The sequence below is a fragment of the Tamandua tetradactyla genome, chromosome 13 (assembly GCF_023851605.1).
Source record: "Tamandua tetradactyla isolate mTamTet1 chromosome 13, mTamTet1.pri, whole genome shotgun sequence".
Classification (NCBI taxonomy): Eukaryota; Metazoa; Chordata; class Mammalia; order Pilosa; family Myrmecophagidae; genus Tamandua; species Tamandua tetradactyla.
The window spans coordinates 27,448,913-28,011,480 of record NC_135339.1 but is presented as its reverse complement, the minus strand read 5'-3'; the positions used below and the strand labels follow the sequence as shown (position 1 = coordinate 28,011,480).

The 562,568-nt window shown below is 43.4% G+C and overlaps 7 protein-coding genes, 1 non-coding gene and 5 pseudogenes across 22 annotated transcripts; 6 read left to right on the top strand and 7 right to left on the bottom strand.

Annotated features, from left to right (window-relative positions):
- Positions 1–34,294: 34,294 nt before the first annotated feature.
- On the bottom strand, positions 34,295–35,012 carry LOC143653070 (ADP-ribosylation factor-like protein 2-binding protein pseudogene; annotated as a pseudogene).
- Positions 35,013–47,959: 12,947 nt separating this feature from the next.
- SUPV3L1 (Suv3 like RNA helicase) lies at positions 47,960–96,871 on the top strand. Of its 6 annotated transcripts, XM_077125070.1 has the most exons (15): positions 47,960–48,315; positions 61,452–61,529; positions 62,230–62,337; positions 63,304–63,418; positions 64,612–64,780; positions 72,000–72,111; positions 74,132–74,209; positions 75,994–76,085; positions 76,986–77,166; positions 77,718–77,811; positions 78,982–79,201; positions 84,595–84,675; positions 85,050–85,226; positions 95,487–95,635; positions 96,307–96,871. In XM_077125070.1, exons 1-15 carry the CDS (start codon positions 48,045–48,047, stop codon positions 96,728–96,730), a joined length of 2,349 nt encoding a protein of 782 aa, XP_076981185.1. In that variant the 5' UTR covers positions 47,960–48,044; the 3' UTR covers positions 96,731–96,871. The 6 variants fall into 6 exon arrangements, with proteins under 6 accessions (XP_076981185.1, XP_076981187.1, XP_076981188.1 ...); XM_077125072.1 differs by lacking the exons at positions 62,230–62,337; positions 63,304–63,418; positions 64,612–64,780 and having other exon boundaries at positions 48,202–48,315; XM_077125073.1 differs by lacking the exons at positions 47,960–48,315; positions 62,230–62,337; positions 63,304–63,418; positions 64,612–64,780 and adding an exon at positions 48,366–48,857.
- LOC143654521 (protein WWC2 pseudogene) lies at positions 51,155–54,407 on the bottom strand (annotated as a pseudogene).
- Positions 96,872–115,632: 18,761 nt separating the features above from the next.
- Positions 115,633–118,092, top strand: LOC143653792 (uncharacterized). The gene is made up of 2 exons (XM_077125069.1): positions 115,633–116,481; positions 116,593–118,092. The coding sequence occupies exons 1-2, from the start codon at positions 115,975–115,977 to the stop codon at positions 117,394–117,396; spliced, it is 1,311 nt and encodes a 436-aa protein (XP_076981184.1). The 5' UTR covers positions 115,633–115,974; the 3' UTR covers positions 117,397–118,092.
- Positions 118,093–141,985: 23,893 nt separating this feature from the next.
- LOC143654708 (U6 spliceosomal RNA) lies at positions 141,986–142,092 on the bottom strand. Its single transcript, XR_013161900.1, has one exon. It is a non-coding gene; the product is annotated as a U6 spliceosomal RNA (small nuclear RNA).
- Positions 142,093–157,119: 15,027 nt separating this feature from the next.
- On the top strand, positions 157,120–206,364 carry HKDC1 (hexokinase domain containing 1). The gene is made up of 18 exons (XM_077125066.1): positions 157,120–157,312; positions 161,835–161,997; positions 168,782–168,930; positions 169,012–169,131; positions 174,840–174,935; positions 175,930–176,029; positions 178,071–178,254; positions 181,954–182,109; positions 183,174–183,407; positions 184,244–184,548; positions 186,411–186,556; positions 186,643–186,762; positions 190,184–190,279; positions 190,464–190,563; positions 193,008–193,191; positions 193,754–193,909; positions 201,316–201,549; positions 205,496–206,364. The coding sequence occupies exons 1-18, from the start codon at positions 157,250–157,252 to the stop codon at positions 205,638–205,640; spliced, it is 2,751 nt and encodes a 916-aa protein (XP_076981181.1). The 5' UTR covers positions 157,120–157,249; the 3' UTR covers positions 205,641–206,364.
- A 328-nt stretch (positions 206,365–206,692) lies between these two features.
- Positions 206,693–363,523, top strand: HK1 (hexokinase 1). 9 transcript variants are annotated; one of them, XM_077125058.1, is made up of 23 exons: positions 207,823–207,965; positions 222,029–222,225; positions 238,872–239,097; positions 239,451–239,558; positions 239,705–239,793; positions 247,033–247,080; positions 288,123–288,285; positions 304,554–304,702; positions 308,206–308,325; positions 312,178–312,273; positions 312,880–312,979; positions 313,076–313,259; positions 319,964–320,119; positions 325,129–325,362; positions 327,296–327,600; positions 329,291–329,439; positions 329,722–329,841; positions 331,488–331,583; positions 333,944–334,043; positions 336,441–336,624; positions 338,501–338,656; positions 360,282–360,515; positions 362,604–363,523. In XM_077125058.1, the coding sequence occupies exons 5-23, from the start codon at positions 239,767–239,769 to the stop codon at positions 362,752–362,754; spliced, it is 2,772 nt and encodes a 923-aa protein (XP_076981173.1). In that variant the 5' UTR covers positions 207,823–207,965; positions 222,029–222,225; positions 238,872–239,097; positions 239,451–239,558; positions 239,705–239,766; the 3' UTR covers positions 362,755–363,523. The 9 variants fall into 9 exon arrangements, with proteins under 9 accessions (XP_076981176.1, XP_076981173.1, XP_076981175.1 ...); XM_077125060.1 differs by lacking the exon at positions 239,451–239,558; XM_077125061.1 differs by lacking the exons at positions 207,823–207,965; positions 238,872–239,097; positions 239,451–239,558 and adding an exon at positions 206,693–206,864.
- LOC143653355 (insulin-induced gene 1 protein pseudogene) lies at positions 228,416–229,425 on the top strand (annotated as a pseudogene).
- A 1,935-nt stretch (positions 363,524–365,458) lies between the features above and the next one.
- Positions 365,459–367,302, bottom strand: LOC143653354 (EH domain-binding protein 1 pseudogene; annotated as a pseudogene).
- Positions 365,459–369,209, bottom strand: LOC143653353 (EH domain-binding protein 1 pseudogene; annotated as a pseudogene).
- Positions 368,266–385,057, bottom strand: TACR2 (tachykinin receptor 2). 2 transcript variants are annotated; one of them, XM_077125068.1, is made up of 5 exons: positions 383,977–385,057; positions 378,399–378,593; positions 374,208–374,361; positions 372,694–372,890; positions 368,266–369,807 (listed from the first exon to the last, which is right to left on the bottom strand). In XM_077125068.1, the coding sequence occupies exons 1-5, from the start codon at positions 384,366–384,368 to the stop codon at positions 369,591–369,593; spliced, it is 1,155 nt and encodes a 384-aa protein (XP_076981183.1). In that variant the 5' UTR covers positions 384,369–385,057; the 3' UTR covers positions 368,266–369,590. The 2 variants fall into 2 exon arrangements, with proteins under 2 accessions (XP_076981183.1, XP_076981182.1); XM_077125067.1 differs by lacking the exon at positions 378,399–378,593.
- A 32,146-nt stretch (positions 385,058–417,203) lies between these two features.
- TSPAN15 (tetraspanin 15) lies at positions 417,204–466,323 on the top strand. The gene is made up of 8 exons (XM_077125056.1): positions 417,204–417,411; positions 449,910–450,095; positions 451,548–451,622; positions 455,578–455,673; positions 457,436–457,552; positions 463,349–463,396; positions 464,782–464,898; positions 465,470–466,323. The coding sequence occupies exons 1-8, from the start codon at positions 417,316–417,318 to the stop codon at positions 465,617–465,619; spliced, it is 885 nt and encodes a 294-aa protein (XP_076981171.1). The 5' UTR covers positions 417,204–417,315; the 3' UTR covers positions 465,620–466,323.
- A 42,691-nt stretch (positions 466,324–509,014) lies between these two features.
- Positions 509,015–509,662, bottom strand: NEUROG3 (neurogenin 3). The gene has a single exon (XM_077124383.1). The coding sequence runs from the start codon at positions 509,660–509,662 to the stop codon at positions 509,015–509,017; it is 648 nt and encodes a 215-aa protein (XP_076980498.1).
- Positions 509,663–562,568: the final 52,906 nt, after the last annotated feature.

The following is a 562,568-nucleotide window of genomic DNA, read 5'->3' as shown; positions in this document are numbered from 1 at the left end:
CACCAGTAAAAGATGCTGTGGCTCCTTTAACTTTGGAAAACTCTCTCTGTGGGGGAGGGTCGTCAGCCGAAGCGGCTTGGGGGTGTGCCAATCCGAATCTCCCAGCTGGCCCGGGAATCCGCACGTGGGTAGGGTCGCCAGCCTCCGCGGCTTAGGGGAGCGCCTGTCCAAACTTACCAGCCGGCCTGGGGCGCCAAGCATGGCAGGGGGGGGCGCCGGCCACTGCGGCTTGGGGGAGTGCCTATCCACCATTCCCAGCTGGACTGGGAAGCCATGTGTTTGGAAGGGACCCCGGTCGTTGGTCTCCGTGGCTTGGGGGATCTCCGATTCAATTCTCCCAGCTGGTCCGGAGGGCCGCGCATGGGGGGGAGGCGCCAGCCGCCGTGGTTCGAGGGGATTGCCTGTCCAATTCTCCCAGCCGGCCCGGGAAGGAGGGAGGGAGGGACTCCGGCCGCCTGCCACCCCGGCCTGGGGAAGCGCGTGCCCCTCAGTGATCTCACTGCAGCGGGTTCTTCCAGCCAGTCAGCTGTTCCAGAATGGGGTACGCTGTCTTCTTGGTCTCTGTCGTGGCTCCGGGAGCTGTTCTGTACCCTTTCTACTTCCCTAGTAGCTGTTCTGGAGGAGGAACTAAGACCCGCACGTCTTACTAAGCCGCCATCTTCTCCGGAAGTCTGGATTTTATAAATTTTAAAAGATTGAAATTATTTAAAGCACTTTCTTTGATTACAACAGAATGATGCTAGAAATCAATAACCATCAAAGAACCAGAACTTTCACAAATATATGGAGATGAAATAATGCACTCTTTAATAATTAATATGTCAAGAAATTGCTAGAGAAATTGGTAAATATCTGGAGACAAATGAAAATGAGAATACAACTTATTAGAATAGTTGGGATGTGGCAAAAGCACTTCTGAGAGGGAAATTTATTGCTCTAAATGCTTATATTTAAAAAGAAGAAGGGGTGCATGGACAGTTCAGTGGTATAATATTTGCCTTCCATGCGGGAGATCTGGGTTCAATTCCCAGACAATGTACAACCCACCTCCCTCCCCCGAAAAAAAGAAGAAAGAGCAAAAATCGAGGACTTAACTACTCACCTGGAGAAACTAGAGAATTGACAGCAAAGTAACCCCAAAGCAAATAATAAAAAAAAAGAAATAGCAAAGATAAAAGAAAAAATGAATTGGAGAACAAAAAGAGAATAGAAAGAAACAGTAAAATCAAATGTTGGTACTTTGAGAAATAGAAATAAAATCAGTGGGCCCCTAGCTAGGCTGACAAAGAAAAAAAAATAGGTGAGGATGCAAATAAACAAAATCAGAAGTAAAAGGGGGGTTGTTATCACAGACCCTGAAGAAATAACAAAAATCATAAGATGATACTGTGAAAAACTAAACAGCAACAAGCTAGAAAACTTAGATGTAGTGAAGAAATTCCTAAAGACACACAAACAAACTACATTGTCTTGAGAACAAATAGATTTCAAAAAAAAAACCAATCACAAGAAAAGAGATTGAATCAGTCATCAAAAATCTTCCTGCAAAGAAAAGCCCAGGGCTCGACGGCTTCATAGGGGAATTAAAAAAAAAAAACTTATTAACGAACTCAATCTACATACAATAGGAACATTCTTAACGTATGAACATTCCATACTTGGTATGCAATCAGTGGCTCACAATATCATTACATAGGTGTATATTCATCACCATGATTATTTCTCAAAACATTTTCATCACTTCAGAAAAAGAAATAAAAAGAAAAACCTCATACATACCATATCCCTTACCCCTCCCTCTCATTGACCGCTAGTATTTCCCTCTGTGCTGGTTTGAAGGGAAGTATGCCCCCTAAGAAAAGCCATGTTTTACTATAAATCCCATTTCTTAAAAGTAGAATAGTCTCTATTCAATGCTGTGTATTTGGGACTGTGATGGGATCATCTCCCTGGTTGATGAGATTTAGTTAAGAACGGTTGTTAAACTGGATTAGGGGATGACATGTCTCCACCCATCTGAGTGGGTCTTGATTAGTTTCTGAAGTCCTATAAAAGAGGAAACATTCAGAGATTCAGAGAGACTCAGAGAGAGCAGAGAATGCTGCAGCACCACGAAGTGGGGAGTCCATTGGAGATGAAGAAGAAAAACGCCTCCCGGGGAGCTTCATGAAACCAGAAGCCAGGAGAGTAAGCTAGCAGATGATGCCATATTCGCCATGTGCCCTTCCAGCTGAGAGAGAAGCCCTGACTGTGTTCGCCATGTGCCTTTCCAGATGAGAGAGAAACCCTGAACTTCATCAGCCTTCTTGAACCAAGGTATCTTTCCCCAGATGCCTTTGATTGGACATTTCTATAGACTTGTTTTAATTGGGACATTTTCTCAGCCTTAGATCTGTAAACTAGCAACTCATTAAATTTCTCTTTTTAAAAGCCATTCCGTTTCTGGTATATTGCATTCCGGCAGCTAGCAAACTAGAACACCCTCCATCCAATTTGTTTTAACATTTATTCCCCCTATTATTTATTTATTTATTTTTGATCCATAGTTTTTACTCACCTGTCCATACTGTAGATAAAAGGAGCATCAGAACAAAGTTTTCACAATCATGCAGTCACTTACAAAAGCTATATCATTATATAATAATCTTAAAGAAACATGTCTACTGGAACATAGCTCTACAGTTTCAGGTACTTTCCTCTAGCCTCTCTAATACACCTTAAACTAGATATAGAGTTATCTATATAATGCATAAAAATAACCTCCAGGATAACCTCTCCACTCCTTTTGGACCTCTCAACCACTAACACTTTATATTGTCTCATTTCACTCTTTCCGCTTTTGGTCGAGAAGGTTTTCTCAATCCTTTGATGCTGAGTCCCGGCTCATTCTAGGATTTCTGTCCCATACTCCCAGGGAGGTTTACACCCCTCACAAGGAAATTTTAACAAACATTCCAAAAAGAACTAACACCAATCCTGCTCAACTTGTTCCAAAAACTGAATAAAAATATTATTTTTTATTTTTAATACTGAATTAAATAACTGAATAAAAAAGGAATATTATGTAATTCATTTTATGAAGCTAAAATTACCCTAATACCAAAACTGAGTAACGATGCTGCAGGAAAGGAAAACTACAGGCAATTTTCCTAATGAATATAAATGCAAAAATTCTCAACAAAATATTAGCAAGTTGAATCCAACTTCACATTAAAATAATTGTACACTGAGACCAAGTGGTGTTTATACCATGAATGCAAGGATGGTTCAACACAAGAAAATCAATTAATGTAATACAGCACATTAAATCAAAATGGGGAAATCACATGATCATCAAGATTGATGCTGAAAAAGCATACGAAAAAATTCAACATCCTTTTCTGATGAAAACACTTCAAAAGGTAGGAATTGAAGGAAACTTCCTCAATATGATAACAGGCATATATGAAAAATCCATAGCATTGGCCTTCCCACTTACGGCCCATGGCGGCCCTGCTCCTTGGGCTGCCATATTTCCGGCCGCCCAGGTCCACTGCTCCTGGAGAAGGTGCGGGTTTTCCTGGGCTAAGGACTTTCACACCACGGGACAGAATATAATGGTGACCAGAAGCCAGAAGGAGCTCCTGCCTTCATTTCCGTAACATGGCCTGGCATTAAATTCAGAAGATTACAAAAATTAACCACACCCTTGATTCATTTTACTAAGCGGCTCTCCAACCACCACCGTGCCCTCTTCCACCTTCACTGGCTCCTCCGCCACCGTCCTCGACAGTCTTGCCATCCTCACATTTCCTCCTCTAGAACAGCTACTAGGGGAGTAGAAACGATACAGAACAGCTCCTGGAGCCACGACAGAGATAAAAAAGACAGCGTACCCCATCCTGGAACAGCTGACTGGCTGGGAGAACCTGCTCCGGTGAGATTGTCGAGGGGCGTGGGCTCCCCCGGGCGGGACGGCAAGCGGCCGGAGTCCCTCCCCTCCTCCTTCCCGGGCCAGCTGGCAGAATTGGGCAGGCGGTCCCCTCAAGTCGCGGCGACTGGCACCCCCACCACGCGCAGCCCCCCGGACCAACTGAGAGAATTGGATCGGAAATCCCCAGGCCATGGAGAATGGTGACCAGGGGGGTCCCTTCCAAACATGTGACTCCCCGGTCCAGCTGGGAACGGGGCACTCTCCCAGGCCGCGGCGGCTGGCACGCTCCCACCATGCTTGGCACCCCGGGCCGACTAGGAAATTCGGATGGGCGCTCTCCCGGGCTGTGGCGGCTGGCGACCCTCCCCGCGTTTGGATCCCCGGGCCGGCTGGCACTCTTCCAAGCCACTTCGTCTGGTGAACCTCCCCCACGGCGAGAGTTTTCCAAAGTTAAAGGACCCACATCACCTTTTACTGGTGGGACCCGCAGACAAACGTGTGCCACGAGCACCACTTACTAGGCAGGATAAGAAAAACAGAACCCAGAGATTTCACAGAAAAATCTTTCACCTGTTGGGTCCAACACCCAGGGAAATCTGACTAAATGCCCAGACGCCAGCAGAAGATAATGGATCACGCTCAGAAAATTGAAAATATGGGCCAGTCAAAGGAACAAATCAATAGTTCAAATGAGATACAGGAGCTGAGACAACTAATGCTGAATATATGAACAGAAATGGAAAACCTCTTCAAAAACGAAATCGATAAATTCAGGGAGGACAAGAAGAAGACATGGGCTGAACAAAAAGAAGAAATAGAAAAACTGAAAAAACAAATCACAGAACTTATGGAAGTGAAGGATAAAGTAGAAAAGATGGAAAAAACAATGGATACCTACAATGCTAGATTTAAAAAGACAGAAGCTAGAACTAGTGATTTGGAGGATGGAACATCTGAATTCCAAAGAGAAACAGAAACTATCGGGAAAAGAATGGAAAAATTTGAACAGAGTATCGGGGAACTCAAGGACAATATGAACCGCACAAATATACGTGTTGTGGGTGTCCCAGAAGGAGAAGAGAAGGGAAAAGGAGGAGAAAAACTAATGGAAGAAATTATCACTGAAAATTTCCCAACTCTTATGAAAGACCTAAAATTACAGATCCAAGAAGTGCAGTGCACCCCAAAGATATTAGACCCAAATAGGCGTTCTCCAAGACACTTACTAGTTAGAATGTCAGAGGTCAAAGAGAAAGAGAGGATCTTGAAAACAGCAAGAGAAAAACAATCCATCACATACAAGGGAAACCCAATAAGACTATGTGTAGATTTCTCAGCAGAAACCATGGAAGCTAGAAGACAGTGGGATGATATATTTAAATTACTAAAAGAGAAAAACTGCCAACCAAGACTCTTATATCCAGAAAAATTGTCCTTCAAAAATGAGGGAGAAATTAAAACATTCTCAGACAAAAAGTCACTGAGAGAATTTGTGACCAAGAGACCAGCTCTGCAAGAAATACTAAAGGGAGCACTAGAGTCAGATACAAAAAGACAGAAGAGAGAGGTATGGAGAAGAGTGTAGCAGGAAGGAAAGTCAGATATGATATATATAATACAAAAGGCAAAATGGTAGAGGAAAATATTATCCAAACAGTAATAACACTAAATGTCAATGGACTGAATTCCCCAATCAAAACACATAGATTGGCAGAATGGATTAAAAAACAGGATCCTTCTATATGCTGTCTACAGGAAACACATCTTAGACCCAAAGATAAACATAGGTTGAAAGTGAAAGGTTGGGAAAAGATATTTCATGCAAATAACAACCAGAAAAGAGTAGGAGTGGCTACACTAATATCCAACAAATTAGACTTCAAATGTAAAACAGCTAAAAGAGACAAAGAAGGACACTATATACTAATAAAAGGAACAATTAAACAAGAAGACATAACAATCATAAATATTTACGCACCGAACCAGAATGCCCCAAAATACGTGAGGAATACACTGCAAACACTGAAAAGGGAAATAGACTCATATACCATAATAGTTGGAGACTTCAATTCACCACTCTCATCAATGGACAGAACATCTAGACAGAGGATCAATAAAGAAATAGAGAATCTGAATATTACTATAAATGAGCTAGACTTAACAGACATTCATAGGACATTACATCCCACAACAGCAGGATACACCTTTTTCTCGAGTGCTCATGGATCATTCTCAAAGATAGACCATATGCTGGGTCACAAAGCAAGTCTTAACAAATTTAAAAAGATTGAAATCATACACAACACTTTCTCGGATCATAAAGGAATGAAGTTGGAAATCAATAATAGGTGGAGTGCCAGAAAATTCACAAATACGTGGAGGCTCAACAACACACTCTTAAACAATGAGTGGGTCAAAGAAGAAATTGCAAGAGAAATTAGTGAATACCTCGAAGTGAATGAAAATGAAAACACAACATATCAAAACTTATGGGACGCAGCAAAGGCAGTGCTAAGAGGGAAATTTATTGCCCTAAATGCCTATATCAGAAAAGAAGAAAAGGCAAAAATGCAGGAATTAACTGTCCACTTGGAAGAACTGGAGAAAGAACAGCAAACTAATCCCAAAGCAAGCAAAAGGAAAGAAATAACAAAGATTAGAGCAGAAATAAATGAAATTGAAGATAGAGAAAATCAATAAGATTGATGGGCCCTTATCAAGATTGACAAAAAGAAGAAGAGAGAGACTGCAAATAAATAAGATCAGAAATGGAAGAGGAGACATAACTACTGACCTCACAGAAATAAAGGAGGTAATAACAGGATACTATGAACAACTTTACGCTAATAAATACAACAATTTAGATGAAATGGACGGGTTCCTAGACATGAACAACCAACTTTGACTCAAGAAGAAATAGATGACCTCAACAAACCAATCACAGGTAAAGAAATTGAATTAGTCATTCAAAAGCTTCCTAAAAAGAAAAGTCCAGGACCAGACGGCTTCACATGTGAATTCTATCAAACATTCCAGAAAGAATTAGTACCAACTCTCCTCAAACTCTTCAAAAAAATCGAAGTGGAGGGAAAACTACCTAACTCATTCTATGAAGCCAACATCACCCTCATACCAAAACCAGGCAAAGATATTACAAAAAAAGAAAACTACAGACCAATCTCTCTAATGAATATAGATGCAAAAATCCTCAACAAAATTCTAGCAAATCGTATCCAACAACACATTAAAAGAATTATACATCATGACCAAGTAGGATTCATCCCAGGTATGCAAGGATGGTTCAACATAAGAAAATCAATTAATGTAATACACCATATCAACAAATCAAAGCAGAAAAATCACATGATCATCTCAATTGATGCAGAGAAGGCATTTGACAAGATTCAACATCCTTTCCTGTTGAAAACACTTCAAAAGATAGGAATACAAGGGAACGTCCTTAAAATGATAGAGGGAATATATGAAAAACCCACAGCAAATATCATCCTCAATGGGGAAAAATTGAAAACTTTCCCCCTAAGATCAGGAACAAGACAAGGATGTCCACTATCACCACTATTATTCAACATTGTGTTGGAGGTTCTAGCCAGAGCAATTAGACAAGAAAAAGAAATACAAGGCATCAAAATTGGAAAGGAAGAAGTAAAACTATCACTGTTTGCAGACGATATGATACTATACGTCGAAAACCCGGAAAAATCCACAACAAAACTACTAGAGCTAATAAATGAGTACAGCAAAGTAGCAGGTTACAAGATCAACATTCAAAAATCTGTAGCATTTCTATACACTAGTAATGAACAAACTGAGGGGGAAATCAAGAAACGAATCCCATTTACAATTGCAACTAAAAGAATAAAATACCTAGGAATAAATTTAACTAAAGAGACAAAAATCCTATATAAAGAAAACTACAAAAAACTGTTAAAAGAAATCACAGAAGACCTAAATAGATGGAAGGGCATACCGTGTTCATGGATTGGAAGACTAAATATAGTTAAGATGTCAATCCTACCTAAATTGATTTACAGATTCAATGCAATACCAATCAAAATCCCAACAACTTATTTTTCAGAAATAGAAAAACCAATAAGCAAATTTATCTGGAAGGGCAGGGTGCCCCAAATTGCTAAAAACATCTTGAGGGAAAAAAACGAAGCTGGAGGTCTCGCGCTGCCTGACTTTAAGGCATATTATGAAGCCACAGTGGTCAAAACAGCATGGTATTGGCATAAAGATAGATATATCGACCAATGGAATCGAATAGAGTGCTCAGATATTGACCCTCTCATCTATGGACATTTGATCTTTGATAAGGCAGTCAAGCCAACTCACCTGGGACAGAACAGTCTCTTCAATAAATGGTGCCTAGAGAACTGGATATCCATATGCAAAAGAATGAAAGAAGACCCATATCTCACACCCTATACAAAAGTTAACTCAAAATGGATCAAAGATCTAAACATTAGGTCTAAGACCATAAAACAGTTAGAGGAAAATGTATGGAGGTATCTTATGAAACTTACAATTGGAGGCGGTTTTATGGACCTTAAACCTAAAGCAAGAGCACTGAAGAAGGAAATAAATAAATGGGAGCTCCTCAAAATTAAACACTTTTGTGCATCAAAGAACTTCATCAAGAAAGTAGAAAGACAGCCTTCACAATGGGAGACAATATTTGGAAATGATATATCAGATAAAGGTCTAGTATCCAGAATTTATAAAGAGATTGTTCAACTCAACAACAAACAGACAGCCAACCCAATTACAAAATGGGAAAAAGACTCGAACAGACACCTATCAGAAGAGGAAATACAAATGGCCAAGAGGCACATGAAGAGATGCTCAATGTCCCTGGCCATTAGAGAAATGCAAATCAAAACCACAATGAGATATCATCTCACACCCACCAGAATGGCCATTATCAACAGAAAAGAAAATGACAAGTGCTGGAGAGGATGCGGAGAAAGAGGCACACTTATCCACTGTTGGTGGGAATGTCAAATGGTGCAACCACTGTGGAAGGCAGTTTGGCGGTTCCTCAAAAAGCTGAATATAGAATTGCCATAGGACCCAGCAATACCATTGCTGGGTATCTACTCAAAGGACTTAAGGGCAAAGACACAAACGGACATTTGCACACCAATGTTTATAGCAGCGTTATTTACAATTGCAAAGAGATGGAAACAGACAAAATGTCCATCAACAGATGAGTGGCTAAACAAACTGTGGTATATACATACGATGGAATATTATGCAGTTTTAAGACAGGATAAACTTATGAAGCATGTAATAACATGGATGGACCTAGAGAACATTATGCCGAGTGACTCTAGCCAAAAACTAAAGGACAAATACTGTATGGTCCCACTGATGTGAACCGACATTTGAGAATAAACTTGGAATATGTCATTGGTAACAGAGTCCAGCAGGAGTTAGAAACAGGGTAAGATAATAGGTAATTGGAGCTGAAGGGATACAGATTGTGCAACAGTACTGGATACAAAAACTCAAAAATGGACAGCACAATAATACCTAATTGTAAAGTAATCATGTTAAAACACTGAATGAAGTTGCATCTGAGCTATAGGTTTTTTTTTTTTACTATTATTATTAGTTTTATTTTTTTTCTCCATATTAACATTCTATATCTTTTTCTGTTGTTTTGCTAGTTCTTTTCATAAATCGATGCAAATGTACTAAGAAACGATGATCATGCATCTATGTGATGATGTTAAGAATTACTGATTGCATATGTAGAATGGTATGATTTCTAAATGTTGGGTTAATTTCTTTTTTTCCGTTAATTAATAAAAATAATGTAATGCTTTTTTTTTTTAACTTACATTTAGTTTCTTTGACGTGGAATCCAAATAAAGTCCACCCATTGCAAAAAAAAAAAAAAAAAATCCATAGCAAACATTGTACTCAACTGGGAGAAACTGAAAGCCTCCCTGAGATTGGGAATGAGACAAAGATGTCCTCTGGCACCGCTATTATTCAAGATTATACTAGAAGTTCTAGCTAGAGCAATCATGCACGAAAAAGAAAAGACGAGGATTCCATTGTCACCACTATTATTCAGCATTGTATTGTAAATACTAGCTGTAGCAATTGGACAGGAGAAAGAAGTAAAGGGTATCCAAATAGGAAGGGAAGAAGTAAAGCTTTAATTATTTTCAGATAGCATGATCTTATACTTAGAAAACCCTGAGAAATCTACAGCAAAACTATTTGAGCTAATAAACAAATTCAGCAAAGTGGCAGGATACAAGATTATTGTATAAAAATCAGTAATGGTTTTGTACAGAAACAATGACCTGTGTGAGGTGACAACTATGGAAAAAAATCCATTCAGAATAGCAACCAAAAGAATTAGGTATCTAGGAATAAGCCTAACAAGGGATAGCAATGAATTATGCACAGAAAATTATGAGAAATTGCTAAAGGAAATAAAAAATGACCTAAAAAGATGGAAAGATATTCCGAACTTATGGATAAGAAGGTTGAATATTGTCAAGATGTCAGTTCTACCCAAACTGATCTGCAGATTCTATGCAATACCAATAAAAATCCCAACAACCTTCTTTGAAGACTTGGAAAAACTGGTTATCAAATTTATATGGAAGGGAAAGGGGCCTCGAATAGCTGAAGATATCCAAATAAATAAATAAATAAATAAAAAGAGTAAACTGGGAGGCCTATCATTTCCTTACTTTAAAGCTTACTATATAGCCACAGTGGTCCAAACTGCATGGTACTAGCACAAAACAGAAGGACTGACCAGTGGAATAGAATTGAGAGTGCAGAGATTGACCACTAAATTAATGGACATTTGATCTTCAATAAGGCCCCCAAATCCACTGAATTGGGACAGAGTAGCCTTTTCAATAAATAAGTATGGAAAAACTGTATTTCAATAGCCAAAAGAATGAAAGAGGACCCCTACCTTACACCCTATACAAAAATTAATTCAAAATGGATCAAAGACCTAAATGTAAGAACCAATACCATAAAACTTATTGAAAAAAATGTAGGGAAACATCTTCAAGATCTAGCAATAGGAGGTAGCTTCTTAAACTTTACACCTAAAGCACAAGCTGTGAAAGAAAAAAAATAGACAAATGGGAATTCCTAAAACCAAGAGCTTCAGTGCCTCAAAGGAGTTTGTTGAAAAGGTGAAAAGCAGCCAACTCAATGGGGGAAAATATTTGGAAACCACATATTGGATAAAGGCTTGATATCCTGTGTACATAAATTGTACAGCTCACCAACAAAAGAATAAATAACCCAATTATAAGAAATGAATAGGCACTTTTCTGAAGAGCAAATACAGATGGCTAAAAAGCAGTTTGGTGATTCCTCAGAACTAAATATTGAGTTGCCCAATGACCCAGCAATACAAATACTTGGTGTATACCTAGAAGAGTTGAGGGCAGTGACACAAACAGAAATTTTTACACCGATGTTCATAGCGGCATGATTCATAATTGCCAAGAGATGAAAACAATCCAAGTGCCCATCAACAGATGAATGGATAAACAAAATGTGGTATATACATATGATGGAATATTATGTAGCATTTAGACAGAATGATGTCCTGAAACACATGACAACATGGATGAACCTTGAAGACATAATGCTGAGTGAAATAAGTCAGACACAAAAGGACAGATACTGTATGATTCCATTATTATAACTGATAAGTCCGCCAGCGTTTTGGAGCAGCTAGAAGGAAAAACCTGCATTGATGGCATGGTAGCCCATGACAAACTCTGGGAACTGTTCTGTAAATGCTTATTGAAGTGTGCTTTGAAAATTATTGCTTTTTTTTCTTTCTTTTATTTGGATATATGTTATATTTTACAACTAAAAAATGGTTTAAAAAAACTGTAGGCAGTTATAGTAATATTAGATAAATTCCTGAAATAAAAAGCTTGAAAAAATTTAGTAACGTAGCTCAATACTATAACAAAGTAAAAAAAAAATAAATAACTTTTTTACTTTGATATTTTGAGAATGCATACAGTTTTGATAGGTAATCAAATGGTATTTAACATACTGCTTAACATTTAGAATTCAAATAACTTTGATATCTGTATATATATATTTTTTCCTTCCTTGCTTTAATTTTAAATTGGTTTAAAATTAAACCCCTACCCCTCACCGATCACCAGTATTTCAATCTACTAAATTTATTTTAACATTTTCCCCCTATTATTTATTTATTTTTAATCCATATGTTTTACTTGTCTGTTGATAATGTCACTAAAAGGAGCATCAGACACAAGGTTTTCACAATCACACAGTCACATTGTGAACGCTATATCATTATACAATCATCTTCAAGAAACGATGGCTACTGGAACACAGCTCTATTGTTCTATCACATATTGTACACACTTCATGATGATTACATAGATTTCTTTTTTCTAATATGCCTATGGATAAGCTAACTAAGACATTCATTTTAGGTGGTTAGAATGTTTTACAATGTTAATTGTAAAAATATTTCTATCTTCATATTTTCCTGAAATAAGGAAAATATTTAGTAACATGGGTCATTACTATAGTAATGCAGATATTTGTAAGAACTATTTGATATTTTGAGAACATTTACAGTTTTTTTTATTAATTAAAAAAAGAATTAACAAAACAATTAGAAATCATTCCAATCTACATGTACAATCAGTAATCCTTAACATTTACAGTTTTGACAGCCGAACAAATGGTATCTAAATTAGTTTGTAATACTTGGAATTTAAAAACTTTTGGTATCTGAATATGTTGATTGTTTTCTTTTTGCCTTAATTTTAAATTGGCTTATGAAACTTACTGCACAAACACAGGCTTTACAATGATTATATGGATAATTTCTTTAACTATGCCTATGGTTAAGCTAACTAAGATATCCACTGTTGGTGCTTCTAAGTATATTGTTTGTTTTCTTCTTTTTTTCAATTTTTTTTTTGCTTTTTAAAAGTTATTTATGTATTTATTTTTATTTAACATATAACAACATACAAACACGAACATTCTTACCATATGATCATTCCATTCTTGGTACATAAACAATAACTCACAATATCATCACATAGTTGTATATTAATCACCATGATCACATCTCAGAACATTTGCATCGATCCAGAAAAAGAAATAAAAAGAAAAAAGAAAAAAATTCATGCATACCACACCCTCTACCCCTACCCCTCACCGATCACCAGTATTTCAATCTACTAAATTTATTTTAACATTTTCCCCCTATTATTTATTTATTTTTAATCCATATGCTTTACTTGTCTGTTGATAAGGTCACTAAAAGGAGCATCAGACACAAGGTTTTCACAATCAGACAGTCACATTGTGAACGCTATATCATTATACAATCATCTTCAAGAAATGATGGCTACTGGAACACAGCTCTACATTATCAGGCACTTCCCTCCAGGCTCTCTGTTACGCTTTACCTAAAAAGGTGATATCTATTTAATGCATAAGAATAACCTCCAGGAAAACATCTCACCTCTGTTTGGAATCTCTCAGCCACTGACACTACTCTCTTCTCCCTTTCAGTCAAGAAGGTTTTCTCAATTCCTTGATACTGAGTTCCAGCTCATTCTAGGATTTCTGTCCCATGTTGCCAGGAAGGTCCATGCCCCTGGGAGTCATGTCCCAGGTAGACAGGGGGAGGGCAGTGAGTTTGCTTCTTGTGTTGGCTGACAGCAAGAGGTCACATCTGAACAACAAAAGAGGTTCTCTTGGGGGCGAGTTTTTCTTTTTTTTTTTTCTTCTTGGGGGTGACTTTTAAACCTAATTTTAAGTAGGCTTAGCTTACTCTTTTTTTTTTAAACTTTTTTTATTAAGTAAAAAAATTAACAAACAAAACATTAAGATATCATTCCATTCTAGATATACAATCAGTAATTCTTAATATCATCACATAGTTGCATATTCATCATTTCTTAGAACACTTGTATTGATTTAAAAAAGGAAATAAAAAGACAACAGAAAAAGAAATAAAAGATGACAGAGAAAAAAAAAGATTATACATACAATACCCCTTACCCCTCGCTTTCATTTACCACTAGCATTTCAAACTAAATTTATTTTAACATTTGTTCCCCCTATTATTTATTTTTATTCCACATGTTCTACTCTTCTGTTGATACAGTAGCTAAAAGGAGCATCAGACACAAGGTTTTCACATTCACAGAGTCTCATTGTGAAAGCTATATCATTGTTCAATCATCATCAAGAAACATGGCTACTGGAACACGGTTCTACATTTTCAGGCAGTTCCCTCCAGCCTCTCCGCTACATCTTGAACAACAAGGTGATATCTACTTAATACATAAGAATAACCTCCAGGATAACCTCTCAACTCTGTTTGGAATCTCTCAGCCATTGACACTTAAGTCTCATTTCACTCTTCCCCCTTTGGTTGAGAAGCTTCTCTCAATCCCTTGATGTTAATTCTCAGCTCATTCTAGGGTTTTTCTCAGTCCCTTGATGCTGAGTCTCAGCTCATTCCAGGATCTCTGTCCCACGTTGCCAGGAAGGTCCACACCCCTGGGAGTCATGTCTCACGCAGAGAGGGGGAAGGTGGTGAGACTGCTCGTCATGTTGGCTGGAGAGAGAGGCCACATCTGAGCAACAAAAGAAGCTCTCTTGGTGGTGACTCTTAGGCCCAAATTTTAAGTAGACTTGACCTATTCTTTGTGGGGTTAAGTTTCATGTGAACAACCCCCAAGACTGGGGGCTCAGCCTATAGCTTTGGTTGTCCACACTGCTTGTGAGAATATCAAGAATTCAACTTGAGGAAGTTGAGTTTTCCCCCATTCAGACCATTCCCCGAAGGGGGCTTGCAAATACTTTTCCAGTCACTGATCAAATCACTCTGGGATTCATTGGGGCATCACTCTGGACAAATCAACAAAATCTCATGTCCTACCTGAGATTCCAAGTACTTATGACATTCAATCAAACTTTCTACATGAGCTGTATTAGGAAATGCTCTAGTCAAAATATAAATTTGGTAACAAATAAACATTTTTTACTTTAGTCTCACACATAAGGTGACATTTTAAAGTATTAATTATCATCTATTTTCAGCACCCTGCAATAAACATTCCTTTGTTCTTCCTCATGCAAAAATATTTTTAAAATTTGTACATTGTACATTTCACTATTATTATACACTCTAGGCATTCCTAGATTATACCATCTCAATCTTTACCATCTATCTTTCTTTCTGATTTCATTTATGTCCCCAGCCCTCCTCCCTCTATCATTATCACATGCAGCTTCATTCTGTGTTTTAACATAATTACATTACAGTTAGGTAGTATTGTGCTGTCCATTTCTGAGTTTTTATATTCAGTCCTGTTGCACAATCTGTATCCCTTCAGCTACAATTACCCAATATCTTACCCTGTTTCTATCTCCTGATGGTCTTTGTTACCAAGGAAATATTCCAAGTTTATTCACTAATGTCAGTTCATATCAGTGAGACCATACAGTATTTGTCCTTTTGTTTCTGGCTAATCTCACTCAGCATAATGTCCTTAAGGTCCATTCATGTTGTTACATACTTCATAACTTTCTTCTGTCTTACAGTTGCATAATATTCCGTCTTATGTAAATGTCACAGCTTGTTTAGCCAACTGTCTGTTGATGGACATTTGGGCTGTTTCCATCTCTTGGTAATTGTTAATAATGCTGCTATAAACATTGGTGTGTAAATGTCCATTTCTGTCCTTGGCCTCGTGTCCTTTGAGTAGAGACAGCGTATAGATGGATCCGGTTTTTTTAATCCATTCTGCCAGACTATGTCTTTTGATTGGAGAGTTTGATCCATTAACATTCAGTGTTATTACTGCATGGGTAGTACTTTCTTCTACTATTTTGCCTTCTGGATTTTATATGTCATATCTAATTTTCCTTCTTCTTACCTTTACTCATAGTCTTCCTTTCTACATTCTTCTCCACACCTTTCTCTTCTGTCTTCTTATCTGTCTCTAGTGTTTCCTTTAGTATTTCTTGCAGAGCTGGTCTCTTGATCACAAATTCTCTCAGTGATTTTTTTGTCTGAAAATGTTTTAATTTCTCTCTCATTCTTGAAGGACAATTTTGCTGGATATAGAATTCTTGGTTGGCAGTTTTTCTCTTTTAATAATTTAAATATATTATCCCACTGTCTTCTCGCCTCCATGGTTTCTGCTGAGAGATCTGCGCATAGTTTTATTGGGCTTCCCTTGTATGTGATGGCTTGCTTTTCTCTTGCTGCTTTCAAGATCCTCTCTTTCTCTTTGACCTCTGACATTCTGATTATTAAATGTCTTGGGGTATGTCTATTTGGATCTATTCTCTTTGGGGTACGCTGCACTTCTTGGATCTGTAATTTTAAGTCTTTCATAAGAGTTGGGAAATTGTCATTGATAATTTCCTCCATTAGTTTTTCTCCTCCTTTTCCCTTCTCTTCTCCTTCTGGGACACCCACAACACGTATATTCGTGCGCTTCATATTGTCTTTCAATTTCCTCAGTCCCTGCTCATATTTTTCCATTTTTTTCCTATAGTTTCTGTTTCTTTTCGGATTTGAGATGTTCCATCCTCCAGGTCAGAAATCTTATGTCCTGTCTCTCGAAATCTACCATTGTAGGTTTCCATTGTTTTTTTTCTTCTCTTCTACTGTGTCTTTCATTCCCATAAGTTCTGTGATTTGTTTTGTCAGACTTTCAGTTTCTTCTTTTTGTTCTTTCCTTGCCTTCTTTATATCCTCCCTCAATTCATTGATTTGGTTCTTGATGAGGTTTTCCATGTCTGTTTGTACATTCTGAATTAATTGTTTCAGCTCCTGTATGTCATTTGAATTGTTGGTTTGTTCCTTTGACTGGGCCATATCTTCAATTTTCCCAGTGTCATTTGTTATTTTTTGCTGGCATCTAGGCATTTAATTACCTTAATTAGTTTATTCTGGAGATTGCTTTCACTTCTTTTATCTAGGGTTTTCTTGCTGGATGAATTTGTTGTCTATCTGTTCTTTGACATTCTGTTCAGCTTTATCTGGACCTTTAGCTTAAGTTTTGTTTAACAGAGGAGAGTTTTTCAGTTCTTGTTTTCTTGTTTCTTGCCCTGCTTGTGTGGTGCCTTCCCGCACACACACTTAGGAGGGCCTACTTAGATATTATATACCCCAGCCAGATTTTCCCAGACCAAACTGGCCTCCTATCAGGAGGAAAGGGTCACTTGCGTTGGTTTTCCCTGAGGGTGAGACCCAGTAGGTTGAAAGACTTTCCTGTGAAGTCTCTGGACTCTGTTTTCCTTATCCTGCCCAGTATGTGGCACTTGTCTGACTGCAGGTCCCACCAGCATAAGATGATGCAGTTCCTTTAACTTTGGCTGGGGGCGTGGTGGAGACAGAGGAGAGGTTGTAGGCTGGTTTTAATGGCTTCAAATTACCAAGCCCTGGTGTCTGAATTCCTTGATGGAGGGATTCCACCTGGGTGGGGCTTCACCCCTCCCCTGGGGAAGGCACAGGCTCCAGACAAGCCCCCAAAAGAGCTCACTTCTGCCTATGCCTGGGGCAGTTGCAGCCTGAAAAGTCCTGCCACTGTATCCAGAGGCAGTCAAGCCTTTGCAGATACACAGTCACAAAAACCTCTGTTTCCTTCTTTTTTTTTTTCCCCCTTTTTCTGTCAGTCCTGCCCCCTTGGTGCCAGGGCAAAAATGAGCAACCTCCACTTTGATCAGGTTCACCTAAGCTGGGGGCCTATTTTTAGTAGTCAGAATTTGTTAATTAGTTCCACAATTGGCGTTTGATTGTGCCCAGTCCCTGCTGCTGGTAAAGTCCTTTCCTTTCCCCTCTGGGAAGTGGCCTGTGGGGGAGGGGCACTGGCCGCTGCATCTTGGGAACTCACGGTTGTGGGGGTGCTCGTAGCCGGTCCAGCTGGTCCAGACTGGGGTACGCTGTGTGTCTGGTCACTGACGTGGCCCCAGGAGCTGTTCCGTACTGTTTCTGGTTATTTATTAGTTGTTCTGGAGGACGAACTAAAACGCGCACGTTGTTAAGCTGCCATCTTGACCTGGAAGCTTAGCTTACCCTTTGTGAGGTTGTTTCATATGAACAAACCCCAAGATTGAGGGCTCGGCCTATTGTTTTGGTTGTTTCCACTGCTTGTGAGAATATCAGGAATTCTTCACGTGGAGAAGGTGAATTTTTCCTTTTTCTCGCCATTCCCCCAAGGAGACTTGGCAAAAACATTTTTATTCACTGTTCAAATCATTCTGGATTTACCAGGGCATCGCTATGGACAAACCTATAAAATCTCATGCCCTACTCAAGGTTGCGTGTACTTATGGTATTCAGTTAAGCTGTCCATATAAGTGATATGAGGAAATGCACTAAATTTTGTACCTAGTAAACATTTTTTGCTTTAGTCTCACACACAAGTTAAAGTTTTAAAATATGAATTACCATCTGTATTAGTTAGGGTTCTCTAGAGAAACAGATTCAACAGGAAACACTCACAAATTTAAATTTTATAAAAGTGTTTCACATAAACATGGGAATGCAGAGCCCAAAATCCGCAGGACAGGCTGTGAAGCTGATGATTCCGATGGAGGGTCTGGACAAACTCCACAGGAGAGGCTCACTGGCTGAAGCAGGAAGAGAGCTTGTCTCTTCTGAATCCTCCTTAAAAGGCTTCCAGTGATTATATTTAGCATCACTCATTATAGAAGACATGTCCCTTGGCTGATTATGAATGAAATCAGCTGTGGATGCAGCTGATGTGATCATGATTTAATTCTATGAAATGTCCTCATCACAACAGACAGACTAGCACTTGCCCAACCAGACAAACAGGTACCACCACTTGGTCAGGTTGACACATGAACCTGACCATGACAGTCCACGTCTTGTCAACTTCGCAGCTATACATATCACCTTAAACCATACCTAATTTCTAAATAAAGAACAATAAAACACACATTTTTTTCTTTCACCTAACAGCACTTAACTGTCCTGCATATAACCAGAAACACATTAAATCTCTCCAGAATAGGGTGCAAGTCCTTGGGTAATATTCGTTCTTAAACTTGATATCTTACAACTTAAATAGTATAACATTAACAAAAGAGCATTACAGTCCTTGTTTCTGTAACTGATCACATGGTCATAGTTCATATTTCCCATTCTATGTTCTACTACCCATTCCATGTTCCCTTTACCCTCAGCAAGCACTTTAGCTAGATATTGTTCTTTGCCTCGTGGGGTGACCCAAACCTTCATTCCTGAAATTTCAGAGCCATTGGTAGTCCTGCCTGGATTGGGTTGTTGTGGTTTTCCATTGATTTTAATCATAGGGCATGGTAGTACTAAAAGACGCTCTAGGGGATCTCCTATATTCCAAGAAAACCCTTCTTTACCTCCATTGCGTAGTTGCAGTCCTATTTCCCACTGATAGTCAGGGTCAATCACCCCAGCCAATAATGTAATCCTTGGCTTGTTGTAATTCTTGGCTTGTTGATCCAGGGGCATGAGTAGCCCAAAGTGACCAGGTGGCAGTCTTAGATTCCAGTTCAATGGAATCATTGTTGTTTCTCCTGGTGGAAGCACTCCCCCTTTTGGAACTAAAACCTGTAGACCAGCAAAGCTCAGGGTCGCAGGGACAGGAAGCAAAAGTTTTCCTAGTGGATTATTAGGGGTAATAGTGATGGTACCACACCCATTTCCACCCCTTGGTTCCTGGACACATGGATCCTGGCTATGGGAGAAACAGCACCATACAGCAGATGCTGATTCAGAGCACACGTAGCCTCCTGGAGAACATTACCCCAGTCCTTCAAGGTATTGCCACCTAGTTGGCACAGTAATTGAGTTTTCAAAAGGCCATTCCATCATTCTATCAGTCCAGCTACTCCTGGATGATAGGGAACATGGCAAGACCAGAGAATTCCATGAGCATATGCCCATTCCTGCACTTTATTTTCTGTGAAGTGTGTTCCTTGATCAAAAGCAATGCTGTGTAGAATACCATGATGATGAATAAGGCATTCTGCAAGCCCATGGATGGTAGTTTTGGCAGGAGTATTGTGTGCAGGGAAAGCAAACCCATATCCAGAGTATGTGTCTATTCCAGTTAGAACAAATCATTGACCCTTCCATGAAGGGAGTGGTCCAGTGTAATCAACCTGCCACCATGTAGCTGGCTGGTCACCTTGGGGAATGGTGCCATATAAGAGGCTGAGTGTGGGTCTCTGCTGCTGGCATATTGGGCACTCAGCAGTGGCTGTAGCCAAGTCAGCCTTGGTGAGTGGAAGCCCATGTTGCTGAGCCCATGCATAACCTCCATCTCTACCACCATGACCACTTTGTTTATGAGCCCATTGGGCAGTGACAGGAGTTGCTGGGGAAAGAGGCTGACTGGGAGCCACAAAATGGGTCATCTTATCCACTTGATTACTAAAACCTTCCTCCACTGAAGTCACCCTCTGGTGTGCATTCACATGGGACACAAATATATTCATGTTTTTAGCCCACTCAAAAAGGTCTATCCACATACTTCTTTCCCAGATCTCTTTGTCACCAATTTTCCAATTATGTCTTTCCAAGTCTCTGACCATCCAGCCAAAACATGAGCAGCAGCCCATGAGTCAGTATACAAATGCACCTCTGGCAAGTTCTCCTTCCAAGCAAAATGAACAACTAGGTGCACTGATCGAAGTTCTGCCCACTGAGAGGATTGCGCCTCACCACTGTCCTTCAAGGACACCTCAGAAAGGAGTTGTAATGCTGCAGCTGTGCACTTTCAGGTGGTACCTGCATATCATGCTGAACCATCTGTAAACTAGGCCCGAGTTTTCTCTTCCTCAATCAATTTACTGTAAGGAACTCCCCAAGAGGCCACAACTCTGGTCTGGGAAAAAGAAGGTAATGTGGCAGGAGTGGAGACCATGGTCATTTGGGCCACTTCCTCATGTAACTTACTTGTGCCTTCAGGACCTGCTCTGGCCCTATCTCGTATATACCATTTCCATGTTACAATAGAATGCTGCTGTGCATGCCCAATTTTATGGCTTGGTGGGTCAGATAACACCCAGCTTATGATAGGCAACTCAGGTCTCATGGTAACTTGGTGTTCCAAGGTTAAGCGTTCAGTCTCTACTAAGGCCCAGTAACAGGCCAAAAGCTGTTTCTCAAAAGGAGAGTAGTTATCTGCAGCAGATGGTAAGGCTTTGCCCTAAAATCGTAAGGGTCAGCGTTGTAATTCTCTTATAGGGGCCTGCCAAAGGTTTCAAAGAGCATCTCTATTTGCCACTGACACTTCCAGCACCATTGGATCTGCTGGATCATACGGTCAAAGTGGCAGAGAAGCTTGAACAACAGCCTGGACCTGTCGCAGAGCCTCCTCTTGTTCAGGTCCCCACTCAAAATAAACAGCTTTTCTGGTAGCTTGATAAATGGTCCAGAGTAGCACACCCAAATGAGGAATATGTTGTCACCAAAATCCAAAGAGACCAACTAGGCATTGTGCCTCTTTTTTGATCATAGGAGGGGTCAGACGCAGCAACTTATCCTTCACCTTAGAAGGGATATCTCAACATGCCCCACACTACTGGACACCTAGAAATTTCACTGAGGTGGAAGGCCCCTGTATTTTTATTGGATTTCTCTCCCATTCTCTGACATGCAAATGCCTTACCAATAAGTCTAGAGTAGTTGCTACTTCTTGTTCCGTAGGTCCAATCAACATGATGTCATCAATATGATGGACCAGTGTGATGTCTTGTGGGAGGGAGAAATGATCAAGATCCCTGCGGACAAAATTATGACATAGGGCTGGAGAGTTGATATACTCCTGAGGTAGGACAGTGAAAGTATATTGCTGGCCTTGCCAGCTGAAAGCAAACTGTTTCTGGTGGTCCTTACTAATAGCTATTGAGAAAAAAACATTTGCCAGAACAACAGCTGCATACCAGGTACTAGGGGATGTATTGATTTGTTCCAGCAATGATATCACATCTGGAACAGCAGCTGCAATTGGAGTTACCACCTGGTTGAGCTGACTTTAATCCACTGTCATTCTCCAAGACTCATCTGTTTTCTGCACAGGTCAAACAGGAGTTGAATGGGGATGTGGTAGGAATCACACCCCTGCATCCTTCAAGTCCTTAAGAGTTGCAGTAATCTCTGCATTACTCCAGGAATCTGGTATTGCTTCTGATTTACTATTTTGTTAGGTAGGGGCAGTTCTAGTGTCTTCCACTTGGCCTTTCCCACCATAATAGCCCTCACTGCATGACTTAGAAAGCCAAGGTGGGGATTTTGCCAGTTGCTCAGCATGTCTATTCCAATTATAAACTCTGGAACTGGGGAAATAACTACAGAATGGGTCCGGGGGCCCCCTGGACTACTGTGAGATGGACCTGAGCTAAAACTCCATTGATCACCTGCTTCCATAAGCCCCCACTCTGACTGGTGGACCAGAGTGACATTTTGGGTCCCCTGGAATAAATGTCACTTCTGAACCAGTGTCTAATAATCCCCCAAATATCTTATCATTTCCTTTTCCCCAATGCACAGTTACCCTGGTAAAAGGCCATCGGTCTCCTTGGGTAAGGCTTGGATGAAGCTTAACAGTATAAATTTGTGGCAGTGTAACATGGTTCTCCCCCAAAGGGACCTGGTCTCCCCTTCATTCAAGGGGCTCTGGGTCTGTAAACTGTCTCAAGTCTGAAATTGATTAAGGGGCCATGACTCTGTGTTTCTTGTAATTCAGGTTAGACTTCTGTTCACTTGACCTAGAACTCTTTTGTTTATACAGCTGAAACAAGAATTTAGCAGACTGCCCTTCTATTGTATTTCTAGGTACCTCATGATTTACTAGCCAATGCCACAAATCTCTGTGAGTCATATAATTTTTCCTCCTGCTTTGAGTTTGCTGTCTATTATAATAGCCACATCTTCCCTATCTTTGGTGATTAAGTGCTGCCACCTGACTTCTCCCAACTCTGGATCTGGTCATCCCCATTTTTTGTGTTTAAGGATTCCAGCTCAGTGACAGCAGTTCTTACAATAATATCTGACCTTCAGAGAAGTGCAATTACAGAGCTCTTCAGGGATGATGGCGCTAGTCTCACAGATTTATTTCTCACTGTTCTGGTAAAAGGTGCATCCTCCGGACATTCCTGGGGTGTAAGAGCAGGCTTTGCATGCTGAATCCAGTCTAACATTCCAATCTCTCTAAGCCTTTGGATCCCCTCATCTGTATTATACCAGAAAAGTTCTGGCATTTCAACCTCAGGTAATGTCAGCCACCTTTTGATCCATGTTTCAACGAACCATCCAAACAAACCGTTAATACCTTTTCTAATCCCTCGAGCTATAACACTGAATGGAGAATCTCTGCTTAGTGGGTCCATATCCATAAATTCAGCCTGATCCAAGGTTATATTCCACCCACCATTATCCCACACCCTTAAAATCTATTGCCACACATATTCTCCTGATTTCTGTCTATATAAATTGGAAAACTCACACAGTTCTTTTGGAGTATAATGTACCTCCTCATGTGTGATACTTTTTACCGCAACTTTACGGGGCTGTTGGGACTTTAGTCTAGTTATAGGTCTGGAAGAAATGAGGGGTGGTGGGGGTGGGTCATAAAAAGAATTAGAAATATCTTCCAAGTCATTTGCTTCAGAGCATTCATTTGCAATTTCATCTGGTGAAACAGGATTAATCAATCTAGGGCTAATCCCTTCAGGAGGAGGTTGGGTGGCCAACTCCTCAAGGCAGGCTGGAGGTTGGGCAGTTTACGTACTCGGGGCAAACTATCACAGGGTTATCTAAAGAAGACTCAGCATGACCTAGGGTTTCAACCTCACCCCCAACATCATTATCAATCCATATGTCACCATCCCAATTTTCAGGGTCCCACTCCTTTCCAATCAATACCCTCACTTTAATGGCAGACACCATGCAACATTGAGATTTCAGTTTACATTGTAAAGTTGCTATGCTAACAATAAAATTCTGAGTCTGATTTTCAGAGATCTCAAGTCTATGGCTACAGGAAATAAGATTTTCCTTCAGGATACTCATAGAAATTTCTACATCTGTCAGACAGCACTTAAGCTTCTCATTTGAAGCCTTAAGCCCATCCCTTTCACTCTTTAATGTATCCAGCATATCTAACAACAGCCAACATCTCTATACCTCTTGTTTCCACAAAACTCTGTAAAGGTGTCGAAACATTATCCCCCAGAGCCTGGCTTCATACAAGCAAAGTATTAGGAGAATCAAATGGTGATATTTTGACTACCTCTTTTGCCAACTCACTCCATGGATTGGGAGTGTCATTCTGATTATGGGAATCAGAGTCCTTAGTGCCTTTGAGTCCAGCCAGAGTAGAAAACCATTCATAAAAACCCATTTTAAAGATTCTGTTTCTTAAGAACCACTCCTGATACCAAGTTGTATTAGTTAGGGTTCTCTAGAGAAACAGAATCAACATGAAACACAAATATAAAATTTGTCAAAGTGCCTCACATAACCGTGGGAACTCAAAGTCCAAAATCCACAGGGCAGGCTGTGAAGCTGACAGTTCTGATGGAGGGTCTGAATGAACTTCACAGGAGAGGCTCGCTGGCTGAAGCAAGAAGAGAGCATGTCTCTTCTGAATCCTCCTTAAAAGGCTTCCGGTGATTAGATTGAGCATCACTCATTGTAGAAGACATGCCCCTTTGCTGATTACAAATGGAATCAGCTGTGGATGCAGCTGACATGATCATGATTTAATTCTATGAAATGTCCTCATCACAACAGACAAGTCAGCACTTGCCCAACCAGACAAATAGGTACAACCACTTGGCCAAGTTGACACATGAACCTGACCATGACATCATCTATTTTCAACACCCTGCAGTATTGGCATTCCTTTGTTCTTCCTCATGCAAAAACATTTTTTTTCTTTTTTTAATTAAAAAAAATTAACAACAAACAAAACATTAAGATATCATTTCATTCTACATATACAATCAGTAATTCTTAATATCATCGCATAGTTGCATATTCATCATTTCTTAGAACATTTGTCATGCAAAAACATTTTTAAATTTGTACATTTAGTCACTATCATTATTCACTCCAGGCATTCCTAGATTATACCATCTCAGCCTTTATCGTATATCTTTCCTTTTGATTTCATTTGTGCCCCCAGGTCTCCTCCCTCTATTATTTTCATATTCAGCTACATTCAGTGTTCTAACATTATTGTATTACAGTTAGGTAGTAGTATGCTATCCATTTCTGAATTTTTACAATCAGTCCTATTGCACAATCTTTATCCCTTCAGCCCTAATTACCCCAAATCTACCCTATTTCTATCTCCTTATGGTCTCTGTTACCAACCGAAATTCTCCAAGTTCATTCACTAATGTTAGTTCATATCAGTGAGACCATACAGTATTTGTCCTTTTGTTTCTGGCTAATCTCACTCAGCATAATATCTATCCTCAAGGTCCATCCATGTTGTTACATACTTCATGACTTTATTCTGTCCTACAGCTGCATAATATTCCATTGTATGTATATACCACAGCTTGTTTAGCCACTCATCTGTTGATGGACACTTGGGCTGTTTCTATCTCTTGGCAAGTGTAAAAATGCTGCTATAAACATTGGTGTGCAAATGTCCATTTATGTTCCTTTGCCTTCATGTTCTCTGAATAGATACCTAGCAATGGTATTGCCGGACCATATGGCAATTCTAAACTTAGCTTTCTGAGGAACCCACCAAACTGCCTTCCACAGCAGTTGTACCATTTCACATTTCCACCAATAGTCGGTAAGGATTCTTCAAATCCTCTCCAGCACTTTTCTGTTTTATTGGTAATGCCCCTTCTGGGGGGTGTGAAATGACATCTCATTGGGGTGTTTTTTTTTTAATTGTTATTTATTTTTAATTGACAAGCAAAAATAACAAACAAACACAAACATTCTTAACATACAAACATTCCGCACATGGTGTACAATCAATGGTTCACAATATCATCACATAGTGATATATTCATCACCATGATCATTTTTCAGAACATTTGCATCACCCCAGAAAGAGAAATAAAAGAAAAAAGAAAAAACTCATACATACCATAACCCTTACTCATTCCTTTCATTGACCACAAGTATTTCCAACTACCCAACATATTTTAACCTTTGTTCCCCCCGTTTTTTCTATACCCCTTACTACTCCCTTTCATTGATCATTATTATTTCAATCTACTTAATTTGTTTTAACATTTGTTCCCCCATTATTTATTTATTTTTAATCCATATTTTTTACTCATCTGTCTGTTCTGTAGATAAAAGGAGCATCAGACACAAGGTTTTCACAATCACATAGTCACACTGTGAAAGCTATATCATTAATTCAACCTCAAGAAACATCTGATTGTAGTTTTGATTTGCATTTCCCAATAGCCAGGGAAGTTGAGCATATTTTCATGTGCGTTTTAATCATTTGTATTTCCTCTTCTGAGAAATGTCTGTTCATGTCTTTTGCCCATTTTGTAATTATGTTGTCCTTTTGTTGTTGAGTTGAACAATCTCTTTATATATTCTGGATACTAGACTCTTAACTGAAATATTATTTCCCAAATATTGTCTCCCATTGTGTAGGCTGTCTTTTTACTTTCTTGACAAAGTTCTTTGATGCACAAAAGTGTCTGATTTTGAGGAGTTCCCATTTATCTATTTCTTTCTTCAATGCCTTTGCTTTGGGTATAGATCTAGCAAATCGCCTCCTATTACAAGTTTCATAAGATATTTTCCTCTAAAATGGCCTTAGCGCTAATGTTTAGGTCTTTGATCCATTATGAGTTAATTTTTGTATAGGGTGTGAGATATGGATCCCCTTTCATTCTTTTGTACATGGATATCCAGTTATCCAAGCACCATACTGAAGGGACTGTTCTGTCCCAGGTTAGTTGGCTTGACTGCCTCATCAAAGATTAATTGTTTATAGATGAGAGGGTCTATATCTGAACACTCTATTCGATTCCGTTGGTCAGTGTGTTAGATTCAGTTGTCAACTTGGCCATGTGAGCATACCTGGTCTTGTTACTGCAGACATACGCCAATGGTACGTGAACCTCATCTGTTTCTAATTACATCTGCAGTCGGCTAGGAGGTGTGTCTGCTGCAATGAATGACGTTTGACTTAATTGGCTGGTGCTTAAATGAGAGAGCACAATGTAGCACAGCCTAAGCATCTCAGCATTCCTCATTTCAGCACTTGAGCTCAGCTCAGGCCTTTGGAGATGCAGAAAGAAGTCACCCCAGGGAAAGTTGTTGGAACCCAGGGGCCTGGAGAGAAGACCAGCAGAGATCATCCTGTGCCTTCCACGTAAGTAAGAGCCTCAGTGGAAAGTTAGCTGCCTTTCCTGTGAAGAACTAACAAAATAAATCCTCTTTTATTGAAAGCCAATCTGTCTCTGGTGTGTTGCATTCCAGCAGCTAGCAAACTAGAACAGTCAGTATATCTATCTTTATGCAGTACCATGCTGTTTTGACCACTGTGGCTTTGTAATATGCATTAAAGTCAGGTAGTGTGAGACCTCCAACTTCATTTTTCTTTTTCAAGGTATTTTTAGTTATTTGGAGCATGCTGCCCTTCCAAATAAAGTTGGTTATCAGTTTTTCTGGAACTGTAAATATTTTATTCTTTGCTTGCAACTGTAAATGGAATTTTTTTCTTGATTTCCCCTTCAGATTGCTCATTACTTGTATATAGAAACATTGCAGATTTTTGAGTGTTGATCTTGTAACTTGCCACTTTGCTGTACTCATTTATTAGCTCCAGTAGTTTGGCTGTGGATTTTTTTTGGTTTTTTACTTTTAGTATCATATCATCAGCAAACAGTGAGGGTTTCACTTCTTCCTTTCCAATTTTGATGCTTTGTATTTCTTTTTCATGTCTAGTTGCTCTGGCTAGAACTTCCAACACAATGTTGAAATCCAATGGTGACAGTGGGCATCCTTGTCTTGTTCCTGATCTCATCATTGAGGATGATGATAGCTGTGGGTTTTCCACATTTTCCCTTTATCATGTTGAGGAAGTTTCCTTCTATTCCTATCCTTTGAAGTTTTTTCTACAAGAAAGGATGTTGAATTTTGTCAAATGCCTTTTCTGCATCATTCAATGATCATGTGGTTCTTCTGCTTTGATTTGTTGATATGGTGTATTACATTAATTGATTTTCTTATGTTGAACCATCCTTGCATACCTAGGATGAATCCCACTTGGTCATGGTGTATAATTCTTTTAATGTGCTGCTGTATTCAATTTGCTAGAATTTTGCTGAGGAATTTTGCATCTATATTCATTACAGAGAATGGTCTGTAATTTTCTTTCCTGGTGGTATCTTTGGCTTTGGTATGAGGATGATGTTGGCTTTGTAGAATGAGTTAGGTAGCCTTCTCTCCTCTTTAATATTTTTTAAGAGTTTGAGCAGGATTGGTATTAATTCTTTCTGAATGTTTGGTAGAACTCACATGTGAAGCCATCTGGTCCTGGACTTTTCTTTTTTGAAAGCTTTTAAATGACTGATTCAATTTCTTTTCTTGTGATTGGTTTGTTGAGGTCATCTATTCTTCTTGAGTCAATGTTGGTTGTTTACACCTTTCTAGGAAGTTGTCCATTTCATCTATGTTGTCTAGCTGATTAGTATAAAGTTGTTTATAGTATCCTCTTATTACCTCCTTTATTTCTGTGGGGTCAGTGGTTATGTCTCCTCTCCATTTCTAATTTTATTTATTTGCATCTTCTCTCTTCTTTTTGTCAACCCTGCAAAAGGGTCCATCAATTTTATTCATTTTTCTCATAGAGCCAACTTCTGGTTTTGTTGATTTTCTCGATTGTTTCCATGTTCTTAATTTCTTTTATTTTTGCTCTAATCTTTGTTATTTCTTTCCTTTTGCTTGCTTTGGGGGTAAATGTAGTTTTCTGTCCTTTCTCTAGTTCTTTCAAGTGAACAGTTAATTCCTCATTTTTTGTTCTTTTTTTTTTTTTTGGTATAGGCATTTACAGCCATAAATTTCCCTCTTAGTACTGCTTTTGCTGCATACCATACATTTTCATATGTTGTGTTTTCATTTTCATTTGCTTCCAGATATTTACTGATTTCTCTGGTAATTTATTCCCTGAGGGACTGGTTGTTTAACAGTGTGTTGCTGAGCCTCCATGTATTTGTGAGTTTTCTGGCCTCTGCTTGTTATTGATTTCCAACTTCATTCTTTTATGATCTGAGAAAGTATTTCATATGATTTCAATCTTTTTAAATTTTTGAGACATGTTTTGTGACACAGCATGTGGTTTATCCTTGAGAATGATCCATGAGCACTTGAGAAAATGATGTATCCTGCTGTTGTGGGGTGTAATGTTCTATAAACGTCTGTTAAATCTAGCTCATTTATTATATTATTCAAATTCTCTGTTGTCTAGATGTTCTGTCCATTTATGAGAGTGGGAAAGTGCAGTCTCCAATGGTAGAAGTGTCTATTTCTCTTTTTTAGTGTTTGCCTCATGTATTTTGGAGCATTCTGGCTCAGTGCATAAATATTTATGTTTTTATGTTTTTGGTAGAACTCACATGTGAAGCCATCTGGTCCTGGACTTTTCTTTTTTGGGAGCTTTTAAATGACTGATTCAATTTATTTTCTTGTGATTGGTTTGTTGAGGTCATCTATTCTCGAGTCAATGTTGGTTGTTTATGCCTTTCTAGGAAGTCATCCATTTCTTCTATGTTGTCTAGCTGATTAGTATGAAGTTGTTTATAGTATCCTCTCATTACCTCCTTTATTTCTGTGGGGTTGAGTTGTTGAGTTGTTCCTTTTATTAAGGCTTAGTGTCCTTCTTTGTCTCTTTTAATTGTTTTACATTTGAAGTCTAATTTGTTGGATATTAGTATAGCTACTCCTGCTCTTTTCTGATTGTTGTTTGCATGAAATATCTTTTCCCAACCTTTCACTATCAACCTATGTTTATCCTTGGGTCTAAGATGCATCTCCTGTAGACAGCATATAGATTTAGTATGTTTTTTAATCCATTCTGCCAATCTATGTCTTTTGATTGGGGAGTTTAATAAATGAACATTTAGTGTTATTACTGTAAGGGCAGTACTTTCTTCCTACCATTTTGTCCCTCAGCCCAGGCCTTTGGAGATGCAGAAAGAAATCACACTGGGGAAAGTTGTTGGAACCCAGGGGCCTGGAGAGAAGGCCAGCAGAGATCACCCTGTGCTTTCCCATGTAAGAACGAACCTCAGTTGAAAGCTAGCTGCCTTTCCTCTGAAGAACTAATGAAATAAATCCCCTTTTATTAAAAGCCAATTCATCTCTGGTATGTTGTATTCTGGCAGCTAGCAAATTAGAACAGTATCTTAAATATATCATACTGCTGTCTTCTTGCCTTCATTTTTTCTGCTGAGAAATCTATGCATAGTCTTATTGGGTTCCCTTGTATGTGATGGATTGCTCTTCTCTTGCTGCTTTCAAAATTCTCTCTCTTTGATAACTGACATTATGATTATTAAGTGTCTTAGAGTACGTCTATTTGGATCTATTTTGTTTGGGGTACACTGCACTTCTTGGGTCTGTAATTTTAAGTTCTTCTTAAGAGTTGGGAAATTTTCAGTGATAATTTCCTCCATTAGTTTTTCTCCTCCTTTTCCCTTCTCTTCTCCTTCTGGGATACCCACAAAATGTATGTTCATGTGCTTCATGTTGTCATTTAATTCCTTGAGTCCCTGGCCATATTTTTCCATTCCTTTCCCTATATTTCCTTTTGTTGTCAGATTTCAGATGTCCCATCCTCCAGTTCACTAATCCTATCTTCTGCCTCTTGAAATCTGACATTGTAGGTTTACTTTTTTTTTCATGTCTTCTAAGGTGCCATCATTCCCATATGTTCCGTGATTTGTATTTTCAGACTTTTGATTTCCCTTTTTGTTCATCCCTTGCCTTCTTTATCTCCTCCCTCAATTCATTGATTTGATTTTTGATGAGGTTTTCCATGTCTGTTCAAACATTCTGAATTAATTGTTTCAACTCCTGTATCTCATTTGATTGTTGTTTTTTTCCTTTGGCTGGGCCATATCTTCAATTTTGCTAGTATGAATTATTATTTTTCCTGGTGTATAGGCATTTAATTACCTTAATTAGTTTATTCTGTAGATTGTTTTCACTTTTTTAAGGGGTGGTGGTGCATGGTCTGGGAATTGAACCCAGGTCTCCTGCATGGAAGGCAAGCATTCTACCACTGAACCGCCCATGCTTTGTATTCACTTTTTTTGCCTAGGATTTTCTTGCTGGATGACTTTATTGTCTACCTGTTCTTTGACATTCAGTTCAGCTTATTCTAGACCTCTAGCTTAGGTTTTAACAGATCAGATTTTTTCAGTTCTTGTTTTCTTGTTTCTTGTCCTGCCTGTGTGGTGCCTTTTTTCTCCCTCAAGAGGGTCTACTTAGGTATTATAGACCCCAGTCAGATTTTCCCAGACCAGACTGGCCTCCTCTCAGGAGTGAAGAGTCACGTGCGTCAGTTTTCCCGAGGGCGAGACCCAGCAGGTTGAAGGACTTTCCTATGATGCCTCTAGAGTCTGTGTTTTACCTATCCTGCCCCGTATGTGGCACTTATCTGCCTGTGGGTCCCACCAGTATAAGGTGATGTGGTACCTTTAACTTCAGCAGACTCTCCCTGTTGGGGGTGTGGTCAAGACAGAGGAGAGGTTGTCGGTTGGCTTTAATTGCTTCAGCTTTCCAGACTCTGGGGCCTGAATTCCTAGAGGGAGGGATTCCACCTGAGCTGGGCCCCATCCCTCTTCTGGGGAAGGCACAGCCTCCAGACAAGCTCCCAGACAAGCTTAATTCCACCCTTGCCTGGGGGCAGTTGGAGGCTGAGGAGCCTTGCAGTTGTATCCAAAGAGCAGTCAAGCCATAGAAACACAGCCACAAAGAAGAAAAGAAAAAAAATTCCTTTTCAGAGCAGGATCCCCAGGGTCTGCCAATCAAGAGCTTAAATTGGTACATTGCTCTGTGTATCTCCAGGTCCTATGTGCCCCCTCCTTTCCTTCAGGGTCCAGACTCTTTCAAGTGTTTTGTGCTGTCCAATCCAAAAAAACCTGCTTTGTTTTTCTTTTTCCATTAGCCCTTCCCCTCTGTGCCAGGGCAAAACCCAGCAACCTCAGCTTTTACTTGAGGTTCAGCTGAGCTGGGGGCCTATTTTTAGTAGTTAGAATTTGTTAATTAAGTCCACACTGGAGCTTGGTTGAGCTCAGCCCCTGCTGCTAGTACAGTCTCTTTCCTTTCCCCTCTGGGAACCAGCCTGTTGGGTAGGGGTGCTGGCTATTGCAGCTCGGGGGCTCGCAATTCTGGTTGGGATCGCAGCCTGTCCAGCTTGTCCAGACTGGTATACACTGTGTGTCTGGTCACTGACATGGCACCAGCAGTTGTTCTGTATTGTTCTTGGATATTTCTTATGTGCTCTGGAGGATGAACTAAGTCCCACACCTCATTAAACCACCATCTTGGCTCTTGACTCTCAAATACTTCTTAAAACACAGATTACTGAGCTACTTCTCCAGAGTTTCTGATAGGTCCAGGTGGGGCCCAAGAATCTGCATTCTCAACAAGCCCCTTTTGCAAAATGCTGATGATGCTAGTTCAGGGACCATACTTTGAGAACCACTGCTCTAGTGTATAATATTGAAAGTGGATTTCCTATATGTGCATATCATCATGCTAGTTAGATAGTGCCACATTGCTCTTCAAAGAGGTTGCTGCAAGTTATACATCCAGCCAGTACCACATACTGTGGTAGCAGCCACAAGACTCTTTTAGTGTAGGGGCTCAGCCAGCAACTATCACATAGATATGTTCAGATATTTTAACTTTTAGCAATCTGATGTTGGAAATGCTAATAACATCATTGTTTTTATCTGCATTTCATTAGTTAACTGTAGGTAGGTTGAGCAGCTTTTTATATTTTTATTTGCCATTTGGGTTTTCTTTTTTGGGAAGAACCTGTTCCTATTCTTTGCTCATTTCCCACAGGGCTGCTTGTATTTCTTATTGATTTTTTTTTTTTTTAAGAAAGTCAGTACAGATTTTTATTTTTACTTAAATTTTTTTTTTCAAAGATACATGCTGGGAATTAAACTAGATTTTTTCTTCTTTCTGGGGACATGACATACATGCTTTCTGGTCAGGAATGTTATACCAAACATTTTACTAAAACAAAGCCAGTCAGATGACATGAAAGCTGTCTGCTACCTCCTACTCATGCTGAGCTAGAGCATTTTGGTAAGAGATGTGACATGAAGAAGAAATTGCAGAGTTACAGTCATGTTTTTTACTAAACTCACACCCATCCCAACAGAAAACTTAATGAATTGATTTATACAGAAAGGATTTTTTAAAGAACCCTGCACAAACACATTCAACATGCTATAATTACAGTAAAGGATACCTTTTGGTCTACATTTGCACAAGCTCACGTTCTCCGTGCCCAGGAAGTTAGGAACACCAATGTACAAAGCATTTTTGCCTTCATAGCACTAACATCTAAAAAGCACACAGCATATAATACTTTGATCTTTAAGTGGATAATCATGGAAATTCCACGATTAGATCCATTAGGTTAGCCTGACTATTCATCTATAAAAATATTTTTTTCAAAAAATTATGCTTAAAAGTGGCTTCTAGAAACAGTGGGACTACATCAGAACCAGCAGAAGACGGTGATAAAAGGACTGGAAACACAAGCTGAGTTTCACAAACAGCTTTTAGGTAAAGCGCACCTCTTTCAGTTGATTGCCATGGCCAAGACTAACTATAAAAATAGGATCTCCAGGGCGGGCCGCGGTGGCTCAGCGGGCAAAGTGCTTGCCTGCTATGCCGGAGGACCTCGGTTCGATTCCCGGCCCCAGCCCATGTAACAAAAACGGAGAAACAGAATACAATAAAAACAAGAAAATGTTTAAAAATGTTTCCCTTTCTTCCTTCCTTCTATCCTTCCTTCCTTCTCTCTGTCTTTAAAAAAAAAAAAAAAAAAAAAATAGGATCTCCAGAAATCTCAAGACATTTGAGTGACACTCTAGATAAAATACTCCCAAATAAAAAACCCACTTGGTTGGACCACTAGGGCTGAAGTAGTGCAACTCTGACCCAAGTGAAAATTTACGCAAAGCCCGCTCTGGTCCTGGGGGCAGAGGGCCTTTTTTTGTTGGGGGGGGGGGGTTATACCACACTGTTGACAATCATTTATGCTGGGGGAAGGGGCTCCAGGAGTGGTAGGGTTACTGAATACAAGACGGTTCAGGAGAAACAGGTCCTGGGAGGGTCAGGGAATTTTCATTTTAACCCATCAATACTTCACGTTAATGAAGAGCCACAGGACAGTCAGTCTTTGCAAGATGTATTCTCCTTTGGCATTAGCAGAAGTCTCACCCAGCCCACCGTGTGGGTGATACTCAGACCCATCCCCCTGCCTGGAGGTGGGAGCTAGTGGCGCAGACTGTTCTGGGAAGCTGGAGTAGAAGATGATTTGCACAATGAAGTCACTACTAAACCACTGCTTAAATCCAATCCCCGGCCTTCTTTTTCTGCTCTGTAATCCAGAAACATTTCTTTAAAAGCCAGGAAATCTGTAAATGTGAGCAGCATGTCAAATATATCACCAGCCACTTCATCTTTATGGTGCTGTAATGTTGTTGTGAAAACCACCATGTTAAATCCAGGAATCCTCTCCAGCAGCTGTTCCTCGATATACTTTTCTACCAAGGAAATATATTCATTAAAAATGGGAGTGTAGATGAGTTTATTCTCTTCCGTGTCCTCAAACTCCTGATAGTACTTGTCCATGAAATTTCTCTGTAATAACTGGAACTCATCATCCATGATAATGTCCTCTAAATATCCAACCACAGCATCAAATTCTGCATCAGAGGCGGAAGAGACTGACAGCGCGAGGCTCTCTTCCTCTAAGGCGTCCATCGCCGCCGCCGCGGCCTCCGCAGCCGCCACTGCGGCCTCCGCAGCCGCCACTGCATCCACCCGGTCTCCTACCCAGCCCGCTGCCCGGGCCTAGCCCCGGCCCTGTTCCGCAGAGCCCCAGACGGCATCGAGGGCCCGTCGCCCCGCCGGGAGGAAGCCACAGCCTGTCCACAGGCTCCCCGCGCAGTGCCCACGCGCCAGCCGGGCCTCCACGCCCCGCCAGGCTCCTCTCTGCCGGCCTGGGAAGCCTCGGTGAGAACCCGCGTCCGGTACTCTCTTATTGATTTTTTTTTTTATTAATTAACGGAAAAATAAGAAATTAACCCAACATTTAGAAATCATACCATTCTACATATGCAATCAGTAATTCTTAACATCATCACATAGATGCGTGATCATCGTTTCTTAGTACATTTGCAGCGGTTTAGAAGAACTAGCAACACAACAGAAAAAGATATAGAATGTTAATATAGAGAAAAAAATAAAAGTAATAATAGTAAAAAAAAAAACCTATAGCTCAGATGCAGCTTCATTCAGTGTTTTAACATGATTACTTTATAATTAGGTATTATTGTGCTGTCCATTTTTGAGTTTTTGTACTTATCCTGTTGCACACTCTGTATCCCTTCAGCTCCAATTACCCATTATCTTACCCTGTTTCTAACTCCTGCTGGACTCTGTTACCAATGACATATTCCAAGTTTATTCTCAAATGTCGGTTCACATCAGTGGGACCATACAGTATTTGTCCTTTAGTTTTTGGCTAGAGTCACTCGGCATAATGTTCTCTAGGTCCATCCATGTTATTACATGCTTCATAAGTTTATCCTGTCTTAGACTGCATAATATTCCATCGTATGTATATACCACAGTTTGTTTAGCCACTCGTCTATTGATGGACATTTTGTCTGTTTCCATCTCTTTGCAATCGTAAATAATGCTGCTATAAACATTGGTGTGCAAATGTCCGTTTGTGTCTTTGCCCTTAAGTCCTTTGAGTAGATACCCAGCAATGGTATTGCTGGGTCCTGTGGCAATTCTATATTCAGCTTTTTGAGGAACCGCCAAACTGCCTTCCACAGTGGTTGCACCATTTGACATTCCCACCAACAGTGGATAAGTGTGCCTCTTTCTCCGCATCCTCTTCAGCACTTGTCATTTTCTGTTCTGTTGATAATGGCCATTCTGGTGGGTGTGAGATGATATCTCATTGTGGTTTTGATTTGCATTTCTCTAATGGCCAGGGACATTGAGCATCTCTTCTTGTGCCTTTTGGCCATTTGTATTTCCTCTTCTGATAGGTGTCTGTTCAAGTCTTTTTCCCATTTTGTAATTGGGTTGGCTATCTTTTTGTTGTTGTTGAGTTGAACAACCTCTTTATAAATTCTGGATACTAAACCTTTATCTGATATGTCATTTCCAAATATTGTCTCCCATTGTGTAGGCTGTCTTTCTACTTTCTTGATGAAGTTCTTTGATGCACAAAAGTGTTTAATTTTGAGGAGCTCCCATTTATTTATTTCCTTCTTCAGTGCTCTTGCTTTAGGTTTAAGGTCCATAAAACCGCCTCCAATTGTAAGTTTCATAAGATATCTCCCAACATTTTCCTCTAACTGTTTTATGGTCTTAGACCTCATGTTTAGATCTTTGATCCATTTTGAGTTAACTTTTGTATAGGATGTGAGAGATGGGTCTTCTTTCATTCTTTTGCATATGGATATCCAGTTCTCTAGGCACCATTTATTGAAGAGACTGTTCTGTCCCAGATGAGTTGGCTTGACTGCCTTATCAAAGATCAAATGTCCATAGATGAGAGGGTCTATATCTGAGCACTCTATTCGATTCCATTGGTTGATATATCTATCTTTATGCCAATACCATGCTGTTTTGACCACTGTGGCTTCATAATATGCCCTAAAGTCAGGCAGCGCGAGACCTCCAGCTTCGTTTTTTTCCCTCAAGATGTTTTTAGCAATTTGGGGCACCCTGCCCTTCCAGATAAATTTGCTTATTGGTTTTTCTATTTCTGAAAAATAAGTTGTTGGGATTTTGATTGGTATTGCATTGAATCTGTAAATCAATTTAGGTAGGATTGACATCTTAACTATATTTAGTCTTCCAATCCATGAACACGGTATGCCCTTCCATCTATTTAGGTCTTCTGTGATTTCTTTTAACAGTTTTTTGTAGTTTTCTTTATATAGGATTTTTGTCTCTTTAGTTAAATTTATTCCTAGGTATTTTATTCTTTTAGTTGCAATTGTAAATGGGATTCGTTTCTTGATTTCCCCCTCAGTTTGTTCATTACTAGTGTATAGAAATGCTACAAATTTTTGAATGTTGATCTTGTAACCTGCTACTTTGCTGTACTCATTTATTAGCTCTAGTAGCTTTGTTGTGGATTTTTCTGGATTTTTGATGTATAGTATCATATCGTCTGCAAACAGTGATAGTTTTACTTCTTCCTTTCCAATTTTGATGCCTTGTATTTCTTTTTCTTGTCTAATTGCTCTGGCTAGAACCTCCAACACAATGTTGAATAATAGTGGTGATAGTGGACATCCTTGTCTTGTTCCTGATCTTAGGGGGAAAGTTTTCAATTTTTCCCCATTGAGGATGATATTTGCTGTGGGTTTTTCATATATTCCCTCTATCATTTTAAGGAAGTTCCCTTGTATTCCTATCTTTTGAAGTGTTTTCAACAGGAAAGGATGTTGAATCTTGTCAAATGCCTTCTCTGCATCAATTGAGAGGATCATGTGATTTTTCTGCTTTGATTTGTTGATATGGTGTATTACATTAATTGATTTTCTTATGTTGAACCATCCTTGCATACCTGGGATGAATCCTACTTGGTCATGATGTATAATTCTTTTAATGTGTTGTTGGATACGATTTGCTAGAATTTTGTTGAGGATTTTTGCATCTATATTCATTAGAGAGATTGGTCTGTAGTTTTCTTTTTTTGTAATATCTTTGCCTGGTTTTGGTATGAGGGTGATGTTGTCTTCATAGAATGAGTTAGGTAGTTTTCCCTCCACTTCGATTTTTTTGAAGAGTTTGAGGAGAGTTGGTACTAATTCTTTCTGGAATGTTTGATAGAATTCATATGTGAAGCCGTCTGGTCCTGGACTTTTCTTTTTAGGAAGCTTTTGAATGACTAATTCAATTTCTTTACCTGTGATTGGTTTGTTGAGGTCATCTATTTCTTCTTGAGTCAAAGTTGGTTGTTCATGTCTAGGAACCCGTCCATTTCATCTAAATTGTTGTATTTATTAGCGTAAAGTTGTTCATAGTATCCTGTTATTACCTCCTTTATTTCTGTGAGGTCAGTAGTTATGTCTCCTCTTCCATTTCTGATCTTATTTATTTGCATCCTCTCCCTTCTTCTTTTGTCAATCTTGCTAAGGGCCCATCAATCTTATTGATTTTCTCATAGAACCAACTTCTGGTCTTATTGATTTTCTCTATTGTTTTCAATTTCATTTATTTCTGCTCTAATCTTTATTATTTCTTTCCTTTTGCTTGCTTTGGGATTAGTTTGCTGTTCTTTCTCCAGTTCTTCCAAGTGGACAGTTAATTCCTGCATTTTTGCCTTTTCTTCTTTTCTGATATAGGCATTTAGGGCAATAAATTTCCCTCTTAGCACTGCCTTTGCTGCGTCCCATAAGTTTTGATATGTTGTGTTTTCATTTTCATTCACTTCGAGGTATTCACTAATTTCTCTTACAATTTCTTCTTTGACCCACTCATTGTTTAAGAGTGTGTTGTTGAGCCTCCACGTATTTGTGAATTTTCTGGCACTCCACCTATTATTGATTTCCAACTTCATTCCTTTATGATCCGAGAAAGTGTTGTGTATGATTTCAATCTTTTTAAATTTGTTAAGACTTGCTTTGTGACCCAGCATATGGTCTATCTTTGAGAATGATCCATGAGCACTCGAGAAAAAGGTGTATCCTGCTGTTGTGGGATGTAATGTCCTATGAATGTCTGTTAAGTCTAGCTCATTTATAGTAATATTCAGATTCTCTATTTCTTTATTGATCCTCTGTCTAGATGTTCTGTCCATTGATGAGAGTGGTGAATTGAAGTCTCCAACTATTATGGTATATGAGTCTATTTCCCTTTTCAGTGTTTGCAGTGTATTCCTCACGTATTTTGGGGCATTCTGGTTCGGTGCATAAATATTTATGATTGTTATGTCTTCTTGTTTAATTGTTCCTTTTATTAGTATATAGTGTCCTTCTTTGTCTCTTTTAGCTGTTTTACATTTGAAGTCTAATTTGTTGGATATTAGTGTAGCCACTCCTGCTCTTTTCTGGTTGTTATTTGCATGAAATATCTTTTCCCAACCTTTCACTTTCAACCTGTGTTTATCTTTGGGTCTAAGATGTGTTTCCTGTAGACAGCATATAGAAGGATCCTGTTTTTTAATCCATTCTGCCAATCTATGTGTTTTGATTGGGGAATTCAGTCCATTGACATTTAGTGTTATTACTGTTTGGATAATATTTTCCTCTAACATTTTGCCTTTTGTATTATATATATCATATCTGATTTTCCTTCTTTCTACACTCTTCTCCATACCTCTCTCTTCTGTCTTTTTGTATCTGACTCTAGTGCTCCCTTTAGTATTTCTTGCAGAGCTGGTCTCTTGGTCACAAATTCTCTCAGTGACTTTTTGTCTGAGAATGTTTTAATTTCTCCCTCATTTTTGAAGGACAATTTTTCTGGATATAGGAGTCTTGGTTGGCAGTTTTTCTCTTTTAGTAATTTAAATATATCATCCCACTGTCTTCTAGCTTCCATGGTTTCTGCTGAGAAATCTACACATAGTCTTATTGGGTTTCCCTTGTATGTGATGGATTGTTTTTCTCTTGCTGCTTTCAAGATCCTCTCCTTCTCTTTGACCTCTGACATTCTAACTAGTAAGTGTCTTGGGGAACGCCTATTTGGGTCTAATATCTTTGGGGTGCGCTGCACTTCTTGGATCTGTAATTTTAGGTCTTTCATAAGAGTTGGAAAAAATTCAGTGATAATTTCTTCCATTAGTTTTTCTCCTCCTTTTCCCTTTTCTTCTCCTTCTGGGACACCCACAACACGTATATTTGTGCGGTTCATATTGTCCTTGAGTTCCCTGATACCCTGTTCAAATTTTTCCTTTCTTTTCCCGATAGTGTCTGTTTCTTTTCGGAATTCAGATGTTCCATCCTCCAAATCACTAATTCTATCTTCTGTCTCTTTACATCTACCATTGTAGGTATCCATTGTTTTTTCCATCTTTTCTACTTTGTCCTTCACTCCCATAAGTTCTGTGATTTGTTTTTTCAGTTTTTCTATTTCTTCTTTTTGTTCAGCCCATGTCTTCTTCATGTCCTCCCTCAATTTATCGATTTCGTTTTTGAAGAGGTTTTCCATTTCTGTTCGTATATTCAGCATTAGTTGTCTCAGCTCCTGTATCTCATTTGAACTATTGGTTTGTTCCTTTGACTGGGCCATATTTTCAATTTTCTGAGCGTGATCCGTTATATTCTGCTGGCGTCTGGGCATTTAGTCAGATTTCCCTGGGTGTTGGACCCAACAGGTTGAAAGATTTTTCTGTGAAATCTCTGGGTTCGGTTTTTCTTATCCTGCCCAGTAGGTGGGCGCTCGTGGCACACGTTTGTCTGCGGGTCCCACCAGTAGAAGGTGCTGTGGGTCCTTTAACTTTGGAAAACTCTTGCCGTGGGGGAGGTTCGCCAGCCGAAGCGGCTTGGAAGAGTGCCAGCCGGCCTGGGGGTCCGAACGTGGGGAGGGTCGCCAGCCGCTGCAGCCCAGGAGAGTGCCCGTCCGAATTTCCTAGTCGGCCCGGGGCACCAAGCGTGGCGGGAGGGCGCCAGCCGCTGCAGCCCGGGAGAATGCACCGTTCCCAGCCTTACCGGGGAGTCACGTGTTTGGAAGGCACCCCCCCCCACGGTCACCATTCTCCACGGCCTGGGGGTTTCCGATCTTATTCTCTCAGTTGGTCCAGGGGTCACGCGTGGTGGAGGCGACAGCCGCCGTGGCTTGAGGGGACCGCCTGCCCAATTCTGCCAGCTGACCCGGGAAGGAGGAAGGGAGGGACTCCGGCCCTTATTGATTTTTAAGAGTGCTTATATATTCTTTCTAAAAAAATGCAATTTTATGGAGATACACTCACATACCATATACTCATCCAAAGCGTACAATGATTCACAGTATCACCACATAGTTGTATATTCATCATAATTTTTGAACATTTTCATTACTCAAAAAAAAAGAACACCCAAAACATCCCACATCCCTTATCACCCACCCCATTATTTATTTTTTTGTCCTTATTTTTATACGCATCTGTCCCTACACTGGATAAAAAGAGTTCCAGCCATAAAGTTTTCACGATACATAGTCACACTGTAAAGGCTCTATAATTATACAATTGTTTCTAAGAATCAAGGCTACAGAATCACAGTTCAAAAAAGGTTTCAGGTATTTCCTTCTAGCTATTCTAATACACTAAAATTAAAGGGTGATATTTATATAATGCATAAGAATAACATCCCGAAAGACCTCTCAACTCTATTTGAAATCTCTCAGTCACTGAAACTATTTTGCTTCATTTATCTTCCCCTTTTTGGTAAAGAAGGCTTTCTCAATCCCAGGATGCCAGGTCCAGGCTCATCCCCAGGAGTCATGTCCCACATTACCAGAAGTTCTAGTTTGCTAGCTGCCAAAATGCAATATACCAGAAACAGAATGGCTTTTAAAAAGGGGAATTTAATAAGTTGCTATTTACAGTTCTAAGGCTGAGTAAATGTCCCAAGTAAAACAAGTCTATAGAAATCTCCAATCAAAGGCACCCAGGAAAAGATACCTTGGTTCAAAAAGACCAATGAACTTCAGGGTTTCTCTCTCAAGTGGAAAGGCACATGGTGAACACAGTCAGGGTTCCTCATTTCTCTGGAAGGGCACATGGTGGACATGGCATCATCTGCTAGCTTCTTCTCCTGGCTTCCTGTTTCATCAAGCTCCCCCGGAGGCATTTTACATCTTCATCTCCAAAGTGCTGGCTGAAGGACTCTCTGTTTCGTGGTGCTGCAGCATTCTCTGCTCTCTCTGAATCTCTCATTCTCCAAAATGTTTCCTCCTTTATAGGACTCCAGTAAACCAATCAAGACCCACCCAGATGGGTGGAGACATGTCATCCCCTAATCCAGTTTAACAACCACTCTGATTAAATCACATCTCCAGAGAGATGATCTGATTATAGTTTCAAACATACAGTTTTGAATAGGGGTTATTCTGCCTTTATGAAATGGGATTTAGATTAAAACATGGCTTTTCTAGGGAACATACATCCTTTCAAACCCACACACCAGGGAGATTTACACCCCTGAAAGTCATATCCCATGTAAGGGGGTGGAGAGGGTGGGGATTTTACTTCCAAGTTGCTTAAGGAGAGAGGACACATTTAAACAACAAAAGAGGTTCTCTGGGGGGTGACTCTTAGGCATCATTATAAGTAAACTTAGCTTCTCCTTTGCAGGAATAAATTTCATAAGGGCAAACCCTAAGATGGAGGGCTTGGCCTATTAAATTGGTAGTCCCCAATGCTTGCGAGAATATCAGCAATTCCCCAAGTGGGGACTTTTAATATTTCCACATTTCTTTCCACTTTCTCAAGGGTGCTTTGCAAATACTTTTTTATTCTCTGCCCAGATTACTCTGGGATGTACCAGGACATTACACTAACCTGTACAAATTAACAAGATCTCACTCCCTGTGCTGGTTTGAAAGGATGTATGTCCCCTAGAAAAGTCATGTTTTAATCTAAATCCCATTTCGTAAAGGCAGGATAATTCCTATTCAATACTGCATGTTTGAAACTGTGATCAGATCATCTCCCTGGAAATGTGATTTAATCAAGAGCGGTTGTTAAACTGGATTAGGTGATGACATGTTTCCATCTATTTGGTAAATTTCTGGAGTACTACAAAAGAGGAAACATTTTGGAGAATGAAAGAGATTCAGAGAGAGCAGAGAAGAACGACATAACCACGAGAAGCTGAGAGCCCAAAAGCCAGTGACCTTTGGAGATGAAGACATAAAATGCCTCCCGGGGAGCTTCATGAAACAGGAAGCCAGGAGGGAAAGCTAGCAGATGACGCCATGTTCACCACGTGCCCTTTCAACTGAGAGAGGAGCCCTGACTGTGTTCACCATGTGCCTTTCCACTTGAGAGAGAAACCCTGAACTTCATCAGCCTTCTTGAACCAAGGTATCTTTCCCTGGATGGATGCCTTTGATTGGACATTTCTACAGACTTGTTTTAATTGGGACATTTTCTTGGCCTTAGAACTGTAAACTAGCAGCTTATTAAATCCCCCCTTTTAAAAGCCATTCTGTTTCTGGTATATTGCATTCCAGCAGCTAGCAAACTAGAACACTCCCTATTCAAGGTTCCATGTAATTATGGTGTTTAAATAAACTGACTATACAAGTTAAATCAGATAGCATGCTATAGAAAATATAAATTTTGCATGGAATAAACATCTCTTCCTTGCTCTCTCAGAAGCTGAAGTTTTAAAATACAGTCAATATTATCCTTTACCCCTTAGTCTGATTTACCTTATTCCTAACCAGATCTTCTTCATTCATATCTCTATTTGAAGTCTGATCTCCCTTTCAACTTTTTTAACAGTTGTGTATGGGGTAATGCTGACTTTCATAGCTACAGAACTCTAGCTCTGTGTCTCAAGTGTCACACAGATACCCCAAATCCCAAAGAACAACCAGTTATATAAAAGGATATAGATATGATTTAGATATGACCATTACATCTTAGGAATAGGTGTGGCTGCTGTAATAGTTCAGAATCTAACAACCTTCACAATAACTCTTTCCCGGATAACCTATGCTTGCAGATTAAATTCTCAGAGTTTTCACATTATATTTAATCCATATAAATGAGGCATTATGTTTGTCTTTTTATTTCTAGCTTATTTCACTCATAACTGTCCTCAAGGTCCATTCACCTAGTTGCAGGCTTTACTCCATCTCCTCTTGTTTGAATCCATAAAAACCCCTAAACTACTTAGACTTGGGGAGACTGATTCTTAGGCTAAGTCATCTAATTTCCTGCTTTAGGTTTTGCAATAAACCTTTCTTTTATGGAAACCCAGGTGTCATAGATTGGCTGCTATGTGGCTCAGGCAGAGCAACCTTCTCTGACCTCTCCCCTGCTTTTCTTTCTTGTCATTGCCTCTACTCACATTGAAATAAGAGTTCATTCCTCATTTAACCAGTTTCGAAATCATCAGATTTAGACATCTTTGTTTAATATTATTTTCTACACTATCTGATCCATCACTAAATTATCTAGGATTCCTTTTTAAAGTCTCTCCATTCCACCCACAGTCTCTAAGTAATTCATACTAATCCACCGACTCCTGCTAAAGCTATTGCAATAGTTAAAATTGGTTTTCCTCTTTTGCAGTGCTTTTGGTTAGTTTGTTCCTGTCCATCCCAGGAACTTTCTAAACCAAAGGTTATTTGATGCTAAAAAATTTAAAGAGTATAAACCACAAAAGGTCACCTGCTTTACTCTGGATGTTAGAAACGTTTCAATACATTTTCTCCAACATTAAACCTCTCTTAAACATTTCTTCCGACTAGAATTTTCTTACCACTTCGCTTTCTTATTTGTCTTGTGTGCTGGTTTGAAAGGATGTATGTCCCTTAGAAAAGCCATGTTTTAATCAAAATCCCACTTCATAAAGATAGAATAATCCCTCTTCAATACTTTGTTTGAAACTGTAATCAGATCATCTCCCTGGAAATGTGATTTAATCAAGAGTGGTTGTTAAATTGGATAAGGTGATGACATGTCTCCACCTATTTGGGTGGGTCTTGATAAGTTTCTGGAGTCCTATAAAAGAGAAAACATTTTGGAGAAGAAGGAGATTCAAAGAGAGCAGAGAATGCTGCAGCACCATGAAGCAGAGAGTCCATCAGCCAGCTACCTTTGGAGATGAGGAAGTAAAACACCTCCCGGCAAGCTTGATGAAACAGGAAGCCAGGAGAGAAAGCTAGCAGATGATGCTGTGTTCGCCATGTGCCCTTCCAGCTGAGAGAGAAGCCCTGACTGTGTTCACCATGTGCCTTCTCACCTTAGAGAGAAATCCTGAACTTCATTGGCCTTCTTGAACCAAGGTATCTTTCCCGAATGGATGCCTTTGATTGGACATTTCTATAGGCTTGTTTTACTTGGGACATTTTCTCCACCTTAGAACTGTCAACTAGCAACTTATTAAATTCTTTTTAAAAGCCATTCTTTTTTCTGGTATACTGCATTCTGGCAGCTAGCAAACTAGAACATCTCATTTTACTGTCTGCTTTTTAAGTCCATAAGAAATTTCCATATGGTTCTGAAGTTGCTCCTGTCCCTGAACTCCCATTAGCTTATTAGAGTAAATAATTAGTATTTGCATTATTTAACATGTACCGTTCTTAAGATCTGATGAAAAGTTCTTTGAAGGCAAGAAACCATAAACTTGTATCCCCGAAGTTTGAAAAGTATTATGACTCATAAACAATAAGCAAATTTTTACCGGGATCCTACTTGACATACAGTATTAAATATTAAGAGATTCTTATAGAAAGATAGATGTTAAAGACTGAGATGGTATAATTCAGGAATGCCTAGAGTATAGACTGATAGTGACTAAATGTACAAATTTAAAAATGTTTTTGCATGAGGAAGAACAAAGGGATGTCATTACTGCAGGGTGTTGAAAATAAATGGTAGTTCATATTTAAAAACTTTAACTCATGCATAATACTAAAGTAAAAAATGTTTATTTGGTACAAAAATTATATTTTGACTAGTGCATTTCCTAATATAACTTATGTGAAGAGTTAAATTGAATACCATAAGTACATGGGAACTTGAGTAGGGCATGAGATTTTGTAGGTTTGTCCAGAGTGATGCCCCGATAAATCCCAGAGGGATTTGAAGAGTGAATAAAAAAGTATTTGCAAAGTCCCCTTCGGGGAATGGTGAGAAAGGGGGAAAATTCAACTTCCCCAAGTTGAATTCTTGATATTCTCACAAGCAGTGTGGACAACCAAAGCTATAGGCTGAGCCCCTAGTCTTGGGGTTTGTTCATACGAAACTTAACCCCACAAAGGATAGGTCAAGTCTACCTAAAATTACACCTAAGAGTCACCCCCAAGAGAGCCTCTTTTGTTGCTCGGATGTGGCCTCTCTCTCCAGCCAACACAACAAGCAAACTCACCACCCTCCCCCTGTCTACGTGGGTCATGACTCCTAGGGGTGTGGACCTTCCTGGCAACGTGGCACAGAAATCCTAGAATTAGCTGAGACTCAACATCAAGAAATTGAGAAAACCTTCTCAACCAAAAGGGGGAAGAGTGAAATGAAACAAAATAAACTGTCAGTGGCTGAGAGATTCCAAACAGAGTAGAGAGGTTATCCTGGAGGTTATTCTTACACATTAAATAGCTGCCACCTTGTTAGTCAAGATGTAGCCGAGAGGCTGGAGGGAAATGCCTGAAAATGTAGAGCTGTGTTCCAGTAGCCATGTTTCTTGAAGATGATTGTATAATGATATAGCTTTCACAATGTGACTGTGTGACTGTGAAAACCTGTGCCTGATGCTCCTCTTATCTATTGTATCATCAGAGGAGTAAAACATATGGAATAAAAATAAATAACAGGGGGAACAAATGTTAAATTGATTGAAATGCTAGTGATCAATGAAAGGGAGGGGTAAGGAGAATGGTATGTATGAATTTTTTTTGTCTTTTTATTTCTTTTTCTGAATTAATGCAAATGTTCTAAGAAATGATCATGATGACTGTGCAACTATGTGACGATATTGTGAATTACTGATTATATATGTAGAACGGAATGATCATAAGTTAAGAATATTTGTGCTTGTTTTATTTTTTTAATTAAGAAATTAAAAAAAAAAGAGGTACTTATATGAAAGGTTTAGGAGGAAAAAGGGTGAAAAAGAAAAGTAGACCAGGAAGTTTAAAGTGAGCGAGTTTATTTCTGCGCTCCCGGGTAGAGCTCACTGCATCCAAGATGGAGAGAGGTGAGTCCACACGTGGGCTTCAGCACGGGCAGCTTTTAAGGGTGGGGGTCAGGTAACATCCAGAAGGGGCGGTTCATTAGTTCCTGAAGTCAGGTTGGGAAGGGTGACAGCCTCTGCAGCTCCAGTTGTAGTGCCTTTCCTGGTTCCCCCGACCTAACATTATATATCTAGCAACTCAAGTTGCTAGAGTCAATGTTTTTAGCAAAATGGGAAACCTAAGAGCAAATTTTGAATTTAATATCCTGCAACCCTGTAAGAGGTCACAGCAGTCCACTAATGTAAGTGAAATAACTTTGGCGGGGGTGTAAAGTACAGAGTAGTTACACAGTGTCATACAAAGCGTTTTACCTATAAACTTCTAGAACAAAATTCCTTAGGAATCCTCCTGATGGGCAGATCAAGTTATGCTCTCCCACCTTACCCTATCAGGAAGCAAAACTTAATAATCCAAGAAAACAAAGGAAAAATGCTCTTTAGCGCTCAAGCCTGCAAGCCACATTTGTAACCCACAGCATAGGCAGTTGCTTTCTCATTACACCAGTTGAGCGCGACCTAAAACCCACGTGTCTCTGGACATGTGGTTACCTAGAGGGTCAGTTTGCGTCACATGATACAGTTCGTAGGCCCTCTACTCCCATCTGAGCCATCTCCAAATATGCCTGATTATTTTCCCTTTTGTAGAGAAAGCTGGTTCCAATCTCCAAGGAAAAAGAGAGAAAGAACAAAACCTTATCGTCATGATTTTCACCTCCAAGCTTTCTCTTGCCTTTAAGATAAATCATACGGCACTACGTTTCGTTTTTGATCAGGTGTTTTTCTGGGCAGCTTCAAGACTTGGTTTGGGTCTTTCAGGACAGCAGGCTCTGGAGGTGTGCGTCACAGACCGTTGCCTTGTCCGGGGCAGCTCCCGGCTCCTCTAAGGCACGCGGTCTCAATGTCCTTCCCCCGGTGTGCCCTATGGTGGGCTCGGCTCCCGGCAGGGCGTCAGGTTGGGCACCTGACAGCCGTCTGCTCTGCCTTTCGCGCCCACATTGAGCCCTTTCCTGGGTTTCCGGGGCGCGTTTCTGCCCTTGCCGCCTCCTCCTCTGCCTCTGGTGGCTCCAAAGCTCCGAACACGTCCTTATTTGTGCCCCTTACTGTGAGACCGCAAGGCCCTAGCGCGGACGGCGACGTCGGTGCCGAACTAACCCGGCCCTTGGACAAGAGTGAGTACAGGCGGCCGGGATGAGGGGAAGGTGTCTGCCCGACCGAGGCGCGGCCGGGAGCAAGCCGCATTCCCTTCCCTTGGTGACTCGAGACCCCTCTCGAACGTCGTCATTGTGTCTGTCAGTATCTGTCTCCTCGCTGGTTTGTGAGCCGCATAGGCTTGGAGTTATGCCTGGTTCACCCTTACGATCCCTCCCCAGAAGTGGCATCTTCACTTTCGTTGTTCTCCTCCTAATGATTTAAATCGTTTTGTGTTAGGATGATTCAACGTTTTTTTCAGTCGTTAGGTAGACGACTGCTTTATCTAGTGATCTTTTTTGTTCCTCCACTGCTCCCCAGAACGATTGCTCCTGAGGAGCTAAGGTCGTGTGTGTTTATGTGTGTGTGTGTTTAAAGCCAGTGGACGGCTTTTTCAGTATTATTTGTCATACTGTGTTAGGCTTTGTGGTAGTTGCCAAAAGGAACCCGACTCAGATTCAGATCTCCTTTTTTCAAGGTCTTGTGGCATAAAGGACACGTGGATAACCAACTGTAACATCAGGTAGAAACAATAAGGTGGTAGGTATCCGCGGCTCCAGGGAGAAAGGAAAAGCTTAGCATAGGTAACAAGTAACACTGGGTTTTACCAACGAAACTAAAGTTGGCTGGATTTAAGGAGGAGGGAAAGGCTTGTACATGTTTCAAGGGGCCTGTGCAGTTTCTTCGGATTGTATGTCTTTAGTGTCTGGTTGATTAGGGAGGAGTGGGAGTCATCTGAGCAAATGAAGTGTTCTGGGAGGCTGGGAAGGGAACGCTATAGCTCGTTGGGACACTGTATAGGAACTGTCTTCAGGCAATTCACTTTAACAAGGAACATCATCAGTGCTGTCTGTTGTAATTTATTTATTTAAGAAAACAAACAATATATTTAGAACCACCAAAAATGGATATCTTAGTTAGCTTATCCATAGGCATATTTAAATGAAGTATCCATATAATCGTTGTAAAATCTGTGTTTGCACAGAAAGTTTCGGAAGGAAAAAAATCTACAAGTTCAAGTAGCAAAGTTCTTGAATTCTAAACATTAAACACTAACTTAGATACTGTTTGGCCAGCTGTCAAAATTGTGAATGTTCTCAAAATATCAAGTAGCAAGTTCTTACAAATTATCTGTATTGCTATGGTAGTGACTTATGTTACTAAACATTTTCCTGATTTCAGGAAAATATGAAGATACAAATATTTTACAATTAACATGTGAAAATAGGCATATTAAAAAAAAACAGGGTAATCATTGCAAAGCCTGTTTGTGTAATATGTTTCATAAACTAATTTAAAATTAAAGCAAGGAAGGAAAAAATCTATACAGATTTCAGAGTTTCTCATCTGTTATAATTTTAAAATTACAGCATGCTATGGATTGGATCTTGTATTTCAGAGTAGAGGTACAGTACTTAGACTCAAAATGTTATGGAATTCACAATATTTTATTCTTTGACTTGTTCTTCCAAACCAGTGTTAAGCAACGCCTTTCACTTTAAAGTTTGGGACTCTATTGTTTTAATAATGCAATCATTTCATATTAAGGCATAGGTAATTGCATGGAATAATCTGCCTTATTTGTTGTATTAAAGTATAGGTAACTCCTTATTTTTTTCCTGCGATTCCAGTTTACCATAAACAGTCCAGTAAATGTCTTTGCTGTTCTAGTCAGTCTTAACATCTGAGATGAATACATTATTGATGCTCCCAGTCAGGAGGTAGAAGGTTGACATTGGATTTTCCAAACCAGGTTTTCTTCTGGTGGAGAATCTTTAGATATCCCATTGAATCAGTGTGTGCTGGGTATTTTTTCATTTCCCTTAACTGGCATTGGTCCAGAGGTTGAACTAATTAGAATGTTCTTGTAAGCATTACAAGAGTGGCAGCAGAGGAAAGTGGTTACTCTGCATTCTCTCCCAAGAGTGTCTCCTTTCTCCTCTGAAGTTAGTTAACATTTGTATGTTCATTCCTCTCAGATATCTGTCTCTAAGCTGGACCTCTCTCATTCATCCTAAACATATATATCTAGCTCCTTACCTGGTATCTCCACTTAGATTTCTCATATTCACCTCAGCTTATCATGTCCAAGACAATGTATCTTCTCCTCAACCTGTACCTTCTTCTGGGTGCTCAAGTAAAAAATGTGTTAGTCTTGGTTCTTCCCATCCCTCAACCATGCATCTCACAATCAGAAAGAATAGTTGACAAGTTTTGTTGATTCTACCTCATAAATATTTATTAAATTCATTCATTTCTCTCCTTCTCCACTGCAGACAGCCTAGCCTAAATGATCAGCTTCTGTCTTTGGACTAGATTGTTGCGATAGCTCCCTCTATTACTAATGTCTCCTTGTACACCTTTTATTTCTCTGATGTCTTGTAAATGCAATCAGAATATTCTTTTAAAAAGATATAATCATGTTGCGCCCCTGCAAGAAGTTATTGAACTTTTTTCCATTGCTGCTGCCTGATTTGGCCTAAGTACTTCCCCAACTTCATTGCATGCCTCTTTCCTTACTTCAGCCATGATGAAATGTGCCGTGTGTGCGCTTTTGTTCCAGGCCTTCTGCATGCACTACCTTTTCTGCCTAGAATACCCTCTGGTCCCTTTTTCTTTTTCTAGCAACTGATAATCAGTTTATTAAAATAATTTATTTAAGCACCTGCAAAGGTGACTTCAACCTTTTATTTCTGGCTCAGCTCTCATAGATAATTTGTTCAGCATCTCAGAAGAATGGTGCAAGTCAGTGAATTGCTTGTGGATTCTCATCTGGAAATGATCCCAAGTCTTTAGGACAAGGAATTTTCCCTAAGAAAGTTAGCAGGGGAAAAAGTAATTCCTTAAACAGTGTAATTGTACAGCATCAGCAGGCAGGGATGGGATTGTTAACTTCCTCCTGGTGAAGTAAACAATCTTCTCCCTAAGGACTGCACTTGCCGAGGCATCTTCTGGCTCTGCTCTCGAAGCTGACACACATCGTTGGAGATTTGCCTAATCAGCTTCTCAGCATTCAAACCCTGCTTCTGTCTTCTTTTGACTGTTCAGCCTGTTTAAGGAGCTTCTCGTTGAGCATAGCCTGCAGAAGGTCAATCTCTCCTTGTACTTTCAGCTTCTCCACCTTCTGCCACAGGCCACACAGGGCCTCCAGCTTATCATCGAGGTGACTCTGCTGGGTCAGAGATGCCTGAAGATCCAGTTCCAAGTCTAGAAATGTACGTACTGGGCACTTTTGTGCTGTTCGTCTGAGGACTGACTGGCAAACAGTCCTTTTGACTCTCAAACTGCACCGTTTGGTGGAGTTTTGCAAAGACAGTGATTTTTTAGCCAGGGTTGAATTGTTGCTGTCACTCCGATTTAACCTGCAGATCTACTGGTTCCACTCTCCTGGGGGAAAAAATCTGTAAGTGTACTACCACACTGCTCCTCACATAAGGGTGTTGCTGGGAACTCAGGCCACTCCCGTCTTTGGGGTGCATTGCCATATTGCCATTAACTACTTCATTGGTATTTGTCTCTTTATCAGCCAGGATGGGAATTCCCATTGGTTGCTGACTTCAGGGTCTTTGGCACAGTCATTTTCTTCCTTTTTCCTGTCTTCATTCACTTCAGACAACCTAATGCATGAACATAAGTCTTCTATACAGCTACTGCCCTCTGGAAAATTAACTTCAACCTCTTCTTCAGTCACAGTTTCACCAGAGGCCTCTCAGCGTTGTTAACCAATCTCTATCTGGACCCTATTGCTCTTCTTGCAAAGAAGGTTCCTTTTGATCTTCTGTCCCAGTTCCTGCTCCACAGCCAGAAGCTCAGCTGATGTCCTTGCAAGTAAGGCTGACACTGCATCCAAATCAGTAGAGCCTGTTGGTGGCTGGTTTGGTTGAAATACAAAATCCTCATTTTCTTCTTCCTGCTTTTTGTAAGGCATGTGCTTGGAAGGAAGTTATGTACCACTGAGTGAAAATCTCATTGAAAAATGGTAAATCTGCCAAGCTGATCTGAGTTCTGGCCAGGCAGTCTTCCCTTCTGTTTCTATTGACAGAGCAAAGAGCTACTCCTAGTGTCTTCTGTTGTAAGGCTGTTTGGGAAATGGCCACTCTGAGAAATAAGATGGATTCTGTGGCTGGATGGACTTTTGTTTGAAACAGAAAGCTGACATCAGTTGAGGGAAGTACTGCAACCCTGAAATATATTTTAAAAGTATGAGGTATCGAGCAGGCATGAAGATTTTGGAATTGTGCTATAACCACTGTGAACTTTTTGTATCATATCTGAGTCCTTTCTGCACCTGGGCAGTCTCTACCATGGCTGCACCATCCTCACTGTGTGTGACATCTTCCATTTCACTAGCCTGTCTCCAACCACTGACTCATCAGATACAGCAGTGGGCATGCAGGCCGCTTTCTCCCCAAACATGTGGTAAAGATTTTATAACATCTGTAGTTCTCTCCCTGCAACATTCGTTAAGTTTTTATCCTCCAAGAGAGACCACAAAGTTCCTCCTGAATCAGAATCCATCAATATCTGATTTTCACTGAGGCCAGTTTCTGCAAAATGACTACTCAGTTCGCAGTGTTCAGAGTCAGCATGAACTGATAGAGAGGGGTGTCAGGAGAAGACATAGGAAATGGGCCTTCCAAAGCCAAGGGAGAGCCTGGGGGGGATAAGAAGGAAAGGGAAGACCTTGAGCACAGGGATGTCCAGACTTGGGGGCCTCAGTCAGTGAGGGAATGGGGCCTGTGGCTGTGGTGGCTGCCCCCAGGGGTCAGTCAGGCCAGGTATGCTGGGGGACTTGACCACCTTGTTTTTGTGGATGTTGTGGTGTTGGGTCCAGAAGGAATGTAACCACCTTTCTCTAACAGAAGGAAGTTCAGTTTATACTGCTAGTCCACATCGATCTGAGCATCCTGACCCTTGTAATAGAGCTAATTGAAACTGAGGGAGTTGAGCAACCCTTTGTTGGACATATTGAGAAATTCCTGACTGAATGCCAGGGAGCCCAGGCTGCTCCCAGAAGACATGAACAGGCTGGCAGAGAGGTTTTTAAATTGTGAATGCAAATAAGTAATTTAGTAGTTTCTTCAAGTTTCTTTAGCAGCTCTTTTCTTCTCTTCTGATTTTCACTCTCTCTGCCAGAGCTCAGCTTGGGGCACTCCTGGAGAGCAGTTCCTCCTCCAGCTGCTATCGCTCGGCTTCCAGGTGTTCTAGCTAACCTTGAGTGTATTTCTGGGGAATGACAAACTAAAGCTCTTTCAGAAGTTCTTTTTTGTTGATCAGCATCAGCTTCTCTTTTTTCAATGCCCAGTGCCTCAGGCCAGGCCTCATTGTCCAATTTTGACAGTTCAGTTATTAAGTTGGTCGTACGTCTTTTTGCTTCTTCATACTGTAGGCATAGCCTGACCTTTTCAGCTAAGTTTGATCTAGTTCTCACTCCATTATCTCTGGAAATGCTTGTTTGTGACCCAGCATTGAAAGGCTGTCCGGAGAGACACAAGTGAGAGTTCACAGGACTGGAACTCAAGTCTGGCTCAGATTTGCCAGTGCTGTGGTCCAAATGAGAGTGCTCCTGAAGCTTAGCAAAATTCTGCATCAAATCTTGTTTTTCTTTTTCTCCTGAGCCTTTCTGATAGACTTCAGTTCAATTAGAATGGCTCTGGCATCATCAAGTGTACCCACTCTGACCTCTAGACGTTTTTTTAATAAATTTTTTGCAATGTTTCAAAGCCTTATTCTTTACAGAGCAATTTCTCCTTCATCTGTGAAAGTTCTTTCTTCAGCTTTTTAACCCTTAATCGTGTAGTGGTTATCTCAGCTTTTAAAATATCAGAATCATATTTAGTACTGGTTGAAGATCCTGAGAACAAGCTTGTGCGAGAACTCGGCTTTTCCTGGTAAGCCATCATTTAATCATGCATATTCATCCAGGGCCAAAGCCAGTCTTTGTTTCCTTCACATGGTACAGCTCCTTCTGTGCCCTGAGTGCATCTTGAGCCACCGAGAGATAGTCCTTCAACATTTTCTCCTTTTCCCTCCTCTGGTGTTTTCTTGGAGCTTCTGAGTACCCCCAAACCATCTACACAGTATTTGTACTATTTTACATTCCCACCAGCAGTGAATAAGTGTCCCTTTTTCTCTACATCCTCTCCAATACTTGTAGCTTCCTGTTTGTTTAAAAGTGGCCATTCTAGTTGGTGTGATGGTCCCTTCATTTTTAATTTAGCTGACTCCTCCCAATTCTTAAAAGTAGTTTAAATAAATATTGCTTTCTGACCAGGAGAGCAGGTTAAGTTGCCAGGCTCTTGTAGCATCCTCTTATTTTCTCTTTAAGTTCCACTCTTGTAATTGCATAAGAGGTGAATGTGATCATAAGCCATATTCTAGGTGGGTTTCAGGAGGACATGGCCATGAAGGTCTTGTTCACTGCTCTGATACATTTACTCGATTGTTCAACAAATACTTTGACAGGCAACAGATGATATATAAATATATACATTGTATATATTTTCTTTCTGACTAATCGTTACATCTTTAACCCCATGGTTGTAGATGGACTATAACTAGAAATATGGTGCATGTTTATGATAGCTACAAAGCACTTAGATGACTGACTTAGGTGACTTAGGTGAATTTGCAATTCATTTACTTTTCTTCATTTCCAAATTGATAAAATGAGAATAATATTTTCCCTGCCTTCTTCCCTGGATTCTTGTAAAATATCATTTGGCAAGGTACCTTGAAAAATGGAAGAAAAAAATTTGTTGGGTTGTCACCATGCGGTGATGTGCGGATACTGCAAAAACTATTCCCTCAGGAACCTAGATAATCAGCCTTACCTATTTAATAGGTTGATGTGAGGATTTAACAAAAAAAGTGTTTGAATTTTTAAATTACTGTACAAGCAAGGGATTTTTTTTTCTAAGCCTCTGATTCCTTAGGCTGTTTAATAGCTGGTGTAAAATTCCTTAGGTATTTCTGCTCATAATCTGTTGGCACCACTGGAGCACTGGCTTTAAGTCTTCTGGGCACTTTCATGTGTTTGGAAGTTCTAGCATTGAAGTGCAGTTACCTTTGATGGAAGAGTGGCCCACTTCTTTCTGGGAAAGTTGAGTAGTTAGAAGCTTCGGGTGATTTCAGGTGAAACAGTGAAGGAGGAAGGGAGCACCCAGGCAGTTAGATCAGCCAGGTCAGCCCTGGCCACCCACCGGTGACACATGTACATCCAGAGCATATTTACATTCTGAATTTTTGATGTACCACTGGCATGTTTACAGGAGGTGGCAGCAAAAAAACTAATAATCATGGGTGGGTTTTATTAGCAGTTATGACTCCTATGGAAGGTTTCAGGTTAATTGAGGCAAGTTGTGGTAGTTTTCTAGCAGGTTCTAGTCCTGGTAGATGGGTGGATGCAGATTGGGACTTGGATTGGTAGGGTTGTGGCAAGGGGGTTGATGTCACTTCCTGTTAGTGGGGTGAATTGAAATCAGAGATTTGGGAGGCTTGCTTGTCAAAATAACTAGCGTGATATATTCTGGCATACTGTTTAAGAAGAGCAGAATTAGTTTATAGTGGTAAGAAGGTCAAGATTATGGGGTCAGAGAATAAAGTCATAAAGCATATAACAACATGGATGGACCTTGAGGACATTATGCTGAGTGAGATTAGCCAGAAACAAAAGTACAAATACTATATGGTCTCACAGATATGAACTAATATTAATAAGTGAAATTGGGGAATTTCAATTAACAGAGGCCATCAAGAGATAGAAATAGGGTAGATTTTGGGTAATTGGAGCTGAAGGGATACAGATTGTGCAGTAGGACTGATTGTAAAAATTCAGAAATGGATAGCACAATACTATGCAATTGTAGCACAATAATATTAGTACATTGAATGAAGCTGAATGTGCGACTGATAGAGGGAGGAGAGCTGGGGGTACAAATGAAACCAAAAGGAAAGATAAATGATAAAGACTGAGATAGTATAATGTAGGAATACTTAGAGTGTACAATGGCAGTGACTAAATGTAACAGATTCAAAAATGTTTTTGCATGGGGAAAAACAAAGGAATGTCAGTATGCAGGGTGCTGAAAATAGATGGTCATTCATATTTTAAAACTTCAACTTCTGCATGCGACTAAAGCAAAAAATGTTTATTTGGTACAAAATTTATATTTTGAATAGTGCATTTCCTAATATATGTGGACAGGTTAATTGAACACCTTAAGTACATGGAACCTTGAATAGGGCATGGAATTTTGTAGGTTTGTCCAGTGTAGTGCCCCCATAAATCCCAGAGTAATTTGAACAGTGAATAAAAAAGTATTTGCCAAGTCCCCTTTGGGAAATGGCGAGAAAGGGGGAAAATTCAACTTTCCCATGTGGAGAATTCCTAATATTCCCACAAGCAATGGGGACAACCAAAGTAATAGGCCAAGCCCTCAATCTTGGGGTTTGTTCATACGAAACTTACCCCCGCAAAGGATAGGCTAAGTCTACTTAAAGTTAGGCCTAAGATTCGTCCCCAGAGAACCTCTTTTGATGCTCAGATGTGACCTCTCTTTCTCAGCCAACATAACAAGCAAACTCACCGCCCTCCCCTCTCTATGTGGGACATAACTCCCAGGGTGTAAACCTTCCTGGAAAAGTGGGACGGAAATCCTCGAATGAGCTGAAATTCATCATGAAGGGATTGAGAAAACTTCTTGACCAAAAGGGGGAAGAGAGAAATGAGACAAAATAAAGTGTCAATGGCTGAGAGATTCCAAACAGAGTCAAGAGGTTATCCTGGAGGTATTCTTATGCATTATATAGATATCACCTTTTTAGTTTAAGGTATATTAGAGAGGCTAGAGGAAAGTGCCTGAAAACGTAGAGCCATGTTCCTTGTAGCCATGTTTCTTGAAGATGATTGTATAATGGTGTAGCTTTCGCAATGTGATTGTGTGATAGTGAAAACCTTGTGTCTGATGCTCCTTTTATCTACAGTATGGACAGATGAGTAAAGCATATAGATTAAAAATAAATAAATAATAGGGGAAACAAATGTTAAAATGATTTAGTAGCTTGAAATGCTAGTGATCAGTGAAAGGGAGTGGTAAGGGGTATAGAAAAAAATAGGGGAAACAAAGGCTAAAATATATTGGGTAGAGGAAATACTAGCAGTCAATTCATACATACAATACCCCTTACTATGGGGTGTGGTATTGTATGAATTTTTTTCTTTTTCCTTTTTATTTCTTTTTCTGAAGTGATGCAGATGTTCTAAGAAATGATCATGGTGATGAATATACAACTATGTGATGATTATTGTGAGTCATTGATTATATACCAAGAATGAAATGCTCATATGTTCATGTTTGTATGTTGTTATGTTAAAAAAAATAAAAATAAAAAAAGATTATGGGGTCAGTACCTGCACAGACTATTCGGTGGCAGTTTTCTGACCAGTGATTACTTTTCAGCATATCTGGCTGCCTGGATTGGCATCATGCTGTTTGTTTCAAGAGGAACCTTATGTAAGAGCAAAGTCTCAGCCAATGAATGTGGTTTGACGTCAGTGTATCGGGCACAGACTCATTTGGGAATATAGGAACAGCTGAGGTTCCTCAGTCTTAATGCTGCTGTCACACCCCATCACCTGAGAGGATGCAGACTAGCCACAGGCATCTGGCCTGATGCACAACTGACACAGTAGTGACAGCATTAGCAAGTCTTGTATCCCATTTCGTAACTCGCTTTGTGATGCTATGAAAGGTTTAGTACAAGTTCCTTACCACTACTTAGAGCTGTATTTTAGTACATATTCATATCAAAAGCAAAGGCAGTAATATTAGTTGTAACATTATAGTGGGGCAGGACTAAGTGTCATTATTTGATGGACTTTGATGCAATCTCTTGAGGATTGATTCTGGTCTTGTATGGCTCTTATGCTTTTTTTTTTTAAATATCCAAAAGATTTTCTAACCTATTCTGATTACATTTCTCCACCTGGGTTTCCACTATGGAGTTGGCCTTTCTAGTTCTGAGATTGGAATTAGATTGTTACTGGCATATTGTACCTGGGTTTGCAGTTACTGGTGACCATAGCAAAACAAGTGAATGAAAACATTTTAACAAAATGGGTAAATCACAGAGTAAGAAGTTAAAAGCTTTTATAATGGCTACCTACTTTCTTCTTAGGCTATAAGTGGAATGAATAAAGTAGATAATTATTTTTGAATGAACACTCATATGGGGTATATTTATGTTTTAGAAGAGAAACTATCCTATTGAGCTGTCTGGAGCATTATATTTTGTTGTCAAAAGAAGATGAAATCATTTTTTAAAATTAATTTTTAAATTAAAAAAATATATGTAACAACAAGCAGACACAAACATTCTTAACATATGATCATTCTGTTCTACATATATAATCAGCACTTCACAATATCATCACATAGTTGCATATTCATCATGAGCATTTCTTAGAACAATTGTATCAATTCAGAAAAAGAAATAAAAGGAAAACAAAAAAATTCATACATACCATACCCCTTACCCCTCCCTTTCATTGATCACTAACATTTCAATCTACTAAGTTTATTTTAACATTTGTTCCCCCTATTATTTATTTTTATGCCATATGTTTTACTCTTCTGTTGATAAGGTAGATAAAAGGAGCATCAGACACAAAGTTTTCACAATCACACATTGTGAAAGCTAGAAATCATTTAAAACACATTTTAATTGGCTCCAAATGTATCGTGGGCTCTAGCCTCCTAATTTTAGCAGATGTAGTCATAATAAATCCCAGATTCCTATTAAAGGCAGCAGGAAGAAAGCTAGTACTTGCCTTCAACTAGCTAAGGTAGAAATGACTAAATTTTACTGAAATTCAGAGAGACTCTAACTTTAATCATGATAATTTTTTTTTTGCATGGGCAGGCACCAGGAATCGAGCCCGAGTCTCTGGCATGGCAGGCGAGAACTCTGCCTGCTGTGCCATGGTAGCCCACCCTATCATTTGGTAATTTTAATGGGAAGTAATTACAAACAAAATTTAGGTCATTCTGTTAAGAACAGTGAAGCAGTTAAAGCCTAATTTTTGTGAAAAATGAAATTATGTTTTCATATACTTCCGTAGTAAGTGAAAATTTTTTCAGAGCTGTTTCCATTGTGTTACTGTTTTTACAGTTATTTTTAAAGGATTTATTAATGCATTTTAAAAATTGTTTTAGATAAAAAAATCTTGGTACAGAAAACCTCTGTGTATTTGGGTGAGTAATATTCATGGTTTTAAATAGCTTTATTGAGATATAATTTACATACCATAAATTTCCCATTTAAAGTGTTTAATTCCATGGTTTTTATTATATTTGCAAGGTTGTGGAACCATGGCTATAATTTAATTTTAGAATATTTTCATCACCCAGAAAAGAAACCCATACCCGTTAGTATTCATTCCCTTTCACTCCTCCCTGAACCCTAGGCAACCACTAATCTTTCTGTCGCTATAGGTTTGCCTATCTGGACATTTCATACAATTATGTCATACTATGTGTGGTGTTTTCGTGATTGGTTTCTTTCACTTACATTTTTGAAAACATTTAAAATTGAGTAAAGTAGTGAAGTGTTAATAATGGGGTGGTGTATGGGAACTCTATTTTATGTGTGTTTTTTCTGTAAACCTACACATTTTCCAATAAAATTTTATTAAAAAATGAGTATAATAGCATGATTCTTACAACGCCAGAATGTTAGTCACAGAAAATGGTTTAGTTCTAAATAAGTGTATTATCTTCTGCTTGTATTGAATTTATACGTCCCCAGAATTTTCCCAATGCTTTGTCATGGTCTTTTATTTGTCATTGATTTTTCTACTAGTAATGAGAAGAAACTATTGCCATCATTAGATACAAAGTAACAGAAACCTATATATGTCAGATTAGCTGTCTGGCTTGGAGAAATGCATAATATATCTCACTTCCAGCTGTGGGCAAATCTAGTTGTTAAATCTGTGACTGAAATTCTCTTTTTCTGCAAAATGAAGTTTTGTTGATGGAATGCTTTGTTCAGTGTTAATTTCTTTAATGAGTTTTGTACATATTGGGTGAAAATGTGGCTGGTTCTTTTATGAGGTTTTCTATTGGCTGTTCTTTCACGGGCAAAGACTATATCCTCAGTTTTGGCCTGCTTTCCCAGAAATGCACAGTATGGGAGTAGATCAGTAAAATGTTCATCACTACAGAATATCATTATTGTTTTTTTTTTTTTTTTACGTGGGCAGGCGCCAGGAATCGAACCCAGGTCCTCTGGCATGGCAGGCGAGCATTCTTGCCTGCTGAACCACCGTGGCCCCATTATTGTTTTCTTGACTTATACAGCATTAATACAATTTCAGTTTAATTGAAAACATTTTCTCATATGTTGACTCATATTGGCATGTTATCTCAGAAGGCATCTAATTCGCTCTTATCTACAGCACAGTAATTTCTCTGACATCACTCCAAACTATAGTCATCTAACCCTTGCTTGAGTACATATAATAAGGAGCTCACAATTTTGTTAGGCACCCCTTTTCATTGTCTGTCAGGAAATTCTTATATTAATACTGCTGAAATCTGATTCCCTTACCTCCTACTAACTTTAACTCTGCCCTCTAGAACAAAATAAAAGATCCTCTCTAATGTAATCTTCAAACTAAAGTTCATCCCCAGCTCTTTTAATAATTTGCATGCAACACGGTGTTCCAGTCTTTGCTGTATTGAATGTCTTTCTTGAAACAATCTAGCTGCCCACTATTTGATATTCAGAGTGGTTATAAGTAAATAAAATAGAACACAGATGTCTAAAAGTAGTCTAATGAAGTTTAGGGACTACCTCTTCTAATCCTGTAATGCCTTACTCATTCCTCTGCAATAAAACAGGAATATGGATTGTGTTATTTGATTTTATAATTTTGTAGAGCCTCCATTGCACCTTTAACCCATAAAATGCTTGTGATCAACTAAACCCTTCAGGTTCTTGCAATACTTAATAGGTCAACTACTGCCTCTAACAACAAGTTTCTTTTGCTTTTCAGACATTTCTCTGTTTGAGGTAGGAAACACATGCTAAAATTTTGATATCTTTCTTTCAGATGAAGTAAAGAAGATCTTAGATAAGTTTTACAAGAGGAAAGAAATTCAGAAACTGGGTGCTGATTATGGACTTGATGGTAAGTCTAATCACATTTTCATAGTAACGTTTTCTTACTTGTTAGGGTACAGCTTTGGCAGTATTCTGTGGGACCTGTGTGGCCTGTACATAGTGTGTCCCTGACCTTTCCTTCTGCCCTGGAAGGAAACTGGCAAGGCTCACTTTGTGAGCCAGATTACATGGCAGAAAGGAGTCCTCATTGCCAGAATTGGTGTAGGCCTGGGGATGGGTGAACAAAAGTGAAATTTGTCACTCCACCCCAACAATTTTGTTAGGCACGAAAAAACCTTATTGTACTGATGAAGTATTTCAGTTCCCTGCCCTTTCCCAATACTAGTAAATTTGGTGTCATAAAAACTCTCCAAAACTGCCAAAAGTTTGATATTAAGAAATGGAATTTTAATGTTCTTCACTGTTATTTCCTGATCTGTGGAAAAGCTAAATTCACTATGTCACTAAGGTTTATTTTTGAGAAAATGTAATCCCTTTCAGTTGAATGTATCTAAAATATATACTTAAAAATATTTCTGCCAGCTACCTTGACTCTTTCTAATATATAACACTTAACTTCAATACAGAAATACAAGAATGCTTTAAGTTTATTATGAAAATCATTTTAAAATGACACTTGATGACTTTAGTGTGGTGTATGTATAATTTTTTTAATGCAAAATGAAATGAAAATTAAGGTCTATCTATTTTAACACTGTTTTCCACAGCTCGTCTCTTCCACCAAGCTTTCATAAGCTTTAGAAATTATATTATGCAGTCTCATTCCCTGGATGTGGACATTCACATTGTTTTGAATGATATTTGCTTCAGTGCAGGCAAGTATTTAAAGATTTTTAAAATCCTGTTGAACTCACTTTCTACTTCTTACTGTACTTCATGTTTATTTATCTAGGCAGGACTTACTTGTTTCATATTGTGCCCAAGTAACATCCTTTGTAAATACTCCCTTACTTTGATAAGAGATCTTTCTAGGTCCTTTTACTTTTATGTTAAGTCCTTGAGGTAGTTATTAAATCACCCTTGTGTCTTGGACTAGAGGAAGACTAGGTTCTGGATATATCATCATCTGTTCTCCAGTGTGTGTTAACATAAGCCACAGTGAAATGAGCTCTCACAGAAGGTGGAATTAGCACATTCAATCTCTTTCTTCCACTTATTTGTCCCTTGTGTCAGGATAAAGCTCTTGCTGCAAAAGAAAAAAATAGTAGAACATTAGTTCATTCCCATAGGCAGGCTGGATTTGGTTGTATTTTTAAAGCATGTTTGACTCTTAAACTTTTGCTGAGGTAGAAACTGGATAACAAGCAGAATGGGACATAGTCCCCCACCTTGACTTGGAGCTGTTAACTTGTAGATTATTCTTGCTGAGGAATTAATTCATTTTTGTGTTTGTCTTTCTCTGGTCTTTGTCGTTAAAAAAAAATATTTGCATCTGTATTTCTCTTCACGTAACCATAAACATTTTCTCTAATGTATATTTCTGCATTCTTTATTTTTAATTGAACTTTCACCTATGCTGATTTTTTCCTGTTTGCATTAGAGGAATAAGTAATGGTGATTGGCAGCCAGTTTTTTGTTTTCCTGGAAAGCATAAGGGAAATTTGGAGGAAAAAGTAAGGCAGAGCAGCATTCCAGAAACGGGTGGTCATCCTTGCTCCAAGACTTTTCTTTTTATCCAGATGATGCCCTCCCAACTTAGTTATTAAGAAGAAAGGTCTCACTAACTTCAGATATGGTTAACATGTAGATTACACATGTTAATGTAGTGTTTTATTTTCCAGCTCATGTGGATGATTTATTTCCATTTTTCTTGAGACATGCAAAACAGATATTCCCTGTATTGGAATGTAAGGATGATCTACGTAAAATCAGTGACTTACGATTACCTCCTAACTGGTTAGTTTCTTCGTTTGTGGATTTAAATTTTTAGTTTCTAATCTTGGGAGTTTAGTGATCATTATTTTTTTACTTGTACATTGGATAATAAATCATAAGGACCTGAATTGTGCTGTTTTGGATAAACAGGCAGATAATTCTGGCAGGAATTTAACTGGTAGCTTCCCTTGATCCTGGTCAGGCTTGGTTTTAGGCTTTATTAGGACAGATCTAGAGCAGCCCTTAAAGTATTGTCCTTACTTCCAAATTGTGTGTGACCATTCTGGTGTGTCAGCTGAAAGTCTGGGGTGTTAATGAGCTCTCTCCACTGTAATTGTAACTCCAGCATCTCCTAGCACTTTTTGCTGTCTTAGACTTTCCACTCTCAAACCCTTAGCAAGCTGCTGTCTGCAAGGCCATATCGATTTTCACCTTGTACATTTTTAGCCTCACCCTTGACCAAGGAGCCTTGGGAACCCCCACACAGATGTCAGGTCTCTCCCACCTTGTATTTTCCCTTCTCTCCCATACTTTACTCTTCACATTCCAGCTACTTCAGCAGCTCTGAACCTCATCTCTCCTCCTCAGCTCACTGGTACTATTGGATCCTGCTTGGGTTCCATTTCCTTAGGCCCTACTAGGGTGAAGTAGTTCTCCTTTCTTTTAGGGATTGCAGTCTCACACTGCTTATTACCCAGTGCCCTCAAACAGTTGCTGCATATATTTTGTCCGGTTTTATAGTTGTGTATGGTAGAAGCAGAAGTCTAGTGCCAATTATTCCTTCATGCCAGAAGCAGGCGCCTCAGTTATAATCTTACCTTAAGACTCAAGCCTGTGAGCAGAAGCCTGTGAGCATTAATTTATAGGGTCATATGTTTAGAGCTGTGGAAATTATGTGAATATATCTATGGAGCAGGTTGCTGTCAGACTTATTTTATGGAACTTTTCTGAGATAAAGCAGTTTTTACGATGGGAAATGTCCAAGAAATTAATTTGCATTTGTGTTTTTCTTTCCTTTAGTTAGTAAATACCATTTTTGGGAATCGGTCACTATTTTAGCATGAATGTGAAACCCATTGTTTAATTTAGCTTTTCAAAGAAACTGTCTTGTGAATGTTAAAAGGGTATTAAATTTGGAATTTTTTTCAATTGGTAAGTTTTACAGAGTGAATTTGAGGTACATGCAACTAAGCTGTTTCCTACTCATGTTTTAGGTACCCAGAAGCCAGAGCTATACGGCGGAAGATAATATTTCATTCAGGACCCACAAACAGTGGAAAGACTTACCATGCAATCCAGAAATACTTGGCAGCAAAATCTGGAGTGTATTGTGGTCCTTTAAAATTACTGGCACATGAGATCTTCGAAAAGAGTAATGCTGCTGTCAGTTTATTACCAAATATTTTATCTTTTTCCTTGTAATTTTCTTTTTTGGAGTGAAATGAAGGTGGGAATGGGAGAAAGTCATATGTAATAACTTACTGTTAACAAAAATTGCCATATGTCATTGAGCCTAAGAAGCTGTCAGTTGTAAGATGCGTCATTATTTAACATGCAACTAAGAAAGAAAAAGTTGCTGTCACTTGAACTCTGACATGCCTTTGATTCTTAAATGCATCCTGATTTCAGAGTACTTTCAAAATGTGTGCATTAGAATGAACAAAATATATTATGAGATATTTCACCTAAATAGAGAAGTACAGAGAGTAATGAATAATCTTGTATCCACTACCCAACTCCACCAGATCCTAATATTTTGCCATACTTACTTCATTTACTTTTTTAAGAAATAAAATATTGATGTAGTTAAAACTCCCTCTTTCTTTGCCTCCTCATAGTTAACCAATACTTTGTTATGATGTTTAATTTACTTTTCTTAGAGCAGACCTCTGATGCTATCCACTAGAACCAATAGTAAAGACTGAAGTCGCCTTTTCAGAAATTAAAAAGACTGAATTGCCAGTTGGCTGAGGCATCATTTCACTAAATGGACCATACTTTGGTTTATTGTTTTAATATGGCTTTATAATGTGAGTTAGATTAACCAATTTTGTTATTAATTTGTGCTTCTGCACTCTCATCTATTTTTTTCAATATTTGCCCACACAGAGATGACCCAAGGAATGAGCCTTGCCCTGGTACTATGGGATTAACAATCCTATCCTGACCAAAAGGGTAAAAGAAATGTAACAAATAAGGTATCAGTGGTTTAGAGAGTTCAAAGAGAGTCGAGAGGCTATTCTGAAGGTCATTCTTATGTAAGCTTCAGTTAGACAGTGCTGCCTACCATAACTTGTCAAACCCCAACCAAAAACCATTCCTGCCAAGCCTGAAGAACACCTAGGGGGTTTTATAAGATTCTACAAAGGTTCCATGCACTAGGGTAACTTTCCAGACACCTACAACTTCCACAAGGGTCCCTGGACCATATAAGTCCTAATGCAAGAGTCAGCCTTTCTAGAACATCAACTAGTTCCATCCCCCTATTCCATATTATCAGCATACCCTTCCAACATGAAAAAGTTAGAACAGGCGTAGCCCAAATACCCCTAAAGAGTGGGAGAAAGACCAGAGGAAGATGGTGGAGTTATACTGAGAAGGTAGGGTTTAACAAATGAGCATGATTGCTGATTCATTATATTGATATTTCTTTTTTTTCAATTTTTTTAAAATTTTAAATTAAAAAAAAATATGACAAGAAACACAAACATTCTTAACATATGATCATTCCATTCTACATATATAATCAGTAGTTCACAATATCATCACATAGTTGCATATTCATCATCATGATCATTTCTTAGAACATTTGCATCAATTCAGAAAAAGAAATAAAAAGACAACAGAAAAAAAAATTATACATACATATCCCTTACCTCTGCCTTTCATTGATCACTAGCATTTCAAACTAAATTTATTTTAACATTTGTTCCCCCTATTATTTATTTTTGTTCCATATGTTCTGCTCGTCTGTTGACAAGGTAGATAAAAGGAGCATCAGACACAAGGTTTTCAGAATCACACAGCCACATTGTGAAAGCTATATCATTATACAGTCATCTTTAAGAAACATGGCTACTGGAACACAGCTCTACATTTTCATGCAGTTCCCTCCAGGCTCTCCATTACACTTTAACTAAAAAGGTGATATCTATTTAATGCATAAGAATAACCTCCAGGATAACCTCTTGACTCTGTTTGAAATCTCTCAGCCACTGACACTTTATTTTGTCTCATTTTGCTCTTACCCCTTTTGGTTGAGAAGGTTTTCTCAATTTCTTGATGTTGAGTCTCAGCTAATTCTAGGATTTCTGTCCCACATTGCCAGGGAGGTCCACACCCCTAGGAGTCATGCCCCACGTAGACAGGGGAAGGGTGGTGAGTTTGCTTGTTGTGTTGGCGAGAGAGACCACATCTGAGCAACAAAAGAGGTTCTCTTGGGGGTGACTCTTAGGCCTAATTTTAAGTAGGCTTGACCTATTCTTTGTGGGGTTAAGTTTCATATGAACAAACCCCAAGACTAGGGGCTCAGCCTATAGCTTTGGTTGTCCACACTGCTTGTGAGAATATCAAGAATTCAACTTGGGGAGGTTGAATTTTCCCCTGTTCTCATCATTCCCTGAAGGGGACTTTGCAAATACTTGTCCACTCACTGATCAAATCACTCTGGGATTAATCGGGGCATCACTCTGGACAAACCAACAAAATCTCATGTCCTACCCAAGGTTCCATGTACTTATAGTGTTCAACCAAGCTATCTACATGTTATATTAGGAAATGCACTAGTCAAAATATAAATTTTGTACCAAATAAACATTTTTTGCTTTAGTCTCACATATAAGTTGAAATTTAAAAATATTAATTGCCATCTATTTTCAGCACCCTGCAGTAATGACATTCCTTTGTTCTTCCTCATGCAAAAACATTTTTTAAATTTGTACATTTAATCACTATCATTATATACTCAAGGCATTCCTAGATTATACCATCTCAATCTTTATCGTCTATCTTTCTTTCTGATTTCAGCCCTTCTCCCTCTATCATTCTCACATTCAGCTTCATTCAGTGTTTTAACATAATTGTATTACAGTTAGGTAGTATTGTGCTGTTCATTTCTGAGTTTTTATATTTAGTCCTGTTGCATAGTCTGTATCCCTTCAGCTCCAATTACCCAATATCTTACCCTATTTCTATCTCCTGATGGTCTCCGTTACCAACGAAATATTCCACGTTTATTCACTAATGTCAGTTCATATCAGTGAGACCATACAGTATTTGTCCTTTTGTTTTTGTCTAATCTCACTCAGCATAATGTCCTTAAGGTCCATCCATGTTGTTAAATACTTCATAACTTTATTCTGTCTTACAGCTGCATAATATTCCATCGTATGTATATACCACAGTTTGTTTAGCCGCTCATCTGTTGATGGACATTTTGGCTGTCTCCATCTCTTTGCAATTGTAAATAATGCTGCTGTAAACAGTGGTGTGCAAATGTCTGTTTGTGTCTGTGCCCTCATGTCCTCTGAGTAGATACCTAGCAATGGTATTGTCGGGTCATATGGCAATTCTGTTTTTAGCTTTTTGAGGAACCACCAAACTGCCTTCCACAGTGGTTGTACCAGTTGACATTCCCACCAATAGTGGATAAGTGTGCCTCTTTCTCCACATCCTCTCCAGCACTTGTCATTTTCTGTTTTATTGATCATGGCCATTGTGGTGGCTGTGAGATGATATCTCATCATGGTTTTGATTTGCATTTCTCTAATGGCCAGGGACATTGAGCATCTCTTCATGTGCCTTTTGGCCATTTGTATTTCCTCTTCTGAGAAGTGTCTGTTCAAGTCCTTTGCCCATTTTGTAATTGGGTTGGTTGCCTTTTTGTTGTTGAGTTGAACAATCTCCTTATAAATTCTGAATACTAGACCTTTATCTGGTATGTCAGTTTCCAAATATTGTCTCCCATTGTGTGGGCTGTCTTTTTACTTTCTTTATGAAGGTCTTTGATGCCCAATAGTGTGTAATTTTGAGGAGTTCCCATTTCTTTCTTTCTTTCTTCAGTGCTCTCGCTTTGGGTGTAAGGTTTATAAAACTGCCTCCAAGTATAAGATTGATAAAAAATTTACCTACATTTTCTTCTAACAGTTTTATGGTCTTAGATCTAATGTTTAGGTCTTTGATCCATTTTGAGTTAACTTTTGTATAAGGTGTGAGATATGGGTCCTCTTTCATTCTTTTGCATATGGATATCCAGTTCTCTAGGCACCATTTATTGAAGAGACTGTTCTGTCCCAGGTGAGTTGGCTTGACTGCCTTATCAAAGATAATTGTCCGTAGATGAGAGGGTCTATATCTGAACACTCTATTTGATTCCATTGGTCAATATATCTATCTTTATGCCAGTAGCATGCTGTTTTAACCACTGTAGCTTCATAATATGCCTTAAAGTCAGGTACTGTGAGACCTCCAACTTCTTTTTTTTTTCCTCAGGATACTTTTAGCTATTTGGGGCACCCTCCCCTTCCAGATAAATTTGGTTATTGGTTTTTCTATATCTGAAAAGTAAGTTGTTGGGATTTTAATTGGTATTGGATTGAATCTGTAAATCAGTTTAGGTAGAATTGACATCTTAACTATATTTAGTCTTCCAATCCATGAACGCAGTATGTCCTTCCATCTATTTAGGTCTTCTGTGATTTCTTTTGACAATTTCTTGTAGTTTTCTTTGTATAGGTCTTTTGTCTCTTTAGTTAAATTTATTCCTAAATATTTTATTCTTTTGGTTGCAATTGTGAATGGAATTTGTTTCTTGATTCCCCCTCTGATTGTTCATTACTAGTGTATAGTAATGAGCTATGGATTTTTCAGGGTTTTCGACATATAGAATCATATCATCTGCAAACAGTGAGAGTTTTACTTCTTCCTTTCCAATTTTGATGCCTTGTATTTCTTTTTCTTGTCTAATTGCTCTGGCTAGAACTTCCAACACAGTGTTGAATAAAAGTGGTGATGGTGGACATCCTTGTGTTGTTCCTGATCTTAGGGGAAAAGTTTTCAGTTTTTCCCCATTGAGTATGATATTAGCTGTGGGTTTTTCATATATTCCCTTTATCATTTTAAGGAAGTTCCCTTCTATTCCTATCCTTTGAAGTGTTTTAAACAGGAAAGGATGTTGAATATTGTCAAATGCCTTCTGCATCAGTCGAGATGATCATGTGGTTTTTTTGCTTTGGCTTGTTGATATGGTGTATTACATTAATTGATTTTCTTATGTTGAACCATCCTTGCATACCTGGAATGAATCCTACTTGGTCATGATATATAATTGTTTTTGATGTGTTGCCTTGATATTTCTTTTAATCTCCAATATCTTAGAGCAGCTAGAAGTAAAAACCTAAAATTGTGAAATTGTAACCCATACCAAACTCTGACATCTGTTCTACAAATAATTGTTGCAATGTGCTTTGGATTTATTGCTTTTTTGTATATATGTTATTTTACAAAAGAGAAAAAAAAGTCGATTGTGATGATTAAAGAAAGACAAAAAAAAAATTTAAAGTAATTCATGTACATAATGTCCCTTTACTCATAAATACTTAAGAATGTATTTTCTAAGAACAAGTACTTTTTTTTCCTTAAAAACAACGGGAATTTATTATCCCACAGTCTTTTTTCTAGGTTTTAAAGCATTTGACAAGGCCTCTTTCTCCATTCATAGGGTTCTGGCAATTCTCCATTTCTCATGGCGAGCTCTCTCTCCTTGCATCTCTTACTCTGGTTTTCGCTGACTCCTGAGTTTTCTTAACTGCATCCGAATTTCCTTTGTTGAAAGGGCTCCAATCATATGGGTTAAGACCCACCCTAATTCAGTTTGGCCTCATCTAAGTAGGTTCTTCAAAATTCCTATTCACAAAATGAGTCCACCCATTACTAATAATCTTCAGAGGTCCTGTTTGCAGATGGTTTCACACTCACTGGGCTAGAGGTTAGGACGTGAATATGTCTTTTGTAGGGAATTGATTCAATCCTCAATAATCCCCTTGCTTTACATGCTTGCAAATTTAGAGATTAATAACCCAAACTTGTGTCTCATTTGCCAAGGACTTTCTTTTGCATAACCATAGGATATTTATCAAAACTGGAAATCATCTGATAGCTACCATTATTTAATCCAAAGTCCATAATCAAATTTTGCCAGTTGTCCAATAAGGTTTATTTTATCCCACCCTGACCCAGGATTCCATCCAGGGTCTCTCATCATATTTAATTGTCATGTCTCTAGTTTCCATTAATCTTGGGCAGTTCTTCAGTCTTTGTCTTATCTAACTTTCATATTTTGGAAGACCACAGGTAATTTTGTTGGAAACCATCTATCTCTAAGTTTGAATGTCTGTAAGTTTGAATGTCTTATGTCTTCCTCATGACTAGATTGAGGCCACTAAGGTGACCAACCATCCTGATCTGCCTGAAACTTTCCAAAATCTATCATAGAAAATCCATGTCCCAAGGAACCCTTCAGTCCTAGACAAGGTCACCCCAATATACTACAGTTGGTCCTTCTTGGAACATTGTATCAGGAGGTCTTTACAGTCTTCAATTTTATTTGTAATATTCTTTCTTTTTTCCCCTAACCTCTTTATTTTTAACTCAATTTTGTTGAGATTTTTGTTTGCATATCATATAATCATTCAAAGTGTACAATCAGTGGTTCTTAGATCATCATATAGTTATGCATTCATCACTACAATCAATTTTAGAACATTTCATTACTCAAAAAAATACATATAAGAATAAAAATGAAAATGAAAAAGAACACCCAAAACATTCCATGCCTTGTATCTGCCCCTGTTATCTATTTAGTTTTTGTCCTTATTTTTTTTTTTTACTAATATAACAACATACAAACACTAACATTCTTAGCATGAGCTCATTCCATTCTTGGTATATAATCAGTAACTCACAATATCATCCCATAGTTGTATATTCATAACCATGATCATTTCTTAGAGAACATTTGCATCACTTCAGAAAAAGAAATAAAAAGAAAAAAAACTTGTACATACCATACCCCTTACCCGTCCCTCTCATTGATTGCTAGTATTTCCATCTATGCAATATATTTTAGCCTTTGTTTCCCCTATTTTTTCTATACCCCATATTACTCCCTTTCATTAATCACTAGCATTTCAATCTACTAAATTTATTTTAACATTTGTTCCCCCTATTATTTATTTATTTGTTATTCTTGAGTTTTAATCAGAAACTTATGAACAGAAGTTTCCTCTCAATGGCAGTTGGTTGGGAAATGTAAGTCAGTATGGCAAATGAAAATCAGCACCCCACACTGATCAGAGGGGGAAGCATGATTTCTCATGTTCCTTTTGTTACCTGAGGATTTTGTCAATTTGAGATGTTTCCAAGTTTGTCTAGTTTCTATAAGACAGTGACTCTGTTTTTTATAGAAAAAAAAATCAGAGAATATTTTGTTTCAAGCTGTTACATAAATTTGGTATTAACGAAGAGAATATTAAACATTCAGAACTTCTTTTTGCTATTGTTTGCAAGGTAGAAATAATTTTAGGTTTCTTTTTTGTCAACCTAGGGTGTACCATGTGACTTGGTGACAGGTGAAGAGCGTGTGACAGTGGCGCCAGATGGGAAACAGGCTACCCATGTTGCTTGCACTGTGGAGATGTGCAGTGTCACAACTCCTTGTATGTACACATTTAAAACTTTGTTTTTGTATTTTTTTGTTATAACATATATCTATGTGAAATATATTTTTATTATGAAAAAGTTTTTTAAATCATGAAAAGATACTGCTGTACTAATACTACTAATAAATGTTAAACTCTCAAGTTGCTTTTGAACATGCATTCTCTTTTTCTCTTAAAAGAATGAAAATGTCAACAGCAACTATAATTGAACTTTTCTTTGTACCATTCCTCAGTTCAATTCTTCTCCCTTCTTTTGAGCCTACTGCTATTAGTTATTTGGTGTGTTCTTTTTCCTGTTTCCTTATATTGTTGATATATATTACCTATAATACTATAGATTGCTATGCTTTAAGACCTTTACATGGTCATCTCATACTGTATGTATTGTTCTATAACTTGCTTTTTTAACTCCATACAATTTTTTGTGGGTGGTGGATGGGGGTGTGTGAGTGCACAGGCTAGGAATCGAATCCAGGTCTCCTGCATGGCAGGTGGGCATTCTACCACTGAAATACCTGGTGTATTTTTAGATCTAATCTAGTTGATACATGGGGATTGAATTTATTCAACTAAACTATTGCATAGTATTCCGTTTTATGACTAACATTATTCATTCCCCATTAAAGGATATTTAAAAAATAATTTTTTTTTTTGCTATTAGACACAGTGTTGCTGTGAACTTCTATTTAATAGTTTTGAAAAAAATAAAAAAACAATTTTTTTCTTATATAAACAAGCTTATCTTCCATAAAATAAAAAAATATGAGCAAGTAAAGAGAAGGAAACAAACATACATAATCCCCCAGTTGTACCTGTCTAAAATCAACAAGTGTTAACCCTGTGGTGTATATATTCCAGAATTTTTCAATATTTGTGTTCCTCTTGTGCATGCATATATACACGTATGTATGCATTGTGGGTATGTATGTTAAATAAATTAGAGATTATACATTATGTACATTTTGCTAGTTTGCATTTTAATTTTTTTCCATTTTAATAATCTTCTGAGTGGACAGATAGTTTAAAAAGTCAGTTTATTAAAAAGTCAGTTTAATGTAAGGTAAGCATTATAAAAATTTAAATAGCACAGATATTTATAAAGCAAAATTCCCTCTTCTGCCCTCACTTTTCTAATCTTGTTTGTATATACCAAGATATGATAAAGTAATTTTTAATTTGATGGTTTTTCACTATAAAATCATCTTTCTTTAGTTTCCTAAATATCATTGTGGTATATTACATGGTCTTGTTTTTTCCCCTCCTCTTCTCAGTTCTTTGATATTTAGAAAAGAAAACAAAAATATAATTTACATAGCTCATGGAAAATATTGTAGTTGGAATTCTAAAGCCCATTAATGTTAGCATTAGAAAATAAGGTGGGATACCATTTTTTGCCATAGTGGTGAGCTTAAAACCCTAAGAATGAGCATAGCAGGAACCCAAGGAAGTATACATTTCATTTCACTTCCTGTGAACCCTGTCTGGTTTTCTCTGGTGGAGATTTTCATTTTCTACAGGGCTACTGCTCCTTATTCCTAGAAGTATGGATAATTGCTTTCTTCTTTTCCTGTTGTGCTGATTTGTTATTTCTTATTAGGGAGATTCTTCCAGGTTGCCTCTGAGATTGCAGAAAATAGAACAGATATACTTGCTCAATGTAGGAGGTAGTGCAGTATAATGATTAAAAGCATGAACTTTGGAGCTAGATGTCCTGGATTTAAATTTCGTCTCTGTACGTGCTGTGTAGCATTGGGCAAGTGACTTAATTTTTCTGGGCCTCAGTTTATCTTCTATAAAAGGAGATAATGATTATATCTACCTCATGGGGTTGTGATGTTTAAATGAGTTACAATAGTAAAGCACTTAGAACATGCCAGCCAGAAAAGAAGAATGAGATAATTGTTAGTTGCTGCTGCCAGATGATGATGACAATGATGAAACCTTGAGTTTTGATGTTGTCATTTGTTTATATTATTTAAGCTGACTGTATTTCTCATGATAGCTTTTTTATCTTAAGATGAAGTAGCTGTGATTGATGAAATTCAAATGATTAAAGATCCAGCCAGAGGATGGGCCTGGACCAGAGCACTTCTAGGTTGGTGTTCTTAATGCTAAAACCTCTACTTAGTGACATCTGCATCTTAGTGACTGAAATGCATTTATCTGCTTGGCATTGCCAAATAAAGTCAGGTAGATATTCTCTCTCATTCTTTTTTCTAGCTTTTTATTTTGAAATATTTTCAAACCTACAGGATAGTTAGAGAAATAATACAAACCCCATAAAGAGAACTCCAGCATACTCCAACTCTAAGATTTTTGTCACATTTGCCATATCATTTTATTTATGTATATATCTGTCTGTCTATTTATCAGTCCATTTTCTGAATGCTTGATATAGGTTGTATGTATCATGCTCCTTGAACACTTACACTTAAGTACTAAAACACGTACATTTCCTAAGAACAGGGATATTCACTATGTAACCACCTTAAATGTAATTATCAAGTTCATGAAATTTAACATTAATATAAAACTTGTAGTCAAATTCGGTTTTTCCATATGTCCCAGTAATGTCCCTTTGAGCCTGTTCTCCTTCCCTGTTAGATCATATCCATGATCATGTATCGTGTTTGTCATTGTTTCTTTCTTTTTTTATTTAAAATTTTTTTCCCATTGTTTCTTTGGTGTTCTTTCTTTCTTTTTTTAATTGTGGGAGTTCCTCTTTTTTGATACATATCAAACAAAAAAGCCTGGCTAGCAAGGTGTAAGTTTTTATTTTATAAATATTATTTTGGGCGGGCCATGGTGGCTCTGCAGGCAAGAATGCTTGCCTGCCATGCCAGAGGACCCGGGTTCGATTCCCGGTGCCTGCCCATGTAGGAAAAAAAAAAAATTATTTTAATTATGGGAATCCAATTTTCACATTTAAAAAATTAGCATGATCATGTAATTAAAATTAAAAATTTCAAATCTCGCCTCATTCACACAGCATTATTAACATTTTGGTGTGTTTCATGCTAGTCTTTTTTCCTTATATAAATGGTGTTTTGTGTACATATAATTTTTTTTTTTTTTTGCGTCGACAGGCTCTGAGAATTGAACCCGGGTTTGCAGTTCAAACCTGGGTCTGTGGCATTGTAGGCGAGAATTCTGCCACTGAGCCACCATTGCCCACCCTGTGTACATATATTTTTGTGTCTTTTTTTCCATTTCTATTGTTTCATAAACATTTTTCTATACTGTATGTTAATGTGATTCCATTATTCACATTGAAAAGCTGTACTATAATTTGTTACCATATGTAAAAAATCTTTTTCTTTTTATCAATAATGCTGCAGGGAACATCTTTCTGGCCATAGCTTTTTATTTTTTATTCATTTAAAAGAAAATTATTTCTTTAGCCTAGGCTCCTGGAAGTAGAGTTCTTGAGGTTCACAGACATGAGTGAACATTTCTGCTGTTTGGTATTGGAGTGAATTTTTTTTGATCAACATGTTATAGGGCAGGTGTTTTCAATTTTAAAAACAAATAGCTGAACTCTTTCTTCAAATAAAGTATTCATTAGAAGTCCTGATTGGCTTCACCCCATAATAGACTTGAAACTTTGGCCAAACCAATTTTAAAATCCTCAAGATTTTTCAAGATGGGGATAATCTTCACCCATTAGAAAGTCATTGTTCTGAGGTTTGAGTAAAAGTGGTAATCTTTGGTAAAGTTGTAAAGAAATAAGTAAGCAAATGTGAAGTATTTTTACTAGTAATGTATTGCATATTGAATTTTTTTAACTTTTTAATTGTATAATATTACATATATACAAAGCTGCATATTAAATTTTGATTGCTTTAAAATTAAAAGAAAATCCTGATTTTGCATTTATAGGACTCTGTGCTGAAGAAGTCCATGTGTGTGGAGAATCTGCTGCTATTGACCTAGTTACTGAGCTCATGTATACAACTGGGGAGGAAGTGGAGGTATTACATTATATGCTTTATTCTCAGGATGGCATAACAAATAGCCCAGAGGACCTGGGCAGTGGTTTCATAGATACCTGATAGAGGCAAAACGATCTGAAAAGAACTAAAAAGAATTAAAAAGGAAGCTTAATTTCCTTATGGTTGACTAGGTCATGCATATTCAGTTGAATTGCATGTTCTGAAGTCCTGAAGTTGATTCCTCATCTTCTCTTGACAAAACCGTTTGGCGTTTGAACAGATTTCTTTAGAATTAAATAAATCAGGACTGTTGGGAATTTGAGGCCCAGCAAAATGACAAGTTAAAATTGCCATGTCAGAAATTAAGAACTTTGATATTCATTTAATTGCCAGAGACAGTTTGTGTCTCTAAAATTTAGAGTAGGATATTCTGGTTTCTTTCTTTTATTTCTTTTCTTTTCCAGAGTTCTGTAAGAAGAAGAAATTTTTCTCATTTGGTCTATTACTTTAGTTTCATGCTCAGCTTTCAGGGAAAGTTAGTGAGATATAGTGGAAGAAATTCTGGGTTCCAATCTAGGCTTGGCTATTTTTAGGCAAATCATAGAAGTCTAGAATTGAACAAAGCCTCAGACCACCTCTTTGGAAGTAACATTTAACAACCCTGCTGAACTTACAGAGCTGCTATGAAAACTGAATGCGAAAGTGTTTTAAAAGTTCATAAAACACTATAGAACACTTTATTAATTTAGAAATGCCAGTGTGAAGTGATCATAACACTTAAGATATCAAAATAAATGTCTTCTCTATTTTCCTTTGAAAAATATTGATACTTGTCAGTTTTTATCTGGTCTTGGATTGTTTTACAAGTTTTTCAATTACTTATTAGTTATAAGAAGTCGAGTTAGATGTGTTTTTTACAGTATTGTATCTTTATTTTAGGTTCAAAGCTACGAGAGGCTTACCCCTATCTCTGTGCTTGATTATGCACTAGACTCCTTAGATAACCTTCAACCTGGGGACTGCATTGTCTGTTTTAGCAAGAATGATATTTATTCTGTGAGTCGACAGATTGAAATTCGAGGATTGGAGTCAGCTGTGATATATGGCAGTCTCCCACCTGGTAATTATTGACTGTTAATAGTTACAGCGCATGAAATCTCTTTTTTGGCAGTTTATATTAAGACATGTATAGAAAATATAACAAAAGATAATTAAGGTGATTAATACATCAGTAGTTTGTTGTAAGTCATAAAATAAGTATTCTTCTAGTACATCCTGGTTGGGAATAAAAGTGTTTTAGTTATTTATAGCTTTTGTTATTTGCCGCTACTAATAGATTGTATTTTAAATGTTAATTTTATGATTTTCTCTCAGAAATGTTATTAAAGTACAGATTGTAAGTTATAATCTTGGTATCTCTTAATGAATGTCCTCAGAGAAATTATAAGACAAGTGTGGTAGGGGATTGTGATGCTACATGAGGGGATATTTAAAGGAGTGGAAATAGAGGGTAAGTGACTCTATTGAGGATATTAAATAAGTCTGTGAAAAAAATTTTATCCATAAAAATGGGAAGAGCAGGAGGTGAGGGTTTCTAAAATATACTTAGTATGATGTATTAAAGGACTCAGAACACTGATATAAACTGTATTATACCTGTTTTTACTTTAGGGACAAAACTTGCTCAGGCAAAGAAATTTAATGATCCTGATGATCCGTGCAAAATCCTTGTTGCTACAGATGCAATTGGCATGGGACTTAATTTGTAAGTAGTTTGTTTTTAATAAGGACAAATACTCAGTGGGTTAGGTGGCTTTCCCCCACCCCCCACCAGTTTTCTAATTGGCATTAGAATGACCAAACACTGATTTAAAAAAATGAATGTTTTAGTTTGCTGAAGCTACCAGAATGCAGTACACCAGAAATGGATTGGTTTTTATAAAGGACATTTAATTAATTACAAATTTATGTTTCTTTGGAGGAAAGACAACTAGTTTTCATCTGGGGTCCTCTGCCATATGGGAATGCACACAGTGATGTTTGCTGGCCTTCTTTCCCAGCTTCTGGTTTCAAACAACTTCCCCTGAGAAGTTTCCTCTCTGCATCTCCAAATGTCTATGTGAGCTCTGAGCTCCCTTTCTTCTGACTTCTTCTTTTAAGCCTCTAGCTGATTAGATTAAACATCACTCATTGTGGCGGGCACTCCCCTTAGCTGACTGCAGATGTAATCAGCCATAGATGAAATTCACTCACTGATGATTTAAGTTCACAGAAACAGAACAACTAGGTACCATCACCTGGTCAAGTTGACACCTGATCCTAACTATTACAAGTGTGTATTATAGATTTATCTTGCTTATACAACTGTTGAGGGGATAAAAGTAAAACATAAAATAACACTAGGTTGTGGGGCTCTTCCTTCCACCAGTGCTAACTGTTATATTACTTTATTTTCAGTTTCTTAGTCAATAAGTTTCTGAGTGCCTATTATGCACGTGGGGTGCTATCTCTAGAGAGAACAGTGTTAAGCCTAAATATTCCTCCCTGAGTAATCAAGGCAACTTGTACTTTTATAGTTTTTAGAATTATAGCCATGAATAACAGCCAACTTTTTAAAGCAGTCTGAGAACACTTTTTGTGTGTTTATATTCATGAGATATATGTATTTTATAGCTTTATTGGAGTATGATTTACATACTGCACAATTTACTCATTGTTAAGTTTGCAGTTTAATTTTTAGTAAATTTACACAGTTAAAAAAATATTTGAAAAGGAGGAAGTGAGTAATCAACAAACTTCTTTGTTTTTTACAGTGAGCAAAACTTCTCAAGTGTACCTAAACTAAAATCAGAGTAAGGATTTTATGTGATGACTCAAGTAATAAGAGTTTTTTTTCATAAAGCAGCCTGTGAGATGATTTTTATTTCTTTTTCAGGAGCATTCAAAGAATTATTTTTTACTCTCTTATAAAACCCAGTATTAATGAAAAGGGAGAGAAAGAAATAGAACCAATCACTACGTCTCAAGCCCTTCAGATTGCTGGCAGAGCTGGTAGATTCAGCACAAAATTTAAAGAAGGGCTGGTTACCACAATGAATCGTGAAGACCTCAGTTTGTTAAAGGAAATTTTGAATAGGCCTGTGGATCCTATAAGGGTAAGGAAAACATATTAATTTCTTCTTTCTAAGAGTACAATCATTCCTTCCTTCACCTACCATTCAGACTGTTGCTTCAGACATCTGGAAACATAAATAAGTGAAGAAAAAAATTGCCCCATGAAAATAATGTCAAGAAGCCCCTAAACTGTTTTTTTTTTTAATTAAATGTTTAATTTTTAAATACTTTCAAACTTATAGAACCACTGCAGAAATAATAAAACTCCATACGGAGAATTCCAGAAAATGCCTGTCTTCCCAGATACCCCTCCACAAATCTTAAAATTTTGCCACATTTGCTGTATCACTTTTGTCTACCCATCTGTCAATCCATCTATCTGTCATTCTGTCTGCTGTCTGTTTATCAGTCTGTTCTTTGTATAGATTGTACACATCATGCTCCTTGAACACTTAAAACTGCCATGTACATTTCCTAAGAACAAGAACGTTCACTTATGTAACCATCTTATGTGCCGGTTAAGTTCAGGAAATTTAACATTGATATAAAGTATACATTGTATATTCCAACTTTTTCATATGTTCTAATTATGTTCCTTTGAGCCTTTTCTCTTCCCTTATTAGAAACTGTCCAGGATCACATATTCCATTATCTACTGTCTCTTCAGTTGCTTTCTTTTTTTTTTGATTGTGGGAACTTACATACAGTATAAAACCTTCCCATCTCAGTTATTCCCACACATACCGTTCAGTGGGTAGTAATCATATTCACAATGTTGCAGCACCCTTACCACCTTCTATTATTGAAATCCCATTTCCCCAAGCAGAAACCCTATACTCATATGTATTAACTCTGCCCACCTTCCTTTCCCTCTCCCCCCACCTCTGGCAACATGAACTCTAATTTCTGTCTCTATGAACTTGTATATTCTCTAATATTTTCTTTTAGTTACCATGGGGCTTAATTTGACATCCTAAGTCTGTAATAGTCTTATTGCTTTGATACCAGCTTAACTTCAATATATACACAAACTATGGTCCTGTACCCCTCTTTCCCCCCATCTTTATGTAGTTCTTTTTACCAATTGTATGTTTATACCTTCTGAGTCCAAAGCTGCTGATTTATTATTGCATTTTATGCATATGCCTTTTAGATCCTATAGAGAGTAAATAGTGGAATTACAAAGCAAAAATACAGTAGTACCCATGTCATTACCCTAACTGGAGATTTTTATTTTTTCATGTGGTTTTCATCTATTGTCTACTCTTTTTCTTTCAACCTTTAAAACTCTCTACAGCATCTCTTTTAGAGCTGCCCTAGTGGTGATAACCTCCCTCAGCTTTGTTTATCTGGGAATATCATAATCTTTCCCTTATTTTTGAAAGACAGTCTTGCTGAATATAGAATTGGTTGGCATCCCACTACCTTCTTACCTTTGTGGTTATTGATGAAAAATTGACACTTAATCTTATTGAAGTTCCTTTTTATGTAACACGTTGTGCTTTTCTCTTGCAGCTCTCAGAATTCTCTCAGAATTATCTTTGGCATTTGGCAGTTTGGTTATAATATGCCACTGCTTGGATCTATCTTTTTGCCTCTTTGCCTCTTTCTTTCTTCTCCTTTTGGGACTCCCACAGTGCATGTATTGGTATGCTTGATGGTGTCCCACAGGTTCCTCAGGCACTTTTCGCTTTTCTTCTTAGAAAAACTGAATGATTTCAGTTGTCTTCTCTTCAGGTTCACTGATTCTTCTGCCAGCTCCAGTGTGCTATGGAAGCATTCCAGGGAGTTAATAACGTTACTGTGATCTTCAGCTCTGTTTGGTACCTTTTCATAATTTCCAGCTCTCTGTTGATATTCTCTATGTGTTCATTTGTTGTTTATCCTTTATTTTTTTGTCCATGCTTTCCTTTAAAGCATACTTAGCACCATTTTTTCAGTTTTTGTCTGGTATGTCCCACGACTGGTCATTCTCACTTTTGGTTTCTAGTTCTTTAAATCTTCTCCTTTGCCTGGGCCATTGCTTCCCATCCAGGTTTCAACAAAAGAAATCTGGATGTTGTGATATTTTAGTGGGTTATTGGTAGAATTTTGACTCAGAGGTTTCTGTTCAGTAAGATTGTATCCAGCTAGTGGAACTCAGCGTCAAGGGATTGAGAAAACTTTCTCCAGCAAAAGGGGGAAGAGAGAAATGAGACAAAATAAAGTGTCAGTGGCTGAGAGATTCTGAGAGATTCCAGAGTCGAGAGGTTATCCTGGAGGTTACTCTTATGCATTATATAGACATCACCTTTTTAGTTAAGGTGTAATGGAGAGGCTGGAGGGAACTGCCTGAAAATGTAGAGCTGTGTTCCAGTAGCTATGTTTCTTGAAGATGATTGTATAATGATATAGCTTTCGCAGTGTGACTGTGTGATTGTGAAAACCTTGTGTCTGATGCTCCTTTTGTCTACCTTATCAACAGATGAGTAAAACATATGAATTAAAAATAAATAAATAATAGGGGGAACAAATGTTGAAATAAATTTGGTAAATTGAAATGCTAGTGATCAAAAGGAGGGTTTAAGGGGTATGGTATATATGAATTTTTTTCTGTTTTCTTTTTATTTCTTTTTCTGAATTGATGCAGATGTTCTAAGAAATGATCATGATGATGAATATACAACTATGTGATAAAAAATGTTCATATTGTATGTTGATTGGTTTTATTAATAAAAATTTTTTTTAATTAAAAAAAAGAAAAGAGATTGTATCCAGCTAGGGTTATGATAAAGATTCCCTTGAATGCCATAAGCTAACCAAAAAAAACCAAGCAAGAAAAGAAAACACCTTTCTCAGACTTTCCAGATTGATCTGTGCAGATGCTTCCTTCAGAGTTTATCTATACAGTGAGTTTAGAGAATAGCTGCAAGCCGAAGTGCAGGTGCCTCTCTCATCCTTTCTGTTCTAGTTTGCTAGCTGCTGGAATGCAATATACCAGAAACAGAATGGCTTTTAAAAAAGGGAATTTAATCAGATGCTAGTTTACAGTTCCAAGGCCGAGAAAATGTCCCAATTAAAAAACAAGTCAATAGAAATGTCCAATCTAAGGCATCCAGGGAAAGATACCTTGCTTAAAGAAGGCCGATGAAGTTCAGAGTTTCTCTCTCAAGTGAGAAGGCACATGGCAAACACAGTTAGAGTTTCTCTGTTATCTGGAAAGGCACATGGTGAACACAGTCAGGGTTCTTCTCTCATCTGAAAGGGCACATGGCAAACACGGCGTCGTCTGCTAGCTTCTTCTCCTGGCTTCCTGTTTCATGACGCTCCCCGGGAGGCATTTTCCTTCTTCATCTCCAAAGTTTGCTAGCTAGTGAACTCTGCTTCTTGTGGGTATGTCATTCTACTCTACTCTCTCTGAATCTCTTTCATTCTCCAAAATGTTTCCTCTTTTATAGGATTCAGAAACTAATCAAGACTCACCCAAATGGGTGGAGACATGTCATCACCTAATCCAGCTTATCAACCACTCTTGATTAAATCACATCTTCAGAAAGATGATCTAATTACAGTCTCAAACATGCGGTGCTAAATAAGGATTAGAAGAAACGCTGCCTTTACACAATGGGATTAGGATTAAAACATGGCTTTTCAAGGGTACCTACGCCATTTCAAACCAGCACACTTTCTGAACATATGTCTTATCTTGGGCATGTGTGTGTGGCCCTAGCTATTCCCTTTCGCGCAGATATTAATCCCTTTTTCCTTAGGAAATAGTTTCCTCACAGTCCTGGGCACTGGACTATCTGTCCCACAGAGAGCATTCCTTTGCCCTAGGTAGTTGTGACCTGACTGCTCTCTCACAGCTTTCTCTAGAACAGTTCTATGAGCTGCTTTCTACACACAAAGCAAATTTCTTGAATGGGGTGCTTACGACAAGTGTCCTGGTTCAGTCCCTTTGGCTACCACTGGAGAGATTGGGCCAGATGTGTATATGCATGAGGGTTACTCTGCTCTCTCTGGAGCCAGGACCCACATTGGGAGTGTAGGCCAGCTGTGTTGAGCCTTTGAGGGGAAGGGAAGGGGGGCCAGCCAGGGTACCACGAGATCCTACTATTTTTAAATTGACTTTTTCTTGATTTGTCACTCACCCTATTACTACAATCTTTTAACCGTTTTCTGAAGCTTTGAGAATAATGTTTCTGCCAGTTCTCACTGGTTGTTCAAAGCTTCTGTGGGGGCACCAAACCCTTAAGCTTCTTACTCTGCAATCTTTATTAGGGCAGGGCTCTACTTTATTGTTTGGAGAGCCATAAAGACTCCTTGGTCAGAGAGTAGTGTACAACTGAAAGATCCATATTGAACAGATTTGGATAACCTGATTTTTCTTTAGTTTTTTTTCTGGAATCTAGCAGCAGGTGGGATAGGAACAGTTGTTTCAGGTGGGCACATTGAGCTATCTAGCAGTTAGCAGAATTATCAGGAGCCTAAATGTAGAAGAAACCTCAGATGTGTAGGGATGGGACCACGGAGGGACAGCACTAAACAATACAACTTCAAGCAGAAAGGACTAATGTTAAATTTTGGTTATTATAGTTAATGAGTCAGGGGAATATATTTTTTAACAGAATCACTATTTTAAAAACATAATTGGAATTTAAAGTTGCCTAGAAAATTGACTTACGTGGCTTATCCCATTTTTTCATTGATTCTATGTAAAGGGGTGTTTATATATGAGATGATATAAGAATAAGTTTCTGGATGAAAGCTGTGGTTGAAATAATTTCTGTAGCTTTTGTTAAGAGGGCAGTGAGATTCATGGGTGACTCCCAGGGCAGTTGGTAATGATACCCCTAGTTCCCTACTACACTTCTTATCTTTTATTCAAACTCTTCCCTTATGCCTCAGATCCCTCCTCTCTTTTCTTCTTTCTCTTTCCCAATCCCTTTTTTCTTTTGCCTTGCTTCATTCTCTTTACTCATTTTTGTGCATTTCTTTTACCATTATAGAATAAGCTAAAGAAATAACTGAATTCCAGTTAGGAAATGTTCTTATATGTATCACTTGCCTTCATCAGTGAGATTGGGTTTTTCTTGTTCAGTTTTGTTCCTTGGGGAATATTGACACTTGAAAAATTGTTTTACACTAGAAAGCACTTTTTGGTAGTTTCCCAGATCATCATAGGTTTTTATATATATGATTAAAATATAGGCAAAAGACTAATTACTCAATGTGTATAAGATGCTAGGTTTACAGAAATCATCTTACTAGTTTTCCAAATTGATGATAAATGGTAAAATGATTTTTTAAATCTTTATTTTGCTGAAATTCTTGGAATTTAACTTATTTGTGAGAGCTTAGCCTGAATATAGGACTTTATCTTGAAATAACTTAAGAAAATATATCCTTTTTTTAAAAAATTAGCTTATTTTTTTTTCTTTTACTGTTACTAAAGGCAGCTGGACTTCATCCAACTGCTGAACAGATTGAAATGTTTGCCTACCATCTCCCTGATACAACGCTTTCTAATCTCATTGTAAGTAGAAACTCACTTTTAAAACTTTTGTGTTGTATACAATTCTAAAAATGTTGGTGATATGTCAGAGAATTACTGGGTAGTCTCATAGGCATGAATGGATAGTCTGTTTTGTGGAACTATTATTTATGAAATTTATATTGAAAGTGAAAACTTTTTCTCAAACTCTTCTGGGACTTTTCTCCTGAGGAATTTTCTCTCTGAGTGTTTCAGGTTGGGAAGGCTATGAGGAAGTTTATAAGCTTGAGGCAGTGAATAAAGCAGACTTTTCTGGAAGTCTATTATGCATTAAAGGGATTGTCTTTTATAGATTTGTCAAATTTGTTCATGCCCAATTTGGCAGTCTAATAACTTCATGTATTTTTTTCTGTTAGGATATTTTTGTAGACTTTTCACAAGTTGATGGGCAATATTTTGTCTGCAATATGGATGATTTTAAATTTTCCGCAGACTTGATACAACATATTCCATTAAATCTACGAGTGAGGTATGTTTTCTGCACAGCTCCTATCAACAAGAAGCAGCCTTTTGTCTGTTCTTCATTGCTACAGGTAAGCCTTTATCTTTATATTTTGAGGGTTTTTTTGTGTGTGTTGATGCATTTCCCCAAAAAGTACTTTGTTTTTCAAACTAAAAAAATTGGTTGTGTGCCCTGTAATATGAGAGATTTTATAAGAATTTGAATATAGAGTGATTCCCTTTTTTCTTACAGATAATTTTTTGGGGGAGTTGGGGGCGGGAAGAGAACCCTTGCCTTGTATTGAGCTTATATGGTAGCCTTTGTGAAGATGCTAAAACAAAGATGGTTAAATTTTTGAAGGGGATGTGCTTTGTCTGATAATCCATTTTTCCCTTATTAGTGTTGGAGTAATATTTTGAGGGAGAGGTGAAATTAGGGACTAGTGGTGGCAGTAGTATTCAGTTTTTTTTTAACTGTAAGATACTGAGCCAGGAATTGCTGTCTTGTATGAGGATGATGAGCTTCCAATGTTACAGCCTTTTCTTTCTCTCTCTCTTTTTTTAATGCAATTTATTTATTTATTGTTAATTTTTTTAATTTAATAAAGCAAACAATATACTTAGAACCACCAAAAATGGATATCTTAGCTTAACCATAGGCATATTTAAATAAAGTATCTATGTAATCATTGTGAAGCTTGTTCTTCAGTTCTATGCCCTCAGCTGGCAGGGCTCCCTTTAGTTTTTTTTGTAAGGCTGGTGTCTTGTTTACTAGTTCTCTCAGTCTTTATCTTTGAAGATTTTAATCTCTCCCTCAATTTTGAAGGATACCTAGACTGGATTAAATATTCTTGATTGAAAACCTTTCTGATTCAGAATCTTAAAAATATTGTCAAACTTCCTTCTTGCTTCCATGGTGACTGTTAAGTAGTCTGAAGTTAGTCTTATGTGTTTTCCCTTGTATGTAGTAATTGCTTTTCTTTTCAACAGGACTTAACTGTTTCTCTTCAATATCTGACAGTCTAATTAGTATGTGTCTTAGAGTGGGCTTGTTCAGATTTATTCTATTTGGAGTTTGCTGGGCGTCTTTGATGTGTATATTTGTGTCTTTTATTAGGGTTGGAAAGTTTTCTCCAATTATATCTTCAACTAACTTTCCCAATCCTTTACTCTTCTCTCCTTCTGGACACCAGTAATTCTTACATTTTTGCTCTTGTTGTCCATCATTTCCCTAAGATCCTTTTGCATTTTTTTCCATTTTTCTTCGCTGTGCTCTAGTTCTATTGTTCTGTTTTCTAGCTCACTTATTCTTCCTTCTCCCTCTTCGAATCTGCTATTGTGTGTCTCTAGTATATTTTTTATTTGATCTACTGTATCTTTCATTTCTATGGGATCTGCCATTTTTCTGCTTAACCTCCCGAATTCTTCTTTATGCTTTTCTAGTGTCTTCATGATATCCTTTATTTCTTTATAAATATCCTTGAGTAGTTATGCCATATTATCTGTCCCCTCTGGAATTTTGATTTGGTCATTTGACTGGGCCATTTCTGCTTGGATCTTCATATACTTTATGATTTTCTGTCATGTTCTTGGTGTTTGATTATCTTTTTATTTTATTTTCATTTGATTATCTTGATATGGTTATTATGCAGGTTGGTTTCCTTCACTCTTCTGAAGTTTTGTATTTACTTAGTTTTTGCTAAATGTTCCTTTTTGTCAGTTAATTTTTGCCAAATCAAGGTCCGGATCTCATGTACCGGATACAATTCAACTTAAGGGTCTACTATAAGGTAGACCTGGATACATGGGTACTCCAGTGGCAGGATGGCTGATTACTACACAGGAGACCTAAGATGAACTCCTAGCCGCATCTGGCCAGCAGATGTCAGGCTTTAGTGTCCCCCTCCTTCAGCCCTACCCCTCCTGGACTGAGCGACTTGAGGTTGGCATGCTTAGCAGGGGGTCTTGCTCTGACAGGTGGCCTGCTCTGACAGGGGCTGCCGTCCAGCAAGTCTCCAGAATGACCTCTCGACTCTATTTGAAATCTCTCAGCTGCTGAGAAATTTCTTTTTTTCATTTCATTTCCCCTTTTGGTCAAGAAGACTTTCTTAGTCCCACCATGCCAGGGCCAGCCTCATCCTCAGGAGTCATGTCCCACATTGCCAGGAAGATTCACACTCCTTAAGGGTCATGTCCTGCATAGGGGGGTAAGGCAGTGGATTTACTTGCCAAGTTGGTTTCAAAAGAGAGGCCAAATCTGAGCAACAAAAGAGGTTCTCTGGGGGTGACTCTTAGACATCATTATAGGTAGGCTTAGCTTCTCCTTTACAGAAATAAGTTTCATAAGGGCAAGCCCCAGAGGCCTTGGGCTTTTAAATTGGTAGGCCCTATTGCTTGCAAGAATATCAGGAATTCCCCAGGTGGAGAAGTTTAATTTCCACATTTTACCCCAGTCCCTCAGGGGGGCTTGCAAATATCTTTTTATTCTCTGCCCCAGTTGCTCTAGGATGTATCAGCGGTTCCTTCTCTTTTAACACAATTGGGTAGAGAATGTAGTTCTCTGATTTCTGAGGAACACAGTGGGTGTGATTCATCCAAACAAAGGGCCCAGAGAAGGGCAGTGGAAACTGAACGTCTAACCCCCACTCTGTTTCCTCATCATGTTGGGCCCTTGCATGTGCTATTGTCTCTCTCTCTTTTTATTTTTTTAATATTTTTATTGTAAACAGCCAACAAACATGAACATTCTTGACATACAAACATTCTACACATGGTATGTGTAATCAGTGGCCCACAATATCATCACATAGTTGTGTATTCATCACCATGATAATTTTTATGAACATTTGCATCGCTCCAACAATAGAAATAAAAAAGGAAAAAGGAAAAACTCATACATGCCATACCCCTTACCCTTCCCTCTCATTGACCACTACTATTTCAATCTACTCAATTTATTTTAATCTTTTTCCCCCTGTTGTTTATTTCTTATCCATATTTTTTACTCATCTGTCCATACCATAAATAAAAGGAGCATCAGACACAACAAGGTTTTCACAATCACACAGTCACATTACAAAAGCTATTTCATTATACAATCGCCTTCAAGAAACATGGCTACTGGAACACATCTCTGCAGTTTCAGGTAATTCCCTCTAGCCACTCTAATACACCATAAACTAAAAAGGGGATATCTGTACAGTGCGTAAGAATAATCTCCAGGATAACCTCTCAACTCTGGAATCTCTCAGCCACTGACACTTTATTTTGTCTCATTTCTCTCTTCCCCTTTTTGGTCGAGAAGGTTTTCCCAATCCCTTGATGCTGAGTTCCAGCTCATTCTAGGATATCTGTCACACGTTGCCAGGGAAGTTTACACCCCTGGGAGTCATGTCCCATGTAGTGGGGAAGGGCAGTGAGTTCACTTGCCATGTCGGCCGAGAAAGAGAGGCCACCACACCTGAGCAACAAAAGAGGTTCTCTTGGGGATGACTCTTAGACCTAATTTTAAGTAAACATAGCCTATCCTTGCAGTGATAAGTTTCATAGGGGCAAACCTCCTAATTGAGGGCTTGGCCTATTGATTTGGTTGTCCCCACTGCTTGTGAGAATATTAGGAATTCTCCACATGGGGAAGTTGAATTTTTCACCCTTTCTCGCCGTTCTCCCAAAGGGGCTTTGTGAATACTTCTTTATTCACTGTTCATATCACTCTGGCTTGGTGCATAAATATTTATGATTGTTATGTCTTCTTGTTGAATTGTTCCTTTTATTAATACATAGTGTCCTTCTTTGTCTCTTTTAATTACTTTACATTTGAAGTCTAATTTGTTGGGTATTAGTATAGCTACTCCTGCTCTTTTCTGATTATTGTTTGCATGAAATATCTTTTCCCAACCTTTCACTTTCAACCTGTGTTGGGTCTAAAATGTGTCTCCTGTAGACAGCATAAAGGTTTATTATGTTTTTTAATCCATTCTGCCAGTCTGTATCTTTTGATTGGGGAGTTTAAACCATTGACATTTAGTGTTATTACTGTAAGGACAGTACTTTCTCCCATTTTGCCTTTTGGATTTTATATGTCATATATATTTTTTTTTTCTCTTTTAAACTTTACTTATAGTCTTCATTTCTACATTCTTTTCCACACCTCTCTTTCCTGTCCTTTCCTATCTGCCTCTGTCTTCCCTTCCTATCTTCCCTTCTTGCAGGGCCGGTCTCTTGGTCACAGGTTCTCTCAGTGATTATCTGAAAATGCTTCAATTTCCCCCTCATTTTTGAAGGACAATTTTTCTGGATATAGAATTCTTGGTTGGCAGGTTTTCTCTTTTAGAATCTTAACTATATCATACCATTGCCTTCTCGCTTCCATAGTTTCTGTTGAGAAATCCACACATAGTCTTATTGGTGTTCATATGTGATGGATTGCCTTTCTCTTGCTGCTTTCAAAATTCTCTCATTCATGGGGGAAAATTTAACCTCCCCAAGTTGAATTCTTGATATTCTCACAAGCAGTGTGGAGAACCAAAGCTATAGGCTGAGCCCCCAGTCTTGGGGTTTGTTCATATGAAACTTACCCCACAAAGGATAGGTCAAACCTACTTAAAATTAGGCCTAAGAGTCACCCCCAAGAGAACTTCTTTTGTTGGCCTCTCTCTCCAGCCAACACAACAAGCAAACTCACCACCCTCCCCCTGTCTACGTGGGACATGACTCCCAGGGGTGTGGACCTTCCTGGCAACGTCGGACAGAAGTCCTAGAATGAGCTGAGACTCAGCAACAAGGGATTGAGAAAAACCCTAGAATGACCTGAGACTGAGCATCAAGGGATTGAGAAAACCTTCTCGATCAAAAGGGGGAAGAGTGAAATGAAACAAAGTGTCAATGGCTGAGAGATTCCAAACAGTCGAGAGGTTATCCTGGAGGTTATTCTTATGCATTAAGTAGATATCACCTTGTTATCCAAGATGTAATGGAGAGGCTGGAGGAAACTGCCTGAAAATGTAGAGCTGTGTTCCAGTAGCCATGTTTCTTGATGACTGTATAATGATATAGCTTTCACAGTGTGACTGTGTGATTGTGAAAACCTTGTGTCTTGATACTCCTTTTATCTACCTTGTCAACAGACGAGTAGAACGTATGGAATAAAAATAAATAATAGGGGGAACAAATGTTAAAATAAGTTTAGTTTGAAATGCTAGTGATCAATGAAAGGGAGGGGTAAGGGATATGGTATGTGTAATTTTTTTTCTTTCTTTTGTTTTTGTTTTACTTCTTTTTCTGTTGTCTTTTTATTTCTTTTTCTGAATTGATGCAAATGTTCTAAGAAATGATCGTGATGATGAATATGCAACTATGTGATATTGTGAATTTCTGATTATATATGTAGAATGTAATAATCATTGTTTCTTTATTGTCATTTTTTTAATTTAAAAATTAATAAAGAAATTTAAAAAATTCTTTCCCTTTGACATCTGACACTGATTAGTAAGTGTCTTGGAGTACATCTATTTGGATTTATTCTGTTTGGGGTACTCTGGACTTTTTGGATCTATAATTTTGTGTCTTTCATAAGAGGTGGGAAATTTTCAGTGATAATTTCCTCCATTACTCTTTCTCCTCCTTTTCCCTTCTATTCTCCTTCTGGGACCCCCACAACACGTATATTTATGCATTTCATGTTGTCATTCAGTTCCCTGAGACCCTGCTCATATTTTTCCATTCTTTTCCCTATATTTTCTTTTGTGTGTTAGATTTCAGGTGTTCTTTCCTCCATTTCACTACCCTTTCTTCTGCCTCTTCAAATCTATCGTAGGTTTCCATTGTTTTTTTGTTTCTTCTACTGTGCCTTTCATTCCTATAAGTTCTGTGATTTGTTTTTTCAAACTTTCTATTTCTTCTTTTTGTTAGTCCCTTGCCTTCTTCATATCCTCCCTCAACTTATTGATTTGAGTTTTGATGAGATTTTCCATGTCTGTTCGAACATCCTGTATTAGTTGTTTCAGCTCCTGTATCCCATTTGAATTGTTGGTTTGTCCCTTTGACTGGGCCATATCTTCGATTTTCCTAGTATGACTTGTTATTTTTTGCTGGTGTCTAGGCATTTAATTTCCTTAATTAGTTTCTTCTGGAGATTGTTTTCACTCTTTTGCCTAGGATTTTCTTGCTTAGATGGTGTTCCAGTTTGCTAGCTGCTGGAATGCAATATACCTGAAACAGAATGGCTTTTAAAAAGGGGAATTTAATAGTTGCTAGTTTACTGTTCTAAGGCTAAGAAAATATTCCACTTAAAGCAAGTCTGTAGAAATGTCCAATCTAAGGCATCCAGGGAAAGATACCTTGATTCAAGAAGGGCTATTGAAGTTCAGAGTTTCTCTCAAGTGGAATGATTTCTCTCAAGTGGCAAACACAAAGTTTCTCTCTCATCTGGAAAGGCACATGGTGAACATGGCATCCATCATCTGCTAGCTTCTTCTCCTGGCTTCCTGTTTCATGAAGCTCCCTGGGAGGCATTTTCCTTCTTCATCTCCAAAGGTCACTGGGTTGTAGACTCTCTGCTTCATGGTGCGGCAGCATTCTCTGCTCTCTCAGAATTCATTTCATTCTCCAGAATGTTTCCTGTTTTGTAGGACTTCAGAAAATTATCAAGACCCACCCAAATGGGTGGAGACATGTCATCACCTAATCCAGTTTAACAACCATGATTGATTAAATCACATCTCCAGGGAGATGATCTGATTACAGTTTCAAACATACAGTATTGAATAGGGATTATTCTGCCTTTACGAAATGGGATTTAGATTAAAACATGGCTTTTCTAGGGGACATACATCCTTTCAAGCCAACACAGATGGCTTTGTTCTCCATCTGTTTTTTGACATTCTCTAGCATAGATTTTAATGGATCAGAATTTTTCTGTTCTTGTTTTTTTATTTCTTGCCCTGCCTATATGGAGCCTTTTATGTATTTATTTATTTTGCCTTGGGTGGGTCCACTTAGATATTAGAGACCCCAGTCAGATTTTCCCCGAGACTAGACTGGCCTTCTCTCAGGATCAAAGAGTCACCTGTATCAGTTTTCTTTGAGGGTGGGTGAAACCCAGCAGGTTGACACACTTTTCTATGAAGCCTCTGGACACTGTGTTTTTCCTATCCTGCCCAGTATGTGGTGCTTGTCTGCATGCAGTTTTCCACCAACATAAAGTGATGTGGTGCCTTTAACTTCAGCAGATTCTCCCTGTTGGAGGCATGGTTAAGACAGAGGAGAGGTTGTAAGATGGCTTTCATTGGTTGAGTTTTCCAGTCCTGGGGTCTGAATTCCTTGAGGGTGGGATTCCACCTGAGCTGGGCCCCATCCCTCTCCTGGGAAAGGCACAGCCTCCAGGAAATTGTTCTTTCACTTGACCAGCCACTTTATCTCTCAGATAAGCTTAATTCTGCCCTTTCCTGGCACAGTCGGAGCCTGTCAAGCCTTTGCAGTTCTATCTGCTGAGCTGTTAAGCAGTAGAAACAAAGCAAAAAAGAAAGAAAGAAAGAAAGAAAAATCCTTTTCAGAGCAGAACTCCCTTTCCTCTGGTTTTTTAATCAAGAACTTAAGTTGGTTTCTTACTCTATGTATCTCCAGGCTGTATGTGCCCCTCTCCCCTTTTTTAGGGTCTAGCCCTTTTCAAGTATTTTGTGCTGTCATATCCAAAAAATCTCTGTCTCTTTCCCCACCCCCACCCCACCCATCAGTCCTGCCCCCTCCCTGGTCAGTGTAAAAACTTCTAGTACCTTTAGCTCTTATTTGAGGTTTGTCTGAGCTGGAGGCCTATTTTCAGTAGTCAGAATTTGTTAATTAATTCTACAGTTGGAGCTTGGTTGAGCTAAGTCCCTGCTGCTAATAAAGCCTTTCCCCTCGGGAAACCAGCTTGCTATGCCCGTGGGGGAGGGGTGCTGGCCTCCATGGCTTTAGAGGTTTGCAATTCTGTGTCCAGTCAGAACAAGCTGGACAAGTCCAGCTTGTCCAGACTGATATACTCTGTGTCCGGTCACTGATATGGCCCCACCATTTGTTCTGCACTATTCCTAGCTATGTACTAGCTGCTCTGGAAGACAAACTAAATTTCACACCTCACTAAGCTGCCATCTTTTTCCTTTTCCTGTTGTCTCTTCTTGAAGTGCCCTCCATACCCCACTAACCAAAGGTTTCCTCTTCTCTGAATCTTTTCATGACTTGCTAGTGTAGGTTAGTTGCAATATCCTTTATAGGCTGTAGTGTTCTGCATACTAGCCCTGGCCTAATCAAATCTCTTTCTAAACTTATTTTTGTTAACTAAGTTTTTTTTTTTTTTTTTTTTTTTTTTTTTTTTTTTTTTTAAAGACAGAGAGAAGGAAGGAAGGATAGAAGGAAGGAAAGGAGGAAGAAAGGGAAACATCTTTTAAACATTTTCTTGTTTTATTGTATTTTGTTTCTCCGTTTTTGTTACATGGGCTGGGGCCGGGAATCGAACCGAGGTCCTCCGGCATAGCAGGCAAGCACTTTGCCCGCTGAGCCACCGCGGCCCGCCCCTAAGTTTTAAATTACATGAACAAAACCTATATATTTTTTGTATAAAATTGAGCCAATATAGATAGGTTTAAGTTTTGCTTTTACCCTTAATCCCAGTCCTCAGAAATAATCACTTGTCAGTGTGTGTATCCTTGCAGACCTTTTCCTTTGCATTTACATACATATAGGTACTTTTCTATAGATTATGTGTCTGTGTTTTCCCATAAATATCATCATAATAATTCTGCAACTTGCTATTTTCTGAAAAGAAATGTGAAAACTTAGTATGGCTTAGAGGGCTTTCTTTTCCAGGTATTTACTAGAAAATCCCTTGATAACATATGTTTCTTAGAGCTGACATTTTTGAGAAAGCTTGCTAGCATCAGATAGATGTTTATGGAACAGTCTTTTTTTTTTCTCTGCAGTAAACTGGCCTCCATGGAGCTCATTCCCATGGCTTTGGTCCCATTTGTACCATCCTCAAGTAGCTGATTAATGAAGCAGAAACTCTTTATTAGAGAGTAGTGTACTCTCTGGAATAGTACAGGTCAACAATTTGCTTATATTTCCAGTTTAAATATTAGAATGTGAGAGCTAGCAGTTTTAACTTTTCCTTGATCTCCATCATTATTAAACTGTAAGTCCCATTGAGCTCAATCCTTTGTTGACCTCTAATGCCTCTTAGGGTGTTTAAAACTGTGTTCCATGGAGCTTCTTTAGAAACGGCTGTTGGATGAACATCTCAGTGAATGGTCATTTATCCCACCCCACTTTCTCTTTTACATATTGGGCTTCCACTGGTTGTTTGTGACCAAAAATGTTAAAACCAGTGCCTTTCTAAGATAACTTGAAAGTTGTGTTTAGCTTAACCTGTTTAATATGTTAGTGTGGTACAGGTTAGTGTGGTCACATTTGCAGGCTTCATGGCAGTCCTACTTGGCATTTATTAAACTTAGAAGGTTACACCAGCTTGAATTTAATAAAATCATAGCATTATTTAACCACAATTGGTCTAAAGCTGTCCTAACTTTCTTTGAAATATTGTTTGCTTTGGTTAAGCATTTAGAGATAATTCTCCCTGATTAAGAAATGAGCCATTTGAAAGTAGCTTATTCTTAAAGCTAAAGATTTTAAATTATTGCTTGAAAGGTCTATATGGTTGTATTCCTTTTTCCTGTAGTATAGGTGCTGCATAATGATGCCTAATGTGGTCTGCGGTGTGATAACGGTTTTCGAAGCTATTCCTCAACAGTGGCTCATGGTTCAAGAAGGAGGCGGGTGGGTCACCATTGAGGAAGTTGAAGCACTAAGTGGTGACAAAGTCACAGATAGTAAGAAGCAGAGTCAAGATGCGCTTATGATCAACCTTGTCCCAGGTCACTTCAAAGAGTGCCTTTATAATAAGGGAGGATATTAACATGATATAGAAAATGGAGCTCATATTTGAGATTGTGGGACTATTATTTGAAGGGGTAGAAATGGGACTCTTCAGGTACTGTCTGCCTATAGCTTAGAACATCAACTATCCATAAAGGAGAGCTAGCAGATAAGACCTAGGGCAATAGTCCTTGAACAACTTCTGATACACATATTATTGCCCTGGTTTTAGAAAAGAAGAAAATCATCATTTTTTTTTAAGTACTTTTATAAAGTAGCAAATATTTTTAATTTTTTTAATATAGCAAAGTGTAAAGAAATCAGTCTGCCTATTAAAACACAACTACAGTCAACATTTTGTTATGCTTTCTTCCTTTTTCTTTCTAATCAGAGACTTAAGTGAATTCTGATTCCTTTTCTAAACTCTTTTCTTCTCTTTCTCTCAGTTTGCCAGGCAGTATAGCAGGAATGAGCCATTGACATTTACCTGGTTACGCCGATTTATTAAATGGCCAATACTTCCACCTAAAAATATTAAAGACCTCATGGATCTTGAAGCTGTCCATGATGTCTTAGATCTCTACCTGTGGCTAAGGTACCAAAATTTTTCTCTTATGTGCACTCATTTTTCTAAGTAATAAGGTAAATCAAAGATTTTATAAATGGTCTTTGCTCTTTCAATTAGGTACACATTTGCAGGGTGCTTCTTATTTGTAATCCATAAAGGTTTATTGTCCATAAAGGCAGTTGAACCTGGTTTATATCTGTTCCAAAAAAATCTTAAGGGGTTCTTATGATTCTAGTTAAAATAACTAGGTGAGAAGGTCTACTAGATCCTTGCTACTCAGAAGGTGCTCCCTGGGCCAAAAGCATCCATGTCACCTGGGAGTTTGTTAGAAATATAGAATATCAGGCCCATTCCAGACTTAGTTTATTAAATTCTGCATTTTGTCATGATCCTAGGTGATTCATTTGTAATTAACATTTGAGAAGCACTGTTCCAGACCAATGATTCAAAAAGAAGGGACATGTCCCTTTAGAGGAGCATATCAGAATTACTTGAGATACAAGTAATGAGCTTCCCTATGATGGCATATTCCTCAGGTGTGTTGGGGCAGAAATAAGGTTAAGCAAAGGCACTGGACAGAAGTCTGTATAAAAGAAAACATTTGGAATTAATCAGTGTCAGGGTATAGGTATGTTTTTGAGGTTAGCCTAACAATTGATAAGAGCTATTGCTATAATATACTGTGTCTTTTTTTCCAGTTACCGATTTATGGATATGTTTCCAGATGCCAGCCTTATCCGAGATCTCCAGAAAGAACTAGATGGCATTATCCAAGATGGTGTACACAACATCACCAAATTGATTAAAATATCTGAGACACGTAAGCTATTGAAATTGGAAAGCATGTCAGCAGGGTTGTCAGGAACCTCAAGGAGCCAAGCTAGAAGGATACGCAGCACCAAAAATTTAGGAAATAAAGCTGCAGAGCCACTCAGCCATGGTGCAGGAGAGAAATCCCTCGCTTCCACACTGGTGCAGCAAGGACTGCTCACTCCTGCCATGCTGAAACAGCTGGAAAAAGAATGGTTGAAACAACAGACAGAACATAGCAAAGAAAGAACAGAATCTGAGAGTTACTCAAAAGGGACACGAAGAAAGAAAAATAATCCTGAATCAGACTAGTTTTGTTTTATTTTATTTTTTAATTTTGCAAATAAAAGTCTATTTTAAAAACTCTTCCTCATATACATTTACTGACTGCCACAGTATTATAACTATTTCTGACTGCTCGTTTTGTACAGGAGAATGAACTTTTTTTTTTTTTTTTTTTTTTTTAACGTGGGCAGGCACTGGAAATTGAACCCGGGTCCTCTGGCATGGCAGGCGAGAACTCTGCCTGCTGAGCCACCTTGGCCCACCCAGAGAATGAACTTTTAATGATGACTAAACATCTGAAAAAATACTGGAATGTTTTAGATATTTTATTCAAATCCTTAATGCAATGGCCATTTGTAGTATAGCACTGAGACCACCAAACTGCGTGGGAATAAAATCCATTGGTGAATTGTTGGACAGATTTTTTATATTGTTACTAAGGATATCTTGGATGGAAATCTTTGACAAACATTGACATCTCTTGGGCTTATTTTCTTTCATTTACTTGGCAAATATTCACTGAGCATGTACCATGTCTGAGAGTCTGTTCTAGATGTGGGAGATATGCAGTAAGCATGACAGATAATGGTTTTACCCTTGTGGAGCTTATATTTTGGTAGGAGAGACAGAAACAAGTTAACAAAGCTTCATGAGGGCAGAGACCTGTTCAAGTTCTCTCTTTACCCACCAGCTTTTTTACTTTTCCCTTTCTATGGCTTAGTCTCTGCCTCTCAGGAAGGTGGACATGAAATCTACATAGATTTGTTCTGGAGGCTAACTATGATGATGTGCCATTTAGCACAGGGCGTGGCACACAATAAGTGCTTTAGAAATGAGCCTGAAGTTTTGGGTCCATTTGGGGTTGCAAATTGAACTCATAGGTTGTTCCGAGAACTACTGAATCGAAGCTGACCTTGGACTATGGATTAAACCTTATTTGGTTCAAATTGGGTCAGGGAACCCAGAGCCAGGTTTTCCAGCTAGTCATTTCTCTCTCTTTCTCTCTGGCTTTTCCTTTGGTAGTTCAGAGTCCATATATAAATTTATATATATATATATATTTCCCTTTTGGAAACAAGTGTTTCTACCCCAAATTTATTAAAAAATAGTTGAGGGCGGGCCGCGGTGGCTCAGCGGGCAAAGTGCTTGCCTGCTATGCCGGAGGACCTCGGTTCGATTCCCGGCCCCAGCCCATGTAACGAAAACGGAGAAACAAAATACAATAAAACAAGAAAATGTTTAAAAGATGTTTCCCTTTCTTCCTCCCTTCCTTCCTTCCTTCTCTCTGTCTTTCATCCTTCCTTCCTTCTCTCTGTCTTTAAATAAAAAAAAAAAAAAAAAAAAAAAAAAAAAAAAAATATTTGAAACATCCTATTTATAGTCAAGTCAGTAACCAATGAAATTGGATAATTTATTCCTTTGAATATCTAATATTTGAGGTTTGCAGGATTTTACAATCTTTAAGACATATATAAGTCTGAATTTAAGAGACCTGTGATCTCTGGAATGATCTTAATTGGTACTAAAATATGTGCATACTGAATGCATGAAAAATAGTTCTCATTAACTACGTATTAGCAGCCTAGCAATCTGTACTTATACAGAGCAACACTGACACTCTCACCCTCAGAGAATGTTGGTAGTTTTTCGAGTAGGTAGTTTTACAAGTCAAATACGGATTTTTTTTCATCACATAGTTGTATATTCATCTTCATGATCATTTCTTAGAACATTTGCATCAATTCAGAAAAAGAAATAAAAAGAAAACAGAAAAAAATTCATACAAACCATACCCTTTAACCCTCCCTTTCACTGATCACTAGCATTTCAATCTACTAAATTTATTTTAACATTATTCCCCCTATTATTTTTAATCCACATGTTTTACTCATCTGATAAGATAGATAAAAGGAGCATCAGACACAAGGTTTTCACAATCACAGTCACATTGTGAAAGCTATACCATTATACAGTCATCTTCAAGAAACATGGCTACTAGAGCACAGCTCTACGTTTTCAGGCACTTCCCTCCAGCCTCTTCATTACACCTTAACTAAACAGGTGTTATCTATTAAATGCATAAGAATAACCTCCAGGATAAACTCTCGACTCTGTTTGGAATCTCTCAGCCATTGACACTTTATTTTGTCTCATTTCTCTCTTCCCCCTTTTGGTCGAGAAGGTTTTCTCAATCCCTTGATGCTGAGTCCGAGCTCATTCTAGGATTTCTGACTCATGTTGCCAGGAAGGGCCACTACCTGGGGAGTCATGTCCCACGTAGAGAGGGGAAGGGTAGTGAGTTTGCTTGTTGTGTTGGATGAGAAAGGCCACATGTGAGCCATAAAAGAGGTTCTCTTGGGGGTGACTCTTAGGCCTAATTTTAAGTAGGCTTGACCTATATTTTGTGAGCTTAAGTTTCATATGAACAAGCCCCAAGTTTGGGGGCTTAGCCTATTGCTTTGGTTGTCCCCACTGCTTGTGAGAAAATCAAGAATTCTCCACTTGGGGAGGTTGACTATTCCCCCTTTCTCACCATTCTCCAAAGGGGACTTTTTGCAAATACTTCTTTATTCACTGTTCAAATCACTCTGGGATTTATCGGGACATCACTCTGGACAGACCTACAAATTCTCATGCCCTACTCAAGGTTTCAGGTACTATGGTGTTCTATTAAGCTGTCCACAAAAGTTATATTAGGAAATGCACTAGTCAAAGTATAAATTTTGTACCAAATAAACATTTTTTGCTTTAGTTTCACACATAAGCTAGGGTTTTAAAATATGAATCACCCTCTATTTTCAACACCCTGCAATATTGACATTCCTTTGTTCTTCCTCATGCAAAAACATTTTTAAATTTGCATATTTTGCTTCTATTATTATACACTGTAGGCATTCCTAGATTATACCATCTCAATCTTTTCGTCTGTCTTTCCTTCTGATTTCATCTGTGCCCCTGGCCTCCTCCCTCTGTCATTCTCACATTCAGCTTCATTCAGTGTTCTAACATTATTGTACTACAGTTAGGTAGTATTGTGCTATCCATTTCTGAATTTTTACAATCCATCCTGTTGCACAGTCTATATCACTCCAGCTCCAATTACCCAATATCTACTCTATTTCTATCTCCGGATGGTCTCTGTTACTAACTGAAATTCCCCAAGTTCATTCACTAATGTCAGTTCTTATCACTGAGACCATACAGTATTTGTCCTTTTGTTTCTGGCTAACTTCACTCAGCATAATGTCCTTAAGGTCCATCCCTGTTGTTACATACTTCATAACTTTATTTTGTCTTACAGCTGCATAATATTCCATTGTATGTATATACCACAACGTGTTTAGCCACTTGTCTGTTGATGGACATTTTGGCTGTTTCAATCTCTTGGCAATTGTAAAATGCTGCTATAAACATTGGAGTGCTAATGTTTGTTTGTGTTCTTGCCCTCCTGTCCTCTGAGTAAATTCCTAGCAATGGTATTGCTGGGTCATATGGCAGTTCTATACTTAGCTTCCTGAGGAACGGCCACACTGCCTTCCACAGTTGTACCATTTGACAGTCCCACCAACAGTGGATAAGTGTGCCTCTTTCTCCACATCCTCTCCAGCACTTGTCATTTTCTGTTTTATTGATCATGACCATTCTGGTGAGTGTGTGATGATATCTAATCGTGGTTTTGATTTGCATTTCTCTAATGGCCAAGGAGGTTGAGCAACTCTTCATGTGCCTTTTGGCCATTTGTATTTCCTCTTCTGAGAAGTGTCTGTTCAAGTGTTTTGCCCATTTTGTAATTGGGTTGTCTGTCTTCTTATTGTTGAATTGAACAATCTCTGTATATACTCTGGATACTAGACCTTTATCTGATATATGGTTTCCAAATATTGTCTCCCATTGTGTTGGCTGTCTTTCCTTTCTTGGCAAAGATCTTTGATGCCCAAAAGTGTTTAATTTTGAGGAGTTCCCATTTCTTTCTTTCTTCAATGCTCGTGCTTTGGGTGTAAGGTCTAGGAAACCACCTCCTATTATAAGATTGATAAGATATTTCCCTACATTTTCTTCTAACAGTTTTATGGTCTTAGATCTAATGTTTAGGTCTTTGATCCATTTTGAGTTAATTTTTGTATATTGTGTGAGATATGGATCCTTTTTCATTCTTTTGCATGTTATATCCAGTTCTCTAGGCACCGTTTATTGAAGAAACTGTTTTGTCCCAGGTAAGTTGCCATAACTGTCTTATCACAGATCAATTGTCCATAGATGAGAGGGTCTATATCTGAACACTCTATTCAATTCCATTGGTCAGTATATCTATCTTTATGCCAGTACCATGCTGTTTTGACCACTTTAGCTTAATAATGCACTTTAATGTCAGGTAATGTGAGAACTCCAATTTCATTTTTCTTTCTTAGGATATTTTTAGCTATTCGGGGCACCCTGCCCTTCCAAATAAATTTGGTTATCGGTTTTTCTATTTCTGAAAAGTAAGTTGTTGGGTTTTTAATTGCTATTGCATTGAATCTATAAATCAATTTAGGTAGAATTGACATTTTAACTATATATAGGCTTCCAATTCATGAACATGGTATGCCTTTCCATTTATTTAGGCCTTCTGTGATTTCTTTTTTTTTTTATTAATTAACGGAAAAAAAAGAAATTAACCCAACATTTAGAAATCATACCATTCTACATATGCAATCAGTAATTCTTAACATCATCACATAGATGCATGATCATCGTTTCTTAGTACATTTGCATCGGTTTAGAGGAACTAGCAACACAACAGAAAAAGGTATAGAATGTTAATATAGAGAAAAGAAATAAAAGTAATAATAATAGTAAAAAAAACAAAACAAAACAAAAAAACCAAAAAAAAACTATAGCTCAGATGCAGCTTCATTCAGTGTTTTAACATGATTACTTTACACTTAGGTATTATTGTGCTGTCCATTTTTGAGTTTTTGTATCTAGTCCTGTTGCACAGTCTGTATCCCTTCAGCTCCAATTACCCATTATCTTACCCTGTTTCTAACTCCTGCTGGACTGTTACCAATGACATATTCCAAGTTTATTCTGAAATGTCGGTTCACATCAGTGGGACCATACAGTATTTGTCCTTTAGTTTTGGGCTAGAGTCACTCGGCATAATGTTCTCTAGGTCCATCCATGTTATTACATGCTTCATAAGTTTATCTTGTCTTAAAGCTGCATAATATTCCATCGTATGTATATACCACAGTTTGTTTAGCCATTCTTCTGTTGATGGACATTTTGGCTGTTTCCATCTCTTTGCAATTGTAAATAACGCTGCTATAAACATTGGTGTGCAAATGTCCATTTGTGTCTTTGCCCTTAAGTCCTTTGAGTAGATACCTAGCAATGGTATTGCTGGGCCGTATGGCAATTCTATATTCAGCTTTTTGAGGAACCGCCAAACTGCCTTCCACAGTGGTTGCACCATTTGACATTCCCACCAACAGTGGATAAGTGTGCCTCTTTCTCCGCATCCTCTCCAGCACTTGTCATTTTCTTTTCTGTTGATAATGGCCATTCTGGTGGGTGTGAGATGATATCTCATTGTGGTTTTGATTTGCATTTCTCTAATGGGCAGGGACATTGAGCATCTCTTCATGTGCCTCTTGGCCATTTGTATTTCGTCTTCTGATAGGTGTCTGTTCGAGTCTTTTTCCCATTTTGTAATTGGGTTGGCTGTCTGTTTGTTGTTGAGTTGAACAATCTCTTTATAAATTCTGGATACTAGACCTTTATCTGATATATCATTTCCAAATATTGTCTCCCATTGTGAAGGCTGTCTTTCTACTTTCTTGATGAAGTTCTTTGATGCACAAAACTGTTTAATTTTGAGGAGCTCCCATTTATTTATTTCCTTCTTCAGTGCTCTTGCTTTAGGTTTAAGGTCCATAAAACCGCCTCCAGTTGTAAGTTTCATAAGATGTCTCCCTACATTTTCCTCTAACTGTTTTATGGTCTTAGACCTAATGTTTAGATCTTTGATCCATTTTGAGTTAACTTTTGTATAAGGTGTAAGTTATGGGTCTTCTTTCATTCTTTTGCATATGGATATCCAGTTCTCTAGGCACCATTTATTGAAGAGACTGTTCTGTCCCAGATGAGTTGGCTTGACTGCCTTATAAAGATCAAATGTCCATAGATGAGAAGGTCTATATCTGAGCACTCTATTCGATTCCATTGGTCGATATATCTATCTTTATGCCAATACCATGCTGTTTTGACCACGGTGGCTTCATAATATGCCTTAAAGTCAGGCAGCGCGAGACCTCCAGCTTCGTTTTTTTTCCTCAAGATGTTTTTAGCAATTCGGGGCACCCTGCCCTTCCAGATAAATTTGCTTATTGGTTTTTCTATTTCTGAAAAATAAGTTGTTGGGATTTTGATTGGTATTGCATTGAATCTGTAGATCAATTTAGGTAGGATTGACATCTTAATTATATTTAGTCTTCCAATCCATGAACACGGTATGCCCTTCCATCTATTTAGGTCTTCTGTGATTTCTTTTAGCAGTTTTTTGTAGTTTTCTTTATATAGGTTTTTTGTCTCTTTAGTTAAATTTATTCCTAGGTATTTTATTCTTTTAGTTGCGATTGTAAATGGGATTCGTTTCTTGAGTTCCCCCTCAGCTTGTTCATTACTAGTGTATAGAAATGCTACAGATTTTTGAATGTTGATCTTGTAACCTGCTACTTTGCTGTACTCATTTATTAGCTCTAGTAGTTTTGTTGTGGATTTTTCTGGGTTTTCGACGTATAGTATCATATCGTCTGCAAACAGTGATAGTTTTACTTCTTCCTTTCCAATTTTGATGCCTTGTATTTCTTTTTCTTGTCTAATTGCTTTGGCTAGAACCTCCAACACAATGTTGAATAATAGTGGTGATAGTGGACATCCTTGTCTTGTTCCTGATCTTAGGGGGAAAGTTTCCATTTTTCCCCATTGAGGATGATATTGGCTGTGGGTTTTTCATATATTCCCTCTATCATTTTAAGGAAGTTCCCTTGTATTCCTATCTTTTGAAGTGTTTTCAACAGGAAAAGATGTTGAATCTTGTCAAATGCCTTCTCTGCATCAATTGAGATGATCATGTGATTTTTCTGCTTTGATTTGTTGATATGGTGTATTACATTAATTGATTTTCTTATGTTGAACCATCCTTGCAAACCTGGGATGAATCCTACTTGGTCATGATGTATAATTCTTTTAATGTGTTGTTGGATACGATTTGCTAGAATTTTGTTGAGGATTTTTGCATCTATATTCATTAGAGAGATTGGTCTGTAGTTTTCTTTTTTTATAATATCTTTGCCTGGTTTTGGTATGAGGGTGATGTTGGCTTCATAGAATGAGTTAGGTAGTTTTCACTCCACTTCGATTTTTTTGAAGAGTTTGAGGAGAGTTGGTACTAATTCTTTCTGGAATGTTTGATAGAATTCACATGTGAAGCCATCTGGTCCTGGACTTTTCTTTTTAGGAAGCTTTTGAATGACTAATTCAATTTCTTTACTTGTGATTGGTTTGTTGAGGTCATCTATTTCTTCTTTTTTTTTTTTTGTTTTCATTTTTTTTTTTTATTAATTAAAAAAAGAATTAACGAAACAATTAGAAAGCATTCCAATCTACATGTACAATCAGTAATTCTTAATAACATCACATAGTTGCATATTCATCATTTCTTAGTACATTTGCATCGATTTAGAAAAAGAAATAAAAAGACAACAGAATAAGAATTAAAACAATAATAGAAAGAAAAAAAACAAAAAAAACAAAAACAAAAAACCTATACCTCACATGCAGCTTCATTCAGTGTTTTAACATAATTGCATTACAATTGGGTAGTATTGTGCTGTCCATTTCTGAGTTTTTATATCCAGTCCCATTGTACAGTCTGTATCCCTTCATCTCCAATTATCCCTTCTCTTTTTTTTTTTTTTTTTTTAATTAACGGAAAAAAAGAAATTAACCCAACATTTAGAGATCATACCATTCTACACATGCAATCATTAATTCTTAACATCATCACATAGATGCATGATCATCATTTCTTAGTACATTTGCATTGGTTTAGAAGAACTAGCAACATAACCAAAAAAGATATAGAATGTTAATATAGAGAAAAAAATAAAAGTAATAATAGTAAAATCAAAACAAAACAACACAAAACAAAACAAAAACCTATAGCTCAGATGCAGCTTCATTCAGTGTTTTAGCATGATTACTTTACAATTAGGTATTATTGTGCTGTCCATTTTTGAGTTTTTGTATCTAGTCCTGTTGCACAGTCTGTATCCCTTCAGCTTCAATTACCCATTGTCTTACCCTGTTTCTAACTCCTGCTGAACTCTGTTACCAATGACATATTTCAAGTTTATTCTCGAATGTCCGTTCACATCAGTGGGACCATACAGTATTTGTCCTTTAGTTTTTGGCTGGATTCACTCAACATAATATTCTCTAGGTCCATCCATGTTATTACATGGTTCATAGGTTTATCTTGTCTTAAAGCTGCATAATATTCCATCGTATGTATATACCACAGTTTGTTTAGCCACTCTTCTGTTGATGGAGATTTTGGCTGTTTCCATCTCTTTGCAATTGTAAATAATGCTGCTATAAACATTGGTGTGCAAATGTCCGTTTGTGTCTTTGCCCTTAAGTCCTTTGAGTAGATACCTAGCAATGGTATTGCTGGGTCGTATGGCAATTCTATATTCAGCTTTTTGAGGAACCGCCAAACTGCCTTCCACAGTGGTTGCACCCTTTGACATTCCCACCAACAGTGGATAAGTGTGCCTCTTTCTCCGCATCCTCTCCAGCACTTATCATTTTCTGTTTTGTTGATAATGGCCATTCTGGTGGGTGTGAGATGATATCTCATTGTGGTTTTGATTTGCATTTCTCTAATGGCCAGGGACATTGAGCATCTCTTCATGTGCCTCTTGGCCATCCGTATTTCCTCTTCTGAGAGGTGTCTGTTCAAGTCTTTTTCCCATTTTGTAATTGGGTTGGCTGTCTTTTTGTTGTTGAGATGAACAATCTCTTTATAAATTCTGGATACTAGACCTTTATCTGATATATCATTTCCAAATATTGTCTCCCATTGTGAAGGCTGTCTTTCTACTTTCTTGATGAAGTTCTTTGATGCACAAAAGTGTTTAATTTTGAGGAGTTCCCATTTATTTATTTCCTTCTTCAGTGCTCTTGCTTTAGGTTTAAGGTCCATAAAACCACCTCCAGTTGTAAGATCCATAAGATATCTCCCAACATTTTCCTCTAACTGTTTTATGGTCTTAGACCTAATGTTTAGATCTTTGATCCATTTTGAGTTAACTTTTGTATAGGGTGTGAGAGATGGGTCTTCTTTCATTCTTTTGCATATGGATATCCAGTTCTCTAGGCACCATTTATTGAAGAGACTGCTCTGTCCCAGGTGAGTTGGCTTGACTGCCTTATCAAAGATCAAATGTCCATAGATGAGAGGGTCTATATCTGAGCACTCTATTCGATTCCATTGGTCGATATATCTATCTTTATGCCAATACCATGCTGTTTTGACCACTGTGGCTTCATAATATGCCTTAAAGTCAGGCAGCGCGAGACCTCCAGCTTCGTTTTTTTTCCTCAAGATGTTTTTAGCAATTCGGGGCACCCTGCCCTTCCAGATAAATTTGCTTATTGGTTTTTCTATTTCTGAAAAATAGGTTGTTGGGATTTTGATTGGTATTGCATTGAATCTGTAAATCAATTTAGGTAGGATTGACATCTTAACTATATTTAGTCTTCCAATCCATGAACACGATATGCCCTTCCATCTATTTAGGTTTTCTGTGATTTCTTTTAGCAGTTTTTTGTAGTTTTCTTTATATAGGTTTTTTGTCTCTTTAGTTAAATTTATTCCTAGGTATTTTATTCTTTTAGTTGCAATTGTAAATGGGATTCGTTTCTTGATTTCCCCCTCAGCTTGTTCATTACTAGTGTATAGAAATGCTACAGATTTTTGAATGTTGATCTTGTAACCTGCTACTTTGCTGTACTCATTTATTAGCTCTAGTAGTTTTGTTGTGGATTTTTCCGGGTTTTCGACGTATAGTATCATATCGTCTGCAAACAGTGATAGTTTTACTTCTTCCTTTCCAATTTTGATGCCTTGTATTTCTTTTTCTTGTCTAATTGCTCTGGCTAGAACTTCCAACACAATGTTGAATAACAGTGGTGATAGTGGACATCCTTGTGTTGCTCCTGGTCTTAAGGGGAAAGTTTTCAGTTTTTCCCCATTGAGGATGATGTTAGCTGTGGGTTTTTCATAAATTTCCTTTATCATTTTGAGGAAGTTCCCTTCTATTCTTATCCTTTGAAGGGTTTTCAATAAGAAACGATGTTGAATTTTGTCACATACCTTTTCTGCATCAGTCGAGATGATCATGTGATTTTTCTGCTTTAATTTGTTGATATGGTATATTACATCAATTGATTTTCTTATGTTGAACCATCCTTGCATACCTGGGATGCATCCTACTTGGTCATGGTGTATAATTCTTTTAATGTGTTGCTGGATTCGATTTGCTAGAATTTTGTTGAGGAATTTTGCATCTATATTCATTAGCGATTGGTCTGTAGTTTTCTTGTAAAATCTTTGTCTGTTGTTGGTATAAAGGTGATGTTGGCTTCATAGAATGAGTTAGGTAGCTTTCCCTCCTCCTCCATTTTTTTGAAGAGTTTGAGCAGGATTGGTACTAAGTTTTTCTTGAATATTTGGTAGAATTCACATGTGAAGCCATCTGGTCCTGGAGTCTTCTTTTTGGGGAGCTTCTTAATGACTGATTCAATTTCCTTACTTGTGATTGGTTTGTTGAGGTCGTCTATTTCTTCTCGAGTCAGTGTTGGCTGTTCATGTCTTTCTAGGAAGTTGTCCATTTCATCTACATTGTCTAGTTGATTGACATAAAGTTGTTCATAGTTTCTTCTCATTACTTCCTTTATTTCTATGGGGTCAGTGATTATGTCTCCTCTTGCATTTCTGATTTTACTTATTTGCGTCCTCTGTTCTTTTTGTTAACTGTGCTAAGGGTCCATCAATCTTAATTGATTTTCTGATAGGACCAACTTCTGTTTTTGTTGATATTCCTGATTGTTTTCATGTTCTCAAGTTCATTTCTTTTGCTCTAATCATTATTTCTTTCCTTTTGCTTATTTGGGGGTAATTTGCTGTTCTTTCTGTATTTCCTCCAGGTAGACAGTTAATTCCTTGATTTTTGCTCTGTTTTTTGATAAAGGCATTTAGTGAAATAAGTTTCCCTCTTTGCACTGCCTTTGCTGCATCCCATAAATTTTGGTATGTTATATTTTCATTTTCATTTGCATTGAGATATTTACTGATTTCTATTGTAATTTCTTCCTTGGCCCACTGGCTTTTTAAGAGTGTGTTGTTGAGCCTCCATATTTTTGTGAATTTTCTGGCCCTCTGCCTATTATTGATTTCCAACTTCATTTCTTTATGATCTGAGAAAGTGTTTTGTATGATTTCAATCTTTTAAAATTTATTGAGACTTGCTTTGTGACCCAGTATATGGTCTATCCTTGAGAATGATCCATGAGCACTTGAGAAAAAGGTGTATCCTGCTGTTGTGCGATGTAATGTTCTATAAATGTCTGTTAAATCTAGCTCTTTTATTGTATTATTCAAATTCTCTGTTTCTTTATTGACCCTCTATCTACATGATCTATCCATTGATGAGAGTGTGGAATTGAAGTCTCCAACTATTATGGTAGATGTGTCTATTTCTCTTTTCAATGTTTGCCTCGTGTATTTTGGAGCATTCTGGCTCAGTGCTTAAATATTTATGATTGTTATGTGCCTTGTTGAATTGTTCCTTTTATTAATATATAGTGTCCTTCTTTGTGTCTTTTAACTGTTTTACATTTGAAGTCTAATTTGTTGGATATTAGTATAGCCACTCCTGCTCTTTTCTGATTTTTGTTTGCATGAAATATCTTTTCCCAACCTTTCACTTTCAAACTATGTTTGTCCTTGGGTCTAAAATGTGTTTCCTGTAGACAGAATATAGATGGGTCCTGTTTTTTAATCCATTCTGCCAGTCTGTATCTTTTGATTGGGGAGTTTAATCCATTAACATTTAGTGTTATTACTGTATGGGCAGTAGTTTTCTTCTACCATTTTGCCTTTTGAATTTCATATGTCATACTTAATTTTTCTTCTTTTTACCTCTACTGATAGTTTTCATTTCTACACTCTTCTCCACATCTCTCCTGTCTTGTCTTATTTGTCTCTAGTGCTCCCTTCAGTATTTCTTGCAGAGCCAGTCTCTTGGTCACAAATTCTTTCAGTGATTTTTTTTGCCTGAAAGTGTTTTAACTTCCCCCTCATTTTTGAAGGACAATTTTGCTGAATATAGAGTTCTTGATTGGCAGATTTTCTCTTTTAATATCTTAAATATATCATCCCACTGTCTTCTTGCCTTCATGGTTTCTGCTGAGAAATCTATGCATAGTCTTATTGTGCTTCCCTTGTATGTAATGGATTGTTTTTCTCTTGCTCCTGTCAAGATTCTCTGTTTGACATCTGGCATTCTGATTAGTAAGTGTCTTGGAGTACGTCTATTTGGATGTGTTCTGTTTGGGGTACACTGCATCTCTTGGACCTGTAATTTTAAGTCTTTCATAAAAGTTGAGAAATTTTCAGTGATAATTTCCTCCATTAGTTTTTCTCCTCCTTTTCCCTTCTCTTCTCCTTCTGGAACACCCACAACACGTATATTCATGCACTTCATGTTGTCATTCACTTCCCTAAGTCCCTGCTCATATTTTTACATTCTTTTCTGCTGCATATATTTGTAACTGTTGCCTCTTATCTGCCTTAATATGCCCTAACATATCCAGACATCTCTCGTTCTTGCAAGCCTTGCTATTCTAACCCCCTGCCTAACAACTCCTGAGCATATATCGCACCACCTTTTCACCTCTTCTTCATTAGACCATGTACACTCCTCACTTCACCACCCATTATAATATTCAACACACCTCCTAACCAATCCACATCCTATACAACACAATACCAGCTGCCCATCAAAGTTTCTTCACCCCTAACTAACTCCCCCTCACCAACCCTATATATTCTTTGTGTTTCCTCCTGTCGGGGTCTTAGCCTGTAAGCCTTGCCAGCCAGCTAAGTCCCGCGAGCCCTATGCAATAAATTACTACTATTATTCTTTAGTCTCGGTTTATTGTGCTCGTGCGCCCTCCAAACCTTCGAGCCCCGTGGTCTCGGCTGACGCCGCTCTCCAGCCGAACCACATCAGAGGACGAGACCCCAGTGCGGTCGGGCTAGGCAAGCCCCAAGCCGCAATTGGCGCCCGAACAGGGACCTCTCTTCGTCTCCCCCTCTCCAGCCGCCGCTCGACAAGGTAAGGGCCCCCGCTCTCTCCGGCTGAGAGCCCCTCCAACCTTTCACTAGTATAAATGAATTATTAGCTCTTGTTAATATCTCTCTTAGCGTTAGTGTGGGCAGCAATATTAGCACAAATCGCCCCTAAAGATTGGAATTTAGTAAAAAGACTTTTGCTTGCCATAACGTTTCTCTGCGCCGTAGGGTGTATTACCCTGCTACTTTTTCTCCCTTAATCGGTAGAACTCAGCCCCCATCCTCCTCCTGCTCACTGCTACAACTTACCTCTTATCATGGGCAATCGCATTTCAATACGCCAGGCGCCGCAGGTCCGTGCGCTGGCAGCCCTGTTAGACACTCATAAATGCAAGGTTTCAGTTCGTCAGCTCCAAGTTTATTGGGACCTCCTGCTCCCGTTTAACCCATGGCTTGTCAATTGCCACTTGTGGGACCCGGCTACCTATGACCAACTTATCGAACGGGTCACCCAAAAAATGGAGCATGAAAACAAACGTTTCCCCCCCGGGCTCCTGCCCACGCTTATTACCATCCGTTCTTGTCTACACGGTTCGCGGCCACCGTCCGATAGCGCCCCCCAGGAAGCCTTATCGGCAACAAATTCTGCTAATTCAGAGGAGTCTCATAATAACTCCGACCCAGACTCTGAATCCTTATTTGAGCAGCTAAATAATGAGCTCGAGCTCTGTCCTCCTAAACTTAACAATCTGGCGACAGACCAAGATGGCGAACTTCCTCCTTCCTGTTCGAGCAAAGACAAAGAAAACCGGAAGTGCCTATATCCCGCCCTTCCTAAAGATGGCGGTTTCACGCATCCTGCCCTTCCTAAAGATGGCGGTTTCGCGCCATCCGGTGAGTCACTTCCTCCTTCTCCTTCAATCAAAAAGGAGAGGTGCCTCCCGGCTGCCCCCCCTCCACAGAGGGAGGAGCCTTGTCTGCCATCTTGTGCTCTAGCTCCACCCTGTCCGCCATCTTGTGCTCCGACCTCCTTGCCGGCAGTGCCTTCCTGGCCGCCATCTTTTGCACGGGGCAACTCTCCAGGCCCATTATTTTGCGCCTCCGCCCCTCAATCGGCAGCGTCATTATGGCCGCTCAACGCTAGCGCATCTAACGGCCCGGCTGCCCCTCAACCTAATTTGCCACCGCCGGTCGCTTGCTTCCCTATAAACGTTGCCCCTACACCGCAGCGCCCGCTCCCCTGGTACCCCTTGGAACCAGAAGACACCAAGCGGCTGCGCAAAGCGGTAAAGGAGGATGGATTTGCCAGTCCGTATGCAACCCACCTCCTTGAAGAAATCTCAACAAACCTGTGTACTCCCCATGATTAGACCTCCTTAGCACGGGCTATTCTTACACCTGGCCAGTACGTTGACTGGAGGGCCCACTTTAATGCTGAGGCGGAAAAGCAAATCACACTCATGCACCAGTTTGAGCCCCCGGGTCTCGGTGTGCCTCTTGAAGCTTTCTTAGGGATGGGCCCCTATGTTAATCCTGCAGTATACCTGCAAGCCCCAAATGGATTCTGGATACAACTGAGGGAAGTCGCCATGCGAGCCTTCCGCTCCTGTTCCGCAGCTAAGCCCGAAAAATTCACTAAACTTACACAAGGCAAGGACGAAGACTTCGCCTCCTTCGTCTCACGGGTTACTGAGACATGTGAACGCAAAGTTCTGGGTGAACAAGCACAAACCGCCCTTGCCAAAGAGCTTATTTTTGAAGGAGCAAGTCCAGCCTGCAAACAGGCCATACTGCCCATCAAAGAAAAGGCCATGCATGACTGGGTGCTCGCTTGCAGTAATATAGACTCTAGTGCAGCCTCGTTAGCTCAAGCCATTGCCACTGCCATGGCCCTAACGTCTGGCTGCTTCAGGTGCGGAAAAACGGGGCATTTTGCAAAAAACTGTACCACCCCTAGCCCGCCGCCTACCAAGCCACAGTGGCAGCAGCGCAAGCCCCCTACGCCCTGCCCTCGCTGCAACAAGGGCTATCACTGGGCTCGAGACTGCCGCGCTAATAACAAAGCGCAGCCTTTAAACTTGAAAGGGGGCATGTCTCAGCCCCGCCCCCAAGAGACACAGACCCGGGCCAAGACCGGCCCCAAACCATAATGTGGTCAATCCCTATAACCCCCAACAAGCCCACCCGCGAAATTAAAATAAACAGTCGCTGGTACACAGGCACCGTTGATTCTGGGGCAGAAATCTCATGTCTGCCTACCCGCCTTATAGCCCAATGGAAAACAGAGGAGGGACCCTCCGTTATCGGAGCCACGGGCTCTGCTCCCTCCCTGCGCGCCGCCTCTCCCATTAAATGGGAAGATAATGAAGGTCACTCCGGTACCTTCCGGCCGCTCTTTCTAAACACCATTGACCAAATCTTATGGGGGCGAGACATTCTAGCAGCCTCGGGGGCATATATTACCACGCAGCCCCCCCAAGAATGCTTCCTAACCACCATTGGCCAAGCCCTCTGGGGACGAGCCATTCCCACAGCTACGGGGGCCAGTGTTACCACACAGCCCCCCCAATAATTTGCGCCACTGCTCGCATAACACCTCCAGCACCCACTCCTCTTCAATGGGATACAGAGGAGCCTATTTGGGTGGAGCAGTGGCCTTTACCTTCCCATAAATTAAATATACTCAAAACCCTCGTCCTAGAGCAACTAGAAGCGGGGCATATCAAACCTTCCACCAGCCCCTACAATTCGCCTGTTTTTGTTATTCACAAAAAGGCCGCAAACAAATTCAGACTCCTTCATGACCTTAGGGAGATTAATAAACACATACTCCCCATGGGCTCTCCACAGCCTGGGCTGCCACACCCGGTAGCCATCCCAGCACATCTTCACGTGGCCACAATAGACATCAAAGATTGTTTTTTCTCAATTCCATTACATAACTCTGACAAGCCAAAATTTGCCTTTACGGTTCCAGTCACCAACCACGCGGGGGCAGCGCAACGTTATCAGTGGAAAGTGCTCCCCCAAGGCATGCGTAATAGTCCAGCTATCTGCCAGGCCTATGTCGACTCCGCAGTGTCTCCACTGCGCGACCAGGCCCTCATCATTCATTATATGGATGACATTCTCGTAGCAACCGAGGACTCCGAGCAGCTCAAGGAACTTGTTTCACAGTTACAAGTCAACTTACAAGGTCTAGGGCTTAAAGTTCAGCCAGACAAAATCCAACTCTGTGCACCATATACCTTCCTGGGGTTCACTATAGACCAAAAAGTAACCCCTACAAAATTTCAGTTCACTATCCCCAACAAACTAACCTTACATGAACTGCAGCAACTGTGCGGGCAAATAAACTGGGTGCGCTCAGCCCTGCCAATAACCACAGCGGAGCTTCAGCCACTATTCAAACTCCTAAAAACTGGAGAGCAAACATCCAAAGCTATCACACAGCCCATTAAGTTAGACTTTTGGGCAAAACTGGCTCTCCAAACGTTCAACGAATATTTCTCCAAAAGCCAGCTCGATCGGTTTAAACCGGAGCTCCCCCTTCAGGGGCTAGTCCTAAATACATATTTTACCCCCACAGGGGTACTCTGGCAGGAAGGCCCCCTACTATGGGTCCACCCTGCCAAAAGTAAACTCAAAAAAATCTGCCCCCAAACAAAAATGTGGGTGTGCCTTGCCCTCGACTTAGTCAAAACAGCTATACACCTCTTTGGGCGTCCTCCCGACACCATAATCTGGCCTTTTGATGAGAAACAGACTACATAGCTCATCCAAAGTAATGTAGACATGCAACTTCTAATGGAGGGCTTTACTGGTAATTTTGACAACCATTACCCATCACACAAAATATTTCAGACGGTGCTTCACTTCCCACTGCCGCCCAAATGTCCTTATTTCCCATTCCCATCTTCTTCCCCTATCCCAAATGAAACCACCGTCTTTACGGATGCGTCAAAAACCAAGTTCGCCCTTGTGGTGTACCTACCAGAACAAAAAGACCCCCTTTGTTTTACCCAGTTCCATCAATACTCTGTGCAGGTCGGCGAACTTCTCGCAGTAGAAGAAGCCTTCAGAAAGTTTCCTAGCACGCCACTCAACATCTTCACGGACAGTTTATACACCTACCAAGTCTGTAAAGTGTTGGCGCTAGCTACTTTCTTTCCAGATACTTCCAAGGCCATAGATAGAGCCTTAGTCTCATTAAAAAATCAGCTTGAAAAAAGACAGGCCCCCTGGTTCATCGCTCACATCCGCAGCCATTCCGGCCTCCCCGGACCGCTTGCGGCCGGCAATGAAGCAGCCGATAGAGCAGTCTCTGTCTCAGCTGCCAACACACTCGGTGACTCCATTAATACAGCCAAACAACTCCACTCCAAGTTTCACTTTTCAGCCAACTCCCTACATCATCTTTGCGGTCTGCCCAAGGAAACCTGCAAACACATAGTTCGCAGCTGCGCCACTTGCGCGCCCTTTGCGCCACTTAGGCCTCTACAACCGCAAGGAGTCAATCCCCGTGGCCTTAAGCCAAATGCCAGGTGGCAAATGGATGTTACCCACATCTCTTCCTTTAGGCGTCTTAAATATCTACATGTCATTATAGACACTTATTCAAGCATGTGCCATGCAGTCCCCCTACCGGGCGAAACTGCCAAACATTGCATCAAAGCACTTCGCCAAGGAATTCTCTTTATGGGCATTCCCTGGGACCTGAAAACAGACAATGGCCCTACCTACCGCAGCGCCTCCTTCACAGCCTTCCTGCGCCTATATAACATCACCCACCACTTTGGAATCCCTTATAACCCACAGGGGCAAGCTATGGTAGAATCTTTAAATCGCAGGCTAAAAATCCAAATAGAAAAGGAGAAGAATAATCTTCCCCAAGCCTCACCAAGTGACCTTGTCACAGCTGCCCTCATACACCTTAACTTGCTTACATTAGATAAACAAGGGCTATCTCCCCTACATAAACACTGGGGACCTTCATACAGGCCTTCCCTAGTCCCTTCAGTTCACTGGCGTGATCCAGCCACCAATACGTGGCAAGGACCCGCCCCTCTCCTTGCCCAGGGGCGCAGTTTTGCTTGTGTCTTTCCAGAAAATGAATCCCAGCCAATCTGGATCCCCGGAAGAAACATCCGTCCGGCCACGGCGACCGAGCAGACGCCACAGACGCAGACTGAGACAACTGAAAAAGAGGCTAGACCGCCTCCACCTTGAAGAACCCCAATCATCACCCCAGCAACCCCCAACAGCTGCCAAAATCAGGCGCGTACGCCGACATGCTCGGTGCCTGGTTTGGCAGCTAACCCATACAGATTTAAAATCTACAGAGCCTCTCTGCCACAACCCAAATAAAGAAATGAAACGACAACTTCTTCATCTCTATGATGAAGCTCGAAAACGTTGTGGTAACCCCCCTTCTAGCTTAAAGCAAATCCTTCTAATAATGCTCACGCTTCTTCCCACAGCATCCGCAACAACACCCAAGGAACTCTGGGCAGCCATTCAGCACCCCCCCGGAGTCCTGTTCCTCACACCCGACAGCCCTTTTTTTCCTCAACTGCAGCACTTCTCATGTAATCTCCAGCTCCCCTGTAACCCTCTTCACATAAAAAGTGAAAGTCCACTCAACATCTCCGTTAATCCGCCCCGCTCAGCATTCCTTTTTATTAGCAACAAAACATCTAATCCAGGCCAATTTCCCTGCAAATCAAATTCTATTTGCCCTCCAACCTTCCCAAACTGCTTCCCCCTACTTTGTAATAACGGGTCAGAACTCTTCGTACAAGCCTTTTCTAATGAAAACTTCATAGAAAAATTCATAAAAAACGCACTCCCCAACCCGAAACAAATGTCTGCATACTTTCTACGCTCTGCATGGTGGCCAATTCCCCCTAAGCCTCAGGCAAACGTCACCTCCACCCACACAACTCCTCCAGGTCGGCCTTGTTCCAGCCCACATTCAAACAAAATGCATCCTCCGCGCTCTCTGCCAATCAACAAATTTACCTGGCTTGAGTGCCATCGCCCTGAGCCACTTATAGTCACACCCTCCTACGCACTTTACTCCCCAAACCTACCCATGGCTGCCCCTAATATCAGCTTTATCACTGTTAAAACCAATATCAGCATCCCGTTTCCTCTCCCTACTAACTCCAGAGACGTTTCCTCAGACCCCGTATACGGTGTACCCGTTTTTTCCTCCCATTATGCTTGTGGCAAATATGCATGCCTCGACCTCCGCCCCCTCACTTGCGTCCAAAACTGTCAGCTCTGCAACGGAACCACCATATATGATACAACACACCGGTGTGAGCCTAACTATACAAGCTGCATCAACATTACCACCTATATTTTCGTAAGCCCCCCCTTCTTTTTCTTTCTGTGCCCTGAAGCCCCCCCCTCATCAAAATGCATACTGGCTAACTATTGGAACACTTCTTACCCTTATGCCTTTATCGTCTTGCAGCCTAGGTTACTCTGGATTCCGGTCAACGCCACCACCTGGATGGCCCCCCAACTCCCTTACATTCTAGGCACGGACAGCTTACCCGACTTAAAGCATACAAAACGAGACTTCGGTATCTCCGCCGCCATCGCCGCCGCCATCGTCGCCGCTGTAGCAGCCAGTACTGTTGCCGCCATAGCCCTCACTCAAACCTCTACCACTGCTGAAACCCTCCTCAACGTGTCCCAAACGGCCGCCCAAGCTGTTGGGACGCAAGAAAATATCAACCATCTAATGCATAGCGCTGTGTTCAACTTACAACAGCAAATAGACTTAATTGCTCTAGACATAGAAGCCCTTTATGAACTTGCCTCCTCCGCTTGTGATGGGCGATACCCCTTCACTAAGCTCTGTGTTACTCCTGTCCCGGTTAACCATTCCATGCCCCGTCTCTCCTTGCGAGACTGGATCTTCACCGCATACAACGACTCATACTGGAACCAAACACACAAACTACAAACACACATACTAAATCTTCAAAATACCATACTTCCCAAAGTTTCAGCCTCCATATTCACTGAACTAATAAACAAATTCGCCTCATTCTTTCAACCCTCAAATCTCATTTTCTATGGAATCCTATTGCTTGCCCTAATTATCGTTCTTATTATATTCAAATATATATGCAAACAGCTCTCTCGCCATAAACAGCAAACTAAACTTCTTGCCCTAGCAGCTCTTGAACTTCAAAATCCTTTTTCAGATGCGGGTCATCGGCAGCAAGCGCAGGTATGGTTAGCTAGTGTTGCCCACCCTCAGGACTGATCACCCTGTGGGAGCGTGGCGGGTGCAAATACCGGTTAATCCGCATTCCGCCCCTCGGGAGCTTAGTGGACCGCCTGCCACCCTGCTAAAACCCAAATGCATCTCTTCTACCTCCTTCTAAAAATAAAAACTACTCACCCTTGGGGAGCGTGGCTAACGCAATACTAGTTAGTCCGCGTGAGCCCCTCGGAAACCTTGCGTACCAGCCTTCAAGGATGCCCCTTCCTCTCCGCTCTTTAATTAAATACAAGGGAGGAATTGCTGCATATATTTGTAACTGTTGCCTCTTATCTGCCTTAATATGCCCTAACATATCCAGACATCTCTCGTTCTTGCAAGCCTTGCTATTCTAACCCCCTGCCTAACAACTCCTGAGCATATATCGCACCACCTTTTCACCTCTTCTTCATTAGACCATGTACACTCCTCACTTCACCACCCATTATAATATTCAACACACCTCCTAACCAATCCACATCCTATACGACACAATACCAGCTGCCCATCAAAGTTTCTTCACCCCTAACTAACTCCCCCTCACCAACCCTATATATTCTTTGTGTTTCCTCCTGTCGGGGTCTTAGCCTGTAAGCCTTGCCAGCCAGCTAAGTCCCGCGAGCCCTATGCAATAAATTACTACTATTATTCTTTAGTCTCGGTTTATTGTGCTCGTGCGCCCTCCAAACCTTCGAGCCCCGTGGTCTCGGCTGACGCCGCTCTCCAGCCGAACCACATCAGAGGACGAGACCCCAGTGCGGTCGGGCTAGGCAAGCCCCAAGCCGCACTTTTCCCTCTGTTTTCTTTTGCTTCTCAGGTTTCAGATGTCTCATTCCCCAGTTCACTAATTGTATCTTCTGCCTCTTGAAATCTGACATTGTAGGTTTCCATTGTTTTTTTCATCTCTTCTACTGTGCCTTTCATTGCCATAAGTTCTGTGATTTGTTTTTTCAGACTTTTGATTTCTTCTTTTTGTTCATTTCTTGCCTTCTTTATATCCTCCCTCAATTCATTGATTTGACTTTTGATGAGGTTTTCCATGTCTGTTCGAACATTCTGAATTAATTGTTTCAACTCCTGTATCAGTTGAATTGTTGGTTTGTTCCTTTGACTGGGCCATATCTTCAATTTTCCTAGTATGATTCATTATTTTTTGCAGGCGTCTAGGCTTTTAGTTACCTTAATTAGTTTATTCTGGAGATTATTTTCACTTTTTTTTACCTAGGATTTTCTTGCTGGATGACTTTGTTGTCTATCTGTTCTTTGACATTCAGTTCAGCTTATTCTAGTCCTCTAGCTTAGGTTTTGTTTAACAGATCACAAATTTTCAGTTCTTGTTTTTTTTGTTTCTTGCCCTGCCTGTATGGTGCTTTCCCCCCCACTTAGGAGGATCTACTTAGGAATTATAGACCCCAGCCAGATTTTCCCAAACCAAACTGGTCTCCATTCAGGAGGAAAGAGTCACCTGCATCAGTTTTCCCTGAGGGTGAGACCCAGCAGGTTGAAAGACTTTCCTGTGAAGTCTCTGGACTCTGTGTTTTTCCTATCCTGCCCAATATGTGGCGCTTTTCTGCAGTGGGCCCTAGCAGCATAAGGTGATGTGGTGCAATTAACTTCAGCAGACTCTCCCTGCTGGGGGCATGGTGGAGATAGAGGAGCGATTGTAGGCTGGCTTTAATCGCTTTACTTTTCCAGACCTTGGGGTCTGAATTCTTTGAGGGAGGGATTCCACCTGAGCTCGGCCCCACCCCTCTCATGCGGAAGGCACAGACTCCAGACAAACACTCAAACTCAATTCTGCCTTTACCTGGGGCAGTTGGAGCCTGAGAAGCATTGCAGCTGTATCTAAAGAGTAGTCAAGCTGTAAAAACACGGTCACAAAAAAATTGAAAAAGAAAAATCCTTTTCAGAGCAGGACCCCATTCCTTGGGTTTGCCAATCAAGAGCTTAAATTGGTGCATTTCTCTGTGTATCTCCAGATCCTATGTGCTCCCTCCTTTTCTTCAGGGCCCAGACTTTTTCAGATTAAAAAAAACCTCTGTTTTTTTTTCTTTTTCCATCAGCATTGCCCTCTCTGTTGGGGCAAAAACCGGTGACCTCTGCTTTTACTTGCAGTTCCTCTGAGTAGTAGTCAGAATTTGTTAATTACTTCCACAATTGGAGTTTGGTTGGGCTCAGCCCCTGCTGCTGGTAAAGTCTCTTTCCTTTTCCCTCTGGGAAGCAGCCTTTGGGGGAGGGGCACCGGCCACCGAGGCTTGGGGAACTCATGGTTCTGGTGGGGGGCGCTTGCAGCCGGTCCATTTGGTCCAGACTGGGGTATGCTGTGTGTCCAGTCACTGACGTGGCCCCAGCAGTTGTTCTGTACTGTTTCTGGCTATTTTGTAGCTGCTCTGGAGGAGGGACTAAATCTCACACCTTGCTAAGCCGCCATCTTGGCTCTCCACCCTCCTGCTTCCACTCAGAGTCCATATATTATACTTAACTGAGGTGATGATCTTTCTGCTAACCTTTGCCTTTATGGAAATAAAGGCTGAACAGGTAACAGTGACTGTATTTTTCCCTTGCTTATGGGTAAACAGTGGTGTAATGCCTCGAACAGTATAATTCTGGCACTCTGCTTTTGGGCAACAACTTCAGTCTTTTGTATTAGTTTCCCTCGGGACTTAATGCCACTGCTGTCATAGTCATTCTTTCCCAAATGATTTTAAGAAATAATCCATGAACTGAATTGGATAATGGCTTTAGTGTTGTATTTTAATTGATGAGGGACGTCACTTAAAGGGTTGTTAATTCTCCCTTCTCTCTCCAGATTTGGAGCCAGAGTTGGTAAGTTAAGAGAAGATACTTAGGCAAGACATTTGCAAACTTAGGCAAGTTAAATGCTAGCGAAACGTCAGATAAGGGGTGAGGAATGCTTAAGGGAAGAATTGCTTGAATATTTAGCTAAACTTAGAGTGTTTTAAAATAGTAATAGTTTACCCTTTCACCTTTCCTTTTTCTTTTGGGAAGGGAGAGCATTATGGTTTTAAGCAGAACACACTAAAGAAAGATGATATCAGAAGAATCCAAATGGGGGTGGGGGTTGGCCCTGAAAAATTCTCTGCAGTGTGCTTAAAATACTGACAGAACAGCCTGGGCTTCCTTCTCTGTGACTGTGTTGATATGTCTTTTTCTTTATATGCTTCTGTGCCAGCTAAGTTCCAGGTATATATTTCACTTCTAAGATTTGGGGAAAATTAAGTTCTGTACATAGCTCTCATGTTCTCACCCTTCTCCAAATGCAACTTTTTTTCCTTGCAGTTTTGTAACGAATATGAAATAGCTTGTTTGAAAGCTTGTTGACATAATCCTTGGATTATTGTGGATTCAGCTGAATATTAACATGGAGGATGGTCTGAGGCTTAGATGTTAATCTCAATTCTATCACAACGGGTCTAGGCAATTTTATAGAATGCGGTTAGTACACAGCTGGTTATTAGGAATAATAACCAATGACTTGTAATACTTTGTACATTATATCTATGGAAGAATATAAATCTGCAAAAGGAAACTGGGTCTTTTGAAATAGGACTTTTACTTTGAATTGCAAATATATAAAACTATCATCACAAATCACCAAACTGTCTTGCAGCTTAGAACTATGAGTCTATAATTATGTCTGATATAGTCCTTCTCTGTGTACCCAGCTCAAAGCAAACCCATTAGAATACAATGAGAAGTGAATCAGAGCAGGCGATGGTGGCTCAGTGGCAGAGTTCTCACCTGCCATGCTGGAGACCTGGTGCCTGTCCATGTTAAAAAAAAAAAAATTGTGAATCAGACTAAGATTTCCTTTCTTTATGTCAAAACTTTATTAAAAAATAAAAACTTGAACAGAGACCAATATTTGTAAATGTGCTTCCAAGTTACCACTATTACCTAAAACTTTGTCATTTAAAATAGTGGGAAAATTTTATGCAAAGAGAAACAAGTTGTCTATATGGGCAAAAGAATGTTAGAGATGAAGTTTTGAAACAGGATGAGGCTTTGAAGACTGTATTTAGGAAACTGCTTTTGGCTAATATGGAGAGAGGAGATGATTTTAACTTGGTGCTTTAAGCCTACATTACTAGAATCAACCCAAAGATTCAATTTAACATGTTCTGGTCCACACGATCCCTTAACAAAAGCATATGTAGAAAGATGCTTGGGAAAACTTGTAAGCCCAGTAATTAGTTTGAATTACCATTTGACACATCTATAAAATGCACTGAAATTTATAATTACCTACTGGAAAGTCTTTTTCACAAGTGCTTCTACTCAGGTCAGCATCATAAATTTTTCTTATTTTTAAAATCTCATAGTAACTTCTAATGTTCACCAAAATGTCTTATTCTTTGAACAGCTATCTTTTCATTTTCTTAACATATTTATTATGCATTGTAACCCTTTTAAAACTGACGGATGTTGATTACCTTGTATCTGTTGAATTGCCTTTAGCATGTAACTATTTAAAGCAATACGAATAATATGGATTCAAAACACAGTTCCCTGGGAAATAAGAACTCCCCTTTCAGCCACATCTTTGTACTTTGACTTTATCTCTCATCTTTGTACATCAGCAGATTAGCTTGTCATTTTAAAAACAATTTAAAGGAATGCATGCACCTGTTAAAAAAAACTAAAGACAAGTACTTTTATTATCTGTTTCTTCTAGCATTTATCTCAGTGACTCTGTCTAATTCACATCTACCAGCTTTTTTTTTTTGCAAGGGCAGGCACCGGGAATCGAACCCAGGTCTCCAGCATGGCAGGTGAGACTCTGCCTGCTGAGCCACTGTAGCCCACCCTCATCTACCAGCTTTTAAGTCATCATTTTACAACATTAACAACTGATTTCCTATTATATCAGGAGAGGATTTAGCTTTGTTAAACCACTTCTTTTTTTCTTTTCCCCATTTCCCTCCTGATATAGTTATTCTTTTTTTGTTAAATTGCCATTTAAAAACTACTCAGGATTTTTGGACTACTCTCTAGGTAATTTCTTCAACTTTATCTTACAGCCTATTGAAATTTTTACTCTATCACAGTTTTAGTTTCTTAGCACTCTTTATTATTTGACAATTTCCTTTTTTTCTTTTTGAAAAAAGGAATAACAATAAATGAGGTAATGTCTACATCTGAGAAGAGATTCAGATATACATTTGAAAGGAAAGGGAGTCACAGAATTCATGGGAGTCTACATTGAAGGGAAAACACAGGTGAGGATTTTGATGCTTCTTTTGTTGTAGGAGTGTTGTTATTCCAACAAGTGACAGTCCTGAGTTCTACTTAGCAAGTAGAGACTCTCAGCCACAAGAAGAAAGAAGAGTCTCTACCTCGAGGTAATGGAGGACCACTCCCATGACATAGTCTCCTGAATTCTGTAGTGATTAGATTTCATCACCAACTGGTCCATATACAAAGACTTTTGACTTAGTTATAGGTGCGAAGTTCATATATATATTATTTCTAGCTGAATTCAACTAATTTTGCCTCTCTATTTGATTTTTAGTAATATTAAAACTCTTATTTTCTCAATCTTTTAACTATAAACCTTGCTCACATTTAAAAACTTCATCTTTTTCACTTTCCTAAGTTAATATTCTTCTCTTACTAGCTTACATCACATCTTGTAGTGTTATAACAAAGTTTACAACATATGTGTATATGTACATTATCACTTTTTCAGTTACAGATAGTCCTGGTATAATATTTCCTCGAGGCCGTTATCTTTTCTGAATTCAGACCTGCTCTTAGCTAATTAAAAATGCTATAAAATATAACCAGAGAGGGGGTGCAAGGGTAGTTCAGTGGTAGAATTCTTGCCTGCCATGTGGGAGACCAGGGTTCAATTCCCAGCCCATGCACTTCCCAAAACAAACAAACAAGCAAACAAAAACAAAAAACCTAGCGAAAAAAAAATTCAACAAATGAGGCTGCAATAAGGGAATACTCACATGAAAAAAGAATGAAATGTGACCCCTGTGGTACAGCATACTATATATATATATATATATATATATATATATAGCCAGAGAATATAAAAATTTAATACTATCAAAAAAAAAATATTGGGAAATGTGCCAGATAGAACACCTTTAAATCATACCCTGAAAGTTTTATTAGGAAGGTCCCTACAGACTCATAATTTCTAGTATCTAGGCCATGCTAACCCCCGTAATAAAACCCTAATGTTCATAATTACAGAATATTTCAATTGAAATATCATGATTTTTGTCATATTTACATAAAACCTTAGCTGTTTTATTTTACTGCAGCAATCCAGATTCTAAGCTGTAATTCAATATGCCATTCCCCAAATTAAGAATTTTGCATTTTGTAAAACAAAATGGGTGGTAATTATGACCTTTAAAATTAAGGTAAATGAATATGTTTTCTAGTTTCATTATTCAATGTGCTTTATAATAAACACTTTTTGAAATTTAAAAGGCATTTTAATACATGATCCAAAATTTGGGATTACTGTTTCCAAAAATAAAAAGATTTAAAAGTTGTTCTTTTTAATAGAGATGTGGAAGGGCCATACTACCTCCTTTGTCTTTCTAGAATCTGAGCTTTTGCCATTAGTATTTTACAAATTATAAATATAAATTATACATATAATTGTTAAAATGAATAATATAAATTAAAATTTTAGACTCCAACCTAAGGTTTTTATCAGTCATGGCTTTTCCTTATTAGGCTAATGTTAATTTCTCTTTTTTGAGATTAAAACTGTTCTGGGAGAATTGAGGGAGGATATAAGAAAGGCAAGGAAAGAACAAAAAGAAAAAATTGAATGTCTGAAAAACCAAACACAGAACTTATGGAAATGAAAGGCACAGCAGAAGAGATGAAAAAAACAATGGAAACCTGCAATGTCAGATTTCAAGAGGCAGACAATAGAATTAGTGAACTGGAGGACAGAGCATCTGAAATCTAACACACAAAAAAATATATAGGGAAAAGAATGGAAAAACATGAGCAGGGACTCAGGGAATTGAATGACAACATGAAGCGCACGAATATACGTGTTGTGGGTGTTCCAGAAGTAGAAGAGAAAGGAAAAGGAGGAGAAAAACTAATGGAGGAAATTATCACTGAAAATTTCCCAACTCTTATTAAAGACTAATAATTACTGATCCAAGAAGTGCAGTGTACCCCCAAGAGAATAGATCCAAACAGATATACTCCAAGACACTTACTAATCAGAATGTCAGCGTCAAGGAGAAAGAGAGAATCTTGAAAGTAGCAAGAGAAAAGCAATCCATCACATACAAGGGAACCCAATAATACTATGCATGGATTTCTCGGCAGAAACCATGGAGGTGAGAAGACAGTGGGATAATATATTTAAATTACTAAAAGAGGAAAACTGCCAACCAAGAATTCTATATCCAGCAAAATTGTCGTTCAAAAATGACAAGGAAGTTAAAACATTTTCAGACAAAAAAATCACTGAGAGAATTTGTGACCAAAAGACTGGCTCTGCGAGAAATACTAAAGGGAGCACTAGAGGCAGATATGAAAAGACAGGAGAGAGAGGTGTGGAGAAGAGTGTAGAAATGAAGACTATGAGTAAAGGTAAAAAGAAGAAAAATTAGATATGACATACAAAATCCAAAAGGCAAATGGTAGAAGAAAGTGCTCCCATACAGTAATAACACTAAAATGTTAATGGATTAAACTCCCCAATCAAAAGACAGAGACTGGCAGAATGGATTTAAAAAACAGGACCCATCTATAAGCTGTCTACAGGAAACATATCTTAGGCCCAAGAATAAACATAGGTCGAAAGTGAAAGGTTGGGAAAAGATATTTCATGCAAATAACAATCAGAAAAGAGCAGGAGTAGCTATACTAATATCCAAAAAATTAGACTTCAAATGTAAAACAGTTAAAAGAGACAAAGAGGACACTATGTATTAATAAAAGGAAAATTCAACAGAAGACATAATAATCATAAGTATTTATATACTGAGCCAGAATGCTCCAAAATACACGAGGCAAACATTGAAAAGAGAAATAGACACATCTACCATAATAGTTGGAGACTTCAATTCCACACTCTCATCAATGGATAGATCATGTAGATAGAGGATCAATAAAGAAACAGAGAATTTGAATATTACAATAAATGAGCTAGACTTAACAGACATTTATAGAACATTATACCCCACAACAGCAGGATACACCTTTTTCTCAAGTGCTCATGGATCATTCTCAAGGATAGACCATATGCTGGGTCACAAAGCAAGTCTCAATAAATTTAAAAAGATTGAAACCATATGAAATACTTTCTCAGATCATAAAGGAATGAAGCTGGAAATCAATAATAGGCAGAGTGCCAGAGGCGCAACAACACACTCTTAAAAAGCCAATGGGTTAAGGAAGAAATTACAAGAGAAATCAGAAAATATCTCGAGGCAAATGAAAATGAAAACACAATATATCAAAATTTATGGGATTTTATGCTGCTTTCCTTAGCAGCAAAGGCAGGGCTATGAGGGAATTTAGTTGCCCTAAATCCCATATCAAAAAAGAAGAAAGGGCAAAAATCAGGGAATTAACAGTCCACTCGGAAGAACTAGAGAAAGAACAGCAAATTAACCCCAAAGCAAGCAAAATGAAAGAAATAACAAAGATTAGAGCAGAAATAAATGAAATTGAGAATATGAAAACAATCAAGAAAATCAACAAAACCAGAAGTTGGTTCTATGAGAAAATCAATAAGATTGATGGACCCTTAGAGAGGTTGACAAAAAGGAGAAGAGAGAGGATGCAAATAAATAAAACCAGAACGGAAGAGGAGACATAAATACTGACCTCACAGAAATAAAGGAGGTAATGAGAGGAAACTATGAACAACTTTATGTCAATCAACTAGACAATGTAGATGAAATGGACAACTTCCTAGAAAGGCATGAACAACCAACACTGACTCGAGAAGAAATAGATGACATCGACAATCCAATCACAAGTAAAGAAATTGAATCAGTCATTAAGAAGCTCCCAAAAAAGAAAAGTCCAGGACAAGATGGCTTCAAGAAAGAATTAGTACCAATCCTGCTCAAACTCTTCAAAAAAAATGAGGAGGAGGGAAAGCTACCTAACTCATTCTACGAGACCAACATCACCCTCATACCAAAGCCAGACAAAGACAATACAAGAAAAGAAAACGACATAACAATCTCTCTAGTGAATATAGATGCAAAAATTCTCAACAAAATTCTTGCTAATCGAATCCAGCAGCACATTAAAAGAATTATACACCATGACTAAGTAGGATTCGTCCAGGTATGCAAGGATGGTTCAACTTTAGAAAATCAAATAATGTAATACTCCATATCAACAAATCAAAGCAAAAAACTGCATTGATCATCTCGATTGATGCAGAAAAGGTATTTAACAAAATTCAACATCGTTTCTTGTTGAAAACACTTCAAAGGATAGGAATAGAAGGAAACTTTCTCAAAATGATAAAGGAAATTTATGAAAAACCCACAGCTAACATCATCCTCAATGGGGAAAAACTGAAAACGTTCCCCCTAAGATCAGGAACATGACAAGGATGTCCACTATCACCACTATTATTCAACATTGTGTTGGAAGTTCTAGCCAGAACAATTAGACAAGAAAAAGAAATACAAGGCATCAAAATGGGAAAGAAAGAAGTAAAACTCTCACTGTTGGCAGATTATATGATACTATATGTTGAAAACCCTGAAAAATGCTCAGCAAAGCTACTAGAGCTAATAAATGAGTACAGCAAAGAGGCAAGTTACAAGATCAACACTCAAAAGTCTGTGGTGTTTCTATACACTACAATAAACAATCTGAGGGGGAAATCAAGCAAAAAATTCCATTTACAGTTGCAACCAAAAGAATAAAATATTTAGGAATAAATTTAACTAAAGAGACAAAAGACCTATACAAAGAAAACTACAAGAAATTGTCAAAAGAAATCCCAGAAGACCTAAATAGATGGAAGGGCATACTGTGTTCATGGATTGGAAGACTCAACATAATTAAGATGCCAATTCTACCTAAATTGATTTACAGATTCAATGCAATACCAAATAAAATCCCAACAACTTACTTTTCAGATATAGAAAAACCAATAACCAAATTTATCTGGAAGGGCAGGGTGCCCCGAATAGCTAAAAGTATCCTGAGAAAAAAAAATGAAGTCGGAGGTCTCATGCTACCTGACTTTAAGGTGTATTATGAAGCTACAGTGGTCAAAACAGCATGGTACTGGCATAAAGATAGATATATGACCAATGGAATAGAATAGAGTGCTCAGATATAGACCCTCTCATCAATGAACAATTGATCTTTGATAAAGCATTCAAGTCAACTCACCTGTGACAGAACAGTCTCTTCAATAAATGGTGCTTAAAAAATGTTTATTTGTTACAAAATTTATATTTTGATTAGTTCATTTCCTAATATAACTTATGTAGATAGTTTGATTGAATGCCATAAGTACTTGGAATCTCAGGTAGGACATGAGATTTTGCTGGTTTGTCCTGAGTGATGCCCTGATGAATCCCAGGGTGATTCGATCAGTGAGTGGAAAAGTATCTGCAAAGCCCCCTTCGGGGAGTGGTGAGAACGGGGAGAAATTAAACTTCCCCAAGTTGAATTCTTGAGATTCTCACAACCAGTGTGGACAACCAAAGCTATAGGCTGAGCCCCCAGTCTTGGGGTTTGTTCATATGAAACTTAATCCCGCAAAGGATAGGTCAAGTCTACTTAAAATTTAGGCCTAAGAGTCATCCCCAAGAGAGCCTCTTTTGTTGCTCAGATGTGGCCCCTCTCTCCAGCCAACACAATGAGCAGTCTCACCACCCTAACTCTCTCTACGTGGGACATGACTCCCAGGGGTGTGGACCTTCCTGGCAACGTGGGACAGAGATCTTGGAATGAGCGGAGACTCAGCATCAAGGGATTGAGAAAAACCCTAGAATGAGCTGAGACCCAGCATCAAGGGATTGAGAAAAACTTCTCAACCAAAAGGGGGAAGAGGGAAATGCGACAAAGTGTCAATGGCTGAGAGATTCCAAACAGAGTCGAGAGGTTATCCTGGAGGTTATTCTTATGCATCAAGTAGATATCATCTTGTTATTCAAGATGTAATAGAGAGGCTGGAGGGAACTGCCTGAAAATGTAGAGCTGTGTTCCAGTAGCCATGTTTCCTGAGGATGATTGAATAATGATACAGCTGTCACAATGTGACTGTGTGATTGTGAAAACCTTGTGTCTGATGCTCCTTTTATCTACCTTGTCAACCAAGGAGTAGAACATATGGAATAAAAATAAATAATAGGGGGAACAAATGCTAAAATAAATTTAGTTTGAAATGCTAGTGATCAATGAGAGCAAGGGGTAAGGGGTATGGTAGGTATAATCTTTTTTTTTTTCTTTCATGTGTTCATTTTATTTCTTTTTCTATTGTCTTTTTATTTCTTTTTCTGAATTAATGCAAATGTTCTAAGAAATGATGAATATGCAACTAAGTGATGATATTGTGAGTTACTGATTATGTATGTTGTTTTATTTTGTTTCTTATTTTTTAAATTAATAAATAAATTTTTAAAAAAAGTGTCAGCCAGGATTGGAAGTCCATCTCAAAGCTTGACCAGGGGTAGGACCTGCTTTCAAGCTTATATGTTGACAGAATTCAGTTTGATGTAGTGGTAGAAACAAGGACCACAGTTTCTTGCTAGCTGTTGATCAAGAGACCACCCTCAGTTCCTCGCTAGTGTTCGCCTAAGGCCACCCACAGTTACATGACACATGAGCTTCCCAAAGAGAAGCAAGAGAGAGTCTCCAAATAAAGTAGACATTACAATCTTATGTAATATAATCACAGAAGTGACATCCTATCACTGTTGCCATAGTTTATTGGTCAAAAAGCTAGTCCCATTTCCCATTCACATTCAAAAGGAAGGGACTACCCAAGAGCATGAGTGCAAACAGGCAGAGATAATTGGGAAGTTCAATATGTAAAAATTACCTATACTTCTATAAACCAACAACAAAACAAACGGCTTCACAACATAATTTTTAAAAGTACAATTTACAATAGTGAAAATAAATATCTAGTAATAACTTTAAAAGCTCCTATACAAAAAACTATAAAGTGTCACATGAAATTAATGTAAAATGTAAATGTAAATAAAGGCAAAGCTATAAAAAAAATAAATGGTGCTTAGAGAACTGGATATCTATATGCAAAAGAATGAAAGAGGATCCATATCTCTCACCCTATACAAAAATTAACTCAAAATGGATCAAAGAACTAAACATTGGATCTAAGACCATAAAACTGTTAGAAGAAAATGTAGGGAAATATCTTATCAATCTTATAATAAGAGGTGGTTTCCTAGACCTTACACCCAAAGCACAAGCATTGAAAAAGAAAGAAATGGGAACTCCTCAAAATTAAACACTTTTGCACATCAAAGAACTCTGTCAAGAAAGTAAAAAGACAGCCTACACAATGGGAGACAATATTTGGAAACAATATATCAGATAAAGGTCCAGTATCAAGAATATATAAAGAGAGTATTCAAATCAACAACAAAAAGGCAGCCAACCCAATTACAAAATGGGCAAAACACTTGAACAGACACTTCTCAGAAGAGGAAATACAAATGGCCAAAAGGCACATGAAGAGTTGCTCAACCTCCCTGGCCATTAGAGAAATGCAAATCAAAACCATGATTGGATATCATCTCACACCCACCAGAATGGCCATTTTCAATAAAACAGAAAATGACAAGTGCTAGAGAAGATGTGGAGAAAGAGGCACACTTAGCCACTGTTGATGGGAATGTCAAATGGTAAAACCACTGTGGAAGGCAGTTTGGTGGTTCCTCAGGAAGCTAAGTATAGAATTGCCATATGACCCAGCAATACCATTGTTAGGTATCTACTCAGAGGACATGAGTGCAAGGACACAAATGGACATTTGCACACCAATGTATGGCAGCATTATTTACAATTATGAAGAGATGGAAATAGCCAAAATGCCCATCAACAGACGAGTGGCTAAACAAACTGTGGTATATACCTACAATGGAATATTATGCAGCTGTAAGACAGAATAAAATTTTGAAGTATGTAACAACATGGATAGATATTAAGGACATTATGCTGAGTGAGATTAGCCAGAAACAAAAGAACTGTATGTTCTCACTGATATGGACTGACATTAGTGAATAAACTTGGAGAATTTCATTGGTAACAGGGACCATCAGGAGATAGAAATAGGGTAAGATATTGCATAATTGGAGCTGAAGGGATACAGGTTGTGCAACAGGACTGATTGTAAAAACTCAGAAATGGATACCACAATACTACCTAACTGTGATACAATTATGTTAAAACACTGAATGAAGCTGAATGTGAGAATAATAGAGGAAGGAGGGCTGGGGGCACAAATGAAATCAGAAAGAATGATAGATGATAAAGACTGAGATGGTATAACCTAAAAATGCCTAGAGCCTATAATGATAGTGATTAAATGTACAAATTTAAAAAATGTTTTTACATGAGAACAAAGGAATGTCATTGCTGCAGGTTGTTGAAAATAGATGGTAATTAATATTTTAAAATTTTAACTTATGTGTGAGACTAAAGCAAAAAATGTTTATTTGGTACAAAATTTATATTTTGACTAGTGCATTTCCTAATATAATATAATATGGAGACAGCTTAATTGAACACCATAAGTACATTGAACCTTGAGTAGGGCATGAGATTTTCTTGGTTTGTCCAGAGTGATGCCCCGATAAATCCCAGAGTGATTTGAACAGTGAATAAAATATATTTGCAAAGTCCCCTTTGGGGAATGGTGAGAAAGGGGGAAAATTCAACTTCCCAAGTGGAATTATTGATATTCTCACAAGCAGTGGGGAAAGCCAAAGCAATAGACTGAGCCCCCAATCTTGGGGGTTGTTCATATGAAACTTAACCCCACAAAGGATAGATCAAGCCTACTTAAAATTAGGCGTAAGAGTCACCCCCAAGAGAACCTCTTTTGTTGCTCAAATGTGGCCTCTCTCTCTCTCTCAGCCAACATGAAAAGCAGACTCACTGCCCTCTGCCTCTACATAGGACATGACTCTCAAGGGTGTGGGCCTTCCTGGCAACATGGGACAGAAATCCTTGAATGAGCTGGAGGGATTGAGAAAAACTTCTTGACTGAAAGGGGGAAGAATGAAATGAGACAAAATAAAGTGTCAATGCCTGAGAGATTCCAAACAGAGTTAAGAGGTTATCCTGGAGATTATTCTTATGTATTAAATAGATATCACCTTGTTAGTCAAGATGTAATGGAGAGGCTCAAGGGAACTGCCTGAAAATATAGAGCTGTATTCCAGTAGCCATGTTCCTTGAAGACGATTGTATAATGATATAGCTTTCACAATGCGACTGTGTGATTGTGAAAACCTTGTGTCTGATGCAAATTCTATTTTTACCTTCTTGAGGAACCACCAAACTGCCTTCCACAGTGGTTGTACCATTTTACTTTCCCACCAACAGTCGGTAAGTGTGCTTCTTTCTCCACATCCTCTCCAGCACTTGTCGTTTTCTGTTTTATTGATAATGGCCATTTTGGTAGGTGTGAGATGATATCCCACTGTGGTTTTGATTTGTATTTCCCTAATAGCTCGGGAAGTTGAGCATCTTTTCATATGCCTTTTAGCCACTTGTATTTCCTCTTCGAGAAGTGTCTGTTTATGTCTTTTGCCCATTTTGCAATTGGGTTGTTTGTCTTTTTGTTGTTGAGTTGAATAACCTTTTTATATATTCTTGATACTAGACCTTTATCTGATATTGTGTAGGCTGTCTTTTTTACCTTCTTGACAGAGTTCTTTGATGCACAAAAGTGTTTAATTTTGAGGAGTTCCCATTTATCTATTTCTTTCTTCGATGCTCATGCTTGGGTGTGAGGTCTAGGAAACCACCTCCTATTATAAGATTGATAAGATATTTCCCTGCATTTTCTTCTAAAAGTTTTATGGTCTTAGCTTTACTGTTTAGTTCTTTGATCCATTTTGAATTAATTTTTGTATAGGGTGAGAGATATCCACATTCTTTTGCATGTGGATATCCAGTTCTCCAAGCATCATTTATTGAAGAGACTGTTCTGTCCCAGGTGAGTTGGCGTGATTGCCTTATCAAAGATCAATTGTTCATAGATGAGAGGTTCTATATCTGAACACTCTATTTGATTCCATTGGTCAGTATGTCTATCCTTATGCCAGTACCATGCTGTTTAGACCTCTGTAGCTTTGTAATACACCTTAAAGTTAGGTAATGTGAGACCTCCAATTTCATTTTTCTTTCTCAGGATGTTTTTAGCTATTTGGGAACCCTGCAATTCCAGATAAATTTGATTATTGGTCTTTATATTTCTGGAAAGTAAGTTTTTGGGATTTTCAATTTAGGTAGAATTGACATCTTAACTATATTTAGTCTTGCAATCCATGAACATGGTATGCCCTTCCATCTATTTAGCTCTTCTGGGATTTCTTTTGACAATTTCTTGTAGTTTCCTTTATTAGGTCTTTTGTATCCTTAGTTGAATTTATTTCTAAACATTTTATTCTTTTGGTTGCAGTTGTAAATGGAATTTTTTTCTTGATCTCCCCCTCAGATTGTTCATTACTAGTGTATAGAAATACTACAGATTTTTGAGTGTTGATCTTGTAACCTGCTTCTTTGCTGTACTTATTTTTTTGCTCTAGAAGTTTTGCTGTGGGTTTTTTGGGGTTTTTGACATACAGTATCATATCATCTGCAAACAGTGAGAGTTTTACTTCTTCCTTTCCAATTTTGATACCTTGTATTTCTTTTTCTTGTCTAATTGCTCTGGTTAGAACTTCCAACATAATGTTGAATAACAATAGTGATAGTAGACATCCTTGTCTTATTCCTGATCTTAGGAGGAAAGTTTTTCTCCTCCTTTTCATGTTGTCATTCAATTCCCTGAGTCCCTGCTCATATTTTTCCATTCTTTTCCCTATATTTTCTTTTGCTTGTCAGATTTCAGGTGTCCCATCCTCCAGTTCACTAATCCTATCTTCTTCCTCTTCAAATCTAACATTGTAGGTTTCCGTTTTTTTTTTTCTTCTACTGTGTCTTTCATTCCCATAAGTTCTGTGATTTGGTTTTCAGACTTTTGATTTCTTGTTTTTGTTAGTCCCTTGCCTTCTTTATATTCTCCCTCAGTTCGTTGATTTGATTTTTGATGAGATTTTCCATGTCTGTTTGAACATTCTGAATTAATTGTTTCAACTTCTGAATCTCATATGAATTGTTGGTTTGTTCTTTTGACTGCGCCACATCTTCAATTTTTCTAGTATGATTCATTATTTTTTACTGGCATCTAAACATTTAATTTCCTTAATTAGTTTATTCTGGAGATTGTTTTCACTTTTTTACCTAGATGTTTCTTGCTGCATGATTTTGTTGTGTATCTGTTCTTTGACTTTCAGTTCAGCTTATTCTAGACCTCTAGCATAGGTTTTGTTTAACAGATGAGAAATTTTCATTTCTTGTTTTCTTGTTTCTTGACCTGTCTGTATGGTGTCTCCCCTCCCCCCAAATTAGGAGGGTCTATTTAGATATTATAGACCCCACCAGATTTTCCCAGACCAAACTGGCCTCCTCTGAGGAGGAAAGAGTCACTTGCATCAGTTTTCCCTAAGGATGAGACCCAGCAGGTTGAAAGACTTTCCCATGAAGCCTCTGGACAGTGTGTTTTTCCTATCCTGTCTGGTATGTGGTGCTTGTCTGCCTGCAGGTCCCATCAGCATAAGGTGATGTGGTACCTTTAACTTCAGCAGACTCTCCTTGCTTGGCATGGTTGAGACAGAGGTCGGGTTGTAGGCTGGCTTTAATTGCTTCAGTTTTCCAGACTTGCGGGTCTGAATTCCTTGAGGGAGGGATTCCGCCTGAGCTAGGCCCCATCCCTCTCCTGGGGAAGGCACAGCCTCCAAACAAGTTCTCAGACAAGCTTAATTCCACCCTTGCTTGGTGTTCTAGTTTGCTAGCTGCTAGAATGCAATTTACCAGAAACAGAACAGCTTTTAAAAAGGGGAATTTAATAAGTTGCTAGTTTATAGTTCTAAGGCTGAGAAAATATCTCAATTAAAACAAGTCTGTAGAAATGTCCAATTTAAGGCATCCAGGGAAAGATACCTTGATTCAAGAAGGCCAGTGAAGTTCAGGGTTTCTCTCTCAAGTGAGGAGGCACATGGCGAACACAGTCAGGGTTCCTCTCTCATTTGGAAGGGCACATGGCAAACACGGTGTCATCTGCTAGCTGCTTCTCCTGGCTTCTGGTTTCATGAAGTTCCCCAGGAGGCATTTTCCTTCTTCATTTCCAAAGGTCACTGGCTCGTGGACTCTCTGCTTTGTGGTGCTGCAGCATTCTCTGCTCTCTCCAAATATCCTTCATTCTCCAAAATATTTTCTCTTTTATAGGACTCCAGAAACTTGCCAAGACCCACCCAAATCGGTGGAGACATTTTTTCACCTAATCCAGCTTAAAAACCACTCTTGATTAAATCACATCTCCAGGGAGATGATCTAATTACAGTTTCAAACATACAGTATTGAATAGGGATCATTCTGCCTTTATAAAATGGGATTTAGATTAAAACATGGCTTTCTAGGGGACATACATCCTTTCAAACCAGCACACTTGGGGCAATTGGAGCTTGAGAATCCTAGCAGTTGTATCCAAAGAGCAGTGAAGCCATAGAAACACAGCAAAAAACAAACAAACAAAAAACCACCTTTTCAGATCAAGATCCCCATTCCTTGGGTTTGCTAGTCAAGGGCTTAAGTTGGTACTTTGCTCTGTGTATCATCAGGTCCTATGTGCCCCCTCCTTTCCTTGAGGGCCCAGACCCTTTCAAGTATTTTGTGCTGAATCCAAAATAACCCTCTGTTGTTTTTGTTTTTGTTTTCTTTTTCCATCAGCCCTGCCCCCTCTGTAATGGGGCAAAAAACAGCAACTTCAGCTTTTATTGGAGGTTCAGCTGAGCTGGGAGTCTATTTTTAGTAGTCAGAGTTTGTTAATTAATTCCACAATTGGAATTTGGTTGTGCTCAGCCCCTTGCTGTTAGTAAAGTCTCTTTCCTATCTCCTCTGGGAAGTAGCCTGTGCAGGAGGGGCGCCAGCCTCTGTGGCTTGGGGGGCTCACAGTTCTGGGTAGGATCGCAGCTGGTCCAGACTGGGGTACACTGTGTGTCAGGTCACTGACGTGGCCCCAGCAATTGTTCTGTACTGTTCCTGGCTATTTGCTAGCTGCTCTGGAGGATGAACTAAATCCCAGTCCTCGCTAAGCCGCCATCTTGGGACGTCTCTTCACAATGCTTTTCCTCATTTGTTCTTTCGTTTGTTTTTTCACATACTGATGTTTAAAGTCCATAACAACAGAACAATGGGGCTGAATTGACACCTGAACCTAACTATCACATGTCTACCCCTTGTCAACTTGTCAACTATACATATCACCTTAAATCATACTTAATCTCTAAATAGAAAACAACTTTTTCTCACCTAACTGATCATCTGTCCTGCATACAATGCACTAAATCTTTCCATATATGAAATATATTCGTTCCATCATAATATCACAAAAGCCTTAGACAATTTCAGTTACCACAGAGCCTTAAGTCATTTCATTTCATTTGTTTTTAAAACTTTCCTATTTTGTGGAATCGATATTGTAGTTACTCCGAAAAATGTTAAAAGCCACATGAATTAAATTTCCTTTTATGGCTTCTTTTTCCTTGCACATGTTTTACATATATGGCTCGTATTGTATAGTTGTGATAAAAAGACTTGTGTTCAATTGATTTCTTCATTAACATTTCCTGTCTTCTTTTGGCTTAGGAATAAACTTATTAGAAAATGATCAGTAGCATTCTTTTGAAACTTGCTGAAGTTAACATTTCTGCTTCATCTGTACTTGCAGCCATGGAGACACCATAGTAATTGTAACTACTGGCAGGGTTTAAAAATTTCTTCATTGACTTTCTGTGATGGAAGTTTACTGTCTCACACCTTCACTCTCTCCCTCTCTTTTAAAAATATTTTTATTGACAAATCTTCTCACACATACATTCCACACATGGATGAATCACACAGTTGTGTATTCATCACCATGATCATTTTTTAGAACATTTGCATCACTCCAGGAAAAGAAAAGAAAAAAATGTATACATACCATACTCCTTACCCCTCCCTCTCATTGACCACCAGTATTTCCATTTACCCAATTGATTTTACTCTTTTTTCTAGTTTCCTAGCTGCTGGAATCTGATATACCAGAAATAGAATGGCTTTTTAAATTAATTAATTTTTTTGCATGGGCAGGCACCAGGAAACGAACCCGGGTCTCTGGCATGGCAGGTGAGAACTCTGCCTGCTGAGCCACTGTGGCCCACCCTGGAATGGCTTTTAAAGGGGGGAATTTATTATGTTGCAGGTTTACAGTTCTATGACTGTGAAAATGTCCCAATTAAAGCAAATCTATAAAAATGTCCAAATTAAGGCACCACCGAGAGGTTACCTTCACTCAAGAAAGGCCAATGCCGGGCAGGCAATGGTGGCTCAGTGGCAGAGTTCTCACCTGCCATGCTGGAGACCCAGGTTCAGTTCCCGGTGCCTGCCCATGTTAAAAAAAAAGAAGGAAGGCCGAAGAAGTTCAAGGGTTTCTCTCTCAACTGGAAAGGCACTTGGCAAATATGGTGACATCTGCTAGCTTTCTCTCCAGGCTTCTTGTTTCATGAAGTTACCACAGGGGGTTTTCATTCTTCATCTCCAAAGGTCTCTGACTGCATGGGCTCTGTGTTTCTCATGACTCTCTGTGGCTCTGTTGCTCTCTCCAAAGTGCTTCCTCTGTTAAAGGATTCCAGCAAACTGATCAATACCCACTTGTAATTGGTGGAGTCACATCTCCCTCTAATCAAAGGTTAAAACCCTCAGTTGGGTGAATCACATCTCCATGAAGATAATCTAATCAAGTTTCCAACCTATAGTGCTGAATAAGGATTAAAAGAAATGGCTACCTCCACTTGATGGATTAGGATTAAAACATGGCTTTTCTAGGGTACTTAAACCTTTCTAACTGGTACACCTCTTATGCCCCCTATTATTTATTTATTTTTAATCCATATTTTTTTACTCATCTGTCCATACTCTGGATAAAAGGAGTATCAGACAGAAGATTTTCACAATCATATAGTCACATTGTAAAACATATCTTTATACGATCATCTTCAAGAATCAAGGCTACTGGCTGTGACTGTGTAATTGTGTCTGATGCTCCTTTTATCTATGGTACAGACAGATGAGTAAAAAATATGGATAAGAAATAAACAAATAATAAGAGGAACAAGTATTAAAATAAATTGAGTAGATTGAAATACTAGTGGTCAAAGAAAGGGAATGGTAAGGGATATGGCAGTATGAGTTTTTTCTTTTTTATTTCTTTTGTGGAGAGATCCAAATGTTCAAAAAAATTCATGGTGATGAATACACATCTGTGTGATGATATTATGAGCCACTGATTGTAACCATTGCAAGAATGTTTGTAATTTGTTCATTGTTTATAATAAAAATATTAAAAATAAAACATGAAAACCCCTGAAGAATCAAGGCTACTAGAACACAGCTCAACAGTTTCAGGTACTTCCCTCTAGCCACTCCAATACACCATAAACTAAAAAGAGATATCTATGTAATAGATAAGAATAACCTCCAGGATAATCTCTTGACTCTGAAATCTCTCAGCCACTGAAACTTTGTCTCATTTCTCTCTTCCCCATTTTGGTCAACAAGGCTTTGTCGATCCATTGATGCCGGCTCCCGGTTCATCCTGGGAGTTCTGTCCCACATTGCCAGGGAGATTTACACCCCTGGGAGTCATGTCCCATGTAGTGGGGGAGGGCAGTGAGTTCACCTGCCGAATTGGCTTAGAGAGGCCACATCTGAGCAACAAAAAAGGTTCTCTGGGGGTGACTCTTAGGCCTAATTTTAAGTAAAATCAGCCTATCCTTTGCAGGAGTAGGTTTCATAGGGGCAAAACTCAAGATTGAAGGCCTAGGCCTATTGATTTGGTTGCCCCTATTGCTTGTGAGGATATCAGAAATTCTCCAAATGGGGAAGTTGAATATTTCCTCCTTTCTCCCCAGTCCCCTAAGGGGACTTTGCAAATACTTCTTTATTCAGTGCCCAAATTACTCTGGGATATATCAGGGCATCACACTTAAGCCAACAAAATCTCATGCCCTATCCAAGATTCCGTGTACTCATAGTGTTCAATTAATTTGACCATGCAAGTTAAATTAGGTAATGCACTACCCAAAATATAAATTTTCATATATTTTCTCTTATTCTTTTGAAGCAACTGGAATACTGTCAGGTCAGACCGATTTATGTTATGGACAGCTTAACTTTGGATTTATAAGGTAAAAGAATATGGGCCAACTTCAAGATCTATTTTCTTTAGTAACAGGAATAGAATGTTTACAAATTCCTAATTGTCCTTACAATTTCAGTAAATGGAGCTAGTACTTTCTAATGGTTTAAGTTTATTTTGTTCTGAAAGGAATACATGCATTTTTATCATACAGGACCAAATGGGATGAGAAGAAATAGAAATTTCAGATGGAGTCGCTAGCCAGGTGATGATTTAAATTCAGGAGATACTTCTTGAGTGCCCTTATGGGCCACATGCTTTCCCATGGGTGAACTGATTTACTTTCATTCTTATATTTAATACTGAGTTTGCCATGAATCCTTTATAGGTAAGGACTCTGTAACTTGTTTTCCACTGAGGACAGAGCCAAAGTGGGAACCCAAATTTTGTGCACTTTCCAGTGTGCTACTGGGGGTTTAGGTCAGTATTCAGCTCCTTAGATCCCACATTTCCCCTGTGCTTTGCTTCCAGCTTAGTGGAAACCATAGTGGTTAAGCATGAACTTTGGAGCCAGACTGCTTGGATTTCAATCCCTATCCTAATGCATACTACCTGTCCTCTATGCTTCAGTTTATCCATCTGTAAAGTGGGGAGAATAATAGTTGCTGTGGAAATAAATACCGCAAAACACTTAGTACTAACACTATATAAGTGTTTGCTAAATCAAAAGGTAAATCTTCTTGGACTTCTAGTCTTCCCATTAAGCTCAATATTTTAAAGGAAAGCATTATCTTTAGTTTTGTGTGCTTTTGTTCAGTGGTCATTGTAACCTTTTATCCTTATGTTGAATAAACCAATGGACACTGCACAGCACTGTAGAGGTTACTTATTTTTAAGTGTAATCTTATTGAGATATATTCATACACCACACAAAGCATCTGAACTATACAATCAATGGCTTGCAGTATCATCACATAATTGTGCATATATCACCATGATCAATTTTAGAACATTTTCATTATTCCAGAAAAGAAATAAAAAGAAAAAAGAAAAATCAAAACATTCCATATTCCTTATCCCCCCATTACTGACCCCTAGTATTGATGTGAGATGTGTTGCTTTCAGGAAAGAATATTAAGATATTACTGTTAACTATAGTCCATATTTTTCAATAGGTACATTTTTTCCCATATGCCACTTTATTATTAACTCCTTGTAATAATGTTGTACATTTATTCTAGTTCATGAAAGAACTTTTTTATATTTGTATAGTTAATCACAGACATTATCCACCACAGATTCACTGTGTTATACATTCCCATGTTTTAATCTCTAGCTTTCCTTCTGATGACATACATGGCTCTAAACTTCCCCTTTCCATGACATTCACCCACAATTCAGAACTGTTAATTATTCTTACAATAACATGATACCATCACCTCTATCCCCTTTCAAATGTTTCAGTTCAACCTAGTTAAACCTTCTATATATATTCTATACATATTAAGCAATTGTTTCCCATTCTTAGGCCTCATTCTATCTACTGGTAGCCTGTGTTCTAGATTTTATAAAAATTTTTATTGATAAAACAACATACAAACATGAATATTCTTAACATATGAACATTCCATACTTGGTGTGCAATCAATGGCTCACGATGTTATCACGTAGTTGTTTATTCACCACCATGATCATTCCTTAGAACACTTGCATCACTCCAGAAAAAGAAATACAAAGAAAAAAGAATACGTTCTAGATTTTAACTCTTGAGTTTAGTTATTATGATTAGTTCATATTAGTGAGATTATAAAATATTGGTCATTTTGTGTATGACTTATTTCACATAAGATAATGTCCTCAGGTTTCCTCCATATTGTTGTGTGCTTCAGGACTTCAGTCCTTCTTACTGCTGAGTAATATTCCATCGTATGCATATACCACATTTTGTTTATCCATTCATTGGTTGATGGACACTTGGATTGTTTCTATCTTTTAGCAATTTTAAATAATGCTGCTGTGAACATCAGCATGCAAATCTCTGCTCAGATCCCCACTTTCAGATCTTCTGGGTGTATCCCAAGTAGCAGGATTGCTGGGTCATAGACAACTCTATATTTAGATTCCTGAGGAACTGCCAAACCATCTTTCACAATGACCATACCATTTTACATTCTGTTTTAGTTTGTTTAATGTTGCCAGAATGCAATATGCCAGAAATGGAATGGCTTTTAAAAGGGAATTTATTAAGTTACAAGTTTACAGTTCTAAGGCCATAAAAATGTCTAAGCTAAGGCATCCAGAGAAAGATACCTTGACCCAAGAAAGGCCAATGTCTGTCACATGGGAAGTCATGTAGCTGGCGCCTGCTGGTCCTTGTTCCCACGCTGTAAGCATCTGCAGGCCTTTACTTAGCTCCTTCAGGACACATCTCTAGGTTCTGGTTTGCTTAGCATGTCATGGGAAGGTACATGGCGATGTCTGCTGGGCTCTGCATCCATCTTCAAACATCCATGTCTAGGTGTCCGCTCTTTGTTTGCATTCCCAGCATCTTCAAATGTCTGTGCCTCTGTTGGCTCTGAGTTTTCTCCAAAATGTTTCCCTTTTTCTTTTCTTTTCTTTTTTTAACCAAAAGCAATGGCTATTTATTCCTCAGTTTTTGTGCAGGAGTGTAAGGATATCATTTGAAACAATCTGATGGCTAGAGAACAATAGCTATGGACTTCAGGCTGGCCTGGTGCATATTTAGATTAGAAGAAGGGAAGAAAAAAAGGTAACTTGCCTAGTTCACATGAATGATGTTTCAGGCAAACACAGTTGTTTACAAGTTTCAAGCTACATTTTACTAGAGTCAAGGGAAGACTTAAAAAATGCCACATACAGTACAATTTTAAATTTGGATGAACAACCTGCAAATGTTAGTACAAAGTAATCATGTCGACTCTCCAAAACAAGATTGTGCTCATGTTTCCCAGGTTTCTTTTACAATTACAACCAGAGACTTAACTTACCAAATAGCAACACCTTTGTGTTTTATGTCCTATATACCAAGGGAATGTCACAAGATTTTGTGGAAATGCCCCTTAGTTTTCATTAATACAGCAATTTTTGCATTTAAAAAAAAATATGGAACACTTCACGAATTTGCGTGTCATCCTTGCGCAGGGGCCATGCTAATCTTCTCTGTATCGTTCCAATTTTAGTATATGTGCTGCTGAAGTGAGCACAAGCAAATTTTGCATTTAGCAGCCATGTTCCTGGAATGCTGCACAACTAAGTTTTATGGAAATGCTTTTAAGCTTATGCCCCTATCTTGTTCAGTAAAATTATTCTCAGGATATCCTTTTTACTCTGGAAACTGGAATTCTTTCATGAGTTTGAAATGCACCCAGTATAAATAAAAACATTTCAGGGGTGAGGGAAAATCCACTACTAATCTCAGCTAGACAAAGTTCTCAAAATCAAAAATCCTATTCAAACAAAATTATTTGTAATGACAGTAGTAACCAGTTTATTACATAGATTAATCATTCTAAATGTATCAATTGGGTCTTTTAATGTATGCAAGTATTTCCATCAAATGAATTTTCACTCTTACATCCAGAGAGGCCTAAGCAGTTAAAAACATAAGAAAAATAAGAGCTATTAGCTATGCGGTAACTGAAAAACCACATACAAACCAAAAAAATATGGGAAAGAGAAAGAGGGGCTGAAAAGATAAAGGGTGAAGGGGTGGGAAGATATAAAAGATTTGGAAACAGAGCCCACACACTTTATGCACTATTAGCTCCAATCCATTTAAATAATGATCAGTTAAAATTAGACCTTAAAATATAGGAGGTAGGTACAGTTTTAATCTGATTGGTTGTAACTTTCACCCAAGATGTAGGTCCTTTAGAATAAAATGAATAGAGACAGCTTCATATTCTTCACCTTGCTTTCCATAACTGTTGTGAGTTTTAAAGGGGTCCGCTTACAAGTTGCTACAGGTCAGTGGAGCTGTTCTTCCCCATCCAAGCACATAGTATACCCACCACCCCTCACCTTGCTGTCATTCAAATTTAAGTCAATAAGGAAAGCTTTTAGCCTCACATCTAGGTTACGCCTGGAGAGCTGGCTTGCCATTCACACGCTTCTCTGCTAGGAGGCAGTGTTGGTACAGGCGACAGCATTTCCAGTTATTTGTTCCAAGTATGTATAACACACAGCACCGCTGTTTCAGGTAAACATGTGCATAGTGAAAGTTGAGGTGCTGGCTCATGGAAAGCAGTGAAATGAAAATTGAAGAGACTTTCTCTTTCAGAGTTCCTCTATCTTTATTTGCAGAGGTTATTCAATAATTTCTTTAATTACATCGCATACTTCTGAGTCCATTCCTGAGCTATTCTGTTCTACTTTTCTCTGTTTTGTAGATCCGAGCAGTCTCAGGCACTAAAGGTTCATCTGGATTGGGGTCGCACAACAGAGAACAACAGATGCACAAGAGTACGTTTGAAATAGTGCTGGAAACCACTGTGACCGCAGAATATCAAGACAAATACTGTCAGTACTGTTAATATTTGGATGGTAAATTCTTGTTGTAAATGCAACATTAGGTGGTTTGAAGGGGTAATCTGTTAAGAAATGAATTGTCAAGAAAAATACTCCAGCCTGGTAGAGTCTTTGCAGTCATTTGCAGCCATTATTGTAGCTTGCCAATGGAGCCTATCATCTCCAACAGGACCTGCTGAACACTGTGCTGGGGCGTCCGGTGCCAGTCGTTCATTTCCTTGTGGATTCTCTTCAAGGCTATGGCGGGAGGCGGGGTTTGGGGTGGGGCGGCGGCCCCAGGGGCTGGGACAGAGCTTGGGGAGGGATGGGGAAGCGGCGATTTGCCCTGGCGATTGTGGATGGACGAGAGAAGGCGGGGTGTTCCGCAGCGTGGCTGGCCAGGACCGGCTGAGCACTGGGGCCCACTGAGCTCCAGGGTCTGCCCCAAGCGGTTACCACATCACTCCGCGGCCAGCCGCCTCTTCCTCTAAGGTTCGCCTCGGCACGCTCCGCTACTGAGGATCCCTTCCCGGGTGCGCAAATTCAAGCCTCGGCTGGGCCAAGACCGCTATGGTTGGACAGCTGGAGGGCCTGCCTCATCTTTCCCTTTTTAAAGGACTCCAGTAAACCAAACAAGTCCCACCTTGAATGGATGGAATCACATCTCCATCTAATCAAAAGACCGCACCAGCAATTAGGTGAGTCGATCTCCATGGAAACAATCTAATCAAAGGTTTCCACTCCCACAGTAGGTCTGCTCCACGAGATTGGATCAGGATTAAAACATGGCTTGTCTGGGGTCCATAATAGTTTCGAACTGGCACATGTTACCACCAGCAGTGAATAAGTGTTTCTTTGTCTCCACATCCTCTCCAACAGTTGTAGTTTCTTGTTTGTTTAAATGTAGCCATTTTAGTAGGTGTGAAATTATATGTGATTGTGGTTTTGATTTGCATTTCCCTAATAGATAGTGAACTTGAGCATCTTTTCATGTGCTTTTTACCCGTTTGTATTTCCTCTTTGGAAAAATGTTAGTTCATGTATTTTGCCCATTTTTAAATCGGATTGTTTGTCTTTTTATTAAGTTGCAGGATTTCTTTATATATTCTGGCTATCAAACCCTTATCAGACATGTGGTTTCCAAATACTTTCTTCCATTGAGTCGGCTGCATTTTTGACAAAGTCCTTTGAAGTGCAGAAGTATTCAGTTTTGAGGAGTGCCCACTTGTCTATTTTTTCTTTCACTGCTTGTGCAATGGGTGTAAAGTTTAAGAAACTACTGCCTGTCACTAGATCTTGAAGATGTTTCCCTAATTTTCTTCTAGGAGTTTTAAAGTACTGGTCCTTATATTTAGGTCTTTAATCCATTTTAAGTTAATTTTTGGTGTACGGTGTGAGATAGGGGTCCTCTTTCATTCTTTTGGTTTTGGATATACATTTTTCCTGACACCATTTATTGAAGACACTCTTCTGTCCCACTTGAGTAGACTTGGGACCCATGTCACAAATCAATTGACCATAGATCTGAGGATCTATTTCTGAACTTTCAATTTGATTACTATTGATTGATATATTTATCCTTATACCAGTACTATGCTGTTACAGTGGCTTTATAATATGATTTAAAGTCAGGAAACATGATACTTCCACTTCATTCATTTTTTTCAAGATATTTTTAGCTATTTGAGACCCTTTACCCTTTCCAAATAAATTGATAATTAGCTTTTCCATTTCTGTAAAGTAGGCTGTTGGAATTTTGATTGGGATTGCATTGAATCTATAGATCACCTTGGGTAGAATTGACATCTTAATGACATTAGCCTTCCAATCCATGAACACAGAAATGTCTTTCCATATATTAAGGTCTTCTTAAATTTCTTTAAGCAATGTATCATATTTTTTCTGTGTACAAGTTCTTTATATCTTTGCTTATGTTTATTACCAGATATTTGATTCTTTTAAGTGCTATTGTAAATGGAATTTTTTTCTGGATTACCTCCTTGGATAGTTCATTACTAGTATATAGAAACACCACTGACTTTTGCATGTTGATCTTGTATCCCACCACTTTGCTGAACTCGTTATTAGGTCAAGTAGCTTTGTTGTACTTTTTCCAGATATCAGATCATGTCATCAACAAATGGTGGAAGTTTTACTTCTTTTCCAGTTTGGATACATTCCATTTCTTTCTCTTGCCTAATTGCTGTAGCTAGAAGTTCTAGCACAATGTTGAATAACAGTGGTGACAGTGGGTATCCTTGTATTGTTCCTGATCTTAGAGGGAGAGCTTTAGTCTCTCTCCATTGAGTAGGATGTCAGCTGTGGGTTTTTCATATATACCCTTTATCATTTTGAGGAAGTTTTCTACCTTTCAAAGCTTTTTTTTTATCATGAAAGTATGCTGAATTTTGGCAAATGCCTTTTTCTGCATCAGTCAAGATGATCATGTAGTTTTCCCTTTGATTTGTTAGTGTGATGATTTATATTAATTGATTTTTTTGCATTGAACCACCTTTGCATACCTAAAATAAAACCCACTTGGCCATGGTGTATAATTCTTCTAATGTGCTATTGGATTCGATTTGCAAGTATTTTATTGAAGATTTTTGCATCTATATTCATTAGAGAGCTTGATATGTTTTCTTTTCTTATAGTATCTTTATCTGGCCTTGGTATTAGGGTGACGTTGGCTTCATAGAATGAGTTAGGTAGTGTTCCTTCTTCTTCAGAAGAGTCTGAGCAGGAATAGTATTAATTCTTCTTGGAATGCTTGGTAAAATACACCTGTGAAGCTGTCTAGTCCTTGACTTTTCTTTGTTCTTTGTTTTCTTAAGTTTTGTTTTTTTTTTTAATTTTAATTTTATTTTATTTTTAAATACCAAAAAAAAACCACATAACAAACGCAAACATTCCTATTTTGATCATTCCATTCTATATATATAATCAGTAATTCACAATACTATCATAGTTGAGTTCATAAGTTTTTGATGACTGATTCAATCTTTCTACTTGTGATCGGTTTGATGAGGTCTTCCATTTCTTTCTTTTTTTTTTTTCTATTTCTTCTTGAATCAGTGTAAGTTGTTCATGTGTTTCTAGGACATTGTTCATTTCTTTTAAGTGGCCTAATTTGCTAGCATATAGTCGTCCATAATATCCTCATGATCTTTTTTATTCAAGGACTATGGTAATGAACTCCTCTTTCATTTCTGATTTTATTTTCATCTACTCTCTTTTTGTCTTTGTCATTCTGGCTAAGGGTTTTCAGTTTTATTGATCTTGTCAGAGAACCAATTTTGATTTTATAATTTTCTCTATTTTTAAAAAATTCTCCATTCCATTTATTTATAATCTAATCTTTGTTATATCTTTCTGCTTGCATTGGAATTAGTTTGCTGTTCTTTCTCTAGTTTCTACAGTTGTTCAGTTAGGTCATTGGTTTTAGCTCTTTCTTCCTTTTTTAAAAAAATGTAGTTTTATTAAGATATAGTCACACAACATGCAAACCATCTGAGATACACAAGCATCATCACATCTTACAGTATCATCACATGGTTGTGCACATATCTCCATGATCAATTTTAGAAAATATTTGGAAACCACATATCTGATAAGGGTGGTATATAGAGATATATAAAGAAATCCTACAACTCAACAACAGAAAGACAACCCAATTAAAAAATGGGCAACTTACATGATTTTTTTTTTTCCAAAGAGGAAATACAGATGACTAAAAGGCACATGAAAAGATGTCCGGCTTCAGTAGCTACTGGGGAAATGCAAATCAAAATCACAATGAGCTATCATCTCACACCTATTAGAATGGCAACTATTAAGCAGGAAACTACATAGTTGGAGAGGACGTGGACAAAATTGGAACATTGCTGGTGGGAAGGTAAAATGGTACAGCCACTGTGGAGAATGGTTTGGTGGTTCCTCAGGAAGCTGAGTATAGAGTTGCCTTAAGACTTGGCGATCCCACTACTTGGGATATACTCAGAAGATCTGAAAACATGGATGCAAACAAATACCATTCTTCCTTTTTTTTTTTTTTTTTTGTGGATGGTCAGGGAATTGAACCCAGGTCTCCCACTTGGAAGGCGAGCATTCTATCACTGAACCACCTATGCACCCTCTTGCTTTTTTTTTTTTTTTTTTTTTTTTTTTGACTTTTAAAAAGGGGAATTTAATAAGTTGTTAGTTTACAGTTCTAAGGCTGAGAAAATGTCCCAATTAAAACAAGTCTATAGAAATGTCCCTCTAAGGCATCCAGGGAAAGATACGTTGGTTCAAGAAGGCTGATGATGTTCAGCATTTCTCTCTCAGCTGGAAGGGCACATTGCGAACATGGCAGCATCTGCTAGCTTCCTCTCTAGGCCTCTTGCTTCATGAAGCTCCCTGGGAGGCCTTTTCCTTCTTCATCTCCAAAAGTTGCTAGCTGGTGAACTCTCTGCCTCATGGTTGTGCAGCGTTCTGTTCTTCTCTGCTCTCTCTGAATCTCCAACTTTCTCCCAAACGTTTCCTCTTTTATAGGATTCCAGTAAACTAATCAAGGCTCACGTGGAATGGGTGGAGGCACATCTCCATCTAATCAAGTTTAATCACAGTTTATTGAGTCACATCTCCATGGAGATAACCTAATCAAGTTTCCAAGCTATAGTACTGAATAGGAATTAGAAGAAACTGTTGCTCCCACAAGGCTGATTAGGATTAAAACATGGTTTTTCTAGGGTGCATAATCCTTTCAAACCTGCACAAGAGGTGACCAACATTCCAGGCTGTCATGTCTTGAGCAGGTAAGATCACAACAGCTGCACCACCCTCAGAATGCATAGGCCAGGACTTCGCCAAGTGAAGAGTGGGGGAATCTGGTGCAGAAGCACCCAGAGGGCTTGTTACAAGTGCAGATTCTGGGTCCAATCCCAGACCATGCCTGATTCTAAAGGCTTTGGAGTCTATTTTCAGGAAAGTCTTATCACCCACACTAGAGCAGCCCTTTTTTAAAATATTTTTATTGACATATCTTCACATACACATATATTCCATTAAGCGGTGTACAATCAATGGCTCATATATCACATAGTTGTGTATTCATCATCATGATCATTTTTAGAACATTTGCATCACTCCAGAAAAAGAAAAAGAAAAAAGAAAAAACTCATATATCCCATACTTTACCCCTCCCTCTCATTGACCACTAGTATTTCCATCTACTCAATTTATTTTACCCCTTATCCCCCACTATGATTTATTTATTATCCATATATCCATATATATTTTACTCATCTGTCCATACTCTGGATAAAAGGAGCTTCAGACACAAGGTTTTCATAATCACACAGTCACATTGTAAAAAATATATATCATTATACAATCATCTTCAAGAATCAAGGCTACTGAGACATGGCTTAACACTTTCAGGTACTTCCCTCCATCCATTCCAATATGACATAAACTAAAAAGGGATGTCTATATAATGTATAAGAATAATCTCCAAAATAACTTCTCAACTGTGTTTGAATTCTCTCAGCCACAGAAACTATTTTGTCTCATTTCTCTCTTCCCCCTTTTGGTCAAGAAGACTTTCTTAACCCCATGATGCTGGGTCCTGGCTCATCCCAGGAGTTCTGTCCCACATTGTCAGGGATATTTACATCCCTGGGAGTCATGTCCCACATAGCAGAGGGAATAGCCCATTTATTTTAACTGTTGCTAAAGTTGACTGTCATCACAGACACTAGACAACAACTTGTTATATCACTTAAGTTTCTTTACTGTCTCTTTCCCCACTTTAGAATATAAGCTCCACGAGGACAGGGACATTATTAGCCTGGATTATTGCCAAACCCGTTTCCAACTCTGTGCGGGCTCCATAGTGGGGGATCAGTAAATATTTATAGAATTGAATGTGCAGTAAAGTTTGAAACCACCTTCACAGACCACTTCTTTGTTTTACAATGGAGAAGCTGAGACCCACGGAGAGGAAAGTGACTGTCACAGAGTTGGTAAGGGAAAAGGTCCCGGCCAGTATAAAATCTCAGATCTCAGGAGTTCCAATCAGGTGTTGGTTCAGCTGTGCCCCAAACAGTCCTTTAAAAAAACAACGAAATTCACTTAAAAGACATTTCCTGTCCATACAGAATCGTTTTGGGGGCTGGCAGGGGTGGAGGGGTGGTAATTCCGCTCCCACTTCCTAGGAGCCCGCTGCCCTCAGGAGGTAAGAGCCACCTTCCTGGCCCGAAGTCGAACCTGTTCCAGGGGCGGAGACAGCGGTTGAGGGCGGCTTGCGCAAGGCCACCCAGGCAGGGCGGGAGAGACTAGGCTCGAAGGGCACCGGGAACGAGGCCCGCGTCTTCAAGGAGGATGCGGACCCTTCTCCAGCTGACCCTGGAGGGCAGGGAGTGGTGGTGGTGGTTGTGCCTTTAATGGCTCCTTCTCCGGACTCTGGCATCCAACCTTAAAAGAGAAATCAAGCCGGGACCACCGCGTGGCCCATGGGCGGGACGGGCCATGTGCTCCACCTGCAGCTGCTCTCAAGCTCTGGCCCTTTAAGACACTCCCTCCCCCCTTTTTCTCCCTCCTGTTTCCTGCCCCCAAACCACCCTCCCTCCCGAATTGCATCAGGCTCACCCTGGTCCAATCTGAGCACCCCCATCCCAAAGGCCAGAGGTGCTCAGAGGAATCTGAGGCGAGAGGGCATCCTCTTCCTTTTTAACGTAGGTGTTTAGGACTATAAATGCCCATTTCAACGTTGCCTTCGCTGCATCCCATAAGTTTTGATAAGTTGTGTTTTCGTTTTCATTCATTTCAAAATATTTTCTGATTTCTCTTGCAATTTATTCTTTGACCCACTGATTGTTTAACAGCATGTTGTTTAACCTCCACATATTTGTTAATTTTATGGTTCTCCAGTTGTTATTGATTTCCAGCCACATTCCATTACCATCAGAGAAAGTGCTTTGTATAATTTCAGTCATTTTAAATTTAGTAAGACCTGTTCTTGTGCCCCAGCATATGGTCTATCCTGGAAAATATTCCGTGAGCACTTGAGATGAATGTATAGCCTGCTCTTTGGGGTGGGATGCTCTCTCTATAACTAGGTGTGCATGTTAGGTCTAGTTCAATTATCATATTATTTAGGTTCTTTTTTTCCTTATTGATCTGCTGGTTAAATATTCTATTTATTGACGAGAGTGTGTGTTGAAGTCTCCCACTATTATTGTAGAGATGTCTATTACTGCCTTCAGTTTTGCTGGTGTTTGTCTCATGTACTTTGGGGTACCTTTATTAGATGCATAAATATTTTATAATCATTATTTCTTCTTGGTGAATTGCCCCTTTCATTAACATATAGTGTTTTGTTGCTTATAACGTTTTGCATTTAAAGTCTATTTTGTCGAATATTAGTATAGCTACCCTAGACTATACCCTTTTGTTGTTGTTACTGCTTGCATGGAGTATGTTTTTCTATTTGTTTACTTTCAACCTGTTTGTATCTTTGGATCTAAAATGAGTTTCTTGGGCAGTGCAATGGTGTCTCAGTGGCAGAGTTCTCGCCTGCCGTGCTGTAGACCTGGGTTCGATTCCCGGAGCCTTCCCATGACAAAAAATAATAATAATAATAAAATAAAATAGATGACAAAATGAATTTCTTGTAAACAGCATATAGATGCACCATATATTTTTTTTAATCCATTTTGCCAATCTGTGTCTTTTGACTAGGCAATTTAATCCATTAACATTCAATATTAACACTGTAAAAGCCATTTTAACCTTTGGCTTTTATTTGTCAGATCTATTTTTTTCTCTTTTTAAATCCTTTCAGTTATGATTATTAATACTCTTCTTTTCTTTATCCATCATTAGACCTCTCCCTCTTGTCTTTTCACTCAGTAGAACTCCCTTTAGTACTGCTTGTTGCTTGTTTGTTATTGTTAACAGACTCTCTCAGCTTCTGTTTATCTTGAATATTTTAAACTCTTCCTCACTTTTGAAGGATTGTTTTGCTGGATAAAGAATTCTTGGTTGGCAATTTTTCTCTTTCAGTTTCTTAAATATATTGTACCACTGCCTTCTTGCTTCCATGGTGTCTGATGAGAATTCAGCATGGAGTCTTTCTTTAAACATTTTTATTGTGAAATATAATATATATACAAAAAAGCAAAAAAAATAAGCAATAATTTTCAAAGTACATTGTAACAATTAATTACAGAACAGATTTCAAAGTATGGTGTGGGTTACAGTTCCACAATTCTAGGTTTTTCCTTCTAGCTGCTCCAAGACACTGGAGACTGAAAGAAATATCAACATAATGATTCAGCAGTCATACTCATTTGTTAAATCCTATCTTCTCTGTTATAACGCCACCTTCTCCTTTGATCTTTCTCCCAATCTTTGGGGCATTTGGGTTATGTCCATTCCAACTTTTTCATATTGGAATGGGGTGTCAATAATATGGGATAGGGGGATGGAACTAGTTGCCGTTCTTTGATGCTCTCGTGTAGGAACCCATCTGGAGGTTGTAGGTTTCTGGAAAGTAATCTTAGTGCGTGAAACTTTTGCAGAATCTCAGATAAAGCCCTAGGTGTTCTTTAGAGTTGGCAGGAATGGTTTTGGTTGGGATTTGGCAAACCAGGCTAATTAGCAATATCTAACTGAAATTTTCATAAGAGTAGCTTCCAAAATAGCCTCTCGACTCTATTTGAACTCTTTTAGCTACTGATTCCTTATTTTGTTACATTTCTTTTCCCCCTTTTGGTCTAGAAGTTGTGGTTGATCGCACAGTACAAGGGCCAGGCTCATCCCCGGGAGTCACGTCCCACATTGCCAGGGAGACACTCGTCCTTGGATGTCATGTCCCATGTAGGGGGGAAGGTAATGATTTTGCTTGCAGAGTTGGGCTTAGAGAGAGAGGCCACTTCTGAGCAACAAAAGAAGTTTTCTGGAAGTAACTCTTAGGCATAATTATAGGTAGCTTTAGCTTCTTTGCTGCAGGAATAGGCTTCACAAGCCTCAAAATTAAGAGTTTGGCCTATGAACTTGGAAGTTCTTAATGTTTGAGACAATTTGAGGGGTTTCCCCGATGGTAAAGCTTAATAGTTCCATATATTTTCTCCCATTCCTCAAGGGACTTTGCCAATACTTTTTAATTATCTACTCAATGTACTCTGGGATATATCTGGGTATTATATTATGCTATACAAAATTACAAGCCCCCATTCCCCTTCTGGGCTCCATGCAGCTCTGAGTCTTACTTGGTTCCCCTGGTTTGCGGTGAATCACTTTTCTCTTGCTGCTTTCAGAATTTTCTCCTTCTCCATGGCATTTGGCAGGCTGATAAGTATGTGTCTTGGAGTGGATCTATTTGGATTTATTCTTTTTGAAGTATGTTGGGCTTCTTGCATTTGCATGCTTAAGTCTTTTATAATGGTTGGGAAATTTTCAGTGATTACTTCCTTGAATATTCTTCCTGGTCCTTTTCCCTTTTCTTCTCCCTCTGGCACACTCATGATGTGTATGTTTGTATGCTTTGTGTTGTCATTAATTTCCCTGATACCCTGCTCAAAGTTTTCCATTTTTTCCCCATTTGTTCTTTAGTCTCTTGAATTCGGTTGCTCTGTCTTCTAGCTCACTGATCCTTTCTTCTCCCTCTTCAAATCTGCTGTAGTATGTCTCTAGTATATATATATATATATATATATATATATATATATTTTTGCATGGGCAGGCACCAGAAATTTAGTATACTTTAAATCTTGTCTACAGTGTCTTTAATTTCTGTAGTGCCTGTTATTTTTCTGTGTTCTTTCAAGTTCTTCTTTATGTTCTTCAACCGTCTTCTTCTTCTTTTTTTTTTTTTTTTGGGTGCATGCTCCAGGAGGGAATCGAACCCAGGTCTCTTGCATGGAAGGCATCCTAGTGTCTTCTTAATATCCTTTATCTCTTTATGCATATTTTCTTTTATTTCTTTCAATTGATTCAGGAGAGTTGTTTGAACATCTTTGATTAGATGCTCCAGATTGTGTGACTTCAACTTTTTGATTTGTTCCTTTGATTGGGCCATTGCTTCCTGTGTTTTAGTATGCCTTATGATTTTTTTTTCTGATACCTGGTCAACTGGTTACCTGATCTATTCTGAAGGTAGGTTTCTCTTGCTTGTCTAGGATTTAGTTGTTGCCTGGCTAGGGAACTGCTTTGACATATGCGTCATCAGTACTTCCAGACAAAAGAGGACTAGGTACCTGTTTTGCAGGGGTATTAGACCAGCTCCAGTTGGCCTGGGACAGGGTCTGGAGAGGCTCTGAAAAGCCCTGCTTTTTCCCCCTGTGTTTTCCGGCCTGCCCAGCAGATGGTGCTCTTCAGTTACCTATTCATCCTCAGAAGGTGGGGCCCTGCAGCATCTGACCCCGCAGGGCTGAAACCACAGGGTTCTTATGCTCCCACTTTGCCAGCCAATCTCTGGCTCAGTTTTGGGCTGTGTCCCCCTCTGTGCTTGGGGTGGAGGTTCTCCCACAGCTGCCTCAGTCTGCCACTGTCCCCCAGGCAAGGACCAAGCCTCCTGCTGCTACTTTCCTCAAGGTTGGGGGATGGGCACCAGGGGTTATTGTCTCTGTCATGTTTTCTCAGACTCTTCGTCCCTCATTGACCTGGACTTAAAATATCTCCCTGTCCCCCAGGTCCTCAAAGAGTTGAGTCAGACAGAGTCTGCCTGATTACTTGCTGCTTTTGGGAAAGACGTAGATTTTGCCATTCCTTCCGTACTCCTCTATTCTGAGAGCTCCTCTTTGTTGCCCTTTTGTTTTCTACCTTCCCCTGTGGCTTGAGTCCTGCTGCGGATCCCTGTGGACTTTGGTCTCGTGTCTGGACATAGGTGGGGCTCTCATAGGTCTCACGGGGTTTATAGTCTGCGTCCCCAGTGGGCGGTGGGAGGGATCCCAGCCACTGCCTCTGGGCCCTTCCCAGGATGTGTGAGACTGAGGGAGGAGTAGGGAATACCGATTGGTACAGAAGGGACGTTTCCTACCTATTTTTCTGTTTCTTTGTTTCAACATAGTAGCGAGATCCTTCTCCAGTCTTTACCTTCCTCCAGAGTTCTTAACAAGTGAAATTTGTCCTTTTCTCTGCTGAACTTCTGGGGAGAGGTTTTCAGTCGCTGCCTTACGTTGCCTTGTTGATGACATCATTCAGGGGTTATTTTTAAAATGGGGGAATTAAGACAAATAATGCTACCACTCATGGGCAGGTTATCTTCTCCATGATGTTATTATCCTTGGCCAGTGCAGACTTAGGGCAGGGCACACCCATTTCAGACAATTCTAAATGGTATGAGGGACTGAATAGTTTTGAGGCCCAAAAGGGTAACCTTTGCTTGCTTGTATACAGTAAAAGAGAGTTCATTGCCTGAAGGGCAGACAATCTGAAACAGAGTTTCTCAGTATGGGACGCAGTTTTATATCAATCTGAAAAAAAGCATCTGGAGTAATTTTAATCAAGCGCCCCCTGAATTGTGGGCTGTGCTGCTTTGAAAGTGTTGTATACCCCAGAAAAGCCTTGTCCTTTGATCCTTATTCAATATTGTGGGGTGGAAACCTTATTAGATTGTTTCCATGGAGATTGACCCACACAATTGTGGGTGTGACCTTCTAATTAGAAGAAGATGTGATTTTACCCATTCAGGGTGGGTCTTGATTAGTTTACTGGAAGTCCTTGAAAAGAGGAGACATTTTGGAGAGAACACATTTGCTTCAGAGCTGACAGAGATGCAGATATTGTATTTGGAGATGCTTGGAGTACCAACAGAGAGAGCAGATGCCTAGACACAGATGTTTGGAGATGCAGAGCCCGGCAGACATCACTGGATTCCAGGAGATGATAAGCATACCAGAACCCAGCGTTGTGTCCTAGAGGAGCTGAGTGAAGCCCACAGATGCTTAGAGAGGAAACCACTGGCATCAGAAGCTGGGAGCAATGGAACCAGGAACAAGGACCAGCAGACGCCAGCCATGTGCCTTCCCATGTGACAGACATTGGCCTTTCTTGAGTCGAGGTATTTTTCTTTGGCTGCCTTAGTTTGGACATTTCTATGACCTTAGAACTGTAAACTTGTAAGTTACTAAATTCCCTTTTTAAATGCCATTCAAAAAAAAAAACCCATTCCATTTCTGGTATATTGCATTTTGGCAGCTTTAATAAGCCAAAACACGGGCCTAAGGTAAACTCTCAAAGGCAGAACATTTAACCACATGAAGGATGGGCAAAGAGCACTGATTGGAGGATCAGTGGCTTCTGAAGAAGCAGCTGTTGAAGGTTCCCTGACTAGGCAATCATTTGATAACTGTTCTGATTAATGAGACTTTGTAGTAGAAAAGCAAACAAAGCTAAGGGGACAGCTAAGGCTGTCTAGCTGACCAGGAAAACACTACCCACCCCCCCACCCCACCCCCGCAGAAGTCCCCTGTGTCAAAAGCAGGTACCAGGTAGGAGTGAGAAACATTGGGATGTCCAACATTGGATTCCCAGCAGACATTCATTAAGGTCTTTTGCTGGGAAGGTGTGGCCAGGAATTCCTTCATTTGCCTTTTGTCTCCACTGGGAAGGCCCTGTTGAAACAATATCTCTCTATTTAGTTTCCCATATAATTGAAATTCTTAACAGTGGTCCAACAGAATACTGCTACTGCTATCAGTAGTTATCAACTGAGTACCTATTGTGTGGAGCAAAAAAATCTGAGAGGCAATATCATGTATTGATTAAGAGCTGGGCCCTTAATCAAACTCAGAAGTTTGATTCCTCACTCTACCACTTACAAACTTTGTGATTTTGAGTAAGTCACTTAACCTTTCTGGGCCCTAGTTTTCTCATTTATAAAATGGGAATATTAAGTCCTCAATCCAGGTTAGCTCTTGTTTTAAATCCAGTTGTCATTGTGGATTTCATTAGCCGGTTAGTGACTATGGGGAGGGCATGAGGTCTGTGGAGCCCTCACTTTGACTGCTCTCTGGACCTTCTCATCCTCAGGCGGGATGAGTGAGATAAGTGAGGGAACCAAATTTCCTAGTGGCAGGGGACATTTCCTTCTGTGGAGTCAGTTCTTTTCTCCAGCAGCATCTTCCCGGTGGGTACTGGTGACTTCTATTCACTCTTTCTCACGCATATTTTTTTCTGGGTCACTAACTGTGAAATAAAGGCTTTCTGGCTTACTGTTGTTCCGGGTAAAGTTTCATTGATTCTTTTCCATCACCCTGGCCCGTTAGCTGTGAGAACTGATCTTTCACCAACAGAGGAATTTGCCCCAACATTCTTAAAATCTCATCAAGGTAATGTCCAGTCTTAATGAAGACAGTATCACAGAGGGGCAGGAAGTCTTGTCGTTGTATCGCTGGGCTGAGGAGAAAAGAACTAAGGAGAAAAGACCTAAGGTCTGGACATCTGAAGAGCAGTTCAAGCGGTTGAATGTGGGCTTTGTTCAGTGCCCAACTTTGCAGAGATTTTCCTCGCCTCAGTGGACTTGTTGGACTACTAGTTTGAGAGCGTTGCTTAGCGACAGGATTTTGTAGCACCCGATTCTCAAATGCTCAAGCAGCCCATCAGTTCCCTGCCCACCCCGCCCCCAACCCTCAGCTGCTGTCCAAAGCGTCATACTAGACAATTAACTATGTGCCAGAGGGAGGGGCCAGAGAGAGGGGGCAAAGTTTAATAATTGAACCAAGCAAGCTGGGAGTATTTAATCCTAGCACCTCACTCCCAGGGCGGTCTCCCAGCCTCAACTGGAAGTGAGCAGAACGCCGGAAACGTGGGAGCCAAACACGGCACAGAAGTCTCTGCCCATCTCAGGAGAAACCGAACTTGGGGAAAATGTTTGCGGTACACCTGATGGCGTTTTACTTCACCAAACTGAAGGAGGATCAGATCAAGAAGGTACGGACTCAGCAATCTCAGAGATGCCTGGGTCTTTCTTCACTGACAAAATCGATATTCTGACTACATCTAAAAGCATTTAGGAGAGCGTATTACAAGAGATACAGGGGGCTGGTGATTAGTAAAAACCTCATGGAGGGGGAAGAGAAAGTAAATCCTCTCCACTGCCGGGCATTCAGTTACTGTCCTGAGTGTTGCATTTCACTCACAGCTTCCTGGCAGGTACGGAAGAGGATGAGGAGAAAGTCTTCAGGAAATTTAAAGAGGATTGTGTTTGATGTGATGTAAGGGAGGTTTGGGGAAATGCTACAAAGGAAAGGAGAGTCATTTTAAAAGAAGTTTTAAGAATTTTAACACATATCTGATTCTTCATGTCTTTGAAAGAATATAAAATGGGCACCAAGAGGGGTATGAATTTTAATGTACAATAATTGGCACATTTATTATTGGCCTGGCTATTTGTAATGGTCAACAATTAATGGTGTGCCTCCCACCCCCCTCCCCATTTTATCTAAGAAACGCGTGTAAAATTCATTCCGAGATGCGCTGACAAAAGGTGGTCAGGGTTGAACTGGGCAATCAGGATTCTCTCCTGGAAGCCCAGGATATTCCAAGCTTGCCTCTCTGGCCACATTGGGCCTGTCTGTAGCAGCAGGGTCCTAGCATGAAGCCTTCTTCTCAATCTACAGATAACAGAAGTTCTTCGAGTTCTTTGAGAAAGAGGACTTACCCAGGGTCACCCAGACATATGGGGTGGAACCCAGATTAAACCCAAGTCGACTGACTCCTCCTCCAACATTCTTTCCAAAATGCCATGATGCCTTCCTGCTTTTTCAAACTGAAAGAGAGGAAGCGTGGCCCCTTACAGCTCTCATGTGCTGGATGGGATAAACTCCCAGGAAACTTTATTAGAGAGTTGGGTTAGCAATTGGAGTGAATTTTTTGAAAGATATAAATCAATCAGATTTCATCTGCCTTTCATTTGTTGATTAGATTCATGGAGCCCTCTGCTGGCTACTTTAGAAGATGAAAAAGTTCTACATAGCCCTACTCAAGAATTAATTTTCTCTTATTACCACCTCTTTAAGGAAAGATGCAATGTACATGTTGTCTCTCCAACCCCCAAGGGGTGTCTTTGGAACCTTGACACTTTTGGTTCTGCAAATCCATTTCCTTTTCTTGAGCCCTTTGTAGTGGTTAACCTTTTGTCACACCACAGGGCGGGATGTGTTTGTTCAGCAGCCCTGGTGCAGCCTCAGGAGGCCCCTTTACTAGAAAATGTAGCCTCCACTGATCTGTTCTGGTTCCAGGGCAGGACGTGTTGTCAACTTTCCTCAGTGCTAGGAGCTGATGCTCAACCCCCCTCAAACCCTCCCCACTGCCCACCTTCCCAGGCGAAGAAGCTTGAGAGAGTAAATTGAGCAAGAAGAATCAAGGAGTGTTTTATAGCTACCTTAAGCAGGTCTCTAGGGTGGTGTGGGATGTTGGGTCATGGGTTGCTGCAGTGTCTCAGGTTCTGCTCCTCCGCTGAAGAAAGCAAACCTGGTCAGGGGCAGGTGGCTTTTTCCTCTCTCCTTGGTCAATTATTCAGTCCCTTACTGAGTTTCTGTGGTTTCCTGTCTTGTCAAGATCCCAGGCCATGCTTGCCTGTGAAGGTTACTATTCAGACCCTGAAACAATTTTTAAAAATCTCCCCATTCAAACATTAAAACAAAACAAAACAAAGAAGAAAGACAAGAAAAAAACACTCTGATAGTTTCTTTTCTGATTCAATTTATTGGTATCATTTGACCTGTTGATAACATTGGACTGGACCTGGTCACTGACCTGCAGATTGTTGGGAAGAGAAGGACTGGTGGGGTTTTCAATGTGTATTTTTTACAGTTTAGTAAGTCAACATTACGAAAAGTAGAAATGTGATCTTTCACAAACACTGTCATGTTTGCTGGGTAGAAGCGCTTAACTTGTTTTCATGGTATATATTTTTTATAGTTATAACGTACGTACAGTTCTGAGTCTTGCTTTCTTCACTTATTGTTATGTTGTAACCAGTTATCGACATTTCTCCAACATCTTCATAATTTTCATTTTAATGTTTTCCTAATTGTAAATCAAGTGGACATGCCACAATTTATTAGAACCTTTCCCTCTTCTTGGGCATTTTGGCTACTTTCAAATGAATTTTTTGCAATAAAAATATTGCTAGGATAAATATTTTTATATACCTAATGTCCTCCATATTTAAGATTATTTCCTGAAGATAGATTCCCAGAAATGAAATTGCTGGGTCAAGGATTTGAACCTTTTTATAACTCTTGATTCATGACATGAGACCTTTGGACTAAGTGATTTCTAAGGCAACTTGCAGCTCACACATTCTGTAATTCAACAGTGTGGAGCCTAAATATTTGAATGTGCTCTCCCTAAGTCAAATGTGCTGCTTGTTAGCTGTCTTGTCTAAAAGGTAACCCATGCTATGGTTTGTGAGTCACTCCCAAAGTGGGCTTGATTGTCTGTAGCACAAGCATCCTCTTTAGTGCCTGGGACACGTTTCTGGTTATACATGCCCAAAGTCACCAGCTGGATTTAAAGTAAAGCTTTTTTATTTTTGTGCCAACATATGGTATGATTCACTCTCCCCTTGTAGCCATTGTATAAGGTGCTGTGGAGGATACAAAGAATAAACAAGCGACGGTTGCTAACTTGACATTTTTTTCCTTCTGTTTAACCGTACCTTGTAAGCAGTCCCTACAAGGCTCCAAAACCCTTACTTGCATGGGAAGGATGGCATTTTGGGCATTCCTGGCAATACCCGTTGTACTCTTGCCTGGGTGAAGATAAGAAATTGGTTCAGGAGCACTATCTCAGGGGCTCTGGGGTAATGAAGGGTCAAGTTCAGTTTCCATGTAGGGCATCACACCCTTCCCAACAGCCAATAACTTGAGTCATGTCCCTTCCATCCAGTTTTCTCCATCTGAGTATGGCTGTGCCAACCAATTAGTGATAAACAGACTCGGAGATCAGGAAGCCCTTAATGAAGCATGACCTGGTTACACGCTGTCCTCTCAATCTGCTGAAAGCCCAATTGTCCTTTCTTGCTAATGGTTGTCTGATGATTTCCTCTGGCTTCCAAGCCCCTGGAGCCATGTGCCATTTTACTGGCATTGGCACAGGACTGAGCTGGGTTCCTGTGACCTCTGAGGTCTGGCTCATGGCTGAGCACCCGTCTTCTGATAAAGGTGCTGCAACCCCCTCTGTTTTTGGTGTAATTTGTGTCTTTGGCTTGTGGATCTCAGATGGATCTGCAAACTAAAACCGGGCACTGCTTTATAGTTCCATCTCTGCCACTTAACAACTCTGGTTAATAATACTTAATGACTCTGAGCCTTAGATTCCTCATCTCTGAATCAGGGACAAGAATTTTGGCCTTACCTGGCTACCTCAAGAGATTAGAGGAGAATAGATGAGATGCCATATGTGAAAGCACTTTGTGGACTGCAACCCACGCTCTTAGCCTTAGAAAAAACTGTGGAGATGCACTTCCCACAGGAAGCTGCCTGGGATCAAGCTTCCTTGAGATTTGGATGGGTGAAGAGAGCTTCCAGTAAATACAAAACAGGGGTGGCAAATACACAGTACAGATGCCACCATGCCTCCTCCTGCCCCCTTCGTTGCTCCATCACTGAATCTCTCCCAGTAAGCCCTGGGAATCCCGGCTACCACCACCAACTTGTTAGAAGGAGCACAGGGAGGAAACTCCTCTGCTGGTCCTGATGTAACACGTGACCCTCAACTGGATTCGGCACAGCCACAGTAAACTTTATAGCTCCCCTACACTTGGAAGGTGGTCCTTTGTCCCAATTTCCTGCTGAGTTTTCATTTATTTGAGTGATGTTCACTCATCTCCAGTAGCAATTTGAGCTGGCTTTAAAGATTAAGTTTCATCTAAATTGGAACAACCTTGGTTAAAACTGATTAAAACATAATGAAAAATTTTAAATATTTCATTTAAGTTTTAGAAGTTGCCGTTGAAAACTGAATTTAGCTCTGAACTTCCTAGCAGCCCATAAACAAACATGGTTGGATATATATTTTCATCATCAGATAAATGAAAGCTTCCATGGCTCAGAGTCTAAAATTCAAGCTATATCCAGTCTTTTCAGGTGGAGAGCAATGGGGCAATGGTGGGGACCCTGAAAGGGGAATTAGAAAGCCTGAATCCTTGGTTTCTGCCCTTCCATTGTCCCATCAGAAAAATCATGGAATTATTCCTTCCTCAGAGTTTGCCCTCCAGAAGAGGCTATAAATCCCCATCTCTATAACCTACTCCATCCTGTTCTCCCAACTCTTCTCCTTTTCCTGAGCTTGATGAGGTGTCAGGCAGGGAGCCTTTGGGAATCTACATCACAAAACTGTCCCCAGAATCAAGAGGGCAGCTTTGGGATGGGCGTGGGAGTTCACAGCCTCGATTGGAAGGAGGTGCCCCCAGCAGCCAACCCTGGTCACCTGGCGTCTGTTCCAGGTGGACCGGTTCCTGTATCACATGCGGCTCTCCGATGAAGCCCTTTTGGATATCATGTCACGGTTCAAGGCTGAGATGGAGAAGGGCCTGGGGAAGGACACCAACCCCACAGCTGCAGTGAAGATGCTGCCCACCTTTGTCAGGGCCATTCCAGATGGCTCGGGTAAGTGGGCCTGGGGGACTGTCAGGAATCCTGATCCCCCTGATTCCCTCTTGACTGTTGGGTACCTGAAGTTCACTCCTGGCCCCCAGCTTACTGCCTTCTCTCTGCAGTCTCCCTTCCTTGACTCTCTGTGCTTCTGTCTTACTGAATAACTTTTGGTTCTATGGCAAATATACCTTGCTTTCTCTCTTGCCTGCCTTGCCCTCATGTATTGTCTCCTCTCATTGCATCCTTCTCCAACTTAGCCTTCGACCTCAGTGCAGAGGTCTCTGCTTCTGTCTGAGCAGCATCCTATATTGGGTTAAGTGCTTGTGGGAGGACTCATCAATCTGAAGTCTAGGTATGAGAATCTCCCCATTGGACCCACAAGGGAAGGATATGTGTTTTATTCACCACAGTGTACTGAGCAAATAGCATAGGGCCTGATGCATACTAGACCCTCAAATATTTGTTGAAGGAATAATAAATGGCATTTTACTCCCAGGCATCTAGATTCTAGGTTACGGAAGGAGGTATGACGTAGTAGAAAGAATATTAAGTGATAATTCAGGAAGCCTGGGTTCTAGGCCCGGCTCTATCATTCCTCAGTGCCCTTAAACAAGTTTCTCCGTCTGTAAAATGAGAGTTGGCTTATCTATTAGTTTCCTGGGGCTGCTGTAATGAATTACCATAAACTTAGTGGCTTAGAACAACGAACATTTATTCTTTTACATTTCTGGAGATCAGAAGTCTGAAATGGGTCTCACTAGGCTCAAATCAAGATGTCAGCAGGACTGCATTCATTCTGGAGGCTCTAGAGAGACTATGTTTCCTTAACTTTTCCAGCTTCTGGACGCCACCTGCATACCTTGGCTCCTGGCACCCTTCCTCTGTCTCAAAGCCAGCGCAATAGCATTTTCAAATCTCTCTTTGACTCTGACTCTTCTCCTCACCTTCCACTTACAAGGACTTTTGTGATTAATATTGGGCCTACCTGGATATTCCAGGATAATCTCCCAAACTTAAGGTCAACTGATTAGCAACCTTAATTCCATCTGCGACCTTAATTCCCCTTTGCCATAACCTGACCTATTCATAGATCCAGGGATTAGGATGTGGACATCTTTGGAGGCTATCATAATGCCTACTGCAGCCTAGACCACTCTAAGGGGATCTCTGAGGTCCTATCCACTCCTGCATTCTTAGTCTCTGGGCAGAACCGTGGGAGGGAATGGAACTGAAGTTTATTGAGCACTGACTGTGGCTGCAGAGTATTCAGGAATCATAGTCTCACATAATCCTACAAAAATCCTGTGGTGTAGCTGTTATCCCCAGGCCAGATGAGGACACCAAGGACTGAGGGACTTCCCCAAAGTCAGGGTCTTAGTGCCCAAACCAAGTTCCAGCAGGAACCTTGGAACCCTTGAAGGAGTAGGGCTGAAGTTTGGGAAGCTTTCAGGGGGGACTCGAATGGGTTAGCTGGGTTCTGGGGCCCTTTGGGGCAACGTGCAGGTCCAAATTAGCATGGCCCTGCTGCTTGTGAGGTCCCTGGGAAAATGTGATGGGATCAGCATGTTGGTTAGATGCTAGGGTTGGGCATTGCCCCACCCTGGAGGAGTGTAAGCTTTGGCTAGAGGCTATCCTACTTTGAAATCTCAGGTCAGTCCCCAGCATTGCTCACTGAGAGTGTGCTGAGAGGCCAGGTCCTTGAGAGCCATCCAGAGGAAATGTATGAGTCAACATGTGTTCCCTGACTCATGGGAGGTTGGGGGGTAGGGACACCAGGGCTAAGTCCTCCTGACATCCTGTGCTGTGGCTCCGCCTCCTGATACAGATAAGGTGTGGCCCGAGAAGCAAGCAAGAATGGCCTTTGATGGTCTGGCAGCTGCAAGGGCAGTTCCTTCCTTGTGCTGGCTGCTTCAGGAGGATTTAAAAGTGAAAGTAACACAGTTTTAGAAACTCCCTCCTCCTTAGATCAGGAGACACCTGCCTACTTTCTTTGCTGTGTCCTCAGAACCTCTCATCACGTAGTAAATCTCACCAGTTATTCTGATGCAGTGAGGTACCTGCGTCCAGAGTCCCTAATGAGCTGGGTGCCCTTAGTAAAGTGGCCCGTGTTCATTAGGAAAAGGTCATGGTCAGCTCATCTCACCATCTTGCAGAGGTGTGAGGATCCAGTGAAGTCATGTGGATGGAGTGCTTTGAAATATCTAAAATGTTGCCCCCAGGTCCTTGGTAGCTCTTGGGAGCTGGTGGTATAATTCATGACAAAGAAACAAATACATAAAACTCTCTTAATCCCTTGGGTCTTCCATTTCAGAAATGTATGCAGTTTCTGGAAGAATCCTTTTGAGTTCACCTCCTCTTGTAGTTTCTTCTCTTTTCATCCGATTCCACTCGAGAGGGGTTAACCTGCTTGAGCCTCAGTTACTACCCTATGTTTTAGTTAAGGAGCTGTGATAGTTCTTAGTGTCAGAGGCTGTAAAAGTGTGTTCTCCTCTGTGCCTTCTCCTCCATCACCACGAGAAGACCCCATTATGTAACTATAAAGGTAATTAAGATTTTGTAAGCCCGACCCTGGCTGGCTCTCCTCTTTTCCTCTGTCTCCAAGCAGGCCTCCTAGGGCCAGCCCAGGCCAGCTGAGAACCCTAGTGGTTTGCACTATGATCCGCCCTCCTGGGAGGTCATTTCCTTAATAATTGCTCTAGAGGCCTTGATGGCCCCACTGCCACTTAGGTCCTCTCCTTCTTCCTTGGCAGGCCCACTTCCTTCCAGGATCAAACGAGTCTTTCCTCTAGCATCAAAGTCACTAAAGCGAACATACCACAGGGTTTCCATGAAATAGCATCGTGAGTCACTGGAATGTTTTCGGGCAGATGCGGCACCAGGTTTCACCTCCAACCTGAATTGCAGCACAGTAACTTCCTGTTTTGTTTTGAAACTCTTCAATCCGTTCCTGGATGGTGCAGCAGCATTTTCCCAAAATCTCAATCATATCTCAGCACTCCCTTTCTGTGACTCCCTGTCACTTTCTGGATAAAACCCAATCTCCTCGGGTAGAGTGGCCTTTCCAAATCCTTCCTAATTTAACTTGAGAATAGCTTCCAGACAAATTCTGTCATAGCCTCCCTCTTTCCTCAAAAGCCCCCGTCCCATCATGCTTCCTCAGTCCTTCATTCCTTTGCTCATGGTTTCCTTTCCTTGAGCCAGCCTGCTTTCCTACTCCCCTGTCTGGCTGGCCAACTCCCTCTCATCCTTCTGCACTCAGCAATGTACCACCTTCCCTTAGGAGCTGCCTTTGATGGCTCTAATTTACTGCCCTTCCCTGTGCTTGTTTACTTGCCTGCATCCCCAGTAGATTCCCTGGGGAGCCCAAGGTCTTTTATTGCTGCTTCCCTAGCCCTGGGCATACCATGTGGCACATAGTAGGTGCTCAATAAATAGTTGTACATGGGTTATGTGATCTACCTTATTTCCTACACAGTGAGACAAACATGTGACAGCATCTCTTGCTTGGTAACACATGCCTAACAAAGTTTTGTAGGGTGAGGTCCCTGGATTCCTCCACCGAATAATAAACAGCTCCTTTAGTTTCCTTTCAGCCTGGTCTAGGAAGATAAGAATCTCATTTTCCAGATGTCTCCACACAAATCAAAGAAGGGGCTGGCTGTGCCTGTCTGATGAGGACCTGAAACATTTAACTGGGTTCCACGGAGGAGCCGCAGCAGCATCACTTGGGAGCTTGTTCAGAAATGCAGCATCTCAGGCTCCACCTTCCCTGAATCACAGTCTGCATTTTAATAAGATCCTGGGAGATTCAAAGGCACATTAAAGACTGCGGAGCCTTGCTCTAAATGACCTAGAGAGCTGGCTTCCTTCAAGCTCTTTGGTTGCCAGGAACAGAGAAACCTACTCTAGCGGGGTCAAGGAAAGGAGGACTATTGTGGGAGGATGATTGGAGTAAAAAGGGAGACACACAGGGTCTCAGGAGGAATCCAAGGGCAGGAACCATGGCACGTACAGGCCTCCAGGGGACTGGGACTCAGAGTTTTCCTCCCCGTGATTTCAGCCTGCATACGGCCACCTTGGCTCCCAGTTGACTCTGTTTTTTGGGATTCTTCCGTCTCAGTTTTTACCACCTACTAGCAACTCTTCACTCTGTTTTTTACTTCTCATTTCACAAGGAGTGAATCTGATTGGTCAGGAGGCCCCTTAAATCCAGGCAGCTGAGGCTGGAATCACATGGCACACAAGAGGGCCACCTAAGTGCTAGGATTTGTGGGCCTGTTGGCTCAGGGTTTGCATGCCTGATTTCCCATCCCGTATTTATGGCTGAAGCCAAGGCACCGGCTGGGGTTCTGGGCAGGAATTCTGGCTGAATAGAAGTCATCAGGGAGGACTGCCCTTCCCTGCCCCCCCAACCCCTGCCATGTATCTCATTTCCATCTTTTTTTGGGGGGGTGCATGGTCCAGGAATCGAACCCAGGTCTCCTGCATGGAAGGCGAGCATTCTACCACTGAACTCCCGTGCACCCTTCATTTCCATCTTTTTATTGATAACATCTGTATTAGTTTCTTAGGGCTACTGTAACACATTGGCTGGCTTCAAATCACAGAAGTTTATTCCCTCACAGTTCTGAAGGCTAGAAATCGGAAATCAAGTGTCAGCAGCATTAGTTGCTCACTCCAATCTCTGCCTCCACCACCACATGCTTTCTCCCCATGTGTCTGTGTCCCTGTGTTTCTCTGCTAAGGACACCAGTCACTAGTTTATGGCCCACCATAATCCAGTATGACCTCCTCTTAACTAATGACTTCTGCAAAGACCCTATTTCCAAATAAGGTCACATTGTGAGGTTCCAGGCGGACAGGAATTTCTTTGGGTGGGAGGCGGGTGGGAGGTTGGGGATGGACGCTATTCAATCCAGCACAGCATCTGTCTTGTGCTAGAAAAGCCTTCCAGGTTAGAGTCTAAAACTGAAGTTCTTAACCCAGGGAACATATACCAGTTACCTGGAAGCCTTTTCAAGATTAATATCTTCTTATCTGCCTGGTATCTTGAGACAGGTTGGGTCATGTTCCAAAAGGATTTGGAATGACTGAACTAAATATCCTGGGTATCTTGAGCTCCATCATTTGGTTCCTGTCTCCCCTTCCCTCCCGGAGTGTTTTTCCTCTGCCTGTCAGATTGAGGCATGTATGAGGCTGGATTCTCTTCCCTGCACACCCTTCTCCTCCATTCCTTTATCTGTGTTTCCCCCATCCTCCCCTATGCTTGAAGTAGCAGCTTTCTCTCTTCCCTGTTATGGCACGCTAAAATCTGCTCCATCCTCAAGGCCCATTTCTTTCTTTCTTTCTTTCTTTTTTTTTAATTCTTGATTCAATTTATTTATTAACACATTGAAAGGCTCCAGTGGGTTGATTCCAACCAGATAGAGAAGCTACTTGGTTTTTTATACTTTTGTTCAACAGCAACAAAAATCTTCTTATCAGAGTAAGGTTTGATTTTTCCTTGTCATTTAAAATGAAAGGGAAGAAGCAGAAGTTTTATATAATGCCTTCAAAAGGAGTCAAAATTCCCTTGAATCTATATGTTTAGACTGTTTTTACCTTCAAGACCAGAACATTCAGATGCTCATACATGGCATGAAAATGTTTCTGCTATTTTGTTGTTTAGATATATTCTTTCGTATCACTATCTTACTTTCAACTTTCCAAACACCAAATTTTGTTTTTAAGCCAGTATTAACACAATTTTAAGGGTAATTACTTTCTTCAAATATGCTCCAATCTCTGCATTTGTAGCTCTAATGAACTAGCTGGGCCATAGAAGTGGAATATTGCCCAAGTGGTTTAATATGCTGGTATTATACCTGGAGGAAAATAAAAATAACTGTTCTTTAATAATTGTAAACAAAAGCCTAAAATATGGAGTATAATTAAAGAGCACTACAATTTCATTAAACGTGGTAATTTTCCAACACTTTAAGATGTTGAAAAAATTAAAAACTTTCAAACATATAAAATTCACAGACAATAGATTACAATTTTCTTTTGTTTGACTCTTTTGTTTCTGAATGGATATAAATGCATACAACCAAAAAAGGTAACAACTAGAGAAGACACTCTAAAAATTCAGTGTTAAGAACAGACCTGCAATGAAATAACATTCAGATATTACCCAAAAAGTCCATTGTATTTATTTATTTTTGCACAGGTAGGCATCGGCAATTGAACCCGGGTCTCTGGCAAGGCAGGCGAGATCTCTGCCTGCTGAGCCACTGTTACCCATCCTAAAATTTATAATTCTTAATGGCTTTTTTCTACTTCCTGGAAATGAATAACTTACCAAAATACCATAATGTAAGTAGTAACATATAAAAGGTTTGATGGGAACATACATAAATTTGTATTTACCTTAACATTTTTCCTTCCTTGCCTTTTGTTCCCTTTGCCTCCTAATTATGGATACTAGCTCAAGGTCCATTTCTGATGCCACCTGCATAAAGTGGGTTAACATTTGTCTTTCCCAAATGAACATTCACATTCCATATAGCCCACTCCAGTGAGGAAGGCTGTGGCTGTGGGGTCAGACACTTAGGGGCTCCACCCCATGCTTGTCCCCGACAGTGAAGGCCGAAAGTGACTGCCCTCGGCGCCTCAGCAAATGCGGCTCATGATCTCATGATACCTATTTCATGTGAGATTCAATGACAATTATTTTATGTCCAACTTCTTGGGCAGACCTGACCATAAAATAGACTCATAACAAATGGTGTTTTTGTTGTTTTGTTTTTGGTAACAGAAAACGGGGAGTTTCTTTCCCTGGATCTTGGAGGATCCAAATTTCGTGTCTCGAAAGTGCAAGTTTCTCAAGATGGGAGGCGAAATGTCCAGATGGAGAGTCAGTTCTACCCAACACCCAGTGAGATTATCCGAGGCAATGGCTCTGAGGTACATGCCCAGGTCGGGGAAGGCTTGGCAGCAAGTTTACAAGTATCTAGGCCCTTATCCTTTGCTTTTTCTCCTCTGCAGCTGTTTGAATATGTAGCTGACTGTCTGAATGATTTCATGAAAACCAGAAATTTGAAGCACAAGAAATTGCCGCTCGGCCTCACCTTTTCTTTTCCTTGCAGACAAACGAAATTGGAAGAGGTAAGGCCGAATGGGGGGAGTTGCTGTGTAGGATTTGGGGTCTGGGACTGGAGAATGTGTGCATGTGTGAGTCTGGCTAGGAACAGGAACTCCCAGAGTACCCAGTTGGAGTTTTCTTATTTATCTTTTTCTTTTTACTAATATGAGATGGAGAACTTAGTAACCCAGCTGCCTTGACTTTATACTTACCATGGGCACAGCACAAGTCAGTGGAATGGTTTTCATGCCACAGTTAGTTACGCTCAAACCTGAGCGTGCAATGGAAAACCCTAAAAGACTTATTAAATATTGATTGCTGGGACCTACACTGGGTTTCTTAATCAGTGGGTTTGGGGTAGGACTCTATTGCATTTCTGACAAGTTTCTTGGTGGTATTCACACGGCTAGTCTGGCGCCCACACTTAGAATCACTGACATAGCTGACTAGAATAGGAGCTGAAAAGCTGGGGAAGACCTTAGGAGAAAAACGGAGGTAGAGTCATTGGAGTGAAAATGTTATTAGCAGGGCAGTGCAGTGGTGGTTCAGTGGCAGAGTTCTCGCCTGCCATGCCAGAGACCAGGGTTCGATTCCTGGAGCCTGCCCATGCCAAAAACAAACAGTTATTAGCAAACACAGAGCCTGGGGTATGTGATCTCAGCTGTATCACTTGAAAGGCATGGTTCTCTGGTAATTGATCTCTGTGTGCCTCAATTTTCCAATTTGTAAACAGGGTGAAGCTAAAGCTAAGCCTAAGGGAATCTCTGAAAATAAATCAGGGAATGTGTCAAAGGACAATAAGCTTTCTGGAGCCAGGAATCCAGTCTCCCCAGGCTGCTGCTGTTTGAGGTGGTGGCTTGTTATGTACTGCACATAGCGATTGTGACATCCAGGTGACAGTAAATCATGGACCACCTCGTTTTGGGCCTTGGGATGTTTTTTGATATTGTTGGATTGAACTGCTTTTCATGTAGCGTAGTGGAAAAGGAAAGGACTTTCAAGTCCTACCTTTTGGCTCAGCACAAACTGTGCCCTAGGACAAGTTGCTTAACTTCTTGAGCCTCTTGTTTTCTCATTTGAAAGCAGGGATGATACTATCTCCTTGCTGAGCTGAGATGAAGCGTGCAGAGAGCACATGCAAAGTGCCCAGCCCTGGGTCTGGTGCATGGATGTAGCCACTGGGTTATGATGACGCTGTCTGTGTTACTTATCTCTTTGAGCATTTGTGCCTTGTCCCCCAATTCAGTGGGATTTTTCTTGGAAGGCAGTCACTGTTCTGTATAATTCTTCCCCCCCACTCCCAGGGTTTCTAGCATAATAGCCTGTATTTAATAGGTGCTTCATAACTACCCGACCATTGAAAGGTGCAATGAAAGTTCATTTATTTGATTCCATTCAGTGAGAATTTGAAATCAACTATACAGGGAATGGACTGAGGTTTACCTCTTCATTATTTTATAAAGAGAGGATTTAAAAAATAATATAAAGATTATATGAGGCAAAGTGGAGTTTTGTTCTGAAGTGTCGTTGTCTTTCCTGGCCAGAAGTGACTCGCCAATGTCCTAGGAGTCCGCAGAGGAAATGCAAGGAGCAGTGGGGACCAGGCCTTGGTGCTAGATTCTGTAGCACGGGCGGCGGGGTAGGAGCTTGCCTGCTACACAACAAATACTTAAACACCCCTTACGCTACTCAAGCTCAGAAACAGAGATATCAGCAAGAAGGAAGCAAATTCTCAAGCTATACTGTGGGAGCTAATTTGACTTTGAGAATCAAACTTACACACTTCCTTTTCTCTTTTTTTTTCAAAATTAAAAAATTTTATTCATCAAAGGACATTATCAAGAAAGTGAAAAGACAACCATTATCAAGAAAGTGAGAAAATAGTTGTAAATTGAAATATCTAATAAGGATTCAATATCTAGAACACATAAAAATTTTTTACACCTGAACAGCAAAAAAGACGAACAACCCAATTTAAAAATGGACAAAGGATTCGAACAGACACCTCTCCAAAGAGGACATACGATTGGCCAGTAAGCACATACAAAAATGCTCAATGCCATTAGCCATTACGGAAATACAAATCAAAACCACAGTGAGATACGGCCCCACATCCACCAGGATGGCCATTATTTTAAAAACTGGAAAACAAGAAGTATTGGAGAGGATGCAGAGAAATTGGAACACTCTGGCACTGTTGGTGGCAACGTAAAATGGTATAGCCACTGTGGAAAACAGCATGACAGCAACCCAAAAGGTTAAATATTGAGTTACTATATGACATGGCAATTTCATTTCTAGGTTTACACCCAAAGAAATTGACATCAGGTACTCAAACAGATACTTGTATACCAATGTTCATAACAAAATTATTCACAAGAGCTAAAAGGTGAAAATGACCCAAATGTCCATCAGCAGATAAATGGATAAGCAAAATGTGCTACATACACAAAATGGATTATTCAGCTATGAGAAGGAATGAAATATTGAGACATGCTGCAAGATATATGAGTCTTGAAGACATTGTGCTGAGTGAAATAAGGCACATAAGGACAAATACTTTAATGAAATATCTATAAATAACAAATTTATAGAGAGAGAAAGTAAATTAGAGCTTAACAGGTGTGTTAGTTTGAAAGCTGCTGGAATGCAGTATACCTGAAGTGGAAGGATTTTTATAAAGGGGAATATAATAAGTTACAAGTTTACAGTTCTAAGGAAGTGAAAGTGTCCAAATTAAGGCACCAATAAGAGGTTACCTTCACTCAAGAAAGGCCAGTGGGTCCAGAACACCTCTTTCAGCCGGGAGTCACGTGGCTGGCATCTGCTGGTCCCTTGCTCCTGGGCTCTGTTGCTTTTAGCCTCTGTTCCTGTGGGGGTTCCTCACTTTACTTCTTCAGGGCTGGCTTTCATCTCTTGGCTCCCTTTGGCTCTCTCCAGTTTCTGGCTTGCTTAACATCTCTTGGAAACATTTGCTGGGCTTCAAGCATCTCCAAATATCTCTTTTCTCCAAGTGTCCGCATCTGTGTCAGTTCTGCTGTGAAGTTTCTGTCATCTCTGAAGCTTCTGTCATTTCTCCAAAATGTTTCCTCTTCTAAAGGACTCCAGCAACCAATCAAGGCCCACCTGGAACGGGTAGGGTCACATCTCCATCCAATCAAAAGGTCACACCCACAATTGGGCATGCCACATCACAATAGAGACAATCCAAAAAAAAATTTCCAACATACATCACTGAATCAGGACCAAAAGAAATGGCTGCCTCCACAAGATCGAATCAGTACCAGGCCTCTCAGGGGCGCACAGTATATTCAAACCGGCACACCAGGGAATGGGAAGGGGGGAGGAGATATTGCTTGCAGGTATAGAGTATTTCTAAATTTTGGAAAGTTTAAAATAAAAATAAAATAAAATAAAATGATGAGAGTGTGCTCTATGACTATAGGTATTAAGATTACAAAACTACTTTAGCTGAGAAATAATATGAATGATGCAGATATAAATTACATAGGCCAATTTGAAAGAGTTAGATTTTCTTTCTTGGTTGGTGTGCCGGTTTGAAAGGATGTTCGCACCCTAGAAAAGCCACGTTTCAATCTTAACCCCACCCCGTAATTACACACTTGCTTGATACCTGAGGGGTGAATCTATGATTTGTCTCTTAGGCATTTATCTAAGTCAAATACCCACCAGCATCTTTCTATTATCATGGCTTATATACTGTACTTTGGATTTTGATGCTGTGTCTTCCACTGTGCTAAACTCAGTGTGTACATTATGTCATTAAAATTCCAAAACAAGCCAAGTAAGGTAGATACGGTTATTATTCCATTTAATATTTGGGAAAAACTGCAGCTCAGAGAGATTAAGACACTTGCCTAAGGCCACACAGCCAAGAGTGTCTAAGTCCAAGCTTGTAAACTCCCTGACTACACTGTCTTTCCAGAAAGGCACAGCTCTAGAACTTTCTTTAAAATGCCAACAGGTGCCTGAAAGTAATTTGACTAGTTTTGTGTCTTATTACCATAAGAATTTTCCAGTTAACATCTAAACTAGAGAAGGGTGCTTGATTATATTGAAGAAGGAGATAAAGCTTTTTCTTATCAATTCTAGTTGATTACTTGTTTTTTAATAAATTTTTCTCCCAAACTGCTTTTTGATAAAGTCTAAAGATAAATAGAAAAGCTTCAACTACAAGGAAACTCATTACTTATAAATAACTGAATGTGGGCTCATATCGAATAGCTGTTTAACCATGGCTCTGCTCCTGAGGGGGATTTTGTGAACACAAAAGTAAGAGCTCTTGGAGAAGGTGGGGTCTGCTCACCAGGCAAGTGCAGAAGGTATTGAGAAGGGGAAGAATTCATTAGGACGTGTAACTAAGAGGGCGTTTTCAATTAGAGAGGATAAAAATTAGAGAGGATTAAAAGAGGAAGTCACTTTTTAAAAATTAGCTAACATAAAAATCTTAGCCAAAGAGAAGTTTCTTTTTGTGTATTTTTTTTTTTAAATGTACTATCCTTCTTCAGGGTAAAAAATGAGAGATACAATGTGAGTGTGTGATTGTGAAAACCTCGTGTCTGATGCTCCTTTTATCTAGGGTATGGACAGATGAGTAAAAACTATGGACAAAAAGATAAGCAAATAATAGGGGGAACAAAGCTTAAAATAAATGGAGTAGATTGAAATACTAGCAGTCAATGAGAGGAAGGGGTAAGGGGTATGGTATATATGAGTTTTTTCTTTTTTCTGTCTTTTGCTGGAGTGATGGAAATGTTAAAAAAATGATTATGGCGATGAGTACACAACTATGTGATGATGTTGTGAGTTATTGATTGTACACCGTGTATGGAATGTTTGCATGTCAAGAACATTCATACGATTGTATGTTAACTTTTTACAATAAAAATATTAAAATTAAAAAAGAGAGAGTGGGAACTGAAATTTTTAAAGAAGGAAACAGAAATTGCCTCTAATTCTAACACTCAGAAATACCCACTACTGTAATTATGAGGTTTTCCTTCTAGTCCTCTCTGTATTAAATATTGATATTATACTGTATGTATAGGGTTTTTTTGTGTATGCTGTATGGTGGTGTCCCATCATTCTCTTTCCATGTGAGTATCCCGCAATTGCAGCACCATTTGCAGAACTTTGTTTTGTTGGATTCTTTGTTTGTTTGGGGGAGTGCTTGGGCAGGGAATTGAACCTGGGTCTCCCACATGGCAGGCGAGAATTCTACCACTGAACTACCCTCACACCCCTGTATGTAGAGTTTTAAAAATAGCTGTGTACTGCTTTCCTTTTTTTTGTTACTATTTTCCCCATAGCATTATACAATAAACAGTTCTCCTCCACTCCCCTTTACACCTTCCCCCAAAAGGTCTCACCTTGTCCCTTTTAAGCTTTCTTGGGGGATGTCAAGATCTCTCACTCCCCTATCAGTTGAAGCAGAGTCTGTTTCCATTTCCTATGAAGGTGGAAGTAGGGAGAGCTGCCACCAGGTGGTGCTGTGTGCAGGGAAAAAGCCTGGTGGCTGGTGGGAAGGGGGACCTGTGTTTTAGTTGGGCTCTCCCAGTTCCCTTGTGTGAGTGGGAGATCTCGAGCTCTTTAAAGAGCTGGGGTGACTCACCTCGGAGAAGAGACGGCCAAGGGGGGGCGTCCTTGACGCGGCTGTCATTCACATCTGAGAGCCTCCTTGGTTTTGATGGGCTTTGAAATCTTCCCACAGGGTGTCCTGCTCTCATGGACAAAGAAGTTTAAGGCGCGGGGAGTTCAGGATGCAGACGTAGTGAGCTGTCTTACCAAGGCCATGAAGAGACACGAGGCAAGGAATTCTCCTCTGCGTGGACGCCCTCCCAGTCCTAGCCCCTTCTCTGGGTGGGCCCTGGTACTGTGCCCGCCCTGGAACAACCCCTCATGGCCTTGACATGCGGGGCTTCTTCCAATCACCCTTAAAGGGGGCCTGGGACCTCCCCTGCCAGCCACAGTCCCCTCAGGGGGTCTTAGTTAGACCAGTGCTGTGTGTAATGCTCCCACTCCACGCTCCTCTCCAAGCCTTAAGATATCACTTTCTTTCCAGTCTCGCTCCCAGTCTCAATTCATTGAAGATCTCTATTTGTTGAATATATTTAAAAATAATGTAATTAATGGCCAAAGTGAAACATGCTCCTTGCAGAGTGAAAAGTACACAAATCAGCCCAAATTGTCTATTACCCTGAAAGCAAGAGGAATGTCTTGATGTATACCTTGCCAGTCTTTTTCCTCCTTAAATCTGGGATTTGTTCATTTGCAGCCTGCTTTTTTCTCTTCTTGTTTTCACCCCGGGGACCTTGGTGCAATAACCCAAGTTGCCTTGGCAGAAGGGGAAACCCAGATGGGAAGCCCATGGTGCTACCCATGGAGAGGATTTGGCTGAGGCTACTTCCTAGTTAAGATGTCCTGTGGGCAGGAATGTTGGCATTTTCTCTTGGACATGCATTGCCCTCTGGCTCAACATGCTTTCCTCCGTGTCTTCCCAGGGTCTCCCAAATGAGGGGCTGGAGTCCTCACATTTCCATTGCAATGAGGTCTTCACCCACAAAACAGTAGCATGGGTTTCCCTCCTCAGCCCCCAATCTGCTCTTTCTCTCCTCCAACCCCACCATAGCTGTGAAGAGAACTGACCCTTGGTAAAGACCTTGTTTCCTCCAGGTGGGCCCTGCAGGCAGCATCTGGTGATGTGCCAGTCACCTTCCGCGCTTTTGCTTCTTCTGTGGGGAAAGGTCAGATAACAGCTCCTTCCCGCCCACTGACAACCCCTGGGACTTGTGTTCCATCAGGACTTGGATGTGGACGTCCTGGCCTTGGTCAATGACACGGTGGGGACCATGATGACGTGTGCCTACGATGATCCCTTCTGTGAAGTCGGTGTCATTATTGGTGATTCACATGGACTTATTTTTTTTTCTGGAGTGGGGGTGGGAAAGGGCTGCTTCGGGACTTAGTTTCAGCAAACTGTCAGTAAAGTCTGTGGCAGGGGAATTGGCACTTTCCATTTAGAAGAAGCAACCCAGGGAGGATGGAAAATACTGCACATGTGTGTTCATTCATGCAATTGTTTACTGAGTGCCTAGTGTGTGCCAGGCTCCACGCTCCACACTGAATTCACAGTGGTGAGCTAATATTCAAAAGTTCTGATACGCATGGAATTTTCAGTAGTGTTGTGTGTGTGTGTGAAGATCAAAGTCTCCTAAACAGATAGGGTGTTAGTTCAGGTCATTGGTCAGTGTGATGAAAATTAAAGAGTGAGCAGTGGGGAGGTGGTCAGGAAGGTGCCCCTTGAAGGGGTGATGTTTGATCAGGGACCTTGGTGATGAGAAGGAGGGAAGAGTTCCTGGCAAAGAAAATAGGAAACATGTGTGGCCCCTGAGAGGGGAATGAGTTTGGGGAGCTCAAGAATAATAAAAGGCTAAACAATGGCTCAAAGTGAAAGAAGTAGAGAGTAATATGCAAAACAGCTGCGAGAGAGCGGGTAGCACTGGACAGATTGCATAGGACAGGGGACATACGTCCCTAGGCAGTCACTGGCTTTAACTCTGGCAGGGGCAGGAAGCACCTAGGGAGCTTTGGGCAGGGGTGATAAATTGGATTTTTCAAAAGCTCATTTTGACTGCTGAGTGGAGAATCAATTATTGAGGGCGAGAGTGGAAGCAGGATGACCAGATAAGAGGCCATAGCACAGCCCAGAGAAGAAGTGACAGCGGCTTGGACCAGAGAGGTAGCAGTGGAGGTGTCCAGTGGATGGGCTCAACTCCCAAGCTGGGAGGGGTTTTGCCAGAGGGGAGCCCGTGAGAAGACAGTTTGGGGTACGATAAAAGCAAATTTATTTAAAATACTCCCCCCTCCTATTCTGTTATACTATTGAGGAAAGTTTTCTTAAATTCCAGCCAGTCCTCCTCAGCCTGACTTTCCCTAAAGGCAGGGTCTTTCAGCCAGGCCTCTTGATCTGCCTTGCTGTGTCTGCAGAATATGATGAACACTGCTAGCCCTGTGTGCCCGGGTCTGTCTTCCAGCCTGGGTCTGGTGGCCCACACATCGGGCATCCGGCCTACACAGCGGCCACCCTTTTCTGAGAAAAGCTTTTTCCACTTATTATATTAAATTCTGCTTTTCTACATTCTTATTTCTCATGTTGGCCTTCAAAATCCCCAGAACAGAGTTATTAGCCAGGGGAAGGTACCAGTTTGCTTATTTATTTATTTTTAAAACAGCCTCCTTGAGGCATAAAGATTCTCTCATTTTAAGTGTACAATTCAATGACTTTTAGTAAATTTGTAGAGCCTTATAACCGTCACCACAATCCAATTTTAGAATATTTCTATCATCTCCAAGAGATCCTTCATGCCCATTTGCAATTACTGCCCCATACTCAAGTTTTCAGACATTTCCATGGAGCGTTTTGTACTTGAATAAAGAAATGCTGCTTTCTTACTGTACCTAACCATGACAATTGTCAAAGAGAAGGATATACTGTATGCTAGAAATTTGGTGGCAGACCATGAGTGAAAAATAGTTTTAGCATCAGATAGAAAGAAAGCTAAGTAGATAAGGGAAGGGATTTTAAAAATGACTGTGGGCTGGTGATTTTCTATATTTACAAGGTTAGATTAACTCATCTTCCTCTGTAAAAATGTGCCTTGTGAGCTTTTATACATATTCATCAGACATTTCTTCACAATTGACTTCATTCATAAGAGCAAACCATTAACACTCTGAGAAGGATACACTTGCTATGCCAGCTTTATTCCATCATGAACACTGGGCTTGCCAAGGCTGCTTCCCTCAGCCAGAACCAGCCCCGTGGAGTGAGTGGGTCAAAAGCACTTTGTGGTACTTTCCAGGGGGCTCCCCGAGTTCTCTCTGTCTTTGCCCAGCCGGGAGCCCTTCTCCCTTTGCATATTCCTTCTGACCCCATGTCCAGGCACTGGCACCAACGCATCTTACATGGAGGACATAAGCAACATTGACCTGGTGGAAGGCGATGAGGGGAGAATGTGCATCAACACGGAGTGGGGCGCCTTTGGGGACGACGGGGCGCTGGAGGACATCCGCACGGAGTTTGACAGGGAGCTGGACCTCGGCTCTCTCAACCCAGGGAAGCAGCTGTGAGTACCCTTGTGCTGCCATCTGGCATCGTCACCAGGACATACCCAGCCATCCAGGTACACTCGATCCTCGGGGGGCTTTCACGCCATGACTGGTCACCGTCACAGCCAGTCTACAGGGCAAGGCTTGTGGCTTAAGTTTCATTTGACAGATGGATGGAAACTGAAGCCAAGAAAACAGGGACTTCCCCAGCTCATAGCCCTTATTTACATTAAAAAAAAATGTTTTGTGATGACATATATATATATATATATATATATATATATATATATATATATAACATATAAAACTTGCCATTTTAACCATTTTAAGTGTGCTATTCAGTGGCATTAATTACATTCACAGTGTCATGCTCTCCTATCATCACCATCATCCATGGCCAAAACTTCTCATCACCCCAGGCAGAGACCCTATAGCATTGTGCATTAACTCCCAATCCCCCCCACTCCCAAGTCCTGGTGCTTTCTAATCTACTTTCTGTCTATGAATTTGCCTATTCTAGACATTTCATTTAAATGGAATCGTACAATATCTGTCCTTTTGTACTGAAATCTAATTTAACCAGTGTTTCTGAAGCATCTGTGTCAAGGCCCTGGAGATACCTCTAAGAACCAGATGACATGCCCTTAAAACCTTCAGATGAGTGGTCACAGAGCAAACCCACCTGCAGCCCGAGGAAGTAGAACTCAGCCTAATTCCTCAGGTTTTGTGATTCCACTACTCCCACCCCCACCCCCTGCTTTCTCATGCGCCCAATTACATGGCACTTTGTGGACACGCGTGGGCTGCCCTTGCATCTTATGCTGTGTCAGTACTTCCCAGCCCACAGGTCTCAGGGTGCCTTCTCAGTACCCACCATGGAGTCATTACTTGGGCATCTGCCTCAGCCCTTTATTTGTACACTGAGCTCCCTGAAGGCAGCCTATGCAGTTTTTCTTTCCCTTCTACATACAGTATCTTATACATTATAGCAGATCATTAAGTGTTTGTTGCATGAGAAAAAATCGTTTTTAAACTTTGAAAAATTTCAGACTTACAAAATATTTACAAAAATACTATAAAATTCCCCATAGACGCCTTCACCCAGATTCCACAAACATTAACATTTCCTCTCTCCATGTATATGTGTGTGTGTGTATGGGTGTGCGTGTGTGCATGCACACATATAAAATACTCATATACTTAAAATGCATGTAGGTATATATAAAATTATTTTTTTTATTGGGACTAACTTGCAGATATAATACCGTTTTACCCCTAAATACTTCAGTGTATTTCCTAAAAACAAGCACATTATTTTACAGAACATCAGTATAATTATCAAAATTAAGAAATGAATACTTAATCAGTTCTAATATCTAATTTACAGAGCTTATTAAAAATTTACCAACTACCCCAATAACGTTTAACGTGGACCAAAAAAACGTTCTTGGTCCAGACTCCAGTCCAGTAATACATGCTGCGTTTTGTTGCCACGTGTCTTTAGCCCCCTTTAACCTGGACCATTCCCTTAACATCTCTTTGCTTTTCATGACCTTGAAGAGTACAGACCATTTATTTTGCACAATAACCCTCAATTTGGATTTGTCTGATGTCTCCTCATCATAGATTCAGATTATGCAATTCTGGCAGGAATATCACAACAGATATGATGTTGTGTTCTTTTCAGTGCTTTCTATCAGGAGGCAAATGATATTTGTTTGTTACTGGTAATGCTGACTCACTTGGTCAAAGGTATGCCCAACAGGTTTCTCTACCAGAAGGTTAATATTATTCCTTTTATAATTAATAAGTGTCTGCTAAGGAGATACTTTGAGACTACATAAATATCGTGTTCCTCACCAAACTTTCACTCACTAGTTTTAGCACACATTAATGAATTTCTATATCTATCATCCCTTCTCTATGAGTTGCTATTTACTGTAGGGAAGAGTGTTCCTGTGTCCTCCATTTGTTTATTTATACTAATATGGACTCATGGGTTCTTTTCCTTTTTTTTTTGCATGGGCAGGCACCGGGAATCGAACCCGGGTCTCTGGCATGGCAGGCGAGAACTCTGCCTGCTGATCCACCGTGGCCCGCCCCACTCATGGGTTCTTCAATTTAATATCATTATTTATTTTGGTGCACAGATAGTTTCAGATTCGGCCAATGGAAAGCCACTTCAAGCTGGTTCCTGTGTCTTTTTGTTGTTGTTGTTATTTTTTTTGTGTGTGCTCTTGCATCTTTTTAAAAACGTTTATTGTGTAACTTAAAAAAGATACTGCATAACATTTCCCATTTTAACTGCTTTTATGTATATAATTCAGTGACATTAATTACATTCACAATATTGTGCTACTTTCACCACCATCCATTACCAGAACTATTTTCACCAGCCCAAGCACAGATTCTGTACCCATTAAGCGACAACTCTCCATTTCCTGTGTCCTTTGATATGTTCCAATCACCCTTTAAGTTCTTTCTTATTTTCTGGCACAAAAGTAAAATATTTCACAACTATTTTCACCAGCCCAAGCACAGATTCTGTACCCATCAAGCGACAACTCTCCATTTCCTGTGTCCTTTGATATGTTCCAATCACCCTTTAAGTTCTTTCTTATTTTCTGGCACAAAAGTAAAATATTTCAGGCTCATCTTATCCTTTCTCAGCCCTAGCCCTGCAATCAGCCCTGGTGAAATACTTTTAAGCACCTCCCCGAAACCATTCAAACACCAGCATTGCTTGCCAGTAAAGCAAATTTCTGTTGTTGATGTACCTCTTGTCCAATGCATACCTGATTTGCTGGTGACCCATTGCTGTCACATCCCATGGAAATAGTGCCAATAGTTTGGATTTTATCATCTTCATCTCTCTTTGTTTCACTTAAAAAAAAACAAAACTCTATTCCTTCAAAGCCAACCTGAATTTCTTTTTGATTTTCTTTTGTTTCTTCAGTGTTCTGAGGCTTTTTGTAGTGAAATATATAAAATTGATTATGAAACTGATTGTGCTGGATGTTGTGTCTTAATGTGTTTTGGGAATAAAATTATGTTTTAAAAAATTATATTTAAAAAATAAATAAAATTAAAAAATTATATTTAGTATTTTATCAGGGAAACAGTTAGTAATCATGTGTTGGTACATATGGACTCAGAGTGAAGGTGTAGGTAGCCTCGCGGGATATTCCATCCACATTGTTGTAGCATCTCTCCAGGGCTCGAGAGGCCTGTGTCACCAGCACAGCATCTTTCTTTCTTGGACAGAAGCTTAGTGTAGGAGTTGGAAGCATCTGAGTGAGGTTTGGATTTTTCATGTCATGGTTGGATGACCTTGAAAAAGAAAGTACCTGAAATCTCTGAAATTCGGGTTCCTTATGCCTAATATGAGAATGGTACCTCTGTGGTTAGGGGAGATTTGGGGTAAATTTGGAATTCTTGGAATGAAGTACTTGTGAGCAAAAACCAATCTTTTTGCTAAACTACACTAAACTACACTAAACTCCAGTTCAGTCCTCTTCTTTTGTGGATGATGCGAATGAAGTCAGAGAAGATTAGAGGTTTCACAAGGGCTGGGACTGAAAGTGAGACCTCCTGACCTCACCTGACCTCACCCCCACTGCACGTGCTCTGATTATTTGCTGTGGCTCAGGGTCTTTGGGCAAAGGATGCTGCGTGACCATAACCAAAGGGGTTGCTTCCTCTGATCTCTCTGCCAGGTTTGAGAAGATGATCAGTGGCCTGTACCTGGGGGAACTTGTCAGGCTCATTTTGCTGAAGATGACCAAGGCTGGCCTTCTCTTTGGTGGCAAGAAATCTTCCACTCTCCTCACTAAAGGCAAGATTGAAACCCGACATGTGGCTGCCATGGAGAAGTAAGCTGCTGGCCAGGCCCCTCCCGCCTTGACTCTGCTGAGGGGTAGGGTGGGCGGCCAAGAAGTGGCTTCCCTATAGTGGTGGCCGTGCTGCTCTAGGGACCAGGTCTTCCTGCAGACCTGGGAACAGCTTCAGATGAGTTGGTGATATTGATGTGAGTCAGAGATGGCATACCTGTTGTTCATGAGCTGGGGCTCCTGATATCAGAGGCCCACTTCCTCCTCATGTTTCGCTGCCTTTTTCCTCTCTAATGTGGTGACTTGTTACCTTGCAGATTTTTTTAGGGTCATAGACCCCTTTGAGAACCTGATTCAAGTTCTGGGTCCTTTATCCCCCAAAATGCACATTCCTACATCGTTTTGCTTACCATTTCAGGTCAGCCTTGGACCCCTTAAAGCCTATGCATGGAACCCAAATTAAGAACTCCTGCTATGGCAAATAATGCACCCAATTATACATGGGACCTTCTTCACCTGATCCCTTCAGGGTTTGGCTGTGGATTTGGTGATTTGAGGCTTTACCCCCTGGTGGCCCCTGGAACAGGGAGCTTCCCCAGTCAACTCAGGGTTCTCCTCCTCCGGCTTAGAAACCCTGAGCTTTGTAATGTGTTTAGATTTTGAGCTCAGCAGATGGTACCTGAGCCCCAGAGTCTGTGTTCTGTGCAGTGCTCGGCGGGGTGGAGTTACTGTAAAGGCCCTGTAATCCAACTGTCTGAGTTCAAATCCTGGCTCTACTACTTACTAGCTCTGTGACCGTGGCTGAGTTCCTTATCCTGTCTGGCCTCAGGTCTTGCATTCATACAATAGAGTAATGATGCTACTTCTCCCAGGATTGTGTGAGGAGCCAGTGAATGAATATATGTAAACCCTCAGGGGAGTATTTGGCACATAGTGAGTGCTCAGTATGTTGGCTGCTGTTATCAGGGCTGATATTGTTATTGTATTATACTGCTGTATGCAGCCTGTTTATTTTTCCCAGCCTGAGAGGTAGGAAAGCTGGCTTCTCAAAGGGATACCCAGGGGATGGAGAAGGGGGGTTCCCCTCATTCCTCTCTCCTGGCCAGGTATAAGGAAGGCCTGGCCAACACAAGAGAGATTCTGACGGACCTGGGGCTGGAGCCGTCTGAGGCCGACTGCATCGCCGTGCAGCACGTCTGCACCATCGTCTCCTTCCGCTCGGCCAATCTCTGCGCTGCGGCCCTGGCCGCGATCCTGACGCGCCTCCGGGAAAATAAGAAGCTTGTGCGGCTGCGGACCACGGTCGGTGTGGACGGCACGGTCTACAAGATCCACCCTCAGTGAGTGCTGCCCCTCAGCCCAGCCTCCGCCAACGAAACCGTCTCCCAGAAGGGAGTCCGGGCTCTTCCCTCTGGAATATGCTGCTGCATCTGAGCGGCTGGAACTCACTGCCCCCTAGGGGAAGGGGCAATCCAGAGGCGACGTTCATCTAGCTGGCTGGGTTGCTTTGGGGGATCGTATTGAAAGAACTATTCGCCTAAAGCCAACTGACTAGCTAGCAAGGCCCTCCATCTGTGTGTCTGTCCACCCATCCATCTGTCCATCCATTCATCCATCTATTATTCATCTGTCTGTCCATTAGTTATCGAGCATCTGTATGCAGTAGGACTAGAAAGTTACATACACCCAATGATAGACGGGGAAAATAGGATGGCAACAGTTGCCAAGTTCACAAGAAGGATCCTGATAGGAAATTACAGTAATATGAGATGTTCCCAGGAGGAGGGAGAGTGAACGTTTCTTTCGCTAACAGAGGTGGTATTAGGAAGTCAGGCAGGCACATCCTGGAAAGGACAGGGGAAGGGAAATCCTTCCCATTTGGGCAGAGACGTTCAGCCAAGATGGTGTGTGTGTGCTGCTCGGCTGGCGGAAATATTAGCTGATAAAATAGTCACTTCCCTGAGCCTCCCAAGTGCACCTCCTCCTGCCCCAGCTCTCCTGGTCTTTCCCCACGCAATGCCCCACCCCCGACTTGCATCCCTCCTGCCACCAGCAACTAAAAGGTTGACCTCTGGCCCATCAGGGTTCCCCGTGACCTTTTTCCACTACTGTACCTGGGTCTGTTCCGATCGACAGGCCAGGTCTTTCGTGGTTATTAAATCAGCCCTGCCTACAGGTACCCCAAGCGCCTGCACAAAGTGGTGAGGAGACTGGTCCCGAACTGTGACGTCCGCTTCCTCCTGTCGGAGAGTGGCAGCAGCAAAGGGGCCGCCATGGTGACGGCGGTGGGCTGCCGCCTGCAGGCCCAGCGGAAGCGGATCGACGAGGTGCTGGCTTTGTTCCAGCTGACGCGGGAGCATCTCGTGGAAGTGCAGGACAAGATGCGGGCCGAGCTCGAGTACGGGCTGAAGAGGGAGACCCATGAGCTGGCCTCCGTCAAGATGCTGCCCACCTATGTCTGCGGGATGCCTGATGGCACAGGTGGGCCGGTACAGCCCTGCTGGGGAGGGTCCCCCGGCTCCCGTCGGAACTCCTTAAATCCTGGAGGTTGTTTTCAGAAGCCTTGGATTCCCATCTGTCATGGGGGTGGAGGGTAGGGTAGGGTAGGGTACCAGTGCTCCTGGACCTGTTTGCCTTGGTTTGACCAAGGTTCTGACTCCGAAAGAGTTAGGTTCTGCGCGTGTGCTCATGCGTGTGAATATTTATTCATGTAGTTGAGAAGATGGAGTGTACCATATGCTGTTAGCAGACCCAGACTCTGTCCCCAGGGAGCATCCATCTAGACTTCTTCTAGAACCCATGGGCTTCTCTGGGTTTGATTTCCTGCCCAGCTTCTTTGATTCTCATCTCTTCTGAGGCTGGGTCCTTCCTTTTGCTTTTCAACACTCTCTGACTTTTCCAACCCCAGTTCTTCTCCCGGTTCTCTACGCTCAGCCCAGAGAAATCACTAACTAGCAGAGTCAGCTCCTCGGATAAGTCATTTCGCTGGTTTGGACTTCACTAGCCTCATATGGAAAGAATGACCTTCATAAAATGCTTTACAGTTCATAATTTGCTTTTGAATTTTTCATCTCATTTGATCCTCACAATCACTCTGTGTGTTAAGAAAGAGAAAATGATTCCTATTTTATAGATGCAAAAACTGAGACTCAGAGAGGTGAGGTCAAGGTCACATCACTGAACTTTGAATCTCTTCACAACAAAGGTTTCTAAGAGCTTTTCCCGAGATAATGTCCTTTAACTCTACATGGGAAAAAAAGCAGAGGACAATAGAAGGCGCTATTCAGTTATTCATTCTTTCACCCCTTTAATCCTTCTAGCCCTCATACATTCCTCAAAATTTCATGAAGGACCTACTGTGTGTCAGTCCCTGTTCTAGGTTTTGTGATGTAGCAGTGCAGGAAACACAGTCCCTGCCCTTGTGGAATTCAGCACCTGTTAGGGCTTGCAGACAATAAATAAATAAACGTCATATGATGTCAGGTAATAACAGGTGGTGTAGGAAGAAAATTAGAGCAGGATGTGGGGTTAGAGAAATGACTGGAAGTGAGGCTTTAGCAAATTCAAGGAACAACAAAAAGATCAGGGTAACTAGAACAGAGTGGGTAAGGCCGGGAGTAAGAGTTATTAAATGCGTAAGGCCTGAAGCACAGGGATGCAGGGCTTGATATGGTTTCTTATTAGCCAGGTGGGTCTATGAGGATCCAGGGAAGGGAGAGCAGGGACAGGAAGGAATATTCCATGCTTGTGATGAGTGGTTTCTCTTGGCTGTAGAGATAGGAGGGCAGCTGCTGGAGGGATCCAGTTGCTTTCAGGACTGTATGGCCCAGATTTACCTTCAGAGACTCCTTGTGCACAAGCGTCATGTGTGTCCTTTACTGGATACCCCACTCCTAGAGCATGGCTACTTGGGTTCCTAGAAGGCCATCACATATGTGTTCTAGAGCTGGAAGAGGCTTCAGAGACCCAACTTCCCTTACTTTACAGATGTGGGAAAATGAGACCTGGGCTATCTTGTTCAAGACAAAAAGCACAGTTCTCAGAACTCCTAGGTCCCTAGTCCCTCCTCACTGTGCCTCATTAGTGATGGATTAGGTGATGCCTAGATTGTTTGGTCTAAGGAAAGAGGAGGCCAAGACAATCAGTCTGCCCCTAGCCTCGGGGTGCCTTGGGCCTGTGCACAGTGACTGTCGCATCCATCCCGTGTGACCCAGAAGGCCCGGGAGGGCAGGCCCTGGGTCTGGCCTGTTTCAGCTTCTGCCCCTCCTCCCAGTGCCTTGACACAAGTCCCTACTCAGGACATACTGGTGGATTGCAGCCCCGACTTACTTTCTCCACCACAGAGAAAGGGAAGTTCCTTGCCCTGGATCTGGGGGGAACCAACTTCCGTGTCCTCCTGGTGAAGATCAGAAGCGCGCGAAGGTCAGTACGAATGTACAACAAGATCTTCGCCATCCCCCTGGAGATCATGCAGGGCACTGGCGAGGAGGTGAGCACGGGGCGCAGGTTCCCGGGCGCCAGGGGGCTGACCTGGGATGGTTTCCGCCAGGCGTGAGTGCCGCTCTCTCCCTGCAGCTGTTTGACCACATTGTGCAGTGCATCGCCGACTTCCTGGACTACATGGGCCTCAAGGGAGCCCAGCTGCCTTTGGGCTTCACCTTCTCCTTTCCCTGCAGGCAGACGAGCATTGACAAGGTAAGACAGGCGGCCAAGCTTGCAGCCAGCTCTGGGCTTCCTTCCGGCACTAGAAGAATTGCAAAGTGTCTCTGAGTTTCTGTTCATTTCATTTAGGGGCCCCAGGTCCTGGGCAGCTAGGGAAACAGAAAAGAGAATTTTAACCATTAATTTTTTTTTTTTACTTATTATATTCTATTTTTCATTATGATTATTTTTTGGCTCAAAATTCAGAAAAGAGTTTAGAATACCGTGTTGTAAAGGGACATATACATAAGACTGCTGTTAAAAGAGAAGTCAAGTCCTATTGTACTGAGAGAGAAAGAGGTGATGACCTAAATCTATCGGTTAAAACCAGTTATAACAGTGGCAGTAATAGTATTTGCGTGTCCCTGAGCAGCCGGTAAAAACAGGGAAACCCAACAGGTTGTAGGGTTTTTCTTGACTGATGAAAGAAAGCTTAAATCCATCTCTTTCCTGATGTTAGAATCTCAGAAGGAATTTTGCAATTGGTCACTTTTACTTGGTTGACACTGAAGAACGTCATGAATTTAATAGATAATTCATAATTTAGAAACATTTATTATGAGGTCTTTCTTAGAATTCTTGGGTAAAAAAGCACCCCTTTTCCCAAAGCTATTAATTTTATGTGTAATGACTGAAAACTCTTTTTATTGGGAATCTAGGATTCAAGTAGGTCAGGCCCATGCTGTTGTTTTTTCATTTTGTCTCTTTTTTGTAAACAACCTTGACCTAAGGGTAGAGCTTAGAAAGTGAAGAATAGACACTGACTGCTCTCTTCAAGAACCCAGATCTCCACTGGGTGATGGGGGCCTCTGGTTGAAGTTGAAGGTGGGTGGACAAAGTTGAGCTTTTGGACAAGGCTCAGGATGGGGCTGTCTGTGCTGCAAATTGCAGAGAATGGGGTACAGTCTCTGTTGGGGTATAGCCAGCACCCCATAGAATGGCCTTTGGCAGGCAACCTTTGAAGCAAGGGTGACCCTTCTTCAGTGACTCGGGCTCAGGGCCTGGGTGGTGCTGCAGCACTGAGACCCGGCATCCTTCCCCAGGCAGGAAAGCAGTGGACGAGGGCACAGGCTCTGGGCTCACAGGCTGCCTGGGCTGAAATCTCGCTCTCCTGCTTCCTGCCTGAAAGGACTGGATTTTTCTGAGCCTCACCTTCTTCATCTGTAAAAATGAACATAACAGAACCCTCCTTTGTAGGATAATGGTTAGATTAAATGAGCTAATGTTTATAAAATGCATAGCACAGTGCCAAGCGCGTAATAAGCACTCAAATATTAGTACCATTATTAACTCTTGTGGCAGAATATGATTGAAATTCAGCATAGAAAAGGCAAAGGGGATGCTGGTGTGGGTGATAATGTTAAGCAGAGCCCAGGGTAGTGAGGCACAGGGAAGTGGGGGAAGTTGGCCCACTGTCACCTGTGGAGAAGTCTCTGCAAAGCTTTAACTTTGCAGACTGACTCACCAGCTGAGAGAGAGTGGCACACTCTCTCTGGCAGACTCACATCAACCAGGCTTATGAGGTTGGCATAAGACAAATGCCCTTTCTAAATTTACAGTGAGAACTCTGGTCAGCATGGCTAGTCAATCAGAGTGTGACGATACTAACACCTAATACTTATTGCCATGTTGTCTAATCCACTCAATGTCCCCATAATATACACACTGTTTGTTTGTTTTTAAAATCATTTTATAGTTGAGGAAAACAGAGGTTAAGTAAATTGCCTAAGGTGCCATACCTATAATGGTAGTAAAGGGTTCTAACCCGGGATTCTGGCCTGCAGAGACCTGCATGTCTCAATTTCCCCATTTGAAAAATGAAAGAGAGTAGAAAATATCAGAATGTATTGCAGATAATAAGGGTAGTATTATTTCCTGATTTTTTGTTTTAATTGCATACATATGGGTTTATAATTCAGAAAACAGGAAGAAAGAGATCCAAAACATGAAATGGAATGGCTAAAATTTAAAATGTACATGTCCTAAGAGCCAGCAGATCCCCTTCTCAAACATGAACTCATGGAGGAATGAACATGAATGTTCATTATAGCACCTGCTTTAATCATGAAGAATTAGAAATAACCCAAATATCTGGCAATGGAGAGCAATGAGATCAATAATGGCTTATTAATCATGTGTAATTAATAACTTGATTTTTATTTAACAAACATATACATAGTGTTTGCTGTCCTCAGGTACTGTTCCAAGTGCTTCAGAGTTATTAACTTACCTAGCTGGGAGGCAGCAGAGTACAATGGCTAAGAACACAGGCTCGGGAGTGCCTGGGTTTGACTCTTGGCTTCTTCACCTACTGGCTGTGTGACTTTGGGCAAGTTACTTTACCTCCCTGTACTTTGAGTCCTTCAATTGAAAGATGGGGATAAAAATAGTACTTCTTTCATAGGTGTGTTTTGTGGAGTTTTCTTTCAGTGCAATTATAGTCAAGAAATACATTGTTAGAATGTGGCAGATCTGTTTGAACTGACCTGGAAAGGCTTAAAAGATTCCTTATTGAGTTAGAAAAGCAAATTGCAGTTCAACACAGAGTATAAATTTCTTTATTTTAAAAATACATGGAAAGGAGAGGAAAAAGTCTGGAAAGATTCATATCAAAATAATAATAGAGGCTACCTCTCAGATTGAGGGGACGAAGTGTTAAACAGGACTTTATCCTTATCAGTGCTATTTAATTTTTATGAGGGTAATTCATTCCTGTATTACCACTGCCATTAAAAGTAAACGCATCATGAGTGATGAGAACTGTGTGCAGCTGTGCACAATCCTGAAGGACGGATGGGTTCTAGGACCCAGTGGATCCTCCTGACCTGGGGCACAGGACCTCTGAGCCTTCCTCCCGGCAGTTCTGACAGATTCAGGGAGACACAGCAAACAGGAAGGGGAGACTAACGGGAAGCTGGAAGCAGAGCCACTGAGAGTTGGCCAGGGAGAAAAAAGATGATTTTTAATGATTGGCTTACATTTCCTATATAAATGTACAAGATGATGGTCCCACATTATTGAAATGATAGAAAGCCTCCAGATTTTCACTGTGGAGTAATGCTTTGATGAAAATTTGTAGCTTTGTCTTTGCTCACATCTTAAGTCTGACCTTAGCTAGATTAAAAGTGGGACCACTATGATCCCAGAACTTTATACTCTGTAGTCATTGCCTGGGAGCGTGATTTGGCACTTGGTAACCATACATTGCTGTGATTATTCCGCTCAGCAGTGGACATTGAGAGGATCATCGTGTGTGAAGCCTCTGTGCTCAGCGTTAGGGTGACGGAGATGGAAGCGCAGTGGGGACACATGCGTGTGCCTAGCAATCAGCTAGAGTGCCTGGTATCTAGTGGATGTTGAGCTGTGCTGTGGTCACAGCAAGCTGTTGCTCAAGTGAATTTCTCCTTCTTTTTAGGGAATGCTCATAGAGTGGACCAAAGGCTTCAAGGCCACCGACTGTGAAGGGGAAGATGTAGTGGACCTCCTCAGGGAAGCCATCAAGCGGAGAAATGTATGATATGGATTTGAGGCTCATGGCTGATCTTGCCCCATCCCCAAGTCCGTCTTCTGCCATTCTATGTCCATCCTATGTCTCTGTTCCCATCCCCAGGCTCACGTGCCCCTCCTGATAAAGCTTGTTTTAAAATCTGTTTGGTTTGCACATTTTCCTTACAGCGGAGCTGCTTCCTTTGCAGGAGTTTGACCTGGACATAGTGGCAGTCGTGAATGACACGGTGGGGACCATGATGACCTGTGGCTTTGAAGATCCCAATTGTGAGATTGGCTTGATTGCAGGTAGGTGTCAGGCATGTCCCACAGACCTAATCCCATCTGTTCTTTTGGAGGTTCCCTTTCAATCCACTGAGAGACAGGGGGCCATTGTTCCGTTATACAGAGGCTTTGAGGTCAGCTCTGTCCAAGGCAGAGATGAAATCAAGACTGGAGGTCCAGGTTCCCTAATTCCTAAGTCTTTACTTAATATCTTTCTCCACTAAGAGTCTTAAATTGAGGTCATGCTTTCTGCTGAGAAAAAGGAATGAGATAGAAAGAGGGGACTTTCAAATTAGTGTCTTGGGGCAGATTGCCCCGGGAGGAAAGGAGCTGTAATTAGATTGTAACTAGAAGGTAGCACTAGGCAGTTCCCTCCAGCCTCTCCATTACATCTTGGATAACAAGGTGATATCTACTTAATGCGTAAGAATAACCTCCAGGATAACCTCTCGACTCTGTTTGGAATCTCTCAGTCATCGACACTTTGTCTCATTTCACTCTTTCCTCTTTTGGTCGAGAAGGTTTTCTCAATCTCTTGATGCTGAGTCCCAATTCATTCTAGGATTTCTGTCCCCACATTGCCAGGAAGGTCCACACCCTGGGAGTCATGTCCCACGGAAAAGGGGGGGAGGGTGGTGAGTTTGCTTGTTGTGTTGGCTGGAGAGAGAGGCCACATCTGAGTAACAAAAGAGATTCTCTTAAGGGGTGACTCTTAGGCCTAATTTTAAGTAGGCTTGACCTATCCTTTGTGGGGTTAAGTTTCATATGAACAAACCCCAAGACTGGGGGCTCATGTGCATGTTTTTTAATGATTTATTTATTTATTTTTTCTATGCTATATGGTGGGGGTCACATTTTATTCTTTTTCCATGTGACTATCCCGTTATTGCAGCACCTTGTGTTGATTTTTTTTGGGCGGGGGGGTGAAGTGCATGGTCTGGGAATTCAGCCCGGGTCTCCTGCAAGGAGATTTATTTTAAGGCAATGTTTCATGCAATTATGGGGGCTGGTAAGTCTGAATTCTGTAGGGCAGGTTGAAATTCCATAGGAAATTCTGATAAGAATGATGTTGAAATCATGAGTCTGAAATCCATAGAGGAGGCCAGCAGGTTGGAAACTCAGGAAAGAGTGAAGAATGTTGTCTTGAGGAAGGATTCCTTCTTCTTCCTCCCAGTATCATCATTTCTTTGTATTTAAGTCTCCAACTGACTGAGACCCACCCGTATTATTGAGGGCAGTCTCCCTTACTGAAAGCCAGCTGGCTGCAGATGCTGACCCCATCTATAAATGCCTCCACAGCAACAGCTAGGCCACTGTTTGACCAAACCACTGGAAAGCATAACTAGCCAAGTTAATACATAAAATTAACCATTAGAGGTGCATGGGTGGTTCAGTGGTAGAATGCTTGCGTTCCATGCAGGACACCCGGGTTCAATTCTGGGACCATGCACACCCCTCCCCCCAAAAAAAGAAACACTGCCCCATGGGCGGTGCAACTGTGGCTCGGTGGCAGAGTTCTCACTTACCATGCTTGAGATCTGGGTTCGATTTCTGGACACTGCCCATGCAAAAAGGAAAAAAACAAAACAAACAAACAAAACCTCATAGGAGTTCTTAGAAAAAATCTGGCAGTGATAAAGTTCAAGGGTGGATTCCAAGAGATTGAATTTCTCTAAGAAGTAAGGGGAGGGGTAGAATTTAACTAGAAGAAGATGGGAAAGAAGGGCATTCCAGATGGCAGATAGAATCTGGGAAAGTTGCCCAGTTGCTTGCCTGGACTTTCTAGTGATATATAATGGGCAGAATGAGGTGCTGGGATACTAAGATGTCTCTCTTGCCAGCTAAGAGGTTTCATCTCACTCCAACTCCTACCACTGTGTGACTCTGGGAAAGTTACTTACTCTGTCTGGACTTGAGTTTCCTCATCTATGGGAGGAGGTGGACTAGATCAAGGAGGGCAAAAAGATGAGACCTGTTTGACTGAATATGGTAGTTGCCTGGCCTGCTGTGTTGAGAATGATTCTGAGACCAGGTCATGGGCAAGGGAGAAGAGAGTGGCTCGTGATGCCAAATATTTGCTGATCCCAGACTAGATGACTCCATGTATTCCCTTTCAGCTCTGACTGCTCACCACAAGACTGCTTGGAAGGCCACTTTGTATGCCTGTGGCTAAAATATAATAATAATAGTAGATACATTATTGAACACTTACCATGTGGAAAAAACTTGCAAATATTATCTTGTAACAAATGTATAAAGCAGGTATTATCTCCTTTCTACTAATTAAGAAACCGAGCTGCTGAAAGATGAGCTATTTGCTAGGGTCTCCCGGCTATGAGAATAAGGCTGGAATCCACACCCAGGAGTATTCGACTCCAAGTCTAAATTCTTATCTGGTGTGCGCCAGTGCCCCTGTAAGACCTGATGGTGTCTTTCGAGGACTAAAGTCATTTCACTTTTCCTTCTAGGAACAGGCAGCAACATGTGCTACATGGAGGAGATGAGAAACATCGAGGTGGTGGAAGGGGACGAAGGGAAAATGTGCATCAACACAGAGTGGGGAGCATTTGGAGACAATGGCTGCATAGACGATATCAGGACCCAATATGACAAGGAGGTGGATGAGGGGTCCTTGAATCCTGGCAAACAGAGGTGAAGTAGGCGGCTGTGTGGACTATGCAGGGTGTGCAGTACACAACTTTACCAGGTCTGAGGGGGTGCCGTTCTCATATCCTGGACACCATAGCTTTGTGCACTTTTTTCAACTTTCTATCAGATGTCAGTGAAATAGCTTATTTGAAGAAAAGCAGTATATTATGACTGGTTCCCAGCACATGGAAGGAAGGGACGCCTTTTTCTAATCACCACAAGGCCAGTGGTGGCTCTGGGAGTGCGGCAGTCTTGTGGTGTGGGTGTTTTGCTCCCCATTTAATGGGTGGGAGCTTATGGTGGATGCTGAAAGTTATGTGGCAGTAGGAGGCAGAGCTGGGGCCTGGGTCCAGGTCCACAGGACTCCAAAGCCTGGCTTTCCCGCCTCCTCCTGCTGTCTCTGCTTTGCGCTCCTCAGGGCTTGCAGCCCGAGGGCCTCGCTAGCCCCCGGTGGGCGACAATGGTGTGACTGTGGCCTGACACAGCCCGGCCTCCTGTTCTTTTGGGAACCTTCGTCAGTGTCGGTTTTCCTGCCTGCGCCAACCTCAGCCTCCTCCCCAAACAGATACGAGAAAATGACCAGCGGGATGTACCTGGGGGAAATAGTGCGGCAGATCCTGATCGACCTGACCAGGCAGGGGCTCCTGTTCCGCGGGCAGATCTCGGAGCGTCTCAGGACCAGGGGCATCTTTGAAACGAAGTTCCTGTCCCAGATTGAAAGGTGATGTTTGCTCAGGTTCCCTGCCTGGCACTAGGGGTGCTGACGGGGACGCTCTGCGTCAGGCTGTGGTGCGGGGGCCTGGCAGATGTGAGATTTAAAAGTAAAAACAGAAAGGCCATGGAGGGGTTGGGGGTGTCCCTGGGACTGCTCCCTCTTTCCAGCTGTGTTGGGATCACAGTCCCAAGGGCTGTGGATGGCGAAGGGGCCAGCACCCTGCCCGGGCCTCAGCGTGCGCCGCAAAACCAATATGGTGCCGAAACTGTCACACTAAAGTCAGTGTAAGGCTGTCCATCCTCTCCTATCCCTGAAAAGATGATTTTCCATGTATAAAGGAAACATTTGATTTAAATTTTTTTTGTATATCATATCCCCTTTCAGTCCTTGAATACATGCAAGCATTTTTTCCTGACTTCAATCATATTACATCTATTATTCTATATCTTGTTTTATTAAATGTTTACTCATGGACGTATTCATTTACAATTCTGATTTTTATTTTACCTTTCCTTATGAAAAATTTTAAACATCAACAAAAGCAGGCAGAATATTACAGTAAATCCGATGAACCCTCCATTACCCATTCACCAGCTACATCAAATACCAACTCACAGCCAGACTTGGCGCGTCTATGACTCCTACTTCCCCCACTCGCAAACTGGATTAATTTAAAACAAATCTCACATTTTATATCACTTCATCTATAAATATTTCAAAATGTATTTCTGGAGTACAAGGATTCTTTATAAAAACATAACCACAATACCATTTTCACACTTGAAATAATGATAACTCTTAATCTCATTAAATATCCTGCCAGTGTTCTTGTTTCCGCAATTGCGTAAAAATGTTTTTTACAGTTCATTTATTTGCAGCAGTATCCAAACAAGGTTCATATGTTGCTTTGGATGATATGGCTCTTAAATGCCTTTTAATCTATAGATTTCCCTTTCCTTTCTTGCTTTCCCTTGTATTTATTTATTGAAGACACTATCATTTGTCCAATAAGTTTCCTACATTCTGGAGTTTGCTGATTACATCATCTAATGTTTTTCTCTGTCCTTTGTATTTCCTGCAAATTTGTAGTTAGATACATAGACTTCACTGGATTCAGGGCTGAATTTTGGGCAAGAATAATTTATAGGTGGCACTAAGTTTTATCTGTCTCTTTTTCATGAATGGCAGCAGTCAATGATGTTTCATAGCCTAGATGTATTATTTCAGTAGGAATTGCAAAATGACAATATTCTAATTCTAATATTCCTTCTGTATTAATTAGTTTCTAGTTTCTTTCTAGAAACTCTTTGGTTTAAATATCATTTTAAATAGCTACATAATATATTATGCTTCTGTCCTATAATTTCCTAAACTTTTCCTTTGGCATAGATGTCTAGCCTGTAATTTATGAATTTCTGCTATTCTAATACTGTCATTAATATTATTATACACAAAGTAATTTGCAACTTGTGAATTATTCCCTTAAAAGTAGAAGCATTTGTCAAAAGACATAGGGCCTCTTATGGACACACTATTTTAAAAAAACATAGTTCAGTGTCTGCCCCCACCAATTATGCATGATTATGTCCATTTTACTGCCTTCCTACTAGCACTGGATGTTATCATAGGCTCTATTTGGAATTTCTTTCAATTTGCATTTATTCATTCTACTCTCCTGGTCATTTTGGTCAGATGCCAGCAAGCTGAAAGTCACTTTGCAGAGGGAAAACCAAAATCACTTCATAATTAAAGCAATGACTTAATGAGGGAACTTGGAGGGACTGTTGCAGAGTTGTCCCCACTGTCTAGGGACATGGTGGTAGGACAGCAGCAGCACAGGTGACTTTATGCTTGGTGGTGATTAGCAGGTGCTCAGCGTCCTTTTTCTATCTGGTCTTTAAGCCACCAGATCCCAAGGAGCAAGTTAAAAGTCATCATCTTTTGATGACCAGAAAGTTCCTCTTTTGAGGTGAGAAACAGTTTCTCCCTCACGTGCGGTGATGTGTAGAGGATCGATTTATCTTTGCTTTTTAAAATTATTATTATTGGCCTGAATACAATGAAAGTTGTTCCTGAATAAGTGCAAGGCAGCCATCTGTCTCCAGAAATATTTTCTGCTGCTGTACAAGAGGTGTCTATTTTGGATGCTTAAAAAAATCCTTCATGGAATTAAATAGAAAATCAGGTCCGTCTAGTGCCTCCTGGGAGAAGGTGGGCGCTACATTGACTGTGGCCCATTTCAGAGTATGTGGTCCAGTGGGTAGGGGAGTGATTCTCAGAGGAAAAGCCCAGGGTTTACAGCCCCAGAGCTAACCTGTTGGTACTGGATGACCTGAGGGAGGTTGCTGTACTTCTTTGAACCTCAATTTCCTTCTTTATAAGAGAAATAATTGTTCTGCTGTTTAACTCCCAAGATTGCTCAGAGGATTGAGTTAGGGAATGTACACGAAAGAACTAGGTAAACTGTAAGGAAATTTCAGGTTTTCTTGTTTTTTAATAGATTTTTTAAAGAGCTGTTTTAGGTTTACAGAAAAATTGTGCAGAAAGTATAGAGGGTTCCCATACACCTCCCCCCCACCCTCACAGTTTCTCTTATTATTGACATCTGGCATTAGTGTGGTCCATATGTTACTATTGATGAACCAATATTGGTACATTGTTACTAACTGAAGTCCATTGTTTACATTAGGGTTCACTGTTTATGTTATACAGTTCTATGGCTTTTGACAAATGCATAATATCATGTATCTACAATTACAGTATCTTTTGGGCTAGTTTCACCGCCCTAAAAATCCTGTGCTCTGGCCTACTCCGTTCCTCCCTGTTTTGGTTTGCTAAATGCTGGCAGTATGCAACATACCAGAAATGGAACAACTATTAAAAAAGGAATTTATTAAGTTACAAGTTTATAGTTCTAAGGACATAGAAATGTCCAAACTAAGGCATCCAGAGAAAGCTGTCTTGACTCAAGAAAGGAAGATGTCTGTCACATGGGAAGGCTTATGGATGGTGTCTGCTGGTCCTTGTTCCAAGTTCTGTTGCTTCCAGCTTCTGATGCAGTGGTTTCCTCTCTAAGCCTCTGTGGGCCTTCACGTAGCTCTTCTGGGACACAACTCTGATTCTGATTTGCTTAGCGTCTCTTGGGAAGGCACATGGTGATGTCTGCTGGGCTCTGCATCTCCAAACGTCCAAGTCTAGGTGTCTGCTTTCTCTGTCAGCACTTCAAGCATCTCCAAATGTCTGTGTCTTTGTTAGCTTTGAAGCAACTTCTCCAAAATGTCTCCCCTTTCTAAGAACTCCAGTAAACTAATCAAGACCCACCTTGAATGGGTGGAGTCACATCTCCATCTAATAAAAAGGTCACACCCACAATGGGTCATGCCCCATCTCCATGGAAGTAATCTAATCAAAAGATCACACCCACAATTGAGTGGATCAGTCTCTGTGGAAACAATCTAATCAAATCAATCTAACCCTACAATATTGAATCAGGATTAAAGGACATGGCTTTTCTGGGGCACACAACACTTTCAAACCAGCACTCTCCCTCTCCCTGAACCCTTGGCATCCACTAATCTCTGTACTGTCTCTATAGTTTTGCCTTTTCTTGAATGCCATATAGTTGGAGCCATACATCTTTTTCAGAATATCTTCTTTCACACAACAATATGCATTTATGTTTCCTCCATGCCTTTTTAAAAACTTATTTGTAAATACTTTCAAACTTATAGGACAGTTACAAAAATAACAGAAACTTCATAAAGAGAACTCCAGCATACCGCAACCCCTTTCCCCAATACCCCAGATCCACCAGTGTTAACATTTTGGTACATTTGCCTTACCTATCTATCTATTTGTATATCTATCTATCTATCTATCTATCCATCCATCCATCCATCCATCCATTTTCTGAATGTCGTGCACCCTGAACACCTAATAATGCCGTGTATTTTTCCTAAGAACAGGATATTCATTTATGCAATCACCTTAAGTGCAGTTATCAAGTTCAAGAAATTTAACATTGATTTAAATCTTACAGTCTATATTCCAATTCTTTCTAATATTCCTTTGAGTCTTTTGCTAGATCCCATCAAGGACAATGTACTACATGTAATTGTCATTATCTGGTTGTTTTCTCTTTTTTTCTTTTTAAATCGTGGGAACATATATACAATATAAGCTTTCATTTCATCCACTCCCGAGCATACCATCCAAAGGCAGTAACTGCATTCACAATATTGTGATCCCCTCACCACCTTCCATTACTAAAACTTTTCCTTGTCCCCAAACAGAAATCCTACACCCATTATGCATTAACTCCCTATTCCCTCTGCTCCCTGCTCGTGGCAACCTGTACTCTAATCTCTGTCTCTATGGGCTTGCATATCTTCTTCATATTTTCTTTTTAGTTACCATAGGTCTTAAATTCAACATCCTAAATCTGTAACATACTCATAGCTTTGATACCGATTTAACTCCAATAGTATACACAAACTATTGTACCACTCCATCCTTCTACCTTTTAGTTCTTGTTACCAATTACATATTTATACATTAAGATTTCAAAACCACTGATTTATCATTGCATTTTATGCATTTGCCTCTCAGATCCTGAAGGAAGTAAAAAGTGGAATTCCAAACCCAAAATTCAATAGAACTGGCATTTATATTAATCCCCGTCATTACCTTCACTCAATAGCTTAAATTTTTTCTTGTAGCTGTGATCTATTGTCCTTTCCTTTCAACCTGAAGAATTCTCCTTAGCATCTCTTATACAGCCAGTCTAGTGGTGACAACCTCCTTCAACTTTTGTTTATCTGGGAATGTTTTAATATCTTCCTTATTTTTGAAAGACAGTTTTGCCAGATACAGAATTCTTGGTTGGCACTTTTTTTGCCTTCAGCCTTTTAAATATGTCATCCCACTGCCTTCTTCTCTCCATGGCTTTTGATGAGAATTCGGCACTTAATGTTACTGAGGCTCCCTTGTACACGATGTGTTGGCTTTCATGATTCTCTCTTTATCTTTGGCATGCAACCGTTTGATTTTAATATGCCACAGTGTAGGTCTACAGGCATACCTCAGAGAGATTGCAGTTTTGGTTCTAGATCACTGCATTAAAGTAAATATTGCAATAAAGCAAGTCACATGAAATTTTTGGTTTCTCAGTGCATATAAAAGTTATGTTTACGCTATATCAGAGTCAATTAAGTGTGCAATAGCATTATGTCTAAAAAACAACGTTACATACCTTAATTAAAATGTAACACAGAGACACGAAGTGAGTATATACTGTTGGAAAAATGGCCCGGATAGACTTGTAAGTATAGCAAGCTTCAGTTTGTAAGAAAATGTAGTATCTGTGAAGTACAGTAAAGTGAAGTGTGATAAAACGAGGTATGCCTGTGTTTGGGTTTACTATGTTTGGAGTTCATTGAGTGTCTTGGGTGCGTATTTCCATGTCTTTTGTAGCTTGATTGTTCATTTCTTTAATCGCCGAATACTACATTTTATGGATGTACCACAGTTTGTTTATCCATTCACTTTTTGAAGGACATCTTGATATCTTCCAATTTTGAGCAATTATGAGTAAAGCTGCTATAAACATTGGTGTGCAGATTTTTGTGTGTATGTAAGTTTCAACTCAATTGGGTAAATATATAGGAGTGTGATTGCTGGATTGTATGGCAAATCTGTGTTTAGCTTTGTAAGAAATTGTGAGACTGTCTTCCAAACTAGAGATACTCTTTTGCATTCCCACCAGCAATGCATGAGAGTTCTTGTTCCTCCACATCCTTGAAAATATTTGGTATTGTCAGTGTTTTGGATTTTAGCCATTCTAATAGGTGTGTAATAGTATGCTGTTGTTGTTTTAATATGGAATTCCCTAATGACGTCTCATGTTGAGTACTTTTCATATGCTTATTTGCCATCTGAATGTCTTCTCTGGTGGGGTTCATATCTTTTGCCCACTTTGTAATTGCATTGTTTGTTTTCCTATTGTTGAATTTTAAGAATTCTTTGTACATTTTGGATATAGTCCTTTATCTGATGTGTTTTGCAAGTTTTTCTCCCAGTCTGTGGCTTGTCTTTTTATTCTCTTAATAGGTTTTCTTTTTTGACCCACATTTAATGCACACAATATAGTTTCTCTTTCTAGAACTACTCCAGCATATAAATGTAAAAGGAATGAAAGAATTAGATTATCACCATTTTGTTAATCTACTATTTTCAAGTAGTAGAGCTAGGCAATGAGCATCAGTGACAGCTGACATCATAAAAGAGAGAGAAAGAGACAGAGATGTTACTTAGTAATTTTAAAAAGTCTAAAAAAATACAGGTAAACAAATCATAAATACTGATACAGAAAAAAGATCAGTAATCCCACCACATCTAAATAGAATTCTTTCTGCTCCTTTTTATGTGTGTGTGCCAAGACAAACATTTTAAGAAAACAAGATCATATTGAACATAACATTTTACAATCTGTTTCTTCACTTAATATTTTATGAACATTTTCTATGCCATTAAATAGTTTTCTGCAAGGTCATCTTTAATGTCTATAATGAATTCTGTTGTCTGGCTGCACCACCATTTACCTGGCCACATAGGTAACATTCTTCTTCCCTAAGTTACTGCTGGAGGCAGCCAAGGGTATAATTTCACAATATATAGCTGGGGAGTCAAAACTCCATGTAAATACTCTGAATTTACTGTGAGATAATCAGGGCCTAGAACTGAGGCCAGCCTGTCCCCATCGTGGTTGTTTCTCTGTATGTGCTTAAGGTTATAACAGGTACTCATTCTCTAAGGTGATGATTGTATAATCATTGATTCATTTATTCACTTACTCATTGAATGTACCCAGCCCTAGGGTGGCTACTATACCCTCAAAAAGTATGTAATCTGCTTGGGAGGCTAAAGCAGAGAATCAGAAAGCATTAAGTAGGAGGAAAGTTGGTCTTCAGTTGAATGGAGCCATAGTGCTGTGAGCTGTCTTGATCAATGGGAGCGTGCTAGACTTGATGTGAGAAGGCTTGCGTTGAATACTTACTGGGCTCCTGTTCGGGGCAAGCCTCACACACTCTGACCCTCAGATTCCTCTTCTGACAAAATAGGTATCTAGTGTATTGTTTGCTTAATCTAATAATATCTCCTAGTAAGAGGTAGGTATGGACATGCCAAATCAAGAAGTGCTCACACTCTATTTTTTAGAGATGATGGGACTTCCTGGGGGGTGGCAGACCTTGACTCTCAGTTTCTAAGGCATTTAACTCCACTGTAGCCATTGCCTGGACGGCTTTCTTTTCTGTCCTGCTAGAATATCTAAGGATGGGGAATCTATGAGCCATGTTGAGCAGGTTCCTGGGCCCTAAAACTAGGCCCTGACATCACACTCTGCTTTCCTGCAGCGACCGGCTGGCTCTCCTCCAGGTGAGGAAGATCCTCCAGCAGCTTGGCCTGGACAGCACGTGCGAGGACAGCATCGTGGTGAAGGAGGTGTGTGGAGCTGTGTCCCGGCGGGCAGCTCAGCTCTGTGGCGCTGGCCTGGCTGCCATCGTGGAGAAGAGGAGAGAGGACCAGAAACTTGAGCTCTTGAGAATCACCGTGGGTGTGGACGGCACCCTGTACAAGCTGCACCCGCAGTGAGTGCCTGGCGAGAGGCGTGGAGGGGCCTGGGGCCAAGCGCGGTGGACTTGGCATAGCTTCCTCAGCTACAGATCAGGAAGATGCTTCCTGTCTGGTTGTGGGAAGGGGGTCCCAGGTGGTGGTTAAGTCTGAGGCTGCGGAGTCTGACAGATGAGGTTTAAGCCGTGGTGACGCCGCTTCCTAGGGTTATGATGTGGGAATAGTAGCCAACCCCAGATTCCTCATCTGTAAAAGCAGGGCAGTAAATTATAATCCCCATCTCATAGAGCTACGTGGGGATTAAATGAGCTAATGCATGTAAAGCACTTCCCATAGTACTCCATATTGCAAATTATTGTTGCTTTCTTTATTTTCATCTAACCTCACAGAGTTGTAATGAGAATATTTTGCACAGCAAAGAACATTTGTTAAGGATGAATTTTCTTAGCTTAAACTCAATGGTCAGAAGGATTAAGAGTTCCATCAGGCTGCTCCTTTTATCTACCTTATCAACAGACGAGGAAAACATATGGAATAAAAATAAATAAGAGATGGAACAAATGTTAAAATAAATTTAGATGGAAATGCTAGTGATCGATGAAAGGGAGGAGTAAGGGGTATGGTATGTATCAATTTTTTTCTGTTTTCTTTTTATTTCTTTTTCTGAATAGGTGCAAATGTTCTAAGAAATGATCATGATGATGAATATGCAACTATGTGATGATATTGTGAATTATTGATTATATATGTAGAAGGGAATGATCATAAGTTAAGAATGTTTGCGTTTGTTATATTTTTTAAAAAAATTTAAAAATTAAAAAAAAAAAAGAGTCCCATCAGGCAATGTGGGTTTGATTCCTGACTTTGCCATGTAGAAGCTAGGAAGTGTAGGGCTAGTTCTTATTTTCTTTGAGTCTTAGTTGTTTATCTGTAAAAAACGACAAAGATCGTACCTAGTGTGGAGGTTTCATGAGTATTAAGTAAAATAGTGTCTGTAAAGGGCACGGCACATCATGTAAACTCAATAATGGAAGTTATTATTATTATCATTATTATTTTATGTGTCTATGTTGTATGCATTTGTATTGTAGATATATATATATATATATATAGCAAAATTTGCCATTTTAACCATTTTTAAGTGTACAATTCAGTGGCGTTAATGACTTTTACAATGTTGTGCCGTGATCGCCACCTTCCATAGTAGAACTTTTCATCCCCCAGAGAAGCTATTATTTTAATTTAATGTTTTACTTTTCTCTTTCACTGAAGAGAAAAAGTAATACATGCTTATAAAAATTTCAAATCATGCTGAAATGTCTCCATGAGCATATGAACATTGTAATCCTCAGCCTTTACTATGATGCTGACGTAAAGTAACTGACTGGTATCCTGCCTTGATTCTCCCTTTGGGGGTCACATGTTTTAGTGTGGTTCCTACAAATCTCTTCTTTGAGTCAAGACTTGACTCAGGGACAAAAACCACAAGATCATCTCAGTAGGTGCTGCTGGGGATTGAATCATGTTCTTTAAAAGTCATGCTCAGGTCACAGCCCCTGGCCCTGTGGGTGGGAACCTATTGGTAATAGGACCTTTAACGATGTTAGTTAAGATGTGCCCATTCTGGAGGAGGGTGGGCCTCATTCCAATATGGCTGAAGTCTTTATAAGCAAAGGAAATTGGACAGGAAAAAAGAAACCACAGAAAGCAGCCAGAAGCTGGAAATCATGGAAACCCATAAGAGAAAGGAGATGAAGTCTCCACGTGCATTGCTATGGGACAGAAAAACAAAGGACCAAAAGATTGCCGGCAGCCAAACCCAGAATGCCACAGTCTTAGGGGAGAAAGCATCGCCTTGTAGATATATGCCTTATGTTCTAGTTTGCTAGCTGTCAGAATGCAATATACCAGAAACAGAATGGCTTTTAAAAGAGGGAAATTAATAATTTGCTAGTTTACAGTTCTAAGGCCAAGAAAATGTCCCAATTAAACAAGTCTATAGAAATGTCCAATCAAAGGCATCCAGGGAAAGATACCTTGCTTCAAGAAGGCCAATGAAGTTCAGGGTTTCTCTCTCAAGTGAGAAGGCACATTGCGAACACAGTCAGGGTTCCTCTCTCATTGGAAGGGCACATGGAGAACACAGCATCATCTGCTAGCTTCTTCTGGTTTCCTGTTTCATGAAGCTCCCTGGGAAGCATGTTCCTTCTTCACCTCCAAAGGTCGCTGGCTGGTGGACTCTGCCTCTTGTGGCGATGTCATTCTGCTCATTCTGCCTTCTCTGAATTGCTCATTCTCCAGAATGTTTCCTTTTTTATAGGACTTCAGAAACTAATCAAGACCCACCCAAATGGGTGGAGACATGTCATCACCTAATTCTGTTTAACAACCAGTCTTGATTTGGTTACATCTTCAGGGAGATGATCTAATTCTATACAGTACTGAATAGGGATTATTCTGCCTTTATGAAATGGGATTTTGATTAAAACATGGCTTTTCTTGGGGACATAACATCCTTTCAAACCAGCACACCTTAATTTGGGACTCCTCCAAGCCTCAAACTTTTGAGCTAATACATTCCCATTTTATGGTGGTTGTTTTAGCAGCTGGGGAACTAAACCAGGTGCAGAAAAAGCATTTGCCAAAATCTGACAGTCTTTTATGCTAAAAACACTCAACAAACTAGGAAAAGAAGGTAACTTCCTCAATCTAATCTATTCTAATAAAGGGGGTGGGCCCTGGTGGCTCAGCAGGCAGACTTTCTGCCTGCCATGCCAGAGGCCCGGGTTCGATTCCCAGAGCCTGCCCATGCGAAAAAAAATAAAATAATCTAATAAACGGTATCTATGAAAAATCCACTGCTATCATACTTAATGGTGAAAGACTAAAAGCTTTTCTCTTAGGATCAGAAAAAGATAAGGATTCTGTTCTCACAGCTTCTATTCAACATCGTACTGACTCTCCTAGCCCTGCTTCCAGATGATCAAATGATTTTTGACCTTCAATGGGACAGAACTGAGAAGTGACTCTTTACAAGCCATTTTGTCCTTTCTCCCAGGCATGCTGGGGCTAACCACCCTTACAATACCTCCATTGAGACCTCAAATTTTTTCCTCCCACGAAGCAAGCAGAGTCCCAGGGAGTGGCAGTGGTGGGCAGAGGCCACCCCCTGGTGGGGTGTTAAGAGTCTGGCTCAGAACCTGCCCTGGCACGCTGGTCCTCCAAGAGGATCATCTTTGTGTCATTCACGTAACCCAGGATCCAAGGACTTGAGGCCGAGACACCCACGTCTCTGGCAAACACACTTTGACTCAACAGACTGGCATGGGTAACTCTTACTCCCAAGGTGCCCGTTTAAATGGATTAAGTCTCAAAAGACAGTTGAGAGAGGCAGAGGATCATTGTAATTAAGGCTGTGTGTTTGGGGGTGTGGAATTAATGGAGTGAGAAATGGATGAATGGATGGATGGACAAAGCAAAAGGGCAGTATTTTAAGTCATGGAATCTAGGCAGAGGGTGAACAGGTAAGTGCTCATTATACCTTCTTTCAGCATTTCTATAAGTTTAACATTTTTCAAAATAAAAAGTTGTAGGGAAATTTGGAGGGGAATAAAGGTGGATTTTGGAAAAAGACAGGCTTGATTCAAATCCTAATAAACTTACAAGATGTGCAAACTTGAATAAGTTTCTTAATTTCTGAGCATTCATTTCTTTATGTAATGAAAAGAATAATACTGTCAAACTATTATTTGTTATGCTTTGACATTCTGTTGTGTATTCATCTAGAACAAGCCTTGGCATTAGCAGTTACCCAATAAAAGGTAAAAGGTAAAATAACTGCTTAAGAAGCTGCTTAGAGCCCTAGGAAGCAAGCTGGAAGGAACAAACCAGACTGGAGTCATTTATAAATTTGCTAATCCCATACCCAAGTGCTGATGATATTTCTTTTTCTGTTTTTCTTAGCTTTTCTAGGATATTGCAGGAAACTGTGAAGGAACTAGCCCCTCAATGTGATGTGACATTCATGTTGTCAGAAGATGGAAGTGGAAAGGGGGCAGCTCTGATCACTGCTGTGGCCAAGAGGTTACAGCAGGCAAAGGAGAACTAGGAACACCTTGGGTTTGGGCATGATGCCCCTTGGATACTGACCAGCCTCTCCTTCAAACAGACTTCACTTTCTGGATGGCTGAGAGAGCCCGAGGTCCTTGGCTAGCATTTTGTTACTGATTCTGCCATGGCATTAAATGTCATTTCTGTCCGGTGAATTCTGGCCAAAGATGGGCCAACTTGTAAAATCAAAGTATCTGGACCAAGAGATACCTTTCAGCATTCTCCCCTCCAGGTCTGAGCTGTCAGTTCTCTGTGCCTTTGGGACCTGTGGCTGCTGGACTTGGAAACATACAGAGACCCTCCCACATGGCCTTGGCCTGGGATACTCAAGCTGCCAGTTGTAGAAGATGGGGCCCTCTCCTTGTGGGCGAACATTTGAGAGTGAAGAGGACTCATGTAACAAATTGGGGATCTAATCTAACTTGTCCTCAACTTGTTATGTTGACTTCAGATGTAAAGAGAGAACTAAGACTTTGGAGGATTCACCCCAGGACGCAGAAGGGTTGATTGCCAGGGAACCCTTGGCAGGAAACTTCTCATGCTTAAAGTGAATTGTCAGCCCCTGTAGGAATCTGTTCCTTAGTAAGTGTGTGTTATCGAGTAGGGTGCCATTTGGGGCATTTGCTTCTCATTTTGTATGTGGTTTGTGTTGCTTCTTTTGATAGTTGTTTTAAGGATTGTCAGGTGTATGAAATCCATTAGGTGAATAAAAAATATTTGATTTCCTAAGAAACTTTGCATGAAGTTTTGATGGTTCATCTGGGAGGCTTTCTTGGTAACCACACGTTATGCTGGTAGAATGTCGGACATGTGGAGTCAAAAGGAGCTAGGAACATCTAGTACAAACTTCCCACCGACAGTGAGAAATATAAGGACATTTTTCTATTATGTTCTTAATAGATTATTCGAATTTTACTTGAATGAATATTTCTGGTAATGGGGAGCTTACCATCTGATCACGCAGCTCTTGCTTCTAAACAGCTAGACTTGAAGGTTCTTTTGACCTCGGAGCTGACCTCTGGCCCCCTGGAACTTAGCCCCTCCCACACACTCCACTGGTCTCCATTCTGTCCCCCAGAACTATGTGGAATTGATGGGTTCCTAGTCATTTCTCCAGTGGAAGTCTTTGCTCTCTCTCTCTTCTCTGATTCTCCCTGTCCCTTTATGTGACCTTCCTGTGACTTTCTACCTTGTCACACAGGCAAGACCAGCAACCACACAGGTATGAGTTTCTTATTTGGCCTCATAAATTGTACACTCTTTGTCAGATACATCTTTGTGTTCTCCCAGTGAGCTCAGCACTCTGCTGGTCTCTTTAAAACTTTTTGGATGGAGGGATGACTAAAAAATAGAACACTCTGAGAAATATTCCTTGGCAAAAGGGAAGGAAAACTATTCCATTATCATGGGATGTAGCTTTCCAGATCATCCAAGTTAATTTCATCTCCCTAAGGATGTAATTACACACCACTTCAATTCCACAAAGGGTTGGCTGCTTCTTCATTGCCTTAAGATTCCGTACTAACCATCACCATTTGTTGAAATAAGATGTTTAGACAGACAGAACGGAGGAGGCTGAATTTAAGAGGGTGCAAGAGAGGCCAGTTAGAAGGGGATAGATGAGGGAACTGAGGGTTTCCCAGGAAATATTTTTTCATGCATTCAGTAAACATGTATGGAATTATTACTGTGGGTTGGCCTTAGATTTGCCAAAGTTAACTTTTTTATTTTAAGGTGATACCTCTTTTGGGGAAAAGTTGTACGGATTTATTAAACTTTTTGTATTTTGAGGTTACACCTCTTTGAGGAAATGTTTCACTTTTTTAGATTGTTTTTTTTAATAACCGAAAACCTTATTGTCCTTGTTAGGTTACCTTTTCCCAGTCCGTCCCTCCACCCCATCCCTTAATAAGACCCCCTCAGCGCCCCACGCTCTTCCCCCTGATTCTGCTACGAGTGTTTCCCATAGCCATCCTTTTGGAACAGATGTTCTGCCCCAAGAGAGTCCAGTAGCTGTGCCACCAAGTTCTCCCACGACCTGCTCTCAGCGTGTGTTTGGCAAGTTAAAGGAAGTTGTCCAGCCTATTTCCTTACCAGCTCTGGCATCTTACAAGAAAAAGGGGCTTCAAGGTATCTAGGCAACCGTGTACATTCTGACGAATTGATAGCATCATAGAATCCTTGGACCAGAATGGAACTTCAGGGAGGGCAGTGGTCCATCCTGCTGTCCCTTGGACAGGCCAGCCCCTGAGACACTTGGGGCCATGGAGGGCTAACTTCTCTTCAAGGTTTACTAGGCAAGACCAAACATCCGTACAACAAGGTAAACTGTCCTCATGAGAACCTTGCAGAATTTTCCTCATAGGAGGAACATCTTGATCTACATTTTTCTAGCTCTCTGGCTACCTTCTCCCTGTAACCTTTTGACCAGAAAGAGATGATGAATGCAGAGTCAAGAACTGGATTTCTTCCATGACTCTGCTTCCCCCAGAACAAGTGAATTCATTCCCGTATGGCTTTCTTCAGAATCTTTTCTCTTCTTCCTCTTAGCTGGAATGGGCACTCTACAAGAATAAGTACTTGGGTCTCATTCTTTTTAGTATCCCTGGAGCCTAGCATAGTGCCTGGCATGAGTGAATGAATGAATGCTCAAATAGTCACGTGAATGAATTATTGCTCTTTGAATCCCTCTGCCTCGCCCAATGGGATTTGAACCTTATACGCAGTAGACACTCTATAAATGATGGTTCAAGGAATACCAAACCCTACCTCTAGGCACTGAGGACCCAAATAAATGTAAGTCATTATTATTGTCCTCCAAGAATTCACACACTAGCAAGGGAGAAAAGACACACAAATATTTTTAGTGTAATAGAGTAAACAGTATTAAAGTGAAGATGCAATTTCTGACTGTGATCTATATCCTTTAGATCAGGAACACTTAACCTTATGTGTACGTGTGTGTGTGTGTGTGCGCGCGCACCATGTACCCCCTTGGCAATCCTGTGAAAGCCCTGCATCCTTTCTCAGAAAAATGTTTTTAAAATGCATCAAACACACAGGATTATAGAGCAAATCAATGTTACTGAATTACAGTTTTTAAAATATTAAAGTGGGTACACGGGTTGTTCAGTGGTAGAATGCTCACCTTCCATGCAGGAGACCCGGATTCAATTCCTGGACCATGCACTCCCCAAAATACATATATGTATTAAAGTGGTGATATAGTAATATATATGCTTATTTGTTAATACATTATATAACAAGATCTAACAAGGATATAACATCAATCACAATTTTGAAGTCCCAAAGAGTATATACCATATTTTGGGACATGAAAAATTACACAGATATGAAAATAGTTGTTATTTCTACTGGGAGACAAAGTCACAGGTACTGCTACCACTGTGTTAATAATTGTTTTGTTGCCCATGTTCATAAATTTTTCTTTAATTAGGGAAGTTGGAGGTTTACAGAAAGACCATGGAAAAAATACAGAGATCCCATATATCCACTCCCATTTTGCATTAGTATATAGCTTTGTTACAATTGATGACAGACTATTATTATAATTCTATAATCTATAGAATATATGAATTATAAACTCTAATCCATAATTTACATTAGGCTTCACTGTGTTGTATAGTGCTATGTTTGTTTTTTTTTAATTTTATTCTAGCAACATATATACCGCTACCTAAAATGTCCGCTTTAACCACATTCAGATACATAATTCAGGGGCATTAGTACATTCACAACCACATTTATAATTGAAGGAAATGCTGAATTTCATTTAGAGGTTATTGAAAAGAAAATCGTGATTGTTTTCCCCAAAAAAGTTTATGGTCCCCATGACTGTTAATAATTCCTGCTTGAAATGCCTAGTGGAGCTTGGACTTATTTAGGGATAGTGTCTCAGATGGCAAAGAGACAGTGTGGTTTGGACACAGAAAATGGGTTTGGTCTGGTGTCCATCATGTGATGTAGGCATGCTGTTAAACCTTCCTGAACTTCGATTTCCTCAGCCAAAAAAGGTGAATAATACAACGAACTATTGGGGATTGAAGCATTTTCCCCACAAGGTACACGTTCAAGTCCTAACCCCTGGTCCTGTGCGTGTTAACCCATTTGTAAAAAAGACTTTTGAAGAAGTATTATCAGTTAAGGTGTGGACTCATTTGTGAATAGGATCTTCAAAGAACCTATTTAGATAAAACCAAATTAATCATGGTGGGCCTTAATCCATATGACTGGAGCCCTTGTAAGGGAAAGGAAATTTCGATGCAGTCAGTCAGGGAAAGCTGCAGGTAGAGACAGATCGCCATGTGATGAAGATAGAGATGTAAGCCAAGGAGCCCCAAGGATTGTGACAAGCCAGCTGCGGAATGCTGCAGTCTCTGGAAGAAAGGATGGCTTGTTGAACCCTTGATTTTGGATTTCTTTTCTCCAAAACCACGATATAAATTCCTGTTTAAGCCAACTCATTGTACAGTACTTGTCATGGCAGCCCTGACAAACTAAGACACAGCCTAATAATGTTATGCAAGAATTATGCAACCCGATCATGTATAGATGTGAACAAGTTACACCACTTACACACGTGTGAGGTGGTATGTCACAGTTGTAGCTGGGTGTTAGGGGCCCCTCTTCCTACCAGTGTGATCATTATCACTAAAGTCCTTCCAAGCCAATTGTCCAAACATAGGTGGCTCACAAATGGTAATTGAGGGGGTGGGGGGAACAGGCTTTTCTCCCAACCCCTGCCTTCCATCCCCACTTTCCTGAAGTGCTGGAAAGTTGAAGCTGCAACAACTATTATCCTGCCCTTTTCACAGCTGAAACTATTGGTGAACCATATTTTATTAAAAGGGAGGACTTGGGAGAGGTTGAATAATAATAGAGGTCTGGTATCTATTTGGTTATTTTTTATGATTTCAAGTTTTGTTTCATGTTCTTAGTCTCCTTTATCTCATTAAGTATATTTATCATCCTTATTTTATACTTCTGTTAGCCTCAAAAATCTCCTCTGGTCAGTATTTTGAATTTGAGCTTTAATCTGTTAGCAAAAAGCAACACCAGGAGGAAATATTTCACTAGATTATCATCTACCAGCCTTGGGGATGGGCCAGTGAATGCCTAAGGTTAGCTAAGCCTTACCTGCTTTCCAGCTCTGTCACCAGGTTGGCCTTTTGCCTTGATCTTCCTCCTTGGACATCTGTACTGGAGACCTGAACTATTACCTCCCCCAGGGAAGGAGCAGGAAGTGATAGGCTCAGGTTCCATGTAGGGAGAGGCAGGAGCAGAATTGAAACCACTCCTCTCTAACTTTCACCTTTTCTACCTACAGAAACAGCCAATTCATATGGTGCAATGGAAGTGTTGCTTTGGTGATGGTGGTGGTAATATTAAAGGAATAATACTGCAAACACTACTCTGTATCTAGCTATTTTTTGCTTAACAATATATCATGGATAACCACTGTCATGGTCAGGTTCATGTGTCAACTTGGCCAAGTGGTGGTACCTATTTGTCTGGTTGGGCCAGTGCTGGCTGGTCTGTTGCTATGAGGACATTTCATAGAATTAAATCATGATCACGTCAGCTGCATCCACAGCTGATTCTGTTTGTAATCAGCCAAGAGGAGTGCCTTCTGCAATGAGTGATGCTCAATCTAATCACTGGAAGCCTTTTAAGGAGGATTCAGAAGAGACAGGCTCTCTTCCTGCTTTGGAAGAGAGTTCATCTAGGCCCTCCATGGGAATCATCAGCTTCACAGCCTGCCCTGCAGTTTTTGGACTCTGCGTTCCCACGGTTATGTGAGACACTTTTTTTTTTTTTTTATTAATTAAAAAAAGAATTAACAAAACAATTAGAAATCATTCCAATCTACATGTACAATCAGTAATTCTTAATAACATCACATAGTTGCATATTCATCATTTCTTAGTACATTTGCATCGATTTAGAAAAAGAAATAAAAAGACAACAGAATAAGAATTAAAACAATAATAGAAAGAAAAAAAAAACAAAAAACCTATACCTCACATGCAGCTTCATTCAGTGTTTTAACATAATTGCATTACAATTGGGTAGTATTGTGCTGTCCATTTCTGAGTTTTTATATCCAGTCCCGTTGTACAGTCTGTATCCCTTCAGCTCCAATTATCCCTTCTCTTTTTTTTTTTTTTTTTAATTAACGGAAAAAAAGAAATTAACCCAACATTTAGAGATCATACCATTCTACATATGCAATCATTAATTCTTAACATCATCACATAGATGCATGATCATCATTTCTTAGTACATTTGCATTGGTTTAGAAGAACTAGCAACATAACCGAAAAAGATATAGAATGTTAATATAGAGAAAAAAATAAAAGTAATAATAGTAAAATCAAAACAAAACAAAACAAAACAAAACAAAAACCTATAGCTCAGATGCAGCTTCATTCAGTGTTTTAACATGATTACTTTACAATTAGGTATTATTGTGCTGTCCATTTTTGAGTTTTTGTATCTAGTCCTGTTGCACAGTCTGTATCCCTTCAGCTTCAATTACCCATTGTCTTACCCTGTTTCTAACTCCTGCTGAACTCTGTTACCAATGACATATTTCAAGTTTATTCTCGAATGTCCGTTCACATCAGTGGGACCATACAGTATTTGTCCTTTAGTTTTTGGCTGGATTCACTCAGCATAATATTCTCTAGGTCCATCCATGTTATTACATGGTTCATAAGTTTATCTTGTCTTAAAGCTGCATAATATTCCATCGTATGTATATACCACAGTTTGTTTAGCCACTCTTCTGTTGATGGAGATTTTGGCTGTTTCCATCTCTTTGCAATTGTAAATAATGCTGCTATAAACATTGGTGTGCAAATGTCCGTTTGTGTCTTTGCCCTTAAGTCCTTTGAGTAGATACCTAGCAATGGTATTGCTGGGTCGTATGGCAATTCTATATTCAGCTTTTTGAGGAACCGCCAAACTGCCTTCCACAGTGGTTGCACCCTTTGACATTCCCACCAACAGTGGATAAGTGTGCCTCTTTCTCCGCATCCTCTCCAGCACTTGTCATTTTCTGTTTTGTTGATAATGGCCATTCTGGTGTGTGTGAGATGATATCTCATTGTGGTTTTGATTTGCATTTCTCTAATGGCCAGGGACATTGAGCATCTCTTCATGTGCCTCTTGGCCATCCGTATTTCCTCTTCTGAGAGGTGTCTGTTCAAGTCTTTTTCCCATTTTGTAATTGGGTTGGCTGTCTTTTTGTTGTTGAGATGAACAATCTCTTTATAAATTCTGGATACTAGACCTTTATCTGATATATCATTTCCAAATATTGTCTCCCATTGTGAAGGCTGTCTTTCTACTTTCTTGATGAAGTTCTTTGATGCACAAAAGTGTTTAATTTTGAGGAGTTTCCATTTATTTATTTCCTTCTTCAGTGCTCTTGCTTTAGGTTTAAGGTCCATAAAACCGCCTCCAGTTGTAAGATCCATAAGATATCTCCCAACATATTCCTCTAACTGTTTTATGGTCTTAGACCTAATGTTTAGATCTTTGATCCATTTTGAGTTAACTTTTGTATAGGGTGTGAGAGATGGGTCTTCTTTCATTCTTTTGCATATGGATATCCAGTTCTCTAGGCACCATTTATTGAAGAGACTGCTCTGATGTGAGACACTTTTATAAATTTTATATTTATGAATATTTCCTCTTGATTCCGTTTCTCTAGAGAACCCTAACTAATATAACACTAAGACTTATGGCATCTTTTACTTTTTATAGCTTTAATAAAATACTATTCATCAGGTACCCCATGTGACAAAAACAGTTTTATAGTTGTTCTAGTTTGGTAGCTGCTGGAATGCAATATACCAGAAATGGAATGACTTTTAAAAAGGGAAGTTTAATAAGTTGCTAGTTTACAGTTCTAAGGCTGAGAAAATGTCCCCATTAAAGCAAGTCTATAGAACTGTCCAATCTAAGGAATCCAGGTAAAGATACCTTGGTTCAAGAAGGCCGATGAAGTTCGGGGTTTCTCTCTCAAGTGAGAAGGCACATGGCAAACACAGTCAAAGTTCCTCTCTCATCTGGAAACGCACATGGTGAACACGGTCAGGATTCCTCTCTCATCTGGAAGGGCATATGGTGAACATGGCATAATCTGCTAGCTTCTTCTCCTGGCTTCCTGTTTCATGAAGATCCCTGGGAGACATTTTTCTTCTTCATCTCTAAAGGCCACTGGCTGGTGGACTCTGCTTCTCGTGGCTATGTCATTTTCTACTCTCTCTGAATCACTCTCATTCTCCAAAATGTTTCCTCTTTTATAGGACTCCAGAAACTTATCAAGACCCACCCAAATGGGTGGAGACATGTCATCACCTAATCCAGTTTAACAACCACTGTTGATTAAATCACATCTCCAGGGAGATGATCTGATTACAGTTTCAAACATACAGTATTGAATAGAGATTATTCTGCCTTTTTGAAATGGAATTTAGATTAAAACATGGCTTTTCTAGGGGACATACATCCTTTCAAACTAGCACAACAGTGAACTGTGGGAGTGTAGGGCTGGGTGCACAAATCTGATGGTGGGGTTAGAGGTGGGGAACTAGAGGAAAGGAAATGATATTTCCCAGGGAAACTGACAAGTTAGCCAACTTCCCAGGTCAATTCCATCTTCTTGGAACTGTGTTGCCATTTCCTGTGAGCCTAAGGCACTTACTATAAAGCACTTCCTACTCACACTGTGGCTACCTAATAGTCTTTTCTCGGGTATAAATGTGTATAATCTTGTGTTTTGTCCTCAAATTCTTGGAGAGTTTCACAGTTGTATTCTATCCTGCCACCTACCTGCCCCCTTCTGCTCCAGTACCTGGTACAGAGAAGGCAGCACTTATGAATCAAATTGGAAATCCATCTCTCCTCTTAAAGGGAGCATCAGAGTTAGAGCTATGTGGTCAGTCCCTGGGCCCCCTGTTCTAGTCTGTCTAGATTTCCGAGTCTGCTTGTGTGGTCAAGGAATGCCACTCAGGAGAGGTCAAAGGTGGTCTGTCCTGGGTTTGAAGCTTGGATCTGCTCTATTGGGTCAGTGTCTGGAGTTTTGCACAAAAGGGAATTGAGTTGCAGATCAGATCAGCTGGGAGGTTATTGTGACAGCTCTGGTGCCCCGTGGCCTCCAGGGGCTGGAACCCTGTGGGAGCACATAGCTGGCATTTTTTGTTTGAGATTAGGAAGTTTTTTGCTTCCTCTGTGAAGAGGCTTGAATTCAATGGACTCTTGTGGTAGGATGGAGAATTTTTTTTATTTTTTATTTTTGGTGATAATGAAACAAAGATTTGGCTCCAGTTGTTAGCAGGCCCTCGCAGATGACCTCTCTCCCGTATTTGGTGCAAAGCCATTTTAAGAGCACGTGGCCATATTTTTGTCTGGCATCATCAAGAGTATAAAGAAGCTGTGATTCCAGTTTCAAAGGAATGAGTTTTTATCGTCTTGTGACTCTCCAAAGGCCATCTTTATACAAGAAGCGTCAGAGCCCCATTTCATAGTAAGTTTCTTTTTAGGTTTTGTTTTGGCTGATTCTGTGGTCATCATCACTCAATGTCAGACATCATCCCCAGATGGTGGCTGACATGAGAGCCTTCCCAAGCCTGGGGTCCTGATCGGAAGTGGATCACAGGCTGAGAAGTAGGCCCAGAAGTATTTCTTCCTGGGCATCAGTCTGACTCTCTCTGAAATGGGCTAATAATCTCTGTCCTCCTTCTCATGCCATGAAGGATGTTGGGAGAACCTGCCAGTACAAATTTGAATGGATCCACTTGATTGCAGGCATGGGAGTATGGCTCTCAAACTTAAGCTTGTTTCAGAATCGCCTGGAGGGCTTGTTAAAACAGATTGTTGGCCTCAAAAGTTTCCAGTCCAATAGGTATGGAATGGGGTTTTGAAAGTTTGCATTTATGGCAAGTTCCCAGGTAATGCCAATGCTATCCACTGTCCATACTTTGGGAATTATTTTTCTACAGCCCAAACTCAATAAATCCCAAATATGGAGGGAGGATTAATAAATACTAGAGTATGTTGTCTTTTTCCTTGTTCTCCTTTAACAAGCCCACCTGTTCCCTACCTCTGGGGCCTCAAATAAAACTCTGACCTAAACCAGTGTGATCCAGCTCCAAGGTCCTTTCCTCTAGGAAGCCTTCCAGGATCCCCCAGACTGGATTAGATTCTATAGGTCCTTATACTTCTTTATGGTAGTTACATCATGTTCTAGTTTGTAAAAGCTGCCAGAATGCAATGTACCAGAAATGGGATGGCTTTTAAAGAGGGGAATTTATTAAGTTGCAATCTTACAGTTCTATGGCCATGAAAATGTCCAAATTAAGGTAAGCTATAAAAATTGTCAAAATAAGGCATCTAGGGAAAGAAACCTTGGTTCAAGGAGGCCGATGATGTTCGTGGTTTCTCTCTCACCTGGAAAGGCACATGGTGACATCTGCTAGTTTTCTTTCCTCATTTCATAAGTCTTCCCGAGGGTGTTTTCTTTATGTATTTCCAAAGTCTCTGGTTGTGTGGGCTCTGTTGGTTCTGGTGGCTCTAAAGTTTTTTCCAAAATGATTCCCATTTAAAGGGTTCCAGCAACAACCCCACCTTGAATGGGTGGGTCACATCTCCATGGAAATAGTCCAAAAGCTCCCACCTAGCAATACTGAATGTGGGTTAAAGGACATGGCTTTTTTGGGGTACATAATAGCTTCAAACCAGTACACCTCAATTCCTAGTTTATAATTGCAATTTTTGTAATTTCTTGAATTCTTTCTTCCCTAGAGACTGCAAGCTCCACGAGGGCAACATTTAAGAATAGGAGGAGAGAAACAAGATGGTTGGGTGGGAAATGGTAATAGTCATCCCTGGGATTGCAGCTCCTTGCCTAGGGAGGAGGAAGGAGGGCGGTGGCCTGGGACAGTCATTAAGACTTTTGACTCACCAGGTCTGCCTGAGCTGCTGAGCCTGGTTAGGTGTTAACACTGCATTTTCTGCCCCCCACCCTGGTCCTTGGTAACCTATATTCTAGTTTCTGACTCTATGAATTTGTCCATTCTGATTATTTCATATAAATGAGATCATAAAATATTTGTCCTTTTGTGTCTGCCTTATTTCACTCAACATGATATCATGATGGTTCATTCATGTTGTAGCATATATCAGGACTTCGATCCTTTTTATGGTTGAATAATATTCCATTGCATGGATATACCACATTCTGTTGATCCAGTCTTCCATTGATGGATACTGGGGTTGCTTCCACCTTTTGTCAATTGTGAATAATGCTGCTATGAACTTCATTGTGCAACTGTCCAAGTTCCTGCTTTCATTTCCTTTGGGTATATACTGTGATATGGGATTGCTGGGTCATATGATAATTCTATACTTCCTGAGGAACCACCAAACTGTTCTTCAATGCAATTGCACCATTTTACATTCCTACCAACAATGTACTAGTGTTTCTATTTCTCTACATCCTCTCCAACACTTGTTATTTTCCATTTTTCTAATAGTAGCCATTCTAGTGGGGATGAAGTAGTATCTCACTGTGGTTTTGATGGATTTGCATTTTCTTAATGGCTAATGATGTTGACTATCTTTTCATGTGCTTATTGATTATTTGTATATATTCTTTGGAGAAACTTGTATTCAAGTCCTTTGCCCATTTTAAAATTGGGTTATTTGCCTTCTTGTAATTGAGTTTTAAGAATTCTATGTATATTCTGGATATTAAACTCTTATCAGATGTATGGTTTGCAAGTATTTTCTCCCATTCTGTAGGTTTTCTTTTTACTTTCTTGACAAAGTCCTTTGATGCATAGAAGTTTTAAATTTGTATGAAGTGCCATTTATTTTCTCTCTTGTGGCTGTGCATCTGGTGTAAAGCAAAAAAATCATTGGCTATAAGAGTCACCCACAAGAGAACCTCTACTGTTGCTCAGATGTGGCCTCTCTCTCTCAGCCAACATGACAAGCAAACTCACTGCCCTCCCCCTCTCTACGTGGGACATAACTCCCAGGGGTGTGGACTTTCCTGGCAACATGGAACAGAAATCCTTGAATGAGTTGGAACTCAGCATCAAGGGATTGAGAAAACCTTCACGACCAAAAGGGGGAAGAACGAAATGAGACAAAATAAAGTGTCAATGCCTGAAAGAGTCCAGACAGAGTCGAGAGGTTATCCTGGAAGTTATTCTTATGCATTAAATAGATATCACCTGTTTACTTAAGGTGTCATGGAGAGGCTGGAGGGAAGTGCCTGATAATGTAGAGCTGTGTTCCAGTAGCCATGTTTCTTGAAGGTGATTGTATAATGATATAACTTTCATAATGTGACTGTGTGATTGTGAAAACTTTGTGTCTGATGCTCCTTTTATCTACCTTATCGACAGACGAGTAAAACATATGGATTAAAAACAAATAAATAATAGGGGGAACAAATGTTAAAATAAATTTAGTAGATTGAAATGCTAGTGATCAATGAAAGGGAGGGGTAAGGGGTATGGTATGTGTGAATTTTTCTCTGTTTTCTTTTTATTTCTTTTTCTGAATTGATGCAAATGTTCTAAGAAATGATCATGATGATGAATATACAAATATGTGATGATGTTGTGAGTTATTGATTATGTAAGAAGAACAGAATGATCATATGATAAGAACGTTTGTGTTTGTATGTGGTTATGTATCATTAAAAAAATCATTGACTAAATTCCCTTGAGGGACAGGAAAAAGAAATGGAACTATTAAACTTTACCATCTGAGGAAACCTTAGGTACTCTGAAGTCAAAAGGCAAACCCTGGATCTTGAGGCTTGCTCTTGTGAAACTGGTTTATGAAGTGGACAAGCTAAGCCTACCTAGAGTCATGCCTAAGAGTTACTTCCAGGAAACTCTCTTTAGTTGCTCAGATGTGACCCCTCTCTCTCTAAGCCAAACTCAGCAAGTAAAATCATTACCCTCACTCCTACATGGGACATGACATCCAGGGGTGAAAGTCTCCCTGGCAATGTGGGATATCACTCCCAGGGATGAGCCTGGACCTGGCACCATGTGATCGACAACGCCTTCCTGACCAAAAGGGGAAAAAGAATTGTAACAAAATAAGGTATCAGTGGCTGAGAGAGTTCAAATAGAGGTAAGAGGTTATTCTGGAGGCTACTCTTACACAAGTTTCACCTACATATTGCTATTTATCAGTTTGCCAAAACAAGACCATTCCCGCTAACACTAAAGAACACCTACAGCTCTATCTGAGATTCTACAAAAGTTCCATCACTATGATTACTTTCCAGAAACCTAAAACCACCAGATAGGGTCATAGGTCAGATAAGTCCTGAAACCCAGAGGGGCCAGCCTCTCCAGAACATCAACTAGTTCCATGCCCCTATCCCATATTATTGACACCCCTTTCTAACATGAAAAAGTCAGAGTGGCCACAGCACAAATACCCCTAACGATGGGCAAAAGATCAAAGGAGAAGGAGAAGTTATAACAGAGAGGACAGGATTCAACAAATGAGTATGACTGTTGAATCATTATACTGATATTTCTTTTAGTCTCCAGTGTCTTGGAGCAGTTAGAAGGAAAAACCTAAAATTGTGGAACTATAACCCATACCAAACTCTGAAATTTGTTCTATAACTAATTGCTGTGGTGTACTTTGAAATTTATAGTTTTGTATATATGTTATATTTCACAATTAAAAAAAAAAAAACAACATTGCCTAATACAAGGTCCTGAAGACATTTCCCTATGTTTTCTTCTAGTTTTTGTTTTTATATTTAGGTCTTTTATCCATTTTGAGTTCATTTTTATATGTGGTATGAGGTAGGGTCCAGTTTTATTCTTTTGCATATAGAGATCCCATTTTCCCAGGACCATTTGTTGAAGAGACTATTCTTTCTTCATTGAGTAGATTTGATACCCTTGTCAAAAATCAACTGAAATTTATATTTTGACTACTGCAGTTCCTAATATAACTTATGTGGACAGCTTAATTGAACACCATAAGTACATGGAACCTTAAGTAAGATATAAGATTTTGTAGGTTTCTCCAGAGTGATACCCCAATAAATCCCAGAGTAGTTTGAACAGTGAGTAAAAAAGTATTTGCAAAGTCCCCCTAGGGAAATGGTGAGAAAGGGGGAAAATTCAACTTCCCCAAGTGGAGAATTCTTGATATTCTCACAGGCAGTGGGGGCAACCAAAGCAATTTGGTTTGTTCACATGAAACTTAACACTGCAAAGGATACGTCAAGCCTACTTAAAATTAGGCCTAAGAGTCACCCCCAACAGACCCTCTTTTGTTGCTCAGATGTGGCCTCTCTCTCCAGCCAACACAACAAGCAAACTCACCGTCCTCCCCCTCTCTACATGGGACATGACTCCCAGGGGAGTGGACCTTCCTGGCAATGTGGAACAGAAATCCTAGAATGAGCTGGAACTCAGCATCAAGAGATTGAGAAAGCCTTCTTGACTGAAAGGGGGAAGAGCAAAATGAGACAAAATAGTGTCAAAGGCTGAGAGAGTCCAAACAGAGTCAAGAGGTTATCCTGGAGGTTATTCTTACGCATTAAATAGATATCACCTTGTTAGTCCAGATATAATGGAGAGGCTGGAGGGAAGTGCCTGAAAATGTAGAGCTGTGTTCCAGTAGACGTGTTTCTTGAAGATAATTGTATAATGATACAGCTTTTGTAATGTGATTGTGTGATTGTGAAAACCTTATGTCTGATGCTCCTTTTATCTACCTTATCAACAGATGAGTAAAACATATGGATTAAAAACAAATAACTAATAGGGGGAACAAATGTTAAAATAAATTTAGTAGATTGAAATGCTATGATCAGTGAAAAGGAGGGGTAAGGGGTATAGTATGTATGAATCTTTTTCTGTTGTCTTTTCATTTCTTTTTCTGAATTGATGCAAATATTCTAAGAAATGATCATGATGATTGTGGTAGTTAGATTCAGTTGTCAACTTGGCCAGGTGAAGGCACCTAGTACTGTTGCTGTGGACATGAGCCATTGGTACGTGAACCTCATCTGTTGCTGATTACATCTGCAGTCGGCTAGGAGGTATGCCTGCTGCAATGAATGATGTTTGACTTAATTGGCTGGTGCTTAAATGAGAGAGCTCAATGTAGCACAGCCCAAGCAGCTCAGCATACCTCATCTCAGCACTCGCAGCTCAGCCCAAGCCTTTGGAGATGCAGAAAAAAATCACCCCAGGGAAAGTTGTTGGAACCCAGAGGCCTGGAGAGAAGGCCAACAGAGACCATCCTGTGCCTTCCCACATAAGAAAGAACCTCAGTAGATAGTTAGCTGCCTTTCCTCTGAAGAACTAACAAAATAAATCCCCTTTTATTAAAAGCCAATCTGTCTGTGGTGTGATGCATTTCAGCAGCTAGCAAACTAGAACAATGATGAATATACAATTAAGTGATGCTATTGTGAATTACTGACTATGTATGTAGAATGGAATGATCATATGTTAAGAATGTTTGTGTTTGTCGTTACATTTAAATATAATATAAATATTTTTATTTTAAAAATAAATAAACAAATAAATAAAAAAATCAATTGGCCATGGATGTGAAGGCTTATTTCTGAATTCTCAATTGATTCCATTGGTGTATATGTCAGTCCTTGTGCCAGTACCATGCTGTTTTGATTACTGTAGCTTTGAATAAGTTTTAAAATCTTGGCTTTTCCAATTTTGCAAAGAAGGCTGTTGGAATTTTGATTGGGATTTTGTAGAATCTGTAAATTGCTTTGGGTTAACCCAGATTCTTAAACCTCAGTTGGTATTATTAGATCTGAGCTACCTACTAAGCTCCAAGCCTCAGCTCCTGCACCAATAAAATAGTTAAAAGCATTAGGGCTGGAGATACCTGAGTTGGAAGCCTGACCAGGCGACTGCATTTCCATGAGCATGTGACTTAACTCTAAGCTTCATCTTACCCATAATTTCTTCTTCCTAATGCTGTTGCAAGGCTTCGAAGAGTCAATGCATGGGAAACCCTTGGCACAGCACCTGGCACACAGAGCTGCCATGGTTATCACCATCCATCATTGTCCCTGTCTTCACCATTTTCACTATTCCTGTCTCCTGTCCCCAAGATTTCTATTAGGTTCTAGTGGGGCAAAGAATTCCATAGCCATAAAGCACTGTCTGAATGCCAGGGCCATTGAGTACCTACAATAACATTCTTTTCACTGGAAACGAGACCCATTCCCTTCCTTCCAGAGGATAATGGCACAGGCCCTCCCCTTGAAGGCCCTTTGGTGACTTCAATTTTATGACAAATGCATCTGTTGTCCTTTTCTGTTCTCAGGGCACCAACTAACCAACTAAAAGGGCTGTTACCCGGAGTATTGTTCCCAAGGAAGAAAAGAACCAGAACACCCACCTACACCTGCTTTGTGCCAAGAATCTACAGTGGGGAAGCAAGGACAGCATATGTTGTTCTTTTAGAAAAATGAAAGTGCACCTAAGTGACGAACCAGTTGGGGCTTCTCGAGCCATTACAAGGCAAGTGGATGGGGTGGCTGGGCTGGGGAGCAGGTCTGACTCCCTTGGGAACCAGACCCTCTCTGACCTTTTGAATGAAGGAGCTTCCTGTCCTTCTTTGTAAAATAAGAAAAAAGAGACATACAAGTCTCAGGATTTCAAAAGGTAGATTTTGGAGTTTAAGACCACTTATTTTATTGATGAAGCCCAGAGTGGGAAAAGCACTTTCTCAGCATTATAAAATAATTCATAGCTGGACCCAAATTCACTCCAGTTAGGTCTTTTTGTTTGAAGTAATGGGCTAACAACATCCATAATGTGATTTTTTAAGGCAATGATGAGCTGATATTCACTATGTAGTTTGAGGAATCACAAAATGCCCTTCTCCTTTGTGTGCTCCTTTGACCTTCTCTATTAACATCAGTGTCTGAGTTGACACTGTGCTGTTGAGAGGCAGTGTCGTACAGTGGTTTAGAGCATAGGAGCTGGAGCCAGCCTGATTTCAAACCTTGGCCTTGTTGCTTACCAGCTGTATGACCTTGGGCAAGTTACTTAACCTCCTTGGGCCTCAATTTCTTCATCTGTAAAATGGGCTAAGGGAACTACTATAGGGTTCTTGTGAATTAATTCCTGTAAATTGTTTTGAGAAGTAACTGCTATATAGTAAGCACTCAATAAATAGTAATTAAAATTATCTTCAAATGAGTAACTTGAGGTCAAGGTAGGAAGTTCATATGGAAACAAGCAAAGAATCTAACTATTAGATACAAATGAAGTGCGTATGTTTCTTTTGTCAAAATACTGGGCTATCATGATCCCTAAATTCAGGTAAATCACACAAGAAATGAAGCACCTAATTTGAAACTGTATATAAGAGAAATTGTGATGGCTTTGTTGACAAGGGCTCCACTTGGTTTACACCAAAGCTTTGGATTCTGAGGAGGGAGGAAGTGCAATTATAGACAGTTCCACAGACCATCAAATAAAAAACAAACTGAACTTCTTAAGGGGAGACTTTATTTGACTGGACTATTGCAATGGAGGGAGGGGGTTATGGCAATAGGGAGAACACTCTGAATTTAAGGACTCTAGGTGTCTCAAGAGTTAGGGAAAAAAAGGGATTTTCCTTTATAAAGAAGAAAGAACCAGGTGTAGGAACGTGGGATGAAAGGCTGGTGTGATCTGAAAATATTTTATGCTGAAGGTGCCTAAATTCTGGGAGGTGCCCTTAAACTTTTAGAGGAAGGAACTTAGCCAAATTTGGTTAACAATCATTTTGTTCCGATTGATCAGTGGGGACAAAAAGTTCAGCCAATCATTTATGAGACAACTAATGGGAATGTGGAGGGTCCATTCCTGGACCATGTCTTGTCACAGTAAACCAGGGGGCATCCCTGAGTCTTATCTAAGTCATATGGTGAAGGGGTGTTCTTCACAGTAAACTGTTTTCTGGAATACAAAGGATGGGGGATTTCTTAATCTTTGCTGTTTTCTGGGATTGCAGGACTCAGTTAAAATTGAACGTTGTGGGAAATGGCAAGAAAGGGGGAAAACATGACTTCCCCATGTGGAGAGTTCCTGATATTCTCACAAGCAGTGGGGACAACCAAAGCAATAGGCTGAGCCCTCAATTTTGGGGTTTGTTCCCATGAAACTTATCCCCACAAAGGATAGGCTAAGCCTACTTAAAATTAGGCCTAAGAGTCACCCCCAGAGACCCTCTCTTGTTGCTCACATGTGGCCTCTCTCTCTCAGCCAACATGACAAGCAAACTCACTGCCCTACTCCCTCTACATGGGACATGACTCCCAGGGGTGTAAACCTCCCTGGCAAAGTGGACAGTAGTTCTAGAATGAGCTGGGACTCAGCATTAAGGAACTGAGAAAACTTTCTCGACCAAAAGCAAGAAGAGAGAAATGAAACAAAACAAAGTGTCAGTGGCGGAGAGATTTCCAGCAGAATGGAGAGGTCATCCTGGAGGTTATTCTTACACATTATATAGATATCTCCTTTTCAGTTTAAGATGTATTAGAGAGGCTAGAGGGAAGTGTCTGAAACTGTGGAGCTCTGTTCCCACAGCCATGTTTCTTGAAGATGATTTTATAATGATATAGCTTTTGTAATGTGACTGTGTGATTGTGAAAACCTTGTGTCTGATGCTCCTTTTATCTACGGTATGGAAGATGAGCAAAACATATGGATTAAAAATAAATAAATAATAGGGAGAACAAATGTTAAAATTAATTGAAAAAAGCCTGAACATTGTCAGAACCCTTGTGCTCCCAATTGGAGTGATGGGAATGTGGCCCCCAGCGTGAAGCGGGCTGCGCGTGCGGGATGAACCGCTGGATATTTACTGGCTATGTGCTACGCAAGGGGAAGTACCACTGCTTTCTACAGGAATTCTAGGCTAAGCAGCCTCTTGACAAAAAATGAGGGACCCAGGCCAGTTCCTAGGGCTTCTTTCTCCCCTCCACTAGCATCTCCTGGGTAACAACAGATAGAAAGCCAGGGAAAAAGAAGGGTGTGTATGGGGGTGGTACTCAGCCTTTTCTTCTCTGTCACAGTACTGACCCAAGGGGACTTTTAAGAAATGCAAATGGAAAAGATTTAATATTAATTCTCTGTAAGGTTGCTTTGGTGATGTAGACTGTTGTTTGAACTAGATATGAGAAGCTGCCTGGGTATTGGAAAGGAAGCCAAAAGTGCACGGTGGACCATGTTGATGAACTGCTTTGAATTCAGGGAGCCAGCTCAGCTCTTGCAGGCTGTCTTAGGGGAGGTATAGGGCATTCTGGAGGCTGAGGTGGAAGGAGGGGTGGATGGCAGGGCACAGACTCTCACAGTGGAGTGGGAAGAACATGGGCTCAGGGGTCTGTAAGTCTGCACCCAGGCTGTTTCCCCGTGTGCCGTTGTGTGCCTTGGTTAAGTTACAGCACTTCTCTGAATGTCAACGTCCTCATCCGTAAAATAGGATGGCACTGTCTCCCCTTAACAGTGTTACTGGGATTAAATGAGGAAACGTGTTGTGTAAAGGATACTTATTGCCCTGTGAATGGAACCTCTTTCTTACCGTGTTATTACTAGTAGTCATCGGGCACCAAAGTCTCTTTTATGTCAGCTTTCATCCAGCCCATCTCCCCTTCCTTTTGAGCATCTTACTGCCTTCATTAAGGGATCCAAGCAGCTATATTGGATCTTTGCAGCAACCCCATGAGGTAGACTGGAGAGGGATTGTGATCTGATGACAACTGAGACGTGGTGGGGTTAAGGGTCTTTTCTGAGACCATTTAGCAGGTGGTGGAACCAGGACCAGAGCTCGCAATTCCAACCCCTAGTCCAGTGCCCTTCCATTATGGCCTACTCCTTGAGGGCTCACTTGTCAACGGCTACATTACAAAAACCACCACCCCAATCTCCGTGAGCTTGTTAAAACAATAAGCCCACAATTCTGTGTTTCAGCAGTTTGGGCTGAGCTCACCTAGGTGGTTCTGCTTCTCTGATCTCAGTTGGGCTCAGTCCTGCGTCTGCAGTCGGCTTGCAGGTGAGCTGGGGGTGCTGGCCTGCTATGCTCCGCTGGGATGGCTCATTTCTGCCTTGAATGGCCTCTCATCATCCAGTAGGCTAGCCTGGGCTGCTTCACATGGCAGCCAGGGTAAGGATTCCAAGAGCAGCAAGAGAAAGGCCCCATCCGTAAGCACTTTTCAAGTTTCTTCTTGTGGCATATTTGCCATTGTCTCATTGGCCAAAGACAGTCACTTGGTGGGGACTCCCCAAGGACAAGAACAGAGAGAGGCATGCCCATGGTTACAACAACATACCACATGTACAGTGAGCAGTGCTAGAGGGTGGTGTCAGGGCTCCAGTCCTATGTGACCTGGGGCAAAGGTTGGTGTTCTTTGAGGAGCCTTCTTGAACCCCCAAATATGGTTCAAAATACAGTTGCACACCCATCCCCCTTCACAATGCATTATAATTGCTCTTCAGTGTTATAAGCTCTGCAAAGGGAGGAACTCTGTCCATCTTTTCTGCTAACGTCTTGTTAATAAGATGTGCATTTGCCACACACTTGGTGCCAAATAAATGCTAGTTGAATCGGACAGTTGTATAATTTCTCCTTTGACAACTACAGAGACATGTTTTCCATGATGGGACTATATCTAGCAGCCTGACACCCCTTATGTGGACTTCTCAGGGTTAGAATAATCTCTTGCCCACTATGAGTTGGTAAGTGTAGATAATATAAAACAAACCCAGATAGCTATATTAATAATAGTGATAGCTGCCATTTATTAAGTACTTACCATATGCCAAAACTCTATGTATTATTTAATCTGCAGCATCCATCAAGGGTCTTCTTAGAGTCTGCCTTCAGATTTACATGACTGCCACAGGCCATTTATGGCCCCAGTTTGCCTAGGAATTTGTCAGCAGGGCAATGTCGAGTTCTCTTTTTTTGTGGGAGTCCATGTAGCAGAACAGCTCAGATGGGAGGAGCTATCCCCTGGCTTAAAAGTCCTCCACCTCAGATGGTGCGATGGTGGCTCATTGGCAGAATTCTCACCTGCCATGCTGGACACCCTGGTTCAATTCCTGGAACCTGTCCATGGAAAAAAAAAAGAGAGAGAGAGAGAGAAAAGTCTCCCACCCCTCAGAAGGTAATATTTCTTGTAACAGTTCCATTGGGATATCTTCCAGGGTTCCTGCAAGGGATGTGGCCAGTTACAAGAGTCATCACGCTCAGGGACGCCCAAAGCTAGGGCATCCCCACCAGGTACTTAATAGTTCTTCCGATCCAGCAGTAATTGACCAATAAGGAGTTATTTTGTCATAAGAAATGTTGCTCAGTAATATATATGGCATACCATCCTTATCAGGTAAAAAGGGGAACAGAGCTGAAGAGTTAACCTAAGGTCAAATTAGAAAAGCTTGTTAATTCTCACTTATGAAGCAGAGGCTATTATTACGTCCATTTTATGATACTAAAATGTGAACTCACAGATGTTCAGTAAGTGACAGAGAAGGGATGGGAACCTGGGTTCCAGATTGCATTGCTGCTTTACCTGTTAATCTATCTGGCAAAATTAGAACATCTTTTTAGAAAAACAAAATGAAGTCATAAATTACAAAACAAAATGTTAATTATATTTAGCGTTCTGCTTTGGTCTATGTCAGTTATAGGACTTTCATTAGTACAGGCTGATGGAGCCATGGAGCACCTGTTGGAGTGTCTGCAGAGCAAGTTAGTACAGGACAAAACCAGGGAAGCTTTATGTTTTTATGCTTTTAGCCAAAACTCTCCAAAGCTTTTTGGTTATGTATCTCATCAATAAAAATTTTTTGTGGACATAAAAATATAAGTATCTTAATTACATATGGTAATTGTGGCATCTTGGAGTTATATACCCCAGAAAAATATTATTTTAAAATTATATACATCTATGAGTCCATTTATATGGAATAGCCAGAACAGGTAAATCCATAAAGACAGAAGGTAGATTAGTGGTTGCCAAAGGTGGGGAAGGGAGAGGACGGGAAGTGTCTGATAATGGGTATGGGGTTTCTTTCTGGAGAGAGAAAAATTTCTGGAGTGAGAGAGTGGTGATTAGTGCACACCTTGTGAATATACTAAAAACCACTGGATTGTATACTTAATATAAAAATAAAGTGAGAATTTTAGGTATCTTCATCTTTAGAAAATTATATGCAGATATTAATTGTAGTGTCATGGAGTTATGTACCCTGGAAAAACATGTTCTTAATCGTAATCCCTTCCTGTGGGTGTGCATTGGACCTTCTGATGAGGGTACTCCGGTTAAGCTGTGGCTCAACTGATTCAGGTTGGGTCTGAGTCCTATTACTGGAGGCCCTTGAGAGAAGGCCACAGAGAGAGAGGCAGCCAAATGGACGGCAACAGAACACGGAAGACAAAGGAGAAGACACCGCCATCTGCCTTGTCATGTGAAGGAAAAGTCAAGGAACCCCTAACATTGCTGGAGAGCCAGAAGATCCTGACCCAGGAAGGAAGCAAGCCTTCTAACCTCTAAGACCCGGAGCCAAGAATTTCCTGTTGTTAAATCAACGCATTGGGCAGCCCCAGTCTGGGCGCACGAGGGGCGGGGCCGGGGGAACGCGGTGTCTGTGCGGCGGGGCCGGCCCCCAATGTCCTGCTCTCGCCTCGCTCGGCTTCCTTTTCTCCTCCGCCAGCATCGGCCACCCCAGGCTTGCGTTCCTCCGGTGGCACCGCCCCTTCCTCAGCCCCAGGACCAACTCCACAGAACTGAGAGGCAGCTGAACCCGGCTCCCACCCCTACGGAAACTCATCTCGACTTTGGTGGTAACAGATGCCCAAATTAGACGGTCACTTCTGCAGTTGTTCTGTGCTCACGGTGGGAGGCACCCAAAATACCAGAAAGTCAGTGCTGGAGGGCTGGCAGCAAAAGTGGGAGAAATGATCAGTTTGTCTGTTTCCAGCCCCTCTTTGCTGGTGGACCACAGTGGTGTGACTACAGTAGCAGCAGCAGCCATGCTAACAGTTGGCATCATCACTTGGTGCAAAGAAGCCTTGTGCTTTTTTAAGTTAGAGTTGTCCTAGCCCTTGTGCTCAACCTACTGCAGATGCAGAGAAATGTCACCCTTTTCCCAGAAGAAGTTATTGCCACCATCTTCTCCTCAGCCTGGTGGGTTCCTCCCTGTTGTGGGACAACAGCTGCTGTTGTGGGCTTGCTCTACCCCTGTATTGCCAGCCATCTTGGAGAACCCCATAAATTTAAAAGAGTGGGCCAGCGTGATGCGTTGTATCTCAAGTTTTGTTGGCATCAGCTATGCAAGTGCCAAATTGGATTTTGCCAATAATGTTCAGCTGTCTTTGACTTTAGCAGCCCTATCATTGGGCCTTTGGTGGACATTTGATAGTTCAAGAAGTGGTCTTGGGCTTGGAATTACCATCACATTTCTAGCTACACTGATCACTCAGTTTCTCGTATGTATGGTGTTTATCAGTATACATCCCCAGAATTTCTCTATATTCGTTCTTGGCTCCCACGTATATTTTTCTCAGGAGATGTAACAGTAGGAAACATAAGATGACAACTGGCTATGGGTGTTCCTGAAAAGCCACAGAGTGAGTCTTCAGACTCACTGATTCAGAAGAATGGGCAAGATTTGGGAAGAAAATCTGTGATATTGGATTGTGACAAAGATTATCTTTTTCTCAAATAAACTATTTAGATTGGACTGACTACACAAATGACCCCTGGGAAAAAAAAATTCACCTATTTTAGAATAGTGATGTGGAAAGAATACCTACCTTGAAATCTTCCTTTGATTGACTGCATTTGTACCTGTCTGTGCTCTGGAAGCATTTGAGTGCAGGCTATGCATAGGAGCTCAGGCAGCTGGCAATTTCCCAAGTATTAGATTTCATGTATGTTATTAAAAACAAGTTGCCATATTTCAAAGCCTCGAACTAAAACTTAGTTACCAATTACTGATTTTGTATCAGTGCCCAAAGGAGATGGGTTGATGGTGCTTAACAAAAATGAAATGTGGTATAATAGGAGTAATATATATCCAAAAGATATTTTTAAATAGGGTTGTGTTAAAAAAAAATGGAACAGGTGTAGGGAGGTACTCCATGTCAGATCATAACATTGCCATGCTTTAGAAACCACACTCTCATTTAATCCTGTCACTCAGTGACAGACTTATATGTATATTCCCAGTATGTACACTATATGTATGTACACTACAAAAGAGGTTCTCTTGGGGGTGACTCTTAGGCCTAATTTTAAGTAGGCTTGACCTATCCCCTGTGGGGTTAAGTTTCATATGAACAAACTCCAAGACTAGGGGCTCAGCCTATAGCTTTGGTTGCCCACACTGCTTGCGAGAATATCAAGAATTCAACTTGGGGAAGTTGAGTTTTCTCCCGTTCTCACCATTCCCCGAAGGGGACTTTGCAAATACTTTTTCACTCACTGATCAAATCACTCTGGGATTCATAAGGGCATCACTTGGACAAACCAACAAAATCTCATGTCCTATACAAAAATCCATGTACTTAAGGTGTTCAACCAACTATCTACATAAGTTATATTAGGAGATGCACTAGTCAAAGTATAAACTTGTACCAAATAAACATTTTTTGCTTTAGTCTAACACATAAGTTGAAATTTTAAAATACTAATCACCATCTATTTTCAGCACACTGCAGTAATGACATTCTTTTGTTCTTCGTCATGCAAAAACATTTTTTAAATTTGTACATTTAGTCACTATCACTATACACTCTAGGCATTCCTAGATTATGCCATCTCAATCTCTATCATCTATCTTTCTTTCTGATTTCATTTATGCCCCAGCCCTCCTCCCTCTATCATTCTCACATTCAGCTTCATTCAGTGTTTTAACATAATTGTATTACAGTTAGGTAATATTGTGCTGTCCATTTCTGAGTTTTTATATTCAGTCCTGTTGCACAATCTGTATCCCTTCAGCTCCAATTACCCAATATCTTACCCTATTTCTATCTCCTGATGGTCTCTGTGACCAAGGAAATATTCCAAGTTTATTCACTAATGTCAGTTCATATCAGTGAGACCATACAGTATTTGTCCTTTTGTTTCTGGCTAATCACACTCCGCATAATGTCCTTAAGGTCCATTCATGTTGTTACATACTTCATAACTTTATTCTGTCTGACAGCTGCATAATATTCCATCTTATGTAAATGCCACAGTTTGTTTAGCCAACCGTCTGTTGATGGACATTTTGGATGCTTCTTTTGGTAATTGTAAATAATGCTGCTATAAACATTGGTGTGTAAATGTCGTTTGAGTAGAGACAGCATATAGATGGGTCCTGTTTTTTAATCCATTCTGCCAGACTATGTCTTTTGATTGGAGAGTTTAATCCATTAACATTCAGTGTTATTACTGCATGGGTAGTACTTTCTTCTACTATTTTGCCTTCTAGATTTTATATGTCATACCTAATTTTCCTTCTTTTTACCTGTACTCATAGTCTTCCTTTCTACACTCTTCTCCACACCTCTCTGTTCTGTGTTTGTATCTGTCTCTAGTGTTCCCTATAGTATTTATTGCAGAGCTGGTCTCTTGGACACAAATTCTCTCAGTGATTTTTTTGTCTGAAAATGTTTTAATTTCTCCCTCATTTTTTTTTACATGGGCAGGCACCAGGAATCAAACCTGGGTCCTTTGGCATGGCAGTCCAGCATTCTTGCCTGCTGAGCCACCATGGCCCGCCCTCTCCCTCATTTTTGAAGGATAATTTTGCTGGATGTAGAATTCTTGGTTGGCAGTTTTCTCTTTTAATAATTTAAATATATCATCCCACTGTCTTCTCGCCTCCATGGTTTCTGCTGAGAAATCTATGCATAGTCTTATTGGGCTTCCCTAGTATGTGATGGATTGCTTTTCTCTTGCTGCTTTCAAGATTCTCTCTTTCTCTTTGACCTCTGACATTGTGATTAGTAAATATCTTGGGGTATGTCTGTTTGGATCTATTCTCTTTGGGATACGCTGCACTTCTTGGATCTGTAATTTTAAGTCTTTCATACGAGTTGGGAAATTTTCAGTGATAATTTCCTCCATTAGTTTTTCTCCTCCTTTTCCCTTCTCTTCTCCTTCTGGGATACCCACAACATGTATATTCATGCGCTTCATATTGTCTTTCAATTCCCTCAGTCCCTGCTCATATTTTTCGATTTTTTCCCCTATGTTTTCTTTTTCTTGCCGGATTTCAGATGTTCCATTCTCCAGTTCACTAATCCTATGTTCTGTCTCTCAAAATCTACCATTGTAGGTTTCCATTGTTTTTTTCATCTCTTCTACCTTGCCTTTCATTCCCATAAGTTCTGTGATTTGTTTTTTCAGACTTTCAATGTCTTCTTGTTCATTCCTTGTCTTCTTCATATCCTCCCTCAATTCATTGATTTGGTTTTTGATGAGATTTTCCATGTCTGTTCGTATATTCTGAATGAATTATTTCAGCTCCTGTATGTCATTTGAATTGTTGGTTTGTTCCTTTGACTGGGCCATCTCTTCAATTTTCCTAGTGTGATTTGTTATTTTTTGCTGGCGTCTAGGCATTTAATTACCTTAATTAGTTTATTCTGGAGATTGCTTTCACTTCTTTTACCTAGGGTTTTCTTGCTGGATGAATTTGTTGTCTATCTGTTCTTTGACATTCAGTTCAGCTTTGTCTGGACCTCTAGCTTAAGTTTTGTTTAACAGAGGAGAAATTTTCAGTTTTTGTTTTCTTTTTTCTTGCCCTGCTTGTATGGTGCCTTTCCCCCCCCCCCCCCCGAACCTTAGGAGGGTCTACTTAGATATTATAGACCCCAGCCGGATTTTCCCAGACCAAACTGGCCTCCTATCAGGAAGAAAGAGTCACTTGCGTCGGTTTTCCCTGAGGGTGAGACCCAGCAGGTGGAAAGACTTTCCTGTGAAGTCTCTGGACTCTGTTTTTCTTATCCTGCCCAGTATGTGGCGCTTGTCTGCCTGCAGGTCCCACCAGCATAAGATGATGCAGCACCTTTAACTTTGGCAGACTCTCCCTGCTGGGGTGTGGTGGAGACAGAGGAGAGGTTGTAGGCTGGTTTTAATGGCTTCAAATTCCCAAGCCCTGTGTTTGAATTCCTTGATGGAGGGATTTCACCTGAGTTGGGCTTCACCCCTCCCCTGGGGAAGGCACAGGCCTCCCAAAAGAGCACATTTCTGCCTATGCCTGGGGCAGTTGCAGCCTGAGAAGTCCTGCCACTATATCCAAAGGCAGTCAAGCCTTTGTAGAATCACAGTCACAAAAACCTCTGTTTCCTTCTTTTTTCCCTCCTTTTTCCATCAGCCCTGCCCCCTTGGTGCCGGGGCAAAAATGAGCAACCTCCATTTTGACCAGGTTCACCTAAGCGGGGGGCCTATTTTTAGTAGTCAGAATTCGTTAATTAATTCCACAATTGGCATTGTGCTCAGTCCCTACTGCTGGTAAAGTCCTTTCCTTTCCCCTCTGGGAAGCGGCCTGTGGGGGAGGGGCTCTGGCCGCCGCAGCTTTGGGAACCCACAGTTCTGGGGAGGCTCGCAGCCGGTCCAGCTGGTCCAGACTGGGGTACGCTGTGTGTCTAGTCACTGATGTGGCCCCAGGAGCTGTTCTGTACTGTGTCTGGTTATTTTGTAGTTGTTCTGGATGACAAACTAAAATGCGCACATTGTTAAACCGCCATCTTGACCTGGAAGCGAGATTTACTTTCATACCATTTTCAGCATTGTCTTCTTTTTGCATTCATTTTTTTTAACTTTTATTAAAGGTTCAAAACAAACAAACAAACAAACAAACAAAACAACCCATTGTATGGTATTTGGTTTAGCAGCCCGTAAACTAAAACAGTAAGGAACTAAAAGAATATGTGCATTATAAAGAATAGCCTGTAAAAGTTATAAGAAGAGATTTAAAAAGTCATACAATTAAAATTTCTGATATTGTCTTCCCTTACCCCAACAAATTGTCTTTTGCTCTCCCTGTGGAACCACTGCTTTAAATCATCACTAAATAGGCTGTGCCTCCAATTACAAGCCATTTATGGCCATTAGTAAAAGCCCCTTTTTGCTTTCACAACCGCTTTGAATTTCAGCAAAATTGCTGATCAATCAGCAATAGTAATAACTATTACTAACTAACATACACTGAGTGCAGATCAGATGACATGCACTATTCTAAATGTTCGGTTTATATACAAATGTCTCAATCCTATATGACTCTATTACTGTTATTACATTTCCATTTTACAGTTGAGAAAACTGAGGTTCAGGCAGGTTATGGAGCTAATAAGTGGCTGAGTAGCGCTTCAAATCAAGCAGTTATGCTCAGTGCCTTCTCCGTTAACCTGAGTTCAATTCTTACCGTATGCCTGGAACTGCTCCAGGCATTGGGAACTGGTAGTGGAAGGAAGTGCAGTCCCTGCACTCTTGGAGCCCTAATGCTGACTAGGGGTGTTGGGTGTTGGGTTAGCTGATGGCTGGGGGTAAGCGGCCATACTGAGTCAGTCACACAGACACACAGCGCACAGCACACAACCCAGGAGACAACCCTCAGGGGTGAGTGGAAGGCGTCTGCTTTATTGAGGAAGTGCACAGGCTTATATAGGTTGGGAGCATGCAGGTACACGTGTCAGGCTGGGATTGGTCACCGTTGTTGCCAGGGTGGAGGGCAGATTTAAGGGTAGCACTTTTGGCGTGAACCACCGCCAGTTCTGGGAAGAAAGCTGGTCGCGGGCTAGGCCATTTTGTGTTGCCTTGCATCAGCCACGGCATCCATGTTGGCAATATTTTATGATTTCTCCATCAGTTGGGAACAATAAGCAAGTAAATAAGTAATTTATAATAGTTATAAGTGCTCCAAAGAATCTATAAAACAGAAAAGCTCTGTGTCTGTCTTACAGAAAAGCTTAGGATGAAGCAATTAAGTAATTTAAACCAAATTTGGTTTATATGCAAATGTAATTGAGAATAGAAAATTTAACAAATAATTATGGTGAGTGAGTCACTATATACATGCCTTTTTCTTACTTTCCAGTGTATTGTAGAATTACCAAAAGCAGAAACCAACTGAATTGGATATTGTAAAAACCTTATGATTGGACCCACCTTGTTCCCCCTTGCCCATTTATTACAACTTTAGAGTCTTATAATCACAAAGACAACACCCTAATGTAATGAAGGGACCAAGTCAGCCCAGAACTGTTACTCTTGTTACTTGTTATTGTGATGGCTGTGACTTGTTATTGTGGTGGCTGTCTTAGTTCTAGCCTTCCTTCACCACTTTACGTTTGAAATTGTACTTGTCTATACTTATCGGGATGGTAACAACTCCATCACCCCTTGTTTGAATCCATAAAAATTGCTAAACTCCTTAGACTTGGGGAGACAGAATTTAAGGCCACTAGGCTGTCTTATCTCCTTCCTTGTGCTAGCAATAAATTCTGTTCCTCTTTGAAACCCCAGAATTGGTCCTCTGAGCACATGGGACAGAGAACCCCCTGCTTGTGTTTGGTATCACAAGTGCCTCTGCACCAGGCCAGGGAGGGTTTGGGATGAGCAGAATTCATCCCGCCAAGATAAAGGCTGGTGGATTTCACCAACACCTGAACCATATTGAGTTTGAGTCCCGACAGTGAATTCATGTTGGTGGCACCTGGGGCAAGGTCCTGGTGGGTTCTGATGCTGAGGGTCCTCTTGAGGTTTTTGGCACCTTCTCTACCAGTGGACCTCTGATCCACAGTTGAAGCTGGGCCCTTGAGGCTTGGAATCATGATTTGGGTGACCTTGAGGGGACAGGGTGCTGTTAACAGTAACTGCAATAAGCTGAGCCTTTTCTCTGGTCTTTTGCTTACCTCTCTTTGCCCTCTCCTCCTCGGCCTTGTCTCACTTGTTAAAGACAGAAAAGACAGTTTCTGACAGGTCATTAGTGGAGAGTGTGGGCCCATGGAGAAATTTTGCAGCTTTTTCTGAATGTCAAGGGCATGCTGGCTGATGAAAAATGGGTGCCCAACAAAATCTGACCTTCCCGGGAATCTGGGCTTGCATTAGTATACTTCTTTAGGGCTTCTACTAACCTCCCCTGAAACAGGGCCAGGTTTTCCTCTTCTGAGTGATCTTCTTTAGCTTATTATAATTAACTGGCTTGGTGGTATGTTCTCTCAAGTCTTTTTGCAAACAAGTTTTAAAAGGAGATTATTAAGAAGATTTTCTCCTCTAATGGATTTGAGACATGGGCATAACACCAGTGACAAGTCCCTCTTGGGTCCTTGTCTTGATAGAGAGGTATAAATATCTAGTAATAGGGAATCTCTGACTACTTTCCACGTCTTTTACAGACTGGAAGATGGTATTGTCATTGAGAGTCCCTTTGGAGAGCTATGCTTCCCATCTTTTAGCTTATATTGACTTGGCATTTCCCATTTTCTCTGGAAAAGGAACTAGAGCTTATAACCTGTCTGCTGGCCCCATGTCTTGTGAATACAGAGTCAAGTTGCAGGCCATCACTGAGACCCCTTTCCTGTGTGATGTCTGGATCTACACTTCCAGGGGGCTTCCTAGGGCTTGCCCATAAGAATTTCAGGGCAGTGTTCTTGAGGAGTCCTTCTTCTCTGTCGGCCCAATCTCCTGGGAACATGGGGAGTAAGGGTTCACCAGTTGTCCCCAGGCCATTCCTCCCCAGGAGATGTTTAGACCTATGCTCCTGAAGCAGGGGCACACATCCACCTGAGAGAAGTCTAGGACATGCTACCGGGAATACCTTTGTCCTCCAGTTTCCTGAGGGCTAAAATGTGAGCATGCTCTAAAGCAGGTGAGCCTCATATTCAGCCGCATGGGCCTCTATAGATCCTAAATGATCAAGGGCTGGAGGGGAGACACTCTCATTGGAAAGTACTTAATTCCCATGGGCACAGATCAGAGGTGAATCCCTAGAATGTCAAAGGCAACACTTAGTTTTGTACAAGAATCCTTAGCCCAGAATCCTGTGTTATAGAAGATGGAATGTCTTAGAAGGCATTGAAAGCAAGACAGAGGTGAAAGAGGGAGACTCTCATGGAGGCAGGGGAGAGCTGAAAAGAGTAACAGATCCAGCAGGAGGAAGGGTCTGAGGGGCGAGGAAATACTGTTAGGCAAGTGAGGATCAAGAGGAGGTCCCCAGAGGGGAAGAGAGGAACATGCAGCAAAGTCTCAGGGAGACAGGGATACTTGATCTGACTCCCATTGGACTCCTACATGACACAGGGAGAAGCCCCCAGTCAGGTCTCTAGGACAGTATCACCTGCTGTTATGAGTCTTTTTGGATATGCATGGAGTGGAGATGGGCTCCTGCCACCTCCTAGGAGAGAACCAAAGGACTCAGAGTAGATCAAGATTATGTCCTGGGCAGCTTAATTGAACACCATAAGTACATGGAACCTCGAGTAGGGCATGAGATTTTGTTGGTTTGTGCAGAGTGATGCCCCAATGAATCCCAGAGTGATTTGAACAGTGAGTAAAAAAGTATTTGCGAAGTCCCCTTTGGGGAATGATGAGAAAGGGGGAAAATTCAACTTCCCCAAGTTGAATTCTTGATCTTTTTTACAAGCGGTTGGGACAACCAAAGCAATAGGCTGAGCCCCCAATCTTGGGGTTTGTTCATATGAAACTTAACCCCGCAAAGGATAGGTCAGGCCTACTTAAAATGAGGCCTAAGAATCTCTCTCCAGCCAACACAACAAGCAAACTCACTGCCCTCCCCCTGTCTACATGGGACATGACTCCCAGGGGTGTAGACCTTCCTGGCAATGTGGGACAGAAATCCTAGAATGAGCTGAGGCTCAGCATCAAGGGATTGAGAAAACCTTGACCAAAAGGGGGAAGAGCAAAATGAGACAAAATTAAGTGTCAACGGCTGAGAGATTCCAAACAGAGTCGAGAGGTATCCTGGAGGTTATTCTTATGCATTAACTAGATAGCACCTTGTTAGTCAAGATGTAATGGAGAGGCTGGAGGGAACTGCCTGCAAATGTAGAGTTGTGTTCCAGTAGCCATGTTTCTTGAAGATGATTATATAATGATATAGCTTTCACAATGTGACTGTGTGATTGTGAAAACCTTGCGTCTGATGCTCCTTTTATCTACCTTATCGACAGACAAGTAAAACATATGGAATAAAAATAAATAATAGGGGGAACAAATGTTAAAATAAATTTAGTTTGAAATGCTAGTGATCAATGAAAGGGAGAGGTAAGGGTATGGTATTTTTGAATTTTTTTCTGTTGTCTTTTTATTTCTTTTTCTGAATTGATGCAAATGTTCTAAGAAATGATCATGATGATGAATATGCAACTATGTGATGATATTGTGAAGTACTGATTATATATGCATAATGGAATGATCATAAGTTAAGGATGTTTATTTGTTGTTGTATTTAAAAAAAGTTTTTAAATTAATAAAAAAAGAAAAAAGAAAGATTATGTCCTGGGGGAGCTGGGTCAGAGTCCCTAGACTCCTGGAGACACAGAGTTGCATGAGTACATAGGAGAGGATAACAATAAACCAAGTGAGAAGAAAAGTGAATGCACGTGGCCTTATCTCCTGGTCAATAGACAAAGAGCTGGCTTACCAGTCCAGATGGCTGGAGAGAAGTGTCTCCTGGTGGGCTCGCCAAAATATGTTGCTGGATTTGGGTCTAGATTCTTGGCTGCACTGCGAGAAAGAATTCAAGGGCACAGCATGGATATAGCAAGCAAGTAAAGTTTATTAGGTATGCACGTGAAGAGATATATGGGCACTCTCACAAGAAAAAAAGGGTGAGAGGTGAGAGGCCCTACAACACTGGGGCAATCTGCTTTTCAAAGCCAGACAGAGGAGAAAGAGCGAGACTTCTATTGCTTAGCTTCACTTATTCCCGTCCCCCCCCCCCCCGCCTTGTTCAAGGCCCTCCCTTCTACTGTCCCTTCATTCCAGGGCAGTGCATGGTGATAAATAGTGCATTTGGGTGGGTTGGCTGCTGCTGGGTGTTCTGTGTAGGTGGACAGCCCCCAGGTAGGGTGTCTGTGCAGGATAGGCCCCCCCAACTTTGATTAACCATCTCTGCTCAAGGGCTTCTTCATGGTATTTTCTCTCCTCTCTCAGGTCCCTGTGCTAGCCTGACTCAGCTGGATCCCCACTACCACACCAGTATTTAAAAACATGGACCCTTGGCTAATCCTCTTGGAGCTGAAATGATCTTAAATGAATGGGAAGAAAAATTTCCATGAATTTGACTTAGGATCTGACATTTATTGATTAGGGACTCTTGAGTTAGCATTTTGGTGTGAATTGGAGAATCTCTACTCAATCCAACAACCAAGATGATGAGGTCAATCTTTATTTATATGAAAAGATTTATTATTCCAGGAGAAAAAAAGTAGATTTAAAATAATAAGAGTATTACGGCATGGTTCCATTTTTGTTGTTGTTGTTCTTGATATGGAGTTATCCAGAGAAAAATATAAGGAAAGATAAATGCAAAACAGAACTTACTTCTATAGGAATAAAGGTGATTTTAATTAAGTTTTACCCAGAGATATTCCTTATCCTATCTAAATTAGACAGATGTGGGGAAGGGGAGAATGAAATAAAGATGAAGCTCACACCTTTCAAAATTCTGACCTTTTGAAGCTGTCTTGGAAAACTTCTATTTTTATTTTGATTTCCTCCCCCAAAGCACAGATCTTAAATCAACCTCCACTTCATCAGGCCAGTCTGAAACAGCAGAGAGGATAGCTTGTGACAAGGCACCACCTCCAGACAAGGTTCCAGGGAATTTCTTCTAGAATGGTAGGACCTTTTACTTGGGATTGTAATCCTACATTCTGCCCACTGTCCCCAATGTCAGGGTCTTTAGTTTCCAATTGGTGAGGACAGGAATGAAGGCGACAAGATCCTGAACTTGTCTCCTTCATTGGGACTTTACTTTTCCCCAGAAGTTCCAGATCCTGCTGCTGAGAGGAGAAGACGAGGACCCAGGACAGCCGTTTTCCCCACCATGGGACAGTCCTGTCAGCGTGGATTTGTAAGTTGTCCCCAAGCCTGGCTCTGACATCTGAGAAGGGTCCCCTGTGCCACAGCCTGCTCAGCCCACTCTCTCTGGCAGTGGGTTATATTACGGTCCATTTTATGGGAGAAAAAAAACCTGGCCAAGAGCACAACAGCCACCTGCTATAGGGCAAAACAGGAGCCCCACAGAGCTGTCCTCTAACTCTAGGGCAGGTTAATTCTCCCCAGGGCCAGATGGGTCCTGACCCAAGGAGCCAAAAGGATCACTGATTATTCCTCATTCATGTAACCCCTCTAGCTGAACGCTTCTTAGATACTTAACATTGGGATGTCATGAACCGGTGCTGAAAACAGGAGCTAAGCCTTTTCTCTCCAGGAGAAGGCTTCTTTGGCCTGATTTTGTGTTGCCATTTAAAGGCATAAGTCCATTCTTACCACTTGGAGAGCGCGCCGCTTCTCCCCTGGTTGTTGAAACAATCCCCTGGAAAACGTTTACAGGACATGCTATGTTCTCCTGAGTAGCTGGTTCATTTAGAATTTATCTATACTACAGATGGTCTGCCCTGGAGCAGGAATATGCTTTGGGAATTTGAGATGGGGTTTAAGGCCAGGGACAAACCCTGTGCCCCAAGAACCAGAATCCCCTCAGCTCTCTATCAGAACAGTAGTTGAGTCAGTGCTGCAGCCTGGCCTATCTGCCTTGTGGAATAATCTCCTCTGGTCAGCTGCTGGGTGACAAATTAGTTCTTTATTGCATCTAAAAGTGGAGATTGCAAACCCAAAGATCTGCTTTAGCCTAGAGGTGAGGGACTCTGGAACTTTGCAAGGCACACCACTTTCTCCCAGTCCTGCCTAGGCCAAGATTGATTTAAAAATTGGTCAAACAAAGCAGCAACAAAAAGTAACCCTTCATCAGCTCACAGAAAAGTCTCCCAAAGCCCAGCCAGATGCATCCTTCCTATCTCACAGGGCTTTGAGGGAATTGAATTCCAGCCTGTCTCTAAAGCCCCTGGCACCCAGCAGGCAGGACTGGATAATGGAAGCTGTCATTCTCCTTCTCATTCACCCAATCGGAGGAGCTGCTTGGTTTACAGGGAGGGGTGGGAGAGTGTCCATCACCAAAAACATGAATCTGAAGACTCATCTTTGCCCCTGACCTCTGAAGTTTCTTCCTTCTCTTCCTTTTCCTCTTCACCCCCACACTCATCCCAAGAAGGAGGAAAAACGGTTTTGCCTGCTTTGGGAAGGGAGAGGCACCTACAAACCAGAAGGTTTGTTTGGGGATGTCATAGCCAGTTCTCGCGGTCCCCAGCCTTCTCTTCCTGAGCACCTGCTAGCTCAGGGAGCATGCCTCCAGGAGCTGAAGGCAGGCCAGGAGAGTGAAGCAGCCCGTGTCCCTGTCACCGGCTTGGGCACTGGCCCCTGGAGTCCAGTGTTAGTTTGTGAGTCTGGGTCTCGTCCTCCATAGTACTTGGGGCCCTGGGGTCTCAGACACAGGTTGGAAACCTAGGAGTTGGAAATTGATTTGAATCCCTGTCCCTTGTCCGTCAAGTAGCCCAGGGTAAGCTGCATTTGTAGTGCCCTGTGAGTCTGCTATCAGTGGTCATTACTGTAGTTGCTGCTATTTAATGAGCAATTACTCTGCACCAGTCACTCCATTTTACATGGTCCCCTTCAATTTTTACAAAGGCCCAAGAAGTAAGTATCATTCCCATTTTTCAGATGAGGAAACTGAGGCTTAGAGAGATTAAATTACTTGCCCAATGTCACACATCTGGTCAGTGACAGGTCAGGACATAAATCCAGGTCTCTCCGACTCCAGCCCTGTGTTCTTTCTATGTCCATGTCAAATTCAGGGTTGAAAGTGATGTGTGCTACTCCAACCATATCTTCTTAAGGACTGAAATATTTTGTGCGATCTCAAGTTTAGAAATGTTGTGCTCTGGATATTGAATTTCTACTCTTAGTCTAAAGAATAGCCAAAAATTGTATGATCTGCTTCGTGTCTTTCTCTTAGGCCCCCAGGCTAGTCCAAGCCCCCAATAGCCTTTTTCACTCTTCCCTTATTCTATTTTTTTAAAAAAGATTTGTATTGAGATATTTTTACACACATACAGTCCATCCAAAGTATATAATCAGTGGCTCACAATTTAATCATATAGTTGTATATTCATCAATACAATCATTTTTGGAACATTTGCATCACTGAAGGAAAAGAAATAAAAAGGAAAAACTCATACATCCCATAACCTTTACCCCTCCCTGTCATTGGCCACTATTATTTCAATCTACCCAATTTTTTAAAATCCATATCCCCCCCCCACTATTATTTATTTATTTTTTTGTCTTATTTTTTCACTCATCTGTCCATACCCTGGATAAAGGGTGCTTCAGCCACAAAGTTTTCACAGTCACATGGTCACATTGAAAAGCTGTATAATTATACAATTGTCTTCAAGAATCAAGGCTACTGGAACAGCAGTTCAGCAGTTTCAAGTACTTCGCTCTAGCCACTCCAATACACCATAAACTGAAAAGGGATAGCTATATAATGTATAAGAATAACCTCCAAGATAAACTCTCAACTCTGAAATCTCTCAGCCACCAAAATTTTATTTTGTCCTGTTTCTTTCTTTCCCCTTTTGGTCAAGAAAGCTTTCCCCATCCCGTGATGCTAGGTCCTGGCTCATCCCTGGGAGTCCTGTCCCACATTGCCAGGGAGATTTATATCCCTGGGAGTCATGTCCCATGTAGTGGGGACGGCAGTGAGTTCACCTGTCGAATTGGCTTAGTGAGAGAGGACACATCTGAGCCACAGAAGAGGTTCTCTGGGGGTGACTTTTAGCATAATTATAACTAGGCTTATCTTCTCCTTTACAGAAATAAGTTTCATAGGGGTGAGCCCCAAGATCGAGGGCTTAGCTTATTGAATTGGTTGTCCCCAGTGCTTACGAAAATATGAGAAATTCTCCAGATGGGGAAGTTCAATGTTTTTTCCTTTCTTGCCAGTCCCCCAAGGGGACTTTGGAAATATTTTTTTATTCTCTGCCCATATTACTCTGGGATGTATCATCTTCTCTTATTCTTAATTCTCATGTAGACCTATTACTATCTGCAAGGTTTCATTAGAGCCCTTTCAGCAGGAAGTCTCCTGTCATGGGTATGTCCTAGACTCTTTGGTCTTTGGGCAGGTGGAAAACTTGCCAAGATTTTCCTGGTCACTCAGGCTGTCTATGGGGTGACTTTCCTTGTTTCCTTAGCCCTAGAACCATGATATCTATGGAGTTTCTTTGATTTGGGGTTTGCTCAGTGGAGGTTATGGCTTTTCAGTTCATAAATAGCAAACCTTATTAAGCATCTACTCTATACCAGACACTGTGTAGGACAAGAACATGCTATAAACAAAGTCTCTGCCCTCCAAGGAGGATACTTGCATTACCCCTGATTTTTATGGTGACTAGGGACATGTCTGTATGCTGTTTTCAACCGTCTGGTTACCTCAGTCTCCTTTCTTAGAAAATGGGATTGCCTCATGTTCTATCACTCCAGGCTCCATCCCTCGTCACCCACCAAGAGTTATTAGGGAAAAGGGACCTAACATTCGTACTGTGCTTTCTGGGCCCAGACGCTAAGGTAGGAGACACTTTATAGGTTATATCAGATAAAGGGCTGAAGAGAGGCCTCAGTTCTCTGAGTTGCAATTATTGGAGCCCTTTGAAGCCTCTAGTTGGGACCAATATATTTGAGTTTGGGTCCTATCTATTCCAGCTTGGAACTCCCTAGAAAATCTGTCCTTAGCAGCCCTTGGATTGGTTGGGACCAAATCCCCCTTCCTTCCTAGGGAGAGGCAGAAGGGCTGGAGCAGGCCCTGACTGAGCTGACTGTCCTCTCCCTTATTGGCAGGATTGATTTGACCTTGTCAGGCTCTAAGGCAGGCAAGCTGGCTACACGAGTGTTCCCAAACACTCATTTCTGGAGGTGTGACTTGAGTTCATCACCTGAACAGTTTTACCTCACCCCCTACCTAGCAGTCTCTGTCTGTGGTAACATTTATCATGTCTGCACTCCTCAAGTAGACCTCTCTCTGTCCCATTGACAGCTGGCTAAGTCCCCAACCTTCAGCCAGTTTATCCCAGCATGCCCTTTAGGCAGGAGGGCTGGCACTCACCTTCCCTGAGTTTCCAGCCTCAGATCACCCTCATTGGTCCAGGATTCCTTCTCCCTATAGTATTCCAGCAACCAGAGAATGAAGCATCTGAACAGACCAGGTTGCATTTGAATTTTGGGGCTATTGGAAGAAGAAGGAAGATATCTCCAAGACAGATGTGCCTCATTACTCCTGCCTCCAGTTTTTAAGTCTACTTCTGTATCACTTAGATTTTGCTGTGTAATAAATCACCCAAATGCTTGGTGCCTTAATACAACAATCCTTTCTTTGCCCACATTTCTGTGAGTTGGCAATTTAGATTGGGCTCAGCTGGGATGACTCTTCTCTGTCCCATTCCAATCAGCTGGGCTCACTCAGACTTTTGTAGTCAGCTCAGGGTTTGTGGTTCCTCTCACAGCTAGGCAGGTGGCTGACTATAAGCAAAGGTGATGAAAAAAACTGGACCATGTGTCAATCATCTTCCAGCAGACTAGCTCGGGATCATTCACATGGTGGTGGCTGCAAGAGTTCCAAAAGGAGGAAGAGAGGATAAGCCCCCATACACAAGCATTTTTCAAACCTTTATTGTCCTTTGGCCAAAGCAAGTCACATGGCAAATCCCCAGTCATTGTAGGACAAGGAGAATTTTAGTGACTCTTTTTTGCAAATGATTTACTATACCCTCCATAAATTTTAAGGCTGCCATGAGGAAATACACATCTCAGATTGGCAGCACCTTCCAAAACTTGTGAGGCAGAGGAAGTTCTAAAGGGGCAGGATGCCAAGCTATCCCCATTGGGCACTGGGGAGCTGGTCACTGCCATTGTTTCCTTCATGCTTATCTCAGTCCCTTCAAAAGGGAAGCATTGTGTCCTGCCACCTTGGGGACATTGTAAGGCCAATGGCTCAGCAGGGACCAGACACTTGTGCTACTCCAGCTCCCCTGCAGGCCTCTCTAGAAGCTCTGCCTGGGCTGTGCTTGGCTTATTGATTCACACATCAGCAGTCTCTTCTAGACTGTACGGTCCCTGGGTGCAGAACCAGCAATGTTTTGAATCTTTGAATCCAGAACCTTTGAATCTCCATGTTCTAGCACGGTGCCTGGAAAGTTTGTAAGCACCTAGTAAATGTTTATGAGAATAAAATAATGAGTTGAACACTTCTGTGTTAGATTCACTTGTCAACTTGGCCAGGTGAGCATACCTAGTTTTGTTGCTGCAGACATAAGCCAATGGTACGTGAACCTCATCTCTTGCTAATTACATCTGCAGTTGGCTAGGAGGCGTGTCTGTTGCAATGAGTGATGTTTGACTTAATTGGCTGGTGCTTAAATGAGAGAGCGCAAGGTAGCACAGCCTAAGCAGCTCGGCATTTCTCATCTCAGTACTCGCGCAGCTCAGCCCAGGCCTTTGGAGATGCAGAAAGAAGTCACCCCGGGGAAAGTTGTTGGAACCCAGGGGCCTGGAGAGAAGACCAGCAGAGACCATCCTGTGCCTTCCATGTAAGAAAGAGCCTCAGTGGAAAGTTAACTGCCTTTCCTCTGAAGAACTAACAAAATAAACCCCCTTTTATTAAAAGCCAATCCATCTCTGGTGTGTTGCATTCCAGCAGCTAGCAAACTAGAACAGAGTTGGTACTGGAGAGTGGGGTGCTGCTGCGGTTTGCAAATACCAGATATGTTGGAATAGTGTTTTGGATGGCTCAGGGGAAGATTTTGGAGGAACTGTGAAGAGAATGATGGAGAAGTCCTGGAGTGTTTGAAGAGATTGTTGGTGTAAATGGAACCATAGCCAATCTTGACAAAGGAGGACACAAAAGGGAGAAATTGGAGTTTGCAGAGTAGGAACCATGGAAGCTTGGGTCTGAAGCCAAGAAACCTCAGCCAGGAGAGTGGACCCACTCGTATACATGGAGAGGGTAAGTTTACCCTGAAGGGTGACGATGAGTCTCCCCTCTCATTGCAGTGGAAGAGTTGTGCAGCTTCAGGCCTTGGAAAAGGTGAAGCATGCTCCTTGGGGGACTGGGAGAGCCTGGCTGCCACCACATGGAGGGGTTGAGTGTGTGCCCCAGAAATGGCAGAGAGCCCAGGGGTGGCCCTGATGCCTGGAGAGAGTGGAGCCGAGAGGTGGTCTCCTCGATGTTCCCCGAGGTTGATTTGGAAAGAGGCGGGCCACTTCATGGTCCCTTGGAAGGGGTGGGACTGCCATTTTCTAAAGCCGAAGGATAAATGACTTTCAGACTCTAAAATCCCACGGCGCTTGCCCTGCAGATTTTACATCTGTGTTTCTTCCAATTTCTCCCTATGGAAATGAAAACCTATGTCCTGTGACTATCCTCCTTTGCATCTTGGCATCAGACAACTTGTTTTGAGATTTACAGGTCCACAGCAAGAAGAGAATTTTTTGCACCTGCTTAAGGTGATGCTTGAAGTTGCCAAGTTGACAAGGGGTGGACATGTGTTAGTTAGATTCACTTGTCAACTTGGCCAGGTGAACATACCTAGTTTTGTTGCTGCAGACATAAGCCAATGGTATGTGAACCTCATTTGCTGCTAATTACATCTGCAGTCGGCTAGGAGGCGTGCCTGCTGCAATGAGTGATGTTTGACTTAATTGGCTGGTGCTTAAATGAGAGAGCACATGGTAGTACAGCCTAAGCAGCTTGGCATTTCTCATCTCAGCACTCACAGCTCAGCCCAGGCCTTTGGAGATGCAGAAAGAAGTTGTTGGAACCCAGGGGCCTGGAGAGAAGATCAGCAGAGACCATCCTGTGCCTTCCATGTAAGAAAGAGCTTCAGTGGAAAGTTAACTGCCTTTCCTCTGAAGAACTAACAAAATAAACCCCCTTTTATTGAAAGCCAGTCCGTCTCTGGTGTGTTGCATTCTAGCAGCTAGCAAACTAGAACAACTTCTGAGACCTGCTGCATTCCATCCATAAAATAGTTCATCAGGTTATAATTTGTTTAGCCATTTCAAGGCTATTTGTTACTACTTTTGCTTTTAAAGAGTGATTTGTTGGCTATAAGCATCAGTATGTTATGAATGCATGTTGCTAAGATGACTTTGTAACATCTTCTCTTGTCCTGTCTTTCTTTAATTCCCACGGAAGTCTACAGCACATGAAGAGAGAATGACACCCCCACTCACAGAAAGTAAGGTAGGAAATCTCAATAACTCTCATTTCCTTCTGTAGCATTTTCTATAAAAACGAAAGATTGTGTGGCAATTCTCTTTGGGAGTTCAGATAATGGTTTTAAGGCAGCCAAGCAGCTTTGCTATGGATTCTCCAGGGTGAAGAGAAGTGTTTCCATCTAGTCTGCTCCTGCCAGGCCTTAGTCCACCTGCACAGGGCAGGTGCTTTCTGAGGGGGCCTGATTTTGTGACTAACCCCCTTCTTAGCCCTCTCTTGGAGGCAGGATGCTAAGTTTCGGTGCTAAACCCGGAGCCTTCCTGTCTTGGAGCTGCATGAACTATCTAACTGTGGGAGAGCCTCTGGGAGAGGAAATGGAAGGGTCTCTCCCTTTATCTTTTCCTACATGCAGAATCAGGCATTCCAGGAACGTGATACTCGTCTCGTTTGCACTTGAACATGGACAAGTTCAGATCTTTGCTGTTGATATATCCCACATGGCCCCGAATCGGAGTTTTCTGTGCTGTTTGTGATGATCTGTAATCCTCACTCCCACTCCCCAAGCAGATGCCTTACTGTGCCCTTAAAATTACAGTAGGGTAGCTCTGAGGTGGGTGGCTTCATGTGAAGGTGGTGAGGTGGAGTCTTTAAGAAGCATCTTCTTAGGGAAGAAGTACAGTAACTGTTCATTTCTCCACATCTGGGTCTATTACCTGGTCCCAGGTAAAGCCCAAGGTCCAGTCTGGATCCATGGCCCCTATGCCTTGTTCCACATTTCACTTTGATTGAGCAACTGTATTATTTTCTTTCAAAGAGAAGTAAGACCCAGTCTTCTCAAAGCATGTATGGTCCAGAAGTGAAGCTCAACCTGTAAAAAAAAAAATAAAAATCACAACATAGGGTAATATGCCTTCAAAGCCAGGCAAGGGAGTGATCAATGCCACTTGGAAAGGTAATGCTGCATAGTGGGGGTGAGATTTGCAGAGGGTCCTGAAGCAGAAGAAGGAATTTGCCAGGCCAGAAAGGACATTCCAAGCAGAGAGAACGGCAAGTGCAAAAGTGGAGCCTTGAGGCATGGGGAGAAGTTGGGTGATGCTGGCTGCTGTGAAGCTGTTAGAATAGGCTGGTGGTGAGGCTGACAAAGTTGGGAAGGGCTGGGATTGGATATCCCATTAAGGAACTCCATCGATGGGGCCCAAAGGAACTTCCAGGCTAAGGAGTCACCTTTTCAGTCCTGGCAGCGGTGAGGAGAATGAGCCAGCGGGAGCCTTTGGACATCCACAAGGCCAGAGATGGAGGCAGGGGGGTTAATTGTCGAGAGGCCTCCAGAATGGGGTATGTGTAAGATGATCCACATGGAGTAGGAAAAAAGTAGCACAAGTTCCATTGTTACCAGTTTTTTGTTTGGTATGGAAACTTGTTTATTAGTAAAAAGACAGGAGTAAAGAGGAAATATCCAAACAAGGGTTATGATTTTCTACCACCAAGCAACAACTGTGATGATTAAAAATAGATGGATAGTTTTACCTTCCTATCCAAATTTTTAGATATGGAAAAAAATTCTATGGACTTGATGCAGATTCTGTTTTACACAGATTTTTAGAAAGTAATCATTTATGAAGGTCTCTCTTACAAACATAATTATACTCTTGTACTAATTCTTTTTTTAATTATTTATTAATTAAAAGAACTACAAGACACAAACATTCCCAACACGTACACTCAGCAATTCACAATATCATCACATAGTTGCATATTTATCATCATGACCATTTCCCAGAACATTAGCATCAATTCAGAAAAAGAAATAAAAAGAGAACAGAAAAATATAACAAACAAACAAAAAAATTTTACAGGCCATACCCCTTACTGATCCCTTTCATTGATCACTAGTATTTCAAACTAAATCTATTTTAACATTTGTTCCCCCTATTATTTATTTTTATTCCATATGTTCCTCTCATCTGTTGACAAGTTAGACAAAAGCATCAGACACAAGGTTTTCACAATCACACAGTCACATTGGGAAAGCTATATCATTATACAATCATCCTCAAGAAACATGGCTACTGGAACACAGCTCTACATTTTCAGGCACTTCCCTCCAGCCTCTCCATTACATCTTGGATAACAAGGTGATATCTACTTAATGCATAAGAATAACCTCCAGGATAAACTCTCAACTCTGTTTGGAATCTCTCAGCCATTGACACTTTGTCTCATTTCACTCTTCCCCCTTTTGGTCGAGAAGGTTTTCTCAATCCCTTGATGCTGGGTCTCAGCTCATTCTAGAGTTTTTCTCAATCCCTTGATGCTGAATCTCAGCTCATTCTGGGATTTCTGTCCCACGCTGCCAGGAAGATCCACACCCCTGGTAGTCATGTCCCACGTAGACAGGGGGAGGGTGGTGAGTCGTTTCATATGAACAAACCCCAAGACTGGGGGCTCAGCCTATAGCTTTGGTTGTCCATACTGCTTGTGAGAATATCAAGAATTCAACTTGGGGAAGTTGTTTTCCCCTGGTTCTCACCATTCCCCGAAGGGGACTTTGCAAATACTTTTCCACTTACTGATCAAATCACTCAGGGATTCATCAGGGCATCACCTGGACAAACCAACAAAATCTCATGTCCTATACAAAGTTCCATGTACTTAAGGTGTCCAATCAACTATCTACATAAATTATATTAGGAGATGCACTAGTCAAAGTATAAATTTGTACCAAATAAACATTTTTTGCCTTAGTCTCACATATAAGGTGAAATTTTAAAATATTAAGTACCATCTATTTTCAGCACACTGCAGTAATGACATTCTTTTGTTCTTCCTCAGGCAACAATTTTTTTTAATTTGTACATTGTCACTATCATTATACACTTTAGGCATTCCTAGATTACACCATCTCAATCTTTATCGTCTATCTATCTTTGTGATTTCATTTATGCCCCAGCCCTCCTCCCTCTATCATTCTCATATGAAGCTTCATTCAGTGTTTTAACATAATTGTATTACAGTTAGGTAATAATGTGCTGTCCACTTCTGAGTTTTTATATTCAGTCCTGTTGTACAATCTGTATCCCTTCAGCTCCAATTACCCAATATCTTACCCTGTTTCTATCTGATGGTCTCTGTTACCAAGGAAGTATTCCAAGTTTATTCACTAATGTCAGTTCATATCAGTGAGACCATACAGTATTTGTCATTTTGTTTCTGGCTAATCACACTCCACATAATGTCCTTAAGGTCCATTCATGTTGTTACATACTTCATAACTTTATTCTGTCTTACAGCTGCATAATATTCCATCTTATGTAAATGCCACAATTTGTTTAGCCAACTGTCTGTTGATGGACATTTTGGCTGTTTCCATCTCTTGGTAATTGTTAATAATGCTGCTATAAACATTGGTGTGTAAATGTCCATTTGTGTCCTTGGCCTCGTGTCCTTTGAGTAGAGACAGCATATAGATGGGTCCTGTTTTTTAATCCATTCTGCCAGACTATGTCTTCTGATTGGAGAGTTTAATCCATTAACATTCAGTGTTATTACTGCATGGGTAGTACTTTCTTCTACTATTTTGCCTTCTGGATTTTATATGTCATATCTAATTTTCCTTCTTTTTACCTTTACTCATAGTCTTCCTTTCTACACTTCTCCACACCTCTCTCGTCTGTCTTCGTATCTGTCTCTAGTGTTCCCCTTAGTATTTCTTGCAGAGCTGGTCTCTTGGTCACAAATTCTCTCAGTGATTTTTTGTCTGAAAATGTTTTAATTTCTCCCTCATTTTTGAAGGACAATTTTGCTGGATGTAGAATTCTTGGTTGGCAGTTTTTCTCTTTTAATAACTCAAATATATTATCCCACTGTCTTCTCTCCTCCATGGTTTCTGCTGAAAGATCTGCACATAGTCTTATTGGGTTTCCCTTGTATGTGATGGATTGCTTTTCTCTTGCTGCTTTCAAGATCCTCTCTTTCTCTTTCACCTCTGACATTCTGATTATTAAATGTCTTGGAGTATGTCTATTTAGATCTATTCTCTTTGGGGTACGCTGCACTTCTTGGATCTGTAATTTTAAGTCTTTCACAAGAGTTGGGAAATTTTCAGTGATAATTTCCTCCATTAGTTTTTCTCCTCCTTTTCCCTTCTCTTCTCCTTCTGGGACACCCACAACACATATATTCATGCGCTTCATATTGTCTTTCAATTCCCTGCGTCCCTGCTCATATTTTTCCTTTTTTTCCCCTATAGTTTTTGTTTCTTGTCGGATTTCAGATGTTCCGTCCTCCAGTTTAGAAATCCTATGTTCTGTCTCTCTAAATCTACCATTGTAGGTTTCCATTGTTTTTTTCATCTCTTCTACTGTGTCTTTCATTCCCATAAGTTCTGTGATTTGTTTTTTTTAGACTTTCAGTTTCTTCTTTTTGTTCTTTCCTTGCCTTCTTTATATCCTCCCTCAATTCATTGATTTGGTTTTTGATGAGGTTTTCCATGTCTGTTCGTACATTCTGAATTAATTGTTTCAGCTCCTGTATGTCATTTGAATTGTTGGTTTGTTCCTTTGACTGGGCCATATCTTCAACTTTCCCAGTGTCATTTGTTATTTTTTGCTGGCCTCTAGGCATTTAATTACCTTAATTAGTTTATTCTGGAGAATGCTTTCACTTCTTTTATCTAGGGTTTTCTTGCTGGATGAATTTGTTGTCTATCTGTTCTTTGACATTCCATTCAGCTTTATCTGGACCTTTAGCTTAAGTTTTGTTTAACAGAGGAGAGTTTTTCAGTTTTTTTCTTGTTTCTTGCCCTGCTTGTGTGGTGCCTTCCCCCCCCACACACTTAGGAGGGTCTACTTAGGTGTTATAGACCCCAGCCGGATTTTCCCAGACCAAACTGGGCTCCTGTCAGGAGGAAAGAGTCACCTGCGTCGGTTTTCCCTGAGGGTGAGACCCAGCAGGTGGAAAGACTTTCCTGTGAAGTCTCTGGACTCTGTTTTTCTCATCCTGCCCTGTGTGTGGCGCTTGTCTGCCTGCAGGTCCCACCAGCATAAGATGATGTGGTACCTTTAACTTTGGCAGACTCTGCCTGCTGGGGGCGTGGTGGAGACAGAGGAGAGGTTGTAGGCTGGTTTTAATGGCTTCAAATTACCAAGCCCTTATGTCTGAATTCCTTGATGGAGGGATTCCACCTGGGTGGGGCTTCACCCCTCCCCTGGGGAAGGCATAAGCTCCCGATAAGCCCCCAAAAGAGCTCACTTCTGCCTATGCCTGGGGCAGTTGCAGCCTGAAAAGTCCTGCTGCTGTATCCAGAGGTAGTTAAGCCTTTGTAGATATACAGCCACAAAAACCTCTGTTTCCTTCTTTTTTTTTCCCCCCCCCTTTTTCTGTCAATCCTGCCCCCTTGGCATCAGGGCAAAAATGAGCAACTTCCGCTTTGATCAGGTTCACCTAAGCTGGGGGCCTATTTCTAGTAGTCGGAATTTGTTAATTAGTTCCACAATTGGCATTTGATTGTGCCCAGTCCCTGCTGCTGGTAAAGTCCTTTCCTTTCCCCTCTGGGAAGCGGCCTGTGGGGGAGGGGCGCTGGCCACCGCAGTTTTGGGAACTCATGATTCTGGGGGGTGCTTGCAGCCGGTCCAGCTGGTCCAGACTGGGGTACGCTGTGTGTCTGGTTACTATAATGGCTCCGGGAGCTGTTCTGTACTGTTTCTGGTTATTTAGTAGTTGTTCTGGAGGACGAACTAAAATGCGCGCACGTTGTTAAGCCACCATCTTGACCTGGAAGTCTTACCAGTTTTTAAAAGAAAAGTCCACACTGGTGGCGCTGCTTTTCCTACTGTATGCAGGGTTTTTCCTACTGAGGAGTGATGAACAGTGGCCCCTCCTTTATTTTCTAGGCCAATTTTAGCATATTACAAGGTATTAGAGTTTTATATCTTCTGGTTGAAGTAGTTTTGTGGGTCATGTTATCCGACTTTAACTAGACTAACCTCCACAAAATAGACAAGTGGCTTAGGAGAGATTTCTGCAACAACAGCACCGATAACAACAGCAACGACACACCCCCTGACACACACCTGTAGATTGAAGCTAACACATGGACAATGAGGAAACGGGAGTACTGGCGCTTTGCCTATCTCTGGTAAAAGCTCTTCATCAGCCACCTCATGGGGTTAAAAGAAAACAGAGCTCTGACCCAATCCAATGAGAAGTCAGCCAAAAAAATAAAAATAAAAAATGAGGAAGGCTATATATGAATTCTGATTTTACTTTCCATATCAATGATGAACTAATTCCTATGTCTACAGAATGCCTTGAGACAATTAGCTAATGGTACTATGTGGCCACCACATTTAAAAATATTATTTCATCTTTATCTTGTTTTTTTATTTTAATTTTTATTAAGACATAGTTTACTAACAGTCAAATGCACAAAGCATTGTCAGTTCAATAAATGCTATCAATGTATGCCATGTAACTATCACCCAGTTCAAAATTTAACACATTTCCATCACCCACCCCAAAATCCCTTCATGCCCCTTTCCAGTGAATACAAAACCCATCCTAAGGTTATCATTATTCTGACTTCTATCACTCTAAGTGGGTTTTCCTGTTCTCATGTAAGTGGAATCATATACATGTAAACTTTTGTGCTGGGCTTTAGTGATTTTTAAGCTCTTGCATGTATCTAGACTTCATTTCTATATAATCTTGTATATGAAAAATCCTAAGGATTACACTTAAAACTATTAGAACTAATAAACAAGTTCAGCAAGGCTGCAGAATATAAGATCAATACACAAAAAAATCAATTGCATTTATAGGCACTCTAATAATCCAAAAATGAAATTAAGAAAACAATTCCATTTACTTAGCATCAAAAATAATAAAATACTTAGGAATAAATTTAGCAAAAAATGTACAAAACTTATACTCTGAATAATACAAAATGTGACTGAAAGAAATTAAAAATAGAAATAAATAGAAAGACATCCCATGTTTGTGAATTGGAAGATTTCATATTCTTAAGATAGTAATACCTCCCAAATTGATCTTCAAATTCAAGGAAATCTCTATCAAAGTGCCAGTTGGCTTCTTTGCAGAAATCGACAAGCTGATTCTAAAATTCATATGGATTCAGATTAGCCAAAAAGTACTTTAAAGGAGAACAAAGTTGAAGAACTCATACTTCTCATTTCAAAACTTGCTATCAAGAAACTAACCAAGACAGTGTGGTACTGGAATAAGGATAGACATATATATCAATGGAATAAAATTGAGAGTCTAGAATAAAATTGAGAGTCTAGAAATAAACCTCACATTTACGGCCAAGTGATTTTTTTAATCAAAAAAATTTTTTTGGTAAAGTATAAACAGCATAAAATGTCCCATTTTAACGAATGCTTTGTTACTATTACCATTCATTACCAAAATTTTTCCATCACCCCAGATAGAAACTCTGTACCCATTGAGAATTAACACTACCCTGGGATCCCTAGTAATCTGTACTCTACTTTCTATGCCTTTGAATTTGCATATTTTGGTTATTTTATATAAGTGAGATAGTTTGATATTTACCCTTTTGTGTCTGGCTTATTTCACTCAATGTGATGTCTTCAGGGTTCATCTATGTTGTACCATGCACCGAAACTTCATTCCTTTTTACTACTGAATAATATTCCATTGGCTGTATATGCATTTTGTTTATCCATTCATTTGTTGATGAGCAGTGGGCTTACCTCCACCATCTGGCTATTGTGCACAATGCTGATGAATGTTGGTACTTATGGTCAACTGGTTTTTGACAAGAGTACCAAAACTGTTAGTGGGGGAAATGAATGGGGTAAAAATAGTATTTGCAACAAATCGTGCTCAGACAACTGGCTATCCACATGCAAAAGAAGGACAGTGGACCCCTCTATTGTCCATATATAAACATTAATTCAAAATGGATCAAAGTCCTAAATGTAAGTTAAAATTATAAAACTCTTAGAGGAAAACATGGGTGTAAATCATTGTGACCTTGGATTTGTCAGTGGTTTCTTAAATAATGGCACAAAAAGCACAAGCACCAAAGAAAAAAATAACTTGGATTTCATAAAAATTAAAAACTTTTGTACCTCAAAGGATGCCATCAAGAAGGTAAATAATTATGATTCACACAGAATGGAAGAAAGTGTTGTGCAAATCATACATCTGACAAGGGACTTCAATCTGGTATATATAAAGAACTCTTATAATTCAGTAATAAAAGATAAATAATTTAAAAATGAGCAAAGGACATAAATATTTCTCCAATGAAGATCTATAAATGGTCAATAGGCATATGAAAGGACGGTCAGCATCAGCAGACATCAAAACCGTATTGAGATTATCACTCACACACACCAGGATGACTATAATAAACATTTTTTTTTAAAGGACAATAACAAGTACTGACGAGGCTGTGGAGAAATTGGAACCCTCATACACTGCTGGTGGCAATGTAAAATGGTACAACTACTTTGGAAAACATCTACATACAGGCATTCCACCACCATATATGTACCTGAGAGAAAAGAAAACGTGTCTGCCTAAGAACTTATACGTGCATGTTCATAGCAGTTTTATTCTTTATAGCCTAAATTAGATGCAAACCAAATGTCCATTAACCGATGAATGGATAAACAAAATGTATATCCATACAACGGAATATTATTTGGGAATAAAAGGAATGAAGTTCTGAAACATGCTACAACTCTTGTAAACCTTGGAAATGCTGTGCTAAGTGAAAGTAGCTAGTCATACGAGATGGTATATTGTATAACACCATATACAAGAAATATACAGAATAGGTAAATCTATAGACACAGAAAGTAGATTAGTGCTTATCCAGGGCTGGGATAGCTTGGGAAGATTGAGAGGTGACGGCTGAAGGGTCCAGGGTTTCTTTTTAGGGTGATAAAATGTTCTAAAATTGTTTGTGGTGGTGGTCTCACAACGTTGTTACTGTACTAAAAATTATTGAATGATAAACTTTAGATGGGCAAACTATATGATATGTGGATTATATCTCAAAGCTGCTACCAAAAAAAAAAAACCACTAAGAAAAAATAGTTCGTCATTTTATATTGCTGAGAAATACTCCATTTTATGGATATACCACAATTTGTTTATCCTCTCATCTGATAGTGGACATTTGGGTTATTTCCAGTTTTTGGCAATTACAAATAAAGCTGCTGAACATTTGGGTACAAATCCTTGTATGGACATATGTTTTCATTTCTCTTGGGTAAATACCTAGGAGTAGAATTGCTGGCTCATAGGGTAAGTATATATTTAACTTTTTTAGAAACAGTTTCAAATTATTTTATTTTATGCTCCCATCCGTATTATCCATTTTATGTCTTTCTGTTTTTTTGTGTATATTTTATGTGTGTTTTATCATGTACATAATGTATTAGGACAGCAGTATGCATTGGTAGTTTTAGATAAGTAAAACTATATGTTATTGTGATACATGATCAAAACATTTTACTGATGGGGGTTCATGATTCAACAAATTTTATAGCCTGGGGCGAGGGGACAGTTGATACTGCTAAGAGACTGTTTAGCAGAAGGAATGAGGAGAGAGGATGAATTCCAGTGCGTTGTTTGGTTTTGTTGTTGTTGTGCTTGAGACACATTAACAAGTAAAATTGTTAGGGTTTGGTGACAGATGAGCTGCGGGGCGTGTGAAAGAGGCAGGAACTCACTTCATTTTGGTTTCTGCTCAAACGTCACATCCTCAGAGAGCACTTCCCTGTCCATCCTTTCTAAAATAATGCCCTACCCTCTATTTGTTTATAGAGGGTGTCAATTAGGATGAGATTTGGCTGGTTTAATCTACGTATCAGTATTAGATTCTGCTGGTAGTGGCAGAAAACCCTTAAGAGAGCAGTTGGGTACACATATCAGACTTTTATGTTTCTCCCAAGTTCCAGAAATCTGGAGGTGGTCAGTGTGGGACTGAAGGGGTCACCTTGGTGCAAGAGACCCAGACTCCTGCTTTATTTTGTTGCTTTGTTTTGTGTGGCTGCCAGTCCCCAACTCATCTCGCAATCCAAGATGGCTGCTCCCCAGCCCGTCTGTATCTCAGCCAGCAAAAAGGAGGAAGGAAGAAGGGCAAAGAAGGGGGAAGGTGCACAGTGACCACGTCTGCAGGAATGTTCCTGGAAACTACTGTCCAACTCTCTCACCTTCATCTTCTCAGCCAGAACTTGCCACATGGCACATCTAGCTACGTGGGAAGCCAGGAAATGCAGTCTTTGTCCTGGATGACCTGAATTCAGCCCAAAGTTTGAGCTTTTATAAGTTAGGACAAAGGGGAAGTGGTTACTGTGGGTAATAGCTCTGTCAGCTACACCCTGCCATAATTTTCTTCCTAGCACCTGAGTTAATGTATATCTAATCGTAATTTGCTTACTGTCTGTCCTCTCCTTCCCTCCCAGAATATGAGCAGGGACTCTGTCTTGGTCACCACCACATTTGTAGTAAAGAGAAAAGCACCAGGGCAGATTTGGGTGCCTCCCAAATGTTTGCTGAATGAATAAATGACAAGGTGTGGAATCTGGGGGAAAAAAAAAGATTAAGAAGAAAATGACTTGATTGGGAGACACAGAGTTTCATGGGCCTATAGGACGTCGAGGAATTGATCTTCATACACAGTTGTAAATATGGGTCTGTAGCCTGGGATAGAAGTTGGGGCTAGAGATCTTTCTGGGGGGAAGGTGTGGGAGGTGGTGTATGGGCTGGGAATGGGGCTAGAGATTTTGACAAGAAGGATTCTTTTGGTGATCTCAGAGCAAACCATGAGAGAGGAGGGTGTACGCAGCCAGCCTGCCAGTGGGACCCACTGAAGCCAGGTGCCCCACAACACCCGACTTGGCGGGGTAACTGCTTCCACCCCCCACCCCCCTTATATCTCCCTCTGGTCACCTGGATCTGCTTGCTGCTTGGCTTCAGAAGGTCCCTTTAAAGAAAACTCTATAGAGCTGGGACCCACTTGTCATGCTTTACAAATCTAACCAAGGTAGACTGGGTCTCTCAGCGGGCAGAGTCCCCATGCAGGTCTTTGGATCCATCTGTGACTGGAGGTTTCACTGAACCAGGTTGAAATAAAGTTGGATTAAGGACAACGTGGTGAAATGACTATTTCACCTCCTGAGAGCGGGAGGGTGGATTGGTGTTTAAGAGCACAGACTGGAGCCAGACAATAGCCATGGGACCTTGAGAACATCACTGAGCTTCCTTGTGACTCAGTTTTCTCATCTGTAAAACAGGGATAGTATTAGTATCGGCCTCAGTGGGTTGGCTTCTCCTGAGGATCAAACAAGTTACTATAAGCAAAGACTTGAGAATAATACCCGGCATAGAGCAAGTTCTACTTAAATATTAGCTTTTTAAATCTTAAAGCCATGGATTTAGCTTTCAAATATGTCCATTATTGTGAGATTATGTCCTTTTCTCTGTACTAAGACATCTTTTCCTTATGAAAATTATGGTGATAGGAGATGGAAATTATAATTTTGAAAAATATCCTTTTGTGGCAAAAGAAAAAAACCAGAAAGTCCCTTTAAAGGAGAGTACAGAGCTGGGGCCCACTTGTTATGCTTTACCTGATTTCTGTTTGTCTGCTTACATACACACCTGGGAAATGCTAAGCCTAGGGCCCCTGGCCAGGTGCTGCCCGTGGACTCTGTGTGAGCCGTTTCCCTCTGTATTTGGGTGCCAATTCTAAGGGGGCAGGATTGAGGGTCTTTTATTGGCCTGTTATGTGTGGGCACTAGGGAGAACTATTCCAGGAAACTCAGGGTGACCAGAAGGGTGATTTTTAAAAAAAATTAATTAAAAAAAAAATTAAGAACAAACACATTAACATATAATTCGGTTCTACATATATATTCAGTAATTCTCAACATCATCACATAGTTGCATATTCATCATTTAGAACATTTGCATCAATTCAGAAAAAGACAACAGAAAAAGAAATAAAACAATAACAGAAAAAAAAGATTATACATACCATACCCCTTACCCCTCATTTTCATTTATCACTAGCATTTCAAACTAAATTTATTTTAACATTTGTTCCCCCATTATTTATTTATTATTCCGTATGTTCTACTCGTTTCTTGACAAGGTAGATAAAAGGAGCATCAGACACAAGGTTTTCACAATCACGCAGTCACATTGTGACAGCTATATCATTATTCAGTCATCCTCGAGAAACATGGCTACTGGAACACAGCTCTACATTTTCAGGCAGTTCCCTCCAGCCTCTCCATTACATCTTGAATAACAAGGTGATATCTACTTAATGCATAAGAATAACCTCCAGGACAACCTCTCGACTCTGTTTGGAATCTCTCAGCCATTGACACTTTGTCTCATTTCACTCTTCACCCAGAAGGGTGATTTGAGATTTCTCTGGTTCAACAACATACTGGGCTTCCTTTGGAGAGGGAGCCGCCTGAGATAAGGTAAGGGTGGAATGTCCAGGAAGTAACAAGGGGAGGAGACTGAGCTTGGCTCCCATGCCTGGCAGGTTTCTCTGGCCCAGAAGAACTGCCGTCCCCAAAGGGGCATAGAAGCCTCTTTAGGACAGAAACTGAGAAAGGGGCCTCTGGTTGAAAGGGCCTTGCCCAAATGATCAGGGTTGGGCAAGGGACAGACAGACAGAGGTGTTTAGGATACCTGAGAGGGTGAAGCAAAAGAGTTGCCTAGGGTGCAAGATGTGGGAGCCAGATTTAAATGACACAGCTCTTGCCTCACCCTATTCCTTGCCCTATTACCTTAGGCATTCTGCCTGTAACCTCCGGGCATCAGGACTTGAAAATGTAGATGTTTCCAGGGGCCAGTCGGTAGGGTGGGCTGGGTGGGGCCAGGGCCCGCCACAAACAGCAGCGGCTGCTGATTGTTGCCACTTGGTAATGTGGGTCCTCTGTAGCCACACTTTAGATGCCAGAAACCTGGATTTTAAAGTGAAACTTTTTTATTGTTGGCCCATATTTACAAAACACCAGATGGGTTAAATAAGGTGTGTTAGAGGTCGCTTTTCAGCATGATGGTTGTTAGGATGTTGCTGGAAGGTAGAACTTTGGGCAAAGGAAGGAGGGAAAGGGAAAGGCTGAGAGACTGATTTTAGAACTCGGGGGGCTCACTCTGGGGGCTGAGCCTTCTCAGGCAGGCAAGGCAGCAGAGCTGTCTGCAAAGCTGAGAAGGTCACGATTAACTTTCAGCCCAGTTTACTCCATAGCCACAAAGCCACCAACAGTCCTGGAGGAACTGCCTTCGGCGTCATCCAAGAGAGGCCCCTAAAAACATAGGTTTATTCATTGCTGAAATTTCCTAAAGAAATTTCTGTGGAATCTCAGGCTCCAAATCGGAGCCTTGGCTTTCAATTCTGGCAGTTGCTGAGAGTCACCTGGGGAACTTTTAAAAAATGTCCAGACTGCACCCCAGGATTGGTTCATTCACCACCTCTGGCGTTGGGGCCTGGATGTCAGCATTTTTCAAAGCCCTCTAGGTGATTCACTTGTGCAGCCACGTTGAAAACCATCGATCTCAGTAATACAAGCTCTGGGTCAGAGCCCTTCTTTTCCTTCTCTTGGTTTGTGCTGAGCAAGAGAGTTCCAAATGGTGTCAGGGTTGGAAGACATTGCAGTGGTTTGGGCACTGGACTGAAATTTTTTTCTTTCCTCACTATGTTTGAGCTTAAACAAGCTCTATAACCTCCAGAGCCTCATTGATGATTAAGTGGGAATAATGATATTTGCCCTTCTGACCTCCCTGGGCTGTTATCACGAGAAACTGCCCTGTAATCTGCCAAACGTTTTGCAGTCATATTCTTGTGACAAGTGTGCTCCTGTCTACTGGGGAAGAGTTTCGATCCATTGGAGAAAATTTCTGGAGAAACATTCCCGGTGCCATGGGTGGGTCAGATTTCAGTTGTTACAGACATTCATGGGACTGTTGTGACAGCCTTAGCTGCAGCCTGTGCTCTCTTATAGGCAGGAGGGTTTGGTGGGGTAGAGTCACGGGAATGAGAGCAGATGTATGAAGAAAAATCCAGGGGAATAAAGGTAGGGAGGGGAGGGTCATCTAGCGGGAGAGGGAAGGAAACATGTGGAACTAAGGAGGTCTTTGCTGCTTTTTCTGAAGGCCCAGGGAGTATTGGGCAAGTGGGTTTACCTGGAGTCTAAGAGCTCAGTGACAGCAAAAACAAGGCAGAAAAATATAGAAATGCATGAGGTGGTAATCGGTATGACAGAGGGAACACAGGCTCAGCGGCAAGCCCAGTGGTGGTGGGGGGGACAAAAGAAGTGCAGCAGCGGCCCTGGCCTCAGGAAGTTCTGTCTGATTGGAGCAGATAAGACAGGGCCCCCAAGAAGACAGTAAGCAATATCAGGCAGGCCGTCATGACTCAGTATTACTTATCTGAGGCACAGGCTGCCGTGAGGTTGTGGGGAAGGATGGACAGAACTCTGGCTGGGCATCAGAACTGGGTTTGAGGCCAAACTCGACTGCAACCCGATGCTGGACAAGATGGCTCACCTGCTGTGCCTCAGGGCCCTCACCTGTAAAGAAGAGTATTGGTCTACATCTAGATGGACTCGGGGCACAGTCTAAGTTTGCCCTGTGGGAGTTCCAAGGCCTGGGAAGCTGGGGTAAGTAGATGTGGTCAGAGAGGGCTTTCTGGGGAAGGCGGGAGAGCTGGGCCTTTGGTCAGAGAGGGTTAATTGGTCAGGTAGAGGTGAGTGGGGAAGGGAGGGCAAAGAAGGAAATATGAACAAGGGTTCAAACAGAACGACCTCAAAAGGGCTGAGGACAGTGGGAAATTGGTCTGGCCTGGCTGTGGCCAACAGTGGGAGGAAGGGATAAATTTGAGAGTGTCAGATTACAAATGCCCTCAGCAACCTGGCAGAGATGTTTAAATTGGCTCCACTGGAGAGGAAGGGGGCCATTGAGGGATTTTGGGCAGGGTCGTGATGTGATTAGGCTGCTTTTTAGCAGGATTAATGTGGCCTGGTGCTTGGAATGGCTTGGATGGCGGGAAGCCAGGAACCAGGGAGGATAGGCAGAAGACTCTTATAATATTTCTGGCATGGGGTGATTAGGCTTGGGGAATGAGAGGAGGCAGTAAGTCAGGCCTAGAGACATTTCTCAGGAACTACCGAAAAGCCTTTGGACCTGGCTGTATTGGGGGAGGGGGGGAGTGGGGAAGAAGGGAGTCACCTTGAGAAGTAGCTGCTCTCTCCAAGGCCAGGGAAGAAAAAGCAAGGTAGGCTTTTCATTCCTGCCTGGGATGGAAGATCTCAGGGTAGTCTAGTCATTTGAGGGGTCAGCTTCTCCCTGACTCCATCAGGCTCAGATAAGAGATCACAGTCATAGTGGAGGCTGGGTTAAGGGCATGCTCCTGATAACTGCACCCTGCTCATTCTACCCACTGCATGCCAGGCTAGTTGGGGGAGACAGTGCAATTAGCAAAATATGGTCCTCCACCCTCAAGGAGCTGCCAGCCTTGAAAGTTTTACAGAATTACATTTGCAGGACTCAAATCAGATGGCACTGGAGAACGACCATCTTGTTCTCATTCACACAATTTTGCTTTATGGCCATGAAGGTAGTATAAGTGTTTCATGGGTGCTTATAATAATATCCAAGATTCAGGTTGTGTGGCTGTTTTAGTTTGAAAGCTGATGGAGTGTGATATACCAGAAACAGAATGGCTTTTAAAAAGGGGAATTTATTGTTGCGAGTTTACATTTCCAAGGCTGTGAAAATGTCCAAATTAAAGCAGGGCTATAAAAACATCCAATCTAAGGCATTCAGAGAAAGATGCCTTGGTTCAAGAAAGCCTGTGAAGTTCAGGGTTTCTCTCTCAGTCAGAAAGGCACATGGCAAGATCTACTGACTTTCTCTTCAATGGCTTTCCCAGAGCTCTGTCTGTTCTATTGGCTCTGTTGGTTCCAGGGGCTCTTCTGGCTCTACAGCTTTTTCCTAAATGGTTTCCTCTTAAAGGGCTCTGGTAAGCAACTCCACCTTGAATGGGTGGAGACACATCTCCACGGAAATAATCAAAAAGCTCCCACCCAGCAATATTGAATGAAGATTAAAGAACTTGGCTTCCCTGGGGGACACAGCAGATTCAAACCAACACAGTGGGGAGTAAAGCTTTTAAATAATTTTAGGGAACCTCTTGGGAAAGGAATTCAAAATTTCAAATATAAAACTGCTATGTCCTCCCAAGACCCAGAAAAGGTCAAATGCAATTGAGTAGTCCTGAAGCTTAAACCTCAACACCTATGATACCTGCCATGTACTAAGTATATATTATGGGCAGGTATTTTATTTATAGTATTTAAAATATTTCAAAAAGGGGATGGACTCAGGCTCAGTGCTCAGTGCCGTTACTCAGGGTGCCACGGCCATAAGGCCAGTGAGTGAGGGCTGCACTCCGGACCCAAGGTTGCAAAGGTCAGGTCTAGCTTCTTCTTTCCAGGTGCTGTTGGCAGCTGTCCGGATCCTAGGGTTCATAAGGAGGGTTGTCCCCTAACTCCAGGGTATTCTTGCTAGGCATGGCTAGGGACTCACAGGATCTGGGGCTGGGTTAGAGGGGGGCAGTTGGGCTCTGGCAATCTCAAGGCATCACATGGTGTAGCCCTTCATTCCAGGGTATTAGCCTGTCAGCAGAGGCCCCCAATCTATTATCTCCACTGGCAAAGGGTACCCAGGAATGTGGACTATTTAGGCAGATGCAGAGACACTCAACTGGGAGGACAGCAAAACCCAGGAGTGAGAGCACTGGCTGTGAAGACAGACCCAAGGTCCAATCCCAGATATACAACTTCCCGGCTGTGTCAAGTCCAGTAAGATATGTGGCATCACTGAGCCTCAGTGGCCTTACCTGTAGAAGCTGAATAGTAACCACTCCTCTGTATTTTTGAGCTCAACACGTTATCTTATAAAGATAGTAACCACTCCTCTGTATTTTTGAGCTCGACACGTTGTCTTATAAAGCAGTAAAGCTCCTAGCAGTGTTGGCGCACAAAGCAATGAATCTAAGAATCCTACGCTAGTCATCAGTTCTAGTACTAGCATAAATACCTCTAAATCTGCAATCCCCCTTTCTTTAGTTTTAGTGTTTTAATCATCTTTAAGTGTACAATCCAGCGGCATTAATTACATTTACAACGTTGTGCTACTATCACTCCCCTCCCCCCCTTTGAAGCTGAATGGTTTTCTAGGGATCCCTCCCACCCCAGCTAACTTCCTGTACACACAAACGGCTCTATTAAAAATATGGCATCTGGGAAGGAAGCTTGAATTGTCCTCCCAAGTCTGAAAGGCCTGGGTGCCCAAGAGAGGCCTGCACCCAGGTCCCGCCCAGCGGGCGGACGCCTTCACCTAGAGCCACGGGAGAGTCGGCTACTCAGAGGCGGGTGCTACTGGGCGTCGCACTGTTTTGAGTAATGGAAATCCGCCAGCCGAAGATTAGGTCGGGCGGGCGCGAGGAGAGGGGGTGATGCGCTGCGCCTGAGGGGCCAGGAGGGGCGCCGCGCCCCTGCTCTGGACTCGCAAGAGCAGGCAGGCGCGGCGACCCGGTGTTCTCCCCTGGCTCCGGCTTCCTCCGGCACAGTCTGGCCGGCTTTCCATGTCCATTTCTGCAAACTCCCTCCCGGCGTCTCCCTTTCCTCAGAACTCCCGGGGCTGAGGTCTACTTTCCGAGGAAGGGGACAGCCTGCTCTTAGCTGTCCCAATGCCAGCAGCAAACGCTCTCAGGGGAGCCCCGCCGCCCCGCGCTCTTCCCGGAGCCCAGCGCCCCGCCCGCCCGGGCGCCGCCACTCGGAACCGTGCGCGTGAGAGAACCTCCCGGCCCCCGCACCGGCTCCCTACGTGGGGGACGTGCAGGGTCTGCCCGGCTTTGGGGGATTTCGCAGTGTTCCCCGCCCCCTTTCCGGCGAAGGAGGGAGCGATCGCCGCGCCGCCCTTCTCCAGCCCGGGCGCCACCGCCCTGCGCTGCTGAGGCGTGCCGCAGCCAATGGGCGCGGAGGAGGTGGGCCGGCTCGCGGCTGTCACCCTCCCGGGGACGCGAGCGCGGAGGGAGGGAGCGAGCTCGCGGAGCCGCCGCCTAGCCCCGGGCCGTGGGGGAGGAGCCGCGGGAGGAGGAGGAGGAGCTGCCGAGCAGCCGCCCGAGGACCACTGTTCGTCCCGGCTGCGGAGGACAGACGCCGGCCCCACGCCTGCCGCCCCGCGCCCGTGACCACCAGCATGCTCGCCGCGCAGCTCCTAGCCTATTACTTCACCCAGCTGAAGGATGACCAAGTCAAAAAGGTGAGTTCCCGTCGGGCACCGCCGCCGGGCGCCCTGGCCGCAGCAGTGCATTCCGGCATCCGCTCGCGGTCGCCGCCTCCATCCACGCGCTCCCATCCTCCCCCGGGCCAGCACTGGCTTGGCCTGCGGGGCGGTGGGGAAGGCTTCTCGCTTCGATCCTCTCCGGCATTGTCGGTGTGGGTGTGTGTGAGGGGTGGGCGGCTGACCCCCGAGACTGGGCTGCTTGCTGCAGTGTCCTTGAAACGGGCTGTGGATGTCAGATGGGCCGTGCGAGGAGGTGGCTGCGTGGGGACCCACTGGCCGGTCCACAGCGCTCGTGTGGAAGGGTCCGAGCGCCGTGGGCGGAGGTGTGATGACCGAGATGCTGGGGAGCTGAGCGAACAGTAGGCGGGAGTGCTGGCTGGAGGCCAGCCATCCCATATTTGGGGTTTCCAGCGGAGGGCGCCGGGTGCCCCGTGCCCCGGAAAGACTGTCACTGGGCTCCCCCAGCTGCTGCGACTGCTCGTTAATCAGAGGATGGGGTGACCAGTCTGGGTGACAAACCCGGCTTCCCAGAACCGGGAGGGGCGCTGAAGCCACGGGAAACTTTGCTCATAGGCCTCAGGTCTGGAGCTGCACGTCTGAATGGAATTTTTTTATTCCTCTACGTGACAGCTCTCCTACGCTGTAATTTCTAACCAGCTCTGGGAGCTCAAATAAAGAGACTTTGGTCATTTGAGTTGGATGTAGGCCTTGACACATATGGTTTGTAACATGTATGTACTTGTACATGATGGCGTATTCCTATCTGGAGATGTTGCTGCCTTTGACATCTGTCATGGGTGAAATATTGCCCACTGGCAGGTTTCTGCCAATTTTACTACCGAGTTTTCAAGAAATAGTCTAGGCTGTAGGGAAGGATGCCTGTTTTATCAGTGCCAGGTGTGGCACAGGTTCCTGACCCACCCACCCTTGGAGCAGGTGATGTTATTGCCCAGGCAAGCTGGGATGGATGTAAAAAGTCAACCTGACTGGTATAGTGCTACCTGTGGGCGAAAGGCAGAAGCAGCAGCCTTAATTTCCCGCCCTGCAAGCCACAGAATGGCAGTGCTCTTTGCATACACCTAAGAAGACACCCCTCCCCCACGGTAGAAAGCAGGCCTGCCGAGGGCAATGACCTCATCAAGGTCACCCAGCCAGTTAGAGGCAGCGCGAGGGCAAGGACTCAGGGTGGGGACCCAGGACTCCCACCTCCTTCCTCCGGGAAACTTGACCAGTCTCCTCTTGGAAGTCAGAGGGAGTTGATGGTGAGAGACAGAGCCCCTGGGGCAGCCTCCTGGGATCCTTCGCAGGCCTGGGAGTCAGTTCTGTGAGTTCCGCTCATCTCCATGGTCCATCATCACTTTAAGGGCCAGTGACTCTGAGCTGCCAAACCAGGGGACCTCACGGTTGCTTCCTGGAGTTCCCTTCTGGCCACTGAACTCTGGGAGAGGAGAGTGACAATGTTTAAATTTCACAAGTTTTCTTCCGTGATGTTGTACATCTTTGGCGCTCTTTCCATTCCACAGGGGGGACATTAAATGTGGAGACAGACCTCCCAGCACTACAAGGCATGCCCAGATCAGGCCTCTGAAGTCAAAAAGAGTTCACTGCCCTCCTTCTGCACGGTGCCCTCTGTAGCTGCAGACAGCATACTGGGGTGGGGTGGCGGTGACCTTGTAAACCTCCGGCATCCACATGCACCACAACCCACGTGACCTCTGGCCCCTTAAGGTGGATTGCACCCCTTGAGGTCTGCTTTATCAGGCATGTGATGTCTAACATGGCCCCCAGAGCTCTCTCCAACTGTTGGGCAGCCTGATTTACACATTTATTCTGTCTACCAGGCTGCTGTAGGTTTTTGTGTGTGTGGTTTTGGAGTCACTGGATCCTTAAATCCTTTCTCCCTGTGACATTGTTATTCTGATGTCCCCTCCCCCTCTGGGCCTCAGAACCTTGCTGGAGGTGGGGCTTAAGCTTTGGCCAGACAGTATTGTTTGTCAAGGAGATTTCCTAAAAACTAGATGGCTTTCTTGAACCTCAGTAAAGACTTTTTATGCCATGCCTGCAACCCCTTGGGGACCCAGTTTGATTTCGCTCTCTAGCCCCAGGGCAGCTCCCCAGGATAGCAGGTCTCAGTGGCAGACCTGGCATTTCCCCACCTCTCACTCCCCCAGGCCTGAGGAAGTGGGGAAAGTTGGGGATTGTTCAGGATTCTGAGATAATCACGGCTGGGGAGTCATTTCTTTCCCCATTACTCTTTGAGGCACATCAGTAATTTAATATCATAAAATATATTCTGGGCGGTACGACGGTGGCTCAGTGGACAGATTAGAGGCACGTTAAAAGTATTTTGAGGCCAAGGGACCCAGGCTCTAGCTGCAGAATATGCAGATGCTAGAGACTGGTTTCTATTCCTGGTGCCTGCCTATGCCAAAAAACAAACAAACAAACAAATATATATATATATACACACACATATATATTTTGAGTTAAAACAGTTTAAAAGGTCCAGATTCCAGGCTTGGGGGCCCCACTTTCCAGACTGGCTCTACATAATATTGGCTAATAGAGTGTCATGAAAATGATGTCCTGACATTAGGTTAGCCTGGAGCACAAAACATGCATTTTCCCTTCACTCTTGTAGTGCTCTTTGGAGGAAAGGAAGGCACGTATGTGCCTGTGAAAGATTCCATTCCTGAGGATCCCAGCATCTGCATATTCTGCAGCTAGAGCCTGGGTCCCTTGGCCTCAAAATACCTTTAACGTGCCTCTAATCTGTCCAGCTTCTTCCACTCCGTTCGGAGCCTGGAGGATGAAGGATTGCAGAGTGCTGTGTTTGATTAGGAAAAGGAGATGGGTTCAGGAAGGAAAGAACCTGGCCTTTAAAGAGATGCTCCACTTTGCTTCTTCTGGGGTTGTCAGTGGTGAGCAAACACCAGTGGATTTTCTCTGGGTCTGATCCCAGGACCCTGCGTAATTCCGATCAGGCAGGTGAGAGTTGTCCAATGGCCAAGCCCAGGAGTCATCCAGTGCTGGCCCAAGAAAAAGGCGTCGGTGTGCTTAGCAATTAAAGGGTCCATTTCCTCTGAATCCATGTGCCCCAGCTGCAAAGTCAATCATTAAAAAAAATTGCCCCTTCCTTATTGCTCAGAGTGAGGGAGAGAAAATTACAAAAAATGTCTTGTACGCCTTTCTGTCTGGTGTTGTATAAATATCTGGTGAGAATGTTGCTCCTTGGCAAATCTTCATTTCATAATCCCTGTCCCCTCTACCTTTGATGTTGCTAGGGGTTCCACAAGAAGCCGCAGCATCCTGTTTGGTTTCATAATTTGGGAATGTTGTGAAGGAGTCAGCTGGGAAAGTGGGTGGGTGTGAGGGGTTTCACATCTGGCTATGCTGCTGTCTTCCCACGTCCCTGCTGTTCTCCTGAGAGGACATGGGCAGCTTTCTCCTAAAAAAAGACTGATGTGGCGTGGCTGGTACTGTCTCCGTGTGTGTCTACAATCAGGGATTCCTGGCTGGTGGAATTAGCCACTGCAGTCAGCTCCTGACCGAGCCGGAGGAGGCCCCTGGGAGGCTGGATGGAGAGAGGCAGCCCTGCCCCTCTGTTCAGGAAGCAGGTGTGGCCAGGCTCGTGGCACCTCTCTCTTACTGAGCAAAGATCCTTAGAATCAAATCCGATCACTGGAACATACTCATCTCTTCATGTTTGTTATATGTTTGAGGTACTGAGCTAAGTTGGGGCAGGAACTAGAAATCAGACAGAAATGGCCCCTAATCTCACCGAGCATAAATATTTGCTGTCAGTTGTGTCATGTGCAAAGCATTAACTTCTATGAGAACACGTGAAATGGGAAGTGGGGAAGGAACAGATCTGGATTGGGGGATCACTATTTTAGGAACCCCCAAAGCCAGGACTTAGATGCTGGTCTGTTAAGTGCCCGGGGAAGCTGTCCCCTCTCCCTGCTGTCAAACTTGGGGAAGGTGGGTGGAGGTTAGTCTGGTTGGGGAAGCAGGACAGGTGCCCACTGCCTTCCAGCCTACTGACCCCCTAATATCAGGATTGTAGGCAGCCACTTAACTATACATTGTGTTCATTGTATCTGATCTTAAAGAAAAATAGGTAAAGCTTTAAAGCTTTAACTGTTTTTACTTCTGAGAACGACATTGTCTTGTAAGCAATACAAATGGGGTGTTATACTTAGAAACTTTGTAAGGCAGAGCCAATTGATACTAACAAAATGTAGCTTTTGTTTCTCTTTAGGGTTTCTCTCTTTTTTTTGGAGGGGGAGGGTAGGAGGAGTGGTGCATGGTCCGGGAATCGAACCTGGGTCTCCCGCATGAAAGGCGAACATTCTACCACGGAAGCACCTGTGTGGCCTGGGCTTTCTCTCTCTCTCTCTCTCTCTCTTTTTTTTCTTATTACACACAAAAAGCAATATCTTTCTCTCTTCTTAATGAGAAGTTGTTTCCTGAGCAACACCCACTTTATGGGTGTCATGTCAGGTATCAGTAATCATTTTATTATATATGTATATAAAACAATACTTCCAGTTATGATAACATACATGAGTGTGTGTTATTGGATTTTTAAAAACCCTGGGTGAGGTTGTCATGACAGGAAGTGTTTATCCGTGACTGCCTTGTCTGCTGCAGATGGAAGACAGAGATTTTATTCTTCATTTAGAAGCGGACACCGGAGGCCCACCCGGAGGACATAAGTGACTTTCCTAAGGTCACAGGAAAATCAGGAATGGGATCCCAGGGACTGTTCTTGCTGTCTCTACTTTCTTTCCCTTAGGAAAGATTTTAATGCTTTACTGTGGAACTTGTATTTTAATTCTGTCCCCCACAAATTGATATATATGAGTTAATTTTTAAATTATGAAGTATTTTAGGTGCATAAGCAATATCAAGGTTCACATAACAACCCCCTGGGTACCCCCCACTCAGCTTAAGAAATAAAACATTGCAGATATCACTGAAGCCCCTTCCATACCTGCGACTGATCCCATCTGCTTCCCCTCCCTCCAGAGGTGACATTTGTCCTGAATCGGTGTTTAGCATTTCCACGTTTGTTTTTATCCTCTTGTTACATATGCACGTATCTTTTTGTTTTTTACAGTATAATTTCATTTATATAGAATTCTAGAAAATGCAAAGTAATCTATAGTGAAAGAAAGCAGCTCAATGGTTGCCTGGGATGGGAGTGGGAGAAGGTGGGAAGGAGTGTGAGGGAGGGATGACCAAGGGGCAAGAGGAAATTTTGTGGGGCATGTTCACCCTCTTGATTGTGGCAGTGGGTTCATGGGATATGCATGTGTCTTTAAACAATATATAGTATTGCTTTACATGGGTTTTAAACTTTTATAAATGATACCGTTCTGTATATATCCTTCTGCAGCTCACCTTTTTTAGCTTGACATTATTTTTGAGACTTTTTTTCCCCACACGGATCCATGTAGCTCTTGTTTCATTAATTTAAGTTGCTCTATCCTCTCCATTGCATAAATAAGTCATAGTTAGTTTATCCAGTCTTCTGTGGATGGACGTTTGGGTTTCTAATTTTTCAAATTACGAAGAATGCCAGAGTGAGTGTTCTGCGGCACCTGTCCTCCAGTGCGCATGCGAGAGCTTCGGTGGGTGTTGGGCTGGGCACCAGGGCTGGAATTGCTAAGGGGGTGTGCGCGCGCATCTTCCCATTTATAAGATTTTACAAATTGCTGTCCTCCATGGTCTTGGCAATTTACAATCCCATCAGAAGTGTGTGTGAGTCCCTGTTGTTCTGTGCCAGCCCTTGGTACGTTCGGACCTTTAAACTTTTTGAATAGATAATTTTTAGAGTCTGTTTCTTTTCGTAGTCATTTCCATTCATATTATGGCACTGAAGCTTAGTTTAAAATTAGCCCATTTCTTATTTTACCTTATCAAACACAGTCGTTGTAAAGTCTTACTGAGTTAAGCTGACAGCCCTCACTGTGGCCAGCCCCACTGGCTGCCGCTAGAAACATCACTCAGCTCTATTGGGAGGGGGCAGATGCAGAGAAGAGGCTTATGATAACTCTTTCTGGCCTTTTGGGCTGTAGTGTGAATCCGTTAAACTTTTCTGGGAATTAAAACACTTACGCATGCTTGCTTTTGCTTGCATTCTCTCTTCCTGGGTGGACCCTACCCGGGCAGGCTTATCTGTTCCCTAAACATGCCTCACTCTGTTCAGAGAAAACTGTTCAGAGAAAGCCAGCCGCCTCTCTCAGACTGGCTTCCGTAAAAGGAGAGGGTAGCTCTAATCCACCTTTCCCTCCCCACTCTGTGCAGGGAAAACTGAAATGGGGAGTCTGCAGCTTAGTACTTTGCAAACACAAGCCCAGTGGTCCAGGTGAGGCAGAAAATGCTGGCTCCTATTCATCTTTTTAAAAAAAAAATTAAATAAAATTTTATTGGGGTAACATATATCATAAACTTTGCCATTTTAACCATTTCTAAGTGTACAGTTCAGTAACATTAATTGAATACATTAAATTTCCAAAGTAATTTATACTGTAAATGAATGATTTTCTAAAATCTCCAAAAGTGGATCATTTCTTCTTTTTTTGTGTAATTCTACTGTTTTTTTAACAGTAGTTGTATTTGTTACAATTGATGAAAGATTAAGTAGTACAATAAACTGTATTATGCAGGGATATTTTCCCCCATATTCCTGACCTATTATTATTGTTCATGTTTTATTTTGTTACTCATCTATCTGTATTCTGGATAAAGGGAATGTCAGTCGACAAGGCTTTTTCTTATTAAATACAATTTTATTGAGATATATTGTATATTCGCGTAACATATAATCATCCAAATTCCACAATCAGTGGTATAGCCCCAAGGTTTTTACAGTCACACAGTCACACAGTCACACCATAAAAGCTATATATGATACACAATCATTATCAAAGGTCAAGGCAACTGGATTACGGTTCAACGATTTCAGGTATTTCCTTCTGGCTGTTCTAATACACTAGCAACTAAAAAGAAATAGCTATATAATGAGTCATTAGTCAAAGTCATTTGTTAAATCCTACTTTCTCAGTTCCACCTCCCCCCTCTGATTTGAACATTCTCTCAGTGTTCAGGCATATCTGAGCAATGACCATTTTAACTTCTTCATGTTAGAAAGGGATGTTGAGCTAATGGGGTAGAGGAGTGAGACTGGTTGATGTTCTTGCAGAGACTGGTACACTTCAGGTTTGCACTTCAGGTTTTGTCTGGCATAGGAATAATCGGGAGGCCTTAAGAGTCTGAAAAAATAAATGTACTAACTAAAATTTTTATAGAGTCTTAGATAGAGCCCAGGGTATTCTTTAGGGTTTTCAGGAATACTGTTGGTTGGGGCTTGGCATATTGTGACAATCTGTAGTATCCAGCTGAAGCTTGTCTAAGAGTAACCTCCAAAATGACCTCTCTACTCCATTTGAAATCTCTCAGCCACTGAAATTTTATTTTGTTTCATTTCTTTTCCCCCTTTTGGTCAAGAAGGCATTGTCAATCTTATGATGCCAGGGCCAGGATCATCCCTGGGAGTCATGTCCCATGTAGAAGGGATGGGGGGCGGGCCACGGTGGCTCAGCAGGTAAGAATGCTTGCCTGCCAAGCCCGAGGACCTGGGTTCGATTCCCGGTGCCTGCCCATGTTAAAAAAAAAAAAAGAAGGGATGGGGGCGGTGCCTGTTCATCTTGATCCCATTGGCTTGGATAGAGCCTCACAGAAGATGAGTCCTTGAGGGGTCCTAGAAGGAAGAGAGGTATTAAATGCCTGTCTTTTCTCAACATAAGTCTCATTTAATAATTATTACTATTGAAGCCAGCATGTAATTCCCATCACGTTTTCTGTCAGGTACTGGGCTATGCTTGTTTTGAGCCTTATCTCTCTGTACCCCCATAAGGCCCGTGTGGGGCACTGTTATCATCGCCACTTCTGGAATAAGGACCCTAAGAGTCGTTATAAGTGGTAGAGCCAATATGCAGACCCATCAAGGCCCTTGGCAAAATTTTGCTCTTCTTCTATTTTGTTATTGAGATCTAATTCACATACCGTGAAATTCTCCATTTTAACCATTTTAAAGTATACAATTCAGTGGTTTCTAGAAGTTGTACAACCATCACCACCATCTAACTCCAGAACATTTTTATCACCCTCAAAAGAAACCCCATACATATTAAACAGTCACTCCTTAGTTCTTGGCAACCCCAAATCTACTTTCTGTCTCCATGGATTTGCCTATTCTGGACATTTCAAATATATGGAATCATACAATAAGTAGCCTTTTGTATCTGACTTCTTACACTTGGCATAGTATTTTCAAGGTTCTTCCACTCTTGCATCAGTACCTCTTTTATATGGCTGAATAATATTCCATTGTAAATGTGGCTATACCACATATCTATTGATAGATACTTTAGTTCTTTCCATCTTTTGGCTATTATGAATAATACTGCTATGAACACTATGTGCAAGACTTTTTGTGTGGTCATGGTTTAGTTTCTCCTGGGTCTATACCAAGGGAGAACCTTGCTTTTAACCACATTGAGGGTGGCAGCAGCATCTCCATTAGAAATGGTACTGAGGGTGCCAAGTGGAAGTGCCAAGCGCATACCCACACAGCTCATTAGTGATGGGGATAGGAGCACTCCCAGGTCCCCAGACTCAGTGTACTTTCCACCATAGCAGCTCTCATTCTGCAATTATCAAAACTGAGAGCCAAGGAGAGAAAGAGCTGGGCTGGGGAGGGTAGAACCGAGCTCAGGACCTCCTAGGTCCCCTGGCTTCCATCTCTTGTGCCTCCCTAACACCAGCTCTCTGCTTCTGCTTGCCTCTCCCCACCCGCTGTCAGTGTTGACCAACATCCCCCACTTGGGAAAGAAATTTCTTCGATAAAATCATTTACAGTGAGGTGTCAGGAGATTTCCCTCTTGTGTTCAAATCCCTTCCTGAGTCCTTTCACATGACCCTACCTACCCCCATCCTTGTTTGCATTTAAGAGAGGACCCCCATAAGAGCAATTTGCAGAAAGACCCTAATGCTCCCTACCCTGCAGTGCCCCCCACTCCAGGAGGCTGTTCCGGTTCTTACCTTGCCTCTCGGCCTGATGGTATTAAAAGCATCCATTGATTTCACCTATTGATTGACAGATGGGGCTTGCTTTAAAGCCATATTATCCAACCTGACCACGTTACTCTGATGTCTCCTGGTGCCTTCCAGGACTCTCTCTAGATGGTGGAGTGAGTAGATTAGAAGACCCAAGTTGCAATTATAATAAAGACACAACCTCACATTTGCAAAGCTCTGTTCCCTTTACAAACTACTTTCATGTGCTTGATTTGGTTGAGTCTTTCCAGCAAGCTTGGATGTAGGCATTTCTTCCTGCATCTTCCATATAGGGCAACCGAGGCTCAGTAAGTGGAATCGATGTGATCTAGGTCCCATGTCCAGAAAGTATGGGGTAGGATGGGGACCCAGGACTGCCTGGCCCCAGAGGGCATCTCCAGGCATGGAGAACTGGGACCCCAGATTCTCAGTGCAGTGCTCATTCCACTGCATCCTAGAGGCTCCAGGTAGGAGCTTCCACTAGGGGCTTCCAAAAAAAAGGTTGAGTCTGAATTGCTGACTCATCTAGCTATAGGGCACTAGCCACAGGGGACTGTTGAGCACTTGAAATGTGGTGAGTCTGCTTTGAGTGTCCTGTTAAGTGTAAAATAGACACAGGATTTCAAAGACTTTATAGGACAAAAAGAATATAAAATATTAAAAATGTTGAATATTGATTACATGTTTGAATGATATTTTGGGTATATTAGGTCAAATAACATGGTCATTAAAGTTAATTTCACCTGTTTTTGCTTTATAAATTGTGGCTAGTTGAAAATTGAAAATTCTTTATGCAGCTTGCATTGCATTTCTGTGGAACAGCACTCTGTTAGACGGAGTTTTATTTAAAGCACTGAATTCCTGTGGGCCCTTGACCTCAGATTCCTCATCTATAAGATCCAGAGGCTGGAACCCATTATCTCTGAAGGGCCCCTCCAGCTTCAGCAGAGTTGTTGGGTGGCCAGCAAGCTCTCTGGGCCTCAGATTCCTTATCTTTTAGATGAGATTAATTAATGAGAATTAAATTAGAAAATGGACATGGAAGCACTTTTAAGTGCATAATTATACAAGTGCCAGGTGTTATCGTCATTATTCACTCAGAATACTCCTGGAGGCATCTTGAGTAGCCAGGTGGGGGATTGCAGCTTTCTGGATGGGAGAGGGCAGGTGGCCAGAGCCCCCAAACTGAGGTGGGCATCTTGATGCCATGCTGCTTTTGCTTCCAATTGTGTGTGAGGGCTCGAGGGTTCATGGACCGCTGGTATGTCCATTTTCCCACTGCCCAAATTGGTTTCTGAAAAGACTGCATTCTGAGGAATTCAAAATGTCATGGAACTCCTATGCCCTCCATACGTGAGGGTGAGAGGGTGAATTTTTAATTTTTGCTGTTTTATTGATGGGAAAACACAGGGATGGAAGTGACTTACTCAAGGTCACAAAGGGAGTGTGGCTTTTGAAGGTCTTTTAATGTCTAGCCAGGTCCACCGTCACCACTGCAGCCCTGCCAGGGCCGGGGGAGTGGACGGGAAGTGAGCCTTATTTGCAATGGCATTGGGGTCCGGTTGTCTCATAGTGAAAGTGAAACTGCCCGCACTTTAGGTCCTTCTTTCCACCTTGTCTGGAGGTGCTCAGCACTGGGGATTGCAGGTCTGGAGGCTGGCCCCTTCCCAAGCCATCTGGGGGGACATTAAGAATTAAGCCTGTTGTTCTTGCCATGCCCCATTCCAGGGCTCTTCTCTTCTCCATGACGGTGCCTCCTTTCTTTTTAGCCAGTTCAGTGTGACAGCTTTGTTCTCGTCCTAGGCAAGGGCTGGGTCACTCACTATCCAGGAAACTCCTACTTACGGGTGTCAAGGTCACCAGGAGGCCCTTGTGACCTTCTAGGACCTGGTTTTATCCGGGTCCTCGCAGCAAGAGGCGTCTGGGGAGCAGGGGAAGGAGTGCCCAATTTGGAGATCCTGGGCTGGTGCTGCCCTGGCTCCTGGGTGCTTTGGGGCAGCCTCAGGCCCTGCCAATGTAAAGCGTGGTAGATAAAACCTGCCATGCAAACTGTGCAGATTTGGATCATGGTAGGTCCATGTGGCCAGTGCGGGCCCTGTCCTCCGTTCCCAGAACCTGAGTTTCCTCAATATTTCATTTCCCCATGATTTATTGTGAATGAGCAGAGTCATCCGAACAGTACGTGGTGCATGGTAGGCGTGAAGTCCGTGCTCATTGAAACTGAACAACAGGTCAGAAGCATAAGTACAATTATGGAGAAGGCACTGAAAGGTATATGAAGCTTGAAAAGAGGATCATTTTTGCTTTGGGCATATTCACACTCAGATCTTTCACTCGGGGCCAGGGTGGGGGTGGGGCTCTAAACTGGCATTTATTTTCCTCTAACACAGCAGTGTCTGGGAGGCTCGGCTAGCTGTGTAAGAATCCTGATCATCTTAGGGGCCTCCTGTGTTCCACGGGGCCTCGGCTGTGAAGTGGAGATGTCATGAGGGGAAGGGGAGGGTTAAAAATGCCTGGAACTCACCACACAGCGTCCCCTCTGCACAGGTCGCTGGGAGGCTGAGGTGAGGGGCCAATGCTGGGGGAAATGGGCTGGGCTGTTGGGGGAAGAGGACTCCCCGGGCCTTATCTGAGCCAACAAACCCTTCTGGAGACCTCCCCGGGTTAGGCCCAGCCCAGCCAAGCAGCCGCTCGGAGGCACCGTCCTGAGGGCTTTGGGGATACAGGGAGGTCTAGGGGGGCATGCAGACCATGCCCCCGCGGCCGTGGCTCCTGGAAAAGGATCCCCCACAGCGGCGTGTCTGCCGGGGCAAATGAAGTCCTACATGGTGAACACCCAAGGCCGAGGGGATGCTGAGGAGAAGATCCGACCGCGTAGGTGGGGCGCACCATGGCATACGTGCCCGGGGAGGTGAGCTTCGAGGTGGGTGAAAGAGGGAGTGGGGGACAAAGAGGCCGCTTGCAGGCCACGGAAGCCGACTTCAGTGGGTCTATGAGGAAGGAGCTTTGTGGGGTGTGGAGTGGGGGGAGAACCCCGTCAAGGCCCCACATTACCCGAGGGGGAGGCGTGAGGGTGCTGGGGGTCAATGGCTCCTGTGGGGAACCACCCAGGTTAGAGATGTCTTCCTTGTGGCCAACTCCCTCTCTGCTCTGAGGCCAGCTGCCAAGAGCAGGACAGAGACACTGGGGCCTCAGCTGCCACCTGCAGCAGCGAGGGGGGACCGGTGGCCTGAGGAGCCCAGTGCAGTCAGGAAGAAGGAGTCGGGGCCTTGCTGAGCACCGGGAGGAGGGAGTGGGTCAGCACAAACCACAACAAGGGGTGGGCTCTGGTTGGTCCTAGATTCCGGACTCACTCTACTTCAAACTTCCTTCCCAGGATTTTGCAAAAGGGAAACTGAGCAGATGAGGCAGCCTGTAGCTGCTGTGATCCCAGGTGGAGGGTGAATGAGGCCTCCTAAAAATCACTGACCACTAGGGCTCTCTGCAAGGGAGCCGCCACGTGGGGCCGGGGCTGTACTACCACCCGAAATCCCAGACGTGCGTTCTCCCTGAACCAAGCAGGAAGGAACAGAGGAAGGAGCACTGGACAAGGAATTGGGGAACTTGGTGTCCACTTGCTTCTTTTGCTGACCGGTGGTCACCTTGGCCAGTCAGGTACCCTCTTTGGGCCCTTAGATTCTTCCTCTGGGAATTAGAAGTGATGACAGCAGCTGTGCAGACCAATGATGTAAAGCCCCACAAGTAAAAGTGCCCTCTGAAGTGTGTATCAAAGTGAACATACCCATGTTGCAGATGGAGAGACTGAGGGGCCGACAGGACAGCAAAGCCCGAGGTGGGCCTGGGTCTGCAGTGCCTGGTCCCTGCTGCCCCGTGAACCAGCCAGTGTGCCAAGGAAATCTCAAGGCCGAGTGCCTTAGTGGGAGTCTTAGAGACAGTTCACAAAAGAAACGGGGAGGTGGAGTTCAGGTTGCAAAGGAGAAAGTCTTCATGATCTGATTCTGTTTTTGTAAGACAAAGTTAAAAAAAACATTCTCTGGGGTGCACGGGTGGTTCAGTGGTAGAATGCTGGCCTTCAATGCAGGAGACCCGGGTTCGATTCCTGGACCATGCACCCAAACAAAACAAAACAACAACCAACAAAAAACCCACCAGTCTCTGTATGTATGAATGTTTATTTAAGTATGAAAGCAATCCTAGACCATAAACCTTTAATTAGTAGGGATATTCCTGGGAATGTTGTTTTTATTTTATGCATGTATGTGTTAGAATATTTTTTATAATAACTGTATATTATTGTTATAGTTTTTTTTTTAAGCCAAATGGGGCAAATGTTTCAAAGGAAGTTTGCTCATAAATCTTTCATTTGCTCTGGTTCCAGGCATATTGCCACCTAGCTTTAGTTTTCTCTTCCTCAAAATGGGTCAATAATGATAATGTTTGGCAGCTGGATGTATTTTTTCTAGATATTTTAGATAAAAGGAGTTGGGGACATGTGATTATGTCACTTTTACAGGGATGAAAGAAAGGGAAATGATACTTTCTGCTTCCTTTGTTCTCAGCACATTATTAAAATCCTCCCAGTACCCTTCTGAGGAGGAGATATTATTATCCCCGTCTTAAAAGTGAGGACACCAAGGTTCAGAGAGGTTAAGTCATCTGTCCAGAATCACACAGCTAACAAGAGGCAGATTCTGCATTTGAACCCAGCTCTCTTCCTCCACATCCCATGTTCTTTCTACCATATGAGAAAGAATAGAGATGGTTAAAGAGAAGCCCCAAATGAGAGGTTACAAGACTTGGATTCTAGACTAAGCTACCACTTAGAAACTATGTAACTGGGTGAGTCACTGGGTCTCAATTTCCTCTCCTGTAAAATGGAGATAATTATATATATCCTGCCTACTTCACTGGGTTATTGTGAAGGAAGAAAGGTAACTAGCACATTAAGTGTCTACTTCATGCTAACACTTTGGATCCATGAGCTCATTTTCTGTCTTCCTGTGAGGTTCAGATGGGATAGTATATGTGAAAGTCCTTTGTGTACACCCAGGACCCATTCCTTCTCCTGAGTCAGTCTCTTTAAGAAGGGAAGTGAATCCGGTGTTGAAATCTTTGCCCTGCCCTTCAGCAAGCCTGCCTCTTAACCCTTCACTGCCAGCTCCCAACTTCCTTTGCAAGTGAAATCAGGCCTCCCTGGAAAAGTTCATTTTCAAGGCCAGCAGCTTCAGTCACATCTGTTAGCTCTGCCTCATTCTCGACCTCCTTGGAGAGTGGATGAGAGAGGGAGTGAGAATTTTCCATGGCTGTGGCCCCTTCCGCAAGGGGTAAATATGCCCAGTTACCAGTGGTTACCACCACCTCCTGCCATGACCGGCTTGTTCACTTGGGCAGGTCCAGTCTTGATTTGTTTTTGGCCCATGTCCCCTTTGCTCCTGGGTCTGCTTGCCAGCGTTCTTTTTGGGTACAGGAGGTGGGGCTGAGGTTGGGACGCAGAAATATCTGTGAGTTTAGCTCCGTGCTGGGCCATTTGGTTCTTTCATTGGCTGAAGACTCTGGTCCAGGAGGTTTTGACATGGCTGTCTCTTTTGTCTCCTCCTCCCTTCCCCATGTTCCAACTCCTGGAGGTGCTCAAAGCTTCAGGGTCCTCTTGGTCCACAAGAAGGATAATTCAGGACAAGTATTTGGACAAGATTTGGGCAGAAGCCTCTGCCTTTAGCAGCCCTGCACCCACACAAAGAAGGGCCCTGTCCTCAGGGAGTGGTGAAAGAGACCCAGGTGGCTGAATGGCATTCCTTGTCAGGCAGGAGTCTGCAGGACCTAGCTCAGGGTGTGGTGGCTGGGGCCCCAGACAGCCCCATTTCCTTCCCCGCCTGGCTGGAGTCCCACACACCCGCTTTAGACACCATATGTGAGAGTGGGAACCCAGGAGCCTGTGATTCCAGTCATGGGCTGTAGGAGCCTCTCTCCTATGACAGATGTTCCAGAGGCCTGAGGTCTGCAGCTAGAGGGTCCTGCACTTTGCTCTTTCCATCTCCAAGATGTGGAGGCTGGGGAGCTGGAAGGTCAGGGGATTTTAGGGCTCTGATGTCTGGCTGAAGTGGTATAGCAAGAGTGGTTTGGGGGCAGTGTCCCACGAGAAGGGGAAGGATTATAGAAATGTGTGTGTGTGTGCATTTGTGTGTGTGTGTGAGAGAGACAGAGAAGGGGGGGGCAGAGGAGATGCCATGGAGAAAGAGACAGAAATAGGAAAATCAAAAGGCCCACAAACTTTTGGCCCCACCTTCTGTAGGAAATAGCAGCTCTCTTATGGATTTCTTGCAGAGTGCAGCCTTGCCAAGACCTGGAGCAAATGGGCAGAAGTGTTTTTTTTCCCTTTTTGCCCTTCCTTCCTGTTTCCTTCCACCCACTGTGCATTCTCAGGCTCTTTCCTAGGCCAACGGAGGCTGGTGGGTTCAGAGGCATCCTGGCCACGTGCCGGGGTTGCTGATCGGAAGGAAGGGAAAGAGGCCCCTTGCTCAGCTCAGGGCTAGGTGCTCTGGGCCCTGGGCCTATTCTGCAAATGCCTCCTGGCATGTGCTTTGCTTTGATGTTTCCTGGGCCACTTAAAGGGTCACGGCCCATTTAGTGTGCATTTGCTGAGCCCTGCACCTGAGCCTGCCTGGCCAGGTACTGTGAGGGGACCAGTGGAGTGACTTCTCCCCTGGCCAGCCCTAGTCCCAGGATAAATGCTGGTTCAGAGACCACCCCCGCCCCTGCAGCTCCCAAGGACCACTGGAAAGGGCTTCGCTTCACTTAGCCTCAGTACAAGCGGAATGCAAGGGGCTTCTGTTTCACTTCCAGCGCTGCCCAAGTCGTACCCCCTTTTGGTCCCAGTTTCCAGATCTCTTTTGAGAGGATGTGCTACAGCACGATTCATGGAACTGAAAAAGAGGAGGAAAAGCCCTCCTTCCACAGAAACATGGAGCCAGGCTGTCGTCTTTGTACCCAACCTTTTTTTTCATTTGATCTTCTAGACTCGACTGCCCCAAACCATCGGGATTCTCAGATCAGTGATTGTCTGCTGAGCTGCACTACAGTTTAGGAGGCAAGATGATTTGAGGAGTTACTGAGAGCCCTGTTTTTTCTAGAAGCTTCTCTGTGTCCAGCTGGAAAGCCTCAGCAGCTTTCCTTGGGCCTGCCCTCCACGCAGTAGGAGGACCAGCCTTCCCCAGAGGATGGGGTTGTTTGAAAGGAGGAGTGTTAGATCGGCAGGTATAAGATTTGAATATCCGGGCTGTGCACTTTGAACTAATCACTTAGCTTTTTTTTTTTTTCAATTGCAATGCTTAACTTTATTTATAGTGAGGCATCTCTTACAGTGTGGGACTCCTACACAAGATAATGACTTTAAGTCTTGAATGAAAGTGACATTAAGTAACATAGAATCATGCAATGAAAAAGTTGTTTCCTTCTAATTTTATTTTTCCTGGCCTGGTTAAATTAAGGAGAACATAGTAATACTACTATGTTTGCAGCATCAAAACTTCCTCTTTTTTTTTTCCAACATAAGCTCTATCTCCAAGCCTTTGGTAGGCACAGTAGCTATTTACTAAATAACATTGTTTCATTTTCATAGTATTTTTTAAAAAATATTTTTATTGAGAAATCTTCACACACATACATTCCGTATGTGGTGTAAAATCAGTGGCTAACAATATCATCACAAAGTTGTGTATTCATCACCATGATCATTTTTTAGAACATATGCATCACTCCAGAAAAAGAAATAGAAAGAAAAAATAAAAAATCCATCCATTATCATACCCCTCACCCCTCCCTTTCATTGACCACTACTATTTCCATCTAACCAATTTATTTTACCCTTTGTCCCCCTATTATATATTTATTTTTTTATCTATATTTTTTAACTCATCTGTCCATACCCTGGATAAAAGGAGCATCAGACACAAGGTTTTCACAATCACAGTTACATTGTAAATGTTATATCTTATATAATCATGTTAAAAAACCAAGGCTACTGGAACACAGCTCAAGTGTTGCAGGTACTTTCCTCCACCCGCTCCAACATACCATAGACTAAAAAAGGATATCTATATAATGCATAAGGACAACCTCCAGGATAATCATTTGACTCTGTTTGAAATCTCCCAGCCGCTGAAACTTTATTTTGTCTCATTTGTCTCTTCCACCTTTTGATCAAGAAGCCTTTCTAAATCCCTTGAGGCCAGTTTCCAGCTCATCCCTGGATTTTTGTCCCATGTTGCCAGGGAGAGTTACACCCCTGGGAGTCATGTCCCAAATAAGGGGGAGGGCAGTGAGTTTACCTGCTGAGTTGGCTTATAGAGAGAGGCCACATCTGAGCAACAAAAGAGGTTCTGTGGAGGTGACTCTTAGGCCTAATTTTAAGTAGGTTTAGCCTATCCTTTGCAGAAATAAATTTCATAGGGGTGAACCCCAAGATCGAGGGCTTGGCCTATTGATTTGGTTGTCTCCACTGCTTGTGAGAATATCAGAAATTCTCCAAATGGGGAAGTTGAATATTTCCTCCTTTCTCCCCATTCCCCCAAGGGGATTTTGCAAATACCTCTTTATTCACTGCCCAAATTACTCTGGGATTTATTGGGGATTTATTATCTGCACTAACCCGGACAAACCAACAAAATCTCATGCTCTATTCAAGATTCCATACACTAATGGTGTTCAACGAAACTGACCATACAAGTTAAATTAGGAAATGCACTACCCAAAATATAAATTTTACACCCAATAAACATCTCTCCCTTTAGTCTCACACAAAAGTTTAAGTCCTAAAATATGAACAATATCATTCTTTGCCCTGTATTCTGATATTCTTTAGTCCTATCCAGATCAGTTTCATTCATCTCTCGACTCAAAGTCTGATCACTTTTTCAACTTTTTAAACAGTTTTTGTTTGGGGTACTGCTGACTTTCATAGCTTCAGAGCTCTAACTCTGAGTCTCAGGTGTCACATAAATACCTGAAGTTTCTGGGAATGACCATGTTGTATACAAATAGCTCAGTATCTCAGAATTTAGAATTAACAGGTACACCTTCTGAGTATATGGGACTGCTGTAAGAGCTTACAATCAATCTAGCACCCTTTACCTGATAACCCATGCTCTTGACTTCAGTTCACTGGGTTTTTATATTATAGTTAGTCCATATAATTGAGTTTGATAATATTTGTCTTTTTGTTCTTGACGTTTCATTCAACTCACCTAGTCACATGCCTCACAACTTCATTCCTTCCTGCAGCCGCTCTGTAGTCCATTGTATGTATACACCACAATTCCTTCTTTCATTCTTCAGTTATTGTACCCTCAGGCCACCTCCATTCATTGTGGATCAGGACCACTGCCTCCAGAAACACCAGTGTGCAAATATCCATTTGTGTCCCCACACTCACTTCACCCGTTGCTCAGTATATACCTGGAGAAACTGAGTGTGGGGACACTTAGCTTCTTGGAGCCTTGGTTTCTGCAACTGTAAAATGGGCATAAAGAATGTCTCCCTGCCGGTTGTTTTAAAAATTAAATAATATATTGTATGTGAAAGAGCTTGATATTCTATAAACCACAATACAGTGGCCAAGTACTTATTATTCTAGCATCCAACTGATGCTTATTGAATTTCTCCTTTGTGCCAGACGACAGTGGGTGAGTTTCAGAGGTATATTACATTTGTTTCCTTTTCCCATGAAACTCAAATAGGATTGGAAGAGATGGACATGTCATTAAAAGAGAGAGTCATGATGCTGTGTGCTAAGTGTGGGAGTAGAAGCATATCCAAAATGCTAAAGAGCTGTGTTACTATTATTGTATGGTCTTGCTCCTGCCTCATCCATTCTCCACCCAGACAGCTTGACCTTTCTAAAATGCAAAGCCCTTTTGAGGGTCACCATTGGCCTTTGGATCAAGTATAAATGTGTTCATATGACTTTTAAGGCCCTGCAGGATCCAAGTCTTCACTGTTTCCAATTACATCGTTTCGTACGCTGTCTGCTTGATTCATACCGAATTTGTTTCTGTTTACCGAACAAACCGCCCTCCTTCACCTTGGCCTCCACACATGCTCTTGCTGTGCCTTTCGCATCACCCCTCGAGGAAGCCTTCTTCTTTTTTTTTTTTTCCATTTTTAAAAAAAATTTATTTATTTTTGATTTATGATACATAACCACATACAAACACATTCTTATCGTATGATCATCAGGAAGCCTTCTTGATTTGTGTTGAGTTGCCTGTGTGTCTGCCTGGCTGCCCCTGCACACTCGTATCATGATAGCTGCCACCCCACCCCAGACTGGGGGTTCATGATGTCATGGCCTGTGCTGATCAGGCACCTTGTGTTGGTGCTCTGACACCAGTCTTGGGGTTAAATTGGGGCGTGGCTCTCAGCCCAAATCATGATTCTGGGAATTTCTGTTTCAGCTCTAGGTAGTGTGTGATTGTGCTTTGTTGCATTGCTTTATCACAAGAAGAAAAGGAAAAAGTGGTTGCAGTAGGAGAGATTAAGGGTCAGGGATGGGATTGTCTTTGCAGAGAACTTTTAGGGATGCTCTCATCAGATTATCCATGAGAGGGGAGACATGCAGGGCCTGAGGGAAGTGAGGGACACTAGACATGGAGACACTAGAGTGAGAAGGCTGCCTGGGACCAAAATATGCAGAAATGACCTAGGCTGGGGCCTCCGTCCTTGAGTCAGGACACTTCTAACCATCCTGAAAAGTGAGCACGAGATGTTGCTCTTGAAGCAATCAGCATCAAGGTCTTTTCCGCTTTGTCAGGTCATAAATCTGCCTCTCCATCTGCTGGGCGCCCTGTGTGTGCAGGACTCTGTGTAGGGCCCTGGCAAGTCAAAGTTAATGGAATGGACACAGGCAAGGTAATGGGTGCTGAAAGCCATGATCTAGGCTAGGTCTTGCTGAGGGATGCAGGGCCCAGCCAGAGAGACTTGGACATCTGATCTGAACCTTAAAGGGCAGGTAGAATTTGGATGGCTGGACAGAGAAGGAGGACTATTTTGGGAATAGATGACAAAAGAAGCAGGAAGGTCCTGGGCACCTATCAGGAATGGTAGAGATGGTTTGGTTGGAGTTCAGGGGTCTGGAGCCAAATCTGCAGAGCTTAGGTGCCTTGGAAATGGGGAGACATGGAGAGGTTTTGAGCAGGGGAGTGCATTGATCAGTGTGTTCTCTTTTTTTTTTTTGAATTTTCCCCCTTTCTCACTATTCTTTAAAGTATGTTCTTTAAAGAGGCTAATGTGGTATGGAGGATGGACTGGGAGGGAGAGAGAGATTGGAGATGGAAAACCTTTGTAATGGTTGAATCATCAGTAATCAGGTCCATGGTTATCAGGACTTATGTTGACTAGCAGTGGAAAAGAATGAATGGTGAGGCAAAAGGTCTGTTGGTGGACTCCATGAGATGGGTGCTGTGAAGACAGGGCCCTAACCCAGTGCCAGACCTATCATAGATGCCCAGTGCCAGACCTATCGTAGATGCCCAGTAAGCATTTTTTTTGAGAGAATAAATGGTAAGATACTGCGAAGGAAGAACAGCAACTCACTTGGCGGCTGAATGATTCCTCCCTCTCTGCCTATCCTAGGGGGTCTGAGATCAGGAGCCTGGGAACCTGGAGGAAAGTGGATAACACAGAAGGACGTGCAGACTGGGTTCGTCTGGTCAGGGGTAGGAGTGGAGAGTGGTCCAACTTGGAGCTATGAGCACATCGGCCCTGGCACCCAGGGCATTGCACATGTGTTTGGGAGCCCAGGGGCTGTCCCCATGCTTCTGAGGGTGGGATTAAGGTCCCTGTGCTATAGACCTCCAGCCCATGTTCTCTGAAGAGTTCTAGCCCTTTGGCCATCACTTCCTTGTACCTAGAAGTTGTGCCCTAGGAAACCCACTGGCCCCATAGCTGATGTTCATTGAGTGCTATGCTCTATATGCTTCTGCAGCTCATTTGGCCTTTGTGACTTCTTGTGTGTTAGATCCTATTTCTTATCTCACTTTTTCAGTTGAGGAAATTGAGGTTCATGCAGCTGGTAAGTGATGGCTGGGATCTGAATGCAGGGGCTGGTTCCAGACCCCCATCTTACCCTCTGCCACATGACATCCACTTGAGGATGGCTACTTCCATAGAGGAAGGAGTCATGTGGAGGCCTGGGGTGTGAAGATACACAAAGAGACCTGCCTCCATCGTGTTCTTATGGAAGCCGTACAGATCGCCTGGTTTCAGCTGTTCCCCTCTGAACAGGGGTTCAGAGCATTCACAATACTGCTCCAAGTCACAAAGTTGATGGCGAGTGAACAACCTCACTTTTTTTTTAAACTTTTTTTTATTGTATAGTATACCATATATACAAAGCAAAGAAAGAAAAAAACAATAGTTTTCAAAGCTCTCTTCAACAAGTAGTTGCAGGACAGATCCCAGAGTTTGTCATGGACTACCATATCATCTTCTCAGATTTTTCCTTCTAGCTGCTCCAGAATATAGGATACTAGAAGGAATAAATATTTTTTATCATCACAATTGACTTTTTTTTTCTTTTTTGGAAAAAATAATAGACAAAAAGCAATAAATTACAAAGCATAGCACAACAGTTAGTTGTAGAACAGATTTCAGAGTTTGGTATGGGTTATAATTCCACAATTTTAGGTTTTTACTTCTAGCTACTCTAAGATACTGGAGACTAAAATAAATATCAATTTAATGATTCAGCAGTCATATTCATTTGTTAAACCAGAACAGATTTCAGAGTTTAGTATGGGTTACAATTCTACAATTTTAGATTTTTACTTCTAGGTACTATAAGATACTGGAGACTAAAATAAATATCAATTTAATGATTCAGCAGTGATATTCGTTTGTTAAACCCTACCTTCTCTGTATAGCTCCATCATTACCTTTGATCTTTCTATGCCACTCTTTAGGGATATTTGGACTATGTCCATTCTAACTCTTTCATGTTGGAAGGGGCTGTCAATAATATGGGGCAGGGAGATGGAACTAACTGAGGTTCTGGAGAGGTAGGGCCCTCTAGGTTTCAGGACCTATCTGGTACAGGGACCCATCTGGAGGTTGTAGGTTTCTGGAAAGTTACCCTAGTGCATAGAACCTTTGTAGAATCTTATATAACACCCTAGGTATTCTTTAGAATTGGCTGGAATGGTTGGGGTTTGACAAGTTGTGATAGGTAGCAATGTGTAAATGAAGCTTGCATAAGAGTGACCTCCAGAGTAGCCTCTCGACTCTATTTGAACTCTCTCAGCCACTGATGCTTTATTAGTTACACTTCTTCTCCCCCTTTTGGTCAGGATGGAATTGATGATCCCACGGTGCCGGGCTGGACTCATCCCTGGGAGTCATCTGCCACTCTGTGACCTCCCATTTTTTGATGTGCTAGCATGGATGCTTTAGCATAAGCAAGAACTGATTGCCTCAGCCATGCAGGCACCTCATGTGCCTTGTCCTTACCCAGCCACTCTTGAACTGACATGACCATCCTTAACCTCAACCTCACTTGCCTTCATTCTTACTCTTCTCACCAGATTGACAAGTATCTCTATGCCATGCGGCTCTCCGATGAAACGCTGATGGATATCATGGTTCGCTTCAAGAAAGAGATGCAGAATGGCCTCTCTCGAGATTTTAATCCCACAGCCACACTCAAGATGCTGCCAACATTTGTAAGATCTATTCCCGATGGTTCAGGTGAGTCTCTAAAGCAGACATTGGGCTCTGAGGGCCAAATGTTCTGTGAAACCAGAACTGTCTTTACCAATTTTCATTCATTCATTCATTCACTTGTCCACTCTTTCCATCCATCAGTTTTCCCATCCATGCATAATTTTTCCATCTTCCATCCATCTGTCCATCCTTCCACCCATCCATCCATTCACCTGTCTATCCTCCACCCATCATTCATCCATCCACCCATCCATCCATCCGTCCATCCATCCATCCAATAGAGGTCTACTGAACACCTATTATGTACCAGACATTGGGGTACCATGGTTAGACATGGCCAACTTGCCGTCATAGGCCTGCTTGTTTAGTGGCTTGTGATATTTCAGAAAATGTAGTGTTTATGGGTCTCACAGATGCTGTTGGATTGCCCTGATGTCTCAAGAATAGGAGAGTCTCCAGAGTGTGAAGAGTTCACTTTAGGAGAATCTCTCCATCAGGGCACCATGGACCCACTTCAATACCCCAGATAAATAAAATCCTAGTAGCCAGGTGGATCTCAAATTGAGAGGTGATATTCAAAAATCCATATGAATAACTTATATGGATGCTGAATCAAGTTAGCCCCTGAAGCAGAGAAATGGAAAAACAAAATTTTTTCCCCCTTGGGTTTGTATTCCTGTGGCTCAGCTCACAATGGGGAGTTGGGTGTTTCCCAAGGGTCATTAGCCTCTCTTCCTAGAGGAGTGGCATCAGCCTCTACACGTGGCAGAGTAGAGGCTGGGAGAGTAGAGGCTGGGAGAGTGCAGCCTGGGCTGCCTGCCTGACTGCAGTTATTAGTTTACAAGGGTGGGTCCTTGCCCACCCCAGTTTGTCCCATTCTTGAATCATGTTCTATGGTCTTGGCTTCACCTGGTACATGTGATAGAGGGAGGGAGGTTATGAGGGAGAAAAGTTTATCTTGGGGCTATGAGGACACACCCCTTGACCACGGCCCTCATAACCCCACTTCCCTGCTCTGGAGGTTCCTGTAGAAAGCAGGGAATTGGGGCATCTTGTGTACAGCAAAATGGATGTTAGGAAAACTGTAGCTGTTGCAGATAACATTCATAAAAATTGGGTAAGTGCATGGCTTGTTGGAGCAGACTGCCACTGTGGGAAAGTACTGCTCTGTCTGCAACGCCTTGAGAACCATGACTGATTCAAATGCTGATGAAGGGTGTGTGCTGTTTACTCTGTCAGCTATGGCCACAGGTGGAGTGTAAATTCACTCATACAGCTATCTTGCTTGTCATGCACACACCTCTCTTGGTTGTTTCTTTGCTATTTAGAAATCTGTTCTGCCTGTATCCTGTTGTTCTCCTTGTGGTCTTGGTTACTAACAGTTTAGCTTTTTTTGTTGTTGTTAAACTTTTTATCTGGAAATATTTTCAAACTTAACAGTGCAGTTATAATACAAACAGTACAGAAATAATATAAACCCCATCCAAAGAACTCCAACATACCTCTATGCCCCCAAATACCCAGATTTACTAATTTTAACATTTTGCCACATTTTATATTCTTTTCTTCCTTCCTTCCTTTCTTTTATCAATCATCTATCAATTCATTTTCTGAACACTTGCATGTAGGTTGTATATATCATGTTCCTGTGTACTGCCATGTATGTTCCTAAGAACAAGGATATTCATTTAATGTAACTGCCTTAAGTGCCGTTATGGTATTCAAGAAATTTAATGTTGATATAAGGTTTACAGTCAATGTTTGATTTTTTCAGATAGCCCATTAATGTCTCTTTGAGTCTTTTCTCCTCTCTTGTTAGATCCCATCCAGCATGATATATTGAATTTAACTGTGCTCTTTAGTTGCTCTTTCTTTTTAAAATTGTGAGAACATGTATATACAACATGAACTTTCCCATCTCAACCACTCCTAAGCATGCCATTCTGTGGGAGTCATTACATTTACTATATTGTGGTATGCTTACCACCTTCTACTACTCAAACTTTCCCGTTTCCCAAACAGAAACCCTACGCTCAGTTTGCTTTAACTCCCATTCCCCTTATCCTCACTGCCTCTGCCAACCTTTCCTCTTAATTTTTGTCTCTATGAACTTGCATATTCTCCAGTATTTTCTTTGTAGTTTTATGGGGCTTAAATTTAACATCCTAAAGTTGTAGTATCTTGTTTGCTTTGATAAAAACTTGTAATTGTAGATATACGCTATGTTCCTGTACCCTTCTATCCCCCCACCTTTATGTAGTTCTTGTCACCAATTACATGTTTATACATTATGAGTCCAGAAGCACTGAATTCTCATTACCTTTTATACATTTGCCTTTCAGATCCTGTAGGAAATAAAAAGTGGAGTTACAAGCCAAAAATACAATGATACTAGCATTTATATTTACCCGTGTTATTACCCTCATGAGAGATCTTTTATTTCTTCATGCAACTTTGACCTATCATGGATTCTCCCTTCCTTGTAGGGCATCCCTTATAAGGCTGGTCTAGTGGTGACAAAGTCCCTCCGCTTTTATTTATCTGGGAATGTCTTAATCGCCCCTTCATTTTTCAAAGACTGTTTTACCAGATATAGAATGCTTGGCTGGCAGTTCTTTGCCTTCAGCACTGTAAATAAGTCCTTCCACTGCTTTCTTTATTTTATTTTTTTATTGTAGCATTTAATGTGTTAATAAAGGAATGGAAAACTTAAGTGCTGATTGATACAAGCCCAGTTAAATAAATCATGGTACATCTATACAATGGAATACCAGGGAATTGTTTTTAAAGATTAAGTAGAGCAATACATGCTGGTATGGAAGGTTTTTTCAAAATAAGTCACCATGTGAAGAAAGCACAATAGGGTACACAAAATGCCACAATTTTTATCAAACAACAGAGGCCTGTCACTCTGTATATATATATATACGTACATATGTGGCATATTCATCGATGGAATAAAGAGGATTCCAGGGTAGGAGAAACAATGATTTTCTCTGTTTATCATTTTTTTTTTGACTTTTGCTCTATATGCATGTATTATCAAAAACATATGCAGTTTTAATTTTTTTATTTTATTTTTTTTTACATGGGCAGGCACCAGGAATCGAACCCGGGTTCTCTGGCATGGCAGGCAAGCATTCTTGCCTGCTGAGCCCCTGTGGCCCACCCCATATGCAGTTTTTAAAGGGGTGGTGTTCTAGTTTGCTAGCTACCAGATGCGATATATACCAGAAACAGAACTAAAAGGTGGAATTTATTAAGTTGCAAGTTTACAGTTCTAAGGCCATGAAAATGTCTCAATTGAAGAAAGTCTATAAAAATGTCCAAATTAAAGTACCAACAAGAGGTTACTTTCACTCAAGGAAGGCTGATGAAGTTCAGAATTTCTCTCTCAACTGTAAAAGCACATGGTGAACATGGTGACATCTGCTAGCTTTTTCTCCAGGCTTCTTGTTTCATGAAGCTCCCCCTGGGGCATTTTCCTTCTTTATCTCCAAAGGTCTCTGGCTGCCTGGGCTCTCTCTTGGCTCTCTGGCTTTCAAGTCTTTTCCAATTTCCTCTTTATAGGATTCCAGTAAGTTAATCGAGGCCCACCTGAAATGGGTGGAGTCACATCTCCTAATCAAAGGTTAATACCCATAGTTGGGTGTGCCACATCTCCATGGAGATAATCTAATCAAATTTCCAACCTACAGTACTGAATTGGGATTAAAAGAAATGGCTGCCTCCACAAGATGGATCAGGATTAAAACATGGCTTTTTTTAGGGTATATAATCCTTTCAAACCAGCACAACTTGTTTTGGTGGTGGGTCTGAAGCATTTCATTTTACTGGCCAGAAAGCTATAATTCCAGACTATTCTGTTCAGTGAGGGACATGTGAGAGGCCTTGTTACATAACAACCGACATTGAACATTGTACAATATGCAACATGAAAGAAAGTAGGTACCCAGAACCAGGGGGTGGAAGAAGGCAGAGAATAGCAAGATCACAGATTAGGAAAATGAACTCAATATCTCTGAATCCCAAGGATGCAAAACCAATGTTTCTTGTCCCATTTCCACATTTTCTAGTTCAGATCAGGGATTGCTTGACTAACCCTAAGAATTTGGTTCTCTGCTTTTCAGAACAGTTGGAGTAGAACAGTTGGGTGCCAGAAATAAAACTTGAGTTGGTCACTCATTCATTTATTTGCTCATAAAGCATTTATGGAAGTGAAGTTGAGTCTGGGATACTAAGATAATACACTTCAATTCCTGCTGTCCTTGTCCTCAGGAAACTCGTGGTCCAGTGAGGAGGGGACACCAGTAAGACCTTCTCAGAGCGACTGAGGTCTGTGCCAGATCTATTAGCCTCCATGTTTAGCTAGGACATGTACAATTTGGAGAACTAACCAGTTTGGGATCCAACTGGTGTCACTTCTACTGCTTTCCTGCCTCCATGGTTTCTAATGAGAAATTGGCACTTAATGTTATTGAGGCTTCCTTGTATATGACATGTTGCTTCTCTCTTGCAGCTTTCATAATTCTCCTTAATCTTTGGCATTCTACAGTTTTATTATAATATGTTCCGGTATGAGTCTATTTGGGTTTGTCCCGTTAAGAGTTTATTGCACATCTTGTATGCAGCATATATTCATGTCTTTTGTTTAAATTTGGGATGCTTTCAGCCATTATTTCATTGAATATTCTCGTTCCTCCTTTCTCTCTTTCTTCTTTTGGGACTTCCACAATATGTACATCAATAGGCTTGATGATGCCCCACAGGTTCCTTAGGTTCTGTTCACTTTTCTTCATTCTTTCCTCTTTCTGCTCCTTAGACTAAATGATTTCAATTGTCTTCCTTTCACATTCACTGAGTCTGTCTTCTGCCAGCCCCTAATGCTGTGGAACCCCCCAGGGAATTTTAAATTTCTGTTACTGTGGTCTTCGACTCTATTTGGTTCCTTTTTATAATTTCCATCTCTCTATTGATATTCTCTACGGGTTCACCTGTTGTTTTCCTGATTTAATTCTTTGTCTGTGTTTTCCTTTAGCTCTTTGAGCATATTTAAGACCATTTAAAAAATCTTTATCTGGTGTGTCCAGGCCTGATCCTCCTCACTGATGATTTTAAATGCTTTGAGCTTCTCCTTTGCCTGGGCCATTGCTCCCTGTTTCTTTGTGTGTTTTGTAATCTTTTGGTTGTATCCTGGGTATTTTGATATTTTAGGGAGTTATCTCTGGAATTTAGACTCTGAGATGTCTGTTCCTTAAGCTTGTATCCAGCTAGTGTTATGACAGAGCTTTCCTTGAATGCCAGAAGCTAACCAAAAAAACAAAGAAGAAGAAGAAAGTAAAAAAGAAAACACCTTCCCCAGTTTTTGCAGATTGACTTGTGCCAGTGCGCTCTATCAGAGCTTATTCATGCAGTGACTTTAGAGAATAACTTGAGGACAAAGCCTAGGGACTTCCCTGATCCTTTTTGTGTATGTCTCTTGTCTTGTGTGGCCCTAGGGATTCTCCCATTTACTTGGATGCAACTGTCCCCTCTTCCCTTGCCCCCGGCAGCCACTTGATTGCTCTCCCCCAGCATTCTGCAGGAGAGCTCTGTGAACCGCCTTCTGCATGCAGGGCAGGTTCTGGGACAGCAAGTCCCTTTGGCCACCAGCAAGAGATTGGGCCAGACATATATGCCCCTAGCAAGTGCACAGGAGTTACTCTGCTCCCTTCAGTGGGGCCTGGGAACCCACTGGGAGCGCAGGCTTATCCATGCTGAGCTATGAGGGCTAGGGAAGGGGACAGCTAGTTGTGCAACAAGATCTGACTGCTTGTAAGTAGCCTTTGTCTTTATTTGGCACACACCCTGTTACTGTGTTCCTCTCATTGCTTTCTGGAGCGTTGAGTAAGATTGTTTCTGCCATTTCTTGCCGGTTGTTCAAAGCTTCTGTGGGGGAATGGAGCCCTGAAGCCTCTCACTGTGCCAGTCTTGATCGGGGCAGGCCAGTTGAGCTTAAGAACTGCCCATGAGACGGTGGCCATTATAATGGCCATAGTGTGCACTGAGTTTTGTTCTGATGTCTTTGGCTGAGGTGAAGAGACCTTTTTTGTTTACTCCTCCTTTTTCTAGTCCTGGTAGATCTCACGTCCAGGAGCATTTGAGCTTTTCCAGGTTTAGCAGTTTCAGAGTTCTGTAGGAGAGGTGTGGCTGTGCCCTGTTTCTAGCTGAGGGGAGGGGGATGGGGAGCTAAAGTGAGTGTGGGCAGCCCACAGGAGTGCAGCAAATCTGGCTTTGTTTGGGAGAGCTCAGAACTATACTGGATCTGTGCGGGGCACCTGATCTGCTGTCCCTGGCCCAGGGTTGACGCATCTGTGGTAAAGATGCTGTCTCTTTCCTCTGGAACCCTGCTGTCAGCCAGTAGTACCCTTATTAGGATGTTATATCATTAGGATTATCTTTCCAAGATTGAATCTCCAAATGGATTCAAGATTAGTACTCTAGCCATTTCTGCCCATGGGCTACTCCTGAAAACAAGGCCCAGAACACCTTTTCATTTGGGAAATATAACATTCTCCAGCCTTCTCTCAGCGGTTCATAACAGACATGGATAGACTAAAGACCCTGAGAAGTCCTGCAGGAAGAAATTTGTTTCACCCCAAACCTGTTTAATCTGTTGCCATTTTCTCTATCTTGAGACACTCATGCTTTTTCATTTGAATATCCCTGAAATCAGCAATGTGTTGTCCAATAATCATTATTGGTGGCACTTTTTCTTTATTAGTGTTACATAAAATGATGATGTCTCACAATCAGTGGTGTCCTCAATATGATGGCATATGTGGTAATACACCAATGTGGAGAAACACTGTCCCAGGGTTTGCAAAATTGAAACCAGCAGGAGGGTAGGTCCTCTCTGCTCTCCATTGCCGATGTGGGCAAATCTTTTGGGCTTCTCTGGTGTACAAAGCGGCATTGAGAAACGAAGGAGAAAGGGGTATTGCGATTAAATTCCTAAACTGCAAGGACCCACCATCCTGTGCACAAAGGGTGCACCCTTCCCCTATCCCACCCACCCTGATTCTCCTCCCTCTGACTGCTTCTTCAGTGTTATAACCCTTTTCTGTATGGCTGTTCATGATGTTTATAGGTGGGCTCAGTTTTCGTACCCTGGGGTCCACACTCCCCTTGGAAAAGTCCCTTTAACCACACAAAGAGATGGATACTGGTGCCAAGGCCTCAGATACCACCAGCCCCCCAATCTAATCCCTACCTCTTTGTGCATTGCCTCCACCATCTCTTCCCCCTGCCCCTGCACACCTTCTTCAACCAAGAATCAAGAGGTCCCCAGGAGTAATCATAATACAGGCCTCCTTAATAGGAAGTCCTGTTCCCTTTCTGAAATGTTTAATCACTGCTTCACTTATAGTAATTAGTCAGCAACAGAATTAGTAGTACTCCCAAACCACTGAAGGATAAATCGGGACAACATGGCAGAGAAATACCCCAGCCAGTCACATGATTAGGCTTCCAAGGCAAAGGGAGAAACAAACATTTTCTTTCCTAGTTCATCTTGACCCTGGTGTAATGTACTCAGAGTTTTATTTTATTTTTAACTTTTTATTGTGGTAACATATATACAACTCAAAATTTCCCATTTTAACCACTTTGAAGTATACAATTCAGTGGTACTAATTACATTCACAATGTTGTGCCACCATCACCGCCACCCACCACCAAAACTTTTTCATCATCCCAAATAGAAACTCTGTACCCATTAAGTAGTAACTTCCTAGTCCTCCCCATCATTCCATCCCCTCCCCTCTCAATCTGTAATATATTTTCTGTCTATGAATTTACATATTCTGGGTATTTCATGTCAGTAAAATCATACAATATTTGTCCTTTTGTATCCAGCTTCCTTAACTCAAAATGGTATCTTCAAGATTCATCCATATACCATGCATCAGAACTTCATTCTCTTTTTATCGCTGAATAATATTCCATTGTATATATGTATGCCACATTTTGTTTATCTATTGCTTCCCCCTTTTGGCTATTGTGAATAATGCTGCTGTGAATATGGGTATATGGACATCTGTCCAAGTCTGCTTTCAGTTCTTTTGGGTATATATTTGAAAGTGGGATTTTCAGGTCTTATGATAATTCTATATTCAACTTTCTGAGGAACAGCCAGAAAGACTCAGAGTTTTGAAACAAAGTTGTTGACCTTTTTCTACTAATTGTTTCAGATATGTATCAGCCTATTTTTTACTATTTAATTTTTTTCCCCTTGGGCCATTTTTTTATGGACATGAGTCTTCTTTAGTTGCTTTTAAGTTATATATATATATATATATATATAAATTTTTTTTTAATCCCAAAGTGGCATTTAGCTGCCGTGAATCCTTTTTGAAACAGAAAAGGTATGAATAATAAATAAAAGAAGGAAAATATTGAAACCTTTTAACACTGGGGATTTGATTAAATAGAAGTCCCTCTTCAAAACTGTCCCTCTGTGGTCCAGCCTCTCTGAGAAGGCCCAGCTCAATTTGAGTCACATTCAAGAAATTTCCCCCTTTTTCCCATCCTTTCATTTGTCACTAAGGATATTAGAAGTACCAATTAGATTGTAAATATCATGAAGGTAAATAAAGTTGGATATTTCTTCATGGTTCCTAACATGCTCTTTACCCAAAGGAAGTTCAAAGAAAATTTACTAGAACCTTGAATGGTATGGTTGTCTCTTTTCATGCAGAGCAGAATGGTTTGCAGTGTGGTCACAGTTATTTTGGGCTCTGAATATGCATAGTATTACTTTCCAGCCTGTAGCGTTTATGCTAGTCACTTGCGTTTCTCTGTTCCTTATCTGGAAAGATTGCTGGATTATCTTGAAAGTTCTTTCCATCTGTGAAATCTTTTGTGCTCTAAATCAAAAAACTTTCCCTTTTAACAGCAGAGTTGGATTTTTGATAAAGGTTTAGGATTCTCATCAAGTAGCTGAACCGCAGACAGAAGGGAATGCCTTTGTATCTCAGTGCAGAATTAATTCATTAAGAAGGTGAAAGGCAGGCATTTCAGGATGGCAGATTTTTGTTTGTCCTGTATTCCAGTGCAGGTCTGGACTCGAGAGACATCTGTCCCCATGTTTGTTTTCCATTATTTGCTGGTAATAATGGCTGTCATTAGAAAGTGAGAGTTGCCAGGGACCTTTCAGATGTTTTGTTTAATGAGCCTTCTCTTGAAGAGAGGTGCTCCCGGCTTCGGTGGAAATAGGAAATGTGGGGAAAAATCACAAGTAGATGGCATCAGTAGCAGGAATGAAGGTTGAGGCCACAGATTTGAAGGGAGGATGGTGGTGGAGGAAAGCCCACTGCTGCAGAGGCTAAACTTGAAATTAAGGGGAAAAATGCCATTAAAACCCCTAAACATTGGATTAATCGCTGGCGACCTTAAAGAAGTCACTTAACTTTCTTTGCCTCCATTTCCTCATCTCTAAAATGGGCACCAAATTCCCTGCCCTCCCTGCCTTATAAGACTGTCAGCAGAATACAGGGGAAGTGCTTTGGAAATTGTAAGTCACAGTAAGAATAAACAGTGGTCACTGTGGTCGTCACCATCGTAATTCCATAACTGACTTCACATGAAATCTCAGGAGAGGCCTTTCCTAACTGATGTGGCCAGTCAGAGGAGCCCCACCTATCAGGCCCCTGGAGAAAGATCCGGAGTTTTGCCGAATTCACTGACATCCCTGTGATGTTATGGGGGAGGAGGCAAAGAAAAGGGAAAAGGGAGGCAGGCTGTCTTTCTGCTGACCCCAAGACTCCACCCCTGGGCCAGCCACACAAAATGTAGGTCACAAGTCACAGCGCTGAAGCGGGCTGACTGGACACTACCACTCTGAACTGGGAGCTCATCTGAGATTAACTCATGGACGATAGCCCCCCCTTTGTTATGGAGGAGAATCAGGTATTTGGGGGACACAATCACTTACTTATAAAGAATATTGAACTTAGGAGCCTGCTGGTTGTGGCTGAAAGAAATCTAACAAATTAGTCTAAGCAAAAAAAAAAAAAGGAAAATTCTAGGTTCACTGACCGGGAAGACTAGATCTGAGTTGGCTTCCGTATCTCACGTGTGTTCATCTTCCAGTCAGCCTTGCTTTCCCTGTGTTGGCTTCATTCTCAGGGCCTGTTTGCCCCTTATGATAATAGAGACAGATGTAGCCCTGGACTGGCATCTCCTCGCCACCACCTCATCAAAACGAACATGCCTGCCCCCAGGACCAGTGAAACTCGTGGAGAGGGTGATGATTTACTAACTTGGGTCATGTGCCCATTTTGAACCAATCATGATGGCTAACTTGGGTCATGTGCCCGTTCTGAACCAGTCACGGTGCCGAGCTTGGGTCATGTGCCCATTCTGAACCAATCGCCATTGCCGAGATGGGTGCCTCTGGACAAGCCTGGCCATGCCTACATCGGTCCCCGTGGAGGCTGAGCAGGGGGTTAGCCCTGCCCCCAACCTCTTGGATTAAAACAATGGGAAGGTTAGTTATCTGCGGAGAGGCTAGAAGTCTGCTTGCCCTCACCAGAAATCGTTCCCTGGTGTGTTTTGCCTGACAGAAAACAGGACTGAAGAGCCCATGTTTGACCCAGGTAGTTCTTACTCAGCCAGTAGCAAACCTGAAGTGTGCTGGGCGCAGTATTTGAGGGAGGGAGGTGAGGTGTTAAATTGCCTTTGCTTTCAAGTTGCTTATAATCCAACTAAGGAGGATTAGAAGATGCACTTAAAAGGAATTAACATCACAGTACCTGCAGTTTTAAGAGTAACTGAAAGAAGGGAGGGGTGTCCTTGGCCCTGCTACAGGGTGACTCATTCAGCTTCCTCATCCTTAAACCAGGAAGGTTGAGTTAATATTTGTTAAGCATTTCCTGAGCTGCATATGTAATTTTCAGAAGATAAGTCAAATGGCATTTCTTTTAGCAGACATAAAACTCATCCTTCAAATGGAACCAGAATCAGTGTTGAGGAAAGGATCAGGAGAGAGAGAGCGCACTGGACCTGACAATGACCTCTTATAACTAATGCCTTCAGAGACTATTTATTATGGCCCCCCTCAAATCCATCAACTCCCAGCTGGCATCTCAAGTCCACCTTTCTCTGACCCTAACTCCCTGTGGCCCTGCTAACATATGCTTGTTTTCTCAAGGAGCAGTGGAGAGCTGGTGTGGACACACTGGCAAGAGGTCAGCGTGGGTCCTGGGTCCTGGCAGAGTTGCAGAAGGGCAGGCCAGTCCCAGGCACCCCTAAGGCCAGGCTTCTCCTGGGTCTACATAAAGTTTGAGATCACTTTTCACTTATCCTGCTCGAAAAACTTCAGGCCTGTGTCCTGCAAGGGTTCTGCTTGAAACCTGACCGCTTGCCTGGGCAAGAGGCCGGATGCACTTACCTGTACCAGTAAGAGGGAGCTCCCAGCCACGGGGACCCCAACTGGAGCAGCACGAACCTGCTTTTTCTTTAGGCCTTTGATTCAGCTGAAATGAGACTTTTGACTCAGCTGGCAACTGAAAAAGCAGGGAACAGAATTCCTATGCCATTTTTTTTTAAAGTTAGGATGAAAACCCAGTGTAAAAAATTAAATAAGTAATTGTTTATTTAAACATCAAAAGATTAAATTAATTCATTAACTAAAAATGTTAAAAGAAAGCGCATGTAGAGTTTTGTGCCTGTTATATCCTTGTGCACGTGTGGTTTTAGAATTGTTTACACCAGATGAGTATTTATTATTTTCATAAAAGACCAGAGCAAAATAAAAACAGAAGCTTGTTGGATATATTCAGAGGAGTCATGGATGCTGAGAAGAACCCAGAAAAGAAGTGTAGACATCCCTAATGAGCTCCTGTGTCACTTTAATGCCATCCTTGGGGTCCCTTGTCCCAAGGCCTGTCCAGGGAACAATTTTACTTGATGGTTATGAATTGGAGCTTTGTATTAAAATTCTCGCTCAGCTACTTACTAATTGTGTGTTTGGGCAAGTTACTCCAAGCCTTGATTTGCTCATCTGTAAAGCGGGGATCATAACAGTACCTACTTCATATGGTTGAGTGGATTACAAGTAAAAGATGTATGTAAAGCATTTTATCAGTGCTCTGGTGAAGAAAACTTGATGAACGTTAACTGATGGTAAAATGAAGTGCTTTTGAGACTCTAGTAACTTTCCCTTCAAAGAGGACCCACCTCATGCCAAGTTCAGTTTTTTACGCAGCATGGGGGTTAGGATTCTGATTGGGAGTGAAAAAAAAAACAACCTTAAACTGATGTGAGCAAACCACAAAGTCAGGGTCAGATTTTCCCACAGATCTGTTAAACCTGTCCCCCAGTATTTTCCCACCTTCATCCTTGGTGTCTCTCCCTTGTGCCACTGAAACAAATTGAAGTCAGTGGCCTCATGTGATACATTCATACAACAGTCGTTTATTTGGCAATAAAAAGAAATGCAGTACTGGTGTGTGCTATGACATAGGTGAACCTTCAAAACATTTTGCTAAGTGAAAGAAGCAAGACACAAAAGGCCATATATTATATGATTTCATTTATATAAAAGGTCCAGAATAGGCAAATCCATAGAGACAAAAAGAAGATTGGCGATTGCCAGAGGCTATGGAAGTAGGGTAGAGAATGGGGAGTGACTGCTAATGGGTATTAGGTTTCTTTTGGGGGTGAGAAACTATTCAGAAATTGGATAGTGGTATACATAGTTGCACAATTCTATGAATATATTAAAAACCACTGAATTGTACCCTTTAAAATGGGTGAATTTTATATATGAATTATACCTCTTATAATAAAAACAACAACAGCTGTTTTACTGCTTTTTGCTTGCTCAGTAACCCGCGTGGGGGGGGGGGGTCCTTGAATGAATGAGTGAAAAAATGGGCCATTAATCTCTGTGATCAGTGAGCCACCCGGCATTTATTGAGCTGGCCTGGATGCCATGGGTAGACAAAAAGAATCCTAAATTGTGTTCTCCTCTCAAGGAAACTTGAGAAAGAAGATAATAAGGACAGTTAACTTCAATGCCAGACGTACCAAAGTAAGGTTTTAATAATAAGGGGTGTATGGGAATCCTGTATTTTATGCACGATTGTTCTGTAAACCCACAGCTTCTCTAGCAAATAATAAGTAAATGAGTGGAATGGAAATCCAACCCTCTGGCTGAATCCAGTATTTTCTAAGTTTGTGTCTTCATAGGAAATCTTCCTATAAAATCTTCCAGTAAATCATAAAATAGAACAGCACTGAAATGTAAAAAAAAAAACAGTTCAATGAAAGACTTCTTTATTTTCTTTCCTTTATTTCTCATTTATTCAGCAGGTAATCTTACTGTGTGTTTGGCACGATTTAATTTCCAGAAATATGGCAGTATATGAGAACTTACAGCTTGATGGCATCAAATGTAAACATGAGTCCACTTCATAAAAGAGAATAAGTTAAAACAAAAGAGTAGAACATATGGAATAAAAATAAATAATAGGGGGAACAAATGTTAAAATAAATTTAATTTGAAATGCTAGTGGTAAATGAAAGTGAGGGGTAAGAGGTATGGTATGTATAACTTTTTTTTCTCTATTATCGTTTTATTTCTTTTTCTGTTTTTTTATTTCCTTTTCTAAATCAATGTAAATGTTCTAAGAAATGAATATGCAACTATGTGATATTAAGAATTACTGATTATATATGAAGAATGGAATGATATCTTATTGTTTTGTTTGTTGTTAATTTTTTTAATTAATAAAAAAAGAAAAAAAAACACACACACACCTAGAGCAACCATTATTTAAAAAAAAAAAAAAAATATATATATATATATATAGGGACCCAGAATAGTGAAAACAATTTTGTAAAAGAAGAACAAAGTTGGAGGACTTTAACTTCCCAATTTCAAAACTTAAAACAGAGCAGCAGTAATCAGGACAGTGTGGTATTAGCACCAAGATAGATATAGAGAACAGTATGAGAATTGAGGGTCCAGAAATAGACCCCTCATATTTAGTCAATTGATTTTTTTTAATTATTAATTTTTTGGGGGGTACATGGTCCAGGAATCGAATCCAGGTCTCCCGCATGGAAGGCAGGCATTCTGACTACAGTCAGTTGATTTTTGATAAGGGTGCCAAGACTATGTAAATGGGGAAAGAATTGTCTTTTCAGCAAATGGTTTGGGAAAACTGTATAACCACAGCAATAGAATGAAGTTGAACCCTTCCCTCACACCATATACAAAAAATAAACTCAAAATGAATCAAAGACCTACATATAAGAGCTAAAACTTTCAAACCCTTAGAAGAAAATATAGGAAGAAATCTTCCTGACTTTGGATTTGGCAAAGGATTTTTAGAATATGACACTGAAAGCACAAAAGCAACATAATAAAAATAGGTAAATTGGACTTCATTGAACTGAAAAATATTTGTGCTTCAGTGGGCACTAGCAAGAAGGTAGAAAAGCCCACAGAATGAGAGAAAATATTTTCAGATTGTTTATCTAATAAGGAATTTATATAGAACTCTTACAACTCAAAAAAGGGGCCAAAAACCCAATTTAAAGAATGGGCAAACAATCTGAATAGATACTTCTCCAAAGAAGATATTACAAATGGCCGGTGAGCACATGAGAAGATGCTCAAAATCATTAGTCACTACGGAAATGCAAATCAAAGCTACAATCAGATACCATGCCACACCCACTAGTATGGCTGTGTGAAAAGGTCAAATAACAACAGTTTTGGTAAAGATGTGGGGAAGTTGGAACCCTCACACACTACTGGTGGGAATGTAAAATGGTGCAGCTGCTTTGGAAAATTGTGTAACGTTTTCCTCCAAAAGTTAAATATAGGGTTATTTATTCCAGCAGTTTCATTCCTAGGTATATATGCGATAGACCTGAAAACATGTCCATGTAAAAACTTGTAGACAGATATTCATAGGAGCATTTTTTATAATACTAGCCAAAAAGTGGAAAAAGCTCAAATGTCTGTCAACTAATGAGTGGATAAACAAAATGTGGTATATCCATGCAGTGAAATATTGTTTGGCAATAAAAAGGAATGAAATACTATTGATAAATGGTATGACATGGATGAAAACATTTTGCTAAATGAAAGAAGCCAGTCACAAAAGACTATGTATTATATGATTCCATTTGTATGAAATGTTCAGAAAAGGTAAATATGTAGAGACAGAAAGTAGATTAGTAGTTGCTTAGGGCTGGGGTGGGGGGTATGGCGGGATTGGGAGGTGATGGCTAAAAGGTACATACAGGGTCTCTCTTTAAGGCGATGAAAATGTCCTAAAATTGATCATAGTGACTGTTGCACAACTCTGAATATACTGAAAACCATTGAATTGCACACTAAGTGTATGACTTGAATAGTGTGTGACTTATAGCTCAATAAAGCTGTTAACCCCTCCCCCCAAATAATCATAAAGACGCTTTCCTAGAAAAATGAGATGTCAGAGGGTTGAGGGTTTAGCACCTAGCACAAGGGATGGTGAAACTGTGGGAATGTCACCTTGGCATCCTGAGTAAAATTAACAGATTAATTGAATTTTTGGGTGCATGTGTGAGGGTACCTAATGAGAAGTCAGGTAACGAATGTTTACTGGTGGCTTAAAGGTTTAGATTCCTGCCTTGGTGTGCTGCCTGGTGATTTGGGTGTACAGTCTCCCATCAACTTCTCCATCCCTCTGAGGCCCCCACCCACCCAGTTACCACACACACTGGTCATCAGGGAGGTAGCCACAGTGGCCTCTTCTATTCTTAAGTGTCCAAGAATGACTTCTTCTGGGTAATAAGTGGAGCTCTGGACCACTGGTACTTGTGTCAGAGCTGACATTGGATGGCCTTCAAAATCAGGGCTGTCTCCGTGCTGAAAAGCCTCTCACTGTGGTTTGACTATGTGATTGATTGGCTGATTGATTTTAGTAGATAGCAGTGCAATTTTTGAAGTAGGGTAAGGAATTAAAGAATTTGTATTTAATTCAGTGCATTCCCCTGTACTTGAACGTTAGATTCTGGAATTGCTTGAAGCGATTTCTGTCTAAGGAGACCTGGCTCAGAACAGGGTTTCTCTTGTGCAGTCTTCCAGATAGTGGTGGGCAGATGAGGTTTGCCTGCCTCCTGCTCTCCAGTCAGGAGGACAGCGTGGTGGGGGAGGCCGAGAGGCCTGGACCCTAGAGGGAAGTGGACACAGCACGTGGCCTTCTCATAATGCTTGAATCTGATGTGATACCTATTGTCTCCCTAAACAGAAAAGGGGGATTTCATTGCCCTGGATCTTGGTGGGTCTTCCTTTCGAATTCTGCGGGTGCAAGTGAATCACGAGCAAAAGCAGAATGTTCGCATGGAGTCTGAGGTTTACGACACCCCAGAAAACATCATGCACGGCAGCGGAAGCCAGGTGGGTCCCGCTCTGTTTAGGTCACTCCCGACCAGTCAGGTGTCAGGCCTGAGGGTACCTCAAAAGAATCAGACCCCTAAGTACACAGGATATCCTGAGCCCCTGAAAGGCATTCAGCATAGATTCAGACTGAGGGCAACACTTGGGTGGAAGGACGTGACACTCCGGGTGGAGGCTGGATTATGCTACAAGAGACACCCACCATCTGGGTAAAGTAATGGAGTGGGAGTGGGCTGCTCAGACTTTTTGCAGGGCCAAAGGTGTGTGAGGAAGGAGACAGGCAGCTCTGGTGTATAAATGCATTTGTTCCTTAATGATACTGAGGTTGTTCCTCAGCAAAGGTTTTGCCAAACCCTGGGGTGGAACTGCCCCTTCCTCTAGCGCCAGCTTCTGTAGCTCACCATGCCCAGTCCGCGTAAGGGTGTAGCTCTTGCCATGTGGGACAGCAGTATTAGAGTTCACAACTACAGGGCTAGTTAGGGGGATCGTAACTCCCTGCTTTTATAGCATTGTCCAAATCCTTGGCACAGAAGACTGGAAGGCAGGGCCTTGTTTAGGAAACCCCCATCCTTTCCTTTCATGCTCAGCTCCTGAAGCCCACCCCTTCTCGGTCTCCCTGGGAAGGGCTGGTCTTTACTGGCCAAGGAGCTGTGAGTTATACAGGAGGGCCCGTCCACACAGCTCCCACCTGTCTGCTTGTGCTGGGTGGTGGGTCCCCATCTCACCAAAAAAATAAAAATTTAGCCAGTGCCCCTCCTCTTGGGGTTCCAGTGAGTCTTGAGTCCTGGAAGCCGGTCATGGGGTGAGCACTTCTTGCCCTCTCTTTAGACCGTCTGTCTTCTCCAGACCGTAGCTTGTCTCCTGAGTTGTGCCTTCTCTCCCGGATATGTGTTCAATCCTTGCCAAATATTTGTTTTGGGAAGGGTGTGGTCATGACCATGTTCTTCAGAAATCCCATTTGTTCAGGGGTGGACTTTGAGATGAGACCCAGGAGCCTGCTTCTCTTGACTCCACTTTGTACTTAATTTAACTTGGGTGGGACCTGGAGTCAGTCATCAGCGTTTTCTTTGTCCAGGAGGTAAGGGCTAATCCTGGCCTTTAACCTACTTCCTGCAGTTTGAGTTCAGAGTTCTTCGGACTAGTGTCATCCAAGGTGCCATGTCACTCCAGCAGATGGTCCACACTATTGTCAGCCACTGGCACTGGGGCACTTCACCTCACTTGATGGCCCTGCCGAAAGGTCCCCCTACCCTCTGTCTCTGGATTCTGAAAGTGGCCTACTTGTGTGGTGCAGGAGGTAAGGCTGCAGCAGTGGGGCACTTCCTACTGTCCACTTGCCCACTGCCACCCTTCGTTGTGCAGGTGGCAGCAGCCTTGGGTTTTCAGCATCCTGCTCTTTGCACTTGGCGATGAGCACTCAGCAGGTACTGTGTCCTCTATGGTCCTTGGGGACACTTTGCCTGCTGCCTTCACCATTAGGACTCACCCCTGTTGCAGACATTCTTTTATGGTTTGGCCTGCTCTTTTTGGGGCAGGTTTTCTAAATTAAGGGGATGTCCTCAACATACAGAAACACAGTTGCACACCACTTGCTGAATTCATTTCTTCTGAATTCCTTCTTACCTGCCCTGATGACCTTGTCTGTCCCAGACTTTCTCTGACTTCTCCTCTTCTCATTTGCAGGATGACTTTGTTTGCCTCTGTCTCTCTTTCTTCGTCTGCCCACTTTAAGCAGTGCAAAAGACAGAGGATGGTGATATTATAGTGTTATGGTAAATACTTATGTAGTATCTGTTATGTACAGGTCACTCATCTAAGTGATTACTCTTAAGTTTTTTCTTTACATGTAATAGCTCATTTAATCTTCTCAACAGACTATGGGATGGCTATTATTATTATTCCTATTTTACAGATAGGCATATCAAGGCTCAGATGTCATCACTAGCCCTTGCATGATACAGCTCATATGTAAGTTGTGGAGCTGGGATTTGAACCTAGGCAGTCCAGCTCCAGATATTACAGTTTCAACAACGGGAGATTCGTAGGCTGGTAGTCTTTGCCTTTATAATTTTTATTTTGGATTTTCTTTTCTTTTTTTACATTTTTTGATGATAAGGGAATTTAGGACAAGGGAGAGGAGGGTTGGAAGATGAAAAATAGGGATGATACAGAAACACCTACTCCAGAAGTTTGGTGCGAGGCTAGAAATGGATATTGGGTGGTACAAAGAGCTCCTGTATATACCCTTTGTTCATATTCCCCAATTAACTATTTGCTTTACCCTTTATTTCTCTCTCCTTCTCCCCTCCCTCCCTCCCTGTCTCTCCACACACATGCATGCACGTGCGCACACACAGCACCCCAAAAGTCTCAGTGCAGTTTTAAGATGTAATAACTTCAGACTTATAAATGTACCAGACTTAAACCATTACTTCACTTTGGGATTTTGAATAATACATACTTAACTTTTTGCTTTAGTAATTGTTTGTCATCTTTAATTAGAGGGACTGCTTCTTGAGAGTGGGGGGAGTTTTTAAAAAATGAGCATGCTGTCAGGAAAGACACAATGAATTTTTTTTTTTTTTTTAGATGCTAAAAGTATGAGTAACTTCCTTCCCTGGTTAGTCATAGATGTGGGGAGGGGTCTGGGTTAGCCCAGGGGTACCTTCCTTCCTCTTTCAGCAGGCTTGTAGGCATTCCACAGAAACATTTCCTTTTCATTCCAGTGCTTTGGGGTAGTCGAGTTTGGCTTGGATCCAAGAGCTGGTTGCAGGGCCCCTTCCATGTAAATCCATTTCTGCATTCCAGGCGCTCAGCACTTCCCCACCACTTCCTGCCGGCAGCCTTCCTTCTGCCCGACCTTCTCTGCTAAGTGCAGATGACGTGGGCGCTGATGGCCTAAGCGATGGGTTTATATCGATCTGAGATACAGGTCACAGGAAGCTTAGCCGGGCTTCCGCAGAGAGGGTGGTGTGTGTCTCCTCAGACAGACAAGCCGGCTGCAGCCCAACCTGAGGAACTGTCACTTGGGGATAAAGGCTCCTAAATCAAAATGTTCTAGGTTTTCCTGTACCCTGAAGGAGAGAAGCTGGGCTTTAGAGCTGAACCAGGGGCATCTGGGGAAAGAAGGAGCTGGGAATAATGACTTCCGGCCCCCTCCCAAGGAAGCCCCTGCGAGGAAAGCCTTCAGGCAGGCGGTGTTGTCCCAGGCGTGGGTGGAGGTGCCTCCGGTGACTGTGGGATGCCTGTCCTAAACGTTTTAAGTGTTTAAAGTGCTAGCTACTCTGTGGGCCCCTGAGACAGGCCCTTTTATGTGACTCTTCCCAGCCATTCACACAAGGGCGTGACTTTCCAAATAAGGCCCTGGGGGGGCCCATGGGGATGGACATCCGGCCTGCGTGCGGTGTTCTTTCCTTCCTGTGTAGGAAGGAATTGTTTCCGTTTTCCCCAGAAGCGCTCAGTCCCCGTTCTCCTACGTGACTGCTGTCTCCTGCTTCCTTCAGCTTTTTGATCATGTCGCCGAATGCCTGGGAGATTTCATGGAGAAAAAGAAAATCAAGGACAAGAAATTACCTGTGGGATTCACATTTTCTTTCCCTTGCCGACAATCTAAAATAGACGAGGTAAGGCCATTGTAGGATTTTATTGGGCTCCGCATGTGCCTCCAGAATAGGAAAGCTAAGGAGCCCTTTTTCTCCATTCCTTTGCCCTTTCGCTTTTCAAATGGTATGCGTAGCTTGTATGTTTTTAAAGAAACATCTGTAGAAATTAAGGTGAGATCATGGTATATACAGTTTATTTTTTTCAGTTACTTTAGTTATTTATATATTTCAGGAGATGGGTCATGATGTTTGTGGCCATAGGGTAGAGAGAAGTACTTAGAAAACTCAGGCAAGCAAAGGAAAAGAAAGCAGGTTTGGTGTTGATGGAGAGAATTTAGAAAGCGCTTTGATGGTGTGGCACAGTGGGGGGGAGTTTGGTCAGAGCTATCCTGGTTCTAGGGAAGTTGGGGGCTCAGGGCCAGGGCCACCTCTGCACAGCTGCTGCCCATCAGTGGCTGCCATCCCAGAGGGGCTCTTAGTTCCCTTGTTGACTTATGGACGACTTGTTGCATTGACCTTTTTGTTAGCTGTTTGTTCATTCGTTCATCCAGTCAACAAGGATGGACTCAGACCTCCTGTGTTGACAGCGTTGTACCTTGGAGTGCTGCAGGGGTGCAGAATAAGTAGATACGATCTTGTCTTGTTTCTCTTCTATGTGGAGAGACAAAAAAAAAGAGAAGAAAAGGAAAAAAAAAGAAACACAGCAACCTATGAATAAATTCCTAATCATTGGAATACCTATAGTTAACATTTATTGGGTGTCCACCATGTGCCAGGCTCCGTTCTAATACACCCGCCACAGTTTACACATATTTTCTTCATACTCTCCTGCGAGTGAAATACCATGATTCACATTATCCAGATGAGGAAACCAAGGTTTGGAGAGGTTAAGATCCTGCCCAAGATCACGCAGAGGAGGCAGAACCCAGCTTAGCCCCGGGCAGTCTGGCCTGTGCTCAGAAACCCTCTGGCACCTGCTGTACCATACCCCCCCCCCCCCGGCAGCCTCCCTGTACCTCTTTCTTAGTAGGGTCAGTGCCCTCTCCTGGACACTACTCCCTGCTGCTGGAGCCCTGACATTGAATACTTGTGGAATCACAAAACATTAGAGCAGAAACGGGCTTGAGAGCTCAGCAGGCCAGACCCCTCATTTCCCAGATGGGAAACCCAGAGCCTCACCAAGTTCACTCGGTTCATTAATGGTGGTTGCAAGACCAGGATCCTGGCCAGTGGCCTCCTGCCCCCTGACAGCTCTAATTGCCTCTGAGATATTGTTGTCTCATCCCAGAGCCTACTCCTGAAGTCACCTTGGGGCTGGCCTGTCTGCAGGAAGTAAGGGCAGAGAGGAGAGGAGGAAGCAGGGAAAAGATTTAGTGACCCTTCTTCTGACTCTTAAGAAGTCGTGACTTTTACCACGCCCTCACTTACATCCCTGGCTGCTCCACATCCATTAGGACTGGTTTCTTGTACACCAAGCAAATGACTCAGTTTTGCTTTGGTGTGTCTTGCCTCTCCCAACAGATATTGGTTCTTCAGCTTTGCTCCAGATCTGCAGGGCCAAATTGGGTAGTTGCTGGGATAAAGTCAAGTCACTGAATATTAATTTTAAGTCATGCATCCTTGAGAATTTGTCTTCAACCTTTAGTACCTGCTAACCCTTGTCTTAGTAAAACTAGACTGTCTTGGGATTAAATGTATCTGTTTTTCAAGGTATCAGACTTGCAGGTGTTCTGTTAGATCCTGCAGGGCCCTGTAAACGTCTTCCCCGGACTCAGGTTACTGTGGGCAGAGGGTTTGGTTTTATGATGCCTGCCTGGAGGAGGTGCTGGCAAAGGTCAGGAGCAGAGGCCTGTGGTAGGGGTGCGGGTTGGAGGAAAAGGGGTGGCAGAGTTTTCCCACAGTACCCTGGTAAAGTGAGAAAGAAGTGAGCCACTTAGAGGTTGGGGTGGGGATGGGGCTTGGAGCCTCAGATTTTAGGAATTGGGTCTTAACAGCTCTTGATCCCTACATTCCCACTCTGTGGCCCCCAAAGAACATAGTGGAAGGGGAAGGAGGTCTCACTACATACACCCCTGAGCTGCTGGTATGGGGTCAGTGTGGGGCTTGAAAAGGTCAGGGTGAGATACCTGCATGTCTTAGGAGCAGAGAAATAGTTGGGTTAGTGTCGATAGTCCAGTCCTTTCCCCATGAGCACCGTATTTGCTTATTCTGGGCATTTCAAATCCTTTTGCTTTGGAGAACTAAGACACAACCCCAGCCATGCTCCCTGGGCAGAGAGGCAGGTTTCAGGCCTCTACCCCCCCCCCTTCCCACTGTGAGAAGTGGGAGAGGCCTGGGAATGGAGAGACCTCAGTGGGGCTGGGGTAAGGGGGACCGTGTGTTCATTCAGCTGCTCTTACCGAGGGCCGTCCCTGTGCCCAGAGCTGTGCCAGGCCCTGAGAGGGGACAGGGAGCGGATGTGGCTGCCCTCCCAGAGGGTGCCAGCTTCCAGGAAGGGGTGTCCTCGTGGGCATAAGAGAGGGCAGTGGAGGAGTGCCTGGGAGAAGGGCCTTCTGCAGAGGAAGCAGAGGTAGGGGCCCCAGCCGCAGGCTTTGCCCCACGTCCTGGAGAGCTTTCTGGGCATCCAGGGACCTGTGCCCACATCCTCACGGCTGGCTGGCGCCTTCAGCATTGTCCAGATCCCCACCAGCTCCTTGTTCTGCAGATGATCAGTCACTGTCAGAAGAGTTAGGGGATTGCTCTCAGGAAATGGGCAGGAGGTAGGGAAAAAGGACCTGGTCTCTGATTTCTGGTCCTACATTCTTTCCAGAACACCATGTTCCTAGTTTTTTGTGTGTGTTTTTTAGGGGCCAGAGGGTTGGATGGGGTTATGAATCATACAGTCTCATAGGCTCCCCTTGCCGGCACCTCTTATAGGTTGCTGTGGTTTCCACCGTAAGAGGGGGCAGTTCACGCTGCTGAGCAAGTTCCCCGTTTCTGCGTCCCCTTCCCTCTTCTCCAAGGCTGCAGGATCTGATCAGAGAATCTTTCCAACACTGGAGCATTTTTTTATTATTATTATTTTAAAAAATTTTATTATTATTTATTATTATTTTTTGTTACTGTCTACATTCTGAGAAAAAACACTCAAGTGTAATGATTATTTTTCTTATTGGTATCTTTGTTTTAAAACACAAAAGCAATAAGTAAAGCTATTTCCTTTAAAAGTATACAAAACAAAAAGTAAAATTCTTACCCCTCCACATTCCCAAGTGAATAACCAAATATATATATATGCTTCTTGAAGTTTCTCTGTCGATATACACACAGAAATGGGATCTATTATATAAATAGTGGAGTTGCAGCCTACAAATGGGGGTTAAGCTCCCCAGGTAGTGAATGAAGTATAAATCATCACTGTCCCTTACCTCTCTAGGACCAGGCTCTTAGGAGCTCAAAAGCCAAGAATTATCTGAGCATTTTAATTCTCTTGCCATTTGGCTCTGGCTTTCTTTCCCTGGGGCTGTGGAAGCCAAGAACTGGTTTGAAGGTGGGGGAGGTGATCATGTAAAAGGGATTTCTCTGGGGCTTGCTTTTTTAATGGGCCCTGGCTGTGCAGTTGAAATCCAGTGAGATTTGTTTGCTCTGTGTACTCCTGTTGGCCGCTTGATTTATTCCAGTGTGAGCCAGAAAGTGTGGGCAGGTTTTTCCTTTTCCCCAGAAAAATCCATCAGGTAGGTGAGCAGAAGGTGGAACACAGCCTGGCTTCTCTGAGCAAACCGCTTAGCCTCTCTGGCCCCTGTTTCTTGGCTCTCCTTAAGCAGCCTCTCCAGGGACCTGAAGGTTCTAGAGGCTTCCCATCCCTCATCCAGCCCTATCTGCTCTCCTTTGCAGGCCGTGCTGATCACCTGGACAAAACGATTTAAAGCGAGTGGAGTGGAGGGAGCAGACGTGGTGAAGCTGCTTACCAAGGCCATAAAAAAGCGAGGGGTAATATCTCTTGGGCCGTCTGCATCTGCCATGTGGAGAAGGCTGCATTCTAAAACAGACCAAGGCCCTTTCCAGGGGTGGTGGGGCAGGGGTCTGAGGTCGAATAGTGGCCCTGCCTGGGACATCTGATGGGGAGGCTTGAAGACCCGGGCAAGTTAAAGGTGAGGGTCGCAGCCTGGGTGGCCTGAACTCTCAAAGGGAGGTGCTGTCCAGAGGACCCACACACCCCTGCCAGGTGGAATGCTGTGTCTGTGCAGGGAGCCAGAGCCCAGGTACACTGCTGTGGACAGAACAAGGTTGAGGGGCTGGCGTTAGAGCAGACGTGTAGATGCAGTAAGCTGGTTGCAGAGGAACACGGCTCCAGGAGAAAAATGCACCCTCAAAAGAATTTTAAGCCAGATGATCAAAGGGAATGAGCAGCTTCCATGATTTAACCCTGGCACTCGAATCCAGTTAGCTTGAGTGCCAGCAGAAATGAAACCAGCTCCACCCCTGGGAGGAGTGGTGGTTATTAAAGCTGGAGCTCTCCTGCCAAGTGGTCTTCACGGTTGGCAAGCTCTGCTCCCTCGTGCGCGTGAACGGTGACACTCAGCTCTCTGTCCCCAGGACTATGACGCCAACATTGTGGCTGTGGTGAACGACACCGTGGGGACCATGATGACCTGTGGCTATGATGACCAGCAGTGTGAAGTTGGCCTGATCATTGGTAACATGTGTTCTTCCATCCGTCCCTCCATCCTGTGGTGCCTGCTCCTCTCTGGTGTCTGTGTGTGCTCACAGCTTCTGCTCTTGTCTCTCCAAGGCACTGGCACGAATGCCTGCTACATGGAGGAACTGAGGTACATTGACCTGGTGGAAGGCGACGAGGGCAGGATGTGCATCAACACGGAGTGGGGCGCCTTTGGGGACGACGGCTCCCTGGAGGACATTCGGACCGAGTTTGACAGAGAGATAGACCGGGGATCCCTCAACCCTGGAAAACAGCTGTGAGTCCCTGACCTTTTCTCGCTAGCCATGTATACGACTTAAGGGGTTAATACAAAGAATTGGGGTGGGAGAAAAGAGGCCTGCAGCCACATAGTGAGCCCCAAAAAGGAAACACCTACCCAATTTGTATTCCCTCTCTCTCCTTGTTTGGATAGACACACAGTTGTGGAGTCTGCAGCTTTAAAAGCATTTTTTAAATGATGTTTTCTTTGTTTAATTACACTATGATCATATCCACATAAAACAATTTATAAAATTAAAAGCACAGAAGCATTATATAAATATAAGGTGTAGAAACATCTGTATATACCACGGTCACTAGCGTTGCTGCTCAGAGAGGACACGTAACAGGGCGTTCTGAGCACATGGCAGTGGGTGTCCACTCAATTGACACAAATTTCTTGAGCACTTATGTTCTGGGCCCTGTGTTAGGTTCTGAGGATGCGAAACAGGGTTCTTCCCTTCCCGGACTCACTGTCTAGAGGGGGAGGTATGTCACTCATGCGAATTTCTGTCGGGCAGAGGCAGAGGAATGGGTGAGAACCATATGAGTTTTATAGACCTTAGGGAGATTGGAGGATGGAGACCTTCCTTCACGTTAAGTGTAGGCAATGGGCCTGAGTGGATAGAGAACCTCACACTCATCTGGCAAGTTGCTTTTTGGCCTTGGGGATATCCTGCCTGCAGAAGTCAGAGTGACATTATTCAGGCTAGAGTGGGTATTGCTTCATCTGAAGTGCACACTTGGTTTCCACATTTCCCTGATTCCATTTTGCTGCTAGGGCTTGGATCAGCTCAACCTTCCAACTGCCTTGTCCTCAGAGTTTGATGTTGTTGGCCTGTAGGGAGGCTGGGATAATGGGCTGACTTGACACTCCATCTTTTGAGGTTCACCTATCCAGTTGGCCTAACTCCCCTTATTCTTCTGCCACAGAGAAACAGAAGTTTGCAAGTCATTTTGAAACCCATCGCCCAAAAGCTCTTGATACTTCAGGCTGGACCATTAAGCTTTTAACCTGAATTAAAGGAATTGCAGAACTGGCCAGCTCCCCATGGCTGGGGGTGGTGGTGAAAAATTAGGTTTCTCCGCGAGAGGAATCCCAAGTTCTTAGACCTACAGTTGAACATGTACTCTGGAGCCTGAGCCTGGGGCGCCAGCTTGTTGATGATAAAGGGCCACACACAATCCCTTACCACAGTTCCAGAGCTCTGAAAGCCAAAAGTTTGGGTTATTTTCCTTCATCCACTGGTGGTAAAACCTGAGGCCAGCTGACATGGAGCTATTTACTATGACTGTTTATGTCTTGTACTGCAGATCTGTTCATGAGCTTGATTACAGTGCTGCCACAGGTACCGCTGGGGGTATTCTGTAGTAAGTAGCATACATACCATATTACATCTCTCAAATCCTCAAGTCTCCTAATTCCAAAACACATCTGACCCCAAGGGTTTCAGATAAGAGGTTATGTACCTGTAGTTACAAGCAATCACTTAATCAGAACCCCCTTCACAGAAACTGTAGGTGGGGCAGGCCACCTGTGCTAACTGAGCAGCTCTGTGGCCCAGGCCCTTGTCTGTATCCTTAGCAGTCCCGTGTGAGAACCCTGCAGGAGTAACCCAGTCTGTTGTCTGCATTCTTAACAGCCCTGGTGTTAGGATCCTGCAGGAGTTGGGTGTAAACCTGCATTTCTCAGCTATCCATCCTTGATCTATTTTCTGAATTTCTGTAAAAAGCTGAACTGTATCCCCAGGCTGAACTGTGAATTGGGCTCACGGTTGGCTTCCAGTAGCTGTTTTTTAAGTGGATGGATGAATGGATGGATAGGTATGGGATGAGTGATTGATGGATGGGTAGATGGATGGAAGAGAAAGCCTAGGGTAAAATCTGTCTTCTGCATGGTATGCTTTCCAGCTTATTGATTGCCTTAGGGCAGGTCTTGTTAAGAACAGTTCCAAGAATATTACAGATTTTTGAGCTGCATCTCATACTCTCGAAAATAAAGTATTGACCAAAGCTTGGTAACCTTTGGGCAGGCCAATTTTTGCTGTTCTCCCAGGTTCCTACCTGAGTCTTTGGATCATCCCAGTGTCTTTCTTCCATGGAATGCCAAGTTATTCAAAGCCGTTTTGTCCTCTGTTTCCCTTGGAAGGATGTTTGTTTCATTTTGCCTGTGGGAAAATTTGAGGCGCTGGGGTAGGATAAAACTGGCTTGAGGCTCTTTGTTGAGCTTTGTGCTGGCTTAGCTTGGGGATTTACCACCCTGTTTGAAAGTTTGAATATTCAGAGAGTTTCCAGAATCTCCAAGAGGTATTTCTCTCATTTATGGAATGAAACATCAGGGGTTTTTTTTTTAACCTTGACAAATTAAATTGGCCTGGACTAGGCCTTTCCTTGGGCTTGTGTAAAATCTTGCTAGGTGATCCCAGATTTTAGCCAAGGTTGAAGACTTGGTTGGGCTTGGATTTGTGTAGAGGCTCTCAGTGACCTGAAACCCAGGTGTTTAAGAACTGGTTTCAGACCTTTACACACCCATTCACTTTATGTGCTTTGATTGACATTAGCATTAATTAAGCACCTCCTGCATTCGGTTGACAGGAAGGACACCATCTCAGTAGCTCTGTGGCTCCCGCCTTCATTAGTTCACTGCTTTTGGGAGGCAGTGGGGCAACTGTTCCACGTCTTCAGGACCCCACAACCTTGCTCCAGAACCCAGAGCTAGAAGGTCTCTCATGAAAGGGATCAGATGTTTGGCTGCCTCCCAGCACCCTTACATTCGAGGCCTTTAATATTCTTGTCTCATAGCTGTTTCCTACTGGAGATTTTGTTCCCCACCTTCTTTCTTTTTTAATGTTTTTATTGCAAAATATAGCATATATACAAAAAAGCAATACATTTCAAAATACATTTTAACAAGTAGTTGTAGAATAGATTTCAAAGTTTGGTATGGGTTACAGTTGCACAATTTCGGGTTTTTCCTTCTACCTGCTCTAAGGTACTGGAGACTAAAATATCATACTCATTTTTTAAGTCCTGTTGTCTCTGTTATAACTCCTCTTTCTCTTTTGATCATTCTCCTTATCTTCAGGTATATTTGGGCTATGCCCATTCTAACTTTTTCATGTTTAAAAGAGGTGTTGACAATATAGGATTAGGGGATGGAATTAGTTGATGTTCTTGGAGAGGCTGGTGGGGTTTTGGGGCTTATCTGACCTAGGAACCATCTGGAGATTATAGGTTTCTGGAAAGTAAACTTAGTGCATGCAACTTTTGTAGAACCTCAGATAGAGGCTTGGGTGTACTTTAGGGTTAACAGGAATGATATTGGTTAGGGTTTAGCAAACCATAACAATTAGCAGTATCTAGCTGAAACTTGCATAAAAGTAGCCTCTAGAATAGCCTCTCAACTCTGTTTGAACTCTGTAAGCCCTTTGTACCTTATTTTGTTACATTTCTTTTCCCCCTTTTGATCAGGAAGGTATTGTCAATCCCAAGGTGCCGGGGCCAGGCTCATCTCTGGTACCTTCTTTCTTTTTAATGGATGTTTACTGAGATGCAGTCACACGTCATGCAGTCCATCCAAAGTATATAATCAGTGGCTGACACTATCGTCACTTAGTTATGAATTCATAACTATAATCAATTTTAGAACATTTTCATTACTCAAAAAAAAAGAGAGAAAGCCTTAGGCATCCCATACCTCTTATCCCCCCATTATTGACCCCTAGCATTGGTATGGTACCTTTGTTATTATTGATGAAAGAATATTAAGATATTACTGTTAACTATAATCCATTGTTTGCAATAGGTGCATGTTTTCCCATATACCATTCTGTTATCTTTGTAATAGTTTTGTGTATTTGTTCATGGAAAAAATTCTTATATTTTTAATTCTCCTTCTCCTTCCCTCCTGTGTTCTTACACTTTCTGCTCTTCTGTTTTTTGTGCTTGTGTCTGGTATCTCAGATCCCTTTCACTGTGATTCCTTATTCATCACATCCTTCTAAATTCAAGGAGACATCTGCCCCACAAAACAGCAGTAGCAGTGATCGCAGCAGCAAGTGCTGTTGGTCAGGAGAATCCTTTAGCTTGGATGGTGGTAGAGTAACTTCAGATCTTTCCCAGTAAGCCCCCAAGTGCCTTTTCTTATTACTGTCCTGCCCATCCCATGAACTCGCTGTAGCTTCAGTCCTAGTTTGTTGGGCCCAGACCATTCTCTCTCCTTTTCTTTCCCCGGGCTGCCAGTTGGAGCAGACCCCATTGCCAAAGGAGCTCCTAACTAACATGTGAGGCCTCACTCGTTGCTTTAGCCTCCCTTCCAGGCCCTGTGGGTCTCACCCCTACCTGTGCTCACCTGCAGGCTGGCAGGCTGAAACACCCTGGTGCTACCTCTTACTGCCCGTCCTGGTCATAGGTGTCTCAGTGCTGGGAGCGAGATCTTGGCTTGCTGGGTTTTGCCTGAGCAGAAGGGGAAGCACACTGGCAGAGAAGGAGCCCTGTCCATCCCCACGAGCCTTTGCCTTGGGCTGAGAAAGGATTGTGAGACATGCTGTTTTCTGTTCTTTTGTACCAATAGGAGTTCTAGGGACCTGTAAAAAAGACAGACCCCTGGCCTAGGGCCTTCTTATCCAGAAAAGGGGATGTCAGGATCTACGTATGTAGAAGACCATCATGTGGAAAAGGTTGTTCAACATCAGATTGTTCTAGGTGTTTCTAGAAGGCAGTGTGAAAAGCAGTGGTAGCAGGTACCGGTAGACTGATTTTAGCTCATCTTAGTGGGAATATTCTTCTTACTGTGGGACTGTCTCCAGTGGCAGGCGGCCAAGGGAGGAAGCGGGCTGGGGCTGGGGTAGGGATTGGCCTATGTGGTTCTTAGCATGACCCAATAGCTAGCGTTTAATGCCACTGACCATGAAGAGGCAGAACAGCATAGTGGTCAGAGCACAACCTCTGGTTGTTCACTGGGTTCGAAACCCACATTTGCTACTTATCAGTTCTGTGACTGTGGGCAAGTTATGTAACTTTTCTGTGCCTCAGCTTCCTCATCTGTGAATGGGGGATACTAATGTCTGTCTCATAGGGTTGTAATGAGGATGAAATGAATTAACACATGTAAAGTGCTCAGACACACAGATAGGGCTAAATAAGTGCTCATTACTAGCCGAGAACTATTGCACTTTACCTGTATTAACCCATTACCTCCTTAAAGCAACCCTGTAAGGTCAGCTCTGTCACTATCCCGTATATAGATGAGGAAGCCGAGGCACAGCTCAGAGGTGAGCGGCCCAGCAAGCGCTGGGGTTGGGCCTGGCATGGGCAAGCTGTCCCCAGGGTAGCCCTGCCAGCTTTGAGATTCTGGTTCAGGGCTGCCAGAAGCTGTCCCCACAGGTGCCTGGGGCAGTTATCAGGCACCCAGGAGTCAGAAGGGCATTCTGGCCAGGGTTGCTTGGCACAGATTGGCTGGGCATCCTGTCTGATCCTGTCAGAGCAGGAACAATGAGGACTGTGTTTGCAGCGGGGCTGGAAGTCACGCTGCCTGTGCTGACAGGAGAGGGTGGGGTACTCAGGTCCCAGTAGCATCCTTGGCTCCTGTACCCAATTCCGACTGGAATAGATTGTTTGATGCATCAGCGCTGGTAATGCCAACTGGGTTCCATCAGAGGCAAGGCCTGCAGCTTGGCTGGGGGACCTGCCTCTGATCTGCCCTGCCCCTGGCCACCTGGGGTTGAATCTGGCTCAGAAATGGCCTCAGGCCCGGGTTCTTGCTGGCTCTCTGTTGAGCCTTCCCATGTGTGAGTAGGCTTCAGTCTCAGGCTCCACATGACAGTGTTTCATCTGCAGCACAGGACTCAAAGCGGCTGCTGCAGTTATAGAGCCCATACCTCACGCCACAATTCCCAGGTCCGGGGTGAGGCAAGAGGGGAATGGAGGAGAGAGGTGCATAAGCATGCATAGGAGTCTTCCCTCAGCTCCAAGTCTGGATTTGCTCTCCACAGGGGCCTGTGCCTGAATGTGGCTCGAGCACTTAAGCTGATTGGCATTAAGCTCAGAGCCCACCCTGAAGTTTAGGGTAAGGTCAGTGGGGGAGGAGTGGGTTCCCCAAAGCAAATTCTTTGTCCATTTGCTGGAGGAGAAAATGGATACCAGGGAGGTGGCCAACAAATGGCCCTGCCGCCACCCCATTGGGAGCAGCTCCACTTTCAGCCCCGTCAGTCTCTTCAGCCTTCCCTTGGAGAAGACACCCTTTCTGAGCTGGGGTCACCTCCTACCAACAGGGGTAGGAAGCTCCCTGGTAGCACAATGGAGGTGAACACCCTTTGAAACGGACAGTGTACGGTTTTTGTGTAAATGTAATAGACGATCGTATGCTGCTCATTTCTGTCTGGGGGATTTTCTCATCATCCCCAGTCTAAATCTAAATGCTTCCCCCACCTCCAAACAGCCCTCCCTGCCTGCTCCTGCCTGTGTTGCCGTCCTTCCACTGATCTCTCTGGGCATGGACATGTCATCTGCATGACCCCCTCTGGAACAGGCTTTCCAGGTCCCCCATCCCATTGCGTTTGAGCCCATGAATGTGTGGTCTCACTGCCAGTGAGACCACCGGCTGGTGAGGATGAGGCAGGGCCTTCTTCTGTATCTGTCCCACTTGTCATGCTGGGTATGTGGGAAGAAGCTGACAAGTGCCTGGTGTGTTTTTCTCCACAGGTTTGAGAAGATGGTCAGTGGCATGTACATGGGGGAGCTGGTTCGAATGATCCTAGTCAAGATGGCCAAGGAAGGCCTCTTATTTGAAGGGCGGATCACCCCAGAGTTGCTCACCAAAGGGAAGTTCAACACCAGTGACGTGTCAGCCATTGAAAAGTAGGTGCCACCCCTCGAAGCCTTCCGGGGGTTGTTGGGGAGCGACGGTCGAGTCTCCTGCTCTAGTGGGCCTTTCCCCTAAGACTGCCAGAGTTCTTCAGGTCACTTTCCCCTAACTCTTCGTGACCCACCTGGGTGGGCTCCTTCCAGGCCCTTGTAGTGACTCCATTTCTCCATTAAAAAATGACCTTGTTGGTGGCAAATGCTTCATGGGTGATTTTCCTATTTCATTACAAAAGCAACCTACCCCCCACCCCCACCCCCGTCCCCGTTCACCATCTCCGTCTGTCTCTCAAGGTAAGAGCAAAGTATAGGAAGCAGGTGAGTCTAATGGAGAGTAAGGAGTTGCACAAGCCCGGGTCTGGGCTCTTGTTGGAAATTCTTCCCTTGGTATTTCATGTCCTTCTCCAGACTGTGTTCCCAGGAACCCTAGAGACCTCAAGATGATAGGTGGGTATTTCCTGAAAAACAGGCCCTGTGGCCAATAAGTTTGAGAAATACTGCACATTTTTATCCTCCTTTTAAAGAGTTATAATGTTCATTAGTATAATATAGAAACCCCATTTCACTTTGGTTAACTCACTATTGTCCAAACTAAATTTGGGCCTGAAATCCACCCCACCTCCACTCCCCACTCCCCAGCACCCCCCCAGCCTCTCATCCTGTCCCTAAAATATACTTTTTTAGAGAACGCCTAGAAGTATCCTCTGGCATGTAAGTTTGGGAAACACTGGTTAACAGATGAGATAGTACAGATAGCCTCAGAAGGACAGGGTCCAAGCAGCAACCCGACTGCAGCCTCTTGGCACCAAATAAGAAACCCAGGAATTCCCAGCCTTGGCTGTTAATCAAGGGCCCTCACCCCAAGAGAGAAGAAGGTATAGTTGATCACAGAGGTATTCGATGCTGTCAGGTGCTCTCGGGGCTGCATCTGTTTGCCACCAGATTCTATTCCTGGTTGAGGAAATCCCATCTGTACAGCCAGCACGAGGGCATCTGATGGAAGATAAGCCTAGCTTGCTTCCATCCTGGGTCCTGGGGATGCCAGTTCATCTCTGCATGGAGCATCGTTCCCACCTGCTTCCTTATGGTCCTGGAAAGTCAGACGGAGCCAGTGGCTTCTTAGCACTGGCTGCTGGAGGAGATGTGCATCAGCTGTCTTTGAAGTTAGATAAGGAGGCTGCCAGAAGTCGGGAGAGGTTTGTTTGGACTCTTCTGCAGTTGCTTATGCTGGGGTTTGTCCTAGGACAGTCTGCTTCAGGGGTGGTTTGTGCAGTGCTGCAGTAAGCAGGGAGCTATGCAACTAAGGCACTAAGGGAATGTCTTTTTTTTTTTTTTTTAAGAAAAATTGTATGTTTACAGAAAAATCATACAGAAGGTGCAGAGCTCCCATATAATTCCCCTCACACTCAACAGATTTCACTATTAGTAATGCTTTGCCTTAGTGGGGTACCCTTTGTTACAGATGTTGAAGCAGCATAACTACTGTTAGCCATAGTCCATAGTTTATATTAGTGTTCACTGTGTTATGCAGTTCATGGACTTTTTTTAAAAAATTTTTTTTTAAATACCAAAAAAATACCAAACAAACATAAACATTCTTAACTTTTCATCATTCCATTCTACATATATAATCAGTAATTCACAGTATCATCACATAGTTGCATATTCATCATCATGATCATTTCTTGGAATATTTGCATCTATTCAGAAAAAGAAATAAAAAGAAAACAGAAAAAAATTTATACATACCATACCCCTTTACCCCTCCCTTTCATTGATCACTAGCATTTCAAACTAAATTTATTTTAACATTTGTTCCCCCTATTTATTTTTATTCCATATGTTCTACTCGTCTATTGACAAGGTAGATAAAAGGAGCATCAGACACAAGGTTTTCACCATCATGCAGTCACATTGTGAAAGCTTTATCATTATACAATCATCGTCAAGAAACATGGCTACCAAAGCACAGCTCCACATTTTCAGGCATTTCCCTCCAGCCTCTCCATTCCATCTTTTTTTTTTTTTTTTTTTTGCATATTCATTTTTATGATCATTTCTTGAAACATTTGCATCCTATTTCTATCTCCTGATGGTCTCTGTTTCCAGCGAAGTTCTCCAAGTTTATTCACTAATGTCAGTTCATATCAGTAAGACCATACAGTATTTTCATCATTCTGTTTTACAGATATAATCAGTAATTCACAATATCATCACATAGTTCATGGACTTTTAAAAATTTTATTCTTTTAACATATACAGCTTAAAATTCCTCTTTTTAACCACATTCAAATATATAATTCAGTACTGTTAATTATGTTTACAGTGTTGTGCTGCCATCAGCACCATCCATTACCAAAACATCTCCATTGTTCCAAATAGAAACTCTGCATTTGAACCCTTAATTCCCTATTCCCTCTCCCTACCCTGTCCCTTTGTAAATATTTTCTAGATTCTGACTCTGTGAGTTTGTTTATTCTAGTTATTTCATATCAGTGATATCATACAATATTTGTTCTTTTGTGTCTGGTTTAATTCACTCAACGTGATGGCCTCAAGATTCATCCATGTTGTCAGGTGTATCAGAATTACATATCTGTTTATGGCTGAATAATATTCTATTGTGTGTATATGGCACATTTTGTTTATCCTTTCATCTCTGCATGGGCACTGGGGTTGCTTCTATCTTTTGGCAGCTCTGACCAGTGCCACCGTGAACATGGGTATACTGCATCACTGAGATTTGAACCATCTTCTCAGGTCTCCTTGTCAGCCGTTGTGAAGGGAGAGGAGCAGAAGTTTATGGCTTCACTTCAAAGTTATCAACAAAGTCAAGAAATACCTTTCTTTCTCTCAGCCTGCTTCTATTGTTGGCTCTTTGGTTAGCAAGAAACACAAGCTCACTTTTGCTAGCTCAAGAAAGCATGTATACTGTAATTAATGTTAGCTCAAAAAAACTGTTAAAAAATTGTATAGTGGCGATGTTTGAAGCATTCTCTTTAAAATCAGGGACAAGAAAGTATACTTCTGTTAACTTTGTGCTGGAAATCTTAGCCAGTGTTAAAACAGAAAACAAATACAAAATAAAATTTTAAAAACAAGCAAGAAAAAGAAATTTAGGGCATGAGAATAAAAAAAAAAAAAGAGAGAACCTAAAATTGTCATTATTTGCAAATAATAATTGTCTGTATGGGGTACCCCCAAAAATCTACAGACAAATGAACAGAAACAACAGGAAAGGTTACCAGAATGACTGGGGATTAACTACAAAAGTCAATTGTATGTTTGTGTATGGCCGATACTTAAAAGGTGTGTGTATACACACACACATATATATATCTTTTAAATTAAACTTTAAATTTTAAAATAGTTTGATTTACAAAAATGTTGCAAAGTTAACACAGAGTTCCTGTATACCCTGCCCTCAGTTTTCCCAATTTGTTAACATTTTACATTACTGTGCACATTTTAAAAGAAAAAATATATATCTAAAGACAGCATTTACAATAGTAACAAAAGTATAAAGTACTTCAGAATGAATCTAACAAGAGGTATGCAACACCTATATGCAGAAAATTAAAATTCGACTGAAAAAATATTGTTCTAGTTTGCTAGCTGCTGGAATGCAATATACCAGAAACGGAATGGCTTTTAAAAAGGGGGATTTAATGAGTTGCTAGTTTACAGTTCTAAGGCTGAGAAAATGTCCCAATTAAAACAAGTCTAAAGAAATGTCCAATCAAAGGCATCTAGGGAAAGATATCTTGGTTCAAGAAGGCCAATGAAGTTCAGGGTTTCTCTCTCAAGTGAGAAGGCACATGGCAAACACGGCGTCATCTGCTAGCTTTTTCTCCTGGCTTCCTATTTCATGAAGCTCCCCAGGAGGTGTCTTCCTTCTTCATCTCCAAAGGTCGCTGGCTGGTGGACTCTCTGCTTTGTAGTGTTGCTCTCTCTGAATCTGTCTGAATCTCTCATTCTCCAAAATGTTTCCTCTTTTAAAGGACTTCAGAAACTAATCAAGACCCACTCAGATGGGTGGAGACATGTCATCCCCTAATCCAGTTTAACAACCATTCTTAACTAAATCACATCATCCAGGGAGATAATCTCATTACAGTTTCAAACATACAGTAATGAATAGAGATTATTCTACCTTTATGAAATGGGATTTATATTAAAACATGGTTTTTCTTAGGGGGCATACTTCCTTTCGAACCAGCACAAATATCAAGAAAGGATATTTAACAGGAAATTCCCCCAGACCTCATGAGCAGTGAGCCCGGGAGTGGGGTAATTCATTCTCCAACTTTCATAATGGCCATGTGATTTCGCTTCTCTGGTTTTCTCTAAGCATCTGACTTGTGATAACCCAGATTTGTCTAGTTTTTTTCTGTTGCCCCAAATTTCTTTTGGAAAAGAATCCTTCTCATGAGCTTCTCAGGTATTATATTGTTTTAAGTCTAGTATCTTTAAAACTTCAGTGCTTTTCATTGCCTTTTATGGTCTGTCTTAGTTTGCCAGGCTGCTATGACAAGTACCGCACAATGGGTTGACTTAAATAGTGAGAATTTATTGTCTCATGGTTTCAGAAGATAGAAGTCCAAAATCCAGGCATCAGGAAGACTGTGCTTTCTCCCCAAAGTCTGTAGTGTTCTGGTGCTGGTTGCTGTGATCCTGGGGGGTTCCTTGGCTTGCATCTCTGCCTCCTGTCACATGATGATCTCTTTCTCCTTGTGTCTGCTTTTATAGGTTTCCACTTCTTCTTGGGTGGCCTTCTCTAACTTCTGGTTTCCAGTTTCTTCTCTTTATACAGTCTCCATTAATGTGGGTTAAAACCACTTCATTCAATTGGGCCACACCTTCACTAAAAATAACATCTTCAAAAGGTCTGATCTACAATGGGTTCAATCCACAGGGATACAGATTAAGAGTAAGAACATGTGTTTGTTGGCATTCGTGACTCAGTCTACTATATGGTCCTGACAGTATTGTCTCTAATCCCACAGGAATAAGGAAGGCCTCCACAATGCCAAAGAAATCCTGACCCGCCTAGGAGTGGAGCCGTCTGATGACGACTGCATTGCTGTCCAGCACGTGTGCACCATTGTCTCATTTCGCTCTGCCAATCTGGTGGCTGCAACGCTGGGTGCCATCTTGAACCGCCTTCGTGATAACAAGGGCAGCCCCAGGCTGCGGACCACGGTTGGTGTCGACGGGTCTCTTTACAAGACACACCCACAGTGAGTCTGCCCTTTGCTATAATTGGTGCTCAGAACCCATCTGGGCTAAGGACCTTCTCCTGAGGTCAGGCTTTTGCAGCCAGTGAACAGTTGTTAGCAGAAAGTCTAGATGACATTTTAATAATAACCAGCCCAGATAACCAGTAAGGTGAGCCAAGTAGTTCCAGAGAACACTGATGATTCTTTTTGTTGATGATTACTGTTCCTCTTTATCAGTCTGAATTTAAAATGTGTGTTGTCCACCTGGAAAGGATCTGGTCCTCAGTTGATTCTTGCTTGGGTTGCTTCTGTACTCCAGGGTCACCTCTGCTTATTTTAAAGTCTTGGTAGAGATTTTTATGGTTGTGAGAAATGCTGGGTGTAATATGTCTGTATTTTAAATTCTCTAGCTTATCCACATTTCATCAATGATCTTCATCCTCATTATAGTTTAGGTCATGGGTGCTATGCAAACTTTTTTGTTTTAGAAACTCCTGATAAAATCCCCTAAACTCACAGATATTACTTGTTAAAATAGGAAATTGTTGGTGCTTTGAATCAGAGCGTGAAAGAGATGTGAAGTTGTAAATAGTCTACATCCTCCTCCCTCATGAATAAGGAGGGATTCCACCATGCCACCTTCCTGCCTAAACTTTAGCCAGCCCCAGGCTGACTGAACTTAGCTTCAGAAGCCTCTTGTCATCAGTAAGAACATGGCTTGTACATTTATAAAAAGCTGAAGATAAATTGTAAGTCTTTGTTTAATAAGTAGCCTCCAGTGACATGACTTTGTACAGAGCCTATGTTTCTTCCCATTGTCTAGCTAATGAGCATATAAAATGGCCTTGTGGTTACTGGATTTTCATACCCAGCTCTAGAGACAGGTAAACAATTGTTTATTTAAATGGAAATCGTCCTGAGTTACTGAGTGAATGGGGTATGAGCTAGTTAGAAGTTATTATCTGCCAGGCTAGGATAATTAGTATATCTCTGGTTGTATAATTTTGTTATTTCTTTCTATTCTTAAAGTATTTATAAAATTCTTGAGAATAAACCTAGCTAACCATCATTATTTTATATTTTGGGGGGAAATTTCTTGACTAATTTTTAGATAGGAAAGCCTAGGGGTTTACAACATTGCAATTTTTTAAATGATAATTTTAAATGGTTCTTCTTTCAGAAGTAATATATTTTCAATATAGAAACTTTAGAAAGTTTAAAAAGTCACAAACAGAATAGAAGTCATTCTTGATCCCAGCCCCTGGAGTTAATACTGTTAATATTTTGGGGTATGTTTTCTTCGGCTGTTTCCTTTGGTGGGAGTCTTCCTTTTTGTCTTCCTCTGTCTCACTGGGTCCTGTCCTAGCCTTCTTCTAGCCAGTAAGAAATGTCTAGACTCTTGGGGAGGGAGGGCAAGGCCAACTCAAAACTAAAAAACAAGAGCAATTATTTATTGAGCCCTTGCTCAACATCAGTTCCAACCTAAGCATTTTAATGAACTCAGTGAGTTTGTACCCCATTGCTGCCAGCCAGACTGTCATCCTTGTTTGACTCCAAGGTTAAGTAACTGCTTAATGTCACCAGATTTGGAAGTACAAGAGCTCACACTTGTTTCCAGATCTGATTCTCAAACACTTTGTTCTTGATGATTAAGCTGTATTGTCTCCTTGTTGTGGTGGAGGACATATTTCTGGGTCCCCAAATATTCTGTACTGAATGCTGATATAATAATTATAATCCTTTCTCAGTAGGTGTGGTTATGGCCAATTTCAGTTTTCCTCTTTACTGTCTACACTTGCTTTTTTTTCACGGTGGGTGTATATGATTTGTGCAATGAATAAATAAGTGTAGAAGATGGAATGATAGTGTGAGAAAAGAAAGGGGCACCAGAGGGCCTTGACAGCTGGCTCAGTCCAGCTCTCGTGGCCTGTCCATACCCACCCTTCCACCCCAGGTATTCCCGGCGTTTCCACAAGACTCTGAGGCGCTTGGTGCCCGACTCCGACGTGCGTTTCCTCCTCTCGGAAAGCGGCAGTGGCAAGGGGGCCGCCATGGTGACGGCCGTGGCTTACCGCCTGGCGGAGCAGCACCGGCAGATAGAGGAGACCCTGGCCCACTTCCACCTCACGAAGGAGATGCTGCTGGAGGTAAAGAAGAGGATGAGGGCCGAGATGGAGTTTGGGCTGAAGAAGAAGACGCACGAGAAGGCCGTCGTCAAGATGCTGCCCTCCTTTGTCCGGAGCACCCCGGATGGGACTGGTGAGGGCCGCGGTTGGGGGCCTGCTAGGTCCTCTGTGCACATATCGATGACAGTCACACCGGGCCGGAGTGGGGGAGGTGGGATTCTCTGGGGGATGCATTTGCACCTGGGATGTAGGATTTGGGTAAGAGCTGAACATTAACTGGAACTTCTGTTTTCCATTTTTACCCTTGATGGCCACATGTGTAACTCCAGGCAGTTGACTTGTCCTGGTCAGGCCTCCCAGGCAAGCTCCATCTCTCAAACCTCACAGCCCTGCTCAGAATTAGAAAGTGTTCTTAAAGAAGCTGAGCAAATCCCACAGCAGTGAGACTGGTGTAGGTTCTCTCGTGAACATGGTAAACCCCAGAAGGATAAACACCCAATGCACGGACTTGTGAGTAAGGAAGGAGTTTGATCTGGAGCCTTCCTAAACCCTGACAGGGTGTGCGTGAAGCAGACGGGCCTGGGAATTTTCTCACCCAGGCAGACTGGAGAGCAGAATCCAGCCTGTAAGGCCAGCCTTGCTCGTTCTCGTGGGGGCCGAGCATCATGGGGAATCCAAAGGGCTTCTTAGGTGGGTCCCTGGACGTATGAGTGTTCATGATGGATATTCTGACATTACTGCATTATAAACCTCCCTCAACCTTAGTGCCTTTAAACAACAACCATTTGTTATTGCCCGTGGTCATGGGTCAGCTGGTCGGTTGTGCTTGTCTGGGCTGGCCTCGCTGTTCTTGCTGGGCTCACTCATGCATCTGTGGTGGGGGGTGGGTACCACATGCCTCATCTTCCAGCAGGGCTCTGGGCTCGCTGCATGGAAACAGCAGTCTGCTAGGGAGAGTGCGAGATGGCACAGCCTGTAGGAGGTCTAGGCTGGGGACTAGCTCAGCTTGGCTTTTACCATACCCTGCTGGGCAAAGCAAGTCACAAGATTCAAGGGGAGGAGAAATGGATGCCATTGCCTTTTTTCCCCTCATTTAGTGTTTTATTTTTATAAATAGTTTTCATTTCTAGAATTTTATTTTGTATGTATATAGTTTTCTAATTGTGGTTATATATATAACATACCATAAAATTGCCATTGTAACCATTTTTAAATGTGTAGTTCTTCAGTATTAATTACATTTACAATACTGTGCTACCATAGCTACTATCCATTACTAAAACTTTTTCCTCATTCCAAATAGAAACTCTGTACCCATTTAAGCTTTAATACCCTAATCCCTCCTCCCCCCAGAAAGATGGAGTCTAAACTTCATCTTTTGATGGGCAAAGCTACAATCATATTGTGAAGAAGTATATGAACAGGGAGGGGAAAGATTGTGGCCATTTTTTCTGCAAACAGTCTACATAGTGACATAAATTACTAATTTTTATGTGAAGTTCTCTAAATTGAGTACATTGTTGTAGGCTTTTTATTAACCCAGATGAAGTTTATTTCTTTGTGACAGATGATTTGTGTTCTTCCAAAGTGACTCAAGGCCTGAAAGTATGTAGGGGGTCAATGATTTATTGGCTACCCCTTTTCTAGGCCTGGTTGCAAACAGGAAGGAGGGAAGAGAGACAGGGTTGGCCCGTGGGGTGCATCCAGCTTCTCCCCTGTATTTGATAAGGGGGCATCCCCTTGAAAATCTGGAGTCTTTAGATTTTTAGACTAGTGGCTGCTGAGGCTGTTTTTGACATTCTTTATGTTCTTGGCTACAACAGAGAATGGCGACTTCTTAGCCCTGGATCTTGGAGGAACGAATTTCCGCGTCCTGCTGGTGAAAATCCGTAGTGGGAAAAAGAGAACAGTGGAAATGCACAACAAGATCTATGCCATTCCCACTGAAATCATGCAGGGCACTGGGGAGGAGGTGAGCCGGGTCTGCTTTTGCCCCAGTGGAGCATGTACGTGGCTCACGTGCCCCCAAACTCCCCACACAATGTCTGCAGCCATGTGGTTAGGCCCTTGTGGCCTGAAGGCATTGGGGTCCCTTTCAGCCATGGCTGTTTTAATACATGCTGGTGGCTGCAAAGACCCTGGAGAAGGGGGCTTGCTCTGCATGTGTCCAGTGTTTATGTGTGTGTCCTAGTGCATGTGCACTGAAAGCATGAAACCAGAGTAAGCATGGGTAATCCCTTCTTTTCTCCAAAAGCTGTTTGACCACATCGTCTCCTGCATTTCTGACTTCCTGGACTACATGGGGATCAAAGGCCCCAGAATGCCTCTGGGCTTCACATTTTCATTTCCCTGCAAGCAGACGAGTTTGGATGCGGTGAGTGTTTCTTCCAGGGTCAGACATCAGGGACCACTGGTGCCCTGTGGCCAGGGTGGGCTGACTTTCAAGGTGTTCTCCAGGATTGGTTTCATCTCTAGATCTCTGGGACTAGCTCAGACGTCACAGTGGTAGACCCAGGCTTTATTCATACTCGCCATAGGCCTCAAGGCTCTTCTCCCCTCTTATCAGTTAAAGCTTAGACCTCTTCTGGGAAGCCTCCTGGATCCCCCAGCAAAAAGAATTTCACCCTCTTCTGTGTTCCTCATTCTTTTGAGTGTTGCCTTGTTTGCAGCACTTTTCATACACTTAGTTCTCAACAATATGTCTTTTGTTTCTGCTACATTGTATGCTCCTTGAGCAAGGACCTTTTCTCCCCACGTACCTTAGCACAGTGCCTACCAGAGGAGCTACTAAGTAAATGTTTGTTGAACACATGGGGTAAAGAGTTGTCCTGGGACAGGGTTTATGTACCTGCTAAGGACTAAGTACTGGGTACAACTGACAGATACAGTTCCTGTCCTCAGGGAGCCCCCTGGCTAGTGGGGACACCCCAGCCTTTCCACCAGCAGCTCCAGCTGTATCCCATAGGCATATAGTCCAGGCAGGCAGAGGGAGCTGAGTGTGCAGAGTCACGGAGGCAAGACAGAATCTGTCTTGTTGGAAGAACTGCAGGTAGCCCTGTGTGTCACAGGTGAGGGCGCGCCCAGGGAGGAGGCCTGGAGGTAGCACTAGATCACACAGGGCTGTAGGTCCGGGTTTAAGGCATTTGACTGTCACCACTGAAGAGCCAGATAGGGGCCACTTGCTCCCTCAGCCAGTTATAACATCCAGTCCCGTTGCTGACTTGGGACTTTTTTCTCCTCTAGCCCTCTGGAATCGGATCCAAAGGAACTTGTTTTGGGCAGTTTGTAAGGGTCTGGGTGACTCTCCAGAGTGGTTCACTTGTACCATCACCTTGTATTCCTAATGGGTGCATGTCCATGGCACTTTCTTTTCCTAACAAATCATAACTTCAGTGTGCAAACATACTTCAGTGGTAGAATTCTCACCTGTCATGCAGGAAACCCAAGTTTGAGTCCCAGCTGTGCACTTACCCCCACCAAAAAAAAAAAAAAAAAAATGGTGCGGGAGTAATGGGATACTCACATGGAAAAAGGATGAAATGTGACCCCCACCATGTAGCATACAAAAAAAAAAAAGTCATAACTTCAGCCCACTCAAATCTAAAGGGTCCACAAAGTTACTAAAGTTTGCATTCCTTCACTTATGTCATCAGCGAGCCCACCTCTGGGGAACTGGGTGGTTATGCCGAGGATGGCACTAGGCCAAGAAGCAGGAAACCTGGGGCTTTGTCCAGCTCTGCCTCTTTCTGTGAACTTGGACACACCCACTGACCTTATATATCTCGATTTCCCCATCTCCCAAGTGGATGTTCTAAACTGTACTGCTGTGTGGACGATGAGGGCAGGGTGGGTCCATGGAGGACGGGGGCTTTTAAAGTGTATTGGTTTGTGCTCCATATGTTTGAACATCGGGCCTCACTATCAATTTTTCGCAGATGTTAACTCAGAATGGAGGGGGTGAAATTTTGTATTCTGCTTGGAAGGGTTAATTACACACCTCTACTGCTTTTTGTATTTCAGGGAATCTTAATCACCTGGACGAAGGGTTTCAAAGCAACTGACTGTGTGGGGCATGATGTTGCCACCTTATTAAGGGATGCAATAAAAAGGAGAGAGGTAACTATCCACCTTATTAAGGGATGCAATAAAAAGGAGAGAGGTAACTATTAAAAACATACATTTAAAAAAAATCTTTATTGTTGTAAAGAATTCAGAAAGTTCCCCTATCTTTATTTTCCAGTCAGCAATAAAACTAGAGTTAACAGTTTGGTGTGTTGCTAAAGAGTGATATTTGAGAAAAGGTAAAATTATGATTCTTATATAAATTGGAAAAGATCAAAGCCACTGGTGTCAGCTGGGCTTGGTGTCGTCCTGTCAAACATAACAGTTTTAGAGTGTTAACATTGGACACGGCCACTCTGGGATCACCCTGAATTAAGACACAAGTAAGACCACTCTGTAATCCTGTCAGAACCTAGAATGCTGTACAAAACACCCTCTGTCCTGGTGAATACAATGACTGCTGCGACTTCACCAGTGACCTTTTTAGCCTCATTTCATTCCTTATGGCTTCCAGATGAGATTCAATGAGATACTGAATCGTGAAATTGCCTCTGCTTTCTGATAGCAATCCAGAACAAAGCCCCATTTCTTCTCCCAGAGCACCAACAGTGTCCAAAACCTGTGATAAGTTTTTTTTTTCCACAATCACACAGTCACATTGTGAAAGCTATATCATTGTATAATCATCTTCAAGAATCAAGGCTACTGGAACACAGCTCTACTGTTTCAGGCACTTCCCTCTAGCCACTCCAATACACCATAAATTAAAAGGGGGCTGTCTACATAATGCATCAGAATAACCTCCAGGATAACCTCTTGACTCTCTTTGAAATTTCTCAGCCACTGAAACTTTCTTTTGTCTCATTTCTCTCTTCCCCCTTGATGCTGAGTCCGGTTCTTCCTGGGATTTCTGTCCCATATTTCCAGGGAGAGTTATACCCTTGGGAGTCACGTCCCACATAGTGGGGAGGGCAGTGAGTTCACCTGCTGAGTTGGCTTAGAGAGAGAAGCCACATCTGAGCAACAAAAGAGGTTCTCTGGGGGTGATTCTTAGGCCTAATTTTAAGTAGGCTTAGCGTATCCTTTGCAGGAATAAGTTTCATAGGGGCAAACCCCAAGATCGAGGGCTCGGCCTGTTGATTTAGTTGTCCCTGCAATAAGTTCTTTCTAAGACTTTCCTAACTGAAGAACCCACAGTGCCCTGCAGTGTGTGTGTCCTGCTGAGTTGCACCAAGTTAATAAAATTAACTTTGTTCAATCATTGGTGTGATTCTGGTGGTCTTTGGCTATAAGACATTGATAAAATAAAAAATTATAAAGGCTGAAGATTTTATTTAACTCATTGATTAAGGTGGGAATCAGTTAGAAGTTCAAAAAAAAGTCAGTTCAAGGGATAGTCCAAGGAGCAGACAAATATTTAAGCCATCAAAAATACTGAAATCAATGTGTTTAAAATGAATGTTCTGATGGAGGGATTATTTGCACTACCAGCTGGCAGATTTTATTTATTTGCATCTCTATGGACAAGAATCATTTATATTACTGTCAGTTTTTTATAACTTTCTTAAAATGTTGCAAAATAGCCTCCAAACAATAAAAGGCATATAGCTCATTAGACTAGCATCTGGAAGGGTTTGCTAGGTAAATTCTAGTATTTCATTAAAAGACACCTGTGATCTGTTTTTACCCACTTCAAGCTTTGCCTGTTTCATGGCTTTTAATGTTAATTTGTATTCTTACTAGCTTGTTTTCCGTGCATATACACATATACACACATATTTTTTTAAATGAGAACCATGCTATATACACAATGGTACAAGTTGTGTTTTTCATTCATTATACTACAGGCATCTTTCCTCATCATACGTATAGACCAACATTCCTGTTCCTGACTGCACAAAATCCAGTGTGTATTTGAGCCATGGTTTACATAACCCCCATGGATCATGCTTGCATTGTTTCCTTTCTCAGGCCATTGCAAATCATGCGGTTAAATGTGCTTGTGATGTACCTTTGTGTCCCGGCGTGACTATTTCTAAAGGGCAGATTCTGAGAAATGGATTTGATATTTCCATTTTGCTCTCTGAAAGGACTGTGACACTTTGGGGTATGGCCATTGTCCTTGTCCTTTCTCCATTCAATAATTCCGTCCTCGTTTCCATTCTGATACTTGGTACTATCTGTAAAATGGGTAGACTACTTCCTTCTATTTAATCTAAACTTTTATACACATCCTTAGCAATAGCTTTTTAGTCAGTGAAGTTGTATTTAATTACCTTTTTATCAGCTGGTAAGAAAACCATTTCAGATGATGCACCAGTGGCTTTCTGATTGCAGTGTAGCTGAGTGAACTGTTAGGATTCAAGCTGGGCAGAGCTGTGGCCCTCTAAAGCTGTGTCCCTTTCTTCCCAAAGGAATTTGACTTGGATGTGGTAGCTGTGGTCAACGACACGGTGGGCACCATGATGACCTGTGCTTATGAGGAGCCCACCTGTGAGGTCGGACTTATCGTTGGTGAGTATGCCAGAAGGTCACCCCCTGACAAAACAGTAAATGTGGAAAGTTTTCCTGCTTTGTGGAGCCTTGACACAGCAGTTCAGTCCTCTGGGTTGGGCAGTGTATGGTGTCACTATTATCCTATCACCACCTCTGTTCAGAGTTAAGTCCTGGACTAAGGCTGCAATGTGCCCTCCAGAGGCCTTCCCTTCCACAGCTCTCCCATACACTTCACACTGATGGTGAGCTCTCTCTAAGATTAAGCCCCAAATGGATCGCATGGCTTGGAAGGTTGGGATGGTGCCACCTGGAGCTGCTGTTGGGAGTTTTTAGTCTCTGGACAGGTGTTTTGGGTTGGGAGCCTGAAATTAGAAAAGAAACAGAGCCAGTCTCCTTTCCTGACCATGCTTAGAGCTGCAAAAGGCCAAAGGGAATGGTCTTGGGTACCATTTTGCTTTTAGCAACCACTACTGGTGAGTGGTCTCAGTCACTGAAGTGGGTCCCAGAGGGATAACCTATGGGCTATGCAGGTTGTTCTCTTATATTTCAGACATATCAGGGTTCTGGAGTGCATGGCATCCCTGAAACACATTGTTTTGGGCTCTGAGAACACCATTTACCCAATTGGTCCTGTCTCCAGTGTCAGGGTGCACACCCTACCTGGATGGGTGGGTGTCCATGCTGTGGGTCAGAACATTTGCTGTATGTCTTGGAGATTGGAATAAGGTCCCATCAGGCTGCCTTCCTGATGTCAGGAAGACTTTTCATTTGTCAAACCACTTTTGGTTTCTGTTGAAGTTCAGAATGACTGGGGAGCAGCTCTAGGTAAAATGTTATGTAGGCCTTGGCTTTTGGGCTGTTTTGTTTCATCTTGTCTTTTGAAAAACTCTTTCTCCACCCAGCCACTCCTTTCTTCCATGAATGGGTTTGAGTATGAAATGCAAAGCTAGAGTGACACAGCACATTCTCCTCTTCCTTTCAAGGCCTCACCTTTCTGCCTGGGAGGTCAGGCCCACTCAGTTCTGGGCAGCCTAGGTAGATGTTCCTGGAACCAGGTTAGGGCGGAAGTTCTCCACCTGCTGCAGCTATATTTAAAGCCACATTTCCCTTCTACCAGTTAATCTCTTTGCTTGGAACTCTCATGGGCAAGAAGTTTGGTTTTGGCTTTCTTTACTCCCCATCTACCATCACCTCTGGGGCTCCTCTTCTTTCCATTTTATATTCTTGAGTAGAAGGGAACTGGGAGAGAGAGAAAAAAAATCAAACAAAAAACCCCCCAGAAAAATGCAGTTCCTCTGTCAGAAGTAACTACTTGAATTTCTTCAAAGCAGATGAAAATGACCTAAAAGAGCCCTTTTGCTCTAACAGTGGGATGTGGGGTAGGGGTGAATTATGGTGTCCCCCTGATGATCTTAAGAAGACCATGTGTCGATGGTGCTCTAGGGCCTTTGCTACTGAAAGTGTGTGGTCCATGAACAGTAGCATCGGGCATCACCTGGCGCTTGTTAGAAATGCAGAGTCTCAGGCCTCCTGACTCAGATTCTGCATCTTAACAAGCCCCATAGGTTGATTCATGTTCATATTAAAATACCTGTGCTCAGGAGTCATTGCTTAGTTGTCTCGTTGGCTTTTAATTTACTATCCATTCAATAAGACAATTCCAGGGATCGTAAGCTTGGATGTCATGGCAATTAAAACTGCCGTAAAAGTTTCAGAACATTACTCTCAATTTCTATATTTATCTCCTCATGGGCTGAAATAGCAAACAGTTCATTGTCCAGGCCTGGTACTGTGAGTGGCCCTGCCCTAGAGGGTTTGGGAATAGACATCAGAGGTTCCTGAAACCCACAAACTGTTTGCCTTGTGTGTGTGCAGTGTATATATGAGCCCACAGAAATGTTCATTTTTCTCCATAGAATGATCAGATTTTCAAAGAGGTCTGTGAGACCAAAACGGTGAAGAACCATTGGCTTAGGAAGACATACCTGTCAGTAAACATGTAGGAGAGTTTATTGAACAGGCATATCTTTAATAATAAAAGACAAGCTGATATCGATGGCGAGATAGACAACACAATATAATACCCTTCTAATCTGACTATTGTCTAAACCTCCACCATTGAAGATACATTCCTTTATTGTAAAATCATCTCTTATTAAAAGAAATAGAGCCTGGGACAGGTTAATACCCTAGGCTCTCAGTATTAATGCCTTAGTAATAAGTTCATCAGATGCTCTCTGGATGGTTTCATTCTGACTTTCCTTTTTTATTGGAGGTTTTCCTAGAAAACACTGGAAAAGATTGGTTCATTTTAAAAGTGTTCCCCTGCGTCTGTGGAATCACAGACCCCTGGCCCTATTGCACAACTCCCGAGCCTAGGGGCATGACATCCATTTCCCCTCCTCTGTGTTTCAGGAACTGGCAGCAATGCCTGCTACATGGAAGAAATGAGGAATGTTGAGGTGCTGGAGGGTAACGAGGGGCGAATGTGTATCAACATGGAGTGGGGCGCCTTCGGGGACAACGGGTGTCTGGACGATATCAGGACACACTATGATGTACTGGTGGATGAATATTCTCTAAACTCTGGGAAACAAAGGTGATTCTGCCTAGGGGAGAGGACATAATGGGGCAGGGTGGTCAGGAGGGAGGGCATCTGGCTGCATTTTTCCTCTCTCAATGGAAGACAGTTATAGAAGAGGGCTCTGGACAGAGGCCAGGAGACTGGCCCTTTGGGGCACCTGCTTCACTCTTGACCTTGGATTGTTGGCCCAAGGATGGCAGGGAGCCAATGAGGATGGTCCCTGGCATGGTGCCAGACAGATGCCCAGACAGCAGGGTGACATGGGCTACCTACTTCCCTCATTGGCTTTTTCCATCCTTGAAGATTCTGGTCTTTCCCTGCTTTACATGTCTTCCCCATCAAAATAATGGAACCCAGTTGGGTCAGTAGGTTTTTATTTTGTTTTGTTTTCATGGAAGTAGAACACACTTGGCCAGCAGTTGTTAAAGGGGAATTTAGGGGTTTGGGGAGGATGTCTGAGGTGCAGCAGAGGCTCTTCCTCAATTCATCCTTCCCACAGTGCACCTGCCTCCACCACCAAATGGGTATTTGGAGCTTTGCATCTCAGGGACCGTCTCTGAGATGACAGTATCAGCTCTTCCCAGTGTGCCAATGGCTTCTGTCTCAAGGCTCCCAGACTTCCTTTGGTTTCTGGAATCACACCATTCTCTGTGAGAGTCAGGATGCACTGGTGCAAGCTGTGTCCCCAGGAGCAGAGAGAAGGGCTGGGGTAGGACCCCCCCAAACATCAATCTCCAGCCACCCTCAAGATTTCTGCTTTTTCCACATAACACCTGTGCTGTTATTTGTTTAATGGTTTTCTTTAAATCAGCTATATTCTTTACTTAAATTTACTGAGAAAGGAAAAAAAAAAAGAAAACCAACATTGCCATAAATAGATGACAACCATAAAAATGAATATAGTGACAGTGTTATTAAATGATAGCCAAATACTTTCCCCACCAAAAGCTCTAAAGTAAGACCCCTCTGTTAACAAGGGACATTAGCAAGTGTTAGGAAGGATTAAAGGACAGATTAGCACCAAGCTGAGGCTGACTCCTTGATAGAATCAGAAGGACAGGGTGGGAATTAACAACACACACCCTTGCTGTGATTTAGTGCTGTTTCTTTCAACAAAAAGATCAATATGTTGATCACCTGAAATCTCCTGGAGCATCACCAGTGGACTCTTTCCAGCTTAGGGTCACTGTGTTAAAGTGCGTCCGTGGAAATATTTAAATCTCTTGTCATTTCTAGAAATGCTTGAGGGAATGAAATGTCCCAAGAACAGGTCAACCTCAGGTGTGCTGTGGCCGCAGGAATCCTTCAGTCCACTTGGCTTCTCCACACCACTCTCTGTGCCTAACCTGGGTTTTTGCACAACCTTCGAAAAATCCAGAAATTTCCTCCTCTTTGTCTTCTTGTCCCTTTAAGCCCAATGATTTGCTTATTCTGCAGATATTTTTTTGCATGCATATTTATTGCTGAGTGCTGTTGTAGGCCCTGGAGATTCCATGCTCAGCAAGATGCGTGTTTCCAGCCCTCTCAGAACTTTTGCTGCAGTGGACAAGGGAGGCAGGGAGTCATGTGTTGGAAGAAAGGGAAGGGTGGGTGCAGGGCAGCTAGTCCACGGGAGGAGGAAAGGCTGAGCGCTGGAATGGTGTTTAGCCATGCAAAGAGCGGGACATTAGGTGAGGAGGCCAGGCGTGAATGCTGGGCTTGGTTTTGTTTCTTATTTGGGATGGATGGAGGATTGCCCAGTTCTCAGTCTTGCTCTTCTGTGCTTCTGCCTGGGGAGCACAGGTCCGGGCACATGGCCACTGGTGATGTCCTGGAGGGGCAGTAAGAGACCTGGCACTCCTACAAGATGGTCCCTTGCTCAGATGCTCCAACTCCCATCCCTCTCCCTCAGGTATGAGAAGATGATCAGTGGGATGTACCTGGGTGAGATTGTCCGCAACATCCTGATTGACTTCACCAAGAAGGGCTTCCTCTTCCGAGGGCAGATCTCTGAGACCCTGAAGACCCGGGGCATCTTTGAGACCAAGTATCTCTCTCAGATTGAGAGGTGAGTGGTGAAGGGCTACAGGTTGGCTTGGGCGGTGGTTCTGATGGGGTTGCAAAGACCCTAAGGGATGGGTTGGCCATTTGGTGAGGGTGTTTTTGTCCTCTGGAATAGTCAGGCCCTGAGCATTTGCATATTGAAATCACATAATTCTATTATAAATTGCTTCATTTGTATTTGTTCTTTAGGTCAGGGCACAATAATGATTCATTTGAAACTATATATGCATGTTAAATGGATTCTGTTTCAGGAAAGTAAAGGTGCATTATAAAATATTTGTATTAAAGAGGTATTGACTCTAATAAAGCCAGAACTCACTAGTCTAGTTTCTGTGCCCTCCCCGTTTCATCAGGAAAGGCAGCCTGGGATGGCAGCTCAGTTTGGCCACCAAGTGTTGCGCCCCATAACAAGCTGCTTCTGTCTTGCCGAGGATGGAAAAATGCTCTGAGAAAGCAAAAGCAGCTGTCCCTATTCCACCTTACTTTTATAATGATTATAATAACAAAAACAGCAGCACTGCTGGAGGCTATGCATTGCATTTCTCCATTCCTATATCGGCAACCTGCATGTAAAATTCATCACCCACTGTGAAGAAGGTGGTGAGCTGCTACCAGACAGGCCCAGGAGCAGTAAGCCTGGAAGAACTGAGCACATTGAGTGGTCACCTCCCACAGCTCACTGGCAAAGGGGGCGTGCAGCTCACCAAACACGCCGTGGGCTGCTTTGTGGTTGGAAAATAAGTTATTGCCTTGTTTCTCATCGTTCCAAATGGTTTAGAGAGCTAAATGTGAAAAATAGGACCCATCTATTTTTTCATCTTGGGGTGGGGAAGGTCTTTTAAAGCATAATAGTAAACAAACAAAAAAAAAACATAAAGGAGGAGGACTGTGGGAAGATGGCAGAGTAGGAAGCTCCAGGAATCATTCCCTGCATAGCACAACTATTTTGAAACTCCAGAGTCCAATAGGGCAATGTACAACATCTAGCGAAGAGCAGGAGAGAGAAGCTTGTAAATTATAGTAAATACCAGTAAATTTCTCTTTCCACACATTAGTTATTGGTGCCCATTCCTTCCTTTTGTGGTAGGCAGCAGTGGAGTCTGGTTCCAGGTGTAGCTTGCTCGTACCAGAAAGGGACATACAATTTCACTTCCCTAAGATCCATTGCTGATTATGGCTTTTGAATAATGACTTCGGGTTACTGGTGGCCTGGCTCTAAGGGCGGCTGTTGTTCCAAACTGCCCTGAATAAAGGCGGCAAAGGAAATAGCACTTGTCCTCAGAGCTGTGGAGGACAGTTGAAGGGCTGCATTTGCTGGGCAGGTCAAGAAAGTGCAGCTTTGGGGAGCTGTGGAAGAAACTCCTGGCACCCTTCCTGGACGCTCTCTCAGCCCCACTCTAGGAGAGTTTGGAGCCAGTCTGCACTCCCTTTGTAGGTCCCTGGCCTTGTTATGGCTGGGGAAGACTAACTTAGGAAACTCCTCTCTGGCAAACCCTGCCTCCCAGAATTTGCCCTGTAGGCAAAAGCAGCATGAGATAATGAAAGTAGTCTAAGAAACAGTTGAGTCACAGTGCCTGGGCAAAGGCTTACCTACTTTAAAGCCAGCAATGGAACAATGGGCAAAGGGAAGAGATCTGTCTCCTATGGAGTAGAGGGGGCATTCAAACTCCTGTAAACAGGGGACCTCCTAAGCAAGTAGCTTTGCGCAGACTTCCCTAATAGAAAGGCTGACATTCAAGAAAATCTTTGTTGTATCACCAGTGGGTTACAAACCCAAGAAACAAACATCTCAAACTAACAAGTCAAACAGGAAATGATAGTCCTGCCAAAGGAAGAGGAAGAAAATTTGGAGAACACCGACAAAGAAAACCAGACTTTGGACATGCTGGCCAAAGATATTAAAAAAAAAAAAAAAATCACCTTCAGTATGCTTAAGGAGATGAAGGGAAACACAAGGAAATGAAAAATTTCAAGAGTTTTCAACAGGAGGTTGGTGCTGGCAGAAGAAAGAATCAGCAAATTCAAAGACAAGACAACTGAAATTGAACAGCAGAAGATAAAAGACAAGACAACTGCAGCTGAAGAGCAGAAGATAAAAGAATTATTTAAAAAAAAAATAGCCTAAGAGACCTTAGGGACACAATCCAGTGAACCAATACACATATTATGGGAGTTCCAAAAGGAGAAGAAAGAGAGAAAGGGGCAGAAGGAATAGTCAAAGAAATAATGACAGAAACTTCCCAAACTTAGCAAAAGACATGAATATGCACATTCAGAAAGTCCAGAGGATACCATATAGGATAAACTTGAGAAAAATACACCCTGTACATAGTGATCAAACTGTCAAATGCAAAAGACAGAGAGAGTTCTGAAAGCTGAAAGAGAAAAACATGTTATATACAAGGAAGTCCCAATTATATTGAGTGCTGATTTCTCATCAGAAGTAATCTAAGAAAGAAGGCAGTGGGTTGAAATACTTAAAGTGCTGAAAGAAAACAACTGCCAACCCAGAATTTTTATATCCAGCAAGACTTTCTTTCAGAAATGGAGAGATTAAGATGTTCCCAGATTAAAAAAAAAACAACAAAAAACTAAAACAAACAGAGGGAGTTCATCACCACTAGACCTGCCTACAAGCACTGCTAAAAGTAGTTTTTCAGACAGAAAGAAAAGGACACTAGACTGCTTCAAAGCAGGATGAAGAAATAAAGACCTCTGATAAAGGTAACCATTCTGGTAATTGCAAATGCTGGTACTATTGTATTGTATTTTTTGGTATGTAACTCCACTTCTTACTTTCTAATGCATAAAAAGTAATGATAAATACATTACATTTTGGACAAAAAAGGTACAAAGATATAATTGATGACAAGTACCAATTATGGGGATGGTGGTAGAAACGTATAGGAAAAGTGTAGGTGTACGCTATGTAAGTCAAGCTGATATCAAACCAAATAGGATTTTAAAAAATCCATTCTGCCAGTCTATGTCGTTTGATTGGGGAGTTCAATCCATTAACATTTAGTGTTACTACTGTACGGATAGTACTTTTTCTACCATTTTGCCTTTTGTATTTTATATGTCATATCTAATTTTCCTTCTTTCTACACTCTTCTCCACACCTCTTTCTTTTGTGTTTTCATATCTGTCTCTAGTGCTCCCTTTAGTATTTCTTTTTTTTATATATATATATTTTTTATTTATTTATTTATTTATTTATTTTTTTTATTAATTAAAAAAAGAATTAACAAAACAATTAGAATTCATTCCAATCTACATGTACAATCAGTAATTCTTAATAACATCACATAGTTGCATATTCATCATTTCTTAGTACATTTGCATCGATTTAGAAAAAGAAGTAAAAAGACAACAGAATAAGAATTAAAACAATAATAGAAAGAAAAAAAAACAAAAACAAAAACAAAAAACCTATACCTCACATGCAGCTTCATTCAGTGTTTTAACATAATTGCATTACAATTGGGTAGTATTGTGCTGTCCATTTCTGAGTTTTTATATCCAGTCCCGTTGTACAGTCTGTATCCCTTCAGCTCCAATTATCCCTTCTCTTTTTTTTTTTTTTTTAATTAACGGAAAAAAAGAAATTAACCCAACATTTAGAGATCATACCATTCTACATATGCAATCATTAATTCTTAACATCATCACATAGATGCATGATCATCATTTCTTAGTACATATGCATTGGTTTAGAAGAACTAGCAGCATAACCGAAAAAGATATAGAATGTTAATATAGAGAAAAAAATAAAAGTAATAATAGTAAAATCAAAACAAAACAAAACAAAACAAAAACCTATAGCTCAGATGCAGCTTCATTCAGTGTTTTAACATGATTACTTTACAATTAGGTATTATTGTGCTGTCCATTTTTGAGTTTTTGTATCTAGTCCTGTTACACCGTCTGTATCCCTTCAACTCCAATTGGCCATTATCTTACCCTGTTTCTACCTCCTGCTGGACTCTGTTATCAAGGACATATTCCAAATTTATTCTCGAATGTCTGTTCACATCAGTGGGACCATACAGTATTTGTCCTTTAGTTTTTGGCTAGACTCACTCAGCATACTGTTCTCTAGGTCCATCCATGTTATTACATGCTTCATAAGTTTATCCTGTCTTAAAGCTGCATAGTATTCCATCGTATGTATATACCACAGTTTGTTTAGCCACTCTTCTGTTGATGGAGATTTCGGCTGTTTCCATCTCTTTGCAATTGTAAATAACGCTGCTATAAACATTGGTGTGCAAATGTCCGTTTGTGTCTTTGCCCTTAATTCCTTTGAGTAGATTCCCAGCAATGGTATTGCTGGGTCGTATGGCAATTCTATATTCAGCTTTTTGAGGAACCGCCAAACTGCCTTCCACAGTGGTTGCAGCATTTGACATTCCCACCAACAGTGGATAAGTGTGCCTCTTTCTCCGCATCCTCTCCAGCACTTGTCATTTTCTGTTTTGTTGATAATGGCCACTCTGGTGGGTGGGAGATGATATCTCATTGTGGTTTTGATTTGCATTTCTCTAATGACCAGGGACATTGAGCATCTCTTCATGTGCCTTTTGGCCATTTGTATTTCCTCTTCTGATAGGTGTCTGTTCAAGTCTTTTTCCCATTTTGTAATTGGGTTGGCTGTCTTTTTGTTGTTGAGATGAACAATCTCTTTATAAATTCTGGATACTAGACCTTTATCTGATATATCATTTCCAAATATTGTCTCCCATTGTGAAGGCTGTCTTTCTACTTTCCTGATGAAGTTCTTTGATGCACAAAAGTGTTTAATTTTGAGGAGTTCCCATTTATTTATTTCCTTCTTCAGTGCTCTTGCTTTAGGTTTAAGGTCCATAAAACCGCCTCCAGTTGTAAGATCCATAAGATATCTCCCAACATTTTCCTCTAACTGTTTTATGGTCTTAGACCTAATGTTTAGATCTTTGATCCATTTTGAGTTAACTTTTGTATAGGGTGTGAGAGATGGGTCTTCTTTCATTCATTTGCATATGGATATCCAGTTCTCTAGGCACCATTTATTGAAGAGACTGCTCTGTCCCAGGTGAGTTGGCTTGACTGCCTTATCAAAGATCAAATGTCCATAGATGAGAGGGTCTATATCTGAGCACTCTATTCGATTCCATTGGTCGATATATCTATCTTTATGCCAATACCATGCTGTTTTGACCACTGTGGCTTCATAATATGCCTTAAAGTCAGGCAGCGCGAGACCTCCAGCTTCGTTTTTTTTCCTCAAGATGTTTTTAGCAATTCGGGGCACCCTGCCCTTCCAGATAAATTTGCTTATTGGTTTTTCTATTTCTGAAAAATAAGTTGTTGGGATTTTGATTGGTATTGCATTGAATCTGTAAATCAATTTAGGTAGGATTGACATCTTAACTATATTTAGTCTTCCAATCCATGAACACGGTATGCCCTTCCATCTATTTAGGTCTTCTGTGATTTCTTTTAGCATTTTTTTGTAGTTTTCTTTATATAGGTTTTTTGTCTCTTTAGTTAAATTTATTCCTAGGTATTTTATTCTTTTAGTTTCAGTTGTAAATGGGATTTGTTTCTTGATTTCCCGCTCAGCTTGTTCATTACTAGTGTATAGAAATGCTACAGATTTTTGAGTGTTGATCTTGTAACCTGCTACTTTGCCGTACTCATTTATTAGCTCTAGTAGTTTTGTTGTGGATTTTTCCGGGTTTTCGACGTATAGTATCATATCGTCTGCAAACAGTGATAGTTTTACTTCTTCCTTTCCAATTTTGATGCCTTGTATTTCTTTTTCTTGTCTAATTGCTCTGGCTAGAACCTCCAACACAATGTTGAATAATAGTGGTGATAGTGGACATCCTTGTCTTGTTCCTGATCTTAGGGGGAAAGTTTTCAATTTTTCCCCATTGAGGATGATATTAGCTGTGGGTTTTTCATATATTCCCTCTATCATTTTAAGGAAGTTCCCTTTATTCCTATCTTTTGAAGTGTTTTCAACAGGAAAGGATGTTGAATCTTGTCGAATGCCTTCTCTGCATCAATTGAGATGATCATGTGATTTTTCTGCTTTGATTTGTTGATATGGTGTATTACATTAATTGATTTTCTTATGTTGGACCATCCTTGCATACCTGGGATGAATCCTACTTGGTCATGATGTATAATTCTTTTAATGTGTTGTTGGATACGATTTGCTAGAATTTTATTGAGGATTTTTGCATCTGTATTCATTAGAGAGATTGGTCTGTAGTTTTCTTTTTTTGTAATATCTTTGCCTGGTTTTGGTATGAGGGTGATGTTGGCTTCATATAATGAATTAGGCAGATTTCCCTCCACTTCGATTTTTTTGAAGAGTTTGAGGAGAGTTGGTACTAATTCTTTCTGGAACGTTTGGTAGAATTCACATGTGAAGCCATCTGGTCCTGGACTTTTCTTTTTAGGAAGCTTTTGAATGACTAATTCAATTTCTTTACTTGTGATTGGTTTGTTGAGGTCATCTATGTCTTCTTGAGTCAAAGTTGGTTGTTCATGTCTTTCCAGGAACCCGTCCATTTCATCTAAATTGTTGTATTTATTAGCATAAAGTTGTTCATAGTATCCTGTTATTACCTCCTTTATTTCTGTGAGGTCAGTAGTTATGTCTCCTCTTCCATTTCTGATCTTATTTATTTGCATCCTCTCTCTTCTTCTTTTTGTCAATCTTGATAGGGGCCCATCAATCTTATTGATTTTCTCATAGAACCAACTTCTGGTCTTATTGATTTTCTCTACTGTTTTCATATTTTCAATTTCATTTATTTCTGCTCTGATCTTTGTTATTTCTTTCCTTTTGCTTGCTTTGGGATTAGTTTGCTGTTCTTTCTCCAGTTCTTCCAAGTGGACAGTTAATTCCTGCATTTTTGCCTTTTCTTCTTTTCTGATATAGGCATTTAGGGCAATAAATTTCCCTCTTAGCACTGCCTTTGCTGCATCCCATAAGTTTTGATATGTTGTGTTTTCATTTTCATTTGCCTCGAGGTATTTACTAATTTCTCTTGCAATTTCTTCTTTGACCCACTCGTTGTTTAAGAGTGTGTTGTTGAGCCTCCAGGTATTTGTGAATTTTCTGGCATTCCGCCTATTATTGATTTCCAACTTCATTCCTTTATGATCCGAGAAAGTGTTGTGTATGATTTCAATCTTTTTAAATTTGTTAAGACTTGCTTTGTGACCCAGCATATGGTCTATCTTTGAGAATGATCCATGAGCACTTGAGAAAAAGGTGTATCCTGCTGTTGTGGGATGTAATGTCCTATAAATGTCTGTTAAGTCTAGCTCGTTTATAGTAATATTCAGATTCTCTATTTCTTTATTGATCCTCTGTCTAGATGTTCTGTCCATTGATGAGAGTGGGGAATTGAAGTCTCCAACTATTATGGTATTTGTGTCTATTTCCCTTTTCAGTGTTTGCAGTGTATTCCTCACGTATTTTGGGGCATTCTGGTTCGGTGCATAAATATTTATGATTGTTATGTCTTCTTGTTTAATTGTTCCTTTTATTAGTATATAGTGTCCTTCTTTGTCTCTTTTAACTGTTTTACATTTGAAGTCTAACTTGTTGGATATTAGTATAGCCACTCCTGCTCTTTTCTGGTTGTTAGTTGCATGAAATATCTTTTCCCAACCTTTCACTTTCAACCTGTGTTTATCTTTGGGTCTAAGATGTGTTTCCTGTAGACAGCATATAGAAGGATCCTGTTTTTTAATCCATTCTGCCAATCTATGTCTTTTGATTGGGGTATTCAGTCCATTGACATTTAGTGTTATTACTGTTTGGATAATATTTTCCTCTGCCATTTTGCCTTTTGTATTATATATATCATATCTGATTTTCCTTCTTTCTACACTCTTTTCCATATCTCTCTCTTCTGTCTTTTTGTATCTGACTCTAGTGCTCCCTTTAGTATTTCTTGCAGAGCTGGTCTCTTGGTCACAAATTCTCTCAGTGACTTTTTGTCTGAGAATGTTTTAATTTCTCCCTCATTTTTGAAGGACAATTTTTCTGGATATAGGAGTCTTGGTTGACAGTTTTTCTCTTTTAGTAATTTAAATATATCATCCCACTGTCTTCTAGCCTCCATGGTTTCTGCTGAGAAATCTACACATAGTCTTATTGGGTTTCCCTTGTATGTGATGGATTGTTTTTCTCTTGCTGCTTTCAAGATCCTCTCTTTCTCTTTGACCTCTGACATTCTAACTAGTAAGTGTCTTGGAGAATGCCTATTTGGGTCTAATCTCTTTGGGGTGCGCTGCACTTCTTGGATCTGTAATTTTAGGTCTTTCATAAGAGTTGGGAAATTTTCAGTGATAATTTCTTCCATTAGTTTTTCTCCTCCTTTTCCCTTCTCTTCTCCTTCTGGGACACCCACAACGCGTATATTTGTGCGGTTCATATTGTCCTTGAGTTCCCTGATACCCTGTTCAAATTTTTCCATTCTTTTCCCGATAGTTTCTGTTTGTTTTTGGAATTCAGATGTTCCATCCTCCAAATCATTAATTCTATCTTCTGTCTCTTTGAATCTATCATTGTAGGTATCCATTGTTTTTTCTATCTTTTCTACTTTGTCCTTCACTTCCATAAGTTCTGTGATTTGTTTTTTCAGTTTTTCTATTTCTTCTTTATGTTCAGCCCATGTCTTCTTCATGTCCTCCCTCAGTTTATCGATTTCGTTTTTGAAGAGGTTTTCCATTTCTGTTCGTATATTTAGCATTAGTTGTCTCAGCTCCTGTATCTCATTTGAACTATTGGTTTGTTCCTTTGACTGGGCCATATTTTCAATTATTTGAGTGTGATCCGTTATCTTCTGTTGGCGTCTGCGCATTTAGACAGATTTCCCTGGGTATTGGATCCAAAAGTTTGGAAGATTTTTCTGTGAAATCTCTGGGTTCTGTTTTTCTTATCCTGCCCAGTAGGTGGCGCTCGTGGCACACGTTTGTATGCGGGTCCCACCAGTAAAAGGTGCTGTGGGATCTTAAAGTTTGGAAAACTCTCGCCGTCCGGGGGGTTCGCTAGCCGAAGCGGCTTGAGCCGGCCCGGGGTCCGAACGCAGGGAGGGTTGCTGGTCGCCGCCGCCCGGGAAAGAGCCCGTCCGAATTTCCTAGTCGGCCCTGGGCGACAAGCGTGGCGGGAGGGCGCCAGCGGCAGCAACCCGCCCGAGAGAGTGCACGTTCCCCGGGAGTCACGGGTTTGGAAGGGGCCTCCCCCACCCGTCACTGTTCTCCGCGGCCTGGGGATTTCCGATCCAATTCTCTCAGTTGGTCTGGGGGGCCGCGCGTGGTGTGGGCGCCAGCCGCCTTGGTTTCAGGGGACCGCCTCTCCAATTCTCCCAGCTAGCCCGGGAAGGGGGAAGGGAGTAACTCCGGCCGCTTGCCACCCTGCCCGGTGAGGCCCGCACGCCTCGGCGATCTCACCCGAGCTGCTTCTCTCAGCCAGCCAGCCGTTCCAGGATGGGGTACGCTGTCTTTTTTATCTCTGGGGGAAGGGAGCGCCACCGCGCGCCTCGGTGATCTCACCCGAGCTGCTTCTCTCAGCCAGCCAGTCGTTCCAGGATGGGGTACGCTGTCTTTTTTATCTCTGTTGTGGCTTTGGGCGCTTTCTGTATCGTTTCTACTCCCCTAGTAGCTGTCCTGGAGAAGAAACTAAGATCCGCGCGTCTTACTAAGCCGCCATCTTCCAGGAAGTCTCCCTTTAGTATTTCTTGCAGAGCTAGTCTCTTGGTCACAAATTCTCTCAGTGATTTTTTGTCTGAAAATGTTTTAATTTCTCCCTCATTTTTGAAGGACAATTTTGCTGGGTATAGAATTCTTGGTTGGCAGTTTTTCTCTTTTAGTAATTTAAAAATATCATCCCACTGTCTTCTCGCCTCCATGGTTTCTGCTGAGAAATCTACACCTAGTCTTATTGGGTTTCCCTTGTATGTGATGGATTGCTTTTCTCTTGCTACTTTCAAGATCCTCTCTTTCTCTTTGACCTCTGACATTCTGACCAGTAAGTGTTTTGGAGAACGTCTATTTGGATCTGTTCTCTTTGGGGTGCGCTGCACTTCTTGGATCTGTAATTTTAGGTCTTTCATAAGAGTTGGGAAATTTTCAGTGATAATTTCTTCCATTAGTTTTTCTCCTCCTTTTCCCTTCTCTTCTCCTTCCGGGACACCTACAACATGTATATTTGTGCGCTTCATATTATCATTCAATTCCCTGAGTCTCTGCTCATATTTTTCTATTTTTTCCCCTGTAGTTTCTGTTTCTTGTCGGATTTCAGATGTTCCATCCTCCAGTTCACTAATCCTAACCTCTGTCTCTTGAAATCTACATTGGAAACCTAGGAGTCACCTAGGTTTCCATTGTATTTTTCATCTCTTCTACTGTATCTTTCATTCCCATAAGTTCTGTGATTTGTTTTTTCAGACTTTCCGTTTCTTCTTTTTGTTCATTCCTTGCATTCTTCATATCCTCCCTCAATTCATTGATTTGGTTTTTGATGAGGTTTTCCATGTCTGTTCATATATTCTGAATTAATTGTTTCAGCTCCTGTATCTCATTTGAACTATTGGTTTGTTCCTTTGACTGGGCCATATCTTCAGTTTTCCTGGTGTGATTTGTTATTTTTTGCTGATGTCTAGACATTTAATTACCTTAATTAGTTTATTTTGGGGTTAGCTTTCACTTATCTTACCTAGGGTTTTCTTGCTAGATGAGTTTGTTGTCTATCTGTTCTTTGACATTCTGTTCAGCTTTTTCTGGACCTCTAGCTTAGGTTTTGTTTAACAGAGGATAATTTTTCAGTTCTTGTTTTCTTGTTTCTTGCCCTGCTTGTAAGGTGCCTTTTCCCTCCCCACCCTTAGGAGGGTCTACATAGGTATTACAGACTCCAGCCGGGTTTTCCCAGACTAAACTGGCCTCCTATCAGGGGGAAGGAGTCACCTGCATCAGTTTTCCCTGAGGGTGAGACCCAGCAGGTTGAAAGACTTTCCTGTGAAGTCTCTGTGCTCTGTTTTTCTTATCCTGCCCAGTATGTGGCACTAGTCTGCCTGCGGGTCCCACCAGCAAAAGATGTTGTGGCACCTTTATCTTTGGAAGGCGCTCCCTGCTGGGGGCATGGTGGAGACAGAGGAGAGGTTGTAGGCTGGTTTTCATGGCTTCAAATTGCCAAGCCCTGGGTTCTGAATTCCTTGAAAGAGGGATTCCACCTGAGTTGGGCTTCACCCCTCCCCTGGGGAAGGCACAGGCGGGAGACAGCCTGAAAGCAGTCCATTTCTGCCTATGCCTGGGGCAGTTGCAGCCCGAGTAGTCCCGCCGCTGAATCCAGAGGCAGCCAAGCCTCTGTAGAAACAGCGACAAAAACCTCTGTTTTGTCCCCTTTCCTCTTTTTCAGTTAGCCCAATAAGCGACCTCTGCCTTGACCAGGTTCGCCTGAGCTGGGGGCCTATTTTTAGTAGTCAGAATTTGTTGATTAATGCCACAATTGGTGTTTGGTTGGACTCAGTCCCTGCTACTGTTAGAGTGTCTTTCTTTTCCCTCTGGGAAGCTGCCTGTGGGGGAGGGGTGCCGGGTGCTGGCCACCGCGGCTTGGGGAACTCATGGTTCCGGGGAGGCTCGCAGCCGGTCCAGCTGGTCCAGACTGCGGTACGCTGTGTGTCCAGTCACTATCGTGACTCCGGGAGCTGTTCTGTACTGTTTCTGGTTATTTAGTAGTTGTTCTGGAGGACAAACTAAAATGTGCACATTGCTAAGCCGCCATCTTGGCCCCCAATTAATTCCAAATAGGATTTTTTTATATTTAGGATGTTAAATTTTAATCCCACTGTAAGGAAAATACTGAAAAATATATCTAGATAGAAAAGAGTAGGCAACTCAATATGGTTGTGCTGGTTTGAAAGGATGTGTGTCCCCTAGAAAAGCCATGTTTTAATCAAAAGCCCATTTCATAAAGGTAGAATAAATGACTCTCAGACTTTGAAGTCGAATAGACTTTGCACCACAGGTTTTCAAAACTGTATGGGTCCGGTGACCCCTGTGTTCTTTCCTCCCTATGGAAATGTGTATATATATCCCATGACTGTTCCTCCTTTGTATGTTGGCAGCAAATAACTTATGAGTTTTCAGAGGTCCAGAGCAAATAGAGAAAATTTTGCCTTAGGACTGTCCATGCATGTGAACGTGTGTGTGTGTGCACCATGTTGATGAGACTTTGTACTGATTTTAATCTTGTGATACTCTTGTATTTGAAATGTTACTGAAATGGTTTAAGGTTCTCTGATATTGTTATGGAATGAATGTATTTTGTAGATGGGGAAAACGTGTCTTTTTTAGGGTCCAGAGGGTGGAATGTGCTGATTTGAAAGGATGTATGTCCCCTAGAAAAGCTGTTTTAATCAAACTCCCATTTCATAAAGGTAGAGTATTCCCTATTCAATACTATATGCTTGAAACCAGATCATCTCCCTGGAGATGTGATTTAATCAAGAGTGGTTGTTAAGCTGGATTAGGTGACGACACCCATTTGGGTGGGCCTTGATAAGTTTCTGGATTCCTATAAAAAAGGAAACATTTCAGAGAATGAGGAGATTCAGAGAGAGCAGAGCAGAACAACATAGCCACAAGAAGCAAAAGTCCACCAGCCAGCAACCTTTGGAGATGAAGAAGGATAATGCTTCCTGGGATGCTTCATGAAACCAGAACCTGGGAGAGAAGGCTAGCAGATGATGCCGTGTTCATCGTGTGCCCTTCCAACTAAGAGAGAAGTCCTGACTTTATTCGCCATGTGCCTTCTCCTTGAGAGAGAGACCCTGAACTTCATTGGCCTTCTTGAGCCAAGGTATCTTTCCCTGGATGGATGCCTTTGATTGAACATTTCTATAGACTTGTTTCAGTTGGGACATTTTCTTGGCCTCAGAACTTTAAACTAGCAACTTATTAAATTCCCCTTGTTAAAAGCCATTCCATTTCTGGTATATTGCATTCTGTCAGCTAGCAAACTAGAACATGATGCACACACACACACACAAAAATGTAAAAGTAGAATTAATGGAAGAATTGATAAACAAAAGAAGTATAAGACTTGCAAAGACTAAATAACAGAATGGCAGGAGAAAGTCCTGTATTATCAGTAGTGACTTAAAAATGTAAATGCACTAAACTCTCCAGTCAACAGACAGAGAGATTGGCAGAATGGATTAAAAAACACATGACCCAAGGATATGCTGCTTACAAGAGACTACCTTAAATTCAAAGACATAAGAATGAAGAAAGTGAAAGGATGGAAAAAATATATACTATGCAATTAGTAACCAACAGAAAGCTGGGGTAGTGATACTAATATCAGATAAAATAGGCTTTAAATCAAAACAGCTATGAGGACTTCCGGAGAAGATGGCGGCTTAGTAAGACGCACGGGTCTTAGTTCCTCCTCCAGAAAAGCAACTAAAGAAACAGAAACAATACGAAACAGCTCCCGGAGTCACGACAGAGACCAAAAAGACAGCATACCCCATTCTGGAACGGCTGAACGGGCAGGGAGAATCCGCTGCGGTGAGATACCCGAGGGGCGCGTGTTTTCCTGGCCGGGGCGGCTGGCGACTGGGGTCCCCTCCACGCATGTGGCTCCCCAGTCTGACTGGGAACGTTGGATAGCGGGGCCCTCCCGCCACGCTTGGCGTCTCGGGCCAGCTGGGCAATTTGGACCGGCACTCCCCCAAGCCGCAGCAGCCGGCGACCCCCCCTCCACGCGCGGTTTCCTGGGCCAACTGCCCCGCAGACAGACGAGCGCCACGAGCGCCACCTACTGGGCAGGAAAAGAAAAACAGAGCCCAGAGATTTCACAGAAAAACCTTTCAACCAGCTGGGTCTCACACCCAGGGAAATCTGATCAAATGCCCAGACACCAGCAGAAAATAATGGATGACACTCGGAAAATTGAAGATATGGCCCAGTCAAAGGAACAAACCAATAGTTCAAATGAGATACAGGAGCTGAGACAACTAATGCTGAATATACGAACAGAAATGGAAAAACTCTTCAAAAATCAAATCAATAAATTGAGGGAGGACATGAAGAAGACATGGGCTGAACATAAAGAAGAAATAGAAAATCTGAAAAAACAAATCACAGAACTTATGGGAGTGAAGGACAAAGAAGAAAAAATGGAAAAAACAATGGATACCTACAATGGTAGATCTAAAGAGACAGAAGCTACAATTAGTGACCTGGAGGATGGAACATCTGAATTCCAAAAAGAAACAGAAACTATAGGGAAAAGAATGGAAAAACTTGAGCAGGGGATCAGGGAACTGAATGACAATATGAAGCGCACAAATATACGTGTTGTGGGTGTCCCAGAAGGAGAAGAGAAGGGAAAAGGAGGAGAAAAACTAATGGAAGAAATTATCACTGAAAATTTCCCAACTCTTATGAAAGACCTAAATTTACAGATCCAAGAAGTGCAGCGCACCCCAAAGAGAATAGACCCCAATAGGCGTTCTCCAAGACATTTACTAGTTAGAATGTCAGAGGTCAAAGAGAAAGAGAGGATCTTGAAAGCAGCAAGAGAAAAACAATCCATCACATACAAGGGAAACCCAATAAGACTATGTGTAGATTTCTCAGCAGAAACCATGGAAGCTAGAAGACAGTGGGATGATATATTTAAATTACTAAAAGAGAAAAACTGCCAACCAAGACTCCTATATCCAGCAAAGTTGTCCTTCAAAAATGAAGGAGAAATTAAAACATTTATAGACAAAAAGTCACCGAGAGAATTTGTGACCAAGAGACCAGCTCTGCAAGAAATACTAAAGGGAGCACTAGAGTCAGATACGAAAAGACAGAAGAGAGAGGTATGGAGTAAAGTGTAGAAAGAAGGAAAATCAGATATGATATATATCATACAAAAGCCAAAATGGTAGAAGAAAATATTATCCAAACAGTAATAACACTAAAAGTTAATGGACTGAATTTCCCAATCAAAAGACATAGAATGGCAGAATGGATTACGACCCAGCAATACCACTGCTAGGTATCTACTCAAAGGACTCAAGGGCAAAGACACAGACGGACATTTGCACACCAGTGTTTATAGCAGCATTATCTGCAATTGCAAAGAGATGGAAACAGCCAAAATGTCCATCAACAGACGAGTGGCTAAACAAACTGTGGCGTATACCTACGATGGAATATTATGCAGCTTTAAGACAGAGTAAACTTATGAAGCATGTAATAACATGGATGGACCTAGAGAACATTATGCTGAGTGAGTCTAGCCCAAAACTAAAGGACAAATACTGTATGGTCCCACTGATGCGAACCGACATTCGAGAATCAGCTTGGAATATATCATTGGTAACAAAGACCAGCAGGAGTTAGAAACAGGGTAAGATAATGGGTAATTGGAGCTGAAGGGATACAGACTGTGCAACAGGACTAGATACAAAAACTCAAAAATGGACAGCACAATAATACCTAAGTGTAATGTAACTATGTTGGAACACTGAATGAAGCTGCACCTCAAATATGGTTTTTTGTTTGTTTGTGTGTTTGTATCTTTTGTTTTTGTTTTTTTTCTTTTTCCTTTTTATATATATATTTTTTTATTAGTATTATTATTATTATTATTTTTTTTTTTTTTAAAGGAAAGACAGAGAGAAGGAAGGAAGGATAGAAGGAAGGAAGGAAGGAAGAAAGGGAAACATTTTTAAACATTTTCTTGTTTTATTGTATTCTGTTTCTCCGTTTTTGTTACATGGGCTGGGGCCGGGAATCGAACCGAGGTCCTCCGGCATAGCAGGCAAGCACTTTGCCCGCTGAGCCACCGCGGCCCGCCAGTATTATTATTTTAATTCTCTTCTCTATATTAACATTCTATATCTTTTTCTGCTGTTTTGCTAGTTCTTTTCCTAAATCGATGCAAATGTACTAAGAAATGATGATCATACATCTATGTGATGATACTAAGAATTACTGAGTGCATGTGTAGAATGGAATGATTTCTAAATGTTGTGTTAATTTCTTTTCTTTTTTTTATTAATAAAAAAATTTTAAAAAAAACAGCTATGAGGGACAAAGATAGTGATTCTATATCTACAAAGGGGTCAATTGAACAAGAAGATGTAACAATTATAAATATATGCACATAACAGCAAAGCCCTCAAAATATATGAAGCACTGATGCTCCTTTTATCTACCTTGTCAACAAACAAGTAGAACGTATGGAATCAAAATAAATAATAGTGGGAACAAATGCTGAAATAAATTTAGTTTGAAATGCTAGTGATCAATGAAAGCGAGGGGTAAGGGGTATGGTAGGTATAAGCTTTTTTTTTTCTTTTCTGTGTTCGTTTTATTTCTTTTTCTGAATTAATGCAAATGTTCTAAGAAATGATGAATATGCAACTAAGTGATGATATTGTGAATTACTGATTATATATGTTGATGTTTTATTTGGTTTGTTAATTTTTTAAATTAATAAATAAATTAAAAAAATATATATGAAGCAGATACTGACAGAACTGAAGGGAGAAATTGACAGTTCTACATAAAGAATAGGAAATTTCAGTACACCACATCCAAGAATAGATCAATACATTCAAGAACATCTAGACAGAAGATCAGTAAGGAAATAGAAGACTTGAATAACAGTATAAACCAACTAGATCTATTAAACATATTTAGAATGCTTCACCCAACAGCAGCAGGATATACATTCTTCTTGAGTACACATGGATCATTCTCTAGAACAGAGCATATATTAGGTTGCAGCAAATTTAAAATATAGAAATCATGCGATGTTTATTCTCCAACCACAATGGAATGAAGCTGGAAATCAGTAACAGAATAAGAAATGGAAAACTCACAATTGTATCGAAATTAAACAATGTACTCTTAAATAACCAGTGGGTTAAGGAGGAACTCACAAGAGAAATTAGGAAATATCTTGAGGTAAATGAGAATGAAATACAACGTATGAAAACTTATGAAATGTTGCAAAGGCAGTGGTGAGTGGGAAATTTATAGCTCTAAATTCTTAAATTCAAAAAGAAGAAAGATTTCAAATCAGAGCCCTAACCTCAAACTTAGAAGAACTAGAAAAAGAAGAGCAAACTAAACCCAGAGCGAGCTGAAGGAAAGAAATAGCAAAAATTAGAACAGAGATAAGTGAAAAACAATAGAATCAACGAAACAGAAAAACTGGTTCTTTGAACAGAGCAATGAAATTGATAGACCTTTAGCTGGAGTGATGAAGAAAAAGAGAATAATGAAAATCAGAAATGAAAAGGGAGGCATTACTACCAACCACATGAAATAAAAAGGACTCTTAAGAGGAAACTATGAAGAGCTGTATGCCAAGAAGTTAGATGACCTAGGTGAAATGGTCAAATTCCTAGAAACACACAAACTACCTACACTAACTCGAGAAGAGGCAAAAGATCTCAACAAACCAATTACTAGTAAAAAAGTTGAATCAGGCATCAAAAACCATCCCAAAAAGGAAAGCCCAGGACCAGATTGATGGCTTCACAGAGGGAATTTTACCAAACATTCCAAGAGGAATTAACACCAATCCTACTGCAAACTCTCCAAAAAAAACTGAAGAGGAGGGAACACTCTCTAATTCAGTCTACAAGGCCACCATCTCCCTCATCCCAATGCCAGGATAAAGATACCACAAGAAGAGAAAATTACAGACCAGTATCTCTTAATGAAAATAGATGCAGAAATCCCCAGCAACATGCACACCAAATCCAACAGCAATTAAAGAATTAATATACCATGATCAAGTAGATTTCCCCAGGTATGCAAGGGTGGTTCAACACAAGAAAAATCAATTAATTTAATAGACCACAATAACAAAATGAAGGGAAATAACCTCATGATGATTTCAATTGATGCAAGAAAGGCATTTGACAAAATCCAGCCCTCCTTGATAAAAACCCTTAGAAAATTAAGAATGAAAGGAAACATCCTCAGCATGTATGAAAAGTGCACAGCTAGCATCCTACTTAATGGTGAAAGACTAAGAGCTTTCCCTCTAAGATCAGGAACAAGGCAAAGATGCCTACTGTCACCTCTGTTATTCAACATTGTATTGGATGTTCTTGCCAGAGCAATTAGGCAAGAAAAATAAAGAAAAAGAAATAATAGTTATCCAAATTGGAAAGGAAGAAGTAAAACTTTGTAGATGACATGATCCTATACGCAGAAAATTCTGTGAAAAATTCACAACACTCCTAGAGCTAATAGATGAATTCAGCAAGGTGGCAGGGTACAAAAGCAACATCCAAAGATCAGTAGTGTTTCTATATACTAGCAACGAACAATCAAAAGAAGAAATCAAGAAAAAAACATTCCATTTGCAATAGCAACTAAAAGAATCAAATATATCAGAATAGTTCTAACCAAGGATGTAAAAGAATTGCACACAGAAAATTACAAAATACTGCTAAAAGAAATCAAAGAAGACCTAAATAAATGGAAGGATATTCTGTATTCAGGATTGGAAGACTAAATATTGTTAAGATATCAATTCTACCCAAAGCGATATACAGATTCACACAGTCCCCCCACCCCCTAATTCCAATACTTTCCTTGCAGAAATAGAAAAGCCAGTCATAAAATTTATATGGAAGAGTAAGGGGCCTGGAATAGTGAAAGCTATATTGAAAAAGAAGAAAGAAGTTGGATGACTTGACGCAACCCGATTTTAAAACTTATCATGAAGCAACAGCAGTCAATATAGCATGGTACTGGCACAAGACATATCGACCAGTGGAATCAAACTGAGAGTTCAGAAATCAACCCTCGTATTTACGGCTAACTGATTTTTGACAAGGTGCAAAGACCACTCAATTGGGAAAGAATAGTCTCTTCAACAATGTTCCTGAGAAAATTGGATCTCCATTTGCAAATGAAGGTGGACCCATACCTCACATCATATACAAAAAGCAACTCAAAATGGAACAAAGCCCTAAATAATTATAAGAGCCAGAACTATCAAACTCCTAGGAGAAAAGTAGGGCTGCATCTTCAGAACCTCGTGTTAGGTAATGATTTCTTAGACTTTATACCCAAAGTGAGAGCAACAACAGAAAAAAATAAATAGGACTGCATCAAAGTTAAAACCTTTTGTGCTTCAAAGTACTTTATCATGAAAGTGAAACTATAGCCTACATAATAAGAGAAAATGTTTGGAAACCACAGATCCAATAAGATTTTAATATCCAGGATATATAAAGAGATCTTTCAACTCAACAACAAAAAGACAAATAACCCAGTTTAAAAATGAGCAAAAGACTTGAATAGATATTTCTCCAAAGAAGATATACAAATGGCCAAAAAGCACATGAAAAGATGCTTGTCATTGTTAGCCATTAGAGAAATGCCAAATCAAAACAACATTGAAATGCCATCTCACACCATTAGAATGGCTGTTATTTAAAAAAAAAAAAAAAGAGCAGAAAATTACAAGTGTTAGAGAGGATGTGGAGTCATACAAACATTCGTTCACTGTTGGTAGGAATTTACATGGTGCAGCTGCTGTGGAAGGCAATTTGGCAGATCCTCAGGAAGTTAAGTAGAATAACCATATGACCCGGCAATCCCACTTCTAGGTATATGCCCAAAAGAATTGAAAGCAGTGACTTGAACAGATATTCACACCAGTCTTCATAGTGGTATCATTTACAATTGCCAAAAGATGGAAGCAACCCCAGGGTCTGTCAAAGATGAATGGATAAACAAAATATGGCATACACACGCAGTGGAATATTATTCAGCCACAAAAAGGAAAGAAGTTCTGATACATGCGATGACACAAATGAACCTTGAAGACATGGTGTTTGTTGGCTGAAATAAGCCAGACACAAAAAGACAAACATGTGATCTCACTGATAGAAAAGAACTAGAATAAGCAAACTCATAGACGCAGAACCTAGAATATAGGTCACGGAGGGACAGGGTAGGGATAGGGAATAGAGAGTTAAGGCTCTAAATGTACAGAGTTTCTGTTTGGAACGATGGAAATGTTTTGGTAATGAATGGTACTAATCGTTGTACAACATTGTGGATATAATTAACAGCACTGAAATAAATACCTGAATGTGAATAAAAGGGGAAATGGTAGGTTATATATATGGTCCTAGAATAAAAAAAGTTTTCAAAAATCCAAGGAATTACACAGCACAAACAATGAACCCTAGTTAAGCTACAGACTATAGTTAATAATACAATTATTAAAATAAGCTTTTATCAGTTGTAACAAATGTATCACAGTAATATAGGATGTTAATAATAGCATAGTATATAGGAGCCCTGTAATTTATGTGTGATTGTTTTGTAAATCCACAATTTCTCTAATTATAAAAAAAAAATCATGGCGGAAAAAATTGCAAAATTTAGCTACATATGATGCATAGCTTTGGTATGTTAAAAAAAAATTGGTAATCAAAGTTAAAAGGTGAGGAAAGCATACATTGTCCTCCACAAGCTGCCGAGCATAGGTGGTGCTAGAGGGTCCGGCAGTTCTGGACTTGAGACCCAGCTGTGCCCCGCTGGCCATGTGAGAGTTACTTAGTTTCTCCCAGCCTTGGTTTCCTCATCTTTAAAATAGGAATAATAATATGTGCATCAATCAGCTAAGAGGATTAAGGCACCTGTCACACAGTAAGTCCTCAGAAAAGGCTGACTACCACCACCATCACCATCATTTCTTTAAATTTAATAAGAAAGAGATAAGTACCCCAGGTATTAAAAAGGCTTTGGACATATAGGTATTTGAATATGCTGAATAAACAAATGAAAAAAGAAAAGATCATCCTCACAAATAGAGAGGAATGCAAATTACACTTCAGTGCGCTGCCTCTTTTCAGATTGTCAAAAGTTTTAAAAAGTGATCATTTATTGGGTGGGGGGAGTGGAAGGCATGGTTTGGTAAATGTGCATGGGGACAAGTACAGCCTGGTAACTGCTAGGGAGAGAGTAAATGGATACAACTTTTATGAAAGGCACTTGGCACTATGTATCAAAAAGCCCTGAGACCCAGAAATGTGTCCTAAGGAAAAAAATCAGAGTTGGTAAACAAGAAGCGTCATCAAAATGTTATAGTAGCAGAAAATTGCAAACAACTTGAATGTCCCCAAATTGGTTAAATAAGTTATGATTCATCCCTAGAATGGAATACTGTGGTGGCCATTTCCAGTCTTGTTCTCAGATACTATTTAAGGATGTGAGATGTATTAATAAAGGATGATCCCATTTTGCAAATCATAATATAATATTGTTTAAATGGCATCTAAGAAAATTAGATTAGAATGAAATAGATTAAAACGTTAGTAGCATTTTCCTGGGTGTATTAGGATTGTGTCTAGTTTTCATTTTCCAATTTGCACTTTCCTAGATTTGCCATTTTTTCTGCAATTTCTCCTGTAAGGCTTTTGTGGTCACTTAAAAAAAAAAGTTATTTTGAAGGGAAAAACCCACGACCCTACTGCAGATAAGTTCAGGGATTTGGTCCATTCCTTTGGAGTCGGCTCCCAGGCTGCTCTGGTGGGCCCTGCTTCACCCAGCCCCCTGGCTTTTGTCCACCACAGTGACCGCTTGGCACTGCTCCAGGTCCGGGCCATCCTGCAGCAGCTGGGGCTAAACAGCACATGCGATGACAGTATCCTCGTCAAGACCGTATGTGGGGTCGTGTCCAGGAGGGCCGCACAGCTGTGTGGTGCAGGCATGGCCGCCGTGGTAGACAAGATCCGCGAGAACAGAGGGCTCAGCCACCTGAACGTGACCGTGGGAGTGGATGGAACGCTCTACAAACTTCACCCGCAGTAAGTGGGGGCTTCAGGCTTGAATGGGCAGCCCTTCCTGGGTTGTCATGATCCCTTTATGGTTAAGGGAGCATCAGCTTGTGATTCCCACCAGGGAAATCCCTCACCTGGTGCAATCAACCAGAAGGCTGTGTGTGTAGGGATTGCGGCTCGTCTGGGCGAGGTACTGACCAGGCTGAGAGTTTGCCTGGAATCCCTAGGTGGGCAGCTCAGACCTCTGCATGACATGTCTCCTTCTGCCCACTCCTCCTCTTGTGTCCCTCTTAGGTCGAGCTGAGTCGGGGATGGGCTAGAGAGTGGGGAAGAAGGTGAGGGTGGCGAGGGCATCAGCTGGGCTAGCTGCAGCCTGGCCCGAAGGCTTTTTGGTAAGTGAGGAGAGGGAGTGGAGGAAAGGGAGGAGGAGGGCCACTGTCTTGTTCCCTTGCTATATCTAGAATTTGTCAAGTGACTTGGAAGGGCACTGCCATTTTGGCCTTGGGCTTCAAGGCAAGAAGAGGTAGGGAGTGGTCTTTTGGTTGCCAAGATCTCATAGTGGTCAGTGTCTGGGAAATGCCAGTACCCCAGGCCCAGAAGGACACAGGTCCTTGCCTGCTCTTCCATCCTCCATGTGTCCCTAAGCAGGGCTTTTCTAAGTAGAGTAATGTATTCACTGTGCTTTTGTGATGAGAAGTGTGCTGCTAATTACTCTGGGACCACACAGCACACTGGGACCATCCCTGGGAAACCAGGCCGTAACATCACCCTACTTATAAGCAACCTCACCCACTCAATATAGACACCAATTGCTTATCTCGTGGCCATGCTTGTGATAGAACCTCTGTCTTGCTCCATCTCACCACTCTCCACTTAACTAGCAGGCCTCATTATCAACTGAGGCAGCCAATGAGGGTGCTTTTGTACTAGGCTGGGGAGCCAGACATTTTGGGATTTAATCCTGGCACCATGATTTAGAAGCTGTCTCCAGGTATTTGATCTTTACATCTTCTCATTTCCTCATCTATAAAGTGGGATAAGAATAGCCACTACGGGCCTGGAGAATATGTACTTAAAGTATAGGGCACCCAGGAGGTGCTCAATGAATGGCAGGTATTATGACCCCTAAGGGCCCCATCACCCAAGCACCCTTGGCCTGGCCCTGTCTTTCATCTTCTGTTCTAAAATGCAAATGCACGGAGTCACCTCATTTAGCAATTATCCTTCACTATTGTGGCATCCAGTGTTGGATGCTTGGTTGTTGCTGTTGGTGGGGTGGGGGTCTCAGAGCAACTGCAGCTTTGTGGGGGGATCATAATTCATTCACATGTAGCTTCCTGCTCGACCAGTTTGGGCCAGCCTCAGTGGTCCATGCCAGGACTAGGCATCTGTCTTAGTTTTCGGGCTCCCTGGGAGCCCCAAGCTCTGAAGATGGATAAGTCTGAGTAGGTTAATCATGCCCTGGCCCTTATCAGCTACCCAGAGTGGCTTGGTTTTGGGTTATCAGTTGTGTGTCCCTGCTCATAACTGATAATATGGTAGATTATACTCCACTTCCCTCTCTACCATTCCTAGTAAGCTACGGTGTCTAGAAGGTTTTCTCAATCCCTTGATACTGCATCCCAGCTCATTCAAGGATTTCTGTCCCATATTGCCTGGGAAATTTACACCCCTGAGAGTCATGTCCCACATAGAGAGGGGGAGGGCAGTGAGTTTGCTTGCTGTGTGGGCTGAGATAGAGGCCACATCTGAGCAACAAAAGAGGTTCTCTGGGGGTGACTCTTAGACCTAATTTTGAGTAGGCTTAGCCTATCCTTTGCAGGGAAAATTTTATGTGAACAAACCCCAAGATTGAGGGCTTGACATCTTGATTTGGTTGTCCCCACTGCTTTCGAGAATATCAGGAATTCTCCACATGGGAAGTTGAATTTTCCCCCTTTCTCACCATTCCCCCAAGGGGACTTTGCAAATACTTCTTTCTTCACTGTTCAGATCACTCTGGGATTTGTGGTGCCCCACGCATCTTGCTTGCCCTCTTTGTTCTTAGGGTGTTTTGGCATTTTCAGGTGGATCCCCATTCTCTCCACAGCTTCCTCTGTTTTTTGTCTTTTTTAGCTTCTCCAGAATTATGTACCAAACTGTGAAGGAGCTGTCACCAAGTTGTAACGTTTCGTTCCTGCTGTCGGAAGATGGCAGCGGCAAAGGGGCGGCCCTCATCACAGCTGTGGGTGTGCGGCTCCGAGAGGAAATGGCCCCAAGCAGCTAAAGCCCAGGAACCCCAGCCTGCTGCCCTTCCAGCACTTCTCTTTAAGCGGTGACCCCCTGTTCCTCCCAGCAGCCATGTTGGGAGAAGCCAGCACTGGAGCCTGCCATCGCCGCGGTGGAGAAGAAAACACAACAACTAATGGCGTATAAAGTAGGGTACAAAATAGGGTGTGTGCTGTTGATAATCTCTCTCACCTGGATCCCTCCTCACCTGCCCTGCCACTCTGCATGATTTGATTTCAACCTGGTCGTACGTTCTCCACGTGTGAAGTTTAGTGATGTCTATTTCTAATTTATGCATTCATCCAATGATGTTATTTATTGGCTTGAGATGAAAAGTTATGTCACCTGACAGGCCTTATGGGCCTCTGAAGGCTGGCCATGGGGACGCATCCCCCATGTGAAATGTGTTATCTCCAGCAGACACTGCTGGGACTCCCCTCCCAGGGGTGCAACCAAAGGGCGTGTGTGGACGTAGCATTAACTGCTTCCTCGCATCCCAGCACCCACTGCTGTCTGGCATCTCAAGGCTCCCATTGGGACATGTCGATACCACTAAATGGTGTGTCTGTGGAACCAATCATAGCCACATTGTGATAGTTTTGCATCCTGTTTGTCTTGTGGGGGAAGGTGGGCAGTCTCCTGTGGGAAAGTGTCTTGTCTCCATTTGGGTAAAACGAACCAACCAACAAACAATGCCATCACTGGAAATTCCCATCGCTTTTTGTGAGCCATGTTGTATGACCTAGTAAACTTTGTACCAACCCAGAGACTTGAGTGATGCTTAATGGCTGGGGAGAGGGAAGGAGATCTTGGCATGAGGTGAAAACCAAACCCTGGGGACTTTTGTGGCCTTCTGGGTGGGGCAGAGAGTTTCAAATGAAGATTGTGTCCTTTAGAGCCCTTAGTTTGGCATGATGACATCTACAACCTCTCTGGGCCATATCGCAGTGGTAGTCTCTCCCCTTGTCTTCCAGTACCTGCCCTGCCAGTTCTCTCCTCTACATATCCCATGAAGTTGCTCCTGCAGCCCCTACCCCAGCCTCTTTAATAGGGTAAAGGAATGCAAGGCCTTAGCATCTGCAAACTCAACCACGTCTTTTCTTTACTTGCCCGTCCCTGCCCCCACTTAGAATTGGAACAAAGGAAAAAACTCAGCTTCCAGGAGGCTGTTTGGGTTTAATGAAGTTCTCTCCCTGCCATCCCCAAGCAGATCCTGCCCCTTTATCATCCATTCTGCTGACCCCAGAGCAACAGATTAAATAGTACCCTTTGCCCTAACACATAGGAAGGTTTGAAGCAGCCCAGGGTAGCAGGACTTGCTGCATTCCTTCCCTTCCCACCCCCCACCTCGATCTTAAACAAATCCCTACCAACATCAATGTTGGCAGATTGCTGTTTCTCCGTGTGGCTGCCCTTTTGGGTTCTGCCCCCAGCCCTCTGGTGGATCCTTTGGCAGTTCCTATTCTGGTGCCCTGTGTGTCTCCCAAGCCGTGACTTCCAGCTTTAAGTGGCTCCCTTCAGGACAACTGCAGACTGCATGCCCACTTGGTTTGGTGAGATCGGACTTTATTTGGGGCACCAATGGTGCCGGTGTCTGGCTCCATGGTCTTTGTGGAGAACATAGATGACATTAAACTTCTTAATGTGCATTTACAGTGTTTCATGGCTCTTCTGGAGGGGCCCTGGGGCGTGGAGGGTGAGTGGGCAAACAGAGAGAGGTACACCCTTGGGAGGGTGGGCTGGGCCAGGCCAGGAGCTTTCTGGGAGTGGGGACAGTTGGGATTCTCTGCCTGCCACCGCCCCGCTGTAGGCATGAGGGTGGATGCTGTGTGGCTGACTTGCCGGAGGCTTTTGTGTAAAAAGGCTGACACGGTCGTCATCGAAATTTTGGCAGCTGTTTATTGAGCACTTCATCTGTGTCTGGCCTGCTAGTTTTATAGGCATCACCTAGAGGGATTCTCATAATATCTTGTGAGGTCCTTTAGCCAAAGGGCAAAGAGGCTAAGGTCAGAGTGATTTGCCCAATCCCAGCTGGGATTCAAGCCCAGTTCCTTTTGATTTTTTTTTACGTTAAGAAAGTTTCTGGTTTTATTGAAAATTTATATGACTCAGTATTATAATAAATAAACAGATAAGCATTCTCACAATAAATGACTACTATTTTAGAGAAGAAAATATTAATTGGAGGGATTTACTCAGTGGCAAGACAGGCTTCTATCAATGCAGAATAGATATTAACAGCATTCTTCAACCAATAAAATGTAGGAACCAAGCTAGATGTAATGCGTACTTATCTAGGGAAAAAGATGGCACATTCTCAGGTGATAAGCCTGTCTTGTAAAAGGATGCCTGTCAATTAGTCTCATCCTCATGCTTCACTTTCAGTCACAGGCCTTGTCTCAGGCTATGTTAAAAGACCCTCCTCTAAGAAAAGCAGAGGAGAAGAATTCTATTATCCTTATGGTAAATGCAAAACAACTGCAAAAACCCCTACGGAAAATAGAACACAGTTTAATAAGTGGATTGAGTATGCTCTAATTGTAAAATAAAGGTAGTAGAGTAAGTGTTACATATGGCGGGACCAGAAAAAATTTATTCATGACATTTTCCTTACCCCTCTCTGAACCCCACTCCCACCATCATTACGCTATTAACAACAAAGATTTTCAAATTTTCCTCCCATCAAAAAAAATGAAAGAAAATAATGTGGGGAGCTTTTATTTTTTCTTTTTTGAACAGCTTCTCAAACACTCCAATACAAAGTTCTCATAAGGTGTCTGCAAATCTATTTCACATGATTTCAGAGACATGATAACTCCCAAACACATCTATTTTGTAGTTCTGTGTATTATCTGAAGGTAGGAGAGGAAAAGGGGTGTTAGTCGTCGCGAAGTACAGCCTATAAATCAGCAATGAGTCTGACTTTTTCTGGTCTGGGGACCCAAGACTTTACGATGTTGGGTGAGATTCTGGCCCGGTTGCTGCTGAAGAACTCATTTCTCTTCTTTCTTGGCCATCTTGCCTTTGTTTTGCTCCAGAGTTCCCTCTAATACTTGTCTTCTTCTTTGACCTGCTTCTCCTGCATGCCCAGGTCCCTGACCCGTGTGTCGGGCTTGTGCCCCAGGGCCACCAGCTTATCCAGCAGAAGCTGCTCACATCACTTCTGGGCCTCAGTCTTCTGTCAACCTTCAGTGGCTAGCACTGCATGCAATTCCCGGTTTAGCAGCTCCTACCGTTGTTCTAGGTTGTACTCTTTTTCCAGAAAAGAGAGCTGGTTCCTTTGCCTTATTAAGGCATTTAAAAAAAATAACTAACATAAACCATTCTTGCATCATAACTTCTTCTGTGTTCCTCCCTGTGTCCATGAGATAGCAAAGGCTCTTCTCCACCAGAGAGGCACCAGTGCTAATTTGCTTTTGACCATTCTCTAGTGTTGCCAATTCTCCTACAACATACTGGCTGGTGTCTCTCTGAACCCTTTATTAAGCACTTCATCTTCTGATGGTTTCCTCTGAGTTTCAGCTACCACCGCCTTCGCATTTGCTTTCTTTGTATTTTCCTGTATTGATCTCTGTCTTTTCGTCTCTGGCCTATTCTCAACATATTGACCGAAAGACTGAAGTTGAGTTTTTCTAACCTTGGAATCCTTACTGAACACAACAAGATTTCTGAAATGTCCTGTTGCTTTTTGTAATCCTTCAATCCAGAGACCTTCTGTGACATTCTCAATGTCTTGCTTTGAGCTCTCAGTTACAGCCTTCTGAGAAGCACTGGACAATGAATTTGCCAACTGTGGCTGAGCTCCTTCAGCTTCAAGCCCACCGATGTAGTGTTTTGTTCTCCAGATGCCTTGGACGTTCCTTTCAACTTTCCTGCAGCTATTTCACCCCAGCTGGGAAGTTCTGACATCTTCACTCCACATCGAGCTGCTACTATTAGCTGACGGGCTCTCTCCCTCTCAGCTGGTGACGTTGCTCTTCATTTTGCTGATCCCTTACTGCCCGCTGTAAGGCGGAGTGGCTGTGTTGGCATTCTGCTCATTCCCTGCCGCCAAAGCTGCATCTCCCCTCGCTTGATCAAGCAGAACTCTTGCTCTTTCTTTCAGTCCTTGTCTGGATAACATTCGATGCTGGACTGTTTTTGTGGATGTTTAATTTAAAGTGGTTTCTGTCAGCATCTGAATCAGACTCTGCTTCAGGAAACTATGTTTTTTCTTTGCAGGGTCTGCCTCTCTATTATATGGGTATCTGAATTGAGCAATGCATGAGATAAACTTCTTCTTTTGACAGGTGATTCAGGCTTTGATCACTCTACTCCAATGGAGTGGAATTCTCCAATTTTTCTTGGTCCAGGTTACTAGTAATGGCTACAGTCTGAATTTTGCTCATCTGTTTCCTCACAAATAAAGGATGGAGATACATCCTTCTTCTTTTTTTTGGCATGGGCAGGCACTGGGAATCGAACCCGGGTTGAGTTGAACTCGGATCTCTGGCATGGTAGGCAAGAACTCTGCCTGCTGAGCCACCGTGGCCCGCCTGAGACGCATCCTTCTTATCACTAACATTTAAGTCACTTAATTCTAAGGTCTCAGTTTTCAACAGTCTCTTCTTGCCTAATAAACCTGTGCTTGGGTTGTATCCGTATTGGGATGTATTCCAGGATCATGGGATCCTGAAGTCCTCCCAGAGCTCTGCTGGGATTTTGGGGGTTCTGTGTCACATTTAGTCCTGTGACAGTAAGAGGAGGCTGTGTTTGGACTAAAGTGATTGTCAGGAGTCTGGTTCTTCTGAGTCAGGATCTCCAAATGGATTTAAATCTGTTACATCTGGATCACCAAATGGGCTTGGATTTACAGTGGCCAAGTCCTTTTCTGCTTCATCCAAAAAGTTGTTTGTTGATAAGCTCTGTAATTTTGGCTGCCTTTTTCTCGTTTCACCCAGTTCTCATCCTTTTCTTCATTATCTTCTTCAAAGTCATCTAAATGGCCAATGTCAGCCTGCTTCAAACTAGCCAGACTTTGCGTGTCTTCATCTGTGACTTTTCCTTCCCAAAGGAAAATGCAAGATAAAGAAAAGTGTAGAGTGGCAGACACAACTTTTTTAGACAATGCCTTGAATTTTAACTTGACATCAGTCTGAGTTGGCATAGGGCTTGCATAATGGTTCATGTTGATGCTGCTAGCAGCAAGAGCTTTCCTTCCACCAGAAGGGATTCATTTTCTATGACAATGTCCACTCTTTATCTTTAAGTTCCTCTACATAAGGATGCTTAAAAAAGTATTACAGTTATTTCAGTGTTTTCAAGAACAGGCCATAATACAAAACCACGGTATGGATTTTTTTATTCCAAGTTGCCAGCTATGAGCCTTAGAAGATTTTCTTGAGCTTCTTCTTGTCCAAACTATCATGTTTATCTGGTTGCCATTTTTTAGTACACTCAACCATCAGCTCCTGGTAGGAGGCCACACATTGGAACTTGGAAGTGTGTTTTCCCACATGCTGCAGTCTCTTCCAAACCGTAGCCTGGATGATCAATTAATACACTGGAGCAGTTTTGGGTGAGTAACACAGCAGCTTTAATAAAGCATAGGGTCCAAAGCGAAAGAACTCTGCAGGTATGTCGGTATTTAGAAAAAAACCTCAACTATAACTTGACATGATGTTTACGGTCTATACATCTTCTCCCTGTTTTGCAGGGTAAATCCCATTTTAGGTGCGTGGCCCAGTGGAGAATAGTGTGATATACAGGACGGGATGAATGAAAGGGGGTTCCCTCATGGAGACATCACCATTCCACCTCATGGGCTATATGCTGGGTTTTCTGGGGGACTCTAATCCCACTGTTGGGCTGAGATTGGCCCTGTTCCCTCCCCAGTGCCGCAGCCACATCAACACCGGAGCCAGCCACGGTGGGTACAGGAGCCGGGGTCTGCAGCCCTCAGGCGGATGGCGCCCCTCCAGGCCGACCCCTCCCTAACAGAATCACCTTATGACCGACCTCCACCCTACAAAACCCTGCCAGAGCCTTCACCGCGGTTCAGCACCCAGCAGTAGCCCCCCGCCCACCGCCACCTTCATCCTCCTGTTGACCCTTAACCTTTGTCTGCAGTGGGCTGTATCTGAGTTCTTGAGTGCTGAGACAGAGAAGCCCTGGGTTGACTCACACTGATGGACTCTGTAAAACAAGAAGCTTCCTCCTTTTTGTATTTTGCCTGATAATTCACCTGTATTCTGCCTACAAACGTGTTTTGTTTGGCTTACCCAAAGTTATGAAAACATAAGACAAACTGAACAAATCTGAAGGCCTCACAAATTTGGATTGCTGGTCTCTGTTGGAAGATTAGAAGACCTGGCAATGGGTTCCCATGACCATCTGGCAACATCTGTCCAGAGCTGAATCGCCACTGTCCCCTTTGGAAGCCTAGCTCTGCCGGGTTGCCTTGGTCTCCACCATTCCCGATGACCTCAACACTGAGGCTGGAAGTCGGTTGCCTTTTGTCAACATGTTTGCAGTTTTTCTTTTATATTTGATCCTATTCACTCATTTATTTTGTATGCTTGGCCCCAGGAAGGCATTTGAGCTTGCAGCTCTTGGACTAGATAAATGTCAGTTCACACTATTTTTCTCTGACTTGTATAGCCCCCCCTGAAGCAGACTCTGGGGCAGTGGCTGGGCCTTCTTAGAGGCAGCGTTCTCTGCATGGCTCTTGGCCCCACTTTGTTTTTCCATTAGTGTAGAGAAAGGTAGGAAGCAGACCTAGCTTTCAGATCTTGTCCTCTTGATTGGCTGCATCTCCAAAAGTGCTAGGCCTGGCCCTGTAGCATGCATAGGGCTTCAGGGCTCAGTGGGTACCCCATCTTGGGGACCCCCAACTTGCCCTTTGGTAGCCTCAAAGGAGACCACATCCCAGGTCATAAACAAAGTCTCTTTAGTGTGACACCTGTTGACCCTCATGGAGGGGGATGGAGTGCGGGTCAGCTCAAGCTTATCTTCCTCGGTTGGCATGACCCATGGGCAGCAAGGGAAAGCAAGCCAGAATCCAGAGCGGAACCTGGGTGGGGAGGGTCACCATGAGCCTGGAGTCAGGGCGCAGTACAGGAGCTATTGTGTGGCCACACCCCGTCCTCCAGGAGTGTCCTCTTCACTCCAGAGGACACTGGCTGCCACACACCAAGGAGGAACCTATCATTGCTCGGTGTCTCTTAAGAAACTCATTTTTTTTTTTTTTAGTGGATTTAAACATGGGAACAGCCAGAAGTAATCTAGCCAAGTCTGGTGATTGAAGTGGTAATGAAGCTAAATCCAATCATTTGTTATAACAAACAAATGTAATTATAAGGGACAGCCAATTTTCTTGTTTGATTTCTTAACTGGCTTCTACAAGGGTATTCAGGGAGGAGCCAGTTAAAATTGAGACTCTGGTGCTGTTGGTGGAATAAGGATGCTCCTCCAAGGGACTGCTTTGAAAGAAAATACAGCCATGGAAATACTAAGTTTGGGTACATTTGCTTAAAACAAACAGCTTTCCCCATGGGGGCACTGAAGAGCTACATGTAAACTGGAATTATGAGGAAGCAGACAACAGTAAACAGACAAAATGGTTGGCAGAAAAAGTGCACCGGTTGCTCAGAGAAGCAGAAATGAGATCCTGTGCAAAGGCTGAGAGCAGGGAGAACCGTGTTGCCTTTTCCCTGGGGGTGCAGGGTTCCATGTTCCAGGGGACTAGGACACGCCTTGTGGCTCCACAAGAGTCCGCTATGTGGCTTAAGCACAAGCACCTTTGGTGTTTGATGTTCTCTGTAACTGACATCCACACTCAGCAGATCCCCAGGGGAGCTCCTAATCATCCTCCCCACGCTCCGCCCCCCTTCCCCAGCCGCCTCCACCGCCCTCCCCATCTCAGTCCTGAGGACTCATCCTTCCATTTGTTCAGGCCAAGAACCTGGACTTCCTCTCCCATGCCACCTCCCACCCACTGCAGCTTGTCGGCTCTGCCTTAGCAGTGTGCACTCTCTGACCACCGTCCCTCACCTGGGCTGCTGCAATAACTTCTTATCTATCTCCCTGCCTGCACCCTCATCCCCTTAGGGTCCAAAGTGGCCAAGCCGGTTCTGTAGGTCAGAACAGGTCTTCCCCAGCTCAGAAAGCGGAATTGGCTCCCCAACCCGGAGTTCAAGTCCAAGGCCTGCCCTTACCCTGGGGCCACAGCACTGGCTGTGCCCTCTGCCTGGGATTCTCTTCCCGAGAGAGCCGCAGAGCCCACTCCGTCCTTGCAGTTGTCAGATGACGCCTCAGCGAGCTGGCCCTGACCATCCTGTGAAATTGCAACTCCTGCGCCCACCACTCCCCCGGCACCCTCATCCTCACCCTGGTCCAGGTTTTCTTTGTCCACACGGCTTCTCACCTTCTAGGACACTGCGGGGATCATTTCCTCCCTGCCTTTAATGGCTGCCTCCCCTGCTAGGAAGTCAGCTCCCCAAGGACAGGGGTCTTTGTTTTCGTTCTCTGTCCTCTCCTCAGGCACGGGGGCACATGGTGGGCACATGTAGCCACGTGAGAAACCTTGGCTGATTGAATGAAGATTCCCACAGGAGCGTCAGCCCTACCTCAGAGCCAGCGTCACCACGTGACGAGCAATTCAGAAGCCATTTGGGATCATTGCGCTCCCTACGGTGGGGTTCAGAGTCCTGGCACTGTGTCGTTGGGAAGCAGGAGAGTGACCGAAGCCTGGACACTGCGGGGTGGCCCCTCCCTGACTCCCAGCTCTCTCTCACCCCCAGAGGGGACTGTCTGCTGTGGGGAGAGGAGCACAGGCCTTGGAGAGACCTAGAATCCTGGTTCCACTGTGAGCTGTTTGAGTTCACAGGAATCTCTTCCTTTCCAAGGCAGTTTCCTCATCTGTGAAATGGGAATAATACCTACCTCTCTCCTGTTGGGAAATAAAGGAGGGTTCTGGCAACCAGCAAACACCCCCAAATCTTAATTCTTTCACTTGTTTCTGGCCTTCCCCAGGTGGGTGCAGTGTCTGAGCGACAGAGTCCCTCCTGGCACCATGTGTGGCCTGAGCACCCAGGGAAATGGCAAAAGGCCCAGGGTCCCCTCACCCATAGGGCTGTCTTGCTGAGGCCTCGTCTCCTTTTGCTTGGCCCCACCTTCGGGAGCTTCCGAGGGTGAAAAAGGCCTGCTCTGCAAAGAACCTGGCGGCTAGGGTCCCTGCCGGCCACTACCCCCAACCTGTCCCCCAGTTCTCCAAGTGCCCCAGAGTATGTGCCAGTCCTCTGGGAGGCGGCTTTCCCACAGTGCAAGGACCAGGAGAACCAGCTGGTACCTGAGGGAGAAATGAGACCCTGGCCTCCTGCTCCCAGCTGTCTTACCCACTGCTTCCCCACTGCCCTGGAAGCCACTCAAGGCAGGAAATGCGCTGACATCCTCCCAGGCAGCAGCCGGCACCCCGCCCCCAAGTCACGGCCCCCAGCTTCCCGCAGCCGAGGGCTTAGGACGGCGCAGGGTGGTGCTGTCCACTGCGCCTTGGAGCTTTTCCTCACCACAGGAAGCTCTCTCAGATGCCAGGACAGAAGCAAGTCCTGCTTTCCTCCCCCTCCCACATTCCTTTCTCCCTTTCTGTTTTCTGCTGCCTCTCTCAGGCTTTGCCCCTCATTCTCTCTGACGTAGACCCCAGAAGGGAGAGCTCGAGGTTACTACAGGAGCAGCAGACAGAGAGGCGGCCTGGCCACATCTTAGGGAGGAGATGGGGCTCAAACTAGGCCCCAAGGAGAGGGAGGATTGTGCTGGGGGCTGGACTTGCAAGGACGGCCTTCTCTCATGGGCACGAGGGGCAGAGGGGCAGAGACTCAGGCTGGAGCAGTGGAGGTCGAGTTGGGCAGGTGCACCCAGGTGGGGTCCTGAGGGCTGAGAGAGGGGCCGGCGCAGGGCTCACCTGTGGTTGAGGCAGCAGTAGATGATGGGGTTGTACATGGTGGAGCTCATGGCCAGCCAGAAGAGGGCCAGGTAGACCTGCTGGATGAACTTGTGGCAGTAGATATCCTTCTGCAAGTGGCCCAGGAGGAAGTAGAAGTGGTAGGGCAGCCAGCACACCGCAAAGGTCACCACCACCAGCACCATGGTCTTCACGAACTGGCCCAGGGGAGATGGAGGTCACTCCTCAGCCAAGAGCCCCGAGCCCCAAGCCCCCGGGGGCAGACTGGGGTGGCCTTCAGGCTGGCCTGGGAAGCTCTCCACAATCAGGCCCTTTCTTCTTCTACCTTCTCAGGCCTCTGAAGCCTCTGCTGCCCAGACATATCAGAGCCCCACCCGCCACCAGGCTGGTCCTTCTGTCCATACCACTGTCCTTCCCAAATCTTCCTTTGAAGTACTTTCCCCAACACAAATGCCACCTCTTCCAAAAGTCTTCCTGGATGAGTTCTCCCTCTAACTCCATCCTTAGGGGTTCCCTGTGCCAGGCCTCCCTCTGCTCCCTAGGATCTGTGTCCCCTACAGCCCTTCTGTCCACGGCCTTGGAGGCCGGCATCCCCACCTCTCCACCCTCGTGGCCCAGCCTCCACAAACCCTGCTGGCAGGCCCAGCACCCCACTGGGACCACCTTCCCAGGAGGAGGGGCACTTGGATGGCATCCCTGCCCACCACCTCCCTGAGCAACCCTGTGAAAAGTGCTTAACAGCAGGTGAGAAGCGGGACTTAACCCACATCTGTGCTGTGATTAACCCAGTCGGCCACTGGTCGCCTGGTGGAAAGGGACATGCTGAGAGTGGGCTGTGATTGAGAGTGAAGGGAGGGGGTCTGAGCATAGAATGCTACATCAGTGTCCTTGGGGGACCCCAGATGGTGAGGAGGGGTGCAGTGGCACTTCAGGTGGGCATGGAGAGTGGGTGGAAATTGAAGACAGACATCAACCTGGAGGACAACCCCATCTCCATGATCTCTGAGGGCTGTGGTTCCAGCACTTCTAGCAAGGAGGCTCCTATGGTTCTATAGCCTTCTTAGATTCCTCATTCTGATATTCAAGAAGACTGAATTTAAGACTCTATCATCCTGGGCAGGCCATGGTGGCTCAGCAGGCAAGAATGCTTGCCTGCCATGCCAGAGGACCTGGGTTCGATTCCCGGTGCCTGCCCATGTAAAAAACAAACAAACAAATAAACAAACAAAAAGACTCTATCATCCTAAGATTCTTGGAAGATCTGACATTGTGTGAGGCTTTAGGATTTCCCTATTCTCCTAAGATTCTGGGAAGTTCCTTAACTCTATGGGGCCAAAGACCCTCCCGCCCAGGAGGAATGAATTCAGCGTCTGGTCCAGGGTTTAGGACACGGCACATCACCCGTGGATCCCTGCAGCCCAGGCGCGGTCCATCCCCCTTGGGGGCGGGCCTTGAGCCGGGAAGAGCGTTTCCCAGGGGCGGGATCCGGGTCAGCCACGCCCCCCGGCGCCCACCTTCTTCTTGGCCTGCAGGTGGCGCAGGCTGGCGCCGTGCGCCTGGTGCCCCGGCACCGCGCGCTTCCAGAGCGTGAGGCCGATGACGCTGTAGGCGACGAACATCACCACCAGGGGCAGGAAGTAGATGAGGGCGATCACGGCCACGTGGTACCTGCAGGGACAACGCGGGGTCTGGGCACTGGCCGGCCTGACTCCAACGCCTGCCAGTGTGCGGTCCCCGGAACCCCGCGGGCGCCCTTGAGCCGCGGTCCTGGCTCTGTGTCCCGCGTCCGCGGGCCACTATCCCAGGGCCTTGGCTTGGCTTTAAAAAAAAAAAAAAAGGCAGCCTTCGCTCGCTCATATAACAGAAGCGGGTTCCCCTGCCGCGCGGGGTGAGAACTGCAGGCGGGCGGCTGAAGCGGGATACAGGGCGCTCTCCTAGGCGCCGAGGGGGCGGTTCGGCCCCGGAGGACACTCCTGTGTCCAGCTAGGACGCTCCCGTCACTCTGCAGGGCTTCGTAAATCAGCCCTGCTGCCTTCCTTGTGATAGACAAGTGCCAAACAAGGAAGAAATACTAATAAAAATTAGTAGGCATGAAAAACTTAACTAGGTAGTACATTTGTTTAAAATTTTAAAAATGCCACTGAGAATGGAGGAAGTAAAATCACTTACCCGGCTCCCACCACTTAACAGGCACGTTTCCTTCCAGAATCATATATGTTAGATAATACATATGGGCTCAATAGAATTATATATGCATATATTAGAAAATATATATTATCTATACAAAATCTCTATATCTGTGTGCCCAGCTGGCCAGCTAGCTAAAGTTACTGAAGGTAACGTGGTTCCATCCTGCACTAATGTCCCTGTCAAGAAATGGGCAGTGGGAAAGCCCCATATTGTATACACTATTGTGTCATCTGTTTCCCACCCGTCAGCATTAGGTGGGCGACATGGCAGTAAATGCTCTCTTTACATCACCTGTGAGCACGCGGCCCAGAGTGCCACCTCACCCCGACCCCCATTATCTTTCTCCTTTTGGAAAGGTAAAGTCAAGAACACGTGTGTTCTGTGTCCCTGAGTGATGCCAGGGCCTCCCTCCGACAAGGTGGTGGCTGAGGACTGATTCCAAGCCGGGTCTGCAGAGGGAGCCCTTTCACCATCCCATGAGTGGGCCTGAGACCCTTGCCACATGACTTCTTTTCTTTCTTACTAGGTGGACTAAGGTGTTCTCCAGCCCCTCTGTGTCCAGCTGTGCTGGGCTTCTTTCAAGAAGCACTGGCACCCCAAGGGAGGGGAGCAGATGGCTTCAGCAAATTTCTCTCCTGAAGCCAGGCAATTAGAAATTCTGCTTGCATGCTCCTTTGGCAAGAATGCCAATTTTACAAAATGTTTGGGAGCTCCTAGACCCCCTGATCCTCATCTAGGATCTGGGTTGAGAGCCTTGCCGTCAGAGCAGGTAAGAAGGGAGCAAGAAGAGCAAGTGCCAGACACCGGCCACTTCACCTTCATTATCAGATTAGTGTTTGAATAAGAAAAATCTTGAGGGTCAACCAGGCCACTTGCTTTATTATCCTGAGGGGGGACACTGAGACCTACAGAGGCACAGGAAGTCTGTACCATATAAAGCAGCACTACAGACTTAACACTTTGAACGATTTCCTTTCATGGAGGGTCAATTTTGTGTGATAAAAATAATAGGGCTCTTGTCCCATCTCTAATTTGAAGTGAGTCCTTCGGCAATCAGGTCTCTCCCTCAGCCTCAGTTTCCCCATCTATAAACTGAGGAGGTAATCTCTAAGGATCTTTCAAAATGTGAAATGGGTTGCAGGATAGGAATTCACCCTGAGCTAGGTTTCCACACAGGAGGGACCTCAGAGGAGTCATGGGGACCAAGATCCTAGGACCTGCCAAAATTAGGGAATGCTTCCCCCTCTCAGACTGGACTCTTTCCATTTTGATTTTGGGGTGTATGTGCATTTTCCCACAGAGAACATGTGTCATTTCATCAGACTCTCACCCTCTACACACACGGAATCTAACTCTTATTAGAGGCTCTGTCACCCAAGACAAAGAGTAACACATTCTCATGCATAAACCAGGCTTTCCCCAAATCCTCTCTCAGAATTCTAAGTAACAACAAGGCTAGGCTTTCCTAGCCACTCTTGCCCGCCTGTTTTTTCCTGTTGCCAGAAGCAGGGTTGGAACTTGCCATTAGGAGAGAGCTGAAGCTTATACCTGGGTCGGGTCGACAAGCCTGGATTTAGGTGGAGAAATATCGCCTCCCAGTGGCCATTGCCAAAGTGTTCTGTTCTCATCACTCCCTGAGCCGGGGGGGGGGGGGGGGGGGGGGGGGGCACTTTCCCTACACGCACAACTTCCTCGTGGTTGGGGATCCCTCTGAGAGAGTGGGGTGGGGGGTGGGGGCAGAGACCCCAGGCAGGGCTGTCCTTGAGCCTCATCAGCCCCTGGGAGCAGGCTTCTCAGAGGAAAGATGCTTCTCTAGCACTGAAGGCGACAAGAAGGGCCTTCTCTTGGCAGGTGCTCAGGACAGATGGAGGCCAGTTAGGGGCATCTGTTGGGGGAGGGAGGGCTGTTAAAGCAGGTAGAGGCAGGGGGCTGTGTGGCCATGCTTACCTGGCAGCCCTCAGCTCAGAGCATGCCGCATCCTCCTGCTCACTTGGCTGGAGGTTGGTTGGACTAAACCTTCCCCTCCAGGTCTGTTTTTGTTTGTCCCCTATTGAAACGACCACATCCTGAATGACAGTACCATGTTTTGTGAGCATGGCACTATTACTTATCTTCCTTTTAAGGAGAAGGAGCCAGAGGCTCAGAGAGGGCAAGGGGCCCTGTGCGGTCCTCCATCAGGAGGGAGCAGAGCAGGACTCCTACCTGGCTGGCTGGCTGCAAAACCCACTCCCTCAATTAATTCTTTGTCCTCTGCTAACCAATGGTGCATGCAATATTTGGGGATCATAGAATCACGCTGTGAGAAACAAGGAAACTGAGACCCAGAATGGGGAAAGGACTGACCCAGCTGGGCCTGAGTTCTTCTGGCCCCTCCCAACCTGTCATCAGCATGGAGCAGCACCGGGTATCCCAGGCTCCACCCACCCACTCTTTCCACTTCAGTGCTCTGTCCAAGGCCTGAGCATGTACAATGCCTCCCCCCACACGTGCACACAGATTCCTGTGTGCACACCACACATCTACAAACACCCACATACTTACAAACATATGTGCACAACTGAGTGTAGCACACATGCATAATCATTGCATGCACACTGCATGCCTGCATTTTTTTTTTCACAATCACACAGTCACATTGTAAAAGCTATATGGTTATACAGTTGTCTTCAAGAACTGAGGCTACTGGAACATAGTTCAATAGTTTCAGGTACTTCCCTAGAGCCTCACCATAAACTAAAAACAAATATCTACATAATGCATAAGAATAACCTCCAGGGTAACCTCACGACTCTGTATGGAATCTCTCAGCCACTGAGACTTTATTTTGTCTCATTTCTCCCTTCCTCCTTTTGGTCAAGAAGTCTTCCTCATCTGATGATACTGGGTCGTAGCTCATCCTTGGGAGTCAGGTGCCACATTGCCAGGGAGATTTACACCCCTGGGAGTCATGTTCCACGTAAGGCAGCGTGTTCACCTGCCAAGTTGGCTTAGAGAGAGAGGCCACATCTGAGCAACAAAAGAGGCTCTCTGGGGGTGACTCTTAAGCATAATTATCAGTAGGCATAAGTTCTCCTTGCCTGCGTATTTCTTATTGAAGGGTACACATCTTATTTAAGTAGCAGAGTGCTTAGAAGATTGGGCTCTGAAGTGGGACTACCTGGGTTTGAATCCCACCACTTACTAGCTGTGTGGCCTTGGGTTAACAACTTAATTTTCTTATGTCTCAGTCCCTCATCTGAAAAATGGGAATGGTGATAGTAAATACCTCATAGATTGTTAGAATTAAATGGGTGAATATACATAAAATGCTTAGAGCAGGCTTGGGGTCTACTAAGTGCTCTGCCAGCATTACTTTTGGTGTGCGCATGCACTCACATAATCCATGTACATGAACAGATACATCTGTACACACACACTACTCTATGTACATACATGTACACGAATGCCCATGCACATGAATACATACGTTTGTTCTCAGGTACACACACATGCACACACAAACCAGGGGGCCTTACAGGAGGAGTGTCATGCCCCCTTGGTCTTCTGGCCAAGCCACAACACACTTGGTGGCACCCTGTTCCAGGGTGATAGTGGAGTAGAAGCACTGGGGGAAGGCGAGGGCCAGTGCCACCAGCCAGATGCCAGCAATAACTGCTTTGGTGCTGGGGGCTGAGAGCCGAGGCCGGAAGGGGTGGACGATGGCCATGTACCTGTGAGCAGAGGGTGGTGTGAGTGGCGGTCACCCTCCCAACAGACCACCTCCATCCCTCCATGCCAGACCTGCCGTTTAGCCCATTCCGTGCACTGCTACCCACTGCCTGCAGATGCTGGCAGCTGGCCTGGTGACCCTCCACAGCCACACATAACGCTAGTGCCCCAGAATTCCAGTCCACCACACCACCTCCCTCTCTGCATGGACATGCCGTCAGATGGCTGCACACCAGCTGTGCAGCCACTCTGGAGCATTCAATATTAGCCTGAAGCTCTGTGCTGCCCGAGCCCCTCTCCCAGCTTCTGTTCTATTCAGAAGCCTTAGCAGAGCCTGACCATCTCCCGAACAAAATCCAAACCTGTGCTGCCCACTGAACTTTCTGTGTTGGTGGAAATGTTCTTTGTTTAGGCTGTCCCATTCTGTAGTTGCTAATCACAAGTGGATTTGAGCATTAGAAGTGTGGCTAATGTGAATGAGGAACTGAATTTTTAATTTTAATTAATTAAAGTTTAGATAGGGACATATGGCTAGTGGCTATAGTTTGGGACACCGCATTCCAAACTTTTAAACACAGCCTTCAAAACCCTGTGCTTTGTGGCCAGTGCACTTCCCAGTCTCCTCTGTCATTGCTTCGCGCGTCTTCCCTGGCCCCTCTGGCTTGTGCCTCTCCATGGGACATTTCCTCCCCACTCCCATGCCTGTGGCCTTCCTCTTCAGATGCATCCAAGTCCAAACCAAAGGCTCCTCCTCCACGGAGCCAACCAGGAGCAGTCCCATCTCCTCAGCTCCTGCCTCTCTCTGGGGAACCTGTGGGATTTGAACTATCCTTAGCATTTCTTCTGGTGAGGCGCAGGGCCTGCCACCTTTTCAGTTATCTCAGTTTTTTTTTTTTTTTTTTAAACCACAGCAGAAAATGGAGGCTTGGAGAAATGAAACAGCAGCTTGGACGAGGCCGAGCTGGCTGGCTTTGAAGTTAGACTGGCTCAGCCGTCCTGCTCCCGGTATCCTGTAGATTTGGCTCCCCTTTGCTGCAGGACCCAGAAAGACCGTGTAGGGGTGTCCTGGGGCCTTTGGGGGGTGGCACTGAGGCCACGTGGGTCTAGGGCCCTGACCAAGGAAGGGGGAGCTGCAGGGGAGCAGCCGCTTCCCCAAGGTTAAACGCTGGAAGGGCACCATTCACCCAGGAACCGAGCAGCCTGCCTGGCCCTGCCCGCCGCTGATGTGCCGTGTGACCCGGAGGGAGAGGGCGGCCTAGGGCTTGAGCGGGACACGCTTTGTGTCACGGGCCTTGGCACGCCAAGCCCCTCCTATGAATAATGTCTTTACATGAATAAAATATAGAGCCGCACTTTGGGGTGATGGTGATGTCGTGGTGATGGATGGTGGTGGTGGAAACACAGCGTTGTGAACGTGATAACCTGTGAATTGTGTACTTGAATGTGGTTAAAAGCGGGGGACATAGGTTGTGGCTATGCTATCAGGATAAAAACGTACAAAACCCCTAGAACTGTACAACACGAACTGTAGACCTTAGTATAAATTACGGGCTACACTAAATAGTCTAATTATAATGATATTATCTCATTAATTATAACAAAGATACCGCATGAATGCACAGTGTTAATAATAGGGAAGACTGCGTGTGAGACAGGGGTTAAGGGGAGTTCTGTACTTTCTGCACCACTTCCCTGTACACCTGTAACTTCTCTAATTTAAAAAAAAGGTGGGAAAATGTATAATACACAGGATTACGAAGGAAACCAGTTACACTGAAAAACAGTTTTTAAAATATAAAGTAGGAGTGCACAGGTGGTTCCGTGGTAGAATGCTTGCCTTCCATACGGGAGACCCGGGTTCAATTCCCAGACCATGTACCACCTCCCCCCCCCCAAATAATATATGTATATAATAAATTTGGGGCATAGCAATATATGTGCTGCTTTATTAACCCATTAAATAACAAGATCTAGCAGCAGGTCTGGAGACCGGTAATTAGCGATGAGCTTAGATTTCTGCAACAGCTGAGTTTTGTAATTTCTATGAAAGACACAGCCAGGGGTGCTGCTGGATGATTGCCAAGCCCTCCCCCATTCTCCACCCTCCCACCCCCCACCTCCACATCCCCCCATCCCCCACCCTGTGTCACTGACCTTCCCCCTTGACTTTGGCGAGTCTGTGGGGTGGGCGGGGACAGTGTGGACCCGGGCTGAGTAATTCAGCAAGAGGAGTGGGCCCATTTCCTGAAGGTTCGAGAACAGCATCCACTCCCCGCCTCCCCACCCATTAGATGATGTCAGGTAACAGGAGGGTCTACTTGGAGCATTAGGTTCCCTGCCTGTTCCGGGAGGTGGGGTGGAGTCAGGGGAGCTTTTCCCTTAACCCATTAATGGAAGCGCCAGCCTTGGGCGTTTGTATTTGAAGTGATTTGGATTTGAGTCCTGACACCATCACTTGGTTAGCAAATAACCTGAGCTCTTTGGGCCCCTGTTCCTTCCTCTGTGAAGAGGGGAATAGCAATTCCGGCCATGTAGGGTGGTTGTGCAAAAGCGATGAGGTCCGCTGGGGAAGTCTGAGGCAGGGGGCAGCAGGCGACTGGTCAAGCTTCCTGCCCGTCTCCTTCAAATGCTCCCGAAATGGCTTTGGGCCTTGGATGCTCCCTGAGGCTTCCTCCCTGGCATTAAATCGAGTCTGGGGACACGATCAGGATGACTGGATGTGGCCTCGCATTTTTCTGAGCCCTCGCCCTGGGCGGGGAAGTTCCTATTGTGGGCACTGAGCAAGGGACCTGCCCTGCCTCCCACCGCTTCTCACACACACACCAGCCAAGCCCCTGCCCCCGCTGTGCCGTCTGCTGAGGATGTTCCTTCCCGAGAGGCCTAGGGCACCCCCCCTCACCTCCTTCCACCCTTGCTCAGACCCCTCCCTCACAAAGAGGCCTGTCCTGATACTCTAACACTTTGACCTTGCCCCCACCCCACCCCCACTCTCTCACACACACCTTTGGTCCCCTTTACACTCTCATTTTTTCACAGCACTCAGGACCTCAAAACACAATACATAATTTATTTATGTGTTTACTGTCTAACTCTTCCAAGGAGGCATCTTTATCTGCTTTTTCCCCAGTGCCCACCCAGTACAGTGTCTGCCCATAGCAGGTGTTGGATAAATATTTTTTGAATGAATGAATGAAAAAATGAATGGATAAGTGTCCTTTATTGGCACACCATCCTCTCTCATCTGGATTATTTTTTAAACATTTGTTCCCCCTATTATTTATTTATTTTTAATCTCTCTTTTTTACTCATCCATCCATACCATAGATAAAAGGACACAAGGTTTTCACAATCACACAGTCACATTGTGAAAGTTATATCATTATACAATCATCCTCAAGAAACATGGCTACTGGACCACAACTCTACAGTTTCAAGTACTTCCCTCTAGCCTCTCTAATACACCTTAAACTAAAATGGAGATATCTATATAATGCATAAGAATAACCTCCAGGATAACCTCTCAGCTTTGTTTGAAATCTCTCAGCCGCTGACGTTTTATTTTGTCTCATTTCTCTCTTCCCACTTTTGGTTGAGAACGTTTTCTCAATCCCTTGATGCGGAGTCCCGGTTCATTCTAAGATTTCTATCCTATGTTGCCAGGGAGGTTTACACCCCTGGGAGTCATGTCCCACGTAGAGAGGGGGAGGGCAGTGAATTTGCTTGCCATGTTGGCTGAGAGAGAGATAGGCCATGTCTGAGCAACGAAAGAGGTTCTCTGGGGGTGACTCTTAAGCCTAATTTTAAGTAGACTTAGCCTATCCTCTGCAGTTTCATATGAACAAACCCCAAGATTGAGGGCTCAGCCTATTGCTTTGGTTGTCCCCACTGCTTGTGAGAATATCAGGAATTCTCCAAATGGGGAAGTCGAATTTTCCCCCTTTCTCGCCATTCTTCCGAGGGGACTTTGTAAATGCTTCTTTATTCACTGTTCAAATCACTCTGGGATTTATCGGGGCATCACACTGGATGAACCTACGAAATCTCATGCCCTATTCCAGGTTCCACGTACCTATGCTCACCTGGATTGTTGCAGCAGCTTCCTGTCTTGTTTCCTGCCTTCCATCCTGCCCTCTACAGTCTAGTCTTGTGCCCCTTTAAAAGGAAAGCTTCACGAGGCTAGGAATTTGGGACTAGTTTTTCCCACTGGTGTGCTCCCCAGTCTCCAGACCTGTGCCTGACACAGAGAGAAACTCAAACATTTGTTGAGTGAATGAAAAGGAAACACTAGTGAGGCCTTTCGGAAACATCCAGGGGTGTTAGGGTGCTTTGGATGGTGGGGGAGGGGTGCTGTGAGGTGATGAGGGGACACTCCTGTGCTGAGAGCCTGAGGCCCAGGCGCTTGGCTGTACCCCGACTTGCTGGCTGCCCTCAGGAGATCCTGCCTCCTGCCTGTCTCTAGCCTTAGTTTCTCTGGTGTGAATTAGAGGCTTATCCTCAATGAATGTTTTTCAAACCTCCTTTTTTCCCTTTTCTAATTAATGGAAACTTTTTTTTTGCAGATGAAATCTTAAGGGAAACTCCATATTAAAACAGCCAAGAGCAGAGAAGGTAAGCTTCTCTGGGTGAGAGGTGGCAGGGGCAGTTGGGGTGGGGTGGGGTGTCTCAGCAAAGGGCTGTGAGGCTCAGGCTTAGCCAGACCAAGCCTGTATCTCCAAGGGTTCCTGGCCTTCACCCCGCCTCCCACACCCCCTATGTCTTTCCCATGTTCCTTTTTGATTGCTATCTATCTGACTTATACCCACCTGAACACCCGAAGTTCCCCTTGCATATCCACCCTGGACCCTGCCTGCCCCCAAACAACTTTCAAAGGGCTCTGGAACTGTTTACAGCTAACTCCTCCCACCGAACATCACCGTCTGCAGACCCGGAGAGCAACCATATGCTGGGGAAATCAATACTTTGCATTCTAGAGTAACTGCGTGCCCTATCACATTCCCCCCCTCCCATAGTCTGTCTGGAAAAGGAAATCAATATAAGCAATTTCCTCTTGCTAAAAGAAAGACACCAAAACAAAGACCAAACACAGAGAAGAACATTCCAGAAGGTCCCTAAATCTCTGCCTCACTTCTCCCCTCGCAGCCTTGAACAACCCATCTATGGCAAAGTTCTTTCCCGTGTCTCACCTTAACCCTATTTGCTTCATTCATTCCTCTGCCCGTCCACTTCCAGAGGCCGAGCTTTGGCTCACGGCCAGGTCTGGGAAGCAGTGCCCTTCGCGGGCCACGCCACCTCGGCGAGTGGGTGCCCTCCACCCACCCGCGCCAGCCTCAGCCGCCTGAGCAGCCCCCTCCGCCCGTGCCCGCAGCTCCCCGCAGCCTCTCTTGCCTGTCGGCGGCGATGGCGGTCATGGAATAGATGCTGACGAACATGGCCGTGATGGGGAAGAGATTCTGGAAGTAGCAGAAGGCACGGCCAAAGTACCAGATGTTGTGGCTGGCGTAGACGAAGTTGAAGGCGGCGTTGAAGGTGGCCAGGCAAAGGTCGGCCAGGGCCAGGTTGACGATGAGGTAGCTGGTCACCGCGCGCATCCTCTGATGAGCCAGGATGATCCAGATGACCATGGTGTTGCCGGTCACGGCCACCAGCACCAGGGCCAGGTAGGCTGCGGCCCACGGCGCCAGCTGCCAGGCGGGCATGGAGAAGGCCGTGAGGTCCGTGATGTCGCCCTCAGGGCCAGACGAGGCGTTGGCGTCCACCTCGGCGCCACAGCCCCCCATGGCCACCTCTGGGCCGGAGAGGAGGAGCCCAGCTATGCAGCTCCCCTGGGGCCTGCTGTGGACGGGAGGTCCCCTCTGCTATGTGGGCCACAGGGAGAAAGCACAGCAGGCACCAGGCTGCATCAGGGAGGGTGGGGTCACATGACCTGGGACCTAAGCAAAGATGAGTTAGGATGAGCAGAAAACCCAGCCCAGAGCCAGTGTCGTTTCAGAGTTCCACGTCCCGGCCAGACTCTGCAAACCTGGAATCCAAATCACAGTTTCAGAGCAGGAACCAACGTTAGAAATCATTGGTTCAACCCCTTCCCTGCAGAGATGGAGAAACTGAGGTTCCAAGAAGGGAAGCGACCAGTCCGAGTTGGAGAAACTGAGATTCTAAGAAGGGAAGTGACCAGTCCAAGCTGGAGACACTGAGATTCCAAGAAGGGAAGTGACCAGTCCGAGTCAGTCAGCGAGCTGGAGTTGGTGACAAGGCCGGATCTGAACCCAGAGCCCTCCTACTGCTACCCAGGAAACATCCTAGATCGGACGGGAAAGGTGGCCCATGCTGAGGAGTGCTCAGCCGCAGTCTGTGGATTCCGCAGGTCCACTGCCCGGAGCAGGCTGGCTCTCCGGGTTTGGGGCGGAGGGCCAGGATGTGCTCGCAGCTCTGCCAGCTGCCCGGCCCTGGCTGCTGCCTCTGCAGCTCTGTCCCGTGCCGGGCGGGGAAGGGCCTTGGCTCACGAGGTGTGGCTTGGGCTCCCATCCCTTGTCCCACCCCCTGCTGGGACAGCTGGGCCGAGGCAGGGAGGGGCCAGGGGGAAATAGGGGCACAGGGGTGGGGGCTGGGCTGGCCAGGGTCGTGGGTACAGTTCTCCATGGGGTGTGTAGATTCAGCTGGGACAGAGGCCACGTCTACAAGACGACAGGAGCAGACACTTGGGGACCACACCTGGGCAAATCATTTAACCTTTCAGAGCTTTGGCTTCACCACTTGAAAAAAACAGAGAAACCACGTCTCACATCTTGTGAGTTTTCAATTAGATGATGCTCATAAACTGTATTTAGCACAGGTGTTGGCACATCAAAAGAGCTTCAGGGATTTGTGACCCCAAAGTGGCCCCCAAACAGCTCTAGGGTCTGCAGGAAGGAGGAGACAGAACCCAAACTGTTTTCTCTGACAAGCTCCCCCATGGTGCTGCTGGTCCAGGGACTTCACTTTGAGAACCACATGCCTCTTTTTGGCTCCCAGAAAGGCTGGAGGTTTTCTTTTTAATTTTTTAATTGTATTATTATTTTTTAATGGCCTGTTTTTTTTTTATTGTGGTAAAATATACATAATATAGAAATTGTTTTAACCATTTTAACTAAATGTTAAATATGACATTAAGTACATTGACGATGCTGTGGAACCTCCACCACCATCTATTTCCAGAACATTTTCATCATCCCAAACAGAAATTCATACCCATGAAACAATAACACCCCAGTACCCCCTGCCCTGGCAATCATACTTCCGCTTTCTGTCTTTACGAATATGCATGTTCTAGTTATTCCATGTAAATGAGATCACATAATACTTGTCCGTTTGTGCCTGGCTTATTTCACTCGATATGATGTCCTCAGGGTTCATCCGTTTTGTTGCACGCATCAGGATTTCATTCCTGTTTACAGCTGGATAATATTCCGTGTGTGTGTGTGTGTGCACCCCATTTTATTAAATCATTCATGAACTGAAGGCTGGGGTTTAAATCCCTGAGGGGCTGGGCTGGCTTCGCCCAAAGGAGCCTGCTGTGCCCCTGACTGCAGGTGCCGTGCAGGAGCGCCAAGCGCAGGTAAGGGCTGCCGCGGGGAAGCACCTCATGTGCCTGGGTGCACCGGTGTTTGTGTGAACCCCAAGCGGAGCATGTCCCTCATCAAAGAGATGAGGGCTTCACTCACCAGCCAGCCCCGGCCCGTGACCTCCGGCTCCCCACGGTTCCTCAGACCCTGGCACAGCCTGGCTCTCTCCTGGCCTGCCCCCTGCCCAGCTACCACCCAGCCACCTTTTTTCCTGCTTCTCCCCCTGCTTCACAAAGACTGCCTCCTGCCTTCCTGGCAGGAGCTGGGAAAGACCTTTAAATGCCTCAAATGCACAAAAGATTAGGCTATCCATGGAATGCAAAATAAACTCAAAACTACACCGTAAATCACTAAACTTAAACGTGTGCCAAAATCAAAAGAGGTTTTTTCTAGATTTTTCAGATTGTAAGTTTCTGGATAAGTTATTCAAAAGCCGAGTTAGTCTGTCAGGTGCCCCCGCTGTGCTGGTATGCTGAGCGCGCATTTGGTCTACTGGGATCCTGTCCTGCTCTTTGGGCAGGGGTGTACTTGCTGGGCCCCCGTGTTCCACTAGACGTGGGTACTGGGCACCCTGGGGCTTCTGCCCTTCCATGGCCAGCTCTGGGCAGAACCCAGCTCCAGCCCTGGCTAAGCCAAGGAGAGAGTCTGGTCTCCTCCCTAGAGCCATCCACCACCCTCTGGATGTCACCTCCTGAAGGGCGACTGCCTTTGATCTCTTTTGCGGGTGGCAGCAGCCACCGCCACTCGGCTCTGGGGCTTGTTCCTGCTTCATGTCCAACTGGCCAGGCTTCTGGCGGGTAGAACGTGTAGAAATGCAAATGTAAACATAAGACCTCTCTCTTTGCCCTCCTGGCCTCCTACTCCCAGGCAGCCAGAATTTATTGAGTTTCAGGTGCCAGCACAGTACAGGGATGGGACAAATAAGGACATCTGCCACCAGGCCATGGAAGCCCAGAAGAGAACAACTCTGCCCCCATACCCCCCCACTCCTCTGTAGACTTTTAGAGCTATTAAATCTAAGGGATTTCATTTCCCCCTAAAGTATGTGCTCTTGCAGCTTTCCAACTATGCGCTGTGAGGCTTATAGTCTCACGGAAGGAGAGGGAGAGGGCTGCCCAGGACAAAGAGGTTACTGGTCAGCTCTGAAGCTCATAGCTGAGCTTCTGAGTCCTTAGCTATAAACGATGGTTTTGAAAGCCAGGCTTTGTTCAAAGAGAAAGAATATGCTGAATCCCTGTAGCGCCTATTGGCATATCAAGACTGTAAAGTTACTCTTTGAGGTTTATGTATGGGGAGTCCCATCCAGGCAGGAAGCAGAGCAGGGAGGCTGCCCCAAAGCTCTGGCTGTGGCCGGCTGAGCTGATGACACAACTTGGGTACCTCTGGCAAGCAGACTGGCTCAGAGTTTAGGGTGCAGAGGTTTATTATGGGACGTCCTTGGGATCATCACCTTGGGAAGGAGGCAGGCAAGGGCAGAGGGAGAGGTTCAGTGGGGCACAGGCCTGGTCATCACACAAGCCTTGATGGTCTTGGTTATGCCCACGGATTGCTCTGGAACTAGAAGGGCCCTGCAGACCTGCACTGGGCACAGTGACCAGGCCTTCCATCTCACGTCTAAGCACGTCTGCATGGGGTCTGGGGAGCTCAGCGCCGTGGCCATCAGGGCCGACGGCATCAGCATCAGATGAGTGGCGTGCTCGGTTTGTGACTAATTGTGACCTCTATGATTTGTGTCATTGTGACCTCTAGGCCAGAGGCTCGAAGACTGGAATTGGTAGAGGAATTTTCTTTTTCTCCAGCCAGGAGAAAAAGGCAGTAGCAACTGCAAGGTCTGAAGTGGATGGGAGAGAAAAGGGACTCCAGGAAGCATTGTTGTGAACTGGTTGTCCCCTTCAGCATATCTGAAAGACAGATGCATGGGAAGAGTTCGTTTCAGAATTGCCCTTAGAAGCTGCCTGAATGTGTCTCTCTGACCTGGAGGTGCCCGGGGCTCGGACCACTTGGGTCACGGCATCAGTAGGTCACACACATACTCATGAGACATTTGCACTGGATAGTCGCTGCAGGTCACGTCATCAAACTACCGCCCAAGAGTGGGCACCAGGCGATGACTGGTTTCAGCTGGCATGGGCAACATGAGGACAAGGACAAGCTGCTTAGCTCTGTATTCAGCTACCTGGAGTCTGTTTAAAGGCTGCCCCTTCACTCTGAGGCTACGCTATTCCTGCTTATTGAATGACAATGTCCTTTCTTTCATGAAATAATGGCAATGGCAGATGGCAGTTGTTAGACCTGGTTTTGCTTTTTCCTGAAAAAGCTTTACTCACTGGAATAAAAAGTTGGTACCCCATATGATCCCCTCAGTTAGTATTTTGACATTTTATTGCATGAACTCCAAAGACCCGGGAGCCCTGATCTACCTCAGCCTCCTCATTTTATAGAAGAGGAAAGTGGGCCCTCGAGAGGGGGCAGCACCTGCCCCAGGGCACATCACCCTGCCCCAGGGCACATCACCAGCAGTGGGAGAACTGCAGCCCTGGGAGTGATGGCCTGCTGCTTTCCACTGCCCTGCCTGACCTCTTCTGGTCTGTTCTGTCCCTTCCCTGTCACACTGTTCGGGAGCCCCTCAACTGGACTGGGCTGTCCTATTTATCTCTGGGGCCCAGGAGAGTGGCCCATGCATGGTAGGTACCTTGTAAATATTGTTTGAATGAAAATTATGAATAACACTTAAAATATAAATGAAAACCTTAAACCAAAGGGACTAGTACTAATGGGATTTTCGGCAACTTTGAGTGGACAGGGCAGTCTGTACACATATATGTAATGTCTGTACACATTATAATGCTATAATGCCCGGCACACTGGCACATAGTAGTACTCTATAAGTGTCAGATGGACACATGAATAAAATATGATGAGCAAAGTTTAAAATCTCATCCTTCTAGGGGAAAGGAGGTAGCATTCCTCTTTGCACCGGATTCGAAGCTTAAACTAACGTAACAGCTCTGTATAGGCAGAGCAGGGCTTTTGGGGGTCGTCAGAGTCGCCACAGCAGTCCTGAAGTCATTCCTCTGCACAGCCGTCTTTGTCTATAAACAAGAGGGTCCTGAGTCCTGGTCCCCTTTGGGCAACGGGCTCTGTGCTCTCTGCCTTGGCCTGGGCATCTGTGGCCCAGCATGTACAGCTTCAGCTGAGAGAGGGAGAGCTGGTCTCTGCCAAGAGCATGGTCTGTGCCTGTCATATTCATTAAACACTGGGAGCACGTGGGGGTCAGTGCCTCACCCTGGCAGCCTGAAGTTTATCTAGCTGGAGAAGAGAGGCTGGGAACGTTTACATTTGCTGTGGTCTTGGTGTACACAGAGCCCAGAGGCTCTTAACACAAAACAGGTCCATTCCTCAAGCTCTGGCCGGCAGCAGGATCCGCCCATGTATGGAGGCAGAAGAGAAAGTGGGCGGGGCTGGTCCTAGGAAGGACACCCCGACACCCTGTCTTGCTGGTTGGGTAACTGGGCCTCACCCAAGAAGCATCAGGGGTGTTGCAGACAGGAGAATTCCACGTCTGCCTGGTGTTGCCAAATGTGGCAACCAGAGTCGTGACGTGGCATAGGAGGGAGGTGAGGAAAGGGATTGGTAAAGGGTTGGAGCCTCTGCTGAAAGGCTCCAGCCCTGGGTCCTGAACGAGCCTCTCCACTGAGTGGGCAGGGTCTGCTATTAGCCCAGAGTTAGGAGAAAGGGTCATGTCTCTACCTTCAGAAAGCTCCCGCTGAAGTGGGCAGCCAAGTCCCAGACCAGCAGAGAACTCGCCATAGCCATCTGTCAAATGGGTGCTGCCACCCCCCACTCAGGCCATGAGAGGAGATGGGAAGAGGCTATTTGGGGCTGCTGGGACTGAGGAGGGGTCTGGCATTTGGGAGACTCCTTGAAGTCGTGGCAGAGGAGACAAGGGACTGAGCCCTGATGCTGAGAAGAAGTCAGGCCAGCCTGGCTGAAGCCCAGGGTTTCTGCAGGAGTAGAATGGGAGGTGCCACAATTATAGAGCTCAGGTCACAAACCCAGAAATACAAGAAAGGACCCTTTTCTTTAGTCTCTAAAAGTCATCTTAATCTTGACTCTGAGTGTCTATCTTACTGAAATGAAGGGAAATGCAATCTCACCACTCATGTACTCCACTGCACACCTCGTGCGGCTGCCCAGGGTGCCACGGCATCTGGGGTGGGGCCCCTTTTCTGGGCATTATTCCACCCAGGTCATGGTGCAGATGCCTCTTCTCCCTGCTTCTGCGAGGTCAGGGGCCTGTGGTTTCTGAGTCACGCCTGCAACCCCGGAATTTAGGTCTCAGCTGGGAAATGAGTTCTGGAGGTCTTTCTTTCCAGAGACCCCCATACCCATTTCTCCCCAGACCCTGCCAGGAAGAAGGACTGAGCACCCACTTTTCCTGGCCCTCTCTCCTCCCAGCCCTCTCCAGAAAGTCCTGCTTCTCTAAGAACCTCAGCTCCTCCTCCCACCCCACCATCCTGTGTGCCCTTTCACGATATCTTTGCTAAAGACCAGACACTAACAACCTGGAGACCTTTCTAGGAACTGAGGAAAACATCTGCTTTCTGTCCTTCAAGTGTGGCAAAAAAAGGTAGGAAAAACTAAGCTAAGTTTCCATAAAAACCAGAATACCCATCTCCTGCCCCAGAGATGGGGCTGGAGCAGAGCCCCGAGGGCTGATGGGGGAGCCGGGAATGTCCTTTCTGGCCACTTTGTCTGAAGTCACGCTCCCGGACCTTCAAGGGTTCCTCAGAAGCCAGCCCTTTGAGGATGCACCACCATGTGAACTTCTTCCTCCTGGGGTGGTCTACTCGAGGTCATTTGCAAAACATGTGCCCACCTCATAGCAGGGGAGTGGAGCCTAGACCTATCCCAGGCCCTCGTAATGTCAACTTGGGGCACAAGTTTAATTAAACTAAAAGGACATGATGAAACTGGGGGATTCTGCTGAAGACCCCCTGACTAATGGAAAACAGGGTTGAATAAAACTGCATGTGTTTTCAACTCATGCTGGAGTCCCATCCCTATCGAGTCCTTGGCATAAGTCATTATTAAAAAAAAATGTCCACTCAGCCAAAAATGCCTGTGCCTGGAGCCATGGATCCGTCTGTCCATCCCCACGGAGGCAATCACTATTATTGTTAGATTTGCCATGACAGCCTCCTCTACTCAATATGCCACCACTGCCATTGTGATCTGTTTTTTTTTAAACTGTCTTTCATTGTATAGTATAATATATATACAAAGGAAAGAAAGAAAAAAGCCATAGTTTTCAAAGCACTCTTCAACAAGTAGTTACAGGACAATCCCAGAGTTTGTTATAGGCTACCATACCATCCTCTCAGATTTTTCCTTCCAGCTGCTCCAGAACATTGGAGGCTAGAAAGAATAAATATATATATTTTTATCATTGCAATCAACTTTTTTCTTTTCGTGAAAAATAACATACATATATATATATATAAAAGCAATAAAGTTCAAAGCACAGCACAATAATTAGTTGTAGAACAGATTTCAGAGTTTGGTAAGGGTTACAATTCCACAATTTTAGGTTTTTACTTCTAGCTACTCTAAGATACTGGAAACTAAAATAAATATCAACTTAATGATTCAGCAATCATATTTGTTTGTCAAATCCTACCTTCTCTGTATCACTCCACCATCACCTTTGCTCTTTATATCCCACTCTAAAGGGATAATTGGGTTATGCTTATTCTAACTTTTTCATGTTGGAAGGGGCTGTCAATAATATGGGGTAGGGAGATGGAACAAGCTGAGGTTCTGGAGAGGCTGGGCCCTCTGGGTTTCAGGACTTATCTGGTCCAGGAACCCACCTGGAGGTTGCAGTTTCTGGAAAGTTACCCTAGTGCATGGAACCTTTGTAGAATCTTATATCTTGCCCTAGGTGTTCTTAGGATTGGCTGGAATGGTTTTGGTTGGGTCTGGCCAGTTATAATAGGTAGCAATGTCTAACTGAAGCTTGCATAAGAGGGACCTCCAGAGTAGCCTCTCTACTCTATTTGAAATCTCTTAGCCACTGAAACATTATTTGTTACATTTCTTTTCCCCCTTTTGGTCAGGGTGGTATTGTTGATCCCATGGTGCCAGGTCTGGACTCATCCCTGGGAGTCATCTACCATGTTGCCAGGGAGACTTTCACATGTCATGTCCCATGTAAGGCGAAGGGCAATGATTACAGAGTTGGGCTTAGAGAGTGAGGCCGCATCTGAGCAACAAAAAAGGTCCTCCAGTAACTCTTAGGCATGCCTAGAGGTAAGTTAAGCTTCTCTACTGCATACATAAGCTTCACAAGAGCAAGCCTCAAGATCAAGGGCTTGGCCTATTGGTCTGAGTGTTCTTAATGCTTGACACAGTATCAGGGGATTTCCTGATGATAAAGTTTAATAGTTCCATATTTTTTCTCCCGTCCCTCAGTGGACTTTGCCAATAGTTTTTGATTATCTGCTTAACATATTCTAGGATGTATTCAGGCATTACATTAAGATATACAGGATTAAAGGCCCTCATTCTTATTCTGGGCTCCCTGTGTTTCGATTGTCCAAATGAGCTATCCACACAGGTTGAGTTAGATTATGTGCTACAGAAAATTTAGGTTCTGGACAAAATAAACCTTTCTTCCTTCAGTCTCAAAGAGTAGATGAGGTTCTAAAATATAGACAATGTCTTCCTTGCCCCTGTGTTCCGAATTACCTTAATCCTGACCTGATTGGCTCCGTTCTTATCTCTAAATACCAGGTTATACATGTATAAAACACAAATCTGACCATGTCTTTACTGCCTAAACTCTTCAGCGATTCCCCACTGCTGTCTGGGTTAAGAGGAAAATATCCCCAATCCTTTACCACATGTGACTGCTAATTGTCCCTCAGGAACCACTTTCCCCTTCTCCCCTTTAGAAATAGTATCTCCCTATGTGTCAGCTGTCACCTATCTGCCCTGCTTACTGCAGAATATCTAGCTCTTGAAATCTTCTCCCTGGAGATGGGCCCGTGAGAATGAGCTCTGCCAATGAGCTCACCTATTTAGGCACATTCAGGAACTGTCACTTCTTTAATCACAGCAGTAGCTACTATTGACCAAGTGCCAATCATGTGTCAGGTGACTGAATAAGTTAACCAATGTGTGCCTCCTTTTCCTCATCTGTAAAATGGGTTGTGCTGGTTTGAAACTGTTATGTACCCCAGAAAAGCCATGTTCTCTTAATCCTAATCCAATTTTATGGGGGCAGGACCTCTTAATTATATTGTTTCCATGGAGACGTAACACACCTAATTGTGGGTGTGACATTTGATTAGATGGAGATGTGACTCAGCCCATTCAAGGTGCGTCTTAATTAGTTTATTGGAGTCTTTAAGAGGGCTTACAGAAAGAGAAAGAGTCCAGAGCTGACATAGATGCAGATGTTTGGATACGCAGAGGAAAATACCGGAAGGTCCCACAGGATCTGCGAGAGTCATTTGACACCAGAAGCTAGGAGTGGAGCCCAACAGAAGTTGCCATGTACCTTCCCATGAGATGCCAAGCATGCCATAACCCAGAGTTTTGCCCTGGAGAAGCTTAAATGAGGGCCCATAGATGCTTAGAGAAAAAGCCACTGGAATCAGAAGCACAAAGCAGCAAACTAGGAGCGAGGACTTCAGATGCCAGCCATGTGCCTTCCCAGGTGATAGAGAAATCCTGGACACCATTCAACCTTTCTTCAAGAATCGAGGCATCTTTATCTGGATGCCTTAGTTCGGACATTTTAGAGGTCTTAGAACTGTAAACTTGCAACTTAATAAATCGCCTTTATAACAGCCATTCCATTTCTAGCATATTGCATTCCAGCAGCATTAGCAAACTAGAACATGGGGCTAGTTCCATTACTCACAAGATTGTTGTGAGGATTAAATTAGTTAACAGGCAAAGTGCTTAGACTAGTACCAGGCATATAGGGCCAAATAAGTATTTGCTGTTGTTGGTTTGCGATATACTTATTTCCAGATGGGAATCTATGCTCAGAAAGGCTAAATAATGTGGCCAGTGTCACATAGCTGGGGGTGCCAAGAGTCAAAGCCTAGTCTGTCTCACTCCAGAGCCCATACTCCTTTCCCCTCTTAGCCCTGGTTCCTCTGTTACTACAAACTTCTCCTGAATGTCCCAAAGGTGGGTGTCTTGCCATAGACTGATAACTTCTTTAAGGCCCAGATAGAATGCTACCTCCTCCTGGAAGGTTCCCAGGGATCCCTCTCTCCCCTTTGACTCTAGGGAATTTGCTCTCTGTCCCTCTTCAGCACTCGGCATCTCCCTCCAGGGAACAAGAGAGCTGACTCAGCCTCTTCTCTGGATGGGAGGGTCAGGATGTTGCCCACTGTTGTGGCTGTTAACACAGACACAGTCTTAGGCTTCTAGGGACTGCCTAGTCTTGATAAGGGCACCAAAGCCCAAGAATGGCTGTCACTCTAGGTCAGACAGCCAGGAACTAGCAGACCCCCAGTCCAGCACCCTCCTCCCTGCTCAGGGCTTCCTCCATAATATACGAGCAGTCACAGAGGAGGTGGCTCATCTAAAGGAGGCCCTGGAAGGGTCTAAGGGAAACCTGAATCCTCAGAGTTGGGCAGATCATGGGATTCAACTGGGAGACCGTGGCCTGAACATCAAGAGGAGACCATGTCCAACTCATCGTCAACTTCTCCCCTCCCCACCCCTTACTCCCACCTGGGCCCAGCCCCACCCCTACAGAGGTGTGCAGATGCTGGCCGCATGCCTGTAATGCACAGTTGTCACCAATAGAGGGCAACACCACTACGTGAATCCTTGTGAACACAGGTGCTTTAAGCATCGTCATCATCATGATGACGATGATGATGGTGGTGATGATGATGGTGATGATGATGATGATGGTGATGGTGATGATGGTGATGGTGATAATGATGATGATGATGATGATGACAGTAATGATGATGATGGTGATGATGGTGAGGATGATGGTGATGATGATGATGATGGTGACGATGATGGTGATGATGATGGAGGGGGAGGAGGAGAAGGAGGAGAAGGCTATGGAGGCAGCTACCATTTTCTGACCAGGCTGTCTTGTACCAGGCCATCTCATCTCTAATCAGCAAGTCTTACCACACTCATTCCTTTCTCTCAAAGTGTTCCACATCTCAGGAGATGGACCCACATTTGTGCCTGGAGCCCAGGCATCACCATCAGCTCCTTCCTCCCTTGCTGTCCCTACAACTATCGTTTAGTCTTGTCCACTCTACATCCTAAGTCTTCACCCACTTCTCTCCATTCTCACTGTCTTCCCCGCCCCTCTAGCTCCTCATTCAGATTTTCTGAGGGCCACATACCTTTACCTTGTGCTCAAGCACAGGCCGCAGAGTTCCCAAACTTCGGTGCACATTAACGTTACCTGGGAAGCTTTGAAACCTCCCATACCCGGGTCATACGTCAGACTAGTTAAATCTGAGCCAAGCATTATTGCTTTTTAAAGTTGCCCAGGTGGGTGCAAAGTTGCAGCAAAGTTTGGGAACCATGGGTGTAGGCTCTTCGCTTGGTTCAAGGCTTTTCCACACCCTTTCACTTGGGTGACCCCACTAACCTGGAAGACCCCTCTTTAGCATCTCTACCTCCCTGGAACTCACAGGCAGAATCCACTCTCCTCCTGGACTCCCCCATCTGGACACTCAGCCCGCTGTATTGTTATCGGTTTGCCAAATATCTGCTCCTCCGACATCCCCCTCCCCCTGAGAGAAGAGTGTGCTCCCTGCTCACTGTCTCCCTGCACCTGACACAGGCCCTGAGTGTGAATACATGAACAGAGCAATCTTTACAATGACGGAGAGGTAAGTTTTATTATTCTTACAATTTTGAATTTTTCCCAGGTTTGTTTGTGCAGTTGATCTGTTTGCAATATTTGAAACACAAAGAAATACATTTTCTCTTCAAATGTGTGTGTGTGTGCACATGTATATATAATATATGTGTATATACAATATACGTGCATATATGTATATATGTGTATATTTATATATAATATATATATATAGAGAGAAATGTCTGTTTTCAATACCCTCAAAGCTACTTTTGTCTAGTTTTCTGCTTGAAATTCCCAAGTTGTGGCTAATACCTGCCCAAGAACTTTGAGACTACGGGAAATACCCCACATGCTTATGTTTATAGGAAAACAAAATGAACGCCGCAATTTTAACTGAAAAGTGAAACCAGGGAGCAGATAAGCTGAGTTATCGGCTGGTGTCTGTGGCTGGGTGTGGGAAGAGGACACCTAGTCTTTCCCAGGAGGCTGCAGCCTGTCCTTCTCCCCTCCTGTAGTACTTGTACAAATCAGTGCCCATTTTACAAAAGAAGAGGATGAGACTTAAAAGGCTGAATGAATTGCCAAGGTCATATTACCAATAAGCAGTAGAGGAAAACTTCAAACTGAGGCCTAACTGCTCATACTCTTTCCTCTGTATCAGGAAGGGTCAAAGTCCCCAGGCCTGCTTTCCTTTACTCTTCTTGTTAAACACTGATATATCTTTTTTAATCAAAGTAATACATTTGCATAATTTAAAAGGCCAAATGATACTATAAGACTTAAAACAATAAAAGGTGATTCCCAGTAATCTCTTCCCTAATCCTCATTCCTGTTTTCAGAAGCAACCAGTTTCAATTTTTTAGGCCATTTTTTTCTGGTATATATGTCCATATGTCTGAACACAATAACACTACTTTTTTTTCCTTGTTTGGGGGGTTGCATGGTTTGGAAATGAACCCAGGTCTCCCACATGGAAGGCCGCTGAAGGACCCATGCATCCCCAATACTACTATTTCTTGATTTATAAATTTATAAAGGTGTTATTCTCTAACTTTTTTTTCTTGGTTTATTCTGCTGACCTTTTTTGTATTTCTTAAATTGAATGAAGTTATATAGTTTCAGCCTTCCATTTTAAGTAAGGCTATAACATTCCTTTGAGTTTTATTGTTACTCATAGGTTTTAGAGATATACGTTACTTTCTGGAAAATCTATTTTCATTGCAATTTTCTCATTGACTTAGGAGTTGTTTAAAAGGATGTTTCATAATTTTCAAGTTTTTGGTCAAGTTGTTTTCTTGTTGATTTCTGGTTTAATTGGTTTATATAACCAGCGCATGCTGCTTGTGAAATCTCTACCTTCCAGAATTTATTAAAGGTTCCACCTGACTAATTTTGGTAAACTTTCCATGGACATATTTGAAAAGGATGTGTAATCTTTATTTGTAGGGTTCAAAATTCCAGACACACCTGGCTTGTTGATTTTATTCCTTAAGCCTCTGAACATGAGATTGTTGGCAAGTTTGGAATGAGTACATTAAAATGCCTAAATCTTTTTATTAAATTTCTAAGAGTAGGGATTTTTGCTTTATGTACTTGGCTGCTATGTTGTTTGGTTCATAAAGTTATGTAGCTTTTTCACAGATTTTTTTAAAAGTTACATAATATACCACTTTTTCCTGTTTCATTCTTTTGGCCTTGACTATCACCATGATATTTATGTTGTAACTACTGATTTCTTTTTGTTTGTAACTGCCTGGCATCTCTTGGCCCATTCTTTTCTTTTTCACTTTCTTTCGCTTAATATTTGCTTTCACTTAATATTTCACATTAACAACATATAGCTAGATATTTTCTTTTAACATGATTGACAAGCTCTGTTTTTGATGGGCACATGAATCCATTTATATTTAATGTTGTAGTTAAGTATTTTTATTCCTTCCATCATATTTTACTTTTACTTTATTTAGTACAATGCAGTTCTTTCCTCTTTGACTATTTCCTTTCACTTGTTAGCCAAATGATAGATTACCTGTGAAGGTATTCCTAAGAGCCTTAATTAAACCTCTAGTTCTCCAGTAATAGGTAAAAATTAAATAATCACATCTGCTTTAATAAGATGTGTTATTTACCCCCTCAATTTTTCTGGATAATGAAACCTATTTTTTTCTCCTCTCCACTCAAGCTTCCCAGTTTTGCTGAGATCATTGAACTTTTTTAGTCGTGGGTTATTTTTAAGTTTGGATGTTCTATTCCAAGGGTTCTCATTTAAAATTTTATAAAAAGCAATCTAGTCATGTTATCATCATCCACTTAGATTTAACTACATCTATGCTTACCACTATTTTCTCTTTGTCTTTCCCGTCTTGAGATCTCTGCTCTGATTTAAATTGCCATTTGGTTAGAGGACTTCTTGGGGCATTCTACCTGTGTCGGGTACGTGGATAGAAGTCTCACTGTGAAAAATATTTTTCTTTTGTCTTTCAGGTGAAATATCTTGGCAGGACACAGATCCTTAGATCATGGTTATTTCCTTTCAGTAATCTATCGATGCTCTTTTTCTGTCTTCCAAATTCAAGAGTTAAAAATGAAAAATCTAATGCTAGTCTGATACTCTTTTTCTTTGTAGGAACTTGTTCTTTCTGCTGGGAAGACTGTGAATTTTCTCTTATCTCTCATGCTTGGAATTCCTGCATTTACCAAGAGGTATCTAAAAGAGTATTTGTTTTTCACTAACTATGCCTGGTACTCAGTTCTTTTGATGTGAAAAATCATGTTTTACTTCTCCAGAGGAGAAAGAAATGATCTTTCTCCTATCATTTCTTAGTTACTTCCCATACTAGTTAGGAATGTTTTCAGCTGCAAGTAACAGAAAATTTGAGTCATGAATAGGCATTTGTTTTTCTCACTTAACAATAAGCCCAGAGGTTGCTATGATTCAGTTGCCCAACAATGCCAGGATTTGGGCTGTCAGCTCTTCAACTCTCTTGACCTTTCTCTGGTGCACAGAATGGCGGTTGTAGTTCCAGGCATCATATTTGCATTCAAGTTAGGAAGACAGGATTAAAAAAATGCTGTACCAATTGCATACACATTTTATTTCAGAAAAGACAAATATCTTTCCGGATGTCTATGCCTTATTGGTCAGAACTGTGTCATAGAGCAAGGGAAGCTGGTCAGGGGTGGATCCCCCTTTTCTAAGCCTCCATAGTAGAGTTGGAGAAAGGGGGAAGGATGCCGGGAGTGGGGTCAAGTCAACCAATAGCATCTCCTGTGCTTCTTCATCTTGAACCAGGGTCCACATCTCTTATCTTTCCCTCCTGATTTCTACCTCCTTGGGTTTTTTTTTTTCCCTCTGTATTGTGAGATATTTTTCTCACTTTATCTTCCAGACTGATGACTCAGTTCTCAGCGCTGACCATCCTCCATTGAATTGCTATATTTGAAAGTCACGCTTTTTAATTTGGCAAGAATCTTTTTGTGCAGGCTCTAATTGGGTCTCCTTGAGAACAATCTTTTGTCCCCTTTCTTTGAAGCCCTCCTCTGTCTTTCCAGGTAGTTCCACTTTCTGTCCTCATCTGGGGCTTCCTCACTCATGTAGAGTTCTCCTAAACAGATGGAATTTGTCTTTCCCTGCTCAGGGTTTTGTTCCCTCAGCTCCATAGAGGTCAGGCTGTTGGGGTTTCTAGGGCAGCGCCGAAAGTGTAAGATGCATCAGTTTCTACTCTTGTGGGCCTGTGGCAGGGGAAGATCTGGCAACCCGGTTGAGCTCTCTCTACCCCAAGTACGCCTGCGCTCACTGTCCCGCCACGGGGCGCTACTGGTCAGGATGGCAGAGCAGCTCCCCTCTGATCCAGGCCCTCTAAGGACACATGCCACCCCCCAGGCAGGGGCTTCCCTCCCTGAGAAGAGTTAGGGCTCTGGTGGCTGGGTTACTTCTGGGAACCAGAAATTCTTTTCCACCAGACACCTCCAGCAGGACACACCCTCCCTCCTGCCCCTGGTCGTTCAGCTCTAGTCCAGTTGAGGGAAGCCCCAAACTTCCTCCTGCCCTTGAACATGTAGCCGTCCCCTGCCTTCAGCTTCCTGGGCTGTTACCCAGCAGAGTCAGAGAACCAGCAGGCGGGGCCCGGAGCAGGGTCAGACAGCAATGCTCTGTTACAGACATTTTAAGATTCCTGTAAGCCAACTTTCTGAGCAAACATATGTTGTAAATCCAGGTATGACTTACTTGTTTGCTAAAACAGACATAGTAGGGTTTGTCTGAGGCATTCTGTCAGCAGCTTGATTGAATTAGATCGGGGGTTTTCAAACAGTTAAAAGGGATGCCCATATTGTTGACACCCCCTTTCAACACGAAAAAGCTAGAATGGGCCTAACCCAAATAGCCTTAAAGTTTGGGAGAAGGATCAAAGGAGAATAAGGAGCCATAACAGTGAAGTTAGAATTTGACAGATGAAGTTAGGATTTGACAGATGAGTCTGATTCAGTCTGCTGAATCATTATATCAATATTTCTTTTAGTCTCCAATGTCTTGGAGCAGCCAGAAGGAAAAACCTGAAATTGTGGAACTAAAACTCATATCAAGCTTTGAAATCTGTTCTATAACTGCTTATTACAATGTATTTTGAAACATATTGCTTTTTTTTGTATATGCATTTCACAAAATAAAAAATGTTAAAGGAAAAAGGATAGAATGGATAATATCAGAGTGTATTACCCAGGCAGAACAAGTTTGTGTCATGAAACTTGTCTCAGTTGTGAAGTTTTGTTTCTATGCTGGACCATGGTGTAAAATATATTTCTGCGTAAGGAAAAAATGAATGAGATAAGTACTGAATGAAGCTGAATGTGATATGATAGAGGGAGAAGAGCTGGGGGCACATATGAAACCAGAAGGAAAGACAGAAGATAAAGACTGAGACAGTATAATTTAGGAATGCCAAGAGTGCACAATGATTGTGATTAAAAGTATAAATAAAAAAAGTTTTTGCAGGAGAGAAAACAAATGAATGTCAATATTGCAGGGTGTTGAAATAGACAGTATATGGGGAAAAGTACAATCAATGTAAGGTAGGGTCTATAGTCAACAGTAACTTTGTAATATGCTCCCACTGAATGTAACAAAGGCATTGTGCCAAAACTAAATGTCAACAAGCAGGGGGTATGGGGAAGGAGTATGGATTCTTTGTGGATGAAAAGGAAATACCTTCAGATAGGTTATGGTGATGAAGCCATGTCTATACACTTAGGTTGGATTGTATGATGTGTGAATAAAACTGTTCAAAAATGAACAGAGAGAAATAAGTGCTAGAGAAAATGTGAAGAGATGCACCTATTCACCATCAGTAGGGAAACAGAGGCAGCCCCTTGGAGGGCAGTGTGGTGGTTCCACAGGAGGTTAGAGGTGGGGGTGCCATACGGCCCTGAAATCTGTTGCTCAGTGTATACCTGGAGGAACCGAGTATGGGGACATGAATGGACGTTCGCACACTGGTGTTTATGGTGGCAGTGTTTACAGTCCACAAAGGGGGATCTATGGTGTATACATACGATGGACTACTGAGCAGTGCCAGAAGGAATGAAGTTGTGAGGCTTGCAACTAGGTGAATGAACTTTAAGGACTGCATGTTGAATGAAATGTCAGGAACAAAATGACAAATATCATGCCTTACACATATGGACTAACTATAATATAAAAACCAGGTGAAATGAAGTCGAGAGCATGGGTTATCAGGTTGGGGCCTATTGTAAAGGGTCCTAGATTGTAAGCTCTTACAGCAGTCACATAAATTCAGGAGGTGTAATTGTTATTTCTAAATTCTGAGATACTGAGCTGTTTGTTTATAACCTGGTCGTTCCCACAAACTTCAGGTATTTATGTGACACCTGAGAATCAGAGTTAGAGCTCTGAAGCTATGAAAGTCAGCAGTACCCCATACAGGAACTGTTTAAAAAGTTGAAAAAGGGATCTGACTTCGAGTAGAGAGATGAATGAAGCTGATCTGGATAGGACTAAAGTAAATCAGAATACAGGGTAAAGGATGATATCATCCATATTTTAAAACATCAACTTCTGTGTGAGACTAAAGGGAGAGATGTTTATTTGGTGCAAAATGCATGTTTTGGGTAGTGCATTTCCTAATCTAACTTCTATGGTCAGTTTAGTTGAATACTATAAGCACGTGAAATCTTGAAAAGGGTGTGAGAACATGGTTTGTCCAGGTTAGGGTGATGCCTTGATATATTCCAGAGTAATTTGGGCAGTGAATAAAGAAGTATTTGCAAAGTCCCCTCGGGGGAATGGGGAGAATGGAGGAAATATTCAACTCCCCTATCAGGAGAATTTCTGATATTCTTGCAAGCAGTGGGGACAACCAAGTCAATAGACTGAACCCTCAATCTTGGGGTTTGCCCCTATGAAACTTATTCCTGCAAAGGATAGGCTAAGCCTTCTTAAAATTAGGCCTAAGAGTCACCTCCAGAGAACCTCTTTTGTTGCTCAGATGTGGACTCTCTCTCTAAGTCAATGTGACAAGTGAACTTACTACCTTCTGCCCTATGTGGAACATGACTCCCAGGGGTGTAAATCTCCCAGGCAATGTGGGACAGAAATCCTGGGTTGAGCCAGAAGCCAGCATCATGGGATTGAGAAAAACTTTTTGACCAAAAGGGGGAAGAGAGAATTGAGAAAAAATAAAGTGTCAGTGGCTGAGAGATTTCAAAGAGAGTTGAGAGGTTATCCTGGAGGTTATTCTTATGCATCATATAGATATCACCTTTTTAGTTTATGGTGCATTGGAGTGACTAGAGGGAGGTACCTGAAAACTGTTGAGCTGTGTTCCAGCAGCCTCGATTCAGGAAGACGGTTATATAACAGTATAGCTTTTACAATGTGATTGTGAAACCTTGTGTCCATTGCTCCTTTTATCTAGGTTATGGACAGATGAGTGAAAGATGTGGATGAAAAATAAACAATAGGGGGAACAAAGGGTGAAATAAATTGAGTATATGGTAATACTTGTGGTCAATGAGAAGGAGGGGTAAGGGGTATGGTATGTATGAGTTTTTTCTTTTTATTTCTTTTTCTGGAGTGATGCAAATATTCTAAAAATGATCATGGTGGTGAATATACAACTATGGTGATATTCTGAGTCATTGTTTGTACACCATGTATGGAATGTTTTTGTGTTAAGATTTACCAATTTAAAAAATGAATGAGCAAGACTGAATTGGAGTTCTGAAAGCAGTTGACTTGGTTTCACATAAGAGTAAAATTAGAGGAAGGTTCGATCCTTTACTAGTAGAATTTCATGCCTCCCCTATCCCCAGCTGGCTCTAATTACCAACTACCTCCCAGGCCCTCAGGATGCACTATGACTTACCAGATAACAGCGACCCCTTCTCTGGGAACTCACAGTGGTCTCTGTCCAGCACCCCCACCCTCACCCAGGAAGTCCAGACTAGCCAAGTTTCACTGCGGTCATTGTGAGGTGCTCGGGACTATTCCCTAGGGCAGAGAGAAGAAAACATTGCTCCAGTGTTTGGAGCAAAGCTTGAGGAGGCAGCAGTGTGGGGGAAACTTAGCTCCATGTTCCAGTTCCTGCAAAGACCCTAAAGGGCTGTGTGACTTTGGGTACAATTTCTGAGCCTGAGGCCTCTCAGACGTAAAACAGGGGAATTGTCCCTGTTTCCCATATAAAGCTGTCCTAACCACCCACCAGAGAAAGAAAACCCCCAGCTGTTCATTCAGTGCATACTTGTAACAAAAAATGGCATTTTGCTAATGGAGAATGCTTTGATTTTTCTGAGCAGGGGCAGAGAGGGATTTGGTATGTGTGACAGGGAGTAGGTACCGCAGCCGAGCTGACTTGTTCAGCGAACAGGAAAGAGGAAATTGAAATGCCCTGAGGGAAAATGTAGGAAGTAGGAGAAAGGAGCCAGCGAGTCTGGGAGAAGAGGACTGACCCTTCCCCATGACCGGAGAGGTCTGCCATCAGATGCCCGGGTGACTGGATTTCTGGTGGAGGCGCAGGGAGGCACAGCTCTGCTGCGCCAGCCCATGGAGTGAGGGGCCAGCGGCCTTGCAGAGTTCATGTTTAATGAGTGTCTAAATGTGCCTGGTTTCCCACCAGTTCCCAGATACCGGACGGTGGGACAGCCCTTCCCGGTTCACGGTGCGGATGATCCAGTGGGAAAGGTGGGCAACATCCAGTGAATCTAGGAGGGGTACATGGTAGTAAGCTGTAAACTGGAGTTTGCCCCTCAGGGATGCTCCTTTTTTTTGGATGCTCGTTTTTATCTGCCCTTGTTCTGCGGGGTCCCATAGCACTTAGCACATGGCAGGACCCCGTGGGTTGTTAACTCGCCTGGCGCAGAGCAGGGATCATATATGTTTTCTAAATGTAAAGTCTTGCATCCTTTCTTCTGCCCATCTTCCCCCGTAGTTATCGGATCAAGTCCAGATCCCACTTCACTTCCATGCCTCCCAGGCCCCCATTCTTGGCACCCCCAGACTGCCCTGGGAGTCCAGCCTGCCCCTCTGATGCCTCCTCCCAGGAGGACCCAGCCCTTTCCTGGGCAGCACCCCCACCCTCCTGAGTGACAGGTGGAACTGCTCGAGCTGCAATCCCCGGGCACCCAGTCGCTTCCAGTGAGTCCTAGTGAGTGGCTCAGGGCCTGGCACCACCTCCCCACAGCCAGGGCTCCCTGGCTGCTCTCCCAGCAAGGTCAGCGCCTGGGGCAGCTGGCTCCAGAGACCTTTCCTCAGTCAAAGTTCTGTGCTACCAGCTCGGAGTCCCCTCAGCTGGGAGGGGGCTTCTCTCCCGTGGCCATAAGCGGTGGGAGTGCCATTTCCTCAGCCTGCCAGACTTTGGCTTTGCCCACTTCAAAGAACATTACTTAATTGAAAAATGTGCAAGGGATAAAAACAGGAAATTTACAGAGAAAACTACAAATGACTAATGAACATGTTAAAAAGCATTCAATCTCCTTAATCATCAGGGAAATGCAAATTAAAACAAGAGAACATCATTTGTCTTTTAAAAAAAACTATTATATAATATAGTTAGAAAAGGGCACAAAACATGAATGCACAGCCTAATGAATTTTATGAAGAAAATCCCCAAGCAGCCACCACACAGGTCAAACCAAAGGACACTGACAGCGACTTTCCAATCACAGTCCCTTTCCTCCCCCTTAAAAATAACCATTCTCTTGACTTTTATGGGGTAGCCACTTCCTTCTTCACCACCTGAGTATGTGTCTTTAAACAGTATAGCTTTGTTTTACTTGTTTTTGTTATGTTTATGGCATCAGATGGTAGATATTCCTTTGCATCTGGCTTCTTTTATTCAGTGATTTTATTGTGAGATTCATACTCAATTTGGTGCATATAGTAATAGCCTGCTTAGCTTGTTGCTCTATAGCGTCATATTACACGGCCCCACCACACTCACAGACATCTTCGTTCTCCTGCTAATGGACAACTGGCTTGTGCTGCTATGGAGTTCTTGCAGCGATATCCTTTTTTAAAAAAAATATTTTTATTGATAAATATTAACATACAAACATTCCATGCAATCAATGGCTCCGTGTGCTGATCTCTCTCTCTCTTTTTTTGAAGGTATAATGAAATAGTTTATGCATTAAATTGCAGACTTGATATTTTCATTTAAGCTCTGAAGAAGCTTTCAATAACAGTGCGAAGGACACAGTAAATTAAAATCACAGGGAAAAATACAATAGATTTTATCAACCATAAATACATGAGGCTCCCTTCCTAGAAATCAAGTCTTGCCATATGTCTTAAGTAAATTCATGGTGTGCAGGGTTTTGAAACTAGAGTGGACTTTCACAGATGAGAGACTTCTGCTTTGGGTGGCCTTTTCCCCATTCTCTACCTCCCTAATCTGACCCATCAAAACCCAGTTCACATACTCTGACTTCTCCATGGAAACTTCCTAGCACTAACCATCTCAAAATTCTACCTTGCCCCTGAACTTTAGATTGGACCTGAAACTCTCCCAGGTCATTTACTTCTTCTTGAATCTAGTCAGTTGCTGGTGCTGATGACGTGTCTGCTTTTAATATTGCCAACGAGAACACAGCCACTTTAAAGGCACTGTGCTAACCTCTTGATGGACACGAGCACACATTTCTGTTGGTTTCTGGATTATAAGGTAGAATGTATCTTCAACTTCAGTAGAAAATGCCAAATAATTTCCCAAAGTGGTCAGATGTAGTTACAGTTCAGCGCCATGTGAGAATTCCCGTTGCTCCAACTTCCCAACTTGGTTTTGCCAGTCCTTTTCATTTTAGCCATTCAGATGGGTATCTGTTTATGGTTAAGTTTTTTTTTTGGGGGGGTGCATGGTCTGGGAATTGAACCCAGATATCCCACTTAGAAGGTGAGCATTCTACCACTGAACCACACATGCACCCTTTATGGTTAACTTTTAATACCTCTTTTCATCCATCTCATTGGTGAGATTGTGGAGGACAGACACTTAGGCACAAACACATTAAAAACAATATTGATCAATCTTGAATTGCTTGCAACAATGCAAGATTGGGAACAACCTAAAAGTTTGCATTACAGGAACTGATGCCCAGAATTATGGCACATCCCTAAAATAAAATTCTCACCGTATAGCCTTTAAAAAGAAGACAGAACTGGATGCCTAAGATAATTGTTTGGGCAAAAAAGCAAGGTTCAGAGCAGTATGTAATGCATTATCTAATTTTTAGGGGAAAAATTGCTTTCTTTCTCTATACATATGCACACACACAAACAGATATATAATTTATCCATCCATATATACAACTCAATATATATATATATATATATATATATATATGTTGATTTGTATATATGTGTAACTTTCAAATTGGGGAGGGGAATACTTAATTTCATAGCTTTGTGGTGTTTTTTTGTTGGCATTTATATGTAATATATAAATGGGAACATGCTACACATACTGTTTTGCAACACAATTTTCTTCCTCTTTAAGAATGTCTTGGTGAACTTTCTGCGTCAGCTCATTCTTTGTAATGTCTGCATGGCATTTGGGCTGGGGTGGCACCATGGTCTCCACTGAAAGTTCATTAATTCTTTCCAAAGTTAACCCCAGTGAACACACTGTGTGTGCTTCTTTCACATGCTCGTGAGCATTTCTCTAGAATGGAAATTTAGAAATGGAATTGTTAGGTCAAAGACTATGAACCCCTTGGATTGCAAAAGATACTGCCAAAATGAATCCGCCACAGTGCAGAAGCAGGGCTCGTTTCCCCATACCGTTGTCAACCATGGAATTTTCTGTTTTAAATTTTTGTCAATCCAAGGACAAAAAAGAGCACTGCAATTGCTTTAACTTGTATGTTCTTAATATTAGTGATGTCAAAAATTTTTCATAAGTTTTTTGGCATTTTGTATTCCTCTCTTTTGCTTGGTGTTAGGTAGGTTACCCAACTATTGAGCTATCAGAATTCTTAAAATGTTTTGAGCATTAATCCTTTGTCTATTATATATTGCAAATATTTTCTCCTGCTCTGAACTTTTTTCTTAGACTCTATTATGTTCTCTTCTGCATATAGAAGTTTTAAATTTTATGTAGCCAGTGATTCAGGCTCTTTTTCTTAATGAATTCTGTACTTTATCCTAAAGCTTTCTTAACCCTAAGAATATTGATATAGACATGTTTTCTTTTAACACCTTCATAGTTTTAAAAAACCTTTTCTGGGCCACGGTGGCTCAGCAGGTGAGAATGCTTGCCTGCCAGGCCAGAGGACCCGGGTTCGATTCCTGGTGCCTGCCCATGTAAAAAAAAAACAAAAAACTTTTCTCTTTACTCCACCTGGAATGTAATTTTGGTTACCATGGGGATATAAAGCTGCCTTTATTTTCCCACAGACATACAGCTGGTTGTTCCAACACTACTTACTGCATAGTCTATTATAATTTGAAATGTTACTTTCAACACACACTAAATTTCTCCATATACATAGGTTTGTTCCAGTAACCACCATCTTTTTTTGGCCATTCCTACAACCGGTGTCACTTTGTTTTAATTATTATAGCTTTATAGTTTGTGTTAATGCTTGATAGTGTATATTTTAGTTCATTTTTTTCTTCCTAATTTACTTGACTCTTCTTACATAGTTTCTCTTCCATGTTAATTTTTAAATCAGCTTGCGGACTCAGTTTTGAAATTCTATTACATGTTGATTGGAACTACATTGGATATATTGATTAGTCTATAGGAAAACTGACATTTTCCAAACTGAGACTTCCCCCTCCAGAAACATGTCTTTCTATTTATGCAGAAATGGGAGCCCAGAGACCCGAGTTCTAGTCCCAGGTCTTTCACTATGTCCCTGGCAACCGTGAGCAAGATGTCACCCCTCTCTGAGCTTGAGTTTCTCTATCCATAACATGATAGGGCTGGACATAATGATGTCTAAAGACCCTCCCAGCTCCAGCTCTCATTGAATCACCACTTTGGTTGGTCTTATTTACTGCGGATTCTCCTTGTGACCTGGGGAAAATATCCTAACCTCTGTCTTCTCATGTATAGGTTGGACACACAAACTCCTACCCAACATGCCTCAGAGCACCGATAGGTGGTTCCAAAAAGTTTCAAAGGAGGAAGCCAGCCAGGACGGATGTTTTAGGAGAGGGGCTGCAATGCCAAGCACAGGCTGGCGCCTGGGCTATGAGGGTGAAGGGTAGTTCTGGTGGGCTCCGGGGTCTTCCCCACCCCATGTTCAGTGCATCCACCATTGGAGATGCACAGAGGGTCAGCTGTCGGCTGCGAGTTTCGGAGGAGGGAGAGGAAGCGCAAATGACCATCAGAGCATTATGCTCTCAGGGAGTGTGCCCGGTGGGGATAGTTCCTAATTCAGAGCCCTATGGGTCTGCTATTCCCCCAGCTGACCCTCTCCCACATCTGCTTGTATTTCATGAGGGGCAAGGACCTCCCCCACCCTAGCTCCTCCCAAGGCATCCCATTTCACATCTCTGGGAAAAAATCTCCTCCCGCTGAGATATAGATCTGACACACAATTATTTAGAGCCTGTTTTGTTCCAGGTACAGAGCTTGATAATTTCATGTTGGTTACCGCCTCTCCTCCGTGAAGGGACCCATTCACAGGTGAGGACACTGGTGTCCAGGGAGGGCAGCAAAGTTCCAGTGTCCTCATTCAGGGCTGGCTTGTGCCTGGAGGGTTGGTATGTGAACTCCCCACATCCTGATCTGAATCAAATGCTCTTCCACCACCCAGTGAGTCTCTGCCCTCCCCCCCACTGGACAGCCTTCAGATAACTGGAGCCACTAGTCCTGTCCGCTGAGTCTCCCCTTCCCATCTCTCTGAGTTTCCGCCTTTTATCACTGCACACTCCCCTCTGAACATCCGTTAGATGGTGGGCAAGGTAGACAAAAGTGGGGTCACCAACTTGCCCTAGCCTGCCCCAGACTTTCCTGGTTTTAGCACCGTAAGTTTTGCATCCTTGGAAGCCCCTCAGTCCCTGGAAAGCTGTTATGATTTGCTGGGGACTTATCCTGTTCTAAAACTGAAAGTTCCGTCTGCCTGGAACTACCATCAGTCCTAAGTAAATTGGGACAGCTGGTCACCCTAGAAAGAAAACAAGAAGAAAGCAAATGTCATGCTGGGACATCCATTTCCCCCTCTAAGGGATCCAGAAGGCGAGAGGTTGAGGAGGAGAAGAGCCCTGCACCTTCAGTGGTCCCAGAGTAGGAATAAGGTAAGGGTTTTGCTCCAAGTTCCAGGCAAGCATCTGGCTGCTCTCCGTGTGTTAGGAGCCAGGGCTCACACCTGTGGTAAATCAGGATCTGGGGCAGCTTCAGGCGGGACGGCTGAATGCACCAAAACTCACACTGTATTCAGTGATTAGTAGTCTCAGGACGCTTTCACTCGACTAGAAAAGACTTGCTGAGTGTGATGGTTAGGGTCTGGTGCCAACTTGGCTAAGTGGTTATGCCCAGTTGTCTGGTCAGGCAAACACTGACCTGACCATTGCTGCAAGACTAGTTCATGTCTGGTTGATAAACTGGAAGGCTGGTATATTAAATCATCAGTAGTTGATTGCATCTGTGGCTGATTACATCTGTGATCAACTAAGGCGTGCCCCCCCCCCCATGAGATAATCCAATCAGTTAAAGGCTTTTAAGGAAGAAGAGAGACTCTTTCACTGCTTCTTCAGCCAGTGAGCCTCTCCTGTAGAGTTCGTCTAGACATTTCATCGGAGCTGCCAGCTTCACAGCATGTCCTACGGATTTTGGATTCTTTCATTCCCACAGCTGAGTGAAACACCTTTCTAAATCTCATATTTACAGACCCCTCCTGTTGATTCTGTTTCTCTAGAGAAGCTTGAGGAATGAAAAAGTCCCAAATCATGTGGCAGCCACACACGGGAAAACAGAGACATACAGGAAAGGACTGGGTGTCTGTGGGTTTTCCATTTGAGGAGAATCCCTTCCCCACTTTCTCCCGGAAATGGAACCCCTCTTTCATATAGGTCGGACCTCACCCTAAACCTGGAGGGGCAGTAATTCTGGGGGGAAAGCTCTGCTTATATGGGACTTACCATTGGGTATCTTTTTCTGTGCCCCCATGAGGGCCTTCTGTTTCACATAGCCTCACCTCCCCTGAAGCCCAGCACCCCGACACAGGCTGATCCCCAAGGCTGACCCCTGAGCGTATTCCTGCCCATCACCGAGGGGCTAGTTCCCATTCAGAGCCTGGCCTGTCCCTTCTCAAAAAGGCTCAACGGGGAAAGTAGACACAACTCCTTGTAGGTTCTGCCAGCTCTTGATACCATTCCTAGCTCTAGGACCCACTCACTTGCCAGGCCAAGGACCCTCCAGCTTGGTCCCTGGACTCTAGCCTCGGCCTCTCCCCCAGGACTCCCAAATGCCCCCTTCCCTGGAGGCTGAACATAGTTCTCCCATGGGCTCCACCCATCTTCTGGGCACCACCCCTCTACTCCCCCAATCCCATCACTGAGGATGAAGACCCAGAAAACCTTGCTGGAGTCTCAGAATTGGACAAACCTGACCGGTGCCCCACTCCCCCCTCCCAAATGCAGGTAGAGCCTCAGTGTGTTCACAGCAGGTCCCGGGACACTCAGTAGACCTCACATCTCTTTCACTAGGTGCCCAGGGCTCTGTGCAGTGGTGCTATCATTTAGCCATAGGGCCCTAATGTTGGACAATTAGGCTATCAACGTACCCTACCCCCACCGCTGCTCCTGAGGCCTCTCCCTGGCTGGTCAGGAACAGCCTTGCAGCTGGGACAGGAGGGGCAGTAGGAAGGCAGGCCTGTGCTGACCTCTGTGGGATGAAGCCATTTGAAGAACTGGCCCAGGATCCTATCTCAAGAAGGAGGGGGTGGGTAGGGGCAGAGCACATTGGGGCTCCAGGACCCAGACAGAAAGGGGAGCCGGACAGCTCTTTGGTCCTGTCTGCCCAAAAGGAAGCAGAAAGTCCCTGGTGTTTTGAGAGAGTCCTGGGGGTGGGGGCTGCAAGGAGGTGGGTCCAGCAGCCAAATATAGGGAGGAGGCCCTGGGCTGCATGGAGAGGGCCTGGGCAGTCTGCCTGCTGTGGGGACAGCACAACTAGAGCAGCCGTGGGAGGCAGAGAGTGGGGGGAAGACAGGGCAAGCCTTTGGGAAGCAAAGAATGACAGTGATCCCCCTCTGAGTACTAAGCATTTTGCATTTCCTTGGAGGCTCTGGTCCTGATTCCCCTCAGGCCCTAAGTTACGGTCACCCAGACCCCCTGGTTGTCTCACATCATAGTAGAGGAAATTGTTTAATTTTACAAAGTCAAGCACAAAACAATCCTGTTGTCTTTAATTTCCCTTTTTAATATAGAGCATATAACTTGGAGGAGGTCACATTCAACTCCAAAAGAATTAGGAACCAGTCCCTCTGGGCAGCATTTCTCAAAGTACATTCCAAGAGATATTAGTTCCTTGACGTGTTAAAAGTTGGTTCTGTGGGTTAATACATCTAGAAAAGGCCTCAGAATTTTCTTCCCTCTTAGAGATACACCATGTCTATTTGCCGGTTAGAAGCCCTGAGCAAGTCCTGCAGTATTTCCAGAATTATTTGATGGATCCTATTTTATACAACATTTAAAATCTCACAGAACTTTTGTTTTGCAGTGACCTATGACTCCATAATACTGAATTCCCAATATTTGGCTGAGTGTACTGTTTCTATTTGTTTTTTAAACCACATAGTTAATCATTTCATTCTAATGCACCTGCGTCAGAATAGAGAGCACATAGCTTATTGGATCAGAGAGTTTAACTTCCCAACAGAGAAAAATCCATTTCCTTCTCTGAACTTAATACATTCATTTGTAAGACTGGATTAATAACATCAACTTCTATGGGCTTTGGTGTGAGAATGAAGAAGTAATTATATGAGAACTTACAGCTTGGTGTCTGATGCTAAATAAATAACTGGTAGAGAATGACTCCAGATCCCTGAGAGTTGAAAAGAGGGTGGAGAGGAGAAGTAGCCTATAAGCTGAGCCCGGGAAAAGTGTGGAAAGGGGTAAAGGAAAGCTTGAAGAGAAACTGAAGTCCCTACTCAAGAATAAACATATCGATTCAAAAGTGCAGTACTCTAGGGAAAAATCAGAGGAAGAAGAAAGAAGGGGATGGTTATTTGATTTCATGTTATTTTGAATCACTAAGAGTGTATTAGTTAGCATGTGCTGCATAACAAACCATCCTAAAACTTTGTACCTTAAAATAATTATTTATTAGTTCATGATTCTATGGGTTGGTGATTTGGTCTGGACTCAGCTGGACAGTTCTGCTGGTTTCACCTCCACTCACTTACATGGATGTAGTCAGCTGGTGGGTTGGCTGGGGTTGACTGGTCTAAGATGGCTTCACACTCATGTCTGGCTGCTGGTAGCTGTCAGCTGGAACAAATTAGTTCTTCCTGTGGTCTTTCCAGCCAGCAAGCTTATTCTTATGACAGAAGCATTCCAAGAGGGCCAAAGCATGAGCTTCAAGGTGTCCTGAGACCTAGACTTGGAACTCAAACATTTTAACTTCCATTAATCAAAGCAAGTCATAAGGTCCCCCATAGAGTCAAGGGGTGGGGAAGAATCTACCTGATAAGAGAAGCATCAAATGTTTTGTGGCCATTTAAAATTTCCCAGAAAAAAAGTTACTAATACTAACTCTCGAGTATTGGGGCTGGGAGGCTGTTTGGTGCATTTGCAAGAATCCCACATATGAATGACCACATGAGTGGTTTCATATACCTGCTTGTGAGTGTGCATTTCCCTGTTCCATTTCCAGCAAAATCAAGAGTTGTCTGTTTTTGGTTCTTATATTTCTTCTTCCTTCCTCTCCTCAATCCACTCCAATCGGGCTTTCATTCCATCACTGCATTGAAATAGCTCTCATCAGGGCAATAACAGAGTCAGAATAGAGAGCACATAGCTTATTGGGTCAGAGAGCAGTTTAACTTCCCAACAGAGAAAAATCCATTTCCTTCTCTGAACTTAATATATTCATTTGTAAGGCTGGATTAATAACATCAACTTCTAATGGCTTTGGCGTGAGAATGAAAGAAGTAATTATGTGAGAACTTACAGCTTGGTGTCTGATGCTAAATAAAAAACTGGTAGAGAATGACTGCAGATCCTTGAGAGTTGAAAAGAGGGTGGAGAGGAATGACCCACATCTTTTAAAGCCAATGGTCAATTCTCTGTTCTTCTCTTCTCAGACCTCTCAGGACATAGTTGGAGTCTCAGTGTATTAAAGGAAGTTCCCATGAAATTAAATCCAGTTCTACATCTCTTTCAAGTTCTTGAAGCCTTTTGTTCCCCAGGCATCGCTGTCCCTGTATTGGCCTCCTTTTCTCCTTCCTCATTAGCCACACCTTCCTCAGTTTCTTTGCCAGCCTCTCTTCCTCTCAATTTTGGAGGGCTCTAGGGTCAGTAGTCGGTTCTCTTCTCTTCTCTTCTCTTCTCTGTTCTTGCTACAGCTTCTCCTTTGTGATCTCACATAAGCCCATGGTTTAAATTGATATCATTCAACCCAGACCTCACCCCTGAATTCCCCAGACAACTCCACCAGGATTTGGAAAAGACGTATCAAAAACTAAAACAGCCAAACAAAGTAACAGATTTCCAACCCAACCTCCCCATCACTCTGTCTGGTCTTCCTCACTTTCATGAATGACAGCAACATCCACCTAATTGTTCAAGGCAAAAATGCGGAATGATCCATGATTTTTGTTTTCTTCCTCACACCCCATACCTAATCCAGTGGGGAGCCCTGTTGTCTCTATGTCCAATATGTATTCCAAAATTCAACCACCTGTCACCATTTCCAGCGCTATACCCTAGTCTAAAGCCACTATCATCTCACACTGGGACTACCACAGCAGCCTCCTAACCAGCCTTCCTGCTCCCCAGTGTCTGCCCTCTCCTGTCCAGCCTCCACGCAGCAGCCACAGTGAACTGTCCAAAGCTGCAATCAGATGCTGTACCACTGCCCTGCTTAAAACTCACCGGTGGCATGCATTCACACCAGGAAGAAGTCCACACCATATAACGAAGCTAAGAGGCTTCATCTCTGACCTTGCCTCCTTCCATTCTCTCAGTGTGGTCTCTTAGTGAGCCACAAGACCTTTCTGTTCCTGAAACCTCCAAGCTCTTTCCTAAGTACTTTTGCACTTGGCTGTGCCTTCTACTCAGAAACTGTTCTTCCAGATCTTTACTTGAAATTTTCCTGCTCACGTGTTTGGTTTTTTTCAAAATATGCATTTCATGTCTCCCCCCTCTCCAGCTCCCCAACATAATAGAATCTAAGGTCTTGTCTTGTTTATAGTTGTATCCCCCAGTGTAGTTGCCCTCATGACTACCTCTAGACCAGTGGCTGTCTGTCCTGGCTGCACTACTGAAGTCCCACATGGAGCTTTAAAATAATACTGATTCCTAAGTCCCTGTTGAAGAAGATTTTGACTTAAATGGGACTTGGATATATGGATATATTAAAAGCTTGCCAGGTGATTCTAATCTGCATCCAGGGTCACACAAATGCTGTATGTCACACACTTTAAGGCAGACATTCTAACGCCCCACAAAAAGGGAATGGCAAAACCAGGATTAGCACCCAGAGCTGGGGCAAAAGGAGGGAAAAGATGAAAACAGTTGGCCACTTCTTAGGTCTCAGTGTTTGCAAATATGGCTTAGGGGAAGCCCTTGGTGGCTGGGGTGGGGACTGAACACTGCAGGAGGACAATGAAGCTGCTCAGAAGCCCAGGAGAGTCTGCACTAGCCCCTCTGGAGGGGGTCTCTGTCTCATCTCTCTGGGCATCTTCCAGGGAAAGGTGGAGACTGAAGGGTACAGGTACAGTTGAGTGGGGTCTCTTAGAAGCTCGTGCATCATTAAGGAAAATTTAAAGGGGGAGAGGAATCTAGGGAGTCCTAAGAGCTAAGGCCAGGAACAACTGGAAAGAAAACTTGGGCAGTGGAGGAGCATAGGTAGCTGGGGCTGTTATTTATTTATTCATTCATTTATTCTTTGGGGGGATATTATTTAAATACAGAGGGTGAGGAAAGTGGCTAGCTCCGCCCAGTGAAGAGAAGGAGGCTATTGCCCAGGAATAGGGTGAGAGGCTAGCCCCTTGGAGGCAAGTTGCGAGCTAGCCCTCCAGGGGACACAGAGGGCTGCCAGCCACACTGAACAGAAACTAATCCTTCATGGGCGGAGTGTAAGGCTAGCTCTGCACAGCTGGGTGAGAGAGGGGAATCCCAAAGAAAGGGTAAAAAGTTAGTCCTCCTCAAAGGACAGAAAGGACAACTTTTAACATTGCAGTCAGATGTCAGCCCGTTTTTTGTTTGAAAGTAACTTGCAGCAGTCCCTGGTTCCATTTCTCTCCCCCCACAAATGCTCTTGTAGTGTGCATTCCCATTGCGCCAGGAAACTGGCTTCCCTTTCACCCTTCCAGTCAGAGCATTGCACCACCCCACTCCCCCCCAGTCCCCATCCTCCACCCTTATTCTCTTCCTTGTGGTGTGGAGCCCTGTGGGCAGGGCCTGCTGGGCTCTGTCACTCTCAGTGAGTGTGTTTACACAGGAGCTTATGAGACAGGGGCAGGAAACTTGGACAAGGGTGCCATTCCTGGAGTCACCACCAGGGACCCCACCCAGCACCAGGCTTGAGCTCATGACCTCTAGGCCACACGCTTAATTACCGAATGTCACAAACACCAGTTGTCTGTCTCCCAAGCCCCAGGTTGAGTTACGTCTAGGAGGTGGGGAACTGAGGTACGTGAAGCTGGAACCGTCTAGCTTGAAAGACATATTCGCAGCCACCTCTGGCACCAGTCAGAGCAAAGGACAGTCTGGCAAGAGGCTTGGTCAGACCTGGGCTGAGGGTGTGCAAGGGAGGGCGCGGCTAACCCGGCGTGGGAATGGTCCTGGGGGAGGACTTCCTGGAGGAGGAGGCCCCTGGAAGCAGGGCTGAAATATCACAAGGCCCCAAAGAAGAGGATTCCAACCCCGTCTGGGCAATAGCTACGAGCCAAGGATTTGTTACAGGAGGGAACTCCGGGTCCCAGCTCCCTCGGCGATGGGGGTGGGTGGGGGTAGGGGTAAGGGTATGAGGTTCTTGGCCTCACCCTGGTCTGCTGCACCTTCCTAGATGCGCCCGTTGTGTTGGCATCCCGCCCCCCTCAGGCTGAGCAACTCCACTTCCATATTTCATTCAACGCTTGCACACTCACACACTTCAACACCTTGACGGTTATTTCCTGCCCCTTTCCCGTAGTCTGTCCTCTGGAAAACAGCACAAAGCGCGCATTTAAGCAGCGCCCCCTCTGTACCCGGTATTGGGTACGCTCGCGCGCTCCCCAGCGCCCCCAGGGCGCCCTCAGCACAGGCGTTCCCAGGCGCCGACGCGAGCTTCCTCGCAAAGCCGGAGCCACCTCGCCTCTCTTCGCCGCCTCTCCCCGCCTCCTCTCGAGCTCAGGGCCGCAGCCCCGCCCCCGATCAGCCCCCTCCCAGGGGCTGGGCCACCGCCTCGCTCCCATTGGCCGCCGGGGCTGGCTAGCTCTCCCATCCCGGCCGTGATTGCGGCGCCTGGGTGCCAGTCCCGGAGAGCGCGCCGGTGGCGGGGCCCGCGGCCGGGCAGCCGCAGGTGGGGCCGCGAGTGCGGCGGAGGGACCCAGCCCTGGAGCCCTAAGAGGCCCGCGCGGAGAGCGCCCAGGATGCCCCGCGGGGACTCGGAGCAGGTGCGCTACTGCGCGCGCTTCTCCTACCTCTGGCTCAAGTTCTCCCTCATCATCTACTCCACAGTGTTCTGGGTGAGTGACCCTAGTAGCGCCGGGGATTGGCGGAAGGTTCCCACTCCCTCGACCGCCCCCGCGCCCGGCCCTGCCTCCTGGCTCGGGTCTGAATTTAATTCCGTCCGGACCGGCGCCCGAAGCGCGCGCCCAGCTCCTCGAACCGCTCTCACTGAGAACCTGGAAATTCAGCTTGCCGATTTAGCCTGAGTTTCAGCTGCCGGGTCCGGAACACAAGAGCGTGGGCGACAAGAGCCTATGTGGCTCACCTTTGTGCACCTGGCGCGGGGTTGGTCCCTGGCACCCGCAGTCACCGCGTTGGCCGCGCCCGCCACGCCTGCCGGGCATCCCTGAGTTCGCCAGCCCCCTTCTGGCTGTGGAAAGGAAGCGGGCAGGCTTTGTGGTCCGGGGTTGGGACAGCTGGATTCTGGGTTCTGTCCCGTTATTTAATTGTCGATTGGGCTTAGGCAAGATGCCGGCTTCGCGTCCCCCTCCCCCTTCCTCTCCCACCCCCGGCGCGCCTTGATTTCCTTATCTGTCCAAGGAGGTTACTCTTGTCCTCGCCGCCGCGTTGTTGGGAGGATGCCACTAGGCAATGTTTACAGAGGTCTCCCGCTGCCATCCGAGGGGCTCACCACACTGCCACTGGGCTTTGCCACCTCTTCCTGTTTTGTTGGGAGTCAGGATGGAAGTGATTGGAGCAGGAGACAGGATTCGAATCTCACCCTGCGGTTTTCTAGCTGAGTGATCTTGGGGGGGGAAGTTACTTCGTCTCTCTATGCCATAGTTTCCTCTTCTGCAGAATGGGAACAGTAATTACACCTAACTCTTACGGTGGTTGTGAGGTTAAATGACCTGGTGCACGCACAGTGCCTAGAACAGAGATCAGGGAAGAGCTCAAGAAGCACAAGCCATTATTGTTGTGAGCAGGGAACCTGGAAATCTGAAAGTCTGTGGTGTGCGCTGCCCCAGGAGACTGGGTCTCTTTACAGGGAGGTCATATTGGCTGAGAGCCCACTTAAAAATGGAAGTGTCTTTCCACAGGCCAGCTCCAACTTGGCCACTCTGGAAAATTCCCCTGCTTCCATATGCCGCAGGGCAGATCTGCCCAGTGACCCCAGGCTGCAAGATCACTGATACTGTCCTCCCCCACTCAAGACACACACACGTGCACACACACACACACACACTCCTGGTCTCCTCAGCCTACTCATTCTGCCTGTTCTGCTAGTGAGGGCTGTTAGATCTGCCACAGGACTAGCTGTCCCTTGTGACCCCTCTGTGGGTGTGACCTGACCTGATGGTCAGAAAGTCCTGGCTCTAGTTCTGCTCTGTACCTGACGCATTGGGAGGTCTTAGGTAAGTCGCTTCCCTGTTTTGGGCTTCGAAGTTGCTAACTGAGTTGCCCAGGGACTCCCATCCAGAAAGATGCTGAACCTAGCTTCCAGTTCTGGTCTCGAACTATAAGTAATGTGGAAAGACACGAGCATTATGTTTGGGGACTCAGAGGATGGTGGAAAGACCCCTGGGGAAAGGTCCAGAGAGGCAGAAATTTGTTTGAGGGATTGGAATGGGGTGATTTGAATTTTAAATTCAGCTATTCTTACCTCAAAGGTGCATTAGAATCAATTAGAGAGGGTTTATAAAACTACAGGTGCCTGAGCGCCTCTAGAGAATTTGTTTTCAGCTCATTTGGCAGGGGGGGGGGTGGGTGGCGTGCCCTGGCACTGGTATTTAAACTTACCCCATGAGTCTAGTAGGCAGTCAGGGTTGAGAACTACTGGGCAAGATGGTCTCACAGGCTCATTGATTCTGATTCTGGATGCCCTGAGGCATAGCCAGCCTCAGAACCCTTCTCTCTGAAGATCAGAGTTGAAAAAGGAATGACCAAGGTTAGTGGGTAGGGAGGGGAAAAGATAAGGGGAGATCAAGGGTCAGAGGTGGGGGGTATTTTTTGGCTTCACCCCCCTCCCTTGCTGTGTAATCACTATCCAGTCTCAACCTCCCCAAGCCTCTGTTTGCTCATCTATAAAATGGATAACCCATTCCTTGTCTCACCTGTGTCACTGGATTCTTTTTACATTTAGTGTTATGGGGAGATAGCATCATATGAGCCCGCCAAATGTCATACAGAAGAAACCAATGCAGTTAAATAAAACGGAGCTGGAGTTCTTAAAGCCTCATTCTGACACTGTCCTCTGCAGCCCACTCTGTGGTCCTTGCTTTGCTCCTTGGGGGTGAGATGAGACTCAGAATTTGGAATCTTTCCTCTCCAGCCAGCTGGGCTTGTCTTACCAAGTCCTTGACTTCCCATCCCTGGAAGGATTTCTGGTTAAAAATTTCCCCACTCACGCCAAGAACTCAACCACCTGCTCACGCTGCCAGAAAAGGTCCAGGTGCCAGAGTTTGACTGTAGGGCGGAACCCCAGCCTGAGTAAGTCATTTATCCTGAGCCGGTTTGATGTTGATTGGAAACATCATTTACAGGAAAGCCCATTGTCTCTAGTGCCATCTCTTGGGAGGAAGGGTGGAGCTAAGGGTTACTTGCTTCATAAGCCCAAAGGGCTAATATTTTTTATCTCAGTCTTAAGGCCTGAAAGGGACCATGCATTTTACCTTAGCCACGTTCCTTCTATGATACCTTTTGTTTAAAAATTATTACAGATTAGGAAATGCATGGACATGGTAAAAACTTAAAAAATACAAAACGGCAGTCATCGGTGACAAGTGTCCATCCCACCCCTCTCCTCCTGTCCAACTTCTCTGAGATATCATAGGCGTAGGATGTCCTAGGCACAAAATGTGTGTGTGTCCAAAGGTAACACACTATACAGAGTTCTGCCCCTTAATTTTCAATGTAAATTTAAATCCAGGTAAAGTGTGGAAATTTGCCAGCTGCTGCCACATCTGTTTGATTGCATAGACTTCACTGTAGGAATTTATTTAATCGATCTCTTAGATTGTCTCTGATCTTTTGTTATTGCAAACTGTGCTACAGTGAATATCTCTGAACATGCCATTTTGCACATGTATGTGCGTATCTGTAGGATGATTTCTAGGAGCGCATTTGCTCAGTTAAAGGGACGTATATGTACAATACACATGCAGAAATGTACATATCGTAGGTGTATAAGACTTGATGACTTTTCACCAAGTGACCACACCTGTAGAATCAGCCTCTAGATCAACCAGCAGAACCCATAAGGTCCCCTGTGCCCTCCTCCAGTCATTTCCCCTTCCCCCAGGGGTAAGCCCTATTATAGCCTATAGCACATGGAATAGCTTTGCCAGGTTTTCTCCGTGCATTGACAATTTTGATAGATGTGGCTAAATTGTCCTCCATAGAGGTGATACTAGTTGTAATATTATTTGTTTGCTTAACATATTTCTTTAAATTGACTCACTTTTCAAGCTTAACTTTATTTTTAAAAGGTGGCTTTATATTATCAGTGCCAATGGGAAGCCAATGCCCTTCATCATAAATAGCAGGCAACCAAGTAAATGGAGTACAGGGAAAACTAAGCATGGATACTGCACCTGCCGAAGGCTGCGAACCTGAGCTGCCCCTTTGTTAAAAAGGCAGGTTGGCAGATGTTTTGAAGGCATTAGAAACTGGCACCAAAACAGAGTCGCTGGATGTGATCAAAAGGACCAGAAGGGTATTTAAAAAGGAATAGTTTTCTCAGCCAGTGGGACAATATAACCTTAAATCAGTGAAAATGGTCTCCCGTTCCAAACTTGAGGATCCTCCTGTGGCTCCCAGTTCAGTGCTCCCTCCGGTGTGTCATGGTGAAGTCTCTGTTATAGATGAGCTTACCCTGAAACACTTAGCGCCTCCTTTTCCCACCACCCGGGGTGAATCATCTTGACACATGTGCCCTCAGCCCGTGGAGACACGCCTCTAATTTTAGCACTGACCACAGGGCATCCTAGAGATCCAGTTCCATAACTGTGCTCCCTTGCTGGACTCTGAGCTCCCAGAGGCTGGGGGTAGCTTGTTCATATTCTCCCTGCTAGTGCTGGGCTCGCTGGCAGGTGCTCTGGAGAGGCCTGCTGCCTGGTGGTGGTCGGGTTACAAGCAGCACCTTGCCGTGGAGACGTGAGCCGGAGGTGCTGGACAACATCCAGCTGGATGTGTGCTCAGCGGTGGTCAGATTTGCAAAGTGGGTTGTGCTGGTCACTGAGCTAATACTGGCTCTCTAGAAGGCACCAGTGATGGCTAAGGGTGGGTAGGGGCGTCAGGAAGAAAAGTACCTGGGGAGGGTAGTAAATGCCAGAGGCAATATGAACTCTTCCTTGTCTTTTATCCTCCAAGGATGGACTTGGTTATCATATTTTGACCTGACTGTGTGTTTTCCATTCCCCTGTATGACGGTAGTTAAGAGTATGGGCTCTTGATCAGGCTACCTAGGTTCAAATCCTAACTCTGGCACTCATGGGTTATCCAGTTTAGGCACCTGTACAATTTAGGCACGTGTACCTATATGTATGTATATAACTGTTAAGAATTTATTGTAGGAATTGCTCACATCATCGTAGAGATTGGCAGTTCTGGCAAGTTTGAATTCCTCAGGGCAAGCCAGGAGCTTGGTTCTCCAAGGAAGGTTTGGATGAATTCCCCAGGAGAAGCTGGCTGGCTGAAGTAGAGACAGAAATTCTTCCTTCTGGTTGATGAAATCATCAGTTCTCCCTTTTAGGCAATCAGATGGTTTGGATGAGATTTCTGTTATTGCTGAAGGCAATCTCCTTTGCTGATTGTAGATTAAATCAGCCATAGGTGCAGTCAACTGATGACTTATATCCACAAAATATCCTCATGGTACCAATCAGACTAGTGCTGGCTTGACCAAATATCTGGACACTATAAAGTGGCCAGGTTGACACCTGAACTTAACCATTGCAACTCCCATTTGCCTTAGTTGCCTTATCTGTAAAATGGGGGATATTAGTACCTACGTTAGAGTTGCTGAGAAGATTAAATGGATATAATTCTTAGAAAGACTTTAGGACAATGCCTGGCATGTGGTAAGCACTGCATCAACTATCTAAAGGGTTTGCTGTTCTTTTTCCACCTTCCTCTCTATTCTTTTAGGTGTTCCAGAGCCATAGATTGAGAATCAGAAGGCACTTATGGGCATGTGAGCACAACCTTTTCATTTTACTGAGGAGGAAACAGAGGCCAGGAGAGAGGATGTGATTTCCCTGAGGTTCCACAGGTGGTTAGTGACAGACCAATAGCAGGACCCAAACTGCCTGACTGGTTTCGTTGTTGAGTCCCCATGACCGGCCAACCCTGCACTCCCCCTCACCCTGTGGCCCCTCCCTGGGTGGGGGCCACCTTTTCTGAAAGCAACGGGTACCTGACCTCCTACTTAAGCCCTGGGTGAAGCTAGATGGAAAAGAAAGTAGATTTGGCTCCCAGAAGGATTTTTTTACTTTTGAAAAGAACTTTATTGTTTTTGTGAAAATCATATGTTCACATAGTTAAAAAAAAATTCAAGCAATTCGGGAAAGTACAGTGAGGACAATAAAAATCACCTTTGCTGTTGGTGGAAATGTATAATGGCACAGCCGCTGTGGAAAACAGTTTGACGATTTCTCAGAAGACTCAATATTAAGTTGCCCTATGACCCAGCAGTACCAATACTCAATATATACCCAGAAGAGCTGAAAGCAGTGACATGACAGATATTTGCACACCGATATTCATAGTGGCATTATTCACAGTTGCCAAAAGATGGAAACAATCCAAATGCCCATCAGCAGATGAGTGGATAAAGCAAATGTGGCATATGCATACGATGAAATATTATCAGTAGTAAGACAAAATGAAATCCTGAAGCATATGATAATGTGGATGAACCTTAAGGACATAATGTTGCATGAAATAAGTCAGACACAAAAGGACAGATACTGTATGATTTCGCTGTTGACTCTGGAAAAGGTAATCTCACAGGTTTACACTACAGAATAGAGGGGACCTAGATGCACACAAAACCTAGAGATGGGGTAAAAGCTACCCAATGAGGTTGAACTTAAATGTAAGGAAACAGATAGAAGTGATGGTAGCTAATTAGTGGGGTTGTATGTAATATTGCCATATGGAAGGTGAGTGTGACTGAAAGAGGTTGTGTAGTGCCATGTATCCCACTGATTAACTCTACAGTTATAGATAAGTTCTCACATGAACTCCTTCAAAAGTGTGATCTTGTACAAAGAGTTAATAATAGAGGGGGATGGGGGAAAACTAATATTACATACTATGAACTGTAGTTACAGGAACCACAGCAATACCAGGGATGAATAATTGGGGTGGGGGCAGGATGAGATTAGAGGAGGTTTTGATTTGATATTTGGTGAGGCTTTTTTTTCGTCTCTTTGGACCAGTGAAAATTGTCTAAAATTGAGTGTGCTACTGATTATGCAACGAAGTGAGGTCACGTAAGACATGTCCGTTTATTTTGGACAGTATACATGATGCCCAATGGATGGAGAGGGACAAAGGATACAGTGACTGAGAAGCCAGAAGGTGAAATGTGACATATCTCTATACAAACGATGGAAATGTGATATATATATATATATATGAATGATGGAACAACGTACAGAAAGGAGCGATGCTGTGAGGCACTCAGTGAGCTGAATGAACCTTGTGGGCAACATGTCGTACAAAATAAGCCAGAAACTGAAGAGCAAATATGCTGTGGTCTCTTTCAGAAAATACTTACAAGAAAAATGAAGCCTGGATTGTAAGGTCTTATAACGGCTACACTTACTCTGAAATTGTAAGTGTGTTTCTAGGTCCTGACACACTGCGCTGTGTGTGTATAAGCTGGTCTTTCCCTGGAGTTGTGAGCACCTGCGTGACACCTAAGATGCGGAGCTGGGGTTGTGCAGCTCTGAAAGTCAGCATGCCACACACCATAGCAGTTACACTGGGAAGGAGACCAGGCTTCGATTAGACCCAGAAACGAAGCCGATCTGGTTGGGACGGAGGTAAATCAGAATACAGGGCAAAAGATGCTAGTGTAGGTATTCTAGAGCTTCATGTACTATATATATATGATCAAAGGCAGAGAAGTTTATTGTGTCTAGAATCTAAATTTTATGTAACACATAATCTAAATCAGCCTGTCTGGATCACTCATTTAAATAACCCAAACACGCGAAGCCCAGAACGGGAACAAGGTCTTGTCATTCTGTATAGCTTAATGTAAAAGGTATTGGCAGAGTCTCTTGAGGGACTGAAGAAAAAATATGGAACTATTAAACTTTTCCATCTGGGAACCCCCTGGTACCCTCGCAGACATTAGGGACTCCTGCCTGAAATAGTCCAAGCCCTTGATTTTGAAGTTTGCCCTTATGGAACTTATTTCTATAGGGGAAGGCTAAGCCTACCTACAATGAGGCCTGAAGGTTGCTTCCAGGAAACCTCTTTTGTGGCTCAGATGTGGCCTCTCTCTCTCTCTTTCTAAGCCTGACTCTACAAGTAAAATCGTTACCCTCTCCCCTATGTGTGACCTGACATCCCGGGTGAAAGTCTCCCTGGCAATGTGGCATGTGACTCCCAGGGATGAGCCTGGCCCTGGCATAGGGGGATCAACAATGCCTTCCTGAACATAAGGGGCGGGGCGGGGGGGGGGGGGGGGAGAAGAAGCATAGCACAATAAGGCATCAGTGGCTTAGAGGGTTCAAGTAGAACCAGAAGGCTATTCTGGAGGGTACTCTTACCCAAACTTCAGCTAGACATTGCCAATTGCCAAGGTATGCCATGCCCCAACCAGCATCACTCCTGTTAACCCTCAGAAACACCCAGTGTATTAGAGAGGCTGGAGGGAAGCACCTGGAACTGTTGAGCTGTGTTCCAGTAGCCTTGATTCTTGGAGACGATTGTATAAAGATTTATACAATCCTCCTGTTATCCAGGGTATGGATAGATGAATAAAATAAATATGGAAAAAATAAATAATAGGGGGGACAAAGGGCAAAATAAATTGGATAAATGCAAATACTAGTGGTCAATGAGAGGGAGGGGTAAGGGGTATGTTTTGTATGAGTTTTTCTTTTTCTTTTTGTTTCTTTTTCTGGAGTGATGCAAATGTTCTTAAAAATGATCGTGGTGATGAATACACAGCTTCGTGATGATATTGTGAGCCACTGATTGTACCCCGTGTAGGTACTGTATGTGTGTGAAGATCCATCATTAAAATATTAAAAAAAAACCCCAAAACACCCCAGGCTTTGAGACTCTATAAAAGTTTCATGCACAATGTTTACTCTCCTGAAACCTCAACCCCCAGAGAGTTCTTAGGCTAGATAAATCCTGAAACCCATAGGGGCCAGTTTCTCCAAGATTATCAACTAATTACATCCCCCTATCTTTTAGTCTTAACACCCCTTCTCAACGTGAAAAAGTTAGAATGGGCATTGCCTAAAGATCCCCATAGATTGGGGGAAGGGTCAAAGGAGGAGGAGTCATAACAGAGAAAATAGGATTTAACAGACAACTATGATTACTGAATCACTATATTGATATTTCTTTTAGCCTCCAGTGTTTTGGAGCAGCTAGAGGGAAAAACCTAAAGTTGTGGAACTGTAATCCATACCAAAGTCTGTCATTTGTTCTGTAACCACTAGTTTAAATGTACTTTGAAAATTCTTGTTTTGTGTGAGTGAACAACTGGCCACACATCTCTTTGTACATCTTTTTATTTCCTTAATTCTTTTATTGTGCTTGACTCATGGACAGGCCCCTTTTCCTTTTGTTATAGGCAAACATATCAAGGAAGAAATGGTAAAACAAGCGGCAAGTGGGGCGAACTTCGCCTGGGAGATCTAGCCAGCCGCACCTCATGGCTGTTGGGGACAGTCTCGCCAGCAAGCCCCGGCCTGGGCCCCGTGCACAAAGAGGCCTCCCCGTCCTTTAGAAGCCAGAGAATCTGGCCGGCGGCCCTGGAAGGGGTTTGGAGCCTTCCAGCCTCCTTGTTTTACAAGGGCCCCAGCAGAGTTTCTTCTCACCTGTTCTAGGCTTCTTACATTATCCTTCCCTTCCTCTGAGGGAGGGTTTGTGCAAGTGGTAGGACTGGGTAGCTACCTTTGTTCTGGACAAGCAGGAATCGAGACCTGCCCTCCTGCCACCTTCCCTGCCCACTACCTCTCTGCCTGACTCACGGTGCTAACCTGGGGTGGGGCACAGAGTCACCAGATAAGGGCCTGATAAGGAAATTTCCATACCAGCTAGCTCCAGACGCAGGGGAAAGATATCTTCTGGGTAAACCCAGAGCACAGGGAGTTGAAAAGAAAACCTTTCCCAGAGAGAACTTTTAGATGGGAGTGGATTTGAATTGACATCTTCACAGAAGGCAGGAGCATCTTGTCTTGACCTGCCATTCGGTCTGTATGGCAGAGAGGGTTGGTTTGTTCATAGGTATTTGATGCCACCTGAATGCTGGGCACTGCAGAAGTTACCAGGAAACAACTGTGAACAAGGCAGACTTGCAGCCTTGGAGAAAACAGACAGACCAGTGAACAGCACAGTTGTGGGAGCTGCTAAGGAGGAAACAGACCGTGCCAGGAGAAAATGGAGATACCCTACTTTAGACAGAGTGGGCAAGGAAGGCCTTTCCGAGGAGCTAGAGTTTCAGCTGAGATGCTAAGAGTGAAGAGGAGGTAGACATGGAGAAGATCAGTAGAGAGCATAGCATGAGACAGAGGGGTTACAGTAAGTGCAAAGGCACTGAGGTGGGCAAGCATGGTTGGATCAGAGCAGGAAGGCTGGGAAGGGCCAAGCTGAGGGTGGAGAGGAGTTCGGGTCTGAGTGATTCAGAAAAACACCCTAATTGTCAGGACCTGGTGGCGGTGCTTGCTGAGACCCTGGAATGCCCCCTGGAGGGTGGAGGTTGGTACCTGGGAGCCCGGCCGAGCCAAAGGCTGCTGGCCAGGGACTGGGATGGGCTCGGATCCATAAGGTAGTATTAGAAGCTCTGGAACTCATTTGTCAGAGGAGGCAACATTTTGCTGGGGAGGCTCTGCCTTACTAGGGCAGGTGGCGGTCATCGTTCCCTTGGGCCGAGAGGGCTGACCCATTGGGATTGGATGTGGCCTGTTTGGGTGGCTGGCCCTCCCATGCCTTGGTCGAGCAGGTGTATCCACGCTAGGGAATGCCAGGCGGATGTCAGTCAGCACTGTTGCATTTGCTCGGCTCCATGCTAAGCCCCTGGGAGGGGAGACAGAGAAGTCTAAGTAAGGTGCCGTCCTCCCCCAACAAGAGACTCAGCCCACGGAGGGTAAAACAGGCAGCAGAGGCCAGGCCAGGCCAAGGAGGCTTGTGGTTTCCTGCCAGGCTGCCTGGCTATGGAGTGTGGAGGACTTTCGAGGAGGTGGGGGTGACCGTGGGTGGGTCACATAACCTCTCTACCTCTCTGTGCCTCAGTTTCCTCATCAAGGGATGGGGCGATGCCTCTGTGGCTCTTAGCAGAGTGCCTACCACGGAGCAGAGGCAGGATCAGAGCGCAGGTGCGGGAGGGGCAGGGTCACCGGGGCTCGGCGCGTGTTGCTGCTCCGTGCTTGCCTCACTGTTCTGTGCATCACCCCCTTGGGTCCTCAGAATGACCCCGGGCTCCCGGGCGCCGGTCCTGGTTACAGATGAGGAGACCGAGGGCCTGAGAGGACCATGGCTTGTGCGGGAGCTGAGCGCAGGACATTGCCCCATCTCTGACATGAGCTGTTTCACAGATGAGGGCTGAAACAATGCCTGTTTTGTTTTATTTAATTTTTTTCCAAGTGGACTTTCTCACCAAGGGAGGCCTTTGCATCTTGGCCAGAGGGGAAGTAAATATTTGCCCGGAAGTTAGAAGGAAAACAGCCTTGGCCCTGTGAGAGCTTGTTTTTCCCTGCTCGGAGCCCTTCTCCTTCCTGCCTGCGAGACTGGGAACCACTGGGCGCGCTGGGAGCCCCTCCCAGGATGCTGCATGTGGCCTCAGACGAGTCACACGGCCTCTGGTGCCGGCCTTTCCGCCGGGCCGAGGGCAGGAGGGGGACGGCCAGGTGCCTCAGGGCCAGGCGGCTCGGAGGAGTGCGGCCGAGTCCTGCGGCAGGGCAAGGGGTGCTGGCCCCGAGTCTGCAGCGGATGCCAGGAGGCTGGGTCACTGCCGGGGATCAAAGACAGGGCCTTCTGGGTCCCCGGGCCTCGGCCATGGCACGAGGCCTCCCACCCTGGCAAGCTTTCTGAAGCCTCCACGTCCAGACCTCAGAGTTTCTGACTCGGTCTGGGTGGAGCCCAGGCGCCTGTGATTTCTACACTCCTCTGGGGAGTTCTAATGCGCAGCCCAAGGCTGACCCGTGAGGGCACTGGGACAGGACCGGCCTGACTTACAGGCCGACAGTCTCTGAAGCTGCTTCCAAGGAGCGTGTTGGACTTTTTCCTGACCTCCCTGACATTCTGGACAGTCTCTAGAATGGGTACAAGCGGGCCCCGAAAAGGGGAGAGGTGGGCCCAGTGAGGGTTAGGGAGGGACCTATGGAGCTCACCAGGCTGGGATGTGGGGGGCTGCCTGGGAGGCGGGGCTTCTCTCTCCGTGGATGTGTTTCCACCAGTTGTAGAATTTTATACTTTCTGTTTGGTTTTACTTAAAATGTTTCTTTTATCTGCCCTAAAGGCAACACTTCTCTGTAGTTAAGCTCTGTCACTCGAAGAGGTCTCTATGGAATCAGACTTGAGTGCCTTGGGTCAGGGATTCACAAACCTGGGTGTGTGTGTGTGTGTGATAATTTTCTTAATTTGTATCTTAAATTATGTCTCAACTTGGAGAACCACAGAGGTGTTGGCATAGGGGGTGTCTGGAGAGACAGAGGGCCAGGCAGGGAAGGTGAACTTGCTTAGGGGTCATGTGCTAGGTAGTCGCCAGTTAGTGGAAGGGCGGGGACTTGAACTCATGGTTTCTGACTCAGACCATCCATTGATTCCTTCTGCTTCATCAGGTTGCCTCACTAGGGAGGGGCCCAGCTGGGCGGGTCCCTGAAAAGAAATTCCTTTTCCTATTGTGGACTGTGCTGAAGCCTGAAGGGTAGAGAGTGTGCTGAGAGGGGCGGGGCACCGGCGCAGATCAAGGCTGGTGGGCGTGAGGCCTTAGGGACCACAGCCCCCACAGGTCAGAGCGCGACAACTGGTTTCTTAGGGTTTTCCCTCTGAAAGAAAAGCCTGCATGAAAAGAAGTTAAAGCCAGGGAACAGAATGCAAGTTAGCTCTCAGGAAGGACTTCCTGGTTCTGAACTAATTAAATCAGAACCACTTGCTTAGGGGGCTGTAAAGTATCTGGGATTCCCTTACATCCTGTGCATATAGGAGCCTTACTGTCACGAGGGGTGGTTTGGATGTGGCTTGGACTTGGTGACGAGTTGTGGAGGGCATCTGCGAGTCCCTCTGGTTTTAAAACCCTGTGGGCCCATGGAACAGCCTCTGGCACTCAAAGGAGGCAGGGGCACTCCTAAATTTCACCCTATTTGCTCCCTCTTCGCTGGGGCCTGGGCATCCACAATGTAAACGGGGTTGCCGCTGCCCCTGGGGACCGCCCTCTCTGAAGGGGGAGGAATGTTTCCTGTAGGGCCTGAACCCAGGCTGCGGAAACCCCAGTTTGTGCCTTTTGGTTCCAGCTCACCCTCAGCCTCAGCCTCTGATTGCCTGGCCTGATTGCGTGGCCTGTGCTGGGCTGCAGCGACCAATGAGCAGCTCTGTCCCTGCCCTTTGAGACGCTGGCACTCACTGAGTCCCATCGGCCAGCTCTGACAGCTGCAGATGTTCTCTGATCTGGGTGGAGGCGGCTGGGCTGGCCTGGGCAGTGGGTCCCAGGAGGCCACGGCAGGGACACTTAACAGCTGCAAGCAGCAATGGGCCCCTAGTGCAGCCAGCCCTCAGGTCCTATAGACGTGGCCACGGTTACTTGACTCCTTCCACCCTGCCTCTCCCATCCCCAAGGAGTGCAAGGAGTGCAGACTCCTGTTCAGAGCAGAAACAAATTGAGGGCAGAGTTGTTCAGGGACCCCTAGATGCAGAGACAGGAGTGGCCTAATTTTGGTCTGTTTCAATCTCCCTTCTCCATTATGATCTCATGTGCTGGCCTCTTTGGGAATGAAATTTTCCTCTTAGCAACCAGGAAATCCCCCCATGCAGCTGCCACCCATCTAGTCTGGTTGTACCTTCTGCATCTTTCTAGTTGGGCTCTTTTGTTTGTTTGTGTTATTATGAAATATAACATTTATACAAAAAAGCAACATACAAAGTACACTGTAACAGGTAGCTATAGAAGAAATTATAGAGTTTGGTAAGGGTTACTGTGCCACAATTTTTTAGGTTTTTCCTTCTAGCTGCTCCAAGATACTGGAGACTAAAAAAATATTAATATAATGATTCAGTAGTCATAATCATTTGTTAAATCCTGTCTTCTCTGTTATACTCCTCCTTCTCCCTCAATCCTTCTTCCAATCCTTAGGGGTATCTGGGCTCTGCCCTTTCTAACTTCTTCATGTTGGAAAGGGGTGTTGCTAAAATGGGATGGGGGATGGAACTAGTTGATATTCTGGAGAGGCTGTCTTCTCTGGGTTTCAGGACTTATCTGGCCTAGGAACCCATCCGGATGTTGTAGGTTTCTGGAAAGTAATCTTAATATTTCAAAATTTTGTAGTCTCAGATAGGGCCCTAGATGTTCTTTAGGGTTAACATAAATGGTTTTGGTTGGGGTTTGGCAAACTGTGGTAATTAGCAATATCTAGCTGAAGCTTGCATAAGAGTAGCCTCCAGAATAGCTTCTTGACACTATTGGAACTCTCTTAGCCAGTGATGGTTTATTTTACTATGCTGTTTTCCCCCCTTTTGGTTGGGAAGGCAATGCCAATCCCACGGTGCCAGGGCCAGGATCATCCCTGGGAGTCGTGTCCCATGTTGCCAAGGGGACTCCTACCCCTGGACGTCATGTCTCATGTAGGAGAGCAGGGAGGGTAATGATTTGCTTGCACAGTTGGGCTTAGAGAGAGAGAGAGACACATCTGAGCAACAAAAGAGGTTCTCTGGAAACAACTCTTAGGCACAACTATAAAAAGGAAGGCTTAGGTTTTCTGCTATGGAAATAAGCTTCACAAAAACAAGCCTCAAGTTCAAGGGCTTGGCCTATTGACTTGGCCTTCTTAGTCTTTTTTATGCTAACATTGAGGGCTTCCTATATGCCAGGTTTTCTGGGCTGGGAGGTTTCCTTTTTCTTTAAATGATTTTTTATCATCACGATTGACTTTTTTTTTCTTTTTTTGTGAAAAATAACATATACAAAAAATTAATAAATTTCAAAGCACAGCACAACAGTTAGTTGTAGAACAGATTCCAGAGTTTGGTATGGGTTACAACTCCACAAGTTTAGGTTTTTCCTTCTAGCCAAAAAAAAATCAGTGTAATGACTCAGCAATCATATTTGTTTGTTAAGCCGTACCTTCACTGTATAACTCAACCATCACCTTTGATCTTTCTATCCCACTCTTTAGGGGTATTTGGGCTAACGGCCATTCTAACTTTTTCATATTGGAAAGGGCTGTCACTGATATGGGGTAGGGAAATGGAACTATCGGATGTTCTGGAGAGACTGGGCTCTTGAGATTTCAGGACTTATCTGGTCCAGGAACCCATCTGGAGGTTGTAGGTTTCTGAAGAGTTACCCGAGTGCATGGAACCTTTGTAGAATCTTATATATTTCCCCAAGTGTTCTTTAGGATTGGCTGGGATGGTTTTGATTGGAGTCTGGCGAGTTATGGTAGGTAGCAATGTCTAATTGAAGCTTGCATAAGAGTGACCTTCGGAGCAGCCTCTTGACTCTATTTGAACTCTCTCAGCCACTGATACTTTATTAGTTACATTTCTTTTCCCCCTTTTGGTCAGGATGGCATTGTTGATCCCATGGTGCCAGGGCCAGATTCATCCCTGGGAGTCATCTCCCACATCTCCAGGGAGACTTTCATCCCTGGATGTCATGTCCCATGTAGTGGGGAGGGCAATGATTTCACTTCCAGAGTTGAGCTTAGAGAAAGTGAGGCCACAGCTGAGCAGCAAAAGACGTCCTCCAGAAGTAACTCTTAGGCATACCTATAGGTAGTTTAAGCTTCTCCACTACGTATATAAGCTTTATAAGAGTAAGCCTCAAGATCAAGGGCTTGGCCTGTTGATTTGGGTGTCCCTAATGTTTGACACAGTATCAGGGGTTTCCCTGGTGGTAAAGTTTAATAGCTCCATATTTTTTCTCCCATCCCTTAAGGGACTCTGCCAATACTTTTTGATTATGTTTACTATATTCTAGGATGTCTCCAGGCATTACATTAAGCTATATGGGATTAAAGGCCCTCATTCTTATTCTGGTCTCTGGGCTGAGAGGTTTTCTAGATATTCTCTACAAACCCAAGAGTTAGGCACTATTATTATCCCCATTTATACAAAAGAAATGTGAAGTTCAGCTAGGTAAAGTACCTTGCAACTAAGTAGGAAGCCTTGCTCTCCTTTTTTTTTTTTTACTGGCTTTTTTCCTACCTCCGGTCATTGTCATCTTTGTGTATGAGTATTTTATTTATTTATTTTAAAATAATGACTTTCCTCATGGCTGTGGAGTGATATCTTTTTTTTTTTAACATGGGCAGGCACTGGGAATCGAACCCGGGTCCTCTGGCATGACAGGCAAGCATTCTTGCCTGTTGAGCCACCATGGCCGGCCCTGGAGTAATATCTTGTGGTTTGATTTGCATTTCCCCAATGGCTAATGATGTTGAGCATTTTTTCATATACTAATTGGCCATTTGTATATCTTCTTTGGAGAAATGTATATTTAAGTCCTATACCCATTTTTAAAAAATTAGGTTTGTCTTTTTATTGTTGAGTTATAGCAGTTCTTTATATATTGTGGATATTAATCCTTTATCAGGCATATGATTTACAACTGTTTTCTCCCATTCTTTAGGTTGTCTTTTTTTTTTTTTAAGGCTGTTTTTTTACTTTGTTGACTTTGCCTATTAAAAAAAAAAATTATTGGGCGGTGCGACGGTGGCTTAGTGGCAGAATTCTTGCCTGTGATGCCGGAGACCTGGGTTCGATTCCCGGTGCCTGCCCGTGAAAAAAAAAAGGAACAGTTATTGTGGTCTTGTATATACAACACACAATTTTCCAGTTCCACCAGGTATTCTTTTTTTTTTTTTTAATTTTTTTTTAAAATACCAAAAAACATCAAACACAAACATTCTTAACTTTTGATCATTCCATTCTACATATATAATCAGTAATTCACAATATCATCACATAGTTACATATTCATCATCATGATCATTTCTTGGAACATTTGCATCTATTCAGAAAAAGAAATAAAAAGAAAACAGGAAAAAAATTCATATATACCATACCCCTTACCCTTCCCTTTCACTGATCACCAGCATTTCAAACTAAATTTATTTTAACATTTGTTCCCCCTATTACTTATTTTTATTCCATATGTTCTACTTGTCTGTTGACAAGGTGGATAAACGGAGCATCAGACACAAGGTTTTCACAATCACACAGTCACATTGTGAAAGCTATATCATTATACAATCATCTTCAAGAAACACGGCTACTGGAACACAGCTCTACATTTTCAGGCAGTTCCCTCCAGCCTCTCCATTACATCTTGACTAACAAGGTGATATCTATTTAACACGTAAGAATAACCTCCAGGATAACCTCTCAGCTCTGTTTGGATTCTCTTAGCCATTGACACTTTATTTTGTCTCATTTCACTCTTCCCCCTTTTGGTCAAGAAGGTTTTCTCAATCCCCTGATGCTAGGTCTCAGCTCATTCTAGGGATGCCGAGACTCAGCTCATTCTAGGATTTCTGTCCCACGTTGCCAGGAAGGTCCACACCCCTAGGAGTCATGTCCCACGCAGACAGAGGGAGGGTGGTGAGTTTGCTTGTTCCACCAGGTATTCTTTTAAAGAACTTTCCTCTTTTTAGAGAAATGGACTATTTGGGATGGGTTGTCTTTTGATTGATTTGGTGGCTCAGGCACTAGTCAAACCTGTTACAGTGGGTCCTTGGCTTCTCCATGAGGCTCTCCCTACAGGAGCAAGTTCCCTGGAGTCAGGTCCAGCTCCCTGCAGCAGGAACTGTGGGCTGCCCCAGGGAGGTGGGCTGGCGGCCACCCTGTGTGGGGAGGAAGGGAGCAGACAGCAAGTGGGGCAAGGTGCCTGCGGCCAAGCCTGCCGGGCTCTCTGGAACTGCAGGGAAGGCCGAAACGGAGCCAGCGTCACTGTCCTTCAGAGAGAGCTTTCTCATTTTTCTTTTTTGGGAGAGGATAAACCAGGGCGTGAGAACTTCCCTCTTGGACCTGATGAGGGCGGGCCGCTTGGAGTGGAGACGGTACTGGCCTGGGAGTGGAGGGACTGGGGTCACAGCTGCTGACCGACTAACTGAGGGAGTGGCAGCCTCCCCCTAGGCATCTGCAGAATAAAGAACAACATCCATCTGCTAATTCCTGATGGCCCTGAGATGATTAAGGTTGTTCACAGGTGAACATTAAAAAAAATGTCATTGTATATTTAGGATATGTGTATTAAAGAAGACAATCAGTGCCTCAAATCTGTGATTTTCATGGATGTTGATTAGGTTAGACCAGCACCGTACTTATTTCAGTGAGAAAAGTCAATTTAAAGAAGAAAAGCTAGTCAAGCGCAGGACCCGTAATTCGCCAGTGACACAGCTCGTGTCACCATGTCGGAAGGGAACAGCTGGAGCTTCGGGAGCACTGCAAGTTCTTGATGGTTCCGCCTGGCCCCACAGTTCTGGGAACTTTGGTATTTTGGCATTTCCTGGTCAGGTGTATTTGCGCTGTCCATTTTTGAGTTTTTGTATCTAGTCCTGTTGCACAGTCTGTATCCCTTCAGCTCCAATTACCCATTATCTTACCCTGTTTCTAACTCCTGCTGGTCTCTGTTACCAATGATATATTCCAAGTTGATTCTCGAATGTCGGTTCACATCAGTGGGACCATACAGTATTTGTCCTTTAGTTTTGGGCTAGACTCACTCAGCATAATGTTCTCTAGGTCCATCCATGTTATTACATGCTTCATAAGTTTAGTCTGTCTTAAAGCTGCATAATATTCCATTGTAGGTATACGCCACAGTTTGTTTAGCCACTCGTCTGTTGATGGACATTTTGGCTGTTTCCATTTCTTTGCAATTGTAGATAATGCTGCTATAAACACTGGTGTGCAAATGTCCGTCTGTGTCTTTGCCCTTAAGTCCTTTGAGTAGATACCTAGCAGTGGTATTGCTGGGTCGTAATCCATTCTGCCATTCTATGTCTTTTGATTGGGAAATTCAGTCCGTTAACTTTTAGTGTTATTACTGTTTGGATAATATTTTCCTCTACCATTTTGGCTTTTGTATTATATATATCATATCTGATTTTCCTTCTTTCTACACTTTACTCCATACCTCTCTCTTCTGTCTTTTCGTACCTGACTCTAGTGCTCCCTTTAGTATTTCTTGCAGAGCTGGTCTCTTGGTCACAAATTCTCTCAGTGACTTTTTGTCTATAAATGTTTTAATTTCTCCTTCATTTTTGAAGGACAATTTTGCTGGATATAGGAGTCTTGGTTGGCAGTTTTTCTCTTTTAGTGATTTAAATATATCATCCCACTGCCTTCTAGCTTCCATGGTTTCTGCTGAGAAATCTACACATAGTCTTATTGGGTTTCCCTTGTATGTGACAGATTGTTTTTCTCTTGCTGCTTTCAAGATCCTCTCTTTCTCTTTGACCTCTGACATTCTAACTAGTAAGTGTCTTGGAGAATGCCTATTTGGGTCTAATCTCTTTGGGGTGCGCTTTTAAAGAAAGAAGGGGATTCTCATTATGCGTTCCAGCACCTTACAATTTACAAAGCAGTCTTATGTCTCCCGAGTTCTGAGTGGCCGCTGGGCAGGTGTTTTATCCCAGCTCTGCAGTGCCACCACCTGACATTCAGAGTGGGAGGCAATTTGCCCCAAGGCCACACAGCTCCTAGGCGGCAGCGTGGTTCCAAGCCCGTTGCCTGCTCTTCAGTGAGTTGGCACAGCCCTCCTGCCGCCACTTTCACCTCCTCTCCTGGCAGACATAAGCACCAGAGTTTTATTTCCACGTGGGTTTGCTGCGTGCATCCTCTCTCTTCCTGACTTTCTGAAAGCCGAGGAGGAGGGAAATTTCAGGTGATTAGTGGCTGTCTCTCCTCTTTCCCTGGGTCTCTCCCCATGCTGTGGGCTTCCCTGGGCCAGGCAGGCATCAAGGAGCAGGTTCTAAAGCCTGCTGAATCCTGTTGTCTAGTAGGCTCATTTGAATGCATAATTCCATACAGTCTTTATTTAGTCCCCATCAACAGTTAGTGAAACATCTGGCTGGGGCTAGAGGAGACCACTGCCCCTGGCCTCTTATTAGCTGGCCCCGGCTGCAGCCACCAAGCCTTCCCTGCTGGAGGCAGGTCTGCTCCGGAGCATCACACTCCCAAGCAAGATTCAGACCTGTGCACACACCTCCTCTTGGAAAATATGGAATGTGCGTCTCACTTGCTCAACTTTTTATTGTAAAAAATGTCAAATGTACAGAGAAAGTGAAAGTGATACAGTGAACACCATATGCCTGATTTATGGATTCAATAATTGAAACATTCGGCCACATCAGAGGAAGCTATAGACATCATGAAGATTCACCCCAAATATCCAGGATGCATGTCCTAAAAGAAAAAAAAGAAAGAGCATTCTCGGTGACAACCACAATGCCATTATCATGCCTATGAAAATTAATGATAATTCCTTTGTCTCAAATATGCCCATATTAAAATTTCTTTAGTTGTCCCCAAAATGTTTCTCATAGCACTTAAAAAAAAAAAAAAGACCAGGATCCAGTGCATGGTTCATTCAGACACTGCTTTGGGTCTCTTTTTGGTAAGAAAGGGCCAGTGCATCTGAGAAACAGGGCCTGCCCTCGCCAGCCTCTGAGGCCCTGCAGGCCGTAGGTTCTGGTGTCCTGGGGAGTTTGGTCTGTGTTACGTGCCTGCGTTGTGTCTGCTCTGCCGAGACCTTGCTGGCCCCTTGCCCTCTCGTTGCTAAGGGGAAATTCAGAAAGCAGGTTGGGAAAGATGAGCTGGGCCTGGAAGGCAGTGGGAGCTGGGTCCCTACACAAGCTTTCCTCCTGTTAGCTGCTGTATCGCCTGGGATCCACCTGAGTCTCCCTCTCACCTCGGCCCACAGCCCACATTGGGCTCACAAGACATGGGGCTGGCTGCTCCGAGTCTGCTTGGGTAGACCCTCTGTGCCCTGGCATGGCCTGGTGATGGGCCCTGCATTTGCTGGACAAGCAGCATGCACAGGAGGCCTTCGGGAAGGCAGTCTGCCCCGAGGTGGGGTGGCCACCATTAGCTCGTTGGTTCTGAAGACTTACGGTGGGGGTGGGGACAGCTGGGAGAGGCCCCTCATCCTATGCCAGATACACTAACAAATTGCTGGAGAAGCCCCAAATCGGTAATTCTAAATCCAGCTGTGATGGAAATGATGTTTTCTTTTTCAGATTTCAAACTCTCAGAAAAGTTGAAAGAAGAATTCAGAGAATACCTTCCTGCTTTTGCTTTACTAATTCTTCACATCTTCTCTTAACCATTTCTCTCTCTCTAAATAAGCACTTTCCTTTGGCTGCAGTCATCGTGACGTGTCACCCCTAAATACTCCAGCATTCAGTTCTCCTGAAAGAGCACTTTCCCACACAACACCCTCATTGTCCAGATATAAAAAAAAAGCACTATTAAATAATATCATCACCCAGTATACAGCCATATTCATCTTTCTGCAGTCTTTCCTCAAAATGTCCTTTGTGGCTGATATTTTACCCAACCCAGCATGTACTTGGGGTCTACACATTCTTTGGGCCGTTATATTTCTCTTTGGTCTCCCCCAATCTAGACTATCTCCCCTTCTTTTGACTCCTCTAAAGAATCCAGGCAAGTTAGTCATTTGCAGAATGTTCCAGGTTCTGGATTTGCTTCACTGTTTCCTCATGATTTGGTTGAGGTCACAGGTGCCCTGCTAGAGGGCTTCCTGGGGTGGGGGACGGTGGTGACAGGGGGCCCAGGATACCACGCTGGTGGCACACGAGGGCAGGCTGTCCTCTGCGGACCCAGCTGGGCTTGACTGCCGGTTCCCTCCAGTATAAAGGCACGTTTCTCATTTCAGCGAGTGCCCCAGCCACGGGGTAACACTGAGGCCACGTGCATCTTCCGTTTCAAAAAAAAATTGAAAGCAATTCTGATCACGTTACTTCCTAGCTTAAGCTTTTTCAATGATTTCCCAGTTCCCACCCCCCAAAATATTGAATCTGCTCTTCTTTCCCTCTTCTGGTGCCCACCCGTGCAGACCACTGGCACTCTTCATCTGGTTGCTGCAGCGGTTTCCTGACTGTACCACCTCCCCACCCATCTGTCCTTTTTTTTTTTTGCACAGGCAGGCACTGGGAACTGAACCCGGGTCTCCAGCATGGCAAGTGAGATTGCTGCCACTGTGCCACAGTTGCCCGCCCTTTTTTTCTTTTTCCGCCCGTCTGTTCTCAGCACTACAGAGTAACTCATTTAAAAACCAGAGTTGGATCAGGTCACTCCTGCAAGCTTTCCATGCCTGCCATCACTCAGAGCCAGCTAGAGTTCTCTCAAGTGTTTAAAAGGCCTTTCTGATCTGCCCACCCCCACCTCCTCCTGCTCTCCCTCACCATCGGTCGGTGGCACCCTCGCTATTCCTTGACCACGCTGGGCACGTGCCCACCTCGAGGACTTGATACCTGCTTCGGTGCTTGTCCATATATCCCCGTGGCTTGGTCCCTACTTCAAGCCTTGGCTCAAACGTGACCCTTCCCCAGCCATGCTCTTTAAAATGACAACCCCTTCTCGTTCCTGCTTTATTTTCCCTATAGTACCTATAACTGTGATGTATTATTTGTTTTTTTTTTTATTTGCTTGCCTCTCCCCAACTAGAATGTAAGTTCCGCCAAGGCTGAGAGTTTTGTCCGTTTGGTTCGCTGTCTTGGCTGTATCCCCAGAACCTCAAATAGTGTCTCTCAAAGTATCCAGGTGCCTGTGGGGGACCCTGAGACTCCTTTGGGTCTGTGGGATCAAACCATTAGCTTAATAATGCTAGGATGGCATTTGGCTTTTCTGCTCTCATTCTCTCAGGAATGTATGAGGAAATGTTCCAGAGACACGTGGTGTGTGATGTGGCAACAGATTGAGAAATACATATGAGAATCCAACTGTCTTCTAATCATGTCTTTGCAAAAATGTAAAATTTATGCCATTCTTCTTAGTGATTTTTGGAAGTTTTTAAATTAAAAATGTCATTTATGTTAACATATAATGAATTTATAATATTTCCAAATGAATTAATAAATACTTAAAATGTGTCTGTTTAAATTTCTTATATGCTTAATATTAATAGATATAATCCATAAAAACAAAAGCTCTAGTGTCCTCAAACATTTTTGACTAAAAAAGAGTCCTGAAACCAAAACCTTTGGGAACCACTAGTCTAAAACAATGCCTGGTGCATAATAGATGCTCAGTAAATAGATGCTGAATCAATGAATGAACTTTATGGCTTAACCCTTAGGACCAGGTATTGGTGGTCTGGCTTCTGTCCAGTAGAAGCTTCTGCTCACTGGCTTCCTCCCCTTCCTTTCCTCCTCCTGTCCTTGGCTCCAGGTGACCTGCTGTCCCTGTGGCACCTTTATGGGTATCTGGAACCCCTTTCTTCACCACCTCAGGAATTCCTGCTTGTCCATTAAATGAACTCAGTTCAAAATATCACCTCCTCCAGGAAGTTGTCCTGGATCTCTCACATATCTGATTTAGAGTTTCCTCCTCTCTGGCCCCTCTGCACTTGCAGTTACCTCTCCTCCTGTGTTTATCTGACTGCTGTATTTGTTGTTGTACTTCTGTGTCTCTCACCATACTGTGTTCCTTGGTGGCAAGCAGTAGATTTTCTCTATTTATCCTGAGCACCTGGCCCATCATAGGTGCTTAATAAATGCGTGTTGAAGCAATGAGTGCTGCCTTGGAATTCAGAATAGAGACTCCCTCCCTCCCCTGAATTAACCTAGGACCAAAGTACCTCTGAAGGGGACACAGTTTCTGGCATCTGATTTGGGTCTTGAAATGTCAGAGTTAAGATGGTGCTTCATTTTAACTGAGGGAGGGAACGTAACACGTATTGATCACCATACTTTCAGATGGTATCTCACTACAGGGCATTGTGGGTCATCTGGCTGTTTTGAACTGGCTTCAGCCTCAACCATTTTCCGTAAGGCTTCTTTAGGGAGAGTGTGCACTGGAACCCAAGTCACTGAATTACCTGTGAACTTTGCATAGAATCCCACATCTGAACTGAGTTCAGGGCAGAGTTCAGTTCAGATGTGGGATTCTGTGCAAAGGCAGAAAGAATGAACCAAGGCCCCCATATTGCTGCCACCACATCTCTCTATACATGAGGATCTAGGGTGCTGTCCCCACTGCCAGGGTCAGGTGTCCAGGGTGCATTTGGGGAGCAGGTATTCTACTCTGATTAGCCTCAGGCTAATGAGTCAGCCTGGCCCTGGGGGCTCCCAGGTTCACCCAAGGTTGAGATCCAGGCAACCTAGTATCTGGGAAGATACTGGCTGGACACGTACCCAGGTGCTTTGGGAAGGCAGTCCTGGGAGGCAGGTTCTGACTCTTGGTTCTGACATATGGAAACTGGGGAGAGACAGAGGCCTAGAGGAAGAGGAGAAAAGAAAACCAGGAAGTGGAGTTTGTTGAGTGGGGGTAAAATTGCTCTTAACTAGCCTTCTTCCCTTGGCTGTTTCCATGGTTGTCAGATAAGCCACAAACCACTCTTATCCTTAAGCCTTGGAAGGTTCTATTTCAGGATGGGGTTTACACAGTGTTTCTTCTTTGGGCTAGTTGTCACCTGAAGCCATATCATTTCTCAGATTCCTTCCTTCAGCAGATGTATCGGGCCAGCCCCTGTCTTCTTGGAGGTCCCATTGCATGAAGTCAAATTCCCATACGTCTTTCAAGGCTCAGCCCAAATGGTCCTTCTCTGTGGTTTTCCCAGGAAGAAGTAATTGGTCTGCAATTTGTGTCCAGAATATCATGATCTGTTATTTTTAATGTCATCCTCCTACTTGCCTGCTTGCTCCCAAGCTCTTCCTGGGCTTGTTCCGTTTTTACTCCCAGTGCTTCATACATGTTTATTCTTGATCAGAAACTCCACACTCCACTCTAGGTGGATTGAATAGCTGGGGTTTGTGAACCTCTCAGCTTAGCTCCTTTGCAGCCTGGAATGTACTGAATGCATGTGGGAGTCTTTTAAATCAAGTTTTTGTAGCTGTTGCTGCCAGGAGGGTAGCAAAACAGACAGGCCTGTCCACTTTGCCTCCTGGAGAAGGTTTGTTTTCCAAAGGTTGGGCTTTCGATCCTGGGCCCAGCTGGAGGGCATTCCCAGGCAGGCTTGAGCAATACTTCCGGAAGTCTTTTCCCAGCCCTCTTGGACAACCATGAGGAAAAGCTTGAGGAAGGCGAGAGCACTGTTACGAAAGAAGTCACAATACAGAAGATATAGATAAAGAAGGAATACACCTTGCTCATGGATAGATAGGCGGGCCTGGGATAGTAAAGATGTCAGTTTTCCCCAAAGAGATTTAAGTATAGATTCAGTGCAGTTGCAGTCAAATCTCAGCAGGATTTTTTTCATGGAATTTGATAAGGGGATTCTAAAATGTAGATGGAGAGTCAAGATCCATGAATATCCAGGACACTGCTGAAGAAGAAGGAAGGGGAGACTAGATCTACCACATGCTCAGATGTTGTTATAAAGTTACAAACGTTACAATGGCCAGTGTTCTCCTCCCTTGGTTCTTTTCAGTGGTTTTCAGGTTAACCACAAGTCACTCTTTTCCTTAAGCCTTGCAAGCTTCGATTGCAGAATGCTATCGTCAGTGGGCAGACTGGCCAGTGCAAAAGAATGGAGAGGTCAGAAACAGACCCAGCTATGTGTGGAAACTTAGCGCATGATGGTGGGTTTGTGTCTGGTCGGGGGGCAGGAGGGCTGGTTAGTAAATGCAGCCGGAGAACGTGGCTATCCATATGGGAAAGGTGAAATGGAATTCAGGTGGATTAAAGGCTCGGCTATCAAAAGGGAATATATTTTAGAACTAGGGGCAGGAAAAGAATTTTTAAGATACAAAAATGACTGTAAAAGATTGATCCATTTAACTACATTAAAAATAAACATTTTTGTTTATCAAAAGATACATTAAAGAGAGCAGGCGATAGTCGCCGAGTGGCAGAGTTCTCGCCTGCCATGCCAGAGACCGGGTTCGATTCCCAGTGCCTGCCCATGCAAAAAAATACTTTAAAGAAAGTGAAAAGACAGGTTACATACCAGGAGAAGATCTATGTAATATACACAAAGGAATTACTATCAAGAATTCCTACATATCATGAAGACATACAACCCAATAGAAAAATGGACAAGAGCATTAAAATGGCATTATACAGGAGAAGCGTGTGAACTCAGTAAACATGGTATACCTATTTGATGGCAAAATAACAATCCCAAGAGTATTAGTTTCCTTTGGCTGCCATAGCAAATTATCATTAACTTGGTGGCTTAAAACAGAAATGTATTTTCTTGAAGTTCTGGAGGCCAGAAGTCTGAAATCCAGGCGTGGGCGGGGTCGGCTCCTTTTGGAGGCCCTGCGGGAGAAGCCATTCCCTGCTCGTCTCCTGGGCTCTGCTTGGCTGGTAGAAAGTCAGCCCCCTCTGCCCCCATCTGCACACCAACTTCTTCTCTGGGTCTTGATCTGTCTCTTTGAAGGACACCTTATTGGATTTAGGGCCCACCTTACTTCTCTTTGAGATCCTTAATTACATCTGCAAAGTCCCCTTTTCCAAAAGGGGTTCCTTTCACAGATTTTAGGGTCAGGACATGACACATCTATTTTGGGTGCCACCATTCCACCCGCCACACTGAGAGGGCAGAGGACCCACAGGGCCCCCGGTCCCGTGCTGGGGGACAGATGCATTAATGTAATCACTTTGGAAAACACTTAGGCATTATCTCCCGTAGTTGATCATTCCTCTTATGACTCAGAAGTTCACTCCCAGGGGTAGGCCTGAGAGAGGTGTTTGCACGTCCACGCCGGAGAGACATACAGGACACACCATGGCAGCACAGAGTACAGTCATTTCACGCGATTTTAGTGCCCACTGGTGGGAGCGTGGGTGAGTGCACTGTGCCATATTTACAAAATATAATTAAGCAGAATTTTACACAGCGGTCAAAACAGATGAACTACAGTGATACTGCAGATTGTGTGGGATAAATATACCGACCACTGGAAGGAATAGAGGGTCCCAAACAGACATCTGCAGGAAAGGGGTGTCCTGGCAGCTCGGTGGGGATGGCAGGAGCAGTTTATTATAGACTGCAGCCGTATACTATTTAGGGAGCAAAGAAATTGTAAGTGCATACGTACATATACCCTCACGATCCTGTTTTATAAAATAAAAACAACTGAATAAAATGTGTTTGGAGTACATGTAGATGCATTAAAAGTGTAGAAAAAAGAAACTCAGGGAATGAGCACAGGACTCAGGGGGATGCTCACTCTGGGTGAGTGATAACAATGAAGTTAGGTGTAGATTATTGTTTGGGTGGTCAGTTTCTAGGCCCTTATTACAGTATTAAAGATAAACAAAAGTAGGCTATGACAGTGAATGTGACTTGGACCAAGCACTGCAATTGACTAAATTCTGTGTGCTTGACATCCAGGTTTTGAAAAGAAAAAAAGAAAAAACAATCCTCTCCTGGCTAAAGGTGGAGTAGACAGCAAAGTACCAGGAACCAGCTTCCTTCCTGGCTGTGGGAGGCAGCCTCTTCTGCTTTCCCAAGAGCTGGCTGTGGTTTGGCATGGGGGCAGCCCCATTTCCCAAGCAGTGGCTGCCTGGGCTAGTGTGCCTGGGTCTTGGGGATGCCTCTGGGGCTGGGCTGGGGTCCTAGGCCCCTTGGCCTTGGAGGTGGGCCAAGGGCTCTCTGAGCCATACGTCAGTTAGGTTGGGGGCAGTGCCCGGGCCGCCGGGGTTGGTCTGTCCTGCTTTCCTGAGGGGCAGAGGCTGTGGACCCAGAGGAACCAAGCTCTCTTGAGGGAAGTGGGAAAAGATGGGGGTGTTTTTCCCTGGATGAAGCCAGTGGATATTTACTGAGCATTCTTTAACTAATGGGAGGATGATTGGGGCACGTAACTTTGTACAAAGGGCAGTCTCAACCTTCAGAAAGGAAGGACTCAGAGAGTGGCAAGGTATACCATCCTATGAGAAGGCACTCTAGAACTGTGCTGCCAGTACAATGGCCATTAGCCACATGAGATTAAATATAAATTAATTAAAATGAAATAAAACTGAAATTCAGTTCCTGAGCCACACAGGCTGCATTTCCAGGGCTCACTCATCCTATGTGGTTTGTGGCTACCATATTGAATATTGCCACCATCACAGAAAGTTCTGCTGCACTTGGTACGTTTCCCTGCACTTGGTACGTTTTTATTTTGCAAAACCATCTCACATCAATTATCTCCTGGTCTTCATGAGAAGCCCATTCGGTAGCCTCTGTGGCCAGCCAGCCAGCCATGTTTAGCTTTGGGAGGGCAGGACTACAGTGGTGAGTCCTGACCCTGTCACATGTGCTCTGTCACTTAACCTCTATAAGCCTCACCGGAGAAATGAGAACGGTTGTTCCTTTGGGTATGTGAGGTGGGGTATGAAGATGAAGGGATTTTGCAGGATGCTGGCATATATAATGGTAGCAGGCTTTGCTGTTTTACAGGTGAAAATAAGGCCCAACGAAATGAAGAGCTCAAGGACACTGAGCGATTAAATGGCAGGCCCACAAAGCAAACTCCTGTTTCTTGTAACTTGCCCCTACTGCTCCTTCCAGCACCCTGATCTGGCAGGAGCAAAGCTGATGCAGAAAGCAGGCTGAGCAGAGTCTGACCATCTGCAGCCTCGGCTCAGCCCAGGCCCCAGCAGGACTGGCCTCTGGGCAGACATCCAGGAATCAAAGTCCAGGGTTTCTCTAGGCCAGATGCAGGGACCCTACTAGCCCCGTTTTATGTAAAATCTCCTTCAGGACTTGGAGTTTAGCTACTCCCTACTTTCTTCCAAAGTGGAGGTTCAGAAAAGTGCTTTGTTTTAGCCCAACACAGAGCCTAGGACCCTGGAGTGACTTATGAAATAGTGCCAGGACAAAGAGTTTCTTAGGGCCTTCCAGGAAAGGCCACCTCCTCTAGGAAGCCCATCCTGATTATCTGGCATCCCCCTGCTCTCACCTTTGTGGAATTTTAAGATACTCAGTAACTAGCATGGTTTCTGTTATTGACAAAGTCATAGGTACTGTTAGGTTTGCTGCCTGTATTCAAACTGGAAGGACATGCTGCGTTTCAGTTAGAGGCTAATGAAAATAAATGTGTGACATTCTCCCCACCTGAGTCCAGAGACCCCCTGAATACTTCTCTCCTAACCTCCTCTCCCCAGTTTCTATTTGCCTCCCCCTGTGGCCCCATAGAGCCTGCTGTGGGCCTGCTGCAGATGCCTGGTTTATGCCTTAAATGAACACTTTGCAGGTCTCCTCGCAGTACAGACCTGCTCGGCCAGGGTTGAGCTGGCTGGCACTGCTCTAGGTCAGCAGATGCTTCCTGGAGGCGGGGACCCAGGTGCTGCTCACAGGCCACCTGCTTCCCAGAAGCCATGTGGAACTAGGCCTCCCTGCAAGGAGAAAGCTTGGGTCTAGGCCACCGGGCTCCCAAGCAATCTCAGTTGACAACCCCACACCATGTGCCCAGCCTAGAGCTTTGGGCCTGGCCTGCGGGCTGCAAGCAGCATGCACTTTCCCTTCTTGACTCCGAACAGGCATGGCTGTGTGCCCCCTGCCCCCAGCCCTGTTTAGCTGAAGCTCTCCTGTGACAAATGGACCATTTGTTTCCTGAGCTGGAACTGGAGCAGCTGGCCACCTGGCAAAGGGCTAAAATTAGTTATGAGTTGTGGACGGGATTGCACTCTGGCATTGACAGATGATTTTATACTTGGAAACATAAACTGATGTCATCGGAGAGGTCAACATCATTTGGAAATCTTAAAGTTCCTGGGAAGGGTTATGAGAGCCCCTCTCCATGGCCCCTGCCTTTTGGAACTCTTGAGTGAGGGGCCCAGGTGGGCCCGTGGTGTGTGGGGACCTTGTCGGAGCTGTGGTTGCAACATCCTCCCTGGACCTGGGGGCCTGGGACGGCTCAGGGCATGGTGCTCGTGCGTGCTCGGGGAGCCGGGGGTCAGGGCTTCAGCTTGTCATGGGAGATTTTCCCAAGGCTTGGGTGGTTTGGGAACATCGCTGGGATCACTGGCAAGGAAAAGGTGATGCTTTGCAGTGGGAGGGAGAGGGCGGGAGCTCAGACCACAGGAAATTCTGTTTCCTGCTCACAAGGCTGTTTTTTGCAGAGGGTCCCAGGACTCTGGTGTCTTCCTCTGGGGAGCCTGTAAAACAGAAGCAGCCAGGGGCTGACTGTACGGAGCGGGGTGGGGGTGGGGGGGGTCGGTGCTGTCACTGGGGCCAGTGACAGCTCTGGTGTTTTGGGGAGGGTTTCCCAAGGAAGGTGCCTTAACCGGAAGCTAGGCTTAGGTGGGAAGGAGGGGTGGGCACAGGCAGGGGGTGGGGATGGGGTGGGGATTGTCAGGGCCCATGCCCCACTCTTCTGGGGAAGATTCACATCACAGGAAACAGAACCCTCAAAAGTATATGGAATCACTTCTGAAAATAGGTGAAATGTGATAGTCCTGTGGGTTCAGCGCCAAGGGAGGAATTACACTTTTCATCAAGACAGAAGCTAGAAACCCCCTCTACCACCCTTACGTACGCTGTGTCCTTCTCTCAGGACTTCATTCACGCTGGGCTTGGGCTCTGAAGGCTCTGTTTTCGGGGGGCGGGGGGCGTTTCTTATTTAACTGTTGCTCTCAGCGCTGGAGTGGAGGGTTTCTGAATCTGCCTCAGGGCAGGGGTTAGTGGGAGGCTCCTTACGGGGGCAGGAATTGGGGGGCAGGGGATATGGCTGTCCGAAGGCTGTTCATGCTCACCCGTGTTCTCAGAGGACCCCTGGGCGTAGCCGGCTGGAACAACGATTTCACTGTGTCCGGCCTTTGGAATGTGAACCGACCGGTTCATCTTTCTCTATCAAAGGTAGACTTTATTTCCTCCGGTTGTCATTTCCCTGTGGAGGACCGCGTGCATCTTTGTGGGTGTGTATACTGCCTTACAGATTTAAAAATTTACCCAAGTGGGTAACTTTGATGAAGCCACTTCACTCTTGGTTTTCCTGATGTGGCCCACGTGTCTGTCAGGGGCTGAGTTTGTCCCTGCCTCCAGCACCTGCTGGCCCCCTGTGTGGGGAAGGCAGTCCTGTTAGACTGGAGTGGGAGGGGACAATGAGCTCAGCATCCCAGGTGGTCTTTCCAAACCAAGGGGAATGACCCCAAGCAAGGCAGTTTCCTGGTGACCCCCCGGGTCCGATGCGTTTCTGGGTAACGCATCTGCTCGGTTGACTTTGGCATTCCTTCCACTTGTCAGTGCCCAGGGGGCCACTGCCACTGCCCTGTATCTGACAGTCCTGGTGCCCTCTACAAGGAGGGCAAGGAGATCTACTTTGGGACATGCTGAACAAATAGGAGTCCCGTTAGCGCCCATTCAGGCTGAGGGAGACCAGTAAGTGGAGGGGGGCCTCACAGGGTCCCAGATGTGGCCTGCAGGGCGGTACCTGTGCTGACAGCATACCCTTCCAACATCTTGCCTGTGTTATCCCTTACTTGGTTTACTTAGTCCTTAGGTGCCAGCATCACGGCTTCCATTTACTCTCACGTGCTACCTTCTGCTCAGGGGAGAGGTTCAGTGTATCTAATGACCTGACCCTGCCCTCGGGAAACGGGTGGGCCAGAAATCCAAGCTCACTGTACAGGAGTGAGCCGTGTGGGTATCAGAAGGAAGTGCAGTCCAGGCCATGGGGACAGGCAGTGCAGAGGCCCTGCAGTGGGCATGCTGGGTGTGTTCGGGAAGCTGCAAAAAAGGCCAGTGCAGCTAAGGAAGAGCAAGGAAAGGGAGAGAGTGAGAGGTGGTGAGACCCATCATGGGGGCAGATCTTGCAGGAACTGTAGGCTGTCTTTAGGAGTTGGATATTTTTTTTAAACCTTTGTTCCCCTTATTATTTGTTTATTTTTTTATCCATACTTTTTGCTCATCTTTCCATACTGTAGATGAAAAGAGCATCAGATACAAGGTTTTCACAATCACACAGTCACACTGTGAAAGCTATATCATTATATAGTTATCTTCAAGAAACAAGGCTACTGGAACACAGCTTTACAATTTCAGGCACTTCCCTCTAGCCACTCCGATATACCCATAAACTAACAAGGTGATATCTATTTAATGTGTAAGAATAACCTCCAGGATAACCTCTCAGCTCTGTTTGGAATCTCTCAGCCACTGACACTTTACTTTGTCTCATTTCTCTCTTCCTACTTTTGGTCAAGAAGGTTTTCTCAATCCCTTGATGCTGAGTCCCAGCTCATCCCAGGATTTCTGTCCCACGTTGCCAGGGAGGTCCACACCCCTGGGAGTCACATCCCATGTGGGGTGGGGGGAGGATTTGGGCCTTTATTCTGGGTGCACAGGAGAGCACTGTGCTCTGACTTGGGGTTTCCTCTGGCTGGTGTGTGGGAAATGGACTAATGGGGCTGGCTATGAGCTCTTGCGGCTCCGGGGCATGTGGCTGTGCAGCCCCCGACTGCACTGAGTGCTGGGGGGGGGGGGGGGGGGGGGGCGGGGCCTTGCCGTCTGGGTTTTCCCAATGGGATGTTACAGTGGTCATCTTTCCATGGATAACAACATTGATAATGAGGGAATTCTACTTAAAAATCCCCTCGAAATCCCTCCCACACCAACCTTCAGCCTCTGGATGGTCACCCTGAAAGTAATTGGTTTTTAGAGTTCTGGATGAAAGACCTGTCCCCCTGTCCTTGCGTGTCCTGCCTGTGTAATGCTCATTCCAGTGGCCCTGCACTTTCAGGTTTGCCTTGTCTCTACCTTGGTTTTCTTGCTAAAGCCTTGCCGAAATCCTGTTTGCTGAACAGGGAAGAGATGAGTGTCATTGTACCCATTTTTCAGATGAGAACCCCCGGGGATTCAGACACCCAGGCCTCTCCACCCAGTGGCGTTTCCCGGCCCCACCAGGGCTCTCCTTGAAAAGGGGTATCTCCAAATAGGGTTCACTCACATGCTGTCACTGGGGGGACCCCACACTCCTCAGCCCCAGAGCTTTTTGGAGGCGAACCAAGCATCAGCAGCCGGGCTCTCACCCCCTGCTTTCCGCTGCAGCTGATTGGGGGCCTGGTCCTGTCCGTGGGCATCTACGCCGAGGTCGAGCGGCAGAAATACAAGACCCTCGAGAGTGCCTTCCTGGCCCCCGCCATCATCCTCATCCTCCTGGGCGTCATCATGTTCATCGTCTCCTTTGTCGGCGTGGTGGCTTCCCTCCGTGACAACCTGTGCCTTCTCCAGGCGGTGAGGTGCCCCCACCCTCAGCCAGCCCCTGGAGCCCACAGGACACGTACACTGTGTCCTTCTCTCAGGACTTCATTCATGCTGGGCTTGGGCTCTGAAGGCTCTGTTCTCGGGGGCCGGGGGGCGTTTCACAGCGGGGCAGGGAAATGGCCTCTGGGCCCGTGGGCAGCTTAGCTTCTTCAGGCCTCAAAGCAGCTCCCCTGGAGGGTCTCCTGGATGAGCCCATCTGTCCACTTCGGTCCAGAGGGCCCAGGCCACCTCCACTCCTGGATGGAAAAGCTGCTGTCTTTGAATGCTATTTTGCTTATTTTTCTTAAACCCTGTATTCATCTGGACTCTCAGTTGCAAGTGGGAGACACCAAATTCAAATGAGAGCAAGTAAAAACAATAAAAGGTGGGTGGTGGTGAGTTCATTAGTTTGTGGAACCAATAAACCCATGGCTGGGTGCAGAGGCAGCACCGCTGGGCTCTCTCACCACCTCCCCGCTGGAGCTGCCCCTGCCCAGCTTCCATGTCCCTGCCCAGCATCCCTGCTCCTGGCCAGTGTCCTGCTCCCTCGCAGAGTCCCTGCTTGCTTCCACCTGGCATCATTCTTGGGCTGTCTTTGAGATGGTTGCAGCATCTCAGGGCAGCAGAATCCTATAGCTCTTAATCCTGGGGCATCTTTCCTGGTAGCTTGGGCTAAAGTCGCAGGACATGGACGGCCTGGCTTGGACCACGTGTCCACCCTGGGCCAGGGGGTGGAGTCAGGCCTACCTGCACCCCTTTCTGTGGGGTGAGGGATGCTCCCCAAGCCAGGGGAGCTGGGAGGCGGGTCCATTTGCCCTCCACCATGGGGTGTGTTTTGGCCTCACTGTTCCCCCTTGAAGGGCAGCCCCCTCTAAGCAGGGACTTGCTGCTACCTGAGGTTGCAAGTTGCTGGAATTCGTTTGGATGATGCCTGTTCTTCGATGAAGGGCAGAGTGGGGTGTGCATCTTCTAAATCTCAGATGCCGCCCTCACGCACTCTGGGGGTTTGGGAAGCCCCCACATCGTGGGGCTGGGATGGCTCCCTCAGCCCGCCCAGCACAGGACAGGCAGGCCCTGTGCTCTGACACAACTGGAGAGAGGAGAGACTCTCCTCGTTAGGGGGTGGTTTCCACCTAGACCCCACCAAGGACGCACTGGACAAGCATAGATAGCAGTCCAGCTGAGACGTCTGAGTCACTCTTCCTGACCGCCGACTCCAAAGACAGACTTTCCCAGGGAATGTTTGTCACGTCCTGCATCTGTGCAGGAGGAAGGGGGTGAAGGGTCCGCGCGCTGATGTGCGCTCACTCAGAGATGATCCCACGGTGGCTCATTGGAACTGGATCTCAGATCACTGACGCTCCCCACCTCCGCGCCCCCCCAGCCCCCCCCCCCACGTCCTCTGCCTTCCCTGTGGGTGAGTCTCTGAATTTTGTTTTCCAGTTTATGTATATCCTTGGGATCTGCCTCATCATCGAGCTCATCGGCGGCGTGGTGGCCCTCACCTTCCGGAACCAGGTGAGCCCGCGCGAGCCTTCGCTGCTCTCACACGTGCTAGGCCGCGTGTGCCTGGGCTGTGAACTGCGGGTGTGCACTGAGCAGGGCTCACCCGTCCTTGTGGGGCTTCCATTCAGCTGGGGGAGGCAGGCGCTGGACAAGTTAGCAGATAATGAGAAAATGGGGGCAGAGGTGGGGAGGACAGCGTGGAAGAGGGTGGTGCCACGTTCGAGGAAGAGGTGACATTTGATTCGAGGCCTTAAATAGTGAAAAGGAGCCAACCAAGGGGGGCTTGGAGGGAGTGAAGGCCTGGCAGGGGGTGGCAGAAGCCCAGGCCCCAAGGCAGGCACGAGCTTGGCAGGTGTTGAGAGCAGGCAAGTGATGGGGAGAGGGGTGGGGGGGCAAAGTGCCCCAGTGTGCCGCCTACTCAGGGATGACCCAGGGCAAGTCACTTGCATTTTTGGAAGCTGATAGAGAAGCTGATAGTGGAAGCCTAGAGGGAAGCCTGCAGGAGCCAGTTTGGCCCTGGGACTGAAGCTCCAGGCCACCCCAGGAGCCCAGGACAGCTCCTTCCCCAGAAAAGAGTGGGGTCCCAGAGGCTGATTGCAGGGGCCTGGTGGAGATTCAGCTGTAGCTCTTTCCACTGCCCTCCTCTCTTCCTATCTGGCCTCTCAGCTGGCCAGACTCTGCCTCCACACGTGCAGCCCCTTCCATTACTCATTCATTTAAAAATGCTCCAAGCACCTCCGGGGTGGGGGTGGGGGTGGGGAGTGGGGGAGGGCATGATACAGAAGCCTTGGAAATTTCTAACACTAGATTTAAAAGAAATAAGTAGAAATAACAGTTCTTTAGAGTTTTGAGTCTGGTGGCTTAAAGTATATGCTCTCTGAACATCCTGTGGGGTTTGAGATTTCTTTGCTCTCTGCTTAATTTAGCCTGGGCCATGTGGCCTCCAAGGTCATGTCAGCAGTTCATGAAAGGTGGTTTTCTCTCCATACTGGGCACTAGCCTGCCAGAGTGACCTGGCTTAGAGCAGGGCGGGGAGGGCAGTTGGGTGCGCTTTGTCCCTTGGAAGCAGCAGAGGAAGGCAGACCTCCCTCCTCCTCCACTGTGCTCCCGCAGGGCACGTCCTCTTAGTGGCTCCTCCAGGACCCCTAGAGCGTCTTACCTGTACCTGCCCACGATGGCACCACACTTCACAGTTAGCAAACCACACAATTGGCTTGTTTTCCTGGAGTTTCCCACCTGCGCCTCCTTCTCTCCCATGCAGGTTCAGATCCCTCCTTCCCCTTCCCCAGTACAGCACAGGAACCAACTAAATGTACCGGACATGTCTCTCCAGTACACACTCACACTCCCCCAAAGGCAGCGCATGCTCACAAGAGCCGGCATTGACCCAGAGAGGTCCCGGTGGGAATGGGGACAGCTGCCACCTCGTGGAGCCCAATGCCGCTGCCTGGGACCATCTGTTCCTCCTGCCAATTCCGAGAGGCCCCCGACAGGGCTCTCTTCTCTGCAGGGCCCTGCTCGGCTTGCCAGATGGAAGGCCTGATCTTTACAAAGAGGATTCTCTCCCAGTCACTGTCTTTGGAAAGCACTCAGGGTGATGGTTTGAGGGGAGAAGCCAGGACCGCTCACCGCCGAGGCAGGGAGAATCCCCCCCGGTCCCCTCTCCCCCCACTGAGGACACACAGCACACATGCTCACGCACATGCCACTTTTGCTCCCTGCTCCAACTTCCTGCTTTTATTCTACTCCATCTCTGCTTCCAGGGGATTCTACACAGTGAAGTTCACCCACGGGGAGGTGCAGGAGGAGGTGTCACTGGGGTGGGGGAAGAGCAGAGGGCCTGGGAGGAGAAGCTGCTGAGAGGGGAGGGGGGTCGTGGTGGACTGTCTGCAGTGTTTCCAGAGTGGAAGAAGCCATGTGTCTCCATGCCCACGGCCTCAGGCCTGCCCCTGCCCTGGCATTCCCCTGCCGTCGGGCCTCAGCTGGCAGGGGCCCCTGCACTATGCCATGCAGTGCTGTGAGCTCATTCTCCTGCCCCACCCTGGGTGGCAACTGGCCCCACCCTGGTGTTCTGTTTCTCAGCTTCCCCAACGATACCCCAGTCAGCTGGCCTGTCACTTCATCACCCGGAGCAACAGGCACCAGGGTGAAAAGGCTTCATGGGGCCTCTGGGCAGAGTGGGCCTGAGGCCAGGTGAGTCCTACCTCTGCCCAGGCCGGTGCCCCTCCACTTGCCAAAGATCCAGCACCCGCGCCTGCCGGCTTCTCCCTCCTCAGCTCCCAGGTTGCGACTCAGAAGCTGCTGTTTTTGCCATCAGAGGGTTTTCCTTCTGGTCCACAGAGACCCGGCTTCCCCCACTAGTTCCGCTTCATACAGGGGGCAATATAAGTCTCAGGAAGGAGACTGCCATTGCATTTCTCTGTTCTTCTTCTGACACTGGGAGACAGCTTGGGGAAATGACCCCAAAATGGAATCTCGGGTCCTTATCTTGGCTTTCGAAGTGTAATAGGCAGGTGGTTTTGCCACCCGGGTCTCAGCATCTCTCTGCCACTGGCCAGCTGAATGACCTCAGACAAGCCCCATTTCCTCCCAGGGTTGTAGGGGATTTGTGTGGGGTTCCAGGCTAAGGGTGGCCTGTCCTGGCAGTCCCAGAACTCTTGCCCTGGAAGCTCCCTCACTGCAGTAGGTCTACTAGACAAGAGCTAGGGGGGCTCAGTTTCCCTTGGGATTGCCATTTTCCACTGATGGTGTGCTGGGTATGAAGTGGCCCCATACGGCATTTGTCTTCTAGGAAAAGAGAAGGTCTGTGATATCTGTGATAACAGTGCACCCAGTGCCCTGCGATGTGCTATCTCATGGCATCCCTCTGGGATAGAGAGTATTCACATGCCCATTTTGCAGGGAAGCAAACAGAGCCTTGTGAGTTCACTGTGGGCCTGGGGCTGGGGCGGCTGCAGGGACCGCGCTCTTGACCTCAGACTTTGTGGCCCCTCCCAGATAACTCTCTGATCCTCGGAGCTGGACGTTCTCTTAAAGATGGTTTACAAATGGGGACACTGAGGCCCGGAGAGGGGAAGCAAGTGGGAAGGGGCTTGCCGCCGCAGATCCGGGCCCCAGAACCCAGGGCCCCGTGGTCCCCGCGGGAGCCTCCCCGGCTCGGTCGGGCTCCCCGGCGGCGGCCTGGTGGCTGAGAATGCCCCCTTTGTGCAGCGCCGCCTCTGCGACGCCGCCGCGCCGCCCCGGCCTCTGAAAGCCCCGATTGTCACCGCGAGGCCCCGAGCCGCGGCGCCCGCCCCCCACCCCCGCTGCGGGGCCCTTTGTGCCCGCGGCCTCAGCGCCACAGCCGGGCGCTCCATCCCCAAAGCCCCGCGGGGCCTGGGAGCGGGCGGCGTGCCAGGGACCCCCCGGCGGGTGCTGCCCCAGCCCGCGGGGAGCCAATTCGCCCGTGGGCCGGGGCCGGCGGTGACGCCGAGAGAGGCCACCGGGAGGCGGGAAGGCCGGAGTTCCCGGCCTGGCTGTGCCCGGCTCTGCGCCCCCCGGCCCGGGTCACACCCCCTAGCCCCGAAGTTGGATGGTGGAGAAGGGCGTGGAGGGCGTCTGGAGGGGCACAGGGAAGGTTGTCGCGCAGGCCTGCCTCTGGGTGGTGGGAAGAGCAGGAGGCCAGGAGTCACAGCATTGCTGCTTCAGAGCCCTTTGCCCCCAGCCCCCCCACCCCCCAGCTGCTCTGTAAGGAGTTGGGGTGAGTCACTCCTGCCCACACGGGGCAGAGGGGTTCCCGCCCGGGGGAGGGTGTGTGGCAGTGAGGCCAGGGGTGTTCAGGGCTGGGATGGAGTGGGGCTGGGTGCAGGCAGGGGTGGGCCTGCGGGGCACCCGGGCCCTTGGTGCTGATGCAGGCTTCTGAGGGGAACTCAGGTTGGACTCCAGGTGCGTGGGGTTCTTTCCCTTGGTCATTTCTCCTTCTAAACAGACCATTGACTTTCTGAATGAGAACATCCGAAGGGGCATTGAGAACTACTATGACGACCTGGACTTCAAAAACATCATGGACTTCGTGCAGAAGCAGGTGAGCCGGGCGCTCCAGGGTCAACATGTGCCTGCTGTGCCCTTTGCCCCCCATGCGGGGCCCTGCTCAGGAGGGTGGGGGAGGGCAGGGGCTCAGGTGGTTTATCCATTCCCAGAGCAGGTGGCTGGGTAAGTCAGGTGGCAAGGGCTGGCAGTGGCTGGCTCACCGAGGAGGGGGTAGTAAGGGCATCTCTACCAGGAATGCACTCGGCAGCTCTGGCCAGGGCACACAGCCCTGCTCTGGGTGGAGGATGATGTTTTCATTGGAACCAGCTACCAGCTGGCCTGGGGATTTCATTCTCCCAGGGTGGGGATGATGGATGCTCATGCTCCCCCACTTGCTGCCAGGCCCCGTGCTGAGTGCTTCACACTTGGTGCCTCTCCCTGTGTTCCTCGTCTCAGCCATTCAAAGCTGGCATGGCTCTTCAGGCTTTACAGACGAGGTTATGAAGCCCAGAGAGGCTAATTGACTTGCCCGAGGTCACCAGCTAGGTGTGGCAGTGTGAGGATTTGAACTTGGGTCTGATTGTGAAGCACATGCCCTTTGAACTGTACCAGAGAGGCACTTCCAGGTCCCCAAACCTGATGGACTGAGGGGCAGTGTGGGGGCCCATAAGGGTGTTTGGTTTGCATGTCCACTAGGACCTCTGACCACGTGACTCCTCTGGCAGAGCCCCTCCTCCCCCTGTGACTTCCTATCACTCTCTCTTAGAAGACTGTCCCAGCCCTGTTTATTCTGGCTGGCAAGGCTTGCTGTGGTCCAGCCAATGCTGACCTCTCAGCTTCATCCCCTCCACTGTTCACTCTTGGCTCCACTGGCTTTTGCGTCTGCTCTCGAAATACAAGCTTATGTCCATGCAAGGCCTCTCCATATGTTGAGTGACTTTTTCCTGGTCAGGTTTCCTGTTAAATGTCATCTCCTCAGAGCAGCCTCAGCTGGCCTCCTAACCTCAAGTTGTTCCTGCTCCCCTCCTGCTCCCTGTTTTGTCATCTCTGCTGTCATCAGTGAGCACAGCACTGCCTAAGTGATCTTTTTGTTTAGTGGTTTCCTCTCTACCTCCCTCCTCTGGAGTGTGTTCCACGGGGCAGGGGCTGGGTTGGTTTTGTTCACTCCTTTATCTCTAGTGCTCTGAATGATGCCTGGCACACACCAGCAACTCAGTAGAGTCACTAAGCACTTCCAGGGGAGGAGATGCAAGCAGGGGCTGAGCTAAGGGGAAGAGTGATGCCAAACTCCCCTCAGTCCTGAGTCCAAGGTGGGACATGAGGTGTGTTGCCTCCTTTGCTGAGGGCAGGACAAGTAGATCTCGCCTGGGGTGGACCCAGCTTCTTAGAGTCCAGGGGAGAAGAAGGCCAGTTGTTGGCCACTGGGGTCGGGGGTTTTCATAGAACCACAGTCTCTTGGACCTTACCTGCCATCCTCTTCAGTCCCACACTGGCCCTGGGGACACAGAGATGGAGGAGATAGAGTCAGGGAGTACTTCTTCCAGTGTTTAGCCATTACCATATCCCCCCAAGGGGCTGCCAGCCATGGCTTGCTTGCTCTTCAGTGACAGGGCACTCACTTCCTCCTGGGCAGCCCCTGCCACTTTTGGACAGCTCTGGCCTGACAATATCCAGTCTGATGTGCTTCCTTGTACAGCCCCCTCCCATGGGGGCCACATAATGAATCATACCTGTCTCCTGGCAGGGCCCCTTCTTCCTGTCTGACTGGGCCCTGGCGATGACGGCAGCCCCTCTTTCCTACTTGTTTCCTTCCTCAGTTTAAGTGCTGTGGTGGGGAAGACTACCGAGATTGGAGTAAAAACCAGTACCACGACTGCAACGCCCCCGGACCCCTGGCCTGCGGGGTGCCCTACACCTGCTGCTTCAGAAACACGGTACCTGACACTTGGGGTGGGGCTGCTCTGGCCCCTCCCTCGTCCTTCTGCCCAAGTTGAAGACAGAGGGGGTAGGAGTGAAGGTGGGCAGGGGTGGGTGAGGGTGGGCAGAGCTGGGGCTTTCATGAGCCTCAGGGGCTTCAGGGGGTGGTGAATCTGGGTGGGGTGGAGGTCTTGTCTTTGTCATCAGGCTGCAGCTACAGGGCACCCACTGTCCTAGGTGCTTTAGTGGGACGAGCTCACTCTATCTTCCCAACAGCCCTGTGGGGTAGGTACCATTATTTTAACCAGTTTGCAAATGAGGGACTGGAAGCAGCAGGGCCCTGAGTGTCAGCGGAGGGGACCAGAGCAGGGTCTGCACCCTGGGGTCTCCGGGGGACCTGGGCATGTGGTCCTGGAGACTGACGCAGCAGGGTGCTGAGAAGGGGGTCCAGCGTGGTGAGTGCTGTGCCCAGCGCGGTCCTCTTGGCCCTGCCACCCTTGGGGCACAGTGCTGTGCAGTCATCACTGATGAGTGAGAGGCTCATCAATCCCGCCTGTGATGTCTGTGTCAAGGAGTTGCCTCGTTTCTGAAATTGGAATGAGGCAGAGAGCTTTGCAATTACTCATGCCCCAAATAGTCATGGAAAATTTCTCCTCTGACATTTCCACCATTCTGTGCCTACTGCTGGATTCTGTAAGCCGAGCAGCTGCTGGTGGGGGTGGAGGCCCCGCCTCTGGGTGGGGGAGCCAGTGCCAAGTGCACTCATCCTAAAAAGGCTGGACCGGGATGGGGGTTGGGGAAATTTTAGTGGCCGCATTAGGGTAGCTCTCTGGGCAGGGGGAGAGCTGGGGAGGAGGTGCCTGGGGTCTCCGGAGAGGTCTGTGGGAGGGGGTGCTGGACAGCAGCAGGGCAGCAGTGCCTGAAAGTCCAAGCAAGGGTGTGGAAGCTTAACTTGTATTCGTTCATTCAGTCATTCCTGCATTCACACAGCCTCCACACCTTTACTGAGGGTCTGCCATGTGCCAGTCACCATTCTAGGTTGTAGGGACAGAGCAGAGGCACAGAAAACTCAGCCTACCTGGAGCTCACATTCTAGAGGAGAAAGTTGACGAAATAAGTAAATAAAAGACAGAGTGATGCTAAGGAGAAAAATAAAGCAGGGATATGGCGGATTGATTGCACTTTTAGATACTGAAAAGGTGGTTTCATAGTAAAACCCCAAGGGAAGTGAGAGAGTGAGCCAGGTGGGTGTCTGGGGAGGTAAATTCATGGCAGAGAGACCAGCAAGTGCAAAAGCCCTGAGATGGCCCTGATGTAGTTCAGAAACAGCACAAAGACCGGTGTGGCTGGAGCAGAATGAGTGCAGGGCGTTAGGGGTTTGGGGAGACAGTAGAGAAGCCAGAGAGTTCCTGGGTGCTCTGACAGTCACAATAAAGACTTTGGTGTTATTTGCATGTCAGAGGGCTGGGCAGGGCTTCCAGTAGAGGTTTGACCAGGATCACTGTGGCTGCTGTGCTGAGAACAGACTATAGGGGGCAGGAATGGACACAAGAAGTTGGGTTAGGAGGCCAGTGCCGCATACCAGGTGCCACCAGTTCTCCGGAAGCAGACTCTTGGATGCTGGTTAGTGTGCAGGAGGCTCATGAGGGGTGCCCTGGGGAGCAGCGCTGGTAGGTGGGGCAGAGACGGAAGCAGGGTCGGGCAGAGCAAGCTGGACACCCACGGAGTCTCAGCGCCAGCCTCAGCCAAGCCTCTGAGGATGCACCAAAATGATCATCAAGCGCTGTCCCGTGTCAGGGCTCGGGGCTCAGCCTTTATACCCCATGGGGACCAGTCGAGGCACTCGTGGTAGGAGGCCGACGGCTAAAGGCTCCTGCTGGCAGCCACAGGGGTTCCGGTCAGTGCCTGCCAGCACCCACCACCCCAGGCAGGAGATGGAGGCTTCGAGCCAGGTGGTAGAGGTGGTACAAGTGGTTGGACCCTGACTGTTTTGAAAGTAAGTCGACAGGATGTGTTGACAGATCAGATGTGGGGGGTGGGTGAAGGGGAGATCAAGAGGGTTCCAGGTTTTGGCCTGAGCCATTGCCTGTGAGGGGTAGGTGTCCGGGAAACAGGCTGAAGAACCAGGAGCTCAATATGGCCGTGTGCATTTAGATAAAGGAGTTTGAGGTTTCAGGAGAGGTCGGTGCTGGGTATATAAACTCAGATGCTGGACACTCAGGCATGGTATCTCAAGAGTTGAATGGGAGACAAAGTTGACCAAGCTGAAGTTGTCTCTGGTCCCATGTTTGAAAACTACCATTAACTCTTCTGTGCCAACCCACACCTGCCTGATTTTCTCTAAATATTAAAGAGGTTGCTTCTTTCCTCAGAAGAATCAATATGATTTGTGTACAAGTCTATTTCTTTATCCATTTTTCATAATCTCGTGTCACAAAGGATTTGAATGAGCCTAGAGGAAATACATAGAACAAAAAGTCAAAATTAAGAAAAACATCAGGACCTCTAAAATAGGAGACATAAATGAACAGAAAAATATAAAACTTATCTGTAGGCTGAGAGGCCCTCTGGGATCACTGGAAATGAGACTTGTATTTGGTGGCTTGGAGCTTCCTGGCAGCCAAAGGGAAAAAAGGGAGACATGGCCTAGATTATATCATTCTTGTTAAACAGAAGAAAACATGCCAGTTCTTCAGGGAAAGTAACTCTGTTTCCAACTTTCAGCTTTAAAAGAAATGTCTCATAGGTGGCTTTATATAGAGGATATGGAGCAAGAGAGCTCCATTTATGCTATACTATTTGATTATAAGATGCAATAGGGATGCTCCAGAGACCTGGAGTATTGAGGGCAGCTTGCTTCTCCATTAAATGGCCCATTAAATGTTGAGCTCCTGTGTCAGTTTTTGTAGCTATCCGCTTAATGTGGGTTGAATCATGTCTCCCATAAAAACCCGTTCAGCTCCTGACCCCTGTCTTATCTCGGTGCGAGCCCATTTGTAAACAGGACCTTTGTAGATGTTATGAGCTCAGGTGCCCCCAAACTGAGTAAGAGTGAGCCTTACTCGAGTGTGGCTGAAGCCCTTATAAGCAAAGGAAATTGGAGATGGAGAGAGAAGCTGTGGGGGGCGGCCAGAGGCTGAAAACTAGTGGAACCCAGAAGAGAAAGAAGACACCACCATGTGCTTTGCCGTGTGTCAGAAAAGCCAGGGAACCCCACACATTGCTGGCTAGCCAGAAGATACTGACCCTGGAAGGAAGCAAACTTTCTAGCCCCTGAAACCGTCAGCCAATAAATTCCTGTTGTTAAGCCAATCCATTGTATGGTATTTGTTTGAGCAGCTGAGAAACTAATGCACCCCTCCCTTGCTGTTGGCTGCCCTTTGGGGGCCTGTAAGTGGAGGCCTGTCTCCCCCTTTCCCATTAGCACCTCAGACTCAGATAACTCAGCTCGTAGGTCCTGTATTTCGGGTGAAGGCAGCACACATGAACACCCTGGTGAAATTTGGTGGTATTAATCTTTTGGCAGCTCAGAGGCCCCTTTTGCTGACTGCCTGTCTTGTGCCCTGGGCCAGATGGAGGAGGCCACTGGGCAGCTGATCTCAGAACCCTGAAACTGCAGCAGAAGTTTCCGTACAATACGGGTTTTATGGTCAAACCCAGGCAGGCTTCAGGTCTGGAAGGACCACAGGTTCGTCTTACTTCTTGGGGAGGGGGGCTCTGGAGGCAGGGGAGGCAAGACCTGCCATGGTGACAGAGAAGGGTTTTGGGCTCTACACACAGGTATAAGGAAGGCATCTCCAGCAGCGTGCCTGCTGGGATATGGGGCCCTCTCTGGTTGTGGGGATGGAGGCGGGGGGGCAGATGCCATGATTTAGTAGCCAGGTCTAGCTCAGTGAAGTTATTGTGCTGCTGCTTGTCACCTTTTTACATGCTTATAGTTTACTTATTTATCTTTATTGTTCATTGTCTGTCTTCCTTGGTATAAGTTCCGTGAAGGCAGGGACTTTAAGAATGGTTGTAGGTTTTCAGAAGAATCATGCAGAAAGTACAAAGTTCCCATATAGATCCACTCCCCCCCACCACCACAGACTCAGTTTAGAGGTTTTGTTTTGTTCTGTATTCCAAGCACCAAGAATTGTGATTAGCACATAGTAGGTGCTCAATTACTATTTGTTAGATGAATGAATGGATGAATAATTGAATGAGGTGGAAAGCACCCACTTCTATCATGCCCTGTTGCCCCACGGCTCCCCAGGCCTGCCTCTCTCCATGGGGGTCACATTTCCAGCCTGGAGGGGCCTGGGGTTCAGGGCCACAAAAGCTAACTGATCTGTGCCAGTGGATGCCAGGTGTGGTTGGGTCGGTACCACTTGGTGACCATCTAGACTGATGGTTTAATTTTGCATGCACATCAAGCCCTTCCGTTTAGAGTGATCTGATGATGTCTGAGGGTGACCCACTCTCTGGGAGGGGAGCAGACATCTGTCCTTGCCCTGCCAAGGCTGAGCCATGCCAGCCAGCACCACTGAGCTATGGACCTGGCCACTGCCTGCATACAGTGATGCATGCGTCTCACTTGTGCTCTAAACAGCACCCTGAGGTGGGCTCGCTGCTCAGTCTGCTGATGGAGGAGCCCAAGAGACCCCATCACTCACTCACTCATTCAACAAAGATTTGTTGAGTGCCTCCCACGTGCTGGCCTCTTGCTCACAGAGCTAATAAGCAGCAGAGCAGGGTCTGGACCAGGAAACTTGACGGGAGGTGCCCTGCCAGCCCTGGGACTTAGGGCTGCCCAGGGAGGGGATCACTCAGGGTTCTACAAAGAAATAGAACTAACAGGACACACACACACAAATATAGGTATATACATATGTACTTATGTATATGTGAATGTGTGTATATGCATATAAAGAGATTTATTTTAAGGAATTTGCTCATGTGATTGTAGGGGCTGGCTAGTCTGAAGTCTGGGGAAGGGCAGCAGGCTGGAAATTTAGCAGGCATTGACACTGCCGTCTGGAGGCAGAATTTCTTCTCTGGGAAACCTGTTTTGCTCTTAAGGCCTTCTTAACTGATTGAATGAGGACCTACCACATTGTTATAAATAAGAGGGCAATCTCCTTTATTTAAAGTCAACTGACAGTACAAAATACCTTCACAACATCTAAGCTAATGTTTGACTGGTCAAACTGGCACCATGGCCTAGCCAAGTTGACTCATAAAATTAACCATCACAGGAAAGATTTATCAGGTTGGGGTCTTGATTCCGGAAGGACCTGACCGTAGCTTTCCCAAGCTCAGACTGACCATACCTGGGAGTTCCTGGCAGCAGCTCCCCTCCCAGGAAGGGAATTGTGGTGACACCCTCCACCAGCCCTCGGTTGGGTGACAGTCTCTGAGGGTGGCAAAGTGTAGCCAGGGGTGCCAGCTGGCTTCTCACCCTCAGGTAAAACGCAGCTGGCTGGGGTCCCGGCTGCGGTCTCGGTTTTTCCTGCATAAAAGCCAGCAAACTGCCTCTGCGCAAATAGCCCTGGGGGTGCCATAGTGGAAAGCCTGGGGTGCTGCTGGTGGTGTGGTGGTCCTCCTGCCCAGTGCCGCCGGCCGAGCCTTCCCGCTGGTGCTTGCTGGATGTTTCTCAGGGGAGGCTGAAATGCAGACTCAAGTCAGACTGCCTGGGTCAGAATCAACTCTGTGGCTTTGGACAGAGCCCCTCTCTGCGCCTCAGTACTTTCATCTGTCAAATGGAGGGGGTGGGGAATGGCATTTTGGGTAGAAAGCTTTAAGTGTTAGTTGTCATACTCTTTCTGTTTCAGACAGAAGTCGTCAACACCATGTGTGGCTACAGAACCATCGACAAGGAGGTAATGTCTAAATCCCTTTCCCCAGCAGCGTTGCTCTTCCTGCATCTCCCCCTGCTCCCACCGCCCAGGACTGAATGGGTGCCCAGGGGTGGGGCTTTTGACTGCTGGGGTTTCTCAGCCTTCACAGCTCTGCCCAGGAGCCGGGGACTGCCAGGGGTTCCCGCCCCGTCCAGATACAGAAGCAGGGAGCGGCCGCCTGCCCATGTTTGCAGCGGCGGCTGGGCTTTCCCGTATGAGGCGCACACGGCCCCTGCTGGTACCCCTAGAGCTCAGGGATGCCCGGGCCCAGCACCAGCCTTGGGACCGCCAGCCTGTAGACTGCTCAGACTGGGTCCCTCAGCCAGGAGCCCAGGGGCCCCTGGAGGACAGTGAGCCCATGTGCCACTTGTCCCCTCTCCCTCCCTCTGTCGCTTGTCCCCTCTCCTGGGAATGGGCTGAAAGTAATGACCTCGAGATGCCTCGGAGCTGAGCGAGGGGGCCTCGGTTCTAGGTTCTAACTCAGGGCTCCTGAGCCTGCCTCCTCAGCGTCACTGGGGAACTGGTTAGAGATGCAAATTCCTGGGCTGTACCGGAGACCTCCCAAATCAGAAGCTCTTGTGATGGGGCCCAGCAGGTGGTTCTGACACACAGCGCAATCTGAGGGCTCTAGGTCAGCAGTGGGTCTCAACGCAACAGACCCCACGGCCGCTTGTATAATAGATGCCTAGTAATGCCTTATTTATTATCCAGAAATGAAGTTCACAAATAAAAGCTACCTACACACCTGAGATAAAAGGAGACATAAAACGATTTCCGACAGTTACACGATAGATAGTTCAGCATGACACTGCTCGGGCATTCGATGGATAGGGCAGGGCACAGTGACGTCCTCCTGTGTGCACAGGTGGGAAGGGTCCCGACACGGGGACAGCCACGGAGGTGCTGCCGCGGGGCTTTGTGTTGGCAGCTCGTATCCGGGGCCATCATTTCTGTCATTGGCATTTTTCTACACAGTGAACAACTCTCGATAAAGTTCTGAATAAAATCAAGTACGATCATTCAAGCAGAGAGCACCAAGGCTTTTTTTTTTCTCCCAGTGTGCCTGGAGTTAGGGTTTGGCTGAGATGATTGGAGAAAGGATTTGGGCCCACGCATATGCGGGGACAGGGGCGAGAGGCGCGTGGGGGCGGGGCTGAGTGTGAGAGGCCGGCAGGCGGGTCCCTTGTTTGCAGGGTAGGAGCACCCTGAGCTTTGCAGCCCCTCAGCCCAGAGCCCCAAAGTCTGTAAGAACCAAACATACCCCCACGAATGTCCAGAGCATTCCCCGCGCTCACCCGGTCCCAGGCAGCAGGGGGCGGGATGGGCGCTCCACCCGGCCCACCGTGCTCCCCTCCTGCCTCCCACAGCGCCTGAGCGTGCAGGAAGTCATCTACGTGCGAGGCTGCACCAACGCTGTGCTCATCTGGTTCATGGACAACTACGCCATCATGGCAGGCGTCCTGCTGGGCATCCTGCTCCCCCAGGTGGGCTGGCTCCTCCCCACCCCGCGGGGCCGGGAGCGGGTGGGTGGGGCTGGAGATACGGTGCAAAGGGGCCGGCGAAGGAGGCCCTGGTGGCCGCAGTCTGGGCTGGTGCTGGGGACCCTGGAGGCTGGAAGGAGAGGGCAGCTGGCAATGGCATCTCTCTTGAGCTCTCACAAGTGCTTCACAGGCACTTTCTAGTTCTCTCTGTGAGGTAGGTGCCGTTAACGACCATTTTACAGAGGAGGAAACTGAGGCTCAACAAGGTTAAGTACCTTGAGCTGGGGGAGTCGGGGGTCCCTGAATGGAGAAGCCTCTGCTGATGGGGGACAGGGAGGGTCTCTGGGATTTCCTGGGAGGGGCAGTGGAGGGCCCAGGCTGGGACTGCTGGGGCATGGAAGGTGCTAGGAGACACCTGCGCTGGTGGGGGGCGGGGGGGGGGGGCAGGAATTCCCAGGCCGCCCGGGGCCACTAGGACTCGTGACATGCTGTTTGGGTTTCTGAGGGCTGGGGGCTGTCGGGGAGGCCACCCAGATTCCCCCAGGCCCTCACCCGCCCTGCACCCTCTCCTCAGTTCCTAGGGGTGCTGCTGACACTGCTGTACATCACCCGGGTGGAGGACATCATCACGGAGCACTCTGTCACCGATGGGCTCCTGGGGCCTGGGGCCAAGCCCAGCGTGGAGGCTGCGGGCTCTGGCTGCTGCATGTGCTACCCGGGCTAGGACCCAGGCTGGACCGGACCTCCTGCGGGACCGAGCCAGGGTGCACCTTCCAGCCCACGGCGGGGACTGGCCGGGAATGCGGCCCCTCTCCCCACGCTCGGCACTGACCAAAGTCCAGGTTGTGTTTGGCTGGCGGCTCTGCCCCTGCTGCCCCCCGACGGCCACTACCAGCCGAGCCTGAGTCTCTTCTCCTAAGAGGCTTCTTGGTGCGTCCTCCTGGACCCTGTCCTGCCCAGAGTGGCGCCCACACTGCAGGGCGTGGGGAACAAAGGCTCCTCTTCTCCAGGCTTGGGGGGGGGGGTTTGGGGGGGGGTGCAGGTGTTGGGAGCCCAGGGTTTAGCTCAGGGCTCGTTTCTGGTAGTGCCTTGACCAGCGGCATTTACGCCCCTCCGAGGACAGTTTTGTGATTTCTAAATGGGGAAGGGGAGCATATGTGACCTGGGCAGGTGGGTGGGGTGCAGCCCCCCAGCCCTCAGCCCCTTGGCCATGTACCAAGGCCAGATCGGGTCCCTTTCCTAGCCTCCAGGTGCCTTGAGCCCTCCCCAAGGGCTGTTTTTTTTTTTTTATGTAATTTTTGTAACACTCGTGTTTGTATAGATCTAACAGGTGACTAATCAGAGCTGGGTGTCTCTCCACTTGCTCCCTTCCTGTCCCTCCAATCCAGTTTATTAATCAACCATTAAAGATGTGATTTTTTTTTTTTTTGGTCTTTTGTGCTGTTTTGGTGTGGCCTCAGCCTTAGATAGGGATTCCCTTGTTGGTGCCAGGGCACTGGGGGGCCATGCTGGAGTGCAGATTTGATACTGATTAGGACATGGAGGCCTGGAAGAATTGGTGTCTCTCCCAAGGGTGCCTGTTTCCAGCTTGGAATGGCCCCTCTCGTTCTTTAGTGGTGCTATTTTAGGAAATGGCTTTTCTCAGCTGTGCTTGTGGGCCAGGCCAGCACCTCCCTGCATAGAGGGGTTACCTCTCCATTGCACCTGTCCTTCCTGCTGAGAATCTGCTCGTAGGAAACCTCAGGGGAAGAGACAGAGATCACAACGCCTGCTTTACAGATGGGGAAGCTGAAACTCAGCAAAGTACGGCATGGGGTGCCTCCTTCAGGAGACAGGGCAGACGGAACTAGGAAAGCCAAGGGCCCAGAAACGGAGTAGTGCCCACAAACCCACCTGTGGTTTTAGTATCAGAATGACTCCCTCCAACAGCGAGCAGCTTCTACCCAGGGGCTGGGACTGGGACTGGGGCTGGGGCTGGGCGGTAACGATGCTCCGTGACAAACAAAGCTTGGTGCTGATCGCCCCCTGCTGGAGACCACAGGACTTGCATGGATCGGTCTACCCAAGCCTTCCTGCCCCAAGACTTGGGTTTTCTGTGAGCATTTTAGTGGCCAGGGCGATAGAAATAAAATAGCAAAAGTCTTCTGCAAAGTTCCACGCTCTAGGGTAACTTTCCAGAAACCTACAACCTCCAGATAAGTCCTGAAATGCAGAGGGGCCAGCATCTCCAGAGTATCAACTAGTTCCATCCCCTTATCCCATATTATCAACAGCCCTTTCCAACATGAAAAAGATAGAATGGGCATAACCCAGATACCCTTAAAGAGTGGGAGAAAGACTAGAGGTGGGGTTATACAGAGAAGGTAGGGTTTAACAAACGAATATGATTGCTGAATCATTAAATTGATATTTCTTTCAGTCTCCAGCATCTTAGAGCAGCTAGAAGTAAAAACCTAAAATTGTGGAATTGTAACCCATACCAAACTCTGAAATCTGTTCTATAACTAATTGTTGCAATATGTTTTGAATGTTTTTACAGACATAAATGAAATGTTTATTCAAGAAACAGAGTCAGAATTCGAAGGCAGGTCTTCTAATAATGATTTCTTCACTGCTAATCCCAAATTCTTAATTATAGCAATAATATGCTATTTTTCACAGAAAAGAAAAGTCTATTGTGATGATAAAAAAAATAATAAGTAGAGAAAAATTTCCATGCATTATGACTACTTTCCAGAAGCCTACAACATCCAAATGGGTTCCTGGACCAGAAAAGTCCTGAAATGCAGAGGGCCCAGCCTTTCCAGAACATCTACTAGTTCCATCCCCCATCCCATATTGTGAACACCCCTTTCCAACATGAAAAAGTTAGAATGGGCATAACCCAAATACCCCTGAAGAGTGGGATAAAGATCAAAGGTAAAAGTGGAGTTAGAGAAGATGGGATTTAACAAATGAGTATGACTGCTGAAAGAAATATTGTTATTTCTTTTAGCCTCCAGTGTCTTGGAGCAGCTAAAGCAAAAGCCTAAAATTGTGGAATTGTAACCCAGACCAAACTCTGAAATCTGTTTTACAACTAATTGTTGTGGTGTGCTTTGAAATTTATTACTTTTTTACATATGTTATTTTTCACAATCAAAAATAAATAAATAAATAAATTCAACCTTCAAAGCCTGAAAAAAATAACAGCAAAAGTCCCCAGACCCGAAGAGCTCAGTGTTAGGATGGGCACTGTCCACGTCACCCAGAAGTTACGTGGTTGGATGCTTGGTCTGCCACAGGTACAGGCCTGAACTGTCTGATGTGGTGTAAGGAAGGGCCAGAGAGGGGTTTAAGAAGAATGGACCAATACACCAATAGCTCATCTGTCAAAGGGTATACTCTGTGCCAGCAACTTGTCTAAGAATTTTATAAATATTAACTTACTTAATCCTTACAGCTGTATGTGGTCACTCTTGTTATCTCCATTTTATTGTGGGTGAAACGAGACACAGAGGGGTTAGGTAACCTGCCCGAGGCACACAGCTGGTAAGTGGCAAAGCTGTGACTTGAACCCAGGTAGAATCTCACAGGACACTCAGCCCCTCTGCTCTACTGCCTCTGTCGCCTGATGTGGTGACACCTTTTCGTATGACTCCTTTCATTCCATAATTATTCTAAGATTCATTCATGTTGTAGCATCTAGCATCTATCATGAGTTTTTATGACCTAGCATATATCAAGAGTTTTCTCTACATAAATTATTTTGAATTCTTCTGCAAGGGACATTTGTCTATTCTAGCCTATTCATTGATTTTTTTATCAGACATTTAATTTATATCAGTATGGGCACATGGGTGTTTATTGAATACTTTGGATTATAATCCAATATTACTTTATTTATTGCATTCCTTAAATTTTTCCAGTTTTGGCCCCTGGAAGCTCTTTCAGATGGCTCTTATGCACCATCAACATGGGTTTTGTTTTTTAACACTTCTTATACTTTCTGGCACTACAGGATGCTCCTGGCTCATCTTGTATGTTCCCTGCCCCAGTCTTATAATCAGCCATTTCTCCAAGGAGTCCTGATTCCTTTTATTAGAGAATGATACTAGAAACCGAGACCTGGCATTGGGTGTGCTCATTGCTACTGGAGTATCATTTCTTTTAGTACCTCTCATCTGACAGAGCCAGTAAATATGTGTGCATATTCACCCGTGTCTCTCTATATGTCTGTAAATATGTCTATGTGTAACCATGTATATCTATAGTAAGCTAAACATGAGTTCATACTGATGTCTCCAACTCTGATCCATTACCACATGGGTCATTCTAGCCTCTTCCCCTTGCTTATCTAAACTCCCACCCTGACAGGGAAATAGTCCATTCCTTTTCTTTGCTGAGTAATATTCCTTTATATGGATATATCACAGTTTATTTAGCTATTCATTCATTGATGGACATTTGGGTTGTTTCCAGGTGTTTTTTTTAATATACAATATTTTTTATGTTCCACATAGAGAGTTGATTCTCACAGAATCATAAGCTGATATTTTTAACTTTTTTTTTTACATGGGCAGGCACCAGGAAGCGAACCCGGGTCCTCTGGCATGGCAGGCAAGCATTCTTGCCTGCTGAGCCACCGTGGCCTGCCCTTTAACTTTTTTGAAACAATAATAGATATAGAGGAAATTACAAAGGAGGTACAGAGTGGTCCCATACATCCTTCGTCCACTTTCCTCCACGCAGGGGTGCTGCTAAGAGGAAACAAGATGATTCATGAACAGAACTCCCAGGTACATGTGAAGGTGGGGTTTAGGGGTAGGGCTGAAAGAGAAGAATTGCTTGAAAGTTGGACCTTTTGATCTCTTCTTCTAGCCCATGTAGCCAGAAGAATGCCTTTTCCCTTCCCTGGCAGCCCAATTCCATATTCCCACTAATGAGCTACCCTCCTCCATAGCTATTTCCAAACATTTTAAGTTCAACCTCGTTTTACATTCTGAACATAGTATGTTATCACTCCCCCTTCTCTAACTTCTATTACTAAGCATCCTGTATTCTGCATTTTAAGACTCTGAGTTTACATATTCTACTTAGTTCAAATCAGTGAAATCATACAGTACCTATCCTTTTGTGTCTGACTTATTTCACTCAGCATTATGTCTCAGGGGTCATCCATATTGTCTCATGCTTCAGGACCTCATTTCTTCTATATTGCTGCATAATATTCCATTGTATGTATATACCACATTTTGTTTATCCATTCATCTGTGGATGGATACTTGGATTGCTTCTGTTTTTTAGCAATTGTGAACATTGCCACTATGAACATCAGTGTACAAATGTCTGTTCATTTCCCTTCGGTCAGGTCTTCTGGGCATATACCAAGTAGCAGAATTGCCGGGTCATAAGGCAACTCAATATTTAGTTTTCTCAGGAACCACCAAACTGTCCTCCACAGAAGCTCAACCATTTTACATTTCCACTAGCAATGAATAAGTGTTCCAATTTCTCCATATCCTCTCCGACACTTGTAGTTGCCTGTTTGTTTAATCGTGTCCATTCTAGTAGGTGTGAGATGATATCTCATTGTGGTTTTGATTCACATTTCCCTAATAGCTAGGGAAGCCGGGCATCTTTTCATGTGCCTCTTAGTTATCTGTATTCCTCTTTGGATAAATGTCTATTCATGTCCTTTGCCCATTTTTTAAAATGCAATTTTATTGAGATATATTCACACAACATAGAAACCATCTGCAGTATACAATCACTGGTTCACAGTATCATCAGATGGTTGTGTATGCAGTCCCATGATCAAATTTAGAACAGTTTTACTACTCCAGAAAAGAAAGAAAAAGAAAAAGAAAGCCCTCATCCTCCCACACTCCTTGTCCCCCACATTATTGACCCACAGTATTGGTGTGGCACATTTGTTACTGTTGATAAAAGAGTATTAGGATATTACTGTTACCTGTAGTCCATAGTCTGCAATACGGACCTTTTCCCCATATACTTCTCTATTATTAACTCCTTATAATAGTGTTGTATATCTGTTCTAGTCAGGAAAGAACTTTTCCATCTTTGCACAGTTAATCACAGACATTGTCCATCACAAGATTCACTGTGCTATGCATTCCCATGTTTTAAACTTCAACTTTCCTGCTGGTGACAATACATGAATCTAAACCTCCCCTTTCTACCATACTCACATGCCATACAGCACTGTTAATTATTCTCACAATAACATGCTGCCATCTCTGTCCATTTTCAAATATGTTAAGTTCACTCTATTAAACATTCTGCACATATTGAACAACCGGTCCCCATTCATTAGCCTCATTCTATATCCTGGAAACTTATCTGTGTTTTTTTAGAAGTGTTATAGTTTTAGGTTTTACATTTCAGTCAATGATCTATTAATATACTGTTGGATTTAATTTGCGAAAAAAAGTTTTCAGAATTTTTGCACCTGTGTTCAGGAAGGATATTGGACTGTTTTCTTGCAGTATCTTTGAGTTTGGTATGAGAGTAATGTTGGCTTCATAGCATAAGTTGAGAAGTATTCCCTCCTTTTCAATTTTCTGGAAGAGTTTATATAGAATTTATATTATTCCTTCCTTAAAAGTTTGGTAGAATTCACCGGTGATGCTATCTAGACCTGGAGTTTTCTTCCTGGGAAAGTGTTTAGCTGCAAATGCAATTTCTTTAATAGATACAGAACTATTCAGTTACTTATTTTACCAAAGAAAGCTCGGGTAGTTTGTTCCTTCAGGAGATTTGTCCGTTTCATCTAAATTATCAAATTAATGGGCATAACGTTGTTCATAATATTCCTTTACCATTTACTATTGACAAAATCCAAAGTTATTTTGTCTCTCTTTTTCCTGATATGGGTAACTTGTCTTCTTTCTCTTTTTCCCTAATCGGTCTGCTAGAGGTTAATCAGTTTTGTTGACCTGCTCAAAGAACCAGTTGGAGTATCCTCAAGATATAAATAGCTATTACTACAACTATCTTCAAACATAAGAGCAAGCAAACCTCTTTCAGCCTTACTCCTGCTCTAGCCATCACACTATTTCTTCTCATCAAGGCAACCACTTTGAAAGAGTAGCTTATATCCTGTCTCTGATTTTTCTTCTTTCCTTCATTCTTGAACGTCTCTAATTAGACCCTTGTCTGCACCTCGCCCATCAGACTGCTCTTATCAAGATTGCCGATGGCTTCCACATGGCTATATCCAGTGTTCAAGTATCACTCCTTCTCTTACTTGACTTTCTGCAGCATTTGACCAGCTGGTCACTCCCTCCTCTTTGAAAGGCTTTCTTTTTTGTCTTCCACAATACCAACCTTGTCTGTCTTTTTCTCTTCCATCATTGGCCACCTCTTCTCAGTCTCATCTGTGGTCCCTGTTCCCTCACCTCTTAGCATTTGAGGGTTCCTCTCTTTCCTGTCTATACTCACTCCCCTAATGACCTCATCTAGCCTCATGGGTTTAAAAGCCATCTCTAAGCTCATGACTCCCAAATAGAATATTTCCAGGCTAGCCCTTTCTTCTCTCAATGACAGACTTATACATCCAACTGGCTACTTGCCATCTCCACTTGGATGTCTAATAGACATCCTGCACCTAAAATTTCCATACTGATTCCTGATATTCCTCCTCCAAACCTGCAACCCACATTCCTCCCCATTTCAGGGAATGGCCACTCCATCCTCTCAGGTGCTCTGGCCCCAAACCCTGGAGTCAATGACTTTTCTGCCCTCCACATATGCCTCATCCAATGCATTAGCACAGCCTGTCAGCTCCACCTTTAAGACACATCCAGACTGCTCTCACCACCAAACCAACATCATCTCTCATTTGGATCAATCTCATGACCTCCCTACTGGTCTCCATTTGGCCATTCTCTACCCAGCAGCCAGAGTGATCCTGTTAGAACATTGGGCCATGTCTCCTTGTGCTCAGAACCCTCGACATTGCCTTCTCATCTCATTCAGTATAAAGGCTGAAGTCCTTTCATGACCCGTGAGGGCTCCTCCAAGGCCTCTTAGACCCACTTTCTCATCCTCTCTGCTCCAGTCACACTGGCTTCTGGGCTGTTCCTTGAATGCTCAGAGCCTTGCATTTGCTCTTTTCTCTGCCCAAAGTGCTCTGCTTTCAGCTAGCTCAGCATGGCTGGCTCTCAGTCTTATCTGGTCATGACTCAAACGTCACCTCCTCAACGGGACTCTCCTTGTGGCCCCCCTCCATAAAACTGCTGTCTCCTTCCTTAATTCCCTGTCTCTGTTCCCAGTTTTATTTTCCTCTTAGAATTTCTCACTGACGTGAGATCTATTTTACTTATTTATCTTGTTTACTTTTTTGTCTCCACAAAAGGTACAAAAGCTCCATGAAGGTGGGAATTTTTCTCTCTTTTATTCATCACTTGTCTTAGCCTGGGTTCCCCTGAAAGCTGACCCTGAGGCAATGCAGTGCTGAGAGCCCAAGCAGGCAGAAGACACAAGCAATTTATTTGGGAAGTGATCCCAGGAAGCAGGGGTAAAGGACAAGTAGAAATGAAACAAGGAAGGAGAGAAAGCCAGTACATTCTGCATTATTACATGCTCCACTGCCATGCAGGTGCTCACTCCTGCGGGCACCTTCTAAGGAGACTTGGGACATGAGGATCCAGCTACCCCATCTAAGGGGCAATGGGAAATCCTTTCTCCATCAGCTTTCACCCCCACCAGTCACAAGTGGGCCCTTGGGCATTAACTCCCTTGCACATCCACAAGGGCAAGCCGATTTTGGGGACATTTCATGCCATGGCCTCAGAGCAGCCACAGGGCAGGGAGAGAGAGGGATGTGGCATGGCTGGACATGGGGCACAGCCTGTTGCACCTGCTCAAAGCTGCCCAGAGCCTGCAAGAAGTGGCTCCTACAGCCTTGGCTGGAATAAGAAGTGGGGTCAAGAGGATTTGGAATGGAGCATAGAGGAGTCAGGTTCCAACTGTGTTCCCAGCACCTAGCTCAGTGCCTGACACTGAGTAACGCTCAGGATTTGTTGCATGAGAGAGTGGAATGAATGAGGATGGTCTGGGGAGAGCCTATCCATGGAAAAATAAACCCTAATCACTTCCTGATAGTTGGCCAGCGCCCCACATTTGTCCCAGACAACCCAGGGCATTGGTGACTGGGCCGATGCTCACAGCCTGGATGCTGTGTGCTGCTGGGGCCCTGCTGGAACCCTGGGACAGACATGAGGTCCTCCTCCAGTCTCAGAGAGGACAACTCCTTCATTGTATGACCTCATTCCACCATGCCACAGTCAAATAAAGTAACAGCTGTTCCTTTGCACATACTTGCTGCGCATCCCCTCTTATGCACATCTCTTTCATTCATTATGGCCCTAATCACAGTTACAGAAAAGGAAACTGAGGACCAGACGGGAGAGGAGCATGCCTGGGGTAGTCTGGTTGGTTATGTGGTGCAGCCAGGATTTGAACACAGGTTTGACCCCAAGGCCCTTGCTCCACCATGACAAGCTCCACCTGTCACTCCAGTCTCATCCCTGGATCCCTGCTCCAGTTGGTAGGTTCCTGGACCAAGTTCATTGTCAGCTCACATGTCACCCCAGCAGAAGGCACCCCAGTTCTGCCCCATCGCTTCCAAATCCTCCGAGCCTCACTTCATTTCTGTGTGTGCTGGGGCTTCGTTTATGGTCACCCATTTTTCAGATGAGGAAAGCTGAGGCCTGACTGTCCTCAGTAAGTGAAATGTCAAGAGACTCTGCCAACAACCCCAGAACCTGGTCTCTTTCCTGGGACACCCCCGCCCCCCAGGGCCCTGCCCTACCTACCACCCTCCTGGAGCCTGGTTAGTACCCAGCAATATTATGGAGTTGCTGGCTCTGGCACAAGGCCTGGCTGTTCGAGGCTGTGAACCCTTGGAGGGAACCTGACCTGCAGTCCCATCACCCAGGCAGACGCAATTCTCAGCAAAAAAAAGAGCAGAGCCTATATATGGCCACTAGGTGGTGCTGCCGGCTCACTACCCAGAGCCCAGCAGGTCATCACCTTCTCAATCCCCAGATCATGGCACCCACCAGGGCAGCAGCTAGGGTGCCCCTCCTCTGAGAGCCCAAGAATACCGCAAGAACCTGTAATATAGTAGGTGCTCAATTAAAAAAAATGTTGAATGAATGTCCATTCTGTGAAGTTGGTGTAGATGAAACTTTTCCATCCGGGTTTTACAGACCAACCGCCGAGGCTGGATTAAAACAATAGTGATAGTAACCAGGGTTACTGTTATAGGTTACCTCTAGGTTACTGGGCGCTGGGCACCCTTTATTCTTCCTCCTATTTAGTCATCATAGCAATGAGGCAGATGCTTTGTATTTCCATTTTTTTTTTCTTTTTTTTTCTTTTTAACATGGGCAGGCACTGGGACACGAACCCAGGTCCTCTGGCATCACAGGCAAGCATTCCTACCTGCTGAGCCACCATGGCCCGCCCTGTATTTCCATTTTGCAGGTGAGGACATTGGGGCTTAGAGAGCTCGAGTCATACAGTTGGTGGAATAAGCCAAAGAACCAGGATTTGACCCACTCTGCCTGCGCCTGAGCAGCAGGGCAGGATAGGGGTCGCCTGTTTGGTCCGGCAGATTCCGTCCTCGCCCCCCGCCCCCGGCAGGACCACAGGGGAAGCAGCGGCGCAGCTAGCTGAGCCTCGGCCCCGGGGCATCATGTGACCACTAGGGGGCAGCCTTGGCCTTGAGATACCCCACCGAGGCGCCCAGAAAGAGGCTGGGGCGGGTGGTGGGGACTTACCACGTCAGAGGACGGCAGTGCCGGGAGCCCGGGGCCGGGAGCGGGGGACACGGCTCACCTGCTGTATGCCCCGGGGCGGCGTTCCACCTGTAAGAGGAGGTTCCTGGGACCGTGAAGTGAGACCGCGGGTGTGAAGTTCTTACCCCACGTGAGGCTCAGCGCCTGTTCCCTCCCCAAGCCTTGTCCCACGCGCTGAGCAGGCAATACCAACAAGTGACAGTAATAGGAAAGTCATCACCTAACGCATCATATATTCCTACTGATCTGCTTGGTGGGCGGTCAACCCTTCTCACTAGAGCGCAGCTCCCTGCGGCAGGATTTTGATCTGCTTTGTGCGCAGCCGTTCCTCGGAGCTTAGATCGTGGCGCCTGGCGCGGGCTGGGTGCTGAGTGAAGGCAGCTGCGGGAGAGAGCCCGGACCCCTGAGTCCCACACCTGTAACCCCGGAGGGCCTCGGCACACACAGCTGCTGACGTCTGGGAGCCTTGTCAAATCTTTGTCGCTCTTAGGACCTCTATCTGCTCCTCTCCTCCTCTCTGAGAGGCAATCCAGGAATCCAACAAGTGAAGAATGCTCATTAAAAGAGTCAGCGGTGGGAAAACAACCGGCTCTTGAAAGAAAGGTGCAGCACAGGGGAAGGAGAGCAAGAGGGCAAGGATGGTGTCTTCTAATCACTGTAACTCACTAGACACCTCACAAGGCACATAGTAGGTGCTCAATAAATTTCTGTTGAATGAGTACATGACTCAGAGTCCAACCTCTCCCCACAGTGGATTTTACTGGCAAGATTAGACTATTTGTACTTCAGGCTGTGTATAAGGTACCAGCAAATACTGCTTCTATTAAGTAAGGACAATTCATAATAAGAAACAGTGGTAAACAAAAAAGTACAGTAGCTGAATTAAAATTTGCATCGGATGCAATAAATAGTAGACCAGACAGTATAAAAAATCAAATTAAAAATATAAAGGATCAGAGGGAGAAATATTCACAGAATGCAAAGGGGAAGGAGAAGGGTGGAGCATTACTGAGAAAACACAAAGGACAAGGGCCACAGAATTCTCATTAAGTGACAGCCATTCCCTGCCCCTGCCTCCACCTCCAGCTCCAACCAGACACACAGACAGGCACAAACAGACAGAGGAAACAAAAGCAATAATCAAGTTAAAAAAAGAAATAAACTCTTAATTGAAACAAGACTCAGTAAAGTTAAAAATGTGCAAATCCTGTGACTCAGCAATTCTTTCTAACTTTCTACAAGGCTCATAGAGAAAGTGGAAGCATTTATTAGTTCCCTGCGCAAAACGAAGGACCACCTCAGGCCTAGGATGAGAGAATCAAAATCTCACCAGCGTGGGTGGGGCCAAAGAGCTCATGAGTGAGCCCAAGAGCCACTCACAGGCGCTGAGTAAAAGGATGCCCAACCCTTTTTGTTTTTGTTTTTGATTTTGATTTTGCTTGGGCAGGCACAGGGAATTGAACCCGGGTCTCCAACACGGCAGGTGAGAACTCTGTGCCCAACCCTTCTTGTAATAGTAAAAAACTGAAAGCTCTCGCATATTTGTCAAAAGAGAGGTCTGAGGCCACCCTGATTTTAATTTGTGGGTAAACTTTATTTTCTCCTTGTATTCTTCGTGAATTCCTTATCTCTGACACTCAATCCATGTACTAAGATACATCTAGTTGTGGAGTTTCTTCCTGAAATTTTGCCTAGTACAGAGCAAACCCTGAGGCTCCAGCTCAACTCTCGACTCCTTTCCTCTGACAAGTTTAAAAGTATGGAAAACTACTGAGAGTAAAATAAATTATCTTCTAGGGATATCCCAAATGGACAAATATTCACAATTGGGCATTTTTGTTTCTGATTTTTTAGGAAAATGAGTAAAGCTCTGCAGATAAGGGGCACCCTCCCCCGTCCCATTTTTTTTCCCCTTTATGGACTTTCCTAAATGTGATATTGCTCCTCCCAGTACATACTTTATACTTTTGCTTCTTATATAGGTATCTATAAGCAATCTATCATGAAAAAATTTATAAATATAGGCTAACTGTATGATTCAGCAATTGCACTCCTAGGTATTTACTTAAAGGAACTGAAAACTTACGTCCACACGAAACCTGTACGTAAACCTTCAGAGCAGCTTTATGAATAGTTGCCAAAAATCGGAAACAACTGAGATGTCCTTCAATAGGTGAATGGATAACACATCTATACAATGGAATATTATTCAGTGATAAAAAAAAAAAGCAAGCTCTCAAGCTATGAAAAGACATGGAAGAACTTTAAATGCACATTGCTAAGTGAAAGAAGCCAGTCTGTAGGGCCTACATATTATATGATTCCAACATATGACAGTTTGGAAATGGCAAAATTGTAGAGACAATAAACAGATCAGGGGTTTCCAGGGATTCAGGGTGACAGGTGGATAAACAGGTGGAACACAGGACAATTTTACGGCAGTGAAATTATTCTGTATGAGATAATAACTGTCGATGCATCATGACGTTACATATCTGTCAAAACCTACAGGACTTTCCCACACAGTGTGAACCCTAATGCCAACGATAGACCCTAATTATTAATAATGAAACAATATTGCTTGGGCAATTGTAACTAAATGGGCCACATTAACACAAGATGTTGACAGCAAGGGGAACTGCACGGCGGAGTACATGGGAACTCTGTAATTTCTGTACAATTTTTCTGAAAACCTAAAACTGTTCTAAAGATAAAGTTTATTATTAAAAATTATATATGATATAATATTCTATGTATCATTATGCCACTTTTTTTTTCACTCAGCATTGTGCTCTTGAGATCTGATACGCAGTTCATACATTTAAAGTGCTGTATAATGCTCCATTGCAGTTAAAAATGCCCAGCAAAAACTTCCAAACATACAGAGAGAAGTTCAAAAAGAAGAAACTGCAAAGGGCTGGATAATAGAGATGAAGTAAAGAATTGATCCAGATAAAAATGGGGCAGGGGAAACCACTATTTTTTCACACTATTTAAAAATCAACAGAAGAGGGCGCTCTATGTAATAAAAAACATCTAAACCACGCCTCCTCCTAAAAGTTCAGGAAAATGAAATTCACATAAAAATAAGCAATCAAGAAATATTGTGGTCAAGTCTTATAAAAATTATTATGGGTGGGCCACGGTGGCTCAGCAGGTAAGAGTGCTTGCCTGCCATGCCCGAGGACCCGGGTTCAATTCCCGGTGCCTGCCCATGTTAAAAAAAAAAAAATTATTATAAGAAAAAATAGAATAATGAGTAGAATAACAATGCTACAGACAGTAAAAGAACGCCAGAAGGACATAACCATACACACAAAAAATGAAACTATAAACTCTCATTTCAAAGTGGAAAAAAAATACATTAAGAAATTGATTTTTAAAAACATGAAAGATGAACATATTAGGATTAGAAAAAAATCAGAAATGTGGTGACAGAACTCCTGGAAAGAGGTAGAAATAATAGGAAAAATAATTTCATAAATGCATACTGAAATCGAAGGAAAACAGCAAGGAATAAACACAGAAGATAATGCTTTAAGCAAAACAGAAGGTGCCAAATATTGAATGTGGACAAAGAAGAATTAACATACAAACAATGGGAAACTCTGAAGAAAAAACCCAAAGTAAGGATATAGAAAAATACTAAAATCTATTATTCAAGAAAACCTTCTTGAAATATAAAAAGATCAGAAGTGATGTATTGGAAGAGCACATTACATATCTGAGAATAACAACCCAAAACAAAAACACTAAAACTCAGTCTGGTAAAATCACTGGACTTCAAAGAAAAAGAAAAGCTCTCTGATCATCTAGGCAAAAGAATCAAGTGCCCTAGAAGGGAAAGAAAATTAGTCTGTCATCAGACTTTCAGACAGCAATGCTTTATGCCAGAAAAAAATCGAGTAGCATACTTAAGGCACTCAGGGAAAGAAAGGGTGAGCCAAGAATTTTATATCCAGCAAAACTGCCTTTTGAGGACAAAAGGCACAAACTGTTATCAACATGCAGAGAACTGAGGGACCCTTGTCCGTATGAGCCCTTCCGGAGGCATGGACTAGAGATGAACTTCAGTCTGCCGCCAGGCTGGGTGCCCCAGGCTGGGAGGCTGTGTGGATGCTCCAAGCTGGACGTCCTAGCTGTGTTCAGCTGCTGCACAATCGGTGGTTTATGTCACCTTTTGGAAAATGGGGTTGGGGCAGGGAAGCGTATAGGCCGTGAAAGCAGGATGGGTCTGCCTTCAGGGTGGTCCCGGGATTCTGCGTACTCGAGAGCATGCTGGGGAAGGAGAGTCACAGACTCCTTGCCTGGAGGGGAGGTTTCTAGCCTGAGGACAGTGCAGGGAGGGGGCCCTTTTCGCCAAGTCCAAGGGCAGTCTCGAATAAAGGGATAGATGTATAATGGTGAATCTCGGAAAGGGGAGTCTTGGGAATATTCACGGAGTGGGGAATACTAGACCGATGAGCAGCCATTTTTCAGTAGAATAAGTGGGTGGAGAGGGACGGACACTCCCTTGTCCCAGACCCCTGTGTGGGAAACAGCACAGCGCCTTCAGTTCTTTGCTGGTGGCTCAGGCATAGGATATAAGTAAGAAGAGAATAGTAGATGGGGCTGGAACAGGAAAGGGAGTGCTAAATCATGGCATGGAATTGGGATCGAGAAAAATGGAACCAATGATGAGTTCTTAGGTGGGACAGAGACAAGGTCGATCTATGTGGCTGTCTTCTCCTCTGGCCGCTGTGTGGTGGTGGGTTGCGGGGAGTGAGGCAGGGGCAGGGACACCAGTTAGGAAGCCCCAGTGAGCCTAAGCTAGAATAGTGTGGCAGGCTGGAGCCTCGGGGTGGGAGAAGGGGATGGGCTTGAAAGACCCTGAGAAGGTAGGCTTGCGGGGCTTGTCCATGGCTGCATGTGGGGCTGGGGGGAGGGAGGAGGGTCAAGGTTGATTCCCAGGACTCTGGCTTTTCTGAGGGGTCAGGGGTGGCACCACCGGTAGGCAAAGGGCTGAGAGGAAAGCCGCAGGTTTCTTTGGAAGATGCCCTCAGGTTTGGGGTACAGGATCTGAAGCATGAAGCCCGACTCCACCCCTTGCTGGCTGCAGTGACCTTGGGATGGGCCATTTAGCTTCCCCACGCCTTGGGGGGGTGCACCAGTGCCTAAATCACAGGACAGCCAGCATCCATGGAGGCTGAGGGTCCACGTGAAGTGCTCTGGGCAGCCTGGCCCCCAGTAAGCACTCAATAATGCCAGCAGCACCACCATTAGACAGCTAGAGAGGCCCAGAGTATGGCTGCAGTTAAAGGAGGTCTGGTTCTAGAGAGAATGAGCAGCCGTAGATGCTCAAGCCTTTGCAGTAGGTTATTTCACTGCCCCTTAGGAAGAGAGTGCAGTGTGAGATAAAGAGAGAAGGGGCCCACGGTAAGAAGCTTGGGCATCATGAGTTTAGGGAGAGGACTCAGAAAAAAAGGAGAGCAGGGAAGATGGGGAAGCAAGATGCCAAGTGAAGGGAGGGGTCGACAGTAGCTAGTACTAAAGAGACTTTGCGTAAAACGAGGGCTGGAAAGTGTGCCCTCAGTTTAGCCAACAGAAGTCCTGGGTGACCTTAGTGAGGCAGGGGGTCCCCCTGGAGAAGCCATGGGCAGGAAAGCCTCATCACAGCAGGGAGAAGAGGGTGAAGGAATGGGGAGCGCAGACACACTAGAGAAGCTAGGCTCTGGATAGAAAGGAGACAGAGAGCTTCTGGTTGCGTGGGGCAGAGTTTGAGAGCTCGAAGACCTGACAAGAGAGATGAGAGGTGCACAGGTGAGCCCAGGAAGAAGCTGGGTGAGAGGTTAAGATACAGGAGAGAGAGGAGGTGAGCAGCAAAATGAGAGCCCTGAGGAGAGAGATGCCTAGAGCACAAAGCCGTGGAGGGGAGAAGGAAGGCATTACTGCAGGGTCAAATGATGGAAAATCCAAAGGCACAGGGTTTAAACAAGACCAGCTCCCTCTGGTACTGAAGAAGTATAGAGGAGTCAAGTTGGGGCTGATTCCCGGGGGTCAGGGGCCCAGGTTCCTTCTATCTTGTTGCTCCAACACAAGTGACCTCTATCCTCAAGTTTACCTCATGACTAATATGGCTGCTCCTGCTCCATCCATCAGGTCCACATTCCAACTAGTAAGAAAGAAGGAAAGGGAGAAGGTACAACCCTTCCTTTTAAATAAAATAAAAGTGCACACAGAGCACTTTCACTTGCATCCCTGATTAGTCAGTTTCTCCAGAGAAACAGAACCTGCAGGTGGTATGTGTGTGTGTGTGTGTGTGTAATATATGCAAGCACGTATGTATGTATATGTTAACTGACAGAATATACATACATACATATATATATATGGAGTTTTAATTATAAGTGATAGGCTTACGTGACTGTGGGGACTGCAAGTCCAAACTCCGTGGCAGACCACAAGCTTGAAACTCTGATAAGGTGATGCTGACGTTAACGCCAAATTCCCCAAGGGAAGCTGATTGACTGGAGTTGAGTCAGAAACTCTTCTTCCTGATTCCTGAAATCCTCACTTCTGGCTTTATAACATCCAACTGATTGGATAAGAAGACTCCTCACATGGTTGAGGCCAATCTCCTTTGTTGATTGTAGATGCAATCAACTGATTATGGATGCAAATTCATCTAAAATACACTTTCACAGTAACAGGTCAGTGCTCATTTGGCCAAACAACTGAACACCATAACCAAGCCAAAATGACACGTGAAATTAACCATCACAATCCCATTGGCCAGAATTAGCTTATGGCCACACCTAGCTGCATGAGAGACTGGGGAATGCAGTATTTTTTCTGGTGGCCATGGACACAGCTTAGACTTCTCTGCTGCTAACTATTGGCATGAGGGCATAAAAGTGAGGGAATTTCAATCAGATGATATCTATTGTTTTCTCTGTGAGTCACAAGGTGAGGTCCCAGTTATGTGATACAGTGAGAGGGTTGAGCATGGGACTTGAGGTTTCAAATTCTTGCTAAGAGGAATGGGAAACAGGGCTGCCCTGGGCAGGGTTGCCTCAAGGTGGGGGCTCTCTGAGGAGGGCTAAACAGGGTGAGAGGGGCCAGGGACGTGAGCACATGGTGAGAGGTATTCGGGTGATGGGCCTTGGGATCTGGACTGGCAGGAAGTTTTGTGTGATCCTGAGGGAGCAGGGCATGTCTGGGAGAAAGTGGGAAGAGGCCAATTGGGGTGTGTCTCAAATTCAGGAGGAGCGCTGGGAGGTCAGGAGGCTATGTCTGGCCAGGAGGAACCTGGTGTTTACAACTTCAGAGGGGGTTGGTTTGGGGTGATGCCATGCTCCGGTGTCTGGGTGGCCAACGTGAAGCCAAAGGTCCCAGAGGCCGAGGAACAGAGGTGCCAGGTGAGTTTTCCAAAGGACACTGAAGTTCCCTGGGATGATGGCAGACTGTGTGTGAGGAAGAAGAGAAGACAGTGCAATGGTAAATATGGGGACACCCAAATGTCTGATAATGACCCTGACTGATAACTGTGGGCCTCAAAGAAGACAAAATTCCATACAAAGGTGGAAAAGTGAGGCTGGTTGGGATGCTCAGTGAGGAATCAGAGTAGCCAACCCCCATCGCCTCCCCGACAGGGCCACTAGCCCGGCAGATCCTCACTGGAGGTGGTTTATCGTGGGGAGGATACCCAGGAAAGATTGGGGAGGGGGTCAGTGGGGACGGTAAGTGTCAGGGGGAAGAGATCAAGGGAAAGGCCAGGGGACCAGAGAAGCTTACAACTGCAGTTTGGTGCTGAGAAGACCAGGAGGTGAAACTAGAGGGCTCCAGGGTTCCAAATGACACTTTGGAGTAACATGGATTTGAATCTCAGAGTGTAATATTTCAGCCTCCATTGATAGCCTCTACTCCCTACTAAAGCAACCCATTTCATCTTTTCTTAGAAAGTTCTTCCTTGTGCAGCGCTTCCACCAATCCCCGAGTAACTTGCTGTTCTATTCCTCGAGGCCAGGCCGTGGGGAATGGAACTTCTCCATCTGCCCAGTGGTGGTTCCTCTGCTGTCTGGATGGAAAGGGAGCTCGCCTGAGTGCTCAGTGCTGCGAGGACATGGTTTCTCCTGCTCCTCAGCTGGACTGTGGCTCATGCAAAGAGATACGGGACCGTGTGTGGCCTAGCTGTGAACGTTAATGCACATCCAAAATTGCTTTTGCTTTATAGGCATCAAGTCTAGCAATTAAAATACACAGGCTTTGAAATAAGACAGACCCGGATTTGAAACTTCTCCCAGTCACTTATCATCTGGGCCATTTTGAGCAAGTACCTAACCTGAGTGGACCTCAGTTTCCATATTTGAATAGTGGGGGTGGGTCGGGTATTTATCTCTTTATCTGGGGGAAGCCTTTCAAGATGTGAAACCCACATCATTGCCTTTCCGTCCATTTCCCCCATTAGTTCACTTTGCCCTCAAAGCTATGGTGCAGGGCTCCGACAGATGTCTGAATACATTGTGCTCTCTTCCCCCCCAGTGTCCCCAGCTATACACCCTGCAGGCAAGAAGACTGCACTTCCTGTGGCTCAAGCTGTGGCTGGGCAGTGCCAAGATGGTTTCCAAATGGGCCATGCTAGTGATGTCCAAGGGGCAGGTGACACATCCAGCCTTCCGCCTCAGCCTCTGGCCTTTGCTCATCTCTCTTAGTTGCTTTTCAAGTGCCTCTAATGTCTTACAACTCCCATAGAACCTCCCCCACGGGGAAAGCCTCTGCCCTCCCTCTCCCTCGGACTCCCCTCCCTTTTGCCCACACTTGGAGGTAGGGGTAGGGCTCTTAAAATCAAATTCCTCCAGGGCCAATTGGCTGGGGGTGAGTGGTGGTGAGAACAGCAGTCCAGGCTGGGCACGCTGGGTGGGGAGGGAAGGGGGCTTTGACAGGGAAGTCGGCAGGCAGCTGCCTGCCTGGGAGGCTGGAGCCTGAATAGCTTCACAGCTCTGGGCCGGGCTTGCTGAATGGGGGTTCAGCCCCTCCCTAGCGGTGGCCTGGAATAGATGACATTTTCATTGCAAACTAACAAGGGAAGAAATCCAATTACCTCACAAAGGACCCCTGAAGACAGGGAGGGAGGGTAGGGAAGTGGGAAGGGAGGGGGAGTTTGCTTGCTCGTGCGCGCGTGCGTGTGTGTGTGTGTGTGTGTGTGTGTGTGTGTGTGTGTGTGTGTGTGTGTAGGCTCATACCCAGACCAGAAGAGGAAACCTCAGCCCTTGGGGAGCAGTGGGAGAAGGTGAAAATGGGGACTTTAAATTCATTCTCAATCAGCCAGCAGGTCTGTGTGGGGAGTTATGGGTCCCCAGAGGCACTGGGTGCTGCAGAAGGGACCCCTACCTCTTTTGGGCAAGGCCCAGCCTCTCTAAACCACATTCTCTGCCCCCAGATGAAGAACCTACATCAGACAAGGGCTTCCCTGACTTGAGTCATCAAGTACCAGCTGCACTGCCTTTGCCATGTCCGCCTAAATAATTATTTTTCTTTAAATCGATTTACTTTAAATTAAATATGTAATGTTTAAAAAGAAAAGTTCATATCCTGACTGCAAACAGAAAAAGTGGAAGCTAATTCTCAAAAGAAACATAATCCAAATAACCCAATATTGTTAAACCTCAGCTAGGTTTTGGGGCCAGCCAAGAGCTCCCCAGCACCAGGCCAGCTCTGGGATTTGGGGTGTGATGGGGGTGTGATGGGGTTGGGGCAGGAGGTGGGCAAATGTCAGCAACAAACTGAGACTCCGCGTGGGCCTAATCCAGGACTGAAAAGAGAACAAGTCTCTCCCCCAGTGGTTCAAATAACTGCACCCAGCAAGGCGGTCTGGGGTGGGGGTGGGGGAGCGGGGGTGGGGGCGGTGTGTGTGGCAGCTTCAAGGCTTAGGACCAGGTCAGCTTTGGTTCCTTCCTTTCCTCTTTAGTAAACTAGGGGCAAAGTGAAGACAGCTACTGCCAGTCGTGAAACTAGCCTTTTCCCTGGACAGAGTGAAAAAATCACCTAGTTTTTGGTGCATTGTGAGGTGGTCCCTGGGGTCCCAGAAAGCGTGAGAGGGTTGGGGGAGGTAGAGGATGATGGCAGCCAAAGGACAACGGACAAGAAAGCCCAGCCTCCCGCTCCCCCCACCCTCTTTGGGCCTAGGAGGAAGGGGCAAAGACCCTCTTCTGGAGGAAATTAGCATTCGCTTCCTCTGTCCCAGCCAGAGCAAATCGGCCTTCAAAAGCTGGCCCGCCAGGAGGCCACACAGCGCGCCCCTTTGTGACTCCCTCCCTGCTTCCCTGTCCACGCCTCTCCCCTCCCGCCCACCCCTTCCCCAGCGAATTGAACTTTTCTGCCCAGAAAGTTGAATGGGAGTCCCGGGAGGCACAAGAACCTAGGGCATTGGGAAGATTCCAAACTTGGAGGATTGCAAACCCTAGTGATTTTAGAGATGCTCCAGCAACACCCTCTCCATCCCCACGGGGTGAATGCTGTGGAAATTCCGGTCTGAGAAGGGGCGAGGCTTGGGGGGGGGTGGTGGCTCAGATTAAGCCCCGCCCATTCCCCTCCACCCCTGGCCATGCCTGAATCACTTTAGGCTTTAGAGACTTCTTGCTCCCGCTTGCCATCTCTGCCCTGCCAAGCATCTCAGATTGGAGCAGAGAGGAGACTCGTAGAAAATGCAGGCCTCATACAGAGACACAGGGGTCCCTAGTCCTCAGAAGGGTGCCCAGTCAGTCACGTGTTTGGGGAGGGAGGCAGAGGGGTACGACCAGAATGGGGATGGTCTGCACAGGGCGAAGCAGTCAAGGTGAAAAGACAATAATAATAAAGAATAAAAGCAAGAACCAGCATTTCATAAGTGCTTACTTCTTGGCCCGGTGCTAGGCACTCCAGAGGGATTTTAACTTCAGCGACTCCAGAAGGTAATTGAGGTTGGGGGACTTGCTTAAGAAAACCAGCTAGTCGGTGGTAGAGCTCGCCCTGTTTTTCCTCGCTGACTATTCATTTCCAGTGCTGTAATTCCTCCTTTTTGCGTTTGACTCCTGCCTTCTTGAGACTTAATCTTTCCTGACTTCCAGGACACCACCACCTTTCCGGCCTGCTCTTTCCTCTCTGAGGTGAGGTTTCCTGTGTGTCCCAACCAGGGCATCTGCTGTAAGGGACATAAATAGGTAGGTAGATAGATAGATAGATAGATAGATAGATAGATAGATAGATAGATATAGATAAGATAGTTGGTACTAGATAGATAGATACAGATGATAGATGGACAGATAAATAGCTAACTAGATGATGAATGGATAGATGATAGGTACATAGATAGATGGACGATAGCTATATGATGGATGATAGATGATGGATGGATAGATAAATAGCTAGTTAGACTATAATTAAGATAGATGGATAGATAATAGATGCATATGTGATAGGCAGACAAATAGCTAGCTAGCTGGATGACAGATGATAGTTGGTGATAGATGGATGATAGATAGATGATAGGTTATAGATAGGTGGATGATAAATGATAGATAAAGCACTAGCTAGCTAGATGATAGAGTAGCTAGAAGATAGATTCCATATAATCTGTAGACTATAGGCATCCTCTGGAGAACTGTAATTTCCAGTCTTGGTCCCACACCCCTTAAATGTGCTTCAGGCTATTGCTTGACCTTCTCACCTATAACCAAGTTCATTGTTTTAATGTTGTATCTTCCCTGATGACTTCAAAATTTATATCCCCATCATTGACAAGTTCCATGACCTATCTCCACCTGGATGTCCCAATGCAAAAGCATAAGAGGTCATCAACTCAATTCCTATTTGCTCCAAACTGTCTCCTCATCCAAACATTTTCTATCTTAGACTTCCAAAGTGGAACACCCTGAGTCATCATTGATTCATTTCTGTTCTGACACCTCTCATTCCCCTTTCTGATTGAAACCTCTCCTACTGTATTATCACACTGCTCCAACACCCAGTCACCAAGGTAATTCTGCCTTTTAAATCTCTCTTGCATCAGCATCCTCCCTCATCTCCCAAATCTCCATCATCTCAAACTTGACTATTCAGTAGACTCCTAGTGTCACTGCTCACAATCTTTCATCTAAACTGAAAGAGAACCTTCTAAACTCAAGTCTTAGCATAGGAATTGCCTGCTTAGAGATTTCTGTGCCCTGTCCTTACCAAACTCATGCCCTTTACTCCTCATCTTCCAGGACCACATGTCTATGTACCATGCACTTCCATAGGCACTTATTGACCATTTCCTGTTCTTTCTTATTCATTTATCCAACCATTATTTGTTGGGTGCCAAATATGAGCCAAGCTCTGTGCTTGGTGCTGAGAGAGATAATATAGAGATAAACCCTGTTCTTGTCCCTGTCCCCTCAGAGATCTTCATGCCATTGCTTAGACTATTCTGTTATTCCAATATACCCCTTTCCTTCCGGATAATGCCTACGCATAAATAGGAGATATTATATTTTCTTCCCACACACCAATGGATCATCTTGTGCACCCACTGGAGAATACAAAGTGCCATTTGAAGACACCTAGTCATAGACTCAGAGACAGGAAAAAATAGATTTTTCTTTAGATTAAAAATGACAAAAAAACCCCAACTTAAACCAACAGAAAAGGGAATATTAGTTCACATAACCAGGAAGTACAGAGGTGGAGCTGGCCTCAGGGATACCAGGGACGGCATTTGTGTTTTGGTTCAGGTCTTCTCTCCCTACCTCTTCTACTACAGGAATGGGGAGGGAGGTAGAATGTGGCTGCAGAAAGCTGTAGGCTTAATCAGTCCAACCTAGTGATGCCCCAGGTAAAAGCTTTTCTTTTCTAGCATCCATGTACAAAATCTTAGGGAAGGGTTCTGATTGGCCCAATTTGGATCATGTACTCATCCTTGAGCCAATAACTAGAGTAGGGGGGTGAAGAATTCTGATTGACTAGGCATGGGTCACATGTTCATCCTTGTGGCCTGGCGGGTTGGGGGCTCCTATTGACAGCCCAAGCAGAACCGTTTAGAATTGGGGAGGAGCAGTTCTCCAAGGAAAGTGAGTATTGTAACCAGGAGAAGGGGCGAAAAGATGTGGGGAAGACAAAAACAAAAAATGCTACAGCAAACAGTGAGGAGGTGGAACTAGATTCCTGACTCCATCCTTTCCATTCCACCACATGGCCTTGTAGCTAAGTGATCAAATACAACATTCCTCAGAGCAGAGATATGGTCCAAAAATGGTCCTCATTCTCACATAGGAATTGCTAATGGTAGAACATTCCCTCACTCCTAATGATTCTTTCTAGATTTCTGCTTCTAATTGTAAGGGACTAACAGGGATCAGACCTACCATAAACAGCTATGAATAAGACAAAATCTATAAACAACAGTTTATCTAGACAATGAACAATAGGTAGCACAGGACTGTGATCTGTGAGAGAAGGGAAACAAATGAGTGAGCCCTTCAAGCACCCTGGCTTTCTGCCTGGAGACAATATCTGATCAGTGGTGGAATGACAGGGTAACTAAATAGAACCCAGCAGTCTTGTTGAGTTAACAAGACAGGTTATAGTGTTTGAGAGATTGAGGTGTCAAGGATTTGCAGGGCAGAGTAATGGAGAGGAGGGATATTTGCAAAGGCAACTACAGAACTCTATGTAGGGTTCCCTTGAGTCTTTGGTGGAATAAAAATCATGATATAGATCAAAGAACAACTTCCAGGAAAAGGACAATTACTGTTAGCCGGAGCTAACAGACTAAAATATCCTCAGAGCTCACACAGGGTGAGAAATCATTTGAGTTCTCACTAGCCAGGGTAGAGAGATTTCATATATTTGATGAGAGATCCCAAAAGGGTTATATTTCCATAGTAGGGCTACCTATCTCTACGGTAAAGGCTAGTATAGCCCCACCCTTGAAAAGTTCTGAAACAAGCCTCAAAGAGATTATACTGGTCTTTTAATTACTTGCCAGAACAAAATGCAACATAAAATTGCATTTTACTGCATCCAATCAAGAATTAATGGAAATGCAACAAAGAAAAAAAAATTGACTAGGAGAAAAATCCATCCATAGAAATAGACTCAGAAATAACAGAGATAATCAAATTAGTATTCAAGGATATTATAACAGCTATTACAAATATACTTATTATGCCTGACAGTTTAGAGGAAAGCATGAGCATACTCAGGAAAGAAATAGAAGATAAAAAAGACCCAAACAGAACTCCTAGAGATGAAAAATACAATATTTGAAATGAAGTTTCACTGGTAGGATGAACAGCTAATTAGACTCTGCAGAAGAATGACGACCAAGCAGGGTAAACCCAAATAAAATTACACCATAGGAATATTACAATCAAATTGCTGAAAGCCAGTGATAAAGACAAAAATCTTGAAAGCAGTCAAAGAAAAAAGTTCTCTATGAGCCAGGTATAATGTAATTGTCTTCAAGATCCTATCTTGACATAGTTTTGAGACACTGACTAGAGGCTTGTCAGTTCCTTTTCTTGAGCAGCCAATTAAGTCTATACCCCAACCCTTATTTGGCTCTTATACTCCTGAGCTACCATGTTTTCAGCCAAATTGTCTCAGGGCCAGGTACCTGACCACTAGAAACAGTCCGTGTGCCCTGGAGCCCATGAAATTAATCAAATAGCCTAATCCACAAGGATACTGTGAAATTTAACTAATTCCACCTAATTCGTATACATAAGCTGCCTCCTATGGTTCAACTTGCTGTATCCTGTCTTCAGGTACAAACCTCCGGGGTCCTACATGACAGCCTTCTCTCATTTAGAGCTATAAGTAAAAGACTTTTGTTTTTCACGTATCTGAGTGTCTTTGTATTATGTGCTTCCATCCATAATTATATCTTGTATCTTTTAGATATAAAACACCAAGGAGCAAAGAGAACAGTAACAGCAGACTTCCCACCAAAAACCATGCAAGCCAGAAGACAATGAAACAACGCCTTCATGGTGCCTAAGAAAAACCAGCACTTACCCTAGAATTCAATACCCAGTGAAAATATCTTTCAGAACTGATAATGAAATGAATATTGTTTTCCATACAAATTAGAGCTGGGAGAATTTGTTGTTGTTAAGAAATGACATAAGAAATCCTGTAGGCAGAAGGAAAATACCAGATAGAAACTTTAATCTACACAAAGAAATGAAGAGAACAAAAAAATGGTAAATGTGTGAGTGAACAAAATAATTTTAGAAAGATAATTGACTGCATAAAGCAAAAATAATAACAATATATATGAGGCTTATAACATATGTGGAAATAAAATGCATGGCAATAACTCAGCTGGTGAACTCACTGCCTCCGTCCTACATTGGACATGACACCCAGGGGTGTAAATCTCCCTGGCAATGTGGGACAGAAAGTCCAGGATAAGCCGGGACCCAGCAACAAGAGATTGAGAAAGCCTTCTTGACCAAAAGAAGGAAGAAAGAAATGAGACAAAATAAAGTATCAGTGGCTGAGAGATTTCAAATAGAGTCTAGAGATTACCCTAGAGGTTATTCTTAGGCATTATATAGATATCCTTTTTTAGTTTATAGTGTATTGGAGTGGCTAGAGGGAAGCAATAAAACTGTTGAGCTGTGTTCCAGTAGCCTTGTTTCTTGAAGATGATTGTATAAAGATATAACGTGTACAATGTGACTGTATGCGTGTGAAAATCTTGTGTCTGGTGCTCCTTCTATCTGGGATATGGACAGATGAGTAAAAGATATGGTTAAAAAATAAGTAAGCAATAGGGTGAACAAAGGTTAAAATATATTGGGTAGATGGAAACACTAGTAGTCAATGAGAGGGAGGGGTAAGGTGTGAGGTATGTATGCATTTTTTCTCTTTTCTTTTTATTTCTTTTTCCAGAGTGATGCAAATGTTCTAAAAAATGATCACGGTGATGACACACAACTATGTGATGATATTGTATATTGTATATTGTGGATAGAATGTATGTGTGAAGATTTCTGAATAGAAACTTTAAAAAGTTAAAAAAAATGCATGACAACAGCACAAAGGATGGGAGGGGAGAATGGAAGTCTACATACTGTCATGAAGTTCTTACACTGCACATGAAGTGGTATAATATTATTTGATAGTAGATTGTGATAAATTAAACGAGCATATTGTAAACCCTAGCACAATAACTAAGAGAATAACAAAGAGTACAACTACTAACCCAAAAGTGGAGGTAAAATGGAATCCTTATAGTTCTTTCTGAGTGTTGGGAACCCCATTGCCATAACAAACCTGGCCTCTCTTTGGTCTTTCTCTCATCATGCTCCAGGAAATATTGAGTGACTTATCTGACTGCTGAATTTGGCAAGAGCCATCTGGTTTAGGTTGTCCAGTCCTCTTTTCTACAGAAAGTGCAAGCTTTCTGCAGGGAGCACACGCGTCTAGTGTGCCCTTGTGAGTAGAGCAAGCTCAGGGTGATATAGGGGTGGTTGTGACCTTATGGGAAGCCTGAGCAATTCTGTTTCCATGTTAGGAAGCCCACGTGCCCACAACCACAAATCATGATCTCCAAAATCAGTTTTATCGGTAGTAAATGGATATCTGGCCTCTACCTGACTTTCCTTTGTCTAATTTCTTAATTGGTTTAGAAATCCCCGCACGACACACCCTAATGAGGGGCTTGTCGGTCAATTCCCTGACGGAGCAAGGAGAGCAATCCCCTCCACCGCCTCCCAGGTGTGCCTGGCCCCAGGAGCTTGAAGCTGGAGTCTGGACTGGGGAGGGGAGAAAGCAGTGGTGGGGAAAGGTGAGGCGGAGGTGCAGGCACCGAGCGGAGGACTGTGTGGGGATCCCGCACCCACATGAGACTGACGGCGCCTCAGATGAGCCTAACAGGGAAGAAGGGCCTCAGCTTTCCTCCTTTCACTTCCTTTTTCAGATTTCTTCAAAGTCTCTCTGCTGGCCTCTCCTCCAGGCAAGTCACGGTCAAGACACAGACTTGGGGCAGGAGACCTGGATTCCTTGCCCGGCCAGGCCACTGACTTGCTCTGTACTTTAACCAAGCCGTACCCCGACTCAATCAGATCTTAGTTTCCCCATCTAAAGCAAAGCAGTTATGCCACATAATTTCTAGCAGCCGCTTCTTTCTGATCGTGCGCAGTTTCTGTCTATGGAACAAGGCTACATTCAGCCCATAGACTTCTTCAGTTTGGTCTAAACTGTGTTTAATTTTTTTCCCCAATTAATTGCTAACATTTGGGGAGATTTCATATACAAATCGAGATTTCCAGCTTCTCTTGAAAATTGAGAGCGTGGCAACCCAAGCTCCAATCAGTGCACAGAACCGGTGGCCTGGACCTAACTAGCAGCCGGCCTGTTAGGCAGCTGTGGTCTCTCCAAGTGGCCTTGACCATGCACCTGGGCTTCCTGTTTGGCCCCTGGCAGCACTTGCACGGGCGTCTTTGCACAGACAGTGGCGGGGCTGGGGAATGAATCCAGGTCTCTAAATTTCCAAGCCAGTGGGATTCCTACTATATTCTGGGGTCAGCAGGGCTCTCCCCTGATGGGGCAGGAAAGAGGAATAATATTTCAGAGCTCCCTGAGTTTTCACTAAGAGAAGCTGGACTTGTATAGGGTTGGGTAAGAGACACAGAACATCATGGGCTCCATGGTTCTCTGGTCCTTCGTGGGAGAAACACAAGCAGAAACAGAAGATCCCACCGCCTCTTCCTGGACCCTCCTTCTCCCGCTCCTCAACTAGCACAGCCAAGGGCTGGAGCTAAAGCCCTTCCTCCACCAACAGCTTTACAGATTCCACCCTGCCTCCTCCCCCCACTCCCAGTGGTTAAATCATTGTCAGAGGCACAAGGTCAGGCCGCCAGCTGGTTGCTCCATGCAGAGGAGGCCAGTGGTGGTGCTGGGGTGGGGGTGGGGGAGCAGGTTATGGGAGTCCTTGCCTTCCAACTCCGCAGCCTCAGATCCCAACTCCCTAGCCCCAGAAACCATCCCCCATGGTGGAACCAGTTATACCCTGAAGAGCTCTTAGCCCAAGTGATGCTGAGCTCAGCTCTGGTGGCAACCTGGCCAAGGGAAGTAGTAGGGGCTAGGGGGCAGACAGACCTGGGGTTGAAAACTTGCTGCGTACCAGCTTTTCCAACCAAGATAAATTACTGAACACTCTGACCATACCCACTGAATGGGGCAAATAAGTCTGCTCTCACAGGGGTTGTAAGGATGCAATGTGAGAAGGAGCATAGATGGCCAGCATTGGATAGTTGTGTATTCTTTTCTCTCCCCTAGAGCCCCAGGGATCTGGACCAGGAAATTCTTTACTGAAGCTGCTAAACCTTCCAGGGTCTCAGCATCCTTAGAGGCAAACAAATGGGCTAGGAGTGAGAGCACAGAAATATGATATAATTCAGCTTTCAGGACAGAAAGTTAGATCACTTTTTCTTTCTAGTGATTAAACCTTTATACTTATCACGATTTATAAAGGTTCATTCCAAGCATATCCCTCAGTCCTTATAGTCATAGTGTGGAAGTGATATAATTATTTTCTCCATTTGCAAATGGGAAACTGATAACAGCCATTCAAGGAGTTGCTCAATGTGACAAAGCAAAGTGCGGGAGGCTACCTCTGCTCTGAGTTTAGGTCTGACCAGGGGACAAGGTTTTGCCCTCTGGAAGACTCAACCAACATGAGGGGGCAGGGAGAGGATTCCATGGCTAAGGGTAGGTTCTGGATATCTTCTCTAAAACAAAATTCATGTGGGTTATTCTTCCTGGCCCTTTGCCCCACCTGGAATACTCTTGTTGAGCAGCCATGTCCATCCCATCTTCCAAGGCTAGCCGAATCGCACCCTCTCTAGGAAGTCTTCCCTGACTTCATATCCCCCGGAGATTGTTTCCTTCTCCGCCTTGACTTCTCTGTTGCTCCCAGAGAACGCTCAGCTCCCAAGCGCACCATGTTCCTTGCCTGCCTGTTCAGCAACTTCTCTCCGTTGCTGGAAGGCTAAGCAACAAGCTCCTGGAGGGTCAGGTCCATGCTAGAATAGCCTCAATCCCAACCTCCATCTGCGGGTCCCCCTCTCTTACCATTCCCTCTTCACCCTAGCCAGGATGGGCAATATACAGGCTCCAATCAACACAGGTATAACCCTTTAGCAATATGTACTAAAAAAGCTCACATCCTCTAAGCCTTCTGAACCAGTAGTTCTGCTTCTATGACATTTTCCTAAAGATAAAATAAACCAATATATTTATATAAATGGTAATCTCAATGTTGTTTATAAAGGGCAAAAATTGGACACAACATAATATCCAACAACTGGGGATTTGGGGTGAAATTACTTCTGACTCTGTACCTCAATTAAAGTGTGCAATCAGAGTGATGAGGTAGATATATATTTTATTGACACTGAAAAATATACATAATATATTAAGTGAAAAAAGATTGCAAGTATAGAGTGGTTTCTTTCTCTCTCTCATATGTGGATGTAAAAGCTGGGAAGAATATCCTCCAAATGTTAGCGGTGGTTATCTCGGGGTGGTGAGATTAACAGGTGATTTAAAATATTTTGCTAATCTATATTTTTCTGCAATGAGTTACTTGGGAAATGGAAAAACAAGAGGAAATTTTATTTTAAAGGTCAGGCTCCAGGGGCCTTTCTGTGGACCCCCCTGTGGGAGACCAGGTGAGGCCAGGAGAGGCCGGGGTGGGGGAGCGGGGGCTGGAGCGGGGGTGGGCAGCAGAGGTGGCTTAGCTGGCTCCAGCTCCCCTCCAGCCACGTCTGAGCCCAGCTGGAATGACATCAGGCTCGGTTCTTGGCTTGGGCCGGGCACCCAGTCTCCAGGAGGGATCTTGTCAGGCCAGGTGATTGTCCTGTCCCAGCCCGCACCTGCTCCATTAATCTTCCTTGTCCCAACCAGACCCACAGAGCCCGCTCTGTCTGTTGACCTAAGAGGAGGGTGTCCAGGGCTCCAGGAGGGGCTCCTTCTCCGTACCTGCCGTTGCTCAGCAGCTGGAGCCAGGGCCCTCGCGGGGGGCCAGGCATGTCAGCGTTGATGGATGAGGGGCTGTGAGAAGCCTGCTCTCTCCTGCCACCATTTTTCCACCTCCCCTGGTCCAGTCTGCTCCTTGGAGCCTTCGTGCCCCAGGCAGGAAGGCTGATAAAAGGTGCCAACTCCTCCCTGCAAAAGCCGGTGGCCCATATACAAACCCTCCGAAGTACACAAGCCCTCTCATTTAAACCTCCAAGAACACAGGCAAGCCAGATACTGTTTTACAAGATGAAGCAATAAAAGTGACTAACATAGCAATTAAAATGGCACAGTAGGTCTATATTTCATCGATACTGAAAGATGTTCATGACATATTAAGTAAAATAAGCATAGTGTCACAGCAAGTATAGTGTGCTGTTTTTCTTTATACATATGTATGTAAAAGCCTGGAAGAATAGCAACCAAATCTTAGCAGTGACTGAGCTGGGATTCTAACCAGGTCGTTGGGCTCAAATCGCATGCTCATTTTACCATCCATCATTGGTTCTTTGTCCTGAGGCTTTTCTCTCTGTCAAAGGTCCACCTCCTCCAAGCAGTCTCCTGGGATTCTTCCCCTGATTACCCTATGAGACCAGTACTGAAATTATCCCCATTTCACAGATAAGGCTCTGCGAGGTTGTCTGAAGTTGCCATGCTGGTAGGTGTAGACCCGCCGGTGCTCTTGACCACCACAGGAGGCAAGCAGCTCTCTTTCCTCCATGTAAAGCTTCATGCAGAAGAGTGACACAAGCTTCAGCAAGAATACTAGGATCTGGTGTGGGGGCTGGACTGGAGGGAGAGGTGGTGGGAAGTGCTCCAAGCAGGGTCATCAGGGTAGCTGGGATGATGGTGAGTCAAGAGCCGACTGAGAGAGCACGGATGGAGAGGGGAGGAGGCTCCTCAGACGCTGTGGAGGCAGAACCCACGGGGTGCAGTGAGGATGACTCCCAGCTTGCTGGCTTGGGCAGGTGGGTGGCTAGTGGTGCTATTTACAGAAGTGGAGCCTCGAGGAGGAGACACTGGCCAAGTTGCAGACTGAAACCGAGCTCTGTTTGGGGGAAGCTGGGGAATCTGACCTGCCGGGCCTTCTGAGGCCAACTGGAATCCATGGCTGGCAGCTGCCTCTCTCCTCCCATCGCTCGCATAGGGCCTGGCACAGAAGAGACAGTTGGTGAGCCCTCTACCTTCTCTTATTTCCTCTTGCTTCTCTCTTACTCCTTCCTTCTTCTCTTACTTCTAGTTCTTGTTGCCACTGATGAGATGTCCAACCTCCCTCTAGCAATCAGGGCCCTCAGGGGGCATGAGGACTGGTCCATTGGCCCCGCCCACTGGAGAAGGACAGGGACACTTCTCTCCAGTTCCCATTGTTCTCAGAAGGGGTCAGACCACTGAAGACACCCATCTCTTATCTACCCAGCTCTCTGCACCGGGCCCAGAGCCTGGACCATTATCCCTTGGGCCTGGCAACCAAGGCACTGCCCAGGAGGTAGCTATTAAGAGGTCCAAAGAGAAGGGAACAACTAACACCCCCGAGTCATTTTTTTTTTTAATTAAAAAAAAAAAAAAAAACTACCATCACAGAACCCTACCTTGTTCTCAGCATTCCAGAGATACAGAGCTGGATTGGCTATGGCCTTGCCTTCAAGCCACAACCCTCAGTACAATCAGCAAAGAATCGAAAGGGGGGAATAAATTGTGCTGTGGGGATGGAAGATCAGCCATCAGTTCTGAGTGGGGCAGTCTCTGCTGAGGGGCTGGGCCCCTGCTCCACGGCTCAGACTCCTGCTGTGCCCCTAATGCTGTGTGGGACATCAGGCAAGCCCCTTCCCCTCTCTGGGTTTCCGTTTCAACAGCTGTGAATCCAAAGGCTCAGACCACTCGGCAACCCCCGAGGCCACTTCTACCAGGGCACGAGGCAGTTTCATCCCGGGATCCCCAGTCCTTTTTAGCTGCTGCTGGCTTTTTGCTCCTATTTTCTAAAAGCAGTAAGTGAGAAGAGGCCGGGGGTGGGGGCGTGGGGGGTGGGCACGGGGGCTGTAAGAGGTTCCCAGACTGGTCTGTTGCTTTTTGTGTGTGGAGAGAGAAACCGGGGAGTGCTGGGGGGAGGGCAGAGGAGAAGGCAGGGCTGGAGTGAGGAGGGGTAGAGGAGGGTGTACAGAGGAGACAGAAGAATGAAATAAAGGCGCGGCAACAAAGGGAAGTGAAAAGTGAGTGACAAGTTTGAGGTTGCAGGCCTAGGCCCGCCAGACCTTCGGGGCGAAGAATGGAGACAAATGAGCTGCATTTTCATGCTTGGTGGATGGTGAATGAAAGAGCATCTTTTAAAACCCTATCAGGAACTCTTTGGATTGTCATTAGATCTGGAAAGGGGGAAAAAAGACGGAGGGAGGAGACTGCTGAAAGTTGGCCCCTGGGAGTGAAAAGATGGCGATTCTCTGCCGGCGGCTGGGGGGCTTCAGGCCCTCTCCTCAGCCCGGAACGCCTGGGCCCCTCAAAGGTTTCGGGCAATTATTTATGTTGAGGGCCCTTGAAATTCAGCGGCGGGCTCCCCTTGCTCTTAGTGGGTGACTCCACGCTGGAGCTAGGAGGCGGGGGCAGGGGGGACGGGTGCAGGCTTCTGGTTTCTTGTAGGGTGACCAACCATCTGGGTTTGCCTGGGACAGGGAACCTTCAGTGCTAAAACCGGGACAGCCCCAAGCAAATCCGGACAGTTGGCCACCAAACTTCAGGGTGGGATTTGTGGGGAGTGGAGGGGATGGGAAGGGTGAATACCCCCAACATGGAACTGAGGCTGATACTTGCTCCAACAAGGCAGCCCTGGGTCACCCACCTGGGCGGGGAGAGAGGGAACCCCCAAATGGGAAGTTCTTTGTTCTTAGGTCTTTATGAAAGACAACTGGGGACATTTGAATATGATTGGATTTTAAATCAGATGAAAGAATTGTTAACTTTGTCAAGTGTGAAAATGGCTTGGCCTTTGTGTGTGTGTGTGTTTAATGCCCTTATCTTTAGAAAGAGGTATTTACCAGTGAGATGATAGCTGTTTCGGATTTGTTTTAAAATCTTCCACACGCATAAGGATGTGTGCAGAGTTGCAAGGGCAGGGGCAGAGGTGTAAAAAGATTGACCATGAATTCATGGTTGCAGAAGCTGGGTAATGGTGCCTGAGGATTCATCTCTCTACTTTTGTGCATGTCTGAAGATGCACAAAATAAAACTTGAAAGGGAAAGGAAACCCTGTCAGTGGTCAAGAGCACAGGCCAAGGGAGCTTGGGTACAAAATCTGACTCCACCTGTCACTAGGTAACCTAGAATACATTACTTAACTACCTTCAGCCTCAGTTTTGTCATTTGTAAAATGGGAAAAAAAATTCTGATCCAAAAGACTAAAAAACAGAAAGAACTAAGTCTACACTTAGACACAGCAAGCACTTGATAAAAAAAAATTTTTTTAAATCAGCTACCATAAAAAAGATAGGAGATTTGAGAGCCAGGATGTGCCTTTCCAACCCAGGAGCACTCTTTAGAGCTTGGAACCTGGGAGTAGGGATGATTTCCTGGAACAAACCTGCAGAGGTCAGCTATTGGGACTCGGCCCTCACCTACACAAGGAACACGGACCAGGTGCCTCCCTTCCCGTGCTCTCCACCTCCACAGGGCTCCCTGTCTGTTCTCATTCTTACTTGTTTGGCAGAGCTCAGTTTCCCCCATCTCCTCTGGGGAGCCTCAGTACTATGCTCACGCCTTCATGCCTTTGCTTTGGGACACGGCACACGCACACACAGACAGAGGCATGTGCACACACATGCAAACTGCAGGCAGGCACATCGGTACCTGCTCACAAATGGTGTCAGAAGGCCTAAAGATGCAGCGGAAGGTGGGCCTTTTTTTTTTTTTTCATGGAGGAGGGGCCAGTTCACAGTGCAGCACTGAAAAGTCAGTGAACCGCCGCAGCTGGTGGCTGTCAGCACCTGGAGCTGGGTTCCCCATTGCGGTTTGCGTTCTCGGGGTCCCGCGGCAGACAGACAGCATCGGCCTCCATGCCAGGGAACTATTCCAAGAGACCTGGCAATTGGAGGCCAAGAGCTGACCTCTTGCCAGGGCAGACCACAGCCACTGCTGGTGGTGCAGAGGTAATAAAAGAAGAGAGAGCCTCCACTTACCAGGGCTCACTCTATGCCTGGCACCAGCGCACATGCCCTGCATTACCTCATTTTCTGACAATTACCCTGTGGGACAGGTAACATCTTATCCTTTTATAATTGAGGAAGCTGAGGCTCAGAGACATTAGGTAATTGGCCCCAGGTCACACAGCCAGGAATGGGCAGAGCTCAGATTTGAACCCCTGGGCATCCATTTTCAAAGCCAATTCTCTGAGCTGCCACACTTTCTCATGCATCTCAGACTAGTTAAGTGTTCCTCGTTGGGATTGTATGATATCTGGGTTTTGCTTCAAAATAAACCATGGAGGTTTTACTGGGGGAGTAGGTAGGGATGTGGGTGAAGTATAATGGGCTCTGAGGTAATAATCGTTAAATCGGGCTGATGGATACATGGGAACTCATTATGCTCTAATTTTGAAATTTCCCATGATAAATTTTTTTTTTAATTCTGACCTAGGAGACTGGCTCTTCCCTGACTGCTCATCACCATGTAATCTTGAACATGTTGCTGAATCTCTATATGCCTCAGTTTCCCAACTGCATCTTGCCTCATCTGTCCCCAGCTTATTGCAGGATTGCAATGCTGCTCAATCTGTGCCTGGGGAATGAAGAGCATAACAGCACCTGAATCTGCTGAGACAGAGGTCCTCAGTTTCTAAGGGCTGTCACAGACCCCTTCTAGCTGAAAATCATTCTTTTCCCTCCCATTCCCCATAAGAAAAAAAAAAAAAGCCTGGCAGAGCTGCCCATGTGTTTGGTCTGTTTCCAGACTCTTGGGAGTAGAGAGTGTAAGTCTGTGTGTGTTTGTGTATGCACACATGTGTTTGCAGGCAAATGCGCGTGTGTGTGGTGACACAAATGTGTGGAGTGTTCACTCCACCTGTGGGGATCTCCTCTTCCAAGTCGCCACCTGTTCATTCCTCATTCTAAAAGGGCTGGGCGGTGGGGTGTGCAGTGCGAGCAGAAGGGTGGTGCCCAGACCCCAGAGGAGGTAGCAAAGCTCTGGGCCTCCCAAACACAGAGGATGATAAATGGGGTCCGAGTCTTTCAGGCTTCATTATAGAGTCGCCATGGGTTTGCCCAAACCATGGCAACCAATTCAAGCAATGATTAACCTAATAAAGCAGAGGCAAAGGGGAAAAAGATGCATTCAAGACCCCAAGTCAGACCCTGGTTCTCTAGAGGCAGTAAATTTCCCTTCAGTGGGTATGGTGTCCAGGCCCCAGACGTCCTAAATCTCTGCCTCCAGGAGTGGGGGTGGGGAGGCCTGTGAAAGCAGTAAATGGGTGTCAAAGATCAGCTGGGGTGGCTCAAATGCTCACTTAGCAGCCCCCCTCCTGGGCCAACCAGCACTAGGGGACAGGGAGACATCTGTTTCAGTCCCAGGAGTCAAATTACCTGGGCTTTCCTCCTTTGAACCCTGGCATGTTTGGCCCTGGGGAGTGGTGTGTGTGTATGTGTGCCTGTGGGTATGGCTGTGTGACTGTCTTGGGGCCTGGGGGAGGATGGAAAGTGGGTAGGAAAGATTTCTATTACTGCCAGCATGATGCGCAGCCTCTAAATTGGTCCCAAGAATTGTATTCATATACTAGTGTGATCCGCCCCTTTGGATGTGGTCTGGATTTTGTGATTTTTCTTTAGCAAATAGAATGTGGCGCAGGTGATGGGACGTCACTTTTGAGATTAGATTTCAAAGAGATGCGCCTTCCATTTTGGGTTCTACCCCTCCCCCACTTTGCTTGCTTGCATGGAGGGAAGTCAGCTGCCATGCTGTGAGTTGCCCTATGGAGAGGCTCACATGGCAAGGAACTGAGGGAGGATTCTTAGTCCAAAAGTCCAAGAGGAGCTGAATTCTGCCAACAATCACATAGTGAGCTTGGAATCCAGTCAAACCTTCAGATGAGATCACTTCCCCAGCTGACTCCCAGCTGTAACCTCATGCGAGACCTTGAACCAGAGGTACCCAGCTAAGCCATGCCTAGGTTATTGACCCATAAAAACAGATAAAAAATATTTGCAACTTACAAAGTAATGTTTGAAGTAATATGTTACACAGCAATAACTAGTACAAAGGAGTTAGTATAGTTGGTGATGATGTAAATTGCTGGCAGATGCATGCAGGGGATGAAAATATCAGCTACTTCATTTGAATCCTCATTAATTCCTATGGGTAGGCATGATCTTGTTCGTTGTTATGGATGCAGAGACTGAGGCTTGGAGAGGTTAAGTAACTTGTCCAAGATAATAGAATTAAGGAGTGCTGAAGTTGGTAGAGCTGCCAAGCTTCATGTTCTTTCCATTGACTCACTTGGACTGCTTTGGGAGGGAATACTCTCACATGCCTATTGGCATCGCCATTAGTGATCTCAGAAACAATGATGATGCTGTCATAACCCAGTCTTACCTAGGCAATTGGGACATCTTCTAAAAGAGACCCATGGACTGCTAAGGCTCTTCTGGTGCTGGGGAGATCATGTGGCAGGAAGAGGAATGAGTGTCTATAATCATTTATCCAAAAAATATTCAATTGGCCTTTATGTGCTAGGCAGTCAGGAAGGATAGAAATTTCTAAACAATTTTAATGCCTTTCATTCATTTAGTCAACTCACTCAGTTACTCATTCATTCTAAAGACATGTGGCATCTGGTCCAGAATGGACACTCAGTGTTCTGCTTTTTGGAGACAAAGAGATGTATTGGACACAGTCCTTGCTCTCAAGGAGATATCACAAACTAGTGAAGGCTGAAGATGAGAAAACAAATAATTGCAATAAGGATAGTCACATGTGAGGGGTATTTTGGGAGCAGGGAGGAGGAAGAAATCATGCAGAGAAAGTACCTGGGAAGAGGTGATGTCTGTGCGGGAGTCAGCCAGATAGAAGTGTGGAGAGAGAAAAGGGAATGCAAGTTTGAGAGAGACAACAATGTGAAAACAAAAAGCAAGCAAGGGGTGCGTGAGTGTGGGTAAGGGTAAAATCTCAAGCGGGTCATAATTCTGGAGGGTAAATGCCAGGGCAAACAAGGCATGATGAAAAAGAAGATGATGCAGCAGGACCCTGAACATAAGCATATGTGATTTGTGATGATAAAAACAAATAATAATAGCACTATAATCCAATTTAATTTTGACAATAATCCTGTAGTGGCGACTGCTCGTAGTTCACCAGAATCTGCTGTTCACTTATTCTTAAGCACATGGCCCCCTCCCGTTAGGTGAGACAATGTGATCTTGTTCTTTCTGTAGAATACGGGCAGAAGTGGGATGTGCTCCTGAGTCTAAGCTTTAAGACTGTGCATGAGCTTCTGTCCTATGCTCTTCCCCTTTCATGCTGGCTGGGACCCACAGCAATGCAGCTCAACCATGTGCAAAACAGGGATCTAAGAGCTGGTGGCGGACAGAAGGGACCTGGGTCCTTGAATGATGTCATGGAGCAGAGCCACCTATTCACCTGGCAGGTTCACACCACACTGAACTGTTGGTGATTCTTGAATAGCAGCCTAGCTTTACCCTAACCCAACCCTAAAAGGCAATATTATTGCCCTCACTTTACAGATGAGAAAATGGAGACAGATTAAGGAACTTGTGCACGGCCCTAATGATCCAGCTGGAAATTGCTATCACTCCACAACTCCTACTATACAGGCCTCTTTTGGAATGTGGTCTTTGTCCCATGGGTCACTGGCCACCACTTGGTAGATTTTAAACAGGAGAGTGACAATGTTTTATTTGCATATTATATGGTATTCTGTCTGCTGCATGGAGGGTGGAGTGAAGGGTGTCACCATTAGAAACAGGAAGCTCAGTTATGAGGCCTTTCCAAGTGAGAGATGAGATCTTGAGCTAGGGCAGTGGTCATAGGGAGGTAAGGGAGGACCCAGGTTGAAGGGGAAAAAATACATGAGAAGCAGGGCTTGAGGGTATTGTAGATGTGGGTGTGAGAGAGAAAAGTCAAGGTGACCCAAATTTCTGTTACAGTTGACTGGGTGATGCTACTTTGTGAAATCAGGAACAGAGGCAGCATTGGGAGAAGAAGGCCTAGGCGAAAAGAATTCCATTTTAGACATATCTCATTTGAGCTGCCCAAGGGACATTTAGATTTATAATCCTGGAGGTCAGGAAGGATATACTTGAGCTGGGAAAGGTTACCAGTAAGGGGTGGGTGGCTCTTAGTCTTTGTGCCAGTTTAAACTGAACAGAGGTACAGAGGAAATTCAAATTCATACAAAAAGCTCTCTTCCACCTACCACCACCATCCACCCCCAACCTGGGAAAATGAAAGAATCTGAGACAAATGAAGAGGCTAACAATAGCTGCCATTTAATCTCTACCACAGCTCAGTGAAGTGACCACTATTTTATGTCCCAACTCCAAAGATGAGGAAAATGGGCCTTACAGAGGCTTTTGCCCTTGATCTTGGAATAACTGAAACTTATTTGTAACCCAAAGAATAAGACCCCTAAGGGCAAAGTTCCAAACCAGTTCTCCCTAGCTAGGGCTTCCCTGAACTTCCAATGTCGTTCCACTCAGGCCCCCAAACCAGAGAAACCTGCCTGTCCCGTGGGTTCTGCATGTCCACAATGGCATTCTTAGGGACTGTGGCCTGTAAACGTGGGAAGAGGGGGTTGATAGATAATTTTCCGGGTTAAGAGCTCCAGGTTCCCTCCCGGGCTGTCTCGCGCTGGATCAACGCGGTCATTTCAGCACCATGGGCAGGGGCGCGCCGCTGCTTCCAGGACCGCCAGCTATCAGTAGTGCGGCTTAGCTAAGCAGGCGCCCGCTCCATCGGGCCTGGCTCTCGGATCCAGAAGTGGAGGAGGCAGACAGAAGGCTGGAGCCCCGCCAAGGGTCCCGGAGGCGGCCAAACTCCTGGAGCCTCTTCACTTCACAAGATCCTGAAGGCCAGGTTCCGGCCAATGCACAACTGTAGACAGACTCACTGCCCCCAACACCCCATTTATGGGCACAGAGGAAAGGGTTCAAAACCGTTAGCCAGGGCCCCAGTCCTAACTTGTCCAAATAACTCACCGAGTGATTAAGGGCTTTGGGCCACTCACTTCCTGGTCTTTGGTTCTCTGTTTCCATGGGCGTGGCCACCTTTGCTGGGCCCACAAGGGTACTTGAAATAAGTGTCAAGCAGCCATTCTCGCGCCGTCAGTGAGGTTGGCTTTTTGAAGGCAGGGCAGACAGGTAAGATTAGCAAATATTCTCCTCACCCCCCTCCACTTTATGTGAGTACCCCCATCTGCAGGGATTTTTAAAAAAAAAGGGAAGGGGCACAGCCAAGAATATTAATTACACTAATGTAAAATGTAATTTCAATTTGCCCAACTCGTCTTCTGTGCCACTTTCTCAGCCGAATGCCCCTGATGCCATCTCCTATACTGCCCCCAGTGCCAGGGTCTGAAGGGTTTTTACATGGCTTCGGGTCATAGGGTCTCTAATTCCGAACACGGCCAGCACTACCTCAGGCATCCAGAAAACCAGTGAAAGAGAATCAGGGCCTCTCTCCAAATTCTTTTGTGAATAAACCGAGGCTCAGAGAATTGTTCAAGGCCACGCAGCCAGGCAGAGTGGCCGGTGGGGAGAGGGGAGGGGCAGGGCGCTCCTGTGGGGTCGCGTGCGCCCGGGCCCCGCCTGCCTTTGTGCCAGCCCAGCGGCCTGGCTCCCAGACATTAGCATTCCAATGGCCCCGGACGCTTTGTCCTGCCACCGACCGCGGCCGGCTGGGGGGTGGGGTGGGGGCAGGGCACCATAAATCTACCTGTTTGTGCGCGGACGCGGGTTGGGAGGGGGGCCCCCGAAGCACAAGATTCATGTGCTGCCTTTCTGGAAGCCAGGCTTGGGCTCACACAAAGGCAGAAGAGGGGGAAGAGTCATTCCATCCAAGGGCCTCTCCTATCTCAGCTTGGGACACTGTCCCGGCTTCCGGGAGCTGAGACTCAGCTGAGTTCCACAACCAAACAAGCGCCCGTGGAAGGGGCAGGGAGCCGATTTCTCCCGGAGACTCCTGAGCAGCGTGTCTGGTTTTAAAGGTGACAGGAAGCAAAATGCCGGCTGGGAGCTGGGAGATGCGGGGGCCTCTGTGGTGGTGATACTGAGCTAGTTGGACGCCCACTCACAGAAATGTTTCCACGCCCTTCTTGCCAAGGTGCTCTTTGAAAAGAGGCGTGGACCGCCTCAAGGGGATTCCGCCTACCTTGACCCAGCGCCTCCAGCACCAGGCAGCCCCAAACTTTTGCAGCGATTCAACCGAACTCTGAGCCTTCCTCGCCTCTCACGTACTTGGAGAGGGGGGCTGACCAAAGGTCAAAGTCGCCCCGACCTCAGGTGACAGCCCAGCGGCGGAGTTGGTTAAACCGTGAGCATTTGTTGCCGCTGCTGTTCTAATTCGTGGGGCGGAGGACGGTCCGTGTGCGTCGGGTGACTAATGGCTCCTTAATGAGCGCCTTCTTAAAGCAGGAGAGCGACGGGGCAGTGGGTGCGGCCCCAGCTCCCCGGTGGTCGCTGCCGGAAACCCAGTGACCTCCAGCTTTCTCGGTGGTTTGCACCAAGGGAGTCCCCCGCCTAGAGGAACACCACCTCCCACTGCCTTCTACAGGAAGAACACTCTTCCCCCTTGAGGAATTTCCAAACCTTAAGTCCCGGCTCAAAAGCCACCTCCTCCGGCAGGCCTCCGGGCAATCCCGCTCCAGGTACCAGTCCAACTGTCGATCCTGCTGGTGGTACCTCAACCCAGCACGGATATCTTTTGGTTTTGAATGGCTTTCTCCATGTCCTTGCCTCTGTCCCGGGAGGACAGAGATGGACCTTCCTGTGTGTGTGTGTGTGTGTGTGTGTGTGTGTGTGTGTGTGTCTCCACACCCCTCCCCCCAACGCCCAGCAAGTAGCAGGCGTCCACTGGGTCCGCGCAAAGCCCAACTGCTAACACCTGCCCCCGGGCGGTGCCCCAGGTGGAAAATTGGCTGCCGCCGAGGTCATCAATAACTCATTAATCTCCTCCTTCCAGATTAAAGCCCTTGAAATGAAACAAAACCTCGTTCATTCGTTTGTTTGCTGCGTCCCGATTCCCGTGCCCGAATCCGCCGGCGATAACAGACCTATCTCCTCCGAGCTCCGTTTAGCGACCCGGGAGTAGAGGAGAAAGCTCATTTTGAGGCGGGAGGGTTCAGGAGAGAAAGATACAAGAATCGTTAACCCTGCGAAGCCGCCACCTTGGCTCTCCAAGCTCTAGAGAGCTCCTGGTCCCTGCCGGCACCGCTCCCCACCTGGGTAGCCCGCTTTTTGCTACAGGAGGCCCCTGGGGTCCGACTCACCCGGTAGAATGCCCTACCCCATTTTCCTGCTCCCGAGCTGCAGGCAGAATCGGTGAGTTTTTACAGCTCAGATCGGCTTCCTCGAGGCCCTGGGTTTCTCTCAAGCCTTGTAGCGGCACTGCACGAGCGCCCTCGGACCCACTTCAGACCCGTAAAGCACCAGCCAGATTTCACCTTGGGAGTAAGAGAAAACGCGTGGCTGGGATCCTGGAACAGCTTCTTGATAAGGTTACAGTAGGGTTGCCTGCCCTGTGGCCGGCGGCGCCAGAGATTCCACTTTCTCTGCTCTGGGCCGCTGGGTTCCAACGCGTTAAGATGCGGCGGCCCCAGCGCCCTCTGCGTTACAGAAGCTTAGGGGATACGCTCTGCCTCTAAGCACTTTGGGGAAATGTGCAGGATGCGTAGGTCCACGGCAGCATTTCTGAGGGCTCTGACTTTGCTTTATTACTCCGTTCCCCAAATGCAAACATCGTTCTAAAACCGCTGGTGAAGAAGGGGAAAGCGCCAGCAGCTCAAGTGAGTAGCTGTGATTGAGGATTGTCTTTCTTCTAAACAACTGTTTGAATTAAGACAAGCCGTTTCCTATAAACAAAACAATGGGGCAGGACCGATGATTTCTTAGAAGACTTCCAAATCTTACTTTCTAGGCATGTGTGGCTGACTTGCCCTGGCACACAATATGCCAGGCCTCCAGCCCAGTACCACGGCCTCTTCCTTCAGGCCCAAAGGAGGCACCCCAGACCTCGAGGAAGAGTTGCACCCCCTCTCTGCGGTCAGAGACAACTCCCGCCCCCCCCACCCCCAGCCACAGCGGTTGCAGCCCAGCCCTCCTTCCTAGCCCCCCATGGAGTCACTTTGCTCACGCTTCTTCAAAGCTTTTTTTATTATTAATATTATTATTGTTGTTGGCTTAAAAAATCTCATTCACCAGTTCCCAAATAATCTTATATACAAAATATAGACTTTCCCCATCTATCAATAAATACAAACGTGTAACACAGGGGAGGGGACCATATAATTTACCGTACTAAAATTATTTTTTTGAAAACATCATATGATTCACAAACTGATTTTTTTTTTAAAAAAGATGCGTGGCGCTCAAAGCTGGTGCCACCCAGCTCACGTTCTGGGAGCAGGATGCAGGAAAACCCCAAAGTGCTTCCTGTGTCCAGCCTACGGCTTTCTCAGTTCGCAACCTGGTCTCCCGTCTCCGAAGGGCGATGGCTCCGAAAGTGCACGAGGACAAGGCAAAGAATCACCTTCGTGGATTAAGGCATAGTTTGGAGCGCCTGAACTCCAGGACTTGATACCGAAGAGGGGAGAAGGTCAGCGGCGTGTGTGAAGAAGAGACGCGTGGCGAAGGAAACAATGTCTGAGAGAGACCAAACATTGGATTAAATCACTTCGGGGAAGGAGTGGTAAGAGACAGTGGACAGGCAGATGGGCAGACCTGGACTTGAGTGCGAGTAGGACGTCCAGAGACTGTGGGCGTCCCCGGCCGTGTAGTGCTACCGTTCTCACCCTCTTTGCACGAGTTGTAGGGGAGGCTGCAGGGAGCGGGTCTAAAAAGCGCTTATCCTGCAGGACCCACTTCATGCGGGGACTGAGAGGGTTGTGTGAGTTGGCAGGGCGCAGCGGGGCTGGGAATTGAACCAGCCAGACGGCCTGACGGGCGCAGGGAGCCGTCAGGGATCAGCGAACCACAGCCAGAAAGAGCAAGTGCGCTTGAGAGCCGCCGCTGCCCACCTCCGGTGGTTCTCGCCCCTTCCCTCTCCCCCAGCGCCCCTCCACCCAGTCACCAGCGGCAGCTTCACAGAAAATCTGAGAAGGCCAGGGAGACCGGGTGTAGTGAGGCGGGAGAGGCGGGTGCGGGCAGCCCCGGCCTCTCTTCCAGCGAGGCGGCGGGGCTCAGGCTGCCCTCCTGGGAGACCGGGGAGTAGAGGGAACCCCAGTCCCCGGGGGAGCCGCCATCCGGGCTGCCCAGGTCCCCGCAAGGCAGCGCCGGCGGGTCCAACCCGTGGAAGCTGTGGTCCGCTATGCGCAGCGTCTGCGTCAGCGCCCAGATGTAGTTGTGCGCGAAGCGCAGAGTCTCAATCTTGGTGAGTTTAGCGTCGTCTGGGAAGGTCGGCAGGACGCCGCGCAGCGCGTCCAGCGCGGAGTTGAGGTTGTGCATGCGATTGCGCTCGCGATCGTTGGCCTTCTTGCGCCGGCTCCGGCGCTGTTTGCTCAGCGCTAACTCACTCTTGGGCCGGCTGCGCCCCCCGCGCCGCACCCGGAGCTTCCTCGCGGCCCCTCGGCAGCTGCCTCTTTCGGCCTCGGAGCAGTTCGGGGTCACGAGAGTGGGGCAGGGCGGGGTGGACGCGGCACAAGTCACTTCGTCGTCCGAGGCGCCCGGAAAGGGTCGCTCAGTCTCGCGGGTTACTTGGACAGCGGGCGCACCCGAAGGGTAGGGCGCCATCCTGCAGCGAGGTAAGAGGGAAGGGTAAACGCGGATCCGTGACCTCCGCGCCTCCCGGGACACAAGGGCCAGGTGGGAATAACCCTGGAACGGGCCACCCCGCGGGGTTCGAGGACCCCTCCGCCGGCCTCCAAGTACCAGAAGAGTAAGCGTTACCTCGTTCTCAGGGCTCAAAGGGTCAGAGAGCTCGTGAGGAGCGACGGCGGAACTGGCCTTCTCGCCTGCACCCTCTGCTGAGCTGCAGGCGCCGCCACTGGGGAATTTCCCCAGCTTGGAGCGGAGAAGAGAAGCGTGACCGCTCCGAGTTCCCGGCCTCTGTCTCTCTCGGCGCCGCTGCGAGACCGCGGGGATTTCCTGAGCCGTAAGTCGTGTGCCCCTTGGCACGCTTTATCTGCTCGGCCCGGGCCAGGAGCGTGCCTGCCCGGCTGCTGTCCGCGCTGCGGGCCAATCAGCGCAGGGCCCCCCCCGGCCCGCGCCACGCGAGCCCCCTCCTCCCCCGCGGGGCACAGCTGGATTCCGGACAAAGGGCCGGAGTCGGGGGAGGGGGCCACGCTCTGTTTGCTCTTTCCGGGCGGGCTCTGTCCCAGCAACTCTCGGTTCCTCAAAGAGCCTCGCCCAGTGTGCAGAACCCCGTCTGTCTCGCGCCTGGCCGCCTAGACCGCTTTGCTAGTCTTTCTTTTGCATCTGTGCAGACCTTCTCCTGGTACCTAACAGGGGCTTTGGGAAACCTGTAAGGGAGGCCAACACCCGCGTGTTACACACAGGCATACTTAGGCTCAGAGCCGGAGATGGCTTGTCCCAAATCACAGGGCAAGATAGTGGCAGAGACAAAACAGGGCACCAGGTGTTTTGACTACCACCAGTTCTGGCTGCCATCCTCCTCACCTGAGCCATGGGTTAGGTTAGGAAACACACTGGGGTCGTGTTTCACCAGTGCTTTCCATCTGGGAGATCGGGGGTGGGGAGGGGAGGGGGGAGGGGGGAGTAGAGGCGACCTCAGTGAGTGATCTTACTTATGCCCCTGCCACTCTGCGACCTTTGCTTAAATGTCCCAGGCTCCAGCATTGCCCTGAGATGCCAGTCCATACTCCTCAGACAGAGGTGCTTGGAACAACCCCCTTTCCCTTCCTCCTAGCCTGAGACCCTGACCACCCCCCCACCCCCATCCCAGAGGCTTCCTAGGGCACAGTCCACCATCACCACCCAGGAGCAATACCTGCATGGACAGTACCTTAGCATTCAGGTCAGGGCCTGCAGGGGAGATTGGGGAGGGGTGAAGGGGTCAGAAAAGGACCAGGAGTTCATAGGGAGCTGAGAGGTGGGGGCAGCTGCCTGAACTTGTGTCTGTTAAATGCCCACAGTGTGCTGGCACCTTGGCAGTGGATCCACTCTTTCTCCCCTTAATCCTGCCCAACTGCAGGAAGGCAGGGGCTGTCAGCTGTCACCTGGCCCCCTGCCTCAGCCTTATGTAGGGATCCTGCGGTGAGCATAGGGCAGGCCCTCTCCAAGGTCCTCAGTTTGCCCCTCTTAGTGCTGCCAGGAAATCTTCCCCAAGTGAAGATCCTCGCTCCTTTCTTCCGCCCCTCCCTCTTGTCCCTGCCTTGGACACCCCGTGGTGTTCTGCTTCCGGTCACTCAGGGTGAGGGGTCACGGCTTCCGCTCCTCTCTCTTGACCGTGACATGCCCAGTGAAGAAAGCAGAGACAGGGGCGACTGGACCCCGGGTTAAGCCTCTGGAAGTGACAAAGGCTTCACTTTCTAGCGAGTCCAGAAACCCTGAGCCTCCTGGAAAACTGAGAGGATGGGGTGAGGGATGAGGTAGGTCTGCCTGTCTGCACTAGTGATGGCCTCTCATCAGCCCAGGATGCTTGAGGAATGAAGTTAATACCAAGGGTGGCAATGCTTGGAAGTCAGTAGGTGGCAGCTCTAGGACTGGCTTTGCAGAGTGGAGTGGGTGGGGGGGAGGTGCTGTACCCCTAACATCAGTTGAGGCACTATAGCAGAGGCTCTTTTCCTTGCTGAGGGAACCCAAGCCTGCTCAAGGTAAGGATCAACATAGAGGCCCCATCTGGACTCTTGGGCTCCACTCCTTTGCTGTGACTCCTCCCTTAGGTTAGGATTTGCTCCAGACCTGTCTTTTAGCCATAAGATTGGGAACCTGAGACCCATTTTACTGATGGAGAAGTCAAGGCCCAGAGAGGGGAAGTGGCTGGCCCAAGGACACATGACAAATTTTATCAGAATCACATAGAACTTCAGGTCCCAAAACTCCAAATGGAAGATTATCCCCTGCACCCGCTGCTTATCCTCGATTCCCGGGACAATTTTTTCTCAAGATAAAGCCTGAGACCCCAAATAGGAGAAAATAAGAGAAGCCCTGGGTCTGTGAAGGATGTTGGGGTCAGATTGGAAAAGGGGTAGTGGCCACCTTCACCAGTGCCTTGGAGAGCTTGAGTCCACTCAAGCTCCATCCCTCTACTTTCCTCTTCCATGCCCCAGCCTTAATTGTTTTATACTCCTAAGATTTAGGAACTGGGAGGGGAAATCCGAACAGCTTCTCTAAGGCCCCGGGACCTAGGCAGGCTCCGTGGAGGAAGCCTTGGCCAATGAAGCTTCCAAGCACCTCTGTAGTCACCTGGGGGCCTGAAGAGTAACCCACAGCCTGGACTTTATTTTGCTTAGTGGACCTCAGATGGAGAGCAAAAATGGGTCTCGCCCTACCTGGAGCCTGCTTGGAGTAGCTAATAGATGCTGGAGAGAATCACAGAGCAAGCTTCCCCAGCATAGAAGATCCTGGGGAATTCTTGGGAATCTTCTAGCTTGGGAGACAATTCTGGGACTTGGATCCCTTCTCTAGCCTCCTTAGAACCCGTCCTGTTTAAGGCCCTCTGGGACTTGCAGACCGCCACCACTCCTTCTTTGCGTAAAAAGCACCCAAGATGAGGAGCGCGCAGCATCCGCCTCCGTGTTGCAACCCAGGATACCTGGCAACCCTTCTTCTGGCCAGGAGTGCAGTGTCGGAGGTTGAGCAGCCCAGGGAGGTTAGAAATCAAAGATCAATGCCCTCCCTCTCCACTGGAGGGGACGCACAGACCCCTCTCCAAAATTTATCTCCGTGCTTTTGGTGACCGAAGCGCAGGCAGCGCCAACTCCGTGCGCAATGCGGTGTTTGTGAAACGGGTCTTCCCGCGGAGACCTGAGTCTATTCTTGCAGCCCTGGGCCAGCCTCCGCCTCTGAGGCCTCCAGGACCCCCGCCCCCTCGACCCTCTGAACCCTAGGCTTGCCTGGAGCCTGCGGGGGCTCAGGACAGAGGCGACACCAGACGCCTGGAGTCCGAGGCAGACTGGAAGAGAAGGAAGGCAGCGGTCTGCCCTGCTGCCTTCCTGTCGGGGGTGGGGGGAAGTCTTAGCAGTGCATGGGGGCTCTTTGAGAATCGAGCGGGAAGGGAGGGGGGCCATGGGAAGCTGAATAGCTAATGGCTTGCCAAAGGAGGGGCCTTCTTTCTCTCGCCTTCGCCTCCGCACTGAAAGAGGGGAAGACAAAAATCTGGCGAGCGAGCTGCCGGGGCCGAGACTGGCCACTTCAAACAGCCCTTCAAACAAAAGGAGACTACGAAAAGAAAGCCCCACCTGTCTCCAGTGTTTGCTAAAATAATAATAAATAGATTTCGTTTAATAAATAATTACAAGAGATTGTAAAGTGGAGTGCTTTGGAAAACATCTACCGCGGGAGTCGGCGCAGCCAGCCGTCACCTGCTCCCAAGGCGGGCAACTTTATTGTTAAAGCCACCCCCCAACTAGTTCGCCTCTGATAAACTCTCCCTGGTTTTCACAATGACTGTTTACTCATAGTTAGCACAATATTACCTTTGCCGTGATAAACCCAGAGCGGGGAGACCCGGCCCTGGCCCCTGGGCACACCTGTCCCAGAAGCTGACACATGGATTTGGCACTGAGCAGACCTCCCCCCGGGGGCCCTGCCCCCGTGTACATTGGCCCAATTGCCACCCATTTATAACAGGTTGGCTGCAAGGCCTATCTCGGTCCTATTTGTCTTCTTTTATTGAAAGCATATGGTCTCCAGGGGCTTACCAGCCTCATATTTCATCTGCCGGGAGCTGGGACGCTTCCGCAGGCTGGTGCTGCCCCGCGCGCTGCTCCCCACCCAACGGCTGCTGCGCCAGCAGCAGGGGTGGTGGGGGTGGGGTGGAGAAGAGATAAGGCGGGTTCCTCACCGGCTTTGGGAGAGAGGCCATTCCCTCAGAGATTTTCCCCTCCCCGGGCCCAGAGATCTCGTGCGCTCTTGAATGAGTGTCTCGTTCTTTTTCTTGGGTAGGTGAGAGGGCGCCATATGCCACCCCCCAAGGCGCACAAGGGAGCTCCGACCCAGGGAGTCTGCGAACAAAAGGAGGAGAAGGCCTGGGCCCTCAGGAGCGCCTGAGGTCTTTATTTCCAGATCCCCCTCCCTGCCAGGGCCGCCTCCCCGAGGGCTTTCGCAGCTCGCGCGCAGCTCCTGGAAACAAAGTGTCCACAATATCCCCTCCGATCGTGAATGCGTGAAAAGGTGCATTGCGCACTGAGACACCTGTTGACGCGCCGCCTCTTCTCAGCGCCTCTCTTTGCTCTGCCCCTCGGACAGGAGTGGGGGTAGGGGTGGAGGAGGGAGAGATACTGTGATTTGTGGCGACATATGTTGAGCAGATCGGTGTGTACACTTCACAGGGACACACGCCACCCTCGCTCCCATACACACCCCGCGAGAAGGAGCAGCTGCTCTCCTCACCTTCCTCCGACATAATACCTGGGCCAGGCGCTTTGGAGTCGCCTTTTGAGACTCCAGCTCTCACGCACCCCCTCGGCCTTCCGCCCCCACCTGCCGCCCCAATCTTGGCAGCTTCGCTGTAGGACTTTATTGTCAAAATTAACAGATGCACGTTTGTTCCCAGAGCCCGGCCCAAACACACACGCATACACACACAAACGCATCCACAGAAAATGCGAAGGAGGACACAGATGCAGAGCGCAAGATGCCCATATGCCTGGGCTCCGCGCGGGCTGGGGCTGGGGCATCAAACAGGCGGTGTGATTTCTCCCTCCCCCAGAAAGAAAGAAACAGCGGAAGCCGGCGGGGGCTGGGGCAGGCCACCTACAGGCGCGCGCGGCTCGGCGCTCGCCCTTTGGCGCCTGGCGCACGCGCTGCGCGGTTAGCCCGGAGAGCGCAAGGTTGCCGGCGGAGAGCGCGGACAGAAAGGTGGCCGCGGCGGGAGCCCCCCGGGCCGAGTGGAGAGGCTGGAAGAGTGAGAGGTGTTCGCTGGGCACTACGGGACCTCTCGCCCCGGCTTGGCCTCGGAACCCCTGAGTGAAAACAATTCCATCCTGCGGGGACTCCCAGCAGTTCGCACCCACCTGAGGCTTACTCGGGGCCGACCCGATGCGCGGGGAGGAGTCCGTTGCTGGCTCACTTCTTCCCGCTGGTCTCCACTGCCTGACGGCGCGAGCTCCCCCGCCCGCGCTTCGGCACCAGAATGTGATAGAAAGAGAGCTGGTTGGGGGCGGGGAGGGGTGGCAGGAGCCTTGCTCTACTACTATCTCTCTGCGACCACGAGCAAAGTATTCCTTGACCTCCCTGGGCCTTTATTTCCCAGCTATAAAATTAGAAGCTGTGGAGTAGATATTTATAATTTTATTTTCAAGTTTCCAACAGTGGGAAGACTTCTACATCAGTAGGCCTTATTAGGATATGAGTGGAGGAATCCCAGGGAGGGTGCACCCACTGGACCATAAACACACTTCAGTTCCCTGGGATCTGAGTCTCCAGAATCTTCTAAAGCTGATAGGCCTTTCACCAAAGAGACAAGGAGGTGGGGGCGGTAATGATAGTGGGGAAACACAGGGTTGGCACTGACGGATATAAGAAGTCATCCTCTTCCCCCTCCGTCTTTCAACTCCAGGTGCACAGGCCACCCTTGGGTCAGTCTGACACTCAGTGGCAGGCCAGGCACACCTGCTGATGCTCGGCTTCATTTCTTCCAGTGCTGGGATGGAGCTAGGAGGCTGGGTGTGTGTGTGTGTGTGTGTGTGTGTGTGTGTGTGTGTTGGGAGTGGTGGGAGTGGGGGTGGGGGTGATAATGGGGGAGTGGTAAGGGGGCAGCTGTTGGGCCCCCGTCCTCTCTCCAGGCCTGTTTCTGGATAAAAAAGTGCCCCACCCACCCTCAGTGTGTGCTTAGATGGGCTGTATTCATTCCGAAAGATAGCGGTGGCCTCCCTCAGCCTTGCATGGAACCATCTTCATTTCTGTGGTCCATACTTTTCCCAAGGCCTAGGACAATAGCAGTAGGAACCCAGGGACTCAGAGCTACTATGAGTTTGGGGTGGGGGGACATCTGTTCAAATCACCATGGATAAAACAGATACTCAGCTCACTTTCCCCCACAACTTTTACTCCCCAGTTATCAGATTGGGAAGGCAGAAAGTGGGGCAAGGATGGTGAGTGGGGAGAATTAAGAATTAATTCTAGGATAACTCAGCGGAGAAGCAAAAGAATGTAATGCAACATGGTTTTGAAAATAGTTCCAGGCTGTACTTAGTAACACTACTATGCGTATGGAACTTCGAAGGAGGCAGATCACCTCTCAGGTGCTCACACAGCCCATGGGGGAGAAAGGAAGAACTTTTTCTCATCCTTAGTTTACACAAGCTGCCTGAGGCCCCAAGTCCTCAGGCCCCAGATTGGATCTCGGCTTCCCTTGTGTCCACTCCAGCCAGCTGGCAGAGAAACTTCATTTCACCACCCTCCTGGTCCTCTATTCACTACCCACACTCCAGGATCTCCATTCTGCCACCATCTGGGAGCCTTCAGAGGTCGACAGTTCTTAGTTCTGCAGGAGTGGACAGGAGTTGAAGTGTGTGGGAACAATAAATAATGGCAACTTTTCCCTCTTCTCAGGTCTTTCTCTCTCTATGGCTTCTGTGAGCCTCCTTTTGCTACCCCACCAGTGCTGTGGGGGCAGGGCCAGGCTTACCCATCCCTCATGTCCTTGAGGGTGAGCGCCCACTTTCATTTTGTGCCTTAGGCACCTCACTTGCCTGACTCTAGTCTTGGCCCTGCTGTGGGGGTGGGGGAGGGAGTGCGGCAATTAATCTCATATTTCCCCGTTTTTGTGCCTTAAAGCAGCTGGTTCCCAACTTTTTGATTATGTGCCCCTATAAGAAAAAAGTATTTTAGTGAAACCCTTCCCAAATATGTTAGGTATTTATTATTCCTCAGACAGCCTGGATTCCAGTTCTGACTTGTCCATTTCATAGCTGGGTCATCTTGGCTCTCTGACACAACCTCTCTGAGGAACTTCCATGTTCTCACCTATGAAATGGGGATAATAATAAAGTACCTACTTCATGGGGCTTAAATGATCTAATGCTTATAAAATGCTTAGATAAGCCCCAGCTTTGCAGTGAATGCCCCATCATTTGTGAACACAATATACGTGCACTAGAAAATACACCTAAAAAGAAATTTATGCTATAAATAAAAAATATAACAAGTTTTATTATTTAGTCTTCTTGTGTTCTTCCCTCCGTGCAACTCACTTTGGAGCAAATGCTTAAAAATTATCAACAGTTATGACACAGGTTTATACTTGGTCAGCACTTTCTCACCTATTATTTCCCATCAAACCACTGAGGCAGTGTTGCCTAGAGTCCATTTTACATAGGAAGAAACTGAGGCTGTACGGAGGTGATGTGACTCACCCAAGGGTGTTCAGTTTGTATCATGGTGTGGGGAAAAAAAATCCAGGTCTTCTAACCTGAGTCCGAGCCCATCAACCCTGGCTCTCTGTTAAACTGAGTCCAACTAGTGAGTTCACTGTAAAACCAACCCTCAAAAGAAGAATGTGAAGGCAAATCAATGAGACTAGCTGGTATTATGTGCAGATGGTTCATTCATTCTTTTCTACCAGCAACTGGGCTTGGAGACTCCCTGGCAGGTGAGCTTATCTGGTGGGTAGGGCAGACTTTGCAGATGCAGGGTAGAGGGGAGCTCTTTTGTGTAGAGCTTCTAGTCTGCACAGGAAACGACAAATCAACTTTCTGTCACCGCAACTTGCCCAGACACCAAGATGGTCCTGGGTCAACTGGGCACACCTTACCTCTGTCCCATAAACGTTTATGAAGGGTCATTATGAGAGTGGTGGCCAGCTGTTCCCCACAGTCACAAAGATTAGACCTGAGGAAAGTGATCTGAATTGGAAAAGGAGGGATTTAGGCTATTTTTTTTTTTTTTTTTACATCTTTCCTGATAGATAAACATGGTGAGGGTCCTTTTCAGATGAGACAGCATCCTCTTCCAATAACTTCAAAATGTCTCCTCCCATAACTTCATCGCTGTGAATAGTTGGAATGGCTCTTTGTTGTATGGAGCACATATCAAGGAGCCATCTCTTTTGGAAGGGATAACTCACTTACCTGTCACAAAAGCATTTCAAGAGCATGGGTGGGATTCACTACTTGTCATAGCCTCTAAACCTGGGTGAATTACAATTAACATTAGCCTCTCTCTGAAGAATTGTAGCCTAACACCACACCCCATGATGTGCTAAGTGTTGTGAGAAACACCAAGAAATAGAGGGTTAGGGCTGAGGAGGACCTTCACTACATGTGGTTCCAAACCTAAGCTGACAAATGAGGGAACTGAGGCTCAGAAAGGAAATGCAGTTTATTCAAGATCACACAGCGAGAGCAGCCAAGTCAGAATCCAAATCTCTTTCCAATTCCCCAAGATCAAATCCCAAAGCCTCTGCTCTCTGCTGCTCTCATCTGATGCTCTACCTTGTATATGGAGTTCCCTTTGCATGAGTGTCTCCCTTGATAGAGAATGAGCTCCACGAGGACAGGGTCTGTGTCTAGTTGAGACTTTAGCAAGAGCATTGTATATCTGACAGAAGTCAGATTGATGAGCCCAGGCAGGTGAAGGTATGTGAGACCTGGGCATCTGGGCAGCCAGCAGGAGGCTGGCAGGACACGGAAGGAATGGAAGGGGCTGATCAGACCCATGTGGCTCCTATAAACTTGGATGCAAGTGAAGGAGCCAAGGCTGTGGGAGACCTGAACCTCAGTGACTGCTCTACAGCATTTTACAGAGTACTGGGGTCTGGTAGATAAACTTTTATGTCTACAGAGACCCAGTAATGTGAAAGAAGGAAGAACCAGCATCATAATAGAGTCCATTGGGGAAAGTCCATTTGGCCGCATCCAAGGTGAGCAGTGCCCCTGGGCTAGAGCTGAATGCTGCGATAGGGAATGTGGCCAATATTTACCGGACCTCATGATCCTTTTTAAAATACAGAAATCAGACACCTGGATTCAGTTTTGGAATACAATAGTGGATGGGTCAAGCAAACCCCCCATCTATGGGCTGAACCCAGCTCACAAACTCTGCTGCTGGTTGTGTCACTATGGATTAAATTTATGTGTCAGTCAGGGAAGGCTCTGGTATGCTTGATAACAAACAACCCAAGAATTTCAGTGCTGTAACAAATCAAAGTCTGTTTCTTGTTCTTGCCACAAGACAAGGTAGTGGTGAACTCTGCTCTTCGTGGTCACTCAGGGACCTGGACTGGTGAAGTCTCCAGCTTCCCCCCTGCTTCTACCATCACTGCGGAGGGGAGAAAAGATGATGGTAAATTGTACACAGGCCCTTAGAGCCTCTGCCCAGATATGATAAGTGTATTTTTTGCTCATATTTCATTGGCTAAAGCCAGTCACAGGGCCACCCCTGACTTCACAAAGGTTAGGGAAGTGCAGTCTTACCGAATGGGAGGGGCACAGCAGTGCTGTCAGTGCCCACCCAGAGCCCCTCAACTTTTGCTTCTAAATGCCAAAGGCTGTTACTTGCGACCACCTGTACTTCACTGCCTGAAGGCGCTTTTCCTGGTCACGGGTCCATCCACGTACATGACAGGCTGGAAGTACCAGATGGTTAACGCCCCCGAATGCAGCCCTCAACCAGGGCTGGAGGAGAGGTGATGGGCACCTACTCCAGTTTCCTTCCCCTCAGTTAGGGTAACTTTGAGACGTATGCTGCACCATCTCCTAGAGTTCCCCAGTGAGGGTGGGTCCCAGTTGCCCACAGTAAGGGGCTTTATAATGTCTCCTACCCTCCTTCCCTTCCTTGCCTTACCCTCGGCTTTCCATGCCCCCTCCCCTTATTTCCTGGGAGGGAGGAGAGTCTCCCCCATAAACTCCCTGCCCGCGAATCCTTCTCTTGGGGTCTGCTTCTGGAGTTACCCAAACCAAGGCAAGGAGGAAACTAAGAATCTTTTTTTTTTTTTTTTTTTTTTTTTTAAAGCTAATATAGTAAAAATATACATGTTTTATTTTTTATTTTTTTTTTTTTTATTAACGGAAAGAAAAAAAAGAAATTAACACAACATTTAGAAATCATACCATTCTACATATGCACTCAGTAATTCTTAACATCATCACATAGATGCATGATCATTGTTTCTTAGTACATTTGCATCAGTTTAGAGGAACTAGCAACACAACAGAAAAAGATATAAAATGTCAATATAAAGAAAAGAAATAAAAGTAGTAGTAATAATAAAAAACAACAACAACAAACAAACCAACAAGCAAACAAAAACAAAAAAAAACCCTATAGCTCAGATGCAGCTTCATTCAGTATTTTAACATGATTACTTTACAATTAGGTATTATTGTGCTGTCCATTTTTGAGTTTTTGTATCTAGTCCTGTTGCACAATCTGTATCCCTTCAGCTTCAATTACCCATTGTCTTACCCTGTTTCTAACTCCTGCTGAACTCTGTTACCAATGACATATTTCAAGTTTATTCTCGAATGTCCGTTCACAACAGTGGGACCATACAGTATTTGTCCTTTAGTTTTTGGCTGGATTCACTCAGCATAATATTCTCTAGGTCCATCCATGTTATTACATGGTTCACAAGTTTATCTTGTCTTAAAGCTGCATAATATTCCATCGTATGTATATACCACAGTTTGTTTAGCCACTCTTCTGTTGATGGAGATTTTGGCTGTTTCCATCTCTTTGCAATTGTAAATAACGCTGCTATAAACATTGGTGTGCAAATGTCCGTTTGTGTCTTTGCCCTTAAGTCCTTTGAGTAGATACCTAGCAATGGTATTGCTGGGTCGTATGGCAATTCTATATTCAGCTTTTTGAGGAACCGCCAAACTGCCTTCCACAGTGGTTGCACCCTTTGACATTCCCACCAACAGTGAATAAGTGTGCCTCTTTCTCCGCATCCTCTCCAGCACTTGTCATTTTCTGTTTTGTTGATAATGGCCATTCTGGTGGGTGTGAGATGATATCTCATTGTGGTTTTGATTTGCATTTCTCTAATGGCCAGGGACATTGAGCATCTCTTCATGTGCCTCTTGGCCATCCGTATTTCTTCTTCTGGTAGGTGTCTGTTTAAGTCTTTTTCCCATTTTGTAATTGGGTTGGCTGTCTTTTTGTTGTTGAGTTGAATAATCTCTTTATAAATTCTGGATACTAGACCCTTATCTGATATGTCATTTCCAAATATTGTCTCCCATTGTGTAGGCTGTCTTTCTACTTTCTTGATGAAGTTCTCTGATGCACAAAAGTGTTTAATTTTGAGAAGCTCCCATTTATTTATTTCCTTCTTCAGTGTTCTTGCTTTAGGTTTAAGGTCCATAAAACCACCTCCAGTTGTAAGATCCATAAGATATCTCCCAACATTTTCCTCTAACTGTTTTATGGTCTTAGACCTAATGTTTAGATCTTTGATCCATTTTGAGTTAACTTTTGTATAGGGTGTGAGAGATGGGTCTTCTTTCATTCTTTTGCATATGGATATCCAGTTCTCTAGGCACCATTTATTGAAGAGACTGTTCTGTCCCAGGTGAGTTGGCTTGACTGCCTTATCAAAGATCAAATGTCCATAGATGAGAGGGTCTATATCTGAGCACTCTATTCGATTCCATTGGTCGATATATCTATCTTTATGCCAATACCATGCTGTTTTGACCACTGTGGCTTCATAATACGCCTTAAAGTCAGGCAGCGCGAGACCTCCAGCTTCGTTTTTTTTCCTCAAGATGTTTTTAGCAATTCGGGGTACCCTGCCCTTCCAGATAAATTTGCTTATTGGTTTTTCTATTTCTGAAAAATATGTTGTTGGGATTTTGATTGGTATTGCATTGAATCTGTAAATCAATTTAGGTAGGATTGACATCTTAACTATATTTAGTCTTCCAATCCATGAACACGGTACACCCTTCCATCTATTTAGGTCTTCTGTGATTTCTTTTAACAGTTTTTTGTAGTTTTCTTTATATAGGTTTTTTGTCTCTTTAGTTAAATTTATTCCTAGGTATTTTATTCTTTTAGTTGCGATTGTAAATGGGATTCGTTTCTTGATTTCTACCTCAGCTTGTTCATTACTAGTGTATAGAAAAGCTACAGATTTTTGAATGTTGATCTTGTAGCCTGCTACTTTGCTGTACTCATTTATTAGCTCTAGTAATTTTGTTGTGGATTTTTCTGGGTTTTCTACATATAGTATCATATCGTCTGCAAACAGTGATAGTTTTACTTCTTCCTTTCCAATTTTGATGCCTTGTATTTCTTTTTCTTGCCTAATTGCTCTGGCTAGAACTTCCAACACAATGTTGAATAATAGTGGTGATAGTGGACATCCTTGTCTTGTTCCTGATCTTAGGGGGAAAGTTTTCAATTTTTCCCCATTGAGGATGATATTAGCTGTGGGTTTTTCATATATTCCCTCTATCATTTTAAGGAAGTTCCCTTGTATTCCTATCTTTTGAAGTGTTTTCAGCAGGAAAGGATGTTGAATCTTGTCAAATGCCTTCTCTGCATCAATTGAGATGATCATGTGATTTTTCTGCTTTGATTTGTTGATATGGTGTATTACATTAATTGATTTTCTTATGTTGAACCATCCTTGCATACCTGGGATGAATCCTACTTGGTCATGATGTATAATTCTTTTAATGTGTTGCTGGATACGATTTGCTAGAATTTTATTGAGGATTTTTGCATCTGTATTCATTAGAGAGATTGGTCTGTAGTTTTCTTTTTTTGTAATATCTTTGCCTGGTTTTGGTATGAGGGTGATGTTGGCTTCATAGAATGAATTAGGTAGTTTTCCCTCCACTTCGATTATGTTGAAGAGTTTGAGGAGAGTAGGTACTAATTCTTTCTGGAATGTTTGATAGAATTCACATGTGAAGCCGTCTGGTCCTGGACTTTTCTTTTTAGGGAGGTTTTGAATAACTAATTCAATCTCTTTACTTGTGATTGGTTTGTTGAGGTCGTCTATTTCTTCTTGAGTCAAAGTTGGTTGTTCATGTCTTTCCAGGAACCTGTCCATTTCTTCTAAATTGTTGTATTTATTAGCGTAAAGTTGTTCATAGTATCCTGTTATTACCTCCTTTATTTCTGTGAGGTCAGTAGTTATGTCTCCTCTTTCATTTCTAATCTTATTTATTTGCATCCTCTCTCTTCTTCTTTTTGTCAATCTTGCTAAGGGCCCATCAATCTTGTTGATTTTCTCATAGAACCAACTTCTGGTCTTATTGATTTTCTCTATTGTTTTCATGTTTTCAATTTCATTTATTTCTGCTCTAATCTTTGTTATTTCTTTCCTTTTGCTTGCTTTGGGATTAGTTTGCTGTTCTTTCTCCAGTTCTTCCAAGTGGACAGTTAATTCCTGCATTTTTGCCTTTTCTTCTTTTCTGATAAAGGCATTTAGGGCAATAAATTTCCCTCTTAGCACTGCCTTTGCTGCGTCCCATAAGTTTTGATATGTTGTGTCTTCATTTTCATTTGCCTCTAGGTATTTACTAATTTCTCTTGCAATTTCTTCTTTGACCCACTTGTTGTTTAAGAGTGTGTTGTTGAGCCTCCATGTATTTATGAATTTTCTGGCACTCCGCCTATTATTGATTTCCAACTTCATTCCTTTATGATCCGAGAAAGTGTTGTGTATGATTTCAATCTTTTTAAATTTGTTAAGACTTGCTTTGTGACCCAGCATATGGTCTATCTTTGAGAATGATCCATGAGCACTTGAAAAAAAGGTGTATCCTGCTGTTGTGGGATGTAATGTCCTATAAATGTCTGTTAAGTCAAGTTCATTTATAGTAATATTCAGGTTCTCTATTTCTTTATTGATCCTCTGTGTAGATGTTCTGTCCATTGATGAGAGTGGTGAATTGAAGTCTCCAACTATTATGGTATATGTGTCTATTTCCCTTTTCAGTGTTTGCAGTGTATTCCTCACGTATTTTGGGGCATTCTGGTTCGGTGCGTAAATATTTATGATTGTTATGTCTTCTTGTTTAATTGTTCCTTTTATTAGTATATAGTGTCCTTCTTTGTCTCTTTTAACTGTTTTACATTTGAAGTCTAATTTGTTGGATATTAGTATAGCCACTCCTGCTCTTTTCTGGTTGTTGTTTGCATGAAATATCTTTTCCCAACCTTTCACTTTCAACCTATATTTATCTTTGGGTCTAAGATGTGTTTCCTGTAGACAGCATATAGAAGGATCCTGTTTTTTAATCCATTCTGCCAGTCTATGCCTTTTAATTGGGGAATTCAGTCCATTGACATTTAGAGTTATTACTGTTTGGATAATATTTTCCTCTACCATTTTGCCTTTTGTATTATATATATCATATCTGTCTTTCCTTCTTTCTACACTTTTCTCCATGTCTCTCTCTTCTGTCTTTTTGTATCTGACTCTAGTGCTTCCTTTAGTATTTCTTGCAAAGCTGGTCTCTTGGTCACAAATTCTCTTAGTGACTTTTTGTCTGAGAATGTTTTAAATTCTCCCTCATTTTTGAAGGACAATTTTGCTGGATATAGGAGTCTTGGCTGGCAGTTTTTCTCTTTTAGTAACTTAAATATATCATCCCACTGTCTTCTAGCTTCCATGGTTTCTGCTGAGAAATCTACACATAGTCTTATTGGGTTTCCCTTGTATGTGACGGATTGTTTTTCTCTCGCTGCCTTCAAGATCCTCTCTTTCTCTTTGACCTCTGACATTCTAACTAGTAAGTGTCTTGGGGAACGCCTATTTGTGTCTAATCTCTTTGGGGTGCGCTGCACTTCTTGGATCTGTAATTTTAGGTCTTTCATAAAAGTTGGGAAATTTTCAGTGATAATTTCTTCCATTAGTTTTTCTCCTCCTTTTCCCTTCTCTTCTCCTTCTGGGATACCCACTACACGTATATTTGTACGGTTCACATTGTCCTTGAGTTCCCTGATACCTTGTTCAAATTTTTCCATTCTTTTCCGGATAGTTTCTGTTTCTTTTTGGAGTTCAGATGTTTCATCCTCCAAATCACTAATTCTATCTTCTGTTTCTTTAAATCTGTCATTGTAGGTATCCATTGTTTTTTCCATCTTTTCTACTTTATCTTTCACTTCCATAAGTTCTGTGATTTGTTTTTTCAGTTTTTCTATTTCTTCTTTATGTTCAGCCCATGTCTTCTTCATGTCCTCCCTCAATTTATCGATTTCGTTTTTGAAGAGGTTTTCCATTTCTGTTCGTATATTCAGCATTAGTTGTTTCAGCTCCTGTATCTCATTTGAACTATTGGTTTCTTCGTTTGGCTGGGCCATATGTTCAATTTTCTGAGCGTGATCCGTTATCTTCTGCTGGCGTCTGGGCATTTAGTCAGATTTCCCCGGGTGTTCGACCCCACAGGTTGAAAGATTTTTCTGCGCAGTCTCTGGGTTCTGTTCTTCCTATCCTGCCCAGTAGGTGGCACACGTGGCACACGCCTGTCTGTGGGTTCCACCAGCGAAAGTTGCTGTGGGTCCCTCAACTCTGGAAAACTCTCGCCGTAGGGGAGGTTCGGCAACCGAAGCGTCTTGGAAGAATGCCAGCCGGCCCGGGGTTCCAAACGCCGGGAGGGTCGCCGGCTGTCGCAGCACAGGAGAGCGTCCGGCCAAATTAGCTAGTCGGCCCGGGGCACCAAGCGTGGCGGGAGGGCGCCAGCTGTCGCAGCCTGGGAGAGTGCACTGCTCCCAGCCGACGGGGGAGTCACGTGTTTGGAAGGGATCCCCCGGTCACTGTTCTCCGCAGTCTGGGGATTTCCGACCCAACTATCTCAGTTGTTCCGGGGGGCCTTGTGTGGTGGGGGCACCAGCCGCCGCGGCCTAAGGGGACCGCCTGTCCAATTCTACCAGCTGGCCTGGGAAGGTGGAAGGGAGGGACTCCGGTCGCTTGCTGTCCCACCCAGGAAAGCCCGTGCCCCTTGGTGATCTCACCGGAGCTGGTTCTCCCAGATACTCAGCCGTTCCAGGATGGGGTACGCTGTCCCTTTGATTTCCCTCGTGGCTCCGGGAGCTGCTCTGTATTATCTCCACTCCCCCAGTAGTTGTTCTGGAGGAGGAAAGGTGAGGGCGGCAAGGCTGTCGAGGCTGGTGGCGGAGGAGCACGGTGAAGGCGGGGGAAGAGGGCACCGTGTTGGTTGGAGAGCAGCTGGAGCAGGAGGGGGAGGAGGGGGGTAGGGAGGTCGGGCGGCTCGGCTGCTGCGGGGCGCGTGCGCCGCGCGGCGGTCCGGCGGAGAGAGGGAGGGGGTAGGGAGGTCGGGCGGCTCGGCTGCTGCGGGGCGCGTGCGCCGCACGGCGGTCCGGCGGAGAGAGGGAGGGGGTAGGGAGGTCGGGCGGCTCGGCTGCTGCGGGGCGCGTGCGCCGCGCGGCGGTCCGGCGGAGAGAGGGAGGGGGTAGGGAGGTCGGGCGGCTCGGCTGCTGCGGGGCGCGTGCGCCGCGCGGCGGTCCGGCGGAGAGAGGGAGGGGGTAGGGAGGTCGGGCGGCTCGGCTGCTGCGGGGCGCGTGCGCCGCGCGGCGGTCCGGCGGAGAGAGAGAGGGGGTAGGGAGGTCGGGCGGCTCCGGAAACTAAGAATCTTGGGAAACATCTTAATGACTACCTCACTTTGTAGAACTGAGGGATGTGGAATGATGAGATAATTTAGTGACTTCTACCAGAGAACAATTCTCCGATTTGTTTGCCTAGATAATTAAGAGAGCAGGGTTTGCTTCAATGCATCCCACATTTATTGAGCACCTTCTCTCTTGTTCCTCTGCTGCCTCTAGGACGCTTGCTTTATTCTCATTATCCAAGATAGTCACTGCCACTTCCACATTCCAGCCTGAGGGACCACGGAGAAGAAGGGGAGGCGCATCCTTTCCCTTTAAGGGCTCAATCCTTGTATATATTATTTCTGCTCAAGTTTCCATTGGTCTGCACATAATTACCCAGCTTCATTTAGCTGCAGGGGAGGAGAGGGTATGTAATCTGTAAAATGGATGGCCATTTGCCAAGCTATAAATTGGGAATCTATTACCGACAGTCTTTGCTGCAGTTATTGGAATAGATGAACTTTTCCTCCTTAGACTAAAGTAAAGATTCTCTGTGTAGTGTCCATCTCGCCCACCCCCACCCCAGCCTAGAGGCTTCCAAGGATTGTGAAGTTCCTGTGGGGAACATTCTGCATGTATTGAATGTACACGCAGGTTACACTGCTCAGGTTGCTGAGCAATTCCAGGCAAGTCACACAACCTCTCTGATTTTTGGAGAATTTGTTTCTTTGTAATAGAGATGTGCTGAGGCTGTGAGTGAATGAAGAGCTTTGAATAAAAGTTAAGGCAAAAAAAAAAGTGAAGGCAAAATAAAATGAAGACTTTTCAATAATTTAGCACACACTTACTGAGGTCTGAAATGGACCCAGCACTGTGGTTAGCACAGGGAATCTAGCTCACCGTCTAGAGGTGAGACAGGTCTCTAGATCAAGAATCACGGAACCCTGTGTGCCTGCTAGTAGCCTGGAAAACTCTAGAAAGAAAATACATATAACATAAAATTTCCCATTGAAGCATAAGTGTAAAATCCAGTGATACTGACTATGTTTACCATGTTGTGCTATGATCACTTCCATCCATTAGCAAAATTTTTAACACCCCAAACAGAAACTCTACCTATGAAGCTACATCTCCTCATTCCTCCCTCCCTCATATTTGTGGTGACTTTGAATCTACTTTCTGTCTTTGTGAATTTGTTTATTTTACATATTTCATATAGGTGGAATCAAATAATATTTATTCTTTTGGATCTGGCTTATTTCACTCAGCATAATGTTTTCAAGGTCATCCATCACAGAACTTCTCTCTCGTTCATGGCTGGATAATATCTGGTGATGGACACTTGGGCTGTTTTCACCTTTTGGCTATTGTAAATAATGCTGCTATGAACAGTGGCTCATAGTAGAAATATCTGTTTGAGTTCCAGTTTTTGGTTCTTTTGGGCATGTACCTAGAATTGCCAGGTCATATGATAACTTTTTTGTTTAACTATTTGAGAATGCCAAACTCTTTCCCACCTTGGCTGTACCATTTTACACTCCCACAAAAACCAGCAAGGTCTAGTTACTCCACATCCTTGCTAACACTTGTTACTTTCCATTTAAAAAAAGATAGCCACAACTTTCCATTAAAAAAAAAATAGCTACACTAGTGGGTGTGAAGTGGTATTTCATTGTGGTTTTGATTTGCATTTCCCTGATGACATCATTATGTTCAGAATCTTTTCATGTGCTTATTGGTCATCTGTATATCTTCTTTGAAAAAAGTGTCTGTTCAAGTCTTTTGACCATTCTAAATTGGGTTGTTTTTTCTTTATGTTGAGTTTTAGGAGTTCTTTATATATTCTACATATTACACTCTTATCAGATATATGATTTGCAATTATTTTCCCCATTCTGTAGGTTGTCTTTTCATTTTCTTGATAATGTCCTTTGATACATAAAATGTTTTAGTTTTGATGAAGCCTAATTTGTCTACTTCTTATTTTGTTGCTCTTACTTTTGGTATCATATGTAAAAATTCATTGCAAAATCCAGGGTCATGAAGATTTCTCCCTATATTCTCTTCTAGGAGTTTTATGGTTTTAGCGCTTATATTTAGGTCATTAATCCATTTTTAAAATGCAATTTTACTGAGATATATTCACACAGTATCAAAGCCGTCCCTACTATACAATCACTGGTTCATAGTATCATTACATGGTTATACATAACAGCCTATGACCAAATTTAGAACATTTTCATTACTCCAGGAAAGAAATTAAAAAAAATAAAACCCTAATCCTCCAATACTTCTTGTCCCCCATATTATTGATCCATAGTATTAGTGTGGTACATTTGTTACTGTTGATGAAAGAGTATTAGAATATTACTGTTACCTATGGTTCATAGTCTGCAATACAGACCTTTTCCCCCTTACTCCCCTCTATTATTAAATCCTTATAATAGTATCGTATATTTGTTCTAGTTCATGAAAGAACTATATTTTTATATTTGTACAGTTTTTTTATTTGTGCAGTTAATCACAGACATTGTCCAGCAGAAGATTCACTGTGCTAAGCATTTCCTTGTTTTAACCTTCAAATTTCCTTCTGATGACATACATGACTCTAAACTTCCCCTTTCCACCGCACTCACATACCATCTAGCACTGCTAATCATTCTCACAATAATGTCCTACCATCACCTCTGTCAGTTTCCAAATGTCTAAGTTCACCCTGGCTAAATATTCTGCATATACTAAGCAACCACTCCCCATTCTTTAGCCTAATTGTATTTTCTGGTAACCTACAGCCTATGAATTTACATATTGTAATTAGTTCAAGATCATGCAATATTTGTCCTTTTGTGTCTGATTTATTTCACTTAGCATAATGTCCTCAAGGTTTATCCATGTTGTCTCATGCTTCAGGACTTCATTCCTTCTTACTGATGGATAATATGCCATCATATGTGTATACCACATTGTTCATTCTTCTGTTGATGGATATTTGGGTTGTTTCCATCTTTTAGCAATTGTGAATAATGCCACTATGAACATCCGATCTTCTGGGTATATTCCAAGTAGTGGGATTATTGGGTCCTAAGGCAACTTTATACTTCCTGAGGAACTGCCAAACTGTCCTCCATAGCAGCTCTACCATTTTACATTCCCACTAGCAATGAATAAGTGTTCCAATTTCTCCATATCCTCTCCAACATTTGTAGTTGCCTGTTTGTTTAATAGCAATCATTCTAGAGGGCGTAAGGTGATATTTCATTGTGGTTTTGATTCGCATTTCCCTAGTACTAGTGAAGCTGAGCATCTTTCCATGTGCCTCCTAGCCATCTGTATTTCCTTTTTGGATAAATGTCTATTCATGACCTTTGCCCATTTTTAATTGGCTTGTTTGCATTTTTATTGTTGAGTTGTAGCATTTCTTTATATATATTGAATATCAAACCTTTATCAAAGATGTGGTTTCCAAATATTTTCTCCCATTGAGTTGGCTGCCTTTCCACCCTTTTGACAAAGTCCTTTGAAGCACTGAAGTATTCAGCATTGAGGGATTCCAATTTTTCTATTCTTTCTTTCATTCCTTGTGCTTTGGGTGTAAAGTTTAAGAAACTCCCGACTGTCACTAATCTTGAAGATGTTTCCCTATATTTTCTTCTAGGAGTTTTATGGTATTGTTTCTTATATTTAGGTCTTTGATCCATTTTGTATTAATTTTTGAACAGGGTGTGAGATGGAGTGCTCGTTCCTCCTTTTGGTTATGGATATCCATTTTTACCAACACCAGTTATTGAAGAGACTGTTCTGTACCAGTTGAGTGGGCTTGGGAGCCTTATCAAAATTCAATAGATGATAAATCATAAATGTTCATGCTCCCAATCAAGGAGCTGCAAAGTACATGAGACAGACATTAGCAAAACTGAAGGGAGTGATAGATGTTTCAATGATAATAGTAGGAGACTTCAATACATCACTCTTCTCTATAGATAGAACAACCAGACAGAAGCAACAAGGAAACAGAGAAGTTAAACAATTGGATAAATGAATTAGACCTAACAGACACATATAGGTCATTACACCCCAAAACACCGGGATATACATTCTTCTCTAGTGCTCATGGAACATTCTCCAGGATACATCATATGCTGGGACACAAAATATATCTTTATAAATTTAAAAACATTGGAATTATTCAAAGCATTTTCTCTGATCACAATGGAATGAAGCTGGATATCAATAACTGCCAAAGAATGAGAACATTCACAAATATATGGAAATTAACACATTCTTAAACAACCAGTGGGTCAAAGAAGATATTGCTAGAGAAATCAGTACCTATCTGGAGACTAATGAAAATGAGAATACATCATATCAGAACTTATGGGATGTGGCAAAGGCTGTGCTGAGAGGGAAATTTATTGCCTTAAATGTCTATATTAAAAAACAAGAAAGAGCAAAAATCGAGGACTTAACTGCCCATCTGGAGGAACTTGAGAAAGAACAGCCAACGAACCCCAAAGCAAATAGAAGAAGAGGAATAACAAAGATTAAAGCAGAGTTGAATGGGAAAACAAAAGAACAATAGAAAGAATCAATAAAATCAACAGTTGGTTCTTTGAGAAAATCAATAAAATTGATGGGCCTCTAGCAAGACTGACAAAGAAAAAAAGAGAGAGGATGCAAATAAACAAAATCAGAAATGAGAAGGGGTCTGTTATCATAGACCCTGAAGAAATAAAAGAAATCATAAGAGGATACTACGAACAACTATATGCCAACAAACTAGACAACTTAGATGAAATGGACAAATTCCTGGAAACACATGAAGAAGTTACACTGATTCAGGAAGAAATATAAGATCTCAACAAACTAATATCATTTTAAATCAAAACCGGGTAAAGATGCCATAAGAAAGGAAAACTGTAGGCTTATCTCCCTAATGAACATAGAGGCAAAAATTCTCAACAAAATACTAGCAAATAAAATCCAACAACACATTAAAAGAATTATACACCACGACCAAGTGGGGTTTATACCAGGGATGCAAGGATGGGTTAACACAAGAAAATCAATTAATGTAATACAGGACACTAACAATTCGAAAGGGAAAAATCAAACGATCATTTCAATTGATGCTGAAAAAGCATTTGACAAAATTCCACATCCTTTTCTGATAAAAACACTTTGAAAGATAGGAATCAAAGGTAACTTCCTCAATATGATAAAGGGCATATATGAAAAACTGATAGCCAGCATCATACTCAATGGAGAGATACTGAAAGTTTTCCCCCTAAGATCAGGTACAAGACAAGAATGCCTACTGTCATCACTATTAATCAACACACTAGAAGTTCTAGCTAGAGCAATCAGGCATGACAAAGAAATAAAAGGCATCCAAATTGGAAAGGAAGAAGTAAAACTTTCATTATTTGCAGATGACATACTACTATATTTGGAAAATCCTAAGAAATCTACAGCAAAGTTATTTGAGCTAATAAACAAATTCAGCAAGGTGGTGGGATATAAAATTAATATGCAAAATCAGTAACATTTCTATACACAAGAAATGACCTAAGGAGTCAGTTAAGGAAAAAATTCCATTCAAAATAGCAACTAAAAGAATCAAGTACCTAGGAATGAACTTAACCAGGGACATAAAGGACTTATTCATAGAAAACTACATAACATTGATAAAAGAAATCAAAGGAGATCTAAATAGGTGGAAAGGTATTCCCTGCTCATGGATAGGAAGGTTATATATAGTTAAGATGTCAGTTCTCCCCAAACTGATCTACAGATTCAACAAAGTACCAATAAAAATTCCAACAACCAACTTTGAAGACTTGGAAAAGGCAGTTACTAAATTCATCTGGAAGGGAAGGAGACCCTGAATAGCTAAAAGTATCCTAAAAAAGAAGAACGAAGTGGGAGGTCTAAACTTCCTAACTTTAAAATCTACTATAAAGCCACAGTGGTCAAAGCAGCATGGTACTGGTACACAGATAGAAGTATTGGTCAATGGAATTGAATCAAGAGTGCAGAAATAGACCTACAAATCTATGGTCAACTGATTTTTGACGAGGCCCCCAAATCCACTGAACTGGGACAAAATAATTTTTTCAATAAATGAGCACGGGAGAATTGGATGTCAATAGCCAAGAGAATGAAAGAGGACCCTTACCTTATACCCTATACAAAAATTAACTCAAAGTGGATCAAACATCTAAATATAAGAACTAGCACCATAAAGCTTCTAGAAGAAAATGTAGGGAAATATTTTCAAGACCTAGTAACAGGAGGTAGCTTCCTAAACTTTACACACAAAGCACAAGCAACGAAATAAAAAGTAGATAAATGGGAACTCCTCAAAATCAAATGTTTCTGCACCTCAAAAGAGTTTGTCAAAAAGGTGAAGAGGTAGCCAACTGAATGGGAGGAAATATTTGGAAATCACACATCGGACAAAAGTTTGATATCCTATATACATAAAGAAACACAACTCAACAACAAAAGAATAAACAACCCACTTATAAAATGGACTAAAGATATGAATAGGCATTTTCTCTGATGAGCAAATACAGATGGCTCAAAAGCACATGAACAAATGCTCATTTTCATTGGCTATAAGGGAAATGCAGATCAAGACTACAATGAGATACTACCTCACGCCTGTAAGAATGGCTGCTATTAAACAAACAGGAAACTATAAATGTTGAAGAGGATGTGGAGAAATTGGGACACTTATGCACTGCTGGTGGGAATGTATAATGGTACAGCTGCTATGGAAGACAGTTTGGCAGTTCCTTATGAAACTAAATATCAAGTTGCCCTATGACCCAGCAATAGCACTACTTGGTATATACCCAGAAGAGCTGAAAGCAGTGACAGAGACATTTACACACAGCATTATTCACAATCGCCAGAAGATGGAAGCAAACCAAGTGCCCACCAACAGACAAATGGATTAACAAAACGTGGTATATATATATATATATACTATGGAATATCATGCAGAAGTAAGATGAAATGACATCCTGAAGCACATGACAAGATGGGTGAACCTTGAGGACATAATGCTGAGTGAAATAGCCAGTCATAAAAGGATAGATACTGTATGATTCCACTTTTATGACCACGTAACAGTCAAATCAGAGGCTTATAATACCAAATATAGGGGACTTAGAGATACATGGAAGATAGAGATGGGTGAACTGTTAGCTAATGAGGTTGAACCCAAATGTAAGGGAGTGAAAGCAGTTCTCTAGTGGCTCTATAAGTGATATTACCATATTGAAGGTGAACATGACTGAAAGGCATTGTATCAACCTATGTGTCCCACTGCTTAACACTAGAAATATGCATAAGTTCTTGCAAGAACTACTTCAAAGGTATGATTCATGTACAAAGAGTGTTAAAGTCCAGGGTATAGTGGGAAAACTGCTATTGCATGCTATAGGCTGTGCTTAACAGGAAAACATCAACAGTACCACAGCAACAGCAGGGATAAATAATGGGGCAAGGGGCAAGAATTAAGGGGAGGTATAGATTTCCTATTTAGTGAAGGTCTGTTTATTGATTATCTTTATCTTGGGAACAATGAAATTATCTAAAATTGAGAGTGCTGATGGACTGTGGACTTTGGGCTTTATAAATTATGCCTAATGAATACAGGTGTCTGAAGGATGCACCCACTGAGAAGTGATTGGTGAATGATAGTGTATACATATGATCAAATATTGTGCAGCTACAAAAAGAAACAAAGTCGTGAGGCATGGAATGATGTGAACGAACCTGTGGGACATTTGGTGAAGCAAAATAAGCCAGAAACGAAAGAACAATTATTGTATGGTCTCATTTAGAAAATGCTTATAAGAAAACAGAGGTCTAGATTGTAAGCTCTTATAGCAGACACATTGAGTCCGGGGTAGTAATTATTATTTCTGTATTTTGAGAGGATGTTTTATATATCCATAACTTGGTATTCAGAGATATAAACAAAGCTGATCAGGTCAGGGTTAAGGTAATTCAGAACACAGGAGTAAGGAAGACATTGTCTTTATTTTAGAATTGTACCTACTCTTTGAGACCAAAGGAAGAAAGGTTTGTTTTATCTGGAACCTTAATTTTCTGTAGTACATAATCTTACTCAACCTGTCTGAATAGTTCATTTGAACAACTGAAACACAGGGAGCTCAGAATAAGAATCAGGGCCTTTAATCCAGTATAGCTTAATGTAATGCCTGGATACATCCTAAAATATATTAAGCAAATAAGCAAAAAAGTATCAGCAAAGTCCCCTGAGGGATGGGAGAAAAAATATGGAACTATTAAACTTTACCTTCAGGGAATCCCCTGATACTGTGTCAAACATTAGGGACACCCAAATTAATAGGCCAAGCCCTTGATCTTGAGGCTTACTCTTGTGAAACTTATGTAGATATGCCTAAGAGTTACTTCTGGAAGACCTCTTTTGTTGCTCAGATGTGGCCTCACTCTCTCTAAGCCCAGCTCTATAGGTGAATCATTGCCCTCCCCACTATGTGGGACATGATATCCAGGCATGGAAATCTCCCTGGCAATGTGGAAGATGACACCTAGGGATGAGTCTGGCCCTGGGACCGTGGGATCAACAATTCTACCCTGACCAAAAGGGGGGCAGGAAGTGTGACCAATAAAGTATCAGTGCCCGAGAGAGTTCAAAAAGAGTCAAGAGGCTACTTTGGAGGTCGCTCTTATGCAAGTTTCAGTTAGACATTACTATCTATCATAACTTGCCAAACCCCCATCAAAATCAATCCGGCCAATCCTAAAGAACACCTAGGGCAATACATAAGATTCTACAAAGCTTTCATGCATCAGGGTAACTTTCCACAAACCTATAACCTCAAGAGGGGTCCCTGGACCAGATAAGTCCTGAAACTTAGAGGGCCCAGCCTCTCCAGAACATCGGCTAGTTCTATCTCCCTATCCCATATTACTGACAGCCCTTCCAACATGAAAAAGTTAGAATGGCCATAGCCCAAATACACCTAAAGAGTGGGATAGAAAAATCAAACGTGATGGTCGAGTTATACAGAGAAGGTAGGATTTAACAAGTGAATAAGATTGCTGAATCATTAAATTGATATTTCTTTTAGTCTCCAGTGTCTTAGAGCAGCTAGAAGTAAAAACCTACAATTGTGGAATTGCAACCCATACCAAACCCTGAAATCTGTTCTACAAGTAATTGTTGTGCTGTGCTTTGAAATTTATTGCTTTTTTGGTATATATGTTATTTTTCACTAAAATATATGTTATTTTATCATTGCGATGATAAAAAATATTTATTCCTTCTAGCTTCCTAGACAGCTAGAAGGAAAAATCTGAGATAATGATATGGTAGTCTATGATAAACTCTGGGATCTGTCCTGTAACTACTTGTTGAAGAGTACTTTGAAAACTACTGTTTTTTCTTTCTTCGCTTTGTATATATGTTATATTATACAATAAAAAAATTTTTTTAAAATAGAAATTAGTCTAAAAAATTCAATTGATGATAGATCTGAGGGTGCATTTCTGAGTTCTCAGCTTGATTCCATTGATAAACATGTCTATCTGTATGCCAGTACCATTGTGGCTTTAAATAAGCTTTAATGTCAGGAAATGTGATACTTTCCACTTCATTCTTCTTTTTCAAGGTTTTTAGCTATTTGAGGCCCCCTACTCTTCCAAATAAAATTGATACTCTGTCTCTGCAAAGAAGTCTGTTGGAAGTTTGGTAGATATCACACTGAGTTTGTAAATCAATTTGGGTAGAATTGACATCTTAACGACATTTAGCCTTCCAATCCATGAACATGGAATGTCTTTCCATTTGTTCGGATCTTCTTTGATTTATTTTAGCAATGTTTTATAGTTTTCTGTGTACAAGTCCTTTACATCCTTGGCTAGGTGTATTCCTAGATATTTGATTCTTTTGGGTGATATTATAAATGGATTTTTTTTCTTGATTACCTTCTCGTGTATTCATTACGAGTGTACAGAAATACCAGATTTTTTTTGTGTTGATCTTGTATCCTGTCACTTCGCTGAACTCGCTTATTATCTCAAGTAGCTTTCCCTTGTTTTCTTCTGGATTTTCTAAATGTAGGATCATGTCATTTGCAAATAGTGACAATTTTACTCTTCCTTTCCAATTTGGATACATTATATTTCTTTGTCTTGCCTAATTGCTCTAGCTAGAATTTCTAGCACAATATTGAATAGCAGAGGTGACAGTGAGCATCCTTGTCTTGTTCCTGATCTTAGAGGGAAAGTTTTAGTCTCCCACCATTGAGTATGGTGTTAGTTGTGGGTTTCACATATATGCCCTTTATCATGTTGAGGAAGTTTCCTTTGATTCCTTTCTTTTGAAGTGTTTTTATCATGAAAGAATGCTGAATTTTGTCAAATGCCTTTTCTGAGTCAAAGTGACCATGTGGTTTGCTGTTTTAATCTGTTAATGTGGTGTATTACATTAATTATTTTCTTGTGTTGAACCACCCTTTCATACATGGAATAAGACCCACTTGGTTATGGTATATAATTTTTTAAAACATTTTTTATTGTGAAATATATATACAAAAAAGCAATAAATTTCCAAGTACATTTTAACAAGTAGTTATAGAACAAATTTTTTTTTGGAAAACTTTTAGCAGGAAAATTTTATTTTTACAAACAAACAGCTGGAGTTATTAATTGATTATAGGAACAAAATAGCCCAATATTCAACTCAATGCTGAATTGGAGCAGGCCACTTGGAGACACATGATTTTGTGATTTTTAAAATTTTAGAGTTTCTTTACATATATACAATTTTTATTAATATTTTTATTAAATATTTTATTAAAATACCAAAAAACACAAAACAAATGCAAACATTCGTAATTTTTGATCATTCTGTTCTACATATATAATCAGTAATTCACAATATCATCACATAGTTGCATATTCATCATCATGATCATTTCTTGGAACATTTGCATCTATTCGGAAAAAGAAATAAAAAGGTAAACAGAAAAAAATTCATACATCCCATACCGCCCGCCCCTTCCCCTCACCAGTCACCAGCATTTCACTCTAAATTTATTTTAACATTTGTTCCCCCAATTATTCATCTTTATTCCATATGTTTTACTTGTCTGTTGATAAGGTAGATAAAAAGAGTATCAGACACAAGGTTTTCACAATCACACAGTCACATTGTGAAAGCTATATCATTATACAATCATCTTCAAGAAACATGGCTTACTGGAACACAGCTCTACATTTTCAGGCAGTTCCCTCCAGCCTCTCCACTACATCTTGACTAACAAGGTGATATCCATTTAATGAGTAAGAATAACCTCCAGGATAACCTCTCGACTCTGTTCGGAATCTCTCAGCCGTTGACACTTATTTTGTCTCATTTCACTCTTCCCCCTTTTGGTCGAGAAGGTTTTCTCAATGCCCTGATGCTGAGTCTCAGCTCATTCTAGGGTTTTTCTCAATCCCTTGATGCTGAGTCTCAGCTCATTCCAGGATTTCTGTCCCATGTTGCCAGGAAGGTCCACACTGCTGGGAGTCATGTCCCATGTAGACAGGGGGAGGGTGGTGAGTTTGCTTGTTGTGTTGGCTGGAGAGAGAGGCCACATCTGAGGAACAAAAGAGGCTCTCTTGGGGGTGACTGTTAGTCCTAATTTTAAGTAGGCGTGACCTATCCTTTTTGGGGTTAAGTTTCATATGAACAAATCCCAAGACTGGGGGCTCAGCCTATAAAAGCTTTGGTTGTCCACACTGCTTGTGAGAATATCAAGAATTCAACTTGGGGAAGTTGAATTTTTCCCTGTGCTCACAATTCCCTGAAGGGGACTTTGCAAATACTTTTCCACTCACTGATCAAATCACTCTGGAATTCATCGGGGCATCACTCTGGACAAACCAACAAACTCTCACGTCCTACCTGAGATTCCAAGTACTTATGGTGTTCAATCAAGCTAACTACATAAGTTATAATAGGAAATGCACTAGTCAAAATATAAATTTTGTACCAAATAAACATTTTTTGCTTTAGCCTCACACATAAATTGAAATTTTTAAATATTAATTACCATCTATTTTCAGCACCCTGCAGTAATGACATTCCTTTGCTCTTCCTCATGCAAAAACATTTTAAAAATTTGTACATTTAGTCACTATTATTATACACTCTAGGCATTCCTAGATTATACCATCTCAATCTTTATCGTCTATCTTTCTTTCTGATTTCATTTATGTCCCCAGCCCTCCTCCCTCTATCATTCTCACATTCAGCTTCATTCAATGTTTTAACATAATTGTATTACAGTTAGGAAGTATTGTGCTGTCCATTTCTGAGTTTTTATATTCAGTCCTGTTGCACAGTTTATATCTCTTCAGCTCCAATTACCCAATATCTTACCTTATTTCTATCTCCTGATGGTCTCTGTTACCAACGGAATATTCCAAGTTTATTCACTAATGTCAGTTCATATCAGTGAGACCATACAGTATTTGTCCTTTTGCTTTTGGCTAATCACACTCAGCATAATGTCCTCAAGGTCCATCCATGTTGTTACATACTTCATAACTTTATTCTTACAGCTGCATAATATTCCATCATATGTATATACCACAGTTTGTTTAGCCACCTGTCTGTTGATGGACATTTTGGCTGTCTCCATCTCTTTGCAATTGTAAATAATGCTGCTATAAACATTGGTGTGCAGATGTCCATTTGTGTCCTTTCCCTTACGTTCTTTGAGTAGATACCTAGCAATGGTGTTGCCAGGTCATATGGCAATTCTCTATTCAGCTTTTTGAGGAAACGCCAAACGGTCTTCCACAGCAGTTGCACCATTTGACATTCCCACCAGCAATGGATAAGTGTGCCTCTTTCTCCACATCCTCTCCAGCACTTGTCATTTTCTGTTTTATTGATAATGGCCATTCTGGTGAGTGTGAGATGACATCTCATTGTGGTTTTGATTTGCATTTCTCTAATGGCCAGGGAAGTTTAGTATCTCTTTATGTGCCTTTTGGCCATTTGTATTTCCTCTTCTGAGAAGTGTCTGTTCAAGTCTTTTGCCCATTTTGTAATTGGATTGGCTGTCTTTTTGTTGTTGAGTTGAACAATCTCTTTATAAATTCTGGATACTAGACCTTTATCTGATATGTTGTTTCCAGATATTGTCTCCCATTGTGTAAGCTGTCTTTTTACTTTCTTGATGAAGTTCTTTGATGCACAAAAGTGTTTAATTTTGAGGAGTTCCCATTTATTTCTTTCTTTCTTCTGTGATCTTGCTTTGGGTGTAAGGTCTATAAAACTGCCTCCAAGAATAAGATTTATAAGATATTTCCCTACATTTTCTTCTAACAGTTTTATGGTCTTAGACCTAATGTCTAGGTCTTTGATCCATTTTGAGTTAATTTTTGTATAGGGTGTGAGATATGGGTCCTCTTTCATTCTGTTGCATATGGATATCTAGTTCTCTAGGCACAATTTATTGAAGAGACTGTTCTGTCCCAGGTGAGTTGTCTTGACTGCCTTATCAAAGATCAATTTCCCATAGATGACAGGGTCTATATCTGAACACTCTATTTGATTCCATTGGCCAATATATCTTTATGCCAGTACCATGCTGTTTTGACCACTGTAGCTTCATAATATGCCTTAAAGTCAGGTAGCGTGAGATCTCCGACTTCATTATTTTTTTCTCAGGATACTTTTAGCTATTCGGGGCACCCTGCCCATCCAGATAAATTTGGTTATTGTTTTTTTCTATTTCTGAGAAGTGAGTTGTTGGGATTTTGATTGGTATTGCATTGAATCTGTAAATCGGTTTAGGTAGAATTGACATCTTAACTATATTTAGTCTTCCAATCCATGAGCACGGTATGCCTTTACATCTATTTAGGTCTTCTGTGATTTCTTTTGACAATTTCTTGTAGTTTTCTTTGTATAAATCTTTTGTCTCTTCAGTTGAATTTATTCCTAAATATTTTATTCTTTTAGTTGCAATTGTAAATGGAATTCGTTTCTTGATTTCCTCCTCAGATTGTTCATTACTAGTGTATAGAAACACTACAGATTTTTGAGTGTTGATCTTGTAACCTGCCACTTTGCTGTACTCGTTTATTAGCTCTAGTAGTTTTGCTGTGGATTTTTCGGGGTTTTCGACATATAGTATCATATCATCTGCAAACAGTGATAGTTTTATGTCTTCTTTTCCAATTTTGATGCCTTGTATTTCTTTTTCTTGTCTAATTGTTCTGGCTAGAACTTCCAACACAATGTTGAATAACAGTGGTGATAGTGGACACCCTTGTCTTATTCCTGATCTTAGGGGGAAAGTTTTCAGTTTTTTCCCCATTGAGGATGATATTAGCTGTGGGTTTTTCATACATTCCCTTCATAATTTTAAGGAAGTTCCCTTGTATTCCTATCCTTTGAAGTGTTTTCAGCAGAAAAGGATGTTGAATTTTGTCAAATGCCTTCTCTGCATCAATTGAGATGATCATGTGATCTTTCTGCTTTGATTTGTTGATATGGTGTATTACATTAATTGATTTTCTTATGTTGAACCATCCTTGCATACCTGGGATGAATCCTACTAGGTCATGATGTATAATTCTTTTAATGTGTTGCTGGATTCGATTTGCTAGAATTTTGTTGAGGATTTTTGCATCTATATTCATTAGAGAGATTGGTCTGTAGTTTTCTTTTTTTGTAATATCTTTGTCTGGCTTTGGTATGAGGGTGATGTTGGCTTCATAGAATTAGTTAGGTAGCTTTCCCTCCTCTTCAATTTTTTTGAAGAGTTTGAGCAAGATTGGTACTAATTCTTTCTGAAATGTTTGGTAGAATTCACATGTGAAGCCATCTGGTCCTGGACTTTTCTTTTTTAGGAGCTTCTTAATGACTGATTCAATTTCTTGTGATTGGTTTCTTGAGGTGGTCTACTTCTCGAGTCAGGTTGGTTGTTCATGCCTTTCCAGGAAGTTGTCCATTTCATCTACATTGTTGTTTTTATTAGCATAAAGTTGTTCATAGTATCCTGTCATTATTTTCTTTATGTCTGTGGGGTCAGTGGTTATGTCTCCTCTTCCATTTCTGCTCTTATTTATTTGCATCCTCTCTCTTCTTCTTTTTGTCAATCTTGCTAAGGGCCCATCAATCTTATTGATTTTCTCATAAAACCAGCTTCTAGTTTTATTGATTTTCTCAATTGTTTTCATGTTCTCAATTTCATTTATTTCTGCTCTAATCTTTGTTATTTCTTTCCTTTTGCTTGCTTTGGGGTTAGTTTGCTGTTCTTTCTCTAGTTCTTCCAAGTGGACAGTTAATTCCTGAATTTTTGCCCTTTCTTCTTTTCTGATATAGGCATTTAGGGCAATAAATTTCCCTCTTAGCACTGCCTTTGCTGTGTCCCATAAGTTTTGATATGTTATGTTTTCATTTTCATTTTCCTCGAGATATTTACTGATTCCTCTTGTAATTTCTTCCTTGACCCACTGGTTGCTTAAGAGTGTGTTGTTGAGTCTCCACATATCTGTGAATTTTCTGGCACTCTTCCTATTATTGATTTCCAACTTCATTCTTTTATGATCTGAGAAAGTGTTTTCTATGATTTCAATCTTTTAAAATTTATTGAGACTTGCTTTGTGACCCAGCATATGGTCTATCTTTGAGAATGATCCACGAGCACTTGAGAAAAAGGCGTATCCTGATGTTGTGGGGTGTAATGTTCTATAAATGTCTGTTAAGTCTAGCTCATCTATTGTACTATTCAAATTTTCTGTTTCTTTATTGATCCTCTGTCTAGATGTTCTGTCCATTGATGAGAGTGGGGAATTGAAGCCTCCAACTATTATGGTAAATGTGTCTATTTCTCTTTTCAGTGTTTGTCACATGTATTTTGGAGCATTCTGGTTCAGTGCATAAATATTTATGATTGTTATGTCTTCGTGCTGAATCGTTCCTTTTATTAATACATAGTATCCTTCTTTGTCTCTTTTAACTGTTTTACATTTGAAGTCTAATTTGTTGGACATTAGCATAGCTACTCTTGCTCTTTCCTGATTGTTATTTGCATGAAATATCTTTTCCCAACCTTTCACTTTCAACCTATGTTTATCTTTGGGTCTAAGATGTGTTTCCTGTAGACAGCATAGAGGTGGGTCCTGTTAATTTAATCCATTCTTCCAGTCTCTGTCTTTTGATTGGGGAGTTTAATCCATTAACATTTAGTGTTATTACTGTATGGGTAGTACTTTCTTCTACTATTTTGCCTTCTGGATTTTATATGTCATATCTAATTTTCTTTCTTTTTACCTTTACTTATAGTCTTCCTTTCTACACTCTTCTCTACACCTCACTCTTCTGTCTTTTCATATCTGTCTCTAGTGCTCCCTTTAATATTTCTTGTAGAGTTGGTTTCTTGGCCACAAATTCTCTCGGTGATGTTTTGTCTGAAAATGTTTTAATTTCTCCCTCATTTTTGAAGGACAATTTTGCTGGATATAGAATTCTTGGCTGGCAGTTTTTCTCTTTTAGTAATTTAAATATATCATTCCACTGTCTTCTCACCTCCATGGTTTCTCCTGAGAAATCTATGCATAGTCTTATTAGGCTTTCCTTGTATGTGATGGATTTCTTTTCTCTTGCTGCTCTCAAGATTCTCTCTTTCTCTTTGACCTCTGAAATTCTGATTAGTAAGTGTCTTGGAGTACATATATTTGGATCTATTCTCTTTGGGGTACAGTGCATTTTTTGGATCTGTAATTTTAAGTCTTTCATAAGAGTTGGGAAATTTTCAGTGATGATTTCCTCCATTAGTTTTTCTCCTCCTTTTGCCTTCTCTTCTCACACCCACAACATGTATATTCATGTGGTTCATATTGTCATTCAATTTCCTGAGTCCCTGCTCATATTTTTCCATTTTTTCTCTATATTTTCTTTTTCTTGTCAGATTTCAGATGTTCCAACCTCCAGTTCACTGTCCTATGTTTTACCTCTCGAAATCTACCATTGTAGGTTTCCATTATTTTTTTTTCATCTCTTCTACTGTGCCTTTCATCCCCATAAGTTTGTGATTTGTTCTTTCAGACTTTTGATTTCTTCTCTTTGTTCATTGCCTAATTTATATCCTCCCTCAATTCATTGATTTGGTTTTGATGAGGTTTTCCATGTCTGTTTGTATATTATGAATTAATTGTTTCAGCTCCTGTATCTCATTTGAATTGTTGGTTTGTTCCTTTGACTGGGCCATATGTTCAATTTTCCTAGTATGGTTTGTTATTTTTTGCTGGCATCTAGGCATTTAATTACCTTAATTAGTTTATTCTGGAGATTGCTTTCACTTCTTTTACCTACGGTTTTCTTACTGGATGAATTTGTTGTCTATCTGTTCTTTGACATTCAGTTCAGCTTTTTCTGGACCTCTAGCTTAGGTTTTGTTTAACAGATCAGAATTTTTCAATTCTTGTTTCCTTTTTTCTTGCCCTGCTTGTATGGTGCCTCCCCCCCCCCCACCCTTAGGAGGGTCTACATAGGTATTATAGACCCCAACCAGATTTTCCCAGACCAAACTGGCCTGCTATCAGGAGGAAAGTGTCACCTGTGTCAGTTTTCCCTGAGGGTGAGACCCAGCAGGTTGAAAGACTTTCCTGTGAAGTCTCTAGACTCTGTTTTTCTTATCCTGCTCAGTATGTGGTGCTTGTCTGCCTGCAGGTCCCTCCAGCATAAGATGATGTAGTACCTTTAACTTTGGCAGACTCTCCCTGCTGGGGATGTGGTGGAGTAGAGGAGAGGTTGTAGTCTGATTTTATTGGCTTCAAATTACCAAGCCCTTATGTCTGAATTCCTTGATGGAGGGATTCCACCTGAGTTGGGCTTGACCCTCCACTAGGGAAGACATAGGCTCCAGACAAGCCCTCAAATGAGCTTGTTTCTGCCTATGCCTGAGTAGTTGCAGCCTGAGAAGCCCTGCCACTGTATCCAATGGCAGTCAAGCCTTTGTAGAAACACAGCCACAAAAACCTCTGTTTCTTTCTTTTATTTTTATTTTTCCTTCAACCCTGCCCCCTTGGCACCAGGGCAAAAATGAGCGACCTCTGCTTTGACCAGGTTCACCTGAGCCGGGGGCCTATTTTTCGTAGTCAGAATTTGCTAATTAATTCCACAATTGGCGTTTGATTGGGCTCAGCCCCTGCTGCTAGTAAAGTCTCTTTCCTTTCCCCTCTGGGAAGCAGCCTGTGGGGGAGGGGCGCCAGCTGCCATGGCTTGAGGAACTCACGGTTCTGGGGGGGCTTGCAGCCAGTCCAGCTGGTCCAGACTGGGGTATGCTGTGTGTCCAGTCACTGACATGGCCCCAGGAACTGTTCTGTTCTGTTTCTGGTTATTTAGTAGTTGTTCTGGAGGACGAACTAAAATGCACACATTGCTAAGCCGCCATCTTGGCCCAAGCAGCATATATTTAGATTATATTTCTTAATCGATTCTGCCAATCTATATCTTTTAATTGGTAAATTTAGTCCATTAACATTCAGTGTTATTACTAAAAATGTGTTTCTTGAATCCCCCATCTTATCCTTTGGTTTTTTTTGTCAGATCTATATATTTTCCCTCTATCTCTTTTTGTCCTTCAAGTTACCCTTAGAGGTACTCTTCAATTCTATGCCCTCCTCCAGACTGCCCTCTCCTGTCTTTTTTTTTTTTTTCAACTGGCAGAACTCCCTTTAGTATTTCTTGAATGGCTAGTCTCTTATTGACAGATTCTTTCAGGATTTGTTTGCCTGTGAAAATTTTAATCTCTTCCTCAGTTTTAAGGACAATTTAGCTGTGTACAGAATTCTTGGCTGGAAGTCTTTGTCTTTCAGGATCTTAAACATATCACACCACTGCCTTCTCGCCTCCATAGTGCCACTTGAGTGGCCTGAACTCAGTCTTATGTGGTTACCCTTGTATGCAGTGGATTGTTTTTCTCTTGCCGCTTTCAGAATTTTCTGTTTCTCTTCAACATTTGACAGACTGAGTGGTACGTGTCTTGGGGAAGGCCTACTTGGATTAATTCTATTTGGAGTTTGTTGGGCTTCTTTGCTTTGAATATTCATATCCTTTATGAGGGTTGGGAAGTTTTTCCCATCTATATCCTCAATTACTCTTCCTAGCCCTTTACTGTTCTCTTCACCTTCTGGGACACCAGTCATTTCTGTATTTGTTCACTTTGTTTTGTCCATCATTTCCCTGAGATCCCATTCAGTTTTTTCCATCTATTTTGCCATTTTTTGTCTTGCATGTTTGAAATCAGTTGTCCTGTCCTCTAGTTCACTTATTGCTTCTTCTGCCTCTTCAAATTTGCTGTTGTGTGTCTTGAGTACGTTTTTTTATTTGGTCTACAGCATCTTTAATCTCTGTGATATCTGTTATTTTTTTAAATTTATTCTTTCAAATTCCTCTTTATGCTCTTCTATTGTCTTCTTGATCTCCTTTATGTCATTAATCATCCCATTTATTTACTTAGTAAAGTTATATGAACATCTTTGATTAGTTGTTCCAAAGTCTGTGTCTCCTCCAGTGTTTTAATTTGGTTATTAGCCTGGGCTATATCTGTCTACATCTTGATATGCTGAGTGATCTTCTGCTGTCTTTGCAGCATGTAAATATCTTGATTGGTTTACTTTGTAAGTTGATTTCCTTCAGTAGTCTAAGGTCTTGTATTTGTGGGATGGATGTGCACCAGGATGCGGGGCATGGGGCGGGGCACAACAGTGCAGTGATGCGTTGCCGTGCAGATATAGGCACAGGTTGAGGATGCTACGCTGGTTCTCTTGAACAGGGGGTACGAGTCGTGGGGTTACAGAGATGCGGTGCTGGGTCTGTGGGTATGTGATGCACCTCAGGAAGACCTTGGAGTGCAGGCGCAGGGTGCAGTATGGCAGACACAGAGGTAGAGTGTTTCTAGTCCCGGTCTCCCCATCTGTGCACTCCTGAGGGCTCCAGGACTCTGTTTGGAAAGGGGTGCATTAGGCTGTTTGCACCAGCTGGACAGTCTCCAGTTCTCTGCATCTCAATTCTTCAGCTTTTGAAACTAGGGCCTCCCTATATGGTGTAGAAAACCCTCCCAGGTCACTTACATTCTAGAATCTCAGTCACCGTCCCATCCCTTCTCTAGCTGTTCCTTAGAGCAGGGGTGAACTCAACCTATCCTATTCCACCATCTTCCCAGAACCCTGGGTCCAGCCCTTTTGCAGTATTTTGTGCTGTCTGGCTCAAAAAGCCTCCGGGTTTTATTTCTGTCAACCCTGCCCCCTCTCTGCCAGGGCAAAACCTCCTAGAACCTTTAATACTTATTCCAGGTTTCTCTGTGCTGGGGGCCTATTTTCAGTAGTCAGAATTTGTTAATGCATCCTGCAAGTGGAGCTTCGTTGAACTAAGCCTTTGCTGCTAGCAAAGTCTGCTTTCTTTCCCCTTGGGGAACCAGCCTGCTATGCCCTTTGGGGAGGGGCACCAGCCTCCACAGCTTGGAGGACTTACAGTTGTGTGTGTGTGGTCTCAGCCAGTCCAGCTTGTCCAGGCTGGTGTATGCTGTGTGTCCAGTCACTGGTGTTCCCCCAGCACTTGTTCTGTACTGTTCCTGGCTATTTACTAGCTGCTCTGGAGGACGAACTGGAGGACAAACTAAATCCCACACCTCACTAAGTTGTCATCTTGCCCCCATCCTCCTCCCTCATTTTTGAAAGACAGCTTTGCTGGATAGAGAATTTGTCTGGTAATTTTTCTCTTTCAGTATCTTAAATATATTGTACCATTGCCTTCTCACCTCCATGGCATCTGATGAGAAATCAGCACTTAGTCTTACGTGTTTTCCCTTGTTTGGGGTGAATCACTTTTCATTTGCTGCATTCAGAATTCTCTCCATCTTGTCGGCATTTGATAGTCTGATTACTATGTGTCTTGGAGTGGGTCTATTTGGATTTATTCTGTTTGGAGTATGTTGGGATTCTTGGATTTGCATATTTATGTCTTTTATGAGGATTGGGAATTTTTCAGCCATTATTTCTTCAAATATTCTTTCTGGCCTTTTTCTCTTCTCTTCTCCTTCTGGGATACCCATGATGCCTATATTTGTGCACTCTGTGTGGTTAATCATTTCCCTGAGACCCTACTCAACTTTTCCATTTTTTTCTCCATTTGTTCTTTTGTCAGTTTAAATTTGGTTGTTATGTCTTCTATCTCCCTGATTCTTTCTTCTGCCTCATTACATCTGCTGTTGTGTCTCTAATATATTTTAAATTTCATCTACAGTGTCTTTTATTTCCATAATATCTGTTCTTTTCCCATATATTCTTACAAATTCTTTTTTATGCTATCCAGTGTCTTCTTAATATCCTTTATCTTTTTATACATATTTTCCTTCATTTCTTTGAGTTGATTCAGGAGATTTGTTTGCACATCTTTGATTAGTTGTTCCAGATTCTGTATCTCTTCTGACTTTTTGATCTGTTCCTTTGATTGGGCCATTTCTTGAGTTTTAGTATGCCTTGTGATTTTTTGCTGATATCTGGGCATCTGATTACCTTGGTGGGTCTATTCTGAAGATAAGTTTCTCTGTCTTGTCTAGGATTTAGTTGCTGTCTGTGCGTGCATTAGGGCACATTATTCCATTTTGAGTTAATTTTTGTATGTGGTATGAGGTAGGGGTTCATCTTTATTTTTTTTTGCATGTGGACATCCAGTTTTTATGAATCTGTAAATTTAACAAGTCTTCCTGGTGATTCTGATAGGAAGCCATGTTTGGGACCCAGACCACAGCTAACTAAATATATGCTTTTGATGAGGCCACTGCAGGCAGAGACACAGGAATGAAAGCAGGTAGGAAGAGCCCTGGGGCTCTGGATTTTAACTCCAGCTCATTGAAATTGTAGTCTGCTCCTCTGTTAAGTGGGAATTATCAATTCATTTTCGTCTTTTGACAGTTTGATTATAATGTGTCTCATTATGGATCTCTTTGTATTTATCCTACTTGAAGTTCATTGATCTTCTTGGATGCAGAGATTCAGGTATTTCATCATATTAGAAATGTTTGTAGCCATTAATGCTTCAAATGTTCCTTCTGCCTCTTTCTTTCTCCCTTTTCCTTCTTAGATTCCCATACTGCATACATCAGTATACTTGATGGTTGTTTGTTCTAGTTTGCTAGCTGCCGGAATGCAATATACCAGAAATGGAATGGCTTTTAAAAAGGGGAATTTAATAAGTTGCTAGTTTACAGTTCTAAGGCTGAGAAAATGTCCAAATTACAAGAAGTCTATAGAAATGTCCAATCAAACGCATCCAGAGAAAGATACCTTGTTTCAAGAAGGCCAATGAAGTTCAGGGTTTCTCTCTCAAGTGAGAAGGCACATGGTGAACATAGTCAGGGCTTCTCTTTCAGCCGAAAAGGCACATGGCAAACAAGGCATCATCTACTCTTTTTCTCTCCTGGTTTCCTGTTTCATGAAGCTCCCCGGGAGGTGTTTTTCTTCTTCATCACCAAATGTCACTGGCTTGTGGACTCCCTGCTTCTCGTGGCTGTGTCGTTCTGCTCTGCTCTCTCTGAATCTCCTTCATTCTCCAAAATATTTCCTCTTTTATAGTATTCCAGAAACTTATCAAGACCCACCCAAATGGGTGGAGACATGCCTCCAGCTAATCCAGCTAACAATCACTCTTGATGAAATCACATCTCCAGGGAGATGATCTAATTACAGTTTCAAACATACATCACTGAACAGGGATTAGAGGAAACGGCTGCCTTTACAAAATGGGATTAGGATTAAAACATGGTTTTTCTAGGGTACATACATCATTTCAAACCAGAACAGTGTTTTACAGATCCCTTAGGCTCTCTTCACTTTTTTTCATTCTTTCTACTTTCTGCTCCTCTGAATCATTCTTTCTTCAAGTTTCCTGATTCTTTCCTCTGACTATTTAAATCTGATATTGAATGTCTCTAGCAAAATTTTCATTTCCTATATGCTACTTTTGGCTCCAGGATTTCTATTTTGTTCCATTTTATATTTTCTATCTCTTTATTGATATTCTCATTTTGTTTATACATCATTTTCCTGCTTTCCTTAGTTCTTTGTCCACTTTCCTTTAGCTCCTTGAGCATATTTAAGACAGTTGATTTAAAGTCTTTAGTGAGTTCTGTGTGTAGGCTTCCTCATGGGTGGTTTCTGTGAATTTCTCTTTTTTTTCTATGAATGAGCCATACTTTCCTGTATGCTTTGTATTTTTTTGTTGACAACTGGGCATTTTGAATATTATAATTAGTAACCCTAGAAATCAGATTCTACCCACTTCATCGGTTTGCTGTTGTGATTGTAGATTCGTGGTTTGTTTAGTGACTTTCCAAAATGTTTTTGGAATGACTGTTCCTTAGCATGTGTGGCCACTGTTTTGTTATCTCAGTGTTTAGCCAGTGATCTGACAGAGATTTCCCTAAATGCTTGGAGCAAAAAAGAAAAAAAAATACTACTCTCCTAGTTTTTACACCACAGCTAAGCTGGGGTGCTCGTTTAATACTAAGCCTGATTGCCTTCAACACTGCTTTAGCCTTCACCTCTTGCTGGTGTGACGTCCACACGTTCACTAAAGGTGCAAGCCTAGGGTCCTCCCAGGTCTTTTCTGAGCGGTGACCAGTCCTGGCCATGCATGTAGCACTCCATTTTTCCTGTTATACACAGTGGCCCTTATTCCCCCAAGAAATTTCCTTCTCCCTTCCAGGCTTTTGGAGCTGTCTGCTGCTTGCTCCATTCACTGTCCCTTGTCGCAGGAAGCCACAGGCAGTGTATGTCTTTAAATCTATTGACAGATGCTGCCACCACCTGGAAATCCACTCCAGCCTGCTAGGGGGCTTGTGAAACAAAGATCAGCCTCTGTGCTAGTCCCTCAGGGAACTAAAGGATATGTAGAAACACACAACCACATCATTTTAAGAGTAAAGTCTATATTAGCCCCTTAGTACCAGCAAGCCACAATAGGAATGTAGGCCACTGTCCCCAAGGCTGCTGCCACTGCCATGCTGAGGAATGGGGCACGGTAGTCAGATGAGTGAAAATGCTGCAATACTCTCTTACTGGAGTTTAGCTGCTCTTTCTTCTTAAGCAGTCTCCTGGTTGTCATAAGTTTTAGATTAGATTTCAGAGCTCAGAAAAAGTTGATTCTATAAGTCTTTGTCAGTTTATAGTTATTTCAGTGGAGGGAGTGATACTTTGAATGTCCTATGTCACCATTTTCCATGACATCATCCAAAGATTTTATATTACTTTTAATTTAATTTTATTTTTATTGTCTTAGCCACCTCAGTGGAAAGGGGGCCCTTTTTCCTTCAGCAACAGCTCTAGGAATGGCTCTCATTGGCCCAGCTTGGGTTACAACTCATAACCTGGCTGGTAGGATTGAGTGAACTGTTGGGCCAGGCTTGGGCCACTTGTCACCTCTGGATATGGGAATGGGATTAGCTTTACCTGAACTATATGGAACTAGAGTAAAGGAGAGTCCTTTTCTCAAGAAGAAAATTGGCATGCTGATATCAAAAGGAGTGGGGTGATGCACACTGGACAGGCTAAAGCAACAGGTGTTCTCTCATATATCCTTCATAGGCTGACCTCAACTTGTCATTTCATGGAGATTTATCATTGCTCCTCTCTACAGCCTTTGCTCCAGACAAGCTCTCCAGAGCAAAGTCTTCTACCACAGTTAGCGCAATTCCACAGATATTGTTTTCAACTCCCTGCCATCAGTATGCTCTGGGCTGGCTCTGAGCACTCAAAGGTGAAGACAACTCACTTCCTACTTTAGGGCGCTCACTTGTTTCTTGACCAAATTCCTACCTCAGCACCTTTGTCCATGCCATTCTCCCTACCAAGTGTCTAGGACACAAATCACCCATCACACCGAGAGCCAGGAAAACCACAATTTTAAGGAGAAAAGATAATCAACTGATGCCAACGCAAAAATAAATCAGATATTGGAATTATTTGACAAGGATTTTAAAGCAACCACCATAAAAATGATTCAAAAGCAATTACAAATTCTTCTGAAACAAATAAAAAAAAAAACAGAAAATCTCAGAAAAATAACTAGAAGTTAGAAAAAAGAATGAAAAGGAAATTATAGAAATGAAAAGTACAAAAACATTTTTTTTTCTTGCATGGGCAGACACTGGGAATCGAACCCAGGTCTCCAGCATGGGAGGTGAGAATTCTGCCACTGAGCCACCATCACACCACCCCAAAAACATTTTAAAAAAATCATTGGCTGGATTGAACAGTAGAATGGAGATAACAGAGGGTAGAATCAGTGAATTTGAGGGAAGATCAATAGAATTTATCCAAAATGATCAACAGAGAGAAAAGAGAGTGAATAAAAAAAGAAAGAGCAGGGTCATAGGAATGTATGAGACAATAACAAAGACCTAACAATTGTATCACTGGATTCCCAGAGAAGACAAAGGAGTTTGAGAGATAATTTTCTCTGTGAACTTCCCAAACTTGGCAAAAACAAAAGCAAAACATAAACCCACAAGTTCAAGAAGCTTGTTCCTTGTGCCCAGGAAGAAGAAATGGTGTGGTGAACACATAGTATTACCCTATAATTATTCGACATCGAGTGCTTTGAATCCTTGGTTGTGGCTCTCCCAGTGTCTAGTTGACAACTATGTTTTAGGAAACACAAGACAACTGGTTGACTTGATTTTGGACAGAGAGGGCCTCTTTCTCTCATTCTAACTCAAGGTGGCATTCAGACCACCTGGAAGGAAGGGTTCTGGGCAGGTGGCAGCACTTCAGGGAAGGGTGCAGTTTAGAAAGGCAAGAGTTCTCTGGGGTGGGGGGAGGGGGGCACATGGCAGAGACAACCTGGCCTGAGGCTTCATTAGTCTCCCAGGGCTGGTCTTACTTCTGCTGCTTCCTAGGACAGGGCTGAAGTGGGGACTCTGCTGTTGAGAATTCCCACACTGGCTGTGCAGCCCACGCCCTGGTGTCACAGGCAACATTTCACTCCAAGGCTCCCCCATCCTAAGCTTCGATGGCAGATCCTGTGTGGCCTGGGACACTGGCTAGAGTCCTCGCTGTTCCACAGTACCTGCAGGCTCCAGAACCTTCTGTGGCTCCCTGCAGCCTGCAGTGAAAGTCACAGTTTCAAGATGTTAGAACCAGGATGATTTTAGAGATCTCTGAGTTCAGTGCTCTATTTCAATAGCTAAGGAAAGAGATGCTCAGACTATGTGTTTATGCTTTGCATGTTGACCGAAACAATTCTCTCAGCCTCTTGTCCCACCAGTCCCCAATAAGAATCCCTCCATCCAGCCAGCTTAAACTCCCTAGTCCTTAAACATGCTGCTTAGAGTCCCAGCCTCACACCTCTGCTAGTCCTATGCCCCTGCTGGAAAAAAAACCATCCCCCATCCCTGGACTTTCATGGGCTTTGCAAGGTCTTCCCCTCTCCCACCCATGGGGCTCAGCCTTCATCTTGAGCTCCTGCAGCTTTGAGGGGCCTGGGCTGAGTCTTCTTTCTCCAGTGTCTGTATCTTTGCCCTTGTGGTAACTACAAATGCTCATCAAGCACTCCATGGAAGGGCTTTATATGGGCCATCTTCATCAATTCCCACTGCAAATATGTAGGATGGGAATGATTAACTCCATTTCAGAGATGAGCAAACAGGTTCAGACTGATTAAATCACTTGCCTGAGGCTACCCAGCTGACAAGCAGCAGAACGAGTGTTCAAATGCAAGTTCGACGGATCTCGGGCTTGAGTTCTTCACCATCCGGTCGTCTGGATGTGCTGGTGCCTCCTGCTCACGGTGGTGGCAGGTCTGGGTGACTGCCTACCATCCTCACCAGCTGCATCAGAATGATACACATTTGGAAACTGAGGCCCACTGAAGGGCTGAGCTGGGCAGTAAAGCCTTTCTAGTTGTTTCTCTTTTCTGCTCCAGCCAAAGGTGACTCTGGGAAAGGCTGGACTGGAGGTGCTATCGGTTCTTGGCTGGCTTGCGGATGCTCCCCTCACCACCACCCCCGCCCCGTCACATACCATAGTGCCCACTAATGCTAAAGCTTCAGTTCCAAACTTCAGCCCGGACCTGAACATATGTTCCACCCTAAAAGGAACAATGGGGGCTCCAGGCTTAATTAAGATACCACAAAAAGCCCTTGGCTGGGCTGACCCCATTCTCTGCTTTTGGTTCCTTTTTTGTTCACCCCACCCCCACACTTCTGTTTTTGCTATTTCCTCTGTGGAAGGGATGAAAGGTATACAAGACTCTCTGTGGCTTCTGCATTCTCCCTGTCTCTCTCTCTCTCTTTTTTTTTTTTTTCCCACATTCTGACCTCTCTCCACTCTTCTGAGCCCTGGAGTAGGCGAAGAGGCTGCCTTGGATCTGGTACCAGACTTTCAAAACCCTCATGCCCAGTGGAGGCAGCAGGCCTGGTTTCAAAGCCCTCCCCAAGGTGAATCCCCTTGGCTTCATTTGTGGGCTCAGCTTGGCCCAGGCTTGCAATTTGATATAGATTTTAGTGGGAGAGTTTGCAACAGGCCAGCCTGCCAGCTGCACTGACTCTAGGTGAACCCCCAGTTCTGAGAGCTCTGTAGCTGTGACCTGGGGCCTAACTCCACTGGCCTGCAAAGGCTCATCAAAGGGAGCAGCAGAGCACAGCACTCAAGGAATTTTTATGTTGAATGCATGTATACGTTTTTATTTATTTAACAAAAAAAAGCTCGTGTACTGTTTACTGCATGCCTAAGAGTTATCAATTCTCACGTTAGGTAGTAGTATCTCTATTTTACAGATGAGACATAAGGAGGTTAAGCAACTTGTACAAGGTCACAGAGCAAGGGGGTAGAAGACACAATTCAAATCCAAGCAGTCTGATCTCAGAGGCTTTACCTGTAATCCCTACCTAGGCTGCCACTAACAAAAGAATATACCCATTTGACTCTCACTTGAAAAAAACAACTTGTTCCTCAACTCTGTTTCCTTCATTCCTTCCCTGCCCTGCCTAGCCCAGCCCCACAGAGCCCAGCATTCTGTCCTGAAGCCAGTCCCTAAGCTGGCGTGTTATTTCTACCTGGCTGACAGGCCCCTGCATGTTGCCTGTCCTTAGACTCTGTCCCCTGGAAGCCCCTCTCGGATCACCCACCTGGCAATCATTTCTCCTACTGGATTCCAAACATCCTAGGTTTACTCCTTTTGACATCTCCTTCTCTCCTTTGAGTTTACCCACCTCAGAATTTACTTCCAAACAGGATGCAACATTGTCAATGCTTCCCTGCCCGCCCCCAGTGCCCCATAACACACTCTCTCCAGGGAAGTGCCTGCCTCTCAATGCTTATGGGTCTTGCTGTGTATGTATCTGAGCACCACAGTAGGGATGAAAATAGAAAACAGAGGGAAGTGACCTGAAAAATACAATGATCAAAATAAAAACTCAGTGGATAGGCTCAACAGCAGAATGGAGAAAAGAATTGGTGAACTGGAAGATAGAAGAACAACAGAAAATCACCCAATCTCTGAACCAAAGAGAGAAATTAGGCTAAAAAAATGAACAGCACCTGTGAGACTATAACAAAAGATCTAATATGTGTAGCATCCAATTCTCAGAAGGAGAGGAGAAAATGGGTAGGCCTGAAAATACACTTGAAGAAATAATGGCTGGAAATTTCCCAAATTTGGATATCTATATCTTTATCTATATCTATATCTAAATCTATATCTCTAGCTCTTTATCTATATCTCTAGCTATATGTTTTGGTTTGCTAACGCTGTCAGAATGCAATATATCAGAAAAGGAATGACTTTTAAGAAGGGAATTTATTATGTTACAAGTTTACAGTTCTAAGGGCATAAGAATGTCTAAACTAAGGCATCCACAGAAAGATACCTTGACTCAAGAAAGGCTGATGGGTCCAGAAAACCTCTGTCAGCTGGGAAGGCATGTGGCTGGCATCTGTTGGTCTTTGGGTTTTTCATTTCAAACAGCTTCTTGAGGGCCATTTTCTTTCTGCATCTCCAAATGTCTGGGTCTTGTATTGGCTCTGTCAACTGTGTCAGCTCTGAAGCTTTTACCAAGATGGTTCCCTCTTAAAGGGTTCCAGTAAGCAACCCCACCTTGAATGGGTGGAGACACGTCTCCATGGAAACAGCTTAATAAAAAGATCCCACCCAGCAATATTGAATCAGGATTAAAGAACATGACTTTTCTGGAGTACACAACAGCCTCAAACCAGCACACTATATCTACAGGTTAGAGAAGCATAGTGAACCCCAAATAGGATAAACCTAAAGAAATCCCAATATACCTCAGAATTGTTGGGGATTGAATCATGTACCCCATAACAGACATGTGCAGATCTTAATCCACATACCTGTGGACATGAACTCATTTGTAAGCAGGACGTTCGACGATACTGTTATTAGATAAGATGGGTCAGACTGAATCAGGGTGGGCCTCAATCCAGATGACTAGAAGCCTTTTAAGAGAGGAAATCCTGACACAGTCAGGAGAAGCCACGAGGAGAAGCCAGAAAGGAGACAGAGATTGCCATGTGACAGAAGACTGCCATCCCAGAACACTATTCCCAGAGGGAAAAACACGGCCTTGCCAACATCTCAATTGAACATTCAACATCTTAATTTCTAGCCTTCAAACAGGGAGCCATAAATATATGTTTTTGGAAAGTCAATATAAATTTTTATTTCTACTTAGGAAAGATTTCAAAGGCACACCTTGGGAAGTAAACTGCATTTTCTTTTTTCTAGGGACAGACATTCTTTGGTCAGAAATGTTGCACCAAACATTTTACTAAGCCAAAGCCAGACAGATGACCAAGACAGCTGTTTGCTGCCTCCTACACGTGCTGAGCTAGACACTGGAAAACCATCTTGGTAGGAGAATTTGACATGCAGAAGGGATTGCAGATCTTGCGAAGTCACGGTTTTTACTAAACTCACACTCATCCCAATTGAACACCTAACAACTGGATTTATACCAAAGGGATTTTAAGCAAAGCTCCACAAACACACTAAACATGCTACAAGTAAAGGGTACCTTCCAGTCTAGGTTCGGCACACAGCTCACACTCATTGGTGCCCAGTCAGTTAGGAACAGCAGTGTAGAAGGCATTTTTACTTTCATAGCACTAACATCTAAAAAGCACACAGCATCTACTACTTTGATCTTTAAGTGGGTCATCATGGAAATTCCAAGATTAGATCCACTAGGTTAGCCTAAATATTCGTCTGTAAAAATACTTTTTCAAAAATAATGCTTAAAAGAGGCTTCTTTATATACAGTGAGACTACATCAGGACTAGCAAAAGACAGTGATAAAGGGACTAGAAACACAAGTTGAGTTTCACATATAGCTTTTACGTAAAGGGCATCTCTTTCAGTTGATTGTCATGGCCGAGGCTAGCTATAATAGGAGCTCTGGAAATCTCAAAATGGGGGCAGTGACACCCTAGTTAAAACACTCTCCCCAAAACTCACCCAGCTAGACGACTCGGGCTGAAGGACTGGAATTCTGATCCAAGTCAAAGAGTGAACGATCACAAAGGATTCATGCAAAGCCTGCTGTGGTACTAGAGGCAGAGAGTGCCAGCATCAGATTCTGCATCAAAGGTGGAAGAGATGGACAGTGCCCAAAGCTCTCTTTCTCCAAGGCTCCATCACCATTGCCACCACTGCATCCACCTGCATAGTCGACCAGGCCTGTGGTTTCCTACCCAGCCTGTTGCCCAGGCTCAGCCTCCACTCCACTCCACTGAGCCCCAAATGGCATCAAGGGCATATTGCCTGGCCAGGAGGAGGCCTTGCCCATGACCCAACCATGTCTGTCTGCGCTCAAGGGTCCTTGTGCAGTGGCCATGCGCTAGCTGTGCCTCCATGCTCAGCCAGGCTGCTCTGTACCAGCCGCAGCCATAGTGAGTGATCTCTGTGGGTTTCAGACTGTCTTGTTACTCTGATAAATTTTTGCTGTTTAAGCCAACTCATTACATGATAATTGTCATAAAAGCTCTGGCAATCTAAGATAATAATTATACTTCCAAAAACTAAAGGCAAGGAAGAAATCTTGATAGCAGCCAAGAAAAATGCTACGTTACCCACAGGGGAAAACCGATTCAAATGAGTGAAAGCAGATTTCTCATTAGGAACTTCAGAGTCCAGAGGGAATGCACATTAGTTTTCACAATACTTTTTAAACGCTGAAGGAAAGAATGGCCAATCCAGAATCCTATACCCAGCAATAATATCCTTGAAGAATAAAGGGGAAATTGACATTTATAGATGATGATAAATTAAAATAATTTGTCACCAAGACACCTATCCTAAAAGAATGACTAAAGGAAGTTCTCTCAACAAAAAGGAAATGATAAAAAAAAACAACAACTTGCAACATCAGGAATTACATGATAAGCAAAACATGGGAATAAAATTGGCTTTCTTCCTTCCCTTGAGTTTTCTAAATTACGTTTAACAGTTAAAACAAAAATTATCACACTATGCAATGTGGTTCTAAATGTATTAGAAGAATTATTTAAGACAGATTATAAATGGTGAATGAAAAGGACGTAAAGGGAAGTAAGTTTATATCCTTCACTTGAACTGGTAAAATGACAACAGGTATATGTTATTAATGTAATATTTAGTACCTAGAGTAATCTATAAAACGTTATACAAAGAGGTACAGTAAAAACACTCTAGATTAAAAAAATGAAATTCTAAAAAATGTTCGAGTACCTTGCAGAAAAGCAGGAAAAAAACCCAGAAACAAAGAAACAGAGAGGATAAACAGAAAACAAAAAATAAAATGGCAGACTTAAGCCTTAACATGTTAACAACTATATTAAATGTGAATGGTCTAAATACATCAATTGAAAGACTGATTTGCAAAGTGGATTAAAAATATGATCCAACTATATGCTGTCTATAAGAAACACATTTCAAATATAACAACAGAAACAGGTTGAAAGTAAAAGGATGGAAAATATATAATGCAAACATTAATTAAAGGAAAGGAGGAGTAGCTATATTAATATAAATTAGATAAATAAAATCAGATAATGTAGACTTTAGAACAAAGAAAATTACCAGATATAGAGACAGATGTAATGTATGATAAAAGGGTTAGTCCACCAAGAAGATACAGCAATCCTAAATGTATATGCCCCAAACAACAGAGTTGCAAAATATGTAAAGCAAAAACTGATAGAATTGAGAGGAGAAGCAGACATATCCAGAATTATAGGTGGAGACCTCAACACCCCTCTCTCAACTGATATAATAACTAAGAGAAAATCAGCAAATAGATAGAAGTCAACACCATCATCAACATTAAGCAACTAACAACAGCATAATGCATGTTCTTTTTAGGAGTTCATGGAAAATACACCAACATAGACCATAATCATGACCATTAAACAAGCTTCAAAAAATTTGAAAGAACTGAAATAATTCAGAGTGTTTTCTGACCACAATGGAATCAATCTAGAAATCAGTAACAGAGATAACAGGAAAATCTCCAGACACTTGAAAACTAAACACTTTTCTAAATAAATCCATGAGTCAAAAAGAAAGACTCAAAGTAAATTTTAAAATACACTGAGTTGAATGAAAATAAAAATGCAATATATAAAAATTTGTGGGAGTGATCAAAACAGCATGGTACTGGCACAAAGACAGAAGTATTGACCAATGGAATCAAATCAAGAGTGTGGGAATAGACCACCAAATCTATGTCAACTGATCTTTGACAAGGCCTTCAAATCCACTGAAGTGGGACAAAATAGTCTTTTCTAATGGGCATGGGAGAACTAGGTATCAACAGCCAAAAGAATGAAAGAGGACCCTTACCTTACACTTTATACAAAAATTAAGTCAAAGTGGATCAAAGACCTAACTATAAGAACCAGAACTATAAAACTCCTAGAAGAAAATATAGGTAAACATCTTCAAGACCTAGTAATAGGAGGTAGCTTCCAAAACTTTACAACCAAAGCACAAGCAAGAAAAGAAAAAAATAAAAGTGGGAACTCCTCAAAATCAAAAGCTTTTGTGCCTCAAAAGACTTTGTTAAAAAGGTGAAGTTTTTGACTCAATGGGAGAAAATATTTGGAAATCACACATTGGACAAAGGTTTGATATCCTGTGTACGTAAAGAAATCAAACAACTCGATAACAAAAGAACAAACAACCTAATTATAAAATGGGCTAAAGATATGAATAGACATTTTTCTGAAGAACAAATACAAACGGCTCAAAAGCACATGAAGAGATGCTCATTTTCATTAGCTATAAGGGAAATGCAGATCAAGACTACAATGAGACCATGTCATACCTATAAGAATATATAGGTATTAAACAAACAGGAAACTACAAATGTTGGAGAGGATGTGGAGAAATTGGGACTTATACACTGCTGGTGGGAATGTATAATGGTGTAGCCACTATGGAAGACAGTTTGACAGTTCCTTAGGAAACTAAATATCGAGTTTCCCTATCACCTGGCAATAGCACTATTTGGTATATACCCAGAAGACCTGAAAGCGGTGACACAAACAGACATTTGCACACCAATATTCATAGCAGCATTATTTACAACTTCCAAAAGATGGAAAGAGTCCAAGTGCCTGTCAATAGACAAGTGGATCACAAAATGTGGTATGTACATACGATGGAGTACTATGAAGCAGTAAGGCTAAATGAGGTCCCAAAGCTTATGGCAACATGGGTGAACCTTGAGGACATAATGCTGAAGAAATAAGCCAGACACAAAAGGACAGATACAGTATGATTTCATTTTTATGACTTTGGTAAAGGTAAACTTAGAGGCTTGTATTACAGAATATACAGGACCTAGAAATACATGGAAGCTAGAGACGGGTGAACAGTTAGCTAATGAGGTTAAACTTAAATGTAAGATAACTGATAGAAGTGAAGGCAGTTCATTAGTGGGTCTATAAGTAATATTGCCATACTGAAGCTGAACTTGATTGAAAGGGGTTATATAGAGGAATGTATCCCACTGATTAACACTACGAATAGAAATAAGTTCTTGCATGAACTACTTCAAAGATATGAATCTTGTGCAAAGAGTAAGTAATATCGGGGTATAGGGGGAAAATACTATTGCATTCTGTAGGCTATGTTTAACAGAAAACATCAAGAGTACTACAGCAATACCAGGGGTAAATAATTGGGGGTAGGGGTGTGGGGAGGACAAGAGTAAAGGGGAGGTTTGGATTTTCTGCTTGATGAGGGTGTATTTATTGTTTATTTTTCTCTTGGGAGCAACGGAAATTGTCTAAAATTGAGAGTGTTGATGATTATACCACTAAGTGAAGATAATGTGAGACAGGGACTGTTGACTTTGGACATTATACATGACGCCCAATGGATGGAGGCGGCTGAAGGACGCACTGACTGAGAAGCAGAATGGCGAACTGTGGTGGATGCTTATGATCAGATATTGTGCTCCCATAGAAAGAAAGGAAGTCGTGAGGCATGCAACGATGTGAATGAACCTGGGGGACATTATGTGATGTAAAATAAGCCAGAACCAAAAGAGCAAACATTGTATGCTCTCATTTAGAAAATACTTATACGAAAATTGGGGCCTAGATTGTAAGCTCTTATAGCAGGCACATTTAGTCTGTAGCTGTAATTTTTATTTCCAGATTTTGAGAGGCTGCGCTATTTAAGCATAACCTGGTATTTCCCTGGAATTTTGGGTACCTGTGTGATACCTAAGACTCACAGCAGGCATTCTGCAGGTCTGAAAGTCAGCATTGCCACGTACGATAACTGTTAAAGAACTTGAGAAAGAGACCAGGCTTCAATGAGAGATAAAAACGAGGCTGAATAGGTTGGGACTAAGGTAAATCGGAATACAGGGGTAAGGAGGACATTGTACTTTAGAACTTCACCCATTCTGTGAGACCAGAGGAAGAGAGATTTATTTTGTCCAAGACCTAAATCTTCTGTAGCACATGATCCAACTCACCTTGTCTAAGCAGACCATTTAAACAACCCAAACACAAGGAGCCCAGAATGGGAATGAGGGCTTATAATTCTGTACAGTTTAATGTAATGCCTGGATACATCCCAGAGTATATTGATCAGATAATAAAAAAGTATTGGCAAAGTCCCTTGAGGGTTGGGAGAAAACATATGGAATTATTGAACTTTACCACTGGGGAAATCCCAGATACTGTCTCAAACCTTAGGGACTCCCAAGTCAATAGGCCAAACCTTTGATCTTGAGGATTGCTCTCGTGAAGCTTATTTATGTAGCAGCAAAGCTGCTATATACTAGCAAGGAACATATGGACATTAACCATAAAAACATAATTCCTTCAAAATAGAGAAAATCTAATAAAGCGTGTATAGCTCTTAAGTGCTGCAAATGACATAATGCTGATAAAAGAAATCAAAGAAGACCTAAATAAATGGAGGAACATCCTGTGTTCATGGATTGAAAGATTCAACATAGTAAAGATGTCAATTTTCCCCAAATTGGTATATAGGTTTAATGCAATTTGCATCAAAATCCTGGCAAGATATTTTGTATAAACAGAAAAGATTATTCTCGTGCATAAATAAAATGGAAGGTATCAGTCTACCCAATTTCAACACTTACATTATATAGCTTCAGTAATCAGGGTTGTATGGTATTCCAACAGTGAACCTAAAGCAAAATTATGGACTATAATTAATAATACAATTATAAAAGTGTTCTTTCATTAACTGTAACAAATGTACTACACTAATGCAAGGTATTAATAATAGGGTGGTATGTGAACTCTGAATTTTATGCATGTTTTTTTCTGTAAACCTACAACTTCTCTAATAAAAAAAAGTTAAAAAAAAAAAGATAGTGTGGGGTTGGCAGAGGGACAACACCACAACATCAGTGGGGGAGAATAGAGAACTAAGAAACATACCAAC

What these genes read in the sequence shown, in the direction of transcription:
- SUPV3L1 (XM_077125070.1), top strand. Translation starts at nt 48,045, where the DNA reads ATGTCCTTCCCCCGGTGTGCCCTATGGTGGGCTCGGCTCCCGGCAGGG. An exon ending in TTACGATTACCTCCTAACTG is followed by an intron (nt 63,419 to 64,611) that starts GTTAGTTTCTTC and finishes CTCATGTTTTAG; the next exon opens with GTACCCAGAAGCCAGAGCTA. An exon ending in ATTGGCATGGGACTTAATTT is followed by an intron (nt 77,812 to 78,981) that starts GTAAGTAGTTTG and finishes TTTCTTTTTCAG; the next exon opens with GAGCATTCAAAGAATTATTT.
- LOC143653792 (XM_077125069.1), top strand. Translation starts at nt 115,975, where the DNA reads ATGTCTGCATACTTTCTACGCTCTGCATGGTGGCCAATTCCCCCTAAG. An exon ending in ACATTACCACCTATATTTTC is followed by an intron (nt 116,482 to 116,592) that starts GTAAGCCCCCCC and finishes ATCGTCTTGCAG; the next exon opens with CCTAGGTTACTCTGGATTCC.
- HKDC1 (XM_077125066.1), top strand. Translation starts at nt 157,250, where the DNA reads ATGTTTGCGGTACACCTGATGGCGTTTTACTTCACCAAACTGAAGGAG. An exon ending in GGCCATTCCAGATGGCTCGG is followed by an intron (nt 161,998 to 168,781) that starts GTAAGTGGGCCT and finishes TTTTGGTAACAG; the next exon opens with AAAACGGGGAGTTTCTTTCC. An exon ending in CATGTGGCTGCCATGGAGAA is followed by an intron (nt 182,110 to 183,173) that starts GTAAGCTGCTGG and finishes TCTCCTGGCCAG; the next exon opens with GTATAAGGAAGGCCTGGCCA.
- HK1 (XM_077125061.1), top strand. Translation starts at nt 239,767, where the DNA reads ATGGGACAGTCCTGTCAGCGTGGATTT. An exon ending in CTTTACAAGACACACCCACA is followed by an intron (nt 325,363 to 327,295) that starts GTGAGTCTGCCC and finishes CTTCCACCCCAG; the next exon opens with GTATTCCCGGCGTTTCCACA. An exon ending in CTAAACTCTGGGAAACAAAG is followed by an intron (nt 336,625 to 338,500) that starts GTGATTCTGCCT and finishes CCTCTCCCTCAG; the next exon opens with GTATGAGAAGATGATCAGTG.
- TACR2 (XM_077125068.1), bottom strand. Translation starts at nt 384,368, where the DNA reads ATGGGGGGCTGTGGCGCCGAGGTGGACGCCAACGCCTCGTCTGGCCCT. An exon ending in ACCGCCATCGCCGCCGACAG is followed by an intron (nt 378,594 to 383,976) that starts GCAAGAGAGGCT and finishes CTCTGCTCACAG; the next exon opens with GTACATGGCCATCGTCCACC. An exon ending in TACTGCTGCCTCAACCACAG is followed by an intron (nt 369,808 to 372,693) that starts GTGAGCCCTGCG and finishes CTCCCCACCCAG; the next exon opens with GTTCCGCTCTGGATTCTGGC.
- TSPAN15 (XM_077125056.1), top strand. Translation starts at nt 417,316, where the DNA reads ATGCCCCGCGGGGACTCGGAGCAGGTGCGCTACTGCGCGCGCTTCTCC. An exon ending in TCTACTCCACAGTGTTCTGG is followed by an intron (nt 417,412 to 449,909) that starts GTGAGTGACCCT and finishes TTTCCGCTGCAG; the next exon opens with CTGATTGGGGGCCTGGTCCT. An exon ending in CCTGCTGCTTCAGAAACACG is followed by an intron (nt 457,553 to 463,348) that starts GTACCTGACACT and finishes TTTCTGTTTCAG; the next exon opens with ACAGAAGTCGTCAACACCAT.
- NEUROG3 (XM_077124383.1), bottom strand. Translation starts at nt 509,662, where the DNA reads ATGGCGCCCTACCCTTCGGGTGCGCCCGCTGTCCAAGTAACCCGCGAG.